Source organism: Nycticebus coucang, chromosome 1 (assembly GCF_027406575.1).
Source record: "Nycticebus coucang isolate mNycCou1 chromosome 1, mNycCou1.pri, whole genome shotgun sequence".
In the NCBI taxonomy this organism is placed as follows: Eukaryota; Metazoa; Chordata; class Mammalia; order Primates; family Lorisidae; genus Nycticebus; species Nycticebus coucang.
In genome coordinates this window covers 48,963,941-49,540,656 of record NC_069780.1, presented here as the reverse complement: position 1 = coordinate 49,540,656, position 576,716 = coordinate 48,963,941, and the positions used below count along the sequence as shown (strand labels likewise).

The window sequence follows — 576,716 nt, the reverse complement described above, 5'->3', positions numbered from 1 at the left end:
AATTGCTAAGTTAATAACTAAGAAAATGCCAGGAAGGCTATGTTAACCAGTTTGATGAAAATATTTCAAATTGTATATAAAACCAGTGCATGGTGCTCCGTGATTGCATTAATGTACACAGCTATGACTTAACAAAAAAAAATTCTGACTTGGGGGCGACGCCTGTAGCTCAAAGGAGTAGGCACAGGCCCCATATGCCGGAGGTGGCGGGTTCAAACCCACCCCCAGCCAAAAAAAAAAAAAATCTGACTCGGGTAGATAGATGATCAATGCACCTTCAGCCATCATGATTTATAGACTATAATCATTCACTCCTAAATCTTCCATGTTTACTCATCAGACCAAATATTTAAAATCTGCACATTAAAAATAGCTACTGTATAAAAAAGGCCATACTTGACATTCACAAAACTAATAAAGCCATATTTGAAGTGTCAAAACACACCTATTTTGGCCTTGCTTGCTCCTGCTGGGGCCTGTTTACGGAACACTGGTGGACGCCAGGGCTGCTGCCGCGGCTGCCCTCACCTGGCTTACCACCGCACTCTTGGCTGCACGCCCCGCTCGGCCCGCCATGCCGGTGGACATCAGCAAGTGGTCCGGGCCCTTGAGCCTGCAGGAAGTGGATGAGCGACCTCAGCACCCAATGCAGGTCGCCTCCTCTGGGGCGGTGGTGGACGAGCTGGGCAAAGTGCTGACACCCACTCAGGTTAAGAATAGACCCACCAGCATTACCTGGGATGGTCTTGATCCAAGTAAACTCTACACCTTGGTCCTAACAGACGCGGATGCGCCCAGCAGGAAGGATCCCAAATACAGGGAATGGCACCATTGTCAGGTGATCAACATGAAGGGCAATGACATCAGCAATGGCACAGTCCTCTCTGATTATGTGGGCTCAGGGCCTCCCAAGGGCACGGGCCTCCACTGCTATGTCTGGCTGGTTTATGAGCAGGACAAGCCACTGAAGTGTGATGAGCCTGTTCTCAGCAACCGATCTGTAGACCACCGTGGCAAATTCAAGGTGGCATCATTCCGTAAAAAGTACCATCTTGGGGCCCCAGTGGCCGGCACATGTTACCAGGCTGAGAGGGATGACTATGTGCCCAAACTGTATGAGCAGCTGTCTGGGAAGTAGGGCAAAGCTTGGAGCGTGAACTGCCCCATAGGCCCCAAGTAGTGTTCTCCGGTTCCGTGTTGCATGTAGGTTTCCCTTCTTTCCTGCTCCCCTGCACACAAACAGGTGAGATCTAAGCAGAGAGTGTTCTAGGGTGACTTTCTACTGCCCATTCTTATAATTTTAGATAGTCACACACCCCAATTTGTGTTTTGATAAATTTGAGTTTCATTTTGGTACTATGTAGGGGTCAAATTAATACAAGAACAGCAAGCCAGAATTTAAGGGAAAAAATCCTGTAAAAAGACCCATTGTCTATGGTAATAGAGGAAAGCATCAAAGAATCTTTAAGAGAGGTTAAAAAAGGCAGGCGAGGGGATTGGTTGCCTCTGCGTTTGTGATCCTGAGTCCTGAATTGTGTGTGACAGGGTCTTCTGAGACTCGTCACAGTGCTGTCTCACCAAGACAACCAGAGGCTGGCATTAAGGCTCATCCCCAACACAGCACATCTCAGATGGTTTAATAGGCATCCGTGTCCTGTCTGGCCCTTTCAAGAGCCATCCTGGAAGAATCTGTAAAGTGGCTTTGCTGCTGTGGAGACACGGCTGTCCAGGCATGCAGCAATGCCGGCTGACAGTTTGTCAGGAATCCTTAAATCTGTGTCTGTTACATTTTTCAGTCTTCACTAGGTGAGAAAAGTCAGTTTGGAGTTGCTGCGTGTTTTATTAATTCTGCTCTTTGCTTATAGTTGAATAAAAACAAAAACCTTGAATCAATGAAAAAAAAAAACAACACCTATTTCATAACAACCCCTCCCACCCCCGTAAGTCCTGAGTTTATTTGAACTTTGCCAGATTTGACACATTTTAGTTTTAAGTTTGTATATATTTTGATGCAAATTCTTTCAGGTTAACTTGGAGAAATATCCCCCAATGTCAAAATGTGTTGTGTAAAATAGTAAAGGTCACAACAAATTTTAAGATAAAAAAACTTAGCATATGGAATTAGTTGTGCACTATTTATTCTTATTTCCTTGAATCTATAGTCAAAACATTATAGGAGAAATGAGAAGACTAAAATCATAACTTCTTAGCCACAGGCTTCTTTTTCCTGTCTTCCTCTCTTTGATCTAATTACTTACACTGACAAAAATATGGGAGAAAAAGCAAATTATTCACCATTTTAGTACTTCAGCAATAGGCTTTAGGTCCTTCTCAGGACTGAAGCAGAGTTTTTAGCCTGGTAAAGAGATCAATTATGGGCAGTGGATCACACCTGTAATCCTAGCACTCTGGGAGGCCTGGTTGGGTGGATCTGAGCTCAGGATTTCAGAGACCAGCCTGAACAAGAGTGGAACCCTGTCTCAACTAAAAAAAAAAAAATTAAAATTAAAAAAAGATAATTAATTATCCATAGCCCAGAGCCAATGATGGGAAGCATTTATAAATTAGTTGAAGAGCTGAAACTAATCCGCAGCAAACATTACAATGCGGACTAAAGGCAAATCCATTTGCTTTGGGAGTCGGCAGCACTGGTGGGGCTAACGACCTCTTAATGAGAGTTGAGGAGCTGCCAGATGGATATTTGCTCTAGAGTCTAAAGCCATTCTCTACCCTGCACTCAGGTAAGTCACTGAAGTACCTGCAGACCACAACTCCTTACGCTAAAGCTTGATGGATTATCTTTTATCCAGCTTTTTCTAAAAGCCATACTGTATTACCACAGACTAGACAGTTTCAACAATAGCAATTTTGAGCAGCTCCTCAACTTTCATTAAGATGTCGTTAGCCCTACCAATGCTGCTGACTCCCAAAGCAAATGGATTTTCCTCCCAGCTCTGGAGGCTAGAATTCCAAGATCAAGATGTCCCTGAACCTCTCCAACTTGTGTGTGGATGGCCGCCTTCTCTCTGTGCCCCCACACAGCCTTTGCTCTCCGTTAAACTGAGAGAGAGAGAGAACTCAAGCACCCAGCCCACGTGTGCACACTCCTTTGTCATTTTCTTTTTTTTTTGTAGAGACAGAGTCTCACTTTATGGCCCTCGGTAGAGTACCATGGCCTCACACAGCTCACAGCAACCTCCAACTCCTGGGCTTAAGCGATTCTCTTGCCTCAGCCTCCGGAGCAGCTGGGACTACAGGCGCCCACCACAACGCCCAGCTATTTTTTGGTTGCAGTTTGGTCGGGGCCGGGTTTGAACCCACCACCCTCGGTATATGGGGCCGGCGCCCTACCGACTGAGCCACAGGCGCCGCCCGCTTTTGTCATTTTCTTTACTTATAAAGACAATCAGATTATATCCCCACCTTATGACTCCATTTAACCTTTATTACCTCCTTATAGGTCCCTACTTCCAAATACAGTCACACTGGGGATTAGAACTTCAACATATGAATATGGGGAGGGGGGCACAATTCAGTCCATAGAGTCATGGAAACCCAAGACTGTCAGAAGGTTATGGTTCTTGGGCCCCAAAGTATAGGTCCTTTAAGCTCCCTTGAAAAAAATCAGTCTTCTGCATAAAAATACGCTTTAGTTTTTTTAATCTCTGGCTCTTACTGAAGTGTATTTCAAAAAATAACAGTATGAACTATTTCTACCTTTTTGAGGACACTGTCAATTTCCAATATGCAATATTTGCTACATTTCTGCGTGAGAACTGTCCTTTAGATTGTAGTGCTGGGGCAACAATTATCTTCTTTGAGAACATGCTGATTTCTAAAAATGCTAAGAACATCATACTATGATATTTTCACTTTTTCTTGTAGTCTGGCAGAAATTTTGGATCATCTTGGAGGCTCAAACACAGCAAATTTATTAACTGCTTAGAGATATTCACAACCTTAATCTTCTATTTTTTGCCTTTTATCCTGATCTTATTTTTGTTTCTGTAATAATTCTCTTAAATATGTGTTTTAGCTGCTCAAAAACACTTTTTTTATTGAAGACATAGTATTTAAAGTCAATCCCTGGCACAAGTTTTTCATAAGATTTCAGGTATTTAAAAATCAAATGGCTGCTATCAAGTTGTATGAAAAAATAACCTAGAAAACAAAAAGAGTTGCCACCCAAAGAGAATCCTAGTTTCCCTTTAAGTTTTCACTTATTTCCAGGAGAATTAATGTCTGGCAATGAATATGAAAATAAAACTTTAAAAGTAGCAAAGCTCATTTAAAGGTAGAAGACAGAATTTTCTAGCATAGCTTATGGATCATTTCAAGCCATTTTGCGCAAATTAATTAACCTTCAGACTGGCTGATAATGGTTTTTAAAGTGACCCAGCATCTTAGCTAACAACATATTGTAGTTGCTGGAAACAGATGAGGTTTACCCTGTTCTAGATGCAAGGCCATTGTTTTCTGCATTGACTCTCTTTACAAGATGGTGTGCTCCCAGATAGTACAGTTTAAAACTTTAAATATTAAAAGCAAGGCATCCTGGAAGAAAAGGACAGAAGCCTCCTTCTGAGTCTGCACATATTAGAATGTGACTTCCTCTCACTGGTAAGATTAATGTACAGGGAAAAGCTGAGCTTTTTAAGTTTCAGGAAGAATTGGATGTTTCTAGAAATGAAAGCTCAAAGAATTCAGAAGCAAAAATGTATAGTTCTTTTATTATGGTATAGTGCACTGGAATAATATGTTGTTCGATGTAAAAGTCTAGAGGAAGCATTTACAAAACGCCAGCAACATGTGTTGGGATAATACTGCAAATCAATCATGTATGGATGTCAGAAAACAACATGCTGGGAGGCATCTGTGGCTCAAGGAGTAGGGCGCTGGCCCCGTATGCCGAGGGTGGCAGGTTCGAGCCCAGCCCCGGCCAAAAACTGCAACAACAACAAAAAGAAAACAATATGCTGTTGGATCTGCTGAGCAAATAAAATGTACCCAAAAGTGAGTAAAGTCTTCCTGAAACCTTTCCCAAATATAACAGATTTCCATAAAACCTGTTTTGTACTGTGGCCTCGATTAACTGAGAAAAAAAAACAAAAACTGAGAAAAAAAAAACAAAACCATTAAGTAAAGCAACTTCCATGCTGCTGGGGAAGGGACAAGAGGTTTCTAGAGAAAGAAGTTTGCACAAAGCCGGAGGAGAAGGACTAAGCTAACCCCCATGTGGGAAATTAGATCAAGGTGGAAACTGACCTTTCCTCCTATCTAAAACCCTTTGCAAGAATAGGAAAGATAGTATAGGAGAGAATAACTCCTGACACATATTAGAAAATAAGAAAGGATAAAACTGGAACAATTTAATTTCTTAAAGAAACATCAAGTGGGTTTGGACTGACAGAGAAGCCATGCCTCAAATCCCATGGGCCCAAGACGACTATTACTCCCTGGATTTCCCCACCCTGGGAGACACCTACAGATTTTGTTGTATGGAAAAGGAAGGGTATCAACCTCCCAAATGGCTTTTATGTGGAATATATATCTAAAATTATTTTTTCATGTCAGGAAAGAATTCTGGAAAAAGGGCGGCGCCTGTGGCTCAGTCGGTAAGGTGCCGGCCCCATATACCGATGGTGGCGGGTTCAAACCCGGCCCCGGCCAAACTGCAACCAAAAAATAGCCGGGCGTTGTGGCGGGCGCCTGTAGTCCCAGCTACTCGGGAGGCTGAGGCAAGAGAATCGCTTAAGCCCAGGAGTTGGAGGTTGCTGTGAGCTGCGTGAGGCCACGGCACTCTACCGAGGGCCATAAAGTGAGACTCTGTCTCTACAAAAAAAAAAAAAAAAAGAATTCTGGAAAAAAACTGTAGTTTATCTGTTGGGGCATGCTCACATCACATATTACTTCCATGGCACCATAGCACCGACTATAACACACATCACTGCTTGCTTGTAACTGTGCCTGCCTCTTACTGGAGTATCAGCTCTGTGAGGGAAAGGACTGTAGCTATCCTGTTCACTACTGGATCACCAGAATCCTATCAGAAACTTCATAAATGTATTGAATTGAATGACTCTAATCCAACCAACCTGAGGAGAAAGTGCCAAATCTAGGAAAGAGCGGCTATAGCATCTCACCTACAATCACCCTAGGAAACGAAGTCAACATTTTATAACAGAGCTCCTGGCCTAGCTTACCATCCTTCAGAGAAAATAAGTGATCCTGTACTAGGAGTAATAGAAGTGTGCTGAATTATAATCTACATATTTGTATTAATTTTGAAAGCAACAGCTTTCAAAGTATAAATAGAACTCTGGAAGGATGAATCAAATTGAATATGGATTTTCCCAGCATTCCTTGACCTGGCAATATGGCAAACTCAGGATTTAGTTAAGCAATTTCTGATCATCAGCCTATATAAATCTTTTAAAAATATCTGTTTTGGTTGGAATATTTTAAAAACTATAGATGAGGCTCGGCACCTGTAGCTCAGCAGCTACAGCGCCAGCCACATACACCAGAGCTGGCAGGTTCAAATCCAGCCTGGGCCTGCTAAACAATGACAACTACAACCAAAAAATAGCCAGGTGTTGTGGCAGGTGCCTGGAGTCCCAGCTACTTGGGAGGCTGAGGCAAGAGAATCTCTTAAGCCCAAGAGTTTGAGGTTGCTGTGAGCTGTGATGCCACAGCACTCTACCTAGGATGACAACTTGAGACTCTGTCTCAAAAAAAAAAAAAAAAAAAAACCTATTGGTAAAATCAACTTCTGAAATCTTTCACTTGTTATTTAAAAGGTCTTGAAATTTAATTTCTTTTTCAGTAGTAGAGGACTATTTGGAAACTAGAAATTCAAGTAGAACAGAAAAGAAAAATTCTGGGCCAAATTCAACTACACAAAGGTGGTTTAGTAAGCACAATTTGCCTGCTCCAGGATGGTAATCTGAATGAAATGGCTAATGGTCCCAGTCCAGTTTCTAGCTGATAAGGGGCAGCATCTGAAAACTGTGCTTTTTCTTTTTTTACAAATTATCCAATCTTCAGTAACTGCCTTTAAAAAAAAAAAAAATGGTTATGCAGGGCGGTGCCTGTGGCTCAGTGAGTAGGGCACCGGCCCCATATGCCGAGGGTGGCGGGTTCAAACCCAGCCCCAGCCAAACTGCAACAAAAAATAGCCGGGCATTGTGGCGGGCGCCTGTGGTCCCAGCTGCTTGGGAGGCTGAGGCAGGAGAATCGCTTAAGCCCAAGAGTTAGAGGTTGCTGTGAGCCGTGTGACGCCACTGCACTCTACCCGAGGGCAGTATAGTGAGACTCTGTCTCTACAAAAAAAAAAAAAAAAAAATGGTTATGCATAGTAAATAAAGTACCTTTCCTATAGAGGAATCAGTGGGTCTTACCCCATTTTTAAGACAGAGTTTCTCAGATAATCTGAAAAAGCCCTGAACTCTTCCTCAAGAAAGAATCTCTCACACACACACACAATTCTGCATATCATTCAAACACTCATGGGCCCCTGAAGGTTCTCCACTGATGACTATTCATCTAGTCACTAGACTATGGTTTTAACACTATTCTAAAGTGTTATGGGGAGGAAGGAAAGGAAAAGCTAAAGAAGCTGCCCACCAACCCTCCCTCTTCAAGAGGAGTGGCTGCATCTTAATCTCTTATATACTCACCTTCAGGTACCATTATTTGATCAAAAATAGTTCTATTAGAAAATATATTTGAGGCTCAGCACCTGCAGCTCAGCAGCTTGGGCGCCACAACATACACCGGAGCTAGTGGGTTCAAATCCAGCCCGGGCCTGCCAAACAACAATGACAACTACAATCAAAAAATAGCTAGGCACTGTGGCGGGCACCTGTAGTCCCAGCTACTTGGGAGGCTGAGGCAAGAGAATCGCTTAAGCCCAAGAATTGGAGATTGCTGTGAGCTGTGACGCCACAGCACTCTACCCTCAAAAAAAAAACAGAAAGAAAGAAAAAAGAAAATATATTTGAGAATCTCTGAACTAGACCTGGGGATATAAACCAGGCTTATCACAAGAATTACCTGGGGAGCTTGGTTTTAAAGTCCATACTTTATTAAAGGTCCGACCTTTACATTTACCCTGTTTCCCCGAAAATAAGACAGTGTCTTATTTTAAGGTGTGCTCCCAAAGATGCGCCAGGTCTTATTTTCAGGGGACGTCTTATCTTTCCTGTGTAAGTAGGTCTTATTTTTGGAGGATGTCTTATTTTTGGGGAAACAGGGTATTGGTGGTCGCCTATTGGTCTTCTCTCACCCAATTAGATGGAAGGCTCCTTTAGAGCAGTGTCTCTTTATTCCTTTGCTAGAACTTAGAGTGCCAACAGTGTTAAATGTCAAGCACAGTTCTAGGTGTTGCAGATTTAAAACTGAATGAAGAAGATCCCTGTTTTCATGGAGCCTGCTACCTAATTATTCATGTTCCTGCTTCCTTGTACAGCGTTCAGCATATGAAAGAAATTCAGTGATGTGACTGGCCAACTCTTAGCATGATCTTAGATACTTGCCTAGAGCTGGTATTGGCAATGAATAAAGCAAAGGCAAGTGACCCGTACCAGTATCATAAAATACAGTACACGTATAGTACAAATTTAAATGATAAAATAAGCTATTTCATTGCTAGGCTAGAAAGATTAGGCATTGATCAAGCTCCTGACCCCATCTTCCACCAAAGATAGATCTCTCAAATCAATTTTAGACTCTTATTAAACATGGTATGGGTTTATGTCAATAAAGTTAGTACATTATCTGTTTGTATTCATGAAAGAGACCTTTAAAACTTACATCTTTCTTTATACTCTCACATTATCCTGAAATTAAAAAAAAAAAAAACTTACACATTTCCACTCACCTACCCATCTCCACACCCAAACAAAGGAAGTACAGGACAGAGTAAAAAGCACTTATATATTGTTTTAAGGTTGAGAGCAAGAAAAAAATTATTTGTTTTTAAAATAAAAGATACAATTATTTTCTTTTTCATTAAGAATTTATCTTGGGGGGCGGCGCCTGTGGCTCAGTGAGCAGGGCGCCGGCCCCATATACCGAGGGTGGCGGGTTCAAACCCAGCCCTGGCCAAACTGCAACAAAAAAATAGCCGGGTGTTGTGGCGGGCGCCTGTAGTCCTGGCTACTTGGGAGGCTGAGGCAAGAGAATCGCTTAAGCCCAGGAGTTGGAGGTTGCTGTGAGCTGTGTGAGGCCACGGCACTCTACCGAGGGCCATAAAGTGAGACTCTGTCTCTACAAAAAAAAAAAAAAAAAAAAAAAAAAGAATTTATCTTGGTTTCTATTTCCATGGAAAAGTGGCAATGGTCACTCTCCTAGACATCTATGACTAAGACAGTCAAAGGTAATTTTTAATCTCATATTATTCACAGGTTTTATAGTCAAATAACTGGAGTTCAAATCCTGGTTACCCCAGGATCAACTGTGGAAACCTGGGCTAGTTATGTTACCTTGCTGTGCCTGGGTTTCCTCATCTATAAAAGAGCATGATAATCTACCTACCTCAAAGAGCAAATAAAACAATTCATGTAAAGTTAAGCTCAGCATATAGTGAGTCATAATTCTGATGAAAGGACAGAAGAAAAAAAAAAAAAAAGGCCGGGCGCAGTGGCTCATGCTTATAATCCTAGCACTTGGGGAGACGAGGCCGGTGGATCACTTGAGTTCATGAATTCGAGACCAGCCTGAGTGAGAGAGAGAGAACCTGTCTCTAAAAAATAGCCGGGTGTTGTGGTGGACACCTGCAATCCCAACTACCTGGGAAGCTCAAGCAAGAGGATAGCTTGAGCTGAAGAGTTTGAGGTTGCTGTGAGTTATGATGCCAGATCACTCTGCCAAGGGTGAGTGACAAAGTGAGTCTGTCTCATAAAAAAAAAAAAAAAAAAAAAAGTGCTGTCCTTTGGAGGAACTTAACAATACAAGGAGAAAAACAACCCCTAAAAGCTGACTTACCTAAACAAAGTATGTCATCTGGGAGTGTTAATGTGCTCAAGAATGAAGATACCCTTATAAAGGAAAAGTTGGAAGAATGGAGATTTATAGAACAATCCTGCTTCCTTTTATTAAAGAGCATTCAATCACAAAATAAGCAAAGAGTTCAAATGCCATATTTTGGCAGTAAGAACTGAGATGATGGGGACCTCAGCTGACAGCTCCACCACTTTGTGACCTGGATTCCAGAATAGAAAAAGGGAAATGACTAGCCTTTTTGAGTTTCCTTCAGAAGGAAAAGATACCTTTAATTTCTTAAGGGTAGCAATATCTCGAGTCCAGAGCTAGGGGAATACTAGTACTGAAAATACGAATGCCTCAAAACAAGTCTTTTTGCCCATGGAATTACAAGGAAGGAGGAGGAGGCTACACGGTAAGCTCCACGCTGTCTTGTCCTCCACCATAACCTCAGAGCCTGGCCCACTGCCTCCCTGCTGGCCCGTTTGCTCCCTCAAACCCACCTCAGGAAATGATTACTTGTTCCTCCAAAGGCTCAGAATTTTAGTTTACTTCTCTGAGAGAATTTAGCCCTTCCCACCTCCTTTGATGGGTGGGTAGAGGTTGGGCTTACAAAATATTTCTGCTGAATTGCTCAATTATTTAAAATTGCTATTTTCCATCTTTAAAAATTATTATAATTTTAATTTAATAGTCATATATTAGAACTTCCTCTCTAGGAACTGGGTTCGTAATGCTTAAGAAACTGGGTGGTTTATGTGGCTTCCAGAGTGTCTTCTTTTCTGTAGAACAGTTTGTTTTTTGTTGCTTTTTTAAAAAGTAATGAAATAATAGTAAGCATGCACTAGAGCAATGCATAACGTCAAATATGTTTTTAATTCCCCAAGAACTGAAGAAAAGATTCAGTGTTTTTTCTCTATTTACCACATTATTAAACACCCCAGTCCTGCAGTCACTATCACCACTTAATGCTAATTAAGCCTTAAACCTTGACAGTTCCTTAAATTTTCTTTTCTCAATTGAGAACACGAAACACATTTCTACCAAGACACAAAGTGCTAGATTAGTTGTGATTAGGAAGGAAAATTTTGTGAAAATGCTGAGGGCCCTTCTAAGTGACAGGCTTAAACCATCTCATCATTCAATGTCCTATTTTAGCTTTTCCCCTTTTTGAGGGGTGGGGAAGGTGAGAGGGAGGTTGTATATTTGTTTGGTTCATCAGTATTATGGTTTTAATTCCCTTTCATACCTTAAAAAAACCCACTATATTTGCGAGGCTTCTCGTCAGGGCCTTTTCGTCCCTAGAGTTTGAAAACTTAGGGCAACTGGTGTTCTCCAACCCAGCTTAATTCAAATATGAAACAGGAAACTGTGATGTCGTGTCTAGTAAACCATCAAAAGCACTCTGTTTAAAATAGAGAAATTAAGTGAGCTCATTGCTGCTTTAAAATACCTTAATTTTAGGCGGAACACCTACCTATCTAAGAGTAAAAGGTTAATTAAATGAAACCAAAATAGGGTTGTCACTTCTTCCTAAGTACATCAGTTGTTTTAGCAAATGAAAGATGTCATCATACCAGAATGAAAGTGATGAGCACTGAAGATGTTACTTTGCCTGTACCTAAAAAGCTCTTTAACCCGTGCAACAAAACAGCAATAGAATTTGCTTAAGCACTCACTAGTATCATTACTGTACCTAAAAAGCCCTTTAACCCATGCAACAAAACAATAATAGAATTCACTTAAGCACTCGACTAGTATCATTATAGCAGTATTATTTCAATATCAATAACTGTGTATGTACACAGATCTAATCACCATTGTATGTAACCAAGCAGCCATTTAGAGCACTTAAGGAAAACAAAATATTTCTCGGAGGCTTTGGCATGATAAATACACATGTTCACTATCTAAACATTAAGTCATAATTTAAATGGATACTTTAACCAAATGCTTCCTGTACAACCGGAATGAAATATATGCTGATTTTAATGACAGTGATAATAAAGTTACGTAATTCCAAGCCAGTCACTGTGGGTAAAATGATGCGCATTCATCTTCAGAGACAAAGTTTCTCAAGGGAAATTATTAACACTATAAAAAGTTGGTGGGGCGGGGGTCAGGGAGGCAAGGAACAGCTACTTCGTTATCATAGCAAAACAAGGTTCACATTTTTAAGAAGTCTTTTCTTTACAGGGTTATTTTGCTATACTTATTGGCAGTATCAAATCGTTTCTTTTAAATAAAAACTGAATAATCTTGGAACTGAGCTTTTACACTTTCACTGGCAATACAGACTTCTATAGTTTTCTTTTATCATCAGTATTTTTGCTTTCTTTCAATAAATATGCTTAGCTGGGTAAGTACTAGAAAGCTGATTAGGACAAGCTGAGTTTTTCCCCTTTTCAACTCTCTGAAAAGAGCTGGCCTTTATTAAGAAGACAGAAAGGAAGGAAGTAAATGAAATAAAATACAAATTCTGGTTCTTTTCAGAGTGACTGTTTTCTGAAAGATCACTCTGGTCTATTACTCTATTTTGGAACCAGTGCCTCTACTATAAAAGATGCAACCAGTTTTAGAAGATAATAAAAGTTAAGAGGGTTTCTACTTCTAAATTTTTATTTTAGAAAGTAAATAAACTAGGAGACAGGTTAAAAAAAGGTATCCAAATAATTGTTAAAGTCCCTCTGTAAGAAAGAAATGGGTAATAAGATTGTATGTGACTTTGTTTTCTCCATTATACTTCTCTGCATTTGCAAAAGCACTGTTACAATAAACACACGTTACTTTTATCAGCAGAAAAGAGGATTTAAGTGCTTTCCTATTTCCGGTTGCCAGGTCAGCCTCCTGATCCAGCTCTTAGTGGAGATCAAGGGCTTATACTTTCTCCCTAAGCCCACAGCGCTGGCACAGTGCTGAACGGTCCTGGCGCTCAGCAAGTCAACTCACTAATTAATTGATGTAGGGCTCCTTCCCCCTTGTACACCTCTGTCCTTAAAACACTGTTCTCAGGGGTGTCTAAACACACTTAGAAAGAGCTGCTTGGGTTTTCAATGACATAAAAATTCCCTCCTACAGCAACTCCCCTGTGTTCATCATCTCTCAAGGGCAGATGAGTAAGGTGACATTTTCATGTTGCTAGTTAGAAGTGCTATGGAACAAAAAGCCACCAAGTTCTGCCTTAGACTTCTGTTCACTCTAAAAATAAGCTACGTGGGGATCTCAGACATGACCCAGTCTTTACATTTTTATGAAGAGTGCAGCCTACACATTTCAGTTGTAGCTGTATTAAAATTGAGATTACTCTTTTTTTCAAAGAGAGTGTGGGAAAGCAGCCACCATATCTCTTCAAGGACTGGGCCTCCATCATCATCTTTCTGCCCCTAGTGGGAAGAGGGAATGAATTAGTCCATCAGCACCGCTCCACATCTCATTGGTCACAAAGTGGACCTAGTATGTTTTAGGAAGAAAGGTGGTTTAAAAATCTTAATGTATTCAACATGTTAAGACAGAACACTATCACTACCAAAGATACAATAAAAGGGCAAGAATACGTTGTTTTCTGCAACCATGTTAGGCACCTAGAACGATTTCATAAGAATACGTGTGACTAATGATCAAATAGGATGGCAAATAAAAACACCTTACGTCGACATCATTTGAACAGGTGAATTCTAACACTGAATAAAAGCGTAAAAAATTGTCTTGAATAATGTCAACAGGTTATGAAAATGGTTCACACGGGGTTGTACCCCGAATCAAAATGCATGGCTTAAAGTGACAGTCTATCTAGGATCCTGTTCGTGGTTACCCTTCAGTGTTTTTATAATATTCTTTTGTGCTGACATATATGTAACCCAGATACTCCAGGCCACCTTGCTAACGCTAAGACAGCTATTGTATCCATAAAACCACTGCACAGTGTCTAAATCGGGAGCTGAATATGTTCTTCTACCTTTTATCGGCTCTAAAAAATGCAGAGCAAACATTATCTATTGTTAATTACCTGTAAAGTAGGGCTTTAGCCACTTCCCCTGTTTCTAAGAGCCCCGAAGTGAAACCTAAAAGAAGTCACCCATTGTTTTCAATTGTGCAAGGGCCAGGAGCAAACAGGGCTCAAATTGCAGCTCTGAAAGGCCACAGGAAATTGGCATACCACTAATCTGCACTCAACTATTCAAAGAAACAAAGCCTGCATTCCTGCTGAAAAACTCACCAGCAGAAACCCAAGGCAGATCTGTTCAGTGAGGACCACAGAATAAATCTGCAGAAATAAAAGTTTTTAATTAGAGTGCTATGACACCTGGCTCTAGTTTCTTAGCTCTGAGAATAACTCACATCATTTAGATTTCAACCTAGTCTTCCCAATTTTCCCCCAAATGAGACTGTATAATTAGAATCCTTCCTGCTTAATAATTTGAGCAGAAATGGAGGGGGGCTGGAGGAGACTATTTAGTAAGACGTTAACTGTTCACCACAGACAGCTGAGTTATGATAAACTGGAGTACTAAAATAATAAAAATCTAAGGCAATTTAAGTTTACTTTTGTGTATTTGGGTTCTACACAACATTGTTTTTAAACCATAGGAATGGGATACAATTAAAAAAAAAATGGCCAAGTTATCTTTCATGCAAAACTGCAAAGTTTAAAATGAACCTTCCTGTAAATTCAAGGATGAAAATAGGGATTGGTTTTTCAACTGGATAATTGACCACAGCAAAAGTCATGGGCAAAAGACAGATGCCTCATCAACTGGTTAGCACATCGACAAGACCATCCTTCCGCGGTGGGCATCGCAAAGACAGCAGAATGAACCGACAGAATCAGGGAAGTTCAGTTCTAGTCCTAACTTTATCAACAAATGTGAAAATCATATTTCCTCCCTGCATCAAATTTTCTTATCTGTAAAACTAGGCTAATAATTTAATATATTCCTCAACTCACAAGTATGTTGAAATCACAAAATGTTGCAAACCTGGATACTTACAGAAAATGTTATGTGCAATATACATTTTGAGATATTACTGTGTTTACCAATACTAGTGCTTTGAGTGATAAATTAGATTATAAGTAAAACATTGGAGATCTATCCAAATATCATTCAAAAGTGTTTATAACCATAGTACATCTGAAAAAAGAAAAGCTGTTTTGAGGGGTTTCATACTTATGCCGAATTTAGCAAGAAGAGTAAAGGATAGTTTAGTGTCCCGGAGAAACAGCATTAACATCCTAGAAGCTGAGAAGGTCTCTGGCATTTTCCAAGACTTCGAGTTAACTCGATATTAATTATTTTTAGAAATTCTGGCGGCGCCTGTGGCTCAGTGAGTAGGGCGCCGGTCCCATGTGCCGGAGGTGGCGGGTTCAAACCCAGCCCCGGCCAAAAACCACAAAAAAAAAAAAAAAAAAAAAAAAAAGAAATTCTTTGGACTCCTAATGGAGAAGACCAAGTGGTTTGTATTATGAATAACTAATAGATTAGTAAAATGATGGAGTAGGTATTTCCAAGCACCTCCATGTCAGACCCATCTACTTGGTGTGTTAACAGAGAGGATGCATTTCTACATTGGGTAAGAGGTAAGAAGATTCTGTGGCCTTGAATATCTGTCTCTTCCAGTGCTGAGCGTTCACTACTACAATTTTTACAATTATTCTCCCTTGGAAACTTTTTTTTTTTTTAGAGACAGAGTCTCACTTTGTCACCGTTGGTAGAGTGCTGTAGCATCACAGCTCACAGCAACCTCCAGCTCCTGGGCTTAGGTGATTCTCTTGCCTCAGCCTTCTGAGTAGCTGGGACCACAGGCGCCCACCACAACGCCCGGCTATTTTTTTGTTGCAGTTTGGCCAGGGCTGGGTTTGAACCTGCCACCCTCGGTATATGGGGCCAGCGCCTACTCACTGAGCCACAGGTGCCGCCCCTCCCTTAGAAACTTTAACATGATCAATATTACCAAAATTCTCTGTAGTAGATAATTATATAACTTTTTCTAATTCTATTTACAAGTATTTGCTAGACAAAAATGACTTAATTTAGGATATATATCAGAATATATACTTATTTAATAAAATAAATGGATCTCTGACTAGAAAAACAGACACACATGGGCTATCATAACTCAACTGTAAAATGCAGGAATATGTGGTACCTACCAGGGGCAAAGCACCGTAGGAGTACAGGTGAATCTACAATATGATCCCAGTCTCCAGACTTAAAATACAGAAAGGGAGACAAGACATAAACATTGAAAAGAAAACATTAAAAGTAATGATCAGTTTATAGAATGTTGTTACTGAAGAATTTCTGGGAGAGATTACTTTGGCATGATCCAGTCAGAGAAGTAGGATTTAAAGCTAGCCATAAAAGAATAGGATGAAAAGGGCAAAGACGATTTCTGGGGTCTGGATCCAGAGGTGTGTTTCAGGGACAGAGAGTGAACCCATTCCACCAGACAGAAGAGTTAGGTTTTGGAAAAGTAGAAGAGACAGTTGAAAGGGCAGGTTAGGAGTCTGAAAGCACAGCCACGAATACTTAGTATATGAATTGCAAATTATAACTTAATCCTATAGTTTTTGTAAAGAGTGACTTACACAACAGGAGGATAGGGCAATGTACATAGCTGTGTACATTAAGGAGAAAGGAGAAAACTCAGAGAGTCAAAAAGACATACAGTCTGATCAACTGGAAAAGATTAATTTTTAATATGGTTATTTGTTATGCAGTCATACTGTAGACCAGTCACATCATATGATAAATGACACAAGTGTTTCCAAGTGTAAATCATCATATTCCAACTAGGCAGCCACCAGTAGACACACATTTTCCATTGGGTCAAAAGGACCCAAAATTTTATTTGCACACAAAAAATACAGTGGTGTGTTTTTCCCCTTGAGAAACTGTCCCATAGGTAACATCTGAACAGCCCCCATTGTGAAATCACCGCTCTGTGCTCCGTGCTGCTTGCGGTTGGGTTAGTCATTCGCTGCGCATTAGGAAGGAGATGACAGTTACTGCTTGGATACGTGTGTAGGGCATAACCTCAAAGGAACTTCCTCACTCTATAGTAGAAAGGAATAAATGTTTGTTTTGAAAGATAAGCAAGAGTCAGTTAGGAAAAAAATGCTCAAGGGCAAATACTTTCTAAAAAAATGCCTTATGAAAGAATGTTGAGTTTAGTTTTTTTCAAAAAAGGCAAGTTCAAGCCGACTATTTTTTTCCCCAAGAGTATCGTCTGCTTTTCTTCTTTCCTAAATTTGCCAGGCTTCTGAGGACCCCCCGCCCACATTAAAAATAGAAATTAAGGGACCACTTGGTACCTATGTCAGTGCCAAAAAGAAAACACTCCAACAGAGTGAGAAGAAAAAAGTCACTTGAGTTTTTTAACCTAAATTTTTTAAATCAAGCAATGCCAGCTTCCTCGATTCAAGTCATGCTGTTTCATAAGGATCAGCTCTCAAAGGGAAAGCATTACCAAGTCTCTACATGTGCCTCATACCACCTATAAAATATAGAAACATTTTAACTCCAATACTATTATTTACAAACATTTGAGGGGAAAAAATAACCGATTCCAAGCCCCCAAATTATATACAGCTTTTGCAAGAATTTGGATTTTACTTCATCAGCCTACTCTTTGAGAATTGTAATTAAACTCCCAAACTGCAAGTATAGACAAGGTCTACATAATGGAAATAGGCCTTTTATAAAGTATTTTTCATATCTTTTTCTCACTGGGTTGGTTCTATTTCCTACCAGCTGTTTATCCTTGAGGAAGTCATTTCACCTCTGTGGGGTTCAATACATGCTTTCCTTCGAAACAAAGGAAAGTAAGAAGTAAGGAATTTTTTTTTTTTTTTTTTTTTTGTAGAGACAGAGTCTCACTTTACCGCCTTCAGTAGAGTGCCATGATGTCACAGGAGTCACAGCAACCTCCAGCTCTTGGGCTTCTGCGATTCTCCTGCCTCAGCCTCCCGAGCAGCTGGGACTACAGGCACCGGCCACAGTGATTAAGGATCATTTTTTTTTTTCATTAAATCCTTTGTACATAGATCATAAATACATTTATGCCATTATGGGAAGAAAAAAAAAAAAAAAGACCAAACCTGGGAGACAGACTGTTTTTTTTTTCTTCCCATAATGGCATAAATGTATTTATGATCTATGTACAAAGGATTTAATTTAAAAAAAGATCCTTAATCACATTCACAAAGATAATTTTTCTGAATAAAGTCACATTGACAGGTTTCAGGTATTTGGATGTGTGGACATTTCTGGGGTCCAATTTACAACCCAGCACAGCTATTCTTTTTTTTTTTTTATTAAATCATAGCTGTGTACATTAATGAGATCATGGAGCATCATACACTGGTTTTATACACAGTTTGACATATTTTCATCACACTGGTTGACAAAGCCTTCCTGGCATTTTCTTAGTTATTGTGTTAAGACATTTATATTCTACATTTACTGAGTTTCACATGTACCCTCGTAAGATGCACCGCAGGTGTAATCCCAACAATCACCCTCCCTCTGGCCCCCTTCCCCCTATTCTTAGGTTGTAACTGGGTTATAGCTTTCATGTGAAAGCCATAAATTAGTTTCAGAGTAGGGCTGAGTACATTGGATACTTTTGCTTCCATTCTTGAGATACTTTACTAAGAAGAATATGTACCAGCTCCATCCATGTAAACATGAAAGAGGTAAAGTCTCCATCTTTCTTTAAGGCTGCATAATATTCCATGGTGTACATACCAGGTTTGGTTTTGAGTGGCTTCAAACTGTTCCACCATCCAAATTCCCAGTCACCTAATATGTATATTCCCTAGATCCCTCCTTCTTTCTCCACCATCATCACCACCACTTCTGACTTTCACAAACAAGTAGAGAAAAATACAGGGAATGAGGAACACCAGGTCATTGAAGCTGCAAACTTTTTTTTTTTTTTTTTGATACTTGAATGATTCAAAATGCCGTGACTGAGTTGGGGAGGAGGGCAGCCGTGGATGAAATGGTTTTAGACGATTCAGGAAAAAATGTTGGTTTGAGGAATTTTTAAATTCTGAAATTTGGTATTTCTGACAACCAAGTTGAGATACATCGTTCACTTTTCTGAGTGGTATACAATGAACACCGGGAAGGTGGGGCAAAAGAACGAATTAATAACCTAGTTTCTGTTTGATTTTCAAGGCCTTTGACTCTCTTCTCTGCCTTCTTACTTCCTGCCTTCTGTCCACTTCATTACTCATTAACTGTTCCAAGAGAGATGTGGGCCAGGAGGAAAAAACATACTTAAATTTGCACAATTAGAAGAATGCTGTGTGTGGAAAATGTTGGTCTACTTATCTGTTGCTTTTACACAAATGTCGCCTCTGCCTTCCATTACCCAAGTTAGCCCAGTGCTGGCTCCTCCTCCCCCATCTGTCCCACCCATCAGCTCAAGCCCTCCTCCCTTCAGACTCCCTGGCACTGTCACATCAGTCACCTTGGCCACTGAGGCCACTACGTCAACTAGCTGGCTGGTGTCCCCCTTCCCTTCTCAGTCCATCAGCACTGCCCAGTGCAGCCGGGAGAATCTTTCTGAAACTCTAATCTGGTCATGTCATTCTCCTGATTATAATCTGGCTCCCTACCACTAAAAGAGCTCAAACTTTTTACCAAGACAGTCACACTTCTCATGACTGGCTCCTTTTCTCCCCACAGGTACCTCACACTCCAAACATGACAAATTACTTGCAGCGTTCTCATCATGCTGTGATCATTCCCACTAACATGCCGGTGTACTTTTCTGAAATGCTTTTCTCTTCCTTATCTACCTGACGCATAACTATTCATCTTTCAAGTCTTCTCTACAAGTCTTCTGGGATTCGCACGGGCAGATTTGGCTGCCTCCTCCCAGAGTGTTTCCAAGGCCCTGTGAACCTACCGCATAGCACCAATCACACTGTTAAATAGTTATGAATTACTACTCCAAGACTGGGACGCTGAGCACCTACGATGTGGTTGTTGGATAAATGAATACCTAATAGCCAAAGCCATGCTATTACTTTCTCTCAGAATCACCAATCTTGTTGACACTAGAAACTATCAAAAAAACCTGCAAAAACTAAAATTCACTTCAGTTATTAATCTCAGCATCTTTCGTTACTCTGAAGCTTTTTAGAGTAAATCTAGCAAGTCAATCAACAACAAAATATTTACTGAACTTCACTGTTGTAACAATCACTGTTTCAGATACTAGATAGCAAGAAGTTGTTACACAGATACATTTTAGTTTCATCTCTATTTTCTTTCACCTTCTCTAATTGAAATGTTTCTGGCACTAAAAGGCAAAGCCCAAAAATGGCCAAAGGCAGAAACAAGGGAAATAATAGGCAATTCCAAGAGCAGGTTTACAAACCACAAAGTAACCAGTTAAAACTTTGCATGCTGTAAATAACTCTGACACCAGCCACTTTCCTTTATAAAGATAGGCCTCTCTGCATTTGGAGCAGAAAGCAGATTCTGGGTGGCCCGCAAGAATAAAATATACTTCTGTCAGGGAATCAAATTTACTCACAGCTTCCACTGCAAATCCACAACATGCAGACTCTGTGAAGTGGACAGGACTCAGAGCGTGGGCCCAGTGTCCTTTCTGAAGTGCACAGAAGCTTAAGGATGGGAATGTAGAAAGCAGAAGCTTCTGTGTGTATTATTTTGACTGGATTGGCTGGTCCATCAGTTCTCATGAAGATCTTTTTCTTTTTAATAACAGATTTTGCTAACGGACCATTTGTGCTATAAATGGAACACATCCCATTTGAAATAAATTCTACTCCACTAGTTCATTTCTTATTAAGATTACTCCTTATTAAAAAATCTTCCATTTTTCTTTCTTTCTTTCTTTCTTTTTTTTTTGAGACAGAGCCTCAAGCTGTCGCCTGGGTAGAGTGCGTTGGCATCACAGCTCACAGCAACCTCCACCTCCTGAGCTCAAGTGATTCTCCTGCCTCTGCCTCCCAAGTAGCTGGGACTACAGGCCCTCGCCACAACCCCCTGCTGTTTTTTGGTTGCAGCGTCATTGTTGTTTGACGGGCCTGGGCTGGATTCGAATCAGCCAGCTCAGGTGTATGTGGCTGGCGTTTTAGCCTCTTGAGCCACAGGTGCTGAGCCAATTCTCCATTTCTCTATCAGATTGTAATAAATTAGTCTATAATCCATTTGTTTAAAAATAAATTAAAGCCTCTAAAAATATCCTTTCCAAACATAAACACTGGCTTCTGGATTTTTTTTTCTCCACCTAAACTGCTAGTTAACAGCTGTTTACTCAGCTGTTTACTCAGCTGTTAACTCAGTTAACAGCTCTGGTAACACACTGGTCTCCATTTCCTCCTCTTCATCCTTAGTTCTAAATATTTCTAAACCTGTCACCTCAGCTACCTATCAGCACAGAGAAACCCAGGTTTTTCTCAGCATTTAAAAATAGATCACTTTCAGGCTTGGCACCTGTAGCACAGTGGTTACGGCGTGGTCACATACACCCAGGCTGGCAAGTTTGAACCCCAGCTGGGCCAGCTAAACAAAGACAACTGCAACAAAAAATAGCTGGAGTTGTGGCGGGCGCCTGTAGTCCCAGCTACTTGGGAGGCTGAGGCAAGAGAATCGCTTGAGCCCAAGATTTTGGAGGTTGTTGTGAGCTGTGACGCCACAGCAGTCTACCGAGTGCAACATAATGAGACTGTCTCAAATACATAAATAAAAATAGACCACTTTCTTTATTTTTATTTTTTTATAGAGACAGAGTCTCACTTTATAGCCCTCGGTAGAGGGCCGTGGCATCACACGGCTCACAGCAACCTCCAACTCCCGGGCTTCAGCGATTCTCCTGCCTCAGCCTCCCGAGCAGCTGGGACTACAGGCGCCCGCCACAACGCCCGGCTATTTTTTGGTTGCAGTTCAGCCGGGGCCGGGTTTGAACCCGCCACCCTGGGTATATGGGGCCGGCGCCTTACCAACTGAGCCACAGGCGCCACCCAAAAATAGACCACTTTCTAAGATCTTGGTATGCTCCTCTGTCCTCGGCTATCCTCGCCTTTTCTATTATCTTACTCGGTATATGTATCTCATCCTGACTGGAACCTTTATCCAATTCTTCTGCTCAGTAATTTTAGCAAATACTCAGGCAACTGCCTGAAAATTTCTGACCTCTTTGAAATTCACCATTTCTTACTGGCCTCAGGTAATTCTCTGCCTTGACTGTCCTTCTAACTAGTTGCAGGGACTAGATAAAATCTGGAAAATGTTCAGCAGCCCCCAGAACATTCCTCGTTCTCTATGAGCTTGCGCTCTCTTATCACTCTTCATTTCACCTTCTTTTCTTGTTGACCCTGCCATTAGCATTCCGGTAACTAGCCTGCTAGGCCTATTATCAAGAACCAGTTTCAGGCCCTACCAACAGAAGACTATCCTCCTATTTACCAAAAGCGGTGCAAACTTTCCTCTTCTCCCTAATAAAATTCCCTTATCTCCCTTTCTTCCCTGTGTTACGCCTTTCTTTATGTTGGGAGAAGAATCGTCTGGCCAAGGTTAAAGCTCTCTTTTGTGTTTTCTCTTCCATCGCCTCCTCCCTCTTCCAGGATTATGTTCCTTCCGCTTATTCCCTCCACCTCATCTCTCCCTCTCAAGGCCCTTGCCATCTTCCTAAAAAAGACTCAAGTTTCTATTATTCTAAAAATCCTCTCCGCTGATACCTGCCTCTAGTTACTTTCCTGTCATCTCGAGTTTTTTGGAATAGCCTACAGCTGTCCCCTGCATGTCCTAACGACCCGCTCATTTCCTAATCCCATGAAACCTGGTTTTCACTACAATTTCACCTAAATATGGCATGCCAAATGTCAGTGGGAGCCCCTGCAGTGTTCGAATCTGATTACTAATTCTCATCTTGAAAATCTTTTTCTTTTTTTTTTTATTAAATCATAGCTGTGTACATTAATGCGAACATGGGGCACCATACACTGGTTTTATAGACCATTTGACATATTTTCATCACACTGGTTAACATAGCCTTCCTGGCATTTTCTTAGTTATTGTGCTAAGACATTTATATTCTACATTTAGTAAGTTTCACATGTACCCTTGTAAGATGCACCGTAGGTGAAAAATCTCTTTAGTTTATAAAACATACCAATTTCTCACTGCCTACACTTCTCCCCACCACCCTCTCTATTGACTCTATATCCTTGCTTCCCACATGTAGGTCTTTTCCTCAAGGTTTGTTCTTAGCCTGGTTTTAGTTCCATTCTTCCCCTTAGAGGTCTACACCACACGTGCCCTTTCACTCCCATGTGGATGACCACTAACCTCTTAAACTCTATAGACTTTTTTTCGCTATTACGTGCAGGCAACTCCATCTGCACTTTAAGTGTTTATCCCAGGACAACACTTAACTTGTACCACTCTAGGTATCCCACAGTAATTCCACACATTTTTTTTTTTAACAAAACTACCATTCTCCCATTTGCCTAAGTCTAAAACCTCAGTATTATCTTTAGTTCTTTCCTCCATCTCCAACCCACATACAAACCACCACAGAGTCGTACAGATTTGCCATCTACAATACTTCTCACATTTCCTTCCCTCCTTTTTTTCCCATTCCTACTCACCTGCAAGCTAGTTCAGGACCTTACTCCCTCTGGCTTTCTTCTTCTAAACTGGCTTTCCGATCTTAATCTCCGCCATTTCAATCTCCCACAATTTCCTGACACATACCTATACTCTAACTCAGAGTCTCTTGATGAGAGTACAGACTAGCTGGGCTTTGAATCATCTGAGGTGCTTTTAAAACAAAAGCCAAGGCTCACTCCCAGAGATCCTGATTAAACTGGCCTCAGGTGGCACAGGCTGGGTTCCTTGGTGGTGGGGGGGCGGGAGGGATTGCTTCTGCTCACAGGTGATTTTAATGTACAGCTAAGGCTGAGCACCAAGACTAGCCAAATTGGAACTGACTTTTCTCAAACACACACCTTGTTCTCTAATGTTAAATTTACTTAGCTAGTTTTGTCTAGCTCCCTTCTTATAGCACTTCTTTGCTGAGGACTACCATTAAGCCACTGTGCTTTAACAAACGTGTTCAGGGCAGCACCTGTGGCTCAAAGGAGTAGGGCGCTGGCCCCATATGCCAGAAGTGGCGGGTTCAAACCCAGCCCTAGCCAAAAACTGAAAAAAAAAAAAAAAGTGTTCGATCTTATAAAGTTGAAACTTTCATTCAACCTCCACTCCCCTCAATCAACCTCTCCTTTCGTCCTTCTGGCCAGGTATCACATGCACACATGCAGCAAGGAGATTTTTATAAAGCTTATTTTATTTTGGCAACTAGATCATAAGTTTAGACAAATAATTTTTTTGAACTTGAATTTTCTCTAAAATAAGAAGACTGGATTAGACAACCTCTAAGTTTCTTTCTACACAAAAATAATGACTCTTTGCTCAAATTATGATTCTGATTATTTATTATTATAAATAGCTTCCTGGACTAACTGGTGAATGATGCTTATAGTGTATTTCCCTTAAATATCCAATTCAGAACACTTCTAGGTTCTCTCATGATTCTTGCAATTAAAATTATTACGTATCTACTATGATTCTGTCTGACAGATACCATCTTTTTGTGTTCGGGGTTTTCTTTTTTATTTGTTTGTTTTTTGAGACAGGGTCTCACTCTGTTGCCCAGGCTAGAGTACAGTGGCACCATTAAAGTTCACAGCAACCTCAAACTCCTGGGTTCAAGCCATCCTCCTGCCTCAGCCTTCCAAGTAGCTGAGACTACAGGTACTTGCCACAATGCCCATATATTTTTTTCTTTTTTTGGAGAGGTAGGGTCTCATTATGCTGCTCAGGCTGATTTTGAACTCTTTTTCTTTGAGGGAAACTCCTGCCTAGGCCTCCCAAAGTGCTAGGATTGTGGGCGGGAGCAACCACACCTGGCCCAGACATCATCTTTGTAATAATGCAAAATGGAACCTTTAAAGTAGCTTTTTAATCACTGTAATCTTAACACAGCCAGAATAATGGTAAGATGTACCATCACACAAATTCTTAAAACTAGATGCCAAGTTAGTTACTATTACCATTCACAAATTGACTAAATCAGTTTGTTCTATAACCATATAAACCAGAGAAAACATGCAAGTTCAGCTTTCAAGTTATTAATTTTAATGTATGAAAAATAACCATGGCAATGAAATGATTTGCTACTTATTCTGGATCGCTAAGTGCAGATGATGTAAGAAGAAAAATGTTTCATTTCCTAAATTAAGGTCAAATATATTAATTATGAAGGAAAGACTTCCTGGAAAGAGAATGAAACTGTTAACAGCTGACTAGCTGCAGCAGAAGGCACTGGGCTGGCTGCTAAAAAAAAAATGAAGGAAATCTCTGTCAGATTTAAAGAGTTCTGCCTCTACCCTAGCTATCACCAACAGTTTTTTATCTTCTCAAGCCACGCCTCTGCTTCTGCATCCTCAAAATGAAGACAGTTAGCTACATAAATCAATTCCAAAGTTGTCTGATAAAATCACCCAGGAAGCTTTTTGAAAATACAAAATGCCAGGCTCCTCCCCTGGAGATTCTTCTGATATAGTCTCAGCTATGATACAGACTTCTGAATTTTTAATTTTTTAACTACTAACTTGTTTTCATACATGGCTAAACAAACATTAAGATACAGTCTAAGATAGACTTCTAGCTCTAGGATTCTACTGTATATAGAATAATGACATGGTAGGTGTTCAACAGATACAACAAAATGGCTAAGACTAGAAAAATCAGTAAGTGTCAGGTAAACACATACACGGCCACTTTAATTATTTCTAATCAGTGAAATAAAGGAACAAACAGCCCTCAAACTACCCTGTTTCCTCGAAAATAAGACCTACTTACAGGAAAGATAAGACGTCCCCTGAAAATAAGACCTAGCGCATCTTTGGGAGCACACCTTAAAATAAGACACTGTCTTATTTTCGGGGAAACAGGGTTATCACTTGGCTAAAAGGATTCATGTTGTTTTCAAGATGTTTAAAAACACCAAACTCTCTTACAGTTAAAAGGAAAATGTATAGTAGGAGGTGTGCACAGCTAAGGATGAGAAGTGTCTTACACTCTTTTTATGTTTCAGTATTTCGTTGTTTCAAAAAGGGATTGTGGGGTTTTTTTGTTTTTTGTTTTGTTTTTTTGTAGTTTTTGGCCAGGGCCAGGTTTGAACCTGCCACCTCTGATATATGGGGCTGGTGCTCTACTCCTTGAGCCACAGGCACGGCCTGGGATTGTGTTGTTTTGTGTAAAGAGCTATATATAAAATCTGCAGCGAAATACATCACTCTGTAAAAAGGAAAGATTTAGGGAAATCTTAGACATTTCAAAGATTATGTCAACCTTCTGGACGGTTTCATTAATTAATTAATTTTCTGCATTATAATTAATCCTCCGAGTTTGGTTCCAGTATCAATTTTAGGATAAAAATGTAATTCGTTTTTAGCTCATTTCCCTTCATTTTAAAGACTACTGTTTTTTGGTTTTAATTTTTATGTCTTAGTTATAAATACCTGGAATATTCTATGGTTCAGATTTTGAAAACTACATAACAGACTATTTTTATAGATTTTTCTTAAACCTTCATAGAAAGAAACACATCTACTTTTTCACATTTCATGTTTCTGCTAGGTTACATTTTATAAACTCAGTTAACAGGAAACTACTCAATTATAAAATACTGTTTTGATTTTATTAACAATTAAATTATCTAAGTAGAACTTTTTTGAAACAAAAAAATGTAGCAGTCAGAAAATATACTGCAAAAGAACCATTTAGCAAAAACATCCATTCTGTCAAGCTATTCTAGTTGGGGAAGGGGGATAAAAGTATGGAATAAATCAATCTATTTGGCATGTTATTTTCCATTCAGCAGTATCAAATAAATGGCATTGGCATTGTAAGAAATTCCTGGTGACTCTTTCAAAGTATTAGCACTTTAAAAGAATGATTAGTATTAGGTTCAAAAGCCTAGAACTCATAAGCACTTGTAAGGACACACCCTAGTATTTTTTTCTTCCTATGATTAAACCATCAAGAAAGAGGAAATTTTGAATCAAAGTGTTTACGCATTGCCACCTGACAAGCCTGTGAGAAATCTGAACCTCTAACTTACTGCTATTTTGAAGTAGGGACCTAACATTATGCCAGAGTTCATATTGGGCAGTAGGAACAGCAGACCAGCCAGGAGTTAAAAACACCACAGCATACCTCATTCTCATAGAAGTTATAAATTTCTTTCAAAAAAGGTCCTGCTTCTTAGTCTGATTATTACAGCTAAAGACACCTCGTACGCCAACTTCTAATTATATCAAGGGTCTGAATAATAACAGAAAAAAATCCACAGTATTTTGAGAAAGTCTGTGTTTATATACATTATACTTCATTAAGGAGCCAAATCTCAATGAAATGCTCTATAAATATTAAGGGATCAGTGATAACATCACATAACTTGAGTTTGAGAAGAAAATACTTCACAATTTAAAATACTAGAACAAAAAGTAGCTTCCAAAACACAATTATTCAACTTTTAAAATGCTCCTTTCAGAGCACAAGGAAAATATTTGATGGATCAAATGTCACATTGCCAACAAATAGGTTCAGTGGCTTGATGGGTAAGCATTAAAACAGATTTCTACCAATTATATCCTGTCTATATAAAACAAAGGCAAACCTATATACAAAGTACAAATACATACTCCTGAACTAATAACCAAATCATCTATAAGTAATGACCAAAACAGAAAGCTGGATAAGAGTTTTGATAACCTGGGTTCAAATTATGTCAACATCTTGTTCTCAAATGCAAATAACTATTCTCAAGTGCAGGTAATTGTTGATATTATCATTTAGTCATAGGAGTCAGAAGGAGACTCAGTGAGATTGAGTGTAAAAGTCTATCAGACTATATAGTCTGAGCACTTAACATGACCAAAATTTTATCAGATCCAAAGATTCTAACTATGTAGTGGTTTCACCAGACTAAAAAATAAGATTTAAAGTATTTACTCTTTCTACAAGAGGTTTAGGCCCTCAGATTTCTTATTGCACAAGACATGAAAAGTATAGTTTTATCAGGCCACTTCATTAAAGGAAGTGAAAAAGTATGGATAGAAACAGTTTTAAAACATCTCTCTAATAATGTGAACTATTCCCTTGGTGCACTCTAAACTTCTAGAATGCTTTATTAAAGTAACAGTACCTGAGACCCCCAGAATGTCTACAGAACTGAGTTAAGTCTTGCTGATTAAGCTAATTTCTGATTAACTCAAGAGAGTTAAAGACAAACATTTTTTAAAACTTACACTATAGATATGCCCCATTTCAAGAAACCAGAACATATACAAAACCTCATGCTTACAAAAATAGCCAAAGTAGGGAGTGACTGTTAATGTTCCAAAAAATTTTCACCTTATAAAGTAATTCACTTTGGCATTTATTGAAACAGAATTTGGATTACAAAGTTTAGATTAATGCACTTTCCATCTACTCCATAATTTGAGCTCACCTATGTCAGATTCAGTATCTAAAGGGAAAGTAAAATGGGTGTGCAGGAAGAAAATATCAAAGCAAATAAAAAAAAATCATAGTAATAGTACAGGTTAATAAATGAAGAAATCAAGAGACAGTTTCATTAATTAATATATTTTCTGCATTATAGTTAACATATGTACTTTCTTCGTGTCACCTTATTTTCTGATAAGTATTGATATTTCGTTATATTCAGACATGAGTACATTTCAACAGTCTTTTGCAATAAATATCATAAAATAATAGAGATTCGCATAATAAATATTCTTTACAATAAAAAAGTTTAACAGACTTTTGTCTTAAAAATAGTCAGAATTCAACTTTGTGATTTATATATACAATATACAAAAAGTACCACGAATTGTGGTTAAGGCAATGAAAACACAGAAAAGGTTAGAATTAGTTAGCTGTTAAACTAACCAAGGGGCCAAAAGGACCATTAAGGAGCCAAAATGACTTCAGGCAGCATAGTTCTGTGACACCTATAGATTGATCAGCTATAAATATCAACGTCAGTTATCCAAGTGCCCTCAATGACAACAAAAATTTGGTGAAGAGCGTGGGGGTGTGGAAGGAAGGTGGTTGAGTCCTTCACAAATACAAAAGCTAGAGTAAAAATGAGCAAGATACAACAAACGCATCTCCAATGTGAAGATGTACATTGTAAAGCGAATCTGAAATAACACAGAAAGGAATTTAAAAAAAGAAAGAAAGAAAGAAAGAAACACCCGGCATTTCCAGAGTAAGGTAAGGCCAAAACTGAGGGGAGAGAAGTTTTAAGGGACAGGCAAGGAGAGGGCAAATGGTTAAAGGAAACTTTTATATGTTATAACAAAAATAAATCCACTATGCTACTTAAAGGTCCAATGCTAGGAAAATAGCCCTAACTGGAAACAGATTTAATACATAGCTTATTTAAGCAATTAAACAGTTGCTTCCTTAAAAATCAACTTCCCTGCTCCCACAGTAGCCAACCAAGAACAGCTCTAAATCACTGTAGTCTGAGTGTGGGTGTATGTTCATGAATACAACAACTTTGGAAAGTTGCTTGCAGTATAAAAAGGCTACACCAAAGCCCACTGGCTCTCAGTATCCTCTCCAGGAGATGGCAGAGGCTCTAGCCATAAGTGGGAGCCCAGTACAGTTTCACAGTCCACACTTATTGAAGATCATCCATGAGAAAAGAATGAAATCCATGAGTCAAACCTTGGGAACAGGGAAAAGAGAAGGTGGGAAACCTGGAAAATTCTAAAGAAAAGAAAATCAGTATCTAACAGGATCGTTTTTGAACAGCCACAACTTAAAAGCTAGAAGTTCAGGATGTATCATCCACCTCCAAAAATCATGATGGTTTACCCTGACCCCGGGAGGGGCAGCTCTCCAGCTTACAATAGACAGTGTTGGAGTTCTTACATCTGCACCCTGGGCGATGGATCCAATCATAACACCCCCTGCACAACTTCAGGCATCCCTTAGCAGGAGGGTAACAGAGTAAGCAAGGTAAAAATAAAGACATAGCTCCCATACACAGGTATCTAGAGCAGCAGTGTGACTGTGAACAGGAGCAAGGATTATCCGAGTAAGAATCCCCTTCGTCATCATTGGAGCAGTGATAGAAGATGCCCTTGACTAAGCACATGCACGTTCCGTATTCCACCATGCTCTCAGCAGAGCAAAGACACTGCCGGTTACAGGCCAAACAGGATGGCAGGGTCCTGGGAGCTGTACATTCTCCACACTTGCACTTCCCACACTGTTCGCAAATGAATTTGTGCTGTGTCAGGTCCTCTTTCAAGGAACCCTTTAAGTCGTCCACTATCAGCTGCTTGGGCTGAGTCCGGATTGCCCTTTCAGATCTATGACCAGGGACTGGTCTGGTTGGTGGCGACCGTAATAACAGTCCCTGCTCAGAAGAGGCACTGCTGTTGCTCCCAGAACTGGCTGCACTTCCCGTGCTGGTCGATCTGCTCAAAATGGGGCCCCTGGCATTATTTGGGAGTACTGCATGTCCCAGGTGGCTTGTAGGTCTATGCTCATAGTTATTATTCACATTAATTGGTAGGATTTCATGAGTCCTTTCATGCTTTTCTTGTCTTGGTGCTGTCCGAGGAGCAGGTCTCTTCACGACTGAAGGCCCTTCTGTGTATTCGTTGCTGCCTCTGATGGCCTTGATCTGGTCTAAGGACAAAATAGCAGCAGGCTGAACCTCTCGCTCATAGTCTAATCTCTGACGGCTATCCAAAGAAGGCTGCTGGATCACAACTAACGAACTGCCACTGCCATGTTGACTTTGGGGATCCATGTGTAGTGATCTCGAATTCTGGCAATCAGTGGAGACCTGCCATGCATCTGAAATCCTAAAAGGAAATCAAAGATGAAAAAAAGAGAGAGAGAAAATAAATGACAGGAATCATTTTTTGAGGGGAAAAATCCTGTCCAGTCACAAATTGCCTAAACCACCAAATAATGATCTCCTTCACCAGCAGATTGCAATGATGCTGGGGTTCTGGCCAGAGACCAATCCCAAGAGAGGCTGAGGACCACATCATAGAAGAACGTAAGCAAGAGACCCCATGCCATAAAAATTGGAAGTTTTTCCAACATTTAAGAAGTGGAATCAAAAGGAAGTAATGCCTTCCTGTCTGTGAATTTAATAAATAATTAAAATGGGAGTATGCCTTGGTAGGAAATATTGAGTATAAAGAGTGGAGTAGCTCTCATCTAAAGAAAGCTCAGCGTAAATTCATCAGTGGTTTCCATAAAGGAAACGACTTTTTTAAAAACTGAAAATGATTTTGGTGCTGTTGTCTTCTTGTTATTTGTGTGCTATTACCAGCATTAGATTAATGATGAAAAATTAAGGCATTTTTGTAAAAGTTTGAGATGCCAAGATAAAATGAAATCTCGAAATAAGAGGTAATTCTGAGTAGAAATGGAGATTTTAAAGCAGCTCATTATTTATCCAGAGCTGCAAAAATGAATTTTTGAAGAACACAACAGTTCTTGGTGTTTCATAGCCACTAAAACATACACACAAGACTCAATGAATATAGTTCTGTGAATGTTATAACAGAGATCACAGTTGAAATCATGACAAGATTTTTTTTTTAAGCTTAAATAAGGGCGCACTCATATAACAAGATAACATTTATGCACCAATAAGTATTAAGGCCTTTAAAGCAGCATGGGGAAATCTTGACCGTTTTAATTATCTGTAATTCCTCTAATTTAAAAATCTGTATTTAACGACAGATCTTGATTTTCAAAACCATTGCCACTTAAATCAATATGCTTCCTGTAATAAAACGAGTATACTAATATCCTGATAAAAGTAAGCATTTGTGTTTCCTTATTAAGCGTGAATTATTTCTAACTTATAATGTATTCTTCATAAAACTATCAAACATAAAAACATTTGTTTTCATTCAATAGTAAACTGGAGTATTTTTCACACAAATTCCTTCTAAAGTCTACAGGTTCAATCTGATTGAAAAATGAAAAGACAAAAATTCCCATTCCCCACTACCACACTTAAACAAAACCACAGATTAGCAATAAAGCAAAGTCAACTCCGTTTCCTATATTAACTAATGTCCCCAGACTAACTTTTTGGAGTTCTCTTTATTTTCACAACCCAGATCTCCCAAGTTTCCACGTAATTCTACCTGCTCTGCACGCGAGGAGAAACATGTTCATAACCTCAGGGATTCAGTCCTCCAGTCCTTATGGGCTGTTTAAAAACATCTCATCTTATGCCTGCATAGTATCATTGCTCCTCTCGAAGAACTGTTTAACCCAATACTTTGAAAGCAAAGGATCCTTAAAGTACTGTCGGGTTTCAAAAGAAAGGCAAAACCGTGAAGAAGGATTTGAATAGTGTAACCCCATACACCAGGCACAATTTAAATTTGCATTCTAAATGATAGGTGTAATGAAGCTCAGGCATGCTGTTAAATTAAACTGCCAGATCAAAATTAAAAGCGAAAAAAATTCGCCACCTCTGCCCATTTCAAGCAGTGACAGTCCTCGATCCATCCCCAAACACGCTCACAATGCTCTCAGCACACTGTTTTCCCCAAGAAAACACGAATGGAAGTAAAATACCTCTTCGGACAATCTCATCTCATCCTAAGGATCCCCGCGGATTTCCAACACGCTTTCTGTGCAGCCCACCAAGGTTTCTAACACATCATGAAGGGCCTTCAGAGTTAACGCGGTGGCCAAAAACAAGCCCACCGTCTGGCTGATCATAAGCAAATATCTGCCTTTACTTTATAGCAAAAGCTTGATTCACCGGGGGCCGGGGAGAAGCCAGCCCCGGGTGGCAGGGAAGCGCCGCCACATTGCCAGTTACGACAGTGGAGCTGCGCCCTCTGCAATCCGCACGGAGAGCAGCGGTGAATAAATAGTTGACGGAGAGGAAGGAAAAGGAAAAAGTTATGAATGAAAACAAGTTTTCTCTCTCTCCCTCTCTCCGGCAGGAGGAGGGGAGGAGACTGAGGTTACCATTACCTCAGGAGGGCGGACTTCCCCACTTTTAAAGTGGCAGTGCCCTGTCCCCTCCCCTCGCCTTTGCACGGCGCTCAAACAAGAGAGCTGAAGCTGGCGTTGGCTCAGGCTAATTCTGCCCAGGGGGTTACCAGTGCGTTCGGGGGCTTGCCTCCCCCCCACACACACACACACGTGCGCGCGCCTTCCCCGGACCCACGGCTGAGGACCCACTGCCCTGCAGAAACCCCGCGGGTGGCACAGGCCAAGACGCTCCTCGCCTCCCCACCCCTAAATCCTTGAATTAATTCATGTTTCACATGCAGAGCTCCTCTGAGGGGACAACCCCGACCACCGCTCCAGGCAAGTGGGGACCAGGAGACCCCCGCCACGTCGTCCTCCGCCCCGCCGAGCGACCCCAAGCGCCCCCACACCCAGAGCCGCAGCCCCCAGTCGGCTGGGGGGAGGGCCCCGCAGCGCGGACAGCTTCCCTCCCCCCGCCGCCGCGCGCTGCCCGCACCTGCCGCCGCGAGCACGCCCCGCCCGCGCGCCTCCGCCCCGCGGGCCCAGGGCGGCCGCCGCACACTCACCTAGGCCGAAGCGCTGGCGGGGGACCGAGCCGTGCGACCCGGCCCAGGTCCCGGGCGGGCGGCGGCGTGCGCGAGCCGCATCAACCGCGGCGGGGAGGACGAGGGGGCATCGCCAGAGCTGCGGCGAGTCGGCCCGCGGCCTCCCCCGCCCCCGGCGCCGCCGGGCAGGAGCGCTCCCCGCGGCACCCTTCCGGCTGCGGAGGGCAATTCTCCCGCGGCTCTGCGCGGCCGGGCGCAGGTCTCTCACGGCTCGCGTGCCCCGGGCGGCTCAGGCACATCCACCTCCGGGGCCGTCCTCCCGCAGCCCCCTTCCAAGAACCAGTTTTTTAAAAATCCTCTGGGGAAGGCTCTCCGCGTCTCCCAGAAAAGCGAGTAGGGGCGGCGAGAAGGCGCTGACCGGCCAGATGACCGGCGCCGTGTGCTCAGACGAGAGTTCTCGGGTTCAGAGCGCTCCTCGCAGGGAAAGGAGAAAGGGGTGGCAGCCTCCTGGCCAGTGAAAATCCACGTCACGGGCGTTCGAGACCGCGCAGCGTCCGAGACGGGCCCCCGAGTGGCGCAGGCCCCGGCGGGACTCCTGGGCACGCGCCTACGACGCCGAGGTCGCCGCTGCCGGGTGGGGGGGTGAGGTGGATTTTGTTTTTTTTTGTTTTTTTACCAGCTTTGGTGCGGAGGTAAAGAAAGGAGCGAAGTTTGGCGGTCCTCCTCAGGGCAGGCGTCGTCCCTTGTTCCCCGCGCAGACGGTGGCACTTTCCCGATACCGCACCCTGGCAGGTGGGGGCTGAGCGTCCCCGGGAACTCCGGTCCTCGCAGGTCAGCGTCTGCCCGGCGGCGCTCACTCCCTGTCTTCCGACCCCCGGCTCCTCGGCAGGAATCCCTGCGCCAGATGATCAGAGATAGAAACGCGTGAATTTCCCTTTCTTCCTGGCACTAGGACGCGCCGCGCGCCCGCCGCCGGGCGGAGAGGAGCGGGGCGGGCCACTCGCCAGCTAGCCCGCTGCCCGCTGCCATGTGCTCCCTGTTGCTGCTCCCAGTGATTGACAGGCGGGCGCACAGGCGGCGTGTCAGCAATGAACCAAAGTAACATGCAGCCCTGCACGTTTTTGCCGTAGTGTTTGTGCCCTTGGAATGCCTAAGAGTTCAAACAACGTTCAAGCAACGCCTCTGCGCATTGGAAATCAATACACAGAGACGGGAAATTCAGGTTTTACACCAGTGCGTCGCTCGGGATCCGGTCGCCAACAATGCCTAAACAAACACGCACTTGGTCCACACACCGAGGAGCCAGACCCTTTTCAGCATAAATGGGCCCTGTGTTTCACACATTCGATTGTTTCAGACTTTAAACTTGTTACTGGTTTGTTACGAGAAAAAAAAAAGGCGAAAGGGACCCTGGTTTTTCTTTTAGCAATAACATTTGCTTTAAGAGCATTCGTTTTAGCGGTGGGAATTCTACTGGTGTTTTGAAATGCAACCAGTAATCTTAGCTCTAAAACGAGTTCAAGGCAATGTTCAGTTCCTTGCAAAAGCTAACATTTCTCACCTTACCTTTCCTAAAATGTCTACGGAATGAAAGGAAGGAAACAGTTCTTACCTAATGCAAAGATTGGAAATTGCTTTTCAGGCACATTTACAGCGACTGTAGCTGTTCCTTATCCAGGGCTGGGAGCTCTGCTGCTATCACTCTGCAAACCACAGCGTGCTTAACAGAGCGCTCCCACTCCGGCTCCGCAGAATTTCAGCTCCTCGCCTCCACCTCCACCTCCACTCCAGGACACGCCTCCAGTGATATCATGTGTCAATCACGCGGGCTGCCGGAAAACCTGGAACAGGATTTCCTCAACTGAGGTCTCTTTTCGTTTCTGTGCACCAACTTGGAAATGTTGCCGTATAGACTCGTGCAATAAACATCCTTTAATCTTCGGGATTACCTCTAAAAGTTCTGCAAATACAGTTTGTCATAAAGAAAACATTCTAATTTAGTTATCAAGTTTTAGTTATTGACCTCAATGAAAAGGATTGGTGGACTTGGAAAAGAATTGTGAAGAATAAAAGAAGATGAAACAAATTATGTGCCAAACCATCACTTCTGATCAACTAAAAGGAAAATGTATATTCATATATAAGGATATTTACATAACATTACAGTTCCTATTTAAAATTGTTCAGAATATGTGAAATCTGAAACTTCAAAAGTGGCACTCCTTGGATATGTCATAAATGTGAGATTTCCTGGTGTAGGTTTTTAAACAATTGGCTTCTCTTGGCGTGTGATATAGTTTCTCAAAAAACAATCACATGAAAAAAATCCAAAATTTATTCATTTTTTGTAATATATTTATATAACTTTCAAAAAACCACACCCTACCTGTTTACCTTCAAAAATGAGCTAAAAGGCAATTAATTAAAATAGAAAAATTTACTAAGAAGTTTTATAACTTTCAATAACATGTGATGTGTCACGGAAAGACACTACCTTAATAACTAGGAAATTTGCTTTTTGTTTTCTCACAAACTATAAGGTTGCAGACATTTATCATCAAAATCATGTCATTTGTGCTGCAGTGAGGATAATATATGTGAAATTTAAGGTTCCTTAGAGTTTAGAAGATACCCCCAACTGAAAATATATAGTTAGTAAAAAGTAAATATTTTTTCAAGTACTACATATCAGAAGTAGGTTAAAGTCTTTGACAAAATGAAGCAAACAAAACCACAACTCTAAAATCTAAATCTAAATCATATATAAATATGTAATTTTTTAAAAATCTCCTTTCCAATATATATACATATATGTATACATAAATGCATATATACACTAGACTTAAATATCTGAGCACTTTCAAAAATTAAAGTTGTGTTTGAAATTGCCTCTGAGGAACCTAGGGCATTATTAAGAAGAAGAAAAACAACAAATATCACTAAAAAATAATATAGAACAAGAATGAAGCCAAAAAACTACATATTCATGCTTAATGTTATGAATTGTATTAAAACAGCCTACTGAAAAGTATACAATTGATTTTATTGTATATATTTTCTATTTTTTTCATAGATTTCATGAGATTCTGTGATGAATAAACTTTTACCCATGATGGACAAGGTCTTTTTGTAAATATATTTGGAATAGTCAAATCAAAAATAGAATATCGCTTTAGGGTATCTTATTTGGTTCTTCAAAATTGTCATCTTAACTATTATCACAATTTTGGGATGAAAGTAGTTCACCAATATGATAAAACCAGGAGAGGGAGCACTGAACATTCTACTTTCATAAATCCAGCAAAAATATATTTGAAAGATTTCTATTACAAATACACTTCAAAGTATTTCAACCAGAGATGTCTGAAAACAATTTTCATGAGATTAAGTATTTAAAATTACAATAATAAATAAATCCCATAAGATGTTATCTAAAACACCAGCATTATGGGTCATGTTCTTTTTTTAATATAGAGACAGTCTCACGCCCTCGGTAGAGTGCCATGACGTCACAGGACTCACAGCAACCTCCAGCTCTTGGGCTTGCGCGATTCTCTTGCCTCAGCCTCCCGAGCAGCTGGGACTACAGGCGCCGCCACAACGCCCGCCTATTTTTTTGTTGCAGTTCAGCCGGGGCTAGGTTTGAACCCGCCACCCTCGGTATATGGGGCCGGCGCCCTACTCACTGAGCTACAGGCGCCACCCATGGGTCATGTTCTATTAAGAAATCAAACATGCTGTACAAGTTGATCAATAACCCTTTACATCATTTAACACCAAAATGCATGAATATATTTTTCTTTAAATATTACAAATAAATGTAAGCATAGCCTTGTCACCTTGTATCTAAAAAATATTTAATGAAATCTTCCTCTCCTCTTGATTGCCTACAACTCTAAGACTTTGTAGAAATTCTAAATTTTTAGCTTAAAATATACATTATTCTTGATTTAGTAAATGTAATTAGCATGTACCCTGGCTAGAAATGGACAATTGGAGTATGAAATTTTTCTAAAAAGGAAAACAGTGTAAAATACCAATGGAAAAATCTTGTAATAAATTTTATTTTTACAGTATTAGATATGTATAAATAAAGTGGAATGGAAAGTGACTTGTTCTTTATTTTCATGTAAAGACAAGATTAGCCATCTCTTCTGATGCGATTTAAAAAAGAACAAAGTGAATTGAACAAAATTTGGTAACTCCTTAGAACTGCTAGTGATTGAAAAAATTAAAAATTGGAGTACTAGCAGATTTAGTTTACTCATTCATCTACTTTATTTGCCAAAATAAAAATAGAAGAATCATAATGTGTTCCAAGCTTTTGAAAGATAATACCTTATTAATTCTTCCAATGTTTCTGTGAAGTCATGATAATAAATGTACTATAGTCTTTTACATCGTTGAGAAACAAACACGCAAAACTGAATAATCACAGAAGTTGATGAGTTAGCCTGTAAGAATCTAATAAATCAATGAAGACCAGTAATGGAAACTAAGTTCTCTTTACTTTCCTTTTAGGGCAATAGTCACTATATTACTATACTTCCCAAGAAAAGTTGGCAAGGATAGGCCATTTTATTTTCAGTTTCCTTTTGTAAACAATCTTTGTAGTTGACAGAAATAGACCAACCTATTCTGTAAATTTTCCATAAACATTCCCTTCATTTTCATAAGCATAATTCTCATCCTTCTGCCCTATTTAAAGTACTAAGGTTCTGTACTGGTTTCAAATTCTGGAAGTGGGCAAATGAAGCAATACATTGAGTAAGTTACACCGAATGATTTGTAGAGTGTCAGCTCGGTAATTCTACAACTAATCATATGTGTACTTTGTCACAAGAGATTGTTTTTCCGCAGGCTGTAAGAAAAGAAAAAAATGCACATGGAAGTGTTCTAAATGGATGCCCTTCATTTCTTAAGTACCATATTCCTTTACAAAGAATAAAAATGACAAGAGTTCAGATAACTGCATCACTACTATATGTCAAAGATTTTACTAATTAAATCCACATGGGAAGGTTGTTTAAGGAAACATCTTTGTCCTAGTACAAAACAGTCCTCATTTCTTATCTAGCCAATTGCAAAATAAATCCTGTCTTCTTTCCTCTCCTAGCGATGTTAAATGTTCCCCTCTGAGCCTTAACTTATTATTCACGTGCATGAACCATCTCTTCTGCCGACTCGATTTTCGAAACAAGGAGTGGAATGGTGCTTATAATGATTATCTAGTATCGCCTTTCATTCTGGTCAGCAAAAGTTATTAATCTCTCATTCCCTTAACTACCTAATGCTATCTTCATCTTCAGAGACAAGCACATAAGAACCTAGATTAATTTAGGACTATAACTGCCTTGCAAAGATAGAACAATAAGAAAATAAAGTCATCTTTTCGCTAATCAAAAAACAAAAAAACTTAAAAGATCTCCTGGGGCTTGCCTACTTTAATCTTTCCTATTGAAATAACCTATGTCAAAGGCTACAGTTTATGCTTTGTGAAAAAAGTGAAGACTGTCTATTTGATGAAACAACTATAGGCGTGCTCTTCTTTAAGAAGATCTAATATTTATAAAAAATATAAAACTTTCCAAAAGAGTTTTTTAAAAAAGATTATACTTAGAAATTGCCTTAATTTGTAATTTTATAAAGCATTTTAAATAACTCTATTTATGTAAACATGTTACGTGGTCTATAATAATTGATAAAAGGCATGTATTAAAGATCTGAGTTTTGACTATATTGTCTTTTTATCTCATGATGTATAACATTAGCTAATGTGCCATATTCACTCATAATCCCCCCATGTCCAATGTTACATGTAGGAAAACATATGGTACTGTAAAAAGAGCACCAAATGTAGGATCAGATGATATTAAGTGCCACCTTTGCCATTTCTAACTAAGTGACCCTCAACACTTAATTTCCCTGAGCTTGCTTTCTCATCAATAGCCTTAAATTTGTAACAATACTTTGCCCCTCCAAATCCTAGTGCTACTGAAGGACTCAATGTATATGCAGGTGATTCATAAGCTTTAAAGCTGTATATAAATTATTAGTTATCATTTCCTCAAACACACTGTATGATGAAATGTTTACGGTTTCTTCTTTCCAGGTGCTTCATTCCAAATAATGTTTTTATTTGTGTTATACTGTTTCAAGGTAATTTGGTTTTATTTTTTTTCTAAGGCTGAGGACTCTCAGGTTTAAATAATTGTATTGCCATACAGGAAGGGCAGGCATGTGTCAGTGTGGTGGGGGGAGTGATTTTGGAACAGTTTATCTGCTAATGATTTCAGATTAGGATACAGAATGAGACCTGATTGCCAGATCACTTATCTGGAATTTTTAATTGTTAACACTTTACATTTTATAAATGATAAAAATACCTTCTATGTAAACTCCTTGTGACTGTTAAGAGACAAAAAGCAAATACATACTTAAATTTTTTAAATGAATAGAAACGTTAAAAAACACACGATACTTCTACATTCTTTCAATAAGTATATTTACTGCTGCCTCTTTTTTGTAATTTCTTAGATTGTGAACAATTATCTTCCATAAACATGCCAGGTTTAGTAGCAGATACAGTTTCTATCAATTACCAAATTATTATATGACTCTTAACAGTGTTGTATTAGTTTTAAAAATTGATAGTCGAGATATATTTCATATAGTCAACGCATTTCAACTAACAAAAAACTTGTGAAGCGCCATCTATTGTTGAAAATAAGTCATTTCAAACTTCAATCAAAACCAAAAATGTGCTTGAGCCTAAGAATTGGATATTCACAATTAATCAATGTTTTACATTTTTTCTTTGTATTTTTCAATACTTGCTATGTAATTTAGGATGTTAGTTTTTAATAAAATAGCAAAATGTGTACTATAACACTGGCAGCTTTTTGAGAAATCTGAAGACATAAAAACACCATCCACAGAAAATAACAACATTGATGGAGAAGACAATAAAGTTAGTTATGTTGACTTTAAGTAACACATGAGAACCAACATATCCAAAAAAAAAGATATACTGCAGAAGTAATATGGCAACATTTACTTCCACTCAAAGTATTTACTTAGAAAAGGTATATATACACTTATTCTAATACTGCTACAATTGTATAAATCTTTCTTTACATTTATATATTGTATAATTGTATATATGTTGTATAATTGTAAGTAGATAATGTAAATATATAGTCTCTATAAAGTTCGTGGGCAATTTAAAGTTGCACACTTTTAAATTGCACGTGAACTTTATGGCCACCCTGTATATATATTTACAATGCAAACCATGTGGATTATAACTATCATCTGGGCAAAATCACATTCTTTTGACTAATCTCAGTATTGTATACCAATATTGTATATGGGATATTGTAAATAATACCAATATGGGGAAAAAATCTCTTCCTTCTGAAAATGGATTTGGATTTTGCTAACCCATAGGTCAGCAGGACCCATGTTTATTGATTAAGACGAGTGCTCAGACTGAGTTAAGGTCTGGTAAGAATAGATGTCAATATATAAAATTATAAAAATTGTTTCTGTTACTAATAAATTAGTAATATTTGACTAATAAATTCCTAAGATTATATAATATTATAATAATATTTATATGATAATAATTAGTAATATTTTACTAATAAATTAGAAGGACAATCTTTCCAAACAAAAGTTTTAAAAATACGTTTAGCAATGACAGTATCATATAACTTCTTAAAGGTATACTTTGAAGGAAATAATTTAAATCAGGATGCATCGGTAATGGTATACATTTTATTTGTTTAAGAATCCTCTTTCATCTTTGAATTTACACTTTTACATGTATGAAGTAAGAGGAACAACCACCGAAAGGAAGACACAAAAGAAAGAGGACAGTGAGGGGCGTGGGAAACTTAGGCAGCTGAGAATAACGGGAATGCTTCTGCCTTTGTTTGTTTCTTTTACTGGCCATATTGCTTCTGCAAATCTTTTTCCTTCCTGAATCCCAAAAGGGCACCTGTGAAGTAAATATACTTCAAATTCAAACCATCTCAAAATATTTTATTCATTCTTTCAAGAATTCATCCATCTATTAGTTTAATAAATATTTACAAAGCACCTCCATCATCCCAGGCAGTATGAACACGTCATGAACAAGACAGACAAAGCCCCAGTCCTATTCCTTCCTAGAGCTCACACACAAGAGGAAGAGACAATAAACAAGTTAACACTTTGTAAGAATAGCAGGTAAAGCTAAGAATAATAATGAAAAAATGAAGCTTGGTTAGAGTGATAAGGGTTGAGAGGTGATGGCTGCTTTATCCTGGGTAGTAATCAAGAAGGGTCTCTCTGAGGAAGTAAGATTTGAGCAGAGCCATGATGAGGTGAGGGGAATAAGCCACACAAATGTCTGGAGGAAGAGAAATCCAGCAGAAGAAATGGCCACGTGCAAATACCATGTGGAGCTTGTGAGAGGGAAAATGAGGAGGTCAGAAAGGAAGGCTTGACATATGCCATGTAAAGTCTCATAGCATAGTCTTTATTAAGACTCCAGGTTTTGTTCTAAAGTCATAGAAGGTTTTGTAGCTGCTGGTTCTCTTTTCAAAACATTAGAAGATCTGCTGTAAAAAATCCCTGATGTTAAATGTTAAAGGGCAACTGTTGGCTGGATGTAGTTGCACACACCCCATAATCCTAGCACTCAGAGGTCAAGGTGAGAGGATCACTTGAGGCCAAAAGTTCAAGACCAGGATGAGCAAGAACAACACCTCCACCTCTACAAAAAAATATAAAAATTCACAGGGCATGATAGTGCATACCTTAGTGCTAGCTACTTAGTAGGCTGAAGCAGTAAGGTCACTTGAGTCCAGGAGGTTTAGGGTACAGTGAGCTATGATGACACCACTGTCCTCTAGCCTGAGCAACAAAATAAGACCCTGCCTCAAAAAAAAAAAAAAAAAACCCAAAACAAAAAACAGTGAAGAGAAATAATTATTTATGTTAACATGTAATATAAATTATACATATATTTCTATAAAACATAATGTATTAATTATTATAAGGAGAAGAACTTGAAACTTATTCTATAAACTAGGATTCATAAATGAGGGGGGAAGATAGCCTACCTTTAGGATGTGGCAAGGAAGCATCAAAAGGTACAAACAGGCGATCGGTACATCATCATCCAGGTGGGTTCAAAAGACTGGCATGAGTGGAAAGGAAGATTTCTCATATAACTGTCAAAATTGGCTAAGTGAGTGAAGGACAAATCACAGAGGAACTTTAATTCTACAATGAAGATTTGGACTTGATCTCAAAGACAATGAAATTTTAGTGCGAAGGAGTTACCTTATGAAAGCGTCTCTTCCCAGAAGATTCATCTGACCATGTGGATTGCAGCAAGAAGAGGCTGGTATCAGAAACCTGGCTTAGAGATGAGGATGGTAATCCAAGTGGGTGGCAGGGAGAACTTGGAGCAGGGTTATGTTGGCAGTGGAAAAGGAGGGAAAGGGCCAGATCTAACGTAATTGCCAACATCCTTCACATGCCCCTTTATTACATGATGTAATGGCAACAAATGGAAGTCTTGCCCACAAGCCTTTAGCAAAACCTTAAAGAATTGTAAAATTACCTAATTTGGTTAGTCAGAGGACGCTTACTTTGAGAAGAAACCAGTCATGTAGGGCAGCCTGAACATACAAAGTTCACAGAATTTTCTCAATCACATGGACCTTCAAAGTAGGAAATATAGTCATCAGAAAAGTTAGAGAGACTTTGCTGCTCTCTTCCATTTTCTTCTGCTCAATTCTGAAAGAAATAGGAGGAACAAGAAAACATTTTCAGGGAGAAATGTTGTCATAAGGGATCACTAATATAGCAACATGTGGCAATTCAAGGAACGGAATGCTGATTATATGATGTTGTATAACATAGCTATTAACCAGTATTTATATACTCCATTATGATTACTGAAAAAGTCCCAAAGTCAGGAGAATATATAGATACTAGAAAACCTAAACCTATGAAAGATCTTTTACATTTACAAAATTGACATCAAATATTTAGAATAGCAAATATTAAAGGTTAGAATGTGATTTTTAAAACTTTAAAGAACTTTGCGATTTATTGTCCAGCTGTATGTGATGATTAAGTCATGGACCTTGCTTTCTTGCAAGATCATTTTGGTTCATAGATCCATTCAGCAAAAATGTACTGGTACTCTGCATGGTACTGTGCCAAGTGCCGGGAATACAAAGATGACAACATATCCCTGAGCGAATTCTAGGCAGTCACATCCTCTACCACATGACTCTGCCCTATGGTTGTTTGAACTAGGGGTGGGCTCAAGACCCAAAGACAGCCAATTCATGGTATAGGCCATGGCCTAAAGATGTCCTGGTTTAAAAAAAAAAAAAATAGGAAAAAGAATGGTTCAGTATGGAAATTGTATAGAAAATAAGGCAGTTATTTGATAAAATAGAACCTTCAAAGTCACGAAGAAAAAAGTCAATGAGAGAGCATGAGTTAAGTAAAAGTTATAAGTAAAGAAAAATTAGGCAGTAATAACCAAAATACCACATTTCATCAAATCTGTCAGTTGTGCAATGCACTGTTATTTATTTAAAAAAAATGCTGCCCACTAATCCATCTGTAACACCATTCTTCCTTATCACTTACAGTGTTGTTTTACACTTGTTGAAATGGCTCTGTAATGCTGATTCATGCACAGGTTTTATCATCTATCATTCTGATGCACACTTGAAAAGGAAAATATAAGCAAAAAAACTGTGTTAGGATTCCTAAACCATCTTAACATTCGGCGTCTGATTCTTCTGAATTCCTTTTTGATTGCCATCAATGTTTGTGTTTTTCTACCTGGCCATAAAGAGCACTGGGCAGCCACTCTTAAAAGATGTAGCAGCTTTTAAAAGAGTGCTGCACCACAGCATTCTGGATGCCTTCCAAATTTTATTCTGTGTTTTGATACTGGAATGTTCTTGATCTTATCAAAAAGTGTCAATAGAAGGTTTTCAGACAAAAGCCAGGACTCATATTCCTGCCTCACATGGTCCTTAAATAGTTTCCTAAGTCAAACATGGCGAGGCTGCAGTTGTTCAGTCATGCAGCCAGGAATAACAACCAAGTTTGTGCAGGCAATAACAACTACCTCACAATCTGACTCCTGTCTGCCAGATGGCAATTGTAAAATGCAACACGATTTCAGAGGTATTAAAATGTATACAAGGCCAGGCACCGTTGCTCATGCCTGTAATCCTAGCACTTCTGGAGGCCAAGGGGGGAGGATCACCTGAGACTAGGAGTAGGAGATCACTGGGAAACACAGCAAGACCTTGTCTGTACCAAAACATAAAAAAAAAAAAAGTCCAGGCATGGTGGCATGTTCCTGTAGTCCTAGGAGGCTGAGGCAAGAGGATCACTTAAGCCCATGAACTCGAGGTTACAGTAAGCTATCACCGCTCCACTACACATCAGCCTAGGTAATCACGTTAAAAGAAAAAAGTAAGTTTTGGAATTGATCAGATACAGTAGTTAGCATTTTATGCTTTAATAATCTAACGCTTTCTCTATCTTGCTTTTGTACAGATGATACACAAAATGGTTTAGTAATTTGGTCAGATTACAGAGGGAGCAAGTGGCAGAATAAAGATTTGAACCTAGATTTGTAGAGCAGAGGGTGAGGAAACTGTCTAGTGGAAGGAAGAGAAGTAGACAGGAAAGCTGGGTGGACTGCAGTGACAATGAAAAGGCACTCCACTGAAGACCCACCAACAGCCTACCATGCAGGTCTTGATTCTTCAGGTGGGCACAGTCATACCATGGTTTCTTTTTCTGGATTCCCATGAAATTCCTCTCTTTTAATCATCTTAGGTGGCCTAACTCAGTCACTGCTCCTTACAACCAATACACCTGATAAATAAAAGCATCAAAGTCTGTATGAGAGAATTGGGGATACTGCACAAAGAAGGGCCCACTGAGCTCAGGTTTGTTGGCTGGCAGACAAAATCGGGGGGTGGTGAGGGTAGAGGGAGAACATTCTGGAAGAGCTCAATGTGTGTACAGAAAGGTACAGAGGGCAGAATAATCGCGGCATAGAAGGAATTCAAAATTGTCGAATCAGAAAGGAGGTAGACATGATAGGAGAAGGCTGGATAGGAAGGCAAGGGGCAGTTCACGAAGGACTCTATGCCCTGGGAGGAAGTTGCACTCGGTTCTGTAGAAGAGTGGTTTTCTAAGTTGTTTTGGCAGTGACCTAGTTTTTTTCCCCCAAAATATGCTACCTGAAAACCTAGAATATAAAAGTGAGAAGATGGAACTACCCTGAAGAAAACAAGGACAGGCAGTGAGGGCGACTTCACACAGCACAGCTTTAAACCCATTTCTAGAGCTAAAAATACATGGCCTACGAGTCACAGGGGAAAATCGCCCTGGAACTGGTACAGAGGATGGAGGAGCAGGTGGGTCACTGCTCTCGGTCACTAGGAAGCCCCTGCAATCATCCAGGGGAGAGAATTGAGAAATAAGGAAGGCCACGTCCTTGTCACGGTTGGATTGTGAAGTACGGTTATGTGAAGGGAGATTCTTACAAACATACAACAGCCAACCTCTCAAGTACTGGAGTACAGAAAACCCAGCACAGCTCGTCACATACAGCATGGAACTGGAGGACACAGAGCACTAGCAGATGTCTTTTTTCTGTTCACATTTTCTGATATGTTTATGACAATAGATACATGAAACATTATTTCAATAAATGCCTGATAGTCCACTGTACGAATGTGCCAGGATTTACTTAAATATCCCAGTCCCAGATTTTACGAAGAAAAAGCAAAAATTTCCATGATACTCAGTGTCACCTCCCATATTAAGATTTCATGTGACTGATTTTTGCTGTCTTTGAGAATGGCAAATTTCTCACGTCAAAGACAACATAGCTGGAGCTTCAGTTCCCTCTGATTCTTCGTGTACACCTCTGTCTTTGACCTTGCACATCATAGGGGATCTCCAGGGACTATCACACGCCATCTACCTGTGGGGCAGTTCGCAGATATGGCCCACACCTGGGAAGGGCTGAATATTCCTATTCAGGGCTCACACGCACAGGTACAGGTAAGGGGATTAAATATTCTACTGAAGGTCCCAGATTTACCTGTGAATTCAATACTATTTTTGTGAGACCTACTATAGGCAACAATCAGGAGGTTTCAATCAAGATACATGGAAGTATAAATAAAGTTCTTCTCCTTAAGTCCCTCCCCACGCGCAAAAAGGTTAAGGACGATATTGATAACCAGACACAGGAAATTATGAGCTCCTCTAAAATATTGTTCCATGGAGCACTAAAATGCGTAAGAAATCTGTGTTTCTTTCTGACTAAAAGATACATTATATAAAACCGCGTCTCTTGTTCCATACCACTAGTGATGCCTTTATGAAGATGTGTCCAAAGAAATGAAGTATGTGGCCTCCCTTCTACTATAGAACTTTCCTCTCCTAATCTTTCACTGCCTATTCTCACTGGGAGCAAAATCATTAAACATTCAACACATCGCACTGATCTTGAAATGCTTTGCATCATATAATTTGTTAAGCAAGAAACATTTCCAGCCTCTAAGGAATTTATGCTGAATAATAAAACAATCAGCAAGTAAAATGCTTATTAAAAATGAGGAAAAAGCAAGTGTCAGGGGATTTTTTTTTTTTTTTTGTAGAGACAGAGTCTCACTTTACTGCCCTCGTAGAGTGCCGTGGCGTCACACGGCTCACAGCAACGTCCAGCTCCTGGGCTTACGTGATACTCTTGCCTCAGCCTCCCGAGCAGCTGGGACTACAGGCGCCCGCCACAACGCCGGGCTATTTTTTGGTTGCAGTTTGGCCGGGGCTGGGTTTGAACCCACAACCCTCAGTATATGGGGCCGGCGCCCTACTCACTGAGCCACAGGCGCCGCCCGTCAGGGGATGTTTTTAAACGAGTATGTGGTTTTGCTTTTTATCATGCATTTGCATCTCTTTTGTTTGCTATTGAGTTATAGGTATTTATGTAGTCTTGTGTCAGATACGTGTAGCTCATATTTTCTTCCGGTCTGTGTCTGGCCTAGATAATTTTAAAGCTTTATCTTTAATTTTACAGAAAACCTCATTAATACTACGTGGATTAGCCTCCTGGCTACATTAATTTTCTTTCCCTGGGTATGGGTGAGTGTCCTTTCCAAAAACAGGAAAATGAAACTCATAGTTTATTGTCCCATAATTTTTTCACCGATTTTTTTCATTCTGAATTAAATCTTCTGTTTTGACTTATGAACTTTCTACTGAATAAGAATCACATATACCAGATCTGAATTATTACAAGTTCCAAAGTGGGCTCTGAATTAATGTGCCTAATTAGATTTTTTAACTATAAAAGGAATTTGATCCCTTTTATTACTGAGTGGCCCTGCTTGGTGACAACATGCCACTGGATGGGCGTATTTTTATAAGACCCTGTGCAAACAGCTCTCATCAGGCTCCTTCTCGGCGCACATGCACACGTCCGTAAAGAGCATGAGTGCAGATCACTAAAGCAATCCTTATTCTTTAGAGCAGAATGGGGACAAAACTGCTTATTATGCAGTTTTGTCCCCATGCACAGATAGCTTATGCACTTATAAGACATTAGATTCACGTACATTGGGGTCCTAAGAGAGATACAGCACAGAACTGTTTCTTCACATATGGACAGAGTCTGTAACTTACAAGCAATATCATTATTGTCATCTGATGCAGATTTATCATATAATTTGATATCTCATAAAGACATGATGATCATTTATATGCTTATTCTAGTGCAGTGAAGAAAACCAATTATACCATCACATTTTACTTAAAAACTGAGACCTAAGCCAAGCGTGGTGGTGGGCACTCATAGTCCCAGCTACTTGGGAGGCTGAGGCAGGAGGATTGCTTAAGGCTGTAGTGCACGGTCTTTGTGCCTGCAAATAGAAACACCACTCCAGACTGGGCAACATTGCAAGACCCTCTTAAACAAACAAACAAATTCTAACTTTTCTCCTATACTGTTCTTTAATTCAATTCAACATTTATTGAGTTTCTACTACATGCAAAACCCTCTGTGGTGGCCACGGATACAAAGTTAAATAACAATAAGACACTTCCCCTAACTTTAACTTAAAATCTAAGAGGATATATTTACAATCTGATGAAGGGAAGAAACAAATAATTTTCCCTGTAAAATGATAGGGCTCTAGGAATGGAGTTGGGAAAGGGAAACACATCCAGCCTCAGAGGGGCACCTAGGTCAGGGAAGGTTCTTCAGAGAAGGTGAAGCCAGACCTTATCTTGAGAGTAAAGGAGAAAATGGAAGGAAAGGGATTTTCAGATGAGAGAAAAATCATAACAAAGCCATGGAGATAAGAAACGGTATGACTTGCGTGAGAGGAACTAGAAGCAGTTAAGTATTCCATCAGCTGACTTTAACATTTCTAACAGTCTCCCCAATGTACTGGCCAACTTGAAAAGATTATTTTGTATTTTAAGGGTCTAAGCTCTATGAATTTTTTTAGTGCAAATGGCACTTGTCTTGCCCCAGGACTGATCGCCACCATCCCCATCTCTGCCTGAACTCCTGAGCTAAACTCTACCATACTCCCTGAGGTTTTGCCTGTCATGTAATTCCGTCATTCCAGAATCCAAGAGTGAACACTCTGCAATTCCACATGCAAATGTTTCCAAAACATTCTCTTCCTTTGGCTCCAGTGGCACCATTTTCTCCCAGTTACTTCCCTTCTTGTGGCTCCTTTTGTGAATTAGCTTCACTTGAGCTTAAAGTGCTGTCATTCCTCTGGTTTGGGCTTAAATAGAGTGTCTGCATATTTATTGTTCAAGTTGAGTCACTTTTGAGAGTGAAAAGGGGTGAGATTAATAATCATGCTGGACAGTGGGAGTTGACTGGGACCATCCCCTCAACCTGGGACTCATGGTCGGCCTGTCCCTGAGCTGTCATCAGGGTCCTCCTGTCCCTGAGCTGTCACTATTTCTCACTCCACACTCTCTCCCTAAGTGATCTCAGCACTCCCCTGGCTTCCTCACTATCTTTATCATAATGAGGGCCAAATATCTTCAGGCTGGACTTCACATTTAAGCATGAAACCCATAAAAATAAGTGCTTATTCTACTTGGATGTCGCACAGGCACCTGAAACTCATTAATTCCAAGAGTGAACGCATGATACATCCTTCACACTCACATTCAAACCTACTCCTCTCCCAGCATTTCCTATCTCTGTACAAGGCACTACTATCCATCTGTTTGCTCAGGTGAAATGTACATCCCTCATATCCAGTCAGTTACCAAGTTGACAGTTATAACTTCTATATCACCCTGGAACACATCCTATCAACTCTTATCTGGACTGGCTTACACGCTGCTGCCAGTGCGATCTTCCACAGGATCCAACCCCAGCTTTGTGTTTTTTTTTTTTTTTTTAAGAGGTAGAGTATCACCTTGTTGTCCTTGGTAGAGTGCCGTGACATCATGGCTCACGGCAACCTCCAGCTCTTGGGCTTAAGCGATTGATTCTCTTGCCTCAGCCTCCTGAGTAGCTGGGACTATAGGCACCTGCCACAACGCCCAGCTATTTTTTGTTGCAGTTTGGCCAGGGCTGGGTTTGAACCCCCTACCCTTGGTATATGGGACGGGTGCCCTACTCACTGAGCCACAGGCGCCACCCACCAACCCCAACTTTGTAACTGGCCTCGAGTTGCTATGATGTGGCCCGTGCTTCTCTCTCCAGATGCGTATCAACCTTTTCCTCTGTTGCAGCCATGCTGGAGTTTTCTCAGTTCCTTGAATGTGCCAAGGTTTTTCTAACCTCAAAGCACTGAAAGTTATCTCTCCCACCACTCAATGATGATTGATTCTTGGACACCGTGTACTTCTTTGTGCAATTTTCCATGTTGCAATCGATTGATTAGTTGGAAAATTTTGTTTAAAACCTGTCTTTCCTTTGGGCTCCATAAAGCCGGGTTGGGTTCACCATTATACCTTCAGCATCCAGCTTAGTTCCTGAGGCTTAGTCATGTGTGTATGTGTTTGTGTGTGTGTGTGTGTGTGTGTGTGTGTGTGTGGTGTGTTGTGAAAACAAAGGATCTCCCTAATTCCTGATCTGAATGGCGGAATTCAAATTACTCATGTTTTTGTAATAATCAACTCAACAAACTAGCAACAAGAGTTGTTTATTTCTGTATTCAAATACATTTTAATATCTTTGTGGGGTGGCCTCATTGTCCCATCAACAAAATAAAGGGAAGAATATCTAATACCTCCCTGTTTCACAGTATTTGCTCATTTGTATAAAGTTAAAAACATAAAGGTAGACAACGACACTAACCACAATCTAAAGTCCAGATTTTGGATTTTCACAAGTTAGAAGAAGAAGATGTAACCTGCTGATTTGATAATAAGTCAACAGGTTCCGGCGGCGCCTGTGGCTCAGCGGGTAGGGCGCTGGCCCCATATGCCAAGGTGGCGGGTTCAAACCCAGCCCCAGCCAAACTGCAACAAAAAAATAGCCGGGTGTTGTGGCGCGCGCCTGTAGTCCCAGCTGCTCGGGAGGCTGAGGCAGGAGAATCGCCTAAGCCCAAGGATTTGGAGGTTGCTGTGAGCTATGTGACGCCACGGCACTCTACCGAGGGCAATAAGGTGAGACTCTGTCTCTACAAAAAAAAAATAAATAAATAAATAAGTCAACAGGTTCCTTCCAGATTGGAGACAAATAACAAGACTAAATGCTTAAGAAAATTTTCCAAGCAAACATCGCTAATCTTGTTGATTTCTAACGTGTAAGAAAACTAGAGAAAAATCTAACAGTGGAGTTCTTTGTGCTTCTTCTTTAAAGACTATTTGGCAAAAAACAATGAGGTGGGGGAAACGTTCTTGAAGACACAGAATCCTGTGTCACTTGCTTTCAAAGCAACTCTTGGGACATTAAGTGACTGATTGAGCGTCTGTTTTCAATCTCGGGTCAAAATTTCTTTTAATCCAGGTTGTAATTAAATGTTTGGTATGTTCAGAGATATCTATTTCACATATGTAATTCCCTAGATGTTTAATTATAAAATAGTTGCAATCATTTGCACAAATCAGCTCATATTGTCTTATTTTGACATCGGGTTTACATGTTTTTGAAGGAAAGACCTGGGCTCCCGAGGTGGCAGTGAGGTTCGGGGAGGACTGACGGTGAAGAGAAGGGAGTTTGTCCCATCTCCTTCTTCTTCATCCTCCCTATCCTGCTGCTGCTTCCGGTGCTAAGACAGGGAGAGGTAATTTTGTCAAATATGCACACTGTGTTTGCAGTCACCCTAAGTAGGTCTGAGTTACATGGGAAGTTCTTAAATTCTCTCTTAAAATATGAAAATTATTTCCTTTTAACTATTCATTGTACAGAAACAAATATTTACTTTAAAAAGAAAAATCTAACTTGGTAAATGTGGAATGTAAGTGTCTTGGCACAGTAACTGAGAGAATGCCAGGAAGGCTATGTTAACCAGTGTGATGAAAGTGTGTTGTGAAGCTAGTGAATGATGCCCCATGATCATATCAATGTACACAGCTATGATTTAATTAAAAAAAAGAAGTTATTTAAATGGCCAATAAACTTGCAAAATGGTGTTGAAAAAAAAATAAAAGAAAAAGTAAAATCTCATAACCCTGGGTGAGATAGGTAGAAATAATAGCTTATATTCTCCATGTTTTCACCTCCAAGCCATATAATTTCCTCTTGTGAACCATTGTCCAGTGTCTTGGGTTATATCCGGATGAAACAGTCTGAGGCTGTTCCCGCTTTCATTGTCTCTGAACCCAAAGTCACATAAAGAAATACATATCCTCTTTTACCACCCATATTCCATGCTTTTATCTTTTTATTCTATATAAAAGTATAGAATCAAACAACGTAACTGTGATTGTAGTAAAACTAATGAATAATAAAACTAGTAATCTGATATATGTCTGTTTGTGTTTAAAGTAATAGGAAGAAATGGAAATAGCATCACAAATTCTCTTACAAAGACAGTATCATCTGAAAGTCTCATTATACATTATGTACATGGATATGATCTTACACCTTGGTAAGGAACATGGAATATCAAATTAGCAGTGTATTCACAAATAAACATTTCTAATTCCTTTTCTCTATTGTATATACTAGATAATGTCTCTTCCAAAAATCAATTTCTTTCTTTTTTTTTAAGAGACAGAGTCTCACTTTGTCACCCTCGGTAGAGTGCTGTGGCATCACAGCTCACAGCAACCCTCAACTCCTGGGCTTAAGTGATTCTCTTGCCTCAGCCTCACAAGTAGCTGGGACTACAGGCACCGGCCAGAACACCTGGCTATTTTTGTTTTTGTTGTTGTTGTTATTGCAGTTTGGCCAGGGCTAGGTTTGAATCCGCCACCCTCAGTATATGGGGCTGGTGCCCTACCCACTGAGCCACAGGCACTTCCCTCCAAATCAATTTCTATTTTAATATTGTATAGGGATACTCCTTTGTATTACTGACTGTAATACTTCATAAAAAGACAGAGAAAGATTGATATATAATAGTTTAGAAATGAAGAAAAAAAATCTTTAGACTCCAAGTTAAATCAGAAAGCCAGAATGAGGCACTATTGTTTAAAACATGTCATTTCCAAGAGGCATGGAAAACAAACCTAAGTTTTATTATTTTTTCTTTCTTTCTTTGAAAAGTTCTTTATCCAAAAAAACGAAAAAAGAAAAGTTCTTCATCCCTTTAGTTTATAAATTTTATTTCACTGCCTTGTTTGCTCTATACTTTTCCTTCCTTCCTCCCATCAATCAGTCAATAATTAATTAAGCAAGAATTTATTGAGGGTCTACTATGTGCCAGGTAGTGAGCATCAGTGCCTCCATTCTTTAGAAAGAGGTCTTATTATGCCTGTTTTATCAGGCTACTTCTCATGAAGGCCCTGGAATGCCCTATTAAATAGCTGTATTTGCATAAGGGAGGCAAGGAAGAATTTTAATAAGAGGGTGTGAAATAAAGAATTTGGCTGGTCTTTGTTGCTGGTGCCTAGGGGGGTAACTTCTACACCTTTGTTATTTCCTGAATGATAGAAGTGTCTTTGTTATTTATGGTGAGCCCCTGGGATCACACTTGATAGTTTATGGTAATGAGAGGGCTCATAATGGGAACCTGATGGTTTATGCTAACTAGATGGCTCAGCCCGGTGGTGGAGGAATGAGGGTGCCTACCACACCTATTGTCTTAAGGTAAGAAGCTGAGCATGCCAGAAGACCAAGTGTGTGATTACAGTGGTTCTCAATCTTCCTAATCCTCGCATTGTTATAAATGGAAAAAAGGGGTCGTGATCCACAGGTTGAGAACCTCTGGATTAGAAGGTTGAGGCTTTGAGCCATGGTATCGGCCCAGCCTCTGAGGAGGGAGGAGCCGGAGATTGAACTAAACCACAAGGCCAAGGATTCAATCAGTCATGTCTACTTAGTGAAGCTGCAATAAAAAGCCTGGACACCAAAGCTCATGTGGGCTTCCTAGGTGGGTAACACTCTCCCATGTATGTATCACCACACCTCAATACCAGCAGGGTGACATCTTCCTGAGGGTATGGAAGCTTCACAGGCCCAGACTGCACCCTTTGGAATTCTTCCTTTGGCTAGTTCTGAATTGTACACTTTTACTGTAATAAAACCGTAATAATAAATATAGTGTTTTCATGAGGTCTGTGAGTCATTCTAGTGAATTATTAAACCTGAGGGAGGCCATGGGGACCTCCAAACTTGTAGCCAGCTGGTCTGAAGAGAGACCCTAAATTCATGGCTGGTGTCATAAGTCTTGGAAAGACTTGGCAGTCCGAAAGATTGCCCTGAACCTCGAATCTGACTAACTTCAGGTGGGGTGATAAGCTTAGATCCAGGTTATATGCAGTTATCCTAGTGTGTAGGCTGGGGTCTAATTTTAGCTTATTGTAATTGGTGAGGTGTAAAAACATCACATGGTCCTGAACAAAGTCCCCAGGTCACCTTCCAGGAAGACTTGAGGGAAGCAGCAACAACATCAGAGATGAACCTCAGCATGCAACTACTTCAAACCAGGGAAAGGCACTCCAGGCATTTATCCCAGAGATAAATGATCACACCAAACTCTGTACAAGCATGTTCAGAGAAGCCTACTTCCAATAATCCCAAACTGGAAACAATCCAGATGTCATCCAAGAGGTGAAAGCCCAAACAAACTGCGGTGCATACTGAGCGCGGAGTACTACGTGGCAATACAAAGGAATGAACTGTTGGTAACACCATCACCTGAGAAAGGAATTATGCTGAGAGAAAAGAGGAGGGTCCCCATTCAGAATCAGGGTGAAGGGGCGTTAAAGTTCATCAATCTCTTGTTTTTTACAGATGAGGGGGACACATAAGCTCTGAAGGTCCCACATGGGATAGCTTTAGGGTCAGACAGACTAGAGCAGCTTTGAAATGCAGTCCTAGTATCCACTACTAGAATGACTATGGCAAGTGACTTCTCTCTCCTGAGCCTTGGTGGCTTTGTTTATAACGTGAAGAGATTGATTAGGCCATTATGTTGTCCTCAGAATTAAATCCCAAAGTTATTCAGCTTATCAGTAACAAAGCTGTGAGAAAACCTCAAGTTTCTGACTCTCAGTGCATGGTCTCTCTAGTCTTTTATGTCAGAATTTCTAAATTTCAGACATAAAAGCAAAACGTTACAACAGAAATTATAATACATAGAATATGTTAATGTGTACGGTTCTGCTGATCCACGAATGATTATTACCTTATATCCATAGTCACTGACCCCATTTATAATTTCAGGATTATTTATAGAAATTAGAAAACTAAATGATTGATACCATGCTATTTCTTTCCTTTAAATTTAAACAGAAAAGCTCCCTTTCTACAAATATTAAGTAGGCATCCTATTATAAAGTGACAGATAAAATAAACCTTTGCCCATTGGAATGAAATAATTCATTGTCTTTAGGAACAAAAAGGAGATTTATTAACAGTTTCCGATTCCTTTTGCTCATTTGATTCAAGGACAAAAAGTGCTTTCATATTCCCATTTTCTATCTGTTATCAACTATTTGTTGCAGAGATTTAGTTTGCAGTTTATTTAATATATTATTTAAGAATATCACATTTACAAACAGTTGTCCTTTTGCCAGAAGTTAGGACGATTAAAATACACACTTAACTGAAATGAAATTACCTACAGCTTCATGTGCACTTTTGTTCCCGTTGTTCAATAACATGGAGACACTTAAATTTGGTTAGCCATTACCGCCTTTTAAGAGTAGGTTTTAGTACTTAAGAAAAGTGCTGGTAGTTCATTTTGTGTTCCTATAAAGGAATACCTGAGGCCAAATATTTAATAAAGAAAAGAGGCTTATTTGGCTCACAGTTCTGCGGGCTGTACAAGAAACCACCAGCCAGCATCTACTTCTGGTGAGGACTTCCAGGTGCTTCCAAACAAGGCAGAAGGCAAAGCCGGTGAGAACAGGCAGGTCACGGGGAGAGAAGGCAGTGAGAAAGCAGCGAGACGGAGCAGGAGGGGCCAGGTCCCTAAACACCCAGCTCTCCCGTGAACTAACAGTGAGAACTCACCTGGCCTTTCTTGAAGGATCCTCCCCACAACCCCAACTCCTGCCGCCAGGCCCACCTCCAACACTAGAGATGAAATTTCAGCAGATTTGGAAGGGCCAAACATCTAAACCGTATCATGTGCTTATTTATCTAAATCCCCTTTAGAAAAATTATACAAGATCCATGCTTATGACAATGCCTGCCATAAACTTAGCTCTCAGTTAAATTTTAGTGGCGAGTCACTATTACTATTCCTAAAAAGGTTAATTAATATTAAATTAATTTTCTCCAACATCCATAGAGCAGAGATGATAATGTTAAGACTCAAAGGCACAGAAACAAGTATTTCTAGAAGCACCTTCTGGAACTCAGCTGCAGATAGGGCACAGTCCGCTTCTGCAGACAGCCCCTACCCTGCCCTAGAGCTGGCCTTGTCCACTGGCCTACATTGTGGGACCAGGACTGTTCAACTGGGCATTTTTGTTATAAGAGCCTCCTGTTCTCCAGTGTCTAGCTAGGAAAGCTAAAAACTGACTCACTCAACAGTTCCGGTACTCCGCTCATATTTCATTCGAGTTTCATCTATTGATTTATTTGATTCACCACACATCCTAGTGCGGTTGTGTGTGTGTGTGCTCATGGGCATGCACATATACCCTTATTAAAATTGATGAATGAGGCTCAGTGCCTGTAGCTCAGTGGTTAGGGCATGGGCCACACACACCAGGCCTGCTAAACAATGACAACTACCACATCAAAATAGCCTGGCATTGTGGTGGGCTCTAATCCTAGCTACTTGGGAGGCTGAGGCAGAGAGTCTCTTAAGCCCAAGAGTTTGAGGTTACTGTGAGCTGTGACACCATAGCACTCTACTGAGGGTGACTTAGTAAGATCCTATCTTTAAAAAAAATTGATTAATGAAATAATAAATATTAGTCTGCTAGGGTTGCCATAACAAAACACTGTAAAATGGGTGACTGAAACAACAGAAATATTTTTTTCTTTTCTCACCATTCTGGAGGCTGAAAAGTCCAAGAAAAAGTTCTGGCAAGGTCCAGGTTCTGGTGAGAACTCTCTTCCTGACCATCTACTCGCTTTACCCTCACATACCCTTCCCTGTGTGCAGGGGCAGGGAGGAGAGAGGGAGTGAGTGAGTGAGCTCTTCCTCTTCTTATAAAACCGTCCATCCTATCACAGTAGGGCCACCCCCTTATGTGTTTATTTAGTATCTCTTAAAGGCCTTATCTTCAAATATGGTCACATTGAGGAAAGAAAAAGAAACCTTGCACTTGTTAATAGTCCCAAAAATACAATAGACAACTACAAAAAAAGTCCACCTCCAAAGATTTAAAAAAAAAAAAAACTTTACAAAAAACATTAAACAGAAATAACCTTAAAAGAGACTATAAAACAAATAACATGCTGGTTTCTTAAAAAATATAATCATTAACTCTTTAGGATTTTTTTGCCTACTAACTAAAAACATTTTTCCCATGACCTAACATCTAAAACTATAACTCTGTAACTGTACCTGAACTAAAAATTACATAAAAGAACTTTGTAAAAACAACTCACCAAACTTAGTGTTTTATACCTTGAGACAACTAAGTTCCACTGACAATTAAAAATTCCTTTCTCTTCTCCTTGTTTTCTATTTAGTTCCAAATATCAATGTCTCTATTTTTGTGCCAATACCATGCTGTTTTGATCACTATAGCCTTGTAGTATAGCCTAAAGTCTGGCAGGATTATACCCCCAGCTTTGTTTACTTCTTAGAGCCACCAGATGTTTGATAAACCAAACAAGAACGTACACTGGGGGAAAGAATCCCTATTCAGTAACTGGTGCTGGGAGAACTGGATAATCACATGTCAAAGACTGAAACTGCACCTCTCATCACTTACAAAAATGGATAAAAGATTTAATCTAAGACATGAAACAATAAAAGTACTCTGGCTGGGCACCCATAGCACAGTGGTTATGGCACCAGCCACATACACCAAGGCTGGCGGGTTTGAGCCCTGCCTGGGCCTGCTAAACAACAATGACAACTGTGACAAAAAATAGCTGGGCATTGTGGCAGGTGCCTGTGGTCCCAGCTACTTGGGAGGCTGAGGCAAGAGAATTGCTTAAGCCCAAGGGTTTGAGGTTGCTGTGAGCTGTGATACCACAGCACTCTACTAAGGGTGATATTGTGAGACTCTGTCTCAAAAAAATAATGGATAAATAAAAAAATAAAAATCCTCAAACAAAGTGTGGGGAAAACACTTGAAGATATTAGCCTGAGGAAAGATTTTATGAAGAAGACTTCTGTGGCAATTGCAACAACAAAAATAAACAAATGGGAATTAATTAAACTTAAAAGCTTCTGTACAGCTAAGGAGACAACAACCAAAGCAAACAGACAACCTTCAGAATGGGAAAACATATTTGCATATTATGAATTGGACAAAAGCTTGATAACTAGGATCTATTATAGAGAACTCAACTTAATCAACAAAAAAAGAACCAACAATCCCATATATCACTGGGCAAGAGAGTTGAATAGAACCTTTTCTAAAGAAGACAGATGGCCTTATCTTCACTTGTGGCCACATTTAGGAAAGAAAAATAAACCCTGCTACCAAACATGAAAAAAATGCTCATCGTCTCTAATCATCAGAGAAATGCAAATCAAAACTATCCTGAGATATCACCTAACCCCAGTGAGAATGGCCCACATCACAAAATCTCAAAACTGCAGATGCTTGCATGGATGTGGAGGAAGGGAACACTTTTGCACTGCTGGTGGGACTGCAAACTAATACAACCTTTTTGGAAGGAAGTATGGAGAATCCTCAAAGTACTCAAACTAGTCGTCCCATTTGATCCAGCAATCCCTTTTCTAAACATCTACCCAGAAGAAAAAAAATTACTAGGTACCTGCTCAGAAGGAAAAAAAAAATCCTTTTATCATAAGGACATTTGCACTAGACTATTTATTGCAGCTCAATTTACAATCACCAAAATGTGGAAACAACCTAAATGTCCACCAACCCAGGAATGGATTAATAAGCTGTGGTATATGTATACCATGGAAAACTATCCAGCCATTGAAAAGATGGAGTCTTTACATCTTTTATATTAACCTGGATGGAGGTGGAACACATTTTTAGTAAAAAGTATCACAAGAATGGAGAAGCAAGAATCCAATGTACTCAATTCTAATATGAAGGCAGGAGATGAGCTAATACAAGGGGTAGGGTAGGGGAAAGGGGAGCAGGGAGAGGGGAGGAGGGAGATGGATGGGGGGTCATGGTGTTTGGCACACCTCTTGGGGGGACACAGTTATAAGAGGGACTTTATCTAATGAATGCAATCAGTGTAACCTAATTCTTTGTACTCTCAAGGAATCCTAAACAATAAAAAAAAAAAAAAAAAATCCTGGCTCAGCCCCCATAGCTCAGTGAGTAGGGCACCGGCCACATACGCCAAAGCTGGCAGATTCGAGCCCGGCCTGGGCCTGCTAAACAACAATGACAAGTGCAATGAAAAAATAGCCATGTTTTGTAGCGGGCGCCTATAGTCCCAGCTACTTGGGAGGCTGAGGCAAGAGAATCGCTTGAGCCCAAGAGTTTGAGGTTGCTGTGAGCTGTGATGCCATGGCCGCATTCTACAGAGGGCAACATAGTGAGACTCCGGCTCAAAAGAAAAAAAAAAAAAATCCTTCCTCTATAATTTTGGTACAAATGTCTATTAATTTCAATTTGCCATTTCCTACAACAACATCAGAGATTAGGACTTCAACATATGAATTTGAGGAGGGGGGGGACACAATTCAGTCCATAGCAATATTTATAAGCAAACTATGGGGGAGATATCAATTTGTTAAAATGTAGCTGAATATAAGTGTGTATAATAGATTTACACAAGGTTTCCTCATTTATTCAAAATTATTTTAAAGATAATTTTTAATCTTCACATTCCATCAAGAAGTCTATACTTACATTTGAACTTCTAATTATTTACATTATTACTAACAAATAGTATATCTAAGTTGTAGAGACTGTTATCATGGAAGAAAGAAATTGCAAAATGATATGTTATGAAGTAGATTTCCTTTGCTGGAGAAAATATTGTTCATCTCTGCATCAATCTAGCATCACACAGCAAATTTCAAAACTTTACACTTTTTAAATTATTTTTTACACCATTTTGATTAGGTAATACTTTTACATGGCTTAAAATTTGAAAAAATATAAAAACATATACATTCCCCATCTACCTGGTAACTGATTCTCTCAAAAGGTAACCACAGCTCTTAGGTTCTTGAATATCCTTTCAAAAACTGTTAATGTTCAAAGGGTGTGGTGGCTCATGCCTGTAATCCTAGCACTCTGGGAGGCAGAGGTGGGTGGATTGCTTGAGCTCGAGAGTTCAAGGCCAGCCTGAGCTAGATTGAGACATTGGCTCTAAAACTAGCTGTGCATCGTGACAGATGCCTGTAATCTCAGCTACTTGGGAAGCTGACATAAGAGAATCACTTGAGCCCAAGATTTTGAGGTTGCTGTGACCTATGACACCAGGGCACTCTACTGAGGGCAACAGAGTAAGACTTTGTCTCCAAAAAATATAAATTAAATTAAATTAAAAATTGTTAATGTTCATATAAGTAATTATGAATATATATATTTTCCATTTATTTCAACCACTAGTATACAAATGGTAATATATTCTACACACTTTTTTACCTTGCCTTTTTCACATATCTTGGATATGTTTTTATATCAGCATATCAATATCTTTCTCACTCTTGTTTGCAGTGGTATGTATACTATTCCACGGATGATTATATTTTATTTAACCAGTCCCCTATTTATGGGAATTTGGGTTTTTCTAATATTTTGCCATGACAAGTGATACTTCAAAGATAAAAACTTACTCATCCTTGTATGAAGGTACCTGCAGGATAAAATCCTGGACTGGATTGGCCAGGTTTATATTGTCATTTTGATAGATATTTCCAAACGCCCATCTACAGACATTACATAATTTTTCATACCCATGAGAACTATTAAAGAGTTTATTTCCCCAAGGCCTCACCTACACAGTGTGTCAGCAGGTGTTTGAATGTTTGCCAATCAGGTAAGTGAAAAATGGTACCGTGGTATTATTTTAATTTTCATTTTTCTAATAGCAGTTGGGCTGAATACCTTTTCAAAAGACTATGCATATATTCTTTCCTGTAGACTTGTTCAGCTACTAATTTATCTTATTTTACTGCATTATTCAAAAACTCATTTTAAATGTATTTATATGTGCTGCTGTGTTTGTGTTTGGCAACTTTTCTACTTTTTTTTTTTTTGCAGTTTTTTGGCCCGGACCAGGTTTGAACCTGCCACCTCCGGTATATGGAGCTGATGCCCTACTCCTTGAGCCACAGGCACCGCCCCCTTATTTTCTATTATCTTTTTTATTTTTTATTTATTTTGCTGTTTTGGGTGGGGGCTGGGTTTGAACCCACCACCTCCAGTCTGTGGGGCTGGTGCCCTACTCCTTTGAGCCACAGGCGCCACCCCTACTATTATCTTTATATCCCATCCCTTTTGCATTTCTCAGTATATTTTGTTGTTCTTCAGCTACTTAATTTTTATTCACTTTTTTGTGCTTCTTGATATAAGCATTTAGGCCTAAGAAGTTTTTCTGTAAAAAACTCATTTTAGTGGTATCCCATATATTCTGATTTATAGTTGTTTTTCTCTTCTTTGTATTTTCTAATTTCAGTATATTTTTTCTTTTTGAGACAAGACTTGGTGAGTTTGATTGTGTTTTTGTTTGTTCATTTTCCAGTTTTAATTTTCATGAATTTATGAGTTGTTTTTATCATAATTAGAGAATTTTGTTATATTCTTTAAACTTTGGGGAATTTACTAAGGTTTTCTTTGAGGGTTAATATAAGGTATCAGTTCAGGGGCACTTAAAAAGAAGATAAATTCTCCATTCGTAAGAAAGCAAGCTTGATATCTATTATAGATCTATCTAATTACTAATGATAGTATTTAGATCTAGAGCTTTTCAACACTTGATCTCTTAAAGCACTAAAAGAAAACAAATCTACTACTCATGTATTTCCATCAAATTTTCTCGAACTTTCTATCATTTCTGCTTTATGAATGTTGCTGCTATGTTACTTGGTATATAAATTATGACTATCTGACTTTATTTTGAATTATACTCTTTGGTATTCTTTTTTGCCTCAAATAATGTTTTTGTTCTCAATTCCTTTCTGTATGATGATTGCACCTGTTCTTATCTGTTACTTGCATTTATCTGACACACTTATCCTCATCCTTTATTTTCAACATTTTAAAATAATTTTCTTTTGCCTACATCTCTTGTACACAGCATGGAATTGAATTTGCCTTGTGAGTGTATTTTTTTTTTAATTGTTGCATAACAAATTAGAGCCTTGAACAATATGGTCTTACGAGGCTGCACTTGAGGCATTGGTTAAGCTGGAGGCTTGGTTGGGGGAGAATGGTCTTCCAAGCTCCCTTTGGCTATCTGCAGAATTTGTGTGCTTGCAGTTGTAGTACTGAGGGTTCCAGCTCCCTGTTGGCTGGAAGTTGAAGGCCACCATCAGCTCCCAGAGGCTGCCCTCTAGGGTCCACCTGCTCTTGCTTGCTGCAATGGCTTTCCCAACATGGCTGCTTAATTCATCAAGCCTGTAAGAAATCTTTCCAGAGGGAGTTGGCTAGTGAGTCAAAGACTTAAATAACAATTAATTATATTTTCCATTTTCTACTTGTTAGAAGAAGTTATAGTTTCCCCCCGTCCCCTCCCAACCCCCCCACATACTGAGGTAGCAGGCACCACACAAGGGCATATACTCCAGGAGGCTGAGATCACGGGTGGGATGTGCCCAGAGTCTGCACAACACAGTGATCAAATTGGAATGTCATTTTCTTCACTTGTGCATCTAGCCCATTGGGTTTTGTTCTGTAATATTATTTTATGTTTTGGGCATCGCCGTGGCTCAGTGAGTAGGGCACCGGTCCCACATATAGAGGGTGGCAGGTTTGAACCAGCTCCGGCCAAACAGCAACAGCAACAAAAAAATTATTTTGTGTTTTTTATTTTCATGCTGCTTTCGTTTTCCATTCTATGGACTCTTTGTTTCAATTTTAGCCTGTTGTTATTCTAATATTTAGGAAGGATTTTACTTTTGTTTTATTTTGCTCTTCCTAATTATAACCTTATTTACTAACCTTCATCCTGTCTTCCTTTAGACGATATCTACTTGTGCCCTACCAAGAGCAATGATAAAATGAGGATATTTCTCCCTGGTTTTCTGGGCTACCTGCTGCTCCAGTGGCAGACTTCCCCCTGCACACATTGCCTTATGCACACAGACCTATTATCTCTGCTGTTCTGAACCAACCCAGATCCAAGGGGACTTCTGCTATTCACAATTGCTGTACCTCCTGCTGAAAACTTATCAGTTTGCTTAGGCTCAGTCACATGGTAATAACGAATCACTACAAAATCTTAGTGGCTCATGAAAAGCTTATTTCTCACTCATTTTACTGCCATGGAAGGTGACCTGAGGGTTGACTACACTGTTCAGTGCAACCTCTTGATTCAAGAACGCTGCTCTGGGACACCACTGGTCTATGGCAGAGGGGGATGCGAGTGATCAGAACCATAGGGTGGCTCTTTACAGCTTCTGCTCAGAAGTGGAACTCATCGCTTCACTCGCCTTTCATTAGCCAAAGCAAGTTTCCTGGCCAAGCTGAAGCTAGAGGGGTGGGAAATATCAACCTTTAGCCAGGATCGCTCTGTTTAGAAAGGAACAGAAGGGTCAGGAAGGTGAGAAAGAGACTGGTAGGGAGGGTCAGTCAATATTTTGAACAAATAACACAATCCGTTATATGGGGAAAGCGCTTACCCCTCGGGATATGCCCCTCACTTTCATTACCATATTTTTTGCTGGCTCTGGCATCTTCGTCCCTGGGCCGTCTCACCCAGTGAGGCCTCTATGTTTCCCCTTCTTCCTCTCACTAAATCAGCTGCATTTCGTGGCCTTTTACATATTTTAGAGTCTGAAGAATATACTTGTCTCCTACTTCCACCGAAAATGGGGTACACTTTTTCTTTTAATTCTGTTTGTTGCCTTTGGATGATTTCCAGTAGGCAAAGGGGGAAATGGTGATGAATACAGCTGGGCACGCACAGCAATCTTCAGGCTTTCTTGAGCTGCATTTCTTGGGCATGGCAGGCTGCAGTGTGGAACACCTAGAGCCCACAAACTGTAACCTGATGGCAGCGGATTAAATGTGTGAACAATTTTATAGTTTTATGTTTGTAGATTTAAGTCAGGCCTTTTCTCTTTAAGTGAGTAGAACTGATAAATACTTTCTTTTATTCCTTTTCTTCTTTGTATAATGGAGGTATTAGTGACAGACCAACACCCTGATTATTCTGTGATTACGCCTCCTACAGGCAAAACATCCTGGAAAATGACCAACAGTATAAAGTCAGTTACTTGTCCCTCTTTTTCCTGGTTCTTTTTCTTTTTTTGTCCTCCTAGTCCTCCCCTCCAGTTTTGGTCAGTAACTGAGGCCACTGGGTTTGCATGGTTCACCTGGGCCATCCTAACACCTGCCTTTCTCAACACCGTCTTGTGATGACCACTAAATATGCTCTGCGCATAGTCAACCTTCAGGATGTTACGTCTCATGTACACACATTCATCCAATTAACAAATATTTACCCCAAGTCTAACATCTCTAGCAACTATCTTTCTCCCACTGCAACCACAAACAGACAAGTATTAAAAGAAAAAACAGGGCGGCGCCTGTGGCTCAGTCGGTAAGGCGCCGGCCCCATATACGGAGGGTGGCGGGTTCAAACCTGGCCCCGGCCAAACTGCAAAACCAAAAAATAGCTGGGCATTGTGGTGGGTGCCTGTAGTCCCAGCTACTTGGGAGGCTGAGGCAAGAGAATCGCTTAAGCCCAGGAGTTGGAGGTTGCTGTGAGCTGTGTGAGGCCACAGCACTCTACCCGAGGGCCATAAAGTGAGACTCTGTCTCTACAAAAAAAAAGAAAAAACAATTTATTGTTGAATGGAAAGGAAGGTGACACCTTTTTATCTCCAGCTCATCCTCAAAGAAAAACTGTGGGGCCTGGTACAGCCACCAATAGATTCAGCTTGCTTTATTTCTGGGTTTTAATTGCTTTGCAACTATAAACTCTGGCAATGAAAAAGATCCTCAGGACACAAAAACATCCAACATTGTAACTAATAAATCATGAATATGAATATTATGCCACAAATCGTGGAAATTGATAATTCTGTGTATCCGTCCCTCCTTCCTGCTCCCACACCCATGCTGAGGATACTTTTGCCAAATCATTTTTCACTGAGCTAAGCTGCAGGTGTCAGACTTTTATAGATATCCACTGTTTGCACTGAAATCTCAGATGTACCAGTTGAAGAAAATGATCTGTCTCACATAGAGAGGCATTTTGAGATATGGGAACCATGGAATGTGCTAATAGTGAGCAAAATACATTTCATAATATCAGATACTCTCCAGAGTAGAGGAGGCAGGTGAGAGGAACAAGAAACTGAAGGTATCTGGCACTAAAAGTAAAACAAAGTGTCGCACAGGGAAATGCATGAGGACGTCTTAGGCTAGAGGGGCTGGGCCGGCTGTAAACAAGGGAGATGTGGGCTAGAGTTACAGGTAACGAGAACTTCTACTCTAAGAAAAACAACATGGGCATTCTGATAAGCTACAGCTCCACAAGGCCAGTTACCTAATCCAGAGTGATGGGACCAGTGGTGAGTTGGAAGGTGCACACGCCGTCTGAGGGAGGCAGCTGCTCCCCACCTCCAGCTGAAGCCACCCTGGGGGAATACGGACTCAGTGAGATCAGGGAAAAATGTAAAGCAAGGTTCTTAACATGAAGTCCCCTCATTTTTAAATGATGAAAGTCTTATTTTTCTTTCTTTCTTTTTAGAGTGCCATGGCATCATTGTAGCTCACAGCAACTTCAAACTCTTGGGCTCAAGTGATCCTCTTGCCTCAGCCTACTGAGTAGCTGGACTACAGATGTCTGTCATGATGTCATGATGCCCAGCTAGTTTTCCTTTCTTTCTTTTTCTTTCTTTCCTTTTCTTTCTTTCTTTTTTTTTTTTTTTAAAGTAGAAACAGGGTCTGGCTCTTTGTTAGGCCGGTCTCCAACTCCTGAGCTAAAGCAATTCACCTCCCTTGACCTCCCAAAGTGCTGGGAATACAGGCATGAGCCACCACACCTAGCTTGATACTTTTTATTTTTCAAAATACCATGCATGCCAGCCTGCCTGTGACCATGACATTTAGAGAAGGAAGGCTTTTCTATCACTACCACTACTTGTGCTAGCAACTTAAAGACATTGGTCAAAGTACTAAAAAGCTTGCATGCAAACGTTCCTGGGGGCCCAGGAACCTTCACGAGGATGAGGCAGTTTGTTGGCTTGGGCTCTTGGTGAGCAGCTAGGTGAGCAGCTTGTGAAATTATCTTCCTTAAGATCACAGTAAGTACCTGGCACAATTCCTCACTTGCAAGCATCATATTTACAATGCAGCAATGGGTGGCTTTATTTGAAAGACAAGAAAACTCCTATCATTGATTTTGGGGCATCACACAAAAAACAGCAGCCAAAAGTTTCTTTGTATTCCAAATGTCTGCCATGCAGGGGGCATGTTCAGTCCAACCAGGAGCTCCCTGATTCAGTCCAGGCCCGGCGCTGCACCATCCATGTAGAGTGGATTGTCTCCCAGGGACGAGGAGCATCCGTTAAGCCCTGCCTCATCTTCTGCTGGGTCTCTGCAGCCTCTGGGTTCATGCTTAGCTCATGGCACCTTTTGCTCCATTCTCCCTGCTTTCAGATGCTGTTCGTGGTTTGGCATTTTACAGGAAGTTTTAGGAGCTCCTCCTGAGCTATGGCCACCAAGTGGGGATTGTATCCATCAGCAAAGGCTCCTCCATTCCTTTCCCTAAAGTTTACCTTTGCAAGTCATCCTGGGTAGAAGATAGGGACACTGTCTCTGAACACTACACTAGGTGTTAAGAATACAAAATAAGATACATTTCATGCTTCTAAGATTATGGCAATGGATTTTATGATAGTAGGGAAATTTCTGTTTAAATACTTTAATTCCATACTTAGTTTCAGCTATAATTAAAACATTTATTTTTGATTTAGAAACTGGCTTATAATTATAATGTACAGACACTGGTACTGTTAAGACGGCAAACTCTGTCTTTACCCTTGCAATCTCTAATTAATGATAAACTTCGTTATGATAAAGAGCTCCCCTAGTCTTTGGTCTGCATCTCCTGGTCTCTGGCCCAGTGACATAAAAAATCCTTATGAGGATAATTTAAAATAAAATCAGAGTGATAGTTTCTAAATAACTTCATAGAAGCTAAAAATGTGATGGCAGTGATGAGTTTTATGAAGTAAGGTGAAGACACATTTTTCAGTTATTTAGTCAACACTGATTTGGCTCACAGCCACTGGGGACGATGGACAAGGGAGCAAGTGTTTCCAGGGGGGTTGTGAAGGACGCCCAGAAGGAGGCTCAGGGGTCCAACAGACACAGGGTTGGGAGGAGGAGGACAGCTTTGGGAGTTTTGAGGCATCCATTTTTCCTTACAGATGTAGAATTCAGTCTCAAAACAGGATTGGAAAGAAGAGTTCATTTAAGTCTTAGGCTATTCAATGGCCATGGAGGCTAAGAAGTCCCCTGGCTGCCAACTGTCTGCAAGCTGGAGCCCAGAAAAGCAGTGCTGCTGATCCAGTTCAAACCAAAGCCCCAAGAATCAGAAGCACCAGTGAGTTTCCAAGGGCAAGAGAAGATGTATGTCCCAGCTCAAGCAGAGAGTAAATTTGCTCTTCTTCTACCTCTTTTGTTTTATTTGGACTTCAAAGGATAGAATAATATCCATCCTTTACTCATTCTATGGATTTAAATACTAATGTCTTCTAGAAACACCATTGCAGACATAGCAGCTATCTGGGGATCCCTTCGTCCAGTCAAATTGACACAAAATTAACCATCACATGCATAATGTCCACTTATTTAACTAGATTGAAGATTCCATTAAGGCAAGGATGATAACAACATCATCCTGTGTACTAGAACATTTAGCAGAAAGCATGCATGATATACAGTTAGGACTCTATCGATTTTTGTGATATTGCTTGTTAGAGGAACAGTGGGTTATGATTCTGATCATTCAGAATAGGATGTGGTTGTAAAAAGTTCATGGGCTTTTTCATAAGTAGACACTTCCATTAACTAAAGTCCCACAGGGTAAAACTGAGGTAGATTGCAAGGTACATAAATGTTCTGAATTCTGGATTGATGTGGCTATTTGAAGTTACATAAATTAATAATTTGAAATAATAAAACATTCAGATTAGTCTTCTACGTATCCTTCATTTGTCCTTTCTTAATAATTCTTTTTTAGATTCATACAATTTCCTGACTTTTGTACAGGATGATTAAAATAACATGTGTTTAGTGTTTGTTTACCATGAGTCATGTACCATGATCTTCCTGTCTAATTCATTTTATTTTTTTCTAAGTAGAAAATGTTCAGACAGCTGGAACTTTTAAGTTCTATTTTTTGTTTTAGTTCAAGGAAATTCATATATTGAGACAGTTTTTAAAGCCACTACAAATGATCCCACGGTAATAAAAAGGCTAGTAACTCACACTCCTTGGCCAATGGCCAGATTTGGGAAATCTTGTGTGGAATTGCTTTGAGAAATTAAATATCTACATGAAGAATTGCACACTTCATGGTAAACATATTTTGTGGGGTCATCTCCCTTATAGGTGTGGCTGCTGCCTCGTAGGTAGGTAGGGGCCAGAGTCCAACCAGCAGCCTACTTTTAGATTTTCCTGAAGCCCAATCTTGAAAAGGGCAGAAGTGGGTGAATAAGTAGTTTTAAAGTTTCAGTAGGGAAAAAGAAACCAAGATGCCCCAGCCCATTATAGAAATGAGAAAGGCACTGATGCATTAAGGACTCAGCCCAAAGCCAAATGTCTAAGATACTGAGCATAAGCACAAATAGGAATAAAGTCTCAGTCGCCATTGGTGGTGTTTAGAAAAAGGGAATTTGGCAAGTGAGTGGTCAACAATATGCATGTAACGCAGGCAGATGGTTCCCTACACCACTGAGCAGGAAAAACAAGGAGAGCAATAATAACACTCACATTTAGCTGATGAAGTGATGTGCACCTGTAGTCCCAGCTACTCGGGATGGTGAGGCAGGAGGGTTGCTTGAATCAGAAAGGTGTCCAGCTTAGGCAACAATTTTTTCATGGTGGGTGGGAGGCTTATTGCTGCCTGTCTGGGGATCACTTTGTTATGGCACTCTACCTGCTTAGCTGACTGGTCTGGATGCAACAAGCTGTTTGCAATCTCTCAGGTCACTGCTGGACATGACCTAACGTAACCTCATTTCCCACTGCATGGACCTATCCTTTCCTGCTCTGGGACTTCTTGCTGCCACTGAGATAGGATATTCTGTGAGATCTCTCTGTGCCCAGGCCCATGCCATAGCTCACCTGGTTAGCCCATCGTGCTGAAGACAATGACTTTTTATAGTTCACACAGTGGGACCCCCAGTGTCACCTTTCAGAGAGCCTAGGTCATGCACCCTGGATTTGCAGGGAACAGACACTCTGAGGGCATACTGTCCTCAATGGGAGTGGGAAGTGATGTGTCCTCCCTGCCTCCACCCAGATAAGGCTATACAGAGAGTTACGGGAGAGCTGCAGGCCACTGGGAAGTGGAGCTGCGAGAACCAAACATCAGCTGCGCTTGCTACAAAACTATGGCCCTCCTGACCATGCACGGTGGTGTGCTATCTCCTTCCCGCTGGCCTCCCTGGCCCATGAAAGAGTTAGTACATAAGCCTTGGCCTTAAGCTCTGCTTCCTAAAGAAACTGGGCTAAATTAGTTACACGCATTATCTAAAACAAAAAAAATCCTCAATCTTGAGAAATAAGTTCTCATCATTCGTTTATCTGGGTGATGAAAATGAGACTATAGTGGTAGGAAACAGCCAAGCTATAAAAAGCTGAACCAGAATTTACAGAGCTCAGAAAACGGCAACAAGTCTTTACTAAAACAGACCTATGCTTGCTTTCTATGGGTTCAAATTCTTCCTTCTGGAAAGCAGAACCACAAGGAATATACTCTACAATATGCTTAAAAGTAGCCTTTGGCATTTATTTTCTTCCTTCATCATTCTCAACATTGCTATTATCTTGAGTTTCTCATATAGGTTATGCCAGGCCACATAATTGGGTATTGATACACTTTTCCATGTAATGATAACTCACTACATGCATAACAGAGAAAAATACATTATATTGGATTACCTGTAACTTAGAATGTGGAATAAGTCTACATTCAACCAAATGCATGGAAGTGAAAAATATAAGGAAAATACAAGACAAAGACTCTTGATGTTGCATGTGACAGAAACCTAATTCAAACCAACTTAAGCAAAAAGGAGCACTTGGGGGAAGGATAGCTCATGGAATTGAAGGAAAAGCTGGAGGAACCTGAACAGAACGGCCCCAGGGAAGCCTCCTGCTTTCCTTGCATGGGTCTTACCCACATCCCTTGACCATTCTCTGTCTAGTGCAGTGGTCTCAACCTGTGGGTCGCAACCCCTTTGTAACAATGAAAATACATCCTGAATATCAGATATTTACATTATGATTCATAACAGTAGCAAAATTACAGTTACGAAGTAGCAACAAAAATAATTTTATGGTTGGGGGTCACCACAACATGAGGAACTGTATTAAAGGGTCGTGGCATTAGGAAGGTTGAGAACCACTGGTCTAGGGGAACAGGGCTCTATCGTCAACCCAGCCTGAGCCTCATGTCCAGCCCTGTGGTCTAGGGGAATAGATAGGGGGTAGGAGGAGGTATGCTTCTTGAACATTGAACGGCAAATATATTGAACATACAGAAACACACATACCAATCCTATAACTTGGAGAAGCTTAATACCCGCAAAACAAAGCCCAATAAAGTGCTAAAACACCCGACTGTTTTGGTATTTGCAGAAAAAGAAAAGATAGTGGGAGGGAGAATTTCATAGAGCCAGTGAAATTTCACTTATTAATTCAAAGATATATTGACTATTGCTCCAGGTATTTTAGGCTCTGGGAGGGCAGCAGGGAACACATGGTAAAAAAAAAATCCCTGCTGTCACAGGGCCTCTGATCTGTAGGAGGAGACAGACAATAAACATGATTTGTAAGTGCAGTACAGTGTATTGTAATTACATTCCTTAAATGTAGAAGAAAATGAAGCTTAACTGGAAAAGCTAGCTGGGCATTGTGGCAGGTGCCTATAGTCCCAGCTACTTGGGAGGCTGAGGCAAGAGGATCGCTTGAGCCCAAGAGTTGGAGGTTGCTGTGAGCTGTGACTCCACCGTACTCTACCCAGGGTGACAGACCAGACTCTGTCTCAAAAAAAAAAAAAGAAAAAGAAAATGAAGCTTAAGACAGTCTTTAGAATTGTTTATTAAGGAATGAGAAAGAAGAAGGAAAAGCTTTAGAGGAGAGCACAAACTAATTTTTTTCAGAAAAAGCAAGAAGTGGGGAGAAGGGAGAAGTGTGTTGCTGTAGAGAAGGAAGGAGTGGGAGGAGTGAGCTGGGGCCAGTTTCAGGAGGATGGGGAAAGGAAGCTGGAGGCTTTCGACTGGACTCAGAAAGCAACAGGTGGGCTTTAGAGATACTCAAACAAAGGAAGGGTCTGCTGAAAGTGAGGTTTTGGGGAGGTTAATCTGATGCAGTGCGTATTGGAGGGGTACAGCGGGTCCTGAGTAAAGAGGCTTGGGATGGGAGAGGCGGCTGGGGCAATGGCAGCGAGGACGGAGATGGGGGTCTGAGCCTGACCACAGAAGAATTGGAAACATTTGGTGATTGAGAGAGACAAAGGGGAGGACCTGCCAGAAAGAGCTGGAATCAGGAGCTGCCTCTGCCTCTAACAAGCTGCATGGCTGCGGGGGCCATCACTCAATCTCTCGGGAACTCTGGTGCATTTCAACTGTACAATGAACAGATGGGAAGTCTCTAAGATGAATTCAAATGTCATCATTTTTCTGGCAGAAATAAGGGAGTTGAGTAGAAGAATCAGTTTAGAACATAGACCGTGAGTTCATGTTAGATGTGCTGATAAATTTAATAAAAAATCATTATTCCCGAAGCTTTAAATATATTTAAAATGAATTTCTGGGATAATTTTGTAAGTGTACTAGTAACAGTAATCATCAGAACAGAATTAACCTGTGCTGTTTAAAGAGAATGAAGATGATGTAATCTTGTGCAGGGTTTGTGTTTGAAGTTGACATTTATTAATTCTGAGAATTTTTTAACCTTATGTATCATCTATAGCTACATAACAAATTAAACAAAATTAGCAACCTGAAATATACACACTTATTTTCTTACAGTTTCTCACAGACTCACTGCTGCAATCAGAGCATCAGGCAGAAGGGAAATCCCATGAGAAGATTTAACCAGAAAAGGACCCATTCCCAGGATCGTGTAGTTGGTGACAGAATTCAGTTTCCTGAGGGCTGCTGGCTGCCTTCAGTTTCCTGCCACGGTGGCCTTTCCAACATGGTCACTTGCTTCATCAATGCCCAAAGACAGAGATAGCATCTGCTAGGAAGATGAAAGTTACAGCCACCCAAGTGACATCCCATGCCCCTTTCTGTATTCTGTTCATTAGAAGCAAGCCAGCAAGCCAGCTCACTCTCAAGGGGAGGAGATCAGAGAAAAAAATGTTAACACCAGAAGGTGGGGATTCTTGGAGGCCATTGTAAGGGCTGCCTACCAAACCTTACTTGAAAATTCTGTCTGTGGTTCATATTCTCACCCATCTGCCACAGGCTCAGCTCAGGGTCACTTACGGCTGTACTCTTGATTCACTTCTCTCTCTTTTCTTTTAAGAAACCAGGTCTTGCTCTATCACCCATGCTGGAGTACAGTGGTTCGATCATAGCTCCCAACAATCTCCAACTCCTGGGCTCAACCCATCCTCCTGCCTTAGCCTCCCTAATAGCTGGGACTACAGGTACATGCCACAACACCTAGCTAATTTTTTTGTTTTTTGTAGAGATGGGGTTTCCCTATGTTGCCTAAGTAGGTCTTGAACTCTTGGCCTCAAATGATCCTCCTACCTCAGCTTCCCAAAATGCTGGGATTACAGGCATATCCTTGGTTCACCTTTTTTACTCAGGTTATATAGGTAAAGTATGTCTTATCAAAACTGATAGATTTGAGAATACACTTCTGTCAGGAAAATAAGAAGAATGTTATGTTTACTTTACTTCAAGGCAGATATAACACAGAGAAGTTAGTGGTCAGGGCAGGTCAGTACCAGGGACTCAAAGCCAAGCATCTTTCTGAGAAGAGGCAAGGGGAATAAGAAAAGAGGCCATGGCACCCTTTTATTGGACTCAGGACATAGATTTCAAATCATGCTATCAGCATAAATTCTAAATTATGACTTAAGAAAAAATGAGTTGAAAGAACTCAGTTGGACTTAGACATCCATAAAACATATCTCCCTGTTTTAAAACGTGTCGACCTATGTTTGGATAGGTCCTGCAAGTTTTCAAAATATTTTTAATATATTATCTCATCAATTCTGACACTATTTTATGAGTTTTACTGAATATCGCTTTTATGCCCATTCTATAGATAAGGAAACTGAGTCAGATACAGATAAGGACTAACATATACACCCAATGTATCTTGCAAATGGCCAAGACTGTCTTTCAGACATAGATGATTTCTATGATATCATACTTTTTCATTAAACCCCCCACAAACATACCCCTTTTTTTCTTTCTTGCTGTCATAGCAGATCTTTTAGGAAATAAGGGTGGAGGGGAAGGGCGGCATCTGTGGCTCAGAGGAGTAGGGCACCAGCCCCATATGCCAGCGGTGGTGGGTTCAAACCCAGCCCTGGTCAAAAACTGCAAAAAAAAAAGAGTGCAGGGGAAGATGCTGGGATCAGGAAACCTCATGCACAAAGCCCAACCTCTCTAAGACCCAGGAGAGCCTGGCCCCAAGCCTGGGGTGTCCTGCACCTTGGAGTGGCTTCCTGGAAAATTTCCAGGTCTCCCTGTAGTCCCCAGGAGCAGCTGAAGCCTGCAGAACCACGCAGGAAGGGATACTCAAACAGACACCAGGACCCACAAGAGCCTCAATCTTCCCTTTGGGTTTTCTCTAATCCTCTACCTCGCTTTTGGGATTGACTAGATGCCCCGAGGAGTTTTGCACCTCATATCTGCAGCATCAACCTGGGGTTGTGGCTGGTGTAGGGTTTTGTCATGGTCCAGCAGAATGATGTTGACACACTGATTTGGGGCGACTCTCACTCACGCCAGACACATGAAGAGGTCAGGACTCTGGGCTGCTGAGGATCTATTGCTGACCTTGGGCTGGAGCACAAGTGTGAGCCTGTGCACTGACTCCTGCCCGTGGTGGTGCAGGTGTGAACCGGCCTTGGCCGTATGGCACCTGAAGGCCACAAGAGGCGACAGCAGGCCTCCCTCACCCCCGCGCACTGTGGAGCCCAGGCAATCCCACACCCCCTGTGTGCCAGGCGCTCCACCAGGGGCTCCCAATACCCTTGCACAGTGAAGCCAACAGGTCTTTCTGATCAATGTCCTCAATTGCCTTCAATTGATGTGGTGACATTATGTTCTTCTGAGCTCATCCTAAGTTGTGCTAGAGCAGGGACAGATATTACCTTAAGAATGGGACCTTTCTCTCTGCTCTCCACACTTCACTTATACTCCCCTGCTGGCGGGCACATACAGAAGGCAGGGCTGCAGTCAGTGCTGGGGGGAGGTCTCCTCCTATGCACACAGTGAATACGGCTGTGGGGAGGTCAAGCAGAGCATGTTGGGAGGGTGCATGGCACAGTAACTTTGAAAGTGTCATTAGAAATGTCCTTGGCGTATGGTGTGGCACTACCAGTAATGTCAGCCAGAATTAAATAAACCACGTTAGAAACAAGCAAGAAGGGTTACATGGTTTCGTGATTCGGAAGAGCTGTGGCACGTTGTTAATAATACCACCATTGCCACCTCTCCTTTTGGGGGAAGATGTGAAATTAGCCAGAAACGGGGCATTTGACAATGAAGAACATGAGAGATAATTCCAGGACCCGAGGAGGAAGAGCTGGCCCCTGGAGGCAGCTAAGGGTCTGCAGGTGCAGCATTGGGACAAGCGAGCACTTGAGTACTTCTTCTCGAGTGCTTGTAAATCGTTATGGTAAGTCACCACACCTCACAAGTCCAGTTGCTGTCATAGACAGGAGCCTGGCAAGGCAGTGTCTGCTCAGAGCCCGGCACACCCTGCCTGACCCCCACATCTCACTCAGTCATGTCCCCAAGACGTGCTCCGCAACTCTCCAGGTCTCTCCTACATGACTAGGTTAGAGCCCTTCTAGACAATCATGGGGGGAAAAAAGAGCAGAACTTTGGTTTACAATCAGAAAAGTAAATGAAAACTCTTCCACAGAGGCCTCAGCAGTCAACTTTGGGGAGGACATGAGAGCTGTAGGTGATGTTCATTTCTCGAGCTAGAAGTGGTTCCATGCATTATGATAATTCATGGAGTTGTGTACTTAGGATTTGGGTACTTCTCTTGGTGCATGTTATACTTCAATAAAAAGTTTACCACATGAAAATGAAAAAAAGCACCCACAGACTTCATGACATTCTGAAGCAAAATTATTGTACTAATACAACATAGGGTCCAGTGGTCTGGAGGACTGTCTGTGTCCTGGCCTGGCCTAGGGATCAATGTGGAGGATTTCAGGATCAGATAAAGCTCTTCCTTCCAACTCACTCAAAATAAGTCAACCTTGCAATTAAACTCAGCTCTAACTGTCTCCCCACCCTGCTTTATAAAATGGAAATTCTTGTAGAGGTTGTGTCCAGACAAGCACAATGGAGAGTGACACATGGAGCTTGGAGACCTTCCCAGAGGTGGTTTGAGGGTGATTATATAACATGTTAAGTCTGTGTTCCTTTTTCAGGCATAACTGAACCTTCGCCAAAATAACTAATTGCCAATCCTTTCCCACTGACCCAAATACAAACATGGCAAATAAGTTACAGTTCTGAAGCATACTCTAAAAAACACACAAACAAGCCCGGAAATCCTGCACTCCAGTGACATCACAGCCTTCTGTGGGGACACTGCTGGCTCCCTGAAGGGCAGATACTGAATTATGTCTTTTAAAGTCACACCACCTGTTGTGAGAGTCTCAGGGAAATCGGAAACAAATGTAGTGAAATGAAAGAAACCAAAACAACAACCAAAGAACTATTTCCCTTTTGCCCACTGATTTTGGGCAGAAGAAGAAAACAAGTAATTTTAATAAGTTGCCGTGTTTTAGGGAAGCCACGAAAATAGGTATGTGTGCATGTGCCCAAAGGCCTGAGGAGAGGCATGCAGCAGACCCGAAGAGATTTAGTAGAATACACATTCCTTCCTCCCCTTCCACTCCCTTTATTTCTGGTTTTCATAGAACTCTGGTTTTATGGGGCGAACTCCAAGTGTTTGCACTCAGCAGGTGCCAGGAACGTAGCAGGTGATGTTCCTCAGTGAACACAGGAAGGTGTGTGCCTGGGGAGTCAGGGCTGTGACTGTCAGCAGCTCTCCCCAAGCCCACACCAGTGACCTCTCCTGGGTAGCTTGAAATCTGAAACATCTGGTGGGGGTGTTTACACTACTGAAATGGCCAGCACTGCCATTCCTGGTTGGGGGCGGGGAGTGCGGAGGGCTAGTTAGGAAACATGAACCAGCCCACATCTGAGCAGGAGCCCGGGCAAAATCCTGAGTGACCCTACAGACAACAGGGGCAGTTTGTTGACTCAGCTATCCCCCTTCTCCGTTAACTCAGTTCTCTCTCTCCTCTGACAAAACGTTTGAGCTCCGGCCTGCAGAGAGAGGAGGCACAGGGAAAACTCCACTGTGTTCTGCTCAGCTTCAGTCACACATGGAGTGCTGTGATGATACTGCAAGGACAATGTAGGGAAATGACAACATCGGCAAAAATACCTGAGTACATTTTATCTACTCAGAGAAAGGGTGGACCCACTAGACATGACTATGCATAACGTCAAGGGGACATTCATGAGTTCAGAACATATTCATGGAACACTTTCTGTGTGTGAAGTGGGGATTCGGTGGGAAACCGAAGGGTGCAGGGCCTGCCCTCCCAAGCTGGCAGCAGGTGGAGGAAAATGATAAAAACATTAAAAAGTAAACATATTTTTGAAAAACACAAGTTTAAGAACCCTGGAAAGGGAATACGAGAATGAGATAGAAAATGCCATAGGAACACTCAGGTTTTGTGGCCAGAGAAGGATGTGTTAGAAAGGAAGACCCACAGGAGGAGAACTGGCACCAGAGGAGGGGGTACAGCATGTGCTGGGGAGGGGCCAAGGGCACCGAATGCATGGGGGTCCAGGAGTCCTGGAGGAGAGCAGTGAGGAAGACGTCACTGAACATGGAGTGGCAAGGTACGGCACACGCTGGCCCGGGGAGCTGTGGGGGGAAGCTGGCCTCAACTCCCAGAGCAGGGCCAGCCATGGAAGAGTTTGAGAGGGGACTGGTTTGAGCGTTTATGTTTGGAGTACACCAGGAATCGGGGAGGAGGGATGTGGTGGAGGGAGAACTGCTGTGCTCTGGGGACCTTGGAGGCCAGATTCAGGGCCACAGGTGGAAGTTAGGAGGACATGGGGGTCAAGGTCAGTTCACATGAAGGGGGAACTCTCTAGGTTGGAATCACAGCTGTGCCACGAGTCACTGTTAGGGCAGCACCTAGAGGGCTCCAGGTAGTTGTCAAAATAATTGAAGAGAACAGAGCTACTTTCAACAGTTTCAGCAAGAAAGAAAATGTGTTATTGGCTTGGACAGCAAGCCAGGCCCCATCCTATTGACTGCAGGTGCCACAGAGAGCTCAGTGCTGCACTTCATACACAATTTTTGAGGGGTGTCAGCTATTTCTTGGAGATTTCCCATGGTCTTGATCAAGTCCGTTCCCATAACCTTTTCCTAGATAAAATGTACTCGGGTATTTTTGCCTATGTTGTCATTCCTTATATTGTCATTATCGTATCATCACAACCCTCCAGGTGTGACTGAAGCTGCACAGAACACATGTTTTCTGTTTTCCTCTCTCTGCAGGCTGGAGCTCAAAAGCTTTGTCAGAGGAGGTGGATAGCAATTTCCCATAACAATTCTTATCTATCTGTCCACATCAGAAAATCCCAGGGACACTGATCAGCTTCTATCTCAGGGCAACCCACCTGCAGGTCCTGCATCCGTAAGGTCTGAATTAGCCCCGTTCCCATGACAATTCGGCCTGACAGCTCTGGCCAACCTGACTCAAGCCAGTCAAAATAGCATCCACTGTCCACCTTGCCGAGGTCTAACTAACTGCCTAACCTAACATTACCGTGTGCCCAGCCCACCGAAGATGCCACACTGCACAGATCCCGGAGCCAACCTCAGGCCACCAAGTGCGACCTGCAGTGTGCGCCATGCAGCACACCTTGTGGCCCAGCAGGGCACACATGGGTGCTCCGTAAATGGTAGTTACTCTCAGTGACGCTGTATATTAAACTCCCCATAGTGGGACGGACTTGTGCTGAAAAATCATGGCCATTTATCAGGGTGACTGTACAAGACAGCAAAGGTAGAGGGTTCAATTGGATGTCCTTAAAGTGTCCCTAAAGGGACAATTTAAATTTCTTTTTTTTAAATCTCTGTTATTACCCCTTCTGCCATATTCTCTCTCGTTACTCATACCAAGACAAACTAATCCTCCCTTTCCTGTCTTTGAGCAAAGCGAGGTTTTCACTTGTCCTCCCACCAATAAAGCCCATTTATTTATGCCAGTGAATAAATCACTTCTTTGGGCCTGGAAAATAATGTGGACTTTGAGTGTGGCTCCTTTGGCAGAGCAGATGGCTCTACCTGCTACCCTAGTAGAATGACACCATGTGGGGAACAAAGGAATATGCAGCTGACAAGGTTCTGACAGCAGCGTTCAGCGGGGGTGGTTATAAGGTGAGACTCACTCAGTCCTCCTCACCTGGTGGTCACTGTCCCCAGCATATCCTGAATACCTACTGTGCACTAAGGCTCCTCTTAGAACCTGGGACAGGGTAGCCCCATCATGAGTGAGACAGACAAAGCCTTTATCTTCATAGACTTTATACATTTTCGACATGAGGAAGGCAGACACTCAGCAATAAATAAGCAGGCAAAATAATTTCAGATAATGATGTAAGTGCTTCAAGAAATAAAATATACTGGGGAGTTGCGGGTTACCACTTTAGGTAAGGTGGCTATAGAAGTTCAAGTTTTAAGAGGCATCCAGGTCTAGTGCTAAAAGAGAAACAAAACAAGATTTAAATAATAAAGGTACCTGAGAAATGGTATGATATAAGTGGAAGGAAGCAGCTGCAGCTCCACAGGGTGAATAAAATTTGTAGGAAGAGAAACAAAACAAGATTTAAATAATAAAGGTACCTGAGAAATGGTATGATATAAGTGGAAGGAAGCAGCTGCAGCTCCACAGGGTGAATAAAATTTGTAGGAATCAGAGACATTTTGAAAACTATTTGCTAAGCTCAGTAAATGGGCAGAGACATGAAATACGGGTTAGAATTTCTGACTTTCTGAAATTGCTCAGCAGTGCTAAGCATACTGCTTTAGACATGACAGGAGCTTGGTAAACAAAGATTTGTTGTATTTGTTGAACTGTCTTGAATTAACCCATGAAGGAGAACAGAGTGGGACGAAAGTTGTTTGTATAGAGAAGTTCATGGATGGAAAATCTATGAAATGAATTATTCCTACATTCTGCCATCTCTCCACATGCTTCTAACCCAAGACAAACTAATCCACATAGCCAGGATGGACTACTGAGTGATACACGGGGTGAAATAAGGTAGCCTAAATATGAAAATACTCTCTGAAAGTGATGGAAGTCAGCAATCAAGCACCTGCAGAGGACATCTGCTTGCAGACTGTCTGGAAACATCAAGTCAAGAAGAGCCAGAGACTAACTGAGTGGAACCCAGACAAGCAGAGCCTAAAGCCAGGCCTGGAAGCTGGCTTGGAACCCTTTTTTCCCTTTCCAGCACAGTAGTCCTTAGATATGCAGTAAAAGAGGGTCTCACAAAAGAAGAATGTTCAGTGCATCTCCAGGGGACAAGTATGTATGGGCCTGCCAGCGTAATTATTCTTCTATTTGGCAAATCTATGCCTCTAGTGAATACCACTACCCAGTGAAATTGCCTTGCTCATGAAACAACCTACGATTATCATTTCTGGCTTCCTAACCCAGCCTTCCCATGAAGAGAGTGTACTGACTAGCCAACATGGCCACATGGCTACCCACAGCATCTCTCTTCTTACTAAACAGCAATCAGCATTCTGGTTTAGACATCAATCTTGTGTGAGATTTCTTAATGGGAGTCAGTTGTTTTGAGCCTGATCACCTGTGAGGGTGCTGACCAAATCGAACGTCTTTATGTGAACGCAACTGAGGACCACGTCTGAGTATTATTTCTTTAAGGGACCATGCTGGGGTCAGCTGGCCTTACTGGACAATATTTCTTGTTTGTCTTTATCTCACCACCTAGATCTAATTCGTGGTAGCAACTGTCTTTTCTCATGTGCCTCAACCAGATGGTCTCTGCATAATGGGTCTCGGACAGCAATAATCCAACCTGATTTCTAGGTGTCATCTATTTTAAAATAACGATATAAATGTTTATACACAATAGAGATCACATAACTCCCCCTGGAAACTGATTATACTGTTCCATTAAATTGCGGATTTCCTCAAGCTTAAAAGATGGCTAGGATGCCCTCGGACAGCAACTCTCAAAGCCTGTTCCGGGGACTACCAGTGCCCTGAAACAATGAGTACAAACCACCTGGGAAACTCTGGGTCAAAGTTAAACTGTGCATATGTTTGCTATTAATGTGGTTGATTGGTTGACTTTTTTTTTTAAAGCACAACAGTCTTCCTAGCCTTATTTTATTTAACCTTGATTAATAAGGTTAATTGATCAACCGAAACTAAAATATGTTATGAAACTTTTCTCAAAATGATTTCACCAGAAATTCCTTTTAGTGAGAAGTGCTGCTCAGAACTTACGTCCCAAGGTAGACTCTCTGGAAAACACGACTCTTGAATACTTTTCCGAAGTCTCTCATTACATTGAGTCTCATCTGAGGAGAGATACCCTCAAGCTGTGGCTCACCACAGCCTGCCAGGCCATCACGGAAGGGGAAACGTCACATGAAGGAAGGAAAGAAGAGTTACGTGGGACTTTGTAGGTCACAGGGAGCAGGATCAGAAACAAAAGGTACCTCCTGGTAGCAAGAGAAAGGCAGTTGCCCCCATGTGCTATAAGGCCTCCTGCAGGCCTGTGACGCAGACACGCCAGCGCGGGGGACCTGGTGGAAACAGGGCCTCTGGAGTTGTGCAACGCTGGCCATGCTGAATGGACAAAAAGGAGGCTGAGATAAACGTTGGAGGAGAAACATGAATTGAACATTTCTTCCACAAAATGCAGAAAAATCCTGTTGATCTTTCATTAATTACCAAATCAAATAATCACTCTCTGGGGCCCCACGCTCCCTGCCCATCCTCCACGGGTGAATCCCACTGTGAGAACTGTCTGAGCTGCTTCTGTGCCTAATATGAGCTGAATGAAATAAAGAGCAGAACGTTCTGTTCAAAAAGTTATTGTCTAAAATGTCATATCTCCCTTTTATTGGGAGAGTAGAGCTCATCGTGAAGTGTGTTTCAATTTCTATCAATACACAAAGAAAAGCAGGACACGTTTCCCACAATAAGCAACTCCAGCATTTGGCCATGTCAATCAAAAGAGAAACTAAAGAGGAAAATTCAAAGAAAAGCAAAGAAAACCCCTGTCACCCCAAGGGGAAGTTGCCATGTACACAATATAAGCTGAGCAACTCTGAACATTTTAAAGAATCTGACTAGTAAAACTTTGTAGAACATTGAAAAACCAGCATATATGCTAGAGAAGTCTGTTCCACACAAGTGTTGCTTCTGTAGCCTTTTTAATTAAAAAAAAAAAAAAGGAGGTAATTGTGGAGGAAGATGCAACCCACAACCGGCTCTTCCTAATTAAAAACCATTAAAATGCAAGTAAAAATGTCCTCCGGAGTCAAGGTCAATAATTTAGAAACTTTCTTATTCAGAACAAAAAAAAAAAAAAGGTCTCCAGGCTGAGGCTTTGTAGACCAGCTTTCAGTCAGTCTAGTTAATTTTTATTTGTTTGTTTGCTTTCTAGCAGTAGAGTTATAAAAATCTTAAAAAGGCTGGGCATGAGAACTGCTGATGCAGCTGAAAGACACCAGCCTGGAGCTCTCCAGTGAGGTAATTCCTGTCTGGGCTGGGCCTGTACCTGGTCCAGACTGCTAGCACTCCCCCAGCAAGGCTGTTTCCTGAGTGCACAAACTGTCTTCTAAAATCCCTCTCAACATTCGCAGCAGCGTGCCCTAATCACTGGCAGGGTGTGACAGCGTGCACAAGCGCACACCCCTACACGCTCACTCCGAAATCAAGAAGCAGCAAACCTGGGAGAAGGTAATTCAGTTCTGCCCTGCTCCTCTTTCTGGAAACTCCTTAGAGCTGGAGTTTAGGTCAGTGGCCCAGACACTCTCTGGCCACATAACCTCCTTTGCTTTAATGTTCTGCATCTCCTGGTAAAGCCCCAAAGCGGGGAAACTCCTCCAAGACAGGGTCGGTTTCTGGCTCTTTCCTCCAACTGCCTCCAGGAAGCGCTCAGGGGCCCACACTCCAGGAAGCACAAAGACCCTCTAGGAAAATACCCTGTGCCCTGCCCACCCCTACCCCATGCCCTACATTAGCAGGCAAAAAAGCATCTTTTACTTAGCACAGCACAGGCAGCTGAACTCACTTGTGACAAAGGTTTACGTACTCCACAGCTGTGTGTGAGCACTTAGCGTGTGTGAGACCCAGCACTGGGGGTGGAGAGAACTCAGGGGAATTCAAGCAACCTACGGCTCCTCCCTCCAGCTGTCAGTAAACTAGCTAGACAAATAAAACACATACACATGGAAACACTGTATGTCTTGGATTTAGAGATGGCATTTGTAGAAAGACTTACTAACAAGTAATAACTTTTGGGAGAAAAGCCAACCCTTATCCACGATACATATGTGTTGATGAGGAGATGGAATCTGACCTCAGAAATACCAACACTGACGAGCAGGGGCGGCCACAGCTATGTGGTAGCCCCATGATGGGGGTGACATCCTCACCCCTGCCTGGTGCACCTGCTCTTCCCTGGGATGGTGCTAACTGCTTCCCAAACTCAGTCACATTCCGTTTGTACAGTATCCCTGTGATGCTGATACTGTTACATGGTATTCCCATTTTTACACATAAGGAAACTGAGAGATAGACATTCAGCCACTTTCCAAAGGTCAGAAAGCTGGTAAGTCGGGGTGCTGGCACGAGAGCCCAAGCAAGAAAAGCCACAGACCGAGGTGGGTAGAAGACAGGCACTGGGGGTAGGATCCTGACCCTCCTACTTGCAAGCCATGTGGCTTTAGGCAAATTACATTCTTTCTTTGTGCCTCAGCTTCCCTATCTGTAAAATAGGAACTAATAATAGCACTTACCTGGCAGGGCTATTTTGAACCTCCCAAGTGAAATGTACTAAGAGCATTTACCTAAGTGCCTGGTACACACATTTTATTATTCTGAGGGTGATGTGGGAAAATGCTTTTATCAGTGTTAGATAATTAACAGGCCAATTAGGTGATAATGGTGACCACTTTCAGAGGTTCAGATTCACTAGGAGCCCTGTTCTACTAAAAGGAAAGTGTGTCATATAACACGTCTTTGCCAGTCTTCATGGGACTTTCATGATGGAGAAGGCAGAGAAAACAACAAGGGAACTTCTATTCCTGACTTAAACCTGACGAAAACGAACTTGATGGTTATTGTGTAATTTCCAGGAACGTAGAGAAAAGATGACTGTGTCATTCTGGATCAAACTGAAGACAGGAACCACCAGGCTGAGCTGACTTGAACCTGGACTTGGGAAAACAGGCTTCCGAAAGTTCAGAAAAAGGATAAGTATGCCCCCCGCAGCCAGGAATATGATTCACAAGAAAGGGAAATTATGAAAAATAACAATAACACAGTGTCCAATTGTACGCTCGTAATTCCTGTGTAAAAGAACAGGTGACGGCAGCCACAGAAAAACTCTGAATTGTTGAGATTTCAACAGGATATGTATAAAAAGCAGAGGATGTATACTCTGGGGGCCGTGCCCTGTGCTTGGAGGCAGGCAGGAAGGGTGGACCAACAACTCTCATTAAAGATGAGGCATTATTTCATTTTATTCTTCACAACCTTACAGGGTAGATATAATGAGTTCTGTGTTTTAGCGTAAGAGATTTTTTACTGAGAGATGGAGTGATTTACTGGGAATCACTCAAGTAGTCCACAGTGGAGCTGGGATTCAAATCCAGAAGTGTCCACATGTGAAGTTCAAACTTGTCGCTGTGGCTCTGCAGAGAGTCTGAAGCAGGGGCTAGGAGTGCTTTGGAGGCCACACTGAGGTTTCCATCCCTCCAGTTGCATGGGTGTTGTCTTCATGTTCTATCCGCTTGCTAGAGGGTTGGGCAGACTAGAGAGTAGGGCAGACCACAGAGGCCAAGGTTCAAGGTCTCCGTGTCTGGGGCTGCCCAGGAGGAGGCTGCTGCTGTCCTAGTGCTGCAGGCTCAAGGCTGGGCCTGGCCTCTGTTCCCTTCTCAGCATTGCTGTTCCCTCTACTGTGTCCCCTCACCTCACTTTGATTATCTTTACTCAATGATTCCAAGCAGACCAGCATCCTCTCATCAAGACATGGCCCCCTGGCTAGGCACTCATAGCTCAGTGGTTAGAGTGCCAGCCACATACACTGGGGCTGGTGGGTTCAAACCTGGCCCAAGTCTGCCAAACAAACAAACAAATAAAAAAAATAGCCGTGTGTCGTGGCCGACACCTGTAGTTCCAACTACTTGGGAGGCTGAGGCAAAAGAATTGCAAGAGTTTGAGGTTGCTGTGACGCCATGACACTGTACCGAGGGCGACATAGTGAGACTCTGTCTCCAAAAAAAAAGGACATGGCCCTCTGTAATCCTGAGCCTATACACCACGGCATTTTGAAGATTGTTGCTGAGTGACTAGATGTGACACTGATGAAACAATGTACTGATCTTGATGAAAGTCAGCGGACAGTGTCACACTCTGATGCAGGAGTGGCTACAGATCTTTGTGTGAGGGTCAAGACTACCTCATACAGCAAAATAAATTCCTTTCCCCAGCCTTGCCCATCTGAAAAATGTCTCATTTTTTGTCAGAAAGATTTTTTTGTCTTTCTTCCTTCAAGCCACTCCAGCAGTCTCGGTTCTAATCTTCTGGGACCTTCGGGTGCTCTGCTTCTTCTGTCTAACTGAAGACATGGTCTGGTCTGCAGCTGTGAATGCTGAGAGAGAAGATCGGAGGCTAGAAAGGCCAGGCTCTGGACGGCTGGATGGCTTTCTGGGCACACTCCCAGAGAACGATAAGGTTCACGTGCTAGGATATGACAGTAAGGACAGAACTGTGCTTTGAGATTTCAATAATTCCCTACTACAAAGCTCAAATTAGGTATAAAGCCAGGAGATAAATCCATATAAGGAAAGGATACATGTGGTATCTATACCATCAACTAAAGTTTCAAATCTAGTCCCCAAATCCAAGGTGGCATCTAAGGGGAAGTCAAGGGAAGCCCTTGTAGAAGTCAATCCCGGGGAATGGCAGCAGTTGGTACAGGGCCTCAAGGCAGGCATGGGAGAGCCAACTGTCAGGGAACTGGGTAATAAGCAGGAATTATGTCCCTTGGAAAAGAGGAAGAGACTCAGCTGCAGGAGAGAGCTAGGATGCCAAGGTCAACATGATAAATATTATGGATATTTTTTGGAGACAGAATGTCACTCTGTTGTCCCAGGCTAGAGTACCATAGTGTCAGCCTCCCTAGCAGCTAAAACTACAGGCACCCACTACAATGCCCAGCTAATTTTTCTATTTTTAGTAGAGACGGGGTCTCACTCTTGCCCACACTCATCTAGAACTTCTGAGCTAGAGCAGTCCTCTTGCTTCAGCTTCCCAGAGTGCTAGGCCTGATAAAATCAATTTGAGCTTCTAACCCAGCAGTTCTCAACCTGTGGGTCATGACCCCTTTGTAACAATGAAAATACATCCTGCATATCAGATATTTACATTAGGATTCGTAACAGAAGCAAAATACAGTTATGAAGTAGCAACGAAAATAATTTTATGGTTGGGGGTCACCACAACATGAGGAACTGTATTAAAGGGTCGTGGTATTAGGAAGGTTGAGAACCACTGTTTTAACCCATGTCCCATCTGTTCCTTCTACTCAGAGAGTGAGGTGGGGCTGAACTTAAAGGTGGGAACCGAAGTTAGATGGAGCACAGCAAGTTATTACATCCTTAACCTCCCCGAGGTCAGGCCAAGATGTGCCACAGAGTTTATATCATGCTCTGGGGGCAACGTTTATGCTTTACGTTTACCTTCATTCAAGCTACCTCTTATTCTGTTTATGGATGGTATTTTTTTTCTTTCTTTTTTTTTTTTTTTTGTAGAGACAGAGTGTCACTTTATGGCCCTCGGCAGAGTGCCGTGGCCTCACACAGCTCACAGCAACCTCCAACTCCTGGGCTTAAGCGATTCTCTTGCCTCAGCCTCCCAAGTAGCTGGGACTACAGGCGCCCGCCACAACGCCTAGCTATGTTTTGGTTGCGGTTTGGCCAGGGCTGGGTTTGAACCCGCCACCCTCGGTATATGGGGCCGGCACCCTACCGACTGAGCCACAGCCGCTGCCTTTTTTTTTTGTCAGAGACATAGTTTCATTTTGCCACGCTCGGTAGAGTGCTGTGGCATCACACAGCTCACAGCAACCTCCAGCTCTTGGGCTTAGGCAATTCTCTTGCCTCAGCCTCCCCAGTAGCTGGGACTACAGGCATCCGCCACAACGCCCGGCTATTTTTTGTTGCAGTTTGGCCAGGGCTGGGTTTGAACCCGCCACCCTTGGCATATGGGGCCGGCGCCCTACTCACTGAGCCACAGGCGCCGCCCAAGGATGGTATGTATTTTAAACAGATCAACCTTAACTCACTGGAATTATTAAATGTCTTAGACAGCAAGACTGTATAGGGCTCAGTGGTAATGCAGTTTCAAAAAAGGAAATTAGATGCTCTCTGCCCTCGGGGAGCTACCGCCCGACAAGGAACAAAGCACAAATGAAAAAGTCAGATAACAATGCAGGGACTTATAGTAGGTGCTAAATGAAAGGTAAAGGGAGGTCATGGAAAGGAGAGATGGCTGAAGGTTGGCAGAGGAGCAGTTCATGGAATGGGGGTCTTGGGCTGACTGCTGGAGGCGCCAGCTCAGCAGAGAAGGCATTGCTGGCAGAGGGCACCACTGACACAAACACACCACAGGGACAGAACTGTGGACTGTTGAGGGGTCCGAAAAAGGTGAAGCATCCTAGACTGGGCATGGTATCTCACACCTGTCATACTGGAACTCTGAGAGGTCCACGCAGGAGGATAACTTAATGACAGGAATTCAAGACCAGCCTGACCAAGAATGAGACTCCGATTTCTAAAAAATTTATAAAAATTAGCTGGGTATGATGCACACCCCTGTAGTCTCAGCTACTCAAGAGGCTGGAGGCTGAGGCCGGGGGATTGCTTGAGGCCAGGAGTTTGAGATTGCAGCAAGCTCCAGCATGAGCGACAGAGCAATACGCTGTCTCAAAAAATAAAAAAAGATGATGCTTCCTGTAGCAAAGCTGATCTCTCTGAATCCTAAAGGAGGAAAAGTTTGAATGATCAGGAGGTAGTTGGGTAACTCACCTGAAGGGTTGGGCTTTTGTGGAAGGCAGGGTTCCACTGGAGGTGAATGATGGCTCTAAGGTTGTTCAGGATGGGGTGGCGCCTGTGGCTCAGTGAGTAGGGCACCGGCCCCATATGCCAAGGGTGGTGGGTTCAAACCCAGCCTCGGCCAAACTGCAACGACAACAACAACAAAAAAAATAGCCGGGTGTTGTGGCGGGTGCCTGTAGTCCCAGCTGCTCAGGAGGCTGAGGCAAGAGAATCACACAAGCCCAAGAGCTGGAGGTTGCTGTGAGCCGTGTGACGCCACGGCACTCTACCAAGGGCAGTAAAGTGAGACTCTGTCTCTACAAAAAAAAAAAAAAAAAAGGTTGTTCAGGATGTTTAGAGGAAAACTAGAGACCAGGAGACTAGTGTACTAGCAAGCATGGAAACGAAACCTAGATTTAACTGGGAATAGAGGGAACAGAAAGGAAGAAAGGAATAGGCCCAAGAGACACAGATTGTATTTTTTAAAAAGAAAAGAAACATAATCCATAACTTCACCACCGTAGAGTGATAACCACTGTTCACACCATGGTACATAGTTTTCAAGACTTTATTTTTGTTCATATACTTCCTTAGTTTGAATCCTCGCCCAGTTAGTTTACTAGTCATGATCTTGGTTAAGTTACCTCGCTTCCAAGTCTCTTAAATTCTACTTTCCTCAACTGTACACTGCCTCATAACCACTCCTAGTGCTGGGTTTGCACACAGAGAATCCTCAAACTTCTGGCCATTACTGTATACTTTTATATTATTCTTTTAAAATGCTTGCACAGCATGGATATATTAGCCTTTATTTAACCATTCTCTGCAGGAAGCATATTTAGGATATTTCTAGTATTTGTTTTTCCTGATACAATGCTATCATAAACAACCTTGTTTATTTAACTTTTAAAAACTATTATCACAAGGTAGATTCCAGGAAGAAAAATGGGTTGGGTCATACAGATAATACATTTTAAATGATGACAGATATTGCCTGATAGAAAGGCCACCTAGGACTTAGTAGAAAGAAAACAAATCAAAGTTGGTTTAAAGATTTGTGATCAACATTTGTAATCAATTTAAAAGACGTTCAGAGAATCCCATTCCCTGCAGCACCAGCTACTCTCCCTGCACCCTGTGATCCTTAGGACTTTTCCAATTGCTTTTCTTTGCTTTTTTCCACTCACGACATTTAAGTTGGCAGTGCCAAAAAGAAGAACAAATTTCAAAAACTGTTCTGTAAGTACACAATTAAAAGAACCATCTTTGGTGGGGCAAGGTGGCTCACACCTGTAATACTAGCACTCTGGGAGGCCAAGGCAAGGAGGATCACTTGAGCTTAAGAGTTCAAGACCAGCCTGAGCAAAGCAAGACACTATCTCTACAAAAAAATAAAATAATTAGCCAGGCATGTGGGCAGGTGCCTATAGTTCCAGTTACCTGGGAGGTAGAGGCAGGAGGATCTTCTGAGCCCAGGAGTTTGAGATTACAATGAGCTGTGTTGACACCCCTGCACTCTACTTTGGTGACAGAGTGTGACCCTGTCTCAAAAACAGACAAAAACTATCTTTTGCTATGGATCCTAACACAGTCAAGTACTATATGCGGTGTTATGGGTTGAATTGTCCCCCTAAAAATGAAATGTTGACGCTCTGAACCCCAGTAACTCAGAATGTGACTTCATTTGGAGAAAGGGTGATAAGGTTAAAAGAGGTGCCTGAGGGTGGGCCCTAATCAAACAAGTCTGGTGTTTTATAAAAACCACAAATTTGGGCGGCGCCTGTGGCTCAAAGGAGTGGGGCGCCGGCCCCATATGCCGGAGGTGGCGGGTTCAAACCCAGCCCTGGCCCAAAACTGCAAAAAAAAAAAAAAAAAAAAAACCCACAAATTTGGACAAATGGCACAGAGGAAATAGGGAGCCTCAGGTAGGACACAGCCATCCCCAGGCGGGGGCGTGAGCCTGGAGCACAACCCTCCCTCACAGCCCCCAGAAAAGCCAAGCCTGTCCACCCTTTGACTTTGAGCCTCCAGAATGGTGAGACCATGAATTTCTGTTGTTTCATTTATAATTTGCTGGGTGTTCACTGAATTAATCATGATCCTTGATTTGTGACACATTGTCATCATTGGGCTCTGAACGTTCAGCTTATATTTAGTCATTTACTTATTTTTAATGAAGTAATAAACACCTGCAAGCCCATCTCCCCAAACAAAAACAACTGGAAAACAACTCATGTCTAACGGCACATTCCCCCACCGTCTTCACCCCATCTGCCCCAACCACCTCCTCAACCTTGAACTCACTTCCTTGCCTTTCTGTCTACATAGTTTATTGTAGTCTTAAACTGCACATATTTTTAAAATGTTTAGTTACTTTACACTATATAAAGGATATCGTGTACTTAGCATCATATTGCTAAGATCCGTCCATCTCGCAGGGTGTTGCCGTGGTTTATTTGCTTTGCCACTTTGCCGTTCTGAAGTACAACTGTCACGAGCGCTGTTCAGAAATATCCTGCGTAGGTACATCCTCATTCTTTCTCATCCATTGTTTCTACTATTTCAGCGTGAAGGCATGGCGGGTTCGGATGGAGGAGTCTCTCAGGCCCACGTGCCAGGAGGACTTTTTGGGCTCACAGCTGCAGGGCTCTTCCGGCCTCCTGGAGACTCTCAGAGCGTCACCCGGGGATTTACTTCTCAAAATGAACATTTCCCTTTGGTCACCAAATAGAGGATAGAACAGTAAGGTGACTCATGGTGCTCTGATTTCAAAGGGTGAGTAAAGGGAAGTGTTAATGTGAGTCAGAGTCTACCCAGGGGTTTTGAGTAAATACCCCCCAAATAGTCTTTTTCTCCCGGGGCTCCTGAAGGAGCGCAGCGTGACGTGGTGACGCTTCCCTAAGGAAGCAGCGTGCTCCGGGAGGCAGCGCGGCCGTGCGCGGGCTGTAAGCCGCCGCCTCTCACTTCGTGACTTTGGACATGCCACTAACTGCAGTGGTGCTTAGAGACGCTCCAGTTCTGATTCAGGCCCATTTCTATTTCTTACACAGGCTGAGGAGGGCTAGGGAGCCAGCCCGGTCGTTCCTCGCTATTCCGGTAACAGCTCCGGGAAACCAGCCCGGGGCGGTGCAGCCGCGCGGCGGGCCGGGCCGCCCCTCCCCCGAGGCCTGCGCGGCGCGGGGGGCAGCGGAAGGCGGCTCGTGTTCCACATTCTTTCCCTCTTCCGGCTTCTCTGCGAGCCGCAGGTTATTGTTTGTGCTCTTTGATGCTTTTCTAAAGGCTACGTGAAGGACATTTTCAAAGTAGAAAATCGAGAGAGTCCGAGAGGGGTGGGAAGGAAGAATGGAGAAAGAAAGTCTAACCAGTGCAAACATTCAGACGAAATGACCTTTGTGCCATAAATTAGGGTGTTGGGGGAAATGGCTTATTATGCAGCTGAGGTATTTGAAATGTAGAATTTGCTGGGCTGGCAGATTAATCGCATTTATGCTAGGGAAAGTATTCCACGACATTAAAGGATTTATTTGTTTGCTAATCTGCTTCAGACCCCAGAGGCCTTTTTAAAAAATAAGGGGGTGGAGGGGAGGAAAGGGCTAGAAAGAAGGGCGGTAGGAGCAGGAGACAGGAGTTTCATGCCCATTGCTGCTGTAAAGTTTGTTAACCAAATGCCTATTAAGGGCTTCTAAAACAGCGGAGAATCCTTAAATACAACAGATGTTACTTACAGTATGCGCAAAGTAGAATTGTTTTTTGTTTTGTTTTTTTACAAAGTTAATGTGATCACTCTCTGTAAACACATAAGCAAGAATATCTTTCTTCTACTATTTCAAACTTAGGATTTAAAGTACTTGTCTGAGAGAGAAGCAAATGAAAAATGTGTTTAGGTTTCTAACAAGCTTTAATCTGCGCTGCTAGATTTACCGGGAGCAACCACCAATAATTATTTTAATTTGGAGCAGGCCTCTTTCTTCCAGTTTTTTAAACCCCTTCCCCTCAAATGCAAACAAACATTTGCCTTTACTGTTGCCTTTTTCCTCCTGGACGGACTACCCGGTGCAATAGCCAAACATCCTCTTAATCTCCTTTTCAAAGACTATAACCTTCTTTTGGGGCAAGCAGTCATTTTGTTTTGTTCCACAGCACCTTGACAATGCCGAGAAAACATAATCCTTTCCTCACAATAGAATCTCGGATTTGCTGTTCCATTACCGGGTAGCCTAAGCATTTGTATTAAAAGACAGTTAAGCTTTTTTTCAGTGAGGCATTTCCTTCCTTACCTTCCTCACAGAAAGTTCTGCTTTATTTTTAGTAATATCCTGGCTCCTGGTATTGTATTTGTGCACATAATCCCTTCACAATAATGCTTAGCACTCTGGTGGCACCTTCCCTCTAAGGACCTCAAAGGCCTTTACAAACATTAATTAATTCTCACAGCACCCCCCTGAGATGGGTGAGTATTCCATTCCAATTGGTATATTATTATCCCCATTTTGTGATTTTGCCAAAATTCTTTTGCCTACTTCCCCAGTGTGCTTTTTAATGGAATTCATCTTTGGTCCATTGGGGCTGGCCAGTTAAGTCCATGGTAAAGGAAAGAACCGGCAATAAAAGAAACAAAAAAAGAATGTGAGCTGTGATATGAGCGTATCCTGGAGATATTGCAGGTTCAGTTCCCGACCACAGCAATAAAGCAGATAACGCAATAAAGAGAGTCACATGAAATATTTGGTTTTCCAGTGTATGCATAAGTTACATTTCAATTTTACTGTAGTCTATTGTGTGCAATAGAATTATGCCTGAAGAATGTTTCTATCAATACCTTAATAAAAACACATTATTGAGAAAAATGCTAATAATCTTTATGCTGGTGAAGGGTCTTACCTCTGTGTCGATGGCTGCTGACTGATCAGAGTGATGGCTGCTCTGAAGTTTAGGTGGCTGTGGCAATTTCTTAAAATAAGGCAACAATGAAATTTACTGCATCAATTGACTCTTTCATGAAAGATTTCTCTGTGGTATGTGATACTGTTTGATAGCATTTTACCCATAGAACTTCTTTTAAAATTACAGTCGATTCTCTCAAACCCTGCTACCGCTTTAGCAACTAAGTTTACACAATATACTGAATTACATTTCACCAGTGTTCACAGCATCTTTACCAGGAGTATATTACATCCTAAGAGACCACTTTCTTTGTCCATCCATAAGAAGCAACTCATCTGTTAAAGTGTTATGAGATTATTGCAATCAGTCACCTCTTCACACTCCACTTCTAATTCTGGTTCTCTCTCTCTCTCCTTTTTTTTTTTGCCCCATCTACAGTTATTTCTTCCACTGAAGTCTTGAATCTCTCAAAATCATCCACGTGTGTTGGAATCAACTTTTTCTAAACTCCTGTTCATGTTGCTATTTTGACTTCCTCCCATGAATCACCAGTGTCCTTAATGGCATCTAGAATGATGAATCCTTTCCGGAAGGTTTTCAATTTACTTTGCCCAGATCCGTTAGAGCAGGCGTCCTCAAACTTTTTAAACAGGGGGCCAATTCACTGTCCCTCTGACCGTTGGAGGGCCAGACTATAGTTAAAAAAAAAAAAACTATGACCAAATTCCCATGCACACTGCTCATATCTTATTTTGAAGTAAAAAAACAAAATGGGAACAAATACAATCACACCACTTCATGTGGCCCGTGGGCTGCAGTTTGAGGACCCTTGCATTAGAGGAATCACTGTTTGTGGCAGCTATTACAAAATTTATTTCTTAAATCATAAGATTTGAAAGCCGAAATTACTCCTTGATCCGTGGGCCACAGAATGGATGTTGTGTTAGCAGGCGTGAAAATAACATTAATCTCCTTGTACATCCCTGTCAGAGCTCTTGGGTGAGCAGGTACATTGTCAAAGAGCAGTAATATTTTGAAAGGAATCTTTTCTTTCTGATCAGCAGTTCTCAACAATGGGCTTATTCAATAAATCATGCTGTAAACAGATGTGCTGTCACCAGATTTTCTTGTCCCATTCATAGAGCACAGGTAGAGCAGATGTATCATAATTCTTAAGAGCCCTATAATATTCAGAAGGGTACATGAGCCTTGGCTTCAACTTAAATCTACCAGTTGCATTAGTCCTTAACAAACGTGTCAGCCTGTCCTTTGAAACTCTGAAGCCAGGCATTCACTTCTCCTTCCTTGCTCTGAAGATCCTGGATACATCTTCTTCCAATAGAAGGCTGTTTAGTCTACATTGAAAATCTTCTGATTAGTGTATCCACCTTCATCATGACCTTAGCTAGATCTTCTGGATAGCTTGGTCCAGCTTCTCCATCAGCACTTGCTGCCTCACTTTATTCTTTTATGTTATGGAGATGGCTTCTTTACCAACCCCTGCTAGCTTCAGACTTTTCTTCTGCAGCTTCCTCACCTCTCTCAGCCTTCAATAGCAGAGTTACAGCCTTGCTGTGGATTAGGTTTGGTTTAAGGGAATGTTGTGGCTGGTTTGATTTTCTACCCAGACCACTCAAACTTTCTCTGTATCAGCAACAGGCTGTTTCTCTTTGTTATATTCCTGTGTTCACTGGAGTAGCACTTTTTATTTCCTTCAAGAACTTTTCCTTTGCATTCAACACTTAGCAGATTGGTGCAAAAGGCCTAGCCAAGGCCTGCCTTGGCTTTCCCCATGCCTTCCTCACTAAGCTTAATCATTTCTAGATTTTGATTTAAAGTGAGAGATGCTTGTCACTTGAACACTTAAAAGTCATTGTAGGGTTATTCATTGGTCTAGTTTCAATATTGTTGTGTCTCAGGAACAGAGAGACCCAAGGAGAGGGAGAGAGACAGGGCCAGTCTGTGGAGCAGTCAGAACATACAGCATTTAGTGATCAAGTTTGCAGTTTTACATGGGTGTGGTTTGTGCCGTCCCCAAACAGTTATAGTGGTAACATCAAAGACCCCCAATTACAGATCATCATAGCCGACACACCAATGAGAATATTTGAAGTATGGAGAGAATTACCAAAATGTGACACAGCTGCACAGGCTGCTGGAAAAATGGCACCAGTGGACTTGCTTGATGCAGAGTCACCATGAGCCCTCAATTTGTAACAGATGCAGTATCTGCGAAGAGCAACAAAATGAGGTGTGCTGTGGGCCTGAAGCCTGACAGCCAGTGGGTCTGCTCATTCTCCACCTCCGCAGACTGAACACGCCAGCAGAAGGAGAGAATGGGGCGCGGTGGCTCTTCCTGTTCCCTGAAGCCAGAGGAGAAACCTGATGCTGCGTGACAATGACAGTGACAATGACTTCTGCCCAGACAGCTGGACAAATTCTCTTGATTCTACTAGATGGCTTCCAAGGCTACTGGGATCTATGGGATGGACCCTAATCTACCCCTGAAGGGTGAAAAGTACAAAGTACCCCTGAACCCCCTGGGAAAACCCTTACTGTTTTGTGGGTTAATACAACCCAGCTCTGTGCTAAAACATTACTGTAATATTTTTTCAAGTACACCAACTTTTTGTGAGAAAACCTTCCAAAAAACCTCAACACTTAAAAAAGTTGGGACCTTTGCGACTTACAAAATGTTTAAAAACATGTGTGTCTATTTCTGTATCTGTTTAAATGATGTCCCCAACTCCTGGCTCTTACTAGATAGTCATTGGGAGCAACGAGGATGGATAAAGTGTGAATTGTTAAAGGTGAACCTGGGAGCCACAGGGCCTGCTGGTCTCTTGACTGGATCCCAGAAGGCTCAGTTGGACCAGTTGAAGTGACAAGCCCTCTCACCCCTTGAGTCTTAGCCAGTGGGCTCTTTTAAATTCGGTCAATCACTGTCATCTAGTTTTTTTTTGTTGTTGTTAAGAATTCCTACTGGAAGGTTAAGTGGAGGAGGCAAGGTGCAGAAGGCCACAAAATGTCTTTGTAGAAATATGCAAAGAAAAAAGTGTTATGTTTTTTTAATTTGGCATAGAGGCCAAATGATTTTCCTTTACATAAATGGAAATGGAGATGAAACTTGGTACTGGTTTTGGGCTTTTATACACATTTACTGATAAAATAAAATGCAGGAAAACTATAACAATGATGTGCAATTGAGATAAAATATAAGAATTTGCTCAATGACAGGAAATTCTTTGTGCTCTAATTTCCTGACCGCTGACCTCAGCAGGCTGTGAGTGCTGCACCGCCACCTTCCTACATGCCTGGGCCACTCTCTTTCTCAAACCACTCTTCTATGTCCACACTCGGCTGAGAGCTGTGCTTTCTATTTCATTGACAAAAACAGTCCTGAGTTTCCACCAAACCTCTCCATCTACTGCCCCAGTACCGTCTACCCTGCCTTTCCCTCTGTCCCCGTGGAAAACCTCTTTTGCCCATGTCTAAGGTCAAGTCCACCCCAGACCCTGGATCCGGTAATCTTTCCCGTATTTGCCACTTACTAGCTCTGCATCTAGGGCTGGATTCCTTTGTCTTCATTATACCAAGGAGCTTCTCAGCTTCATTAGACACAGGTCCCTGTTGAGTCGAAGTTTCAGACACACAACCAAGCAAATTCATAGTACTTACGGTCTTTTATTTGAATATCAAACTGATTATGGACAATCCCACACAGAGAGGAAAGAGATGCTTTGGGCGAAAAACATACCATGAGGTTAGAAATAGAAGAGTCTCTGTAGACCATAGAACTCAGTACAAGACACTGGCTTCTCAGTGCTAACTGGATAAACTCTAAACTTTCAGCATGTTTACCAAATGTTAGAGACACAGTTTGGGGCTAGTGGGAAATAAAGTTGTAAAAAATTATGGTAGAATCAGCTTATATACTTATATTTCCAAGTTTTAATATTGTTGTGTATATTTTCATTTTTATTTATTTGTTTATTTATTTTTTGAGACACAGTCTCACTCTGTTCACCAGGCTAGAGTGCAGTGGAGTCATTATAGTTGACTGTAACCTCGAACTCCTTGGTTTAAGCAATTGTCTTGCTTCAGCCTTCTGAGTAGCCGGGACTACAGGTGCCTGACATGACACTCAACTAACTTTTCTATTTTTAGGAGAGACAGGGTCTCGCTCTTGCTCAGGCTGGTCTCAAACTCCTGGCCTAAAGGAATCCTACCACCTTGGCCTCCCAGAGTGTGAGGATTATAGGAATGAGCCACTGTGCCCAGCTTCTTTGTTTCTAATTTATGTCAAAAGAACCTTTGGAGAAGATTTTTACCATGTATATGTTAAAGCCAATATTTGAACAACTGGTTAATGCAGGAAACAAAGTTCTTTCCTATAATAAAATGGTATATATATTATATTATCACCAGCAGTAATTATTGCAGCCCTCTAGTTAATGTGGGATGAATTTATTTGGCAAGCCTTTTCAGAAGTCTAGAAAAGACGAGGTAAATAACTTCTCCTAATTTTACTTTCAGCATGGTGTTTATTTTTGCCTTTAGCAAATAGTTACTGAGTGTGTAGCATCTATCAGGTGTGATTCAGTTGCAGGAATACAGAAGCAAACAAAACAGATTAAAAACCACTGGCCATGTAGACCAGTGGGGGCGAAATGAGCAATACATGAACAAGCAAAACAAACAAATGAAAAAAGTAGCCTATTAGAGCCACTAGTAGCTATGCAAGCTAAAAATTTAATGCAGATCCTCTGATGTGATTAATAAAATGTGGGATACGCATACCATGGAGTACTGCTCAAACATTAAAAAAATGGCAATCTAGTATCTTTTGTGACGGCCTCCATGGAAGTGGAAACCATTTTATTCTGGCATATTGCATACTGGTTTAAGTCTAAAATGGGCTAAAACCAAGATGCTGGCAGGGCGCCCCCAGTATTGAAGGCGTTAGGAAAGAATCCATTTGGTGCCTTTTCCAGCCTCCAGAGGCCACCTGCTTTTCTTGTTCCTTTATCCATCTTCAGGCCACTGGGGGAGCATCTTCACATCTTTCTCTGACCCTTCGCTTCTCTGATTCTCTTGCCTGGCTCTTTTCCTCCCAAGGACCTTTGTGATCACATTGGACTTACTTGGAAAATCTGGGGTAAGTGCCATCTCAAGATCCTTAATTTATCACATCTACCAAGTCCCTTTTACCTTGTGAAGGTAACAAACATTCACAGATTCTGGGAATTAGGACATGGACATACTTGAAGGGAGAGGGTCATTCTGTCCAACAGAATGAGCTGTTGGATTGAACATCTCTACTGTTTTTTAACGTATTAATTTCATTTATTTTTACATTTATTAATTTTTGCCTGGGGTTAATTTTGAAATTATTTTATGTAACTTGTTAGTAGAATGCCTAATTCAGTTAATCTTATTCTATTAAAGAGAAGAGTTAGTTCTACAAATTATCCTCTGTGTAGAGTGCTATTGTATCCCATGGATTTTAATAAATAGCATTTTCATTATTTTTATTTTCTAGATATTCTGCGATTGTTATTTTCTTTGATCCAGAATCATTTAAAAATTAATTTTGAATTTCTAGGTCGCTGGTTTTTTATAACTATTTTTTTTCTGCATTGAGTTTTATTGCATAGTAGCTGTACGCACATTCTGCACCATTTCTGCTTTTGTATACGCCATGTGTGTTTATGCATGTGATCTATAATTACATATACAGTAAGAGTATGAAATTATGTATATTCCTATTTGCAGAGTTTAAACATATTTATTCTAAGTTATTACACAGATATTCTGTATCTTGGAGATAATGTTTATATCAGGTCATAAAGAACTTTTTTTTAGAGCAGTATAATGTTCCATTGTATGGATATACCAAACTTTATTTAAATAATCCTTTATTAATAGGTAATTGAATTATTTCTAATATTTTGCTATTATTAACAAGGCTGAAGGTGGCACCTGTGGCTCAAAAGGAGTAGGGCGCCAGCCCCATGTGCCAGAGGTGGCGGGTTCAAACCCAGCCCTGGCCAAAAACTGCAAAAAAAAAAAAAAAAGAAGGCTGCAATGAAAATTTTCTGCCATTTTGTACTTGTGGAAATATATCTGTAGAATAAATGACTTGATATGGAATTCTGAATCAAGGAAATTAAAGGATGCATGTGTGTATTATTTTTCTTTATCTCTTTATTATCTCAAAGATTCTCTTTGAATCTGACTTGACTTGTTTTACTGCCTGAATCACATATCCCATGTTTTCTTAACTTTTTAAAAAAACTTCAAAGCCATTGTATTCTAATTTTTTTCTTTCCTCAGAAAATGTTCTCCCAAGTGTACTCTAGCTTTATCTTTTGGTGCTTTGTTCCTCTCCCACTTCCAACCTTTCCCCCTGGATTTTTGGCATAGCTCCTCTGCTATTTCTAGCTGGGCTATTTCAATCTGTGATTATTCCTTGACTCCAAATAATCTGTGTTCCATATTCTTAACTCTCCTATTTACCAATCACAATTTAAATTATTGCTTATACTTATACTGGGGCAAGTAGTATTTTAATGGCTGTGGGCTTATAATAAATGAATGTATTCAGTTCTCTTCTCATTTTAACTGTATTTGATGGATTTTTAACATGTATGTTATTCACATTTTAATGTTTCTGGAGTCAGGATGTAATAGTAATTATTCAAATCAAGATCATTATCGTACTTCCCAAAGAAAAAAAAGATTTTTTTTAAATAGTGAGTCTCACAATTGGTAAATAAGGTATTATATTTCCTGTCACTCCATATGTGCTCTCAGGCAAAGAGTATATGTTGAATTTCATGGGTACTTTTTAAATTGGTCCGAAGTGTGTTGTACCTGACAAAAGAGCCTTTGAAATTTGTGTTTGTTCTCTAATGTCAGCACAAGCTCTACTTTTCTATTTTTCTTTTCTTTTTCGTTTGAGTTTTGCTATGACACTTAACCATCATTCCTGAAATGTTTCTCAGTCTTCAAAGAGGAGTATACAAATTTCCAAATGATTCTGTAAGATATTCAAGATCTTCCAACATAATCTTTCTGCTAAAATTTGCCAGAGTGAATCTGTTTTCTAAGAGTGAGCCCTAAAAGATGAAGGTGCAACTGTTATATATTTGGTAAAGACAATAGGTAAAAATCCTATGCATGAACATGATTGCATAAGAACTCAAGGCAGGCAGGTAAATAAATCTGTAGCATTAGAAATTCTATGTGGACCTCGTTTGGAAACCAGTGTTAATTTAAACCATATGTTAATTTGAAAGAATGCTTTGGCGTATGCTCATCTTTAACGGAAAGGCTTCAGGGAAACACGATAAAACAAGCCAAGACTCTAATAAGCTCACATTGAAGAACTTTATTAACAACAGACCAGGGAAATAGTTTTATTCTATCTTTACAACAACTTTTGTGCAGCCTTCTCCTAATTTAGATAAATTAAACATAGGCTCGTTGGGTTCTTCTATAAATTCAATCATAATTTTTCAAAAATAAAACACTTATACATTATTTGTAAAACTTGTTTTATACATTAGAAATAAGATATAACTAAATATTTTTCAAGCTAAGTTGGGGCAGTTTCTTGCCCATGGGGAAAAAAAAAGTCAGAAGCCATTCTTTTAAGTTTCATTACCAGCAAAAATTAACTAAACCACTCAAATTAAAATCTCTAGGAACACTGAAAAGACATGTCAATGTAATATCCCTGACACTCCAAAAGAATGTGGGCCAAAGGCAAACTTGTGAGCAAACAGATGCCAAAAAGGAAATTGTCTTCCTAAGACAGGAAGCTGGTCATTTTCTCTCTTCACCGAACTTAAAATTTCCATGAACTATACACCATGTATTCTATCACATGCAACCCCCCCTAAACAAGATCATACACTCTTTTAAACCCATCAACATGAAACTTTGGAATTAGAAGTCCTGGAGATGAAGCTGGAGTAGACTGATATTAGTGACACCTGACCTGCTCTTTCATGTGATTCAGATTTTCATAGGTACTGTTGCAAAAAGAGTACAAACTTCAAATAAAGGAATAGCATGTCTTTCTGAGGGTAATAATTGGTTATCTGGAGTTATAAATAATTGGTTTATGATGGATTAAAGATGTAGTGCTCTAAAATATTTTTCAATTATTCACTTCCAACTCCTTTGCAGGACCATAGTGCTATGGAAACAGATGTCTTACTCCCAGATTTAATATCTCCCCCGCTGCGATGTAACAGGAGTATCACCTACACACTAACTTGTATCAACGAATTTCTCTCAACTTGCCTCCTGATTCCTAAAATCTTGATCTCTTGATGTCTTGCATTTTCTTCCATCATACAAAACCCTCTTGATTTTCCAAACAAATGGGATTGTGGGCACTGTGTAGATTGTATTGGGAGTCCACAGTTTCAGGTTGAATGATAATATGATTGTGTTGGTTTAAGGCCCACCTTTAAAAAATTATCATGAATTACATAGGTATACAAAATGTATAGGCTATTATTAAATCCACATCCATATTTCCATTACCTAAAGATATGAAACATTACTGATAACACTGAAGTACCCCAACTTGTCTCCCATGAGGAAATTCCTCCCTAGTACTTGGTATTTTTCTTTCTCATCATGTAGTCTTTCACTATAAAGTCCCCATAAACAACATGTATTATTTTTTATGCTTTAAACTTTAAATAAATGTCGTGGTTGGGTGTTAGCTGTTGGAATCCTCTCTGGCTGAGATGAGGATATTCCTTTAACTAGTTTAACTGCTAGTCACCCCAAGGATGTTTGTTTATCAGAGCCACGTTTTCATGTTAACTTCTAGGTTTTGAAGGTTGTCTGAATGCAAACCTTGACCCGAACAGGTAAGCCCACTGTCAGAAACCTCAGTGGGGCCGCTTTTTTATTTCTTAAATCCAAAGGACAGGACAAGTCAGAGAGTTTCCTTGTGGTCTTCCTAGCCAGTGAAAGCAGTTCTTTTCTAGTCTATCTTACAGTGAATTGGTCATTGAGGATTTGGGCATTATGTGCAAGGTTCAATTATAACTTTATATGTCATATGTGCTGAAGACTTTGGCCATTAACATCTGAACTCCTTGTTGATTGAGATTGTTAACCTCCTCAGCCCCTAGCATCAGTGTAATTTCAACTTATGCTTCTGGTTTTCATTTTGTTGAGAATGAAATTTTAAAAATGTTCTTGTTTAGGCCTTTGAGGATCAGTTTTTCTCCTATTTTCTTGCGCCCTCAGCCTTGCATTTAATAGGGAAGAAGTTAAGGTCCTCTTTTTTAATTAAAAATGAAGAGCAAAAAAGGTAATTTTGAGATTCTATATTTTGCTGTGTAAGTCTTCATGTCCAACAGAACTTTCTGAATGATGGACATGTTCTGTAATCTATTCTTTCTGGTATGGTAGACCCTTGTCACATCAAAATAGTAAGCATTTGAAATGTGGCTAACATGTCTGATAAACTGCTTTATATTATTTAATTTTAAATAATTTAAATAGCCATGTGTATTTAGTCATTATTATATTTGACAATGTAGTTCTAAATAGTAATATTCTTCATATCTTGGGTGGTTTATTTCTGATAGCCACAGGAAGAAAGAGTTGAAATGTGACTCCAGATTATCTGCCACCACAAAATTGTATAGCTGTTATTTTGATTATCTAGTATTTCTTGTCTGACTTGTCATTCTTGGAATTTTCAAAGATCTGTAGTGACCAAGTTTAAGTGAACATTCTTTTCCTTGCCAGCTTCTGATCTAAAAGTCAGAGAATCACGTTCCAAAAGCTTTTTCAAGGGTATTTATAGAATATTGAAGTGTCAAGAAATCCTAAGATAAAATAATTAGGAGTATAAATACACATATTTAGAATGCAACATAAGATGATATGATTAAGAGTATAATTTGGTTTATCTTTGAACCGAAAAGTTTACTGGTAACCTGAAAATATGTACAAGTTAAAACATGAACTCTTCGTATGATATCTTAATAGCACTTTATGGAAAAGAACCATGCCTACTGCTCTAGGCTTAGACTGGGTTTACACTTAAATCTTAACTTTTAAAATTTTTTGCCATAGGTAGAGGTTAAGAAAGCTAAAGCGAAAATGTAGGTGTGAACTATGATGAAAACATGTATGTACATATTTGGAAATAAGGCCACATAAGCCTGGCTGGTACATTTGGCCATTACATTGGCTGGCCTTCAAAAATGAAATTGTAAGTATTTTTTATCATGCATTTATCCATATACATGTTCTATGTTCTTATATAAAATTGATGCCCACAAGTTTGGCATTTAGGAAGACACTGAAACAGATTCTGGAGTAACAAAATCATTTCATGGGATGAAGAGACTGGGTCAAAATTGAAAAAGCTAAATATTTGCTTTTTAAAACTCACCACACATTTTCAGATAAAATGGATTCAAACTCATGTCCTGAGTTTGAACCATGTATACATATAATTCAAAATATCTATAAGAACTGAAGCCCCTCAATTCCAGTGAACGTATTTCAGATATTTTGCCTACTGGATTTTTTTTTTAAGCATTCTCCAGACAAAAAATTTAAAATAGAATTTTCTCCAGAAAGCATTTTTCACATAATGAACATGTACATATTCTTAGAGTGTATGTAGCCCACTCTTCTCTTGATAATCTTCATAAAAACATCTCAATGACTCAGGAATTCTAGGTGTTACAGCGCTCAAGGCTTGAGTAAAATGCCTTTTCCTAATGCAGTTGGCTTGAATGTCTTCTTCTAGAGCCAGAAGAGCTGCCTCTCTACACACAGCTATAATCTGAAATCAAACAGAAAACACACAAAACAACCAAATAAATAAAAGGAGAAAACAATCACTACTCTTTTTAAGAAACACAATTTACCATATTCATATGTGGTAAAAGCTACAACTATAAGCACACTGCTAAAATTTATCTGCAAAAGTTATTCCACTTAAGTTTTCAAAAGAAGAAAAAATAACTCATATACAGAACTTTCTGTTCTTTCCTTCATTCCAAAACAATGTATTAAGCACTCAGAACCAGGAGTGCAACAATAAGATGTGTCATTTGCTCTTGATTGTAAAGGTAGGTAGATGTGCACACACGTAACTTTTACACAGGATGGCGGAGGATGAGTATGTGTGGTGACAAGGGAGAGCAGAGAAAGGAGATTTTTTGATACAGAGTGAGGTCGTGTTCATTAGCACACCTTGTCATAGCACAAAATTTCCACATTTCTTTTCAACCTTTGATGTATTACCAACATGTACAAGCATTTCTTTATAGGTATCTCTTTTAAAAATTCTTAAATCTTGGGAATATCCGATTGGTGAGCTGCATTAGAACAGAGAAGTGAATTCTGTTTACTCAGGGAGGAACATGGAAGAATTGAAAAGAATCTGGGGAGGGGGTAGAATGGATGCAGAGGGAGGGAGGAGAGAGTAGGCGGCAGGAAAACGGAAGGAGAGGAAGGCTCAAGAATCCCGAAATGTGTTTTTAAGCTCTCTGGACTTCAGACAGCGGAAGCAGGCTGATGCCAGTGTCATTCTAAAGACACATTACTGTGGTGAAAAGAGCTTGTGGGATGAAAAGAGATCTTGTGATTTTCAGGGCAACAGGGAAAACAGTGATTGATATTGACTGCGCCCTTATATTGGTAAATGAAAGGGCCAGCTGAAACACATTTGTCCAGCCATTCAGCATATTTTCTCTGTTTGTTCACTTACTGAAAAGAGTTCCTCTGCTTATGCTGGGCTAATGGCTGCCAAAGCAGTTTAGTAGCTTTTTAGGGGATTTAGCAGCATGTTTAGGGAGCTTTCAAAAAACATGCATAGATTGAGATGGCTTTGTCAAATTACAACAATGTAACTATTAGTTCTGGGCTTCATTAATGAACACTGAAGTTAACTATAGTGGTTATGCATGTTAATGCTTTCCCAAAAGAGAGTGGCTACCAGGTTGATGAAGGAAGAAACAAAACTTTGAGGGATTAGTAAAATCACTGTATCACATGTTCTGGTGCAAAAAGAGTTCTTTTGAAAATAGAAACGTGATAATTAATAAGCACAGTAAATGCCATTGAAATGCCCAGCATGGTAAACTGGCTATTTACTATTTCCAGTGTCCCTGGGGACCTCTAAGAAGGGAGGTGAAGGGACTAAGTAGGGAGAGTCCCTACCTACATCTCACCTGAGGCAGCACTTCTTTCATGGAGATAAGAATTGGAAACAATGGTTGCAAGGCCAAAACCTTTGACGCATCACTGGAAGAGGCAAAGAGCACCGCATTTCCTGCTGGATGGCAGAGTCCCCCCACTCACCCCAGTAGCCCTCCAAACAGTACAAGGAATATGTCCATTGACGCGTAGCTCCTCTCCTCAAGCTAGGGGAACAGAGAAGTTACCCCCTAGGCCAATGCCACATACAGCACACTTCATAGCTGAAGTTTACTTCAGAGAATACAGGGCTCAGCCTACAATGGTTAGGAACATTTACTGAGTACCCACCATGCTAGACAGATACTAATTGCTATACTCATTCATTTGCCATGAGACTGATGTTCCCAGGTTCTGCACAATACTATGATCTCACTAATAAAGGTAGGAGTAAAGTTTGATGGGAACGTAACAAATGGAGTGGCCAGATGAGCATGTCTGAAGTGGTGGTTGAATGGTACAGTAAAAAGGGGGGAGAAGGCCTGGGAGAAGATGGAGGTGCTGGGTTGAGTTGAGAAAAGGAGAGGTAACCAAAAGGCTGCCTGGAACCTCTCTCAATACACAGTAACTGAACTGGGAGAGGAAGAAATGATTGCATTTTTCTAATCATTGTAATCTCAGATACCACCAAAACAGAAGGGTAGAAAAGTGTAGGTACTGGGAAGTACTTACCATTAGGGCCTAGGAGGCTGTCTTTGAGGTCAAGCTCCCCTGAGCAATTCCTCTTTGCTGATCGACCTTCCTGCCTTCACATCTGCATCTGTAGATTTTTCTATATAAGCTATACAAACACTGCTTTTTGTGGCAGCTTCCATGGTAGTGACAAATGGGCACTCGAGGTGAGTTATGGTCAGAGAACAGTAACCACTTGAAAGGCAGATACTTGTAACTTGGACCCTCTAGTATACATTAACATTTGAGAGAAATTCCCCTACTATGCATAGTACTGGCCCAACTCATTAATAAACATTTCCATCTAATTTGTAGAACTATAAAGTTGAGAGATATAGAAAACATGGAGAGTTTTGACCAGAGCACTGAAAAATGTTCCATGAGATGGGGATGACCTATAGAGTCCCTGAGAGGCAATGAAGAGAGAAACAGCAGCTGAATACTGCCTTTCAAGGACCTCACACAAAGGTGTGCTCCTGTGAGGGAGGAGTGTAGGTTGTACTTCCTACGGTGGCAGGACTGCCTGGATTCAACACTTGCTTCCATAAACATTGCCCTGTTTCTTTTTATTTATAAAGGATGACCTGAAAAAACATTCAATATGGCAATCTTTTCTGCCACTTTTACTTTCCTATCCATTTATTTAGTAATATTTACTTAGAGAACTCTAACTAGGACACTATGGTTAATAAGCCAGTCTTTCATCAATCAACATCCACTGATTTCCTATTCTGTGCAGTAACTCTGTGAAGCCAGATGGAAGGTCCAGAGATATCCAAGACATGGCACCTGCTTTCCACACTCACAAACCTGCAGGGGCTGCACGCAAGTTAACTACCTTCTGTGGCATGGTATTACAGGTACCATCAGGGAGGCAAATAGAAAGTGCTTTAGTGTGGAAAGAAGGAGGAAATTACTACTTTGCAAACCAAAGTATGAACGATGGAATAAAGACATGCATACAGGTAAAAAAACGGGCATTCTGATTAGAAGGCAGAAAGTGAGCAAAGAAACAGCAAAGTAGTCAGAAATAGAGCAAGGATTAACTGAACTAATCACAGTAGCCAAAATGGGAGAATTTTTTAAAAGGAGAGAATAATTCTGTTATCAGATATCACTAAAATTAACAACGCCAGAGTTTTCTGAGTTTGTATGGGCGGCAGACAGTGAAAGCTGGTCAGTGACAGTCCTCTCTAAAGCCCTGAACCACATCCACACGCTGTGGCTGCTCAAGCAGCTAACAGAGCAGAACTTCCGAAGGTTCCTTTTGTTTTTATTTTTTCTTCAGATAAGGCTTCTTAGTAGAAATTTCTAAAAGGAAAAGCATTGACTGGATGGTTAGTTCTTCTCTAATCCAAATAAAAAGGTGGGTCCAGGAACACATGTATTCATCTGCTTCATCATGGCTCCTTTCTATTTGCTCTGGACGCCAATTACTGGCAGGAGTCTGAGATACATTCTTTCCCAAGAAAAGTACAACTTCCCTACTCATTGCTATGGCCCATGCCAGCATGTCCACTGAAATGTCACTTCTGACAAATGCACTGATAGGCTATTTTGTGACTGTGTGCATATTATAGGGTGTCCTTATACAAATCCAAATGGTTTAGCCTGCTATCCTCCTAGGCTATAGGGTATATGCTGTGGCTCTTAGGCTGCACACCTGGACAGTACTGAATACTATAGGCAATTTTAGGACGATGGTATGCTATTAGGGAAAAAAGTATTCCATGATTAAATAAAAAGTTTTAGGCAACACTCTACCAGGTATCTCTTTACTGAAATCCTTGGGACCAGATGTGTTTCAGATTTTGAAATATTTGTAGTATACTTACCAGATAAACATCCTTAGTTTGAAAATCCAAAATGTTCCAATAAGCCTTTCCTTTGAGAAATGTCCTTGTTAGCACTCATAAAGTTTTGGGTTTTGGAGCATTTTGGATTAGAGGTTCTCAGCCTATATAATATTCTGTTTCCAATGGTGCACAATAGGATTTTAAAGATTTTGCGAAGCCTAGCAGTGATAATGAATTTTTCTTTAACCCAGCTCAATGGTGTGAGTCTTTGTGTCTCCCAAACTCTTATGTTATAACCTAATCTCCAATGCAATAGTCCTAAGAGGTGAGACCTTTGGGAGATGATTCTTCATTGATGGGATAAGTGCCCTTATAAAAGAGCCCTGGGGGAGGCTCTTTCAACCATGTGGGGCTGCAGTGAGAAGGTATGCCTGTGAGGAACAGGCTCTCCCCAGACATCAAATCTGCTGCTGCCTTGATTTGATCTTTTTTTTTTTTTTGTAGAGACAGAATCTCACTGTACCGCCCTCGGGTAGAGTGCTGTGGCGTCACACGGCTCACAGCAACCTCTAACTCTTGGGCTTACGCGATTCTCTTGCCTCGGCCTCCCAAGCAGCTGGGACTACAGGCGCCCGCCACAACGCCCGGCTATTTTTTTGTTGCAGTTTGGCTGGGGCTGGGTTTGAACCCGCCACCCTCGGCATATGGGGCTGGCGCCCTACTCACTGAGCCACAGGCACCGCCCAACCTTGATTTGATCTTGAACTTCCCAGGCTCTAGAACTGACTGGAGCAGTAAATTTGTATTGTTTAGAAACTGCCTAGTCTAAGGTATTTTGTTAAGAGCAGTCTGAACAGACTAGGACCCTCACTCCATGTTTCCCATCAAACTCTTCCTCTCCCATTTTTGGCAGAACACCCATAAATGGTCTGCTAGTGATCTTTAGCATGCACTGGGAAATGCTGGCCCATACCAGGTAACTCCTCAAGGCACAAGAGGGCTCTTGCCTATCTCATACCTATTTACTCTCTCTCCCCTATTCCAGAATAGAGAGAAAAAAGAAAGGAGCTGAGGACACAAACACAAGGAAATGACATAATTAAGGCCTGAGAAGAAGGAGAGAGGGCTAGCAAGAGGAGAGAAGCAGAGAGACAGGAGGAAGACCAGGCTTCTGGATGGAGTTACGCAGCATCAATGGTGTAGCATTTTTACTTACTTACATTTCATATGATCTAGACTGGGTCTCTTTTCTGTGTTAAGGTGAGGTCTTTTCAGATAAATCTGCCAACATAATCTCTCTGTTGGGAATGAATACTACAGAAACTGAGAAGAAAAGCCTTTAATTTAAACTAAGACTCTTCTCTTTACTATGTATAAAGTTTCTCAGAAAACCTAATGAGATGTGTGTGTGTGCCTGTCCCCTCACCCCAGGGAACACAAGAGCCAGAAGCTCATCACTCTGCTAGCACTGCATTCAAAACCAGAGGAAGCCAGGTGCCGCTTTGCAGGCCTGGAGTGCCAGTGGCTCAGAAGGCTGAGGTGGGAGGATCACTGGAGTTTAGGAGCTCCAGACTAGCCTGGGCAACAGGGCAACATAGTGAGACCTCTCAAATAAAACAAAAAAAACAAACAAAAACCATAAAGTCTGGGACTGTTTCAGTGATGGAGGAATTCAGCTGAATTTTTCCCGTGTGGTCATAGAAGAAGTTTACTGAGATATGTAGATGAGTAGATGAATCTGAATCACACACTGTCTGCAATGTTAAACTAACCTGTTTAGAAAGAAAATCCTTGGCCACTTGAGCTTCTTAACGTCTTTGGCAAAAAAGATTTTGGAAGCTTTCAAAATCCTAATCCCTTTACCACCTTGTCTTTTCCCCCCATAGATTGCAGACTAGATCATTTAAATGAATTATTAGCCAACTACCAGCAAGATTGCTTTTGCCATTAGGCTGTCACGCAAAAATGTTTTGGCGGCTCTCCCAAGCTGAGTATATATTCTTACTCAGTTTTAACTAAAAAATCTATATTCGAGCTTCTAGAACATACACGCCCCCCACTGCAAGGTAAAAACATTATCTGTTTGTGGAAATAAGAAAGTGAGACAAAAGACTAGCACAGTGAGCCCACGATGTCACTGTCAGGGCCAGACTGAGACATGTTTCTATTTCAGCGGTCATGACACTAAGTTATAGGGTGTCAACATATTAACGAATTTTCTTTCTATTCATTCAGCAGTAATAATAATAGATCCGATAAACAGATAACTGACAAAAACATAAACCAACAAGCAGGAACTCTCTATATGAAAGATTTAGTCATATTGAGATGACTACCTAACAAGTAGGAAAGGAAAATATTTTTATTTAATGAAACTGTTTAGAAATTCTCAAAACAAAGTCACTAAATAAAATGGTAATTATATTCAAATGTGTGTGGGGGAAACCACTCAGCAACAAAAGCATAGGGACATATGATTATGAAATTTCATGCTATGCTTGCTCTCTGAAAAAGAGTGCCTTTCAGACAACAATATAGGAATAACTGGATTACGTGAGACAACTCCACTTGTGAGCAGTGTAAGGAAGCAAACTAACCAGGATGAGGAGCCTCTTGACCATTGAACCTTGGGAAATCTAATTACCTCACTTTTAAATGCAAAAGGGCAAAAGAGGCAATTGTGCAGAATTCTGAATGCCATGAAGAATAAGAACAATGTCTTACTTCACTGTGGAAAAAAATGAAACTCTTATACAGAGCCTATGGTTCTTTCCCCCAATCCATGAGACAAGAATAGTTTAAACAGGTGGCTCAGCTTAGCAAAAGACAAATAAGCACACTGTGAAAATTAAAACCAATGCAGTTTCTAAGCAGGCAGCAATAATTTTTCAAAATGATGGGATACAGACTATCACTCAAGGCAATGACTGTTTACCAAAAACCAATCAACAGGAAGGAAAGCTGAAAATGGGAAGGATTATTTTGGGTATTCATTCCCTGGGTGCTAAAACTTCTTCCCCTGTTCTTTTCAGGAACCGAATAATAGATTTAAGCCCTCCCGTTTCCAGGTAAGGCCTTGGTAGTATCAGCACACCCCTGCTATTGGGTGTAGAAAGATCACAATAATGACAACGGGGAAACATTCCCAGGAGAGGCCCAGAGCTGGGGAAGGAGGCGGCTGCCGCAAGCAGGCCTGGGGAGTAAGGCAACTAAGAGCTGCTGCCTTCAACCGGGATGTGGAAACTCTGATTTAGCCTTCACTGCCGAATTCCTAACTGCTTCTCTAAGATTATCTGTATTCTCAAAGAACAGTGGAAGGGTCACAGAATTCTGAAGGGGGCTTAAACCACCACCTGAAATTCTGCGTGGTTCCCGTCACCCCTCACCGGCCCAGGCAGGCACAGGGAGCCTGGAGCTCTGAGAGAATGAAGCCAGCAGTATTAACAAGCCAGAAGAGGAAAAGTCTTTCTGGATAGCTGAATCCACATATCTAGTTTAACCAGCACATGGCCAGGCTACTGGAAAGCTCATGGGACAAGTACACTGCATCCTAGAGACCGCAGAGTCTGGGTACGTGCAAGCACGTGGCCCGCCAAGCAGCAGTTTCTTGCGTGCGCGGGAGAACTGCACAGTTAAGGCTGGAATGTGCAGAGCCCGAGGCGGCGCGGAGAGACGCCCTCGCGCCAACTCCGCGGCGGGCCGAGCTGCTCGGCCGCGTCTGGGCTCCGCCGCGCCGGCCCGGCCGCTCTGCTGTTCGGCATGAAGAAAGCACGCCTTCCGCTGAGGCCTGAATGCGCTTCTCAGCGCCTTTGTATTTCAAGTGTACTAAATAGCTTTAAGGAATTTACCAAAAGAAACGGGCTGCAGTGCTTTAAAAAGTCTTAGGTATTTTCAAGACAGTGGTTTTGTTCAAAGCGTCGTCAGTCTGGAACACCTGTGACCTGTTGAGCTTAATTGGGCTGCAGCTGGCGCTGATTGTGGCGCAGCCGCTGGAGGGCCCGGCGCGGACATTGTTTCCCTTGGCTCTCCCGCCCCCTCGCTTTTCTTTTCACTTTCACAGCCCCGCGACCTCCATTCCCTGTGTGTCTGAGGGATTAGGAGCCCAGTGGAGAGTGGTGCCCCGCTGTTTGCGAACAGCGTGCACTGGAGGTGCTTCAAGGAGGAGGCTACCTGGGAGATTATGTGCTCATGTGGCTGCAGAGGACGGGCCCATTGAGAGTCCCTGAAAGGTGGCTGAATGGCCTGGCATGAAAGATGGGCCTGAAGGGAGCACAGCAGGGTCCTGGCTGCACAGTGGCAGATGGAAGTCAGACTGTCACAGGCACAAACAGCGAGGGGTGCCCCAAACTGCCAAGAAAGCAGCTCAGAAAATAAAATGGCGCTGGAGAAAGGCATTCACAGGGAAGGAAGCAGCACTTATTTCAAGTTTTCTTAAAACGCTACTTCACTGAAAACTTAAGTGGTGAGGAAATTAGTGACATTTTTGGAAGACAGGTTTTAGATTGAAGGAATTACCTAACTATTGCTCTTGGGCTAAATTCCTGTGGATTGTCTGCAAAATAAGCTTCAGGATAATTAGTTTATCTGGGATATGTTAAAGCCATATCTAGATTGCCGTACATAAGAAAAAAAATCTGAAAAGACACATTCAAAGCCTAATGATTAAAGACGGGAGGAGAACACTTAGTTGTTTAACTTTGCTGATGTAAAGTAATTGGAGGTCTTTAAAATACATAGCTTAAGTATGTATACATCTAACATATAACCTTTCATTATTACTTATATGGAGAAGACTATAATAGTTTCTGCTTTTTAAAATTTTATTTATTTATGTTATTTTATTACACTCACTCTTAACCAAAAGACCAAGTGATAATTTGTTATTTTAGAGATGGGGTCTCGATAGGTTGCCCAGTCTGGCCTTGAACTCCTGCACTCATGAAACCTTCCTATCTCAACTTCCTGAACAGTTTTTGCTTTTTTAAAATTTATAAAATTCATTATTCCATAGAGCTCTGAGGCTGAAAAGATTTGAGCTTTTTATTTAATTGTTCCAGCATTTGCATCTATGGGAATTTTAAATGTTTCTAACTCTTTTGTTGTGGAAGCACACGATAAAGGGAATATTTTTAGTTTTAAAAAGAACACACCAATTGATACAGGACTGGAGAATAGGCACCACTGTGGTAGGGAACCAGAGGGACAAGAGGGCAAACAGATGCTCAGAGCCCTATTCATTCATTTATTTATTCAAGAAGTCTTTATTGACCACCTATAAGGTATTAGGCACTGGGGAATATAATAGTAAAGAAACAAAGTCTTGCTTTCATAGAACAAGGTGTGCGAAGCACTAGCTCAACTATTTAATCTTTAAGGTTCAGTGTGAATGTTTCCACTGGGAGGCATTTCTAGAGGTAACCTCACTACCTCCCCATGCCTGCTTATTGCAGGATCACTTGTTTTATGGTCTCCTAGTGCTCTGTACTATTCTATCACAACTGTCAAGATAGAGAGTTATTTGTGTTAAATGTCTATCTCCCTCCCCAAACTAGAAGTTCCATACAGGCCCCATAGCTTTGGTCCTGCCTGTTTACCCCCGAAATATCAGGTTAGCATGTCCCTCCCTTGACTCACCGCCTTTGCAAATCCAAATAAAGGGAGAATTTCTTATGGCTGCATAGTAAAAGAGAGAGACTTTACATCTTTTATGTTTAGGTGGATGGAGGTGGAACATATTCTTCTTAGTAAAGTATTGGAAAAAAAAAGTATCCAACATACTCAATACTATTATGAAACCAATATAGATACACTTACATATTCACAGGAATGATAAAACACAAAGATATTCCAGAAAGAAAGACAGGAGCAGAAGGAGAGGGGTGGGGGGGAGGGCGAGTGAGGGAGGGTATTTGGCAGGATCTTACCTAATGTACACAATGTAAGGGTACATTTCAAAACAACTAAGAGTATGTTATAAATGTTTTACCACAAAATTAAGTAAATGAGGTGATGGTTATGTTAATTAGTTTGATTTATACATTCCACATTATATATCAAATCATCACATTGTACCCCATAAATGTATACAGTTATGATTTAATAAAAATTAAGTTAAAAAAATAAAGGGAGAGTTTCCTGTTGACATCATCTCTGAACAAATATAAACTAGTTTTTGACTTCTAAAAACATACATACAGCTCCTCCTGAGACGACTGCTGCCAAGATAACAGTCTACTATGGACTTAACAAGCAAAAATGTCTCAAGCATAATGAGTCATCTTACATTGAGGTGTGTATCTATGGGCTTTTGGGAGGCTGATGATCAAGTTATGACCAGAATGCTGGCAAAGCCCTACCAAACTTTGCGTAAAAGCACCCTTGTAATGGGAGAGCTTAAGGTTGGCTCTAGCCAAAGAGGAGAGGACAAGGGATGTCTTTGAGAGAGAAAAGCACGCAATATTGCTGAAGAACTCCAGGACTCTTCCCCAAGTCTGCAAGGTTTGAACCTCTCTCTCAGTGTTCTGGGAGCTTGGGAGGCAGAGGCTGAGGAGGGGGTGAGGGCAAGAGTATTGAACTGGTTTTAACATACCCCATGTTTCCTCATCTGCCACCCATCTTCACCGCCGGCCCATACATCTTGCCCCCTGACAGACACATAAAGGTGCCTCCTTTGACACTCTGTAGCTTCACCTGGGTAGTCCACTTTAGGATTCTCAACTCTCTGAGCCCTTGCAGAATAGACTAATTGAGATTAGAGCCTTTTGTACCCTTACACCTTAAAGGGCTTCTTTCATTTCTTTCCCGGTTTCCAATCAGCTACAGGTTGGCCTGAGTGATCATTAATTTGCTTGGCATCCCTAAAATCATTTAAAGAGTTAACGGCCATCTATGCTAAATAGAAAAAAAAATGACTTAACAATCTTTAGCTAGCTAAGGGGCAACTCAAGATAGGTCCTGGTGAGCAATCAGTATGTGCACATGACCAGGAGTGAAAGGCAATATAGTTATGGTTATTCATATTTCTATGATGTCATTCTCATTTGACAATAGTGTTCTTTCTGAAAGATGGGAAAGGTCTTTCTTTCCCATCTAGCGTATAAATAATATAAAAATGGATTTAAATTAAGTGAAAGCACATCATCAAACAAGATATTCTGATGCACATATCTTATTCTTATATATTTTAAATGGTCTATGTTTCCTCTGACTCACAATTCTTATGTTATTGATAAGCCATCTGTTTAGAAGCTTATATTGTATTACTTTAACTTAAATAATAATAAAGTAAACCTGTCTTCTTTGTTATGGGAACTGGACACTATTTCAAGTACTGCACCAGTTTTGTGTATTTACTGGCCATACTCTAAAGGTTCTTAATTTAAAGTCTATAGGTAGCTATCTGGATTTAAGAATATACTGACACCTATGAAAACACATAGCTATGTATACATATTTATGGATTTTTCTAGAGCAAGGGTTTGAGGGTTTCATCATAGTCTAAACAGGACCCATAAACCAAAAAGGTTTAAGAACCACTGCTCTACAGTAACTATATATACTTTTTTTTTTGGAGACAAAGTCTCACTATGTCACTCTGGGTAGAGTGCCATGGCATCACAGCTCATGGCAACCTCAAACTCTTAGGCTTAAGCAATTCTCTTGCCTCAGCCTCCCAAGTAGCTGGGACTATAGGCGCCTGCCACAATGCCTGGCTATTTTTTTGCTATAGTTGTCACTGTTGTTTAGCTGGCCCGGGCCTGGTTCAAACCCGCCAGTCTCGGTGTATGTGGCTGGCATCCTACCCACTGAGTATGGGTGCTGAGCCAGTAACTATATATTTCAAACTTTCTTAAATTATATGAATGCTTCATAATAATACCTATTTTCTCCTTCCCAGATGACTTAGGCCATAATACAATTGGCTGGAATGATCATGGTTGGGGAATATGAGAAATATAAAATGGAGTTGATCATACAGGAAATGAGTAGTTTTTACTTTCTTAGACTCTTCTCTTGCATCCTAAAAAATTTCAGTAGCTGCCCCTGAGTATAACTAAATGCTTAAGTCTTTATTGACTTGAAGGGGAACCTAAAGGTCTATGTCCTATTTTAACTTATTTTTTAAAAAGCTGGAGTAATATGGCACTATGCCTACAAATTTAAGCACACTAGTAAAGGAATGCAAAATCCAAGTTCTCTAGATAAGATTAGAATTTATAAGTAGCTTGTATTAACTATGTGTAATTTCAATCAATTTATGAATGAACTTAAATGCATACAGGTTTTAATGTTTGGGTAATAACACCACACACAGGTATTTCAAAAGTGAGGCAATTATTTCGTTATCTGGAAAACTGTGTGGGCTAATTCTTATAAGGAGTGAGATATACTTTGAACTTGATTTCCTACATGTCCACAAAAATGGGGAAAAAAAGGAAACCTCTGATGTTACTGATTCAAAAGCAAATTAAGAACTCCTGAGTTCAAGCAATCCTCCTGCCTCAGCCTCCTAATTTGGAACTACAGGTGCCAGTCACAATGAACAGCTAATTTTTTCTATTTTTAGCAGAGACTAGGTCTTGCTCTTGCTCAGGCTGGTCTCAAACTCCTGAGCTCAAGCAGTCCTCCCTCCTGACCTCTCAAAGTACTAGGATTAAAAGCATGAGCCACTGTGCCTGGGCTTGTGCTGTTTAATAATAATGCATTATATATGTGATATAACTTAAATGACACATATTTGTAAAAGCCAGATAGGACAATTATTTTCATTACAGTTACTCTTTGTTCCAGTCAAGATGAAGAATAAAAATGATTTAGTTTATGAAAGCTTTAATCAAAATATTCATACTTTTTTTCTCTTTGTACATTAATTCTGCTACTTAGTGCACTATCAAACCTAGCTATTCCTTCTCAATTACTGTTACCTAAACTCTGCAAGAATGCTAATGAGAAAATAAGATTTGTATTGAATTCAACAATGAGAAAAGTCAGAAAGTCTCCTAAGAAAATATTTCAAAATGTGTGTTAACTAAACAAAAAATTATGAGAAAGACCTAACAGCAGTCCACAGATGGAGAAAGAGTTATGGAAAAAGAAGAGCGGATGAAACTACTTTTTGATAATGAATAAATCATGTCTTAAAAAAATTTCACTTAAGGGCGGTGCCTGTGGCTCAAAGGAGTAGGGCGCTGGCCCCATTTACCAGAGGTGGTGGGTTCAAACCCAGCCCTGGCCAAAAACTGCAACAAAAAAATTCATTTAAAAGGTGTAATTAAATTATCATTTGAAAAGATTGTTTTCGTATTGGAAATGCAGCAGGTGATAGTGCGTTCTTTGAAAGGACACATTATTCATCTAGTTTGTAAAATCTAATGACATAACATTGAGGGCATGTGCATACTATATGTATTTGGCAAATTTTAGGATTGTATCTACACACTTTACCCTGTCATTTCAAACTAAGTGAATTTTCTTCAGATTTCTAACCATCAAAAAATGTACCATTGGAAAGAGACCAGTAGACTTTTTTTTTTTTTTGTAGAGACAGAGTCTCACTTTATGGCCCTCGGTAGAGTGCCATGGCATCACACAGCTCACAGTAACCTCCAACTCCTGGGCTTAAGTGATTCTCTTGCCTCCCGAGTAGGTGGGCCAGTAGACATTTCTAACTGAGCAGAATTTTTTTCACGGAGATGGATACAAGGGTATTACGATACAATAGAAACTATTTTGTAATCTTCTAATTTGAATAAAATATACACATAAAAGCACCCTATAGTGTTGTAAGGAGAGGAAAATTGGAGCAAGTGTCAAGAATTTACTCTTAAGGCTGTACTTTGCATTTGAAGATCTAACTAAATTTTAGACAAGCTACACCTTGAAAATAAGATCGCCATTTTAGCAATGCTGGCATCTAACTGGAAACAGACACAGACCACCTTTGATACACCATATTCAAGGTATCTTTTGTACATATTTTACAACTATACTGAAGAATATGAGAGCCAGCAGAAATTTTGTACTATCTCATGTGTACGCGTGCACACATACACACACACTTATTTGCAGATGCAAATAAGTTCACTAGATGTGGTATAAATTTTAGCATGAAAGTGTCAAGTACACTAGCTAATCAAGACCTAGCACTGGTGAATCTTTTAAAATTAATTGGGCTGTTAAGATCCCATCACTCTGGCACCAACCCAGCATAGCTGTGCCTTTAACGAAAAAATTCTGTAATAAAACGAGATTTAACATGCTGAAATAAAATATTTTAAAACGTCTTTCTGCCAATCGCTCATTTTACTAATATTTGTGGAATTTAAAACCCCCACATACATATTCAAATGTTCCCATGGAAGATTACATTAAACAAGTTAACCTCAAAATTATTAAATTTTAGTATCAATCTTTTAATGAACACCTTTGATTTGTTTTCATTAAGAAACAAAGTCCAGAAAAGACTTCAAAGGATATGTATCTTTAATTTCCATGACAAACACAAGTGGGCTGGCTTTAATCATAGGAGACTCATGAGTAGTTTTCACACTACATTTGTGAATGTCGCTGAGTGAGATGGACTAGATTCTGCCTCAGCCGCTCTTATTTCTCCACATTTGTGCAATCAGTTGTGACATCTGCTGTGTATTAAGGGCTCAATTGCTAGGGTCAGAAACCTAATTTCAATCAAAAGGGGGAAATTTATTATAATCATAATATTGGATCTAACAGAACCTCAGGGAAGGAGTGTGGCTGGGCCACAGCAGACCAACTGGAACCAGGGACTGAAATACCATAACGATTGTCTTTCTGTAATTTTTATCTGCTTCTCTGTGTACTTTGGCTTCACATGACCATGCACAGTTCCTATGTTTTATACACCAGAAAGTCCACATTTTCTCAGTTCCAAAAATGATAAATCTTGCAGGAAGTCTGTGATTAGCCTGATCTAGTAACTATAACTGGGACAAACTAAATCAGGTAATTTCTTTTGCACCACATGAAATGTGTGTATGTGGTGTCACAATGCGATGACATGGCAACTGTTTTTTTGGTGGGGAGAGAGGAAGTAAAGGTTTTTGGGAGGGTTGGGTAGATTTGAGACAGGCCTATGTTGGTTGGAGGGAATGAGGAAGAAGGTGTAAAAAAAATTGCCACTGCTTCCTCTCAAGTTCTAGCTTGGCAACACATTCCATCAGAATGGACTGTTGAAAAGGCACCATGTTGGGATTTATGCCCAGTAGTATACTTTCAAAAACTAGTGCTCGGCATGCTGCATTGGGGTCATTTGTTTCTATTTGCCATTTTCTTTTTTTTTTTTTCTTTGTAGAGACAGAGTCTCACTGTACCGCCCTCGGGTAGAGTGCCATGGTGTCACACGGCTCACAGCAACTTCTAACTCTTGGGCTTATGCGATTCTCTTGCCTCAGCCTCCCGAGTAGCTGGGACTACAGGCGCCCGCCATAACGCCCGGCTATTTTTTTGTTGCAGTTTGGCCGGGGCTGGGTTTGAACCCGCCACCCTCGGATTAATTTCACTGGTGTCATAGATCACAGCAACCTTAAGCTCTTGGGTTCAGGAGATCCTCTCTTTTCAGCCTCCCCAGTTCTGGGACTAAAGGCTCCTCTGCCACAATTTCTGGCTAGTTTTTCTGTTTTTAGTAGAGAAGGTATCTCAGTTCTGTTCAGGCTGGTCTAGAACTCCTGAGGTCAGGTGATTCCCCTGCCTTGGCCTCATAAAATGCAAAGATTACAGGTGTGAGCCAGCATGCCTGCTGTAAGTAACTATTATAATTATCTTTTAGGATATGCTTATCCGGACTGTATTATTCATACATGCACACACAGACACACACACGGTAGAACTTCTGTTATTTGGGCAGTGCCTGTAGCTCAGTAGGCAGGGTGCCAGCCACATACACCTAAGGTGGCAGGTTCGAACCCGGCCCGGGTCTGCTAAGCAACAATGACAACTGCAACCAAAAAATAGCTGGGTACTGGGGCGGGTATCTGTAGTCCCAGCTACTTGGGAGGCTGAGGCAAGAGAATCACTTAAGCCCAATAGTTGGAGGTTGCTGTGAGCTGTGATGCCATAGCACTCTACCCATGTGAGAGCTTGAGACTCTCTGAGCCACAGGCGCTGCCCTATTTGCCATTTTCTTAAACCATGCTGTTCACTAGGGGGCCAAACTTTTGCTATGTACATCTGATTTCCAGGCCACAGGTATTATCCAATATAGGATAAAGCTGAAAGCCTCAAGGGCCACCTATCAACTTCTTTGAAAATGATTATGGAATCTGTAGGAAAAATTAATCCATTACTGTTGGATGATGATTACAGTATAGGTCATGGTCAAATTTAGAAGAAGCTGTCTTTGTGTTAAATCTGTTCTCCTTTTTGGCAACTAAAGATGTCTCAGTGAAAATCAGAAGAGGGGAGCAAACAAAAACATAACTTTTTTGGCTTGTGTGTGTGGCGGGTCCTGAGTGGCTAACAGAGTACAAAGCTCAAATCTGGAGCTGTTCAGTTCGTAAGTTTATATAAATTTTATTTGGAAACAGTCCCTAAATTGAATTAAAATCGTGCATGATACTGGAAATGTATGTTGACAGGGCTTGAGAAGGGGAAGAATGAAGTATACAGCATCTGAAGTTTGCAGAACTTTGATTTCACTCTATAATTCTGAGTCACTAAACAATGATTTGAAGTGTCTGTCACAACAGCTCCATCCCCCTTTGTAAACTTGCCCAATTCTTTCTCCCTAGAAAATAGGAGAAAAGGGAGATAGAAAAGATGATAACTTCTAGGGAAAGAATATTGCTCTCTTCTTTTTTCTCCCCTTCTCACTGACATTTATTTTTTATTTTTTTTTAACCTATGAAAAATTCAAACACATACAACAGTAGAGAGAACCATAGACAGTGAAATCTCATTCACTTGCTACCCAGCCTCAACAATGATCAATTTGCTAATCCTCTTCCCCAAAACTGCCCTGAAATTTTTTGAAGCAAAAACCAGAATCGTAATATTTAAAACCTAAATATTTTGGTATATATCTCTCTAAAAGACTACATGTTTAAAGCAAAGCATAAACACTTAATTCCACACTAAAAATAGCAGTAATTTCTTAATATTATCAATAGTGTTAAATTTTTACCAGTTATTCAAATATATTCTACAGATTGGCTTGTTTGAATCAGGATCAAAATTGGAGGAACATATTGCATTCAGTTAATATATTTTATGTAGAAAGGATTTCTCTCCCTCTTTTCCCTTAAAATTTATATTGAAGAAATCGAATCATGTTTCCTATACAGTTTGCTATATTTATATTCTTTTGCTTACTGCATCCTTGTGATATTATTTAACATGTTCTGTCTCTCTCTTTTTTTAGAGACAGAGTCTCACTTTATCACCCTTGGTATGCTGTGGCGTCACAGCTCACAGCAACCTCCAACTCCTGGGCTTAGACGATTCTCTTTCCTCAGCCTCCCAAGTAGCTGGGACTACAGGCGCCTGCCACAACACCCAGCTATTTTTTTTGTTGCAATTTGGCCAGGGCTAGGTTCAAACCAGCCACCCTCTGTATATGGGGCCGGCACCCTACCCACTGAGCCACAGGCACCACCCCATGTCCTGTCTCTTGTATATCATGAGTTCTAGAGGGATGAGCAGATTTAGATTTTGCCTTTTTGAACAAATATGTACTTCACAGGTGATGCTGAAATGCATATAATGTCTGGTTGCTCCTCTTTTCACAGTTTAGTAGTAACTGGTGATTGTCCAGGACTTTAATTTCATTAAGGGTTATAAAATGGTACTATTTTTATTATTCCTTAATTTACTAGCCAAGATATATTCACGAAGAGAAGCTTTCCCACCCCCTCTTGCCATGTTCTTAAGATAATGCTATTCATACTTTTTATCCTGGAGATCACTTCATAGGCGGTATATTGAGCTATTTCTTATTCCTTTTACAGCTACATAGTTTACCTAGTCCTATGTGATGGACATTTGAGTTATTTCCAGTATTCTGTTCCTGTTTAAAGAGTCATTTATATGTCACTCAAAGTCTCAAGTAGGACAAAAGTCAAACTTCAGCAAAGAGAACAGAACCTGGTAAAATGCTCCTCCTATTCACTGCAGCATGATTATGATTACAGAATCTTGCCTTTTCAACCACTGTTGGTTCAAAATTTTATAAAAGGTAAGTCTTAGAAGTCATATTTTCTGGCTCCCTTACTTGCCACTGTTCTTCCCATTTTTCACATTGCTCAACTTCCCAAAGCCTCCAGCCTCTACCAGGCTCTAGTCACAACTCTACCTCCATATTTCCAAATGGCTTCAGGCTATAGAACTGACCTGGATTTTTGCTTACACCAGGCTACTGGATCAGTCTTCTGGTGATCACTGGTGCTAATACTAAGTTGTAATGGTAAAGGTGGTGTCAGTGGTAATAGGGCTGGTTGTGGGCCTAAGGGTCAGCTCACACACAGTTCCTAATTACGAGAAACAGCAATCACAGGCTTAGAGAAGTGATAAAAGGAAAATCAGTATGGCTCCTTCACATCAACTTTTCATGTACATAGTAATATGCCAGGACTAGCCTCTAATTCTCATAAGATCACATGCTCACAGGCCACAGACATACATGATGTAGCTATGTTATTCTTGGTCCCGCTTTTTAGTCTTTACATGTTATCTTTCAAAGAATGAATCTACTCTCATGTCTTCAAATATCACTCCTATGCAAATGACTATGTAATATACATCTTTGGCTCAGGCATCTCCTCTAGACACCTACAACCTGAAGTGTCCAACATTAGATATTCCATCTTGACCTGAAAACTGCCTGCCTCATTAACTCATTTCAGTGATACACCACACTCCTGGTCACCCAGGCTTGAATCCACTGGAATATGTCCCATATTCTTTGCCTCATACCATGTAATCTGACCAGGACTCCTGGATTAAATACTGATTTACCTGGGGTCATGTGAAAGCTTAGAAATAACAATCCTACCCAGATGGGGTTAACTTATGGGTAAAGGATAGGTTTGGAAAGGATTCTTTAGTGGCTATCCTTTGTCATTGGTCTCAGACCTAGGGACAAAAACTTAATGGCACGCTGGTCAAATGGGAATATTTGCTAGTAACAATGAGTATGTAGAAAAAAGCAAGTCTAGGAAGAAAAAAAAAAGATCCCAAAGGCCAAGACAAAAGAGCCTTGATTAACAAATGAAATGGATTAAATACCCTAGGCACTCTCTGGAGTCAGAGTGCCCAGATGTAAGAGGGGCTGACACCATACCACAGCAGAAACACTGAAGGGTTAGGTCTGACAGTCAGCAGGAATCAGGTCTGCCACTAGGAATCATATCAACCCTTCAGTCTTTGAAAGGCTCTTCTGTAGCAGAATTAGAACTATGCATCTTGGGAAGCTATAGGAAGCAATGCAGTAAAAGACAGGCTTTTGTTCAATAAAAGGAAGAAATATAAAAATAATTTATAATATGGTCAAGTATGAAATAGTGCTAGAGATAGTGAACAAATTGCATTGGAAAGAAAATTTGTTATATGGCAGAAAACTTTCAACATGCTATACCATTCAATTTACTCCCTGCCCTTTACTTGTACTGCATATTTAACTTTCTAACCTGTTTCAAAAGATGCACTATCTGTGCACCAAAGACCAACCCTCATATTTATTCACTGGGGTATCTTTTCTGGAGTCAAACTCTGCTGCTGCAATAGTTTCCCCACTAATCAACCTCTCCCAACATAGCAACATGTAATGTCTCATTTTAAAAATGTAATCCCTCTTTGTCCCCACATCTGCTTTAATCTCCATTAGCAAAACTTCTTGGAAGAGTTGTCTTTGTTATTTTGCATTTCTTCTCTTTTCATTCTCACTTAAGTATATTAGAATAAGACTTGGACCTATGACCCCACTGAATTGTTCCCTAATGGTTACTAATGCAATGGTCAATACTCAGTTCTCAATCTATTTGCTCTATTAGTAACATCTGACACCAATTGCCCCTCCCATTTTCTTTAACTGGGCATGGGAACACCCCTATATTCTCCTTACTCCAGCTTCTCCAGCTTGCTCATTGAAAGCACAGTTGTGTTCAGAGTGTATGTCTTGCTCCCTCTCCCTGAAACACACATCCCTTAGATAACTGCACAGTTCACCAGCCTCAGGTCTTTACTCAAATGCTACCTTTTCAGCAAGGTTTGCCATGCCTGGCCACCCTATTAAAATCTGCAGCTTCTCCCTATAATACATTTTTTCTTCTCTGCTTTAGTTTGCTCCCCTTTTTATCACCATATATTATATTTCAACTTATTTTGTTGTTGTGTGCTCACAAAAAATACAGACTTTTATTTTGTTTACTAATACATGCCAGGGCCTAGAACCTTAATGTAGCACATAGTACAAGAAAAGACATATTTTAATGAATGAAAAATAATCACGAAGGAAAGGAGAAGAATAAATGAAGGAATAAAATCTAATATTTAATTTAACGTTAACTGAAGTTAGGACTTCAGTCTCCTGATTCAGTTGTTGATCAAATGTGGAATGTCTTCCTTACAACAGGTGTTATATTTAACTTCATCTTGTAAGACGAACCAAAAACTAAAAAAAAAACTACCTCACAAACTTCAGAACCATTGAATTTGTATGCTTACGTTCTAATCAAGGTTTAGTAGAGCTAGGTATGATTACTATTGATTTGAAGTGAGCTCTTGACCAGCTTTCCACAAAATGGGGCTACACTAAATACCTAGTAACCAAATCAAAATAACAGAGATTAGACAAAAATTAGAGCTAAGAGGAATGTTAAATAAAGTTCTCAGCTGTGATACTATTTTATATTAGTCTTCCCCTTTCTTGACTCCATCACTAGCCTAGCACGCTTTTCAGGAGCTCACGCAGAGGTGTCCTTAACTTGGGTGAAGCACAGCTGGTTCAAAACTCTGAGAATACCACCAAATACTGTGCTCTCTAACACTGATACTCCATAAAGGTTTTCTGACTGATAAATGCCTGATCAAGGGAGTAATTTTAGTGATTTTGGTGTGCTGGTACTTTAAAAAAAGTATTCCATGTGAATTTACACTATTTTCTTAAGGCCTCAACTCCTGGCTATTAGGAACTCTCCTATCATAGTTCAGACCAGCAATAGCATAACCACTCCTTCCCTACTTTAGTCTCCAAAAATCAACAGTAGAACCTAATCTACAACCTTGAATGTAGAACAACAAGGCAGTTATAGGTTATTATAACCAGGTCAATGTGACTTGTGAAGTGATGTTTCTCAGAAGCAGCAAATCTGCTTTCCAGAAATATGTTCAGAGACAGAGGGTTTGGTAGAAAAAACATACGAAAAAGAAAAACTGCTGGTTATTTAAGCTAAAAAAAACTTTTAGTAGATTTTTCAAAATCAAAAAGTATAAAACAAAAAATGAGGCATATCCAAAACCAAATGCATAATATCAAAAGCAATTTAAGGCATGGTGCCTGTAGCTCAAATGTTTAGGGCGCCAGCCACATACACGGGAGCTGGGCGGGTTCAAATTCAGCCTGGGCCCGCCAAACAACAATGACAACTATAAACTATAACTAAAAAATAGCCGGGCGTGTGGCAGGCGCCTGTAGTCCCAGCTACTTGGGAGGCTGAGGCAAGAGGATTGCTTAAACCCAAGAGTTTGAGGTTGCTGTGAGCTGTGACGCCACAGCACTCTACCTGGGGCAACAGCTTGAGACGCTGTCTCAAAAAAAAAAGAAAAAGAAAAAAGGCAGTTTAATGTTTGAACATATATTATCTTACTTTAAATATCTTACTACTGATAGAATCTATACATCAAATACAAAGTAGTTCTCTCAAAAATAAGAATTACTTAAGATTATCTACATTTAAATATATGTCATTAAGTTTTCAGGAATTAAAATGCAGTAATTTTCAAAGACTAGTTTTGAGCTTCAGTGTGATAAAATACATCACAGCAACAATAATTTCTTAGTATCCTACTACCTGATTGAATTGTGAAGATACAGCTACAAACTTAGCAGGTCTGAATCACAGGAACACTGTGGAGCCAGTATTTCCTTCTGGGGAGAAGAGGAGCTTTCTATTCAACTCAATTCTCTTAGGAAAATTTATGCACAAGTCATTGTTTGATGCTCGTGGGGAATAGGAGAATAAAAAGACAAGCTCAAGGAGTCTGAAATTCAGCAGGGAGAACAAGACAGCGATATAAATGCCTAATGAGAGAGTACAGTGAAGCATCTGACATACAAGGGACGTAAACTGCTAGTGCGATGACGGTAACAGTTTACCACTATTAGCACCATCACGTCCACCAGCACTGACTGACTCACAGTGTTCTATGCCTACAAGTAAATTACCTAATTTATCAAACAGTCCAATAAAGTAAGTAAAATCCTTCTCCTGTCTAATTGCTCCCCACCCCAATTTATAGAAGAAGAAACTGATTTAAAACCATTTAGGTAAATTTGCCCAACATCACACAGACAGGAAAGTGTGAGTCCAGATATAACTCCAGTACCTCTTCTCTATACACTCTATCCCCACCAAAGCTCAGATGAGGTAGAGAAAACATTTACTGGAAGCATGGTAACGTCCATGAGTAGATCCTATAGGAAGGAGCTTCAAAAGATGTGAAAGCACAGAGGCTGTATTGAGGGACTCAAAAGTGGTCTGATGGGACTGAGGTGGTTTTCAAACTGTGCTGTTTGCAGTCCTCTAAGCTCTCCTGAGATGTCTCAGGGTTGGAGAAAAGATGAAAAGGGAAGGGCTAAGAGTGTGGGAACAAAAGCGGTCCAAGAAGCAGAAGGATTCCTTTGGGAATCCTTAAGGTCAGCTTGATAATAGGGAGAAAGATCTATAAAAGAGAGGAAGAAGTAGAGGAAACTGGGACAGTCCCATGAGAAAACTGGAAGAGGATTTTAGAATGGGGGTATGAATTTTGGCAGATGTGGCAGAAAGGTCAGGGAAGTTAAGGACTTAGCCTGGTTACTGAGTTGGAGGGAGGGAACAGATCAGCTCAGTAGTGTGTAGAGGGAGGGAAAGCCCAGACTGCCGGGTTTGAGAAGTGAATGAGTGAGGAAGTGGAGGCAGTAGGTGTGCCAGACTTTAAAGAACTCTGGTGGTAAAAAGGAGACAGGTTGTAACCTATGAGTAACAATGATCTAAGGAAGATTTTAAAAGGAATACACTATCCTAAAGTGGTTATAAAACATAAAATAGTGTTTCCAGAGTTAATTTTTAATTTCCTGAGTTGACTGCTGTTAAAATTTCAAATCATTTTGGCATTCATATCCTGGCATATATATGAACTTAATTGCGGAGATAAATGCAGTAGCAGCTCAGACAGCAAAAATCTTCTATAAAATTACTGAAATGGTTATATTATGTTCTCCTCAAACTTTTAATCCCCCCTCAAATCGCAACTGAAACATAACAGTCTTTCCCCTCCAATGGGCAGAGTGAAGACAGGTGCCCTAAAATGTAGTGCACAAAAAACCTAAAACCTAGTAACATGTGTAATAATGATTATTCAAAAACTTCAGATCTCCTCCATTGTCATTTTTTCCTTTGTATTTTATTTGCTTCACCTTAAGTCACCCCCAATCATGGCGAAATCTACTACTGATGATTATATTAGACCTAAAAGTGTTCTTAAACAAATGAAAAATACTGACTTCCATTCCTGAAAGTCCTGCTTCCAATTTTCAGGAGGAAATTAAATAATGTATAAATCAAATACTGGGCCTAAGCCCAGACAGCTGAACATTGTTTTGTCCTTTCAAGGCAAGGAGGAAGTGTCTGCTGTGGCAGGAACATGCCAAGAGAAATAAAGCTTAACCTCAGCCCCATGTGAAAGTGATTTTAGATAATCGGGGGGTGTCTGCAAATAGGTTAAAAATGGGACCACATACTAACACAGAACTTTCCATGGAAGTCAAAAAATGTATCAAGATCTAACCCCCACCTTAAAAACAAACTATGTTGAGAAAAGGGCATGGTCTTGGGAACCATGAAAGGCATAAAGGAAAGGGAAAGCAGACAGGGAGGAGAGTCGACAAATAAGTCAAAGGGAAATTAAAATGTATTGCTGCTTACCATTTATTGGAGGCTCAACAATTTGATTTCTTTGTAATTGTAATTGCCAAATTAAAAATGAGATAGGTGTGATGAGGAAGAGAGTTTATATTGGAGTTTGCTCTTGGTACTGCACATTCGAGTTTGAAAAAATGTCTAGTGACATGTATCTATCATTAGAGTATCATACAGAGCAGTTTCACTGCCCTAAAAATCCTCTGTGCCTCCCTTCTCCTGGCCCAGGCAACTACTGATTTTTTACTGTCTCCATGGTTTTGTTTTTTGTTTATTGAAATACATCTTTGTAGTTTCCGTCTTGCTTTTAGTGTCATTCTTTTGTTTTAATTTCTTTCTTCTGCTTTAAAGAACATCAAAAGTAGACAGCGGGTCTTAATTACAAACCCATAAATGGGTATACAAACCCCCAAACGGGTATTCAGACAACTAAGGACCAGAAGTTTACAAAATGGACATGGCATTGTTCCCTTCCAGGTGTATTTATCTGTCTGTGCCTGCCCTTCACCATCTGACAACACCTACAGGTACTGATTTCCTTGCTGGCAGCCTGCAGGTGTAAAGGTTGGCTAGTCTCTGGGTTAGGGCATTCAATGTGCCAAATGTCACATTTGCTTTTTGCTGTATCTAGCATTATAAAAGAATTTGTTGCCCACATCTTTTACAAATTTTTAAGCCATATCCTTTTTTCTGTTAGAGACAAAATATTCAGGTACCTTTATTTTAGAAGGAAGGTACATTTTCCTGTTAGCTTTGTAATTACCCCTCAAAACTATGATAGAAAACATTCAGATCCCTTTTTCCTTTCATCCACAAAATGGTTCAAAATTTTGCCCACATTCACGCAAATTTTATGTTTCAATCTCTTAAAGATATCTTGAGTTAAATAAAAAGTAAAATAGAGTTATTGTGGCCAAGAAAGTGAATTTCCAAAATGACAGGAGTTTTAGCCAACATACCAAAATAACATTCAGAAAACCAGAGCAAACAAAAACCAAATAAAAATATTAGGATTTGAAAATGATATCAACCGATTTGTAATTGCTAGTTTCTCACGATTGAAAAGGCAGGTACAATGTTATACAATAACTGCCTTTTTTGAGTCATTGTGGCAGTCAGAATAATCCCCCTCCCTTGAGGATGTCCACCTCCTAATCCCTGGAACCTGTTGATAATGTTATGTGTCAAGGGGGAACTAGAGTTACACAAGGAATTAAGGTTGCTAATCACCTGATTTTAAGACAGGGAGATTATCCTGGATTATCGGGATAGATTCAATGTACTCAGAAGTGTCCTTTAAAGGTGGAATAGGTCAGAAACAGAGAGAGATGCGAAGATGCTAGGCTGCTGGCTTTGAAGATGGAGGAAAGGGCTATGAGCCCAGGGATACACGGGGCCCCAAGAACTTGAAAAAAGCAAAGAAATGGATTGTGTTCTCTAGAGGCTGCAGAAAGGAGCATAGCCCTGTTGACATCTTTTAGCTCAATGAAACCTTTGTCAGACTTCTCAATTCTGGAAATTTAAGGTAATAAATTTGTTTTAAGCTGCTATATGTGTGGGGATTTGCTATAGCAGGAATAGAAAACTAACATAACACAAATGAATATAACTTTATTAATTAAAATAGTAGTATGAAGTATATTAAACAAAATAGTAGTAGGAATAACAATAGCTATTATTTATTAAGCACCCTACATTTTATTTCCAATCTTCATAATGTCTATGAAAGTAAAGTATTACTAACGCCATTTTACAGAGTCTCACAGACGTTAACTAGCTTACTCAATGTAATGTAGGTGATAAATGGTAGAGCTAGGATTGGAACCAAGGTCTACTAAATGCTGTTTCCTTCACCATGTAAACCTGCCTCCTTAGGAGATTCTAGCACACTATTATTAACTCTCAAGATAACATTTACCGAGCATTATACATGATACAGTACGTATGGCTCTATCATAAATTTGAACTAATCCACTAATTAAAATAAATTTGAGTTAAACACTTGTTCTTCTGTACATGCATACATATTATTTTCAATCTCTTAGTTGTATTACTTTTATGATACCCCTTTAGTAAATATTGCTTTCTAGTAACTTATGTATTATTTAATTTGAGGTAAATGACAAATTAACTTCTACTTAATGATGATCTATAGTTAACAATAGCAATGATAATTACAATTCTCATTTTTTGAACTCTTCACAGGTTTTCAACCTGTGGATCACTACCCCTTTGGGGGTTGAACGACCCTTTCACAGGAGTCGCCTAAGACCATCCTGCGTATCAGATATTTATATTATGATTCATAATAGTAGCAAAATTACAGTTATGAAGTAGCAACGAAAATAATTTTATGGCTGGGGGTCACCATAATATGAGAAACTGTATTAAAGGGTTGCAGCATTAGGAATGTTGAGAACCACTATTCTAACCTGTACACTAGACAATCACTTCTATTTTTCTCCAGTGAACTGAAGAATTGGATTTAATCATAATCCTTGGTTCAAGGTATATATAATTGCTTTCTATAGATGATATATTTAATCCTTACAATGATCCTAGAAGAAAGTATTATAGCTACTGCACCTATGAGAAAACTGCCTGGAGCCACAGAGATAGCAAATGTCAGAGACGGGACTCAAATTTGGCTTTTCTAATTTCAGAGACTGAGTTCTCTTTGCTGTACTATCAGAATGTTCTTCATTCTGGTGTGTGTGTGTGTGTGTTATTGCAAAAGTACTGAGACACACAAAAATCAAGAAACATAAAAACTGCATGGATGGAAACAAATGAAGCCTTCCTGGCAACACTGGTAAGCCAAGCAAGTTGAAACCTGCGAGCCTGAATCAGAAAGGATGAAGTCAACTGTTTCTTGAAAGTGAAATAATAACACAGACTGTCTTAAAACTTTCATAGTGACCCATGTATTTATAAAATATACATTTCTTCTAACTGAAGTTTCTAAAAAGAATTTCTCAACCATAGATAATGGAAACTCTACTAAGACAAAAACTGAAACATTTCAGATTTCTTTGCCATGGTCCTAAACCCTGGGGTCTATTACAGTGTCCAAAAAACATATGATGCCATTTACATTAGAAATGTAGAGATTAAGGTTTAAAATTTCTCCTTAAAACCTTAGCAGACAACTTACCCTAATATGGAAATATAACTCATTTCTGAAATGTATGTATCCAAGAGAAATGCATCAGTATTGTACTTTATGCATTTATCACATGCTTTATATTTTTGAAGTTTTGTAAGTGAAAAATCAAGGCATAAGCCCAGTTATGTCATAGCCCCTTAAGTCAGTTACTTAAGAATATAGCTGGACTGCCATAAGACTTCCCTTTCCCTCCCTCAAGTTATTTTTCTTGTTCCAAAGAGACCAAAGCAACAAGAAAAAAAAAATTGTTGTTAAGACATTGAGGGGTCTCACCGTTTGTTCTTTGTAGCCCTCAAAATCATTTACTAGCAAAGTGAACACATCAAATCAAGGAAAGAAATGAAATGTTTTACAGAGCGTAGCTGTTTGGGCTGTCTACATTTAACTGGCACACATATGAGCTGAGAATGGCTGAAATTGGAGGAAGTAAGAAAAAGAAAAGCCTGCCTGAGGAAAACCCAAAGGCCTGCTTGAGGAAAAAGTACCACAGTGAAAATGAAGGTGAACACAATTCAGTCAAACATTTCCAGCACACTTGGATGAGACGTGCAACTCAAAAACAACAGCAAACCTGCTCATCATGTAGTGTGTCAGCTATATTGTTATTCTTATCCATCAAGCAATGTTCCCTAGGATTTTTCTTATAGAAAATTATAACCCTAGCAAATCTGACTCTGTCTAAAATGTTTCAGATTCATAGCACCGTCAGAACTCTGAAAAGACAGACAGATGGTTCTTCATTCCGGATTCCTGCTTCATGTTCTTTCATATAGGAATGACATCCTCTCATTACTTGATGACCTTTCAAAATGCATGGGCTATTCTGATGGGGAGTCAAATTATCATTTCCAGATTAAATCAGTGCCTCAAGACTTGTACCAGAGAATTGGGTACAGGATATGCTAGAGGTTTAAAAACTTATGTGCTCTTTCATATAATTAATCTGAACCTTGTCCAAACTAGCAACCATCCAAACTTATTATCAGATATCAAAACTCATACCGAAGATAAAAAGAAATAACTAGGCCTCTTTATCTCTAGCCTTGGTAAGTACCTGGGATTCATAAAAGTAACTGTTACTACAGTTAAGATTCATGGTTTTTCAGATATTCCAAAAAGAACACGTACTACTTCTTTCCAGAAGAAATCAGAGAGTTTTCAGTTTGGTAAACTTTCATAAAAATGAAATTGCATACGTTCAGTCTTTCATTCCTCAAGCATTTATCAGTTATAAATTGCAGGTCAACACTGTTAGCTTTCTTTGTTCAATCAATTATCACTCTTAAGAATCTGAAGCTTTAACTCTGAATTACAAATCCATTACTTATGGGAAATGGTTCCCAGATCATTGCAGAATGGCAAATATTAAAATAATTGAGAAAACCCTTGAAGAATGCACTGAGTTACAAATAGCATACTATATGGACTAATTCTTTGTCAGAGTGAATTTAAGACTAGATTGTCAAGCAGGTCAGAAAGCAAAAGCTAGAGTAGAAGTTTTACTTGGGCAAAAATACTGCATGGACAAGACTTCCAACACAGACAGTATTATATAAACAAAGACAATTAAGGGATCACCTGTTATCTCAGTAAAGGCTATAAGTATCCCTCATTTAAGATGTTTGGGACCAGATGTATTCAGATTCAGAATATTTGCAAATACCTAATGAGATATCTTGCAGATGGGATCCAAGTTGAAATACAACATTCATTTATGTTTCATGTACGTCTTATAGAGATGGCTTGAAGGTCATTTTATATTTTATATGTGTGTGTGTATATATATATTTTTATTGTTTGGGATTCATTTAGGGTACAAAAACTTAGGTTACACTGATTGCACTTGTTAGGTAAATTCCTTCTTATAATTTTGTCTCAGCCCCAAGAAGTGTGTCATACACCGTGACCCTCCAACCTCCACCCTCCTCCCGGCTCCCTCATTCTCCTACCCCCTACTATGTATTAGGTCATCTATTGTCTTCATATTAGAACTGAGTCCATTGCATTCTTGCTTCTCCATTCTTATGATGCTTTACTAAGAAGAATTTGTTCCATTTCCATCCAGGTTAATATAAAGGATGCAAAGTCTCCATTTTTTTTTTTTTTTTCTTTTTTAGAGTGCCATGCCTAAGCCTAGCTCACAGCAACCTCAAATTACTGGATTTAAGCAATCCTCCTGCCTCTGCTTCGTAAGTAGCTGGAACTATAGGTACATGCCACCATGCCTGCTTAATTTTTTAGTTTTAATAGCAGAACATCAAAGCTTAGATGTCTATTTTCAGTACAGGCAGGGTCTTGCTTTTGTTCAGGCTGGTTATACATTTTAAATAACTCTGTGCATGAAACAAAGTTTTGGCTGCAACCCATTACATGAGGTCAGGTGTGGTATTTTTCTTCTTGTGGCATCATGTGTCAAAGTTTGGATTTTGAAGCATTTCAGATTTTGAATTTTTAAATTAGAGATGTTCAACTTGTATACTGAATCCTACTTTCTTGCCTAGAAAACAGTATTAATTTAAATTTTAAAAACTCCCATAAGTATGTAACAAATATAGAGCTTCTCCTTTACCTTTATGCAATAGATCTATATTAGAATTTTACATATTGAATCACATTCTCAATAGAATGGGGATTTTTAATTTAAAAATATTAAGGGGTTACAAATATTTTTGTTACATGGATACACTACATAATACTAAAGTCAGGGCTTTCAATATATCCGTCACCAAGAGAGTGCTCATTGTACCCAATAGGTAAGTTTTTATCTCTCACTCCCTACTCTCCCCCTTCTTAGTTTCCAATGTCCTTTACATCTTTTCTGTGTATACTCATTGTTTAGCTTCCAGTTGATATTGAGAACATGTGGTGTTTTTCCATTCCTGAGATAGTTCACTCAGGGCAATGGTCTCTAGTCCACCAAACTTGCTTTGAAAGAACAATTTTTTATTCATTTTTAAGACTCAGTGATACTCCACAGATATATACCACATTTTCTTTATCCACTCAAAAATTGATGAACATTTATTTAGGCTGATTCCATATCTTTGCAATTGTGAACTGTGCTGTAATAGATACTCAAGTACAGCTATCTTTACGGTAAAATGATTTCTTTTCTTTTGAGTAAATCCCCAAATTGTGGGATTGGTTGATTGAGTGGTAGGTCTACTTTTAGTTCTCTTAGGAGTCCCCATACGGTTTTCTGTAGGGATTGTACCAGTTTGCAGTACCACCAATGACGTATAAGCATTCATTTTTCTCTGCATCCCCACCAGCATCTGTTGTTTTGTGACATTTTAATAACGGCCATTCTGACAGGATTAAGTTGCTATCTCATTGTTAGTGATGTTGAGAATTTTTTCGTAAGTCTAATGTCCAACTGTCTATCTTCTTTTGAAAAATTTTTGTGTCGCTCAGTCCTTGGGGAGCAGCGAGAGACTACTTCCGGGGTGGCGCCAAGCCGCGGTAACGGAAGTGTGACGGGGGTATGCTTTTGCGGTGATGGAGCAGCAGCAGCAACTGAGAAACTTGCGAGACTTCCTGTTGGTCTACAATCGGATGACAGAACTCTGCTTCCAGCGCTGTGTGCCCAGCCTGCACCACCGAGCTCTGGACTCTGAGGAGGAGGCCTGCCTGCACAGCTGTGCTGGGAAGCTGATCCATTCCAACCACCGCCTCATGGCCGCTTACGTGCAGCTCATGCCTGCCTTGGTACAGCGCCGCATCGCAGACTACGAGGCTTCCTCGGCTGTGCCAGCTGCTGCTGCTGCTGAGCAGCCCAGAGACCAGCCTCCAGGCAGCTAGCCACCCCCAACCCCAGGAGAGAAGGCACTGGATGGACCCTCACATGGAAGGACCCAGTCTTGATGAATCCTGTATATAGACAATGAGGGGTTGCCTGAAACCTGGGTACCATTGCTCCTTTTTCTGGAGCCAATAACACCCCGCCCCCTTCACTCTGTTTGGTTTATATTCTGGACAGGGAAGAAGCTTTGGCTACTTTATTGGCACCATCCTTTGTTCTGTCATTTAATACATGCTAGCTTCAGCCCTGGCAGCCGAGAAATTGCCTTCTACATGTAGAAGGAAAACCTCAGAATTTCCGGGCATCTTGTTAAAGCCAGGTCTGTATGTATAATTTTAAGGTTGGTAACAGCAACAGGACGTTGGTTCCTACTCAAACAACAGAAACTGGGAGCTCTGGCTCACCTGTGAGCCAAGTATGCATTGATTTATAACTTTTTTTGTGGCCTGTGTCTTACATGGAGTAATTCTGCTGGATCTAGGAAAAGGAGTTATCTAAGTACAGCAGACAAAAAAAAAAAACAACAAAAAACAAAACATAGGGCTTTTGAGCACTGCCTTCTGGGAAGTTAGTGTCTACAGAAGAAAGTTAAAACCTGTAAAAATTCTACTGTGTTCTGGAACTTCAACCATTTCCCCAGGTTGTTACTTTCTCAGTATTTTCCTGTCTTCCTGGGCTGAACAGTAAACCTTTGAACAAAGAAAGTATGTGTGCTTGTCTTCAGGAGCAATCAGGAAAGGAGAAACTTGAAGACCATATTCTGCAGAATAGCCAAACTTGAGGAAAAGGAAATCCAAATGTGAAGTAGATGGTGGAGGTGGTGGTGATAAAAAGGATAAAATGAAGTCTTTGGTTACCTTAATGTTTCACTGCTTGTCTATAATCTAATTTCAGCTTCCACTCTTTACACCACATTGTTCCCACTGTACCTGGTCTGTGATTTCTTATTCTAGATTCACTATTCTTTTCTCAGTATTGCTTCCTCCTCCTTTGTGGAATTTACTTATTATTCAGCAGTCTGCATGGCATATCATTCTATCGCTCTTCTTCATTGGCCATCCTTGGCTTCCTTTTTATGTCATTCCATATATTTTTTCTATTTTCCATTCATACAGCTAGAGAAAAACAGTTGTGTAATGGATGCCAGTAAATATTCAAGTCTCCAACTTCAGTTAAGTCCTAACTAGGAGCACACAATCCTCTATGGCAGTGGTTCTCAACCTTCCTAATGCTGTGGCCCTTTTATACAGTTGCTGTGATTCGCAACAGCGTTGAGAACCTCTGCTGTATGGGTTCCTGGTCTATTTCCTCCTACAATCACCACAGCAGTTATTTTATACCTTCCTGGGATTAGCTTTCCTTAATCCCATGCCCCACCCTTATCAGATAACCCAGTTTCATTTTTTACAGAGAAATTGAAGGTTCTAAAAATTTAGTCCCACAATAAAAGATCCTTAACAACCATCCACAAAGCAGATGTACTGTCTTATCTGCAGAGCAGAAAGTTGAAATTCTCAAGTGGCAGACTGTTAAAATGCAGATCTGACAGTAAAGTCACGTTCTTTTACACCACGCTGCCTCAAAATAATACCTGTTGAGCACCCACTTTCTATAAGTTTTGATATTAATATATTTGGTGCTTTAAGTAAATCTTTACAACAAAACTATAAGATGTATTATCCCTACTTAACAGATAAGGAAGCAAGAATGCAAAATATACCAGAAATTGACCTTAATATAGTCACTGCCTGAGAAGGTAACTTCTCAAAGTGTTTTGTCCTCTTAAGCTGCTATCTCTTGAGCGAATCTTTTTTTTTTTTTTTCTTCTTTCTCTCTTGAGCAGAAAAGTTTGTTGGGGAAGTAAAGGTTTCTGACCAGGGCCATTCCGGGAATGGCTTTATGTCTACTCCCCAAAATTTTCTCCTTTGGAAGTATAAATGCAAGTAAAACAGCTTGGGAACTTCTTAACTCCCGGAAGACCAAAGAATGTGGACCTGGGATATTGTGTTCTTCGTGGGAGAATTGTTCCACATCATCATTTGTGTGTATCCTTGCAATAAACTTTCATTGTGGAAAAAAAAAAAAAAAAAAAAAAAGAAAAATTTTTGTGTCTTTTACCAGATTTTTAAAATACTTTCAAATTAATATGAGGGTACAAATGATTAGGTTACATTACATAGTTTGTTTGTTAGATGAAGTCCAGGTTGTAGTTGAGCCCTTCACCCAAGAGGTTAGCCATAGAATACCCTTACATTATGCCCACTGAGAGCTTACCAATTGCCTTCCCTTCTCCCCTCTCCCCCTACTTGAATTTAATTTAATTGTTGTTTTTCTCTCATGTGGGCATGTAGTTGTTCATCTACTGGTTTCATATGAGTATGAAGTATACTGAATACTTTTCCATTCTTGAGATACTTTACTAAGGAGAATGTTCAACTCCATCCAGGTTAATACAAAATAAACTCTCCATCTTTTTATGGCTAAATAGTACTCCAGAGTATACATATACAACAGTTTATCAATCCATTCATGGGTTGATGGGCACTTGGGTTGATTCCACATCCTGGTGGTTGTGAACTGAGCTGTGATAAGCATTCTAGTACAAATGTCTTTATGGTAAAATGGTATTTTTTTGTTCTGGGTACATACCTAGCAAGAGGATTGTGAGATCCAATGGGAGGTCTACTTTTAGTTCTTTGAAGATTGTCTACACTTCTTTCCACAGTAGTTGCACTAGTTTGCAATCCCAGCAAGAGTGTAAGAAGTGTTCTCTTCTCTCCACATCTACACCAGCATCTGCAGCTTTGGGACTTTGTAATGTGGGCTATTCTTAATGGGGTTAGGTCAGATTTCAAGGTAGTTTTGATTTGCATTTCTCTGATGATTAAGAATGATGATCAATTTTTCATGTGTTGTCCATTTATTTGCCTGTCTTATTCAGAAGAGGTTCTGTTCATGTCTCTTAACCACTGACAAATGGGACTGTTTGCTTTTTTCTTGTTGATTAGCTTGAGTTCTCTGTAGATTCTATTTGTAAGCCCTTTATCAGATTTGTAGCATGCAAGTACATTCTGAAGGGTGCCTGTTTCACTTATTGTGCCCTTAGCTGTGCAAAAACTTTTTAGCTTAATCATGTCCCATTTATTTATTTTTTGTGTTGCTATAAATGCCAATGGGGTCTTCATCATAAAGTCTTTTCCTAGGCTGATTATTATCAAGAATTTTTCCCACATTTTCTTCTAGAGATTTTATCATTTCATGACTTAATTTTTAAGTCTTTTACCGGTTCTTTGGACCCTCAATGAATCTCCAACAATAAAAAAAGAAAGAATAGAAAAACAAACACCACATATACTCACTATTAAATTGAAGCTAATCAATTAATACTTATGTGCACATATGGAAATAACACTCATCAAATTCAAATAGGTGGAGGGTAGGGATGGGTAAATTCATACCTAACAGAAACAATGTACACTGGGTGATGGGCAGACTTATAACTTTGACTTAAATGGTATTAAACAAATTATGTAACCAAAATGTTTATATCTTTGTAATATTCTGAAATAAAAAATTCTAATTTCTGGTGGAAATGCAAACTAATATGTTCCTTTTGGAAAGATGTTTGGAAAACACTTAGATGTTCTAAAAATAGACCTGCCATTCGATCCTACAATTCCTCTACTAGGTATATATCCAGAAGACCAAAAATCACATTATAACAATGATATATGTACCAGAATATTTATTGCAGCCCAATTCATAATTGCTAAGTCATGGAAGAAGCCCAAGTGCCCACTGACCCATGAATGGATCAATAAATTATGGTATATGTACACTGTGGAATATTATGCAGCCTAAAAGAAAGATGGAGACTTTACCTCTTTCATGTTTACATGGATGGAGCTGGAACATATTCTTCTTAGTAAAGTATCTCAAGAATGGAAGAAAAAGTATCCAATGTACTCAGCCTTACTATGAAACCATAGTTTCATAGTTTCTTATGAAAGCTATAACCCAATTATAGCCCAAGAAGACAGGGAAAGGGGAGAGGGAAGGAAGGGAAGGGGGAAGGATGGGTGGAGGGAGAGTAACTGGGGGGACCACACCTTCGGTGCATCTTACAAGGGTACATGTGAAATTTTCTAGGTGTAGAATATAAACGTCTTAACACAGTAACTAAGAAAATGCTGTGAAGGCTATGTTAAGCAGTTTGATGAAAACATTTCAAATTGTATATAAAACCAGCACATTGTACCCCATGATTGCATTAATGTACACAGCTATGATTTAATGAAAAAAAAATTTTTTAAGTCACACACACACAAAATTTAAATCTTTTGTCCAGCGTGAGTCAATTTTGTAAGTGGTTTTGCTTACTTTTTTATGGGGTTGTTTTTTTTTGCTTGTGTTTTCTAACTTTGTAGATTCTAAAAATCAGTCCATTGTCTGATGTACAGTTTGTAAATATATTCTTCCATTCTGTAGGTTGCCTGTTTACTCTGCTGTTTATTTCCTTTGCTGTGTAGCTTCTTAATTTAACTAAGTCCTGTTTATTTTTGTTGTTGTTTTATTTGCTTTTGGAGGCTCAGTCATAAATTCTTTGTCTAGGCCTACGTCTAGAAGAGTTTTTCCTTTTTTTTTTTTCCTAGAATTGTTATGGTTTCATGCCTTACATTTAAGGTCTTCAATCCGTCTTGAATTAATTTTTGTGTCTGGTGAGAGATGGGGTCCTGCTTCATTCTTCTTGCATGTGGCTATCCAATGTTGCCAGCACCATTTGCTGAACAAGGTGTCTTTTCCCCAGTGTATGCTTTTGTTTGCTTTGTTGAAGATCAGTTGTTTATAGCTATATGGTTTTACTTCTGAGTTTGCTATTCTGTTCCATTGGTCCGTGTCTCTATCTTTACACCAGTATCACACTGTTTTGATTACTATATATAGCTTTATAGTATAATTTGAAGTCAGGTAATGTGATGCCTCCAACTTTTTTCTTTTTGCCTAAGGTTGCTTCGGCTCTTTGGCCTCTTTCTTGATTTCAAATGAAGCTTAGGATTACTTTTTCCAGATTTATGAATTAAAACACTGGTATTTTGATGAGAATAAATCATTTTGGGCAACATGGACATATTGATTCTACCAATCCATGAGCATGGGATATTTATCTACTGTCTGTGTCATTCACGATTTCTTTCATCAGTTTTGTAGTTCTGATTGCAGACATCTTTCACCTACTTGGTTAAGTATATTCCTAAGTATTTTATTTGTGTATATTGTAAATGGTATTGCGTCCTTGATTTGACTCTCAGCTTGACTATTACTAGTATATAGAAATGCTACTGATTTGTGTGCATTGATTCTCTAACTTGAGACTTTGATGAATTTATCAATTCTAGCAGTGTTTTGGTAGAGTCTTTTGGGTTTTTCAGATACACGAACATATTGTCAGCTAATAGGGACAGTCTGATCTCTTCCCTGACTTAGATATGTTTTCTTTCTTTCTCTTGTCTGATTGCTCTGGCTAACATTTCCAGTACTATGTTGAATAGAAGGGGTAAGAGTGGGTACCCTAGTCTTGTTCTAGTTCTTAGGGGGAATGTTTTCAACTTTTCTTGAATGGGAAGGCATTAGAACAAAATGAAAAGTAGTTCTCCATTAAGATGACCCATAGGCACCTCAAACTCAGTATGTTCATAATATTTTTAAAGTTTAGATCTCTGTATATATTTTAAAAAGCGAGACCAGACTTTCTATGTATTATATAATGCAAAATGTACAGTAAAACTCAATCTTAAGGCAGCTTATTATATAGTATGGATCAAATAAAAGATTCATGAAATAGTTTTTTTTTTGTTTTTTTTTTCTGAGACAGAGTTTCACTTTGTCACCCTGGGTAGAATGCAATGGCATCATAGCTCACAACAGCCTCAAAGTCCTGGGCTCAAGTTATTCACTTGCCTCAGCCTCCGAAGAAGCTGGCACTACAGACAACAGCTACAATGCCTGGCTATTTTTTAGAGACAGGGTCTCGGTCTTGCTCAGGCTGTTCTTGAACTCGTGAGCTCAAGCAATCCTTGGCTTCCCAGAGTGCTAGGATTATAGATGTGAACCACTGGCCCTATGAAATAGATTTTTAAGTTGAGGGTTGAAGAACACCAAGTCCAACCCCTTTTTTCAATTTTCCAGCTCCCTCCCTACATATTCATCTATATTCACAATCATCCTTACTTCTTTCTGAGTAATCTTAAGAGAAAAGGGCTCCCTTTCGTTGGCTGAAGGCAAAACTTTCTTTGTGCCCATGACTCTAATTATCTGATCTTCCTTCATATTCCTTTTCTTTTTTTCTCTTTCTGGATGTTTTCACTCTTTACTGACTCTCCTAAGCCTATAAACATGCTTAACTCTCTTCCATCCTATCCCCTGTCCCCACTAAACTCTCCCTAGCTACCCATCTAATCTCTTCTCTTTTTCATTCAAAATTCTCTCTTTTTTAATGTGGGGTAGATTTCATTAAAATTTTTTGAAAAGAGATATCCACAATAACAATCTCACCTCCTATTTCCACTTTAGTTCTTTATAATCCAGTTTTGCCTTTCCTACTCCACTGAAATGCTCTCAATGAAGTCACTAATGACCTGCATATTGTTAAAGCCAATAGACCTGAGCCTCTCAGTTGCATTTGGTAATGGTCTTCATCCCATTAGTTTCCAGAGCCCTTATCTCTTTGTTTGTTTTGCATTTTGCTGTCATAGGTTTCCCTTTTGGACCCAATGCTCTTCTCATTTTATACAGTCTACAGTGTAATCTCCTGAGAGATTTAAAACATAATTTCTGCCTTGTTGCTATTAATCAAAGCAAGTAATAAGGCCAGTCTACTTTCAGAGAGTAAAGAAATACACTCCATCTTTTGATGGGGAGTGGTAAAATACTGTAGCGATTTTTGTTAAATCTATCACACATAGAGTATTCAACACTAATCATCATCATCATCATCATTATTATTATTGAGACTATTTGGGGGAAAATTGAATTATCATGTGGTACTTGTCATATGCTATACCACTGAAGACATCATTCTGTTTATAAAGTCAGACTGAGTTAGTTTTAGTAAAATGATGATATGAGATCTGACAATTAAGTTCATGAACTCGTCCTAGAAAAAATTCTACATATATCACTGCTGAGCATTACTACAGTTACCTCTGAAGAACTCCCCTTAGGAAGGTATGTACTTAGCCTCAAAGCAATTTTGGAACTTTGTTTCTGGAATGGCCATCACAGCTTTTGTTGTATTACTCTTGATGTCCTAAGGGTCATCAAATTGTCTTTCAATATTTCCTTTATCTTCAGGTATGAAAAATTCATTGGGGGCCAGATCACATCAGTTAGGGAGGATTATTTGTTTAATGGCTAAAAACTGCCTCACAGACAGTGCTGTGAAAGCTGGTGCATGTCATGATGCAAGAATCATGAGTTACTGGTTAAGATTTTCTTGTTTTGGCTGGGCACAATGGCTCATGCCTATAATCCCAGCACTTTGGGAGGCTGAGGTGGGTGGATCGCTTGAGCTCAGGAGTTTAAGACAAGCCTGAGTAACACCAAGACTCCATCTCTATTAGTAACAGAAGAACTAGCCAGGCATTGTGGTGGGCGCCTGTAGTCCCACTTGGGAGGCTGAGGATGGCTCAAGTCCAGGAGTTTGAGGTTACTGTGAATTATGATGCCACACTCTACATAGGGCAACAGAATGAGACTGTCTCAAAAAAAAAAAAAAAAAGATTTTCCTGGTTCTCTATGGATATTTATTTTATGCTTCTCATAGTAAGTCAATTTTGATGCACAATTCAATGAATCTGCAATGTTTTTGTCAGTTCTGTTCCTTGCTGGCTGCTCTGACCTCTCTTGAACAGTGACATTTTCTCTCCCCTGAGAGAAATGTTTAATTCATTTGTATAGAGCTGTTTACTTCATGCCATTATCCCCATAAACTTGGACTAATATGTCCCTGATTTCACCTCTATTCTTGCCAAGTTTAACAATATGAATATATGTTGTGCTCTAACTGAAGTGCTGACATTCTTGCAATGGCATACAAAAACATGCAACAATAACGAACGCCACTCAGCAAGACACTGCCAGTCAGCAGGACAACGCCACTGTGAGGCACTGACATACCAGGGTTATGAAACCTTACAGATTCACCAACATAAGTGCAGTGGTAAGTTCATGAAATTGTCAGACTTTGTATATCCATTACAATAACTTAACATTATATTTTATGTGTTAATTTAAATTTCATTGAGTTTTTTTTTTTTTTAATTTTGGCCGGGGCTAGGTTTGAACCCACCACCTCTGGCATATGGGACCGGTGCCCTACTCCTTGAGCCACAGGCGCTGCCCTCATTGAGTTCTTTTGAAGTTAATTTGTGAATCTGTTTTTATCATCATTTAGGAAGTATATGAAGAGGGAGTTTGAGACTATTATCATGTTTCTAAATATTTAAGTAACTATAACAGAAATAATTTAAGGTATTATGAGTCTGTGAACATTCTCACTTAAGAGGGCTAGTAGTCATTAAAATTTAATAAATATTATCAAAGATTAAACATGGCTCATTATTTAAATAAAAACAGTGTACCCAGAAGACCAAAATTCACATTATAACAAAGGTATTTGTACCAGAATGTTTATTGCAGCCCAATTCATAATTGCTAAGTCATGGAAAAAGCCCAAATGCCCATCAATCCACGAATGGATTAATAAATTGTGGTATATGTACACCATGGAATATTATGCAGCTTTAGAGAAAGATGGAGACTTTACCTCTTTCATGTTTACATGGATGGAGCTGGAACATAGTCTTTTAGTAAAGTATCTCAAGAATGGAAGAAAAAGTATCCAATGTACTCAGCCCTTCTATGAAATTAATTTATGCTTTCATATGAAAGCTATAACCCAGTTATAACCTAAGAATATGGGGAAGGGAGAGAGGGAGGGGAGAGGAGGGGGGAGGATGGGCGGAGGGAGGGTGATTGGTGGTATCACACATATGGTGATTCATACAAGGGTACATGTGAAACTTGCTAAATGTAGAATATAAATGTCTTAACACAATAACTAAGAAAATGCCAGGAAGGCTATGTTAACCAGTGTTATGAAAATATGTCAAATGGTACATAAAACCAGTGTATGGTGCCCCATGATTGCACTAATGTACACAGCTATGATTTAATAATAAAAATAAATAAATAAAATAAAATTCCCCCACAAAATAAACAAACAAATAAATAAATAAATAAAAATAGTATATCTGCTAATGGAATAGAATGGAAAACTTAGCTATAAAACCATCCACATACAGCCAACTGATCTTTGACAAAGCAGACAACAATATACACTGGGGCAAAAAAAAAAAAAAAATCCCTATTTGATTAATGGTGCTGGGAAAACTGAATACCATATGCAAAGAGTGAAACAGGATCCATCTCTCTTACCACTCACAAAAATTAATTCAAAAGATATAAAAGACTTTAATGTGAAGCATAAAGCCCTAAGAATTCTAGAAGAAAATGTGGGAAAAACTTTTCTAGACATTGGGCTCGGCAAATAATTTATAAGTAAGACCCCACTAGCAATCACAGTAACAGCAAAAATAAACAAATGGGACTTGATTAAACAGCTTCTGCACAAAGAAATAATCAACACAGCAAATAGGTTGGGAGAACATTCATAAATTTATGTACAATAAAGGGCTAATAACCAGAATCTACAAAGAACTCAAGCAAATCAGAAAAAAAACATCAAATAATCCCATTAAAAAGTGGGGAAAAGACATAAACAGAAGCTTTTCATGGCCATTTATCTGTTTTTCAGAAGAAAGACAGATAAATGGCCAATAAACATATGAAAAAATGCTCAACATCAACATATGAAAAAATGCTCAACATCACTACTCATCAGGGAAATGCTAATTCTCATAAAACCACAACGAGATATCACCTTACCCCAGTTAGCATGGTTTTTATTAAAACATCCAAAAATATTATGTTGGTATGGCTGCAGAGAGAAAGGAACATTATACACTGTTGGTAGAAATGCAAATTAATACAAACTCTATGGAAAACAGTATAGAGATTCCCCAAATAATTAAAAATAGATCTACTATTTGATCTAGCAGTCCCACTACTGGGTATTTATCCAAAGGAAAAGAAGCATCCAAAAAGACACCTACAATTGAATGTTTATTGCAGCACAGTTCGCAATCGCAAATATTTGGAATCAACTTAAGTGCCCATCAATTCATGAGCGGATTAATAAAATATTCATATGTATAGGATAAAATACTACTGGACATGGAGAAAGATGACTTAATGTCTTTTGCAAAAACTTGGACAGAGTTTCTGGAGACCATTATGCTAAATGGAGTATATAAAAAAATGGAAGAACACATGTACTCGCTATTAGACTAGAACTAACTGATAAGCATACATGTGCACAGAAGGAAGTAAAACTCAATACAAATCAAGCATGGGGGAGAGAAGAGGAGGGGATGGACAAAACCTACCCAATGGGTACAATGAAAACACCATATGAGTGCAGCAACATTTGTAACCCTGACTCAAACATTACAAAAGTGATCCATGTAATCAAAATCATTTGTACCCCCATAATACTTTGAAATAAAAAAATGAAAAGTATAAATGTCTGAAGTTCCAAGCTTTGTTTTTAAACTATAAAATTTTATAGATAGCCCTTCTAATTTTTCTACACTAATGATTTATGAAACTCTTTTTTGAAGTTTTTAGTTTTAATGACTTAGCTTGCTTGAAAGATTTAGATTTAAAAATACAAACTGCTTAAAATAAAGAGGATCGATGCAAGCTCTTATATTAGGTCACTGAAAAATATTTAAGCTAGCCAAATCTGTTGTTGGTTTATAGAAACAGCAACTTAGGGTTTCTTAGGAGGTAACAGCTCTTCTTCATCAACACATGAATCTGCAAACAACTCACTGCATATACAGCAGAACCATCTCCCTACACTGACCACCTTCTTAAAGCTGACCTAATTTTCATAGAATATACACACACCATGTGTACATTATCAGTACAGCAGGCCTAGGTCCTCGTGTTGACCACCTCTATATGTTGACCAGTTTGGTACAGTCCCTTGGGTGGTCAACTTACAGAGGTTCTTCCATAATTGATAAGTAAACTTGAGTTCTAATCATGAAAATATTATGAATGTAGTTCTAGCTAGAATCAAATAAAGAACAACGTGGGTAATGAAAATATTAGGCCAAAAGAATATGAATAGTTTAGGGCCACATTTTTATATCACCTGGATGTCATTTAATATCTGTAACTCAGTTTTAGAACCTGCTTTCCCCCTATTTTCCTCATATGAGCAAACAAGAGAGAACCATGATCTACTGATGTTATTTTATGCTTTAAGCTCTTCAAATGTCAGCAGAATTACCAAAGAATGATTGAGTTTTGCTGCTTAGTATTGCCCAGGATTTATTCTACTATAATAGATATGCTTTTAAGATTCCAAAATTAAAAAATAAAGTACATACAAAAATACTCAATTTAGGGTGGCGCCTGCGGCTCAGTCGGTGGGGCGCCGGCCCCATATACCGAGGGTGGCGGGTTCAAACCCAGCCCCGGCTGAACTGCAAGCAAAAAATAGCTGGGCATTGTGGCGGGCGCCTGTAGTCCCAGCTACTCGGGAGGCTGAGGCAAGAGAATTGCTTAAGCCCAGGAGTTGGAGGTTGCTGTGAGCTGTGTGATGCCGCGGCACTCTACCGAGGGCCATAAAGTGAGACTCTGTCTCTACAAAAAAAAAAAAAAATACTCAATTTAAATTTTGTATAATGTGGGCCTACCTGTGCTTTCTGCAGGTAATTTCTCCTAATGTTAGTTCTAAAATTGCTTTAAAAAATAATGTAATATAAGTGTCATACAAAACCTAAAAATTTTGAAGACAGAAAAGCTTTCTGGAATAATTTCATTAAATATAAAGAAATTTAAATTTAAAGAGGTTAAAAATAAGCCAGGCATGGTGGCTCATGCATGTAATGCTAGGACTTTCGGAGGTCAAGGCAGGAGGACCTGGAGTTGGAGACCAGCCTAGGGAAAACAGCAAGATCATATAGCTAAAAAAAGAGAAAAATTAGCTGGGCATGGTGGTGTGCACCTGTAGTTCCAGCTACTTGGGAGACTGAGGCAGGAAGATCACCTGAGATCACAAGAGTTTGAGGTTGCAGTGAATTGTCTTGACCACTGCACTCTAGCCTGAAAGACAGAGTGAGATTCTGCCTAAACAAAAAGGATCCCCCCAAAACACAACAGCAACAAAACTCCACAACTCCCCACTCCTCCCTACTCCGCCAAAAAGGAGGTTAAAACCTTCCCAAGTTCATTAAGCTATGTAACAGCAAAGCTTAAAGAATCAAACGCTACTATATTACTGCTCATAAGTGATATGACGAGGTTCTTAAATTAATATATAAAATCAAAAAATATATAAACTTTTCTCTATACTGTTCTTTTTCATTTAAATTGTCTCTTCTCTCGTCTGTTAGCTGTTGTTACAGTTACCCTGCGTTTTTAAACATGAATATATGGTACTGCTGCTGTCTGATATGTGATCTATACATAAAAATGTGCCAAGGTCAAAAATTCCTCCTGTCGAGTAGGGAGTCCCTGTTTCTGAGAATGTTTTCTATACATGCAGGCAGGAATATCTGGTTCAAATACGGCATAATGTTCAACAGAAAAATATATTTAATACCTTAAATATTTTTAAATAATTAACTTATTAAAATAAAAAATTTCTGCTCTGTAAAAGGCACTGGAGAATGAAAAGATAGGACATATATTGGAAGAAAAGCTTTGCAAAAATATTCTGATAAAGGACTGGTAATCCAAAATATGTAAAGAACTCTTAAAACTCAATAATACAAAAACATCTAATTACAAAGTAGGGAAAGATGTGAACAGAAGGTTGCTAAAGAATATATATGGATAGTGCCAATACCAATTGCTGATGAGGATGTGGAGCAATAGTAACTCTCATTCATTACTGATGGAACCGCAAAATCACATAGCAACTTTAAATGATAGTTTGATAGTTTCTTATAAAACTAAATATACTTTATTATATGATTCAGCAATCACTCTCCTTGGTATTTTCTCCAAAAAGTTTAAAACTTAAGTCCATTAAAAAAAGCCCTGCATACAAATGTTTATAGCAGCTTTATTGTCAAAATTTAGAAACAATCAACATGTCTTCCTTTAGATGAATGGATGAACAGTGGCACATCCATACAATGGAATTATTCAATGATAAAATGAATAAGAGCTTTCGAGCCACAAAAGACATTTAAGAAACTTAAATGCATACTCTAAGTGAAAGAAGATTCTACTTAATACGACAGTCTGGAAAAGGCAAAACTATGGAGACAATGAAAATTGGTGGTTGCCAGGGGTTTAGAGTCAGGGAGAGAGAGATGAATAGGTGCAGCAGGGGTGCTTTAAGGCGGTGAAACTGTTCCGTATGATACAGTAATGGTGAATGTATGTTATCATACATTTGTCAAAACATACAGAATGTGTGTTTGTTGGGCCTTTGTTGATAATTATAATATATAAATATTGGCTCAACAATTATTAACAAATATACGACATTGATACGAGATAGTAATAGGGGAAAAGGGGGGGAACTCTTAGAATTTTAACTGGAGGATAAAATAAGGGGTATATGGAAACTTAGAATTTTCCATTCATTTTCCTATAAATTTAAAACTGCTCCAAAAAGCCTAAAAATTATATATATAAGTAGAACCTCTGTAAGTTGACCACCCAATGGACTATAACAAACTGGCTGATATGTGGAGGTGGTCAACATGAGGAACTAGGCCTACTGTACTGATAATGTAAATGTGGTTCATGTGTCTCATCTATGAAAATTAGATCAACTTAAGGAGGCAGTCAACTATAGACGTTCAGCTGTGTGTGTGTATGTGTGTATGTAATTAAAAATGCCATGTAACAGATAATTCTAGCTAACAGCCCATCTAATGGTAAGAAAAACATTTTTTTTTCTAGTGAGACATATTTTGGAGATAAGATTCCCATACATAACTTTCAAATTGTAAAAATGTATCACTGAAAAAAATTCGTCCTTTGATAACAGAAAATAATTGGTTTACCGGGTTTTGTAAACCAATGAGTAAAAAGTAGTGATGTTCAACATGTATATTTAGATCCCCTGGGTGGGGGGAGGGTGACCAAATATTCTTAAATATTTTTCTTTTGAAGTTCCTTATTTGATATTTTCTGTACATAATGTTTCCAAAAATTTCGCATAAGGATGTCAAATAAAGAATAGCTTCTTACAAAGGGCAGAAACTGGTTACTAATTTTATTCTTGAGCTTAGTTATCTTTTGGGGGTACATAAGTGTAGAGAGAGATTCTCTTTCTCTCTTTTAGAAGGCCACCAATTTTAGTAGATTAGGACTTTATGTACCCCTTTATGGTCCCTATCTACAACTACAGTCACAGTGGGGGTTAAGGCTTCAACAAAGAAATGTTAGGGATAGTACAATTCAGTTCATAAGAGACTTAGTAGAAAAAATATAAGCACTTATCACTGGGAAAAAAGAAGAAAGAAAACTTTAGTTACTAGGCATTGATTTATTTTTCTCTCTCTTTTTTTTTTAATTTCATTCAGCCTGTGGCTTTCTCTGTAAAGTGTATAAGGGGAGCAATATTCCCTTTTACTTTATTCTATACTGTGTGTCTAGTATATGGCTATAAACATGAATTACAGATGGGTTGTTTAAAGTACCTGCTATCAAGGAAGAAAACATACCATCTTCATGGGCGATTCACTTACAAGTCATGACCAGTTTAGATACAGAGATATATTTAAACATAGCTTTACAGATGTATTTAGATCAGGCAGCAAGTCAACTGATTACTCAGATTCCTGGAAAGTTATGTTTCAGCCCCTTGGAGGTACTTAAGATGGGTCACTGTTGAAGTAGCAAAAATAAAAGTTTAAAATGAAAAAGAACATAGTTGTATACTATTTCATGCCATAAACTACTACAGAAAAAATACAGTGAAGTCTTTTGGTACTTATTTTTATATCTAAGAGTTTGTTTGACCTATTTTCTTTTTATAGATTTGGGCAAGAAATTAAATCTAGGCAAACTAAATAGTTGTTTCTTTTAAATATAAAACTACTACTCCTTATGCCAAGAAGCTACTTTTGATACCACTGACAGAATGCCCTAACTGATGGTTAGGAACTTCCACAATGGTAAAGTAGCATGAGAATTACACCTAATATATTTTTGCTCCTATGTAAATGGGTAACTTTTCAATAAAAGTAAAAGCCATTTTCCAGAATTTAATAGTAAATAGGGAACTAGCTATTATTAAAGAGCATGAGAAATAATATTTGCAGATTATCTAGCCTCGTCAAGGTTTAATTCTGTTTTTCAGGCTCCAAAATCTACCAGAGGGCATAATTAAGAACAACACCTTTTAGAACTCAGACTTACTGTCTTATGGGGTTGAAGAACGAGAACATGTGCACTGTGTCCACCAAATACTGAGTAATAGACATGGGGTGCTTTTGTCACAACTTAGCAGTCCTGAGGCCTGCTTAAACGCTTGGGTTCAATCTTAACTCAATAGAAAGGGCAAAGTACTTTGGTATGTTTATGTCCTAAATGATTATTCTAGTGGAAACAGAAACCTTCAACTTTCTACATTTGCTAGGTTCACTAATTTTTTTCTTTTTAATTGATAAGCATAAGTAAAAAAAAGAAAAATTAGAATTAAGCTGTGAGGAACTAGAAATTAACCAAAGAATATGCCAAAATATGAACATTATGCAATTTGTAAAGAAACATTAACTTTACACACTTAAAAACTGAAAAACATACATTTTTAACATGGAAAAATAAAAATAGTGACTATAAATGCTTGTAAATACAAATTGGATGGAATATGTGCTGAAATGCTGCATTTAACTATAAAATATGATTTGAAGTTAACACACCAATAAAACACAAGATAAACACATGAAGCATTTAGTATAAGTATTCATAAAATCTAAGGCTACAAAATATGAAAAAATTAGGCAAAGGATAGATTTTTTTTAACTATTAGAGACCAAACAGGATTTGCTGATCATAGAAAATAACAAAATTATTTAATGAGCACTTGTTATGTGCTGACTAGGGTAAGTACCTTACATGAATTACCTCATCTAATCTGCACAACACTTCTATAAAGTAGGCACTTGCAGTATCCTTTTTTGCATATGAGAAAATTGGTCACATAGCTAGTAGGAAAAGGGCATACTTGGCATCTGGATTCACATCTTTCTCCATAAGCCATGTACTTAATCATAATGCAATTTCACACAGTAAAAAGTGTTCTTAAAAGAAGAAATGGTTTTTACATATACTGGTGGCATACTTTTCATATATAAATCAAGGACTAATAGAAATTAGCCTTCTATCACCTCAAATAACCAAACAAAATGTCTGACTCTACCACAAAGTTAACAGCACATTTTACACAACTTTTATTTAATCATAAGCTTATTACAAATTGATAGAACCTCCTAATTTTATCACGGTGCTGAAATAAAGAAGCAAAGATTAAATTATTTATACAAGAGAACTAGCATGAAGAAATGGAGAGACTGAGAATTTGGAAGAGGAGAAATAAGGTGGAATGTAAGTTCAAATCTACATTACTGTTGGCTTGAGTAATGCTCCACAGACACAGATTTACCCTGGACAGCAGCCTTGGGGACTAGATTCCCGGGTAGATTCTGATTGACTTGTTGCCTAGGGATACCTCTTCTCTATGAAGGGGCTTCCACATTTGGGTACAAAATGTTATAAGCTTGTTACCAGCCAGCCTCTCATTCAACATCCATTTCCTTTCTGACTAATGCTTCTTGTAAGCTGACAGCAGTTTTAAACACCTGGCAAGGAGTCAGTAACACAGGTATGGCAGCACAAGGTGTTCTGCAGGATGATTAGCCTTGGTGTAAACATCCTATTTAAAACAGCCTTCAGGTAAGCTGAGTATACTTGTGTTGCCAATTTAAGTTACAAAGCAGAAGTCTGGAAATAAAAAGAATTTCTATTTACTGGAAGTACGTTATATTTTATCTCACACTCCAGAAGTTTTTTAATTTTATAACTTTGTAAACTTCACTTACTTTCCCAAGAAAGAGAGTATACAGAAAAAGTCAGCTGCTGTGTTATTTCCATTTTATAACACTTTTATCCAAGTGCCCCCTAAATCACAGATATTGAACTTGACTAGCTGTTAAGGAAGCTGAAAAGCAAAACAACAGAAGATATTAGAAAAAAAAAATCAGTAGGTCTTAGAATTTGAACGGGTAAAACTTTCATTTCCATTCAGTGAAAAATAGTTTGCTAAAGAGAATTTAACTAAAATCTGAATTCTATACACTGTCAGGGTCTTTTAAGGTTTGTTCCGATTCTTCTGATATCATCATTAGGGTTTCTAGGCTACAGAATGAAATATTTAGAGGCACTAAGAGCCTGAGTTTGCAGCTTTCTAAATGAATTGTAAAAGAAGTATAACCATATTACACATCCCTTGGAGGTCCAACCCCTAATGGATTTCTTATACAATTAATTTAAGACAGGTATATGGCCATACAGATATATATATTTTTTGAGACAGAGTCTCACTCTGCTCCTCTGGGTTGAGTGCCATGGTGTCATCATCACAGCTCACAGCAACATCAAACTCTAGGGCTCAAGCGAGTCTCTCACCTCAGCCTCCCAAGTAGCTGGGACTATAGGTGCCTGCCATAACACCTGGCTAGTTTTTCTACTTTTAGTGGAGATGGGGTCTTGATCTTGCTTAGGCTGGTCTCTGAATTCCTGAGCTCAAGTGATCCACCTGCTTCAGCTTCTCCAAGTGCTAGGATTATAGGCATGAGCCACCGCACCCCATGTCCAGCCACACAAGATTTTTAGTGTTAGAAAGGATCATAAAGACCACATTCCCACTCCCTTACTAAAAGATGAAAAGTAATTTCTAGAAATGATAAATGATTTGGTCAAATTCATACTGTAGTAAAAGGCCATGATGACTTTTGGCTTTTACCAAGTTTTTCACTTAGCATGTAGATCATAAAATACCTAGAAAGGCATAAACTGATAGATGTAAGATAGGCTGAAAAAGTTATGTACTACACATCCACTTTTAGCATATGCTGAGTTTTGCTCTGACGGATCCTCTCATAATTCATTTACAACAGGGTAGCTACTAAACAGTGATGCAGGGATAAGGTCTTTGTACTCAGAGTTTATACTCAAAGCTACATGTTACATAATATGGTTCAGAGGTCACAATCCACCTTTCTTTGGCAATTCATACCAGGTGCTGTGCCTCCTTGCAAGCTTTGGGTGTGGGACATAACTACCTAACAAATCCAAATATTGCGACTTGGTATTTGCACCTTCACATTAACCTGAAACTAAAAAAAAAAAAAAAAAAAAAAAAGACTAATGTTGCACAAAAGACACCTTTAATATTCCTAGTCTATTTTTATCCAAGGGCTCATGGGGAAAATCTTAAAGTCATAGAAGATAGTTTATCTATTTAGTATGTATACTCTAAATCTGTTTATTTGATAAACACGTATCAACTCTCTAGGAGGTGCTGTACTAAGAATTGTGAGGAACATAACGGTGGATAAGACAAAAATTAAACAGCTTTGTACAGATGTGAAGGTTGTGCCTACCCAAGGGTACCCAACTAAGTGGGGCACACAGGGGCTGAAATATAGCTTGTGGTTTGTCTGACAAACTTTTTGCCCTAACAAACCTGTCCCCAAGTGGGGTGAAGGAGCACCTTTTTCTAATTCACATAATGGTGCTTGGTATGTTAGCAGGTGGTGGCTTTGGACACAAATGCTACCAATCCGTCAATAATACACATCTGACCATAACATTGCTTATTATATTTTTCCAATGGTTTTTCATTGCTTAAAAGAGAAAAGCAAGTTCAGGTGATATATATCTAAGTTTCTTCACATTTAAGCCTGACCTGCTTCTTTGCTTCATCCCCTATTACTTGCATAGGAACATGCTATTTTGCATTCATATTCAGCCTTCAACTGATTCTAGACCACAACACATTCTTTCACACATATCTACCTTTCTGGCTGCTAGGAATACTCTTCTAGGGGAACTCCTATTCGACCATTAAGACTCAAATCAAATATTCCCTTCTGATTGTCATCTATCTCCTTTAAGCCCGGGTAGTGTGAATTACTGTCTTTGCTTTCTCTTACAGTATTTTGCACATCACTAGACCATGCCACTTAAACACACTATAAAGAAATGTAGAATATAAATGTTTTAACACAATAACTAAGAAAAAGCCAGAAAGGCTATGTTAACTAGTGTGATGAAAATATTTCCAATTGTATATAAAACCAGCTCATGGTAACCCATGATTGCATTAATGTACACATCTATGATTTAATAAAAAAAAAAAGGAATTTAGTATTTTATATGGCTTTCCCTCTAAACTGCAAGCCTTATTATATATATAAAAAGACAAATAAAACTAGGAAGTGACATTTTAGTGACTACCAACCATTTTTGGTTGGAAAAATAACTTAGAATGAACATATAAATCTACCACTTATCCAACATGGAGGTCCACAATATGTGCAATGTTAGTTGCTTTGCTAGATTTCAAGAATTTCAAGATGTGGTTTCTGCCTAAGAGATTCTTTGGAGAAATGAGGCAGCTGCTCATATTAAAATAAGTACAAGTTAAAATATGCTAACAACTTAACAAATAAAACGAAGTAAGTGTATCAGAGTACAAAAGGAAAGGCTCTTTCAGGGTAGGGTGGTTGTAATGGTTTAATGACAAAGTAGTGATTTCAGTAGGTCATGCAAGGGAAGATTATAGTTGCCCCTCATTATCCAAGGTGGACTATCTCCATTACCCCTGCAGATCCCCAAATCCAATAACGCTCAAGTTCTTTATATAAAATGGCATAACATTTATTATCTATGCACATCATCCTGTATACTTTAAATCATCTCTAGATTTCTTACAATATCTAATGTGATGTAAATACTATGTAAATAGTGATTATTCTGGATGTGAAAATTTATATTATTTTTATTGTTGTATTGTTATTTTTGAGGTTTTTTTACTCCAGGTGTTTTTTTTTTTTTTTTTTTGTAGAGACAGAGTTTCACTTTATCGCCCTCGGTAGAGTGCCGTGGCCTCACACAGATCACAGCAACCTCCAACTCCTGGGCTTAGGCGATTCTCCTGCCTCAGCCTCCCGCGTAGCTGGGACTACAGGCACCCGCCACAATGCCCAGCTATTTTTTGGTTGCAGTTCGGCCGGGGCTGGGCTTGAACCCGCCACCCTTGGTATATGGGGCCGGCGCCCTGCTCACTGAGCCACAGGCGCCGCCCTACTCCAGGTGTTTTTTATTCCTAGGTGGTTGAACCCAAAGGTGCAGAACCTGCAGATATGAAGGGCCAATTGCATTTTGAAATTCTAGGGTACAGATACAAAATTCTGGCACGAGAAAGAGTAGAGATAACAAAGATATTCAACAAGCAAAGTAGGCCACTTGATGACAGCAGCGTGTATCAACTCTGCTGTTTCAACTCAGCATGTATCACCTCCTGGCAGTTTCTCATGAGTTGGGAAAGGAGGTTGCAGTCAGTTTACAGGAGGTGCTAAGTCGTATGGTGCTTTGTTTCTCTTTGGAGGCAGGTACATTGCTACTAGCTGCTTTCTAAAAGTAAGTGGAGGGCTTAAGACCAGGCCAAAGGGAGTTCTTACCACTTTTAGGGTCCTTCTTCCTTCCTTATTCTTATTTCAAATGTGTTGTTAGACTGGCCAGATAAACAGTCAGCTATGCCGGATTCTAATACACTGACCCTGACTTTTTAGTTTGGAGAATACTGTCACAAAACACTTCATATACGAAGAGTACAGACGTTTTAAATGGCTCTAATTGCTCCTCCTATTTTCACTGTGTGGGAGAAAAAGAAAATGTCATAAGGAACATTAATCAGCAAGATAGAAAAGTAATTTAAAGCTCTCCTTTCATTAGCTATAACAGCTCAACCATAGTGAATAGACTTCCTCTTAATGAGGCACATTAGAAGGTGATTTTTTAATGTCAAGCTGGCACGAAGACCTGGAGCTATTATTAGACCCAGGACAGCACAAACTATACAATATGGAATTCAGGGCAAGACAGATCATTTTAATAAAACAGGGATAAATAGGCTAAGCTTACATGAAGTTAAAGCTTTTTGAAAATAATGTGAAATGTATTTAACTCTAACAAATTGCTTTTATAAAGATTTTCTAGGGCTGGATTCAGAAGATTACACTAAAACCCCACTATATTAAGCAAATTTTTATATTTTAAAGAAAAGAATAGGAGGTAAACTCAATTCAGATAAATTATTTATCTGGTTATTTACAAAAATAATATTACTATCTTGTAGTAACATATCCAATATTTTAGTGATAAATATAAATAACGAACTGATAAAGAGTAAAAACAATGAATGAATATCATGTATGAGGCACTTTTTATGTGTTAGGCATATTTCTTGGTGCTTTTATATTTGTCAATACATTTAACCCTCAAAATGACTTCAGTCACACAAATGTTTTACAAATGAGAAAACTAAGGTTTAAAGGAGTAAAATCACTGCCGGACAGAATAAAAAGCTACGATTCTATTAAGATATACTCAATTGCAACACCAAAATCCTTTCCCTCCCTTTATTACCTCTTGGAAACTGAATCCTAAAACCTTAATATGAAATAAATGCTATGATTGCCTATACTATTTGTAAAAAGCCCAGTTGATACCTGGCTCTTAGCTATATTACCTATTTCATTTAATGAGATAGCTAATAAAAAAAAAGGATAATATCCAAATGCAAATAAAAATTCAACCTAAATTTTGACAGATATCAGTCTTTGGCCTGTGTCAGCAAATTTCTATACACAGAGGAAATTATGTATCTTTCTCATGAACTCTGTTCTCAACCACAGGGCACACTGGGTAATGAGCCCAGTTATAACTTTTATGTGCAAGTATTTGTGACAGTTATTTCCTGTTAAGAGATAAGACTGTTCCTAAAGTATCTAGAATAATTTGCTAAAAGACAAATGAATAAATGAAGTGGCATCTGCTACAAATAACATGAAAAACAAAAATCAAAGCAAAAGAAAATAAGGATAATAGAAAAAGGCATTTCCTTCTAAGCTAAATTCCCACCCTCTTAAATAGCACCTTGGTTTTCCATTAACTAAGAGCTATAAGAAGCCACAGACAAGGAGAGCAACAAGGACCGTGAGTGGCAGGCGGCAGAGACAGCTACAGGGGCCACCTGCTTGAGTCTTTCCTCACAGGCTACTCCCTAGTGACTGTGTTCTAGCAGCTGGTGACAAACTTTTTCTGAAGACCCTCCTAAGGCTTAAAAAAATGATTTAATTCTCTGCATACATTCTCCAGGGAGAAAAAATGGAGTAAATCAGAGAGGGCAGAAGGAGCTATTTCAAATACTAAGCCGGTGTAAGCTTTAACGGAATGATATTGATTGGGTAACATAAATCATGAGGTAGATAGACAATATTTTTTAAAGTAACATTTCCGCAAATCATAGTCATTAAAAATAGCAGTATCATCTCTATCTCAATTATCCTGTACAACTTTTTAATTAATAAAAACTAAAAATATTCACTGCACTTAGACATTTTGTTTCTAAAATACAATTAGAGTGCCAAGAATTTCTTCATTTCTGGCTCACTTGGCCATATCCTTGTTTTTATTTCTGAATAGCACACGGTTAAATAAAATTCACTTTATATAATCTTGAATATAATATACAGATAGTACCTGGGTTACTAATGAGATAAGTCCTGTAGGCGTATTCCTAAGTTAAATTTGTATGTAAGTTGGAACAGATATATTTACCTATAACATATATTAGCCTCTGTTCATCAGTGCAAGTCGTATGTCAGTTAGGTATCTGTAACTTGGGGACTGCCTGTACTATTATACTGTGAAAGCAATTAATTGATACTATTTTCACTGTCACACCAAAAGTGGCCAGAGAGACACTCCAACTCCAGAGAAGTGGCAGTGCCTAGGGCAGGGAGTTAGAGGGCTCCTTTTATAACAAATGAGAAATATCAGACGGTTTTTCCTAAATATGACTTTTAATCCCCCCCTCAATAGACACTGTTATAGTCATTAGGGTTTGTTTGTTAAACAAACCAAGCGTTTGTTAAACATGGTGTAGTAGGGTCTATGCTGAATGACAGGGCCTGAGCCGAGGGGGAATAAATTAGTTACATCAGTGTTTGTATAGGATTGAGTCTGTAGGAGTCAGGTGATTGAGAATTTGACTTTGAATTCATTTTATTATTTAAAAACCAAACCTAATTTTGGCTTTTAAACATTGCAGCATCATTTTTATTCCAATGAAAATACAAAGAGAGAGAAAAAAGATAAGATCTTACATTTTATCTGAAGCTAAATTTTACTGCCCAAATTTCCTATTTACTAATGCTAAGACTTTAAGAAATGATAGTCATCGGTGGAGGCGGAGCAAGATGACAACCGAGTAACAGCTTCCTTGCATCTGGGCACCGTGAGTCTGGGGATATAGGACTCCGGGCATCTCTGGCTGGTGGGATCTGCCTATCATCACCCCTGAGAGGATACAGGGAGTCAGCGAGAGACTTCTGGACCCCAAGAGGAGGACTAAAACAGTGGAAAACCGGCAAGTGGTCGCGTGTGTTCAATCCGTCTAAACCCGCCCGCAACTGTAAGTTCAGTAGCAGCGAGACTGCAAACCAGAAAGGCCTTACCTGTGAACTGTTTTGGTGTCTTTGGACTTGGCACTCAGCTGAACTGCCTTGGGGAGAGACTGAGCGGGAGTGTGGAGAACTTTGGCCTTTGTCTAGGGCTCCAGTCTGAGCCGCTGAGCCAGACGGAGCTAATAGTGTTTGGCTCTGGGTCACAAGCAGACATTGTGAGTGATCTGCCCCGGCAAGCTCCGCCCTCAGGGTCGCAGAGCCAGAATTGGGTGGGAGCTGGTAACCCAGCGACCAAGTAGCCTCAGGGCGGGGTCTGAGCCGCCTTGCAGCCCTAACCCTCCAGGGCAGAGGGTGACCAGTTTTTTTTTTTTATTTATTTATTTTTTTTGTAGAGACAAAGTCTCACTTTATGGCCCTCGGTAGAGTGCTGTGGCTTCACACAGCTCACAGCAACCTCCAACTCCTGGGCTTAAGCGATTCTCTTGCCTCAGCCTCCCGAGCAGCTGGGACTACAGGCACACGCCACAATGCCCGGCTATTTTTTTGGTTGCAGTTTGGCCGGGGCCGGGTTTGAACCCGCCACCCTCGGCATATGGGGCCGGCGCCCTACGGACTGAGCCACAGGTGCCGCCCCGGGTGACCAGTTTTGACACACACGGTAAGTGGATAGCCACTTCAGCAGTGATTCCAGCGACAAGCACTTCCCTGAGAAAGCTTCTGCTCAGTAAGTGAACAAGTTCAAAGTGCCTTTTAAGTGGGCTGAAGAGAGATTTAGGGTGTCTACCTGCTGGGGTTTGAGAAACTAGCAGCCTTCAGTCGTATCAGAACTGTGATTAACATCTCATACCCCAGAAGACCACGTGTTGCCCAGACAATATTCAATAACATATACATACTGCTTTGTTTTTGGTTGTGTTTTTTTTTAGTTTGGTTGTTTTTTTTTTTTTTTGTTTACTTTCATGTTGTGGATTGTTGTTTTGTTTTTTAAGTTCAACTTTTTCCATACAGATCCTTTTTCTTTCTCAATTTTTCTAGTTTAATTATAATATCTCATTGCTGCCTATTTCAATAATTAGACTTCATTTTTGTTAGTGTTTCTACCGCTATTATTTCGTTTTTCCAGCCAATTTTATCCCTTAAAGTTTTCTGTTTGCTTGTTTTGGTTTGATTTATAGCATTTTTGTCTTTCCTCTCTACTTGGTGGAGGTGGGGTACTGTGTCTGATCAGGTTAGCAAAGAGCTGCTGGCCTCAAGGGAACCCCTTAACCGGGCACCCGCAGAGGTTTGTTTTTTTTTAAGATTGTGCCAAAGTACCCTACTGTACACCTATATTGCTCTGTCTCCCTCTATCTGTGCCTCTCTTCTTTTTGTCAATATTCCTTTTACCCACCCCCTCTCCTTTCTCTATTTTTCTTTTTTTTTCCTTATCACTTGGTCCACCTTTCTTTCATCCCTTTTTTGCTCTTAAACCTTCTCACCTTTCTGGTCCTGTAACCCTTAGTCCACAGGCACGAGAACTTAAACAGCAAGAGGAAGTGAAAGGAAAATTAGGGCAAGGAAACAGATAAAAGAAATCACCCATGAGGAAGAATCAGCAGAAAACTCCAGGCAACATAAAGAACCAGTCCAGAACAACCCCGCCAAGGGACCATGAGGTAGCTACTGCAGAGGATTCCACCTATACAGAAATGTTAGGAATGACAGAAAGGGAATTTAGAATACACATGTTGAAAACAATGAAAGAAATGATGGAAGCAATGAAGGAAACTGCTAATAACGTGGAAAATAATCAAAAGGAAATCCAAAAACAGAATCGAATAAGAGATGAACGATATGAAGAATATAAAAAGGATATAGCAGAGCTGAAGGAAATGAAACAGTCAATTAGGGAACTTAAAGATGCAATGGAAAGTATCAGCAACAGGTTAGACAATGCAGAAGAAAGAATTTCAGAGGTAGAAGACAAAGTTCTTGAGATAACTCAGATAGTAAAAGAGGCAGAAAAGAAGAGAGAGAAAGCAGAACGTTCACTGTCAGAATTATGGGACTTTATGAAGCGTTCCAACATACGAGTTATAGGAATTCCAGAAGGGGAAGAAGAATGCCCCAGAGGAATGGAAGCCATACTAGAGAATATTATAAAAGAAAATTTCCCAAATATCACCAAAGATTCTGACACACTGCTTTCAGAGGGCTATCGGACCCGGGTCGCCTCAACTCTAACCGAGCTTCTCCAAGACACATTGTGATGAACCTGTCCAAAGTCAAGACAAAAGAAAAGATACTGCAAGCTGCCAGGAGTAAGCGCCAGTTGACCTACAGGGGCAAATCCATCAGAGTGACCGCAGACTTCTCTAATGAAACTTTCCAAGCAAGAAGACAATGGTCATCTACCTTTAATCTACTTAAACAGAACAATTTCCAGCCCAGAATTCTGTACCCTGCTCAGCTAAGCTTCAAAATTGACAGAGAAATCAAATCATTTACGGATATACAAACATTGAGGAAATTCGCCACAACAAGACCAGCTCTACAGGAAGTACTTCAACCTGTTCTGCACACTGACCACCACAATGGATCAGCAGCAAAGTAAGAACTCAGAAATTAAAGGACAGAACCTAACCTCCACACTGATGCAAAAGATAAAACTCAGCAATGGACTCTCACAAAATAAGACGAATAGAATACTACCACACTTATCAATTATCTCAATAAATGTTAATGGCTTGAATTCCCCACTGAAGAGACATAGATTGGTTGACTGGATTAAAAAACACAAGCCATCCATTTGCTGTCTGCAAGAAACACACCTGGCTTCAAAAGACAAATTAAAGCTCCGAGTCAAGGGTTGGAAGACAATTTTTCAGGCAAATGGAATTCAGAAGAAAAGAGGAGTTGCAATCTTATTTTCAGATACATGTGGATTTAAAGCAACTAAAGTCAAAACAGACAAAGATGGTCACTTTATACCGGTCAAGGGAAAAATACAACAAGAAGACATTTCAATTCTAAATATCTATGCACCCAATTTAAATGCTCCCAGATTCTTGAAACAGACCTTACTCAGTCTGAGCAATATGATATCTGATAATACCATAATAACAGGGGACCTTAACACTCCTCTTACAGAGCTGGACAGATCCTCTAAACAGAAATTAAACAAGACTTAAATGAGACCCTAGAACAACTGTGCTTGATAGACGCATATAGAACACTCCATCCCAAAGATAAAGAATATACATTCTTCTCATCACCCCATGGAACATTCTCCAAAATTGATCATATCCTGGGACACAAAACAAATATCAACAGAATCAAAAGAATTGAAATTTTACCTTGTATCTTCTCAGACCATAAGGCACTAAAGGTGGAACTCAACTCTAACAAAAATGCTCGACGCCACCCAAAGGCATGCAAATTAAACAATCTTCTGTTGAATAACAGATGGGTGCAGGAAGAAATAAAACAGGAAATCATTAACTTCCTTGAGCATAACAACAATGAAGACACAAGCTACCAAAACCTCTGGGATACCGTAAAAGCAGTTTTGAGAGGAAAATTCATCGCTTTAGATGCCTACATTCGAAAAACAGAAAGAGAGCACATCAACAATCTCACAAGAGATCTTATGGAATTGGAAAAAGAAGAACAATCTAAGCCTAAACTCAGTAGAAGAGAAGAAAAGAAATATCCAAAATCAAATCAGAGATCAATGAAATTGAAAACAAAAGAATCATTCAGAAAATTAATGAAACAAGGAGTTGGTTTTTTGAAAAAATAAATAAAATAGATAAACCATTGGCCAGACTAACAAGGAATAGAAAAGTAAAATCTCTAGTAACCTCAATCAGAAACGATAAAGGGGAAATAAAAACTGATCCCACAGAGATACAAGAGATCATCTCTGAATACTACCAGAAACTCTATGCCCAGAAATTTGACAATGTGAAAGAAATGCATAAATATTTGGAATCACAACCTCTCCCTAGACTCAGCCAGGAAGAAATAGACCTCCTGAACAGACCAATTTCAAGCACTGAGATCAAAGAAACAATAAAAAATCTTCCAACCAAAAAATGCCCTGGTCCAGATGGCTTCACTCCAGAATTCTATCAAACCTTCAAGGAAGAGCTTATTCCTGTACTGCAGAAATTATTCCAAAAAATTGAGGAAGAAGGAATCTTCCCCAACACATTCTATGAAGCAAACATCACCCTGATACCAAAACCAGGAAAAGACCCAAACAAAAAGGAGAACTTCAGACCAATGTCACTCATGAACATAGACGCAAAAATTCTCAACAAAATCCTAGCCAATAGATTACAGCTTATCATCAAAAAAGTCATTCATCATGATCAAGTAGGCTTCATCCCAGGGATGCAAGGCTGGTTTAACATACGCAAGTCTATAAACGTTATCCACCATATTAACAGAGGCAAAAATAAAGATCACATGATCCTCTCAATAGATGCAGAAAAAGCATTTGATAAAATCCAGCATCCTTTTCTGATTAGAACACTGAAGAGTATAGGCATAGGTGGCACATTTCTAAAACTGATTGAAGCTATCTATGACAAACCCACAGCCAATATTTTACTGAATGGAGTAAAACTCAAAGCTTTTCCTCTTAGAACTGGAACCAGACAAGGTTGTCCTCTGTCACCTTTACTGTTCAACGTAGTGCTGGAAGTTCTAGCCAATACAATTAGGCAAGACAAGGAAATAAAGGGAATCCAAATGGGAGCAGAGGAGGTCAAACTCTCCCTCTTTGCTGACGACATGATCTTATACTTAGAGAACCCCAAAGACTCAACCACAAGACTCCTAGAAGTCATCAAAAAATACAGTAATGTTTCAGGATATAAAATCAATGTCCACAAGTCAGTAGCCTTTGTGTACACCAATAACAGTCAAGATGAGAAGCTAATTAAGGACACAACTCCCTTCACCATAGTTTCAAAGAAAATGAAATACCTAGGAGTATACCTAATGAAGGAGGTGAAGGACCTCTATAAAGAAAACTATGAAATCCTCAGAAAGGAAATAGCAGAGGATATTAACAAATGGAAGAACATACCATGCTCATGGATGGGAAGAATCAACATTGTTAAAATGTCTATACTTCCCAAAGCAATCTACCTATTCAATGCCATTCCTATCAAAATACCAACATCGTACTTTCAAGATTTGGAAAAAATGATTCTGCGTTTTGTATGGAACCGGAAAAAACCCCGTATAGCTAAGGCAGTTCTCTGTAACAAAAATAAAGCTGGGGGCATCAGCATACCAGATTTTAGTCTGTACTACAAAGCCATAGTGCTCAAGACAGCATGGTACTGGCACAAAAACAGAGACATAGACACTTGGAATCGAATTGAAAACCAAGAAATGAAACTAACATTTTACAACCACCTAATCTTTGATAAACCAAACAAGAACATACCTTGGGGTAAAGACTCCCTATTCAATAAATGGTGTTGGGAGAACTGGATGTCTACATGTAAAAGACTGAAACTGGACCCACACCTTTCCCCACTCACAAAAATTGATTCAAGATGGATAAAGGACTTAAACTTAAGGCATGAAACAATAAAAATCCTCCAAGAAAGCATAGGAAAAACACTGGAAGATATTGGCCTGGGGAAAGACTTCATGAAGAAGACTGCCATGGCAATTGCAACAACAACAAAAATAAACAAATGGGACTTCATTAAAGTGAAAAGCTTCTGTACAGCTATGGAGACAATAACCAAAGCAAAGAGACAACCTACACAATGGGAAAGGATATTTGCATATTTGCAATCAGACAAAAGCTTGATAACTAGGATCTATAGAGAACTCAAATTAATCCACATGAAAAAAGCCACCAATCCCTTATATCAATGGGCAAGAGACATGAATAGAACTTTCTCTAAAGACGACAGACGAATGGCTAACAAACACATGAAAAAATGTTCATCATCTCTATATATTAGAGAAATGCAAATCAAAACCACCCTGAGATATCATCTAACCCCAGTGAGAACGGCCCACATCACAAAATCTCAAAACTGCAGATGCTGGCGTGGATGTGGAGAGAAGGGAACACTTTACACTGCTGGTGGGACTGCAAACTAGTACAACCTTTCTGGAAGGAAGTATGGAGAATCCTCAAAGCACTCAAGCTAGACCTCCCATTTGATCCTGCAATCCCATTACTGGCATCTACCCAGCAGGAAAGAAATCCTTTTATCATAAGGACACTTGTACTAGACTGTTTATTGCAGCTCAATTGACAATCGCCAAAATGTGGAAACAGCCTAAATGCCCACCAACACAGGAATGGATTAACAAGCTGTGGTATATGTATACCATCAAATACTATTCAGCCATTAAAAAAAATGGAGACTTTACATCCTTCGTATTAACCTGGATGGAAGTGGAAGACATATTCTTAGTAAAGCATCACAAGAATGGAGAAGCATGAATCCTATGTACTCAATTTTGATATGAGGACAATTAATGACAATTATGGTTATGGGGGGGGAAACAGAAAGAGGGAAGGAGGGAGGTGGGTGGGGCCTTGGTGAGTGTTACGGGGGGCAAGACATGATTGCAAGAGGGACTTTACCTAACAATTGCAATCAGTGTAACCTGGCTTATTGTACCCTCAATGAATCCCCAACAATAAAAAAAAAAAAAAAAAAAAAGATAGTCATCAAATGCTTATGTGAATTGCATAAACACTCAAACCAAAGAAAAAGAAAGAAGATACACCTCCCGCCAAAAAAAGAAAAAGAAAAGGGCGGCGCCTGTGGCTCAAAGGAGTAGGGCGCCAGCCCCATATACTGAAGGTGGCAGGTTCAAACCTGGCCCCAGCCAAGAAAACTGCAAAAAAAAAAGAGAGAAAGAAAAAAGAGCCAACATGGAAGAAACCTGTCTCATCCAAATTAGAAACTATGGAACTTATAAAATGTAGGTACTGGATAAATTTTCTACAAAGCTGTAGTTATATACTCATTATGAAGAGGATCACAGTAGAATCCCCTCCCCGACCCAAACATTATGGAACACAAAAATATAATTCAAGGAAGGACAGACTTTTCTGTTACTTTCTGATGATTTTTAGAAAATTTGATAAGAATTAATCCTAAGTGTTTACACATGCTATACCAAATAGGTGTACTACATACGAACTAGCGAGCTGGTTCAATAATAGCTGGCACCAAGTAAGTTTTTTCTTTTCTTTATAGAAAGATACAATCTCATTGGCTTTTATTTCTGGTTTGCACTTTTATGTTATTACCATGAATTACTTCAAAGAGAGAAAGACACATTTATACCTTGCTAACTGCTCTTCCACTTCATTAAACTCAAGTGAAAGATTTATGGTTTCTTCTCCTTGCTGTTTCCTGTAAGTTGCTAGATCATCTATGTAATGCCAGCCCTTGGTCTCAAGTAAAAACTGAATTCTAGAAATGCTAGTCAGTTAACAGAATGCTGTTTTTAAGTTTATGGAAGGTCATGACAAAGAGATGCTCATAAAGATTATTGTTTCAGATAGGAGTTTAAGGTGAGTGTACTTCAACTGCTTCTCAAGCTGAATGGCTTTTTCCAGTAGATTTGAAAAAGCTACAGGATGACAATCATATACAGATGCTCCTTGACTTACAATGTGGTTAAGTCCAACAGGCCCATTGTAAGTTTAAAATACCATGAGTCAAAAGGTTTTTGATTCACACTATCTCCAGCTTGATACTTTATTGTAAGCTGAGGAATATAATAAGTGTAAAATCCAAAAATTGTAAAGTTGAGCCATCAGAAATTGGAGATTGTTTCTACCCATATTTCTTAAGATAAAACAATAAGTAGACTTGGGATTTATTTTGATTATTATTAGTTGTAACTGCATGAAAGTTCAATTCCACATGTAAATTTACCTACAGTACTCTCCGAGTATCATTATGATCTATTATATGTTAATCTCTTTGCTGTTTATGTAAATGGCCAAAAATAATAGCAAACAAAGTAGGACCTGGAGTCCCAGTGTACTGGATAATTCAGAATAAAAAGAATCTGTAACTTTTTACATAAAACAAATATTACGTTCCAAGTAAAAATCCACATCGGTGGTATTCAGAAGAAAAGCACATCAGTGGTATTTCTATGTTGATGTACACATAGTCCTTTTCTTAAGAAATACGTGAAGAAAAGTGCGCAATTATTTCACGGAATTTATTTTGTAAATAAAAACTGCTTATGAGTTGCTAAGGAAAGAAAAAATGTTTATGTGCTGTACATTAAAGTGATTTTCCTATTTTCACAGAGGTCTTGCTGTTATTGTTAAAAGTATGCATACCTTCATAGTCAACTGTGGGCGGATCGTCCCTTTTATTGTTTTTATAAGAGAACCTTTGTTAATATAAAACTACATTGATAATTTTCCAAAATGATAAAAGATGACAATAATATAATCCTTTTGTTAACCCTTTTATATTCATGATAAGCTAATTCCATTTCTATGATCTCCATGAGAAAACAGCAGGGTGAAATAATAAAAGCAGGTAAAAAACAATTAAGCTATAATAAAGACCAGATAAGATGGAATTTAACTTAGTAATTATGTATCATGTACTGTCTTTCCTGTTTTAAGATTTCTTAAACCTACCATATGAATTGTTTTTAACTCATGCTAGTTTTTATGAAGCTGTGAAGCCTCTGGTCATTGTTTTTGCTGTCATTTGGCATGTGTCCCTTACCAGTTCCCCTGCTCCAGGTGGCCTGCCCAAGTGAGCCACACATTATGCCACCCAAGCCACACATTATGCCACTGTGTTCTCCGATTACCATAATTTCTGATTGTGCATTTAGCCTTGAATGTTTGCCTGGTGGTTCTTTGAATAATATCAATATAATAGAATGTGGCAACATGACACTGTTGTAGGTACTTAGGGGGTATGATTCAGAGGTTATCATTCATCCAAGGGCCATCTAAGGTCAACTCCAGACACAACTTAATACTTGTGGAATGACAAAGTAATCAACTCTTAGAAACAAATTCAGTAAGTATGTTGTGAGTCACATATAACACACAGAGTGTGCAGTGTAAAATGGATTCAAGTGCCGCGTGAATTGCAAATAACTCATGCACAGAAAATAAAAAATAAAAAAATTTTCATTAATTAGAAAGGATCATTTTGTTTTTGAAATTTTTATTCTATTTTTGTAATAAAACACTGTGGCCTCATTTTTTTTTTTTGGTAGCGCGCTGGTCAATGTGTTAAAACAGTTGGCAGCCACCAGGGCTTTTTACTAAATGACCTCAAGCCATTCCTTCCTTCCACTAAGGTATTCTGAGGGAAGAAAAAATGTGTATGTGCTGTACATTAAAGTGATATTTTGAGGAAGGATTATTATCTTACCTCAGCTCCTGAGTATGTATCAGTTTGGAGGATCAGTTCATTCAAGTCAACATCATCACTGATAGGCATAGAGTGAAACTGCAGATTAAATATTTCCCTTCTTGTTGCTGCATCTGGTAAAGGCACATAGATAATTCTATCAATTCTTCCAGGCCGCATCAAAGCCTATAAAGAAGAAGAGACCACATGGATTAATCAGGCTCAGCATGGTTGTTCCACATCAGAGGCATCTATGGGAAGGGGAAGTATAGAATCTCACAAATAACCCACTGTTATCCTAACTAGTAAATTAGCATTAGAAATGGTATAATCTATGTCAAAGACATAAACAATGTCAGTGGTACTTTTGAAAGTAGAAAAATAGTATTTCTGGGAGGCTTTTAGGTCCTTAGCAATTGTCAAGTGAGTAAAAAATGACTTATTCTTTTAGGAAAATGTGCGTGTTATTTACATTCAGTATATCAAAAGGCATTTTTTTAAACTTCCTTTAATAATGTTTTTTTTTTGTTTTTTTTTTTTTTGAGACAGAATCTCACTCTTTTGCCCAGGCTAGAATGCCATGGAATCAGCCTAGCTCACAGTAACCTCAAAGGTTCAAGCAATCTTCCTGACTCAGCCTCCTGAATAACTGGGACTACAGGCACCTGCCACAACACTTGGCTGATTTTTCTATTTAAAGTAGAGATGGAGTCTTCCTCTTGCTCTGGCTGATCTCCAACTCCTAAGTTCAAGCCATCCTCCTACTTCGGCCTCCCAGAGTAGTAGGATTACAGGTGTGAGCCACTGTGCCCAGCCTCGATAATTCTTTAAATATGATAAGCTGTTACATTATTTCAGAGAGACTGCAGACAAGCATAGATCTGATAAAAGAAGACTTCTAGAACTGAATGTGATCAAATGAATTTTCCCAATATTTTATTAAAGGCTACTGCCTAAATTATCCTAGAACCTATAAATTCACTTATTCAGAAGAATTTAGTGAGCATGTACAGGCAGTCCCCAGGTTACAAATGAGACAGGTTCTTAAGTTGAATGTGTATGTAAGTTGGACAGGTCTATTTACCTATTACCTATAATAGCCTCTGTTCATAAGTTTGAGTTTTATGTAAGTCAGATGTTTGTAATTCAGGGACTGCTTATATTACATACTAGAGATTGTTCTAAGTATTAGTAAAAAGTATGAATAAGACAGATTATGTGTAAGACTGAACGTTAGATATATCTGTGAATATACTAAAACCCAATGAATTAAATATTTTAAATGGCCGAATTTTATGGTATGAAAACTGTATCTCAGTAAAGCGGTTAAAAAAGAAGTGTAGGTATGAAGAGTGTGTGTACATGTCTACTGAGGGAATAGGGATTTTTTAGCTAAATTATAAAGAAGAGAAAGGCTCTCTTAGGAGGTAACGTATGCAGACATCTAAAGGAGACAGCCACACAACGATTTGCTGGAAGAGGATTGAAGGTAAATCAAGTATAAAGGCAAGAATAACATGTTCCAGGAAAAGAATAAAATTTAGTGCAATAGAAACATAAAGAGTAAAGAGAAATGAGGCAGGAAATGAGGTAAGAGAGACAGTTATGGGTAGATCAGAAGACAATTAAAGACATGGCAAAGAGTATGGACTGTATTCTACTTGTAATGGGAAGCCACTGCTTCTACGTGTAAAGAAGAAATGATAAGGTTTACGTTAAAAGATCACTCTTGTGATGCAATTATTGAAAGGTCTACAACATGTATAATTACGGTCCTAGAGGGAAAGAAAAAAAATGGGGTAGAAAATATACTTGAAGAAATAAGAACCCCAAATTTCCCCAATAGGTAAATAAGCACAGATTTACATAATCAAGAAGCCTAGCAAATCTTAAAAAGGATTAAGGCAAGGAAAACCACACCTAGACACATCACAGTCAAAATGCTTATATCCAAAGATAAAGAAAAAAAATTAAATTAATTATCTAATCTAAAATGCTACAAAGATGAAGAAAAATTTGAAAGCTAACTGATACATACACTGGATATAAATTTGAATCACTAATGACTCTCAAATCAAAATAGAAATGATAGGCTGAGAGTGGTGACTCATGCCTATAATCTCAGCATTTTGGGGAAGGTGAGAGTATTGCTTGAGGACAGAAGTTTAAGACTAGCCTGGACAACAAATAAGACCATGTCCCTATCACTCCCCAACCAAAAAGTATTCAAGATGATAGAATTATGTACCCCTTAAATATATAAAATAAAATATATAAAATAAAATATGGAACACCAAGTAATCAATTAAAATAAAAAGTTTTATCTATAATGCTAGCACTTTGGGAGGCTGAGGTGGGAGGATCACTTGAGGCCAGAAGTTCAAGATTAGCCTGAGCAACACAGCAAGATCTTGTCTCTACAAATGAGGATGATGATGATGATAATAATGATAAATTAGCTGGACACTATGGCACTCACTGGTAGAGTTCTAGCTATTCAGGAGGCTGAAGCAGGAGGACTATTTTCAACCCAGGCATCTGAGGTTACAATGAGCTATGGTTATGCCACTGCACTCTAGCCTGGGCAACAGAGGAAAACACCATCTCAAACAAACAAAACCCACAGACAATGGAGGGCAGAAATCAGTACAAGAACAACTTTAAAGTGTTGGAAGAACAAAAATGTTATCCCATAATTCTATTTCCAGTGAAAATATCTTTTGATAAGGAGGGAAAAATAAACTTTGATATACAAATAAAAAAAATTTCCCAAATTTGTTTTTAGCATACCTATGCTACCGAAAATACTAAAGGGAATTCTTTGTGTTGAAGGGAAATTATATGAGATGGAAAAGTGAATCTTCAGGAAGAAATGAAGATCACTGGAAATAAAACAGTCCAAAAATATAGATACCCTCTACCTGAAAAAAAATTTTTTTTAATTACTTTTATTGCTGGCAGAATCAGAAATGAAGACACTTATAAACAGTAGAAAAGACAACATTTCTATTTGTGTGCTTCTGAGTATGAAATATCCAGAAAGAGGAAGTAATGAAAGCAAGTACCGAAAAGTAAGGAAGACAGAACCCAGGCAAGTGCATCTACTAATTTTAAAAACAGAACCAAAACAACCTTTCCTCCCAAATAAAGTTAGGACAGTATAGAAAACACCACAGAAAATATAAACATCAAAACCTCATGAGGTTGCTCTGGGAGAATTAGTTCTTAGGAAACTAGCACAAATAAAATGATGAAATTCTGTGAGTAATCAAGTGTCCTCTGTCTCTGACCCAGGTATCTGATGTTTTTGCCTCCCTCGATGAAACTGTGGCAGGCTATTTGGAAGCTAACAAGTTATCACTGGCCTCTCTCTTTGTTGAGGGGTGGTACTCTAGGGACTCTAGATGTGGCAAGGTAAAGTAGACATATGCATGGAGGTAAAACCTCAGAACCTCTGCAGTTCCTGACATGTACGTTGCTATAAGAGAGCCTCAAAATATATAAACCAAAAATAACAGGATTAAAAGGATAAATATATAATTCCACAATCATAATAGAAGGGTTTAACACTTCTGTCTTGACATTTGCTGGAGTGAGAAAACAAATTAGTAAAGACAGAGAGACTTTGAACAAGACTATCAACCACTGCGACCTGATAGATATTTAAAGATCACTACTTCCAAAACCTGAAGAATACATTTCCTCTGAAGTGCACAGGTATATTCACCCAGACAGCCCATATGATGAGGCATGAAACAAGACTCAACAAAGTCAAAAGCACTGAAATCATACCGGGTAGTGCTCTGACTACTAAATTAGAAATGAATAACAATAAGACAAAGAAGAAAATCTTAACACATGGAAATTAAACAACACAATTTGAAATAAAAAAAGTCTAACATATCAAAATTTGTGGAACATAGTTAAAGCAATGTTTCAAGGCGGATTTATAATTTTAAATGCTTGTAGTAGAAATGTTAAAAAATCTAAAATCAATGACCCAAGGTTTAAGAGTAAAATACAAAAAAGTAAACAATGAACATGAGAGCAGAAGTCAATGAAACAGAAGACAATAGAGAAAAGTGATAAAGCTAACAGCAGTTCTCTGGCAAGAATTATTAAAAAAAAAAAAATTGGTTAAACTCTAGCTAGATTGAACAAGAATGGAAGAACTCAAATCACCAACATTAGACCTTACATTTCACAAAAAATAATTAAGAAAAGCAGAGAGAGAAGGAGGGAGGGGGGCGGGGCCTTGGTGCGAGCCATATCTTCTGGGGGCAAGACATGATTGCAAGAGGGACTTTACCTAACAAATGCAATCAGTGTAACCTGGCTTATTGTACCCTCAATGAATCCCCAACAATAAAAAAAAAAAAAAAAAAGAAAAAAATAAGAAATTATGACCAACTTTATGATTATAAATTCAACAACTCTGATAAAAAGAATTACTTCCTTAAAAAAAAGTTATCAAAATTGATCTGAAATGAAACAAAAATATGAATAGCCCTATTCTCTTTTAGAAAAACTGAACTGAACTCATTAAAAAATTAGATGTAATATGACCAGTCTTCCTACCAGGAAAATCCTAGGCTCAAATGATTTATTTCACTTCTGAATTTGATCAAAAAACAAAAACAAAAACAAAAACACCCTACAATCATTTTAGAATATAGAAAAAGGTCTATTTCTCAAGTTGTTTTATAAGGCCAACTTTGCAAACAAAGCTATACAGTAAGTAAGTATACGAAAAGATGCTCAACATCATCATATTAAGTCCAAAACCCAATAAAGACATCACAAAACAGGAAAATTATAGACTAATGACTTTCAATAAACACAGATCCAAAAAGCCTTAAAAAATATTAGCAAATAGAATCTAATAATACATAAAAAAAAAAGACTGTCCTAAGGAAGGGTTATCTCAGGAATCCAAGATTGGTTTAACATTCAAAATTCAATCAGTGTCAATTACCATATTAAAGCAGAAACCCCACAAAACTTAATAGAAGTATAAAAGAACAAAAAAGGATAAACTGGTCTTTATAAAAATGGTCTAAAAACAAAAAAAGGCAAGCCACAGGCTAAGATAAAATATTCACAACATGCATATCTGACAACTATCCCAAGAATACAAAATAAGAGAATAAACAACCCAACTAATTGGACAAAAATTTGAATGGCCACCTCACAAATGAGGTATACAGTAAGTAAATACACGAAAAGACACTCACCATCTGATCAATGCAAATTTAAACCACAGTAGAATACCATTATATTTTCATGAGAATGACAAAAATTAAATACACTAAAAATACTAAAGACTGGTCAAGGATGTGGAGTGACTAGAATCTACATATACTAGTAATAGGAAAATGAAATATTATAACCATTGGAAAACTATTTGCAGTTTCTCTCTTCTTTCTTTCTTTCTTTCTTTCTCTCTCTCTCTCTCTCTCTCTCTCCCTCTCCCTCTCCCTCCCTCCCTCTCTCTCTCTCTCTCTCTCTCTCTCTCTTTCTTTCTTTCTTTCTTTCTTTCTTTTTTAAAGACTGGGTCCTGCTCTGTCACCCAGGCAAGAGTATAGTGACACAATCAAAGGTCACTGCAATTTCAACTCCTGGGCTCAACGGATCCTCCTGTCTCAGCTTCCTGAGAAGCTGGTACTACAAGTACATGCCACCATGCCCAGTTAATTTTTAAAATTGTTTTGTAGAGATGGAGTCGCAGTATATTGCTCAGACTGGTTTCAAACTCTTGGCCTTAACCTATCCTCCTACCTCAGCCTCCCAAATTGCTGTGATTGCCAGAACAAACCCCTGTACCAGCCTTAGCAGTTTCTTAGAAAGTAAAATATAACATACTATAAAAACACAACTATTTCACTCTTAGATATTTACCTGAGAGGAGAAAATCCATATATCCACACAAAGACTTTTACACAGATGTTCAAAGTAGCATTACTTATAATAGCTGAACTGTACATCCAAAATGTCTACCAATTTATAAACAAAATCTGTAATACTACTCACCAATAAAAAGGAACAAACTACTTAAAAACAACTCAACAAAATATGAGTTTCATTGTGCTAAGTCAAATAAGCCCAACATGAAAATGTATACTATACAATTACATTTATATAAAATATTAGAAGAGTTTATCTAAACTATAGTAACAGAAAGCAGACCAGTGGCCTGAGAAACAAAGAAAGATGTACTTCAAAGAGGCAAAGGTAACCTGGGGAGGTGGGGGGAGCATGGAAATGTTCTGTACCTTGATTGCAGAGGTGGTTTCACAGGTTCACACAAATGTCTACATTAACTGATTAATAAATATGTTGATGTGCTCAATTTATATAAACAGTAACCAAATAAAACTGACTTTAAAAATCTGTCATTTGCATTTATTGGATTCTCAGTATTTATAAGTCATTACATTTAAGGGTGATAGAGATATTTTTAGATCTTTTCTATCAGGAAAGCTGATCTTCTTTGATTAAGTAGTTGGGAAAAAAACCACTTAAGAAGTCATGTAAGAGAAAACTTAGTGAGCTTCTAACAGATTTATTTCTATGATTTGGCCATGAATATAGATGACAAGTATCACAACCATTTCAATTTCATAGCTAAATCTTTTTGTTTGGCATTTTTCTTCATTTGTGTTTTATTTTGATGTTCATGCTGAGAGTTCCAAATAGATTATTAAAACTCATAGGATCATATCTCTTATTTCTTAAAATTTCAGTGACAGTTTGCCTCTTTGTAATACATCTTTCTCTCTGTTCAGTGACTACATAACAAATGTAATGGAGAAAAATGTTTTCTGCTTAAAAAAGTTTGGGGAACACTGGATAGAAACAAAATTAAAGGTACAATATGTTTCTATATGGAGAAATTTTTGTAACCTAAGGGACATTAAAAATCTCCAGGAGAAGGCTATAATAATATATAGAAATTTTATTCCCAATTCCCAAATTCTCATCATGAAACACCTCAAAAGCTAATATTCCATTTCCACTTTGGAAAAAGTTGTTGTATATAGTTTTTGTATATGTTACAATACCTAGAAGATGGTAACTACCAAATATGTACTAATTCTGAAGTTATGTACTAATTAGCAGGCAAAAATTCATTTAACTAAAATAGTACAGTAAATATATTTCCTTTGTTTAAAAAAATGCTTTAATCATTTTCAGACTATTCTGTGTACCTAACATTAACTCATAGGTAGATATCAAGCATGATTAGTTTCCTTGAAATATATTTCCTCAAAGAATTCAAAACTCCATTTCAATCACAGGAACCACTTCTCTATCTAAAACAGATATACAGGAAATTAAGATGACTGCATAAACAAATATTTTCAAATTATTAAAAATGTCACCTGGGATAAATAACTTTAATATGTATATAAGCCTTAATAATTTCTAAAATATTTTATACATATATTTCTCATTTAAAAATTTTCATTTAATATTCTCCCAAATTCTTAGAATTAGATCTTGTTATAACCTTATTAAGACAAGAAAAATGAAATCCAAGATCATAAAATAAATTATAGAAATTGAGATGAAATCTGGGATTTCTGGATGTTCAACTGGTTCCTTTTTATTTTACTATCCTGCCAGTACTGATACTTTTTATTAATAAATAAAAAAATTCTCATTATTAAAAACAACATGGGTAACAAAATAAATTTATATAATTTTTCTAAAAAGCATATCTAGCATCTACCATGTACCAGGCCCTTTTTAGTTATTGGGGATATAGTTGTTAATAGCTTGGTTACTGTAAGTTATTCTTTTCATCTTTTTGCAAAAACTCAAATTCTGGGCTATTTTAAAATTTCCAATCTAAGAGCTGAACGAACAACACAGCAAAGCGTACATATCACCTAAGTCACTGGAACATTCGGCACACATCCGTTCCTTTCTTTTTTCCCCCTTTTCAGTTGTATCTGTCCTTAGGTAGTACAGGTTGAGTGTACTTCAATGAATGTAATGTAGTCTGTGCCAAAAGCCGGCTAGGTTTTTTGGCCTGATCCTGTCAGTGAAAGTTAAAAAATAGTAGGAAAGAGCCTTCCTTCCTGCAGAACTCTGAATGAGTTAACACCCTTCCTAGGATTCCTCTAAAAATACAGTTCTGGAATATTAAGGAATTAGAATGTATTCTGAATGATGGTATGCTTTATTATTTTAAAATCACCATAGGACAACTCACTGAAAAAAATAAGCCAAAGCTTTCTTTCTAATACTTTGAACCCTTCTGACTCCAAAGTCATATTGGATTATGTGGTGTTTGCATTAAAATTCTGTTAATAAAACCAAATAATAGTGCAAACTGGATTTTTGAGAACCTATTCAAGACCTTGGGCAAGTTCTCTATACCTCTAACAGCCCCAGTTTCATCATGAGTAAAAATGAAAGTGGCTCTTTAATCAGAGGTGCCTAGGTGCATCTGTGCATCTGACAAGAATTTCCCTCAAACTACATACATGCAAACATGTCGCAGCCCCCGCCGCCCTGCTCCACCAATTCCACAAATAATTTTAGGGAGTTCACCTGAAATCTGCTTATTTACCTAAAACTAAGACTCGCTGTACTACATTTGAATTCAAATACTAGTACAATTCTAGGACTCTACTGCCATTCTTACCCAACAAAATGCCCATAACTTACCTTGCATAGTCATCATCGAAAATGTGTTTATTAAAAAACCAATACTCTAGAGAGGCAGAGCAAGATGGCAGCCGAGTAACAGCTTCCTTGCATCTGGGCACCATGAGTCTGGGGAGATAGGACTCCAGGCATCTCTGGCTGGTGGGATCTGCCTATCATCACCCCTGAGAGGATACAGGGAGTCAGCGAGAGACTTCTGGACCCCAAGAGGAGGACTAAAACAGTGGAAAACCGGCAAGTGGTCACGTGTGTTCAATCCTGCCGCGCCCACGGCATATAGCCGTAGTGAGGCAGTGCTGTCCGCGTTATAGAACGACGGGAAGGTGGTTTGTGCTCCCCGGAGCTTTGCCCCCAGCGCCCCCAGTATGCACAGCATCAGAAATGTTGCCTAGCATGCTCAGTTACCCGCTTAAGTTTAAAGATTGTGGCGTCTACTCATGTGTTTGTCATCCTGTACCAGAAGTCTGTTTGTTCTGATAAACTATCAATATGTACTTTCTTAAGAATGAACACAATACACTGTTGATCCAGATATAACACCACCTCATGAGCTATTAGACTCAGTGGCACCAACAATAAGCACATAAAGATGTTTTCCCACCATAAATACCAGTGAGCTAAGACGATAAGCCTAAGGACACAAAATACAAATTATCTACATAAGTTACAAAGTCACTAAAACACATCCACCCACCATGAAGTCCTGTTCAGAACATCTTACTTCACCAGCTGTCACACATAATAAAAATCAATAAAAAAACTAATACTTGTCAAAAAATTTACTCTAAATCAAAATTATAATTATCAATAACAATAAGATCAAATAGTAAATGTATAATTAGTCAAGCATTAACATAAAGAAGATATCAAGCTGTTCTAAAAAGATAATAAGAAACTAAGAAAAGAGTTAGAGACAGTAACATTCCTGAGATAGGAAGAAGCGGGCAGAGTTGACTAATAACCGCTACCCTCCGGGAAGCGGAACCTTAAGACATAACAATGCATGATAAATCACACTTACAAACACAAAGATAACCCGCGCACGTAAGCAGAAAGATTGCAAGCTCTGTAAAAATGTATAAATACCAACATGTGTACCCAGTAAATTTACAGCTGCATACTTCACCCATAGTGTGCCAGACTGTCATTCCTGCGCCGACCTCTCAACCTTCCTCGTTCCTTCTCGGTACTTTCCCTCGGACTGGAGCCCACCGACAGGGCGGTCCGTGGCACAATCCGTCTAAACCCGCCCGCAACTTCCACAGGCACGAGAACTTAAAGAGCAAGAGGAAGTGAAAGGAAAATTAGTGCAAGGAAACAGATAAAAGAAATCACTCATGAGGAAGAATCAGCAGAAAACTCCAGAAGAAGAAGAAGAACCAGTCCAGAACAACCCCGCCAAGGGACCATGAGGTAGCTACTGCAGATGATTCCACCTATGAAGAAATGTTAGGAATGACAGAAAGGGAACTTAGAATACACATGTTGAAAACAATGAAAGAAATGATGGAAACAATGAAGGAAACTGCTAATAAAGTGGAAAATAACCAAAAGGAAATTCAAAAACAGAATCAAATAAGAGATGAACGATATGAAGAATATAAAAAGGATATAGCAGAGCTGAAGGAAATGAAACAGTCAATTAGGGAACTTAAAGATGCAATGGAAAGTATCAGCAACAGGTTAGACCATGCAGAAGAAAGAATTTCAGAGGTAGAAGACAAAGTTTTTGAGATAACTCAGATAGTAAAAGAGGCAGAAAAGAAGAGAGAGAAAGCAGAACGTTCACTGTCAGAATTATGGGACTTTATGAAGCGTTCCAACATACGAGTTATAGGAATTCCAGAAGGGGAAGAAGAATGCCTCAGAGGAATGGAAGCCATACTAGAGAATATTATAAAAGAAAATTTCCCAAATATCACCAAAGATTCTGACACACTGCTTTCAGAGGGCTATCGGACCCCAGGTCGCCTCAACTCTAACCAAGCTTCTCCAAGACACATTGTGATGAACCTGTCCAAAGTCAAGACAAAAGAAAAGATTCTGCAAGCTGCCAGGAGTAAGCGCCAGTTGACCTACAGGGGCAAATCCATCAGAGTGACCGCAGACTTCTCTAATGAAACTTTCCAAGCAAGAAGACAATGGTCATCTACCTTTAATCTACTTAAACAGAACAATTTCCAGCCCAGAATTCTGTACCCTGCTAAGCTAAGCTTCAAAATTGACAGAGAAATCAAATCATTTACGGATATACAAACATTGAGGAAATTCGCCACAACAAGACCAGCTCTACAGGAAATACTTCAACCTGTTCTGCACACTGACCACCACAATGGATCAGCAGCAACGTAAGAACTAAGAAATTAAAGGACAGAACCTAACCTGCACACTGATGCAAAAGATAAAACTAAGCAATGGACTCTCACAAAATAAGATGAATAGAATACTACCACACTTATCAATTATCTCAATAAATGTTAATGGCTTGAATTCCCCACTGAAGAGACATAGATTGGTTGACTGGATTAAAAAACACAAGCCATCCATTTGCTGTCTGCAAGAAACACACCTGGCTTCAAAAGACAAATTAAAGCTCCGAGTCAAGGGTTGGAAGACAATTTTTCAGGCAAATGGAATTCAGAAGAAAAGAGGAGTTGCAATCTCATTTTCAGATACATGTGGATTTAAAGCAACTAAAGTCAAAAAAGACAAAGATGGTCACTTTATATTGGTCAAGGGAAAAATACAACAAGAAGACATTTCAATTCTAAATATCTATGCACCCAATTTAAATGCTCCCAGATTCTTGAAGCAGACCTTACTCAGTCTGAGCAATATGATATCTGATAATACCATAATAACAGGGGACCTTAACACTCCTCTTACAGAGCTGGACAGATCCTCTAAACAGAAATTAAACAAAGATATAAGAGACTTAAATGAGACCCTAGAACAACTGTGCTTGAAAGACGCATATAGAACACTCCATCCCAAAGATAAAGAATATACATTCTTCTCATCACCCCATGGAACATTCTCCAAAATTGATCATATCCTGGGACACAAAACAAATATCAACAGAATCAAAAGAATTGAAATTTTACCTTGTATCTTCTCAGACCATAAGGCACTAAAGGTGGAACTCAACTCTAACAAAAATGCTCGACCCCACCCAAAGGCATGCAAATTAAACAATCTTCTGTTGAATAACAGATGGGTGCAGGAAGAAATAAAACAGGAAATCATTAACTTCCTTGAGCATAACAACAATGAAGACACAAGCTACCAAAACCTCTGGGATACTGCAAAAGCAGTTTTGAGAGGAAAATTCATCGCTTTAGATGCCTACATTCGAAAAACAGAAAGAGAGCACATCAACAATCTCACAAGAGATCTTATGGAATTGGAAAAAGAAGAACAATCTAAGCCTAAACTCAGTAGAAGAGAAGAAAAGAAATATCCAAAATCAAATCAGAGATCAATGAAATTGAAAACAAAAGAATCATTCAGAAAATTAATGAAACAAGGAGTTGGTTTTTTGAAAAAATAAATAAAATAGATAAACCATTGGCCAGACTAACGAGGAATAGAAAAGTAAAATCTCTAGTAACCTCAATCAGAAATGATAAAGGGGAAATAAAAACTGATCCCACAGAGATACAAGAGATCATCTCTGAATACTACCAGAAACTCTATGCCCAGAAATTTGACAATGTGAAAGAAATGGATCAATATTTGGAATCACACCCTCTCCCTAGACTCAGCCAGGAAGAAATAGAGCTCCTGAACAGACCAATTTCAAGCACTGAGATCAAAGAAACAATAAAAAGTCTTCCAACCAAAAAATGCCCTGGTCCAGATGGCTTCACTCCAGAATTCTATCAAACCTTCAAGGAAGAGCTTATTCCTGTACTGCAGAAATTATTCCAAAAAATTGAGGAAGAAGGAATCTTCCCCAACACATTCTATGAAGCAAACATCAACCTGATACCAAAACCAGGAAAAGACCCAAACAAAAAGGAGAACTTCAGACCAATCTCACTCATGAATATAGACGCAAAAATTCTCAACAAAATCCTAGCCAATAGATTACAGCTTATCATCAAAAAAGTCATTCATCATGATCAAGTAGGCTTCATCCCAGGGATGCAAGGCTGGTTTAACATACGCAAGTCTATAAACGTTATCCACCATATTAACAGAGGCAAAAATAAAGATCACATGATCCTCTCAATAGATGCAGAAAAAGCATTTGATAAAATCCAGCATCCTTTTCTAATTAGAACACTGAAGAGTATAGGCATAGGTGGCACATTTCTAAAACTGATTGAAGCTATCTATGACAAACCCACAGCCAATATTTTACTGAATGGAGTAAAACTCAAAGCTTTTCCTCTTAGAACTGGAACCAGACAAGGTTGTCCTCTGTCACCTTTACTATTCAACGTAGTGCTGGAAGTTCTAGCCAATACAATTAGGCAAGACAAGGAAATAAAGGGAATCCAAATGGGAGCAGAGGAGGTCGAACTCTCCCTCTTTGCTGACGACATGATCTTATACTTAGAGAACCCCAAAGACTCAACCACAAGACTCCTAGAAGTCATCAAAAAATACAGTAATGTTTCAGGATATAAAATCAATGTCCACAAGTCAGTAGCCTTTGTGTACACCAATAACAGTCAAGATGAGAAGCTAATTAAGGACACAACTCCCTTCACCATAGTTTCAAAGAAAATGAAATACCTAGGAGTATACCTAACGAAGGAGGTGAAGGACCTCTATAAAGAAAACTATGAAATCCTCAGAAAGGAAATAGCAGAGGATATTAACAAATGGAAGAACATACCATGCTCATGGATGGGAAGAATCAACATTGTTAAAATGTCTATACTTCCCAAAGCAATCTACCTATTCAATGCCATTCCTATCAAAATACCAACATCGTACTTTCAAGATTTGGAAAAAATGATTCTGCATTTTGTATGGAACTGGAAAAAACCCCGTATAGCTAAGGCAGTTCTTTGTAACAAAAATAAAGCTGGGGGCATCAGCATACCAGATTTTAGTCTGTACTACAAAGCCATAGTGCTCAAGACAGCATGGTACTGGCACAAAAACAGAGACATAGACACTTGGAATCAAATTGAACACCAAGAAATGAAACTAACAACTTACAACCACCTAATCCTTGATAAACCAAACAAGAACATACCTTGGGGTAAAGACTCCCTATTCAATAAATGGTGTTGGGAGAACTGGATGTCTACATGTAAAAGACTGAAACTGGACCCACACCTTTCCCCACTCACAAAAATTGATTCAAGATGGATAAAGGACTTAAACTTAAGGCATGAAACAATAAAAATCCTCCAAGAAAGCATAGGAAAAACACTGGAAGATATTGGGCTGGGGAAAGACTTCATGAAGAAGACTGCCATGGCAATTGCAACAACAACAAAAATAAACAAATGGGACTTCATTAAACTGAAAAGCTTCTGTACAGCTAAGGAGACAATAACCAAAGCAAAGAGACAACCTACACAATGGGAAAGGATATTTGCATATTTGCAATCAGACAAAAGCTTGATAACTAGGATCTATAGAGAACTCAAATTAATCCACATGAAAAAAGCCACCAATCCCTTATATCAATGGGCAAGAGACATGAATAGAACTTTCTCTAAAGACGACAGACGAATGGCTAACAAACATATGAAAAAATGTTCATCATCTCTATATATTAGAGAAATGCAAATCAAAACCACCCTGAGATATCATCTAACCCCAGTGAGAATGACCCACATCACAAAATCTCAAAACTGCAGATGCTGGCGTGGATGTGGAGAGAAGGGAACACTTTTACACTGCTGGTGGGACTGCAAACTAGTACAACCTTTCTGGAAGGAAGTATGGAGAATCCTCAAAGCACTCAAGCTAGACCTCCCATTTGATCCTGCAATCCCATTACTGGGCATCTACCCAGCAGGAAAGAAATCCTTTTATCATAAGGACACTTGTACTAGACTGTTTATTGCAGCTCAATTGACAATCGCCAAAATGTGGAAACAGCCTAAATGCCCACCAACCCAGGAATGGATTAACAAGCTGTGGTATATGTATACCATGGAATACTATTCAGCCATTAAAGAAAATGGAGACTTTACATCCTTCCTATTAACCTGGATGGACGTGGAAGACATTATTCTTAGTAAAGCATCACAAGAATGGAGAAGCATGAATCCTATGTACTCAATTTTGATATGCGGACAATTAATGACAATTATGGTTATGGGGGGGAAACAGAAAGAAGGAAGGAGGGAGGTGGGTGGGGCCTTGGTGTGTGTTACAGTTTATGGGGCAAGACATGATTGCAAGAGGGACTTTACCTAACAATTGCAATCAGTGTAACCTGGCTTATTGTACCCTCAATGAATCCCCAACAATAAAAAAAACAAAAAAAAAACCAATACTCTTTTCTTCTTCTGTCCTTTATATAAAGAATCAAGATCTTTCTGGTACATAAAGGACTCTTGCCCAACCTTATGCCACAGTTCATAGGGCTGGCTGCCTTTTCCTTTTTATAAATTCTGAAACCCAATACTTATATATATCCATCAAATGTTCAAATTTAATTTAATTAGCATGGACATAATTCTTCAGACAAAAGTATTAAAAGAGACACTTAAAAAAAATCAGGTCCCATTGACTCACATTCATTTAAAATGGTCAAAAAGGTGCATATGAGAACACAGGGAGTGCCTTTCTGTAGGAAAGAAAAGCAGTGCTGAGCCTTTACACTTTAATAAAAACATTACGATGAATCATGATTCACAGAGAAAATAGTTCCAGAAACCAGAGAGAAAGGTGGATCCTTTGTAACATCTCTGATTTATTTCAAAGAAACCTTGGATTTATTCTAGGCATCTCTCTTTTCTTCGAAATCCAAATGATTAATAAGCATGGTTAATGCTATCTCTAGATCTCCCTTGAAACTGTCACTTCTATTCAACTTCCTTTATTATATATTTGTGTTTGTTAACTGTCTATCCTTCCCAATATACTGTAAGTTGTATGTGACAAAAGGAACCATATTCATTTTACTCAAAACTGTAAGCTCAGCCAGGCAGTCCATAGATGTTTACTCAGTGAGGTCAAGCCAATATCTCTTGTCTAGAATATCATTACTGCCTTGCTAGTTGTTGTTCTGCCTGCAGTCTTTTTCTTTAGTTTTCTCTTTAGCTACATCACTGCTAAAGCGATCATTCCAATTGCAAATACCCTAACTTCCTACCTAGTAATCATTTAATTTCACATCAAAGGAAGAAGTACAAGTTTAAGTACAGTATTTCAGACCTCTGTTTGTGGAGAATTTCTGTAGTTTCTAAATCAATCTCACTTTCATTTTACACTGTTGGCTTGCTCCTTGCATGACGCCAAGGACCACTTGGACATCAAGTGGCTCCCGGTACTGGGAGCCAAACTTTTTTTCTCTGCTCAAAGTGTTATTGGCTCAAATTAGCCAAACTTATTTTTCTGCTTGAAATGTTATTTTCCCTCTTTGTCTATCAGGCAAGTTCTACTTCTTGTTCAAGTTCCAGCTTAAAAGACTTCTCCTTCATAGAAATGTCTATAGCTCTTCCACATAAGTTATCCACATAATGGATATTAAACTCAAAATTTGATATAGGTTAAATGTGAAAGCAAAAAATCAGCCTAACTTGATGGAAATTCTAGCTCAATCACTTACTAGCTGTGTGTGTGGACAAATTACTTAAACCTCATAGGAACTTAAATCCTTACGAGTTCTAGTATCTGCTCAGAGGGTGATTTTATGAATCAATTGGTATAATCTCTATATATAATGTGCTCAGCACAGTGCTTAGCACAAGGCGTGTATGCCTCAGTAAATACAAAGTGCTATTATGATTATTATCATTCCTATATAATTATCCTCAGTACTTGACTGTGAGATCCTTGAATTTAGGCAATATTACTTATCTCTGAATTCCTAATACCTGGCACATGGCAGATGTTAATATTTTTTGAATAAATGAAATCATGACTATTTTCAGCTGGGAGGTTTGAATAACAGATAGAAAAGTCAAAATATATATTCTTGATTTACATTTTTAAATCTCAATTTTTAAGAAGAATTGATATTTAACAACTCTCCACTTGCCTCCTTCTTTCTCTGCTTCTCACTGTAGCCTCTTAAATGGTCAATTCATAGTCCTTCCCTAACAGAGAAAGGAGAACTTAGAAGAAATAAGCTTGCTCTCTTCAAAAGAAACCTGATAGAGGAATCACTAAAAGAGCCAAACATGCCTTATTTATTAAATCTTTTGGTGGTGTTGTTGCATATTACTTGGCCTACAGATGAACAAGGATGACTTCTGGAAATATTTTTTATCTTTAACTTTGGCTGTTATCTTTTAAAGCTTGAAATTCCCAATGTTCCAGGAACACAATATCTTTTATACAACTGAGTAATTTTTAAAAGTGTAATTATACTATAAGAAGAATGGCTTCAGATACCAATAAAATAAGCAATAGTTCATAAAATCCATGTGAGCCCCTTTAAGGAGCACTCTGCATTATATTATTTGGTAATTAAGCTTCTGGGACATTGAAAAAGAATGTAAACTACTTAAGTCAGTGGATGTATTTGCTGAACAGACATCAGGAAACAGAAACAGATTTTATATCAGATCTGAACAACAAAATCTTAATTACTCACACGATATATTATAAAAAGTAACTAAGAAACACCTAATGAGGCACTTTCCTATGCAAAACACTATCAGGGATACAAAACAAACAAACAAACTGGTCCTTACCTTTAAGAACTACACTTAAAAAACAGAACAGTTATGATACACAGAACTAAGTGCTCCAAGTTGTAATTAACAAGCTGTGACAATAGTAGGAGAGATAACAAAATACACAATAATTACCAAATTAACTAGGAATTTAAGGATAACATAAGAATCAAATTACACTTGATTGAAACTGATGCTAAAACCTAATCATTTAATACACACATAAAACTTTTCCAGGAAAGCAGAAATAGTTATAAAAGGAATCTGTTAGAGATCAAGATCAAACTTAAAGTAAGCAATAGGCTCTGTTAAATCAAAGAAGCCAATTTCTCATAATTCTCTTAGGTTTTCTGCTTATTAAACCTTTTCACAAGAAACAATTTAGGATCCTTTAACTTAGAGTATAACTAAGTGAATATATTTGTACTGCACACACACACTCTCATCCTTAAGTAACTCTTTCGACATACATATATTTGAAATCAGGAACAATATAATCAATGGGAGAAAGAAACTATTTCCAAAAAGCCAATGAAGTAAGAATTTTATTTGTGTTCTTAAAAAGATAAAATCATTATTGGTGCAGTAGGTAACTGTCTGACCTTAACATTATTTACTAATGGTTCAGAAAATGGAAAGTGAGACTTCTAAGAGTCAAAATTAATTGATTTCAGTAAATCAATTTATCTTCACATGTTTTTAAAGAAATCCAGGAACATTTTCCTGATCCAAATGAGCTGGGCCTTAAATAATAATGACGAGAAATTTACCAGATTGAGAATGTGGGAAAAGGCAAAATGAACACAATATGCAAAGAAGGAAAGGTACAGTAATGCATGAACCATTCCTGACAGCATGAAAGCTTTACTGTGGTCTCACTATAGGACATATCTTCCCAACAGCTGTCCTGGGAATAGGTTAAAGTTGTGCTGAAGATACTGGTTCTTTCAGATCTCAGGAGGGTCTTAAGGCCCAGAAAAGAAAGAGACTTCAGTTAAGTCAGACAGTCACTTTGTCTAATTATTATTCCATTTGTGACATACCAAGAAAAAGTTTGAGTAGGATGCTTGCCACATACACTAAGGCTGGTGGGCTGGAGCCTGGCCCAGACCTGCTAAAACAACAATGACAACTGCAACCAAAAATAGCCGGACACTGTGGCAGGTACCTATAGTCACAGCTACTTGGAGGCTGAGGCAAGAGAATCGCTTAAGCCTGAGAATCTGAGATTGCTGTGAGCTGTGATGCCACAGACTCTACTGAGGGCAACATAATGACACTGTTTCAAAAAAAAAAGAAAGAAAAAGTTTGGGAAGCACTGAAGGAAAATACCTAGAAACATTGGGCATTGAGGAGGTAGATGAAAAAAAAAATCCATAGGCTGATTATATTACATAAGATGGATAATGCCAAGGAGTTTAGTTTATCTTAAAGTCTGTAGGAAATTGCAGAAGATTTTTAATCAGGGGAGTGACAGGCTCAATTTTCTGGTTAAGAAAGTAAAAGACTCTCACAGCAATGTGGAGGAAGCATAAGAATGAAGTACAACTTCCAGTTAGGAAGCCACTACAATCTTGAGGTCTTAAATTAGAACATGTATAATAGCTGAGGCAGTGAACCTGAAAAGAACGTTTTATAAATGTCTTTGAAGCAGAACTGCCTGATGTTTTCAACTTACTATTAGACATTTTCCCCTTCTGACAATGCTTCTCCATTGTGTGAAGAGAGATAAAGACAAAACAGATTTTTTCCTTTTGAACAGATTTACAATTATTCTACAAAGAGAATATCTGCCAAATGATTTTCAACCTCTAGCAATGCTTTTAAAACATTTCAATATATATTACAGCTATTTAAGCCAATCAGTTCTCCCCAATTTTAGTGCTCAGTTTGAGGCTTCACAGAATAGTTCAATTCCACGAGCATTTGCTGAGTATCTACTATGTGCCAGGCACAGGATTAGGTGCTAAAGTTATGATCTTTGTTCTTTGGAAAATAATTCTCTCAAAAGGATTTCTGTATATCAACATCTGAGTATGTATATTAAAACAAATAAATCAATCTGTCTGTAGGCTATCCGTCTAATGTCGGGCTTCCTCAGTTTTGTAAAAACCTGTAGCATTGTGCAAGAAAAGACCTCATACGTTTGACAACAGGTGTTCAGGAAAAATGTACCAAAATAAATGGCAACAACTGATGATGAGCACAAAAAAGTGAGGAGAATCAAAAACAATTCAGTGCAGGCCCATACATACTGCACACACAGCAGCTCTTTTACTGATAAGATAAATTCTTTATCTACAACTAATCCTAATTCTTCCTCTTGTAAAAAGTGAATCCTTTTTTTTTTTGAAAAACTGAAGAAAAAACTGAAAACAATGCAAATTAATCTTTCATATATCTCTTTAGAAAGGGGAAAAACATATTTACATATTTTATAATATTTAAAAATACATAAACTTATAAGTTTCTTTTTTTTTTTTTGAGACAGAGTCTCACTTTGTCATCTTTGGTAGAGTGCTGCATCATAGCTCACAGCAACCTCAAACTATGGGGCTCTAGTGATCTTGCCTCAGCTTCCTGAGTAGCTGGGAATACAAGCACCCACCACAACGTCTGTCCATTTTTAGAGATGGGGTTTCCCTCTAGCTCAGGCTGGTTTTAAACTCCTGAGTTCAAGCAATCCACCCGCCTTGGCCTCCCTAAGTTCTAGAATTACAGACATGAGCCACCAGGCCAGCTGACTTGTAGCTTCTTAATGGGGCTGAGGGAGTACAGGTAATGATGAGAAATAATCTGTCTACTTGTTTCCCCAACATCATCTCCTGTTATTTGATCTCTCCAGGCCCTTTACATTCCATTCCATTGATAGCAAACTCCTTGGAGTTTCCAGAAAACAGTAGATCCTTCCCACATGTGACCCCTCTGGCTGACAGTACTGCCCTCCACCCCTCCCAGCCATATACTGTAGGAAAACTCTAGTTATTCCTTTAAATCACTTCTGCATACACAAGGAAATTGTCATTTTCTTCTCTATTTCTAAATATTGTTCACATTTCTTTGTACATATTACCAAATATGTGTTACATATTCTAATACCCCCCTGGACTGTAAGGTATTCAGGGAACATATATTATTTCCAATTTAAAAAAAACACCCAGTTCATCACCATGTAAAGTGATCTATCAATAGACACTTACTGGGTACAGGAACAGATTAAGAAATAAGTAGGATATCAGGTGGTACCAAAAACATGTTGTTCAGAATAAGACCTCTTCTGGATAGCTGGAGTTTTTAACCCATTAAATATACAGACCATTTTTAAAAATTTAAAAGAAAAATCTCATACATACTACATAGAATGGATGATATATGTAAACAAATGTTGTCTTGTTGATTCGAGGTTTTCTTTTTCCCTCCATCATGATTAAACATTATTCTGTGCTAAAGTAATTAAATGATAAGGATATGGATAGACTTCCTGGGCATCAAAGGACTGCTGAGCTGCAAAGCCCTCCTGCAGAGGTGGGCACACCATCTGAGTGATCTTATACAGTTAATAAATGTTTCTCCAACTACTGAGCCACACAACACTCCAACACTCCACTCCAACTACTGTTTCCTTGCCTGTCATCTGATTTCTCTTTTCCATTCCTGGCATCCCTAACATTTTATTTATTTATTTTTTTAATTGAGACAGAGTCTCACTTTGTTGGCCTCAGTAGAGTGCCGTGGCGTCACAGCACACAGCAACCTCCAACTCCTGGGCTTAATCAATTCTCTTGCCTCAGCCTCCCAAGTAGCTGGGACTACAGGCGCCCGCCACAACGCCTGGCCATTTTTTCTGTTTTAGCAGGTCTGGGCTGGATTCGAACCCACCAGCCCTGGTACATGTGACCAGCGTCCTACCCACTGCGCTACAGGCCCCGCCATGCATCCCTAGCTTTTTAAAGGTACAAAATGCCAAAGTGTATTTCTTATCAATCCCACCATGTTAGAGTGCAGAGTTTTAACCTCTTTGGTGCCTTTCCCCCCCATCTCAGGCCCACTTCTGAGCTCTGTGACTATCGATCCTACAGCTGCTTTAGGTGTTCAGTGTATCTTTCTTTTTCATGTCTCTGCTGCCTTGTCTGATAATGTATACTATAAAGCTTGTATTTTTTAAATTTTAACTATTTCATAGTTCAAAATTCTGGCTCTATTTTAAGTACTTACCAATTGAATTTTAAAATAGTTTTCAACCCTTACTTCAAATAACCAGGAGCACTGAGGTTTAGAACACAGTCTAGCAGTGGCTCGGTGAGCTTGTGGGGGACATGTCCTTCTGTACAGTTTGGCAAACTATCAACACAATCTGTTTCACTCCCTGTTCTTGTAAATAAAGTTGTGTTGGAACATAGCCATGTTCAGCCATTTACATATGACCTATGGCTGTTTTTATCTACCCATAGGATAGCAAAGTTGAGTAGTTGCAAGGGATAAGAGATGTGAGGCACGGTAAAGTGCTGTGGCGTCACAGCTCACAGCAACCTCATCACAGCTCACAGCAACCTCAAACTTCTGGGCTTAAGTGATTCTCTTGCCTCAGCTTAAACATAAGGCAAGTTATTTTTAACTGTGACTTCTTGAATAGTCACAGTTAAAAATAAAGCAAAGCCTCAAATATTTACCCTCAGGCCAAATCCCTAGAGTAATGCACTGTTTTTCACCCTCTTTTATCTCATGGCACACTTGAACCTATAGTTAAACTTCCACAGCACACTTAAATTGTGTTGATCAAAAAAAATTACAAAGAGTAAAAAAAGGAATATACTTACTGTGTCTTGAACTTCTTTCAAAAATAATTTAATTAACAATCTTTAAAAATTTTCATGGCACACCTAAGATCCCGTATCCTAAGCTCTGCGGCACACCAGCTGAAAATCGCTGCCTTGGAGTAATGGTTCTTTTTTTTTTTTTTTTTTTTAATGTATAAACATTTTTATTCTTTTAGTGAAACTAAGGCAACATAAAAGTTTGTTGTTTTGGGTAAGGATTTTTGTGCCCTTCCTAGGACATGGCACCCCCTCCCCCCCAACAAAGTTTTTTTTTTTTGTTTGTTTGTTTGTTTTTTTTAAATTTTTTTATTAAATCATAACTGTATATAATGATATGATTATGGGGGTAGAGGGAGGGGAATCGGTGGGATCACACCTGTGGTGCATATTACAGGAGTAATGGTTCTTAACCCTCACTGTGCATCACAATCACCTGGTGAACTCTTCCATACTTTGTTACCTCACTCTCCCTCCTTCAGAAACGTTTATTCAATCAGCCTAGGTCCAGGCAAATTTTTTCCCTTCAAGAAATTCTAATGGGCAAAGTTAAATCACTCCTCAGTGATTTAAATTTCTAAAATTTCAATTTCTAAAATTTCAATGTTACGAGAATTGTTTGGCTTATTTGTTAGTCTAGGAGAGTCTTATGCACCATTTATACTCCATTTGGATTCACTAGGTCTCGAGGGAGAGGTCAGACCCTGCATGTTATAAGCTTGCCAGCTGGCTCTGACACAGGGTGTCCCTAAACCTGACTTTGAGAGGTATGGTATGTAGAAGCTGGTTTGTCTCCCACCCCACAAATGAATCAAATCACTCTAATTGCTGTTAGGCCTTAGTTTTTTTTTTTTTTTTTTTATTTGTTGGGGATTCATTGAGGGTACAATAAGCCAGGTTACACTGATTGCATTTGTTAGGTAAAGTCCCTCTTGCAATCATGTCTTGCCCCCAGAAGGTGTTAGTTTTATCGTCTGTAAAATGGGTCTACTTGAGAAGTTGGCTATGAGAAGTGCATGTTTTTTAATCAATTTTATGTGGTAAAATAAAACATGATTATTTCTTTTGGAAGATTCAGATTATAACTCATGTGGCCTCCTAAAAAACTTGGATAGTTAACACATAATAGGCAGCTATTACACAACAAACAGATAATAAAGATACCATATTTTAACATTATTTCAAGTGCTAAAAAATATGACATAACTATATAGCTAAGAATTGTGTCAATGGCTTTCTCAAGTCAACCCTGAAAAAGGAAGTGAATACTATAGTGATGACACAGTGGCTCAAGGGTTGAAGTACATTTGGAGCTATATCCCTCTCACTGTCTAGTGCAGTGGTTCTCAACCTTCCTAACTGCCATGTTACAAATGGAAAAAAGGGGCTGTGACCCATAGGTTGAGAACTGCTGGTCTAGTGAATCTCAAATATCTAAACATTGTTGGACAGTTTTAGGGAAGTATCTGTGAACTGTTATAATTGTAAGCCAAATTTTATGGGCAAAAATTTTGTATTTCTATTTTTCAGGGGAGAACATTTATCAGATTACCAAAAGAATACACTCTCAAGAAGAGGTGGGAGCATGTACTCCAAGTATCTATGTCCTGCAAGGGTCATACAAACTCATTAGGAGAACTTCTTAGGGGAAAAAAAGTCCATTGTGAAGGGCGGCGTCGGTGGCTCAAAGGAGTAGGGCACGGGCACCATATACCAGAGGTGTTTGGTTCAAACCCAGCCCTGGCCAAAAAACTGCAACAACAACAACAACAACAACCAAACAACATCAAAAAAGAAAAAACAGTAAAAGTCCCTTGTGAATTATTTTCAAATACTGGTGGCCTTGCTTTAAAACAAATCCATTTAAGAGAAAAATCTATTGGCTTTCCTTATTTCTGGTTACTTTCTAAGCAGAGTAGGCAAAAAAATTAATAGTTTCCTCACTATTGTGGAGGCAACAATATTTAAAAACAAAAGTTAAAAATCTGTTAGAAAGCCCCCAGTTGCATTGCAATTAAACGTAAGCAGGAAAGAAATTTGGTTATTCTGTAGGAATGTGGTTTTGTAGTCTCTGGGCACTTAGAAAAGTACCATTTTCTTACATGGTCAAGTTCAAATATGAGCACTAAAAAGAAGTAATTTATCTGACATCTCTCAGACATCTGATATTCAGTCACACCAAATTGTCAACATACCTAGAATAACCTGGATTTCATATTGCATGTTTATGATTAGCTTTGGTCTTTCCAAATTCGCTGAACTTAAAAAAAATTTAATTTGTTTCTTTAGAATCTATTCATCTCCATCTAGTACAGAGCAGACAACTGAGACTGATAGCTAGGTCAAGTTGAGAAGATACTGTCGCTCAGGACAGCTGTCTTCAAATCGTTTTGATCATTTTATGTCAGTAAAAACAATTTGAGCATTTCCCCACCTACCCCAATATTCCTATACTTACTCACAAAGTATGTACATGTATTCTTGTATTAATATATTGTGTATAACACAAATATATATATTAAAAAATGCTAATAAAACAAGCATGATATAAGTTTGTAATACTTTCCCTCCCTCTATTAGTATGTGCATGGATCTTTAACTGTTAGTGATTTCAGTCCTAAGTAAGGATATATCAAAGCTCATGGTTTTACTGCTGTATTTGAGAAAACTAAACCCTTGTCTCTTTATTGTAATGTTCCTATACTGCTAAACTACAACTTGAATTTTACCTTAGAAGTGAAAACAATGTAACCTAAACATTTGTACCCTCATATCAGTCTGAAATAAAAAAGAAATTTTGGGATATAAAATCAATGTCCACAAATCAGTAGCCTTCATATATGCCAATAACAGGAAAGCTGAGAATCAAATTAAAGACACAATACCCTTCACAATTGCTTCAAAGAAAATGAAATATCAGGGAATATACATAACAAAGGACATGAAGGTTCTCTACAACAAAACCCTGAGAAAAGAAATAGCAGAAGAAAGCAGAGGAAATCAGAGCCAAGCAACAGATACGAATTGCTGATACCATTTCAGCACCTGGATCTAATCATGCTGAAAATTACCCAGGTCTTTTTCTATGAGTATCAATAATTGCCCTCTTTTGGATTAAGTGTATTTGTGTTGTATACCTGTCACTTGCAAGCAAGAGTCCCGATTCATTCAGATATCTAAAAAATAATTATAATGTTCCCATACTTAACTACTATAGTTAAGAGGCGATGGATAGGCTGTTCCAGGATGACAATGATAACAAAAAATATATTCATGTGAAATTTATATATTTTGATACTGTTCAAAGCCTTTTATGTAACTCATTTAATCCATACTACTCTGTGAGGCACTGTTATTAAGTCCTACTTTACACAGACAGCAAAATTGAGTAGAAGAGATTCAGTAACTGACCAAAGTTACACAGCTGGTAAATTAGTGGAACCAGGATCGCAACTTTGTCCATCTCTTCTAGATTCTAAACTCAGCACCAAAATATACCTTCTTGAATAGTTGCAGTTAAAAATAAAGCAAAGATTACATTGTAAAGAGAAGCCAGGTACCTTCCTTATAAATAAGGAGGATAAGAAAAATTTGTATCTAAAATGAAAATATTTCATTTGCCAAGAAGATAATGAGAGAATCACAGGATATCAGTACATGAAGAATTCTTCCATTGCAAAACTCTATATTTATGTAAAATTATTATTGAATCATGTGATTCAGTGGTAGAGTACAGCTTAGAATAAACAATCTAATAATGTTTAAAATGTTAATGTTATTGAACTCCTACTACATATTCAGAACTGCAATAACTGTTTTACTGTGGTAATTAGTGCAGTCCCCACAGTAACATTAAGGAGACACATATTCTTATATTCAGTTAACAAAAAAGGAAACGGAAGCTTGAAGAGGAACTGGCAACAGTTGATGGGATTTTAAGCATCAAAGCCGGAATTTGAACTAAGGTTTGATTCTATATCCTCAGATCTTATAACTAAACTATATTCCATATTGCTACCCCAAGACTAATTTCTAAGTAGGTTAAAATACTGAAGTTTTTCTAAAAAATTGGGGGGTGGGAGGGATTACAAACCAAGACAAGTATGTCTTTGTCAGTGGATTATGTTAAAGTTTTTTTCTTTCTTTTGTAACATGTGCTAAACATCAGGAATGTTAAGTTATGAGTGTGTTATCACCCCTCTTTTAAGGTGTTAGCTTAATAAGAGAACACCTTTAGAAGAGATAACATATATAGTGAAATATAGAAACAGATTTTCCTGGCAATTAATCACCTAGTGCAAACCTATAGGCTGCTTCCGACAGATCCACGGGTTTTGCCTGAATTGTTGGATAAGATGTGCCTGGGCTGGCTTGTGCAAAGAGGTTCTATGTTCAAAGCCTTTGAAAATATTTTAACATTTATTTATGTACACTGATGTGCATGTGTATGAATAAACACTTCAAACAAACTTTTCTATTACACGTGCACCCCTCACCTCCCATGCATGAAATGTCAAAACTTATTTTATTGCTAAAAATGTAGAAAGAAATAAGAGACCTTCCTCTTTGCAGCAACAGGGAGCTATCTGTAACTTAACAGAGATACTTCCTGTTTATAAGCAATTGAGAGGGCATGATTTCCAACCTAGATACTCACCTTGGCAGGTTAGTGCTATGTTGATAGATGCTTTTATAACCACTTTTCTTCCACCATAAATTTCAACATGAAAATAGGGACAATTTGTTTTTTTTCTCAACTTTTTTTTCTTTTCATGGGTTGCATTTATTTTATTACTTATTTATTTATTTTTATTGTTGGGGAATCATTGAAGGTACAAATAACCAGATTACAGTGCTTACATTTATTAAAGTTCCTCTTATAATTGTGTCCCGCCTACAAGAGGTATGTCACACACCGTGACCCCCCCACCATCCCCATCTTTCCCTCTCTCCACTCGCCCATCACCCCACCCCTTCACATGTATTAGGTCGTCTATTGTCTTCTTATTAGAATTGAGTACATTAGATTCTTGCTTCTCCATTCTTGTGATGCTTTACTAAGAAGAATGTGTTTCAACTCCATCTAGGTTAATATAAAAAATGTAAAGTCTCAATCTTTTTTATTGGCTGAATAGTATTCCATGGCACACATTTACCACAATTTATTAATCCAAGGAGTTAATCCAACCCCCCCTGGATTTGTGGGCATTTAGGTTGTTTCCACAATTTTGCAATTGTAAACTGAGCTGCAATAAACAGTCTAGTGCAAATGTCCTTATGATAAAATGATTATTTTTTCTTCTAGGTAGATGCCCAGTAATGGGATTGCAAGATCAAATGTGAGGACTAGTTTGAGTTCTCTGAGGGCTTTCCATGTTTCCTTTCAAAACGGTTGTATTAGTTTGCAGTTTCACGAGCAGTGTAAAAGTGTTCCCTTCTCTCTACATCTACACCAGCATCTGCAGCTGGAGACTTTGTGATGTGGGCCATTCTCACTGGAGTTAGGTGATATCTCAGGGTGGTTTTGATTTGCATTTCTCTGATCGTTAGGGGTGATGAGCATTTTTTCATATGTTTGCTAGCCATTCACCTGTCTTCTTTAGAAAAGGTTCGATAGTTAAAGCAATTCTTAGAAATAAAAATAAGGCCATGGGCATTAGCCTAGCCAACTTTAGGCTATACTACAAGGCCATAGTGATCAAAACAGCATGGTATTGGCACAAAAATAGAGACATAGACATCTGGAACTGAATAGAAAACCATGAGATGAAACTAATATCTTACAGCCACCTGATCTTTGATAAGTGAAACAAAAACATACACTGGGGAAAAGAATCCCTGGTCATTAAATGGTGTTGGGAGAACTGGATAACCACTTGTAAAAGACTGAAACTGGACCCACACCTCTCACCACTTACAAAAATTGACTCAAGGGCAGCGCCTGTGGCTCAGTGAGTAGGGTGCCGGGTTCGAACCCAGCCCTGGTCAAACTGCAACAAAAAATAGCTGGGCGTTGTGGCGGGCGCCTGTAGTCACAGCTACTTGGGAGGCTGAGGCAAGAGAATCCGCCTAAGCCCAAGATCTGAAGGTTGCTGTGAGCTGTGACGCCACAGCACTCTACAGAGGTTGACAAAGTGAAACTCTGTGTCTTAAAAAAAAAAATTTTGACTCAAGATGTATAAAAGATTTAAATCCAAAGCATGAAACAATAAAAATCCTTGAAGAAATTGTGGGGAAACAATTAAAGGTATTGGCCTGGGGAAAGACTTTATAAAGAAGACTCCAGCAGCAAATGCAACAACAACAAAAATAAACAAATGGGACTTAATTAAACTGAATAGCTTCTGTACAGCTAAGGAGACAACAACCAAAGCAAATAGACTACCATCAGAACGGGAAAAGATATTTGCATATTACGAAACAGACAAAAGCTTGATAACTAGAATCTACAGAGAACTCAAAGCAAGCAACAAAAAAAGAGCCGACAATCCCTTATATCAATGGGCAAGTGAGATGAATAGAACCTTCTCTAAGGAAAACTTTTTTTTTTTTAAGATTAGGGATAATAGGAGAGAGAGTGAGTAGAGAGAAAAGGGAAGTTAAATATAACCAGAACAGACGGATGACAGCACACCTCTGGCAGATATGGCCATAGAATTTCAAACCTTCTCTGAGGATGGGCAATGGGAGCGATTTCTTTATGTGTACAAAGATTTTAAACAAATCTTTAAAGAAGAGTTTAAAACTTGTAATTACAAGTCTACCGCATTCTCTAACAAAGCATTTTTAAAAATCTGTCATGTGAGCCATGGAATTAACACTGCTTTCAGCATTAAAATTAATAGGACTGTGGGTATAAAGTTCTAAAGTAGACAGTTCTACTTTAATGATTTGAAATGAATCAATTGACTTTGTTTTTAATTATTCAATATTGCTCCTTCATGTCAGTGACTTTAGTGTCTTCATTTACTTATTTTGTTTTCATTTTTGTTGTAGTAAGAAAGATTTCCTTTAGGAATAGTAAAGTGCTTGCCTGGTTTTCATGATTTCATGGTGAAGCTAAGAACTGATTTAGACTTAACAGTATGTTTTTATATGTTTTATCTAACTTTACATCAGACCAGCGATTTTTCTTACCTAACAGCAATCCCTTCCAATCCTGCAGTGCCCCATGACTGAACACTGCTCAGACCAGCGATTTTTCTTACCTAACAGCAATCCCTTCCAATCCCGCAGTGCCCCACGACTGAACACTGCTCAGACCAGCGATTTTTCTTACCTAACAGCAATCCCTTCCAATCCCGCAGTGCCCCACGACTGAACACTGCTCAGACCAGCGATTTTTCTTACCTAACAGCAATCCCTTCTAATCCCGCAGTGCCCCACGACTGAACACTGCTCAGACCAGCGATTTTTCTTACCTAACAGCAATCCCTTCCAATCCCGCAGTGCCCCATGACTGAACACTGCGCTGCAATCACCCCTCTCTGTGGTATCTTCAAGTTCTCTTCTGTTTGCTCTTTGCCATCAGGTGTCTTCTACCTACTAAAAACCTTGGATCAGCACATAATCCCATCTTAGCTATTGGCCAACATCCTTCTTCCCCACTTGTGGCTAAAGAATCATTTATGCATTAGCTGTCTCTAGTTCCTTACTTGTTAATCTTTATTCAGATGACTCCAGTCTGTCCACTCCACCACAATGACTCTTGTTAAAAGCACTAATGAACTCTGGGTTGTTACATTTTTTAAAATGCTTTTTCTGTCTGTATCTTGCCTAAACTTTTAGCAGGATCTGAGACACTGAATTACTCCTGTGTTCTTAACCACACCTCTCTCTTGGTTACTGGACTCAGAAGTCCTCAAACTTTTTAAACAGGGGGCCAATTCACTGTCCCTCAGACCGTTGGAGGGCCAGACTATAGTTTAAAAACAAACAAACAATGAACAGATTCCTATGCACACCCCACATATCTTATTTTGAAGTAAAAAACCAAAACGGGAACAAATACAATCACACTGCCTCATGTGGCCCGTGGGCCGTAGTTTGAGGACCCCTGCGGACTTGCTCAGGGACAGGTGCTAGCTGATTCCTCCCCTTTACCTCACTGCTTCAGAGCTTACATTTGACCTATTCTTTTTTCTCCTCACCATTCCATTCATTCCCATCTATAAATACAGGCATACCACATGCTCCACTTTATTGTGCTCCTCAGATAATTGTGTTTTTCCCTTTTCTTTTCTTTTTTAAAAATGATACAAATTGAAGGTTTGTGGCAACCATACATTGAGCAAGTCTACTGGAGCTATTATTCCAAAAGCATGTGGTCATGCTGTGTCTCTGTGTAACATTTTGGGAATTCTTGCAATAATTTAAACTTTTTCATTATTATTATATCTGTCATGGTGACCGTGATCAATGAACTTTGGTATTGTTATTGTACTTGTCTGGGGGATGCCATGAATCACACGTACCCACTGTTTCTCTTTCTTGCTCTTCTTGGGCCCTATTCCCTGAGACACAGTATTGAAATCAGGCCAATTAATAACCCTACAATAGCCTCCAAGTGTTCACATGAACAGGAGATTTGCAAACTCACTTTAAATCAAAAGCTAGAAATGATTAAGGTTTGTGAGGAAGGCATGTGGAAAGCCAAAGGGTAGGCCTCGTGTGCCAAATATTAAGCCATATTGTGAATGCAAAGAAAAACTTCTTGAAGGAAATTAAAAATGCTATTACTCCACTGAACATGTGAATGATAAGAAAGCAAAACAGCTTTATTGCTAATATGGAGAATGTTTGAGTGGTCTAGAAGACAAAACCTGCCAAACGTTTCCTTAAACCAAGCCTAACAAGAGCAAGGTTCTAACACTCTTCAATCTGGTAAAGGTGGAGACAGGTGAGGAAGATATAGGGGGAAAAAAAGGGAAACTAGCGGAGGTCATGAGGTTTAAGGAAAGATGTGATCTTCTTTCCTTAAACATAAAGGTACAAGGTAAAGCAGCAAGTTTACCAGAACTAGCGAAGATAACTGATGAAGGTGGTTACCCTAAACAATAAATATTCAAAATAGCATAAACATCCTTCTATTGCCATCTAGGACATTCATAACTAGAGAGAAGTGAATGCCTGGTTTCAAAGCTTCAAAGAACAGCTGCCTGACTCTCTAGATAGGGGCTAATGCAGCTGGCGTAACAGGCTGAAGCCAATGTTCATTTACCATTTGAAAATGGTAGACTCTTAAAAACTATGCTAAATCTACTCCACCTATAGAAGAACTCTCAAGTCTTAGGATTTAAGAAAATACATTTTATAAGCCTATAGTTGCCATAGACAGTGATTCCTTTGACAGGTTTAGGCAAAGCGAATTGACAATCTTCTAGAAAGGATTCACCATTATAGATGCCATTAAGAACACTTGTGACTCAGATGAGGAAGTCAAAATATTAAAATTAATGGGAGTTTGGAAGAAGGTCCTTCCAACCCTCATGGATAACTCTGAGGAGTTTAAGACTTCAGTGGAGGAAAGTACTGTAGATGAGGTGGAAATAGCAAGAGAATTGTAATTAGAGAGTGAAGCCAGAAGATAGCACTAAATTGCTTCAATCTTCTGATAAAATTCGAGCAGATGAAGAGTCGCTCATTGCCTTCACCTCTAAAATATGTTAATTTTAGTTGTTTGGGTTGTTCTAAGGATAAAATGAGATGGTGCATGTTAAAAGAATCAGCACAATTTCTGGATTCTAATAAGCACTTGTTAAATGAGAGCTATCTACTACCTTTATGCATTCATTCACTCAGCAACTGCAATGTCATTCCACTGTGTTCTGCTTTATATGATTTCTATAAGCAATCAGCAGAATTATTACTTGGTTAATGTATATTTTCTACCTTTTTCTCTGGCTGTTTTTATTATTTTTCTTTTTAACAAACTGTGCTGGGGAAATTGAATACCCATAAGCAAAACAATGAAATTGGATGCTTGTCTTACACCATATATTTAAAAAAAATCAACTCAGGGCGGCGCCTGTGGCTCAAAGGAGTAGGGCACCAGTGGCGGGTTCAAACCCAGTCCCAGCCAAAAACTGCAAAAAAAAAAAAAAAAAAAAAATCAACTCAAAAGGGATTAAAGGCCTAAACCTTAAAGACTTGAAGAGTTGAAACCGTAAAACTTCTAGGAGAAAACATAAGAGAAAAGCTTCATGACGTTGGCCTTAGTAACAATTTTATAGATATGACGCCAATAGCACAGGAAACAAAAACATTAATAAACAACTGGGACTATATCAAACTAAAAAGTGTCTGGACAACAAAGGAAACAGTCAAATTGAAATAGCAAATTCACAGAATGGGAGAAAATATTTGCAAACCGTATATCTGATAAAGAGTTAATCTCCAATATACATAAGGAACTTCTACAACTCAGTTAAAGAAATCCTAATAATTCAATTAAAAAGGGGATAAAGAACTGAACAAACATTTCTTCAAAGATGATAAAGGCCAATAGGTTTAAGAAAAAATGCACATCATCACTACTCAGCAAGGAAATACCAATCAAATCCACAATAAGATATCATCTCATAAAAGAAATAAAAGGTAGCAAGGTTTGGTGAGGATGTGGAAAAATCAGAACACACACTGTTGTTAAGAATGAAAAATGGTGGGGGGTACCTGTGGCTCAAGGAGTAGGGTGCCAGCCCCATATACTGGAGGTGGCAGGTTCAAACCTGGCCCCGGCCAAAAACTGCAAAAAAAGAATGAAAAATGGTGTAGCCACTATGGACAATAGTAAAGGAAGTTCCTCAAAAACTTAAAAATATAATTACCTTATGATTTATCAATCTAATTTCTGGGTATTTATCCAAAAGAATTGAAATCAGGATCTAAAAGAGATTTGGTACCCCCATATTAACTATAGCATTATTCACAATAGCTGAGACACAGAAGCAATCTAAATGTTCATCAACAAATGAATAAAAAAAGTGGGATATACACATTATACAATATTGCTCATTCTTAAAAAAGGAAAGAAATTCTGCCATATGAAACAACATGGATGAACTTTGAAGACATTATGCTAAGTGAAATAAACCAGTCACAAAAAGACAAATACAGTACGTTCTACTTATCTGAAGCAGCTAAAATAGTCAAAATCATAGAATCAAATGGTGAATTGGTGGTTACCAGGGAGGCAGAAATGAGGCATTACTAATTAACAGCATAAAGTTTCAGTTAACATGATTAAGTTCTAGAGATCTTGCTATACAACAAGTACTTATAGTCAACAATACTGTATTGTACAGAATTCAGAAGAAATGTTTGTTCAATTCCTTATCCCCTTTTTAATTGAATTATTAGGATTTCTTTAACTGAGTTCTAGAAGTTCCTTATGTGGAATTCCAGAACTCTCCTTATGTATGTTGGAGATTAACCCTTTATCAGATATATGGTTTGCAAATATTTTCTGCCATTCTGTGAGTTTGCTGTTTCAATCTGTTGTTTCCTTTGTTGTCCAGAAATTTTTTAGTTTGATATAGTCCCACTTATTAATGTTTTTGTTTCATATGCTTTTGGCGTCATATCTATAAAATCGTTACCAAGGGCAACGTCATGAAGATTTTCTCCTAGGAGTTTTACGGTTTCGACTCTTTACGTCTTTAAGGTTTACGTCTTTAATCCCTTTTGAGTATTTAAAGATTTTTTTTAAAGGGTAGACCTCAAGCTAAATGCTCTCACCATAATAAAATATAATTAAAGAAAAAGATTTTCCTCTTTATCATTGGTTTTATATAATTTAATCATAATGTGCCTTATGTTAATTTTCTTTATGTATTATACATTTATTTAGCGTAGGATTTGTTGAGAAATATAGATTTCAGCAGCAATTACATACCAGAATATTAGTGCTAAGTATTTGTGGTCTTTGAAAGTGATATCATTTAGATCAAAGAGAAACATGTGCTAAACCTATTTCAGAGTTTTATAGGAGAATTTTGAAATTTAAAATAACAGACACCTGAAAAAGTGTTATATGTGTGACCCATTCCTGACATAATGTTCTAACTTACTTTACTATATCTACAGGATTGAAGAAAAATCCTGTCATTCTGCTAGCACAGGACAAATTGTATTTCCTCTAAAAAGCATTGCACAATTGAGGCCAGAAATAAAGGTAAGCAAAAGGTAACGCCCATCTCTGATCCAGAACTCTTTAGTTCTAAAACACATGAGATCTCCAATCTGATTATACAGCATCCATTTAAGCTGGCAATGAAAACATCAGTGCTATACAAAAGAAACACAGTGTGAGCTACAAGCATAATTTTAAGTTTTCTAGAAACTACATTTTAAGAACTTTTAAAAAGGATAAAATTGGGCCAGGCATAGTGGCTCACACTTATAATCCTAGCACTCTGGGACACTAAGGCAAGTGGATTGGTTGAACTTAGGAGTTCAAAACCAGCCTGAGCAAGAGCAAGACTCTGTCTCTAAAAAACAACCAGGGCTGTGGTAGGAGCCTGTACTCAGCTACTCAGGAGGCTGAGGCAAGAGGATCACTTGAGCCTAAGAGTTTGAGATTGCTGTAAGCTATACAATGCCACAGCAATCTACTGAGGGTGACAAATAAAACTCTGTATCAAAAGTGCGGGGTGGAATTTAATATAATAATCTATGTTGTTTAAAATAATTAAAATGTTATTTAAAAATTGATGTAAAAATTATTTTGAAACATTTTACATTGATTTTTGGTACAAAGTCTTTGAAATCTGGAATGTATTTTACACTTAAAACCACAGCTTGATTTGGACAAGCCATATTTCAGGGGCCCTACAGCCACATGTGGCCATGGGTAGGCAGCTCTAGGTCTAGATGTGGAGACATTCACTGAAGAACCTATCCAGAAACATTCATCAAGTTGTTCAGCCACTATATAATTTCATGAACTCATAAGTCAGTCTTACCAACTTTCTTCATCTTAACCATTATCAGCTGAAGAAGTATTCAACTCCTTTTTAATAACAAAAAAAACTACTAAGATAACTTAGAAACTAGAATATGTGACAACAAAGGTGTGCTTCAAGTAAAATTTTAATTTATTGTTCAGTTATATGCTAAACTCCATTTCAGAAAAATAGCCAGGTGTTTTAGCAGGGGCCTGTAGTCCCAGCTATTTGGGAGGCTGAGGCAAGAGAATCATTTGAGACTGTGGAGCAAGATGGCGGCCGAGTAACAGCTTCCCTGCAACTGGGCACGGTGAGTCTGGGGAGATAAGACTCCAGGCATATCTGGCTGGTGGGATCTGCCTATAATCATCCCTTTGAGGATACCGGGAGTCAGCAAGAGACTTCTGGACGCCAAGAGAAGGACAAAAACAGTGGAAAACTGGCAAGTGGTTGCATGTGTTCTATCGACCTAATCCCGTCAGCAGCAGTAAGTACAAGCAGCAGTGAGACTGCAAACGGGAAAGGCCTTAACTGTGAACTGTTTCAGTGTTTTTAGACTTCGCACTCAGGTGAACTACCTTGGGGAGAGCTTGAGCAGGAGTGCAGAGAACTTTGGGCATAGTCTAGGGCCCCAGACTGAGCCACTGAGCAGGACAGAGCTAATAGTGTTCGGCTGTGGGCCGCAGGGAGCCATTGTGAGAGAACAGCCCTGGCAAGCTCCGCCCTCAGGGTCGCAGAGCAAGGATTGGGCGGGAGCTAGTAACCTAGTGACTGAGCAGCCTAAAGGCGGGGACTGAGCTGCCTTACAGTCTTACCCTCAGGGGCAGAGTGAGACCGGTTTTGGCACACTGGAGACTTGGGCTATTGCCCTGGGTAGAGTGCCGTGGTGTCATAGCTTTAGCAACCTCAAACTCCCGGGCTTGGCGTGGCCGAAACCTCCATAAAAGCTGCACCGCGACCCCCGACCCGCGACCCACGCCCGCTGGGCCTCTGCATCCCCTGACCAGGAACTGAGGGAGCCATGCAACCCTGCGTCCTCCCTCCTGTACTCTCCCTGCCACAACACCGGCCAGCTCATACGGCCAGTGACTCTGGTAGCCGCGTGCACATTGGAGCCTTCCCTGCCTCTGCACAGACCCCTTCTCCTGGCCAGAGACAGCTGGAGCCTTGGGCTCTCTGTGCCAAAGTCAGTGGGTGTCAGGCACTCCCACAACCATGTGCACCACCTCCGGCCCTGTTGCTGGATCCAGGTGTGTCACACTTCAGAGCTGCTTCCACAACCAGAACTCCCTGGCTGGGGCAGCCCCAGAGGAACTACACAGGGTCACTCTCTACAAAGATCCAGCAATAACAGAGTGATCCTGGTGGGGTCTAATTTGGAGAGATACCTCCCCAACTCTGAGGACGGCCAGAGGCAACAGTGAAAAACAATCATGAGGCTAAATCAACAGAAAAACTCTGGCAATATAAATAATCAGAGTATATCAACTCCCCAAGGATCGAAGGGGCAGACACAGCACAAGATCCCATGCACAAACAAATAGCTGAGATGTCAGAAATCGAATTCAGAATCTGGATAGCAAATAAGATCGAATTAGAATTCTAAGCAGTAACCCAAAAGATATCTCAAGAATTCAACGAATACAAAGACCAAATGACCAAAGATTTTGACATACTGAGACAAGAAGTTGTAGCCCTCCAAGATCTGAGAAACACAGTAGAATCCCTCAGTAACACAATGGAGCAAGCAGAAGAAAGGATTTCTGACACTGAAGACAAAGCTTTCAAATGCTCCTAAACTCTCAAAGAGGAAGAGAAATGGAGGGCAAAAACAGATCACTCTCTCAGAGAGCTCTGGGATAATTCTAAGAAAACCAACATTCGTCTTATAGGGATCCCCGAAAATGATGAAGTGGCTTCACAAGGCACAGAGACTCTTCTCCATAATATTATGAAGGAGAACTTTCCAGACATGCCAAGAGATTCTGAAATTCAGATAGCAGACAGTTTCACAACTCCAGCACGAATCAACCCAAATAAGACATCCCCCAGACACATCATGATCAATTTCACTAAAGTTAATATGAAGGAGAAAATTCTGAAAGCAGCCAGATGAAAGAAAACCATCACCTACAAGGGGAAGAATATAAGAATAACTGCAGATCTCTCTGCTGAAACCTTTCAAGCTAGAAGATGAGGGTCATTGACTTTTAATCTCCTAAAACAAAATAACTTTCAACCCAGGATCCCGTACCCAGCTAAACTGAGTTTCATTTATGACAGAGAAATTAAATACTTAATTTCTCCACAAGTTGAAGAAATTTGCCATAACTAAACCAGCTCTACAGGACATTCTAAGATCTATCCTCCATAAAGACCAGCGTAATCCTCCACCACAAAAGAAAACCCACTCAGAAAATTTTGATCAAATTCCAACTTCCATAGTCGCAAAAGGATTAAAAATGTCCACCGGACTCTCGAAAGGCTTATCAATATTCTCAATTAATGTGAATGGTTTAAACTGTCCTCTAAAGAGGCACAGGTTGCCTGACTGGATACAAAAACTCAAGCCCGATATCTGCTGCATACAAGAATTCCATCTTACATTAAAAGACAAATATAGATTCAAGGTGAAGGGATGGTCATCTATACTCCAGGCAAATGGAAAGCAGAAAAAAGCAGATGTTGCAATCCTATTTGCAGATGCAATAGTCTTTAAACCAACAGAAATAAGGAAGGATAAGGATGGACACTTCATATTTGTTAAAGGTAATACTCAATATGATGAGATTTCAATTATTAACATTTATGCACCCAACCAAAATGCACCTCAATTTATAAGAGAAATTCTAACAGACATGAGCAACTTGATTTCCTCCAGTTCCATAGTAGTTGGAGATTTTAACACCCCTTTAGCAGTGCTGGATAGATCCTCCAAAAAGAAGCTAAGCAAAGAAATTTCAGATTTCAACTTAACCACTCAACATCTGGACGTAACAGACATCTACAGAACATTTCATCCCAACAAAACTGAATACACATTCTTCTCAACAGCCCACGGAACATACTCCAAAATCGACCACATCCTAGGCCACAAATCTAACCTCAGCAAATTGAAAAAATAGAAATTATTCCTTGTATCTTCTCAGACCATCATGGAATAAAAGTTGAACTCAATAACAACAGGAACCTGCATACCCATACAAAAACATGAAAGCTATACAACCTCATGCTGAAGGATAGATGGGTTATAGACGAGATTAAGAAGGAAATCACCAAATTTTTAGAAAAAAACAACAATCAAGACACAAATTACCAGAACCTCTGGGATACTGCAAAGGCAGTCCTAAGAGGGAAATTTATAACACTGCAGGCCTTCCTCAAGAAAACGGAAAGAGAGCAACTTAATAACTTAATGGGACATCTCACGCAACTGGAGAAGGAAGAACACACCTACCCGAAACCCAGCAGAAGAAAAGAAATAACCAAAATCAGAGCAGAATTAAATGAAATTGAAAACAAAAGAATTATACAACACATCAATAAATCCAAAAGATATTCTTTTGAAAAGATCAATAAAACAGATAAACCTTTGGCCAACCTAACCAGGAAAAAAAAGAGTAAAATCTCTAATTTCATCAATCAGAAACAGTAACAATGAAATAACAATAGACCCCCCAGAAATTAAAAGAATCCTTGATGAATACTACAAGAAACTCTACTCTCTGAAATATGAAAATCTGAAAGAAATCAACCAATACCTGGAACTATGCCACCTACCAAGACTTAGCCAGAATGAAGTGGAAATGTTGAAGAGACCTATATCAAGTTCTGAAATAGCATCAACTATACAAAATCTCCCTAAAAAGAAAAGCCCAGGACCAGATGGCTTTACGTCAGAATTCTACCAAACCTTTAAAGAAGAACTAGTACTTATATTACTAAACCTCTTCCAAAATATAGAAAAAGAAGGAATATTACCCAACACATTCTACGAAGCAAACATCACCTTGATTCCCAAACCAGGGAAAGACCCAACAAGAAAAGAAAATTAGAGACCAATATCACTAATGAATATAGATGCTAAAATACTCAATAAGATCCTAACAAACAGAATCCAACAACACATCAAAAAAAATTATATACCACGACCAAGTGGGATTTACCCCAGGGTCTCAAGGCTGGTTCAATATATGTAAATCTATAAACGTAATTCATCACATAAACAAACTAAAAAATTAAGGACCATATGATTCTTTCAATTGATGCAGAAAAAGCTTTTGATAATATCCAGCATCCCATCATGATCAGAACACTGGAGAAAATTGGTATAGAACGGACATTTCTTAAACTAATAGAGGCCATCGACAGCAAACCCACAGCCAATATCGTATTGAATGGAGTTAAATTGAAATCATTTCCACTTAGATCAGGAACCAGGCAAGGTTGCCCATTGTCTCCATTGTTCTTTAACATTGTAATGGAAGTTTTAGCTACTGCAATTAGGGAAGAAAAGGCGATCAAGGGTATCCACATAGGGTCAGAAGAGATCAAACTTTCACTCTTCGCAGATGATATGATTATATATCTGGAAAACACAAGGGATTCTACTACAAAACTTTTAGAAGTGATCAAGGAATATAGCAATGTCTCAGGTTACAAAATCAACACCAATAAATCTGTAGCCTTTATATATACCAACAATAACCAAGCTGAAAAAACAGTCAAGGACTCTATTCCTTTCACAGTAGTGCCAAAGAAGATGAAATATTTGGGGGTATACCTCACAAAGGACGTGAAAGATCTCTACAAAGAGAACTATGAAACTTTAAGAAAAGAAATAGCTGAACATGTTAATAAATGGAAAAACATACCATGCTCACGGCTGGGAAGAATCAACATTGTTAAAACGTCTGTACTACCCAAAGCAATATATAATTTTAATGCAATTCCTATTGAAGTTCCATTGTCATATTCTAAAGATCTTGAAAAAATAATACTTTGTTTTATATAAAATCAGAAAAAAACCTCAAATAGCTAAAACATTACTCAGCAATAAAAACACAGTAGGAGGAATCACGCTACCAGACCTGAGACTGTACTATAAATTGATAGTGATCAAAACAGCATGGTATTGGCACAAAAACAGAGAAGCAGATATCTGGAATAGAATAGAGAACCAAGAGATGGATCCAGGTACTTACTGTTATTTGATCTTTGATAAGCCAATTAAAAACATTCAGTGGGGAAAAGATTCCCTATTTAACAAATGGTGCTGGGTGAACTGGCTGGCTACCTGTAGGAGATTGAAACTGGACCCACACCTTTCACCATTAACTAAGATAGACTCTCACTGGATCAAAGAGTTAAACTTAAGACATGAAACTATAAAAATACTTGAAAAAGTGCAGGGAAAACTCTTGAAGGAATTGGCCTGGGTGAATATTTTATGAGGAGGACTCCCCAGGCAATTGAAGCAGTATCAAAAATATACTACTGGACCTGATCAAACTAAAAAGCGTCTGCACGGCCAAAGCATAGTAAGTAAAGCAAGCAGACAGCCCTCAGAATGGGAGAAAATATTTGCACGTTATACCTCTGATAAAGGTCTAATAACCAGAATCCACAGAGAACTCAAACGTATTAGCAAGAAAAGAACATGTGATCCCATCTCAGGGTGGGCAAGGGACTTGAAGAGAAACTTCTCTAAAGAAGACAGACGCAAGATCTACAAACACATGAAAAAAAGCTCATCATCCTTGATCATGAGAGAAATGGAAATCAACTACTTTGAGATATCACCTAACCCCAGTAAGAGTAGCCCATATAACAAAATCCCAAAACCAGAGATGTTGGCGTGGATGTGGAGAAAAGGGCACACTTCTACACTGCTGGTGGGAATGCACACTAATATGTTCCTTCTGGAAGGATGCCTGGAGAATACTTAGGGACCTAAAAATAGACCTGCCATTCGATCCTATAATTCCTTTACTAGGTTTATACCCAAAAGACCAAAAATCACAATATAACGAAGACATCTGTACCAGAATGTTTATTGCAGCCCAATTCATAATTGCTAAGTCATGGAAGAAGCCCAAGTGCCCATCGACCCACAAATGGACTAGCAAATTGTGGTATATGTATACTATGGAATATTATGTAGCCTTAAAGAAAGATGGAGACTTTACCTCTTTCATGTTTACATGGATGGAGCTGGAACATATTCTTCTTAGCAAAGTATGTCAGGAATGGAAGAAAAAGTATCCAATGTACTCAGCCCTACTATGAAGCTAAATTATAGCTTTCACATGAAGACTATAACCCAACTATAGCACAAGACTATGGGGAAAGGGCCAAGGAAGGGGAAGGGAGAGGGGTAGGTTAGGGTGAAGGGAGCATAATGGGTGGGGCCACACCTATGGTGCATCTTAGAATGGGTACAAGCGAAACTTACTAAAGGCAGAATACAAATGTCTACATACAATAAATAAGAAAATGCCATGAAGGCTACGTTGAACAGTTTGATGAGAATATTTCAGATTGTATATGAAACCAGCACATTGTACCCCTAGATTGCACTAATGTACACAGCTATGATTTAACAATTAGAAAAAAACAACTCCATTTTAAGTCTAGTTTAGATTTCCATTTGGCTCAGTGAGTAGGGTGCCAGCCCCATACGCCAAGGGTAGCGGGTTCGGACCCAGCCCCGGCCAAACTACAACAGAAAAATAGCTGGGCGTTGTGGCGCGCGCCTGTAGTCCCAGCTGCTCGGGAGGCTGAGGCCGGAGAATCGCATAAGCCCAGGAGTTGGAGGTTGCTGTGAGTCGTGTGTCGCCACGGCACTCTACCCAAGGGCGGTACAGTGAGACTCTGTCTCTACAAAAAAAAAAAATATGTCTATTTATTAAAGCTTTATTTCATTTTAAGGAACAGGGCCAAGGTTTTCTTGATAGGTATTATCTTCAGAAATATTTTATATACATACACACATATCCAGAAGGAAAATTATATCTTAACCACCTAAAATAGGTTAAAAAAAAAAAAGTTTTCCTTAAACTCAAACCACCAGTGTTTATTTTTCTATATTAATGTTTACATATGCTTAAATTATAGGTACATATATTATTTACAGGAATTAAAATATGAACAGAAATTATGTAAATTAATTATCCCACATTTTGCATTGACTTGACATATCAAGAACCAATATGGATAATTCATTGTTGTCACAGACTTAGATATGCATGGGTGTAGCCCCGGCCAGAGCTGACCATTTTCTATTCTCTAGGACACAGACATTAAAATACAAAAATAGTTCCAATATTATTGTTCCTTCCAATTCCCATTAATGTTTATTTCAACCATTAATGCTAAAAACTCTATAAATTGTTGTAGCATGAAAAGTATTCCCATGTCCAAGCTTGTGAGGTTTGAAGAAGCAGAAAATAGAAAATAGCTCCAGTGTGTGTAAAACTATTACTAAGTAAAATTAGCTGCATTAACAGGAACACTAATTTTTTTTTTTGCAACAGAGTCTCACTTTGTCACCCTTGGTAGAGTGCCATGACTCACAGCAACCTCAAACTCTTGGGCTCAAGTGATTCTCTTGCCTCAGCCCCCCAGGTAACTGGGACTACAAGGGCCCACCACAGGCCCGACTATTTTTCTTTCTTTCTTTTTTTTCTTTTAAGAGACAGGGTTTTGCTCTTCCTCAGGCTGGTCTTAAACTCCTGAACTGAAGCAATCCAGCTACCTTGGCCTCCCAGAGTGCTGGGATTACAGGAGTGAGCCACCATGTCCAGCTGTATAACTTTTCAAAACATACAGTCATAACAAAAACTTCTCAATACTTCAAACTATAGTAAAACTTCTCTAAGTTAACCACATGAGGGACTGTAATAAATTGGTCAACATACAGCGGTGGTCACCATAGGGAACTAGACATTAGTGCATGTAATATGTGTCTGAGTCTATGGAAGTTAGGTCAATTTAAGGAGGTGGTCAATGTAGGGAGGTGATCAGGAGGTTCTACTATATATAAAAGATGGAGTTCTCTTCAACTTAATATAGAGGAATTTTGTTTGGTATGTTCTTATAGTGTTTATTTTGCCTACTATTATCTTCTGAGGATACCCAAAAGCAAATTAAGAGGAATGTTTCAGTTCTCTGTAAACAATAAATCTTCAAGTAATAACTAGAACAGTTAAGAAAAAGGTGTGGGTGCTCTGTGTAGGGGTGAAAGGCAGAAGGTTTCAACTTCAATCTGAGGGTCTGGGTTATGTGCAGGTAATGAAAAAATAAACTGAGGTTATTAATGAGGACAAGGTAAAAGAAATACTTTGGGTAGGCCCTAAAGGCTGTTGAAAACAAATTACTGGAGAATAGAGTAAGGTAGTAAAAACTAGGGAATGAGGAATGAGGCAAGAATAATCTATAAAAGAAAAAAGGTTTCCTTCCTGACCTCACTTGTTTTTGTTATTGAGCAATACGCTCACAGTAAAAAAGCAGCAACACCGAACAGTAGAGAAAAGTGTATTTGAAAAGAGTTCTTATTTTCTCCTTCAATCCATTAATCTCCCTTCACAGAAACTACAGTATTTTCTTCCAGATATCCTCTATGATTGAATAGATATATCTAAAACCTGACCATTAAAAAATAGTAGAATAGGATTAAGCTTTCTTGTTTATAATCTGCTGGTCACAAATATGTCAGTCTTTGCCCATAGTATCTTAAAAATATCACCTAGCCGGGCGGCGCCTGTGGCTCAGTGAGTAGGGCGCCGGCCCCATATGCCGAGGGTGGCGGGTTCAAACCCAGCCCCAGCCAAACTGCAACAACAAAAAAAAAATAGCCGGGCGTTGTGGCGGGCGCCTGTAGTCCCAGCTGCTCGGGAGGCTGAGGCAAGAGAATCGCGTAAGCCCAAGAGTTAGAGGTTGCTGTGAGCCGTGTGACGCCACGGCTCTCTACCGGAGGGCGGTACAGTGAAACTCTGTCTCTACAAAAAAAAAAAAAAAAAAAAAAAAAATCACCTAGCCAAAAACAAACAAAACAAAAGCATCACCTAGCAACTGGACAACCATAGGTTTACTCTACGGGGTTCAGGGAACAAGAGAGCAAAGTACTTTCAGTGATATGAAGAAATGGAAATTAATCTTGAAAATCCTATTTTATTACTCATTAGGATTCTAGAAACAAAATTATAAGTTTAAGTTAAAAAAAAATTCTTCCCACAGTTCTTCTTCTATCTTTACAGCACTTTCTAAAGTCTTTTCTACCTCATTAACAAAACTGAACTGGCATTTGTCACAGAACATTCTTCTCCCCTGACCAAGCATGTCATGGAAAGTTTTAAAAACAGTTAAGATAGGTATTCTCACCCTGGAGTTCCTGGATGAGTGTCAAGAGATTGTTGAACAGATTGAAAATTCAAACAAACTTAAGTATATATGCACTTTTATGGGAAGATGGCCTTTAGCATTAATAAATGAATGTTAAGAATTAGTGGTACAGGAGTATGTTGGGAGACTGGAGGAAATGAAGATGATAATAAAAAAAATTAAGCTTATTTGCTGGTAAAATTATCTTCTGAATACAATGCTGAATAATGTATATAATATTTTATCTTTTTTGGAGAAATGTTGACTTTGAGAACAGAGGGCAGTTTCACTAATAAGAGGGGCACTCTTAATCTACTCTCTGTTTATTTCAGATTACCCAGATTTAATCTCTGATTTCCTCTGTAAAACATTCTGGCTTCTACTGAAGTGACAATAATCACAGACTATATCTATCATGGTTTGAAGTTGTATTAAACAAAAGGAAAGGAAACTAAGTTGGAAAATCAGAAAATTAGTCAGGGTTAGTGAGGACATCGTGCTGTTGATGGGAATATAAATTAGTATAGCAATTATAGAAAATATTGTAAAGGGTCCTCAAAAAATTTAAAATAGAACTATCATATACATGATTTGGCAAACTCACACAGCCAAAGAAAATGAAATCTTTGAAAAGAAATGAAAATGAAATCACAGTCAAAAGATTTGCAGTCCCATATTCACTGCAGCAAGGGCCTTTGAGCCAACTTACTGACTAAGCCAAGCTTAGTCAGTAGCCTCAGCTTGAGAGTCACAGCCACCATGGGCAGTCAGTCACAAGGGATTAAGCAGCTGCCATAGGCCAAGAAGTGGCCTCTGAGAAGGTATCAGAGGTCTGCAAGCTGAAGAACCATGGGCTGAAGCAGGCCAAAGCAGCTCAGGCTAAAATTGAATAGTACCACCTTCAAAGGGAGAAAGAGCTCAAGAGCAAGGATGTTGTGACCTTGAGATCCCACAGGTCAGAGCACTGAAGCAGAGGAGGCCCAAAAGATGATCATTCTCCAGATCTACTTCCATCAGAACAGAGATGACGTCTTGGGTAACCTGGCCTTGTCTGAGATAATCTGGACAAAAATCCATGAAAACTACTGAATAAATGGATAGGAAAAGAAGAAAACAGTGCCTGTTCATAGATTGGCATTTTAGACGCCCTCATGGAGTATGAAGCTCTAGCAAAGCTCAAGTTATAAAAGGCATTCAATTATTTCTGATAGATACCTTCACTTTTGGGAGGGTAGCTTCTTTGTATAGATTTAGAGGTCATATAAAGATTTCATCGTTTTACCTGTTTTCTTAGAAATTTAATGGGTATACGTAATCTGTCTTCTTATGCCTTTTAGCTCAAGCACTATGGCTTTTTCTTTCTTAGATCTAATAAAAACAAACAAACTTTTTAAAGAAAGGCAGGGATTAAGTAATTTTCTCCCTAATGCTTTCTTGAAGGTCAGGGGCTTTATCAATGAAAAAGTAGTAAATAATTATTTGTAACCTATGTGAAGCCTGCCTAAAAGTAGTTCATTACTGCTAATGGTTAAACATGAATACTAGTATAATTGTTTGGGTAGCTTTTAGTTTCTCTTAATCAAAATTACTAGATAATAGAATTCATTAACTTATTACATGTATTACTTGCTGTACTGATAATCATTTAAAAATGAAGACTTATGCAAAAAATATATGGAATCAACTTACCTGTCCATCAACAGATAAATAGATAAAGAATATGTAGCATACATACAGGATGAAATACTATTCAATCTTTAAAAAGGAAACCCTGTCTTTGTGCCAAAATGGATGACCCTGGAGGACTTTACATTACATGAGGTAAGCCAGGCATAGAAAGACAAATACCATATAATTTCACTTACACATGGAGTGTAAAAAAAGCTGAACTCAGAGGGAATAAAATGGTGGTTACCAGAGGTCAGGGAGAGGGAATTAGGAAGATATTAGCGAAAGGATGCAAAATGGACAGGACGAATAAGTTCCATTCTTCACATGGACAGGAAGAATAAGTTCAGGAGACCTACTGTACACATCATGGTGATTACAGTTAATATTAATTCAGTAGAACCTCTATAAGCAGACCGTCCAAAGGACTCTTAACAAACTTATCAACATATGTAGGTGGTCAACATAAGGAACTTGACCTAGCGTACATTCAGTACATATTTGCATGTCCAGTCTATGGAAATTAGGTCAGCTTAAGGAGATGGTCAATGCAGTCAAGTGGTCAACTATGAAGGTTCTACTGTATATTGTATACTCAAAACTTGCTAAGAGAGATTTCAAGCATTCTCACCTCCCCCCAAATAAATATGTGACATAATGTTTATGTTAAATAGCTTCATTTAGCCATTCTAAACGTACAGTGTATACACAAAACATCATATATACCATAAATACATACAAGCTTTACTTGTTTAAAAAAAGAAAGAAAATTAGTCAGTGTGCTGGCAGGGATTGTACAATATTTTCAGAAGAGTAAGAAAAGTTATGGGATGCTGAGGGAACCAAAGTCTAGCAATTACAGGAAGTGATTACTGCTTAGGAACTAGAAGGAATATAAGGAAGAAAACAGCATTATTAAAATCCAAACAAAGCAGTTGAGGAAATGGAATAAAGACTTAAAGGACAAGAGATACAGACATAAAGGGACACAGCCAAAGCTAGAATTGAGGTTCTAGGGCAGAGAGGGAGCAGGAAGATACATCCTGACCTCTTTTTCCTCCTATTTTCAAACCCCTTGTTGATGCTTCCAAATGGCCAAATCCAATGGAATGGAATCCAGGGTTATTCAGTCCACGGGGCACCTCAACACCCCTTACCTTCCTTATATGGACACAGACAACACTGATAAAGGAAAGAGGAGATTGGAGGGGGCAGGATACGAGTTGAAAAACCCCTCTCAAACTGTTTCCTTCTGCTCTCCCAACAACCAACAGAAAATTTCTGTGACCACAAACTATCTGCACCACCAAGCTGTCAGTCAGCTTTGCAGTAGACACCAACTGGGGTGGCCTGCAACTCAATTCTAAAACTATCTACACCTGGAGACAACACCAGATGCCACATGTTGAGGGCTGAGTCCCACAAGACTGAGGCCCACTACAAATACCAATCACAAGCCCTAGGTTGTTTTACCTGTGCTTCTGGCCTTCAGGCTATAAATATTCCAAGTGGAGTTATTGTCCACATGCATGAAAATGATGGATGAATAAAGAAGGCATGAAAGTCTGGTTTAACAAAGTCTGCTCACAAAGGCCTGGAGGATTACGTAAAAAAAACAGATTTGCTTGGTTTTGATCACTTCAAAGCCCATGTTACACAAATTGCAAAAGCGATTGCAATGGACTTGAAAACCCAACTTTCTGTGATACCTGGTAAGCTAACCAGCCAAGTAAAACCTCTTAATGTGTCTGTAAACAAGCTCATTAAGGCCCCAATGAAAAAAGAGTGGATGTTGTGGAGGCAGTCATCTGGTAGACTTAATACCTACAGAAAGAATCAAGAAAGCATCCATGGCCCAGGTCTGCGACTGGATCCTAACATCATAGAAAACAGGGTCAAAAAGTGGTTGTGAAATTGTTTTAAAAATGTGGCATCAGCAATGATATGGGATGGAACTGGGGATGATGAAATTTACCAGGATAAGGAAAGTGACTCTTCAGAAGACACCAGTAATGTAGAAATTGAAGAAGACAATACTTCTGACATTAACAATGATGAAGAGCTCTTGGCCTTCTATGATGCATACATATAGTAAATTTGCTACTGGTACATACAATTTCTTGTACCTTGTATCTGTTCTTGTGATTTGTAATTATTTGTTACATAAAATTTCTTATACCATAATATGTTAAAAAATAAATGCTAAAATTCCTTTATGATACCACAAACAAGTACCTAAACATAAACAAACACAAATTTGAATTAAAAAATTGACATGAAAATTTTTTTCCTAAAAGTTTTGGCCAAAAACATGGGTATGCTTTATATGAGGAAATGCATTATACAGGGCAAAATGTGGTATTTACAATATCACAGAGGAGAAGAATCAGCATGATAAACTGAAAAATGGCTTATTTTTAATGCTGTTTGGTAAGAATCACTTTAGTATTCTTTTGGAGAATATTCCTAATCCTCTTCATTATCCAAATAAGTTACCCCAAAGACTTTGGTACCATCCATCCATAAAACCACTGATGGTTAATTCTGTAAAGTCTGACAAGGCTTCTTGATGCAGAGTCTAGGGCAGTGGTTCTCAACCTTCCTAATGCCCCAATGTATTTTCATTGTTACAAAGGGGTCGAGACCCACAGGTTGAGAACCGCTGGTCTAGGGGTTAGCTATTATACTGTTAACTGCCAACATATGAAAATTTGGTCTCATGTACTTATCCAAATCAGTGGCTACTTATATAATTTGCTTACCCAGGTCTAACAAATTTGTTTTTTATAATAGTTCTGATATTATGGTCTGAGTTGTTTATGAGCCAAGAGGTTCCATTAAACCTGTTCCTTCCTTGTGCTTTAGTGTCATATCTAAGAACCTACTGCCACACCCAAAGACATTAAGATTCCCCATGTTTTCCTCAAAGAGTTTTAAGATTTTAGCTGTTATACTTAGGCCACTGATTCATTTTGAGTTAGTTTTATATATGGTGTGAGGCAGGAGTCCAACTTCGTTCTTTGCACACAGAAATTCAATTGTCCCTGCACCATCAGTTGAAGTGTCATGGCATTTTTGTCAATATTCAATTGGCTATATATTCAAGGGTTTCTTTTTGGACTCTTCATTCTATTTAATTAATCTATACACAGTCTACCCTTATGCCAGTATCGCACTGTTTGTATTACTGCAGCTTTGTAGTAAGTTTTGAAATTGAAGAGTGTAAGTCCTCCAACTTTGTCCTTTTTTCAATATTGTTTTTGCTATTCAGAGCCCCTTCCATGATATCTGAATTTGAGGATTGACCTCCCCATTTCTGCAAAAATGTCATTGAAATCTTGACAGTGATTACACTGAACCTGTAGATCAACTTTGGGTAGTACCCACATCTTAACAACATTGAGTCTGTTGATCTCTAAACATGGATCTTCAATTTATTTAGGTCTTCTTTAATTTCTTTTGTAATGTTTTGTAGTTTTCAGTATGTAAGTATTTCATCTTGGGTAAATTTATTGCTATTTTATTTTTTAGATGATAATATAAATGGAACTGTTTTCTTAATTTCATTTTCAGACTGTTCACTGTATGTATAAAAACACAACAGACCGTGTGTTTTTATACATACAGTAATTTGAGCACAGTCTATGATATAGGATGGCCAGTGTTCTTCCACTTAACATGTGGAAGAATACCCTATTGTTTTTATCTAGAATAGTTAATGTGAACATGACCTAGTAGCTAATTTTCAGTAGAATTCTCTACAATGCTTCAACTCTTTATTCATACTTTGTTCCTCATTAATTCAGTTTTTCCTCTCTAACAAGAGTTAAAAGACTTATTGTTTCAGTACCCTATGTTTCCAGGATAGCAGTTAGAATATGCATGGTTCAACTACTATACAGAAGTAGACTTTTGTGTGGGTTTTGTTTCCCGAATAACTCTACTCATTGACTGAATAACTCTACTTAGAGTATGAGTAGAGTTATTGAGGAAATGAAATATAATAAGAAAGCCAAATTATCAACTTGATTCCATGAGATAAGCAAGAGAAAAAGGTCTAGCAAATATCTCAATACTTTTTATTAAATTCTTTTGTAGCAAATACTAACTTCAGAAACATTTAAAAAAGGATGGGTTTGGGAAATAAAGGGGAGGAGTAAACTGACTATATAGCACAATAGAAAAAATTATTGTCAGATGACAAAATAAAAGAATTTGCAGATTATATTTCACATAAAGGCATTTGGAGACAAGATTGCAACTTCCTGTAGGGATAGAGAGTATAGACAGGGAGTTTGCTCTAAAATACCACCACACTGGATCTGTTTACAACACAACACTTCAATATGTATTCCTTGCTGCTTTTCAAGTTTTCTAATAGCTATTCCTGGATGTCACTTATTGAAGTATAGTTGAATTCCAACTCAGAAACTCAGGAGCTGCAATGGCTTTGAAAAATTAATTTAAAAAAGAATATATTTAAGGTATACAGCATTAATTGGGCATCTTCTTGTTAGTTATATTCTACTTCATTCCGTAAATAAACCAGAACAACAACAACAACAACAAAATAGGCACATCTGCAGAGAATCTTTAAACAAAGGAGGTGGTGGGAGAAGTCTCATGTACATTCCAAATATAATTGGTGGAAAGATCAGATAATGTATAGACATTTTGGAAAAGCCTTTGAGTGTCAATGAAGCAATATTTCCTTAAAAGCTAGATTTGATTGTTCAGTCATTTGGAAACCATGGTTTACACATTTTATACCCTAAGATCACAACTTGTTACTTTAAAGATATTCACTGTATTTAGTGAGCTTCTAGGAAATTGGTTGAGGATTTTGGGAAACATGCTCCTGATTAATCTTTTCAAGTAGGATGTCTGATTTTCTAGGATGTTAAATATGAGGGGATGCCTAAATACTAAAAAGGCAATTTAATTTGCCATGACTATGAAAGGCTTGCCCTGTAAAGATTATAGAGGTGATGATTATAATAATGTAACAGAATACTGACCTCAGCATTAAACCACAAAACTGAGATTATAAGTAAATGTTTTTTTTATAAGTTAATTTTAAGTAATAAAGGAAACTCAATTCCTTTTTTTTTTTTTTTAAGAGAGACAAAGTCTCATTTTGTCGCCCTCGGTAGAGTGCCGTGGCATCACAGCTCACAGCAACGTCCAGCTCTTGGGCTTAGGCGAGTCTCTGGCCTCAGCCTTCCGAGTAGCTGGGAATACAGGCGCCTGCCACAACACCTGGCTATGTTATTGTTGTAGTTTGGCCGGGGCCAGGATCGAACCTGCCACCCTCAGTATATGGGTCCCACTGCCATATGGGACCATATGCAGTGAGCCCTAGGCACCTCCCAGGAAATGTAATTCTTCAGGGAGCAAAAGAGTTAAGCACACCCTCTTCCATTCAGGCCTCTGGCCGTCCTACCTACATAATGAATATATTCCTTAGGGTCATCTGGAGGGTCATACTAAACAATCCAGTCCACGTTAGGATCATCTAACCCTCTTGCTGCCAAATCTGTACGCAACAATATCACTGAATCTGCCCTGCAGAACTGAAACAATGTGGTTTATGTGATTATTTTGCTTCTGCTTTCCATGAATGGCCAAGACAGGCAAATCAATGTCTCACTGATTTTCATTCAGCAACTCCTAGTGGTATTTCATGGATTTACAAGATGAAAAGAAGACCGTTAGTTTCTTCTTTGTTTTCTTCTTAAAGAATGCACAGAGCAGTAGGAATCTCTTTTCAGAGAGACAAACATATCCCTGCTCAAGACTACTCACTGTTTATTAATTTTATCATCAACATCAACATACAATAGTTCTTTTTTTCAGAGAAATCCTTGCTAAGTCTTCAACTTTGAGTTTGTGTGGCACAAAAGAACACAGTCTATCTGTGTACCAGCAGAACTTTAATAATCTGCTTTAATTCCTCTTCAAACCCAACATCTGAGATACGAGCAGCCTCATTGATAACTGTACACTGAAAGTTTTTATTGTGCATTGTGGTCCAGGAGATGGCCTGGTATGGCCACAATGATCCCATTAGCAAGTTTCTGTGCTTCAGCCATCCATTACCAACCCCTAGCTCGTGGTGAGTCATTGACTCCTTAAGAACACCAAAAGTCTGCATGGCTGGTTCTCCGTCGGTGAGAGAACAAGGACTACTGTTCCATTCCTGGACGTGAACTTTAACTTAACAATGAGTTCAATTGCAGGGATGAGAAAAGCCTGACTTTGCCTCTGCCTGGTTTTGTAGCTGCTAGAAGATCCCTTCCAGAAATGGTCTGACACTTTTATGTTTCATTTTAGTCAGAAAGAACTGGAAATTTTGAACAAACAATATCAAGCACCAAAATTGCAAAAAAAAAAAAAAAAAAAATTCCAAAAAAGAAGTCCTGAAACAAATGATTTTATATCAGAATTCTACCAAATTTCAAAGAGGAGTTCGTACTTACATTGTAGAACCTATTCCAAAACATTGGGAAGGAAGGTACCCTCACAATTCCTTCTATGACGCAAACATCACTATGATACCAAAACCAGGAAAGAATCTGACTATAGACCAATATTAATGAATATCAATGCAAAAAATATGTAATAAAATCCTCACAGATTACAGATATACATTAAAAAAATATATACATCATGACCAAGTGGGCTTTATCCCAGGGATGCAAGGTTGGTTCAACATACGTAAATTCATAAGTGTAATTCACCACCTAAATATAAACAAAAACAAAGACCATATGATCCTCTTAATAATACAGAAAAAGCTTTCTACAAAATTCAGCAACCTATTCTGACAAGAACACTTAAGAAAATAGACATAGATGGGACATTAAAAAACTGTTAGAGGCCATCTGTAACAAACCCACAGCCAATATCATACTGAATGGAGTAAAACTGAAACCTTTCCATAAGAACTGGAATCAGACAAAGATATCCACTACCACCACTGTTATTTAACTTAGTGCTAGAAGTTCTAGCCAATGTTATCAGGCAAAAGAAGGGTATCAAAGGTATTCAAATGGGGACAGAGGAGGTCAAACTCTTGTTCTTGGCTGATGATATGATCTTATACTTAGAAACCCCCAGGGACTCAACCACAAGGCTTCTGGAAGTGACCAAAAAAATATAGTAATGTTTCAGGATATAAAAATCAACGTCCACAATCAGAAGCCTTCATATACACCAATAACTGAGAATCAAATCCAAGACACAATACCCTTTATAGCAGCTTCAAGGAAAATGAAATACCTGGGAATATATGCCTAACAAAGGATGTGAAGGATCTCTACAGAAAAAACTATGAAACCCTAAGAAAAGCAATAGCAGAAAATGTTAACAAATGGAAGAACATATCCTGCTTGTGGATGGAAAGAATCAACATTGTTAAAATATTCATACTACCCAAAGTGATCTACAGATTTTATGCAATCCCCATCAAAGCACCAACATCATCATACTTTAAAAAACTTGAAAAACTAGTACTTCATTTCATATGAAACTACAAAAAACTCGAATAGCCAATGCAATTCTAAAAAATAAAAATAAATCTGGAGGCATCACTTTACCGCACTTTAGGCTAATACTGTAAGTCTAGAGTGATCGAAACGGCATGAAACTGGCACAAAAATAGAGATACACATCTATGGACTTTAATAGAGAACCTAGAGATGAAACTAGCCACATTATCACCATCTGATCTTCAATAAACCAAACAAAAGCATATACTGGGGAAAAGAAACCCCATTAAATAAATGGTGCTGGGAGAACTGGTTAGCCACATGTAGAAGACTGAAACTGGACTTGCACCTCTCACCAAAAGTTGACTCTTGCTGGATAAAAGATTTGAATTTAAGACATGAAAAGGTAAAAATTCTAGAAGTGTAGGAAAAACTCTTGACAATATTCTTTTAAAATGATTTGTTACTCAGGATTAACTCTGCCAATAGTTTTGAAGGTCTTAAGAATACATGAAGCTTAAACCAAAACACCCAATTTTTGCTCAGTAAGGTATGTCTACTCTACAAAACATACTTGAAACTGGGTATTACTTGATAAGGATGAAAAAAATTCAAGCTTCATATGTTTGCAGATCACTTTGTTCTCAACAAAGTCATCTATTCATCTAATGATTAGTGTGTCTGTTGCTTTGCTGAAAAGAAATACAATTTATGGTTTGGAGTAGAACCTGGCAAATGCAGATTGTTGTTAAATATCAGCCAATCAACAGAATTAAACCATAAAGACTCTTACCTCCATATTCATCAATTTGTAAGGTAGTGGTCTATTGAAAGAATTTAGAATAATTTTTGGAAATTGATAATCCTAGGTGAACTGATGACAAATGTTTAACTGGCATGCAAAGTATTTGAAATATGTGAAGACACTTTCAGTACAAAGATGTTCACGCCATAGCTATACTGGTATTTATTTCCTGATGTGAACTTAGGTGAGGAAGATTAATTTTAAATATGTGTTTAATTTATTTTTGCTTTTTAGCTCATTTTATTAAAATTAAAATTCAATGTTCTTTCTTGTGAATTAATACTTTTCCTCTCAGAATACTTGGCTCCCCAAACTGTATTATTTAAAAATTTTATTCTGGAGTTCCGCCGAAGCCAGGAGCTGAGTTGCTGTTTCTCAGTGTCACCTGCTGACATCACTACTTGACGATGCAAATTTGTGAAGACCCTGACCAGCAAGACCATCACCCTCGAAGTTGAGCCCAGTGACACCATTGAGAATGTCAAGGCAAAGATCCAAGACAAGGAAGGCATCCCCCCTGACAAGCAGAGGCTGATCTTTGCTGGGAAGCAGCTGGAAGATGGGCGCACCCTGTCTGACTACAGAAAGAGTCTAAATATTTCATCTAAACATCCAGAAAGAGTCTAAATATTTCATCTTCTTTGGCACTACGGTGAATGGAATAGTGTTCTTGACTGTTTTTTCAGCTTGACTATTGTTGCTATATATAAAGGCTACGGATTTATGTTTTGATTTTGTAACCTGACATGCTGCTGTATTCCTTGATCACTTCTAAGATTTTTGTAGTAAAATCCCTGGTGTTTTCCAGATATACAATCATATCATCTGCGAAGAGTGAAAGTTTGATCTCTTTTGACCCTATATGGATAACCTTGATTGCCTTTTCTTCCCTAATTGCAATGGCTAAAACTTCCATTACAATGTTAAAGAGCAGTGGAGACAATGGGCAACCTTGCCAGGTTCCTAATCTGAGTGGAAATGATTTCAATTTAACTCCATTCAATATGATATTGGCTGGGTTTGCAGGGGGTATGCTGTAGATGGCCTGTACCAGTTTAACAAATGTCCCTTCTACCCTGTTTCCCCGAAAATAAGACATCCTCCAAAAATAAGACCTACTTACAGGAAAGATAAGACATCCCCTGAAAATAAGACCTAGTGCATCTTTGGGAGCACACCTTAAAATAAGACACCGTCTTATTTTCAAGGAAACAGGGTATACCAATTGTCTTAAGTGTTCTGATCATGAAGCAATGCTGGAAATAACCAAAAGCTGTTTCTGCATAAATTCAGAGAATCATATGGTCTTTGTTTTTTAATTTGTGTGCTGAATTATATTTATAGATTTCCGAATACTGAACCAGCCTTGAGACCCTGGGATAAAACCGACTTGGTCATGGTGTATAATCTGTCTGATGTGTTATTGGATTCTGTTTGTTAGGATCATGTTCAATATTTTTGCATCAATATTCATTAGTGATATTGGCCTTTAATTTTCTTTTCTTGTTGGGTCTTTTCCTGGTTTGGGGATCAGGGTGATGTTTGCTTCATAGAACGTGTTGGGTAGTCTTCCTTCTTTTTCTACATTTTGGAACATGTTGAGTAACATAGGTACTAGTTCCTCATTAAAGGTTTGGTAGAATTCTGACGTGAAGCCATCTGGTCCTGGGCTTTTCTTTTTAGGGAGATTTTGTATGGTTGATGCTATTTCAGAACTTGATATGGGCCCGTTCAACATTTCCACTTTGTTCTGGCTAAGTCTTGGAAGGTGGTGTGCTTCCAAGTATTGGTGAATTTTCTTCAGATTTTCATATTTCTTAGAGTAAAGTTTCTTGTAATATTCATTAAGGATTTTTTGAATTTCTGAGGAGTCCGTTCTTATTTCGTCTTTGTCATTTCTGACTGATGAAATGAGAGATTTTACTTCTTTTTTTCCTACATTAGCCAAAGATTTATCTATTTTATTGAAGCCAGCTTTCCACAGAGCCTCCATCCAGAAGGAGAGTTAAAGGACAGAAATTTAGCAAGTAACCTGGTGGATTAGAGCTACACCCAGAGAGAAGGTTGAAGAACGCACATCAACCCCATTGAAGCGAGCTGCGACCCCAAGGATACAAACAAAAGGTACAAAATCCATCACCAAGTGAACGGGAGTCCCCTCCCCCATGAGAACAGCTCAGAGTGCCCAACAAACAAATGAGAAGAGTACAAGGGTCCTCCCACCACACTCCACGGGAGAGACCCTCTAAAAATTGGACCTACCTCCCCTACTAAGGTGCCACGTCGCTCTCCTGCTAGGCATAAAACTGTATAAAACTGTATATATTCTCTACCTGCAATTCTGAGCTCCCAGAACTCCCCTCCACTCTAACTCCGAGGTCTGGAGGCCTGTCCCCCAGGAGTTCAGATTCTTGGGTGATTTCTTGAGGGATGTGGACAGGGCCTGGATTGTAACTGGTCAGTGCTGATTCTACGGCATGGGAGTGAGGAGAGGATACTCGGATGAGAGGGAACCATGCCGGATTGGCAGTGCTCCGAGGCACAGAGCAGCAGCCATCTTTGGCAACAATAGGGATCACCCCCAGATATTCTGAAGCCACAACCCCTGTCTCCCTGGGCAACCAGAGGAGGCCGGGCATCTTCTCAGGTGGCAACCACCCAGAACAGATGTGGGACTGAAACGCAGGCCCTGTGAGTAAAGGGTTTGCCTGAGGAGGTACTGGCCTGGGTGGAGTGCGGGGACTAGAAATCACACACACAGAGCCGGGAAATTTCCAGGGCGGGGCTGACCCAGAGGACCACTTTACTGAGACTAAGATGCACCTGGTCCTCAGGGGATCGTCAGCCTATAGACAAAGGAAGGCAGGAGGCTAGAACTGACACCTAACCATGATGCAAATACAAAACTGCAGGAGCAAAGACAGGGCCTGAGGCGCAGGTTCTGGGAACTCAAAATAGCTTCTATTCTGCAGGGGAATTTAGCAGAGACAGAAAGAAATTCCCACAAAGTTGTTCTGTTCTGTCAGTAACATCAATCAGGGGCGGGGCTGGAACTGCGTGAACACCCGCCAGCCTCCATCAAGCGCGCGAGGCTGTCGAGCCTCACCTCCCCCCTGCTGGATAGAGGCAGAGAGCAGCAGCCTAGCTGAGCAGATACAGATTTCCTTGTGATTCAGGCAGGTGCAGAGCCCTGGAGTATCTGCTCACTGGAGGCAACTGGGACACAGCCCTGCGGGGTTATCAGTGACTGGGTGTGACAGAGGTGCAAGGTGAGGAAGAAAGCATCAACTTTCCCACACTAATCTATTTGCTGGGGTGGGTCTTCCTGACATCACGGAGTACCGGACCAAGTCATATCTGAGTTGTCAGCAGACTCCTGCGATCTAGGTGCCAGAGACCTTTTAAACTCTCCCACCTGAGACAGGTGCTGTCTGAGACAATTGATTTGGACCTTTGGAACTGAGCCAATCACCCGAGGACTATTCAGGTGGTGCCCTGGGTGTGTGGTTGAAGGAAGGTTTGATTTTCCTTTTCCAATTGTTGCCTGTGGGGGACGGGGTGACTTAATTACTGGTATTTCTCCACAGCTGAGACTTCAACCCAGAGTAACAGTTTCACTAGGGGCGGACAAGGACCAGCTGAAAAGAAAACAGAACCACTTAGCCCCACCACACCAAATAGGTCCCCAGTTTCTCAGGCCATAGCACTGTACGGGTCCTTGACAAAGCTCCAGAGGAAAAGTCAAACGGTGTAAAATAATCGTGGGGCGGAATCAGTGGAAAAACTCCGGTAACATGAATAACCAGAATAGATCAGCCCCGCCCAAGCAAAGATATCACAGATGTAACTGAAGATCCTTTTCATCAACAGCTTGTTGAGATGTCAGAAATTGAGTTCAGAATTTGGATTGCAAACAACATTAATAGAATGGAGGAAAATTTGAAATTAGAAATTCAAGCAGCAATTCAAAAGTCGCAAATAGAAATTCAAGGAGAAATTCAAAAGTTGTCCCAAGAATTTAACGAATTTAAAGACAAAACCACCAAAGATCTTGACGCACTGAAGCAAGAATCTGCAGCCCTCAAAGATCTGAAAAATACAGTAGAATCCCTCAGTAACAGAGTGGAGCAAGGAGAAGAAAGGATTTCTGACATTGAAGACAAAGCCTTTGAATGCTCCCAAACTCTCAAAGAGGAAGAGAAACGGAGAGCAAAAATGGATCAGTCTCTCAGAGAGCTCCAGGATAATTAGAAGAAGGCTAATATCTGCCTCATTGGAATCCCTGAATCTGATGAAGTGGCCTCGCAAGGCACAGAGGCCCTTCTCCATGAAATTATGAAAGAGAATTTTCCAGACATGCCAAGAGATTCTGAAGTTCAGATAGCAGACAATTTCAGAACCCCAGCATGAATCAATCCCAATAAGACATCCCCCAGGCATATCATAATTAACTTCATTAAAGTTAATATGAAGGAGAAAATTCTGAAAGCAGCCAGACGTAAGAAATCTATTACCTACAAAGGGAAGAAGATTAGAATGACTGCAGATCTCTCTGCTGAAACTTTTCAAGCCAGAAGAGGGTGGTCATAGACTTTTAATCTCCTAAAGCAAAATAACTTTCAACCACGGATCCTGTATCCAGCTAAACTGAGTTTCATTTATGATGGAGAAATTAAATACTTCAATGACATTCATATGTTGAAGAAATTTGCCATAACCAAACCAGCTCTTCAGGATAATGACCAGCCCAATCCTCTACCACAAAAGTAAACTCACTCAGAAACTTTTGATCAAACTCCAACTTCACAGTGGTGAAAGGATTAAAAATATCCACTGGACTTTTGAAAAACTCAATACCCAAAATTTTACGAGACTTATCAATATTCTCCATTAATGTGAACAGCTTAAACTGTCCTCTAAAGAGGCACAGGTTAGCTGACAGGATACAAAACCTCAGGCCAGAAATTTGCTGCATACAAAAGTCAAATCTTACCTTTAAAGATAAATATAGACTCAGGATGAAAGGATGGTCGTCCATATTTCAGGCAAATGATAATCAGAAAAAAGCAGGTGTTGCAATTCTATTTGCAGACACCATAGGCTTTAAACCAAAAAAGGAATGAAGGATAAGAATGGTCACTTCATATTTGTTAAGGGTAATACGCAATATGATGAGATTTCAATTATTAATATTTATGCACCCAACCAGAATGCGCCTAAATTTATAACAGAAACTCTAACAGACATGAGCAACTTGGTTTCCTCCAGCTCCACTTCCAGTCGGAGATTTCAACACTCCTTTGGCAGTGTTGGATAGATCCTCCAATAAGAAGCTGAGCAAAGAAATTTTGGATGATAACATGCTTTCAGGTTGAAGGGTTTGACATTCGATGGTGATGGTAGGGAATAATGATGAGGGTAGATTTGTAATGGGAAGAAGTTAACACTCATATTGAAGCTAGAATGTATAATCTGATTGGGGCTTGGTTCATATCCCATAAAAATTACTCTTTGCGCATTAGGAAAGGCTGACACTTCCGGGTTTACATTCCCAGCCTCCCCATTAGTGCTGGTGGTACTCATCAGAAGGAGCAGTAGCCTTTTCCTTAATTTATTCCCTTGTGTCTTTTTGATGAGGTTTTCTTTTAGATGCTTTTGAAGACTGTCTTATTTAGATAGAGTAATAAACTGTTAAGGAAAAAAGGTTTCATTATTGGAAAAGCCTGATAGGCTTTAAACCAACAAAGTAAGTAAGGATAAGAATGGTCATTTCATATTAAGGGTAACAAACTTGATTTCCTCCACCTCTATGATAGTTGGAGATTTCAACACTCTTTGACGGTGTTGGATTGATCCTCCAATAAGAAGCTGAGCAAAGAAATTTTAGATTTAAACCTAACCATTCAACATTTGGATTTAGCAGACATCTACAGAACATTTCATCCCAACAAAACTGAATACACATACTTCTCATCAGCCCATGGAACATACTCCAAAATCGATCACATCATAGGTCACAAGTCTAACCTCAGTAAATTTAAAGGAATAGAAATTATTCCTTGCATCTTCTCGGACCACCATGGAATAAAAGTTGAGCTCAGTAACAACAGGAATCTGCATACTCTTACAAAAACATAGAAGTTAAATAACCTTATACTGAATGAGAGCTGGGTCAGAGATGAGATTAAGAAAGAAACTGCCATATTTTTGGAACAAAACGATAATAAAGATATGAATTACCAGAACCTCTGGGATATTGCAAAGGCAGTCCTAAGAGGGAAATGTATAGCACTGCGAGCCTTTCTCAAGAGAATGGAAATAGAGGAAGTTAATAACCTAATGGGACATCTCAAGCAACTGGAAAAGGAACAACATTCCAACCCCAAACCCAGTAGAAGAAAAGAAATAACCAAAATTAGAGCAGAATTAAATGAAATTGAAAACAAAAGAATTATACAACAGATCAATAAATCAAAAAGTTGGTGTTTTGAAAAGGTTGAAAAAAGAAATAAACTGTTTTCCTAACAGTTTATTACTCTATCTAGATAAATCTTTGGCTAACCTAACCAGGAAGAAAAGAGTAAAATCTCTAATCTCATCAATCAGAAACGACAAAGATGAAATAACAACAGACTCCTCAGAAATTCAAAAAATCCTTAATGAATATTACAAGAAACTTCATTCTCAGAAATATGAAAATCTAAAGGAAATTGACCACTACTTGGAAGCATGTCACCTCCCAAGACTTAGCCAGAATCAAGTGGAAATGTTGACCAGGCCAATATCAAGTTCTGAAATAGCATCAACCATACAAAACCTCCCTAAAAAGAAAAGCCCGGGACCAGATGGCTTCACATCAGAATTCTACCAAACCTCTCAAGAGGAACTAGTACCTATATTACTGAACCTATTCCAAAATGTAGAAAAAGAAGGAAGACTACCCAACACGTTCTATGAAGCAAACATCACCCTGATCCCCAAACCAGGAAAAGACCCAACAAGAAAAGAAAATTATAGATCAATATCACTAATGAATATTGATGCAAAAATATTCAACAAGATCCTAACAAACAGAATCCAACAACACATTAAACAAATTATACATCATGACCAAGTCGATTTTATCCCAGGGTCTCAAGGCTGGTTCAATATACGTAAATCTATAAGTATAATTCAGATAAAAAAATTGAAAACCAAAGACCATGTGATTCTCTCAATTGATGCAGAAAAAGCTTTTGATAATATCCAGCATTCCTTCATGATTAGAACACGTAAGAAAATCTTAAACTGACAGAGGCCATCTACAGCAAACCCACAGCCAATATCGTATTGAATGCAGTTAAACTAAAATTATTTCCACTCAGATCAGAAACCAGACAAGGCTGCCCATTGTCTCCACTGCTCTTTAACACTGTAATGGAAGTTTTAGCCATCACCATTAGGGAAGAAAGGTGATCAAGGGTATCCATATAGGGTCAGAAGATATCAAACTTTCTCTCTTCACAAGTGATATGACTGTATATCTGGAAAACACCAGGGATTCTACTACAAAACTCTTAGAAGTGATAAAGTAACACAGCAGAGTCTCAGGTTACAAAATCAACACTCATAAATCGGTAGCCTTTATATATACCAACAATAGTCAAGCTGAAAAAACAGTTAAGGACTATATTCCATTCACAGTAGTGCCAAAGAAGATGAAATATTTGGGAGTTTATCTAACAAAGGACATGAAAGATCTCTATAAAGAGAACTATGGAACTCTAACAAAAGAAATAGCTGAAAATTAACAAATGGAAAAACATACCATGCTCATAGCTGGGAAGAATCAACATTGTTAAAATGTCCATACTACAGAAAACAATATACAATTTTAATGCAATCCCTATGAAAGCTCCACTGTCATACTTTAAAGATCTTGAAAAAATAATACTTCGTTATATACGGAATCAGAAAATACCTCGAATAGCCAAGACATTACTCAAAAATAAAAACAAAGCAGGAGGAATCATGCTACCAGACCTCAGACTATACTATAAATCGATAGTGACCAAAACAGCATGATAGTGGCACAAAAACAGAGAAGTAGATGTCTGGAACAGACTAGAGAACCAAGAGATGAATCCAGCTACTTACTGTTATTTGATCTTTGACAAGCCAATTAAAAACATTCAGTGGTTAAAAGATTCCCTATTTAACAAGTGGTACTGGGTGAACTGTCTGGCAACCTATAGAGGATTGAAACTGGACCCACACCTTTCACCATTAACTAAGATAGACTCTCATTGGATTAAAGATTTGAACTTAAGACATGAAGCTATAAAAATACTAGAAGAGAGTGCAGGGAAAACCATTGCAGAAATCAGTCTGGGTGAATATTTTCTGAGGAGGACCCCCTGGGCAATTGAAGCAGCTTCAGAAATACACTACTGGGTCCTGATCAAACTAAAATGCTTCTGCACAGCCAAGAACACAGTAAGTAAAGAAAGCAAACAGTCCTCAGAATGGGAGAAGATATTTGCAGGTTGTCTCCGACAAAGGTTTAATAACCAGAATCTACAGAGAACTCAAACGTATAAGCAAGAAAAGAACAAGTGATCCCATTGTAGGCTAGGCAAGGGACTTGAAGAGAAACTTCTCTGAAGAAGACAGGCACACGGCCTACAGACATATGAAAAAATGCTCATCATGTTTAATCATCAGAGAAATGCAAATCAAAACTACTTTGAGATATCATCTAACTCCAGTAAGATTAGCCCATATCACAAAATCCCAGGACCAGAGATGTTGGTGTTGATGTGGAGAAAAGGGAACACTTCTACACTGCTGGTGGGAATGCAAATTAATACATTCCCTTTGGAAAGATGTTTGGAGAATACTTGGAGATCTAAAAATAGATCTGCCATTCAATCCTATAATTCCTCTACTAGGTATATACCCAGAAGACCAAAAATCACATTATAACAAAGATATTTGTACCAGAATGTTTATTGCAGCCCAATTCATAATTCGTAAGTCATGGAAGAAGCCCAAGTGTCCATCGATCCACGAATGGATTAATAAATTGTGGTATATGTACACCATGGAATGTTATGCAGCCTTAAAGAAAGAGGGAGACTTTACCTCTTTCATGTTTACATGGATGGAGCTGGAACATATTCTTCTTAGTAAAGTATCTCAAGAATGGAAGAAAAAGTATCCAATGTACTCGGCCCTACTATGAAACTAATTTATGGCTTTCACATGAAAGCTATAACCCAGTTATAACTTAAGGATAGGGGTATGGGGGAGAGGGAGGGAAAGGAGGGGGGAGGATGGGCGGAGGGAGGGTGATTGGTGGGATTACACCTGCGGTGCATCTTACAAGGGTACATGCGAAACTTCGTAAATGTAGAATATAAATGTCTTAACACAATAACTAAGAAAATGCCAGGAAGGATATGTTAACCAATGTGATGAAAATGTGTCAAACGGTCCATAAAACCAGTTTATGGTGCCCCATGATCACATTAATGTACACAGCTATGATTTAATAATAATAATAATGAAGAAATGGAATAAAAGGCAGAGAAATATAAAATAGCAAGAATCCTGTAGAGTGGGGTATCCTAATCCCCGTACTACTAACATTTGGAGCCAGATAATTCTTTGGGGCTGGGAGAGGGCTGTCTGGAGAACTGTAGGATGTTTAGCAGCATCTCTGGCCTGCAACAACCAAAAATGTCTCCAGAGATTGTCAAATACACCCTGTGGGGTAAAATCATTACTAGTTGAGAACCACTGCTACTGAGGAAAAAGCAGTAATATTAGATGTCATTTCTACTTCTGGTTTTAAAATGGTTTATAAAATCATTTAGCACGTCCTGTGACCTCTCTTCTTGTATCTTGAACTAATGTTCAAACTGCAGAGACATTTAACCATTTCTCATGTCCCCATGTTTGCTTCCTAGTCTATGAACTTTTTCAGAACAGAGAATCCACCACTAAGCCTGGCATAATGCTTGTTTATGGTAGAAATTGCTGTATTTACTTATATGCTTTAATATCTAATAAAACAGTTATATTTGTTAATAAATTTTACATCATAATACCCAATTTCAGTCTAGCCTAGATCTGGGTCATCTCCTTGCTTTGTCTTAACTTCGTTCCCTGAGATTCTTTCCAACTTTGTTTCAAATAATCCTACCATGCTATGAGTAAATAAGGTGTACTCAATAAATGCTTAACTGATGATCACCTAAACTATACAGGTAAATATCAGGTATGTGTTCCTGAACCTGGGGTATGATTACATTCACTGAGTCACTGATTCCTAATATGGTCATTTAATCTACGTATTCAACAATATTATATTATGTGCAAACCACAGCATAACAGTTAAACTGTTATAAACAGACTTAGTCCCTGACCTCAGGAAGCTTATGTCCCAGTGACTGAGACAGAAGGCAACAGCAGAGATACGTACAAAGTGACACAGAAATACAAAGGAGACTGCCATCAACTTTGTTTTGTAGAATATGCTGGCGCTTGTCAGGAAGGCTGAAAAGAGCAGAGCATTCCAGAAAGAGAAAACAACACATACACAGGCAAAACCACAGATAGGTGTATGATTACTTTTCTGAACCAAAGGAAAAGGAACATAAAGTTTAACCCCCAAAAAGTGGCTCCTGAAGGTCTTCAGATTCCGCCTTACATGGTAAATTGGTAAAATAGAAGGAGACTGTTAGACAAAAATGTATTTGGGGGCTTAGAATTTTAGCATCTAGAGGATTGAAACTGGACCCACACCTTTCACCATTAACTAAGATAGACTCTCACTGGATTAAAGATTTAAACTTAAGACATGAAGCTATAAAAATAGTAGAAGAGGTATAATACACCTCCCAAATAGCTTCCCCAGCTGTTTGGGCTCTTTAAGAGACTGTGACTTAGACACGACAGCAGTGAGAAGAAAAAAAATTAATGATGCTTCCTTGGCAGCACCCACAGGCAGAAAGGAGTAATCTAACAAATGTATCTTATATCACATATTTTTATCTTATCTCTCATATTTTTGTATATGCCAACTTTCTTCTACTCAGGTGTGATTTTAGTTAAGAAAAAGAGAATCACATTAGTCCTAGCACAAGTCAAGCAGTGAATATTTAAAAACTCTGAATTCTTTCAATTTTTTCTTCTAGTGTATTAAGTTATAATACTAAATATTATAATATTTTTTGCCAAATGGATAGGATTGTTTTCTTAGCAGCCTTCTGGAAACATGTACATATATACCAGTCTGTAAAAAGTGCCAAGTTGTCACGAGAAAATTGCAGAGTGAATACTATACTACCTATACCTGCATATTTCTATTAATCGAACAAAAATTCACATATAGCATAACTAATTTGGGATTGTCATGAAGTACATTTTTACTCAAATTCTATTCAACAAAATCTATTCAAAATTTAATTCTTTCCTAAGGAATACAGTTAATCGCTAGAAAATAATAATATAGTCATTTATAACAATGATAAATGATTTATTGAGTGACTGTTACATACCACGCTATATTATCTTATTTTAATCCCTGACAACCTCAATTAAATAAAATTTTATTATCCATATTATCTTTACTTTTTTGAAGAGAGGTTAAATCATTTTCTTATCATATAGGTAGTAGATAACAGAACCAAGATTTCAAGCATTTATCTGTTTTACTCTAGAAACCACAGTATCCACTGGTTCTCGAACCTGGCTGAGTCGTCTAAAAAACATAGACTCCCAGATCTGACCCCTTCCAAGATCTTAATTTAGTAAGTCTAGGGCAGGGCCAGGCAGGGCCTTAATTTTTAAAAGGTCACCTGGTGATTATGAAATACAGCAAGATTTTTGGGTAGTACCATACTAGGTTATTCTGCTTTCTCACCTCCACCCCCCGCCTAAACTGGGATAACACAAAACCAAATAAATGTCAGAAATCCATCTCAGATTTCTAGGGAGATTCCCCCCGCTGCTTCCACAGATGAGCTTCCAGTAACTGAAACACACCTTTTATCATATAAAATTTGTTTAAAGTGGCTGTTGTTGAAAATAACTGATTGTAGAAAGTCAAGAAAAAAGTAAACTGAGAATGAACAGTCTTTTAATTGGACAGAAACTATCCAGTCCCAGGGAATACTTTTTTTTCATTCTTCTGTCACTGAAGCAAGAAATAAGGATTAGGGAAGAAAAGGCAATCAAGGGTATCCATATAGGGTCAGAAGAGATCAAACTTGCGCTCTTCACAGATGATATGATAGTATATCTGGAAAACGCTAGGGACTCTACTACAAAACTCTTAGAAGTGATCAAGGAATACAGCAGCGTCTCAGGTTACAAAATTAACATTCATAAATGGGTACCCTTTATATATACCAACAATAGTCAAGTTGAAAAACCAGTTAAGGACTCTATCCCATTCACAGTAATGCCAAAGAAGATGAAATATTTGGGAGTTTATCTAACAAAGGATGTGAAAGATCTATATAAAGAGAACTATGAAACTCTTAGAAGTGATCAAGGAATACGCAGCGTCTCAGGTTACAAAATCAACATTCATAAATCGGTAGCCTTTATATATACCAACAATAGTCAAGTTGAAAAACCAGTTAAGGACTCTATCCCATTCACAGTAGTGCCAAAGAAGATGAAATATTTGGGAATTTATCTAACAAAGGATGTGAAAGATCTCTATAAAGAGAACTATGGAACTCTAACAAAAGAAATAGCTGAAAATATTAACAAATGGAAAAACATACCATGCTCATGGCTGGGAAGAATCAACATTGTTAAAATGTCCATACTACCCAAAGCAATATATAATTTCAATGCAATCCCTATGAAAGCTCCACTGTCATACTTTAAAGATCTTGAAAAAACAATACTTCGTTTTATATGGAATCAGAAAAAACCTCAAATAGCCAAGACATTACTCAGAAATAAAAACAAAGCAGGAGGAATTATGCTACCAGACCTCAGACTATACTACAAATTGACAGTGATCAAAACAGCATGGTATTGGCACAAAAACAGAGAAGTAGATGTCTGGAACAGACTAGAGAACCAAGAGATGAACCCAGCTACTTACTGTTATTTAATCTTTGACAAGCCAATTAAAAACATTCAGTGGTTAAAAGATTCCCTGTTTAACAAATGGTGCTAGGTGAACTGGCTGGTAACGTGTAGAAGACTGAAACTGGACCCACACCTTTCACCATTAACTAAGATAGACTCTCACTGGATCAAAGATTTAAACTTAAGACATGAAACTATAAAAATACTAGAGGAGAGTGCAGGGAAAACCCTTGAAGAAATCGGTCTGGGCGAGTATTTTATGAGGAGGACCCCCCGGGCAATTGAAGCAGCTTCAAAGACATGATTGCAAGAGGGACTTTACCTAACAATTGCAATCAGTGTAACCTGGCTTATTGTACCCTCAATGAATCCCCAACAATAAAAAAATAATAATAATACACTACTGGGACTTGATCAAACTAAAAAGCTTCTGCACAGCCAAGAACACGGTAAGTAAAGCAAGCAAACAGCCCTCAGAATGAGAGAAGGTATTTGCAGGTTATGTCTCCGACAAAGGTTTAATAACCAGAATCCACAGAGAACTGAAACGCATTAGCAAGAATAGAACAAGGGATCCCATCGCAGGATGGGCAAGGGATTTGAAGAGAAGCTTCTCTGAAGAAGACAGGCGCACGACCTTCAGACATATGAAAAAATGCTCATCATGTTTAATCATCAGAGAAATGCAAATCAAAACTACTTTGAGATACCATCTAATTCCAGTGAGACTAGCCTATATCACAAAATCCCAAGACCAGAGATGTTGGCGCGGATGTGGAGAAAAGAGAACACTTTTGCACTGCTGGTGGGAATGCAAATTAATACATTCCTTTTGGAAAGAGATATGGAGAACACTTAAGAGATCTAAAAATAGATCTGCCATTCAATCCTGTAATCCCTCTACTGGGCATATACCCAGAAGACCAAAAATCACGTCATAACAAAGATATTTGTACCAGAATGTTTACTGCAGCCCAATTTATAATTGCTAAGTCATGGAAGAAGCCCAAGTGCCCATCGATCCACGAATGGATTAATAAATTGTGGTATATGTACACCATGGAATATTATGCAGCCTTAAAGAAAGATGGAGACTTTACCTCTTTCATGTTTACATGGATGGAGCTGGAACATATTCTTCTTAGTAAAGTATCTCAAGAATGGAAGAAAAAGTACCCAATGTACTCAGCCCTACTATGAATCTAATTTAGGGTTTTCACATAAAAGCTATAACCCAGTTACAACCTAAGAATAGGGGGAAGGGGGAAAGGGAGGGGAGGGAGGGGGAAGGTGGGTAAAGGGAAGGGGATTGGTGGGATTACACCAGCGGTGCATCTTACAAGGGTATATGTGAAACTTGGTAAACGGTCTGTGAAGCTAGTGAATCATGCCCCATGATCATATCAATGTACACAGCTATGATTTAATAATAAAAAAAGTAAAATAAAATAAAAAGAAATAAGGAGAACCATTGAGGGAATGGAACAAATACCTGTGGAAGATTTCTTTTTTTTTTTTTTTTTGGCCGGGGCTGGGTTTGAACCCACCACCTCCGGCATATGGGACCAGCGCCCTACTCCTTGAGCCACAGGTGCCGCCCTGGAAGATTTCTTTAATATTAATAACTAAGAAAAGAGAGAAGCCAATAGTTTTTAAGTATAAAAATGCAGTCTTTACAGTTGATAGGTAAATGGGAAACTTTTGATGCCTAGGCAGACTGAAGTCTAAGTCAGCAAATATTTGAGTGCCTACTATACAGAAGGCACGACATTAAGAGTTGGGTTTTCTATATTTCAGGGAGCATTTGAAACCGTTGGATTAGTAAGACAAGTAACACAATCAAAACTTAGGGATAAGTTCTGATTGGAAAAAGCTCCTACCACCTCAAGTAACTATCCATTTGACTACCTATTTGATAGGTGCTCTAACTAAGAAGAATTATTGGCCTTACTGATAAGTGGTTTTTAAGTAAAAAAAAAAAAAAAATTCCCGTAATAGAATCTATAAAGGGAAATTCACAGTTACAAAAGCATGGTAGCTTAAAAATAATTTTTTTTTTCTTTTTTTAGAGACAGAGTCTCACTTTATTGCCCTCGGTAGAGTGCTATGGCATCTCAACTCACAGCAACCTCCAACTCCAGGGTTTAGGCAATTCTCTTGCCTCAGCCTCCCAAGTAGCTGGGACTACAGGCACCTGCCTCAACTCCCGGCTGTTTTTTGTTGCAGTTTGGCCGGGGCCGGGTTTGAACCCGCCACCTTCAGCATATGGGGCCGGCACCCTACCCACTGAGCCACAGGAGCCGTCCCAAAAATAATTTTGGACAATAACTTTATTTTCAGTATCTACATTTCATTAGAAAATAATTTAAGCATTTTAAGAGGCAGGTAGAGTTAGTGCCATTTCCTTACTTTGATAAAGAGGAAATTAAAACTCAAGAGATTCAGAGCTTGCCTGAGACCACAAAGTCTAATAAGTGACAAATCAAGGACCCAAATTCAGACTTTCTTATATATGGCCCTTTCAAGGGTCACATGACTTGATCATAGATAATACTAATTTTAGCATTAATGAAATTGAGTACAACCAGATTATTTTCTATAATAATTAGTGTATATCTAAACTGAGAAAACAACAGCAAATATATAGGTATTTCATAGAGTCTTCAAATTGGAAGAGACTTTAAGGTTAGTCTTCACAAAAAAGGCCAGAAAAGGAGAGGTCAATATTATAAACTGTCCAAAAGCGCACAATTATTTTGGACAGCACTGGGTCTAAAACTGCGACCCTTAAACAGCCAGTGGGCCAAATCCGCTCGTATAGGACGCTAAAGCTTAGAATGCCTACTACACCTTTAAAAGGTTGTTAAAAAAAAAAAAATAGAAGAGGAGGAAGAAGGGAAAGAGGATGGTAGAAGAGGAGATTCTACAAAGACCATATGTGGCCTATATGGTTTAAAATAGTCTCTGACCTTTAACAGAAAAACCTTCCTGATCCTTTTATTGAGAGAGAGAGAGAGAGAGAGAGACCTAAGAACAAAAGAGTACCACTCATACTATCCTGTTAAATCAGGTAAGAAAATACAATTTTAAAGTTTAGTTAAAGCTTCCTTTATAAAGAGAGAATTCGGTGTCCTTTGATCTTTTAAAACACTGAAATGTTTTATGATAAAGTCATTTCAGGTTTTAAACACATGTTTTTCAGGAATTTCTCTGGAGAATTATGTCAAGTGGGATTTATTTCTAGTCTACAATGTGCAAAACATAAGAACCAAAATAAAGAATTCTCATATGAATGCCAAAAGTAAGAATTTACCTTACCTAACATATACGTAATCCCCTTCTCAAGAAACAAATCATACTCTAGTCCATGCCTACTAGAAGAAACACTGGGGATATAGATGTCAGTAGTGACCCTATATTACTTCCTATTACAGTGCCAACCACAACTACTTTTTAAGCCAAATGTATCACATATGAAGAAACTCTATGAATATGAAATCTGTCACCTACCGCCAAAGAGGCTAAAGACATTTTGGAAAAGAAAAAAATCACTTTTTACCAATAGCTAAATAAATTGTTATACTACCAAGTTCTTTAATGGTTTTCCCTTTCCTTTGGAATCACATGCTCAAAACACCTTATATTCTTTTTGATAAAATTCTTTCGGAAAGAATATTATGTCATGTTAATGACTTTAACAGAATGCCCAATGCTAAAAGCACTAATTCTTATAGCAGGTGCAAAAAGGTGACATTTATTATGTGTGTGTGTCCATGTATGAAAAATTGTGTCAAATTCTATTCCTGATAGAATGGGATAGGGTGCGTGAATTATTAGTTTGAAGTATTACAGAAAACCAGATTAGTTATTTAGGCAGACAGGCAACCTGTCTGGTCTCATCCAACTCCTCTTAAAAGATTGCTAGCATCTGAGGGAAAAATTGCTGACGATTCTTGTCCAGTTAAATACCCAAGCTCAGAAAAAGTTCCTCAAAAGGTACTCAATTTTTTTGGCTTATTATGCTTTATAGCCCAGGTCCAAGGATGTAGAAAACATAAATGATATGTTTGGGAAAGAATAATTGGATCTCTATGTATGTGTAAAATTGTGATACTGTTCATTAGTTCCTTCTGTTTCATAAGCTCAAAAACAGATCCAGTATCTACCTTTGTTCATCTTTTAGTGTAACTTGAGTTTCAAAATCCGGAGTGGACCACATGGAACTATGGGAAACCTATCTGTAGGTTTTACTAATGGAAGGATGGGGGCATGTGGAATTAAATACCACATGTGCACTCTGTAGACTGGCAGCTGTATTGCTTTCCTAGTATTCTCTACTGCAAAGATAATATGCTATGGGGCTTAAAAGGGATTATAATGTGAATTCAGACCATTTATAAAGAACCCAGTTTTAAGAACATAGTTCCTTTTTAATCTTATCTAAGTAAAATAAATCTGGAATACCTACATATATTCAATCATGAAATACAGAAATTTTTTGAGAGATCAAACACAGACTTTCGATACGTCTGGATAAGTTATAGATGTGATTTCTCTGAGAAAACAGAAATTTTCTCTGCAATACAGAGATTTTACACCTGAGGTCTTAATAAGCAAGATACCAGAGTATTTCACTAATTAGGATACTGTTCAAGAATATAAGAAAGATAAATTTGTTTCTTAAATAAAAATTTGATCATAGTTACTAACAGACAAGGAAAAAACCTGAAGATCTGCCATGGGTATAACGAAAAATAATTATCAGCAAAAATTAATGTCAGCATTTTTTTAATGCTCATACAAAAAGTTCTATTTTTGTTCCTATAATATTAACAAAGTATAAATAATTATAGTGATTATTAAATAGGACTCGATGACATAAAACATGATTTGATGACATGTGTTCCCCTGCCTGACTATAAATTGATGTAAGTAAAGCCAAAGAATGTTTCAAAAAATAACGTGAAGACACCCATTCCAGAACACAGCCAATGAAGATAAAGAACTAACAGTAAGAGACAAGGAGGAAGGCTTCCACAGCTGCATTAATTAGCTGATCTTGATAACACACAATGAGTTTTAATGTGGTGGAAACATTGGGAAGGGCAAAGTAAAGCATAATGAGACCTTAGCGCCTCCTTAGAGGCGCTGAGCAAGTAAGTGTAAAAATCAAAATTAAGTTTTCATTCTCTCCTAAATTTATGCTTTGACTCCCTATCACACTGCCATATATGCATTAAGGACGCTGCAGTAAATTTACTCAAGACAAAAAGGACATTCGCTTTTTAAGAATCACTGAAAAGGCCAGGGTGGGGGTAGGAAAGTCTCTTTACTCCCCCCAAAACAAGCTCTTTTCTACATATGATAAAAGTAAATGACATAACAAAATTATTACAGACACTAAATTTAAGGTTTATAAAGAAATCTTTTACCTAAGATATAACAAACTAGGTTTCTCTGAAGTTATCAAATGAGTTTTCTTCTTCCAAAGCTTTTGGGTATATTTAAAGCTAAATCAAGTTCCCACATGAAATATTAATGCTCTCATTTTACACTGATTTGTCATGTTTTATTTCAACAAGCATCAACATGCTATCATTACAGTAGCATTCCTGCTGAGGGAAATGAAAGATTTAGGAAAAGCTTAAAGAAGGCTTTCCTCCTCCCCCAGGTCTCACAAATCAAGAGTAGGAAATATAAATAAGATGCCTGACCACAGGCCCTCCTCCAACTCCTTCTCTTCCCACCCTTCTGCTGATGTGTAAACTGGTTTTAAGGACTCAGCTGCTGAGAATGAACTGTCACATCTCAACCTACAGCACACTATTCCGTCAGTCCACACGAGGCTCTTCTCTTATTTAATATTTCTTGTCAGCCCCAATATTAAGGTACCGGCCCCTTCTCTCCACACCACTGGAGATAATAACCTGTGCATTTGGTATAGGGCCTTATATATTATATATTCATCTTTGAATAACACATACTATTGTTTTATTTGTGTTTAATTTACACAAATAATACTATGCTATAGGTCTTGTCAGCCTTTTCCAACAATCACTACTATGTTTTTAAGCTTTCCTTGTGTTATTATAGTACTAAGAAAAAGCAAAGCACATCTGGGAGTGGCCTGGTATAACTAGTAAGGCCTTCATGTTATGAGATGGTCTGAAATTCACTTGATATTCTGTTGAACATGAACAATTTCACAAAACATCGAATTAGACAAGGCCATTCTAGGACCAGAATGGATCAAGACAAAAACAAGACCACTGTATAATCAGGTCTGGACAAACTATGAACAGTGTCCAAGCAGTGTCCAAATAAACACATATTCCCTGTACCAGCTAGTAAGAGTGACTGACAATTCTTTACCAATTACATGTTTAGGTTTATTTTTCTCTTCCCTCCTACAGATATTTAAGATAATCACAGAATTATCTCTGCTTCCTTAAAATATACAATCCAGTGCAATGCCCCACTTTCTTTAACCCTCCCACAAATAATCTTATGTACAGCTCTTATAAGCCCCTCTTCACATCCTTTTGATGGTCTAAGATAATGCTCTTCTTTGCCTGAAGACTAGTATAAAAAGATAGTGAAATTGGTTTAAGGTATACATTACAGAAGCAAAATTTTGCTAAAGATGTGTTATTAGGGATATACTTTGTTGGCTAATTTTAGGATTTCTGCATAATTATTAAGTACTAAGGGAAGCCTTCAAAGCTAGGCAGCTAGTATATTATGCAAAGACTATTAAATTAACATGATGGAACTCTTGCTCATGATTTCAACTACCGCATTAGTGAATCTATCTTGAGTATGCTGCCACATAAGGCTGTAATAGGATGGTTATAAACTGTAGAATGAATGCTGATGTGCATCTTTCTTTGTTTATCCCTGAACCTAGGCAAAAAGGCACTAATTAGAATAGGTCTGCTACATGATAATTATGTATTAATTATCCCACTTCCTAAACCAAATATTCCAAGAAGTACTAAAACTGCATGGCCAAAAGCCACTGGTTGCAGCTTCAAGTATGCTGCTTTACAAACAATAAGAACAATATACTTTGAAAAAATAACTTTCTGTTATAGTATATTATGTCATACTATATAAAGTATGATGAACAAGACAAATGTCTTTTCCTAAAGATGTGACAAGCACTATTATATTAAACAGCATAAGTACTTATTTTAAGGGCGGAGACATCCAAATTGAAGCGAAAATAAAAATTTTAAATAAAGAATGTTTACCATAATAGTGGATAAGATAAAAAAAGTTACATATTGTAAAAGGCAAATACACATAGTCAAGGCTATATATGTAACAGTGAAATAATTCAATGTCTATCTGTAGAAAAATGTGGAATAAAAGTTCATGAAAAAATACAAGTTAGTATTGCAAAGCTTTGTTTTCAATTCAATTTAAATATTTATTAAACCAGGTGTGGCGGCTCATGTCTATAATTCTAGAGCTTTGGGAAGCCAAGGTGCAACAATCACTTGAAACCAGGAGTTCAAGACCAGCCAGAGCAACATAAGGAGACCCTGTCTCTACAAAAAACAGAATAATCCGTCAGGTATGGTGGTGTGCCTGTAGTCTCAGCCACCTGAGAGGCTATGTTACTTCTGTAACATAGAAGTAATATTGGTGCCAACCTTAGAGATATTTGTGACAATGAGGTTAATGCTTGTGACAGTGCTTAGAATGGTATGGCATTGTTATAGTATTTACTAAACAATAGTATTTAATAAAAACAATTTACTAAAGTTAACAATAGTATTTACTAAAATACTATAACAATGGCAAGCATATTGTTACAGTATTTTCAGCATTATCGTTGTTTTTGTCAGGGTAGTTTTTTTAAACAATGCATAAAAGTACTATAAATACATATTTGTTCAATATCATGGCCACGTATGGTAACAAAAACAGATAAAGTAAAAGAAATGAGGGAATGGAGAGAAGACAAACTAAGAGAAATAGGTAGCATAGTAAGTATATGCTACAGAAACATACGTATGCAGAAAGAGGACAGATTAGAAAAGAAAAAGTTCCAGAAAGATATTCCTAATTCTAAAATTCATTTGTTTATACACACATACACAGAATAAATAAAATCCTAGATCAGAGTAAATGATGTGTAGGCTGTGATCTCCCACATTATAGCATTTATTACATTAGATTCTATTTGCTTGGTTAATTGTCCATCTTCCTCTTTAGATTGTACACTCTTTGGAGTTCAAGAAACATACTTGTCTTGCTCATTATCGGAACCCTAATATCTAGCATTTAGAGACTAGGACAGGAGAATGTTGTGGGGTGACAAAAGGAAGACAAAAAGGTTTCAACAAATTTTATTATTCTACCTAGAGCTCTGCCCTGTACTGGCATTATTCTGGTTCATTCATGATCTGACCCAAATCAGCTTCAGTTGATACAACCACTGGCAGCCAGGCCTGGTGCTATACTGTAGTGATTTCAACTGATCAAAACAAACAGAGATAACAGAACTTTGGATACATATAAAACAACTAATTTGGTGTGCTGGGTTATTTTTTACCGCTGATTCAATATTTCTCATCCTAAAATCTGCCGGAATAGTCTCAAGATGTTTTATAAGTTTAAAATTTGTGTTTCTATTTTGATGATAACCTCCAAAAGTTAAAATGCTAAATCAATTGAATGATACCTTACAGTAGAGTACTATTTACCTGATTTCAGCATCTAAATCTGCATTAGAGTTTCTGATTATGTTGGCATTAAGCTATCATGCACAATGACGGCATTAAATTAATGTAGTTTCTTCAACTAGAATTTGTAGCTCTGTATTTGTAGGTATATATTCCTGGACAATTAAGAGCTAACTATATAACCAATTAATTCTATACATCCAAACAAGTTCCTTAACTATTTAGGGTCTCCTATCACCTGTATAATTTAAAAAATTGGACTGAATGATTTCTAAGTTCTCTTGCAGCTTCAAATTTTCCTGTTCTGATAGCATATATTTGTGAAGTAAAAAATAAAATCAGCATTAATGCTTAATTGGACATAAGAACATAAATCTAGAAATAGAAGCTAAAAGTATGAAGCCAAAAGTATCAGAAATAGGGGAAACTTTTATGTTTTGAGGATGGAATGGTGAGCAAAGATTAAATTTAAGCCAATAGGTTCGTAGCTTGCTAAATTTGATTTCTTACCCTAATATGAACATCTAATTTTAAAAATATGTGAAAAATTAAAATTTCCTTTGAAAATATTCACTTTATAGTCAATCTGGTAGAGTATATTGTTTAAAAAGTCAAGTGATAGTTCTATTATTTTCAGAGTAGAAAAACATAAATATCAATAAAAAATAATCTTTATATGGATATAAAAAAGTCAGAAAAATAAAACAAAAAGATTGTTTTAGCTGGGTGTGGTGATGCATGCCTGTAATCACTCTGGAAGGTCGAGGTAGGAAGATCACTTGAGGCCAGGAGTTTAAGACCAGTTTGGGCAACATAGTGAGACCCTATCTCTAGAAGAAAAAAATAAGAAAAATTAGCTAGTCTTGTGGTGCATCCCTGTAGTCCTAGTTACTCAGGAGGCTGAGGTGGGAGGATCACTTGAGCCCAGCAGATTAAGATTGCAATGAGTTATGATCATGTCTCTGCATGCCAGCCTGGGCAAGAGTCTGCCTCCTCACTGCCCCCACCACAAATCCAATTAATCAAACCAAACTAAACCAAAGGCTGATTTTCTGGTAATTTTTATATATGAGCAGCCAAATTTTAAAACATTGTACTAAATAGTACAATATAAATTTATTAATAAAACCTACATATATCCATACAACTAAAGAGTAGCAATAGTTTTCCTAATGAAATAATTTCAATCTAAATATTCCATTTCATAATGTAAATTAAGGGCAATTTATTATAAAATTGGCGGGGCATAGTGGCTCACACCTGTAATCCTAGCACCCTGGGAAGCCTGAGGCGGAGGACTCCTTGAACTCAGAAGTTTGAGATAAGCCTGAGCAAGAGCAAGACTCCATCTCTACTAAAAATAGAAAAATTAGTCAGGTGTTATGGTGGGCACCTGCAGTCCCAGCTGCTTGGGAGGCTGAGGCAGGAAGACCATTTGAACTCAGGAGTGTGAAGTTGCTGTGAGCTAGAAAGACACCACAGCACTCTAGCCTGAGTAACAGAGCAAGACTCTGTCTCAAAAAAAAAAAAAAAAAATTTTTTTTTTTTTACAAGATGTAACCATATAATTTCATAAGTGATTTTTTATCAACAGCTTTACTGAAGAAAAATTTGCACACCATAAAATTTGCCAACTTTAAGAGTACAATTCATGATATTTAGGAAATCTACTAAGTTATGTTACCTCCACTATGATCCATTTTTAGAATATTTTCACCGCCCCAAAAGTTGCCTTATACTTATCTATAGTCAATCTCTCCTACCACCCCTAGACAATTCCTAACCCTAGCCCATGACAACTAATAATCTACTTTTTGTCTCTATAGATTTTATTTGGATATTTTGTATAAAAGGAATCATAAAATTTATCAGTTATATTTACACTAAAAGGAATTTTTCTAAAGCCTAATACACTATTCTACAGGATATTCTGAATAAAATTAACCTTAAAGTCAAGCGAAAATGAAAGTCTCTAATGTTTATTAAAGATTATCTATAACTTGAATAAAAAGAAGAATTTTAGGTCTTTTCGGAGATTAAAAAGAGCACACAAACTTCAAGTTCTTATTGCCATTAAAAATATATTTAGGTATGAATGGTCATATAGAATATAATGGACATTGGAGACTCAGAAGAAGGCAGAGGAATGTGGAATGAAAAAATTACTTATTGGGTATAATGCACACTATTCAGGTGACAGGTATACCCAAAGCTCAGACTTCACCACTATACAATTCATCCATGTAACAAAAAAAATTTGTGCCCTCTAAAATCTTAAAATTAAAAAAATCTTATGAAAGTATTTTCTACTCACAAATTATCTCTCCACTATCTACTAAATTCTGAATGCATCTATGTGATTTCAACTTACTAGCACAGCTTTATCAGCCGCTGATCTTATTTATAATCTCAAATTAGACCTGCCATGCAAATTAGAATATACGACATCCTCCAAATATAATAATACATTCCTAGCTTTCATGTTTATGTTCCTTGTTTTGAGTGTTAATCCCATAGGGAAGGTCTATCTGCTCTCCTTTTTTCCAAATATTGTTCCAAGACTCAGCATAATTATCTTAGTCACTCCTGCTGAAAAAAGTCTGTCCTTCCTAAATGTTCTTGAGCCTCTTTTTAGAACACAACATCATGTTTGTCTTCAAATTAGTTTTTTCTATTAAATTCTAACTTTATAGTAAACACAAACTTTATAGCTAGACATGTGATATAAATCTCAATCTTTTAATCAATCAAAAAATATTTAACAATCATGTATTATGAACCAGCTACTGTGTTCTGAAGAAACATCATCCTTACCCTCAAGGAATGTAGAACAGAATGAGAAGAGCTAAAGTGCAGTAGTCTCCCCTTTATCCCCCATTTCATTTTCTGTGGTTTTAGTTACCCAAAGTCAACCACAGTCCCAAAGTACACCTATTGTAGAGTACAACAGAAAATTGAGAGACACCGCCTTCACATAACTTTTATTCCAGTATATTATTGTAACTACTGTTCTAGTTTTTAAATATTGCTGTTAGTCTCTTACTGTGCCTAAAAAACTTATAAATTAAACTTTATCACAAGTATGTATGTATAGGAAAAAACATAGCACATAAACAGTTCAGCACAATTCTTGGTTGTAGGCATCCATTGGAGAGGAGTCTTGGAATGTGTTCCCTACAGATAAGGTCTGCACAGCAGGGAAGTAGGGAGAACTACTTGTTTTTTTAAAAGGGGAGAAGGAGGGAAGGGGAGAGGGAGGTGATGAGAGAGAGAGAGACAGAACTCCTTTAAGCATAGAAACCTAAAAGACCTGATTCTGAAAAGATGAGAAGGAATTTTAGTAAGTAAATAGGAAAGCAGTTTCTTGTTCAAAGTGGTATGATGGAGGTGATAAAATACACTGACAGATTTTAAAGAATCTTGTAGGAAAGACATATGTCAAGGAAGAAACTACTAGGAGGAAAGGTTATCCTAGAATACCACCATAGGAAGACTGGTGCTCTAAAAGGACAGTGTTTACACTGCAGTATTAGGTGATTAGCAGTTAGGAATGAGCTGATGTAAAAATGATTAATTCAAGAAGCTGGCCACAGTAATTTGTGTTGTCTGTGTTTTCAGGAAGAGGTGTGTCTTTTATTTTGCCTGCAGTAAAACTGATGGCTGTGGGCAGGTCTGTACTCAACCAAAGTGAATCATTTTTTTTTTTTTTTTTTTAAGGATATAACCTAAATTAGAATGTTGTTTTGGCATGGAGTATATAAGGTTAGAGTGGGTAAAAATCTCACATAAATAACTACTGGCTTCTTTACTATCAAGTGTAGAACTTGGATTTTTCTCAAAGTGGCACAACTTGGTAAAATAGAAAGAAAAAAAGGCTAGATAATCACGTCAGTATTGTTTTTCCAAAGTATTTGCTAAGGAAAAAAATTAGATAAAATTTTTGGCACACTATACTTATTCACACCCTTGTTAGATTTATCTGTTAAAAACACTGTTTACTTTATTTCACTCGAGGCTCACTACTGCTTAAAAAATGAGGCTCACATGCTTTAAGCTAGCATTCAATCTTTTCATTTTTCTTCTCAATTCTAGAAGAATCTCAAGATTTTGAGAGTTGCTCTCCCATTTAATTGTTAAGACTTGATTTCTGATGCATTATCCTGTTCATAACTAAAGAGAACCAGGAGGCCGAGGCTCAGGACAATCAGCTCAAGTCTGGGCAATGTGTCCTTAACTTCCTGTACCTCCCAGCCCCAGGTCCACACAGGCTTTCAGACAACCTTCTCCCCAGAGGAGAGATAATTGTGTACCCTTGCCTCTACTGGGCTTCCCCTTATTGAGAAAGGACTTTACCTTCCCTACCCAAACACTTCTTATGTATAGTATTTCAATGATTGTAAGAAACACATTTCTTCACCTTTTAACACCACGGAAGTCAGTGTTGAGGTGCATCATAGCTGCATTTTCATTCTTTGTAAGGTCAATGATCTCTAGACTGTAACTCTTTCATTTTTTTTTTCTTTTGGCCGGGGCTGGGTTTGAACCCACCATCTCTGGCATATGGGACCGGCACAGGTGCTGCTCCTAGACTGTAACTCTTAATGACTTCCATTTGATTGTCAAAAATACTCCCCCACATAATCATCAAAAAATTACAGCTTTATAGCAACTGTAATCAAGAAATATGACTGATTTTAAGAGCAACATTTGATAGCTTCCCAAAGCATGAGAATATCAGATGAAAAACCCATCAAAACTTTTACAAAGAAAAACTAATAAATTATTTATAAAACCTTCATTACTATTTCTTCAGAACCACTTAATAGTTATAATCAAGGAACAAACATGTGCTTTTAATGGGGCATGATTTACCTGGAGTTCAAAAGTAATTTGTTAGAATAATAATTCTTGAATGCAGTGGACAGAACACTGGGCTAGGAATCAAATAATGCTCTGATCCATGTTAACCTTATTTGAAAATAAAAAGGTTAGAAATGATTTCTAATGTCCCCTCTAGCACTTACTTTTTTATTACTGGTATTTAGATTAAGATCACTTTTATAGGCAGAAAAAGGAATTTTAAAATCTGGCACTATTGTAATTTTAGCAGCTGAATTTAAGCCTTGTTTTAAGTTATAGTAATCTGCTCTTTCTCTTAAATTGCAAGTGATGAGACATTTTGGCATTTGCAACCTGGCATTCTTTCTCTTTCTTGCTTCCTTCCTTCCTCTGATTGCTGCAGACAGGTTGAAGCAAGTAAAACTCTCTTTAGGGGAGATTTGTTATGCTCAAATGTTCTTTTTGTATTTTCTTCCACTGACAAAATGCAACAATAAGCACGTCCATGTGTTACCTATGTACCCTGTATTTCTTTATGTGAACTTCTGTGGGGCGCCTCTGAGAGGTATTACTATACCCTGAACTTCACTGGTCAAGATGAAGAGAGATGAAATGCTGCAAAGATGTCTTATTCACCTCTACTATTATTATGCCAAGTAAATTAATAGATGGCTTAGTAAACCTAGACTTTATACTTGAGAGTTTATATAAAATTACACTCGTACTAAAATTGTAAGTATCCTCTCCCCAGCATACATAAATATACGCAACCACAATCTTTGCTTTGAATTCCTGAGATTAACCTTTCATTGCAAATACACTGTTACAAATTAATTCCAAGAGGATCTTTAAACTTATAAATGTCCAAAAGTAGTAGAGAACAACTTGATCTGAGATTAAGGTTATTTTCCCTGTAAAAAGTGATTTTGGAGAAGTCATTTAATCTTCTTAAAGCTGATAAACGGTCATAATGTATAAAATGAAGATTTACACTGTCAGTGGTTTCAACCCATTTTTTGGCTCAACACACCAGAGGCACTACTCACTTTCATCATTCACAGAAGCTCACTACCCTTGTAATGCTGAAGTGGGAAGAAATAAGAGTGTAAAGGTGTGTGTATTTGAAAAAGCATCCAGGTGTACCTGACAAAGCTAGACAGGTTGGGGGGACTGTGGAGCATCATTCCAACCCCCGCTTTACACTCATTTCCATTGCTATGACTAATTTATCTTAAAGTTCCTTTCTAGCATCCACTTTCTGTGACTCTATAAATAGAAAAGACTCTTTCAACAATAATGTATTTCATTCTTTAAGTTGAATATGTTTTACTCTTTCATGGATGGGGAAACGTTCACTTTCACTGGATAATGATACAGAAAGCTGTGCTTTTAGAAAAGATTACATATTTTGTAATGTTATTTTATGTTAATTAATTGAAATGCCATTAAGTAATTAATACTTTGCTATGAAAATCAAGAGTTGGAATCCTTCTTTTGAGACCACTTATACTAAAAGGATCTTTTATGTAAAATAACAACCTCACCCAAACGGAGCTAATGGTATTTGGAAAATAAAACGTGGATGCAATAATGAAGTAATTCATACAGAAACCAACATAAAAACCATACAACCTGGTAGGGGGATGGAGACACCACAGTCCAGAAAAGGCACATTTAGAGCTTTACACTTCTTACTATATGTGACATTAAGTGTATGTATGGTTATGATGAATAAAAGCTTGTAGAGAGATCATTCAGTGCTGTTTCTACATTTGGGCCTCACACTGTGGGTTAATTTCTATTTTGAGAAAGGAAGTAACCTTGCTTGTAGATTAAGATACCTGGTAATGTTAATTACACCTTCCATACAAGCCTCTCCTTTCCATGTATATTTGCCATCTGTATTAACAGAAACTTAAGTTTAGATGAACTAATGTCATGGAACCATTCAGAACAGGAATTTTTTAATTTATCTTTTTACTAGTTACAGAGAACATGAAGCCTTCAGAGGGCAAAAATTTCACAGACAGGTTGGTTTGTCCCCTTTTAAATATTAGAGATAGTGGCAATTAGAAATTTAAAAATAATACTCAAACATATGTTTTAAACTAGACCAGCTATCTTGGGGAAAACCATGATTGAATTGAGAATTTCCGATTTAAGTAGGTACTGAAACAGTTCCCAACTGTCAAAGGGATTATTTTCTAAATGTTTCTTTGTAATTTAATTTTTGGTACTTCTAATGTTTGAAAATGGTCATTAGGAATCTAGAAACTTGTGCTAGCGGTGCTGTTATTGAAATTAATTGAAAAGCCACAGCATAGAAAACAGGTCCTTAAAAGGATCCTAGAACCCACATTTAATGTTGTTGCTCCATTATTCTGATCCTGTTAAAACTTTTCTGTTGTATTTATTACATCTTTATGATTATATTTTCCTGTTCAAAACAGAAAAGGCAAGCATACTTGAAGAAACTATAATAGTTACCTCTGGGTTTTTTAATTAGTTTTATTTGTATGTGATTTGCTGTTTTCACTGGTTTCAGTTGTGCTTTCTCTGTGCTTCAGTTTGAAGAGGATCATTTGTAAATAGGCTGATACACTGACTGTCCAATTTCCTGTTAAACTCAATGACCAAATGTTTCACTTCAGATTCTGCATTTTTGAGATCTAGAAATTTCACTTGGTTCTTTTTTCAAGAAGTAAGAGTATAAACATGGTATTTTCAAAATATAAAGGGCAGAAAAAACATATGAGAATAGAAGGTGATTCACCGTGGAGAAGAGAAATTCAGAATGGGGAAAAACATGACAAAAACTCCTATCTTATTTTACCCTATAGTTCTATTTGACTTTTTAAAATATGGGCAGATATGACAATGAGAAAACTAAAAAGAAACACATATAAATAAAAAAATAAAGATATATACAAACAACAATAAGTAATACCATCTTGTCTATTTTTGTCTCCCATAAAATAGAAACTTTTCCCTTCTTAGAAATGTAGGAGGAGCAGGTGAAGCAAGATGGCAGCTGAGTAACAGCTTCCCAGCAACTGGGCACGGTGAGTCTGGGGAGATAAGACTCCAGGTGTCTCTGGCTGGTGGAATCTGCCTATAATCATCCCTTTGAGGATACCGGAAGTCAGCAAGGGACTTCTGGACCCCAAGCGGAGGACAAAAAACAGTGGAAAACTGGCAAGTGGTTGTGTGTGTTGAATCAGCCTAATCCCACCAGCAGCCGTAAGTATAAGCAGCAGTGAAACTGCAAACTGGAAAGGCCTTATCTGTGAACTCTTTCAGTGTTTTTGGACATGGCACTAAGTTGAACTGCCTTGGGAGAGATTGAGCAGGAGTGCGGAGAACTTTGGGCATTGTCTAGGGCCCCAGACTGAGCTGATGAGGCTGACGGAGCTAATAGTGTTCGGCTGTGGGTAGAGTGCCGTGGTGTCACAGTTCATAGCAACCTCAAACTCCTGGGCTTAGTGCTGCCCGAACCTCCATAAGAGCTGCGCCACGACCCCCAACCCGTGAGCAGCACCTACCGGGCCTCCGCATGCCTTGACCAGGAACTGAGGGAGCTGTGCAACCCTGCGTCCTCCCTCCTATACCCTTGTGGCCTCCACACTGCCCCGCTCTTCTGGCCAGGGTCTCTGGTGCCCTCTGGAGCTCTTCCTGCCTCTGCGTAGAGCCCTTCTGGCCAGAGACTGCAGGAGCCTTGGGCTCTCTGTGCCAAAGTCAACTCTGAGGATGGCCAGAGGCAATGGTGAAAAACAATCATGAGGCGAAATCAACAGAAAAATTCTGGCAATATGAATAATTGGAGTAGATAAACTCCCTCAAGGATCAATGGGGCAGACACAGCACAAAATCCCATGCACAAACAAATAGCTGAGATGTCAGAAATCGAATTCAGAATCTGGATAGCAAATAAGATCGAATTAGAATTCCAAGCTGTAACCCAAAAGATATCTCAAGAATTCAAGGAATTCAAAGACCAAATGACCAAAGATTTTGACATATTGAGACACGAAGTTGCAGCCCTCCAAGATCTGAGAAACACAGTAGAATCCCTCAGTAACAGAATGGAGCAAGCAGAAGAAAGGATTTCTGACATTGAAGACAAAGCTTTCGAACGCTCCCAAACTCTCAAAGAGGAAGAGAAATGGAGGGCAAAAACAGATCACTGTCTCAGAGAGCTCTGGGATAATTCTAAGAAAACCAATATTCGTCTTATAGGGATCCCCGAAAGCGATGAAGTGACTTCACAAGGCAGAGAGTCCCTTTTACGTGAGATTATAAAAGAGAACCTTCCACACATGCCAAGAGATTCTGAAATTCAGATAGCGATAGTTTCAGAACTCCAGCACAAATCAACCCAAATAAGACATCCCCCAGACACATCATAATCAATTTCACTGAAGTTAGTATGAAGGAGAAAATTCTGAAAGCAGCCAGACGAAAGAAAACGATCACCTACAAGTGCAAGAATTAGAATAACTGCAGATCTCTGCTGAAACCTTTCAAGCTAGAAGAGGATGGTCATCGACTTTTAATCTCCTAAAACAAAATAACTTTCAACCCAGGATCCTGTACCCAGCTAAACTGAGTTTCATTTCTTCACATGTTGAAGAAATTTGCCACAACTAAACCAGCTTTCCAGGATATTCTCAGACCTATCCTCCATACAGACCAGCATAATCCTCCACCATAAAAATAAACCCACCCAGAAAATTTTGATCAAATTCCAACTTCCACAGTTGCAAAAGGATTAAAAATGTCCACCAGACTCTCAAAAGGCTTATGAATATTCTCAATTAATGTGAATGGTTTAAACTGTCCTCTAAAGAGGCATAGGTTGGCTGACTGGAAACAAAAATTCAAGCCAGATATCTGCTACATTCAAGAATCACATCTTATATTAAAAGACAAATATAGACTCAAGGTGAAGGGATGGTCATCTGTACTCCAGGCAAATGAAAAGCAGAAAAAAGCAGGCATTGCAATCCTATTCACAGAAGCAATAGACTTTAAACCAACCGAAATAAGGAAGGATAAGGATGGACACTTCATATTTGTTAAAGGTAATACTCAATATGATGAGATTTCAATTATTAACATTTATGCACCCAACCAGAACGCACCTCAATTTATAAGAGAAACTCTATAACAGAAATGAGGAACTTGATTTCCTCCAGCTCCATAATGGATGGAGATTTTAACACCCCTTTACCAGTGCTGGATAAATCCTCCAAAAAGAAGCTAAGCAAAGAAATTTTAGATTTAAAATTAACCATTCAACATCTGGACGTAACAGACATCTACAGAACATTTCATCCCAACAAAACTGAATACACATTCTTCTCATCAGCCCACGGAACATACTCCAAAATCGACCACATCCTAGGCCACAAATCTAACCTCAGAAAATTTAAAAAAAAATAGAAATTATTCCTTGTATCTTCTCAGACGATCACAGAATAAAAGTTGAACTCAATAAAAATAGGAACCTGCATACCCATACAAAAACATGGAAGCTAAACAACCTTATGCTGAAGGATAAATGGGTTATAGACGAGATTAAGAAGGAAATCACCAAATTTTTGGGACAAAACAACAATCAAGACACGAATTACCAGAATCTCTGGGATAACGCAAAGGCAGTCCTAAGAGGGAAATTTATAGCACTGCAAGCCTTCTTAAAGAAAACAGAAAGAGAGGAAGTTAATAACTTAAAGGGACATCTCAAGAAACTGGAGAAAGAAGAACACTCCAACCCCAAACCCAGCAGAAGAAAAGAAATAACCAAAATCAGAGAGCAGAACTAAATGAAATTGAAAACAAAAGAATTATACAACAGATCAATAAATCCAAAAGTTGGTTTTTTGAAAAGATCAATAAAATAGGTAAACCTTTGGCCAACCTAACCAGGAAAAAAAAAGAGTAAAATCTCTAATTTCATCAATCAGAAATGGTAACGATGAAATAACAACAGACCCCTCAGAAATTCAAAAAAACCTTAACGAATACTACAAGGAACTCTGCTCTCAGAAATATGAAAATCTGAAAGAAATTGAACAATATCTGGAAGCATGCCACCTACCAAGACTTAGCTAGAATGAAGTGGAAATGTTGAAGAGATCTATATCAAGTTCTGAAATAGCATCAACTATACAAAATCTCCCTAAAAAGAAAAGAAAAGCCCGGGACCAGATGGCTTTAAGTCAGAATTCTACCATACCTTTAAAGAAGAACTAGTACCTATATTACTAAACCGCTTCCAAAATATAGAAAAAGAAGGAATATTACCCAACACATTCTATGAAGAAAACATCACCATGATCCCCAAACCAGGGAAAGACCCAACAAGAAAAGAAAATTAGAGATCAATATCACTAATGAATATTGATGCTAAAATACTCAAAAAGATCCTAACGAACAGAATCCAACAACACATCAAAAAAATTATACACCACAACCAAGTGGGATTTATCCCAGGGTCTCAAGGCTGGTTCAATATATGTAAATCTATAAATGTAATTCAGCACATAAACAAACTAAAAAATAAGGACCATATGATTCATTCAATTGATGCAGAAAAAGCTCTTGATAATATCCAGCATCCCTTCATGATCAGAACACTTAAGAAAATTGGTATAGAAGGGACATTTCTTAAACTAATAGAGGCCATCTACAGCAAACCCACAGCCAATATCATATTGAATGGAATTGAAATCATTTCCACTTAGATCAGGAACCAGGCAAGGTTGCCCATTGTCTCCATTGCTCTTTAACATTGTAATGGAAGTTTTAGCCATTGCAATTAGGGAAGAAAAGGCGATCAAGGGTATCCACATAGGGTCAGAAGATATCAAGCTTTCACTCTTCGCAGATGATATGATCGTATATCTGAAAAACACCAGGGACTCTACTACAAAACTTTTAGAAGTGATTAAGGAATACAGCAATGTCTCAGGTTACAAAATCAACACCCATAAATTTTTGCCTTTATATATACCAACAATAACCAAGCTGAAAAAACAGTCAAGGACTCTATTCCTTTCACAGTAGTGCCAAAGTAGATGAAATATTTGGGAGTATACCTAACAAAGGACGTGAAAGATCTCAACAAAGAGAACTATGAAACTTTAAGAAAAGAAAAAGCTGAGGATGTTAACAAATGGAAAAACATACCATGCTCATGGCTGGTAAGAATCAACATCATTAAAATGTCTATACTACCCAAAGCAATATATAATTTTAATGCAATTCCTATTAAAGCTCCATTGTCATATTTTGAAGATCTTGAAAAAATAATACTTCGTTTTATATGGAATCAGAAAAAACCTCGAATAGCCAAAACATTACTCAGTAATAAAAACACAGTAATAAAAACCTATAATTCCTTTACTAGGTTTATACCCAGAAGACCAAAAATCACAATATAACAAAGACATCTGTACCAGAATGTTTATTGCAGCCCAATTCACAATTGCTAAGTCATGGAAGAAGCCCAAGTGCCCACCGAGCCACGAATGGACTAGCAAATTGTGGTACATGTATACCATGGAATATTATGCAGCCTTAAAGAAGGATGGAGAGTTTACCTCTTTCATGTTTATATGGATGGAGGTGGAACATAATTCTTCTGAAAAAGTATCTTAGGAATGGAAGAAAAAGTATCCAATGTACTCAGCCCTACTGTGAAGCTAAATTATAGCTTTCACATGAAGGCTATAGCACAAGACTATGAGGAAAGGGCCAAGGAAGGGGAAGGGAGGGGGGAGGTTAGAGTGGAAGGAGGGTAATGGGTGGGGCCACACCTATGGTGCATCTTAGAATGGGTATAGGCAAAACTTACTAAATGCAGAATACAAATGTCTACATACAGTAACTAAGAAAATGCCATGAAGGCTACATTGAACAGTCTGATGAGAATATTTCAGATTATATATGAATCCAGCACATTGATTACACTAATGTACACAGCTACGATTTAACAATTAAAAAAAAAAAAGAAATGAATGATAAAATGTCTTAAGTTTTCTTGTTCTAATATTCCTTAGAGTTATTTAATACCTGAACACTCAGGCTGAAAAAAGTCTTGGATAATTTCAACTCTGCACATAAGCACATTCGGTCTCCCCCTTCCTTTCGTCCCTTTCCATCCTCCCAGGACCAAAATCTTAATACAACTATCAAACATTCCTTAAAAAACTGTCAAAGGCAAGATATCTCAAAAACAGGTTAATGTTATTACAAGTAAAACACATCGATAGCTCTCACAAATAGAATTTAACAACAATAATAGCACACAAAGCCATCATAATACCCGCACTGGGTTAAAAATGGTTGTAAACATTTTTCCACTCCTGCCATCAAGAAGGGAATCTCTGCTGGCCCTAGGAAATGCTATACCAAAAAATAAGACAAAGAATTGGCAACATGACAAGGTATAAATTCAGAGTGGGGCCTTCTGTAATCTCTAGCTTTTCCTTTTCAGGGCTTGAATCCTGCATCTTAGAACATGGCTGAAGCTGTGAGAAGCCCATGCTCTAGAAATGCTGTGGAACAGCTCTAAGTTACTCTATGAGAATGCCCCAGACGAGCCAGACATACAGGTATGCTACAGTAGACCTTCTAAGCCTGTCAAGTTTCCATTTAAAAGAGAAAGCTAGGACAGGACTCAATTATGATTCAGATAAGGGGAGAAGTAATAAATATCTAAATGATAAAAGTAATCGAGAGGAAAATTTAGAACATTTCCTCAGTAATAAGGAACATACATGATTGTTAATGTAAAGATTAAATAATTAAACATATGTATTTAAGACAGTGCCTGACATATAGTATTAAATAAATGTTAGTAATTATAACTACTCTTAAAGAAATCTTCTAAGTTTCCACTTGATTTAGTATTTCCCCTGTCAGATGTCAGCTATCCCCTTCTCTTAGTGGGCAATTTGGCCAAACTAGCTTCCTTTTTCAAATGTGTCTGCAACAAAACCATCAGAGCACAGAGCAGAAAGCAGTACCCAGCTACCAGTATCCACTTCCCTTAAGAAATGATGGGGGGCGGCGCCTGTGGCTCAGTCGGTAAGGCGCCGGCCCCATATACCAAGGGTGGCGGGTTCAAGCCCGGCCCCGGCCAAACTGCAACAAAAAATAGCCGGGCGTTGTGGCGGGCGCCTGTAGTCCCAGCTGCTCGGGAGGCTGAGGCAGGAGAATCGCTTAAGCCCCAGGAGTTGGAGGTTGCTGTGAGCTGTGTGAGGCCACGGCACTCTACCGAGGGCCATAAAGTGAGACTCTGTCTCTACAAAAAAAAAAAAAAAAAAAAAAGAAATGATGGGGACTGTATACTTCAATTGGCTGCTTAATTCTTCATTCATATTTTACTTATAAATCAGTTAAATAAGTAGTTCTCAAAATTATTCTGTGAATATTTATTATTATTAGACTTTATTTTTTTAGAGCAGTTTTAGATTCATAGCTAAGTGGAGAAGGAGTTACAGAGATTTCCCATATATTCCCTGGCCCTACATATGCATAGCCTCCCCTACTATCAACATTCTCAACCAGTGTGATATATTTGTTATACCTGATTAACATACACTGATACATATTGTCACCCCAAGTCTACAGTTTGTTTACATTGGGATTAGCTTTTGATATTGTAAAGTCTGGGTTTGAACAAATGTATAATGATGTGATACCACCATTATGGTATCAATCAGAATAGTTTCACTGCCCTAAAAATCCTCTGGACTCTGTCTATTCATGCCTCCCTCCCCCTAATTCTTGGTAACCACTGTATGATGAATGTCACATTATTTAGTGTTCCATATCATTAAAATAAACAGCACATTTCCATCTGCAAAATACAGTGGTTTTTATGTGTGCATTTGTGGGACAGGGAATCATTGTTTAAGGTCATTAAGTTAGATCAGAATCTAACAAAGAAGAGAGAGCATTTGCATACTGTGATATTCATGATTTCTCAGATGTATACCCTGGAGTCTCTGTGGTAATCACTGATTTAGGCAAACACATAACTTTAGTCTTCTTAACTATTATTATTATTATTTTTTAATTGTTGGGGATTCATTGAGGGTACAAGAAACCAGGTTACACTGCATTTGTTAGGTAAGGTCCCTCAGTCTGCCTAACTATATTAATTATGTAATTGAAAAGTATGAAATTGAAGCAGAGGAAAAATCTTCACCTTCATTTTCTGTTTATTATCAACATCCTGACCCTATTTCTTATTTTATTCCAGCCCCCAGACCTTTATTTTTCTCCCCATAGTTCCTCTGTAATTTCTTTCACAATATTCCTCCTGTGTTTTTTTATTCCATTGACCTATTGTAAATTTTATGAATAAGACAATTCCAAACCTTTCTTCTAGAATTTTGCCAAGTGTTTCACCAAAGATTTATCTTATCTAGTGTTATCCATCTCATTTTAATCACCGGATTTTCCATTTGCCTGTTTCCAAGCATGTAATTTCTCTAACTCCTTACTGAGGATAAGTGAAATCACTGTGATAATTTAGATAAAGGGTAAAATTTTTTAAAAATGCTTTAAAAAGTGTGTGTGTGTGTGTGTGTGAGAGAGAGAGAGAGAGAGACTAACTTTATGTTATAAACTTTTACCAGTGTGAGTACCACTTATTGGTAATCAAAGTAACATTGCTGGTCTCCCACCCCATTTTAGAAATATATAATGCATTAGAAAAGGCTATCATGGTCATGGTATCTTACAATAGTCATTTTAGCAAAAGTTGAAGAAAGAATCAAGAGACGTAGCTAATGGCACATATTAAAAATAATAAGGTAGTTGCTACAGGCTGGCTAGGGACCAACCCATTATCCTCTGCTGTATCTGCATTCTGATCCTTTTACCTGTCTGCCTGATTTGCTTCCAAAAAGTCATTTTATAACCACACACTCTTCACCACATCCCAGAAGTTTAATTTTTAAAATCTCTATCTTCACTCCCCTTTTCTCCAAAAATGTAGAGTTCTGAGCTCAATTATTGTGCACATTTAGCTTTTAGTAAGTAGTGCTTTAAAAAAAAAACAAACTTGGGCAGGGCCTGTGGCTCAGTGAGCAGGGCGCCAGCCCCATATACCAAGGGTGGCGGGTTCAAACTCACCCCGGCCAAACTGCAACAACAACAAAAAAAAAGCCGGGCGTTGTGGCGGGCGCCTGTAGTCCCAGCTATTCGGGAGGCTGAGGCAGGAGAATCACCTAAGCCCAGGAGTTGGAGGTTGCTGTGAGCTGTGTGACGCCACAGCACTCTACGGAGGGCAATAAAGTGAAACTCTGTCTCTACAAAAAAAAAAAAAACAAACTTGTACTTTAAAAAATTGAGATTTTTGCTGCTCACATGTACCCATGTTTAAATAGTTGTTCAAAATATAATTTCCAGGGTACTGTAAATATTGAAATTTTAAGATAAGACTTCTACATCTACTCTGCCAATGTATTTAACAGATTTAAACCCATAGCGCCATTTACTACCATCCATTTAAAAGCTAGATTTGAGAAATTTTACATTGCTTCTTTTTTTTTTAGCCAGGGCTAGGTTTGAACCCTCCACCTCCGGCATATGGGACAGGCGCCCTACTCCTTGAACCACAGGCGCTGCCCTACATTGCTTCTTTTTTCTCCTTGAATTTGAACTTCCACTCTACTAACGGAACAGAATTCCCTTCTTTCACTGATCATCTTGTTATTAAGAAAAATATATACTTATTTTGAAATTTTTTTAAAATGTCACTTATATGCAATAAGGTTTTAAGTGTTAAATTTCTTCTGGGATAAATTACCCATTACAATTACTTATGTATTATTGATGATGCACAGGGGTACAGAGGTAGGGAACCTGTGGTCTTAAGGCCACATGTGGACTTTTAGGTACTTAAGTGTGGCCTTTTGACTGCATCCAAATTTTACAGAACAAATCCTTTATTTTTATTAATACCTCTTTATCTTTCATATTTTATTTCATTTTTTAAATGCACGTATTTAAAACATCAAAGAATAAAATGTTTCAAGAAAATAATCCTCCCAGATTGACTGGCATAATGAAAACATTAGTACAACAATAAAGGCTAAATTGATAACTGCTTCACTCACAATTTAGTTCTACCTTTCCCCCACCTGACAGGCACCACTACAACACAAGGCTGGTTGTCAAGAGTTTATGGGGGTGGGATATGTCAGTGGTACACTGGGTTTCTATTTGAAGTGTAATTTGTGAACAGTTGCACAGCTCGACAACATTTTCTAATTCTATCTGCTTAACAGCCCATCATGTCAAAGAAAACCAAGAGAATGCTAAAGGACAAAAAAACCAGACTTTTTATGAGGATTGGGAATTGCAGTATCATCATGTCTCTGCTAAAGATAAGATGATTTCCTTGCTTTGTCATACTCCAATATCAACAGTAAAGAAACTCAGTATTCATCAGCATTATAACTCTCACCACCACAAATACATCAAATTAGAAAGAGAAGTGAAAGGTTGTATTGCAGAAATTAAAAGATAAAAAGCAAAGGCAAAGACAATTTTTTCAAGCTGCAATAACATCTAAAAAGCATGCCATTGAAACAACCCATAAAGTAGCTTATATACTCTGAAAAACAAGGAAGCCATTCAGTGATGTAGAAATTTTGAAGGAATGCATTATCAAAGGTATAGGATGTTTGGACCCCAACAGCATTTCAAAGTACAAACAACTGCCTCTTTGAAGAAGCATTACTGCTTGGCATCATGAATTAGGCTTCAACTGAACAGAACAACTTCATGCAAAATTTCAAAAGGAAAATATACATTATTCAATTGCAATGGGTGAACCAACTCATAATACTGAGGGGTGCAGTTTTTATACCCCATTCAGATTCTAGTAGAAGATTTTCCTTGATAAGAAGAGTCTACTCGCTTTGGGCACTCTTGCAAACACAGGGAATAGATATCTTCAACAACTTTCAAGATAAATGTAGTGAAGTTGGACTAAATTTGATCAATTTATTGAGTGTGTGTACAGATATACCTAATTGAAGTTTCTTGAATGTGGCTTTCCACCTTGAAAAGGTTCCCCCTCCCTGCCTTAGCATTTCAGATTCATCACAGTAGATTAATGAAAGGGGATATATTTGAAAATTTACTTTTGACATTAAGGACATTAAGAATTATCTGACAAAAAGCATATTCTTTCTAAAGTTTGAAAGTTATCAATCAGCATTTTAAATCTTGTGTTTGAAAATTCTTACAGCTGATTCTCCATTTTGGTGGGCTTTGGAGCAAGAGGTGAAGTAGAGAATTACTGCAGATACTTAGGTATATTAACAATGGGAGTAATAAAGAAGAAAAAGGACATCTGACCTAGAAATTAGACATAGGTGAAGTCTATGATGTATGTCTGGTCAATTATTTAAGGATTTAACCATAACCATATTTTTTTTCAGCTACTGAATAGAAACTTTAGTATAATTTTAAGTGAATCTTTGGCAATCATAATTCAGTATATAAATATCCATTCACTGGACTATTCAAAGTTAAAGCTACATAACCGATTTTTTTTGGTCTTACTAATTTACATTAAATAATAAAATAACAAAAACCCTCCAAATCTAACTTTTTAAAAGCATATTTATTCTAAAAACTATCTCCTTAAGTTACCTCTTTGGAGAAGGTTTTGGAAGGTACACCGAATCTTTTAATGATCAAAAGCCTGATTCTACTATCAAAAAAAGTTTAAGCTAAGAGAACAAAATGTAAACAGTATTTACTAAATCTGTTTTTATGTTTCTCCCGTGATGTTTCTACCAATAATTTCCCTTAAACTAACAGGTCGATACTTCTTTCTCAGACACAATGGATTATTTTCCCCTACTAAATGCACTTCTGAACTAAATGTATGCAAAGTTAATAAACGGAAGGAAAAGCAAATACAGAGCTGTCATTTTAAAATTATATTCTTAAAAGGTTTAGGGGTATCATTTGTGGAACACAAAGAGATTTCCTTCTCAACAGCATTCCAGGACATCACTCTTTCCTGCCTATAGCAGACAAGATTATACTTGTCTGGAATTTCAGTATTTACACAAAAGCAGTTTTTCACAATCCTCTCATGGTGAACACAAAACAGGAAATACATAATACCATTGGTATACGTTAAACACTGTTTAGTATAAACTGTTTCTCCCTTAATAAGTACTAGGTTAACTAACCTCTACGAAGAGGAAGTGAATGATTGCAAGAGGGACTTTACCTAACAATTGCAATCAGTGTAACCTGGCTTATTGTACCCTCAACGAATCCCCAACAATAAAAAAAAATAGTAATAAAAAAAATAAAATAAAATAAAAAAAGAAAAGAAGCACATCTACCACAAGTTGTTTGCAGCTGGACAGAAGAAAAGTTCATGAACAAAACTTAATAAAACATGAAGAACTTGTCAAACTATACTTTAGTATTATAAGACAGCCTCTATTAAAAACTGATTTTTCTCAAATTCATAGGGGAAAATAAAGGTATTCTAAAAAGTTAATATTTTTTAATAAAAAATAGCCTAATTAATAAAAGTTAATTGAATAGAAATACTGTTTCTGATGCAGGAAAAACAAATTTCTATTAAAGCAATCAAAAACAAAGCATTTCATGTCCTATAAAAACTGATTTAAATTTTTTTTTCATTGAAAAAACAAAAACCTATTTATCTCCCATTGCTAAATGTTATACAAATCCACAAATCTACCACTTGAAGGGCTTTGGAATTAATTTACACATTGATTATAAAGTGTAGTTAGGTTCCTAAGTAAACCAAATCTTATAGAGATAAAAATTTTAATTTTCCGTAAGATAGCAACATGAACTTTGGTTTGACTGCCCTCTGCTGATGTGAAACTTTTACAACTATAAAAGTTGACTTAATAAAATTATAATGTTATTTGAAAAGCACTTGTTTCTATTCAGATATTAAATTCATTATTCACTTCTTGTGAAAACTAAGATTTAAATATTTAATCTCTATGTCCTGTTTTTACTCAAGGGGAAAATATTTATGAAATATTTAGTATCTGAAAGTTATCAAAAACATGATTTGATCTCTGACTTTCTACTTACAAGTTATTAGGAAAAATCTGGAACAGATGAACTATTAGATAATCAAAAGCTAAACTAAGTGATACAAAGTAGGCTAGAGATAAAAGATTGATAAAGTCAAATTAGTAAATCATAAACAATAAAACTCAAGAATAACATCATGGGAAAGGTTATTAAGACTGCGGCACTGAATAAAAGTAATGAGGATGGCTTGAATGGAAGAAAGACAAAACAAGCAAAAGCCTGGAGAAAAGAAATGAACATAGCAGGTGCACAGCATGTGATTACCAGAAGAACATAACTGCCAGGACAAATGCATAAATGTTCAGTAAAAACAGAAAACACTGAAATGGTAACAGACTAGGGAGCTGAGATTGGGGAGAGGCAGCTATTTTTGCAAACTGAGATGATCAGAATGAAAAGCTGGACTTGATGAGGCAAACAATAGGGAGTCCGTGTACATTCCTCAGTAGTATAATAACTTGAAGACATTAATTTAGAAACAGAATGAAGATGAAATAGAGGATAAAAAGACCGAAGGCAGAAAATCCCATTAAGAGTAATAAAAGAAAGAACTGAATCAGAATAACCATGGGAATGAATAGAAAAAAGAAATTAAGATACACTTTGAATTAAATCCCAAGACCAGAGATGTTGGCGTGGACGTGGAGAAAAGGGAACACTTCTACACGGCTGGTGGGAATGCAAATTAATACATTCCTTTTGGAAAGATGTTTGGAGAACTCTTAAGAGATCTAAAAAGAGATCTGCCATTCAATCCTATAATTCCTCTACTAGGTATATACCCAGAAGACCAAAAATCACATTGTAACAAAGATATTTGTACCAGAATGTTTATTGCAGCCCAATTCATAATTGCTAAGTCATGGAAAAAGCCCCAGGGCCCATCGATCCACGAATGGATTAATAAATTGTGGTATATGCACACCATGGAATATTATGCCGCCTTAAAGAAAGACAGAGACTTTACCTCTTTCATGTTTACATGGATGGAACTGGAACATATTCTTCTTAGTAAAGTATCTCAAGAATGGAATAAAAAGTACCCAATGTACTCAGCCCTACTATGAAACTAATTTATGGCTTTCACATGAAACCTATAACCCGGTTATAACCTAAGAATAGGGGGAAGGGAGAAAGGGAGGAAAAGGAGGGGGGAGGTGGGCAGAGGGAGCGTTTTGGTGGGATTACACGTGCGGTGCATCTTACAAGGGTATATGTGAAACTTAATAAATGTAGAATGTAAATGTCTTAACACAATAACTAAGAAAATGCCAGGAAGGCTTTGTTAACCAGTGTGATGAAAATGTGTCAAACGGTTTATAAAACTGGTGTTTGGTGCCCCATGATCGCAATAATGTACACAGCTATGATTTAATAATAAAAAAAGCAAAAAATATATATATAAATAAAACTGTTGTTATAGATGATAAAAATATGCCAAAAAAAAGAAGGGCAAAAAGCAAACAGAAAATCAAAATTGGAGGCCCAATTTGATTCAGATATTTTTGTTCAATTCTTATGCCATATTAAGTGACTCTTAAACTTAACAGAAATAGAAGAGTAATGGATAGAGTTAGTAGAAGGAAAAATTGTGGTGCTACTAAAGCTAACAGAGTACACAGTTTCAAGATGTGGGTAGTGAATAAAAAATGGCCTAATTAATAAAAGTTAATTTAATAGAAATACTGTTTCTGATGCAGGAAAACAAATTTATAGAATTGAAGACAATAAGAAGCCAATAAATTTTGTTTGATAGTCATTGGTAATCTTCACAAGTTCATTTCTAATATGGCTGTTCAGTCAGGAGGAACAAGAGAGCTAAAAATTTTAAAAATTGACATGAGCTACAGCAACCAAGAGGAGTGATTCACTTTAGGGTGAAAATGTCCTTCTCTGATAACAGGGCAGAGCTATATTTAAAAATGGGAATGCATGGGAAAGTGAATTGCAAACAGTCTCATAGTTTCCAAGTTCATTTCTCAAAGAAGAATGATAGATTAATATTTGAAAAAAAAAACCTCATACTGCTTTTTCTACCCAGAAGCCCAATTTCTAATGGAAAGTACCACGGGATGACCTCAGACTTCTAATTTTTCTGTACCTGTTTAAAAATCTATATTCTATTTCATAAAAAATTTCAAAGCTGACCCAATGATGACAATTTCTATACACACAAGTAGAGAGGTTTTCCAAACTCTATTTATGTAAGGACATCTGGAATCAAGTATGCAAATAAAGAGTAAACCACATTCACATGTCTTAGGTTAAAAGTGTTGATAAGAAGTCACAGAAAAGTAATGTTTCCTGATAATTGTTTTAGACTCACTAAACAAAATCAGAGAAATCATAATTTCTGAATTTGATATTATCTTTAACAAAAAAATTCTGTTAAAAAAGTATAATACTTGAAGTTAGAGGTTAATTAATTCATTTGTTTATATAGTAAATCATTTGTAAAGCTTCTGGCCCAACTTCATTATCTTCTATCAATGCAATGTCAGTTTTAAAAAATGTACATCACTATAAAGAAGTTTGTTCATAAAACTCACATTCACACAACAACAAAGTAGTGGGATATGCATAGGTCCAGTAAGAACATACTCTTATTGGAGAGTACACCAGTTGTTTCAGAATAAAGCCTATTCTTCATGACTATTTTGAATATTACAATTGATATGAAGATAACACTACTACTTTCTAGGAAAAGATTAAAGATCATTAAGAATGCTTATGTATTTGTAAAATGACTACGTTGATTGTATGAATAACTTAATGAACCAAACTAAGTTCCTTATAAAGTTAAATAGGCATTTCTTTTAAGATAAAAGATGTCATATAATGTTACTAAATCTCAGAAACCAGAATTAGCTACTGGTTTTTCTCTGTTATACTCTAGTCTTTTATATGAACGCATTTTTACACACTGTGATAAAAAAAAATGTAAGCTTTTTACTTTCATACTAAAGTAAAATAGTGTTTCCTAAGGCAACTGCCTTTTGAAAACAATGAAAGCTCTTCTGACAAAAGCTTTTTCTAAAAAAAAAAAAAAAAAAAAAAAAAACCAGAATAACAATTTTCAGAAAGTAAAATAAACATGACAAAATAATAAAAATGACAATTTTAAACTCAGGAATGCAAAGCAGACTTTAATCTACACTGTAAGTAGGATGCATGCAGATGAAAAGCAGAAGTGAAATATGGCCAAAAACCCGATTTATACTTTATTCATTAAATAAGATTAACAGTCCTATGTGTATGAAGAATAGTTTATCAATATAACATCAAAAATCTTACTTCATTAGTTATTACTAAATTTTCCTTCATTAGTTATTACTAAATTAGACATCAAAAGTAAAAAAAGTTAGAGATCTTCCCTGAGTTACAATGGTTTGAATTAAGATTGTTTGACTTTACAATAGCATGAAAGCAAAACACACTCAAGAAAAACCTTGCTGCAAGTGCCCAACCACCATTCTGTTTTTCACTTTCAGTACAATATTCAATAAATTATATAAGATATTTAACAGTTTATTGTAAGTTTTGTGTTAGATGATTCTGTCCAAATGTAGGATTATGTAAATGTTGTGAGCACATTTAAGGTAGTCTACGCTAAGCTATGATGTTTAGTAGGAGTATTAAATGCATTTTCCACTTACAATATTCTCTATGTAAGATGGGTTTAACAGGATGGAACCTTATCATAAGTTGAGGAGTATATGTATGTCCAGAGAAGCATAGTTAAAAGGAATATATTTATTTCAGAGCAAATCTATCTCTTTCTCATCAACGTATCCTGAGGAAATACCAAACTGACAATCTAAGTATTAACTCTAGATACTAAAACAGGTTAAGTTTTAAATTTATATATTGGAAATACAGGGTGGTATGTAGAAAAAAGGCAGCAAAACAATAAATAAACAAACAAAAAAACAACAAGGCAACTGGGAGAGTACAATGTGCCCTAAATCAGGAATGAAAGATACAGGGTGATGGCATGCTAGTGACAACACTAATTTAAAATAAAGTCACATCTGCCCCCTATGAAGTTTTGTGACAACCAGTCTTTAATACATTCATCTTTTAAGCACTTAGAAGAAAAGGTTAATTATACTCCAAGTCGACACAATAAGGTCTGTAGAATTTGAAGGTTACAGAACAAAGTACAGTCAAGCATCACTTAATATCAGGGATAAGTGCTGAAAAACACGTCTCTAGGGAACATCATTGTGTGAACATCAGAGTGTATGTACATAAAACTATTACCCTTTTACACACCTAGGCTATATACCCCGTTTTCCCGAAAATAAGACATCCTCCGAAAATAAGACCTACTTACAGGAAAGATAAGATGTCCCCTGAAAATAACACCTAGCGCATCTTTGGGAGCACACCTTAAAATAAGACAGTGTCTTATTTTCGGGGAAGCAGGGTAGTATAACCTATTGTCCCAGGCTATACAACTGTACAGCATATTATTGTACTGAATATTGCAGGCAACTGGAACACAATGGTAAGTATTTATGTATTTAAATATATGTAAACATAGAAAAGGCACAGTAAAAATATAAAAAGTAAAAATGGTACACCTGTGCAGAATATTCGCCAGGAACAGAACTTGTAGGATTAGAATTTGCCTTGTGTAAGTCTGTGAGCAAATGGTGAGTGCAAGTAGAAGGTCTAGGACATTAGCGTACGCTACTGTAGACTTTACAAACACTATAAACTTAGGCTACGCGGAATTTGCAAAAAATAAGCTTAGCTAACGATAAATTTTCAACTTTATAAACTTCTGGATTTTTAAAAACTTTGACTCTTTTGCAATAATACTTAGCATAAAACAAAATTGTAAAGCTGTACAAAAATATTTTCTTCTTTACATCTTTACTCTATAAGATTTTTTCTATTTTTAAATTTTATTTTTTTACTTTTTAAACTTTTTTGTTAAAAACTAAGAAAAAAACACGTATGTTATCCTAGGCCTACACGAGGTCAGGGTCATCAGTATCATTGTCTTCCATCTTCACATCTTGTCTCATTGGAAGGTCTTTGGAGACAATACCATATATGGAACTGTAACCTCCTCAGATAACAATGCCTTCTTCTGGATTACCTCCTAAAAGGCCTTCTGAGGTTGTTTTACAGTTAGCACTTTTTTTTCCTAAGTAGAAGGAATATATTCTATAATGATAAAAAGTATAGTATATAGTGAATACATAAACTAGTAACACAGTCATACTGTCAAATCGTATACACTATACTTTTATACAACTGGAAGCACAGTAGGTTTGTTTAAACCAGCATCACCACAAACAAGTGAGTAAAGCATCGTGCTACCACATCGTGACAGCTATGATGTAACATTATGATGGCTCTGATCACTAAGTGATAGGAATTTTTCAGTTCCACTATAGTCTTATAGGACCACAGTCATAGCCATAGTTTTGGTCAGACATTGACTGAAACTCAGTTATATGGTACATGACTGTATTTTGAATCTGTCAGTCGTTACAATCTTTACTCACCAAAACTCAGTCTTGTCTTGCCAGAGGCCCACATATATAATAACATATAACACACATGATGTGAAAAAAATAGTCATATATGTATTAATACTACCTAATTTTTTATTGGCTAACTGTAAAAGATAAAATCATGCCACTAGTGTACTGAAGCTCCATCTTATTGTCAGCCCTTGATTATTTTTGTTTTTTTCTAAGAATTTTTCTGAGAAATTATTTGAATAAAAAGAACACAGAAGATGTTAGCAAAGATAAAGGCAGAACTTTAATATGTAAATTATATTAATTATTTCTTAATTATATTTATTATATATATATGGAACTGTTTCCTCAACAGAAGTGATTAATTTGCAGAGATCTACCCACATTCCCTCGACTAGTCCTTGCAATAATTAAAGACAAAACTAAAATGGCTGGTCTTCGTTGATAAATTCTGTGAATATGGAAGAGATAGAAATTACTGGTCACTGCAAGGAAACATCCCAGAATTATGGCTTAAAAGCACATTACTATTTAAACCCATCCTTTAACACTGTAATTTAGCCTAAAGCTCTGTAAGCCCCAGCACATGTAGCCCATCAGTTTTGGAAGAAATGTTATGATTTCTAAAAATAAACAAGTTAGAAATGAGAGCCAAATGAGAGCCAAATGAGGGGTAAAGATGGATCCAATCTGCATACTACTCTATTTGTTTCATCTAAAATTTTTATGCCAAAGATGAAGTCAGGAAACTGGAAAGCAAAGGACATCACTTCCTAGACTCTTCAGCCATGGCAGGTTAAACATCTGGCTGATAAAATTACCCTCTGCTATGCCTCCTCCTATTCCTATTCTCTTAACCTTGCTTTCTTATTTTGGGTATGTACCAAGAATCAGTTGACACTGTTTCCATACCTTCTTTTCATTTTTCTCTTTCATTCAATTAAGACTTACTGATTACTTAATATGGACACCATAATAAGCATGGTAATGATGCATCAATAAACAAAATGCAGGTAAAATTCCTGAATCAAAAATTCTAGTTTAATAACTAATATTAAAATATGTAATTTAAATAAATATTACATAAACCAACAAAATATAACTGTTAAAAGAATGTTATTTCTAAGAAAACAAAGGCAAATGCTTAGGAAAATATTTAGTATAGATGAATAACTAAAATAATTTAATTTGCAGTAGTAGAACATGTGTAAAAGAACGAGAACACTCAAGAGTGCCTCAGAGTACCTTAAGTTCTCACTACAGAGGTCAAACAATGAAATCAACACAATATGATTTAGATAACAGGTTATTATAGAACTCTAATAAGTAGCCTATGCTCAAAGAAAATTATATTTCCTAAAACAAATGAATAGCAAATTATTTAATTGACCTTTCTTCAGTTAACTTCTAGCTATTGGTACCAACCTGGAAAACCGGACACACGCATAATTCCTGATAAAAGCACAAAATAGTAGAACTATCATGGAAGAAAACGTGCCAGTTTTACAACTGTATTTACCCCTTTCACAGCAATCCCCCTTTTACCACAAACCTGAATGAGTACAAAATAGCACTTGGACAAGGTTATTGTTTGTTGTACTGTTAGTAATGGCAAAAGATTGGTAATAATACAGGACTGGTTGAAGAATTATGGTAGTTTTGCTTCATAGCTTCAAGAAGAAGATAAGGAAATACCCATACGCTAAGAAGAAAAGAACAGAAGAAAACAGCAAAGTAGTGAAGAGTGCACAATACAAATGGCAAATGCAAATTACCAAACACCTATTGACAAGTGTACATGAATTACCATACATTTCAGACATGTTAACTGAGGCGTAGACCTTAAATTAACCACAGTCAAACTAAGAAATTAATCCAGAGCTTCAAGCTCTTGAATATTTTACTAAGATAATTAATTTTAGATACTGTGATTACTTTTTTTATTAAATGATAAAATTCACCAATATAGAAATAATTCTGAATAACCCCACTTCTACAAAGTAGAAGTTTCCTGTCATGTCTACAACAGTAAAAAATAAAGCAAAATTTGTCATGTCTTCCTATAATAAAATATGTTTTTTACTTCTCCATATCATTAGATCGCCATATTATTTCCATGAACATTTTTAAAAAAATATTTGTGCTTACTGCATCCACAAATCCCCCAAATTAGGTCTAAAGTTTCTTTCCTCTTATTAATAATGCAAACGAATAAGATAAACTCTCCTTTACAAAACAATTATAAACATCTGGATATTTATTCAGAAAAACTCCCATCAAGATAAAAAATACTATACAGCATGATTTCTCAACCTAAGCACTACTGACATCTCAGGCTAGATAACATTCTCTTGACGAGAGACTCTCCTGGGCATTATATTAGGATGTTTGGCAACGTCTCTGGTCTCTCTGATCCCTACCCACTGGATGTCAGTGTCATCCTTCCAGTTGTCACAACCCTGACAACCAAAAATGTCCAGGGAATGGGAGAATAAGGTTTTAGAATAAAGTTGTAAAATCTTCATTATTAGAAATCATCGAGAAAAGAATAATCAGCCTCCTGTGCAACTCAGATATTCACTGCTTGATGTAGAAGACGGTTCCAATGGTTTTCATTTGGCTTAATAAACATTTTGGTGATTTTTTTTGTTTGTTTCTGTAATTCTATCCTTCTAAACCTTCATGCAGAGTCAAATTTCTTATTATAACTTTTTTAAAAAAGAGAAACGTCCTCAAAATAACTCTTGAATTGCCATTGTATCCATCACTATATATGCCCATGTTTTTCTTCCCATCTTTAACAAGTAAAAAGGATATCTGTGTCCCAAAATGTAAACTGTTTAAATCATACCCAACCCTGGAGGGGATGTGGGAAGCTGAAACATGTGGAAACTGAAACTAGAATAAAGGAAATCTACATTCTTTTTATTATTGGCACTTCTGTTTGCTTCATCAGCACAATCACTCTTCCTGAAGATTGAACTGGTAAGGATTTGCAAACTATTTAAAACTGTTTATGGCTAGATTTCTTTTTTAAAACTGGATATGAGGCTGTAGCAACACTAAAGACTATCACTAATGCATGGGGAATTTTTAATCCATGCAGAGATTGTCTGGCTAAGTGAGCAAAGGCTCTAGCTGACAGCACAGATAATACAATTCAGTTCTAGGCCAAAGCTCTGTATTTGTTTTTGTTGTTTTTCTTCTATCCTATCAGCAGCCTGTCTCCATGGATTTGTCTAGGAAAATGATAAAAAGTAAAGCAAGCAACCCTCTGCATCCATGTCAATCACCTTCCTAGCACAAGACCCCATGCAAAGGACTTAGAAAGACCATTTTGTAAATGCACATAGTAAGTATAGTAAGTCAAATTCAAAACCAATGAAAGTAAACACTGGAAAATGCACATACAGTCACTTAGTTTTTAATGACAATCATCAAATACTTATAAATATGTGAAACAGGAAATATATAAATGTCTCCCCACTAACCTCTGTTAACCAAATTACTATAGGTTAGTCACAAATCAGATTTGACTACTAACGCCATCTCTGTACTAGCCTTTTAAATCTAATGTTCAAATTATCCCCCAAATATAAGAAATAAGAATCTTAAAATTTTATGCAGACATTAACTTAATCAAATGTAAACAGCAATGTCATTTGAACAAAAAAGGAAATATCAAGAAAATAAAGCACATAGGAAAAAATCTAAACAAAGCTTCTGAGCTTGGGGGTACTCTTAGAAGAAACATTAAAAAGCTGAAAACAAAAGAAAAAATGTTAAGGCTTAGGAATCAGATAAAGAAGATTAAGGAAAAACTTCACTATACTGTATGGAAGTTTCTACCTTACACATTTTATACTTTTAGCTAACCATTCAGAGAAAATGATTCCATATCACTATTCTCTCTGATAGAAGAAAAATTGATATTTCAAAGATGGAAGTAAGGGCGGCGCCTGTGGCTCAGTCGGTAAGGCGCCGGCCCCACATACCGAGGGTGGCAGGTTCAAACCCAGCCCTGGCTGAACTGCTACCAAAAAATAGCTGGGCGTTGTGGCGGGCACCTGTAGTCCCAGTTACTCGGGAGGCTGAGGCAAGAGAATCGCTTAAGCCCAGGAGTTGGAGGTTGCTGTGAGCTGTATGATGCCATGGCACTCTACCGAGGGCCATAAAGTGAGACTCTGTCTCTACAAAAAAAAAAAAAAAAAAAGCAAAACAAAGATGGAAGTAAATTTTCAAAGACTTAAATGTGATAAACAAATGTGGACTATAAAAAAAATCACACCCTTAAGAATCTTAGCAGTACTCTTGCCTGTTATAAAGAATACCAACATGACAGACTCTAATGCCACGTAACTCAAAAGACTGAATGCCTACTTGAATTTTAAATCTCAGTAATCTGAGAATACATAAGACAAATAAAAATTGACAATTTAGCTCATCAATTATTTCTGTTTTTCTTTATCTTCTTATTTGTCTTTAGTTATGTTCTATAATTTCTTTTTGGCAATTATAAAGTGACTTAGCCCCATATATATATAAAGCTATCTTTTAGTTTAATTTAATGTTCTATTTATTCATTCATTCATTCAGTAGATAAAAATTTAAAGCAATTTTTGGTATCAATATACAGTGTCCACAGGTTTTCCTCTTATAATTATTACTATAATAAAAAAACTAACACCTGCATAATATTTAAGTATGTACAAAATATCTTTACTACAGGGTGTCCCAAAAGTCACCCCTGTAGTGTCACCATATATAATGACAATGGGAAATTATAGCTATAAATGTACCTTGATTTACAAAATATGCACTACAAAATTTTACAAACAAGTGGCCAATAGAGAATATTTTGTAAATATTGTCCAAAATTTTGTAGTGCATATTTTCCCCATGTATGCCAACCTTAGGGGTGACCTTTGGGATACCCTATACATTACCATAATTGATCTTTCATTTTTTTTCCTCAGTATTTCATCTACCATGAAAAAGAAAAGTTGAATTTGTGATTAATAAGACATAGGAATGGGAGACAATTTATGAAGTTACAGAATTTAAGTATAATACGTAGACCAAAATTTAAGTCTCCCAATTTTTCCAGAATAGTTATTTTTCATATGCCACCACAAGACTTCACTTAATACACAAACTTTATCAGAAATGTTAGTGATTTTACTGCTCTGTGGTTTCTCTTTCATCAAATGAATGGCTTAATGAATCCTTGTAAGTGCCTAAATTAAAAGGCTTAATGTCCTATTAAATGTAAAATCTGTGGAATATCCAGAAATTTAGGGGTCTATGCTAACCAAGAATATAAAATACTATGCTAAATCAGATCTATGCTAGTCACAGGTCTATGCTAGTCACAGGTCACATTCTCTCTGATTATAATCAACACCAATTCTTCCTTCCTTCTTCCCTTTTGTAGAGACAGGGTCTGGCTCTGTTGCTCAGGCTGGAGTGCAGTGGCAAAATCATGGTTGGCTGCAGCCTCCAATTCCTGAACACAAGGTATCCTCCTGCCTCAGCTGCCCAAGTAGCTAGGATACACACACGTGCTACCATTCCTGGCTAATTAAAAAAAATTTTTTTGCAAAGACAAGGTCTACCTAGTATTCTTGCCTCCTAAAATACTGGGATTATAGGCATCAGCCACTGTGCTAGAACCTTAATTCTTTGAAAAAAAAATTAAATAAGGCAAATTATTCACAGTTAGACAACCAAAATTCTAAATTTAGAAAGACTCTAAGTAAATCTTATGTGAACGACTATAAAATGAAGTCATCTCAATTTCCTGGCTAACATGGCATGGTAGTCCTAGTTAATAGTATGAACAAAAGAATTTATAGTGATAAAAAGTACCATATAAAATCCCAGTCTCTTTAGCAGTTAAATTATATTACAAAGATGTCCTTTGGGTAATGCATTTATAGATACTTGTATTAAAAAAATTTTTAATCAATTATATTGATGATTAATGTGCATATATATGTGTGTATATACAAGATTGTGATATATATACACACACATACATTTTATACTTTTAGCTAACCAGAGAAAATGATTCCATATTACTATTCTCCCTAATAGAAGAAAAATTGATATTTCAAAGATGAAAGTAAAAATTTTTTTTTTTTCCCAGTTTTTGGCTGGGGCTAGGTTTGAACCCATCTCCTCCAGCATATGGGACCAGTGCCCTACTACTTTGAACCACAGGCGCCACCCAAGATGGAAGTAAATTTTATAAGACTTAAATGTGATAAACAAATGTGAACTATAAAAAAAATCACACCCTTAAGAATCTTAACAGTACTATTGCGAAGTAGTTTTATTATAGGATAATGAAGCTTTTTCCTAATCTTCTTTATGTGATTCCCAAACTTGGCTGCAGAATACTGTTCTCCTTACACACACACATGGCTATGTTGAGTTATATTTAAGAATCATAGAATTTCAGTTTGGGGCATAGACACAGATAAAGCCGGTCTCTCGTTATGTCCAAAGAACAAAGAGAAAGTTGGAGGTTTTATTAGAAAGATAAATGTCTTACATTGTTTTGAAAGAAAGCTCATCAGCACTAGAGAAACTTTTCAGAGCTTACAAAGATGGATTGGTGAGTGGCAGTGGTAAGTAAACCTGACCTTAGAGTCAGGGCAAATCATTTTAACAGCTGTTACACAAAACTGGTCTTAGGTTATAGCAGGCCATTTCCACAGCTGGGATTGTGGAAAATTCAAATCTTGGAGGTGGTACTATGTGTCCTGAGTGGCTTTTTCTCGCTGGCCCTTTGAGCTTCAGTTGAGTATGACAAGAATGATTCAATTTGTATAATAAACTTTCACTGCTATATAAACCTTAATAAAAGTTATGAGGGTAAAAAGAAATGAAAAAATATATGTCAGCTTAAAATTAGAAGCAATAGCTTTAACCTTAAAATGATAAACAAGGAGTTATTTATCGCTTCACAGACTTGGCAAAACCGTTCCCTCTTGTGTAACACACTCTTTAGGTTACTCAGAGACATACTGTAATACATTACAAAAATTTAAGTTATGAAAGTCTATATGTTTCATAAAACAAAATTTTTAAATGAAGTATGGATACAAAGGATATTCATCTTGATGACACATTATGACAATACTTGAGAAAACGACATACTATAGGATCAAGAATAAGGTATTTAGAGAGACAAGAAGCCTGACCTTATAATACTGCCTTCATTACTTTAGTTCCCGACCCATAGCAGGCTGTTTAATCTCTGCTAACAGCAATTTTCTCATCTTCAAAATATAAACAGAAATACTACTCTGCAGGATTGTTAGGAGAATTACAGAAGGTGTAATTAAGGTGCACCGTTCTTTTTTTTTTTTTGGCCAGGGATAGGTTTGAACCCGCCACCTCCGGCATATGGGACCGGCGCCCTACTCCTTGAGCTACAGGCGCCACCCATGGGTGCACCATTCTTAAAGCACGGTGCACAGTGTCTGGTATACTCACACACTCAGATAAGATTGATAATAATTGTTATTATCTATAGAGTAATATTTCTGGGTTTTTTTCTGATTCTATTCATTAATTCAATTTTGTATGTTATTTTAGATTTTACTTCAACGTAATACCTAAGGAAAAAACCTGCAATAAAATGCATAAAGGCAAATATTAACTTTCTATAGACATATCTCTAAAATTTAGTATACACATCATAGTTATGCTTGGATTACACTTTTATTTCTTTGTTTCCCATGAAGAAAATCCTTGCTACTTAAAAGAACATTTGGCTTTCCTCACCATCTGCAGGAATACAGGTTTGGGTAACAAACATGAATGTGAAATATCAACCATGGAAACTTGGCTGCAGAATACGGTTCTCCTTACCAGTTTTGCAACTACACAGGCAGGGCAATCAACGATCATCAAAATGCCGTCACAAATATAGCAGAAAGGAAGAGAAGTTTTATGAGAAATTATTCTTAATTATTTAATGGTGATTACACTCTTAATCATATCACTTCCTAAAAGACATCAAAGTAGTAAACATGCTTTAATCTTAGTGTGCATCTTTCTATTTCTTAAATAAATTACCAAACAACTGTTACTGGACACTTATCACCTCCGAGAAAAAAACTCATGACTCATGATAAAATGAGGTATTATAAACATGGGAAATACTAATTTTCTCAATGAAGAACACAAAAAAAACAAGTTTAAAAGATGTAATATAGCTTAGAAAATTATTTGCATTTTGAACTAGCAAAATTATAGATGACTAGTGAAAAAGCTGATGCTTTCCAAATGCATTAATATGTCTAACAAGACTGTGAACAGCAGTCTCTTTTATACTGTTACTATGTATTCCAAGTACCTGGATCTATTAGTGGACAAAATAGACAAAAACTGTCATAATGGACAAAAATTCTCCCTTTGCACTGGAGCAAGGGGAGACAAGACAAAAACACTTTAAATAAGTAAACTGTATGGTAATAAACACTATAGAAAAACACCTGAGTATTATTAAAGCGCAACAGAAGACTAAGAGAGAAAATGAGTTCCAGGGGTGTCCAACCGTGGCCTGTGGGCCTCACATGGATTATGTAAGGACTTTTTTGCTTATCTGTGGTGGTGAATATATGTACTATGAAAATTATGCATGAGCTTTTTTTTTTTTTCCTTTTGCTCATCAGCTTCTGTTAGTGTTTGTGTATTTAATATGTGGCCCAAGACAAGTCTTACTCTTCCAATGTGGTACAGAGAGAAGCCAAAAAGTTGGCCACCCCTGCAGGATGAAAACAGACTCAGATGATTCATACAATCTTTCCTAAAAGGCTTAGTATTACTACTGCTTCAGGTAACTTTGATATCTCTGACACTTGCTTTATTTTTATTCTGAAGATATACCCTCATTCTTTCAAACCCACATTTTGGCTTGTGATTATCTTTCATATGTTTTCTTAGAGCAATTTTTGTGAAACCATGGATGAGTAAAAAGTTGGTTATTTTTCAAATTTGAGCTCCATCATGAAAACCAATGCAGTGTAGAGAGCTTGAAATATCAATGAAGTATTTAGAAAGAATGTGGCTAATGAACACACAGGACATCAATGTTTTGAGAAGTTCCATCCTGGTGATTTTAATCTTAAAAATGAGCCATGAGGCACCCTGAGATCAAGGTGGATAATGATGAGCTAAAAGCTGTAGTGAAGCGAATCCATCTCAACCTACATGTGCATTAGCAGCAAAATTTGGCATTACTATTACAATGATATTAGACCCTTTGAAACAAATCGGCAAAGCAAAGAAGCTGCATAGATGGGTTCCACATAAATTAAATGAGCATCAGAAGAGAAATCATCTTGAAGCTTGCCTTTCTTTGCTCTCACAACTTAAGGCTAACCATTTCTATACTGTAGTGTTACTTGTATGGAAAATGGATTCTTCTTGATAATTGTAAGCATTCAGCACAACAGCTGGATAAAGATGAAGTGCCAAAACACAGTCCAAAACCAAACATTCACCAAAAGCTAACAGTGTCTCTTTGGTGGTCCAGCACTGGAATTATCTACTATAACCTTGTGAAACCTGGCAAACTGACTGCAGCAAATGTCTTCTGCAACCAACTGGATGAAATGATGAAGATGCTTATGATTAAGTAGCCAAGATTGGTCAACAGAGATAGGTCAATCCTCTTGCAAGACAATACTCAATCATATATTGCACAAACAACACTGCTCAAACCATAGAAGCTGGACTTGGAAACTCTCTGTCATTATTATATTCACCAGACCTTGCACCAACTGACAACCACTTCTTCCAGGCTTTGGACCACATCATGTAAGGAAAAATACTCAATTCTCAAAAGCTGTAGAGAACTCCTTTCAAGTTTCATCACCACTTTTGCTCTCCAAGCTTCTTACATGGGCATAAATGTGCTACCCTTAAGAAGGCAAATCTATATCAACAGCTTAAGTATATACTTAATTACATGTACTGCTTCTTTGAGATAAACTAAACTTTTGATTCAAAATCAGACATTTTATATTTAACAACCTAATATATCTTAAATCATAAGACTTAAAAGTCAAAATTATTCCTTGATCCATGGGCTGCAGAATTGATGTGTTAGGCATGAAAACATTAATTCTTTTAGTACATCTCCATCACAACTCTTGAGTGGCCAAGGGCACTGTCAATGAATGGTAATACCTTGAAATCTTTTTCTCTGAATAGTATGTCTCAACAGTAGGGCTTAAAATATTTAGTAAACCCTGCTGTAAACAGATATGTTGTAGTCTGTCTGGGCCTGGTTGTTCCATTAATGGAACACAAGTGCAGTAGAGATAGCATAAATTTTAAGGGACCTAAGATTTTCAATATAGTAAATGAGTACTGACTTAACTTAAAGCACTAGCTGCACTGGGTCCTAATAAGAGAATAAGCCTGTCCTGGGAAGCTCTGAAAATAGGCATTGACTTCTAACTACGGAAGTCCTGGGTGGCATCTTCTAATAGAAGGCTATTTTATCTATATTGAACATCTGTTCATCAATTTTCTCAGTTAGATCTTCTGGAGATCGTACTGCAGCTTGTCCATCAGCTCTTGCTGTTTCACCTTGCACTGTTATATCGTAGTGCTTCTTTCCTTAAACCTCGCCCTGCTAGCTTCCAACTGTTCTTCTGCAGCTTCTTCACCTCTTTCACAGAATTGAAGGGACTGAGAGGCTTGCTCAGGATTAGGCTCTGACTTAGGAAAATGTCACCAGTTTGATGATAGTCTATCTAGACCACTCAAACTTTCTTCATACTAGCAATAAAGCAGCTTTGCTTTCTTATCATTCATCTGTTCACTGGAGTGGCACTTTTACTTCCCCTAAAGAACTTTTTTTTTAATTCACCACTTGGTTGTTTGGCACAAGAGGCATAGCTTTTGGCTTCTCTCATTCTCTCTCAACATACCTTCCTCACTAAGCCTAATCATTCCTAGCTTTTAATTAACAAAGAGAGACATGAAACTCTTCCTTGTACTTGAACATGTAGAGGCTATTATAGAGTTATTACCTGGCCTAATTTCACTACTGTTGTGTCTCAGGGAATAGGGAGGCTTAAAGAGAGGGAGAGAGATGGAGGAATGGCCAGTTGGTAGAGTGGTCAGAATATACACATTTATTGATTAAGTTTGTGGTCTTATATAGGCAGAGTTTGTAGCACCTGAAAACAATTTCAGTAATAACATAAACAATCATTGATCACAGATCACCATAACAAATATAATAATGATGAAATAGTTTGAAACACTGCATGAATTACCAAAATCTGAAGTGAGCACATGATATTAGAAAACCCATGCTGATGGATCCACAAAGTTGCCACAAACCTTCAATTTCACAGAAACATAATCTGTGCAAAGTACAATGAAGTGAAGCACAATAAAATAAGGTATCTTATATCTCACCCCTAATAAATCACTGCTACAACACCAAGATATAGAATATTTCCATCTTCCCAAAAAGTGTGCTCATGCTACTGTGTGGTGAATCCTTCCCTTGGATCTAATTTACAGTCCTTCCTTTTCCAGAACATCATATAAATGAGATAGTCAGTATACTTACATACCTTTTGCACCTATCAGTAATTTGTTCCTTTTTATGTCTGAGAACTATTCCATTATCTAGACATGTCACAATTTGTTTATGCATTCATTAGTTGATGGATATTTGGGTTGTTTAGGTGTTATAAACTAAGTTTCTATAAATACTACATGTAGGTCTTTGCATGGACAAATACATTCATTTCTCTTGGGTAAATACCTAGGAGATAGACTGGCGCATACTATGGTAAGTAAATGATTAACTATATAAGTAACTTTTTATTTAAAAAATTTAAAACATTATTGATAACTTCATTTAAATTGTGAACAAAACTGCTACACTGGCTGATGATACATGATAGTTTTTCAAGAGAGCACACACACAAGCATACACACACAGGACTTCCAATCTTTGAGAATTCACCAAACCAAGAAATACACTGGTATTGTGGAAAATACATGTAAATTTCTTATACTTGACTAGCATCAATTAGACATCACATGTAAAACACATAGTAAGGTGCTTAATGTATAAGTGCATAGCTAATGACTGCCAGTTGTCCACTGTCCAACTTTTCCCTTTTCCCAGTGCTCCCAAGCTCTCCTATACCCAACTCACATAAAGCCATACTTAAAACTTGAATCATAATTTGTTAAATAAATGATATAGTAGGTCACATACACAAATTTTAACTAATATTTTTGAAAGCAAAGTCAATTCCATTCATTTCCTTAAGCTGCTCTTCCTTTGAATAGAGAAGGGGAGCTTCTAAAAGCGGTAGAGCCTGTACTCAGGAAACATTTCAGGTGAGCATCACCATCTTGTGTCAAAAAAGAGTAACTACAACACTAAATTTATTAGTCAAATAGAGAACACAGATGATAGAGACCAGAAAGTGTTAAGATCTAAGATCCATTTTCCTAAATCTATTCAGATACATGTATCAGTAAAAACAAAGCATAGATCGTTCATGTTTTAATATTTTAATGTGTTAACATTTATGTGTTTAAAATTAGACTGTGCTTACTATAAAGAAAGGAATTCAGTTTTGCATTACACATTCCCCCCTTTTCAAACAAACCAACATACACAATGAATGCCAGGCACAAAAATGACAATTCAATTTTGTCAAAACTCTCTATGTATTTTAAAACATATAATATATGACTCTACATTTGGCTCTAAGAGCATTACAGTACAAGAGAAGGCTTTTCAGATTTAAAAGTGATTTAACTTTAAATAATCAAATAATCATATAGTTAGCTATTTCTGCTGTAAATCAAAATTATTTTTAAATTTTAGCAGTTTTAAAAAATTAAATGTGTATTAAACAGAACCAAAATATAGCTTGAGTAGACATCTGTGAAAGGAGAAAATATGCAGTTCAACAAGTTTTCCTTTTTCAAAGAGTAATAAATTTTAAATTAAAAAGTTAACGTGTTCTTCAACTGTCAACCAATGTTTTTATTATGCAACAACAGCCTTAAGGCTGATTTATGGTTTTTCCGTCTTTTTCTGAAAACCACTTGGTTCAAAAGAAAAGTCACTTTTGCACACCTGGGTAATATTTGCTTGCTTTATGTACTCTGTTTGAAGAAAGGAACTTTGCAATAACAAGAAAGTTAGGGATGGTGGTACCCCAAAACAAAACAAAAACCTCAGTAACTTTTCTGAGGTTTTGTGTGGTAAACAGCATCCCTTTACGTAGAGTTTATAATCTCTCATAATTGCACGTCTCTGTGTTACAAGAGAATTGTAGAACTTAAATGATACACAAGGGACACTATGAAAGTTTAAGACACACAAAAATTAAAAAACATAAAATCATTTTGATTACTATATTTTCTCAAAATAATTCCCACAAGATTCTATGCACTTTACATTCTTGTAAACCATTTTTGAAAACATTCTCTCCACTCATTTTCTTCAAGTTCTGTAAGCTCACTTCCATGTGAATAGCTTCCTCAGGGCTGGAGAACCTTCCTTCATACATGCAATTTTTGATTATAGGGAACAGGAAATAATCACATGGCGCCAGGTCAGGACTGTAGAGTGGATAACTTCTGTGGACTCCAGGAACTGAATGGTAATGTTGGCTCTGTGGCACGGTGCAAGATGGTCCCCTGCAGTACTGTCCTTGGCCGCCATTCTTGGAAGCTTCCGGAAAACTTTGGTAGGCCTACTTTTGCGTAGCCTGAGAAGTAACAGTCCTTTGTTCCTCCAGAGGAATGGTTGAATAGTTGCAATATGACCCCTTCTGGAGAAGAGAGCTGCCACCATTTTCTTTCTGACACTTTGGGTCCACTTCACTTTTATTGGTAGATTTTCATCAGTAAAAAAATCCACACTATCAACTGACACTTGTTGTCTGAATCAAACTGGTAAATCTAGATTTCATCATGTCAGAAACGCATCTAGACTTGCCTCCTTTGAATGTGACCAGCATTTCTTTACACCATTCAACACAGATGTGCTTTTGATCCATCTATCAAAGTGTGAAGCACCCTTGGGATGAAACTTTCCTAGCTTGAAGATAACTGTGCAGGATTTTGGACACTGCTGGTGAGCCACTTCAATGTCCTTAAATGTCACTTGATTGTTTTCATGAACAATTTTTTCTTCAGCAATGATGTTTTCTTCCTCAATCCCTGTGGTCAGTGGACACTCACTCCTCTCCTTATTTTTAATTGAAGTTCAGCCTCTTCCAAACTCTTGAAACCATTGAAAAATTGTTGCACAGGAAGGAGTAAGGTACCCAAAAGCCCGCCCAAAAGCAAATGCTCAAGACTTTGACACTCATTCAACCCACTTTTAAAATCACAGAAAATCATTGCATGAAAATGCTCTCTTCCCAGCTCCATAGATGACACCAACTGATTGCCACTTGGGCAGAAACAAATGAGGCCCTCCCAGCAATGCTGATAAGCTGAGCAGGCTGAAATTTGTGCAGGTCAATCAGAAAGGATGCTGTTAACAGTGAAATAATTAGCCAAAACACAGTCTATCTCAAAACTTTCATAGTTACCTTTGTACCAGAGATTATCTAGTATATTTTTGACAGGTACAGAAACAGAAGCCCAGAGAGGCTATTTCAAATAATATAGTTTATTAGCAACAAAGCTAGAATTAGAGACTAGATCCCTGCATTTGCTTGCCTGCCTTAATTCTTCCATTGCTTTTCAATGTCAATTTCAGGCAACATTCTGCATAAACTTTTCCGGTCCCTATCATCTTTGTTCTCTGTTTTGTACTTCAATCTCATTTTCCTGTAGGCTCATTTTCTCTAAAAACCCATCTGGGAATACTAAGGTTTGAGAAGAGCTGTGCCCAAAACATAATAAGCAAACAGCTCAAAGAAAGAGTATTATACAAGTCTTCATATAATACAGTAATTCTTATACCGCATATCACAAATTCATGAAACTGTAGCTATAAACCTGTGATGTGTAATCAGAAAATTAAGTATGCACTTCAGCAATATTTTAAAGCTACCGGAAAATAAAATAGGTTTTAAATACCTACAAAGGTCAAACCAAATTAACATTGAACTCTTTAACAGTATATATAATAAAGCTTTAGAGTTAAGAAGTTTAACAATGAATTAAAAACTCTGTTCACGGCAGTTCTCTCACAATGGCTCCCTGCGACCCACAGCCAAACACTATTAGCTCCGTCGGGCTCAGCGGCTCAGTCTGGGGCCCTAGACAATGCCCAAATTTGTCCACACTCCTGCTCAAGCTCTCCCCAGTGCAGTTCAACTGAGTGCCAAGTTCAAAAACACCGAAACAGTTCATAGGCTCCAGACGCTTCAACCTGCCGCTTCATCTGTTACCTCACTTCACATCTCATGTTCTGACTTTAAGAGGCTCCCATCCAGAAGGAGAGTTAAAGGACAGAAATTTAGCAAGTAACCTGGTGGATTTGAGCTGCACCAAGAGAGAAGGTTGAAGAACGCACATCAACCCCACTAAGGCAAGCTGCGACCCCAAGGATACAAACAAAAGGTACAAAATCTATCACCAAGCAGACGGGAGTCCCCTTCCCGATGAGAACGGCTCAGAGTGCCCCACAAACAAATGAGCAGAGTTCAAAGGTCCTCCCACTACACTCCACGGGAGAGACCCTCTAAAAACTGGACCTACCTCCCCTAATAGGGTGCCACGGTGTTCTCCTGCCAGGCATAAAACTGTATAAAACTGTATATATTCTCTACCTGCAAATCTGAGCTCCCAGCACTCCCCTCCACTCTCACTCTGACGTCTGGAGACCTGTCCCCCAGGAGTCCAGATTCTTGGGTGATTTCTCGAGGGGTGTGGACAGGGCCTAAACTGCAGCTGGTCAGTGCTGAGTCTGGGGCACAAGAGTGAGGAGAGGATGGTCGGCTGAGAGGGAACCACACCAGAGCAGCGGTGCCCCGAGGCGCAGAACAGCGGCCGTCTTTTAGCAACAATAGGGCTCACTCCCAGATATTCTGAAGCCACACCCCCTGTCTCCCTGGGCAACCAGAGGAGGCCAGGCATCTACTCAGGTGGCAACCACCACAGAACAGATCTGGGACAGAAACGCAGGCCCCGTGAGTAAAGGGTTTGGCTGAAGCGGTACCGGCCTGGGTGGAGCAAGGGGACTAGAAACACAGGCACAGAGCCGGGAAGTTCCCAGGGCAGGGCTGGCCCAGAGGACCGCTTTACTGAGCCTAAGATGCTCCCAGCCTTCAGGGGATCGTCAGCCTATAGACACAGGAAGACAGGAGGCTAGAACTGACAGGTAACCGAATACAAACCTGCAGGGCCTGAGGCACAGGCTCTGAGAACTCAAAACAGCTTCTCTTCTGCAGGGGAATTTAGCAGGGACAGAAACAAATTCCCGCAAAGTTGTTCTGCTCTATTTTGCTCTGTCAGTAACATCAATCAGGGGCAGGGCTGAAACTGAGTGAACACCTCCCAGCCTCCATCAAACGCACGAGGTTGTCAGGCCTCACCTCATTCTGCTAGACAGAGGCAGAGCGCAGCAGCCTGGCTGAGCAGAAACAGATTTCCTTGTGATTCATGCAAGTGCAAACCCCTGGAGTATCTATTCACTACAGCAACTGGGTCAAAGCCCTGCGGGACTATCAGTGACTGGGTGTGACAGCGGTGCAAGGTGGGGAAAGAGGCATCAACCTTCCCAGACTGATCTATTGGCTGGGTGGGCCCTCCTGACTCCACGGAGCACTGGAGCAAGTCATTTCAGAGTAGTCACCAGACCCCTACGATCTAGTTGCCAGAGACCTTTTAAACTCTCCCACCTGAGACAGGTGCTAACTGAGGCAATAGATTTGGACCTTTTGAACTCAGTCAATCGCCCAAGGACTATTCAGGTGGTGCCCTGGGTGTGTGGTTGTAGGAAGGTTTGATTTTCCTTTTCCAATTGTTGCCTGTGGGGGGCGGGGTGACTTAATTGCTGGTATTTCTCCACAGCTGAGACTTCAACTCAGAGTAACTGTTTCACTAGGGTTGATCAGAGACCAGTTGAAAACAAGACAGAACCACTTAGCCCCACCACACCAAACAGGTCCCCAGTTTCTCGCGCCATAGCACTGTACGGGTACTCAACACAGCTCCAGGGTAAAAATCAAACGGTGTAAAACAATCATGGGGCGGAACCAGCGGAAAAACTCTGGTAATATGAATAACCAGAATAGATCAAACCCCCCCCCCCCAGGAAAGATACGGCAGATGTAACTGAAGATCCCATTCATAAACAACTGGCCAAGATGTCAGAAATCGAATTCAGAATTTGGATTGCAAACAAGATTAATAAAATGGAGGAATATTTGGAATTAGAAATTTGAGCAGCAATTCAAAAGTCGGAATTAGAAATTTGAGGAGAAATTCAAAAGTTGTCTCAAGAATTGAACAAATTTAAAGACAAAACCACCAAAGATTCTGACACACTGAAGCAAGAATTTGAGGCCCTCAAAGATCGGAAAACTACAGTAGAATCCCTCAGTAACAGTGGAGCAAGCAGAAGAAAGGATTTCTGACACTGAAGACAAAGCCTTTGAACGCTCCCAAACTCTCAAAGAGGAAGAGAAATGGAGAGCAAAAACGGATCATTCTCTCAGAGAGCTCTGGGATAATTCGAAGAAGGTTAATATCCACCTCAATGGAATCCCTGAAAGTGATGAAGTGGTCTCGCTAGGCACAGAGGCCCTTCTCAATGAAATTATGAAAGAGAATTTTCCAGACATGCCAGAGATTCTGAAATTCAGACAGCACACAGTTTCAGAACCCCAGCACAACTCAATCCCAATAAGACATCCCCCAGGCACATCATAATTAACTTCACTAAAGTTAATATGAAGGAGAAAATTCTGAAAGAAGCCAGACGTAAGAAATCCATTACCTACAAAGGGAAGAATATTAGAATGACTGCAGATCTCTCTGCTGAAACTTTTCAAGCCAGAAGAAGGTGATCATCAACTTTTAATCTCCTAAAGCAAAATAACTTTCAACCCCAGATCCTGTATCCAGCTAAACTGAGTTTCATTTATGATAAAGAAATCAAATACTTTAATGACATTCATATGTTGACGAAATTTGCCATAACCAACCAGCTCTTCAGGATATTCTCAGACCTATCCTCCATAATGACAAGCCCAATCCTCTACCACAAAAGTAAACTCACTCAGAAACTTTTGATCAAACTCCAACTTCCACAGTGGTAAAAGGATTAAAAATGTCCACTGGACTTTTGAAAAACTCAATACCCAAAATTTTACCAGACTTATCAATATTCTCCATTAATGTGAACAGCTTAAACTGTCCTCTAAAGAGGCACAGGTTAGCTGACGGGATACAAAAACTCAGGCCAGATTTTGCTGCATACAAGAGTCACATCTTACGTTAAAAGACAAATATAGACTCAGGGTGAAAGGATGGTCATCCATATTTCAGGCAAATGGTAATCAGAAAAAAGCAGATGTTGCAATTTTATCTGCAGATACAACAGGTTTTAAACCAACAAAAGTAAGGAAGGATAAGAATGGTCACTTCATATCTGTTAAGGGTAATACCCAATATGATGAGATTTCAATTATTAATATCTATATATGTACCTCAATTTATAAGAGAAACTCTAACAGACATGAGCAACTTAATTCCCTCCAGCTCCATAATAGTTGGAGATTTCAACACTCCTTTGGCAGTGTTGGATCGATCCTCCAATAAGAAGCTGAGCAAAGAAATTTTAGATTTAAACCTAACCATACAACATTTGGATTTAGCAGACATCTACAGAACATTCCATCCCAGCAAAACTGAATACACATACTTCTCATCAGCCCACGGAACATACTCCAAAATCGATCACATCTTACGTCACAAGTCTAACCTCAGTAAATTTAAAGGAATAGAAATTATTCCTTGCATCTTCTCGGACCACCATGGAATAAAAGTTGAGCTCTGTAACAATAGGAATCTGCATACTCACACAAAAACATGGAAGTTAAATAACCTTATGCTGAATGATAGCTGGGTCAGAGATGAGATTAAGAAGGAAACTGCCAAATTTTTGAACACAACCACAATGAAGACACGAATTATCAGAACCTCTGGGACACCGCAAAGGCAGTCCTAAGAGGAAAATTTATAGCACTGCAAGCCTTTCTCAAGAGAACAGAAAGAGAGGAAGTTAAGAACTTAATGGGACATCTCAACCAACTAGAAAAGGAAGAACATTTCAACCCCAAACCTAGTAGAAGAAAAGAAATAACCAAATTTAGAGCACAATTAAATGAAATTGAAAACAAAAGAATTATACAAGAGATCAATAAATCAAAAAGTTGGTGTTTTGAAAAGGTCAATAAAATAGATAAACCTTTGGCTAATCTAACCAGGAAGAAAAGAATAAAATCTCTAATCTCATCAATCAGAAACAATAAAGACGAAATTAACAACAGACTCCTCAGAAATTCAAAAAATCCTTAATGAATATTACAAGAAACTTTATTCTCAGAAATATGAAAATCTGAAGGAAATTGACCAATACTTGGAAGCATGTCACCTTCCAAGACTTAGCTAGAATCAAGTGGAAATGTTGAACAGGCCAATATCAAGTTCTGAAATAGCATCAACCATACAAAACCTCCCTAAAAAGAAAAGCCCGGGCCAGATGGCTTCAATCAGAATTCTACCAAACCTTTAAAGAGGAATTAGTACCTATATTACTCTACCTGTTCCAAAATGTAGAAAAAGAAGGAAGACTACCCAACACATTCTATGAAGCAAACATCACCCTGATCCCCAAACCAGGAAAAGACCCAATAAGAAAAGAAAATTATAGACCAATATCACTAATGAATATAGATGCAAAAATATTCAACAAGATCCTAACAGAATCCAGCAACACATCAAACAAATTATACATCATGACGAAATTGGTTTTATCCCAGGGACTCAAGGCTGGTTCAATATACGTAAATCTATAAATATAATTCAGCACATAAACAAAGACCATATGATTCTCTCAATTGATGCAGAAAAAGCTTTTGATAATATCCAGCATCCCTTCATGATCAGAACACTTTAGAAAATTGGTATAGAATGGACATTTCTTAAACTGACAGAGGCCATCTACAGCAAACCCACAGCCAATATCGTATTGAATGGAGTTAAATTGAAATAATTTCCACTAAGACTAGGAACCAGACAAGGTTGCCCATTGTCTCCTCTCTTTAACATTGTAATGGAAGTTTTAGCCATCGCAATTAGGAAACAAAAGGCGATCAAGGGTATCCATATAGGGTCAGAAGAGATCAAACTTTCACTCTTCACAGATGATATGATTGTATATCTGGAAAACACCAGGGATTCTACTACAAAACGCTTAGAAGTGATCAAGAAATACAGCAGTGTCTCAGGTTACAAAATCAACATTCATAAATCGGTAGCCTTTATACATACCAACAATAGTCAAGCTGAAAAAACAGTTAAGGACTCTATTCCATTCACAGTAGTGCCAAAAAAGATGAAATACTTGGGAGTTCATCTAACAAAGGACGTGAAAGATCTCTATAAAGAGAACTATGAAACTCTAAGAAAAGAAGTAGCTGAAAATGTTAACAAATGGAAAAACATACCATGCTCGTGGCTGGGTAAAATCAACATTGTTAAAATGTCCATACTACCCAAAGCAATATATAATTTTAATGCAATCCCTATTAAAGCTCCACTGTCATACGTTAAAGATCTTGAGAAAATAATACTTTGTTTTATATGGATTTAGAAAAAACTTCGAATAGCCAAGACATTACTCAGAAATAAAAACAAAGCAGGAGGAATCATGCTACCAGACCTCAGACTATACTATATATCGATAGTGATCAAAACTGTATGGTACTGGCACAAAAAACAGAGAAGTAGATGCCTAGAACAGACTAGAGAACCAAGAGATGAATCCAGATACTTACCGTTATTTGATCTTTGACAAGCCAATTAAAAACATTCAATGGGGAAAAGATTCCCTATTTAACAAATGGTGCTGGGTGAACTGGCTGGCAACCTGTAGAAGACTGAAACTGGACCCACACCTTTCACCATTAACTAAGATAGACTCTCACTGGATTAAAGATTTAAACTTAAGACATGAAACTATAAAAATACTAGAAGAGAGTGCAGGGAAAACCCTTGAAGAAATCGGTCTGGTCAAGTATTTTATGAGGAGGACCCCCCGGGCAATTGAAGCAGCTTCAAAAATACAGTACTGGGACCTGATCAAACTAAAAAGCTTCTGCACAGCCAAGAACACAGTAAGTAAAGCAAGCAGACAGCCCTCAGAATGGGAGAAGATATTTGCAGGTTATGTCTCTGACAAAGGTTTAATAACCAGAATCCACAGAGAACTCAAACATATAAGCAAGAAAAGTACAAGTGATCCCAACACAGGCTGGGCAAAGGATTTGAAGAGAAACTTCTCTGAAGAAGACAGGCAGGCGGCCTACAGACATATGAAAAAATGCTCATCATCTTTAATCATCAAATCAAAACTACTTTGAGATATCATCTAACTCCAGTAAGATTAGCCTATATCACAAAATCCCAAGACCAGAGATGTTGGTGTGGATGTGGAGAAAAGGGAACACTTTTGCACTGCTGGTGGGAATGCAAATTAATATAATTAATATATTCCTTTTGGAAAGATGTTTGGAGAACACTTAGAGATCTAAAAATAGATCTGCCATTCAATCCTATAATTCCTCTACTAGGCGTATACCCAGAAGACCAACAATCACATCATAACAAAGATATTTGTACCAGAGTGTTTATTGCAGCCCTATTCATAATTGCTAATTCATGGAAAAAGCCCAAGTGCCCATCAACCCATGAATGGATTAATAAATTGTGGTATATGTACACCATATAATATTATACAGCCTTAAAGAAAGATGGAGACTTTACCTCTTTCATGCTTACATGGATGGAGCTGGAACATACTCTTCTTAGCAAAGTATCTCAAGAATGGAAGAAAAAGTATCCAATGTACTCAGCTCTACTATGAAACGAATTTATAGCTTTCATATGAAAACTATAACCCAATTATAGCCCAAGAATATGGGGAAAGGGAAAAGGGAGGGGAGGGGATGGACGGAGGGTAATTGGTGGGACCACACCTACGGACATATGAAAAAATGCTCATCATCTTTAATCATCAGAGAAATGCAAATCAATACTACTTTGAGATATCATCTAACTCCAGTAAGATTAGCCCATATCACAAAATTCCAAGACCAGAGATGTTGGCATGGATGTGGAGAAAAGGGAACACTTCTACATTGATGGTGGGAATGCACATTATTACATTCCTTTTGGAAAGATGTTTGGAGAACTCTTAGAGATCTAAAAATAGATCTGCCATTCAATCCTATAATTACTCTACTAGGCATATACCCAGAAGACCAAAAATCACATCATAACAAAGATATTTGTACCAGAATGTTTATTGCAGCCCAATTCATAATTGCTAAGTCATGGAAAAAGCCCAAGTGCCCATTGATCCACGAATGGATTAATAAATTGTGGTATATGTACACCATGGAATATTATGCAGCCTTAAAGAAAGATGGATACTTTACCTCTTTCATGTTTACGTGGATGGGGCTGGAACATATTCTTCTTAGTAAAGTATCTCAAGAATGGAAGAAAAAGTATCCAATGTACTCATAGTATCCTAGTATGAAACTAATTTATGGCTTTCACATGAAAGCTATAAGCCAGTTATAACCTAAGAATAGGGAGAAGAGGGAAAGGTAGGGGAGGGAGAGGGGAGGGGGACAGAGGGATGGTGATTAGTGGTATTACACCTGCGGTGCATCTTACAAGAGTATATGTGAAACTTAGTAAATGTAGAATGTAAATGTCTTAACACAATAACTAAGAAAATGCCAGGAAGGCTATGTTAACCAGTGTGATGAAAATGTGTGTCAAACCATCTATGAAACCAGTGTATGGTACCCCATGATCACATTATTGTACACAGCTATGATTTAATAAAAAACAAACAAACAAACAAAAAAACCGTGTTCGCTCTTACGAACCTACTTCCATCAAAGAAAATAGAAATCATTTCTTTACCCAGATAGTATTCTTAAGGTAAATTATGAGAATTTTACTTTCAAGTGTTTTTCCTCTATAAATATTCTTAATCATCTATTTTCCCTTCAGAGGTTCTTTTTGGTTACTCTTTAGACTGATCTTCTGATCATCTCCGCCATTTAAATGTTTCATTAGTTTACCTAAATTGGAGAGTCTCAGTTTAATAGTTTATTTTTTTTAAAGAATGCTCCATAAATTCTTGATATTTAATACATACAGTGCCTTTACTATCAATACATAAAGGGATACATAGAGAATCAAAGAAATAGGATCCCACATTTGACAAGTTAGAAAGATTGATCAAATATAATAAAGCGAATTTAGTAAGTATTAATTCCTCTATTCCTAAGGCATGAAGTCTTCGTAATTATACCCATAGAAATTATTGGAAAATCACTTGGACTTAAGGAAAAGAATATCTGGGAATCTTACGAAAAGTAGGAGAAACTCAGAGGAATTTATTTTTGAGGAAGCGCTCTACAGCTGGTATGTACTGTGGCTCAACTTCTCAGACTTAAATCAAATGAACTGCACAAGTCCAAGCTGTAGAAGCTATTGCTTAGCAGACTCTGAAGACAGACCTGAATTTTTTACCTTTTTGTTTTGTTCTTGATGACTTTTAAGTTCAACAGCATTCCCAGCATGCTGCTGGCAAATAAACAATCCTGGAATGCATTAGCAAAAGTGTAGTATTCAGATTAAATGCAGTAAGAATTTTACTAAGCTCTGTATGCATCAGACCACAAATTATCATCATATATTCATTGTGGAAGTCACAATGTTAGAAAGGGACAAATAAACAATAGTTCAGAAAAAAGGATCAGAATGCTAAAGATGGAAAAAGAATGCCACGTGAAATAATCTAAGATACCAAGACTGAAAAAGACTGGTAAGAGAAAGTGAAAAGACAGGCTCTGCGCCTGTAGCACCATGATTACGGTGCCAGTCACATGCATTAAGGCTGGCGGGTTCAAACCCGGCCTGTGCCAGCTAAACAACAATGACAACTGCAACAGAAAATAGACGGACATTATGGCAGGCACCTGTAGTCTCAGTTACTTGGGAGACTGAGGCAAGAAAAATGCTTAAGTCCAAGAGTTTGAGGTTGCTGTGAGCTGTGACATCACAGCTCTCTACCAAGGGCAACATAGTGAGACTCTGTCTCAAAAAAAAAAAAAAAAAAATTAATATGCTTCTATTCACAAGTTGACCATATCAAATTTTATAATATTTTACCAACGAAATGTATCTAAACACAGAATCTTTCAAAATCTGTCTTAAGCCTGAAAATCCTAATGATGACAGGTACTGAAAAGAGCATTCAACTCACAACTGTAAAAAGCTAAAATCAAATGGAGCCTTAAGATTCAGATGCCATGAGTAAATATTTACATTACTCAAATAATAAAATTTGTAGATTTATTGGCTTTGGGAAGTCATTCAGCTGGAAATATTATATAGTACAAGCAAATATATTTTTAAAAATTAAAATAGTAAGAGAACTTTAAGAAGAAATGAAACATACTTGAAAGATGATAAACCATACTTTGTAAAAAAAAAAATACTTTGTACTATTATTAATTTATTTCAATCAAGTTCAGCATTATATTGTTGACTCATATACAATTTATGATGTAACATATCTTCAGAAAATTTAGGCAATAAATATATTTTAAAATCTTTAGAAAAACTTTGTGAATTATTCAACTCAAAATGAATTAAAGAGTTGAATGCGGCTAGTCCAAAGATAATGAGTTATCTCAATTGATGGCTCATAGTCAGTTATAGATCAAACTCCTTGTACCTTTCCCTCTCTTCTCAACACTGCATTTGGTCAGTATTAAAATATATACATATATATATTTTAAATGGTTAATGAGACCTGAACTTGTAAAACTGCTAGAAGAAATACAAGAGCAAAGCCCTGTAACACTAGTCTGAGCAATGCTATTTTTGGATATGACCCCAAAAGCACAGACAATAAAAGCAAAAATAGACAAATGGGATTACATCAAGCTATAAAGGTTCTGCACAGCAAAGAAAAACACATAATGAAGAGACACCATATGAAATGACAGAATTTATTTCCAAACCAAACATCTGATAAAGGGTTAATATCCAAAATACACAGAGAACTTAAATAACTTACTAGCAACAAAATAATGCAATTAAAAAATAGGCCAAAGACTTGAATAGACAACTAGCCAACAGGTATATTTTTAAACTAATCATTAGAAAAATGTAAATCAAAATCACAATGAAATATGAGCTCACAGCAATTAGAATGATTATTATAAAAAACCCAAAAGATTATGTATTGGTGAGGATATGGAAAAAAGGAAACCCTATACACCGTTGGCAGGAATGTAAGTTATTACAGATATTATAGAAAACATTGTGGCAGATCCTAAAAAAAATTAAAAATAGAATTAAGTGTTATATTATCCAGCAATCCTACACATTTCCTACACAAAGGAAATGATATCAGTATGATCCAGGAGATATCTGTACTCCATGTTCATTACAGTGTTATTCACAAATAGCCAAGATACAGAATCAAAGTCTCCATCAACAGGTGAATGAAAAAGAAACTGGATAAAATGAATGAAAATGTGGAAAATGGATTTAAAAGGAAATCCTGTCATTTGTGACAACATGGATGAACTTGGAGGACATTATGCTAAGTGAAATAGGACAGACACAGAAAGACAAATATTGTATAACTGCATTTTTATGTGGAATCTTTAAAAGTCAAACTCATAAATGCACAAAATAGAATGATGGTTGCCAGGGAATAGAGATCAAAGGGGATTGGGGAGATGTTTGTCAAAGCATACAAAAGTTTCAGTTAGATAGGAAGAATAAGTTAGAGATCTATTGTGCAGTGTGATAATCATAGTTAACAATATGTTGTATACTTGAAAATTGCTATGAGAGTTGATTTTAAGTGTCTTCACCACAAAAATTGGTACCTATGTAAGGCAATATATATGTTAATTCACTTGACTTAGTCATTCCACATCCATAGCTGACCACTTCTCTGCACTGACCATCTCCTTAAGTTGACCTCATTTTCATAGACCAGACATGTACTACAGGGACTCAATGGAAGTTCCTTATGTTGACATGTTTGTTAATAGCCCCTTTGGGTGATCAACTTAAAGAGTAGACTATTATCTAAACATCATGTTGTACCCCATAAAAACACATAATTTTTATTTGCCAATTAAAGTAGATAAATAATATTCTTTAAAAAAGAAAAGAAAAACTCTGTGGCTTATGTATGACTACACATTAAAGACTACTAAACTTCTAAAAGCTTACAAGGAGAAATCAATGATCAGTAAACTTTTTCTGTGATGATCAGGATAGTAAATAATTTAGGCTTCACATGCTATAAATCTCTACTGTGACTACTCAGCTTTACTACAATAGTGCAAAAGCAATCGTAGATAACACATAAACAAATCAGCATTTTGCATTCCAATAAAGCTTTATTCGTGGAGACTGAAAGTTGAACTCTGAAATAATTTTCATGTCAAAATTTGTTATTTTAAAAATTTTTTCCAACCATTTAAATATCTAAAAACTATTCTCAGATCATAGGATGTATAAAAAACAGGTAGTGGTCCATATTTGGCTCATAGGACATAGTTTGCTGACCCCTGGGACAGATGCTTTTTATCTTATAAACATCTAAGTGAAGTAAGAAACATATATGCTTAGTACCTCTGACCAACCTCTCTCCTCTCATCTCTCCTAATTCACCATCTCCAAAGCTGAAACCTGTAAGGTGGGCCATAGTATTTGTATTTCATATATTTGTATTGAATCTTAAGGAAAAATGATGTCTTATTTCCCATGTCTTAAATAGGCCTCAAAATAGTCTTAATTTTGTAAATATTCTTGAGTTTAGTACCAAAATACAGTGAAAGAGCTTTAAACAAACACAACCCAGCAACAATAACAAAAACATCTTGTGAAAAGATGGTAAGGCTGAAGTTGGAAAATGACGTAAGCCTTCCACATTTGAGAACACTACAGTTCACCAAAGACACTTCACATCATTTGATTAACAATACTAAACATTAGTTGGCATCCTTTCTTTAAATGCTTTCAGGAAAGTAAAGATTATGATTCATTTAACTTTTAATGTCTATTGGGCTTTTTAAAATTTCTGACGTAGCTGAGAACAATATTAGATAGGAATGAAATCAACTACAAATGTATTTGAAGCCTTTCTTTTGGAGGTATTTTTGGAACACAAGTCATTTGGAAGTTGGACATTTCCAAACATTGCTAAATTTCCCCCAAATCACAAAACCAACGTTCAAGCTGGGCACTATGACACATGCCTATAGACCCCAGTCTCAGCTTCTCTGGAAGCTGGGGCAGAAGGATCACTTGCGCCTAAGACTTTGGGGCTGTATTTGTGCTATGTTCATGCCTGTGAACAGCCACTGGACTACCACTTAGAAAAAATAATAAGACATCTATCTCAAAACAACCAACCAACCAAACCAAAAAATTCCCACAACCCCCCGCAAAAAACAAACAAAGCTTTTAATTTGCCACTTGTAAGAAATAAACATGTTATGTCTTACATAACCCATCAAGCATGTTTCCTCTTTCAAAAAAACTGGAAGGAAAATCAACACCAGTTTATCACTTCCATGAGTCAAGCACACATTAGAAACTAATTCTCAACTCTAAATTACACAAGATCTCTACATAACTTTCAAAATTTTCCTCAGTTGGGCAATCTTTTCCATAGATGTAAAATTTTCAAAATTCTACAAATTTACTATTATAAGAAAACTAGGTTCATAAGCCTGATAAAATTCATAATTTATTAACTATTATTGAAAGTCTATTCCATGGTAGGCTTTAGTACTAAACTCAAGAATATTTACAAAATTAAGACTATTTTGTGGCCTGTTTAAGACAAGGGAAATAAGACATTTTTTCCTTAAGATTCAACACAAATACATGAAATATCAAAAACCAGACACTTCTAAAGAGATCATACAGCAAAAGGCTAATAAACAACAATATAAACTCCAAGAGTTTGGGCATTTAATTATTTGGGCATCAATAATAAATTAGTTGCTTACTGTTCTAAAGTCTCCTGATGCTAAGGAAATCTAGAGTCCACCATCAATCTAAAGACAATGAGCACTCCTGACATCACACAATCTCATTAATCATCTGCCCTATCACGTCCTGTCATTCTTAAGCAAACTGGACACTTGAGGTTGCAATTTCAACCTCTATTTACTCTTACATAAGCAGGAGGGAGATAAGAGACACTTTGGGATGCCACAGACTACAAGCAATCATTTCACTCAGCCTAGTGTGCAACATCACAGTTCATGAGTTGGGTATGTAAATATGAGATAGGAGGGAGAAGAAAAACTTGAGATTCTTGAACTATGCGGCTCACTTCCTTTGTTGAATCACAGAAACCCCAAGAAACTTCAGCATTAGTCTCCTAAGACTACATGAATCTGAAATACTGTGCAAAAAAGACAATAAATCTGCAAAACATATGGGTAACAAAAAGATACCAATTTCACCCCTCTGACAGTCCCTATTCTAACATACTAACAAAAGGTCATAAGCACAGAGATTGTGGTTTAATAATCAAAAATATTGTAAACTATGCTAGCTAATTTAAAGAACGAATGCCTTAATTAAACGTAGCCAAAATTAGGTTAAATGTATATATTAGGTTAAATGTTTATATTAAATGTATATATACAGACACCAGGATACTTTTTTTCCCTTAGTTTCTGCCTAACTAAATCTCCAACTTTTAGCATCAACACATGAAATTTAACTCTTTGTCACCTCTTCTCACTACAGTTTCCTCTGGACAACAAAGGTGGTGAAAACTATATCCATTTCACATCAGTGTATTGTTGTTTTAATGGTCTTCAAACTGTTTTACTTCTACAAGCATATTCATGGCACGTTTTTGGTGGGGAGGAGACAGAGTCTTACTCTGTCGCCCCTGGTAGAGTGCTATGACGCCATAGCTCACAGCAACCTCAGACTTTCAGGCTCAAGTGATCCTCTTGCCTTAGCGTCCTGAGTAGCTGGGACTACAGGCGCCTGCCACAACACCCAGCTTCTTTTTTTTTTTTTTGAGACAGGGTCTCGCTCTAGCTCTGGCTAATCTCGAACTTGTGAGTCAGGCAATCCACCCACCTCAGCCTCCCAGAGTGCTGGGATTACAGGCATGAGCCGCCGCACGCAGTCATGGCACATTTTGAACACCATGTCCTAATCATACAAGTATGGAAACTTTTTATATAGTAGTATTAAATAATATATAAATGATGCTCTGTAGTAGCTCTTCAGAACTACTAAATACCTGCTTTATTTAACAACTTTAACATTTGCTTTATTTAACAAACTTTTGAGAACTTGAAAAGACAGACTTTTGATACAGTAACAAAACGATAGTTAAAAAAATTCATGTTTCACATAAACGGGGAAGTCTACCAGAAATAGAAATGGATTAACTATAAAATTATTTTTTCATAATTATCACTTTTCATAATTATCACTAAATATTTAAAGCAGGGTTTGTTTTTTGCATGACTACTGATATATAGCATATTTAGACTGGTTCTGTGTAATAAATTCAAAAGCTATACTTGAAGCACAACATTCAATTTTATTACTTTGAAACCATTTTTACACTGCTTAAAAATACTTTAAAAAAATATTTACCAAGTTTGTTTTGCTTCAATAATTTTATTTCATCTGCTGCAAATCATAAATTTTGAAAAATTTGAATACTAAATTAAAGACAGCCACTCCCTAACATAATGAAAATAATTCTTTGCATCTAATAAGCAAACATTTTCAGTATCTTAAATGTGCTTCTCCAGTGTTAGGTGGTTTAAAAAATATTGGATTTCTACTTTGCAAAAAGTAATTAAAGTATGTGTGCATTTGTATATAAAACTTATGTATGTACATAAACATATGTATATTTACATGTATATATGTCATACATATGTTGTACCAGCACATACACTATGTATATGCTGATATAAATCTGCACTTTTCTCTGAAGCCTCTGGAAGCAAAGTTGAATTAGTCAAGAGGTATCAGGTTGTAGTAATATTGACATTTAAGACACTATTTTGAGAAAATTAGCTGTTTTTACAACTGGGGCATTCAAAGTTATATTTTTTAAAGGATCAAAAATATGACTAGAATTTTGGCAAGTCATTCCCCATATTTTTATTTCTCAAACTCTGTGGTATTGAAGACTGTCCCTTATGAGTTGCTGTTAATGGAACATAGCATCTGCCTTCTAAAGGCTAGTATTATTAGAAGACAGGAAACACGTAACAACAAAACATCAAACTTGAATGTAAAAGACAAAAACCACTTCCATCCCTGAAATCTCCAACCTTTGGAAAGTTATGCTCAAAATTGGTTAGGCATTTTCACCAAGACATCCAAGATGTTTGCAGGCTGAAGTACATATTTAAAGAAAATGAAAGTCATCTACCATTATCTTGGGGTTTTGACTAATTTTAAGATAAGCTTGAAAAAATTCATTTGGTTCAAAACCTAGAGTGGTCCAAGAATAATTTCCAATCTTTTGTTTATGTCAAAAATTTCTCAAGGTCTATTGCATCAGGTATCAGTGAAAATAGATTATACCTTACTGTGAAATGCAACAATTGGGGTTCGATTTAGGTCTGATGAGGGAAAAGCAAAACAGATAATAAGTCAACAATCCCACAGTATTGAATATCAGACTTACAATGTATTACATAATAAGAAACATGAAAAATTGCATTCTTTAAAAAAGGAATTTAAATTGACCTATCCTTTTCTATTTTATTATTATTATTTTTTTTTGGCCAGGGCTGGGTTTGAACCCACTACCTCCAGCATATGGGAACAGCTCCCTACTCCTTTGAGCCACAGGTGCCGCCCTATCCTTTTCTATTTTAAAGAAGATTATAATTTGAAGAAAAATTTATCTGGCAGAAAAATTCTGCCATCTAAAAAAGGAACAGATTCTGCAGAGCAAGGACATTTTAAAAGAGCTGATTTATAGTCAATCATATGACAGGTAAGGATATGTTAGAAAGAAAGAAACTGTTCTTAGTGCCCAGAAAAGAATTCAGATAGGGGTAGTGGAAAGATGCTGAAGAACACCGTTGTTGGCAGAATTCTAAGGCAGCACCAAAATGCGGATCCCCTGATGGACACCCACCTTATCCCACTTATTCAATCAAATGCTAACCTTATGTGCTACTGTGTAAAGCTTTTACAAATGAGTCTAAATCAGCTGACTTTTAAGATGGAAAGATATTTCCTCAATGAGCCTAACTTGATCAGGTAAGCCTAAGGGATTGTAGTTTTCCTAGCAAAGAAAATTTGAGACGTGACAGGGATGAAATGTAATGGAGATTCTCCACTGCTGGCTTTGAAGGTTGAGGGTGCTACGTGGCAAGGATGCAGGTTATTTCTAGAAGCCGAGAGTGGTCCCTAGCTGACATCAAGTAAGGAAATCTAGTCTTGAGTCCTCAGCCTACACTAAAAAGGAAGTGAATTCCAATATAACCATATGAGTTTGGAAGAACCTGAGTTCCTAATAACAATGCAATCCAGCTAACACCGTGTTTTCACCCTTCAGTTAGACCCTAAGCAAACAAACCAGTTATACTGTGTCTGTATTCTAACTTACAGAAATGTGAACTAGTAAGTAAAGCTGCTAACTACACCAAGAAAAAACAAATACAAGTGCTAAGTAGGTCAAGTTATACAGCTTGATTTATAAAAATGGAGATACGTTTGTTGTAGGCCTCAAATCCTAATCCAAGAAATGTATCTAACAACAAGGACAATCAACATTAGGAAACCCAAGAAGGCCACTATTAGATTAAGCTTTGGTAAAAAGGAAATCTAATAAATTTTATAGCTCATTAGCCATGGGGCAACCAGGAAACAAAAGTCATAAGAATACAATGAATTATTAGCAGGAGAAAGATGATTTTTCTGGATTCAGAATCTTTATTTGTGAAGGAAGAGGTGTAATTAGGTGAACTGTAAGGGCTCTTTCAGCACTTCTACAATCTTTGTTAAAATATAGTTCTTTCCTTTGTCCAAACTTTAGAAATGCCTCAACACTGACTCCCATCATATAATACTCAGAACGCACCCATCCTCTAATAAAATACTATTATCAGTAAAGAAATGATTTGTTAAGGTCCAAAGCTTTCCTACTGAATTTAACCAGAATCTTTATCACATAGAAAAAGACCTAAATGAAGTACAGCTTCTTCTCACAAAAGCTTCATTCGTGACTTTAAAAATATTATTTTTTAAGATCACATTTTTAAAACTGAAAATATTTATATACATGTATAGGAAGTAGCTCATAAGGTCATATATACATAAGGCAACAATGCTAACAACAAAAAAGTTAGCATTATTGCCTTGGTTCATGCTCTGAGAACAAATTTTTACTCTCAATTTAAATCCTTACAAAAATTATCTATTACATATAAGTGGAGTACTTAATAGCTTCTTTATTAACTATGACCTGGGAAGAAAGTAGCAGCAATTGTATGAATAACTGATTTTATACCTATACTACTTGATTTAATGTCATAGCCTAAGTAACTTGGCAGGAAAATAGAATCCATCTTTTTCTTTTATTCAGGTACTTTGAAAGCAATGGTTAGGACAAGACTTCTAGAAAGTTATGTTGATGATAATTTGAGTGTAACTAGTACTAAACAGCTAGAAATTTACTTCAATATAAATGAAATATGGAAAACTTCAAGAGAATAAATTAGTTGAAACAAATAAAAAAGGAATTTCAAAACTTCATTTCTTTAGAGAAAGATACTGAAAGTATGATGCAATATGGGGGAGGGAATATTAAAGACTTATGAAAGTTTCATTAATAATGAATTAAAAGCAATAAAAACATAAATAAAAGCTTTTCTTTATTCTCTTCATTTCCTTTAGTTTAAAATCGTTCGGAAGACTGGTTTCTGGGTGGTCTTGGACCAACCCAGTTCTCCCTCTTTGTGGCTCTCAGTAATCACTACAGAACCTGCTGGGACTGCAGTATCCTGAGATAGGAAGGAACTGGTTGAAACAGACCAGACTCTGTTCAGTCCTCCACCAAGACAGGATGTCCTCTGACATATTAGCCCAGTGAGTTGCATTACCCCAGAACAGCTGCTTTCCAAAGTCTCTCAGCTACAGTGAAGGGGGCACATGCAGTCAAGACTCCATCTACCCAGGGCAGCTTTCCTGAACCTTGGGGGACTGACTTGCAAAGAATCAGAGGCTTCTATTGTCTCTTGCTGCCTATCTGTAAGTACTAAACCTGCTTCTTATAACTTGTGTGCAAGGGTGTTCCGTCTCAGTGGTCTCAGACAAGTTTATTCAGTGTATGGTGAAACTGCTCCCACATCCTTTGATATTCTCCAAATGAAAAACTGATTAGAAAATAATTTGACAAAAAAAAGCAACCTGATAAAATCAAATGATCCAGCTCTTGATTTTACAATGCTCACAATCGTTCTCTCCTACCTTGTCTATCCTGTCTGGGCGGTTGGTAGCTGCCAAAATTGTCACATCCTTCAGCTGTTCAATCCCATCCATTTCTGTTAAGAGCTGAGCCAAGACACGGTCGGCTACATTCCCAGCACCTGAAGAACTGATTTTTTAAAATACAAGTTTAAAAATCTAATTACTATCTCCAAGTACTATATTATTTTTTAAAGTTTCTATATTTATGACAAGGAAAATTATTTCTATTTCAAAATATAAAGCAAATGTTTAAGAATTTATTACTTATTGAATTATCATATCTAAAAACTAACTACAGTAGAACCGTATACACCACATGTGTATGTCAGTACAATAGGCCTAGTTCCTTAGGTTGATCACCTCCATATGTTGACCAGATTTTTACAGTCTGTTGGGTGGTCAACAGAATATATTATTGTATATTCAAGTTACTTCTTTTCCAAAACTGAAATGTTACATAAATGTCAAGACATAAAAGCAATGGAGGGCAGTGCCTGTGGCTCAGTGAGCAGGGTGCTGGCCCCAAATACCAAGGGTGGTGGGTTCAAACCCAGCCCCGGTCAAACTGCAACAAAAAATAGCCAGGCGTTGTGGTGGGCACCTGTAGTCCCAGCTACTCAAGAGGCTGAGGCAAGAGAATCGCCTAAGCCCAAGAACTGGAGGTTGCTGTGAGCTGTGATGTCAAATTACTCTACTGAGGGCGACATACTGAGACTCTATCTCAAAAAAATAATAATAATTATAAATAAGATAAAATAAAAAGTAAAAACAATGGAAAGCAAAAGATAAGATTGTTCTAAAAAGCTCATCAAATACGAAGACAATTGTTTAACTTAACCAATGCTTATATTCTACATGGCAAATATATATTGACAGAAATTGTGAATCAAAAAACTAAGTAAGATACAAATCCATTCCTTGTAGGAAACTTGAAATCCATGTGAAACAAAAAACTCACTACACCCTCATAACAGATGGGATATTTCTGATATTTATTAATATATTTAAATATTACAAAAAATTTTTAAACACTTCAGCAGGTAGGTAGTCACTACAATCCTCATCTCTGGAGAATAAAGAAAGAAAACATGTATGTTTTTCCTTTCATTTATATACCAGATCAATGAAAAAGCCAGCACTAAACATATAACCCTTTAATTTAATCACATTTCCTTTGTCCACAAAAAATGCTTCAACATAGATTTTGAAGAAGTAAACTCAACATGTCCTACTAATGGACAAAACCTTGTTATCACAAAAAATACCTAAAACTATAATTCTCATTAGTAACAGTTTGGATTTCCTTAAACTTACTGAGAATTGAGAAATATAAATATCTGAGTGGACAAGTATAGATTTAAATACCACATTAAGTGTATTAAACACATAAATACAATCAAATGCACTTGGGGCAATAAGAAGATAATAGGGGCCACACCTCATACCTGTGTCTTAGCACCTGTGACAGCAGTCATAATGTAATTAATAATAAGGTGAAAAGGATCTTTAAATAACAGTATTTAGACCTCAATATATGTTATAAGTTCAAAAATTTAAGTCTGTGTATCCAAGGAACAGTAGCCCTCTAACTCAAACTAATCAAATGCATATGAGGTTGTTATATATGTTATAATGTTGATTTATTAATTTAAATGGTCTTTTCCAGTGTTTAAAATATGTGGGACCAAGGAGTGCCACAAATAGCAAGTAAAAGGGTCAGGGTTTAAATACACATTTACTTGACTCCAATGCCTATATTCTTTCCATCATAAAGAATTTCGTAAACCAAGTATACCAATGTGCCAGAGTAAAGCAGAAATATCTAACACAGCGATCTTTTAAATCAGTACTATTAAGGAAAATAAAAAGCACTTTATTTACTAAAGATGAAAGGAAATAATTATTCTGAAGAAATATATACCAATGAAGAACAAACAAATAAAACTTTAAAAAAATTAAAGCAAAAACCATTTGATGAATATCAGAAATCAATAATGCCTTGAATTTTTCTAGTGTATCATTTACATGATAAACTATGCTATGAGATTATAACCAACATTCAGAACGAACCTATTTTAGATTAATAATATGCCCTATAAAACGTAGCCAGACACACATCGTGAGTTATCTTCATCAGCTGTCATAAAGCTGTAATAAACTACAGGCTCTCTGCATAACTGAAGCTCTGTATAAATTGCTAACATACAGAATGACATAAAAGTCTGTATCTTTCCATTTTGCCATAATTTGTAAGTAAAAATTCCAAGCTAACACCGGCAATACTCATTATATTTGTATAGTTTTGAGTCAAACACAGGGTAAGAGAAACCAGTGATTCTTAAACTCAAAGTTAAATTTACATCCTGCCAAAAGCAGTATTTTGAAGGAAATTTTTTCCTGATCCTGAAACTCCACACACTGATATCATGTACCTAATCCAATAAAGGAAATAATAAGAGACATGAATACATGCCAGTTCAAATTTTGTAAGCTATCTAGAAACTGAAGCAGAGAAAATGTCTTTAAACATATACTACTTTTCCTAATATCACAAGATCTATAGAAATAGTAAAAGAGAAAACAAAAATTCTGTAGTAATCATAATTAATCATTATACAATATAAAGTTTAAAAAAAATCATTCCATTAAGATCTTCATTGATTCATACTTGTTGAGAAGGCTGCTTTGAATTTTGGAAAGGACTTTGATGTTTGGTTAAGTTTGGGCTCAAATGCCAGCTTTACTTGTTCGCTGTCTCTGAGCCTTAGTTTTCTCAGTTAAAACATGGGAAGTAGCATACCATATTGTTACAGACTGAATGCACCTTGGGTCTTTCCAAAATTCATATTTTGGAATCAAATTCTCAATTTGATAGTATCTGAAGGTAAGCCTCCAGGAAGGTAGGTCGTGAGTGTGAAGGCTTATGAGTAAGATTAGTGCCCTTAGAAGACAGGCCCCAGAGAGCTCCTTGCCCCCTTCTACCATGTGAGGATGAAGAGAAAAGACAGCAGTCTATCCAGGACGCAGGCCCTCACTAGAAAGGCTATCTGTGAGCACTTTTATCTGGGACTTCACAGCCTCCAGAACTGTGAGAAATAAATTTGTTTTTTCTTTTTAAGCCACCCTGACTATGGTACTCTGTTATATCAGCCCAAATGGACTAATACTTTCTCAAAATTATATAATACATATAAAGGATCTAACACAAAACTTAGCACAAGAGAAACGTCAATAGGTTACAGTTATGAGCATGATGATTGTAAGTACTACCAATATAGACATCTACGATCTTTTTAAATTATCTTAATATATTAAACTAATATGGGTATGCAGCATGTAAATATTCACTGAAATAAAGCATGAATGTGATGTCTGGTAAATCCTAGGAATAGCACAGATACATCCAGATTAATACTGCCAGTTCCCTACATAGCCTTACTTATAACATGGGAGAAAGCATCAAACTTCCTTAAATTTTACCATGAAAACCACCAACCTAATAGTAAAATCAGAACTGCTCCTCTGAAGTCCTTCATAAGAATTAGGCATGTCCAGAACAATTTGCTTTTAATAGACATTTTGTTTCTACAAGATATATTAAGGCTGGGTGCAATGGCTCATGCCTATAACCCAACCATTCAGGGAGGCCAAGGAGCAAGGGTCACTTGAGCTCAACAATTCAAGACCAGCCTGAGCAAGTGTGAGACTCCATCTCTACTAAAATTAGAAAAATTAGCTGGGGCATTGTGGTAGGTGCCTATAGCCCTGGCTACTTGGGAAGCTGAGGTAAAAGGATGACTTGAGCCCAGATTTGAGGTTGCTGTGAGTTATGATGCCATAAATTCTACCTAAGGTAACAGAGTAAGACTCTGTCTCAAAAACAAAACAAAACAAACAAACAAACATATATATATATAGATATAAGTAGATTAGTAGGGAATTATTAATATGTTGGCAACTAGAGTATTTAACATTTTAATCTTAACTGCTTATTAGCTGTTCAAATGCAATAATTGCTTGGCTCCTCAGAGTCCTCAAGAAATGATTTATTTTGAATTGCTAAAATTTCCAGATACAGATATTTTTATACTTTTCAGGTATTGTTATAATTAAAAATTTTATTTTAAAGTAAACTCCCCTTAAACAGACAAAATATTTTCAACTGCATACTATAAGATTATGTGCTCAGATGCAGAAACACATGGCTCAGGAAACAGCACAAGAAGAAAATCCCCATCTCTTTGGTTTCTTAGATCTATACCAGAAGTTCTCTTCACTTGTCTTTTCTACCCTAGTCTTTTATGTCTTCCAAATGAAATCAGCTTTCAGAGGGAGAATTCTACACAGCATTTGTCACTGAAGATTCAAGAGCATCATTTATAATTACAGGCTCACAGGTGCTTGCTTACTGGAAAAAGGACTATTAGATTTTCCTACAATAAAGTAAGTGTGATTGAATAGCCTTCTAGGCAGACAGTAACGTGATGATCATAGATGGCAGCAGTCTTTTTCAAAATGTTTTCTCACTGGCCTACAATATGATATTCACTATTTTTATTTTTTTGTGACAGAGTCTTAAGTTGTGACCTTCGGTAGAGCGCTGTGGTATCACAGCTCACAGAAACCTCCAACTCCTGGGCTTAAGCAATTCTCTTGCCTCAGCCTCCCAAGTTGCTGGGACTACAGGTGCCCGAAACAACACCTGGCTATTTTTTGGTTGTAGCTGTCACTGTTGTTTGGCAAGCCCAGGCTGGATTCGAACCCGCCACCTCCAGTGTATGTGGCTGGCACCCTAGCCACTGAGCTATAGGTGCCGAGCCGATATTCACTATTGTCATCCTTTAATTACTGTTACTACTAGCCACATTAAAAAGAACATCATTTCTGTATCCTTAGAACAACTGATAAAGTTTTGTGAGGCTGACCCACTTGTAGTGTGTTCAAAATCTTATTAAATATTAAATATTTTTAACATTGCTCACAACTTCATGAATTCTTTTGAGAGGTGAATTATTCCAACCTTACAAATGATTCTTTACCATGAAGATAATGATGCTTCTATGAACACGAATGCAAGAGATAAAATTGTGTAAGACAGTCTCATAGTAAAATTTTCAAAATCTCGAATTTTAAAATTTAGTCAAACGACACTAAACCACAGTGAACCAGCTAAGAGAGCACCTCTAAAGGGAAAAGAGAGTTAATATTTTAGTTTCTCTGAGTTTCTCTGGTTTCTCTGAGTCTCCATTCCCTTATTAAAAAAATATGTGTGGTTCTTAACTGGGCACTGAGCTGGACATCTGAGATAAAGGATTCAAAACATTATTGCTCCCCTGAAAATTTCATTCTTTTTGGCAGCTATGAATGAGGGAGCTGAATTAGATATATAGTCTTTGTAGTTTCAAAATTCTGTGATTCTATGTAGCACTTAATGAAGCTGCTTAAGTCATTATTTCTAATAAAAATATTCATGTTTCAGTGGTACCCGTAGCTCACTAGGTAGGGTGCCAGCCACCTACACTGAGGCTGGCAGGTTCGAACCCAGCCCAGGCCAGCTAAAGCAACAGTGACAACTGCAACAAAAAAAATAGCCGGGTGTTGTGGCAGGCGCCTGTAGTCCTAGCTACTTAGAAGGCTGAGGCAAGAGAATTGCTATAGGCCCAAGAATTTGAGGTTGCTGTGAGCTGTGATGCCATAGTACTCTACCGAAGATGACATAGTAAGACTCTGACTCAAAAAAATAAATAAATAAAAATAAATTCATGTTTAGAAACTTATGACTGACACCCCCAATTTAGCACTTCTAAATAGAAGTCAAACTTGTCCAATTTGCTAGCTGTTGTAGGAGGAAATGGCAGCTGTAATTAATGCTGAAGATTAGGTGAAGGGAAGTCTTTGGATTCTTCTTACACATACTGCCTTTGTTCTCTATTTCCACAAATCATTGAGAGCTAGGTGGAGAATAGCATAGTGAAAATGTTTTATGAGCTGAGAAATATTCTTGGCTACTTTTCAAAGCTTCAGTAGGAAACAAAAACCATAAAACTGACATCCTAGTAAATCAAAATGAACTCCAAGAAAAAGTTTAAATCCAAATATTTAATCATAACATAATGAAATAATTTCATAAAACTTTATTATCTGCTAAAGGCAGGCAACACAACAATGGAGGAAAAATGATCAGGTACAGAAAATACTGAAGCCAGACTTTCCTAAAATATTCTCTTTTCCCTTCAGAAATCAAGCCCCTTTTCCCAAATTATTCCTATTCAAAAGACATATAGTGCCATAGACCAACAAGGAATTACGGTATCTTAAAACAAGGGTCAGAAAACTATAGCCATAAACCAAATCTAGCCAACAACTGTTTTTTCATTTGATTACACATTTCATATAACTGCTTTCATACTTTGGCAACAGAAATGAATAACTGTATTCATTTGATCGTATGGCCCAAAAAGATGAAAATATTTACTAACTGGCCTGTTACAGAAAAAATGTGCAGACCTCTATCTTAAAAAAGCTTCATTATGGTAATGATTACACACATTTTATTTCTCAATACTAGAAATTTCACAATTTACATTCATTTCCTTTTCACTCCTCTGATACCATGTCCTACTACCTCTTTTTATGGTTTCTAAAGTATAGATGAGCATCCTATTTTTTTTTTCTAGTTTACATTTTTAAAATAACGAAGAGTTCCAAATAGCAGGCATCTAAATTTGTTTTCTTAAAATCTACTTCCTCACATTCCCATAAGTCAATAATGACTTGGAAGAAACCCCCACACAAAAGACCTAAAGATAGCTAGCCAAACAAATGCTGCTTTGAGCAAGAATATTACCTATGCATGGTGCATGTAAAATGTAAGCAAATTTTCATTTTAAAGGCAAGATAGCCACAGTAAGAGGCTCTGTCTGAAAACAACAAAAAGTAATTTCTAATTCCTAGTAAACTGTTGCAAATGGCCATCCTCTAATGAAACTCACTCTTCTTATGGCTTTAGTATGCTGTAGTACTTAGTCACAAGATACAGATAAAACACGAACGAAAAAAAATTCATAATACTCTGCTATGGCTGTAAAACTATTATAAGAAAAAAATATCTGTTAACCTACCAAATGGCAAGTTGGTCAGAAAAGAAAAAAACCTGTTATGCATTCTTCATTGCTTCTTTTGCTATTTTCCTTAGCATTTCTGTTTATTTAAAGTGTACCAATGTGAAAACTCTATTATATGTGAGACAGTTAAGTATAAATTGAGAAAAACTGTTCACCAGAAAATAAGCAATGAATTTAGCAACTTTAAACATAGATATTAAAATGACAGTGCTTTAAAGTATTCACTAAGTGATTACTATTAGAGTGCCTTAAAAAAAAAATTCTTAAAATTTTTAGATATATGTGAATTTTTACCCTGAAATAAACATATTTTTTCTACCCTAACTCCTGATAGTATTAATATGTAAGGTAGCAGAAGTACAATTCAAGAACAAATAAATCAGAGGACATGGTTCTAGTCTTATGCAGGTCACAAAGGAGTTATGTACCTAGATGACTTCAAAGAACTATTCCATTTATAAAATTTTATGATTTTATGAAATTTTTAAAACCACCATAAAAATCACATTTAAAAACTTTATAACCTTTCTGAAAAATGTCACTTAGAGAAACAATACTTACAAAAATTTCCTCTTAGTTCTTAGTGTCATGAATCCACTGAACTTACTGAAATCAGAATACGCTGCAATACAGGCTACCCCATTTCCTGATTGTTATTTTAAAACTTGGCCTCTTTCCAGAAAGTTGCTAAGCCTGGAATCTTCATTTTCAAGGAAAACTGGCTTAGAACTTCTTACTTTTTCCCCTAACTGCTCTAAGTGGAAGCCAATTTGGGGCTATTAAGTACAGAAACAGCTTTACAAGAAAGAAGTTATTAATACCATAGATTCTCTACGACTTTTAGAGTATATCAATCAGTCAGCTTTTAAGTAAGCATTGAACTTTTTTCATTTTTTCTCTGTATTTATTTAACCACCTTTTTAATTTTCTAGACATAATTTTCCAAGGCATTATTACATAAAAAATTAGTGTTACAAAACAGAAAGGACGATTTCTCTTTCTCCCAAATAACAAAATTATTTTCTCAGATTAAATTTATTTTTTCATATTTTAAGTTTGTGAAATCAAAATGTCCCCTGAATTTAGTGATTTCTTACCATCATTTTCTCGGCATTTTCCTTTAGTGTGGGTACATAAAATAATGCAGTGTCTTGAAACTGATGGCATCTCAAACTGACAAAATACCATATTATCTGTCAACTGTAAAATACTTTTTTTTAATTCCAAAATGTTTTATTTAATCAGTTTCCCCCACTAGTATTTAAGCTCTGTTGGAGTACGCATTCATTTCGACCTCAATTACTGTATTTTAATCTTTATTAAAATTATTGTGTCTTATAAAAATACTAGAGGAATAAAGCAGTTATTAAATGACAGGTATTATGTGAAGCACCTTACATGTATTTAGTTCCAACAACTTAAAATTTGTTACTGTTATTATCTTCATTTTACAGATGAAGAAACTAAGCCGTGGGAAGGTTAAGGAACTTGCCCAGGTCTTCTTCAGTGTTTCATCCCTAAAACAAAGCCTACTGCACAATGAGCATTCAACAAATATTTACTGAGTGAATGAATGAATGCTTTCAAAGGAGCCTTAACAGCCAGTTAGACGGAGTCATTACTAATCAGTCACAGAGTAAATGTACAATAAACACGGCTTAAAAGATTAGTTAACTGCTTAGACCTGAAATGCTGGACTACGGGGTGTAATCCAAAAGCAGCTCAGAAAATCTGCTGTGGAGATACATATTCACCTAAATTCAAATCTCAGCTCTGCTGTTAGTGATCATGAGCTTCAGGAGCATATTAAAGCATCTAATATCAAGTTTTCTCACCTCTAAAAAGGAGACGAGAACAGGAACTACACCTCCTGGGTTGTGAAGATGAGGAGTTAATACAGCAAAAGGCTGTACTGTAGTGTGAGGAGTCCCAACAAACAGAGTCACATTATTTGGAAAGTAATTAACTTAATTAAAATAAACAAGAAGGCTTCTCTTAGGCTAGAGACCCTGTGTTTCAGAGTTATATTCCTTATTTCCAATCTGTCTAGTCCTGCTTAAAATTTGGTACTACTAAGTAATCAATGCCAGGTACTGAGGATGATTCAGGATCCTGTAACTGGCTAGAACGCACCAAAGTTGTTCCAGGAATTTCTAGGTTAGTGAATACTTCCTCAGTCAGAGGAGAGGAGGCCAACCCTACACCACTGCACTTCAGGTGATAGGACTGCTGTCTAAGACAAAGATGACTGACGAACTACTGCTACTTGATTTTCCATCCCCACCACAACCTTGAAAATGGTAAAAATTTATGTGAGCCAGGAGGTAAGACACAGTTGGCCAGTTCCCAGCTGTGTAACATCCTACTTTGTAGAGACATTCTTGTGAGGTTTTTCTTTACCTATGAAACACCAAAACAGTTTGTAGTACATAATAAGCACTAAAAGAATGCTACCTAATATTATTATTATCCCACCATAATTTATCTGACCTCCCTACCTAATGCCTCACTCCCTATCATGTTATCTATTTTCCAAAGGGATATGCTACCCTTAGCAGCATTTTCAATTTCAGTCAAAACACTATGCAAAGAGAATGGTACATTTCCTCTAACTCACACTGTAAAATGAGATAAAAGGCCTTAGTCAAAGGACCCATAATTTAAAGAGGAATATAGAAGAAATAAATATCAGGCTTAAATATATTTCAAGTCCCAAATATCATTAAATGAGGCAGGGAAGAGTAAGAAAACTGGTTATTATCGTCATTTTACAGTTTTATAAGCATGAAATATACCTCTTTTTGAAAGCACATAGATCTCTAAGGCTAAGCAAACAGTGTATCTATGCTCTATTTACAATATGCTGGCTCCAATTGTGAAAATGGTGGTTAAGAAATGGCTCCAATCCTCAGTTTCATAATTAATTACCATGTCTTCTCTTTAAGTAACATTAAATAGTCAAAATAGTTTGATTTAACAAGCACAAGACAGAAAAGACTAGCATGTATCATAATTCTTTGTTCAATTTGTTAAACATTTTGAACTTGAAAATTAAAATACTGATTGGAAACATAACTTCTTTATGCATTGTCATTTTGAGACTAGTTATTTGGATTTGATCTGAATATTATTACAGAAAACAAATAACAGCTTTGTGCAAATGAAATCAATGAATATTCCATAGCCGAATTTTATGTGGAAATGTCTCCTAGTTTATGGACGTTTTCTGTTTTCCTATTCTATGCATGTTAATTTTAACCATCCATGAAACTGGTTTAGAATTTAGGAATTTTATATTTCTGGTATATCCTTTTCATAGTTATTGTTTAAACTTCTATTAATTGTATTCAATTCAAATTGCCAAAGAACAAAAATACATGTGAAGCTTTCATTTATATTAGTTTTTAAGTAATACCAATCTAATTAGATAAAACAATTACTCTTAGGCAACACTGGTTCATCACATATTTAGGAAAAACAAAAAAACCCAAACTGAAAATAGAATGTCACTCTATGAGATTCTTTTTTTTTTTTTTTTTTTTTTTTGTTGTTGTTGTAGAGACAGAGTCTCACTGTACCACCCTCGGGTAGAGTGCCGTGGCGTCACACGGCTCACAGCAACCTCTAACTCTTGGGCTTACGCGATTCTCCTGCCTCTATGAGATTCTTACACAGTAATTAAAAACAAACTATGTAAGATTCAGCATAAATAAAGTACAACCCAAACTCTCTACTTTGGACCCCTCAGTATTCCATGAGTTCATCAGTGCTTCATCTTTGTTTTCTTGAATATTAATTAACTTGACAAATTGTGACCAGAAATTCTTCTATACAAAGGAAACAGTACAGCATTTATTTGTGTAGTCATGCTCCCATATAATGACGTTTTGGTGAACAAGGGACCATTTCAACAAAGGTGGGTCCATAAGATTATAATACTGTATTTTCCTGTAACTTTTCTATATTTAGACATGCTTTGATACACAATATTTATCATTGTGTTATAATTACCTACAACAGTATTCATTATATTACCATGTTCTACAGGATTTAGTAGCCCAGGAGCAATAGACTTTAACACATAGTATAGCAATAGGCTGTACCTGCAATCCCCAACCCCTGGACAAGGACCGGTTTGCAGCCTGTCAGAAACCAGGCCATATCATAGCCCGGGTGCCACCTTCCCTCCCCCCGGCCCCTGTCTGTGGAAAAACTGTCTTCCATGAAACTTAGGAACTTGCACCAGAGCAGGAGGTGAGCAGTGCAAGCAAGAAGTTTCATTTGTATTTGTAGCTACTCCCCATTTCTTACATCACCTCCTGAGCTCCACCTCCACCCTCACTCACTCCCTCTACGGAAAAATTGTCTTCCATGAAACTGGTCCCTGGTGCCAAAGAGGCTGGGGACTACTGGCCTATAAGATACATAGTGTAGTAGACTATACCATCTCGTTTTGTGTCAATATGCTCTATGATGTTCATCTAAGTTTGTGTTAAGGACACCCTATGATGGTCACATAATGGGGAAACTGCCTAAAGACTGCAATTCTCAGAATATAAGAACATCATTAAGCAACACATGATGTTCTCAATTTGAACAAGCTACTGAGATAGTCAGATGTTCCCTAAAAAGTTCAATATAATGAAGAATATTAGAAAAACTGATAACTAGTAGCTACAAATCATTAGTATCTCTAATATGTCTGCAAATTCCTACTGAGCCAAATTCCCTACACAAATAGGATATTTTTACAAAGTACCTTATCTGATTTTTCACAGCATTTTATTTCAAAAGCATTTTATGAGTACTCCGCTACATATCTGACTTCCCGCCTGGTTCATATTTAACAGTGTATCCCACCCTGTTCCTTTTTAGGCTCCAAAACCAGATGTCTCCAATGTCACATAAATGTGGCACGTCACAATACTTTAGCCAACTTCTTTTACTTCATTTGTAGTTAGGTAAACTTGAGCTATTCGTAACCCTTTATTATCATCTCAACTCAGAAATAGTACAAGTGGCAAGTAGGGCACTCCATCTCCTAATGATAGTTTCCTAGTGACGACTTACACTCTGATGAGACAGCTCTACTTAGGAAGAAAGATAGCAGCATGCTTCCTATTACATTTAATATTGAAACTTAAATGTTGCATTCACCAAAAATTTTTAAATCAATAATTACATCAGGAAGCTATGCACAGCTGGGCTCTACAGCTCAGAAGCTACAGAACTGGGGCCTGATTTAAGAAAAGCTATGCAGAAGGGTGGGGGGTCACAGGGTGTGACACACCTCTTCGGTATGGGACACAACTATAAGAGTGACTTTACCTAACAAATGCAATCAGTGTAACCTGGTTCTCTGTAACCTCAATGAATCCTCTCTGACCCCCCCCAAAAAGCTATGCACAAAGTACATGAAATTACATTATCCAACATGAAGTACATGGAGTATATATTACTTAAAAGATTTCTACGCATTAATAAGGGAAACAAAATAATATGCCTATGAACCATTCTGAGATATACATATACTCATATACACATATTAGTTTGAAATGACATCATAAATAATCTTCTTTGGATTTGGTATCAAAACTTTTAATACTAATTTATATTCTATTCTATCTTAACAGTTTATTCCAAAGAATTCTAAAATCTGAATTAAGATCTTATAATTGTGTTCTACTATAGGAAATAACTATAGTTAATCCATCTTTATTCAGTTTTAATTATTACATGTTTATAACAACCTTAATTTTCATAGATAGTACTAAGAAATCTGTTGATAATAAACTACAAAAATGAACTCAAATTCCCCAAACAGACATCAATGTGTTTTTATTAGTTAGATATAGAAGTTTTAGGAAGTGATTATATATAATAATTAATGGATTATAAAAGAAAAAAATTACACAAATTGAAACATGTTTTCTTTTAGGCTAAATGAACTAACAGGTAAAATTTACATAAGAAATGCAATTTACTCATTATTATTATGTACTGGCAGTGCTGTTAAGTATTTCTTACCTGCCCCTTTCAACTGCTAAGGCATCAAGTTCATCAAAGAAAATAATGGAAGGAGCCACTGCTCTTGCTTTTCGGAAGATCTGGTGGGAAAAGTACACATTAGCTAAAGATAAGTAAACTCCAGAAAATTTTGTAGCTGCATTTAGTTTGAAAATTGTACTGAGAACCAAATCTATTACAGACAAGTCAACCAGTCCAATTATTTGGTATAATGCCCAAGACTTTATAATAGATATATATTATAATAGATATAATAGATATCTTCTTCCACAGTGCTTACAGAGACAAGCCTACTAATGCATATTTGTACAGGTGAAAAGAAGGCAATTCAGTTAAGCAATCAGACAATCTCAATTAAAATCTCACCTCCACTACAGAGTAGCTGTGGACTTTGAGCAGGTAACTTTACCTCTCTAAACATTAATTTCCAATCTATAAAATGGAAATGGCCTATCTCAGAAGATTAAGAACTGAATAATAAAAGAATACAAAGCATCTGGCACAATGCCTAGAACATAGTAAGAGATCAATAAATGATTGGCATTATTAAATATTATAAACATATGTTTAAAGGAAAAACATAAATGTGTAAAATGAGCCTCAGACTAGCATATAAAATACCCATATACCCAAAAGCCATAAGCCTTACTTATTTCTTTGAATACTACATGGGAAAGCAATGGTTGATGTAAAGCCACAACAAGAAAATGGTCAAAAGTTGGAAGAGCATAGGTTGGCAGCAGCAGAAGTCAACCAAACTACCAACATCAGCGACTGGCCAATAGCCATGGCAGGCCTGTGGAAATGAACTAGAAAAAGGCAGCATAAGCAAGAAATTTGTATGTGTCTTATAACCTAGACCCCTATTTTTGTTCACAAGTAGTATGACCATAAAACTACAAAAGAAAATACTGCCTTTTTCATGCTGTCATTATCAATTAATATTTTACCAGAAGTCCCCAACTTCTTTGGCACCAGGGACCAGTTTCACATAAGACACATTTTTCAGGGATGAGAGGTTGGGTGGGATGTGAGCAGAGCTCAGGCAGTGATGCCAATTATGGGAAACAGTTGGCTGGTGGCTGTAAATACAGACAAAGCTGCTTCGCTGAATCTTCACTGAACCACCACTGCTCACTTCCTGCTGTGTGTCAGGTTCCTTAGTTTCATGGAAGACAGTTTTTTAGAGGGGAAGAGCAGGTGGGTGAGGATAGGCAGAGCTCTGATGCCAAGCTCCTAACAGGCTGCAGCCCGGGGGTTGAGGACAGCAGTTAATATGATTACCATTATCTACAATTTTAAGGGGAAAGAATATGACAAAAAGCCATTTAAATTTTTTTCTTACGACAAAGTATTCCAATCCTTAATCTCCTCACTGGTACTTCAAAAATAAGGACTATGCCTTCCATACTTGTTTGTGTGTTCTTGTCCTTACTCAGCAGCTGTGAGGACATAGGGTCCTTGTTGAGGGACCGTAATACTTTCTCAAGAAAGATGTGGACAAATTGCTGACTCCAGTTGCCTTGGCTCTGCATGTATTTACCCACTGAGTGTGTTCCTCTGTATGAAGCAGTGCCATTAGGCAACTGGCTTTAAAGTCCTGGCTTTAAAACTTAAGAGATGGAGAAAGATGCTTTTTCTAATCACCAAGAGGTCGAAGATGTAAAACAAGAAAAATAAGAATAGTATAGTGAAATTATCATATGCTAAGCTTATTCAATTTAAAGGCTTATAGTTACCTCATTTAAAGGATCTAAATCCCATTCTGGGATTAAGTGTTCTCCTTTGTAGATACTGACATATCATTAAAAAAAAAAAAAAAACAGAAATGCTGGTAGATTTTTAAAAAATAAAGGCTGTAATATGATGTTTAAAAATAAAACCAAAATATTACATGCCCAGGCGCAGTGGCTCATACCTGTAATCCTAGCACTATGGGAGGCTGAGGTAGATGGATTGCCTAAGCTCACGGGTTCGAGACTAGTCTGAACAAGAGCCAGAGCCAGACCCCCGTCTCTAAAAATAGCTGGGTGCTGTGGTGGGCACCTGTAGTCCCAGCTACTTGGGAGGCTGAGGCAAGAGAATTGCTTGAGCCCTCTGAAGTTGCTGTGAGCTATGATACCATCTACTGAGGGTGACAAAGTGAGACTGTCTCAAAAAAAAAAAAAAAAAGTATCATAGGTGGTCAAAACTGTATTTTCAAATAATAAGATACTATTGGCCTGAAAAAAATACGTACCACTAGAATTTGGATTTGGAAATTTCCAAGTCTGTTACCCAGAACAAAATGGCAATGACATAGGACATAAGTATGGCTCTCCTAGGCAAAGTGCCACTTAAGTCATAATCTTCTTACCTCTCTAACTGCTCTTTCAGATTCGCCAACATATTTATTCATTAACTCAGGCCCCTGTGTGAAAAGAAAACAACTATTCAGTGTCTTTATAAATGCAACCGTGTTTATTTCTTTCAATGAAAGAGAAAAAAATATACAAAAGACAGAAAAGCAATAAAAATCTGTTTTAATTAAATTAGTTCCTTTAGCATGCTCACTTTCACTGGATGTCGTTTATGCCTCAAAAATGTAAAGCCATTCTATGTTCCAAAAACTACACAACAATACAAAAGAAAGGCTTTGGCTAAATGTAATATTTTAATACCTTTAGACATCCGGTATACCTCCCTCAGTATTTTTATAATATGTCAGGCATAGCACTAGGCACAAATGATAGAAAGCCTGATTTGGAAGACCAACAAAAAGTTAACATCCATTCCCAGGCCTAACCAATGGCTGGTTCTGATCTGGTCTACTTATCAGATTCAAAGATGCACATGTTTTGACATTAACATTTCTGACTTTTAACATTTTTCTTTCTCAAGTACCTCAAATATCAGATATATAGTATTTTAAGAGAAAAGGCAGACTTTCTTTTTTACCACATACCTATTTTCTCAGGATGCACAGTCACTCCAAGAATGGAATATTAAAAAAAAAAAAAAAGAACACTGTCCCTAGAACCACAACTACTTCCTTCAGAGACTGATGTGACATTTCTCCCTTAATACTCAGCCATGGGGACTCTTCCCTCAGTGTACTAATTGTTCCTTCCAGTATTTAGCCCTGTTGACAGTTCCCCATACAACCCCAAATCTCATGAACGTGTGTGTGTGTGTACACTGCTTTCTCCTCTTTGCAGATGCACAAACACAATACACACACACATACTTACTTCACACAAGATTCGTATTCTGTTCCATGCAGATCATCAGTTCAGACAATTGAGGGGATGTTACTGGACATAGGCTTGAGTATTTTCCAAACAACTGACATCAATTTTTAAAAATCTGACTGATTCAGACATATAGGCAAACCCTAGAAGAATGTCAATCAATCCCACAAATTGGTATAGGCTGTATTCAGTTTCACTTAAAATATCATATTAGAAGACAAATTAGCATACAGTATGACAAATACCCTGACAGAATTATGTACAGCTACTATTGAAACATTTAGCAGAAACTCCTGAGTCAAAGAGTGTTCATTCCTAGAGAAAGTAACATTTCAGGTGAGTCCTCCGTTGGTTTATTTATTCCATATGCTCAAAAACATTAAATACATTAAGATTTAAGAAGAAATCAAAAAGGTTTCTGATGATCAAAAATAAATACTCCCATATGCACTTTAACTGTAGAAGAGCTCTCGGTCATTAGTCAGTTCACTGACTTTTAAATTATACACAAAGCTAACACACTTGAGTAGAACTGATACAAGAATTTAGTACAGTTGAAGGATAGAAGAAAGGGAGATTGCAGCAATCAGTAAAGCTAAAGTGGGAAGATGAGTGTTCAACAAAACAAGTTTGGATTTTACCCTGTAAGCAATGGGAAGGGTTTTAGGAAAGGTAACTGATAATAAGGATTTTACTGAAAGATGATTCTGACCACAAAATAAAAGATGGTTTGGAGGGACATGGGGCCAGAAGTAGAGAGACCAGTTATAAAATGATTAAAACACTGAAAGTGAGAAATGATGAGGAACAGGATTAAGGCAAAACAGTGCAATGGAAATGAGAAGATATTTTTATTCCACAAAAACTATCAAAAAGATAAAAATCAATTCAATTTGTTTTAGGTACAAAGATGTACCTGGAAGGCAGGCACCCCGTAAGCTGAAACCAGGCTCGCTAGCCTGTGAAGGTGAAAGAGAGTGAGGTCCAGAATAATTCAAATTTGACTTGATAGTACTATTTTTGATGTTCACGATAATGATTTAATTTATCAAGGAAAAAAAGGGTGCTCAATATATTCAGTGTAGCAATTCTCACAAATAAATAGTTCACAAGGACTCCACTATAACTCAAGACTTTACCTTACAAATGCAAACAATGTAACCTAATCATATGTACCCTCATATTAACCTGAAATAAAAAAACAAAGTCACCATGATGGCTGAATAGCAGGTAATCCATTCATATTCTCCTAATAACAACAAGATGCCTGCACCCATGCATAGTCAAGAGTCTCTCCACAGGAGCCTCTGAATTCATGTAGGATTTTGTGAAAACCCAATGGAGCAAGACATGGAAGTGTTGTTTTGAGAGTGTAGACCAACACCCAGTTGGCTGATCTGCCCTGCAGAGCCTGCTTCTGGGTCCAAGCCCAGAAACAGCCTAGTCCTCCATGCTTGGCTTGGCAACAGATACATTTGGCCTTAAGCCTGCAACCAAAACCATCTGCCAAGAGATCCAGAAGGAATTGCACGTTATTAGTGCTTCAGCTGAAATGCTTACATTGGTCTCAGAAGTGAACATGAGAGCTGGCCTGTGGCACAGCTCCAGGATTCCCCAATTGAGATCCCTGATCAGAGATGCTTGTAAAGGACCCAGAGAGAGTGATATGGTTTGAATATTTGGCCCCTCCAAATCCCATGTTGGAGGTGGAAGCCTGGTGGGAGGTGTTTGGGTGATGGGAGATTACTCATGAATGGCTTGGTATCTTCCCCATGATAACACGTGAGTTCCCAGTTTATTATTAATAGTTCACATAAGAGTTGGTTGTTTAAAGGAGGCTGGTACTACCTCCTCCCTCTTTTGCTTCGTCCTTCACCATGAAACATGTCTACTCCCACTTCACCTTCCACCCTGACTAAAAGCTCCCTAAAGCCCTCACCAAGAGCACTACTGATACCACACTTGTACTGTCTGCAGAACCGTGAGCTAAATAAAGCTTTTTTCTTCACAAATTAACCAGCCTCAGATATTTCCTTTATCGCAACACAGAACGGGTTAACACAGGGAGTCTCATCCATATCTAGTAGCCCCAGTTTGAGCCTTCCTAACAGGCTTGTCAACCTCCTTCTACAACAGAAACCAGATAGGCCCAATTTCAGCTCTGGTACCTCTTACTACAGTTGGAAAACTACCCCACCTGTACTGAGACCGCCTATCAGATGCATGCCAATGAGATGGGTTCTCTAGCCTCCATGTCACAGCATAGTCTGAGGGGGTCAGCCTCAGCAACAGCCTCTCCAGCTCAAGTAGAGGAACTATCCCATTTGTGCAGCATCCTCCTGGAAAGCAGGCACTGCATTTAAGCTGAAACCAGGCTCTCTAGCCTCTGTTGAACAGCAGATCTATTCTTAGGTCCAGCCCTCCCACTGCAGTAAAAAAGAACTATTTTGTCTATACAGGGATGCTGAGAGCACATGCCCCTCTGAGCAACTCAAGGCAAATCAGACAAGCCCACTAGCTTCCTTTCCGCAGCAGACCTCAAAGCAGCTCAGTCTCAATTTCAGCTCCTCTTGTGCAGAGATGTGCTAAAAATAAAAGGCATACTCATCTGAGCCACTTGGACAGTCTTCTGCACTCAGATCCCTGGCCAGTGTTTCCACAGCCCCTAGGGCAGTGGTTCTCAACCTGTGGGTCGTGATCCACAAGAACTCTATTATAAAAGGGCCATGGCATTAGGAAGGTTGAGAACCACTGCCCTAGGGCCTTCCCAGGTCCATTTGAACCAAAAAGCTGCATTAAACTCGGGCTTAGAGTATCTTCATATGCTGAGTTTGCTCAGTGGTCACAGTCTCTGGAAACACGGCAGTCAGTTGGCTTTGAATCCCTGGGAAATCCACTGAAGAATGACAGACACAAACAAAGCTAAACTATAAAGACTACAAAGACTAAAATAAATACCTGATCCCTCAAAGTGTACTTGTCACACTTCCACAAGCATCAAGAATATTCAGGGAATGGGCAGTGCCTGTGGCTCAAAGGAGTAGGGCACTGGCCCCATATGCCAGAGGTATCAGGTTCAAACCCAGCCCGGGCCAAAAAAAAAAAAAAAGAATATTCAGGGAAATATGACCTCAACAAACAGACAAAATGAGGTATTAGTGACCAACACTAAAACGATGGGTAACTGTGATCTCTCAGATAAAGAATTAAAACTAGTTGTTTTAAGAAAACTCAATGAAAATCAAGTAGAGAATCAATTCAGAAATTTATCAAGGAAATTAAACAGAAAAATTGAAATAATAAAGAAGCAAACAGAAAAGCTAGAGCTGAAAAATTGATACATAATGTATAAAATGGAATGGAGAGCATCAACAACATAACTGAACAAACAGAAGAATCAGTGAGCTCAAAGACTATTTGAAGACACACAAATAAGAAAAAAAAGAATAAAAAGGAATGAATGATGCTTAGGACTCTATAGACAAACAGCCAAAAGAACAAATATTCAAATTATTGGAGTTAAAGAGGGAATTTACCAAAAAGGGTAGGAAGTTCATTCAGAGAAACAACAGAAAACTTTCCAAATCTGGAGAAAGATAGAAATATCCAAGTATAGGAAGGTCAAAGGTTGTCCTATTCAATCCAAATAAGAATAAACCAATACATATTATAATAAAACTAATAAAGGTCAATGAGGGGAAAATATAGGATCCTCACTACATAGCAGAAACAGTGCTGTGCCAGCCTGGAGTATTCAGCAAAATTGTTACAAAGTAAACTAGACAGTTACCAAAACAACAACCGGGCCTGGGAAATTTTCTTGGGTGCCCCAGCACTTTCTTGCCTTGAAATAGTCACTCGGATAGACCCTGACTGCTTTGTAGATTCTCTGGAGGTTATTTATTTCCCCCTTCTGAAGGTTCTATAGTGCACTTTAGCTAACTGTAATATTAGCTAAATTTTAGTATTAAATTTTAGTATTAATATTAATACTAAAATCTCCACCTAATGAAAAACTATAATACATTAACATGAGTTTCATGACAGCATATGACAATGGTACTGTGGCTGTATGACAGCTTTTACTGTGAACAAGCAAAGATACAACTAAAAACTTTGTATGACTCTTTAGGAAGACATAATTTAAGGCAACACTGCAGGGCAGGCAAAGGTCAATTTTGCATGAAGCTCCAGTGAAGAAATTGCTGTGCTGCACAGGAATAAGCATCCTTGTAAGCAACTATAATAAACTCATGTAACTCTTCAAGCTGATCTTGTTCAAGCCATTCTTTGCTCACTCGGTTCCCTCTCAGTTTAGAGGCCAGTTTCTCTATACTGTTCCAGGATTTTCACAAAACAGTCAAAGAGGAAGAGAACCCTGAAAGTAGCAAGAGAAAAGTAGCAAATAACATATAAGAGATACCAAATAACACACAGAAGCACAATTCTCAGAAAAAAACATTACAGTCCAGGAGGGAGTGGGACCATATATTCAAAGTGCTGAAAGAAAAAGAAAATTGCCATTGAAGAATACTATCCCCAACAAAGTTATCCTTTACGAATGAAGAAGAGATAAAGCTTTCCGAGACAAACAAAAGCTAAGAAAAAGTTTCAGTAACAGACTTGTCCTACAACAAATGCTAAAGGGAGCTCTTCAATCAAAAGAATGTTAACGTGATTGTTATATTAATATTGTAATTACAGCATTTAAACTATTTACATCTTTAGTGAGAATAAAAGCCAAAACTATTAAAAATAGCTACAACAAAAGCCTCACAGTAACCACAAAGCAAAAACCTGTAATAAATACATTAAAAATAAAAAGCAAAGAATTAAAACATACTGCCAAAGAAAATCACTTAACCATGAAGACGGTAAGAAAGAGTTACAAAACAACCAGAAAGGTTAAAAAAAATGGCAATAGTAAGGCCTTACCTATCAATAACACTGATCAATAACACTGAATATAGACTACATTCTTTAATTAAAAGATAGGCTAAATGGAATAAAAAATGAGAGTCAACTATATGCTGCTTATAAGAAGCATACTTCACAGATAAAGACGAACACAGACTAAAAGTGAAGGGATAAAAAATGATATTCCATGCAAACAAAAACCAAAAAAAAGAAAGAAAGCATCACAACAAGAGGTCAATCTACAAGAGGTCTTCAAAATGTTCATGGAAAATGTGCATTATGAAAAAAACTATGCATAGATTTAAAAACATTTTTCCATCAAAATGAACTCATACTAACTTGTTACATCACTGTCTGAACAAGATTTAGTTTGACACACTAAGGGTAAGATACCAGTTTGAAAAGAGCCCCTATCAGAACATGAATTCTGCTGAAATTGAAGAACAAATACCAAATTTAGGATGAAGTGTGGGTGAAAGAATGTTTGAATCATTGATGCTTTACAAAAAGTTAATGAGGACAATGCTCCATCGGAAATTTAAAAATGGCAAACTCATTTTAACAAAGGATGAGACAATGTTAAAGATGAAGACAGAAGTAGTAGATTATCCACATAAATTTATGAGGGAAAATTAAATCTTGTTTGCACCTTAACTTAAGAGGGTCATCTATTAATAGCACAAACAATAGTGAAACTAAAGACACCTCAATTAGTTCAGCTTACATAATTCTGACTGAAAAAGTTAAAGTTGGGCAAACTTTCCACTTGACAAGTACCAAAAGTTGTACCAAAGTTGTTGTGCCAAAATCAGCTGTAAACAAGAGCAGAGCTTTCAATTAAAGTTTTAAACAAGCAACATCAAGATCCTGAAGCATGTCTTCAAAGAACTTTAACACTATATGAAACACAGCATTACCAGTACAATCCTGAAAACTAAGCATAATCAAGGCAATGGCTATCAAGAGGTAGAAGTAGTTCAAAGAAAATGCAGAGTGGTTAAAACTAAAGATTATGGCAAGTTTGGGGTGATTCTCAAAGAATTTTACTTGTTGACTTTCTAGGAGCCAAAGAATGTTAACATCTTTTTATTAAGGGAATGTTTATCAGAGAAAACACCCAGGAAAGTCACCAGAGCGTTGTCTTCCACCACAACAATGGTCCTACTCATTCTTCTCCTCAAATCAGGGCAATTTTTCAAAAGTTATAGTGGGAAATCATTATCTATCCACCTTACAGTCCTAATTTGGCTCCTTCTCACTTTCTTTTTTGTTTCCTAATCTTAAAAAAATCTTTAAAAGAAACCCATTTTTCTTCAATTCACAGTGAAAAATAAAGTACATTTACATGGTTAAATTCCCAAGATCCTCAGTTCTTTAGGGGTGGACTACTCTCCACCACAGTGAGCCTGTAAGATGGCCACCTCAAAATCAAAAGGCAAGTCTCCACCAAACACCACATCTTCCACCACTTACATCTTGGAATTCCTAGCATAGAACCTGAGAAACAAGTTTCTGTTGTTTAAACCACTCAGTCTACGGCATTCTGTTACAAAGACAACTACCTCTACAATGGCTGCTTCCAAATTATTTAAACGTGATACTACAATAACAAATGAGTAAGTTAGAACATATGGCAATCAGGATAAAAAAGTAAAGAGGAAATTAAAACACAGAGAGAAAATATCAATGTTCAGGTTAACAAAATCTGTCTACCCCAAGGATGCTTCTATCCATCATGTTCCACTAGGATGAGGTATCTAACAGCATCAACATAGGAAACCTTAAGTAATGACAAAGGTGTTTTTATCTTTTTGCCTGATTTTTAAAAATTAATCCAAGATGATTAATCTTTTAAAAAAACTATTTAGGAGTAATTATATATAGTTTAATATTTGAAGCTAATTAGGGGAAAGATACGTGAAAAGAATTATAACTTTTTTAAAAACTATTATTTAATATACTTTTGCATCTTTCACTAAAATCTTCCAACAACCAGTGAATACATTAAGTAAACAAAGTTATTAAATATCTGTAAGTAAATAAAAACTTACTTGGCATAGTGCTTTCAATGAATAAATATTATTGATAATTAATATAGCAATCGTCTGTACAAGCAATCATAACTTCAATTTTACCACCAATAATTTAATTACCTCAATTTCCTAAATAATAATAGCCCCCAAGTAGATTTAACTTAAAGACATTACAGCATTAGTTATGTTGATGTACAATGCTCTCATTTTTTAAGGACTGAAGAAATAGCAAAAATATAATATAAATCAATCTTATAAGCTTATTTTTAGACACAAGTTAGACTATATAACAGGGACACAAAATGTACACTCTAAGCCATCATTGAGGTAAATAAACATGAACGCATTTTCCCAGGTATTGTGGAATGGAGAATATGAAATGTAAAGGACTAAATAGTATTTCAGGCTCTAGAGGCCACATACAGCTTCTGTCACATATTCTTTTTATTTTAAACATCCCCTTAAAATTATAAAATTTATTCTTAGCTGGGGGAGGCCAAAGCAATATAGGGGGCAGGCTAGATTTTGTCTCAAGACTGTGTTTGCTGACCCTTTCAATTGTAGAGATTTCAATTGTAGAGCTGTTGTCCCAGCTACCTGGGAGGCTGAGGGAGGGTCAACTGAGCACAGGGGTTTGAGGTTACAATGAGCTATGAAGATGCCGCTGCACTCTAGCCCAGGTGACACAGCAGACTCTGTTTCAGAAGAAAAAGGAGAGGGGAGAGCCTTAGGAGTCATTTAGTATAAACTACCTCACTTAAAATCTGAGGCAAAGTTGAGTAATACAACCAAAAGACGTAGATCAAGTTAAAAGGCAAAAATGATGATAAGAATATCAGATCTTGGTTTTCAGATGAGTTCTCCTTCTAAAAATTATGTCTTCTCTTTTCTTCAAAGCCTTTAAAAAAAAGTCCCCTTAAGATTTTACAAAGTACTACTAATTTAAATTCAAAGGTACTTGTGGTCAGCAGATCAAGTAGGAAGGGTGAAGTTTCATTCCTTCTAAATAGATGCTAGCATAGGTTAACTTGAAAATAAGACTAGATAAAATTGTTCTTTTCTAATTTAATTACCAAATAATTTGGTATGTTCAATCTGTTACATTTTACCTCAAAGAAAGCATGTGCTTCACTGATAAGAGTGATCAAGAAAAACTTCCATTAATAAGTTAAGTACCATGAGTTGACTTATTTTGGAAGTGTTATTTTTAACGTTCCATGGCCAAGATTTCGAGTGTTCAAGTTTACGAAACAACAAAAATATTATAAATACATAGGAAAATATTTGTCCAGCTGTTCTATTTATCTGGTGAGAACTAATCCTGATTTATCTTTTACTGTTTCATTATTTTACATCGTATCACTCACAAATTCAAGTATAATATTTACACCTCATGTTCTTACAATTCTGCCCCTTTAATAACTACTAAGTTTTCTTCAGTCTTCCCAAGGGCTTTTTAAATGTGTCTGACACCTGCCTGGTGCTTTTGGCTATTACAATTCAAATCAAGTTTTTATATGTTCTAAAATGTCTGGGGAAGACAAGTTAACCTAAGTGTTAACTATGGTTAAATGTTACGGAATATGTTCATAAAAACTCAAACTCACATGAGATGGAATTATGTATATGTAATGTAAGTAAATAATCTTGAAAATTACTAAGTACAGCATCAGCACATACAGAAGGCCATTCTGGGAAAACACTTCAAAAAGTTTGAAAATACACATTAAGTAGTAGGCAAGAAATGCTGTGGCCAAATAAAAAACCTGAAATGTGAGAGGAACTGGCAAGGAAGAGAACAGAATTCAAGTTGTTCCTCTCAAAAAGTAGAATATAAACCTTCCTGACCCTTCATTCATTTAGAAAACAAAAACGGCATGTCTCTTCAGAACTTACAAGATGTAAAGATGTAAAAAATAACCAGTCATCTCTCCATCAGCTAATACATCTGAATAAAAAATTTAAAACAAAATCATTTTCTATTAGACTTCTTATAAATCTAAAAGCATTCTTCTCTTTCTAAATCTAAGTCTTCTTATATTCCAAATAGTAAAGGTTTTGTTAGTGTACTTCTTTTAGAATTGTTTTGCTTTTAGCTAAATGTTATTTCTGGAATATTTTTATGTCAAGACATCTTTTTAAAATATCAGTTGTATCAACTGATATAAGCCCAACTTGAAAAAATAATTAACATAAACAGCCTTAACATATGATGCCCACGTCTCTCTCTCCTTTCTTTTCTTTCTTTCATCCCTTTCTTTCCTCTCTCTCTCACTTTCACTCTCTCTCTCTTCTACACATTCAGGGAAACAATTCTTGTAAGAAATGAACAAACTATACAAATGATCCCTGAAAGTATAGTCTTGAACTGTATACTTTAAATGGGTGAATTGTGGTGTGTGTGAATTGTATCTGAATAAAGATGTTATTTAAAAAAAAAAAAATGATGCTCCAACTTTAACACTGTAGTTTGCACGCTGTACAAACAATAACAAATTTAAGTAAATCTGATCTAACTTCTACATAAATTCGTAAAACTGACAAAGGAAAATTAACTATTGCTTTTGTCCCAAGAATTACAGGTTAGTACTAGTTATTCCCTAATAGCCAAACAAGGACAAAACTATAGATGTATTTAATATTGATGCTGATAACTACAAATTCACAAAAATGCATGTAATACAACTCTATTTGGAGAAACAAAGGTAAATTTTAAAGTTGAAACAAAACAAAACCTTAAAGGAAATTAAAATTAAATAGAAACTCGGAAGTTTTCAGACTCTAGATGAGCTCAAGTGGTAACAAACCCATAGAAGGCTTAGGATCCACAAAAGGCATAAAACTGGACGTAGTTCCTGGTAAGACCCTAAGTTAGAAGCTGCACCCAAGGTGAAAGAAAAAAATAACCAAAACACTAAGAGAAAGAGTTCTTTATAGTGTTGGGGTCTGGGTTTGGGGCCAGAACTAACATACACCTTTATAGGTTTCAACTTAGAAGTACAGTGAAAAAGGCAAGCTTGAGGCAGGACCAAATCCAGGTCCCCCTCAAGCTTCTTCTCTCAGTAACTTTTCACTATCATCATAGAAAGGAGGATAATGAATAGGGGAGGTGTCCTCCAGGGCTCACACCCATAGGACCTACAATCTTCAAGATTTCTTTTCTGTACTCTATTCATCCTATTCATTACAGTACAGAACTCACAGCTGACCTTTTTGAAATAAATTACTTCACTGAATGTCTACAATATGCCCAGATCTATGATTCTAATCTCAAAACTTTTTACAGATTTTGTTTTAGTGAGATTTATAGAAAAATTCAACAGATAGCACAGAGAGCTTCTATATAACTAGCCATCCAACCCACACCTGCACGTTTTCCCCTATTATTAACTTCTTCCATTAGCATGGTACTTGTTACAATTAATAAACCACCATTGATATATTAACTAAAATCTACAGATGTTCAAATTTCCTTAGTTTCCTTACCTACTGTCCTCCTCTTTTTATTCTAGAATCCTATCCAGGATACTATCATACAACATTTACTTATGTTTCTTTGTCTCGTCTTGCTTTTTTTTAAAGAAAGTCTTACTTTGTCACCTTCATTAGAGTGCTGTGGAGTCCTAGCTCACAGCAACCTCAAACTCTTGGGCTCAAGCGATTCTCTTCCCTCAGCCTCCCCAGTAGCTGTGACTATAGGTGTCTGCCACAACGCCCAGCTATTTTTTTTTTATTTTTTTAGAGACGTGGTCTCACTCTTGCTCAGGCTGGTCTCAAACCACCGAGCTCAGGCCATCCCTGCCTCGCCCTCCCAGAGTGCTAGGATTATAGGTGTGAGCCACTGTGCCCAGTGGTTTCTTCTTGTTTTTGGCAGTTTCTAAGACTTTGTTTTTGATAACCTTCACGGTTTTGAGGAGTACCACCTAGTCAGATATCCTACAGAATGTCTTTCACTTTAGTTTGGCCTAAGATTTTTCTCATGGTTAGACAGAGCTTATAAGCATTCAAGAAGACCAGTAAAGCACTGTAGATTAGCTTTGGGATTAAAGGTAACTACCTACCACTGTTAAAAGATTGTCAATATATCTAAAATACTTGTGCTTCCCAACTGGCTAGAAAATTTCAATGTATGCCTACTTTTTTTGGATCACTTTCAAAATATGTAAGACAACCCCCCCCAAAAAAACCCCAAAATACATAAGACTTATTATTTCAAAAGTTCAAATTAAATTATAAAACTTAAATTCCTTAAAAACCTAATATGTATGCTGAAACAAAAAGGCAACTTTTTCTGTATAGCAAGTTAAAACTCAATAGAATAGAATGTGAATTCCTCACTTCTTTGACTTCATTTTCTCATACATAAGCTGAATGATGTAACACTCCTCACAAACATTAACAAGACCAAATGAAAAGACCAATGAAAATACCGGGAGAAAGCAAATAATTTTTTCATGTCCCCAACTTTTATTTTGAAAATTTTTAAACAAGTAAGCAAGTTAAAAGAATATACAGGTTGAGCATCCTTAATCTGAATACTGATATTTGAAATGATTCAAAATTTGAAATATTTTGAGTGCCAACATGACACTGAAAGGAAATGCTCACTGCAGCATTCTGGCTTTCAAATTTTCAGATTAGAGATCCTCACCCCCAAGGTACCACGTAACCATTCCAAAATCTTAAATTCCTAGATCTGGTCCTAAGAATTCAGGATAAAAAGATACTTAACCTGAAAAATGAACACTCGTTGCTCATTAAGTATGTATATCCCCATTCAGATTCAAAAATTGAATACTGTCAACCTATAGTAAATAAAAATTCACATTAAATAAAAGTAACTAGGATATACAAAAATCTCTGAGTTATACACTCAATTAAGATAATTTCTTTTTTTTTTGCAGTTTTTTTTTGGCTGGGGCTGGGTTTGAACCCACCACCTCCAGCATATGGGGCCGACGCCCTGCTCCTTTGAGTCACAGGAGCCGCCCAACATCACTTATCTTTTCTGTGTCTGGTCTAAAGGAATTAAAAACTTAATGAAAGGATCAGCACCTGTGGTTCATGCAGCTAAGGAGCCAGTCACATACACCTGAGCTGGCATGTTCGAATCCAGCCTGGGCTCACCAAACAACAATGACAACTACAACCAAAAAATGGCTGGGTGTTGTGGTGGGCGCCTGTAGTCCCAGCTACTTGGGAGGCTAAGGCAAGAGAATCGCTTAAGCCCAGGAGTTGGAGGTTACTGTGAGCTGTGATGCCACCACACTCTACCCAGGGCAACAGCTTGAGGCTTTATCTAAAAAAAAAAAAAAAAAAAAAACTTAATGAAAAAGCTCAAATAAATGAACATATAGCTAGTTATTTTACATGAGTAGTGTCTAAGTTAAACTTTTCAAAGAACCATTTAGCATATTCTCATAGGGAAAAAAGACTAAAAGTGAAATTGTCTAAAATTATGGAAGGTTTTATATTTAAAAAGGATAATTAATATATTCCCAAGTAATCCTAGGATAGTATACAAAGTGGTTTTTGTAGCATCTGTAACTATTTACCCTGGATCACAAAAAGAGATACTGGTTTCTAAGAAAGTGTGCTATTCCTTGAATTTCAAGTCTAAATAACTGTGAGGTAGGTCTTTATCAAGTAAGTTTCACATTTCTAGTAGACAGGAAAAATCCTAATATTAGAATATAAAATTGTAGACTATGAATGGTAAGAATAGAAAAATGGAGATAACACTAAAAACAATAGGAAATGCTAGTTACCAGCCATGTCCATTACCACATGATAAGAAGACAAGGGCCAAAGAGAGAAATTCAGATGTCTTTGGAAATTTCAAAAGCTCTTTTAAACTCCAATGTTTAAAACTGCATCCTTAAATTGTAGTTATGATCTGCCATAACTGCTTATGGTGGAAATGGTCCTCTCCCATATTTTTAATCACCAATAGTCCCATTAGAAAAGATAATCAAAAAGGTAAGACACTGATTCTTTAAGACAAAAATGTAGGACACTGATTCTTTAAGAACAGCTTAAACACATTAATCACAATATGATTCCATATAAATTGCAAGTAGGCCAAAAGCAGACAAACTCCTCTGGAATAAGTTTTATACTTTCTTACTGCCAATGATTTCAATGTTCTAAGATAGAAAATTAATTTGGTTATATATGTATGTATATTTAGTAATTAAATATATCATGTGACATAAAAATTAACAACAAAATTAATATCTGGTCCTAGAGGAAATTTAAAAACTTAAATATCAAATAAGATTATTTATCCCAAATAACAACAAATAGAGCAATAAATAAATAAAATGTTGTGTGTAGTTCAGAATAAAAACAATGCACATATATTCTCTTACTGGAAAAGCATTTTTAAAGAATTTAGTTTGTCATAAAGAGTGTCTTGATGTATTTGAAAATTCTAAGTATGTAAATATTGAATTCACTGTCATAGTTATAATTATATCTTGGTTAAACAGATGTCTTTAGTATAATTATAAGACATAAAAACAAAACACAACTGTTTTCTGCTACACATGTGTGTAAAAATTATTAAGAAGTGAACTAATAAAACAGTCTTCTCATTGTCTTCCATGCTTTGTTGATTACATGCATTATTTCTTATCTCTTTTCTCCCTATATTATATTGCCATCAACCTCAAAGAAAAAAAAATCAGCTGTTTCTTACGATGTCCTTATATGTTTTCCTAAGGGTGAGAGGATGGGGTGGAAGGAAGCCAGGAGAAAGAGTAGCCATGGGAAAATTTAGCACCATACCTTTATAGCTAGAAAATTCAGTCCGCTCTCATTGGCCAAAGCCTTTGCTATCATTGTCTTAGAGCATCCAGGTGGCCCATAAAGAAGAACTCCTTTAGGTGGCTGAATACCCATTCGGATGAAAGACTCCGGATGTTTCAAGGGCCATTCAATAGCCTGTTTCAATTTCAGTTTGACATTTTCCAGTCCTCCTATATCTGACCAGGATACCTGCAAAGCAAAACAGTTTCTAAATGTAAGTTTTGCCAGAAAAAAAAACAGAGAACTTAAAAAAAAAAGCAACAAAAAAGTGCAAAAGATAACCATTTAAGAAGAATGCCAATAAACAAGAGTCCATAAAATAAAATGTATGCTGCATATTGTACAAATACTTAAAACCAAAATATTTCTGCTTTAAGTCTTATATAATTAACTTTAAATAATTAAACATATTATCTATCCTTATTAGAAGTTCGGTTTCATCAGACAATGGTTAGCATCGATGATCTAAGGTCTCATCTACATATCTAACTACTTCTTACTTTTTAGTGAAATTACTTCCAAGTATATTTTAAATCCTTACAGAGTATGTGATCCTTTTTGTCTTTAGCATATATAATACAAAGTATCCTAAAATGTTCATTCCTTTTCTTCAATGAAAAAATACCCCCAAAACAAAACTGTCCTTTATATATATTGTTCACTAAGACATATGGCTTAAGAATGAACTGTGTACCAGATAACATGCACAGGAAACAGAAAGGAGTGAAACATGAATCCACAGTTTAAAGAACTAAACCAGTAACAACCAGTAATGTGCACATAAATAACCACAATCCAATGGACAGGATACTAAGTGAAATAACAAAGAAACAGAAAAAAACCTTTGGGAGTTCCCAGGAAGAAAAGATTACTTCCATCTGGAAGGCAAATCTAAAAGCCAAAAAAAAAATTTTTTTTTTTTTTTTTGGCAGAGATAGAGTCTCACTTTATCCCCCCCTTGTAGAGTGCCATGACATCACACGACTCACAGCAACCTCCAGCTCTTGGGCTTACACAATTCTCTTGCCTCAGCCTCCCAAGCAGCTGGGACTACAATTTTTGAAGGAGGAGATTTGGAAATGTCAAAACAGGGAAATGGTCATGTGGTGGACACAAAATAACAAAAGGCTCAGAAGGAAAGAAGTACAAAGAGGGTGAGAGAAAAAAGATTTAAGAAAGGGAAACAAAGAAAAGTTGAAACCATATTAATATCAAAAGACCCTGAAGATGAGATGAAGGAGTTCAAGATAACTCTTTATAAATACTAAGAAGTTTTTGAAGGTTTTAACCTAGAAAGTATTACAATCTGATCTGTGTTTCTTGAAGACCTCTGACAATGTTCTTTAGCAAGGGAATCCAATTAAGAATACAAACATTTATATTAAAAAAAAAAAAGCTTGAACTAGGGTAACAATATGCAGATAATAAGACGTACCAGAAAAATACTACAAATCTATAACTGAGGGTTCTGAGGACAGAATAAAAAAAAAAAAAAAGTGGGGGGGAACTTAAAGCTAAAAATTTCATGATGAAAGAAGGCATATTTTCTATGGAAGAGTATCTTTAGGAGGGAAAATAATAAAGATTTTCTTGGACACACAGAGTTGGAACTTATGGTACTCAAAAGATCAAAAGTGAGTACTTATGCCTGTAATCTCAGCACTTTGGGAAGCCAGAAGTTTGAGATTAGCCTGAGCTACATGGCAAGACTCCATCTCTACAAAAAATATAAAAATTAGCTGAGTGTGGTGGCATGAGGTGGTTGTCCCAGTTACTTGGGAGGATGAGGCAGGAGGATGGCTTCAGTCCAGGAGTTGAAGCTTGCAGTAAGCTATCATGACAGCAATGTACTCTATCCTAGGTGACAGAGCAAGACTCTGTCTCAAAAAGGAAAAAACAATTTTAAAAAGGGAGCACTTGGAATGTACAGTAGCACAAATGGAGAAATGGAGCATGGTCTTTAGAAAACATGTAAAAGATAGGAGATGAAGCAACAGGAAGAAACACCAGAAAACAGACAATTTACAACTACAAAGGAGAACAGAGGGTTTTGTTAACACCAGAAGATTACTTTTTCCAATTTACATCGTTTTGAGGGGGAATTTCGTTGTTTTTGTTTTCTGTTCATAGATCCAGAAGAAGGCTATATTATCAACCATAATCCATAATCCAAGATTTATTTCTTTTTACTAAATTGCTCTTTCAGGACTTATTTTAAGAAGATTACTGGATTTAAAGGCATGAACATTTACAGTTTTCTTGACCCATTTACTATCCCACCAGTTTATCTATTTTAATGACACCAGCAATAGGTATGTAAGTTTCCCCGCAGTATCATCAGCCTCAGACTTTATTTTGCCTTTCTTTTTTCTGATTTCTAACTTCAAAAATTAATAAAATTAAAAATTAAACTCGAGACTGAGACATATAAGCTTAAGGCTCTCATTACATCCAGCTATTACTGGCAGGATCAAACTTACTGTTTATCAGAAGGAACAACAGTTAGCATAATCTGGCCTGCTTCAGGCAGAAGTGCAGCAGAACCACCACATCTTGATAGGTAGTTCCCTGATTAAACTCTCTGATATCTTTTATCTTTTCAATTTTTAAATCTGATTTTGGAAAATCTGAGACATATGCAAAAGTTGAAAAATTAATACAATAAATGTCTATATACTCTGCCAAAATTCACCAATTATAAATATTTGCCACATTTGCCCTAGTGTGTGCTCTTGCTCTTTCTGTGGACACATACATAGACAAATACATGCACACACATATATTTTATCAATTTTTGAATTTTCTGTTGCACCCTCTTAAAGTATGCTGCAGATACCATGTCCCTTTTCTCTAAATACTTTAACATAGCTCTCATAAAAATAAACACTCGTGACAGAGAGTTTTAAAGATAGTAGTCAAAAACTAAACAGAGAGAATTGAGAAGAAATGGTTAGGAGATTTAGCAATAAAGTCACTGAATAAAGTAGTCTAATCAGCTCAGGAGTTTATGTTTTTTGCCTTTAGGAAGGGAATACACATAGATACACATAACACAGACACATATATACTGTGTTATGATACTATATACCAGCTATTCACTTGTTACAATATCATTATTATAACATTATTATAATACATTATCATTCTTATACTTAAACATATTCTGAAAAGAATATGCTCTCTGTAAACATTCTCTGTGAAGAGAGATGTTTCCATACCTTAGGCAAGGGTCCTCAAACTGCAGCCCGTGGGCCACATGAGGCAGTGTGATTGTATTTGTTCCCGTTTTGTTTTTTTACTTCAAAATAAGATATGTGCAGTGTGCAAAGGAATTTGTTCATAGTTTTTTTTTAAACTATAGTCCGGCCCTCCAACGGTCTGAGGACAGTGAACTAGCCCCGTTTAAAAAGTTTGAGGACACCTGCCTTTACAGCATGGGAGTTACACATTAAATACTACAGGAATGTAGCAGACTACTTCACTTACTAATTTAGATTTGTATACCTATACAGAAAAAATTTTCTTAAAGGCTAGTACAGAACTACATCCTTCCTAATAAATGATTTTTTAAAAATCCAATGATATGCTCCTAAATGGCTAGGGAGGACGTTTTGCTCAAGTCTGTACAAAGCTAAATAATCTCAGCAGCGCAACCTGATAATCTCCAATGTGATCAAGTACGATATTCAATACATTTCAGGATGTTTGATCTTCAATCATTTTGGGGGTGGGGGGGGGAGACAGAGCCTCAAGCTATTACCCTGGGTAGAGTGCCGTGGCATCACACCTCACAGCAACCTTCAACTCCTGGGCTTAACTGATTCTCTTGCCTCCCGAGTAGCTGGGACTACAGGCACCCACCACAATGCCCAGCTATTTTGGGGTTGTAGTTGTCATTGTTTGGCAGGCCCGAGGTGGATTCGAACCTGCCAACTCTGGTGTATGTGGCTGGCGCCTTTGCTGCTGGAACTATACGCGCCATCCACTTCAATCATTTTTTAAATTTTAAAAAAGAAGGCAGTGCCCATAGCTCAATGGATAGGGCACCAGCCATTTAAACCCAGGCTGGTGGTTTGAACACAGTCTGAACAATAATGACAACTGCGACAAAATAATAGCCAGGCGTTGTCATGGGCGCCTGTAGTACCAGCTACTTGGGAGGCTCAGGCAGGAGAAGCACTTAAGCCCAAGAGTTTGAGATTACTGTGAGCTGTGATGCCATAGCACTCTACCGAGGGCAACTTAGTGAGGCTCTAAAAAAAAAAAAAAAAAAGTTTTAAAAAGAAATTAAAATCAGATATTGAACCCATGAAGCATTTCCATGAAACACACAACTTGAAAATCATCAAAATAAATAATAAGAAAATCCATAAAGGGAAGATCTCTTTAGTTAGGCCATCAAGAAGTAGTGTCAAACTGTGTCACTAGGACTGAAGAGTTGGAGAGGGCTTGATCCTCAAAAGAAATTAAAATGCTCTTACCAGAAAACTGAATGTTCACCAAACACAGAACAGTTCAAAAAAGTATCCCCTACATGTTCTTAGTAATCTATACTAAGAAGCTGGTCCACTGTCCCAAAGACCATAACCATCAGTGGAACAGTCAAACAATCCTGTTCCCTACTTCTCACATTTCTGGGCTCTTGATTCATCAGAGCCCGTCTCTACTCCTGTCTTAATTGTATTCTTCACTATATTCCTCCCTAAGCTTACAAATATTCAGTTTCTCACTCTTCTTCAAAACAACACTTTGCTTTGATATTGTTTCTACCTAATACTATCATATATCCTTCTTCATAGCCACTAAACTTCTTAGAAGATAGTTAATACCCCTTATATTGCATTTATATCTCCACTTTATATTTTAAGTTAGTTGAATATTTCCCAAGCAGGATGTTTGATAAAGGAGTGTAAAAGGGTCAAGATAATAAAGGTCAGTGGGAAAGCACGGAATTCAAGTTATATCAGAAGATGTCTAGTCTCTAAAAATTAAGACAAGGTCCACAGAAAGAAATATCAATTGATCTAATACTGAGTAAATGTCTATTTCATAATACACTGGGGTTCCTGAGGATACAATAAATAATTGCTACCCACACCGAGCTTCTGATCTGATAGAATATTTCCATATAAAGTCATATTTTCATAATTACTATAGAGCATGCTATATGCTAAAAGAGAAGTCACAAAATTTAAATACAGTAAAACCTCCATAGTTGACCAACTCCTTAAATTGACCTAATTTTCACAGACCACACATGTACCACACGTACATATCAATAGAGTAGGCCTAGTTCCTTATGTTGACCACCTCCTTATATTGATCTGTTATAGTTCCTGGGTGTCAACTCACAGAGATTCTACTGTAGGTGGTCAGAATAAGCTTTTCAAAAGCACCATATGAGATAGGTCAGAATGAACATACAGGAATTATCCAAATGCAAGTCATAGTAAATGCCATGGAGAGGAGGAAGGAGAAAAAAAGCACTAAATCATAGGAAAACTAAAAGCAATTTGGAATGGCTAAAATTTAGAGAGGCAGAAGCGGAGTATAAACAAAAGAGGGCGGGTTCAAACCCAGCCCCAGCCCAACTGCAACAACAACATAAAAACAGCCGAGCACGTTGGCAGGTGCCTATAGTCCCAGCTACTTGGGAGGCTGAGGCAAGAGAATCGTCTAAACTCAGGAGCTGGAGGTTGCTGTGAGCTGTGATGCCACAGCACTCTACCCAGGGTGACAAAGTGAAACTCTGTCTCTAAAACAATAAAAATAAATAAAAAGAAAAAGAGGTTAGGAATATTGGGAGCAATCAGACCAAAAGATACACAGGTATAAAGAGGTTTAGACTTTAACCTAAGAGTAATGGAAAAATAGAGTTATTTAATCAGGGAAATAACATGATCTAATGTGAAAGATCACTGTGGTCAAAGGTAGAGTGGGGATTAGAATAGAGGAAGGGGCAAGAATGGAAATAGTAAGACCAGTTAAAAGGCTTCTACAGTAATTTAGATAAGAGACGGTAGTAAGCTGCACTAAAGTAATAACAGTGGGACTACAGAGGAAAGAAAATAAGGCAAATCACTGGGTCTTGATAATTAGATTTGGAGAAGCATTGGTGAAAAAAGCAAATGGAATGAAGGGTAACATTTGGGCTTCAGACTTGAGCAACTGAATAATTAAAAGAGAAAAAGGAACATGTTTGGAAACTAAGAAATAAAATATATAAGGCAGTAAATAAGACTTGAGTAAATAGAAAAAACTTAGAATTGTGAGGAGGAATCAATCCAAAGATGAATGAAAAGATTATCTGGGGCTTGAATGATGCATTCCGTTTTCTTAATTTCTTTTCAACTACAAATGACCACACATTGTAGTAAATATTCCACCATTAACGTAACCTGTTTTTAATAAATGTATTATTTCTTTTTTTCCTTATATTTCATTTTTCAGATTAATATGAGAGTGCATAAGTTTAGATTACGTTGTTTGTGTTTGTTAGATGAAGTTTGAGTTATAGCTGTTATTTCTTAACACACTTAAGATTACACATATGAAGTATGTGACTCATAACTTTATAATGTAAGTTCAGTACAAAGTAAAAAGACAAAACCAAAAAAGCCAGACACTTTCATGATCTTCAAAATATGGTAGAAATCAATCAAAATATTTCACATTTCAAATTATGGTAGAAATCAATCAATCCTATTGTACAACAAATCAACAGTTACATAGGATTTCTATAGAATTCACATAAACTAAATTCACATAAATCATTTCTGTAAGTGAGCACTCTAATGCTTAAGCATTCTAACTATGTCAGAAGATTTGGAACTTGGCCTATAAGTTTAACAGTCACCCATGAAAAATTTAACTAACTTTTCTAATGTTTCTTATCCAATATACTCTAGAAACAACCTCAATGCCAAACACTGAATGATTATTAAATGAATTATAGAATACCAAAAGGATAATTATAAAGAAATTAAACATACTGTAAGAAGAAATTTAGTATTTCACGAAAATTTATGTAATAAAAAAGTAGAATGTAAAATTTGAATACATTCTAATCCCAACTGAAACATACATACACACATACATTTTTGAAAGACAAGAAGATAATATACCAAAACATTTAAAACGGTATTTTAAGGTGGTAGGAATATAAGTAATTCTTCCTTATCCTTCATAATTTCTAGTATTATCAAGTTTTTCCACAGTGAAACTGCATTACTTTTATAATTTCGCGTGTGTATATGTGAATGATTTTTATAATGAGGACAAGAAAGAGGCTGAGATCCTAGGAACTGTGGCCGTGGCAGGTTTAAACCCAGCCCCGGCCAAACTGTAGCCGGGTGTTGTGGCGGGCGCCTGTGGTCCCAGCTGCTCGGGAGGCTGAGGCAAGAGAATCGCTTAAGCCCAAGAGTTAGAGGTTGCTGTGAGCCGTGTGACGCCACGGCACTCTACCCGAGGGCAGTACAGTGAGACTCTGTCTCTACAAAAAATAAATAAATAAATAAATAAATGAAAGGAAGAGCACGAAGCATGAACTTGGTTCTGAGGGCCATCTCTGCATTTCAGCAAGAAAAAAGTCTTGATGGCTCCCCAGTGCAGCCAGGGACATAATAGCTCGTTCATCTAGTAGAACTACATGACGAAGTTAGAGAAGTCACTCAGATTCACAAAACCAGGGAATTTACCTCAAATTTCTTTTATTCCTTTTTTTGTTTATTTGCTTTTTCGTGAGACAAAGTCTGTCCTGGTCACCCTCAGTAGAGTGCTGTTGCATCACAGCTCACAGCAACCTCAAACACTCAGGTTCAAATGATCCTCTTGCCTCAGCCTCCCAAGTACCTGGGACTGTAGGCATCTGCCAGAATGCCCAGCTATTTTTTAGAGACAGGGTCTAACTCTTGCTCAGGCTAGTCTCAAATTCATGAGCTCAGGCAATCCACCCTGCTTGACTTCCCAAGTGCTGGTGATGTAGGACACCAAGACCTGCCGCCTTAGCCTTGGTGGTGTTGATACTGCAGCTGCTAGAGGAACCAGCTTGCTGGAAGGGCCTGACACCTGCAGGGATGACACGGAGGCCTTGCTGCTGTCTCCTCCCAGCGCACTTCTGGCTGGTCAATTTCATGGCTGGTGCCTTGCTGTCTCCTTATGTGAGTTTCCAGGGCCTGAGAGTTCCAGCTGGCTGTAACTGAAAGTCAACAATGACTTCCGGCAAAACAACCCCCTGCGACTACATAAACTCCAGAGCAGAGAGCCCAAGAACAGACCTCGGAAAGAGAGCAGGAGAGCTTATTCCCCTCCTGGGTTCTCTCTGCCAGGAGCTTTGTTTTTTTTTTTTTATAAGTTGTAATTTTTGTTTCTGTGAATAAACCCTGTCTTACCACTGATCCTGTGGTCCGTGGATTCATTCTTCCAATCACCTAGACCAAGAACCTGAAACACTACATCACTGGGATTACAGGCATGAGCCACTGCACCCAGCCAAATTTCTTTTATTCTTAAAACTATAATTCCTTTATCCTTTCCAACTATTATACTGAAATTACAATTTCCAACCGTGCCCTGCAGAAGACCTTTTCTTAAAATTGAATTTATTTCACTTACAAATTGCAATTACAAAGAAATGTCTTCTATATGTTAGTTAGACTTCTCCTGAAGACTATATAACACAAAGATCAGATAATGTCTTCAAAAATCTGTTATTTAGAAAGGAATTTAAAAAGCATCCTGAAAGACATAATCTTTATGGAAATACATAAAATGTCTTCACCAAAATATAAAAAATACTGAAAAAATTAGCATTACAATTTTCAATCCAAATTTCTGTCTTCAGAGAAATTGCATATGTGTAAAACTTACATCAAATTGTTAGAATATTAAAATAGTAGCAATTCCCACTTTATTGATTATGAAGATTGCTGATATGTAATAAGTATAGCCTATAAGAAATTATGAAGGAGAATATAAGAATTCCTTCCATTTCCAACACCTAAAGGTAACCATTGTTAGTATTTTGGTATAGTGGCTTCTAGTCCTTCAAAATGTATACAGATGGGTATCCAAGTTTGTGTATGTATGTGTGGTTTAATAGAGATCATAACATATTCCCAATTATATATTCTGCTTATTTTATTTATTTATTTATTTATTTTTTAATTAAATCATAACTGTATACATTGATATGATCATGGGGCATCATACACTCGCTTCATAAACCATTTGACACATTTTTATCACAGTGGTTAACATAGCCTTTCTGGCGTTATCTCAGTTACTGTGCCAAAACATTTACATTCTACATTTACCAAGTTTCGCAAATACCCCTATTCTGCTTATTTTTAACATCATATTTTTTTGATATATTAAATGTCTTCTAAAATTCAGAATTCAGTGGAAAAGGTCTTAGTATTAAATTTCAGACCTACTAATTACTAAGTAACTTCAGGTCATTTCTTCCTTTTTTCTTTTCTTTTTTTTTTTTTTTGTTTTTTGAGACAGGGTCTCACTATGTCGCCCTTGGTAGGTGTCACAGGTCACAGCATCCTCAATCTCTATTGGGCTTAAGCAATTCTCCTGCCTCAGCCTCCCAAGCAGATGGGACTACAGGCTCCTGCCACAATGTCCGGCTATTTTGTTGTTGTAGTTGTCGTTGTTTAGTAGGCCAGGGCCAGGTTTGAACCTGCCAGCCCAGGTGTATGTGACTGGCACCCTAACCACTGAGCCACAAGCACCAAGCCTGGGTAATTTATTTCTTTTCTCTAAACTACTTCTTCATCTGTAATATTGGGATAATAAAACCTAGGGTTTCAGAATCACTGTGAGAAATTAAACAGGATAGTATGCATGAAATTCACTTAGCCTAGCAAGTGGCAAATACTTAGCAAACACTTTATATTTTATTTAAATGTCTGAAAAATGATTATAAATGATTATATTTGAGGACTCATGATCCTCATGAGTCAAATAAGAGACAAATTATTAGATCTGTACTTTAATAAGCAATATTTAATTATTACCACTGTTTTTTGTCTGATCACTTAAAAACTAAAGATAAACCAGTTTTGCACTTTGATGTTAGTATCTAAAGCCAAATAAAGTATTCTTTCGTAGTTAAGATAATAATTAAAAAATAAATATAAATCAGCTTGAAGAGCTTACTATTGCACAGAAGAGTCCTATAGCATAGAAAGTAATGGGAAAACCACGAAATCATAAAATCCTAGAACTAGAAGGGGAATTCAAAATCTAACTGGTTCACTATCCTATCTTCAGATAGTGAAGAGACGACTTCATCTTTTAGTACCTCTTGTCTTTCATCAAATACTATTTCATATATTTTTTTAATTCTAGAACTCTACTTTTATTTTTTTTAAGAAATTAGACTATTTTTGTCATCTTTTAATAGTTAATTTTCAGTTTATCTTTTTTCTTTTCTTTTTTTTTATTGTTAAATCATAGCTGTGTACATTAGTGCAATCGCCTGTACCCATTCTAAGATGCACCATACGTGTGGCCCCACCCATTACCCTCCCTCCACCAAAACCTCCCCCCTACCTTCCCCTTCCTTGGACCTTTCTCCATAGTCTTATGCTATAGTTGGGTTATAGTCTTCATGTGAAAGCTATAATTTAGCTTCATAGTAGGGCTGAGTACATTGGATACTTTTTCTTCCATTCCTGAGATACTTTGCTAAGAAGAGTATGTTCCAACTGCGTCCATGTAGACATGAAAGAGGTAAAGTCTCCATCTTTCTTTAAGGCTGCATAATATTCCATGGTATACATGTACCACAATTTGCTAGTCCATTCATGGGTCGATGGGCACTTGGGCTTCTTCCATGACTTAGCAATTATGAATTGGGCTGCAATAAACATTCTGGTACAGATGTCTTTGTTGTATTGTGACTTTTGGTCTTCTGGGTATAAACCTAGTAAAGGAATTATAGGATCGAATGGCAGGTCTATTTTTAGGTCTCTAGGGGTTCTCCAAACATCCTTCCAGAAGGAATGTATTAGTGGGCATTCCCACCAGCAGTGTAGAAATGTGCCCTTTCCTCCACATCCACACCAACATTTCTGGTTTTGGGATTTTGTTATGTGGGCTATTCTTACTGGGGTTAGGTGATATCTCAGAGTAGTTTTGATTTGCATTTCTCTGATGATTAAGGATGATGAGCTTTTTTTCATGTGTTTGTAGATCTTGCGTCTGTCTTCCTTAGAGAAGTTTCTCTTCAAGTCCCTTGCCCACCCTGAGATGGGGTCACGTGTTCTTTTCTTGTTAATACGTTTGAGTTCTCTGTGGATTCTGGTTATTAGACCTTTATTGGAGGTATAACCTGCAAATATTTTCTCCCATTCTGAGAGCTGTCTGCTTGCTTTACTCACTATGTTCTTGGCTGTGCAGAAGCTTTTTAGTTTGATCAGGTCCCAGTAGTGTATTTTTGATACTGCTTCAATTGCCTGGGGAGTCCTCCTCATAAAATATTCACCCAGGACGATTCCTTCAAGAGTTTTCCCTGCACTTTCTTCAAGTATTTTTATAGTTTCATGTCTTAAGTTTAAATCTTTTATCCAGTGAGAGTCTATCTTAGTTAATGGTGAAAGGTGTGGGTCCAGTTTCATTCTTCTACAGGTTGCCTGCCAGTTCACCCAGCACCATTTGTTAAATAGGGAATCTTTTCCCCACTGAATGTTTTTAATTGGCTTGTCATAGATCAAATAACGGTAAGTAGCTGGATCCATCTCTTGGTTCTCTATTCTGTTCCAGACATCTACTTCTCTGCTTTTGTGCCAGTACCATGCTGTTTTGATCACTATGGATTTATAGTACAGTCTCAGGTCTGGTAGTGTGATTCCTCCTGCTTTGTTTTTATTGCTCAGTAATGTTTTGGCTATTCCAGGTTTTTTTCTGATTCCATATAAAATGAAGTATTATTTTTTCAAGATCTTTAAAGTATGACAATGGAGCTTTAATAGGAGTTGCATTAAAATTATATATTGCTTTGGGCAGTATGGACATTTTTAACAATGTTGATTCTTCCCAGCCATAAGCATGGTATGTTTTTCCATTTGTTAACATCTTCGGCTATTTCTTTTCTTAGAGTTTCATAGTTCTCTTTGTACAAATCTTTCGTGTCCTTTGTTAGGTATACTCCCAAATATTTCATCTTCTTTGGCACTACTGTGAAAGGAATAGAGTCCTTGACTGTTTGTTCGGCTTGGTTATTGTTGGTATATATAAAGGCTACAGATTTATGGGTGTTGATTTTGTAGCCTGAGACATTGCTATATTCCTTGATCACTTCTAAAAGTTTTGTAGTAGAATCCCTAGTGTTTTCCAGGTATACGATCATATCATCTGCAAAGAGTAAAAGTTTGATCTCGGCAGTGCCTGTGGCTCAGTGAGTAGGGCGCCGACCCCATATGCCGAGGGTGGAGGGTTCAAACCCAGCCCTGGCCAAACTGTAACAAAAAATAGCCAGGCATTGTGGTGGGCGCCTGTAGTCCCAGCTACTGGGGAGGCTGAGGCAAGAGAATCACCTAAGCCCAGGAGCTGGAGGTTGCTGTGAGCTGTGATGCCACAACACTCTACCAAGGGCGATAAAGTGAGACTCTGTCTCTACAAAAAAAAAAAAAAAAGTGATCTCTTCTGACCCTATGTTGATACCCTTGATCGCCTTTTCTTCCCTAATTGCAATGGCTAAAACTTCCATTACAATGTTAAAGAGCAATGGAGACAATGGGCAGCCTTGCCTGGTTCCTGATCTAAGTGGAAATGATTTCAATTTAACTCCATTCAATACGATATTGGCTGTGGGTTTGCTGTAGATGGCCTCTATTAGTTTAAGAAATGTCCCTTCTATACCAATTGTCTTAAGTGCTCTGATCATGAAGGGATGCTGGATATTATCAAAAGCTTTTTCTGCATCAATTGAAAGAATCATATGCTCTTTATTTTTAAGTTTGTTTATGTGTTGAATTACATTTATAGATTTACGTATATTGAACCAGCCTTGAGACCCTGGGATAAATCCAACTTGGTCATGGTGTATAATTTTTTTGATGTGTTGTTGGATTCTGTTTGTTAGGATCTTATTGAGTATTTTAGCATGTATATTCATTAGTGATATTGGTCTATAATTTTCTTTTCTTGTTGGGTCTTTCCCTGATTTGGGGATCTAGTTGATGTTTGCTTCGAGAACTCTACTTTTAATAAGCTATAATATCATAACTACCAGGGGATTATTCCTACATTGTTATTCCTAAAATCTAACTTTAATCATTCCTGATAAAAGTTGGGTCCTTTCTTATTTTGTCCTAATGAAAACAGTGAACAGCTGCTCACACATGGCTTTATAACTTTTTGAATTAATGTTAGAAGTGGAGGAATACTGCCAAACAAGCACTGACAGAGCAGTGGAGCTAAATTCCCCCAAGGAAATGCTTCCTCCAAACATCTTATAGTATTTCCTGGACAAGAAATCCAAAACAGACAAACCCTGAACAAAAAGAAAAATTCAAACTATATACCCACAGTAGCCAAAGAACTTGATGATCAGGTTAAAAGTTCCCCTTTCCCCCTCCAAAAAACCCTTTTATGAACAAGTGCCAAGGGAGCAAAATAAAAATTAATGAACTGGGCTGCAGACGCTGAAGAATTACCAGGAGAGAGGGATTCAGTAGCTCTGAAGGGACCAACAATGTTTTTATACATCTCTGAATCAAGATCCTCTTGCTTGCTGGTTGCCAAGGGACAAAAATTGTACACTGCCAGGGACAAAAATTATTTTGAAGGTGTTATTTTACATAAAATACAGTGACAAAGCATACTCTACATTTTGTTATTTCATGCTAACAATTCTTAATGTAGGATGAGAACCAAGTGGGTTGGCACCTGTTCCAAATTCTCTGCAGGGCCATATACTGACTTTTCAAAAATTAAAATTCTTAAATATGCATATTTTGTTTAGAAATCATAAACACACTAAATTACTAAAGATACTATATAAATGCAGGGGAAAACGTTGAAAAAACCCAAGTCCAAAAGAAAAAATAAATTTGCAGATGCTTCTTTAATTGAGATAAAGCAAGGTTAGGATGCAGTAAATGTTAAAATGTGTTTTCAAATCTAAATGAAAATAAATGAAAGTTTTTAGCTTTATACAGTAAAAAGACAAAAAAAAAAAATTCCCATGCTATAAAGACATTAATATAAAGATCACTGTAAATGAACAAGTCTAAGTTCCAGTTCCACTATGAGGTTATAACACATCTATGGGGCTCCCTCCCTGGAAAACTTCTAAAATTTTGATTCTGAAGAGCAAAAAAGAAAAAAAAAGAAAAGGAAAAAAGCAGGTAGATTGTGGAGTCGAATAAAAATACGGAGAAGCACCATGCAACAGTGAGTGGGAAGGGCTGAGTTCAAAGAGGCTTTTACTTCTCTTTCTCTCAGCATTTTTCTTATTTCTTTTTTTACTTCCATTTTCCATAAGCAAGCTTAGGTTACAAATATCTAACAATTTCACAAGTGAGAGCACAGGGAGCTAAAAAAGTAAATTAGAAACAATGTAAGAACTTATACACCAAAAGTTGGCCATTAATGCACCTAATACTCAGTGTATCATTGCTCTTTCGTAAATGACACGAAGAACCACACTGAAACTTGTGATAAAAGCTACGAGAGCCAGATGGTCCTATAACTCATATTTAATAAGTGAAGACATTAAGAGGGAATTAATCAAGTTAAAAAAATACAGATATCAGAAAAAACATATAAATTTGATCAACATAAGGACAAATATTTTAACTAAATTTCAAACAGTACTGATTTCATAATCAGTTTAGTGGTTTTATTACAATCATACTTTAATAAATTTACTAGAAGTTGGCATGTATGAAGTCAAACCTTATAAATATAATAAATTATAAAACTTTAGGCCTTACTTCAACTTAAAAAGTTAACCATTTCTAAAATTAGCTTTTAGTAAACTACTTTCTTTTGCCAGATGAACAAGTCTAGGAAAGAATTCTCATAAAAAATGGAAATTTAAAAAAAAGGCAACAATAAGAGTAAAACTAAGGTTTAGATCATGAAAATGGTATAAAGCTTCACCTACAAAATTCTTCTCATACCTTATTAAGACATTTTCCTTTTTATAATTTACCAAATGCTTTGAATAACTCAATACAATCACCAGAAAACGTTGTATTTAAGGAAACTGCTTAGTTATCACCACAATTGTTACTACAGCATAGAAGAACTGAGAAAAGATAAAGGAATATGGATAATATAGAAATAAACACAAGAACAAAGCAAAGAGATGGAACTTCTATTGACTGGTCCTCAAGCCCTGGAGCTAAGCATACATTCACAAGTTTCTTAAGCAAATTTTAAGTTAGCCATTTACAGTAGCACATAACCAAATGCTCCTAAATTCAAACAAATCATATAAAGGCATAGGAAAAAATGCTTAATTATAAAAATTTTTAGATAGGTTTTGGTCTATTTTTCTTTAGGAATTTGAGATACTAGTGACTAATAATCAGATGAAAGAGGTACTTAATACATATATATGTACCACCAGAACCTCCCTGAATTAGAAACTTACAGATTACATATGCTCGGTGTTTGGCAAAGTAATAAATTAACAGGCAATAACACATTTCTCTTGTATTATCTTAAAAATAATGTGTCAGAAGGGGTAAACAAAGGTGGCAGAGGACAGACTAGTAGGAGGTAAGACAGAAAATCAAGGAAAAACTTGAAGTGTTAGGAATAAACCATTGTGTATCATCACAATCAGTGAAAAATGTTGACAACATGTAAAACTGTACTAAGTCTAGATATATGCCTTGCATTACATTTTCTAGCCCAAATCTGTCCAAACAGTCATAAATTCAAACCATTTCTTCTGATCTCTGATATTTAGTTGATAAGACATTTTTACATATATGGGAAAAAATCCTCTCCTGCCAAGACTGGATAAAAGGATACTTCAATTTCTATTATACGGAGGCAAAGGGAAGGTCCCTCTCTATCAGAATGCTGAGCATACTCACATAAAAAACTTTAAAAACAGCTCAGGTTCTGTGTCTTATGATACAGACCAAAAAAAGCTCCCACATCAGGTAGAAAACCAATGGTGACAAGAGAGCAAAGATGGGGAAAGAGGAGTATTACTGATGTTTTGGCCTGAAGGCAACAGGTATGAAGAGAAAGCCCTGGTAAACAGTAAAAGAAATATTAGAAAACAATCCTTACAAAACATTCTTAATGGGAAATAGTTAGAAAAAGAACACCAAGATTTTACCTAATGATTTAAAAAAGCTTGTCCCTGGATGCTGAATGTGCTATACACAATAAGAGAGGGTGTAAGTTTAGTGGGACAGAACCAACTAAAGAAGTGGCCCACGCCTGTAATCCCAGCACTGTGGGAGGCTGAGGAGGGAGAATCGCTTGAGCTCAGGAGTTTGAGACTCGCCTGAGCGACAGTGAGACCCCGACTCGTGAAAAAAAATGGAAAAACCCAGCGGGGCGACGCAGCAAGCGCCTGTAATCCCAGCGGCTTCCGGAGGCTGAGGCAGCGGGGTGCCCGCAGCCCGAGTCTGAGGTTGTGGTGAGCTACCACGCCCACTGCACTCTGCTCAGGGGCATAGGGTGGGACCCTGTCTCAACAACAACAACAAAATAATAATAATAATAATAATAATAAAAAAGAAGTGGCCCTGCAATATGTCACAAAAAAACTCTGAAAGAAGATGCCTAGAAAAAAAAAAATTAAAAAAAAAGGAAGTTGTCTAGAAAAATTAGACATATCTTAAGCCTGGATTGTTGAGTTCAACCAGACAAGTAAAGCAAATATCAAAGTGAGTAGTCTATGTAGCTACATCATAGAACAACAACAAAAAAAAACTGTACCATCTTTGTAACTTCTGGTAAGTAGGGGGCCCATGTGTTACAAGTGTATACTTATGGTAAACAAGAATCAAGCTCCTATAGGTATACTTGGTAAAGGTTTTAATATCTAACATCCATTCATTTAGTTATTTATCCATTCATTCATTCACTCTGATTCATTTTACTTCATGGCTACTGTGTTTTGACCACTCTAAGAAATACAACAATTTAAAAAATTGACATGTTTTCTACATCGTTGAACTTGCAGTCTGGAAGGAGAAACAGACATTAAACCAATATACAAATAATTACTCGAGGACTAGACAAAATTGTATAGGATGCTGCGAGAGCACATAACCACCCTTGAGAGTCCTAAAAGGTCAAGTACAGCATCCTAGAAGACCTGACATTTATGTGGAGACATAAAGAATAGGAAGGAAGCAGCTAAAAAAAAATGAACAAGAAGCCCTGCATACTTAGTTCTTCTTGAGGAAGAAAGAGTCAAACTGAAGGAACCAGGCTGAGTTTTACTTCAGATCCTAATGTGGTAAAAGAGATCCATTTTAGCTTCCCTAATCTGTGACTTGACCAATTACTATTCTCCTTCCTGGCTTTCTTTCTCCGCTATCTCCAGTAAATTATAAAGTTGTGCTCATAGATCTCAAAGCACTGTAAAAAAAAAAAAACCCTGCATATTAGTTAAATGCAAATAAGAAAAGCCACTGACAACAAATTCTGCATGTAAGAAGCATAACACCCTAAAATCTGGTTAAGTACTCTTGATTTTCAAAACTAGATAACTAGGCTCGGCGCATGTGGCCGAGCTGCATACACCTGAGCTGGAGGGTTCGAATCCAGCCCGGGCCTGCCAAACAACAATGACAGCTGCAACCAAAAAATAGCCAGGCATTGTGGCAGGCGCCTGTGGTCCCAGCTACTTGGGAGGCAGAGGAAGGACAAACTGCTTGAGCCCAGGAGTTGGAGGTTGCTGTGAGCCGTGATGCCACTGCACTCTACCCAGGGCAACAGCTTGAGGCTCTGTCTCGGAAAAAATAAAAAAAACTAGATAACTAAAAGATTAAAATTATTAAACCTTTGTTAGACTGTGATGAGAATAGTATTCCCCCTATCTACCATCTCTTCCCAAAAACCCATAATCCCAGGCTAACCACAGAAAAACATCAACCAAACTCAAACACAGAAGCATTTTACAAAATACCTTACCTATACAACTTAAAACTGTCGATGCCATCAAAAACAAGGAAAGAATCAGAAACTATCACAGCACTAAGAAACCTAGATCCTGGAACAGAAAAAGGACATTAGGGAAAAGTCAACAAAGATCAAAGAATGGAGTTAGAAAACTAGTGTTCAAGAAAGTTTCCCTCAAAAGGCCTGGGTTACTCAAACCCAGCATATTTCAAAGAAAGGCCTGTCCTTAAGACTGGCCATTGGTAGTCTTATGGCAAATAACCTCTGAAATTTTGGAATACTATGCTTAATAAGAGTGTGTTTTATATGCCTAAGGCCTTGACCTATGCTGTGCAAGTTTGACCAGAGAAATTTATATTTAACAATGCATACAATAGGTGATTTATGGTGAATGTTTGTTTTTGCACTAGGGAGTGCTGGAATCTGAGCAGCTGAATTCAGTTATGCTAGCACTATGGTTTTTACCAGTATGACTAAGCTCTAATAAAATTATGGACACTGAGGCTCAAGTGAACTTCCTTGGTTGATAACACTTCGCATATGTTATTACACATAGTTGCTGGGAGAATTAAGCGTGTTCCCATGTAACATCACTGGAAAAGGACACCTAGCAGCTTATGTCCACATACTCCTGGATTTTACCCCGTGCATGTTCTCTCTTTGATAATTGTGATCTGTATCCTTTCACTGTCATAAATCCTAACCAGGAGTATAACAGTTTCTGAGTCCAGTGAGTCCTTCTAGCGATCAAGCCTGAAGATGGTCTTCAGGACCAACAAGACAGAAGTGGGGGAGGGAAGGAGAGAGAGAATAAAATTATAAAGAACTTAAGAGTTTTCCAGTACTTACCCCTCCCACCCACTCCCCAATTACACTCTACCCCAGACTTTAAGGAAAATTTTATCCCAAGCCTTTAAACTTAGCCTTAAATTTACTTTGGGCCTATGGTGAAGTTCTTAGACCTCTGCTAATTTTCAGATTGTTTTATCAATCTACCTACTTTTCCCCACTGTAACATCATATTCCATTCTATCTAGAGCATTTGTCTTTCTAATAAATCAAAACCAAGAAAAAACTTCATTCTTAATAAACTTTTTTAAAACTCTGTATTAAAAACTACAAAGCATTTCTCTTAAAAGTGTATGCTATTCCAACATAACCCATGTTTTTTTTGTTTTGTTTTTGAGACAGAGTCTCACTATGTCACCCTTGGCAGAGCGCAATGGAGTCACAGCTCACAGCAACCTCCAACTCTTGGGCTTAAGCGATTCTCTTGCCTCAGCCTCCCAAGTAGCTGGGACTACAGGCGCCTGCCACAACACCCAACTATTTTTTGTTGCAGTTGTCATTGTTGTTTAGTTGGCCTGGGCCGGGTTCAAACCCGCCAACTTGGGTGTCTGTAGCTGACGCAATAAGCACTGTGCTACGGGCACCAAGCCCCAACATAACCATGGGAATTTGAACACCCTTCACCCTGTGGTTTGGATGTAAATCATTAGATGCAGAACTTTCAAAAATGATCAAATAAGGATCTTTGCTTTGGTCAGGGAGTAAAAAAGATAATACAGCTGTCTCTCAGTATATGAAGAGGATTGTTTCCAGGACCCCCACATATAGTAAAATTTATGCATATTCAAGTCCTACAGTTGGCCCTGCAAAACCAGTATATAGGAAAAGTTGGCCTTCCATATTCATGAGTTTTACATTATGTGAATATTGTATTTTCAATCTACATTTGTTTGGAAAAAAATCCTCATAAGTGGACTCAAGACCCAGTTCAAACCCGTGTTGTTCAATGATCAACTGTATTTACCTGCCTGAAAGGAAAAAACTAAAAAAACAAAAATGTAGGAAGCACGAATTCTCAGGACACTGGACATGAGATGATAGACAATGACCGTTAAGAGAAGAGAAACTAATGAGGTTAGCCATATGACTGCACCCAACTTACTATTACCTGGAGAAAGTCCACGGGTTATAGCAAAGGCAACAAAAGCAAAGCCTATAGACTCCCTGAGTTGAGAATGTAAAACTAGGACTACATTAACCCAAAGAGGCTAGACTTTGTACGGACAAGTATTAGCGATAAAAAGAGGCACACAGGGAAAGAACCACTGAAATACTCAAAAGGGTCTGCATCAGATATTCAGTTATCAGGACACGCATGCAGTAATGCGCACACACGCGCGCGCACACACACACACATGCACACACGGAGGGAAAAAAGAAAAACCTGAAAGGAATAGAAGGAATAGTGTCCAAAGCTCACAAAGGGTCAGAAAATAATGCCTGTTTCCAACTACCAGAGTGAAAACTCGTAATTCATAGTGCATCAGGTAGAGTATTTAAAAGAGTCTCATTTCAGTAATGAGGAAAAATTAACCCTACACAAAATACTGTCTTGGCCCCACCTAAGAAACTTTAAGGGCAAGACACAAAAATCCAACTGTTTCTAAGTTATTTAACCTTATCCCAGAACAAAGTGGAAGAATATTTTTATGAATATTAGAATTTTTATGATAGAAAAAGTATCCATGAAAGAGGTAAATTTCATAAGGGCTAAAAAATTCAATCAAAAATTAGATTGAATTAGTAGAACAAAGAAAGCTCCACTCCAGTCCCCAAAGCCATGGGTTTACTTTCACCAAAAAAAAAAAAAAAAAAGAAGGAAGTGGGGGTAGAGAGGAGAGGGGAGGAAAGAGAGAAAAGGAACAATAATCTTTCACATGAAAAAAAAAATCAGGCATGGAAAAACAAAACAGAAGAAAATATAACTCATATGGTGAAGAAAAATCAATAAATTGACATCAATCCAAAAATTACACAGATGACCAAATTAGTAGAGAAGGTTATTAAAAATTATAAATGTATTGAGTATGTTAAAATAAAGAACACGTTGAAAATACTAAGTGGAAAGAATAAAATAAAAAATGAAACACAAACTTCCAGAGAAGGAAACTACAACGTCTATAATAATTTTTTTAAAAGGCATTCAAAGAACTAACAGCAGATTTGCCATTTCTTTTTTTTTTTTTTTTTGAAAGACAAGAGTCTCACTTTATTGCCCTCAGTGGAGTGCCGTGGCATCACACTGCTCACAGCAACCTCAAACTCCTGGGCTTAGGTGATTCTTTTGCCTCAGCCTCCCAAGTACCTGGGACTACAGGTGCCCACCACAACGCCTGCTACTTTTTTTGTTGCAGTTTGGACGGGGCTAGGTTTGAACCCACCGCCCTCAGTATAGGGGTCAGCGCCCTACCCATTGAGCTACAGGTGCAGCCCCAGATATGCCATTTCAAAAGGAAGAAAAAAGCCAGTGACTAGGTAGGCACAGTTATAGGAACCTAAAATAAAATAAAAGGAAAAGGAAAATAGAAGAAAAAGAAATGAATATAGCATTAATTTAGGACAACCTCAAGTGGACAAATGTATGTATTCTGAGTCTTAACTAAAAGAAGAAGAGAGGGTGGAGCAAGATGGCGGCTGAGTAACAGCTTCCCTGCAACTGGGCATGGTAAGTCTGGGATCAATGGGTCAGACACAGCACAAGATCCCAAGTACAAACAAATAGCTGAGATGTCAGAAATCGAATTCAGAATCTGGATAGCAAATAAGATCAAATTAGAATTCCAAGCAATAACCCAAAAGATATCTCAAGAATTCAACTAATTCAAAGACCAAATGACGAAAGATTCTGACACATTGAGACAAGAAGTTGCAGCCCTCAAAGATATGAGAAACACAGTAGAATCCCACAGTAACAGAACGGAGCAAGCAGAAGGAAGGATTTCTGACACTGAAGACAAAACTTTCGAACGCTCCTAAACTGTCAAAGAGGAAGAGAAATGGAGGGCAAAAACAGATCACTCTCTCAGAGAGCTCTGGGATAATTCTAAGAAAACCAATATTCGTCTTATACAGATCCCCTAAAGCGATGAAGTGGCTTCACAAGGCACAGAGTCTCTTCCCCATGAGATTATGAAGGAGAACTTTCCAGACATGCCAAGAGATTCTGAAATTCAGATAGCAGACAGTTTCAGAATTCCAGCATGACTCAACCCAAATAAGACATCCCCCAGAAACATCATAATCAATTTCACTAAAGTTAACATGAAGGAGAAAATTCTGAAAGATGCCAGACAAAACAAAACCATTACCTACAAGGGCAAGAATATTAGAATAACTTCAGATCTCTCTGCTGAAACCTTTCAAGCTAGAAGAGGATGGTCATTGACTTTCAATCTCCTAAAACAAAATAACTTTCAACCCAGGGTACTGTACCCGGCGAAACTGAGTTTCACTTATGAGGGAGAAATTAAATACTTCAATGACATTCACATGTGGAAGAAATTTGCCATAACAAAACCAGCTCTCCAGGATATTCTCAGATCTAGCCTCCATAAAGAACAGAGTAATCCTCCAACACAAAAGTAAACCCACCCAGAAAATTTTGATCAAATTCCAACTTCCACAGTTGCCAAAGGATTAAAAATGTCCACTGGAGTCTCAAAAGGCTTATCAATATTATCAATTAATGTGAATGGTTTAAACTGTCCTCTAAAGAGGCACACGTTGGCTGACTGGACACAAAAACTCAAGCCAGATATCTGCTCCATACAAGAATCGCATCTTACATTAAAAGACAAACATAGACTCAAGGTGAAGGGATGGTCATCTGTACTCCAGGCAAATGGAAAGCAGAAAAAAGCAGGTGTTACAATCCAGTTCACAGACGCAATAGGCTTTAAACCAACCGAAATAAGGAAGGATAGGATGGACACTTCATATTTGTTAAAGGTAATACTCAGTATGATGAGATCTCAATTATTAATATTTATGCACCCTAACCAGAACACACCTCAATTTGTAAGAGAAACTCTAACAGACATGAGCAACTCGATTTCCTCCAGTTCCATAGTAGTTGGAGATTTTAACACCCCTGTAGCAGTGCTGGATAGATCCTCCAAAAAGAAGCCAAGCAAAGAAATTTTAGACTTAAACTCAATCATTCAACATCTGGACTTAACAGACATCTACAGAACATTTCATCCCAACAAAACTGAATACACATTCTTCTCATCAGCCCATGGAACATACTCCAAAATCAACCACAAATCTAACCTCAGCAAATTTCAAAAAAATAGAAATTATTCTTTGCATCTTCTCACACCATCATAGAATAAAAGTTGAACTCAATAACAACAGGAACCTGCATACCCATACAAAAACATGGAAGCTAAACAACCATATGCTGAAGGATAGATGGGTTATAGATGAGATTAAGAAGGAAATCACCACATTTTTGGAACAAAACAACAATCAAGACACAAATTAGCAGAACCTCTGGGATACTGCAAAGGCAGTCCTAAGAGGGAAATTTATAGCACTGCAGGCCTTCCCAAAACGGAAAGAGAGGAAGTTAATAACTTAATGGAACATCTCAAGCAACTGGAGAATGAAGAACACTCCACCCCAAACCCAGCAGAAGAAAAGAAATAACCAAAATCAGAACAGAACTAAACGAAATTGAAAACAAAAGAATTATACAACAGATCAATAATTCCAAAAGTTGGTTTTTTGAAAAGATCAATAAAATTGATAAACCTTTGGCCAACCTAACCAGGAAAAAAAGAGTAAAATCTCTAATTTCATCAATCAGAAATGGTAACGATGAAGTAACAACAGACCCTTCAGAAATTCAAAAAATCCTTAACGAATACTACAAGAAACTCTGCTCTCAGATATATGAAAATCTGAAAGAAATTGACCAATATCTGGAAGTACGCCACCTACCAAGACTTAGGCAGAATGAAGTGGAAATGTTGAATAGGCCTATATCAAGTTCTGAAGTAGCATCAAGTACACAAAATCTCTCTAAAAAGAAAAGCCCAGAAACAGATGGCTTTACGTCTCCACCAAACATTTAAAGAAGAACTAGTACCTATACTACTAAACCTCTTCCAAAATATAGAAAAAGAAGGACTATTACCCAACACATTCTATGAAGCAAACATCACCTTGCTCCCCAAACCAGGGAAAGACCCAACAAGAAAAGAAAATTAGAGACCAATATCACTAATGAATATTGATGCTAAAATACTCAATAAGATCCTAACAAACAGAATCCAACAACACATCAAAAAAATTGTACACCGGGCGGCGCCTGTGGCTCAGTCGGTAAGGCGCCAGCCCCATATACCGAGGGTGACGGGTTCAAACCCAGCCCCAGCCAAACTGCAACCAAAAAATAGCCAGGCGTTGTGGCAGGCGCCTGTAGTCCCAGCTACTTGGGAGGCTGAGGCAAAAGAATTGCTTAAGCCCAGGAGTTGGAGGTTGCTGTGAGCTGTGTGAGGCCACGGCACTCTACCGAGGGCCATAAAGTGAAACTCTGTCTCTACAAAAAAAAAAAAAAAAAAATTGTACACCACGACCAAGTGGGATTTATCCCAGGGTCTCAAGGCTGGTTCAATATACGTAAATCTATAAATATAATTCAGCACATAAACAAACTAAAAAATAAGGACCATATGATTCTTTCAATTGATGCAGAAAAAGCTTTTGATAATATCCAGCATACTGTCATGATCAGAACACTTAAGAAAATTGGTATAGAAGGGACATTTCTTAAACTAATAGAGGCCATCGACAGCAAACCCCACAGCCAATATCGTATTGAATGGAGTTAAATTGAAATCATTTCCACTTAGATCAGGAACCAGGCAAGGCTGCCCATTGTCTCCATTGCTCTTTAACATTGTAATGGAAGTTTTAGCCATTGCAATTAGGGAAGAAAAGGCGATCAAGGGTATCCACATAGGGTCAGAAGAGATCAAACTTTCACTCTTCGCAGATGATATGATCGTGTATCTGGAAAACACTAGGGATTCTACACAAAACTTTTAGAAGTGATCAAAGAATACAGCAATGTCTCAGGCTACAAAATCAACACCCATAAATCTGTAGCCTTTATATAGACCAACAATAACCAAGCTGAAAAAACAGTCAAGGACTCTATTCCTTTCACAGTAGTGCCAAAGAAGATGCAATATTTGGGAGTATACTTCACAAAGGACGTTAAAGATCTCTACAAAGAGAACTATGAAACTTTAAGAAAAGAAACAGCTGAAGATGTTAACAAATGGAAAAACATACCATGCTCATGGCTGGCAAGAATCAACATCATTAAAATGTCTATACTACCCAAAGCAATATATAATTTTAATGCAATTCCTATTAAAGCTCCATTGTCATATTTTAAAGATCTTGAAAAAATAATACTTTGTTTTAAAATCAGAAAAATCCTCGAATAGCCAAAACATTACTCAGAAATAAAAACAAAGCAGGAGGAATCATGCTTCCAGACCTGAGACTGTACTATAAATCGATAGTGATCAAAACAGCATGGTACTGGCACAAAAGCAGAGAAGTAGATGTCTGGAACAGAATAGAGAACCAAGAGATGAATCCAGCTACTTACTGTTATTTGATCTTTGACAAGTCAATTAAAAACATTCAGTGAGGGCGGCGCCTGTGGCTCAGTGAGTAGGGCGCCGGCCCCACATGCCGAGGGTGGCAGGTTCAAACCCAGCCCAGGCCAAACTGCAACAACAACAACAAAAAAATAGCCAGGTGCTGTGGCGGGCACCTGTAGTCCCAGCTACTCGGGAGGCTGAGGCAAGAGAATCGCTTAAGCCCAGGAGCTGGAGGTTGCTGTGAGCTGTGTGAGGCCATGGCCCTCTACCAAGGGCCATAAAGTGAGACTCTGTCTCTACAAAAAAAAAAAAAAAAAAACATTCAGTGTGGAAAAGATTCCCTATTTAACAAATGGTGCTGGGTGAACTGGCTGGCAACCTGTAGAAGATTGAAACTGGACCCACACCTTTCACCATTAACTAAGATAGACTCTCACTAGATAAAAGATTTAAACTTAAGACATGAAACTATAAAAATACTTGAAGAAAGTGCAGGGAAAACTCTTGAAGGAATATGCTGGGTGAGTATTTTATGAAGAGGACTCCCCAGGCAACTAACTGAAAGCAGTATCAAAAATACACTACTGGGACCTGATCAAACTAAAAAGCTTCTGCACAGCCAAGAACACAGTAAGTAAAGCAAGCAGACAGCCCTCAGAACGTGAGAAAATATTTGCACATTATACCTCCGATAAAGGTCTAATAACCAGAATCCACAGAGAACTCAAATGTATTAGCAAGAAAAGAACACGTGACTCCATCTCAGGGTGGGCAAGGGACTTGAAGAGAAACTTCTCTAAAGAAGACAGACGCACGATCTACAAACACATGAAAAAAAAGCTCATCATCCTTAATCATCAGAGAAATGCAAATCAAAAGCACTTTGAGATATCACCTAACCCCAGTCAGAGTAGCCCACATAACAAAATCCCAAAACCATAGATATTGGCGTAGATTTAGAGAAAGGGGCACACTTCTACACTGTTGGTGGGAATGCACACTAATATGTTCCTCTTGGAAGGATGTTTGAAGAATACTTAGAGACCTAAAAATAGACCTGACATTCGATCCTATAATTCCTATACTAGGTTTATACCCAGAAGACCAAAAATCACAATATAACAAAGACATCTGTACCAGAATGTTTATTGCAGCCCAATTCATAATTGCTAAGTCATGGAAGAAGCCCAAGTGCCCATCGACCCACGAATGGACTAGCAAATTGTGGTACCTGTATACCATGGAATATTATGCAGCCTTAAAGAAAGATGGAGACTTTACCTCTTTCATGTTTACATGGATGGAGCTGGAACATACTCTTCTCAGCAAAGTATCTCAGGAATGGAAGAAAAAGTATCAAATGTACTCAGCTCTACTGTGAAGCTAAATTATAGCTTTCACATGAAGGCTACAACCCAACTATAGCACAAGACTATGGGGAAAGGGCCAAGGAAGGGAAAGGGACGGGGGAGGTTAGGGTAGAGGGAGGGGGTCACACCTATGGTGCATCTTAGAATGGGTACAAGTGAAACTTAGTAATGCAGAATACAAATGCCTACATACAGTAGCTAAGAAAATGCTATGAAGGCTACGTTGAACAGTTTGATGAGAATATTTCAGATTGTATATGAAACCAGCACATTGTACCCCTTGATTGCACTAATGTACACAACTATGATTCAACAATAAAAATAAATAAAAAAGAAAACAAACTAAATACTTGAAGAAATAATGACCAAAACTTTTTTCAAATGTGATTAGCACTATAAGCTTATATATATATATATATATATATATATATATATATATATATATATATATAAGAAAATTAATAAACCCAAAGCATAAGAAACATAAAGAAAACACCCAAGGCACATGATGATCAAATTGCTTAAAACCAGTGATAAAAAGAAAATCTTAAAAGCAATCAAAGGCAAAAGTAGCAAAACAAAGAGAGTGGATTTCTTAATTGAAAAATAAAAAAGCAAAATTAGTAAACAAAATCATTTAAGAAAATGAGGGAGTAGAATGTCAACCTGGAATTGTTTATCCAGCGAAAGTATCTTTGTAGAACAAGATACTTTTTTCTTCTTTTTTTATTTTTTGTTGGACATAAGAAACTGAAGGCATTCATGACCAAGACACCTGCATTATAGGAAATGTTGAAGTCAGTCCTTCAGGAAGAAGGAAAATGATAGCAGATGAAAACTTCAATCTACACAAAAAACTAAAGAGAACTGAAAATAGTGACTACACTGAGCAAATACAAAAATCTTTTTTTTTTCACATTTAAATCTCTTTGAAAGCAAAAATGATGGCAATTTACTGTGAGGTTATGTAAAATGTAAAATTTTGAAGCTCTTAAAAGAAAGTACAGATTAAACCATTGGGATCTTGGATTTGGAAATGGTTTCTCAAAACACATGCAATAAAGGAATAGATATTCGATTTAAAATTAAAAAACTGTGTTTCAAAGGACACTATCAAGAAACAGACAACTCACTGAATGCGTGAAAATACAAGATGTCCTAGAGTCACCGATTAAGTGTCATACAGAGGGAAAACAGGAAATTGTAGCTAAATATACCTTTAGTTACAAAGTACTTGTTACAAATTTTACAAAGAATTGGCTAACATATAGCAAATATTCTGTAAATACGCTGTAAAATTTTGTAATGAGTATTTTGTAAATAAAGGTACACTTAGCTACTATTTCCCATTTTTCCTATGTATGGTGACTGTATAGGTGTCTTTTGGTACACCCTATACTTGCAAATGATATATCTGATAAAGGACCTGTATCTAAAACACATGAAGAATTCTCACAACTCAATAATAAAAAGACAAATTACCCAATTAAAAATGGGCAAAGGATAAGAACAGACATTTCTCCAAAGAAGACAGATATAAATGGCTAATAAGCAAACGAAAAGATGCTCATCATCACTAACTGTTAAGGAAATGAAAGTCAAAACCACAATGAGATACATGTGACTTCACACATAGTAGGTTATCTAATTTTAAAAAATAGGTAATAACAAGTGTCAGTGAGGATATGGAGAAATATGAACTCTACATACACTGCTGGTGGAAACATAAAATGGTGTAGCCGCTTTGGAAAACTTGTAATTCCTCAGTAGTTTAAACATAAGGTTACCATATAACCCAGCAAGTCCACTCCTAGATAGATTCCCAGAAGAAATGTAAACAGTGTCCGAAGAAAAATCTATACATGAATGTTCATAACAACACTATTTATGATAGGCACAAAGCAGAAACTACTCAAATCTCCAACAACTGATGAATGCCCAACAACTGTGCTATATATCCATACAAAGAAATATTATTTGACAAGAAAGGAATGACATACTGACGCATGACACATCAAGGATGTAATTCAACATTGAATTGATCCCATTTATATGAAATGTTCAGAATAGGCAAACCTAAGTGAACACCCACGGGTAGGGGTAAGGATAGACAGGTTGGGAGGTAACAAGAAAAAGATACCAGGTGTCTTCTTAGATCATGAGAATGTTCTAAAATTGATGGTGGAAATGGTTACTGGACTTTATGAATACACTCAAGAACACTGAATGCACCCTTTAAGTGAGTGAATTGTTCGGTATGTGAATTATATCTCAAGTCATCGACAAAAATATTATTTATATGGCATGATGGTTAATTTTAGGTACCAATTTGAGTGTATTAAGGATGGGATATCTAGATAGCAGGGTATGTTTTTAAGGATGTTTCCACAGAAGACTGGTTGGCATGTGAATCTATGGACTAGGCACCATTCCATCTGCTGGGGGCCCAGACAGAACAAAAAGGCAGAGAAAAGGTGAATTGCTTTCTCTCTCTTAAAGCTGGAACACCTTCTTTTCCTGCTCTTGAATATCAGGAAGTTCTCCTGCCTTTATACTCCTTGACCTGCATCAGCAGCCCTGTAGGTTCTCAGATGTTTGCCCTCAGACTGAAAGTTACACCATCAGCTTCCCTATTTCTGAGACTTTTGGACTTGGACTGAGCTAATGGTTTCCCTGGGTCTACAGTTTGCAGTTGGCCTACCATGGGACTTCTCAGCCTCCATAATTTTGTGAGCAGATTTAACTAATAAATCGCTTCTCATATGTCTGTCTATGCATCCATCCACCTATCCACCCTATTTTTTTAATTAAATCATAGCTGTGTACATTAATGCAATCTGGGGTACAATGTGCAGGTTTTTATATACAATTTAAAATGTTTTCATCAGACTGGTTAACATAGCCTTCACCGCATTTTCTTAGTTATTGTGTTAAGACATTTAAATTCTACACCTAGTAAATTTCACACGTACCCTTATAAGATGCACTGTAGGTGTGGTCCCACCAATTATCCTCTCTCCACACATCCTAGCTCCTTCCCTCCCTCCCTTTCCCCTTCTTCTTGGGCTATAATTGGGTTATAGCTTTCTTTATGGTTTCATAGTAAGACTGAGTACACTGGACTCCACTCATGTATCCATCCTATGGATACTAACTTTTGCTCTCTCTCATTTTTTTTCCCATTCTTGTATCCATCCTATTGATACTAACTTTTGCTCTCTCTCATTTCTCCTATAAAAACCTGAAAAAAGTCAGGTAGAAAAAGATAAGTGAAATGAAAGAGTTAAACTTCTAAACCATTGAAGAAGGTTGAAACTACAATCTTGATTTTGGCACTGAGTATTTCCTGGTTAAAAGTGATCTACTTTCCTAAATGTGCCTTCCTGTTCAATTGTTATTACTTAAAACTATAAAAATGCACAAGAGAAGTTGGCAAGCAAGACTAGGATCTTGGGAGTGATAGAAGACACTTTTCTGTCTAGACAACAAAACGAAAATCAAAAGAAACCAAATCTAAAAGCCCTGCCAAGAACCAATATGGAATTAATAGAATTTCCACAGGTTGTACTATCTATTCCAAAAAAAGCAACCTTTTATTTAGAAAAGCATCACAGAAACCCTCAATCCTTTGAGTCTGTAAAAAAAATAAAGAAAATATAAAATGAAGTACTGTACTTAAAGAACAGAAACTCAAATTCCTTCTAATTATCCTAAGGGTATATGAAGAATGAAATATAATTATGGTCAATTAAACTATTTTACTCAAACCTTTGCATCACAAATGTATACTGTTAATGAGCTCATCCTATGATATTTAACTCTGTCACATTCTGATGCTCTAGGTTCATCTGAAAAGGTGCCAGATGAAAATATAGCAGTAAATTTTCACTATGTAATTAGTGAGAAAGACAGCCTTTTGACCATTCATATAATTAAGAAACTACTACTTTTTAAAATGGGAGTAAATCAGGAATGTTATTTAACTAATGATATTTGTTATACATTCAATTTGACAGCCAACTGCCTCTAAATTTAAGCTGGAACTGAGCTTACCAAGGGGTCTGAAGGTATACAGTTAGTCCTGAGGCCCTGGCTGCAGTTCACTTCACAAAATTGGTTCACATGAAAGGAGAGCCATACCTTTTTAATAGCTTTTAACTTACTATGAACCAAATGTCCAAATCTGAAAACTGGAATCCAAAGGCAAGATCAAAAGTATAAAGATGAATTATTTCCAAATAATAAGGGACAACTAGACCTCTTATGAAACAGGGGAAGACCTTCCTTTCAGTTTCATAAACTGAAACAGGGGAAACCTAAAGGCAGGGGTGTGGGGCAGATTAGATGTATAAAAGATGATAATCAATGTGTATATATATGGTTAGGAATGCCATTTATCACTAATTGTTACAGTGCATATGAGGTGACTTATTGTAAAGATGACATATAAATATAAATACAGGCAATTCCCAGGTATGAACAAGGTATGTTCCTGAGAACATCTTTAGGTTGGATTTGAATGTAACTCAGATCCCTGATGAACAACACATGTATGGTAATAATAATACTATAAAAGCTCATGTGTTGTAATAATAATAACACAGTATAATAATAATAATAATACCACCTCAGTACTATAATAACTTACAGAAACTACTGTGCTCTTTTAAATCAAACAGAACATAAAAATGAACTCATATATATATTTTAGATCGGAAATAGAAGAAATTTAAAAAACAAAAAAATGAAGGTTAACACTCACCTAATGTTGCATCAATACTTATTTTGATCTTTAAGGTCAGGAATGCTTATACTTATTTTGATCTTTAAATCAATAAAAAAAACTTTCTATTTCAATAATTAATCCACTAAGTTACTTAGTAATAATTAATGCTTTCATTGGAATACTGCCTTTCACATGTTCCATTATTCTCACTTTATCCTTCATAATTGTTCGCACAGCCAGCCTGAGCAAGAGCAAGAGTGTCTCTACTAAAAAGAGAAAAAACTAGCCAGGAGTGTGGTGGGCACCTGTAGTCCCAGCTACTCAAGAGGCTAAGTAGCCCAAAAGGATTGCTGGAGCCCAAAAGTTTGAGGTTGCTATGAGCTATGATGATGCCACAGCATTCTATCCAGGGCAACAGAGAGAAACTTGGTCTCAAAAAAAAAAAAAAAAAAAAAAAGGCAACAAAAAAAGAATCATTCTGACAGGGCAATGACTGGAGCCTAATGCTTTCCCAATAAATGTCTGGCCTTTCTCCAAACAATTATTTTTATTGTTCTACTTTCATTTCCATTGTAATGAACTTTCTTTCTGCTGCAAAGCTCACCTGGATTTGCAATGGAGTTTTTGCTTTGGAGGAATGTCATGAGGATAAACACAGACTCACAAATCAAATAAGAAAGTTCAGGCAAAAGTGATACTGTGTGTAAGCAATTATATAAACAATGAGATTGGCTGCTAGCATAAAGATACTATACCAATTATTTACACCATCCAGGCTTACTTAGATGCACAGAAGAAACTAGTTCCTAAATTATTAATTTAATGTTTTAATTATAAATCATCCTATGGGGAGCCTTGGAAACCCATTCATAAGTATAGAACACTAAGTTACTTTGTCCAGGGAATGCCTGTATTAAAAGCATTATAATTTTTTCTTTTTTTATCTTAATAATTTTTATTTTTTTATTTATTTTACTTTATTATTGTTTTTTTTAGAGACAAAGTCTCACTTTGTCACCCTCGGTAGAGTGCCGTGGTATCACAGCTCACAGCAAACTCCAGCTCTTGGGCTTAGGCGATTCTCTTGCCTCAGCCTCCCGAGTAGCTGGGACTACTGGCGCCTGCCACAATGCCCAGCTATTTTTTTGCTGCAGTTTAGCCGGGGCCAGGTTCTAACCTGCCACCCTCGGTATATGGGGCTGGTGCCCTACTCACTGAGTCACAGGCACCACCCTATCTTAATAATTTTTAATATATGCTTCTATGAAAAACATGAAGTTCTCTATGTCCTTCCAGAGTAAATAGATTAGTTTTATTATAGGTATTCCAAAAATGTTAAATTCACTGAACAAGAGTTAAAATTCTCTAATGAAATCAGTTGCTTTAAAAATATAAATAATCTGAAGAATATCAAATGATGTAAATAATGGACTTTACTATACTTGGTAAAGAAAAGGATGAGATATTCATTTTCCTAAAAATCTGAAATTCATCATTTAATGTGGGTTTTTGAAATAAAAATTACAAACTCCAGTAAGATTAGCCTACATCACAAAATCCCAAAACCAGAGATGTTGGCATGGATGTGGAGAAAAGGGAACACTTCTAACTGCTGGTGGGAATGCAAACTTATACATTCCTTTTGGAAAGATGTTTGGAGAACACTTAGGGATCTAAAAATAGACCTTCCATTCAATCCTACAATTCCTCTACTAGGTACATATCCAGAAGACCAAAAATCACATTATAACACAGATATCTGTACCAGAATGTTTATTGCAGCCCAATTCATAATTGCTAAATCATGGAAGAAGCCCAAGTGCCCATCGACCCACAAATGGATTATTAAATGGTGGTATATGTACTCTATGGAATATTATGCAGACTTAAAGAAAGATGGAGACTTTACCTCTTTCATGTTTACATGGATGGAGCTGGAACGTATTCTTCTTAGAATGGAAGAAAAAGTATCAATGTACTCAGCCCTACTATGAAACCAACTTATAGCTTTCACACGAAAGCTATAACCCAGTTATAGCCCAAGAAGAAGGGGAAAGGGGAGAGATAGGGGAGAGGAGGGGGAGGATGGGTAGAGGGAGGGTAACTGGTGGGACCACACCTATGGTGCATCTTACAAGGGTACATGTGAAATTTACTCCGTGTAGAATATAAACGTCTTAACACAATAACTAAGAAAATGCCATGAAGACTATGTTAATCAGTTTGATGAAAATATTTCAAATTGTATATAAAACCAGCACATTGTACCCCATGATTGCATTAATGTATACAGCTATGATTTAATAAAAATTACAGTTATTCATTCATTGAACAAATACTGATTGAACATCTATTACATGATAGTAATAGGTGACAGGGGTGGCCCTGCAAAATTTACAAAAATCACTGGTAAATACCTAATCCTGCAATTTCCCTAGTAACAGGGAAGATCAATCCTATGTAGTCTATGGCTAACAGACATCCTACCCTGAGGGAATTGTATTTTGCACAACTTCTAAAAAGACACATTCATGGATTCTAAGGATTCCTACAGTTTTTAAAAAAAAGAATTTAATTTTAATGTCACTGTAGTCACCAATTCAGAAACTCAAAGAAAGGGGAAACATTACATTTAAGCAAGTGGATATAACACTTGTGGTCTCCTAAAATTAACAATGCATTACATTATATTGCTCTTGGCAACATTTCCATCTTAGCACTTTTCTTTCAAACTTAAATATAACTAGGCAGGTGTGATTTAGAAGATTTAATTTCACATACTACTATAAATCTTTTCTCAAAAGATGCTGAATGTCCAATTTACTATTTTTAAAATACTCATAATTAACTAGCCACTTGAAATAGGTTTTCTATAACTAAATATTAAACCTTCTGCAGAAATAATTTGGAGATATTTTCATTAATATAATAGCCAGAAATCAGAAAACTGAATTTTAAGAATCCAATTATAGAAATGTTGACTTTTCAGGAAAATTTTTACAATTTGAAGGAAGCATAAAAGCGGGGTAAAAAAGTACTTTCACCAGTGTTAATCATTCCAGAACTCATGAGTAACATCACAGTACGCCATGGCCTTAGGCCAAATAATAAAGTGCCAAATGGAAAATGGCACAAGTCCATGGGCTGTAAATACTGTATTAAAGGAAAAACTCTTTCATTAGAGCAATTACATATGCAGTTGTAGTACCAGTTCCTATGATGAATAAATCAGTTTAGCAATTCCAAGAGTGGACACTGTTCAAACACATTCTCTATTGGCAGTAATTTTAAGTTTAAAATCTTACTGTGTGTTCCTTTCATTTCTAAACATTTTAAACTCTAAAGTGTTTTTGATTGGGTGTAGTTGATTTATAACTATCACCTAAAATTTTCGCATGCCATTTGATAACATATCTACCTGACCCATTATATTATGCAACAGTAGCCAATACAGATAAATACGACAAATAAAAATATTCATGCCGATCAGTTTAAACTTCAGACCATAAATTCTAGAGAAATGAAAAATTTCTACTAACCCAAAATCAATCATTCCTTAGTCCATACTTCCATTTCTCAAACTATTATATTAAATGAGCTTGTTTCAAAAAGCTCCCAAATTAAGTTATTCAAGTTCAATATTTCAAAAAGACCTCAGAACCACATAAAGTAGCCTCAACTAGCACCAAGTCCCTGAGGAATGCTCCCATCTCTCTTACCTCTAGGATACTGTTTCCAAGGCTAAGTTTACAAATTGTGTTGTATAAGAAGTTAACAAGTATATGCATCGTTTAGCTTTGCTAACTGATTACCCCAAAATTTAGTGGCTTAAAGCAACAGACGTATATTATTTCTGACAAATCTGAGGGTTAAGTGGGTAATTCTTGCTAGTGGGCAAAATTCTAAGTGGGCAAACTTCACTCAGGAAGGGAATGGTCAACTATAATGTCCCAAGTCTGACAATTTGCAGGATGACCGGACTGAGGGGATCTTAGCTAGGAAAATCATTGCTCTAGAGTCTCTCATCATATAGAAGCTAGCAAAGATTTCTTACCACAGCTAATGCAGGATTTCCAAGAGCAACAATGGACCCAAGGAAAAAAAAATGCTGTGATCCAGATGGCTTCACACCAGAATTCTATCAAACCTTCAAAGAAGAGTTTATTCCTATACTGCAGAATTTATTTCAAAAATTTGAGGAGGAAGGATCTTCCCCAACACGTTATACGAAGGAAACATCACCCTGATACCAAAACCAGGAAAAGATCCAACTAAAAAACAGAACTTCAAACCAATTTCACTAATGAATATACATGCAAAATTTCTCCACAAAATCCTAGCCAATAAATTATAGTTTCTTATCAAAAAAATCATATATCATGATCAAGGAAGTTTCATTCCAGGGATTCAAAGGCTGGTTTAACATACAAAAGTCCATAAACGTAATCCACCATATCAACAGAAGCAAAAACAAAGACTATATAGATCCTCTCAAAAGATGCAGAAAAAGCATTTGATAAAATCCAGCATCCTTTTCTAATTAGAACATTGAAGAGTGTAGGAATAGATGGCATATTTCTTAAACTGATCAAAACCATCTATGATAAACCCACAGCGAATATTTTACTGAATGGAGTAAAACAGAAAGTTTTTCCACTTAGAACTGGAATCAAAGAAGGTTGACCTCTATCACCACTACTATTCAACATAGTGCTGGAAATTCTAGCCAATACAATCAGGCAAGGGAAGGAAATAAAGGGCATCCAAAAGGGAGAGAGGAGGTCAAACTCTCCCACTTTGCTGATAATACGATCTTATACTTAGAAAACACCAAAGATTCAACCACAAGACTCCCAGAAGTCATCAAAAAATACAGTAATGTGGCTCGGTGCCCATAGCTTAGTGAGTAGGGTGCCAGCCACATATACTGAGGCTAGCCTGGGCCTCCTAAACAATAATGACAACTGAAACCAAAAATAGCCGGGCGTTATGGTGGGCGCCTGTAGTCCCAGCTACCCAGAAGGCTGAGGCAAGAGAATTGCTTAAGCCCAAGAGTTTGAGGTTGCTGTAATCTGTGATGCCACAGCACTCTACCAAGGGTGACATAGTGACACACTGTCTCAAAAAAAAAACAAAAAACAGTAATGTCTCACACTATAAAATCAACATCTACAAATCAGTAGCCTTTGTATACGCCAATAATAGCCAAGATGAGAAGCTAATTAAGGACACAATTTCCTTCACAGTAGCTTCAAAGAAAACGAAATACCTAGGAATATACCTCACAAAAGAGGTGAAGGACCTCTATAAAGAAAATTACAAAACCCTAAGAAAAGAAATAGGAGAAGATATTAACAAATGGAAGAATATACCATGCTCATGGCTGGGAAGAATCAACATTGTTAAAAAGTCTATACTTCCCAGAGCAATCTACAGATTCAATGCCATCCCTATTAAAATACCAACATTGTATTTTCAAGACTTGGAAAAAATAATTCTTCGTTTTATATGGAACCAGAAAAAACTCTGTATAGCTAAGGCAGTTCTTAGTAATAAAAACAAAGCTAGGGGCATCAGCCTACCAGACTTTAGGCTGTACTACAATATCCAGTTCTCCCAGCACCATTTATTGAATAGTGATACTTTCCCCCAGTATATGTTCTTGTTTGGTTTATCAAAGATTGTAAAAAACTGAATCATGGACCCGCATCTTTCTCCACTCACAAAAACTGATTCAAGATGGATAAAAGACCTAAATTTAAGGCACGAAACAAGAAAAATCCTCAAAGAAGGCATAGGAAAAACACTTGAAGATATTGGACTGAGGAAAGACTTTAGGAAGAAGACTTCGATGGCAATTGCAACAACAAAAATAAACAAATGGGACTTAATTAGACTTAAAAGCTTCTGTACAGCTAAGGAGATAACAACCAAAGCAAATAGACAACCTACACAATGGGAAAGGATATCTGCATATTTTGAATTTGACAAAAGTTTGATAACTAGGATCTACAGAGAACTCAAAGTAATCAATATGAAAAAAGCCAACAATCCCTTATATCAATGGGCAAGAGAGATGAACAGAACCTTCTCTAAAGAAGACAGATGAATGGCTAACAAACATATGAAAAAATGCTCACCGTCCCTAATTATTAGAGAAATGCAAATCAAAACCATCCTGAGATACCATCTAACCCCAGCAAGAACGGCCCACATCACAAAATCCCAAAACTGCAGATGCTGGCGTGCATGTGGAGAGAAGGGAACACTTTTACTCTGCTGGTAGGACTGCAAATGAATACAACCTTTTTGAAAGAAAGTATGGAGAACCCTCAAAGAACTCAAACTAGAGCCTCCATTTGATCCTGCAATCCCCTTACTGGGCACCTATCCAGAAGAAAAAAAAATTATTTTACCATAAGGACACTTGTACTAGACTGTTTATTGCAGCTCAATTTATAATCGCCAAAACGTGGAAACAGCCTAAATGCCCACCAACCCAGGAATGGTTGAATAAGCTGTGGTACATGTATACCATGGAATACTATTCAGCCATTAAAAAAGATGGAGACTTTACATCTTTCGTATCAACCTGGATGGAAGTGGAAGACATTATTCTTAGTAAAGCATCACAAGAATGGAAAAGCAAGAATCCTTTGTACTCAATTCTGATATGAGGACAATTGATGACCTAGTACATGGTAGAGAAAGGGAATGCAGAAATAGGGAAGGAGGGGGTGTGTGTCACAGTGTGTGACACACCTTTTGGGGGCGGGATACAATTATAAGAGGGACTTTACCTAACAAATGCAATCAATGTAACCTGGTTCAAAAAACTAAATAAAAAATAATTAAGAATAAATAATAAGGTTCCTTATTCATTAGATTTAATGGGACTACTTCACAAAAGATATGCTTTATATATAAATCTTTAAAAAAAAAAAGAGTAGCAATGGAAGGCAGGCCTCAAGCACTTTCAAGCCTGTTTGTGTCATGATTGTTCATTAACACACTGGCCAAAGGAAGTTATACGGCCAGGCACAGATTCAATTGCTGGAAAAACTGACTGTCTCTTTCATAGTAAGAGTACAAAGTCATAACACAAAAGAGCAAATACGTACAGATGGGAAGAATTTGTAGTTCTTTATTATAATCCCTCACATTGCAAAATATTATCTGTTCTCCATGGTTCATGGCTAACTATATTGCCATAAGAACTCTCTTTTATCACTTCATAATACATATTAGCATACTTAAAGAATAAAAAGTCAAACAGCATTTAAACGAGCACTTTCAAAACTTATTTGGCCACAAAACACATTTTTCAAGGAGCAGTGACCTATAAAAATGAAAAATCCATACCATTCCACATAGCCTACTCTATTAATTTACTATCTGTTTGGTTTCCTCTGTTTTATGTTTTGTTTTGCGCTAACAAAAATTCTAAAACACCAGTCAATGATCAAGAAAACTGGATACTGGAGTTAGGCACCAAGATGGCAGCCGAGTAACAGCTTCCTTGCATCTGGGCACCGTGAGTCTGGGGAGACAGGACTCCAGGCAACTCTGGCTGGTGGGATCTGCCTATCATCACCACTGAGAGGATACAGGGAGTCAGCGAGAGACTTCTGGACCCCAAAAGGAGGACTAAAACAGTGGAAAACCACCAAGTGGTCGCGTGTGTTCAATCCGTCTAAACCCGCCGCAACTGTAAGTTCAGTAGCAGCGAGACTGCAAACCAGAAAGGCCTTACCTGTGAACTGTTTTGGTGTCTTTGGACTTGGCACTCAGCTGAACTGCCTTGGGGAGAGCCTGAGCGGCAGGGCGGCCGTTGTCTAGGGCCCAAGTCTGAGCCGCTGAGCCAGACAGAGCTAATAGTGTTTGGCTCTGGGTCACAGGCAGCCATTGTGAGCGATCTGCCCCGGCAAGCTCCGCCCTTAGGGTCGCAGAGCCAGAATTGGGTTGGAGCTGGTAACCCAGCGACCAAGTAGCCTAAGGGCGGGGTCTGAGCCACCTTGCAGCCCTAACCCTCGGGGGCAGAGGGAGACCAGTTTTGGCACACAGGGTAAGTGGATAGCCACTTTAGCAGTGATTCCAGCAACAAGCACTTCCCTGGGAAAGCTTCTGCTCAGCCAGTGAACAAGTTCAAAGTGCCTTTTAAGTGGGCTGAAGAGAGATTTAGGGTGTCTACCTGCTGGGGTTTGAGAAACTAGCAGCCTCCAGTCGTATCAGAACTGTGATTAACATCTCATACCCCAGAAGACCACGTGTTGCCCAGACAATACTCAATAACATATACATACTACTTTGTTTCTGGTTGTGTTTTTTTTTTTGGTTTGGTTGTTTTTTTTGTTTATTTTGATATTGTTCATGTTGTTTTGTTTTTTAAGTTCAACCTTTTCCATACAGATCCTTTTTCTTTCTCAATTTCTCTAGTTTAATTATAATTTCCCATTGCTGCCTATTTCAATAATTAGAACTTCATTTTTGTTAGTGTTCCTACCGCTATTATTTAGTATTCCACCCAATTTTATCCTGTAAAGTTTTCTGTTTGCTTGTTTTGGTTTGATTTATAGCATTTTTGTCTTTCCTCTCTACTTGGTGGAGGTGGGGTACTGTGTCTGATCAGGTTAGCAAAGAGCTGCTGACCTCAAGGGAACCACCCAACTGGGCACCCCCAGAAGGTGTTTTTTTTTTTAAGGTTGTATCAAAGTACCCTACTGTACACCTATATTGCTCTGTGTCCCTCTTTCTGTGCCTCTCTTCTTTTTGTCTTTTTTTACCCACCCCCTTTCTATATTTTTCTTTTTTTTCCCTTATCACCCGGTCCTCCTTTCTTTCATCACTTTTTTGCTCTTCATCCTTCTCACCCTTCTGGTCCTGTAACCCTTAGTCCACAGGCATGAGAACTTAAAGAGCAAGAGGAAGTGAAAGGAAAATTAGGGCAAGGAAACAGATAAAAGAAATCACTCATGAGGAAGAATCAGCAGAAAACTCCAGGCAACATGAAGAACCAGTCCAGAACAACCCCGCCAAGGGACCATGAGGTAGCTACTGCAGACGATTCCACCTATAAAGAAATGTTAGGAATGACAGAAACGGAATTTATGTTGAAAACAATGAAAGAAATGATGGAAACAATGAAGGAAACTGCTAATATAGTGGAAAATAACCAAAAGGAAATTCAAAAACAGAATCAAATAAGAGATGAACGATATGAAGAATATAAAAAGGATATAGCAGAGCTGAAGGAACTGAAACAGTCAATCAGGGAACTTAAAGATGCAATGGAAAGTATCAGCAACAGGTTAGACCATGCAGAAGAAAGAATTTCAGAGGTAGAAGACAAGGTTTTTGAGATAACTCAGATAGTAAAAGAGGCAAAAAAGAAGAGAGAGAAAGCAGAACGTTCACTGTCAGAATTATGGGACTTTATGAAGCGTTCCAACATACGAGTTATAGGAATTCCAGAAGGGGAAGAAGAATGCCCCAGAGGAATGGAAGCCATACTAGAGAATATTATAAAAGAAAATTTCCCAAATATCACCAAAGATTCTGACACACTGCTTTCAGAGGGCTATCAGACCCCAGGTCACCTCAACTCTAACCAAGCTTCTCCAAGACACATTGTGATGAACCTGTCCAAAGTCAAGACAAAAGAAAAGATTCTGCAAGCTGCCAGGAGTAAGCGCCAGTTGACCTACAGGGGCAAATCCATCAGAGTGACCGCAGACTTCTCTAATGAAACTTTCCAAGCAAAAAGACAATGGTCATCTACCTTTAATCTACTTAAACAGAACAATTTCCAGCCCAGAATTCTGTACCCTGCTAAGCTAAGCTTCAAAATTGACGGAGAAATCAAATCATTTACGGATATACAAACATTGAGGTAATTCGCCACAACAAGACCAGCTCTACAGGAAATACTTCAACCTGTTCTGCACACTGACCACCACAATGGATCAGCAGCAAAGTAAGAACTCAGAAATTAAAGGACAGAACCTAACCTCCACACTGATGCAAAAGATAAAACTAAGCAATGGACTCTCACAAAATAAGACGAATAGAATACTACCACACTTATCAGTTATCTCAATAAATGTTAATGGCTTGAATTCCCCACTGAAGAGACACAGATTGGTTGACTGGATTAAAAAATACAAGCCATCCATTTGCTGTCTGCAAGAAACACACCTGGCTTCAAAAGACAAATTAAGGCTCCAAGTCAAGGGTTTGAAGACAATTTTTCAGGCAAATGGAATTCAGAAGAAAAGAGGAGTTGCAATCCTATTTTCAGATACATGTGGATTTAAAGCAACTAAAGTCAAAAAAGACAAAGATGGTCACCTTATATTGGTCAAGGGAAAACTACAACAAGAAGACATTTCAATTCTAAATATTTATGCACCCAATTTAAATGCTCCCAGATTCTTGAAACAGACCTTACTCAGTCTGAGCAATATGATAACTGATAATACCATAATAACAGGGGACCTTAACACTCCTCTTACAGAGCTGGACAGATCCTCTAAACAGAAATTAAACAAGGATATAAGAGATTTAAATGAGACCCTAGAACAACTGTGCTTGATAGACGCATATGGAACACTCCACCTCAAAGATAAAGAATATACATTCTTCTCATCACCTCATGGAACATTCTCCAAAACTGAGCATATCCTGGGACACAAAACAAATATCAACAGAATCAAAAGAATTGAAATTTTACCTTGTATCTTCTCAGACCATAAGGCACTAAAGGTGCAACTCAACTCTAACAAAAATGCTCGACCCCACCCAAAGGCATGGAAATTAAACAATCTTCTGTTGAATAACAGATGGGTGCAGGAAGAAATAAAACAGGAAATCATTAACTTCCTTGAGCATAACAACAATGAAGACACAAGCTACCAAAACCTCTGGGATACTGCAAAAGCAGTTTTGAGAGGAAAATTCATCGCTTTAGATGCCTACATTCGAAAAACAGAAAGAGAGCACATCAACGATCTCACAAGAGATCTTATGGAATTGGAAAAAGAAGAACAATCTAAGCCTAAACTCAGTAGAAGAAAAGAAATATCCAAAATCAAATCAGAGATCAATGAAATTGAAAGAAAAGAATCATTCAGAAAATTAATGAAACAAGGAGTTGGTTTTTTGAAAAAACAAATAAAATAGAAAAACGATTGGTCAGACTAACAAGGAATAGAAAAGTAAAATCTCTAGTAACCTCAATCAGAAATGATAAAGGGGAAATAACAACTGATCCCACAGAGATACAAGAGATCATCTCTGAATACTACCAGAAACTCTATGCCCAGAAATTTGACAATGTGAAAGAAATGGATCAATATTTGGAATCACACCCTCTCCCTAGACTCAGCCAGGAAGAAATAGAGCTCCTGAACAGACCAATTTCAAGCACTGAGATCAAAGAAACAATAAAAAATCTTCCAACCAAAAAATGCCCTGGTCCACATGGCTTCACTCCAGAATTCTATCAAACCTTCAAGGAAGAGCTTATTCATGTACTGCAGAAATTATTCCAAAAAATTGAGGAAGAAGGAATCTTCCCCAACACATTCTATGAAGCAAACATCACCCTGATACCAAAACCAGGAAAAGACCCAAACAAAAAGGAGAATTTCAGACCAATCTCACTCATGAATATAGACGCAAAAATTCTCAACAAAATCCTAGCCAATAGATTACAGCTTATCATCAAAAAAGTCATTCATCATGATCAAGTAGGCTTCATCCCAGGGATGCAAGGCTGCTTTAACATACGCAAGTCTATAAACGTTATCCACCATATTAACAGAGGCAAAAATAAAGATCACACGATCCTCTCAATAGATGCAGAAAAAGCATTTGATAAAATCCAGCATCCTTTTCTAATTAGAACACTGAAGAGTTTAGGATAGCTGGCACATTTCTAAAACTGATTGAAGCTATCTATGACAAACCCACAGCCAATATTTTACTGAATGGAGTAAAACTCAAAGCTTTTCCTCTTAGAACTGGAACCAGACAAGGTTGTCCTCTGTCACATTTACTGTTCAACGTAGTGCTGGAAGTTCTAGCCAATACAATTAGGCAAGACAAGGAAATAAAGGGAATCCAAATGGGAGCAGAGGAGGTCAAACTCTCCCTCTTTGCTGACGACATGATCTTATACTTAGAGAACCCCAAAGACTCAACCACAAGACTCCTAGAAGTCATCAAAAAATACAGTAATGTTTCAGGATATAAAATCAATGTCCACAAGTCAGTAGCCTTTGTGTACACCAATAACAGTCAAGATGAGAAGCTAATTAAGGACACAACTCCCTTCACTATAGTTTCAAAGAATTTGAAATAACTAGGAATATACCTAACGAAGGAGGTGAAGGACCTCTATAAAGAAAACTATGAAATCCTCAGAAAGGAAATAGCAGAGGATATTAACAAATGGAAGAACATACCATGCTCATGGATGGGAAGAATCAACATTGTTAAAATGTCTATACTTCCCAAAGCAATCTACCTATTCAATGCCATTCCTATCAAAATACCAACATCGTACTTTCAAGATTTGGAAAAAATGATTCTGCGTTTTGTATGGAACCGGAAAAAAACCCGTATAGCTAAGGCAGTTCTCTGTAACAAAAATAAAGCTGGGGACATCAGCATACCAGATTTTAGTCTGTACTACAAAGCCATAGTGCTCAAGACAGCATGGTACTGGCACAAAAACAGAGACATAGACACTTGGAATCGAATTGAAAACCAAGAAATGAAACTAACATTTTACAACCACCTAATCTTTGATAAACCAAACAAGAACATACCTTGGGGGAAAGACTCCCTATTCAATAAATGGTGTTGGGAGAACTGGATGTCTACATGTAAAAGACTGAAACTGGACCCACACCTTTCCCCACTCACAAAAATTGATTCAAGATGGATAAAGGACTTAAATTTAAGGCATGAAACAATAAAAATCCTCAAAGAAAGCATAGGAAAAACACTGGAAGATATCGGCCTGGGGAAAGACTTCATGAAGAAGACTGCCTTGGCAATTGCAACAACAAAAATAAACAAATGGGACTTCATTAAACTGAAAAGCTTCTGTACAGCTAAGGAGACAATAACCAAAGCAAAGAGACAACCTACACAATGGGAAAGGATATTTGCATATTTTCAATCAGATAAAAGCTTGATAACTAGGATCTATAGAGAACTCAAATTAATCCACATGAAAAAAGCCAACAATCCCATATATCAATGGGCAAGAGACATGAATAGAACTTTCTCTAAAGACGACAGACGAATGGCTAACAAACACATGAAAAAATGTTCATCATCTCTATATATTAGAGAAATGCAAATCAAAACAATCCTGAGATATCATCTAACCTCAGTGAGAATGGCCCACATCACAAAATCTCAAAACTGCAGATGCTGGCGTGGATGTGGAGAGAAGGGAACACTTTTACACTGCTGGTGGGACTGCGAACTAGTACAACCTTTTTGGAAGGAAGTATGGAGAAACCTCCAAGCACTCAAGCTAGACCTCCCATTTGATCCTGCAATCCCATTACTGGGCATCTACCCAGAAGGAAAAAAATCCTTTTATCATAAGGACACTTGTACTAGACTGTTTATTGCAGCTCAATTTACAATCGCCAAAATGTGGAAACAGCCTAAATGCCCACCGACCCACGAATGGATTAACAAGCTGTGGTATATGTATACCATGGAATACTATTCAGCCATTAAAAAAAATGGAGACTTTACATCCTTCATATTAACCTGGATGGAAGTGGAAGACATTATTCTTAGTAAAGCATCACAAGAATGGAGAAGCATGAATCCTATGTACTCAATTTTGATTTGAGGACAATTAATTGCAATTATGGTTATGGGGGGGGAAGCAGAAAGAGGGAAGGAGGGAGGGGGTGGGGCCTTGGTGTGTGTCACACTTTATGGGGGCAAGACATGATTGCAAGAGGGACTTTAGCTAACAATTGCAATCAGTGTAACCTGGCTTATTGTACCCTCAATGAATCCCCAACAATAAAAAAAAAAAAAAGAAAACTGGATACTGAAATGCCTATATAAAATTAGGCAAAGGATACAAACTATGCCTGACTCTATAAGAAGGCTCTAAATTTTTAAATAATTGTAATATTAGAGCTTTTCCAAGAAATTATGCACCCATGAAAATACCTTTACAAAAGCTAAGAAAGTCAGATAAGAGATTTGAGCATCAATTTAATAAGCATCATCTTATTTAAAACAAAAATAAGAAAACTTACACTGAAGGCATTAGAAAGGAAAGTTTCACATTACCTACTTCATCTCACACCGAAGCCCTAGCAGTGCAGTGTCGAGAAACATATTCTCCACTAGGCAAGAGAATGAGGTAAGAGTCCAACCTGGCCACAATTCCAGTACTAGGTCCACCCCAGCCTGAAGTCAGGAACCATAGCCCCAGTCTGGGTCCCCACAGACTCAGGCTCTAGGCTTGTCCCAGCCCCATGCTTGTATCCAACAGACCCAGAGTCCAAACCAGCCCGTATGGCCTCAATGTAGACTCAAGCTCTAGGCTCAAACTTACGGTCCCAACCTCCAGACATACCTCAGCACCAGGGCAACACCCCCCAGCCCCAAGCTCCAAGCCAGCCTCTATGGTTACAGGCCACCTTTCTTAACTCCAGGTTCCAGGCCAGCCCTCCACCCAGAAGGAAATCAGATTCCAGAACCAACCACATGAACACAGGCTCCACATCCACCCCTGTGGACTCCAGCTCTAGTCCCATCCCAACACTAAACCTGCCCCCTGTGAACCCAGATACAAGGCCACCCAAGAACTCCATAGCAAACCAGCCTACAGAACCCACCAGAGATCCCACAAAGAACCAGTGAATGAGATGAATGAGATGAGATGAAACCATCCCCGCAGAAGTCAATGTGTAAAGACTAAAAGAGCTGTCTACTTTTTCAAAGGTACAGACAACAACACAATCCCACAGGAGAATGAGAAATTAGGGAATCAAGACACCACCAAAGGAACAAAATAAAGCACCAGTTAACTAACCCTCAAGAACTAAAGATCTACAAAATGCCTGACAAACAATTTAAAATAATCATTATAAGAAAGATCAGTGAACTATCAGAGAACTCAAATAAATACATGAAAACATTATGTAAATGAACAAAATGAGTTCAGGAAAGAGAGAAAAACCATAAAAAAGAACCAAACAAATTCTGGAGATGAATAACTATAAATTCAAGAGAAAGCTTCAACAGTAGATTCAATCAAGCATATGAAAGAATCAGCAAACTCAAACACAGAGCCTTTGAAATTATCCAATCACAGAAACAAAAGAAAAGAAGTATAAAAAGCCTAAGGGATTTATGGGACAGCATCAAGCAAACAAATATATCCATTATGAGAGACCCAGTAGAAACAAAGAAAGAGGCAAAAAGTTTAGGTAAAGGAATTTCCCAAATCTGGGCTGGGAAGTGAACATACAGATCCATGAAATCCAAAGAACTAAAAATAGACTAAAAGACAGTTTCACCAAAGCATATTAGAGTCAAATTCCCAATATAGTTAAGAATTTTGAAAACAGCAAGGAGAAAAGGAACTCATTCCATTCAAGGGAACCCTCATTAGACTATGAGTTGATTTCTCAGCAGAAACCTCATAGACAAGGAAAGAGTGACATGATATGTTGAAAATGCTAAAAGAAAAAAAAAAACTGCCACCAAGAATACACCAGGAAAGCTGGCCTTCAGAAATGAAGGAGAGGTTAAAAAATAAAAACTCTGCCAGACTAGCCTGTGGCTCAAAGGAGTAGGGTGCCAGCCCCATATACCAGAGGTGGTGGGTTCAAACCCAGCCCTGGCCAAAAACTGCAAAATAAAAAGTAGTAAACTAAAATGTTTTATCTAGGCTGGACATGGTGGCTTACGCCTATAATCTTTGCACTCTGAGAGGACAAGGAGGGTGGAATGCTTGAGCTCAAGAGTTCCAAACCAGTCTGAGCAAGAGCAAGACTCCTTCTCTACTAAAAATAGAAAAATTACTTGGGCATCATGGCCAGCACCTATAATCCTAGTTGCTTGGGAGGCTGAGGCAAGAGGATTGCTTGATCCCAGAAGTTTGAGGTTTCTGGAAGATATGATTCCACAGTGCTCTACCTAGGGTGTCAAAGTGAGACTCTGTCTCAAGTAAATAAAAACAATTTTATGTAACCTCCTAGTAATCTCTCTCTCACACACTCAAACCTTATAGCAATTACACAAAAGATAAAGGAAATAAAACATACCTCTATAAAATAACGCATCAAAAAAGAAATTGGGGGTGGGGGGTTGTGGAGGAAGATGGCACACCAGAGATATCTTACCATCCACTTGCAGCAAGATGGGAAAGAGGACTCCAGCCACCCCTGGCTGGGGGAACCTACCCAAGGACATCACTCCAGTGGCACAGTGAAGCAGTAGGGGACTCCAGGAGGCACGGAGGAGGTCTGGAGCTGAGAAAAACCAGCACAGAAGGCAAGTGCCTGGGTATGAGCAGGGGCCACCTAGCCAGCCCTCCCGCAGAGAACTAGAGACAGGAAAGGGCTGTCCTACAGTTTTTTGATTTTGGACTGAAGCTGAAGCCGCCTTGGCTTACACAAGGGGGTGGACTTGAATTGTGTCCAACAGCCAGGATTGCATAGCAGGTGGGGTGGATCACCTATTGGCTGGGCTACTAGCAGGGTGCTGCAATTGTGGGAAGACCATGCAGTGGGGTCCTAGCACACCTGCTGAGCTCGGGCAACCATCCTTGGGGTGAGCTGAGTGGCTTCTGCACCCCTGGAAAGGCTACTTTGTTGTCAGGGGGCACTGCTTGATATGCCTCCTAAGAAATCTGGCAAGAGCTTTAGGACACTAATCCCATGGGGACTGAATGCTGATGAAGTGACCAAAGTAAGTCAGGAAGATAGGACCAGTCTCCTCTGCAACTAGAGAGTGGCATCCAGACCCCATTTTATATAGCAAGACCAGAATGTGTGTTCTCCAACATCTAACACCACAGTGCCACCTAGTGTCTAGGCAATATATTACAACATATACATACATTTATACACATATGTATTATGTTACTTTAATTTTTTGCTCTTTTCTTCAATTTTTTCCTCAGGTTGTGGTGGTGGCTGTTTTTTGTTTTATGAGGTAGTTTGGGTATATTTTTATTTTTTCATTTTTATTTCCTTCAATAGCAAAGACTCCTCTATTTTTGTTATGGTTTTTTAGCCCTTTTTATTCTTTCTTATCTCTCCCCTGTTTTCTCTCTTTTGGTAAAGATTTTTCTACTTTTCTCATTTTTCCCACATAAATTTCTCATACAACAAGTGAGATACTCCTTTCTTTTTTCTGTATCTTATATAATTGTATTTTAATTGTCTTAAACGTATTTCTATTTTTTTTTTCTTTTATCTGAGCACTGGTAGGTTAGGCATTGGTCAGGCTCAAGGAAGCCAGGAGCTCAGGTCTAGGGTGTCCTTCTAGCTTAGGTCTTTGGAAAGACAGTATTGGTAGGTCCCCACTGTGACATACTGATTCTTTTTTTTTTTTCTCTCTCTCTATATTTGGTGGAGTTGGGGTTTTGCCCAGCCTGGGAAGGAGATCTGCCCAGCCCAGCCCACCGAAGTTCTAAAGTTGCAGGTGTGGTCAAGCACCCTGCCAAACACCATCATTTCTCCTGTAGGTCCCTTTCTCTCCTTCTCTTCAATTCTTTTCTCTCTTTACCTTTTTCTCTTCTTTCTCCCTTCTCACTCTTTACTCTTATTTTCGTTTTGGCCTTATACCAAAAGGCCACTTCAACACCTTAGCTCTAAGAAGACGTAATTTAAAACAAAAAAGTACAGGTAGGAAGTGAACAAGAAAACACACATGGGGAAGAACCAACAGAAAAACTCTGGCAACATGAAAAGCCAAAACAGGCTTGGTGCCTGTAGCTCAGTGGTTAGGAAGCTGGCCACATACACCGAAGCTGCCAGGTTTGAACCTGGCCTGAGCCTGCTAAACAACAATGACAACTGCAACCAAAAAATAGCTGGGAATTGTGGTGGGCACCTGTAGTCCCAGCTACTTGGGAGGCTGAGGCAAGAGAATCACTTAAGCCCAAGAGTTAGAGTTTGCTGTGAGCTGTGACACCACAGCACTCTACTGAGGGTGATATAATGAGACTGTCTCAAAAAAAGAAAAGAAAAAAAAAAAAAAACAGAGGAACCCCACTACCAAGTAGCTACCACAGAGAACTGCATAAATAGAATATCTATAAATAATTAATGGAAATGACAAAGGGAATTTAAGATATGGATGGCACAAACAATAAAGGCCATTGAGAAGGAAGTGGAGAACCAAAAAAATGGATAAAAGATATGAAGAATACAGAAAGGATATGGCAGAACTTGAGGAACTGAAAGAGTCAAGTAGGTAACGTAAAAATGTAGTGGAAAGTATCAATAACAGATTAGACCATGGAGAAGGAGGAATCTCAAAGCTGGAGGATAAAGCTCTTGAGTTAACCCAGGCAGTTAAAGAGACAGAAAAGAAGGGAAAGAAAGCCAAACATTTGCTCAGAGAATTATGGGACTTCACAACGCATTCAAACATAAACTATAGGTAGTCCTGAAGGGGAAGAAGAGCATCCTAAAGCAATGGAAGCCCTACTAGAGGATATCATAAATGAAAATTTCCCCAGTTTCACTAAAGATTCAGAAATACTCCTTTTAGAGGGATATTGAATCCTGGCTGCCTCAACACGAATAGAGTAACATCAAGACACATTGTAATAAACCATCCAAACTCAAGACAACAAAGAAAATTCTGCAAGCAGCCAAAAGTAAGGGTCAATTGACCTACAGGGCAGAGCTATCAGGAAGACAGCGGACTTCTCAATTAAAACTTTCCAAACCAGAAGAGAATGGTCATCTACTGTTAAACAAAATAATTTTCAGCCCAGAATTCTGTATCCTGCTAAACAAAGCTTCAAAATTGATGGAGAAATCAAATCATTCACTGATATGCAAACATCAGAAACTTGCCACAAGACCAGCTCTATAGGAAGTACTTAGACCTACTTTCCACACTGAATATCACAATAGACCCACCAGCAAGGTAAACACTCAGAAACTAAAGAACAAAACCTAGCTTACACAAAGGTGTAAAGCAGGGGTCCTCAAACCTTTTAAACAGGGGGCCAGTTCACTATCCCTCAGACGGTTGGAGGGCCGGACTGTAGTTTAAAAAAAAAAAACAAACAAAAAAACTATGAACAAATTCCTATGCACACTGCATATATCTTATTTTGAAGTAAAAAAACAAAACGGGAACAAATACAATCACACGGCCGCATGTGCCCTGCAGGCCGTAGTTTGAGGACCCCTAGTGTAAAGGATAAAACTAACCAATGGACTTTCACAAAACAATATGAACAGAACTCTGCCAACTTATCAATTTTCTCAATAAATGTAAATGGCTCAAATTATCCCACTGAGGAGGCACAAGCTGGCTGATTGGATGAAAAAAACACAAGTCACCCATATGCTATCTCCAGGAAACACACCTAACCTTAAAGGACAAAATAAGACTCAGGGTAAAGAGCTGGAAAACAATATTTCAGGCAAATAGAAACATGAAGAAAGGAGAGATTGCAATCTTATTTTCAGATACAAGTGAATTTAAAGCAATTCAAGTTAAGAAAGACAAACATGGACACTTCATACTGGTCAAAGAAACAAATACAACAAGAAGACATTTCAATTCTAAATATTTATGCACCCAACTTAAATGCGCCCAGATTTATGAAACAGATCTTAATGGGGCTGAGCAATATGATATCCTATTAACATCATAATAACTAGGGACTTTAACATCCCTCTGGCAGAACTGGACAGATCCTCTAAACAGAAACTAAACAAAGATACAAAGGACTTAAATGTGGCCTTAAAACAAATGAGCTTAATAGACATATTAAGACAGAACACACCATCCCAAAGCTAAGGAATATACCCTCTTTTCAGTTAGTGGAACACAGGCTGAATCAAACCTCAACAAAAATCTAAAGAACTGAAATTATACCTTGTATCATCTTAGACCACAAGGCAACAAAAATTTTTATCCCCACACAAAGATTCGGAAATTAAACTACCTTATGCTGAATGACTACTGGGTCAGGAGATAAAGAAGGCAATTATTAAATTCCTCAAACATGACAACAATAAAGCTACAAATTACCAAAACCTATGAGATACTGCAAAAGTAGACCTAAGAAGGAAATTTATGGCATTAGATGCCTACATCCAAAAAAAGAGAGAGAGCACATCAACAACCTAATGAATCATCTTAAGAAAATGGAAAAGGAAGAGCAGTCTAATCCCAAACCTAGCAGAAGAAAAGAAATAACCAAAATTAAATCAGAAATAAATGAAATTGAAAACAAAAAAATAGTTCAGAAAATTAATGAAACAAAAAAGTTTTGATATGGAGTCTCACTCTGACACACTGGGTAGAGTGCAGTGGCATCAACATAGCTCATAACAACCTCAAACTCTTGGGTTCAAGCAATCCTCCTGCCTTAGACTCCCAAGTAGCTGGGACTACCAATGCCTACCACAAATCCTGGCTTGGCTAATTTTTCTATTTTAGTAGAGACCAGGGTCTTACTCTTGCTGGTCTAGACCTCCTGAGCTCCAGTGATCCCAGGGTGCTAGGATTACAGGCATGGGCCACTGCACATGGCCAATGCATTTATTAAAATTACCCCAAAAGCATAATTAATAAGAACAAAAATAGAAAAATGGGAGTGCATCAAACTAAAAAGCCTGCAGAGCAGAGTAAAAAGATAACCTATAGAAAGGTCTGTGAACCAAACATTACATAAGAGGTTAATATCCAAAACATACAAAGAACTCTAACAGTTCAATAAGAAAAAAACAAAACACATGATTAACAAATGGCCAACAGGTATACGAAAAAATGTTCAACACCACTGATCACCAAGGTAATGCAAACCAAAACTATAATGAGGTATCACCTCCTAGCTATTATTAATAGAATAGCCATTACCGTAAGATGAAAGATAACTATTGGCAAGAATGTGGAGAAAAGAATGTTGTCAAAAACATTTACCAGGTATGTAAATATATACAATACATATATAATGTAGTATGTATATATGTATAAAATATATTTGTAGTATATTTTGAAATGCATGTATTATGTAAATATATATTTATAGATTTATATGTATTTATACATTTATATTACATATACCCTGTTTCCTCGAAAATAAGACAGTGTCTTATTTTAAGGTGTGCTCCCAAAGATGCGCTAGGTCTTATTTTCAGGGGAAGTCTTATCTTGCCTGTAAGTAGGTCTTATTTTCGGAGGATGTCTTATTTTCGGGAAAACGGGGTATGTATAAATCTATATTATATACACATATACAGGGTGGCCATAAAGGTCGTGTACAATTTAATTTAATTTAATTTTAATTTTAAATTACACACAAACTCTATGGCCACCCTGTCTATGTATAAAAACATGTTATAGGTAGTATATTTTGAAATCAGGTAGCATGATGCCTCCAGTTTCATTCTTTTTGCTAAAGCAAAAATATAACTACATACAAGAAAAAAGCTGAATATTTTCAAATATATAAGAAATGTGCAATATTGTACACTGTTGGTAGGAATGTAAATTGGTATAGCCATTATGGAGAACAGTATGGTAGTTCCTCAAAAAATTCAAAATAAACCAGCAATGTCATTACTAGGTACATATCCAAAGGAAATAAAATCAGTAACTTGAAGAGACATCTGCATGCCCGTGTCACTACAGTATTATTCACAATAACCAAAATATGGAATCAATCTAAGTATTCATTGACAGATGAGTTCCATTTGCACATTATGGAATATTATACACCCTTTAAAGAAAATATTGTCATCTATAATAACATGGATAAACCTTGGGAACATTATACTAAGTGAAGTAAGCAAGGCACAGAAACACAAAAAGTTGAACTTAAAGAAACAGAGTAGAATGGTGGTTGCCAGGGATTGCAGGGTGAGGAAATGAGGAGATGTTGGTTAAAGGATGCAAAATTCCAGTTATGTAGAATGAATAAGCCCAGGAGATCTAATATATAGCACAAGGACTATAGTTATTATATTGAACTATATGCTTAAATTTGCTAAGAGAGATCATTAATGTTCTCATCATATACAAAAAATCCTAACTATGGGAGGTGATGAATGTGTTAATTAATTTGATTACAGTAATCATTTCACACTGTATCCTATTTTAAAACATCACATTGTTCACCATAAAAATATACCATTTTTGTTAATTATACCTCAATAAAACCAGGGGGGGACCTCAGAAGCAACAGGACTACTTCAAAACAGAGAAAGAAACGGGACAATATTGTAAAGGTGGAGAGAAAGAACAGTCACAAACACCCATTCTTCCATCAAAGTTCTTCTAAGAGACAATATAATCTAAATTTTCCCCAATCTACACTAAGATATAGACATTCTCTTTATGCACAAGCCAATAGTAGCAGCTCATCCCCTGCCTCAATATAATGCAGGACAAACTGCCAACACTTTCTTTCAATGTTCATTTTCTAGAAATGTTAACATATTCAAGAAGAACTATAAGGCCATTTTTCCCTAAACATCAAGCTCATTGGTATTATGGGGTATATAACAAAAGATGCACACATAAAAGGTACTTCTGTTATCCTTGTGGTATTTTTGACTAAGAAATTTTTGCAAAGACTGCCATTGATGAATTATATGTAAAAGAACTCAAGGAAACATTAGGCATCATTAGTTTAGAACTAGATTTTTTTGTTTTGAAAAAATCTTCTAAAGCTAAACCTTTTGTAATTCATACAGAACCCAGCAATTTCACTCAAGGCTATTCCAGAGAAATAAAAACTTACATTCACACCATGCCTATACAGAAATGTTCATAGCAGCTTTATTAGTGATAGCCAAAAAATTAGAAATAGCACAAATTTCCTTTAACAGGTGAATAGTTAAAGAAACTGCGGTACATTCATACCATGAAATGGTATTCAGCAACAGAGAAGAACAAATTATTGACACATATGACTTGGATGAATCTCCAGGGAATCATAGTAAATGGAAATTGCTAATATCAAAAGGTTGCATACTGTAAGACTACATTAAAATTTTAGAAATGAGGGTGGAACGAGGTGGGTATTGTTATGAAAGACAACGTGAGGGATCTTTGTGGTGATAAACTGTTCAGTATTTTGACCATGGTGATGAATACACACATACAAACCTTTATATGAGATAAAATAGTTCAGAACTAAATACACACATTTACAAACGGGTGCAGGTAAAACAGGGGCAATCTGAAGAAGATCAGGTGGTTAACATGTAGAGAATATCTATTTTGTAAATATTTCATAAAATTCTGCAATAAATATCAATATGGATAGTCTGCTTGTTATGCTGATGTTTTGCAAGATGTTCTTGCCACTGGAGGAAATGTAAAGGGTACATAGGATCTCCCCTATATTACTTCTTACAACTGCATAGAATTTACAATTACCTCAATAAAATTAATTTAAAGCATTTTTTTTTTAAGTTTAGGTTAGGAAGTTAGTCTAAATTTCTTTTGGACTTTGAATTAATAGTGTGGCTAGTGTTGAGCATAAATGACTTACATTTGGGACATCAATTGCTACCTCCCTCATGGCACTGGGCCTGATGGCATTCATTCCCTGCAAGAAATCATTCAGAGTGATCTTCACCACGCCAGCAACTTTGCTATCTGGAAGGTTAGGCTGTTTCCTCAGGACTCTCCGCAAGGCACAGAGACCTGCAAAGAGGAAGTAACACAAGATTTATCTTTTATTCTATAAATACAGAGTGAACAGTCAATGATAAAAACACAAACACTTTGTACATTACAGCATTAACAATATTTTGTGCTTGTGTGAATATACAGAGTAAGGGGACAGGTAGGGGGAAAATGGTAGAATGCAGAGGACAAAAACAAAAATCCACATGCTTAGTTTTGGCAATGTTAGTATGACAAACTGATAGTAAATATGAGAACAAAAATATTTAACAAATATAAAATAGGACTTGAAAAACAATAGCCATTAAAAACATTAGGCCATAAAGGTTTATCAAAGTAACAGGGAGAACTTCTCAGAGAGTAAGATGTTAAAATAACAACATGCTTTTGCCATTGCCCTTTTGGTAAATATATTCAAACTAGAATCATAAGGTTTTTGAGGTATTGGAATAACATCTAAAAGGAAATATTCAGTCACCAGTTGGAAATGTGTCTTTGGAACACAAGAGAAAGGCAGACTTCAGAGTGACGTGCACACAAGGTCTGATATTACAGCAGAAGAGATGTGCAAGGGGAGGCTAGTGAGAGATCAGGGATGGAGGAAATAGGACAGAAGGCTCAATCTTAGTAAAGCCTATCATTTAGAGAGCATAGAAAGAAATCAGGCTTAAAAAAAGAATAGGAAGAGACAGAAGAGTACAATCAAAATAACATACTGAAGGAGCCAAAAAGATGGTCAAGAAGTCAAGAGATCCAAAAGATATATACCCAAAGATCACCATACATAGGGAAAATGAGAAATTCTAACTAAATATTCCTTTATTTACAAATGTTCATTACAAAATTTTTTACAAAGAGGTGGTCAACATGTAGAGAATACGTATTTTATAAATATTTCATAAAATTCTATAAAGAGTATTTTGTAAATACTGGCACTATTAGCTACAGTTTCCCATTTTCCCCAGGTAGAATGACTTTCCCCGACACCCTGAGATAACAACCTCTAGTCTAAGGGGTAGTAAAGCCTCTATGTCAGCAGTTCTCAACCTGTGGGTCGTGACCCCTTTGTAACAATGAAAATACATCCTGCGGGCGGCGCCTGTGGCTCAGTCGGTAAGGCGCCGGCCCCATATACCAAGGGTGGCAGGTTCAAACCCAACCCCGGCTAAACTGCAACCAAAAAAAAAAAAAGAAAGAAAGAAAGAAAATACATCCTGCATATCAGATATTTCCATTACGATTCATAACAGGAGCAAAATTACAGTTAGGAAGTAGCAACAAAAATAATTTTATGGTTGGGGGTCACCACAACATGAGGAACTGTATTAAAGGATTGAGGCATTAGGAAGGTTGAGAACCACTGCTCTGTGTGCTTTTTGCATTCTTCACAATGAGGGGCTACACTTCTGTTCCAATGCACAATGAAATTCCACTTTGAAGAATTTTAAGAGATCTTAGAAATCCAGTCTGAATACCTGAAGTTGCCCTGATACATCAGCTAGTTTTTTTAACCTCTCTCATCTAAAATGTTACATCTCAAATTTTTACTAAATTAAAATCATATCATTTCATTAATTTACTTGCTTTCACTTACTTGAGTTTTTATAGAGAAACAAAAGCACTGATATACGGAAGGTAGACAAACTCCCCAAAACAGAGGGCTGAGTATTTTTCACCAGTAGTAAAAAACAATGTACAAAGACACTCAAAAAATAGATCCCCTGCTATCTAAAATCTAGAAGTCACTTATTTTAGGCCTATGTTACAAATGCCCATTTTGATTTTCTGCCTTCCAAAATGTTGAAGGACAATTCTTTACATCTCTGCTCATCTTGAGAGTAGGAGCACCAACTGCCTCATTTTACAACGATCTTTTGAAGGATGTTTCTATACCAAAGATAGACATGCTTGCTGCCTATTGTCAAAGATATAAATTCTGTAAGTTCAAGGTTCTCCTCCCATAATTCAACCTGGCTTGGATTGAGGTGTCAGCTAGCCCTCTGTGTCACTCTGTGAACACTGAAGCTTAGAGAACTAGTAACAGCAAAGACCGTTACTCTAGTTTTTCTGTTGCTGTTAATATTATGCCCTTTTTTTTGACTCTTTTGCAAGCGCTCATGGAATTTGTTAGTTTGCAAGTAGCGTAAAATCTCAGACCCTTCAGTTGGGTTCTTGACATAAAAATAAACATTTATGTTTGCTATGGTTTGAACCTTTTTTGTCCTCTCCAAAACTCAGGTTGAAATGTAATTCCTAATGCAAGAATGTTGGGAAGTGGGGCCTAATGCTTAGGTCATAAAGGTGGCTTCCTGAGGAATGGATGAATGCTTGCGGGAATGGACTCACTCTCTTTTGTCATATGAGAGAGAGTACAGTATTTCTCCCCTCCAGAGGCCAGAACATTCAAAGTACTACCTTAGATGCAAAGAGACTGAGCTCTAACCTGCCACCATCTTGACTCTGCACTTCCCACTCTCCAGATCTGTGAGAAATAAATTTCTGGTTTTTATAAATTATCTAGTCTGTGGTATTTTGTTATGGCACACAAAACAGATGTTAAATTACGTTGTTTTATTGCTAAATAAACTCATTAATTAATGGTGCAGTAGCATTTAAAAAAAAAAAAACTTCAATGATACAGATGGTCACAACTTAAAATGGTTCAATATACAATGGTTTGATTTAGGATTTTTCAACTTTACAACGTTGCAAGAGGGACATGCATTCAGTAGAAATTGTACTTCTCTTGTGATGCTGGGCAGCGGCACCAAACCTCAGCTCCCAGTGAGCCACGCCGTGACATCATAGCTCACAGCAACGTCCAGCTCTTGGGCTTAAGTGATTCTCTTGCCTCAGCCTCCCAAGTAGCTGGGACTACAGGTGTCTGCCATGATGCCTGGCTATTTTTTTGTTGCAGTTTGACTGGGGCCAGGTTCGAACCCACCACCCTAGGTATATGAGACCAGCGCCCCACTCACTGAGCCTCAGGCCCCGCCCCCCACATTTTCAACTTACGATAGATTTATCTGGATATAACCCCATCTTAAGTTCAGGATCATCTATAGTGCTGTGCTGTGCTGTATTAAACAACACCTCAGTGGCATGAAAGAATTGAAGCTGTTTCTAAAATATCTAACGTGTAAGTAATCAAAAGACCAGAATAATTCTTCTCCATGTCTCATATGACTATTTGGCAATACGTATCAATATTTCTAATTTGAACCAAATACTCTACTCTTACCAGTACTGACACAGAAAAACAAAAATAAGGAAAGTAGTCTATAATTTTCCTTCCACGTTCTCTATTTCATGCATGCATTAAATTTAACAAATGAGACCAATTACTTTCTGTTGAGGAAGGAATTTGGAAAAGGTAGGTAATGTATAGTTGTAAAAAGCATATATAATATTATAACATAAATAAATATTTATAAAACAACAATCCCACTATGATTTCTAACACAACCACAGGATTCAGAGCTGGGGATAATCTCCACACCTATGAGGATAGCAAGAAAAAGCAAGAGAATAAAGATGCATGAATTGTTCAAAAGTTAAGAAAAAGTATAAAGACTAATTCTGTGATGAACACAGTACAACTTGACATAGCCAAATATTAAGTAAACAAGCATTTACCAATGATGTAACCATTTCTAAAAATCTCAGAATTTTTTAAATTTCTTTATGTAGATCACAAATCATGCACAGTAAATAAGTTTTAAAGCTTTGCTTTATCATTCATCTTAGTCCCTAGACACGTATAAAAATTCTATTGACCAATTCTAAAATAAACATACAATTAAAACATAAAAATGGGCCATCGGTGAACATATTCAATCATAAATTAAGGTTAAGGCAAGAAGATCACTTGAGCTGAAAAGTTTGAGGTTGCTGTTAGCTATGATGCCATGGCACTCTACCCAGGGCACAGAGTAAGACACTGTCTCAAAAAAATAAAATAAAATACAATAATAAAAGTTTTAAGTAAAGGCATTCTGGCCAAGTAAAGATAGTAGATTAAATACAAGCACTTACTTTTGCTTTCTATAATAAATCATACCCCTAACTATGACTTTGTACTCAGTCCCATATCTCCTTTAAATGAGCATCAAACTTGGGAATCATCTTAGGAACCTGCGACATTGTAGATAAATGGATAATTATTATATAAAATAACAAAAATAATATCTTGGGGGTAAAATGAAACAAAGTGTTCCCAAAGTATTTGTACTGTTCTTATACTAGTCTCTAATAAGCCAAGCAGACATATTGTAGTATGTAATCACTAAAAGTTGAGTTAAAATATGTAACTAAAAAGATAACGGGGCGGGGGAGAATGAAATAATAAAACTACTTTCCTATTCCAAAAGAAGGTAAGAAAAGACAGAAAAAGAACATAAGACAAATGAAATAAAAAGAAGACTAAACCTAAGTATAGGAACACCTCTGTAGTTGGCCACTTCCTCAAGTTGACCTAATTTTTATGGACCAAACATGCACCACATGTATGTATCAGTACAGTAGGCCTAGTTCCTTATGTTGACCACCTCTGTATGTTGACCAGTCTGTTACAGTCCCTTAAGTGGTCAACTTACAGAGGTTCTACTGTATTTTAAGGTAGTACTCTAAATATAAATGTATTAAGTACTTGAATTAAAAGAATGACAAGGCTCAGTGCCTATAGCTAAGGCGCCAGCCACATACACCAGAGCTGGTGGGTTCGAATCCAGCCCGGGCCTGCCGAACAACAATAACAACTACAACCAAAAAAAAAAAAAAAAAAATAGCCAGGCATTGTGGCGGGCACTTGTAGTCCCACTACTTGGGAGACTGAGGCAAGAGAATCGCTTAAGCCCAAGAGTTTGAAGTTGCTGTGAACTGTGACCCCACGGCATTCTACCCAGGGCGACAGCTTGAAGCTCTGTCTAAAAATAAATAAATAAAACAAAATAATGACAATATCAGATGGATTAAAAAAATACCCAGGCCAGGTGTGGTGGTTCATGCCTATAATCCTAGCATTATAAGAGGCTAAAGCAGGAAGATCCCCGAGCTTAGGAGTTCAAGACCAACCTGAACAAAAGTGAAACCCTATCTCCACTAAAAACACAAAAATCAGTCCGGAGTTATGGCAGATACCTGTAGTCCCAGCTACTTTGGAAGCTGAGGCAAGAGGATCACTTGAACCCTGGAGTTTGAGGTTGCCCTGAGCTATAATGATGCCTTTGCACTCTACCCATGGTGACAGAGTGGGACTCTCTCTCAAAAAACAAAACAAAGATTTATGCTGCTTATAAGAAATGTATCTGAAACACATATAAGAATATAGAAAGAATGAAAGTAAAAGAATAGAAAAAGGAATACTGTGCAAACAGAAGAAGAATATCAACTAGCAATAGGCTTCAAGCAAGAGGTATTACCAGACATTCAGGATAATAAAAGGATCAATCTACCAAAATCTCATAAATTCTGAATTGTCAGCTCAGTGCTCATAGCTCAGTGGTTAGGATGCTGGTCACATACAGCTGGGCCTGCTAAACAACAATGACAACTATAATAAAACATACACATACAACCTGGCCCGGGCCTGTTAAATAACAATGACAACTATAATAAAAAAATAGCTGGGCGTTGTGGCAGGCACCTGTAGTCCTAGCTACTAGGGAGGCTGAGGCAAGAGAATCTCTTAAGCCCAAAAGTTTGAGGTTGCTATGAGCTGTAGATGCCATGGCACTCTACTGAGGGTGACACAGTGACACTCTGTCTCAAAAAAAAAGAAAATTCTAAATTGTCATAATAAATCCCTAATTACAAAATCCCAAAATAGAAAAAATAAAATTAAAGAGAACTAAAATGAGATAAATCTATAATCTTAACTTGTGAATTTTGACATGTTTCCCTTAGCAGCCAAAAAAAAAGAGAGAAAAAATATCAGAAGACATGAAAAGCAAAATTAACTCACTCATTTTAATCAAAAGATATTTAAAAATATCCAAAATAGTAAAATAGCTATGCTTTCAAGTGTACCTGGAATATGTACCGGGAATATGTACCCAAACCGATGGCACTGATGCTGGGACACAAAGCACCTCTCCGTATGATTTGAGGATTGAAATCATAAAGCGTAATTCTTTGACCACAGGAGAATGAATAACAAAATCAGTAACAAAAAGGTACCAAAAAGTACATAAATATTTGTAAACTAGTCAATTCATTTCTAAATAACTCACGGTTCAAAAAAAAGAACCAATGAAAACAGTAAATTTCATTAAATAATAATAAAAATCTGTAGGTTATTGTCAAAGCTCTACTGAAAGGGATACTTACAGGCATAAGATACATATTAGAAAAAAAGACCAAAGTCAATGAAGTACTCATCTTAAGAAATTAGAAAAAGAGGAAAATTTTAAGAGGGAAATAATGAAGACAATGAAAACTAAAGAAATAGAAAACAAATGCACATTTTAAAAAAATTAATAAAGCCAAAGGCCTGTTCTCTGAAAATGTGAGAAAAGACATACTGATATTAGAAATAAAAAGCCAGACACCATTACAAAAGATAAGGGGATACTTGAACTAACTTATGCCAAATAATTTGAAAATTCTGATGAACAAATTTCTAAAAGGAAAACCTTATCAAAACTAATACACAGGGCGGCGCCTGTGGCTCAGTCGGTAAGGCGCCGGCCCCATATGCCGAGGGTGGTGGGTTCAAGCCCGGCCCCAGCCAAACTGCAACCAAAAAATAGCCGGGCGTTGTGGCGGGCGCCTGTAGTCCCAGCTACTCGGGAGGCTGAGTGAGGCAAGAGAATCACTTAAGCCCAGGAGTTGGAGGTTGCTGTGAGCTGTGTGAGGCCACGGCACTCTACCGAGGGCCATAAAGTGAGACTCTGTCTCTACAAAAAAATAAATAAATAAAATAAATAAAAAAAAACTAATACACAAACAAAAGAAGCATAGAATCTATTTCAATAGATATGAAAGAAATTCAATCGCTAAGTAAAACCTCTCCCACAGAGACAGTCCAAGCACAGACAACTTCACTGGTAAACACCACCAAATACTCAAAGTTTAAGCTTAAAAAAACTTCTCTAGAGAAAACAAGAAGCCAGAATAACTCCCAACTTGATTCATGAGGCTAGCATAATCCTATTCCCCAAATCTAAAAAGAATGTTATAAGAAAAGAAAAACTGCAGGCCAATCGTTCTTGTGAACATAGCTGCAAATATTCAAAATGAAACATCAACGAAAAGATAAACAAATAAGGATTATACATCATGATACGGTAGCTATATTGCAGGAAGTAAGGCTCATTTAACATTAAAAAATCCATCAACATCATTTACCATATTTATAAAAATTATATGATTACATAAATAAATGTAGAAAAGGAATGTGATAAAAATCAATACCATTAATAATTTAAAAAACTAGAAATAGATGGAAACTTCATCAGTTTATTTACGAACACTCACACACAGACCAAATTTCATTCTCAATAGCAATATACTGCAAACTTTCTCCCTGAATTCAAGAATGGAATAAGGATAACTACTGTTACCACTTGTATTAAATATTGTTAGTGGTCCTATTCAGTACAATAATTAAGAAAAAAAGTAAGTGTACAGCTGAAAGAAATCAAATCGTCATTTCCAAAATTTCTTCAGAAAGATCTTCATCACACATTATATGCTCATATCAAAATTCCACAAATACCCTATCAATAAAGACTAAGTATCCATGAAAATTAAAAAATTTAATTTTTTAAAAAATACCTAAAATAAAAGATCTACCATCTTCATAGAGTATAAGATATTAACTTCTAATTCTCCCTAAATTGATCAAAAGACTTAGTAATTCCAATGAAACTCCAAGCTGGTTACTGAGGGGGAAAGCAGGAACTTAAACTGATTTTTAAATTCCTATGGAAATGCAAGAGGCCAAGAAGACAATCTTGATGAAGAATTTTTTTAAAAGACCACTTACCCTCTAGATATTAAGACTTTTTTTTTTTTTTTTTTTTTTTGGAGCCAGAGTCTCAAGCTGTCGCCCTGGGTGGAGAGCTGTGGCATCACAGCTCACAGCAACCTCCAATTCCTGGGCTTAAGTGACTCTCTTGCCTCGGCTTCCCAAGTAGCTGGGACTATGGATGCCCGCCACAACGCCCAACTATTTTTTTATTATAGTTGTCATTGTTGTTTGGCAGGCCCAGGTTGGATTCGAACCCACCAGCTCTGGTGTATGTGGCTGGCACCTTAACCATGTGAGCTACAGGCGCCAAGCCGATATTAAGACTTTTTATAAAGCTGAAATGATTATAGAAATTCAGTATTTTGAACAAAAAGAAACAGACCAGTCGAGCAGAACAGAGAATACAGAACAAACCCAAAGGTAACAATGGATTTATAACAAAAGTAACAATGGTTCTGGTTATCAACTGAATACCTCTATGGGAAAAAATGTGAATCAATTAAAGATAGTAACATGAAAAGAAAGATAATAAAACATCTTAAAGATAATGTAAGAGAAGATATTCAGAATATATTTGACCAAGATTTAACAAGACACAAAAATCACTAGCCAGAAAGATTGATGAATTAAACTCATTATATTAATATATAATAACTATACAATTACAAACTACTGTTCTTCAAAGACATAATGAAGACAGAAGAAATTTAAGCCACAGAGTAGAAAATAGTTAAAATACATATATCTAACGAAAGGCCTCACAACCAAACTATATTAAGAACTATACATCAATATATTTGCAAAAGTAATACTATAGAAAAATTGAATAGATAACTTGAGCAGACATGTCACAAAGAAGAATATCTAAATGGTCAATTCATATATGAAAAAGTACTCTATCTCAATCATCAAGGAACTAAAACCACAATGAAATACTGTTTTGAACTCGTCAAATGTTGGCAAGAAGGAGAAGAAACTAGAATTTTCACACAACGCTGGTTTAAGAGTAAATTGGTAAAATCACAACAACCAACTTTTGGCAAGTGGGGCCTCCTACAGTTTTCATGTGACGGTGATGGGCTCCCTCTTGGCTCTGGGCTGAAATTTGCCTTGGCTTGATTCCTCTTTAATTACCCTTGAAGGTAATTCTATAAATACCAGCAAGGACTAAGAGTTAATTTCTCTCTTTCCAGCCTGCCTTGATTTTTCAATTTTTTTTTAATGGGCCATCCAACCTTGTTGGAATGTTTATCTAGCAGGATAGTTAGAGATGTAAATAAATGAATTTACTTTGTTGAAAGGATCTGGAGATAGAATTAAAGTGAAAGGAGTAATTTACAGGTGAATAATTACTTGGAAACCTCATCAGGACCACTAAAAAAAGAATCCAATAATCCACTAATTCTACTCCTAGATACACAGCAAACACAAATATATATGTACCAAATACAAGAATGTTCATGGTACCATTACTCATAATATTTATACAATGGAATACAACAATAAAATTGAATTATTGCTACACAGAATAAAATGATAAAGCTCTCAAACCATGTTATATTAATAAATGAAAGAAAACAGCACAAACTAGGCAAAACTGACCTATATGGTGTTACAAGCCAGGAGAGTCATTGTGTTTTGGGTTGAAGTCAAAGGTAGTGGTTTGGAGGTCTTAGGAAGTTCTAGAGAGCTAGTAAGGCTCTGTATCTCTTTGGGGTTTTTTTGTTTTTGTTTTTGCTTTTGTTTTTTGAGACAGTTTTACTTTGTCTCACACTGGGTAGAGTGCCGTGGCGTCACAGCTCACAGCAACCTCAAACTCTGGTTCTCAAGCGAGATTCTCTTGCCTCAGCCTCCTGAGTAGCTGGGAGTACAGGCACCTGCCACAAAGCCCAGCTATTTTTTTAGAAACAGTGTCTCCCTTTTGCTCAGTCTGGTCTTGAACTCCTAAGCTCAAGCAATCCACACACCTTGGCCTCCCAGAGTGCTAGGATTAGCGCCCAGCCAATGTTCTGTATCTTGGTCTGAGTTGTGGTTCCATAACTATGTTCATTTTGGAAAATGTGTGGATCTTTTAGCTTAGGAGCTTTTTATATACATATGTAATACTACTTCAAGAGAGAAGCTTACTAAAAACAAAATATGTAAAAAAGTGAGATGAAAGGGAAATAAACTATAAACAAAGCCAAAACAGAGGAGCTGGTTTAAATAACACCAAGAGATAGTAAACTGAAGTTTAAAATAAAATATTTTTCCTCAAATTGAAGTATCCATATGTATACAATGAAGGTTTTTATTTCTTAGCATTTTATAACTAAAATATGAAAAAAAAAATTTTTATTTAGAGCACTTTCTAATCAGAATAATTAAAATCATGATAATCTAGGGCGGTGCCTGTGGCTCAAGGAGTGGGGCGCCGGTCCCATATGCCGGAGGTGGCGGGTTCAAACCCAGCCCCAGCCAAAAACCACAAAAAAGAAAAAAAAAAAAAAAAAAATATATATATATATATAAAAAAGTCAAAAAAAATAAAAAAATGAAAAAAAAATCATGATAATCTAAAAAAAGGACCCTGTTAAAAAGGGTTTTAAGAATTCTCTACAAAGAACCCCTGATCAGGCTTGAAATCATTGCAGGGCATATTTACTATGTTAACTAGTGTGCAAAACATATCAGCATGCAAAATAGGGTCTATATGATTTACAATCCTTATAAAGAGTTTGTATTTACCAGAATATTTTATATAAATGTTCTGTAAAAGAGGTATGAAGGGTGGCGCCTGTGGCTCAGTCGGTAGGGCGCCGGCCCCATATACGGAAGGTGGCGGATTCAAACCCGGCCCCAGCCAAATTGCAACCAAAAAATAGCCGGGTGTTGTGGCGGGCGCCTGTAGTCCCAGCTACTTGGGAGGCTGAGGCAAGAGAATCACTTAAGCCCAGGAGTTGGAGGCTGCTGTGAGCTGTGTGAGGCCACGGCCACTCTACCGAGGGCCATAAAGTGAGACTCTGTCTCTACAAAAAAAAAAAAAAAAAAGAGGTATGAAAAGGAGAAAAAAAAACCCTGAAGAGACATAATTCTTTGCATGCTATTATTTTGAAAATCTTTTTAAAGAACAGTTCTCAATAAGTGAACCACTATACATACGTTCCTTGTCAATTCACTTATAATTGTGATTAAAGCAAAGTAGTTATTAAAATAAAGTGTTATTACATCAGGAAACCACTGAGAAAATATATTCACTGACCAAAGGTTACTCTTTCATGGGTACTCTTTTCGGTATTCATTCATTCAAAATATTCACTGAGAACCTCCTAGACATAATTATTTAACAAATATACTGAGCCCTTATGGATCAAGTACGCAAGAAGGCAGATCAATCACCCATAGTACTAACAACAGTCTAGTAAGGGAGAACACATAAAGATGGTTGATTATTATAAACTGTGTCAAGTACTATGACATGGAAAGAACAAAGTGGCACAAAAACACATGTCATGGACATCTTAACTCAGTTTAAAAGCACAATTAGTAACAACACAGACCTAGACAATCCTCATTAAAATCACTTAGTACATTCCTTTATTCCACAAATGAAGAGATTAAAACATGTGTCTAAGTTCAAGAAGTTAGATCTGAAAAATGACTTGATGTGAACCTGATAAAATGCAAACTGTGGCCAAAGAGGCAGCAAAGTATTCCAGGCAGAGGAAACTTCATATAAAAAGGCCTCGAGGACAAGAATAAGCATAGCACGTTAGACACTATGCAGCCCTGTAGAAAATAAAAGACAAAATCCCTGTCCTCACAGAGTTCTTATATATGAAAGAGCATATTTTAAATATTCCTAAATCCAACGTTATTAATTTATGTGGCCACGTGTGGTGGCTCACGCCTGTAATCCTAGCACTCTGGGAGAGCCAGGCAGGTGGACTGACTAAACTCAGGAGTTCAAGACCAGCCTAAGCAAGAGCAAGACCCCATCTCTAAAAATAGCCAGGTGTTACGGTGGGCACCTGTAGTTTCAGCTACCTGGGAGGCTGAGGTAAGAAAATCGCTTGAGCTCAAGAGTTTGAGGTTGCTATGAGCTACAACACCATGGCACTCTATGACAAAGTAAAACTCTGTCTCAAAAAAAAAAAAAAGATTTATTTGTAGATATGTGATAAGATAAAGTGCAACAGATTATCAGAAAGAACAATATGGAAGTTTACTGATTTGCAAAAGCTATAAAAATGTAATAAGGGATCCTAGAGCTTCCTACCATGGCCTTAAGATTCTTTCCCCCTCTGAAGTACTATGATTCTACACTCCATATAAATGTACTGTCTTTTACATTAACAAATACTATTCTCGTTAAATGTATTATCAGAGCTGACAGAAATTAAAGATCCCTGGAGCTATCATATTCATGTAACCAATCCTCTATGGCTCTAGGTCTGCCATTAGCTCAAGTACAACTTTAAATAAGACTTTGCTCCTTTAGCCATCAGTTACATCATTAAATGAAAAGACTAAAATGTATTTTCTCGTTCATATAACTTAAATTTCTATGATGCTGAGTTTAAATTATTGACCATTAACCATGTTTAATGTCACACATAATTTATGCCAAGAGGTTAAATTTTTAAAAATAGATTGTACATGTATTTTTAGAAACCAGAAGACAATTAACTAGAGGAGCAAAGGGACACAAGTACATCATCAGTGAATAGAGCAAACAATCTACATTTTCTTTTCGAAGTTTGAATTTAATTCTGTTTATTTTTTTGAAGTTAGTTCTTTCAATGTGAACAAACACAAACAATACTTCTATGTTCTTAAGAAACAGCACTTGGAAAGAAAAAACAGGTGTGGCTAAATAAACAATAGATGTGTCACTTTGTTTTCATTATTTTATTTTCCAATGTTCTTAAAATTTTTGAGAATGGAAAACAAGATACAATGAAGGGAAGAAAAAGCAAAATGCCTAAGGCAAGCCTAATGTCAACACATTCTTTCTAGTGTATAACTTCCTGAAGTTCCATATCAATATCCACACATAACTATTTCTGGAAAAGAGTAATTATTCTGAATTCATGCTCTTCAAACCATCTGCTCCAGATGTAATCAACAAACATCTCACTCCACGCATATGGAATACTACAATTTTATACTCAATGCTTGCTAAATTATGAGTTATTTTTGAGACCACAATTAAGTTCCTTCATTAGATACTAACAATAAAACTGAGCAGAGGCGTAATAATGCTTTTTATCTCTACAGAAAATTATATGAAGTAACATGAAACAGGGCCCTCTGGATCTCATATTTCAACTCTGAAAGTCGAGCATAAAATTTCCTAATAACATATTCATGTATATGAAGACTGAACGATAATAAAAATCTAAGTCTTCCTTCTTTACAATGTACTTTCCTCAAAATATCAGAACCAGAAAAATTGTTTTACCTGGAGTCTTTACTCTCCCTCAACTCTGTATTAAGTGTAGACAAGGTGATGAGTATCACGTATCACTGGGACCATTCCACTTCTCACTGCTCATTAATAGAAAAGAAAGCAAAACAGAATACCCTCAAAGAGGGGACTGTAGTTCTCACTTTATTTACATCACAAGTGCTTGCTGTCACTTAAACTGAAGACAGTTTATTCTGAATCTCTTATCACTTTCAAAAATTGCTTTTAAAAGTAATGGCACTGTGGAAGGCACACTGGTCTCTAGACCTGAATTTTGGAGCCAAGGCTTACATCTCACTAACTTCTGGAGTTGAGAAGTATCACTCAGTCTCTCTTCATCTGTGAAATAAAACTATCTCAGAATGGGTATTCTAGTTCTAAAACATTCACTTCACTAGTCTCAGGTTTCAACAAACTTCCCTAAAAAAGTTGATTAGAGCACTATTCTTATGCTAAGAGAGGTTGAAACTAGTATGTCACACATAATTTATGACAAGCTGGGTGGACTAAGGCAGGACCCAGGTACAAGAGAGAAATAAGAAAAATAATGAAGAATACAGGTGGGTTTGGTTTTTACTTGGCAGAGAAAGGCTAGGTGGCAAAACGAGAGAAGGACCAACTATATTATCCCATTTTTAGGAAGGTACAGAAACTCTAAGTAACAGCACACCATTAAAACTAAAAAAGAAATAAATGACAACTACTATCTCTGCTCCTTCAACCTTCAATCACCACTCAATTTTTTATAATCCAGCAACTAAGTACAAAACTCTTCCAGGGCTCTCATGACCTCCCAGGCAGGAAACCATTTTCTATCACTGCCGTCTCTAATACTACTGATTACCTGTGTACTTGAGAAAGTTCCTTAATGTCCTGACATAAGTTTCTTAAACTAGAAAATAAAGGTAATCTCATAGAGTTGTGGTGAAGAGAAATGCATTTATACCTGTAAGGTACTTCAAACAATGGTTAACACATTACAAGTATTCAATTAGTGAATCAGTGTTAACTATGTAATACTACATTATTACCTCCCTGGAAAGCTTCCCTCATTTCAAGTCATCACTTTCTATGGGTTGTCTTCCAATCTTCTCTAGTAATTTCTTCTATCCCAGATCTTTTTTTAACAATCCTAACTTTGAACCATGGTATTACCCAAGACCCCTCTTCTCTCTTCATTAGCATTCTGAATCTCCCCATTCACATAACACCCAACACACTGTATTGTAATTCCCTCCCTCTTGATGCTCTATGATGGACAACCCACATCTGTCTTATTCACTGAGGTATCCTTAGCACCTAGTGTAGTGCCTGGCTCAATAAAAAAATGAATGAAAGACCTCTACTCATTATCTCCCAGTGATTTCATTCATTTCTACAGCTTCAGTCACCAAGTAACTGCTGATAACTCCTAAGTCCTTATCTCTAACCCAAACCTGTCCTTTTCTCCAATACCTGTAATTCAAAGTCCTACAAGTAAGACAAGGTAAAGAATACAGAAGATGAGAGGCTAGGGCAGTGGTTCTCAACCTTCTTAATGCCGCAATGTATTTTCATTGTTACAAAGGGGTTGCAACCCACAGGTTGAGAACTGCTGGGCTAGGGGAAGAGTAGGCCAGAAGAAGATATTTCAACAGTACAGAAAAGCTGATGATGGTTTGAACTATAACAGTAATTTTTTTTTTTTTACTTTTAAGAGGTCAAATTTTGAATAAATTTGAAAATAGAACTGACAGGATGATAAAAAAAAAGAAAAAGGAATCAAAAATAACTCTTAGAAATAACTTTTAGTTTTATTTTTGTGATGGTTTTAATTAGAAAGAAAGCCTTTCCTCAAGTTTTATACTTTCATAGTCTTGGCAAAACAACTCAGAAAATTTTCCACTAGTAATATAAATAGTATATGTCACTTAGAGTTTAAACAGAATCAAAACTACCACCTGTTTTCCTAAAACCATTTAGCTCCAGTAATTTCAAATGAGTAGCAAAAGTAATATTAAAATACCCACTTCACTAACAAAACAACAACAACAACAACAACAACAAAAACCCTTTCTTACCTGGCATGGTGGCTCATGCCTATAATCCCCGCACTTTGGGAAGCCACGGTAGGCGGATTGCTTGAGCCAGAAGTTCAAGACCAGCCTGGACAACATAATGAGACCCTGTCCCTATAAAAAATTTTAAAATTAGCCAGGCATGGTGGCGTACATCTGCAGTCCTAGCTACACAGGAGGCTGAAGCGGCAGAATCACCTGAGCTTAGTATAGGCATTCTCCAACTTTTAAACAGGGGGCCAGTTCACTGTCCCTCAGACCGTTGGAGGGCTGGACTATAGTTTAAAAAAAACCATCACACTGCACATATCTTATTTTGAAGTAAAAAAACAAAACAGGAATAAATACAATCACACAGCCTCATGTGGCCCGTGGGCCGCAGTTTGAGGACCCCGGCCTAGTAGTTCAAAGATGCAGCAAGCTATTATTTGTGACATTGCTCTTCAACCTGAGCAAGAGAGTAAGACCCTGTCTCTTGTTTAAAGAAAAAAAAAAAAAAAAAAGGGCAGCACCTATGGCTTAAAGGAGTAGGGCACCAGCCCCATATGCTGGAGGTGGCGGATTCAAACCCAGCGCCAGCCAAAACTGCAAAAAACAAAACAAACAAACAAAAAAAAACCTCTAAATATCTATATTTACGCAGTAAGCCAATTCTAATATCACCGATATTTCATCACTACAATACAGAATTACAAAACAAAGGAGAAAATTCATTGCCTTATGAGATGTTATGTTACACAATTACTGCTTATTTATCCAGCTATAATAAGCATATGTTCCCTTACAAAATACATTAGTGATAGTCACGACATATACATCAATTTAATTTGTGTTCCTATTTCTGTCGCTCTACTGAGGGTCTACTCACATGTGGCATGAGGTGGATAGGGGAGGGAAGACTATGACTTTGCCTAAGTATGATATGACAGCCCCCAAATTCAGCAAGAAAATCCATTAAGGAGGCTACCCCAAAAGGGCCTTATCTAGTTCTAGTCTGCATGGTCTTACTTTTACTAATTCAGTTAAAAAAAAAAAAAAAATACTACTCTAGCAAAATAAAGGATTCTGCCTGATTTTCCTGATATTTCTTATATAAAATAACCAAGAATACTTCAGAAAATATCAGGAATATTGCAAAAATCAAAGATACTTGTACAAGGAAAAGCATAAATTATATAAAATACAAAAACCAATTTTTTAATGTTTAAATATCAGCTTGCCAAAGACAAAAGAAGAAAAAGAAATTAAGTGACACTTATCAAAGGTCTATCTATATAAACCATAACACTGCTCTCACGGTATATTTGTAAACCTCATGAGAACTTTTCAAACAATATAAAGTTATTCCTATTTAGCTGGTGAAGAAACAAAACTCAAAAGGTCAAACGGCTTGACCAATGTCTCCCAGCTGATAAAGAGTAATACATCTGAATCTGATAAAGAGTAATACATCTGAATCTAGAGTTCACCGTTATCTTTCTGACAAATCCCGTTATTTTCATGAACATCACTGAAAAACATGAAGTTTTACAAAATCAACATTTTAATTCTAATAGAAAACAACACTGACAGAATTAAAAAAAAATGGTAAAAAAAGTTAGAGAATCTTTCATAAGAGCTGGACTATTGTGTAAATAGTGGATGCACCATAAATTTCTGTAAAAAATGAGATAGCAGGGAGTAAGAAAGAAGACTAAGAGCTGTAAATATCTCAAAACTCAGATAAAATGTTCCATCTCAAAAACAGTTATAGTAATTAGATTCAGAACTGCTACTAGACCTATTTAAGTGTTATAATGACAAAAATTATTATTTGATAAGAGTTTTAATTATTCCTGTTCTGTAATACTATCTTATCAGGGACCAACAATTTTGGTATGAACATGTTGAAATGTGTAATCAACAAGGATGCTGAAGATAAATTCTTAAGAGATGTGAAGCAAATATTTCCTTTCACTGTAAACAAAATGACTGAGTCCACTTCTTGAAGAAATCAAGTTCTATTTACATTCACTCTCCTGAAATGGCACAGGCAGCCTTACAAGGATAAGTTTATAATAAATCCCTATATTTGGAAAACATTGTTGCTAAGCATCTTCTAACATTCAACAGAGTTTATATATAATTCATGTCACTGCTACATAATTAACATTTCATGTTTTTTAAAAAAGTGCAGTATGCTTATCTATGTTAATTTAAAACATTACAAATTTTGAGCGAATTAATAAAAGGCTATGCAACTAATTAATTAGAAAGTCAGCCTAATCCCAGGAGGAATACAAACATAGACATTAAATGTCAGGATGTTTTAGAGTTAAGCTTATAAACAGCTTGTCTGCTTGAGATAAAACATTTCGAAATACAGCTGCTCTTTGCTTAAAAAGGTGAACTACAAAACATTAGGTCTTTGAATAAGTCATGACATATCAAACCACACTCTAGCTCAAAAAGTCATTAAAAAAAATACAACATTTGAAAATAAGTTTCACATCCAATCATCAACATTGAACATTTTATCTGCTCAGATAATGGCAGTTCCAAGCATTGAAAGCAACACTAACTATTGTCCTATTTCCAACTTTTATATTCATTATGGAAATACAGTTAGAAGACATGGAAAATACTTAATAACACTTGAATAAAAAATTAGAAAAGTTCAGAGTAAGCACAATGCAAAAGATAATATCACTCTTACAAACTACAGAATAGATGGTAAACATTCTATCCTCCAGAAAAGCTCAATCTACATAATATACTATAGTGATTTAGTATTAGTATCCCACAAATAACCTTTAGATTGCAAAAACAATTAGAAAGCATAGTTCATTATGTTTTATGAAATTCTCTGACCTTGGGGAGGAGGCAAGATGGCTGACTAGAGCCAGCTTTCCACAGAAGCTCCCGTCCAGAGGGAGAGTTAAAGGACAGAAGTTTTGCAAGTAAGCTGATGGTATTGAGCTGAGCCAAGAGAAAAGGTTGAAGAACACACATCAACACTGCTGAGGTGAGCTGCGATCCCAAGGATACAAACAATAGGTACAAAATCCATCACCAAGCAGACTGGAGTCCCATCCCCTCCCCCATGAGAACAGCTCATAGTATACTTTCTACAAATGAGCAAGCAGGATTCAAACATCCTCCCATTTTATCCCACAGGAGAGACCCTCTAAAAACCAGACCTCCTTCCCCTACTAGAGTGCCATGGCACTCTCCTGCCGGGCATAAAACTGTATAAAACTGTATATATTCTCTATCTGCAATTCTGAACTCCCAGCACTCCCCTCCACTCTCACCCCAAGGTCTGGAAGCCTGTCCCCGATATCCAGATTCTTGGGTATTTTCTCAAGAGGTGTGGACAGGGCATGGGCTGTTGCAGGTCTGTGCTGATTCTGTGGCAAGGGGGTAAGGAGAAGACGGTGGACTGTAGAAACCATACAGGAGAGGGAGAGGCGCTGCCCCATGACACAGAGCAGCAGCAGGAACAATAGGGCTCACACCCCTGGGGATATTTTGGAGAGACACTCCCTTTCTCTCTGGGCAACCAGAGAAAGCCAGGCATCTTCTCTGGTAGCAGACACTGGCGGAACAGATCTGGGATGGTAAAGCAGGCCCCATGAGTAAAGGGTATGCCTCAGGCAGTACCTGCCTGGGTGAAGTGCGGTGGGGATGGAGAATAGAAGACACTTGCGCAGAGACAGCATACTTCCAGGGTGGGGCTGAGCCAGAGGACTGCTTTAGTGAGCCTAAGAAGCACCCGGGCTTCAGGGGATCATAGCTAAGACAAAGGCAGGGGGCAGAGGCTGGAACTCAGAGCGCAGTGTGAGCTCTAACCACACCCACCCGAACACAGACTGCAGCAGACACAGACACACCAAGTCTGGGCAGCGGCACAGACTGGGGATGAGTCGCAGTTTCTGTGAACTCAAACAGTGCCTGGTATGCAGGGGAATATAGCCAGAACAGAATCACAAATTCTGTGAAAATGTAAGTGTCAGCAACAACAATCAGGGGCAGGGCTGGAACTGAGTGAACCGCCCCAGCTTCCATTAACCACCCAAAGTTGTCAGACCTCAGCTTCCCCTGGCAGATAGTGGCAGAGCACAGAAGCCTGGCCAAGGAGACATAAGATGACTCTGTGACTCAGGCAGGCTCAAACTCCTGGAGCATCTGCTCATTGGAGGGAACTGGGTCATAGCCCTGCGGGGTTACCAGTGATTGGGTGTGACAAGAGGTGCAAGGTGGGGAAGGAGACATCAACCTTCCCAGACTAATTCATTTGCTGGGGGGAGGGATCCCCTCTGACTCCATGGAGTACCAGAACAAGTCACACTTGAGCTGCCAGCAAACCCCTGCTATTTAGTTACCAGAGACCTTTTGAACTCCCTCGCTTGAGACCAGGTGCTGACTGGGAGAAGCTATTTGGATCTCTCGAACAGGACAAATCACCAGAGGACCATTCAAAGTGGTACCCTGAGTGTGTGGTTGTGGGAAGGTTTGATTTTCCTTTTCCAGTTGTTGCCTCTGGGGGGCAAGGTGACTTAATTGCTGGTATTTCTCCACAGCTGAGACTTCAACCCAGAGTAACTAATTCACTACGGTAGGATAGAGACCAGCTGAAAACAAGACAGAGCCACTTAGCCCCACCACACCAAGTAAGTCCCCAGTGTCTCAGGCCATAGCATAGAACAGGTCCTTTGCAAATCTCTAGGGAAAAGGTACAGACACCAGTCACAGCTCTAGGGCAAAGGGCTGGTTAATCACTAGACCAGGAGCCCCTCACAACTGAACTTCACCTTATCTGCTCATCTAGCTAAATGGTAGATGTAAAAATAATCATGGGGCGGAATCAGCGGAAAAACTCCAGTAATATGAATAACCAGAGTAGATCAACTCCTCAAGGAACAATACAGCGAACACAACTGAAGATGCCATTCATAGACAAATGACTGAGATGTCAGAAATCGAATTCAGAGTTTGGATTGCAAATAAGATTAATAGAATGGAGGTAAAGTTGGAATTAGAAATTCAAGGAGCAATTCAAAAGTTGTCTCAAGAATTCAATGAATTCAAAGACAAAAATCACCAAAGATTTTGACACATTGAGGCAAGAAATTGCAGCCCTCAAAGATCTGAGAAATACAGTAGAATCCCTCAGTAACAGAATGGAGCAAGCAGAAGAAAGGATTTCTGACATTGAAGACAAAGCTTTTGAATGCTCCCAAACTCTCACAAAGGAAGAGAAATAGAGAACAAAAACGGATCATTCTCTCAGAGAACTCTGGGATAATTCGAAAAAAACTAATATTCACCTCCGAGAAATCTCTGAAGGCAACAAAAATGCTTCACAAGGCACAGAGGCTCTTCTTCACGAGATTATGAAGGAGAACGCTCCAGACATGCCAAAAGATTCTGAAATTCAGACAGCAGACAGTTTCACAACCTCAGCACGACTCAACCTGAATAAGACATCCCCCAGGCACATCATAATTAACTTCACTAAAGTTAATATGAAGGAGAAAATTCTGAAAGCAGTCAGACATAAGAAAACCATAACCTACAAGGGGAAGAATATTAGAATGACTGCAGATCTCTCTGCTGAAACCTTTCAAGCTAGAAGAGGGTGGTCATCAACTTTTAATCTCAAACAAAATAACTTTCAACCCAGGATCCTGTATCCAACTAAACTGAGTTTCATTTAAGATGGAGAAATTAAAAACTTTAATGACATTCACATGTTGAAGAAATTTGCCATAATTAAACCAGATCTCCAGGATATTCTCAGACCTATCCTCCATAATGACCAGCGCAATCCTCCACCACAAAAGTAAACTCACTCAGAAACTTTTGATCAAATTCTAACTTCCACAATGGTGAAAGGATTAAAAATGTCCCCTGGACTTTCAAAAAACTCGATACCCCAAATTCTACCAGGCTTACCAATACTCTCTCTTTTCTTACTTTTTATTTATTTTATTTTATTTTTTGCAGTTTTTGGCCAGGGCTGTGTTTAAACCTGCCACCTCCAGCATATGGGGCTGGGTTTGAGCCCAGCACCTCCGGCATATGGGGCCAGCACCCTACCCCTTTGAGCCACAGGTGCTGCCCCCAACATTCTCAATTAATGTAAATGACTTAAATTGTCCTCTAAAGAGGCACAGGTTGGCTGACTGGATACAAAAATTCGGTCCAGATATCTGCTGCATACAAGAATCTCATCTTACCTTAAAAGATAAATATAGACTCAGGGTGAAGGAATGGTCATCTATTATTTCAGGCAAATGGAAATCAGAAAAAGCAGATGTTGCAATTTTATTCACAGATACAATAGGCTTTAAACCAACAAAAGTAAGAAAAGATAAGGATGGTCACTTCATATTTGTTAAGGGTAACACTCAACATGATGAGATTTCAATTATTAACATTTATGCACCGAACCAGAATGCGCCTCAATTTATAAGAGAGACTCTACCAAACATGAGCAACTTGATTTCCTCTAGCTCCATATAGTCAGAGATCTTAACACTCCTTGGCAGTGTTGGATAGATCCTCCAATAAGAAGCTAAGCAAATAAATTTTAGACTTAAACTTAACCATTCAACATTTGGATTTAACAGACATCTACACAACATTTCATCCTAACAAAACTGAATACACATCCTTCTCATCAGCCCACGGAACATACCCCAAAATTGATCACATCTTAGGTCTCAAATATAACCTCAGAAAATTTAAAAGAATAGAAGTTATTCCTTGCATCCTCTTGCACCATCATGTAATAAAAGTTGAACTCAGTAACAACAGGAATCTGCAAAAGCATGGAAGATAAATAACTTTATGCTGAATGATAGCTGGGTCAGAGATGACATTAAAAAGGAAATTGCCAAATGTTTGCAACAAAACAATAATGAAGACACGAATTATCAGAACCTCTGGGATACCACAAAAGCAGTCTTAAGAGGGAAATTTATAGCACTGCAAGCCTTCCTCAAAAGAATGGAAAGAGAGGAAGTTAACAACTTAATGGGACATCTCAAGCAACTGGAAAAGAAACAGTTCAATCCCAAACCCAGCAGAAGAAAATAACCAAAATTAGAGCAGAATTAAATGAAATTGGAAACAAAAGAATTATACAATAGATCAGTAAATCAAAAAGTTGGGGTTTTTTTTTCAAAAAAAGGTTTATCTAATAAAATAGAAAAACCTTTAGGTAATCTAACCAGGAAAAAAAGAGTAAAATCTCTAATTTCATCAATCAGAAATGGTAATGATGAAAACAGACTTCTCAGAAACTTTATTCTCAGAAATATGAAAATCTAAAGGATATTGACCAATACTTGGAAGTACGCCACCTTTCAAGACTTAGCAAGAATCAAGTGGAAATGTTGAACAGGCCTATATCAAATTCTAAAATAGCATCAACTATACAAAATCTCCCTAAAAAGAAAAGCCCAGGACGAGATGGCTTCACGTCAGAATTCTACCAACCCTTTAAAGAGGAACTAGTATCTGTATTACTCAACCTTTTCCAAAATACGGAAAAAGAAGGAACACTACCCAACACATTCTATGAAGCAAACATTACCTAGATCCCCAAACAGGAAAAAGAAAAGAAAATTATAGACCAAGATCACTAATGACTATTGATGTAAAAATATTCAACAAGATCCTAACAAACAGAATCCAGCAACATATCAAACAAATTATGCACCATGACCAGGTGGGTTTTATCCCAGAGTCTCAAGGCTGGTTCAATATACATAAATATAAATATAATTCATCACATAAAAAATTAAAAAAACAAAGACCATAAGATTCTCTCAATGCTGAAAAAGCTTTTGATAATATTCAGCATCCTTTCATGATCAGAACACTGAATAAAACTGGTATAGAAGGGACATTTCTTAAACTAATAGAGGCCATGTACAGCAAATCCACAGCCGATATTGTATTGAATGTAAACTGAAATCATTTCCACTCAGATCAGGAACCAGGCAAGGTTGCCCATTGTCTCCACTGCTTTTTAACATTGTAATGGAAGTCTTAGCCATCGCAATTAGGGAAGAAAAGGCGATCAAGGGTATACAAATAGCGTCAGAGGAGATCAAACTGTCACTCTTTGCAGATGATATGACTATATATCTGGAAAACACCAAGCATTCTATTACAAAACTCTTACAAGTGAACGAGGAATGCAGCAGCGTCTCAGGTTACGAAATCAACACTCATAAATCTGTAGCCTTTATATACACCAACAATGGTCAAGATGAAAAAACAGTCAAAGACTCTATTCCGTTCACAGTAGTGCAAGATGATGAAATATTTAGGAGTTTACCTAACAAAGGACATTAAAGATCTCTATAAAGAGAACTATGAAACTCTAAGAAAAGAAATAGCTGAAGATGTTAACAAATGGAAAACATACCACACTCATGGCTGGGAAGAACCAACATTGTTAAAATGTCCATACTGGGCAGCGCCTGTGGCTCAAGGAGTAGGGCACTGGTCACATATGCCGGAGGTCGCGGGTTCAAACCTAGACCCGGCCAAAAAAAAAAAAAAAAAAGTCCATACTACCCAAAGCAATATATAATCTTTTTTTTTGCAGTTTTTGGCCTGGGCTGGGTTTGAACCTGCCACTTCTGGTATAGGGAGCCAGCGCCCTACTCCTTTGAGCCACAGGTGCCACCCAGAAATATACAATTTTAATGCAATCCCTATTAAAGCTCCACTGTCATACTTTAAAGATCTTGAAAAAATAATACTTCGTTTTATATGGAATCAGAAAAAACCTCGAATAGCCAAGACATTACTCAGAAATAAAAGCAAAGCAGGAGGAATCACACTACCAGACCTCAGACTATACTATAAATCGATAGTGATCAAAACAGCATGGTACTGGCACAAAAACACAGAGGTAAATGTATGGAACAGAACAGAGAACCAAGAGATGAACCCAGCTATTTACTGTTATTTGATCTTTGACAAGCCAATTAAAAACACTCAGTGGGGAAGATTCCCTATTTAACAAATAGTGCTGGGCGAACTGGCTGGTGACCCATAGAAGACTGAAACTGGACCCACATCTTTCACCATTAACTAAGATAGACTCTCACTGGATTAAAGATTTAAACTTAAGACATGAAACTATAAAAATACTAGAAGAAAGTTCAAGGAAAACTCTTGAAGAAATCAGTCTGGGCGAATACTTTATGAGGAGGACGCCCATGGCAATTGAAGCAGCATCAAAAATACACTACTGGGACCTGATCAAACTAAAAAGCTTCTGCACAGCCAAGAACACAGTAAGTAAAGCAAGCAAACAGCCCTCAGAATGGGAGAAGATTATTTGCAGGTTATGTCTCCAACAAAGGTTTAATAACCAGAGTCCACAGAAAACTCAAACATATTAGTAACAAAAGAACAAGTGATCCCATCTCAGGATGGGCAAGGGACTTGAAGAGAAACTTCTCTGAAGAAGACAGGCGCATGTCCTACAGACATATCAAAAAATGCTCATCATCTTTAATCATCAGAGAAATGCAAATCAAAACTACTTTGAGATATCATCTAACTCCAGTAAGATTAGCCCACATCACAAAATCCTAAAACCAGAGATGCTGGCATGAATGTGGAAAAAAGGGAACACTTCTACACTGCTGGTGGGAATGCAAACTAATACGTTCCTTTTGGAAAGATGTTTGGAGAACACATATAGATCTAAAAATAGACCTGCCATTCGATCCTACAATTGCTCTACTTGGTATATACCCAGAAGACCAAAAATCACATTATAACAAAGATATTTGTACCAGAATGTTTATTTCAGCCCAATTCATAATTGCTAAGTCATGGAAGAAGCCCAAGTACCCATCAACCCACGAATGGATTAATAAATTGTGATGTATGTACACCATGGAATATTATGCAGCCTTAAAGAAAGATGGAGACTTTACCTCGTTCATGTTTACATGGATGGAGCTCGAACATATTCTTCTTAGTAAAGTATCTCAAGAATGGAAGAAAAAGTATCCAATGTACTCAGCCCTACTATGAAACCAATTTATAGCTTTCTTATGAAAGCTATAATGCAAGTATAGCCCAAGAAGAAGAGGAAAGGGGAGAAGGATGGGAGGGGATAGGATGCGTGGAAGGAAGGTAATTGGTGGGACCACACCTACAGTGCATCTTACAAGGGAACATGTGAAATTTACTAGATGTAGAATATAAATGTCTTAACACAATAACTAAGAAAATATTGTGAAGGCTATGTTAATCAGTTTAATGAAAATATTTCAAATTGCATATAAAACCAGCACATTGTACCCCATAATTGCATTAATGTACACAGCTGATTTAAAAAAATTCTCAGACCTTTCAATTCATGCTATTACTAGACACCTGTGCATCATTTGTTTAAAAGGGCAGAGCTTCCTCCGCCACACAACAGTCCAAGCAGATGGAAAACCATCAGAGACAACACACAAAATACACAAAGAATACACAGGTCTACATATCATAAACACACAAATGTTCTAGGAAAAACGAATGTCTGGATTCTAACTAGTACGTTTAATTGTTAATTCTTAACTGTTTCCTTACCTGTGGGTTTTCCATCTTTCAGAATTATTTGCCTTTTTAAGTTTTATTCAGATCCATTATACATACTTGCAAGAGAAATTTTTACATTCATTTTCCCTTGAGTGGGAGAATTAAATGATGTAGTTTTGAATAGTACATTAGTATCACATAAAAACTCTGGGAAGAAACTCAACACTATTGGAGGTATTCAAAGAATTACAATACTTAATTTTAATACAGTTATTTAAATCAATTACAGAGAATCTTTCAAAATTGGTAGTTGGTTGGCCTAATCAGTGGTTCCAAAGTATAGTACCTGGAGCAGCAGCATTAACATTACTTGCAAGCTTATTAGAACTGCAAATTCTTAAGTCCCACCTCCACTTACTGAATTTAGGACACAGCCCAGAACTATGTTTTAACAAGCTGTACAAGTGATTCTTAAATACATTTAAGTTGGAGACACTCCTCTAACTCAATGACTCACATGCCCACTCATAGGCATGTGCAATATGGGGTACTTCAAAATTCACTTTGGAAACATTATACATTCAGATTTCAATTCCCCACTTCCCTTAATCAATTAAGTATCAGATGGAAATGTATGAGTATGAGAAAGAATGTGTGCGTGCATGCGTGTGTGTGTGTGTGTCCTATAGCTTCCCAAGTGTAGCTCAGCAGCTAGGGCACCAGCCACATACACCAGAACTAACGGATTCAAATCCAGCCCAGGCCTGCCAAATAACAATAACAACTACAACCAAAAAATAGTTGGGCATTCTGGCGGGCGCCTGTAGTCCCAGCTACTTGGGAGGCTGAGGCAAGAGAATTTCTTAAGCCCAAGAGTTGGAGGTTGTTGTGAGCTGTGACACTACAGCATTCTACCAAGGGCGACATAGTCAGACTCTGTGTCAAAAAAAAGAACCAACAGTCCTAGGTCAATCAATAGCGCTCAAGTGGACCCCAGCAGTATCTGTATCAATTATCACCTGGAACCGTGCTATTGATACAGTTCTCAGGTACCAGATCAGATCTACTCAACCAGAAATTCCTGGAGGGTGAAACTCAGCAACCTGCTTTAGTAAATTCTACAGATTATCATGTATCAGAATCACATAATAAAAGTTTGAGAATCCCTGCTGTTAAGTCATCAGTCCTGAATTAAAAACATGTGAATGAATATGAATTCCATGGAGGAGAAAAATAGAAAGAGACAGATTTAATTTAACATATCCAGAAAAATATCTCCTAAAGACAGAATCTCTTAGTGTCCAAACCCACAAGTCTGGTTAAGGTGCCTTACAACAGATATGCCAGTAGCCTTTCATAAGCACTCCACTTAAGCACAGCACAACTGGTGAACAATGAAAATGCTCCCTAAAAACCACGTGTTAAAGTCCACAGTGAGAGCCAAAGCCAAGAAATCTGTCAGTAGTAAGGCAAAAATGCTATTTTCTTTAACATTTCCAGTCTATTTATTTCATGCAGCCTCACTGCCTTACATTTTTGAGTTTTACATAGCAATTACAACTTATTTTTTGCTACTTACAAAGGTAGCAATAACCACTTAGAGAGTTCCTTTCTCAGCACAAAACTAGAATTTCCAAAGAGGGTGACGTCTGAATCCCAGTAAGTATTTACAAACAAACCTTACCTCGACATTCTCCACCTTTACCAAGGGTAAAGGGCAGTAATCATATTTCCCAGCTTTTATACATACTACATATTTCTCAGTCTATCTTCTTCAATTCAATGCCAAAATACTTGAGCACCCGTAATGTATCAGAAGTCACAAAGATAGCCTCCAAGTATTAAAATATCACTGACTCTTTTTACAAAAAAAAAAAAAGATTCTAGCTTTGTCAGTAAATCTATCATCTGTTTATTGATTATGACTGCTTCCATTTGCCCAAGAAAATTTAGCATGTTTAAAAAAAAAATACAAGTTCAAACTTGCCTGGTCAGTTATTTTAAAAGACTGAGAGCCACTCAAATTATCCCCTAGTAATTCCTCTAAATTTAAGTGAGATGAGACATTAAATGTTCAATTCATTTAAAATTCAAAATAATTCAAATTCACTATGTAATAGAATTTTGTTTAATGCACACATCATAGTATATGAAGATGCCATTGTATGTTCAATTAAATTAGATACACCTATGTCCATTCTATTGCACTTGGAGCATAATTCTACTTTTTAAAATGCTCAGTTTCATAATTGTGTTAGCTTGCTTCTAAGTCACACTATTAACCTAATTTAAAATTTAATCAAATTCAAGTAGTTGGACAAAAATTATAATACAAGGGATCAGTAAAACAAAAGGTTGGTTCTGTGAAAACATAAACAGAACATATATACCATGAGCTAATAATAGATAAACAAGTAATAGAAAAGATTCAAATAACCCCCATCAGAAGTAAAAAAGGCCAAGTATGGTGGCTCACACCTATAATCCCAGCACTTTGGGAGGCCAAGGCAGGAGGATCACTTGAAGCCAGGAGTTCAAGACCAGCCTGAGCAAGAGTTAGATCGCGTCTGTACAAAAAATAGATAAACTAACCAGGTATGGTGGTGCACATATTTAGTCCCAGCTACTTGGGAGGGCTGAGCCAGGAGAATCATTTAAGCCCAGTAGGTTGAAGTTGTAGTGAGCTATGATAGTAGCAATGAACTCTAGACAAGGCCACAGAGTAAGACCTATCTCAAAAAAAGAGGAGGAGAAGGAGAGAGGGAGGTAGGGAGGAAAAGAAGGAAGAAGTAAAAAGGAGACATTACAACTGATAGCACAGAATACAAAATATCATCTATGACCACCATGAAAATTTCTATACATACAAACTAGAAAATCTAGAGGAAATGGATAAATTTTTGGAAACACACAACCTTCCAAATTTGAATCTAGAAAAAAAAAAGAAATCCTGAACAGACCAATAATGGGTAGCAAAACTGAATCAGTATTAAAAAAAAAAAAGACCCTCCCAAGCAAAAAAAAAAGCACAAGAACAGACAGATTCATAGCCAATTCAACCAGAAAGAACAAACACCTATTCTACTAAAACTGTTCCATAATATCAAAAGGAGGAAAGCCCCTCTTACTCATTCTATGAAGCTAGTACCATCCTAATACCAAAACCATGAAAGGACACAACAAAAAAACCACAAACCAATGTCCCTCTTGAGTATGGATGTAAAAATCCTCAACAAAATACTAGCAAATCAAATCCAATAGCACATAGAAAAGATAATTCACCATGATCAAGAGGATGGTTCAATAAATGTGATTCACTACATAAGCAGAATTAAAAACAAAAACCATCTGATCATCTCAATAATGCAGAAAAAGCATCAGATAAAATCTAGTACTCCTTCATGATTTAAACACTCAACAAACTAGGCATAGAAAGAACACACTTCAAAATAATAAAAGCCATATATGACAAACCCACAGCCAAAATCATACTGAATGGGAAAAAGTTGAAAGTATTCTCCCTAAAAAGTGGAAGAATACAAGGATGCCCACTGTCATTACTATTCAACACAGCACTGGAAGTCCTAGCCAGAGCAATCAGGCAAGAGAAAGAAAGGTCATCTAGGAAAGAGCAGGTCAAACTATGCCTGTCTGCCAAAAGTATGATTGTACATCTAGCAAACCCTAAAAACTCCACAAAAAGACTCATAGAATTCATAAATAAATTCAATGAAGTCTCAGGTTACAAAATGAATATACATATATCAGTTGCATTTCTATACACTAGTAACAGTCCAATCAAGAGTCAAATGAGAGTCAAATCAAGAACTTAATAACACGTACAATAACGACAAAGATAACATTCCTAGGAATACACTTGTGAATTCCCAGGTGAAAGGTGAAAGCTCTCCAAAAGAACTAAAAAACATTGATGAAAGAAATCATAGATGACACAAACAAATGGAAAAATATCTCATGCTCATGGATTGGTAGAAAGAATCAACACTGTTAAAATGTCCACATTGCCCCAAGTAATTAGCAGATTCAACACAATTCCAATCAAAATACTAGCATCATTTTTCCCAGATTAAAAAAAAAAAAAAAAAACCAGAAAGATCCTAAATCCATGTTTTATGAAACAAAGAAAGAGCCCAAACAGCCAGAGCAATCCTAAGCAAAAGGAAACTGGAGACATAACATTACCTGACTTCAAATTACATTACAAGGCTATACTAACCGAACAACATGGTACAGGTACAAAGGTAGACACACAGACCAATGGAACATAATAGAGTACTCAGAAATAAAGCCATACAGCTACAACTATTTTTTTGATAAGACAAAAACATACACTGAGGAAAGGATGCCCTATTTATTAAATGGTGCTGGGAAAAGAGGATGTGGAGAAGAATGAGAGAAGAATGAAACCGGATCCCTATCTCTACCATACACAAAAATTAACTCAAGAAGGGCTAAAGACTTACATGCAAGACTTGAAACTGTAAAAATTCTAGAAGAAAATGTAGAAAAACTCTTCAACAACAAAATGAAATAAATGGGACTTAATTAAACTAAAAAGTTTCAGCAAAGGAAATAATCAACAAGTAGACAACATAGAGAATGGAAGAAAATATTCACAAATACGCCCAGCAAAGGGGTAACACCCAGAATCTACAAAGAACTCAAAAAGTGGGTGAAAGACATAAACGGTTTTTTTTAAATGATCAACAAACACAAAAATAAGTTCAACAATACTAATCATCAGAGAAACACAAATCAAAACCACAAAGAGATACCTACTTACCCCATCAGAATGACCATCATTAAAAAGTCAAAAAACAATAGATGCTGGTGCAGATATGGTGGGAAGGGACCACTTAAACTCTGTTGGTGGGAATGTAAACTAGTACAACCTCTACGAAAACCAAAACGGAGATTCTTCAAAAAACTAAAAGTAGACTACCATTCATTAGACTCCAGCAATCCCACCACTGATTATCTACCAAAAGGAAAATAAGTCATTTTAATTAAAAAAAAAAAACCTGCACCCAAGTGTTTATTGAAAATTCACAATTGCAATTATGTATAAGTTGTATTAAAAATATTAGTCTGCTTGACAGCATTGTCATTAAGAACACATAGAGGAAAGCCCTTACTAACTACCTAAGTGTAACTCATTCAAAGAGGCACAAGAGAAAAGACCATAAAGGGCAGAAAGGCCACGTGTATGAAGTAGCTAATAAGGCCAAGACAGGCCTACTGAATAACTTGGCTACTGATCTTCTCTATTTACTTTCCATTTTCTAATTATCCCTATCCTTTTTTTCTAATGTCTTTCTTAGTCTCCCTAACACCCAGGGAATATCACAGTTGCAAAGGCAATAAAATACCATCTACTCTAATCCCTCAATTTATACATGGAGAAAATGTAGGCTCAGATAAAGCAAAGAACTTGCTTAAGATCACAAGCCCAATTTGAAAGTCAGGGCTATCCAAACTTTAAAACCTATTCACCATGCCACTGACTCTTCAGAAAAATTCCTTGCAAAAAATTCTATCATACTGTTCTTAAACTTTATTCTGTTGCATAAAGTTAAAAGAATGATATTATATAAAACATACACAATTATTTGAGACAATATACACAAAACCCAAAAATTACATGTGATTTCCTTACTGGATACTATCAATATAATTATAACACATCTTTTCAAAAACTACCTTTTCATAATCTGATTCGTTGTTAGATTAAGGGAAAATAGAAGATTGATTCTACCCTTAGTTTCACTGACTAACATTAAGTCATAAAGCTACACCACTCTAAAAGAAATCCATTGTCTTATTTTAATTCAGAGCATGCAATTGAAGGCAACCTAGGCCTACCCCTGTTTCCCCGAAAATAAGACAGTGTCTTATTTTAAGGTGTGCTCCCAGAGATGCGCTAGGTCTTATTTCCAGGGGACATCTTATCTTTCCTGTAAGTAGGTCTTATTTTCGGAGGATGTCTTATTTTCGGGGAAACAGGGTAGGTTTTAAATCTCAGGTCTGCCACATACCGTGAGATCCCTTCACTCTGATACTTCTATCACAAGCTGGTAAAAGCATTAAAAGAATGTTTTCCCTTTCTCGTCTTCTCAATGTAGAACTCCTACTTTTTCTTTAAGCTTCTCCTTAGGATGGCACTTTTTCTATATAAACACAGCATTTCCTTTCCCCATAAGAGAACGCACTATATTTTCCACTTTACATTTTTAATGAGTACTTTATCACTGTATTAATAGTTGCTTACAAACCTTTTTCCTTTGTCATATTCTGTTTTTTACCTACTTTTCCTTCTCTAATGTCTTTCCCTACACGTATCACACCAGATTAAAAGGATGAAAGATTAACAGAAGGGCCTTCAACACCTCTTAAGTTAGGCAATTATGAATCAATTACTTGGAGATAGAAGTTTCTGAATTAAAGCTCTAAAATAACTGCTATGTTTTAAATATTCTCTATAAAACTCCTGTTGAAATTTAATTGCCATTGTGACAGAAGGTGGAACCAGTAAGAAGTCATTATACCATGAAGGCTCTGCCCTCAAAAATGGATTAATGTCATAATGGCAGAAGTGAGCTAGTTACACATGTGGGCTTGTTATGAAAGTGAGTTAAGCCCCTTCTTGCTCTCTGGCACTTGAACACTCTTGACTTTCTACCTTCTGGTGTGGGATGACACAGTATAAAAGCCCTTGTCAGATGCTGGCAACTTGATATCAGACTTCCTAGCCTCCAGAACTATGAGAAATAAATTTATTTTCATTAAAAAATTGTCCAGTCTGTGATATTCCATTACAGCAACACAAACCAGACCAAAACAAGCAAATTTCCAATTCAAGAATTTAATTTATTCCACTACCTATAAAGGTTAAACTTTCCTTAAAGCACTTTATAAAAATATCAGATGGGTTACAAACTGAAACAGAATGCCACAACTGGAAAAAATTCCTCCAAAGTGTAAAAGGACTTAGAAACACATACTCATAACAAAGAGAAGGGAATAAATTAATGAAACAAGATTACTGGGAAACCAAAGATGTTTTAAGTTTTAATGTTACTACAAAATAAACACATCTTCCAGGACAAAAAAAAAAAGACTATCTGATTTTTTTCAAGAAATTCTTACCTGCAGGATCAAATATTTCAACAGGTTGTAAAAACTGCTCTCACTGGGTGCAGTGGCTCATGCCTATAATCCTAATACTCTGGGAGGCTGAGACAGGAGGTCTGCTTAAGGCCTGTTAGTTCAAGACCAGCCAGTCTCAAACTGGCATATCCTCCTACATACATTAAGTCATTTCTAGATTACTTATAATAACTAATACAACATAAATGCTAGGTAGATTCAGTTGATCCTTGAACACTAAGAGGGGAGCAAATCCCTGAGAAGTCAAAAATCCATATGTAACTTTTGACACCCCAAAAACTACTAATAGACTATTACTGACTGGAAGCCTTACCTATAAGACTCAAATAACACCTATGTTTTAGGTTGCATGTATCAAATGCTGTATTCTTACAATAAAGTAAGCTAAAGAAAAACCAAATTTTTTCAAATTGTTGAAGGCCAAGGTAGATCACTTGAGGTCAAAAGTTCAAAAATAGCCTAAGCAAGAGCAAGACCCCCTTCTCTGCAAGAAAAATTAGCAAGCATGGTGGTATATGTGTATAGTCCCAGCTACTTGGGAGGCTGTGACAGAAGGATCACTTGAGCCCAGAAGTTTAAAGTTGCGGTAAGCTATGATGAAGCCAATGTACTCCAGCATGGGCAACAAAGCAAGACCCTTTCTCAAAAGTCAAAAAAAAGAAAAAGTGAGTTTTTTCCAGATTTCTGCAAATCTCAAAAAAAATTTCCAATATATTTGCTGGAAAAAATCCCAGTATATGTGGACGTGTGCAGTTCAAATCAATATTTGAGAGTGAACTCTAATTGTAATTTTTTAATTTTTATTTTTTGTTGTATTGTTAGTTTTGATTATGGTTTTTTCCCCTGAATACTTTTAATCCATAGTTGGTTGAATAGCAAATATAGAGGATCAACTGTATATGCTAGAATAGTGGTTATCTTTAGCAAGAAGTCTTGAAAGTGATTCTTATTTCCTTTTTATAATTGTCTGCATCATCTAGGTTTTTTCAATAAATATTTATAATTATAAATAATAGCGCTATCTCCATTAATAAGAAAAATATAAACCATCAGTGTATAAACTGGCATTAAGTCCATCAATATAGACTCACTATAACAAATCACATTCACCTGCTTCATTACACAAGGCTTTCAAGTCTGCTCCAACATATCCATGTGCACTATTTGCCAGCTGTAGCAGCTCAGCTTCAGTGAGCAAATGGGGTACCCTTCGAAGCAGTTTCTGGAGAATATCTAGCCGGTCCTGAGCGTTCGGAATGCCAATCTCAATCTCTTTATCAAATCGTCCAGGTCTACGGAGTGCAGCATCCAAAGCATGAGGGCGATTTGTGGCCCCAAGGACCAACACTTGTCCTTCACTTCCTTCCTAATAAAATAAAATAAAAATAAATTACATATTTTTTTAAAAGATTAAAGGGGGGGAGCTAACATTGACAATATAGATAAGCATGAATCTAACTGTCCAGGATACTAAGTCCTCTCCCTTCAGTATCCAACTTTTTTTTTCCTTTCTATCTCATATCGAAAGAAGAAGAGTTGTCTTCCAATATAAACTGGAATTTACAAATTCATAAACTGGAATTTAATGTGAGACACACATTAAATATACAAACACTGGGAAGTGCTGTGGCTCAGTGAGTAGGGCACCGGCCCCATACACCGAGGGTGGCAGGTTCAAACCCAGCCCCAGACAAACTGCAACAACAACAAAAAAAATTGCCGGGCGTTGTGGTGGGCACCTGTAGTCCCAGCTACTCGGGAGGCTAAGGCAAGAGAATCTCCTAAGCCCAAGAGCTGGAGGTTGCTGTGAGCTGTGATGTCACAGCACTCTACCAAGGGGGACAAAGTGAGACTCTGTCTCTAAAATAAATAAATAAATAAATAAATAAAATATACAAACACTAAGCAAAGCTAGTTAGTAAAAAAAAGATCTGTGTATACTTTTCACGATATCTGACATCACAGATAAGCAAAAAAAGTCCCCACGAAATCAGCATGCAGCCTGAGGGCTGCAGGTTTGGACACCCCTACATACAGTTTTATTACCCATGTATTACCTTAGCAAGAGATTTTTATTACACATTACTTTTATTACTCATTTTTCAAAGCTCAGCCGAAATGCTTCCTCCTCTAAAAAGTTTTCTAATACTTACTTCCCTAACATTTCTCACTAAAGCATAAACTATATCTTTCTCACAAACAACATAATACTATACGAGATAGTTGTTTTTGTTTAAGAGTTTGGGCAGCGCCTATAGCTCAAGGAGTAGGGCGCGGGTCCCATATGCCAGAGGTGGCGGGTTCAAACCTAGCCTGGGCCAAAAAACCAAAAAAAACCAAGAGTTTTAAACAGTCTTTTAACCATACTTAAAAGATTATGACTTACAATTATTTAAATCTAACAATGCTGTATTAGCAAGTTGCCTAAGAAATCATCTTCACATACAGATATTTTTTGGATATTTTTTGATAGATTTTTAAATTCATGAAAAGATAGACAACAATATAACCAATATCCAAATATCAATCATTTTCTAATACATATGGATTTTTACTTTCTGAAAATGAAATTAGGAACAATGACAAAGAACTACAGTCATGTTCAGTCACCCACAGAAATTATACAATATTCTATTCAGATGACCCAAGTGTAATCACAGAGATAGGCATAACTGGAATGTGACTGACAGTAAAAAACTCAAACCTAATAAATTATATTGAATTGCCAACAGAAAATGCATGCATACAATGAACCTATGAAATCTAAGTTTAGAAGCCCAAAACAGGTCCTTAAATATTTTCAGACTAAAACATCAGGGTTACATGCTTCCCGTCCTGACCAAAGACAAAAATACCCATCAATCAACGTGAAGCTCACCCCAGAGGCAAAAAGGCAACAGACTAACATGGTGATAAAGATTCTCCAACACTGAGCCTTCCACCTCATTTCCTACTGTAGTGCCAACAGTTGAGGTTGAAAAGGTCTGCACTGGATTCGGAAAAACAGGAAAAGAACTGAGGAGCCAAAGGTAACTGTGACATGCCCTTTTTTACACTCATGGTGGCCAGGAAACAGGTATGGGGGTATCTACCTTTATTCAACTCGTGGGAGCAGGCCCGCTAGCATAAGAAGCTTCTTTCCTCACATAGGAAGTCCAATATAAGATGTCTGCCTTGGAAAGTCCACATAGGTAGAAAGCTCTGGAGTATAGCAGTCAGAACAACAGTGTCTCCAAACCAAGCACTAATGACAATTACGATAACCTGGCAACTGCCAGGTTACTCAAAACAATCTGGCACCTCATGGCCTTCAGGGGAGAAAATCTAATCAATTCATCTTCCCCACACCTACTGCACAAAAACTCTTCTTATTATAATACATCTATGTATATTTGCCTTCAAGGTGAAAATATGGTCATCCATCAACACAGATATTTGGTCTACTTAATAGTTACATTTCTTATTACAAATGGACAAACTGGTATCCCAATTCATGTATCAGTCTCTTTTGAGTCTTATTATCATTGGTCAGCCCTCAGAGCTCAATGATGAACAATATTAAATTTTCCAACTTTATAAGCTGAGAACCAAACCTGGGGCATGGCAATCACAATTTACTACTGCCCCAGAACTGAGAACCAAGTGGTCAGCCAGCCTTCACCAGGTGATAATCTTTTCCTTGCAAACCTTTAAAATTATCAATCTGCGCTAGTAAGTAATAGACTTAATAACAAACTTTCATATTATTTTCACATGTTTAGTTTGTAGCACTAGCCAGTAAAACCCAAAATGTTCTAATTATCTAGTTTTTTAACATGTAAAAGGAGCTCAGGACTGTATGATTCCTAAAATTTTTCTGGTTCTAACATACTATGCTCCTAAAACCTTTGGCTACTAACAATCCACGATAAAAAGTGTATTTTTCTGAATAATGGATGTCAAGAGTCTGAGAGAATTTTTTAATTTCTAGTCCTGTGACTCTTTCTTTTAAAATTAACATATATCGGCTCACTGCCCATAGCACAGTGGTTACGGCACCAGCCACATACACCAAGACTGGTGAGTTCAAACCCAGTCTAGGACAGCTAAAAAAAATTAATATATAGTCTTTATTAATACAAGAATGTATACCCTATCAGAGAAACTGGTAATACAAGTAATTCTTTTTAAATGTTCTACACACTTTCCATTATTCTCATTTTCTTCCCATTCACTTGCCTAGCGCAATGGCTTGCCTTGAAAGAAATAATTTTTACATGAGTAGTAAGACTTACTCATGAAATTTCTTAATGAAATCCCTGAACATTTAACCACTGAATCTTCCTTACTCATCTTTGCTTCAGGTTTTTAAGTTAATACCATTTATCACAAAAGAAATCCATCATGATGTATTACTTTATATGCCACACAAACATGCCAGGTTACGTTGTCCTAGCAGTTATTATTTTATTATTTTTTTTTTTTTGAGACAGAACCTCAAGCTGTCGCCCTGGGTAGAGTGCCATGGCATCACAGCTCACAGCAACCTCCAACTCCTGGGCTCAAACGATTCTCCTGCCTCCTATATATAGTTGCTATAGGTAATATCTTTCTTTTTTCCTAGAATACCCAAAGACAGACACATAGAATGGTTTTTGATTCTACATATGTATTATATAAGAATTAACTAGTTGGCCACAGTAGCTCATGCCTGTAATCCCAACACTTTGGAAGGCTGAGGCAGGACGACAGCTTGAGGCCAGGTGTTCAAGACCAGCCTAAGCAACATAAGTAAAGCTCCATCTCTACAAAAAAGAAAAAGAATTATCCAGGCATAGCATGGTGGTGTTCATCTGTACTTTTTGCTACTTGGGCGGCTGAGACAGGAGGATTGCTTGAGTCCAGGGGTGTAAGGTTGCAGTAAGCTATGATGACTCCACTGCACTCTAACCTGGGCAACAGAATGGAGAGCCTGTCTCAAAATAAGTAACTGAACCAACCCTTTTCTACACAGTATCAACACTAGTGCTCTACTTACTGAACCAATGCCATCCATCAGTGTTAAGAGTGAAGCTACAACTCTTTTTTCTACTTCATTCTGAGCCCCTTCTCTTTTAGGGCAAAGTGCATCCAGCTCATCAATAAAAATAATCGATGGGTGCCTAAAAGCAAACAGAATGAAACCTCTAATTTACATTTAACTTTCACTTAGTTTCAATTTTTTTTAACTGAAATACAACATAGCAAATTTAGAATTTACTTAACAATATTACAAAGGCATTAGAATATTAAGCTAAAAAACCCTAGACTAATTCTACTCAAATTATTAACTTAACAACCTCACATTCTAGTCTATCTGCCCCCAATTAAAAAGCAGAGTATTGGCTCAGCGCCCGTAGCACAGTGGTTATGGTGCCAGCCACATACACTAAAGCTGGCGGGTTCAAACCCGTCCTGGGCCAGTTAAACAACTGCAACAAAAAAACAGCTGGGGGCGCTGGCCCCATATACTGAGGCTAGCAGGTTTGAACCCGACCCTGGCCAAACTTCAACAAAGAAAAAACAAACAAACAAAAACAGCCGGGCGTAGGGCAGCCTACCTGTAGCCCTAGCTATTTGGGAGGCTGAGGCAAGAGAATCACTTAAGCCCAAGAGTTTGAGGTTGCTGTGAGCTATGACACCATGGCACTCTACCAAGGGTGACATAGTGAGACTCTGTCTCACCGATAAAAAAAAAAAAGCAGAGTATTGAGAAAGGTCTATTGCTCATGAGATGAAACACTATGTCCTGGCAGAACTTTCCCACTAATGCCCATTGAATTGTTATGACTGGGTCAATTGTTATTGACTGGGTCAATTCTGAGGACAAAAATATCCCTTAGAGCATGTTTAATACCCAAAGAACATAAACTAGAAATGTTGTTTTAACCTATTTAAAAAAAACATTCTAGATGACAAATTCTCCCATAAAAAAAAGTGAATTCTCTTAGAAATGGAAACTTCAACTACCATAAACATAACAATAAAAACATACTAAAACAATAAGGTCTACCACTTGTTCTCAAATTTTTAGTACAGTATTGGGACTACAAACTACTTAATTTTACCTACCATCACTGGGGGAGAATTGACAATTTTTTTGATAAAAAAGCAGTAATTATGATGCTAAATACCAAAACAATGGTAAAGACATGCTATATTATAAATAATATTACATTAGACCAAGTTATAGATCATACTCTAACACCCATTACAATGTAACAGTGTAGCATGATCTCAGGAACAATCAGTAAAAACAGTTTCTAACAGGAAAAAGATTTGTCTCATTGAAGCAAAGTATAATATAAAAAATTTTAAGCGTAAAGAAAGGGCTACGATAATACAGCAGATAATAACCTACTAAGGGAACTAAATATAATAGATATGCCCAAGTACCCTAATGAAATAAAGTTATAGATTTATATGCTCAAGCAAGAACATGACTTATCAAACAACTGTTTTAATTCCTCTATGTAATTTAATAACTCATTTATCAAACTTCTAAAATATTAGAAATAAAGTAGATATATTTATATCAGATCTATAATCTATTTCTATTTCTAGTGCTATCACTACTATTTTTGTACTATTGTTTAGGCTTTCTATGACGTACTAGTCTCTCAGATTAGCACAGACTTGACTTTTAATTCCAAAACATTTAAAAATAAAGAGTACCAAAAAGCCCAAGTGCCCATCGACCCACGAATGGATTAATAAATTGTGGTATATGTACACCATGGAATATTATGCAGCCTTAGAGAAAGATGGAGACTTTACCTCTTTCATGTTTACATGGATGGAGCTGGAACATATTCTTCTTAGTAAAGTATCTCAAGAATGGAAGAAAAAGTATCCAATGTACTCAGCCCTACTATGAAACTAACTTATGGCTTTCACATGAAAGCTATAACCCAGTTATAACCCAAGAATAGGGGGAAGGGGAAAAGGGAGGGGAGGGAGGGGGGAGGTGGGCAGAGGGTGATTGGTGGGATTACACCTGCAGTGCATCTTACAAGGATATATGTGAAACTTAGTAAATGTAAAATGTAAATGTCTTAACACAATAACTAAGAAAATGCCAGGAAGGCTATGTTAACCAGTGTGATGAAAATGTGTCAAACATTGTATAAAACCAGTGTATGGTGCCCCATGATCACATTAATGTACACAGCTATGATTTAATAAAAAATAAATAAATAAATAAATAAAAATAAAGAGTACCGTAGAGTAGCTTTAGCAAATAGCTGACGTAACCTTGCTTCAGTCTCTCCATAGAATCTGTAACAAATAAAATACATTTAAGGATTTCTTATTATTTTTAGAACTTCATCTATAAAAGCTAATCTGATTTTCAAATATTTCTACAATATTTAAAATACTTTCAAAAATTATTTTCTTTCTTTTTTTTTTTTTTTGTAGAGACAGAGTCTCACTATACTGCCCTCGGGTAGAGTGCCGTGGCGTCACACGGCTCACAGCAACCTCTAACTCTTGGGCTTACGCGATTCTCTTGCCTCAGCCTCCCAAGCAGCTGGGACTACAGGCGCCCGCCACAACGCCCGGCTATTTTTTGTTGCAGTTTGGCCAGGGCTGGGTTTGAACCCGCCACCCTCGGCATATGGGGCCGGCGCCCTACTCACTGAGCCACAGGCACCACCCTCAAAAATTATTTTCTAAACTTAATTTTTATGCAAATTAAAGAGCAAATTTAGAAAACTTCAATATATGAAATATTTAGACAGAGTACCCCCAGCCATTTTTAAAAACCACATTTGAGAAGTGTATTTAAAAATTTTAAGTTTACTCTACAAAATCATATACCTACTTGCTTACAATTTCAGGACCATTAATTACAGATACATAGGCTCCAACTTCATTTGCAATAGCCCTGGCAATCATCGTCTTTCCAGTACCTGGAGGGCCATAGAGTAACACTCCTCTAGGGGAAGGAATTCCTAGAAGAAAAAAGAAGAGCACACTGGATTCAGCATTACTAGGTTTCTTATAAATGTTATTATATGACTTCAAACACAAGTTATAAAATGTAAATTTACCGTGTATCACAAGAGTCAGATCTTCTTTCCACCCCCAGAAAGATGTACTAACTAGCTCAAGCATTAATCCCCAGCAATGACTTTTTCTCTCTGTAGACCACATAATGGAGGAAGCATGTTGGTAAAAATCTGAACACCCACATTGTTGTCACGCCCCATCTCCCACAGTACTGTTCGATGATCAGAAAACAAAGCCAGACAACACAGACAAACAAGAAAAGCCACCAATTCCAATTGTGTCCCAACTAGCCATCTGGGAGATTATAAACACTACTAGTAAACTGTCAATCCAAGACTTCATTTTATATATAAAGATCCAAGAAAAGGAAAAGAGAGAGAGCATATACCAAATGCATGGAAAGGATCTGTGCAATAACTGCACAGAGAAAGCCCTGAGCACCCTAAGAGTCAAGCCACTCCTTTAACAACTTGTTTCAATGCAAAGACACAGCTATGTTTCCCAACAAAAAAGTTTTATCCAACATATTTGAGTAGTTTATTTCTTTAGTCATTACCGCTATCTAACATGACAAGATACTTATTTTAGACCTAATATAAATAATTGTGGAAATATGCTATTAGAATAGACAGGCTATCACTAACTTACAATCTACAGAAGCCAAAGCACAGAAATTAGCTGATTTAACTGGCATTTCCCCAAGCAACTGGGATCTTCTACCACACCTAGCATTCAAGAAATAAAAACAGAAAAAGAAGGTGAGCAACCATTAGGTAAGTGAAAGTGCCCAATTGTTTTTTAATTTGAATTTAACATTTTTTAGTATAATAAAATAATCATACCATAACTCTTGAAAAGTCTGGGCTGTTTGAGAGGCAATTCAATCATTTCTCTAATTACTTTCAGCTGACTGTTTAAGCCTCCTATCATGTCGTAAGTTACTCTGAATTGATCGTCTTGCTCTTTTGAGTTTCTACAAATCTTTGTAAAATTGACTCTTGTTGTTGAAGAAATATAATAAAAAGCATCTGTATTACGCTTTGCTCCCACATTGGTGGATTTTAGCAGTCTCTCTTCATTGGTAAGTTGCTTGTTTCCTTCTCTAGAAGACTCAAAGCTACATTTAACACATGCACCTTCCTCTAGTCCAAGTCCACTGCTGTTCCCAGGGCTCTGTGTAACATCCGATGAAATGTCACCAACTTTATTTAGAATTCTCTCATCTATTGGTTTACAAGGAGTACTTCTTGATGCTGGAATCTGCGGCTCTTCTAGATCTAAGTGGCTTAGCTGTAAGGATAAATCCAGACTACTGGCTTCCATGCTGGACGGTTCAGAGGCCATTCCCTGGGCATCCACATCAGAGTCATTCTGAGACCTTCTCAACATCATGCCATCTGCCCCTTTCACTTTCAACACTTGCAGCTTGCATGGTCGTCCATAAAATGTACAATACAGAAAGTTGCCTGGTAAAATAATCTTGCCATCTAGAAAACAATTTATTATATATGTATGTTAATACAATTTTTTCACCAGTTTAATGTTTAAATAGCCATTCATTTTATCTATTAACAAACTATCTGGCTGGGCGTGGTGGCTCACACCTGTAATCCTAGCACTCGGGAAGGCCAAGGAGGGAGGATCACTTGAGCTCAGGAGTTTATGACAATTAAGGTTATGGGGGGGGGGAAGCAGAAAGAGGGATGGAGGAAGGGGGGTGGGGCCTTAGTGTGTGTCACACTTTATGGGGGCAAGACATGATTGCAAGAGGGACTTTACCTAACAATTGCAATCAGTGTAACTGGCTTATTGTACCCTCAATGAATCCCCAACAATAAAAAAAAAAAAAAAAGACTAGCCTAAGCAAATTGAGACTCCAGCTCTACCAAAACTAGGAAAAGTAGCTGAGCATTGTGGTGAGTGCCTATAGTCCCTGCTACTTGGGAGGCTGAAGGAGGAAGATCATTTGAGCCAGGACTTTGAGGTTGCTATGAGCTGGGCTAACACCATAGCACTCTACCCTGGGCAACAGAGTGAGACTCTGTATCAAAAAAAGAAAATAAAAGAAAAGAAAAACTATGTGACTAAAAATACTAAATCAAAAATGGAATATTAATAAATTGTCATGAAAAGCACAGGACCTAATATTTCCCTATAATATAGCACTATCTGGAGAAAGGAGATGATTCTTTCAAATCCTCTATAGTCAATAGATCCTAAGAATCTATTAACTGTATCAACAAATAGCCAGGCATTCCATGTCCAAAAATAAACAAAATGGCACACCTAAACCACCACCCCAAGGCAATGTTTCTCACGAGAAAAAGTAAAAGCATAAAGATTAAAAAATCCCAGTTCTACCATGACTTTATCCATAGACAAGTCATATTCTGTCTGCTGCTCGTCTGCCAATTAACTGGGAAACGTAACCCATCCTATCTCAAAAGGATATTAATTCATTGAGGAGAATATTCTCTAAGCTAATTAGAAGAAAACTACTATGAATACAGGACCTCAAAGACACTTTATTTACTGCTGCCTTCCGCTTCAAATGAAGAAAACAATTTAAAATATATGTCTCGGGCGGCGCCTGTGGCTCAGCGGGTAGGGCGCCGGTCCCATATGCCGGAGATGGCGGGTTCAAACCCAGCCCCGGCCAAATTAAAAAAAATAAAATAAAAAAATAAATAAATAAAATATATGTCTCACCTAGTTTTCTCAGAATACAACCAGTCAGTTCTTCCTGATTAATGTCCATATCTTTGTCACTGTAAAAGGGAGGAGGACGAGACAGAAATCAGCATTAGGTCCACCAAAAACTTGCAGTATAAACTGTGGTATAAAATGACATGTACATAATTACAATACAGACCTAATCAAAAGAATAATTAATTTACTGCCTGAAATAAATGACTTACACAAATTTGAAATGACTTAATTTTTCAGATACTTTTAGGCATGAAACTATTATATGCAATTTGGTGCCTTAGTGGCCTAAATTAGTGTTCTTTAAAACATACAGTACCATCCATTAGTGGGGTCCCTGAAATCATTTCAGAAAGTCTCATCTGCCAATTTTTTAATAGAATAAGAAATGTCACAGCTTGGCACCCCTAGCTCAGTGGTTAGGGCAACGGCCACATACACCTAGGCTGGCAGGTTCTAACCCGGTTCTAAACTATAATGACAACTGCAACAAGAAAATAGCCAGGCGTGTGGCAGGCGCCTATAGTGTCAGCTACTTGGGAGGCTAAGGCCAGAGAATCACTTACGCCTAAGAGTTTAAAGTCTGAGCTGTGACGCCAAGGCACTCTACCAAGGGCGACATAGGGAGACTCTATCTCAAAAAAGAGTAAGAAATGTCAGAGTACACTGAATATATGAAGGATAAATACTGCTCTGCAATATTAATTTCTTAACACAGGCCTGCATGTGTGCTCTGTATCTGTGATGAATGAATCAGGATGAAAAATGTATTTTTTATTATGTGTCATAGTCAAAACCATTTGGGAAACACTGACCTAACCATTCCTTGCCTAGTTTGGAGAAAGGCTATTATTAATAGTTTACTTCATTCCTTTGATATTAATTTATAAATTATCTCTCCAAGTACATTAAATCCTATTTAGTATGTTACTTGAAGAGGGAGAAGTAGGAAAAAAGGAGAGTAATGGTTACAATAAAGGTTTATTCTGGAGAAAAAGCATGCCTGAAAAAAATAAGATCTCCTTCATCCTAATGACAACTGTATCTTCCAGGAGAGTTTCTTGTTTAAATGCAGGAAGTGAGCACACCTAACAATCCCAATGCTTGTAAAGAAACCTACTTTTGGAGAACAAGCGCATTTTTCCTCCTCTTCCATGTATAAACAGCCTATATCAGAAGAGAAGACATAGAGCTGTCCAACTTTCTCAGTGACCAGTGGAGAGTAGGAAAGTTTATCTCTGGGAATAAGAGTATTTATTATAAGCCCATCTAGTCAAAATCTAAATCTTATTTTCCAATCACTTTATCAATAATAAAATGATACAATCAATCCTCATTATCTATAGATGATATATTTATAAATTTACCCACTTGCAAAAATATATTGTAACCCAAAATCAATTCTTAAGAATGATTTGCAATCATTAGTGAACAATGTAGAAGAGCAAAAATTTTGGGTCACTCAGCACTCACATTCCAGCTGAGATAGTACAAGGTGACACTTTGTCCCTTATTTCAGCTCTCACTCAGCTAACCACAGAACGTAAATGGTAGAAAGCAATGCAGTGTAGTTCAAGAAGCCCTAACTCTGGGGCCAGTTGGAGGGGTTTACATCTCAGCTTTGGTACCTGTCATGGGACAGCCTCAGGCAAATGCCTTAAAACTCTGAACCTCCTCTTCTCTTTTATAAAATAAAGAAAACAGAATCCACCAGAATGCGTTGTTTTGAGAATTCAAGATTATAACTTACATAAGATATGTGTACAGATATACATATTTCCCCCTAGGAAAAATGGTTCAGTATTTGCTAATAATGTTCAAGGCAACTTTAATAGAATGTAAGTACCATAAATTATGAGAATCAACTATACATTCATATAAAAGAGAAAGTGAAAAATAGAACAAGGAAGAAATTTAATCAATCAAACATAATGTACATATATAAACTAATGAGGAAACTGTCTCTCTTGAATGCTTAAATTTACTTCTGTTTATAAAGTACTGAATCACATTGTACTTATTTATTACTTTCAATAGAAGATATTTACAAATATGTAAAGAACAGTAAAAATACTTGAACAGTTTTGCTTTAACTAAAGAATGGAGAGTCAGATGGGTGACTCACACCTGTAATCCCAGCACTTGAGAGGCTGAGGGGGAAAGATCACTTGAGGCCAGGAGTTCTAGACCAGCCTGAGCAACATAGTAAGACCTTCTCTTTACAAAAACTAGAAAAATCAGCCAGGCATGGAAGCTCATGCCTGTAGTCCCAGCTATTTGGAAAGCTGAGGCATAATGTTCACTTGAGCCCAACCCAGGAGTTTGAGGATGCAGTGAGCTATGAAGACTGCACTCTAGCCTGGGCTACAAGCGAGATCCCGATGCAAAAAAATAAAAGAAAGGATATGGGTGCAGATAAAATCATTTCCACTAGAAGGAGCTATAACACTACTAATAAAATTTTTCAGTTCCAAGTAAAGACTTTAAGTAGATTAAATTATTAATTTTCCTAATTGGAAATTAACCTTCCTGTCTATACTCTGCTGCAATATTTAAAACAGAAGATTTTTTTAAGTAAACATTTTAAAACTGAAATTTCATTTCAAATATGCACAGTCCTCTGTTATTAAGCAATCACCACTGACCTAAGACTGGTACGCCCTTAAGTCAGACTAGTTGGAGATCATCATAAATGCTAATTCCAATCAACTGACTATTGCTAGCTTTAGCACTGTTTTCAAATATAGTGTTGAGGATTAATTCAGTTTAATCTCAGCAACACTACTCATTAAATAGTAGGCAAGTAATTTCTCATTTAGGCCATTTCCTCATTTGTTAAACATAAATATGGATACCTTACAGGGTATTAGAGGATTCAATGAGAAAAGAAAAAGGGTAAATGTGTACGTGTGTGCATGTACGTACAGTAGACCCTCCATAGTTGACCTTCTCCCTCCACTGACCACCTCCTTAAATTGACATAATATCCATAGACCACACGTGTACCACAGTACAGCAGGCCTAGTTCCTTATGTTGACCACCTCTGTATGTTGTCCAATTTGTTACAGTCCCTTGGGTGGTCAACTTACCAAGGTTCTACTGCATACATACATACACACACACATATATATACATACATACATATATACACACACACACACAAAGCATCTGGTATAAAACTGGTACTCATCATGTTCTCTCTTTTCCTACTTTTTTTTGTTCAGTAAACTGTTAAAATATGCTCTGAAAACATTTTCCTGTTTTCAAAGTAAAAGATATACCAAAACTCAAGCCTGGAATCTACAAAAGTAGCAGATGAAAAGAAAAAAATTTTTAATCAAGCTAAAGACTAAAAGTATTCTGTGATTCTGGCATATAATGTTAACATACCCCAAAATTGTTACTAAGGGAATATTAAAGTATTAAAAGATACTTTAAGTGACTTGATAAGACTCATAGATGCAAACTAAGTCAAAATCCTATTAGATATAGAATATTTGAGAGAATAGATGATATATTTTAACTATATTAGAACTTCTATAGTTGAAACCACCTCCCTACATTGACCACCTCCCTAACTTGACCTAATTTTCATAGACCAGACATGTACCACATGTACTCAATAAAAGACTGACTTCTATATACTGACCACCTCTGTAAGTTGCACCTTGATCACATGGTGATTAACTTACCCTCTATAACTTGGCCAGTTGAGTCCACTCTATACCAAGGGGTAGAAGGCGTAGGCTTTACCCCTTAGTTGTATTATTTTTTCTTTAGTGTAAGAAGAAAAAATGTTTCATGTTTTATTATTACCACATACCTTAGGCCTAATGTCCTATTGTTTAACACATGTTATGTGGAAGATTTTGTTCAACATGAAGGATTGTTCTGAACTGTAGGTACATCTTATGATTATTGAAAATTTTTATAGTTCATCGAGACCAAAGGAAAGAACTCAAAGAGCTGATACTAAAAGAAAAGGTTGATATTCTAAATTTTCTGGAAAGCCTGAGTCAAAGAAAGTCAGTGGAACATTTTGGTCTCCACATTTAGCAACATCCAAAAATATAAACATAAGCACTTGGGAGAGATAGGTTAAGGAAAGCAGGGACCAAGAGCAGAAAAGGAGGGAAACTTCCCTCAATTAAGTCAACGAAGGCACAGTAAGCTGGTTGAGGGCAGTTAATGGCCTGAATCTCCAGGCTGGAGATCCAAGAAGTTGCTAAAAATTTTGCACAGAAATTCAGGGTGGAAGATTTCCAACCATTGAGTGGTTTGCTCAAGAAATTTAAACTGCAACATGAGATCTCCCAGAAAGTTTTGTGTGGTGAATCCAGTGAAGTTCCAGTAGCAGCTGTGAAAGAGTTCATCAAAAATTCCTGGACTTCACCAGAAACTTCAAAGAGGACATTTTTAGCACTGATAAATGTGAACTCTTTCAAGGTGATGTCTGAGAGAAGGTTTATCATAAAGGGTAACAAATGTAAGAGAGGAACTTTCCAAAGAATGTTGCACAGTTTTCCTTTGTGCTAGCTCAACCACAGAGAAACTAAAGCCCTTGGTGATTGGTAAATCAGCAAAGTCTTGTGCATTCAAGAACCTGAAGTCCAAAGACCTCCCTATCATTTGGAAATCAAATAAATGTGCATGGATGACTGGTGTCCTATTTTTAGGAATGAGTATATGGTATTGACAGTAGACAACTGTCCTGGCCGCCAGCAAGTGAATCATCTATCTCACAAACGTGACACCGAAATTTCTCCCACCAAACACCATCTCAAAAAGGTCACCTCTTGACCAAGACATCATCAAAATATTTAAAATGCATTGCCAAGCCCAGCTTCTGCAGTGGGTCATTGCAAACCTGTTTTCTACCTATGGAAGCAACTTCATCTACTGCATCAGTTAACACTAAATGCTGTCCTCTGGATCAGTTCTGCTCAACGAAGTTCATACAGAAATGATACAGAAGTAGTTCAGGAAAGTTGGATATGTCACAATTCAAGAGCACAATGTTTTGCACCCATCAGACAGTCCATCTCCCATGGCAGAATTCAAAGGAGTGAATTGCGAAGGTTTTGTTGGAATGGATGATTAGGTGGCACCCTGTAATGAACGTGATCCCTAGAAGCAATTTTCCAAGTGATATTGACCAAAGAACACACAAGCATAAAAATGAATAAAGCACAAAGAAACTGCAGAGACTCCAGGAAAAAAGGATGTCAGGTATCTGATAATGCAGCTGAAGTCATCTGCAATGGAAAAATGCCCAGCCAGGCTGAGCAGTGTAGCTAAGGTTGAGACTGCTTTCTCCACTTAGGTTGTGATAAGAATAAGAAACAAAGCAAAACTGACTTTTTTTCAAAAGAATGATTAAACCATGAGAAAACAGTTAATGTACTGATTTTGTATGATACCTACCAAATGTATTATTTTGCTGTGTTTTGATTATGTATGATTTCGTATGATATTCTCTAACAAGAGCCAAGTAAGACAGTAAATTATATGTACATATCAGTATAATAGGCCTTGTTCCTACTGCTGACCACTTCCATGTGTTGACCAGTTTGTCACAGCCCCTCAGGTAGTCAACTTACAGAGGTTCTACTTGGTATACTGATAGTTTGATTCAAACAATTATCTTTTGGTGAAAATCTGATAGCAATGACTGTTTTACCAAATTACTTATGAGATAAAATATTCAGTTTCTTTGTTTGGACAGTCTTGATTAAGACTTGTTTCTTATCTACTCATAGTAACCTACTCCTTTTCTTTATAAATGTAAGAAATTAAAGGAGCCCTGATTACATTGTAAACCAAGATGAAAAATACTGCTAAATCTTCATCAGTAAGTCCTCTCAAATGTCAGAGCATACTGTAATCATAGGAAATAAGAGTCAGAAGTCAATAAATCTAGCTTATGTTTTCTAATCCAACACAAGGAGCCACTAGCCACTCACATTGTAGCTACCGAGTGTTTAAAATGAAGATAGTTAGCTGGGCACAGTGGCTCACACCTGTAATCCTAGCACCCTGAGAGGCCAAGGCAAGTACATTGTATGAGCTCAGGAGTTTGAGACCAGCCTGAGCAAGAGTAAGTGCCCATCTCTACTAAAAGTAGAAAAATTAGCAGAGTATTGCAAGGGACATCTATAGTTTCAGCTAATTGGGAAGCTGAGGGAAGAGGATGGGTTGAACCCCGGAGTCTGAGGTTCCTGTGAGTTGTGATGATGCCACGGCACTCTACGCAGGGTAAAAGAGTGAGACTGCCTCAAAAAAATAAAATAAAATAAAGTGAGGCTAGTCCAAACTACAGTGTGCTACGGGTATAAAACACACACTGGATTTTGATGACTTAGCTTGAAAAAAAGAATAGAAAATATCTTGTCAGTAATTTTTTATAATTATTATGTTTATTTTTATATATCATTAGATAAAATATACTATTGTAATTCATCTGTTTCTCATTTTTTAAATGTGATCATTAGAAAATGCAAAAGTATGTATGTGGTTTACATTTCTGACTCATATATCAATCGGGCAGCACTGAACTGATACCAAAGAGAAGAGCCAAACCTCAGTGCCACGTCCATTTCTTCAGCCTGTAGCACAGCACCCACCAGAGGCTGGACCCAGATGGCATCGCCAACCCTCACACCCACGTTCTTCTGAGCCACTTCACTCAGGCCAACTTTGCCTCCAGGAAATCCTGCCACAGGCCAGGCTGTATAGACCTGTCCAGATAGAAGAAATAAAAATATTAGAAAATAAATATTCATAAAAATACCATCAATTTATAAGGCAGAATACAAAACACAGCCAAGTACTTGGATTCTATGGTCCCAAATCTCTAGAGGCTACACAGCAGTACTGGACCATGGCCTGTTAAGAACCGAGCCACACAGGAGGAGGTGAGCAGCAGGTGAGTGAGGAAAGCTTCATCTGTTATTTATAGCCACTCCCCATTGCTTGCCTGTGTTCCACCTCCTGTCAGATCAGAAGCAACATTACATTCTCATAAAAGTGTGTACCCTCTTATAAACTGCGCATGTGAGGGATCTAAGTTGTGTGCTCCTTATGAAAATATAATGCCTGATGATCTGAAGTAAAGGTAATGCACTTAAATCATATCTAAAATATCTACCTACCCCCAGCATTTATGGAAAAACTATTTTCCATGAAACCAGTCCCTGAACCCAAAAAAGGCCGGGGACTCCTGCTTGGATCTGTAATTCCTTAACCTAAAGGAATTACAAAGTGACACAAGTTGCAAAAAAACAAACTACATTTTTATAAATGAATTTTAAGTATTACAAATTTAAATGTTACTTTTTTGTGTGAAAATCAAGAATGATTTCACAGCAAAGATGGTGAAAGATTTTAAAGGCAGGTTTAGGAAAAAAGACAAAGGCATTAACAGGTAGTAAGAAAAAATTTAAAAAATATTGAAAACGATGGGCGGCACCTGTGGCTCAAAGGAGTAGGGCGCTGGCTCCATATGCCAGAGGTGGCGGGTTCAAACCCATCCCTGGTTATAACTGCAAAAAAAAAAAAAACTTTGGATAATAAATTGTTAACCTTCTAAAAAAAAATTGAAAACAAGATAACTTATAAAGTAATCCAGCCTGGAACTTAAATTACATTCAGGAGTTAGTGAGGGACACAGCACAAGAGATCTGTGAGAACCTAGATCTTATCAGACTTAAATAATATGGAGCAAAAATTTCCAGCTTAAGTTCACACATTTATAGTGCTATCTTCACAAGACACAATAAAGGATTTTTTTTTTAAGTATAAGTGGCTCACACCTGTAATCCCAGCATTCTGGGAGGCCAAGGCACAGTGGACTACCTGAGCTCAAGAGTTCAAGATCAGTCTGAGCAAGAGTGAGACCCCGTCTCCAAAAATAGCTGGGCAAGGCGGCACCCGTACCTCAGTGGGTAGGGTGCCAGCCACATATACCTAGGCTGGTGTGTTCAAACCCAGCCTGGGCCAGCTAAAACAACAATTTAACAACTGCAACAAAAAATAACCGAGTATTATGGAGGGCACCTGTAGTCCCAGCTACTTGGGAGGCTGAGGCAAGGAAATGGCTTGAGCCCAAGAGTTTGAAGTTGCTGTGAGCTATGACACCATTAAAGAAAAAAAAAGTCCATGGCCTGGCGCGGTGGCTTACACCCATAATCCTAGCACTCTGGGAGCTGAGGCAGATTGTTTGAGCTCACAAGTTCGATACCAGCCTGAGCAAAAGCGAGACCCTGTCTCTACTGAAAATAGAAAAACTGAGGCGAGAAGACCACTTGAGCCCGAGAGTTGGATGTTGCTGTGAGCTATAATGTCACTCTACCCAGGACAATAGCTTGAGTCTCTGTCTCAAAAAAAATAATAATAAAAAACAAAGTCCAAAACAATGGAAGAGATACCATCAGCAGACAAAAGATTTCAAAACATCTCCAGAGGAACCCCACTGAAACAGAAAAGCATCAGAGGAAGCCATAAGGGAGGCTAGGGCTGGTAGGAGGAAAGAAAGCTACCCTGCCAAAACTGATCCAGGAAAGGTTCTAGGCTTGAAGTGTCAGGTATGAAGAATGACAGCAAGGAGGAACACAGGGAAAGTAACCAAATGTTTATATACAGAACAGGTGACCTTTTTTACCCCAAAATAACATTTCTGTAGAGAAACACAACTAACCAACTTGGAGAAATAGGGTCAATAGCGTATGTGTCACTACTTCTTCAGAAAAGGCTTCTCTCTGTGTTGTGACATTTTAGGGGCTACTATTTCTAGTGTGGTATTAGACATCAAAGGAAGAGAAGTTTATATACAAGTACATATCTTTTAAAATAGTTTTTCACTTACTCCTGCTTGTGTTGAAAATTAAAATCAGAAACATCTCAAATATAGGTTGAGTACCATCCTTTATCCAAAATGCTGGGGATCAGAAGTGCTTTAAATTTCATATTTTGGAGGAATTTTGGAATATTTGCATTATACTTAACTGAGAATTCCAAATCTGAAATGCTCCATTGAGCATTTCCTGTGAGCACCATGTCAGCACTCAAAAATTTCTGGATTTTAGAGCACTTTGGACTTAGGATTTGGTGATTTGGGATACTCAACTTGCATTTCTAACTGAAGATATGAAAACAACTCTTACCTCTTGTTTTCCATCCAAACTGGTGAGCAATACGGGTCGACCTATACATATATTTGCAGACTTCATAGTGTTGAGTCCAAGATGAACAAGGGAATTCTGGAATGCTTTAGGAATTTTGTCATCTATTATGAAGACAAAGAAAATTATTTTTATACTTTTTGTTCTGAAGTTAAACCATGCTTTTTCTTTTTAAATAAATAAAAATTCCCCTGTCTGTACAACCACACAAATACACTTACCATACCCTGGAGAAACCACTGTTCTAACCTTCATTTCAACAAACAAATTTATTTTTTTCATTTTTTCTGAGACAGATCTCTTTCTATTTCCTGGAATAGACTACAATGGTATAATCACAGCTCACAGCAACCTCAAACTCTTGGACTCAAGTGGTCTTCGGGCCTCAGACTTCCAAGTAGCCATGACTACTTGCTATTGCCCAGGCTGGTCTCAAGCTCCTTGCCTCCCAAAGTGCTTAGATTACAAGCATGAGCCATCACACCCAGCCTACAAACAAATTTTAAACCAAATCTTTTGAGGGTCTACTGACAAATATATGAGTATTAACCAAACAGATGTTTTATAGGGTATTAGTTGGAAGTCTCCATTTCATTAAAAACTAAATTTACTTGCAGTAGAGAGTTTCTGAGCTTTTTTTTTGTAGTATAGATTCTAGGTTGAGTCAGCTATTTGGTATTCAAAAGTTTAAACTGGAAATTGGCCCATCTGGATCTAGAGGATTATGTTTCCACTTCTGACCCATATAATATTAAGATAATAACATAAGTCTTATTCTCTTATATAAATACCCACTGACTGAAATCACCGTTAGTGATTTCAACTTTTGGCTGAAGGCCCAGAATTCAGCCCAGCTGACACCTCTGAAAATGATGTGCTAACATCTCCACCCCTTCCTACTCAAACTCTACCACCACCATCAGGCTCCACATCTGATTACTTGTCCGTCCTCTGATTCTCCCCTGAGCTGCCAGATATTTGCATTTATCATAATGTTCATTTGTTCTACAGTCTTTCTCCTCCCAAATTGTATGTTGCTTTAGGGCAAAAATTGAGTTGTATTTATCTTTGTATCACCAATGCCCAAAAGCACATCAAATACAGTATTTACATAATAAATAACAATGAAATAATTGAACACAGTAGATGAGTGGATGGTACTTTTCCCTTTAGCACAAAATTGATGAAACACTTAGGGAATTTAAAGCTGACACAAACTTTGTCATAAAACTTATTACAGACACAGATACTATAATCAAAAAGCTCTACCTAATATTAGTGTTCCTTAATAATCAGAAAAACAGATCTTTTTTAATGAGAAAGAAATTAATGAAAGCAAAACCCTTAGGAACATCTGATTTACATTATTCTGTCACTACAAAATAACTCCCCCAAAACATTAATTTTCTGTCATCAGAGGAGCAAATCTAGAAAAACAAAGTATTTTACAGAGTTAGATGAGCAATACTCAGTATAAAATGAAATAAGCATGCTGCACAAGATGAAAAGATGAACAGAAATTCAACTTTTTTGTGAGAATTAGTCTCTCAATTAGTTTGCCAGTCATTAACAGCAAAGTATCTTGGTGTTAGATAACCTCATAATATTCAATTCTTGCCTATTTCTTCCTAAACCCCAATGCACTACCTTTACTTCTTGACAATTACCTCGTAAGTGTACTCAGTCCTTCACAAGACTCTGGCTTTTTTTCTTCTCCTCCCTCCATCCTATCTGGCATATTCACCACGCCCCAGGATTTAACAAATCACAGGATTCCCCAAATACCTCTATGAATCTCTATCAAGAGAGATCATGTACAAATTCCCCTCCCCTGGCCTCATTTTCCAACACATCACCATTGTATTCTTTGCTTTCATCATCTAAGCTATCCACACAATTCCTTCCCTGAGTCCTCATTCCTCTAATACTTTCTTACTTTTTTTTTTAGAGACAGGGTCTCATTCTGTTGCCCAGGCTGAAGTACAGTGGTATGTTCATAGTTTAGCCCATTGTAACCTCACACTCCTGGGCTCAAGTGATTCTCCTACCTCAACCTCCAGAGTAGCTAGGACTACAGGTGATTATCACCACACCTGGTTATTTTTTTTTTTTTTTTGTAGAGACAAGGGTCTAATTATATTGCTGAGACTGGCCTCCAACTCCTGGCCTCAAGTAATCCTCTTACCCAGCCTCCCAAAGCACTGGGACTTCAGGAGTGAGCCACCATGCTTAGCTGCTTTTTTTTTTTTTTTGGCAGTTTTGGCCAGGGCCGGGCTTGAATCTGCCGCCCCCAATATATGGAACCAGCGCCCCACTCCTTGAGCCACAGGTGCCACCCAACTGCTGTAACATTTTAAAAACACCATAGCAGCCAGGCCTGGTGGTTCACACCTGTAATCCTAGCATTCTGAGAGGCTGAGGCAGATGGACTGCCTGAGCTCATGAGTTTGAGAGCAGCCTGAGCCAGAGCAAGAATTCATCACTCTAAAAATAGGTGAGCTACTTGGGAAGCTGAGGCAAGAGAATTGCTTAAGCCCAAGAGTTTGAGGTTGTTGTGAGCTATGATGCAACAGCACTCTACCAAAGGTGACAAAGTGAGACTCTGTCTAAATAAATAAACAAACAAACCGTAGAACCTCTACAAGCCACCAAAGGGACTGTAACAAACTGGTCAACATACAGAAGTGGTCAACATAAGGAACTAGGCCTACTGTACATGTGGTACATGTCCGGCCTGAAAATTAGGTCAACTTAAAGAGGTGATCAATATAGGAAAGTGGTCAAGTCTGGAGGTTCTACTGTATATCTCAACATCCACTCTCCTGTCCATTTACTATCTACACATTTACTGAGTACCTTAAATGTCAATTTAACAAGATAATAAAGATAATTTCAAACAACGATCTGCCCTTCATTTATTCATTCAGTAAATACGTACTACATGCTTACTATATGGCAGATACTTTGCTAAGTACTTTTGTTCACAAGTTGTGGTCTCAGAGTTTATAATCTAGTAGGATAAAAGAATTATCAAACAATCAGAGTAACTGCAAAATTATAAACAAGGATTAATATAATGAAAGAATGACTAAAAGTACTAGGAGAGCCTACAATGTAAAATCTGACCTAATTTGGAAGAATTAGAGAGTACTTCTCAAAGGAAATAATGAGAAAATTCAGATTTGAAGGAAGAGTAGGAAAAGACTAAACAAAGGGAAGAAAAAGATAATTCTCAGCAAAGAAAACAGAATGTATAGAGGTCCTGGGAAGAAGAGAATATGGTGCATCCTCAGGAGAGCGGCAGAGTAGTGGGAGACAAACGGGGCCATGTAAACATCAAGACCACTCAGGGCAGTAGGCTGCATCAAGATGCTGGTCATTACTCTGACAGCAATGGGAGGCCAGGGAGGGATGAAATCAGGGTCATAACAGAATCTTCATTTTTAAAAAGATCATTTTAACAGCCACCTGTTAGATAAACCAAACAAGAACAAACACTGGAGAAAAGAAACCCTATTCAATAAATGGTGCTGAAAGAACTGGATAACCGCCATGTAAAAGACTGAAACTGGACCTGCACCTTTTACCACTTAACAAAATTGATTCAAATGAATAAAAGATTTAAATGTAAGGCATGAAACAATAAAAATTCTCGAAGAAAATGTGGGGAAAACACTTGAAGATAATGGCCAGGGGAAAGATTTTGTGAAGAAGAATTCTGTGGCAATTGCAACAATAGCAAAAATAAATAAATGGGACTTAATTAAACTGAAAAGCTTCTCTAAAGCTAAGGAGACAACAACCAAAGCAAACAGACAACCTTCAGCATGGGAAAAGATATCTGCATATTACAAATCAGACAAAAGCGGGCGGCACCTGTGGCTCAAGGAGTAGGGCGCTGGTCCCATATGCAGGAGGTGGCGGGTTCAAACCCAGCCCCAGCCAAAAACCACAAAAAAAAAAAAAATCAGACAAAAGCTTGATAACTAAGATCTACAGAGAACTAAAAGTAATCAACAAAAAAAGACCCAGGAATCCCACATATCACTGGGCAAGAAAAACGAGTAAAGCCTTCTCTGAGGAAGACAGATAAATGGTTAACAAACATACGAAAAAATGCTCATCATCTTTAATCATCAGAGAAATGCAAATCAAAACCACTCTGAGGTATCACCTAACCCCAGTAAGATTAGCTCACATCACTAAAGCCCAAAGTTACAGATGCTGGCATGGATGTGGAAAGAGGGAAACACTTTTACACCGTTGGTAGGGCTGCAAACTAATACAGCCTCTTTGGAAAGAAGTATGGAGAATCCTCAAAGATCTCAAATTAGACCTCCCATTTGACCCCACAATCCCACTACTAGGCATCTAGCCAGAAAAAAAAATCACTTTATCATAAGGACATTTGCACTAGATTGTTTATTGCAGCTCAATTTACAATTGCCAAGATGTGGAAACAACCTAAATGCCTATCAACTTATGAATGGATTAACAAATTGTGGTACATGCACACCATGGAATGCTATTCAGCCATAAAAAAGATGGTGACATCACATCTTTTGTAATATCCTGGATGGAGCTGAAACACATTCTTCTTAGTAAGGTAGCATAAGAATGCACAAGCAATTATCCCATGTACTCAATACTAGTATGAAGCCAGTAGATCAGTGGTTCCCAACCTTCCTAATGCCACAGCCCCTTAATACAGTGGGTTGCGACCCACAGTTAAGAACTGCTGCATGCCCAAATAGGAGAAAAACTCACTTCAATTCAAGTTGGAAGGAAGGGTAATGAGGAAGGGGGAGGAGTTTGGGGTGCTCTTACCAAATAGGAATGGGGGGCAGGGGTTGGCACTTTCTGTGTGGGGGACATAACCACAAGAGGGATAAATTTACTTTTCAAAAAACATTAAAAATAAAAATATCATTCTAGTTGTAGAATGGAAAAGGAACAAGAATGAGGACAAAATTGGTAGCACAGGAAAATCAGTTTTAAAAGGCTATCACAGTGTTCCAGGTGAGAGATGATGGCATCTGAAATGAAGGTGGAAGTGGTAGGAATAGTGTGAAGAAGAATACAGAAAAATATTTAGGTGACAAACATGACTTGGTGGTGGCCTGGATACATGAGATGTGAGACATGAGATAGAATGATGTGTTGAATGAGTCCTGGATTTCTGAATCTTCCAACAGGAAAAACTGAACAGAGCCAAAGTATACTCCGCTGGAGAAAATGTAAGCTCATAAAGTCAGTCCTGAAGTACCTTTAAGAAATCTAAGAGAAGAGGCACTGTATAGTGCTATTTAAAATGTGGTTCACAGTCCCCGAAGTGGCCTCGCCTCTCCTTACTCCAGCCCTGGAGGTCTGGGGAAGGTTCCTCCCGTGAGACTCCAAAACTTTACCAGATGGTGAAGCCAGCACTTCTGTCACGGTTCTGTCACCACTGAGTGCCATAGTTGCACTATAGGTGCACTGAGTGCCACCTATAGTTGCAGCTACTCAGGAGACTGAAGTGAGAATATCGCTTGAGCCTAGGAGTTTGAGTCCAGCATGGGCAACACAGCAAGAACCCATCTCTTAAAGAAAAAAAGAAGGGGAAATATGAAGGAAAAATCTGTCAATTTTGCCTTTGACACTAGAAAAAGAAGGGTCATTGGAGCTAGATCTTAAGCAGAAAGTAGACCACAAACTCCAAGCTTTAGAAGTACAGTTAAAGAACTGGACACCACCAAGGATAATCTGACACAAAAATTTGGACATCCTAGTAAGACTCTGGCGATCCAAGGAGCCTGAGATGAGATGTGGACAGCAGTTCTGGCTCTCAAGTTCACTCCAATGGAATTGAATGTTTTATACAGCTATACCATTCAAGTATTTAACTGCTTGCACACTTATGTGCTTGAAAAGCTGCTAGACCTGGTGAGAGGTCTTCCCACCTTAGCCTCTTGCTTAGTCAAGAAGAAGCACATTAGAGTTGTGTGGGAGTCTGTCCAGGGGGAGCGTGGGCTGCAAGAAGGAGGTATCACAGCATTCTGTACCTTCTTCATTGCACGTAGGAGCAAGGCAGGGCACTCTGCTGCTAAAGTATACAGATGTACATCAGGGACATCGTGTTCCTGATGACTGACATGGTGAGGAACCCGGCTTCACAGCATGGCTTGCTGAGGGCTGTTCAGATCACCGAAAAGGAGAAAGCAGTGAGAACCCCTGAAGGGCAAAAGTCATCCCTGAAAGAGTTGATACCTGTCACCCTACAAACTACCCAGGGATTTCAAATTCTAGTCATTTATCATGTGAGGTGATATTAAAGAAATTATGACAATTTGATATAATAGATAATTTTTGTATCGCCATGTAAAAAATAAAGAAGCTCTTTGTGTCATGATATGAAGTTATCACCAAGATGTATTGTTGCTTTAAATATTTATTTCCAATATGTATTTGTAAGTGGAAAAGGGGGCAAAAAAACAAATATGTATATAGTGCATATTAGTTTATATATCCATAAACAACTTTTGCAGAGATACATAAGGAAGTCATATTAGTCATCATAGGAAAGAAAACTAAGAGGCCACAGGGCAAATATAAGAGAAAGTCTTTTCACTGTTAGTCCATTTTGCACATTTTTAATTTTGAACCATGTGAATGTACTACCTAGTATAAAACAAATAAGCAATAAAAAACACCTAAAAAAAAAGAAAAAGAAAAGTTTTTTCTCATGGCACCTTTGTCTATGGCAAACAAATCTTACTTTGTAAACCTATCTATCTTTCTCTTCCTCAGTAAACTTTAAAAAAGAAGAAAAAAATAAAATGTGGTTCACAAACTATCTGCTACTGCTTCATGATGAGATAAGCACAGAAAATGAAATTTCATGTTTAGAAGCTTTTATTGCAGTTTAAGAGCAATTTTACATCTCTTGAATCTAATAAAAAAGTTTACTTTTTTAAATTTATTTTTAACTTTTTAAATTTATTTTTTAACTTCAAAATAAGATATGTGCAAATTATTTTTCTAGTAAAAAATTTAATTTGTATTTTATTTTACAAAAGTACCAATCTGTGACATACTATAAATTTTTAAATCTTTGCCAGAGAAGAGCTTGAGAAGTACTGGTGTAGAAGACCATTGAATTAAGACACAACGAATTACAAATATGGAGCTGACATTGAATAGACTATACATGAGAAACCCTCAATAATGGATGATTTTGCCAAAGAGAGAAGATTCATAAAAAAGGTTTGGAGCTAACAACTGAAGAACTTCAACATTTAATGCTCAGGTAGGAAAAGATGAGCCTCCAAAAGAAAATTATAAAGTACCAACAAGGATGAAAAAAAACTAAGGAAGTTTGATGACACGTAAGACAAGAAATAAAGTGTTTCAAGAAGGAAGAAATGGTCAACAAGGCCAAAAGCTGCTGAGCACAATTAAGGTAACTAATCAAAAACTATCCACTGGATTTATCAACATAGATATGCTCAGTGAAAATGGCAGATCATTTTCCATGGAATGATGTGGTAAAAGTCAAATAAGAACAGGCTAGGCCTGCAGGGGTCCTCAAACTTGCGCGGGCCACATGAGGCGATGTGATTGTACTTGTTCCTGTTTTATTTTTTTACTTCAAAATAAGGTATGTGCAGTGTGCATAGGAATTTTTTCATAGTTTTTTTTTTTAACTATAGTCCAGCCCACCAACGGTCTGAGGGACAGTGAACTGGCCCGGTTTAAAAAGTTTGAGGACCCCTGGGCTAAGGAGTAGGTATATTGTGTAAGTATGCAAGGGTAGCCGCGCCTCCAATAGAGATGTTAGGCAGAAATGGTTTACCCTTTGGTCTTTTCTTTTGTGAAATATATTGAACACTTAAGTTCAATATATGGGTAAAGAAGAGGCAGAGACCACTGAATTTAAGAACTTTGGCAACGAAGAGGTAGAAAGAGGTAGGGTGGTAGTAGAAGAAAATATAAGGTTTGTTTTAAGATGGAAGAAAAATGAACATGTTTACATGTCAATAGGAAGGATCCAAATGAAAAAGAAAATAAGGGCAGCGCCTGTGGCTCAAGGAGTAGGGCACCAGCCCCATATACTGGAGGTGACAGGTTCAAACCCAGCCCCAGCCAAAAAAAAAAAAAAAGAAAAGAAAAGAAAGAAAAAGATGATGAATCTGCAGGCCAGAACAACTTGTCCTTCAATCCCTAAGGGGGAAAGAAAACATTACGTGTACTCTAAGTAAATCTTCAGGGTTTGTTTGGACATAAAAATCTTGCCACTAGTTTAGTCTGGCCCATTTTTCTAAGGTAATACACATCAAGCATGCTAGAAGCTAACTAAATGACTTTTCAAATATAAATCTGTTCTCCTAATCAAGGAAGCTGTGAGCTAAGATAACTGGCTTTGGAGTCTAATACATCTGGACTCAAAGTATTGGCTCTGCCACTTAGAGCCTGTGTAACCTGGATGAAATGGCGTTCTTATTTTTTTCTTTGTAAATTAGGCATTGTTATAAAGTACCTACTGGTCACAGCGTCTGTAAAAATTTAATAAAATATGTGCCATACCTAACTTATTGCTAACACTAGTATATAATTAATTTCGATTATTAAATATCAGAACCTGTGCAGTAACGGAAGAAAAAGCCATCTTCATTCTTAAAGACACAGTGTTGTCTCTGAAGAGGGATGGAGCCATAATTTTTACAGAATTGGGTATTTAGATTTTTAGTACACGTATCCTATGCTCGCTAGATATGAACAATTTGGCACAGTTAAATATTAATTGTTAATTGTTATTAATTGTTTAAATGTTAATCTTAAATAAGACAAAGTTATTTCAAATGCAACTTCAGTGTTCAATATATTTCACCAAAAAAACGACCGAAGACGGGTAAACCATTTCTGCCTAACATCTCTAATGGAGGCGCGGCTACCCTTGCATACTTACACAATATACATGCTCCTTACATACTAAGTCTTACGTACTTCTGTGCTGCTCTCATACCTACGCCACACCAAACTTTCAAAAGCCTCTGCACCTCGAGGCGACCTTCCTCCCCCGCGCCCCCTCAGCCGAGGGTCTCCCTCCCGCAATTCTTTACCCTTTTCTAGGAAGTTGGTCACCACCAAAGTCCCGGCTGCCGCCGCGATGTCTGACCCAGCAGAAGTCTGAGCTGCCGCACGAGAGGAAGCAGCAGCCAGCAAGGGCGAAGCACTGTCCGAGCCGTGGCTCAACCGCTTTCTGTTCTTCTTGGAAGACATGATCAGAAGGCAGCCCCGGCGAAGGCAGCTCAACGTGCGCGCTTCACAGAGAAACTTCCGGGGCAGAAGTCAGCGTGGTTCCGCCTCCGAGCCGTAATGTCCCGAGTGGAGCGCACAAGGTGGGGAAGCGGGCGGGCGGGTTACCGGGAGCTATTAGTTAGCTCTTTAAAGCGGTCGCAGAGGTTCTGACATTTGCCATGGAAGACGGATTCGGTGAACAGAACTGCCATTTAAATAATAAATTCCCCCCAAACAAACAAAAAACATGACTTTCTTCTCCGTCCACCTTCTTATCCTCAAGCAAACAACTATTGAATTAAACTAGCAAACAGACTGGGCGTGGCGGCTCACTCCTGTCATCCTAGCACTTTGAGAGGCTGAGGAGGGATGAATGTTCAGCCCAAGAGTTTTAGGTTGCAGTGAGCCATGATAACGCCATTATTCCCCCCAGCCTGGGAGACAGACAAGGAAAAGAACGTAACAAACAAAAAAGAGGCGTTAAGCGTCTCGGCTTAGTCAAAGCTAGGCAAATTAATGAGATGGGCTGGCAGGGAGGACTCAGGTCCCTTGGGTATAACTAGCTCTACAAAAGGGTAGCCCATTAACAACTGAACAGTGGCACTCTTCTACAATTTACGGGAACGTGAGGGAGGGTTGACGTGGAGGTGGAGCAAATAAGCCGGGGAGGCGATGTCGCCACTGCTGTTCTGGGGCACCTGGCGTTTGGCGCTGGCCTGGGCCCGCCAACCCAGGCTTTTGGCCGGGTCTTCGGGGACCTCGGGCGGACAGAGTTACACGCAGGACCCCCCAGCCGGAACGTGCGAGCTCCGGGGCGAGCTGGACAGATTCGGGGGCGTCTCGCTGAACCTGGCGCGGCTCAGTGCCCTGGATCGCTTGGATGCCGCCGCCTTCCAGAAGGGTTTACAGGGCAAGTGCGCCTGGGGCTCCCGAGCCTGTCTAATGAAATAACCGCTGCCCCCACCCCTCGAGTCGTTCAGTGCACCAGTGAAGTGTCGAGCTCAGAGGGAAAGGGCGAGGGCACGCGTGATTTGGCTGCTTTTCTGCCAAGAGTTCTTCCGCCCCGTCTCTGAGGTGATGGAGTGAAGTGGAAAGATCGCAGATTTGGGATCTGCAGTCCTGGTTTCTAGTCCCTAGTGTATGACCTTGAGACAGTAATGTAAACCACCATTTCCTCATCCATAAACTCGGGTAATAGGAGCTCGTGGGATTGTTGAAGGTTAATTTGGATAATGCAAAAAAGTGCATCGCACGATGTATGTCACATAGTCAAGGCTCAGTAGATGTTTGTTAATATTGTGTTATTACTTACTATCATTTACCGACCTTGGGTTCTGCTTGGCACTTTGGCTAAGGAAAAAGTGTCTTACATTCGAATGCAGGTGGTGGACTATGAGTGGACCTGAGAGGTTCTTAGTGGTCATATTTGCACACAGACCGCAACAGGAGCCAAGAGGCAAGAACTGGAGTTTGCTTTGGCTGTAGAGCAACAAGTGTTATGATTAACCAGGGATGGTGATCGGTGGCTTCAGACTTTGATAAGAAAAATATCCGCTTACTTTGAACCTTGAGTCCAGTGCTAAGGAGCTTTCGGTTTGAAGAAGTCCGTGATTTGGTAGAGCAGCCTGTTTTTCAAACGACCTTTGAGTCTTATAATCATTCTGAGGATATAGCATGGGAGAATCAGCTATGGAAAGATGCTCTCACACTAACAAGAAACTTCAAATAATCTTCGTCATTTTGAGCAATATGGCAAGCAAGCCTATCTGTAAATATAATTGAGCTAGTTATTTTACTATTTAATCATACTCATTCCCAGACTTCTTACCTCTTCCTGTCATTTTGTCTTCTGCCTGTGAATGACTGCTGATAGGCCCACTTAGACTCCAGCAATATCACCAGTAAAACAATCAAATCAATTTAGCTTCTGAGATGTGTACATAGGTGTGGGTAGACACAGGTAGTTATTGCAACTGATACTTATCAGTGACCAAACAGGTGACCAAAGCACTACCCCAGTCAGCATGGCAAAACAGAAATCATGTTAGATTGACAGACACACATACAGGGTTCAAGTCCCTGGTTCTGCCATATGCTTAGCCAGGCATTGAGTAAATTGCCACTGAAAATGATGGCCTCTTAGATTGCTTTACGTGAATAATGCTAGCCTTAATTACTTTATTGGATAGCTGTAATCAAAGATGAAACTAATGTGTAAATGCTGAAGTACCTTTATATATATATATATATATTTATATATAAATATATATAAATATATATATTTGTGTGTGTATGTGGTGGAGTCTCACTTTGTTACTCTCAATAGTGTGCCATGGCATCATAGCTTACAGCAAGTTCAAACTCTTGGGCTCAAGCAATTCTCTTGCCTCAGCCTCCCAAGTAGATGAGACTACAGGCACCCACCACAATGCCTGGTTTTTTTTTTTAGAGACCAGGTCTTGCTCTTACTCAGGTTGGTCTCGAACCTGTAAGCTCAAGCAATCTACCCGCCTCAGCCTCCCAGAGTGCTAGGATTATGGGCATGAGCCACTGTGCCCAGCCTGTATTTTTGTTTTTTTGTTTTTTTAGACAGAGCCTCAAGCTGTCCCCCTGGGTAGAGTGCTGTGGCATCACAGCTCACAGCAACCTCCAACTCTTAGGCTCAAGGGATTCTTCTGCCTCCACCTCCCAAGTAGCTGGGACTATAGGCACTTGCCACAACGCCCGGCTATTTTTTAGTTGCAGCCATCATTGTTTGGTGGGCCTGGGCTGGATTCGAACCCGCCAGCTCAGGTGTATGTGGCTGGTGCCTTAGCCTCTTGAGCCACAGGCACCGAGCCCCAGCCTGTATTTTTAATAAAATAAATTCTGTTCTACTTACTAAGTTCTATACACTATTTTATGACCTTTACAAACATTAATTCATCCAGTCCTCATAACAACCCTGTGAGGTAGATAACTATTTTGAAGATGCCTATTTGAGGATAATAGTTCTGAGACAATAGTTCTGTCTCTTACAGAGACAGTAAGTAACCTCCCCAGCTCTAGATCTGTTCTCACTCACTGCAATATGCTTCCTCTAAGGAGCTACTGCTATTTGTGTTCTTATAGACAGAGTCAAATAAAACTAATTAAATGGTAGTGTCTATATGAGACATTAAAATAATCTGAAAAGAAAGCCTGCTAGGAAGTCTATCTCTGTTGAAGTAAATAGATTGTGTTTTATGTACTAAGAATAGTTTTATATGTCCATATTATTTTAGTCTACTGTTCTTTTAGTTGTTTGGTTATTAACAACTTCAGGATAAAGTTGTTTATCCTGAAGATAGAACTTCCATTGTTGACCACCTCCATAGGTTGACCTAATTTTCATAGACTGGACATGCATCACACGTACATATCAGTGTACTAGGTCTAGTCCCTTATGTTGACCACCTCCATATGTTGACCTGTTTGTCACAGTCCCTTGGGTGGTTAACTTATACAGGTCTTACTATAGATTATTAGTTAGCCTCACATACAATATATCTTTATCAGTGGTGAAATAGCCCCGGTTCTGCTCCTTGCTATGCTCCTGACTAGCTGTGTGACTTCCCGTTAGTCAGTCCTTTAATAAACGTGAATTGAGCTCCAGTGCATAATGTCAAGTTAACCAGCTCGACATCTGCAATGTCATTAAAAGAATTTAATTAAGAGAATTTTAATGATGTAGCAGAACATTTAAAATATATGTAGTGGTTGTGGTTGCTTGTAATCCCAGCTACTTAGGAGGCTGTTAGGAGGATGGAGTATCTCTTTTTTTTTTTCTTCTGAGACAGAGTCTCACTATGTCACCCTCCGTAGAGTGCCATGGCATCACAGCTCACAGCAACCTCAAACTCTTGGGCTCAAGTGATTCTCTTGCCTCAGCTTCCCAAGTGGCTGGGACTACAGGCACCCACCACAATGCCCAGCTATTTTTTGTTGCAGTTGTCATTGTTGGTTAGCTGGCTGAGGCCAGGTTCGAACCTGCCAACTTTGCTGTATGTGGCTAGCACCACTGTGCTACGGGCGCCAAGCTCAAGATGGAGTATCTCTTGAGCTCAGGAGTTCAAGGTGGCAGGGAGCTGTGACCACAACACAACACTACACTCCTGCCTGGGTAACAGAGTGAGATCTTGTCTCAAATGTATATATACACACACACATAGATAGGGTTAACTTGGAGGATTGCAAACGCATAGAATATTAAATATGGTTAGAAAAAGTGAGTGGTAGAAGAGACATCATTAGGTAATGTGTGATAAGTTCTAAAAAAAAAAAAACATACACACATAATAAGTAATCCTAAATTTACACAATGGCAATCTCATGAACAATGGTTAGGAAAGATTTTTGTCAAAGATAAAGTATATGAGCTGGACTTTGAAGGATGGATATGTGTTGTGGGAATGGGAAGTAGGGAGGAAAAAGCTTTAAAGTTTATTAGAGAGAAAGGAATTAAAAATTCTAATCTTTCAGGCACTGGTTCAAGAAACAAACTTGTAACTGAAGTTAATTTGGGGTATAGGATTTGGTTTTGAGCATACTTTGTGAAGTTTAAAATGGCAGCCCTTAGCCGGGCATTGTGGTGGGCGCCTATAGTCCCAGCTACTCAGGAGGCTGAGGCAAGAGAACTGCCTAAGCCCAGGAGCTGGAAGTTGCTGTGAGCTGTGATGCAACGGCACTGTACCGAGGGAGATAGGCAATAAAGTGAGCCTCTGTCTCTAAAAAAATTTTAAAAATAAAGTGGAAGCCTTCAGGAAGTGTCTGAGAGCAACTAGGGACTCTGTCTCAAATAAATAAATAAATAAATAAATAAAGTATCTCTGTAGCATAATAAGGTTCAAATAAATGTTAGCATCATTTTCTCCTGGCTTAATCTTAAGTAATAAAATGGGAGAATTTAATAAAATTAAAGAAAACCTTTTATATTCATCATGGTATTTATAATAGAGAAGAATTAGAAACTAAGTGTTGAAGTCTAGAAAGTTGGTTAAGTTAGCCTATCATATACCTATAAGAGAAACTATGCTGCTATTGGACATCACATTCATTAAAAGAATTTTAATAACAGCAAAATGTTCAAAATATAATGTGTAGTGAGAGACATACAATATGAACTACATACACTATAATGTTAATCCAAAAATGGGAAAATTTCAAAATTTTGAACTTATCGCTATGCTAGTAAAATGTTAGGTTTGATTTGTTTTTTTTTTTTTTCAAAATCTCTAAAACTAGCATACGTTAATTTAAAAGAATCAATTATATTTTAACCACCTTGAAATGTATAAATCAAAAGAAATTATAAGAGAACTTTTTTTTTGAGACAGAATCTTAACTCTGTTGCCTTGTAGAGTGTCATGGCATCATAGCTCACAGAAACCTTCGTCTCTTGGGTTTAGGCAATCCTCTTGCCTCAACCTCCCCAGTAGCTAGGACTACAGGCTCCAGCCACAATGCCTGGTGAATTTTTCTATTTTTAGTAGAGATGGAGTCTGACCCTTGCTCAGGCTGATCTCCAACTCCTGAGCTCAAGCATTCCACCAGCCTTGCCTCCCAGGGTGCTAGGATTACAGGCATGAGTCACTGTGCCTGGCCTATGAGAGAACTTTTATAAGAATTGCACTGAAGTGGTGGCTTGTGCTTGTAATCCTACCACTCTGGGAGGCCAAGTTGGGTGGATTGCTAGAGCTCAGGAATTCGAGATCAGCCTAAGCAAGAGTGAGATCCCGTAGCTAATTAAAAATAGAAAAAACTAGCCAGGCATGGTGAAAAAACTGTAGTTTCAGCTAGTTGGTAGGCCGCTTGAACCTAGGAGTTTGAGGTTGCTGTGAGCTATATGATAATGCCATGGCACTCTACCAGGGCAACAAAGTAAGACTCAATCTCAAAAAAAAAAGAAAAGAAAATCCTTGTTAGTATAGTGGCTAGTAAAAAAAAAAAAAAAAAAAACCTGAAAGAATTGCAAACAGAAGTCTATAATAGTCATTAAGATTGAATTTTAGGGCTCAGCACCTGTGGCTCAAGCAGCTAAGGTGCCAGCCACATACACCTGAGCTGGCGGGTTCAAATCCAGCCCAAGCCCGCCAAACAACAATGACGGTGGCAACCAAAAAATAGCTAGGCCTTGTGGCATGCACCTGTAGTCCCGGCTATTCAGGAGGCTGAGCAAGAGAACTGCCTAAGCCTAGGAATTGGAGGTTGCTGTGAGCTATGATGCCACAGCCCTCTACCAAGGGCAATAAAGTGAGACTCTGCGCCCCCTCCCTCCCAAAAAAAGAATAGCATTCGGTTTGTTTTGTTTAAATCAGTTTATTTGTTTATTCTATCACTGTTGAACACCTATTATGTGCCTTTGTCTTAGATGGTAGAGATACAAAGTCAGCACTATATTGACTTTATTCTCAAGAAATTCAGTATTATGGAAAAATCATACAAACAAGATGGTAAAACATGATAGTTCCAACTCTGGGATATAAACAGAACATTCTGGGATCTCTTTCCAGAAAGCTAACATGCTTAAAGATGGCCTTCTAGAATAGGAAGTGACACCTTGAAATGAGTTTTAATTAATTCCACTTGTTTCACTAGAAAATTGTCTCTTACCTTTTAGCTGCAATACAGCAGTGGAGATCAGAAGGTAGAATAGCTGTATGGCTGCACATTCCCATCCTCCAAAGCCGATTCATTGCCCCTGCGGCTTCACTGGGCTTCTGCTTTCACCATGCAGAATCGGATTCTTCAACACTGACTCTGTGGCTGGGTGAAGGGCCCAGCAGATTACCAGGATATGCTACACATCAAGTAGGAGTTGGAGGTCAGTTTCAAACTCATGACAACAAGAATTAACTTTTTAGAAGCTCCTCCAATTTCTTGCTTCTCACAGCTGAGCAGTTGGGTTATTTATATGGAATGAGTTACTGGATTAAATCATGGTAGTTCCCCCTTATCTACAGGGGATGTGTCCCAAGCCCCCCAGTGGACGTCTACAGATAGTACCAAATCCTATACACACCATGTTTTTCCTTTTACACACATACCTATGATAAAAGTTTAGTATTTAAGTTAGGCACAGTAAGAGATGAACTAGTAAAATAAACACAATTATAAAAATATGCTGTAATGAAAGTTATATGAACATGGTCTCTCCCTCTCTCTCAAAATATCATGCTACATTCACTCTTTCTTGTGATTATGTGAGATAATAAAGTGCATACATGATGAGATGAAGTGACTGAAGGACACAGGCATTATAACATAAATGGAAAGCCGAGCACAGTGGTTCACGCCTATACTCCCAGCACTTGGGAGGCTGAAGTGGGTGGATTGCCTGAGCTCACAGGTTCGAGACCAGCCTGAGCAAGAGCAAGACCTGGTCTCTAAAAATAAAATACGCAGGTGCTGTGGTGGGCACCTGGGAGGCTGAGGCAAGAGAATTACTTAAGCCCAAGAGTTTGAGGTTGCTGTAAGCTGTGACACCATAGCACTCTTATGGAGGGCTACAAAATAAGACTCTGTCTTAAAAAAAAAAAAGGAAACTTTTTAAATTGCATTCCCTTCTGAGTACCATTGTTAAATCTCCCTCCCCGACCCTGTCCTGCCTGAGATGTGAATCATCTCTTTGTCTAGCACATTCACAATTGTATATGCCACTCACCTGTTAGTCACTTAATAGCCCTCTGGTTATCAGATAGACTGTCATGGTGCCACAGTGCTTGCATTTCAGTAACCCTTATTTTACTAATAATAGCCTCAAAGTACAAGAGTATTGATGTAACATTTTCATACCATGGTTGACCTCAGGTTCCTGAAATCATGGAAGGTGAAACCACAGATGAGAGAGATTTCTACTTTATCTTCCTTGGAAGTATTACATAGTGCTTCTAGATTGATGAAGTTTGCCTCATAAATCAGCAGATGGCAGCACAGAGAGCAAGTTCAGTGTTTAGTTTTCCAGGGGATATGCTTGAACTGGTTTTACACAGACAATTAAACCTCACTCCTCAATAGTAACACTGCCTTGGGATCAGCGAATAAATTCATTATATTAAAACATATAGCACAAATTATGTGAATTTGTAAAAGATCAACTTTTATGTTGAATTTAAGGTAAAACAAATTTTTCACTGACTTAAACATTACTTCCTAAAGATATTTACGTTAAGTTATTGTGTTAAACAGTTGTTTAAAATAGAATAACTTGGGCGGTGCCTGTGGCTCAGTGAGTAGGGCACCGGCTCCATACACCAAGAGTGGTAGGTTCAAACCCGGTCCTGGCCAAACTGCAGCAACAAAAAAAATAGTCAGGCGTTGTGCCGGGCACCTATAGTCCCAGCTACTCGGGAGGCTAAGGCAAGAGAATCACCTAAACCCAAGAGCTGGAGATTGCTGTGAACTGTGACACCAAGGCACTCTACTTGGAGGGGGACAAAGTGAGACTCTGTCTCTAAATAAAATAAAATAAAGGGTGGTGCCTGTGGCTCAAAGGAGTAGGGCACTGGCCCCATACGCTGCAGATGGCAGGTTCAAACCCAGCCCTGGCCAAAAACTGCAAAAAATAATAATAATAATAATAAAATAAAATAATTTAACATGGTGGAATTTTGTTTTGTTTTTGTTTTTGTTTTTTGAGACAGAGTCTCACCCTCGGTAGAGTGCCATGGTGTCACAGCTCATAGCAACCTCCAACTCTTAGGACTTAAGGAGATTCTCTTGCCTCAGTCTCCCAGGTAGCTGGGACTACAGGAGCCCTCCACAACACCCGGCTATTTTTTGATTGCAGTTGTCATTGTTGTTTGCCAGGCCTGGGCTGGATTCGAACCTGCCAGCTCCGGAATATGTTGCTGGCGCCCTAGCCACTGGGCTACTGGCACCATGCCGACATAGTGGAATTTTGGAAGTTACTGATTAGCTTCAGAGACATAGGAAAGTTAAGAAAACAATTCCCTTCAGATTAAGAGAGGAGTTCACAAATCATAGATTGCATTAAAATCACCTGGAGGACTTGGGTGCTGGGCCCTATCCCCAGAGTTCTGATTCTGTAGGCCTGGGGTGGGGCCCAAAATTCTGTGCAATTTCTCTGGCTGTTTCTGCTTTTGTTGCTTCTGCTGCAGTTGGTCTCGGTACAAACCCTTAAGAGCCAAGATGAAGGAAATTCTTAGATTTCCACAAAAACTAAAACGTTAAGGAATCTTGGAGACAGCTGCCTATTCCTTTGTGCCACAGGCACTGCCCAACAGTAAGGAATCTTTATTCCCTTAATAAATGAAAGCAATAAGACATATTAATTCTTAATTTAATTAATAATTGTATTTGCCTTTATATAATTTACAAGAGTTTTTAAGGTAGTTTTCACATTGGAAACCTTTTTTTTTTTTTTTTTTTTTTATTGTTGGGGATTCATTGAGGGTACAATAAGCCAGTTACACTGATTGCAATTGTTAGGTAAAGTCCCTCTTGCAATACATTGGAAACCTTTTAAAGGAGTTGTTCAAGGATGTCTAAGAAAGTCTTCTCTTTCCATGTCTTACAGCCCTGTAGCAAATAGAGACATTCTAAAACTTCCATTCAATTCTACTTCAAAAGATTCTATTCAATAATTTGGTGATAGCCTCACACTTCATTGGAAAGTCGTATGAGTAATTATCATCATTAACATAGACCTTAAATTAGAATTTTCAGTTATTATTATAAAACTGGTAATATATGCATAGGGAGCGTCCTCCGAAGGGCCTATTTATAACTAAGTACTAAGTTTTAACTAAGTACTTGCATTATGGTTTAGTAGTATCGTAGGAGTTCAGGGACTGGGAAGTGTAGAACTTGACCAGTCTTGATAAATAACTACAATTTGAAGGGGATAGGGATGAGGTAATGCAAGAAATTGTTCTGGAAAGGTATAGAGTTTTTTTCAAGTAAAGAGAAAGTAGTGGACATTTGTTACAAACAATGGAAAGCAGGTATGGCTGGAATAGAGTGAGCAATGGTTTTCTTTCTTTTCTTCAAACCTAGCAAACTTTTATCTGACCCAGACCCTTTATACCTACTGGTTCCCCTTCCTGCAGTGTGCTTCCCCAGAGCTTTGTTTATCTAGTCCTTTATAGCTGAGGTTTCTGCTCGTGTCTCCTTCTCAGAAAAGCTCCTGACCCTCCTCTTTAAAATAGAGTCACCCTCCCCCCACTCACACACCAACCCCATCATTCTTTGTTCCTTTGTGCAGTTATAGTTTTCTTTACAGAATTTTCACAGTCTGAAATTATAGCATGTACTTAATCTCCTCCATGATAATATAAACTCTATGAAGGCAGGTATCTATCTTGCTCACCACTGTATTCTCAGGCTAAAGACAGTGTCTAGTATAAAGTAGACACTCAGTATTTCTTAAATGAATAGTTGTATGGAAACATCAGTCCTCTGAGAGGGCAGTTGTAGCATGAGAGTACAGTGAGAAGAGTGCCTGTTTAGAGTGCAGACAAATGCCATCAGTCCCTCTTACACCTGGCATGAACTCAGGCACTCGTAATGATATCAGTCAGGATTATTGTGATTTTTTACCTGAGATAATGTACCTAAAGCACTTAGCACAGTGCCTAACTAGTCATAATAATACAGTGACCTCTATTTAATCCCGGATATCCTTGGATTTACTTAACTTTTATGTTATAACCAGCAGGGGATGCTCAAATTGTACTTTTGCGATGCTAATTTTGTGTGATACTATGCTCATGTTTATAGTGAATTCATCAGGGAATTGCCATTACTCAATTTGAGTAATCACAAATTATTAATATTTAAGGTTTCTTTGGCATTTCTTTGGCATTCTATCCCTTGTAAAGTCCAGTTAGATTATCGTTTACATTTTCTAATAGAAGCCAACATTAATGTTAATTATATCTCACTCAGTGGTTTTCCTTCCTTGCTTTAAAATGCTGAAGTATGGTGTTTTCATTTCAATTACTTTTTCTTATGTCACACATACCTGTGCTCTCTGTATATCTTATGTCTTCATAGAATTTATCACCACCTCATGTTCTATATAATTTATTTATTTGGTACCTCCCCACATACATAGCAGAATGTGAACTCCTTAAGGATAGGGAGTTTCGTTTGTTTTGTTCACCACTGTATCCCCTAGAACCTAGAAAAGTGCCTGACACATAATAGGAGCTCAATAAATAGATATAAGATCTACATATATTTTATTTAGGAACTGGATTAATGTTGAAGAAATGGACAAATACGTAGAACATATCTTTTAAAAAATATCTTCTCATATTATCTAATGTTTAAATTATAGCATCTAAAAGATCCTAACATAAATCATTGAAGTGTCATTGTATTTTTTTACCCAGGATTGCCCAGAGGGAATTTTGTAAAGCTAAAGAGAGAATGTGCAATGATGAATGAAGAAACGAAAGAAATGAACTAGAATTTAAAACATACATAAAATAAAGACGTTTTCCAAAGCAATGTATTTGTAGGTTATAAAGTAGTGTATATACATAAAAAGGACACTTAATTGGCTTCAAGGAGGTCTTGAACTGAATATAGAGATATTTAGGATTTAGATTATCAAATGGATAGTGATAGTGACAAATGTGTACAAATGTATATATAGTAATTCAAGGAATAAATATAGGTATGAAGAAGTCATTTATTCAATAAATATTTTTAAGCACTGTCCCCCCAGATTCATATGTTGAAACCTAATCCCCAGTGTGATGGTGTTAAGAGGTGGAGCCTTTGGGAGGTGATTAGGTCATGAGGGCAGAGTTTACATGAAAATAGGATTAGAGCCTTTATAAAAGAGGCCCAAGGGAGCTTGTTTGCTCCTTCTACTATACGAGGACACAGCTAGAAGGCAGCATCTTTGAGGAACAGGCCCTCACCAAACACCAAATCTGCTGGGATCTTGATCTTGGACTTCCTAGCCTCTAGAACTGTAGTAAATAAGTTTGTTGTTTATAAACTACCTAGACTGTGTGATTTTGTTATAGCAACCCAAGTGGACTAAGACAAATATGTAGAATTGTCTGAACACTAAAGTAAATACTATTGAAAGGATAAAAAGATTAACTATTTATAATCAGGCATAGATAATCTAGATAAGTTTATGCAGATGATTATCCATTATTGGTTAGAAGAATATGGACAACTAAGCTATCATTTTCTTGCTAGAGAGATTTTTCAAGTCTTCCGATGGATGAGGTGGTATGGGTTGAGCATCCCTAATCTGAAAATCCAAAATCCAAAATGCTCCAAAATCTGAAACCTTTGAATGCCAACGTAATTGAAATATTCCACACTTGGCCTTGTGTGATGGGTCGCAGTCAAAATGCAGTCAAAACTTTTACATAAAAAATTAGTAAAAACAATTTTTTTCTTTTTGCAGTTTTTGGCCAGGACTGAGTTTGAATATTGCATAAATTTACCTTCAGGCTATGTATGGAAGGTGGATATAAAACATAAATGAATTTCATGTTTAAACTTGGGTCCTATCCCCAAGATATCTCATTATGTAAATGCAAATTTTCTAAAATCTGAAAAAGTCCAAAACACTTCTTGTCCCAAGTATTTCAGATAAGAAATAAATCCTCAACCTATATTTAAACTAGGCCTTTAAGGATGGGTGTGATTTTGATGACCACAGATAAAGAGTATTAGAGGACTTTAGGATGAATGAAATCATTATTTCTCAATTATCTTCCCCCCCGCCCCAACAGGAGCTGTGTTTGATGAAAGTACTAGAAAAATATTAGTTGTACAAGATCGAAATAAAGTAAGTTTCTCTGCTTTATAAATTGCTTTCCAAATGTTCACTTCTTTATAGACAAAAATAAAATATATAAATTTTGATATATCCAAGGAGTTACAGAAAGATATTTTTAAAATTTTTTTCTAAGCAGTTATGGATCACTTAGATATTGATTTAAACCAAAAAGTACTCATTCAGGCCTTGAAAATGTCAAGGTAACTCTCCATGTTGCTCACTATCTATTATTTTATCACTACAAGAAAATTATAAATGGTTTATTTAATTGGAAATACAACTCTGTTTAACACATTATCAGGATATTGTTCCATTTATTTAGTATTCATTGAGTTCCTACTCTGTGTTAGGTGCTCAGAGTACAAAGATTGATAAAACAATATCCTTGATGCTCTCCATCTCACAATTTATTTGGAAAAGCAATCATATAATAAATGGAACAATTACCACTGTCTTAAGAACCCCCTGAAGAGAGCTGGGCACCATGGCTCATGCCTGTATTCCTAGCACTCTGGGAGGCTGAGGCGGGTGGATTGCCTGAACTCACAGTTTTGAAACCAGCCTGAGGTTCAAGACCAGCCTGAGCCAGAGCGAGACCCCCGTTTCTTTTTTTTGCAGTTTTTGGCCAGGGCTGAGTTTGAACCTGCCACCTCTGGCATATGGGGCTGGCGCCCTACTCCTTTGAGCCACAGGTGGCGCCCCGAGAGAGACCCCCGTTGCTAAAAACAGCCAGGTGTTGTGGCTGGTATCTGTAGTCCCAGCTACTTGGGAGGCTGAAGCAAGAGAATTGCTTGAGCCCAAGAGTTTGAGGTTGCTATGATCTATAACACCAGTCCACTCTACCAGGGGCAACAAAGTAAGACTCTGTCAAAAAAAAAAAAACCCCTGAAGACTTCTCAGAGGAGGTGACATTTAAAAAGAGCCAGGCACAGTGGCTATGACCTCAGTTTTAATTTTTCCAAAACCTGTATTTATGTACGATGTGGATATAAGTCTATGTTTTTTCTCTCTCTTCTTTTCCTTCTACCTTTTAGCTCTATTTTAGTCCATTTCATCTTGTGGTAAATTTAGACATGTCAATGTATTAAGACAAAGATAAATGCAACAAATGAACTCAATCTCACATACTTACTTTTGCTGGGCTTTGTTATGCATTTGTGATTTTGTATGTATATTAGTATACTTAGAATCTGGTTACATATTTCTTTTCAAGGAGACCTAATAGCTCTCTGAAAGGTAAGTGAAGCTGAGCGCTGTGAGTCAACAACAAGGTGCTTTGATTGCACATATTGAGGCATGGAACTGATATGGTGTATTACAAAGCCGTGTGACTGAAACTGATGTTTACATAGGTAGGTTTTTTAAAACTTTGTGTAGTTTTATAGCTCAGTAGCTTTGGTCTCTTATATTCAATAAGGAAAAGTATATTAATAAAATAAAGGTTATTGGGCAGCGCCTGTGGCTCAGTGAGTAGGACACCAGCCCCATAATTGAGGGTGGTGGGTTCAAACCCAGCCCCAGCCAAACTGCAACAAAAAATAGTTGGGCGTTGTGGCAGGCACCTGTGGTCCCAGCTACACGGGAGGCTGAGGCAAGAGAATCGCCTAAGTCCAGGAGTTGAAGGTTGCTGCAGTGAGCTGTGATGCCACAGCACTCTACCAAGGGTGACAAAGTAAGACTGTCTCTAAAAAAGAATAAATAAGTAATATAAAGATTATTAATACTCTCTAAGCAAGAAGGTAGGGGAGAATGTAAACAGAGATCCAGCCAGAGAAACTAGCTAGGTGATTGCTATAGTAATTAAAATGAGAAGTAAGGGAGGCTTGTTCTAAGGTCATAGTATCAGAAAAGGAAAGAAAAGAGAAATTCCTCTAGGAATTGGTGACAGCAATTAAGTTTGTCAGTTAATCAAAAAAGAATGAGTTTAAAATCATTTAGTATTTTGAGTTGGGGTTAGGGGCAGGAATAATGGTACCACTAGCAAATGCAGCAGTGCTGCCAGGGGGAAATGATTCATTAGAGGGCATATGAAGCTAAGAAAGAGATGTTGGTGTGAGGATATCCAGACATTTCGTAGATTCCTCCTGATGAATTTTTGAGTACCAGAAAAGTTGCTATCGATTAGTTCCTAGGTTCCGGATGGTACTAAAAAGAGGTGTGAGATGAAGTATATTAATTACTGAATTTCTTTTTATAGCTTCTGCCATCATGGCCCATAATGCTTTAAAGGTATAGGCAATGGCCTTTATTTGCAGGAGTGGATACAAGGAAGATATTGATATGTTGAGTCTAGGGATATGCCATGTAACACCATTGGGCTCTCTAAGTAGCTTAGCAGAGGACTTTCCGTGACTCTGATACCACTGCAATTCCAGTTATTGTATAGAACACACCCTGAATAGTCATGAAAAATACAGTGGCATCTCCATAGTGGACTACCTCCTTTAAGTTGACCTAATTTTCTGTTTTTTAGAGACAGAGTTTCACTTTGTTGCCCTCGGTAGAGTGCTGTGGTGTCACAGCTCACAGCAACCTCCAACTCCTAGACTTAGGTGATTCTCTTGCCTCAGCCTCCCAACTAGTTGCGACTACAGGCACTCACCACAACGCCTGACTATTTCTGTTGCAGTTTGGCCGAGGCCAGGTTTGAACCCGCCACCCTCGGTATATAGGGCCTGGGTCCTGCTCACTGAACCACAGGCACCTCCCATAAGTTGACCTCATTTTCATAGACCAGACATGTACCACATGTAGTCAATGGAAGTTTCTTATGTTGACCACCTCCACCTGTTGTCCAGTTTGTTACAGTCCCTTGGGTCATCAACTTAGTTCTACTGTATAGCATGATGCCTTCTCAGGATAACTGGGTATATAACAAACATTACACCAAAGAAAGAACTGAGCACCATCTTCTAAAAACAGATAAAAGATTAGTTTTAAGCATCATCTGGTAAAAATAATTGACAATGAGGGATGAAGTTGTTGAAAGGGGAAGGAGTAACATACCAGTTCTCTTCCATAAGCTAGAGATTAGAAGAATTAAGACATAAAATCTATTAGGATAGTTAAATCATAATAATCTCTATCCCTTACATGTCTAGGTCTGAATCAGTTTAGCATTTTTTGGAATAAATTATTTGCAAGTGAGGACAAAAGAAAGATAAACACCCAGAGAGGTTTCTTGTCTGGCGCAATTCATGAAATGTGAGTAGTGAATGTCTTTTAATAGGAAAGTTTGAACTTAGTTGTTTTAGAAAACATTAAACTTCAGTTATACCCCAAATGCTGCACTTAGTAACTAAACTTACCATTTTTTTTTTTTTTCTAAACTTACCATTTTATAGCACAAAGGAAGACATGGGTTCTCTTCTTCCCAGTATCTAAATGATCTCCTGGAAGGAAATTGAATATTTAATTGTAAACATAGTCCATTTTAATGTAGTTAAATAGAATGAGAAATATGTCTCCAATTCTTTTTTTTTTTTTTTTTTTTTGAGACAGAGTCTCGCTTTGTTGCCCTGGATAGAATGCCCTGGCATAGCTCACACAACCTCAAACTCTTGGACTCAGTGATTCTCTTGCCTCAGCCTACAGTGCCCACCACAACACCCAGCTATTTTTAGGGACAGGTCTCGCTCTAGCTCAGGCTGGTCTCGAACCCATTAGCTCAGGTGATCCGGCCACCTTGGCTTCGCAGAGTGCTGGGATTACAGGCATGAGCCACCAAGCCTGGCCTTCTGATTCTTTAGTGTTCTAAATTTTTTTTCTTTGTATGTATAGGAGATATAGGAGATACGTGTGTATATATATGTGTATAAATACAGGCACACACACCAAAATAAGTAACTGAGGCAAAGATCTCAGCCTGTGAAGGTGTATTTAACTAAAATTGAGGAAAAGTACAAACTACCGACAAATTTGGCTGTTTTTCTGAAGGAGAATTTGGAATTTTCCATATTTAAAGAGTAGGGCAAAGAAAACCAAGGAGGGGCAGAGAGGGGTATGCATAGTGAGACGAATATACATTATATATAAAATGAAGGGAATATTAGAAGAGAAAAACGGAGTGAAAGACATATCAGTTATATACATGTCCCTGGGTAGGTAGAAGAATGAATGATAGGTCTTGTCTCTGTTCTTCTGGGAAGATACACTCGTAATTCATTGTAAGTATAGAATCAAGCAGACTTTAGTTTTAGGCCTGTAGACCTAAACTTGCAATTTGCATATCCTTGTTTATGGGAGGCCAGAAAGGAACTTCCTTATGAACGATTTTTGAGAGTAGTCCTTCACAGATGCCTGAGGCCTTTACCTTTCTCTTGCATATGCAGAGTATGTGTGTGTGTCGGGGGGGACTCCTGAGATTTTTTATTTTCTTTATATATATATATTATACAATATATAATTGTATTTATTGAAGATATTATATATATCTGTATATATCTTCTTTTAACATTTATATATATATATACATATATATATAGTGTGTGTGTGTGCATATGTGTGTATACTTGACAACTAAAAGCCAAATTATTGTCAGCATCTGCCACTTGACCAGCCAAGGAATACTCTTTTGCAGCCCAGCTGTTCTGAGCTTAGATTTCTAGAAAAATCCTCTTCTCTTACTTCTATTTCCAATAACTTTGATCTCTTATTCCTCTTAAACTTTATATAAGAGATCAATAACTTTGATCTCTTATTCCTCTTAAATTTTATTAACATTTATATAAATACATATAGTGTGTGTGTGTGTGTGTGTGTGTACATACATATATTACACCTCAGGCATCTGTGAAGGACTACTCTCAAAAATCGTTCATAAGGAAGTTCCTGACCTGATTTTGGGCAAATCTCCGAGCCTCTGGGGATCTAAGTTTCCTTATTTATTAATATAAAATGTACGAGTTAAATGTGATCAAACAAAATTCTGCAATACTATAATTCTATCTATCTTCTGTATACATAGCATAGATACTTAGATAGTCCTCTAATCTAAGCCACTTTGGTACTTTGTATTTTGGAAAGAAGTCTCTGAAGACTTTTAAAATAGCACACTGTGTTTCAGAAATGACTTTGTTGAATAAAATTCCATTAAGGACTTTAATGGAGACTGAAAGACAGCCAGATAACATGATAGCTCCACTCCAAGTAGTCTTTCAGGGTTGGTTAATCTACCAAATAAGAATCCATTTATGTAATTATTCATGTATTAAGACATTGAAATTCATAGAAAACAAAGGATTACCTAATAATATTAAAAACTCGGTTGCCATCAAAGAAAAAGGAGCTTCCCTGGCAGCTGTGGCTGAACTGTCTTACTCCAAACCTAGACAGCTTTATGCTTTAGGAGCAGGTTTTATTTTTCCCCTATAAAATCTGCCAGAACAAATTACTTAAGGTCCAGCTAACAGAAATCAAACTACCAGGGCAATCTGTACTATAGTAATTGAAAAGGAACGAATTGAGTTGAACTATATTTTTAAAATAGGACAATAGTCAAAACTATATTTAATAAATTTGCTTGTACTCCAGTATAAAAAACTAAAACTTTTATGATTCTCTATTAACCATGACTGTATTCCAAGCTTCTCTAGTTTTATTCATCTTAGTTTCAAAGAAATTATTGCTAGTATTTCCTGAATTTTTTTTTTTATTGTTAAATCCCAGCTGTGTACATTAGTGCAATCAAGGGGTACAATGTGCTGATTTCATATACAATCTGAAATATTCTCATCAAACTGTTCAACATAGCCTTCATGACATTTTCTTAGTTATTGTATGTGGACATTTGTATTCTGCATTTAGTAGTTCTCACCTATACCCATTATAAGATGTACCGTAGGTGTGGCCCCAGCCATTACCCTCCCTCCTCCCTAACCTCCCCCCTCTCTTTTCCTTCCTTGGCCCTTTCCCCATATTCTTGTTCTATACTTGGGTTATAGCCTTCATATGAAAGCTATAAATTAGCTTCTCCTTGGCCCTTTCCCCATATTCTTGTGCTATACTTGGGTTATAGCCTTCATATGAAAGCTATAAATTAGCTTCATAGTAGGGCTGAGTACATTGGATACTTTTTCTTCCATTCTTGAGATACTTTGCTAAGAAGAATATGTTCCAGCTCCATCCATGTAAACATGAAAGAGGTAAAGTCTCCATCTTTCTTTAAGACTGCATAATATTCCATGGTATACATGTACCACAATTTGCTAGTCCATTTGTGGGTCAATGGGCACTTGGGCTTCTTCCATAATTATGAATTGGGCTGCAATAAACATTCTGGTACAGATGTCTTTGTTATATTGTGATTTTTGGTCTTCTGGGTATATACCTAGTAAAGGAATTACAGGATCAAATGGCAGGTCTATTTTTAGATCTCTTTAAGTATTCTCCAAACATCCTTCCAAAAGGAACGTATTAGTGTGCATTCCCACCAGCAGTATAGAAGTGTGCCCTTTTCTCCACATCCACGCCAACATCTCTGGTTTTGGGATTTTGTTATGTGGGCTACTCTTACTGAGGTTAGGTGATATCTCAAAATAGTTTTGATTTGCATTTCTCTGATGATTAAGGATGATGAGCTTTTTTTCATGTGTCTGTAGATGGTGCGTCTGTCTTCTTTAGGGAAGTTACTCTTCAAGTCCTTTGCCCACCCTGAGATGGGATCACTTGTTCTTTTCTTGCTAATACGTTTGAGTTCTCTGTGGATTCTGGTTATTAAACCTTTATTGGTGGTATAACATGCAAATATTTTATCCCATTCTGAGGGCTGTCTGCTTGCTTTACTCACTATGTTCTTGGCTGTGCAGAAGCTTTTTAGTTTGATCAGGTCCCAGTAATGTATTTTTGATACTGCTTCAATTGCCTGGGGAGTCATCCTCATAAAATATTCACCCAGGCCGATTCCTTCAAGAGTTTTCCCTGTACTTTCTTCAAGTATTTTGATAGTTTCATGTCTTAAGTTTAAATCTTTTATCCAGTGAGAGTCTATCATAGTAAATGGTGAAAGGTGTGAGTCCAGTTTCAGTCTTTTACAGATCGCCGGCCAGTTCACCCAGCACCATTTGTTAAATAGAGGATCTTTTCCCCACTGAATGTTTTTAATTGGCTTGTCAAAGATCAAATAACGGTAAGTAGCTGGATTCATCTCTTGGTTCTCTATTCTGTTCCAGACATCTACTTCTCTGTTTTTGTGCCAGTACCATGCTGTTTTGATCACTATCGATTTATAGTACAGTTTCAGGTCTGGTAGCGTGATTCCTCCTGCTTTGTTTTTATTTCTGAGTAATGTTCTGGCTATTCGAGGTTTTTTCTGATTCCATATAAAGTGAAGTATTATTTTCTCAAGATCTTTAAAATATGACAATTGGAGCTTTAATAGGAATTGCATTAAAATTATATATTGCTTTGTGTAGTATAGACATTTTAACAATATTGATTCCTCCCAGCCATGAGCATGGTATGTTTTTCCATTTGTTAACATCTTTACCTATTTCTTTTCTTAAAAGTTTCATAGTTCTCTTTATAGAGATCTTTCACATCCTTTGTTAGATAAACTCCCAAATGTTTCATCTTCTTTGGCACTACTGTGAAAGGAATAGAGTCCTTAACTGTTTTTTCAGCTTGGCTACTGTTGGTATATATAAAGGCTACAGATTTATGGGTGTTGATTTTGTAGCCTGAGACATTGCTGTATTCCTTGATCACTTCTAAACATTTTGTAGTAGAATCCCTAGTGTTTTCCAGATACACAATCATATCATCTGTGAAGAGTGCAAGTTTGATCTCTTCTGACCCTATGTGGATACCCTTGATCGCCTTTTCTCCCCTAATTGCAATGGCTAAAACTCCCATTACAATGTTAAAGAGCAATGGAGACAATGGACAGCCTTGCCTGGTTCCTGATCTAAGTAGAAATGATTTCAATTTAACTCCATTCAATATGATATTGGCTGTGGGTTTGCTGTAGATGGCCTCTATTAGTTTAAGAAATGTCCTTTCTATACCAATTTTCTTAAGTGTTCTGATCATGAAGGGATGCTGGATATTATCAAAAGCTTTTTCTGCATCAATTGAGAGAATCATATGGTCTTTATTTTTTAGTTTGTTTATGTGCTGAATTACATTTATAGATTTACGTATATTGAACTAGCCTTGAGACCCTGGGATAAATCCCACTTGGTCATGGTGTATAATTTGTTTGATGTGTTGCTGGATTCCGTTTGTTAGGATCTGATTGAGTATTTTTGCATCAGTATTCATTAGTGATATTGGTCTATAATTTTCTTTTCTTGTTGGGTCTTTCCCTGGTTTAGGGATCAAGGTGATGTTTGCTTCGTAGAATGTGTTGGGTAGTATTCCTTCTTTTCTATATTTTGGAAGAGGTTTAGTAATATAGGTACTAGCTCTTCTTTAAAGGTTTGGTATAATTCTGACTTAAAGCCATCTGGTCCTGGGCTTTTCTTTTTAGGGAGATTTTGTATAGTTGATGCTATTTCAGAACTTCATATAGGCCTGTTCAACATTTCCACTTCGTTCTGGCTAAGTCTTGGTAGGTGGCATACTTCCAAGTATTTGTCAATTTCTTTCAGATTTTCATATTTCTGAGAGTAAAGTTTCTTGTAATATTCATTAAGGATTTTTTTAATTTCTGAGGGGTCTGTTGTTATTTCATCTTTACCATTTCTGATTGATGAAATTAGAGATTTTACTCTTTTTTTCCTGGTTAGGTTGGCCAAAGGTTTATCTATTTTATTGATCTTTTAAAAAAACCAACTTTTGGATTTATTGATCTGTTGTATAATTCTTTTGTTTTCAATTTGATTTAATTCTTCTCTGATTTTGGTTATTTCTTTTCTTTTGCTGGGTTTGGGGTTGGAGTGTTCTTCCTTCTCCAGTTGCTTGAGATGTCCCATTAAGTTATTAATTTCCTCTCTTTCCGTTTTCTTTTCTTTTTTTTTTTTTAATTAATGAATCTTTTATTGCATTGCTAAAATTACAAAGAGATCTTAAGGAATATCATGTGGTGTCTTGCTGCAGCTGGGCAACTCTTAGATCTTATTCATCAGCCTGCTGAACTGTTCCTTTTTCAGAGACATAAATACCATCCAAAAATTTTCTGATATCTTTGTATTTAACTGTTGTGGCTTGCTGAATCAAAGCAGCTGAATTTGAAACAAGCTCAATGTCCTTTCCTTCGAGGATTAACTCATCTTTCTGGGCTTCAGATACCAAACAAACAACACCTGCCCTCATCCAAACCCAGCGGATATATTTTTCACCCAAGAAATTTCTTATTTCAACAAGAGACCCATTCTCCTGGATAACAACGTTGATGGGGAAGTGAGCATACACAGACCTCATCTTGTAATGGAAGCCCAGTGTAACACCCTTGATCATGTTCTATACATGACTATAAATAGTGCGAACAGTAGCCAGTTCCTTTCTATTTCCCCACCATTTGTCAACCCCGAGCCTCTTCTTTTTCTTTCCAAGGAGACTGAGTTCCACATTGATGTGGTTGAAGTCCCTCCGCAGGGTTCCTCTGGGACCCTTCACAATAACTGTGCGTCCTTTCAGAGTGATGTCGACATTTTCTGGAACATCGACAGTCTGATTGCTGAGAATAGTCTTCATTCTCGCTGAGATGCGGCAAAGAGACTCTTTCCGTTTTCTTGAGGAAGGCTTGCAGTGCTATAAATTTCCCTCTTAGGACTGCCTTTGCAGTATCCCAGAGGTTCTGATAATTTGTGTCTTCATTGTTGTTTTGTTCCAAAAATTTGGTGATTTCCTTCTTAATCCCGTCTATAACCCATCTTTCCTTTAGCATAAGGTTATTTAGCTTCCATGTTTTTGTATGGGTATGCAGATTCCTGTTGTTATTGAGTTCAACTTTTATTCCATGATGGTCTGAGAAGATGCAAGGAATAATTTCTATTTTTTTAAATTTGCTGAGGTTAGATTTGTGGCCTAGGATGTGGTCGATTTTGGACTATTTTCCGTGGGGTGATGAGAAGAATGTGTATTCAGTTTTGTTGGGATGAAATGGTCTGTAGATGTCTGTGAAGTCCAGATGTTGAATGGTTAAGTTTAAATCTAAAATTTCTTTGTTTAGCTTCTTTTTGGAGGATCTATCCAGCACTGCTAACGGGGTGTTAAAATCTCCAACTACTGTGGAACTGGAGGAAATCAAGTTGCTCATGTCTGTTAGAGTTTCTCATAAATTGAGGTGTGTTCTGGTTGGTGCATAAATATTAATAATTGAAATCTCATCATATTGAGTATTACCTGTAACAAATATGAAGTGTCCATCCTTATCCTTCCTTATTTTGGTTGGTTTAAAGCCTATTGCATCTGCATATAGGATTGCAACACCTGCTTTTTTCTGCTTTCCATTTGTCTGGAATATAGATGACCATCCCTTCACCTTGAGTCTATATTTGTCTTTTAATGTAAGATGCGATTCTTGTATGCAGCAGATATCTGGCTTGAGTTTTTGTATCCAGTCAGCCAACCTGTGCTTCTTTAGAGGATGATTCAAACCATTCATATTAATTGAGAATATTGATAAGCCTTTCGAGAGTCCAATGGACATTTTTAATCCTTTTGCGACTGTGGAAGTTGGAATTTGATCAAACTTTTCTGGGTGGGTTTACTTTTGTGTTGGAGGATTACGCTGGTCTTCATGGAGGATAGGTCTGAGAATATCCTGGAGAGCTGGTTTAGTTATGGCAAATTTCTTCCACATGTGAATGTCATTGAAGTATTTAATTTCTCCATCATAAATGAAACTCAGTTTAGCTGGATACAGGATCCTGGGTTGAAAGTTATTTTGTTTTAGGAGATTAAAGGTCAATGACCATCCTCTTCTAGCTTGAAAGGTTTCAGCAGAGAGACCTGCAGTTATTCTAATATTATTCCCTTGTGGGTGATGGTTTTCTTTCGTCTGGCTGCTTTCAGAATTTTCTCCTACATATTAACTTTAAAGAAATTGATTATGATGTGTCTGGGGGATGTCTTATTCGGGTTGAGTCATGCTGGAGTTCTGAAACTGTTTCCTATCTGAATTTCAGAATCTCTTGGCATTTCTGGAAAGTTCTCTTTCATAATCTCATGGAGAAGAGACCCTGTGCCTTGTGAAGCCACTTCATCGCTTTTGGGGATCCCTATAAGACGAATATTGGTTTTCTTTGAATTATCCCAGAGCTCTCTAAGAGAGTGATCTGTTTTTGCCCTCCATTTCTCTTCCTCTTTGAGAGTTTGGGAGCATTCAAAAGCTTTGTCTTCCAATGTCAGAAATCCTTTCTGTTACTGAGGGGTTTTACTGTGTTTCTCAGATCTTTGAGGGCTGCAACTTCTTGTCTCAATGTGTCAAAATCTTTGGTCATTTGGTCTTTGAATTCATTGAATTCTTGAGATATCTTTTGGGTTACTGCTTGGAATTCTAATTCGATCTTAATTGCTATCCAGATTCTGAATTCTATTTCTGACATCTCAGCTATTTGTTTGTGCATGGGATCTTGTGCTGTGTCTGCCCCATTGTTCCTTGGGGGAGTTGATCTCTGATTATTCATATTGCCAGAGTTTTTCCATTGATTTCACCTCATAATTGTTTTTCACCGTTGCTTCTGGCCGTCCTCAGATTTGGGGAGCTGTCTCTCCAAGATTAGACCCCAGCAGGATCAGTCTATTGTTGCTGGATCTTTGTAGAGCGTGACCTTGTGTAGCTCCTCTGGGGCTGCCCCAGCCAGGGAGTTCTAGTTGTGGAAGCAGCTCCCGAGTGTGACATACCTGGATCCAGCAACAGGGCTGGGGGTGGTGCACACGGTTCTGGGAGTGCCTGGCACCCAGTGACTTTGGCTTAGACAGCCCAAGGCTCCAGCAGTCTCTGACCAGGAGAAGGGCTCCACGCAGAGGCAGGGAGGGCTCCAGAGGGCACACAGCTACCAGAGTCCCTGGCCAGACAAGCGGGCCAGTGTGTAGGCAGGGAGGGTACAGGAGGGAAGACCTGGGGTTGCGGGGCTCCCGGAGTTCCTGGTCACGGCATGTGGAGGCCTGGCGGTGCAGGTTGCGGCACCGCTCCTACGGAAGACCAGGCAAGCACAGCTCTTACAGTGGTCCGGGCAGGCACTGGTTGCAGGTCTCAGGTCACCACTTCTGTTCTAACAACCAGTCTGACATCTGCTTGTGCCCTCCTCATCCCACAGATGGTAGTTTTCTGATCTTTGCACATGAGGTAGCTCCCTGTTGCCTCACTCAAGTCTATACGGTGAGTCTCCTTTATCCACATGATCTAGAACAATGCCATTGTCAATGGAGGCTGAATACAACTGGAATTTTTCTCTGGATTCTAACAGACCTCACTGCTTTTGACTTCATGAATATGCCCAAAAGACTATTTCCTGAATTGTTAGTGTTTCCCGGGGTAGTCAGGGAACAAAGGGAGATCTAAGACCTAACAACTAAACAAACAAGTATCATCCCATTCCCGTTGTGGGGAAAAACGCAACCAGTGCACAGGGGCATTGTTTTAGCCATTCTTTGAAATAACTGAGTCCATCCTGTACTGTTTACTGATAAAGATTTTAAGTGGAGAGTTTTCCTTTTTTCCATGATGAGTTTCTTTTACATAGCCTTTTTAGTCAATTGAACTTTAGGCTGGGGGACCTTTTGAGTAATTAACCCTGGAAAGCTTCCTCAGTGCTTTATTTGGTGGCTTTTAGAACTTACAGCCATATGTGAAGAGAATTAAACACCTTACTCCTGGTAGGAGGAGGCTTTGCTATGGCCTCCAGCCTCCTAAAAAATCATAACCACTTAATGTTCATTTGCTAACACTTAATTGTTCACCAAGTAACTTATTCCTTTGTTATAACACACATTCCTGATCCTGGTTGATGAAGTTTTCAGGGTAAAAAATTATTTTCATTCAAGTATATTTTGCTATGTTGGTAGAAATAAATCAGATAATCAAATAATGATAATAATTGTGATAACATACTTTTGTGAAAATTTTCTCATTTAATAATCATATTTATTATATCTCTATTCTTTTAGAAGAACTGAGATTTAGAGAGATTATTATAACTTAACTACCATTACACAATTGGCAAATGCCAGAATCAGAATTCAAGCTATAATCGTTTATTTTATTTATTTATTTTTTTTTAGTAGAGATCGGGTCTTGCTCTTGCTGAGACTGGTCTCCAACTCAGGAACTCAAACAGTCCACCCGCCTTGGCCTACCAGAGTGGTAGGATTACAGGCGTGAACTACTACGCCCCGCCCTGTAATCTTTTCTTTAAACCAGAGCAAATGAAAACAGAAAATGAATTAAAACTTGGTCTTAAAGGAATAGGCAATTTTATGGTAATGCCTGTATATGTATTTCATTGAATACAAAAAAATTCACTTGAATGTTTTTATTTTTCTTTTTAAGGGCAGTAGTTTGGGGGGGTTTTTTGTTGTTGTTATTGTTGTTGGTGTTGGTGGTTGATTGGTTTTATTTTTTGTTTTTAATAAGTAGTAGAGATGCTACTGTTCCTGGGGTTAACAATTTCCTTTAGTTCAGGTAACAGCAATGATACTAAGCAGTATACAGTTGGTAGCCTAACAAAGAGGTAGAATAAAAGAGTAGAAAGAAAAAAGATTATCGAAAAAGAGATAATTATGTGAAGGAGAAAAAAAGTTATCAGTTTTTCTCAAAACCTAGGATGATGTCTATTTTTAGGATGTTTTAGAAGAACCAAATAAAGACTCAAGGTTATATGTGGGAAATAAAAAGGTCTTTATTAACAATCTTTTTGTTTTTGGCTCCATGAGGCAGCTGAACTTTTCAGGAGTATTCATGATCCAGCAACTGGTCCTTTAAGTTATTTTTTTGTCCTTTACTCAAAGTTGTTTGGATTCTGAGTAAGATTCATTAAATGTAATAAGAGATTAATTTATAAATCAGAATGCAACTTTATTTATTTACCCCATAGGGGGAAAGGATCCAGGCTTTCCATTATTAGAAATAAATTAGAGAATTTGCTGCCTCTAAAATACAAAGAAGTACTCTAAGTACTGTGAATGGGAGGTGGTTGCAAAGTGCAAAAATTTGCCCCTTACCATAGAGATCCACAGACTATTATACTTCTAAAAAACTTCATTGGAGCATCTCTTATTCTTTAGCATGTAAATATCTTACTAGGACTTCTAGAATACTTAACAACTTCCTGCTTTCCAGGTCCCATCAGCTGCTAGCTTTAATAGCATTGGGATCTCACTGACCCAGGAGGCTGAGGTGGGAGGATCACTTGAGGCCAGGAGTCTGAGACTAGCCAGGAGCAACATAGCCAGACCCCATCTCTTAAAAAAAAAAATAAAATTAGGCTCAATGCCTGTAGCACAATGGTTATGACGCCAGCCACATACACTGAGGGTGGCAGGTTTGAACCTGGCCTGGACCAACTAAACAAATGCAATAGCAACAACAAAAAATAGCCAGGGGTTGTGGCAGGCGCTTGTAGTCCCAGCTCCTTGGGAGGCTGAGGCAAGAGAATCGCTAAAACCCAAGAGTTGGAGGGGTTGCTGTGAGCTGTGATGCCAGAGAACTCTACCCAGGGCAACGTAGTGAGACTCTGTCTCAAAAATAAATAAATAAATAAAATTAGCCAGACATGGTGTCATGTGCCTATAGTCCCAGACACTCAGGAGGCTGAGAAAGGGTGATCACTTGAGCCCAGGATTTGAGGATATAGTGAGCCATGCTGACAACACTGCAGCCACTGTACTCTAGCCCAGGTGACAGAGCAAAAGCCTGGATCCTTCTATGTTACTAAATTTTTAAAAGGCCTTAAAGCTCAACAAGCCTTGGAAAGGGCTTTCTCTCTATCTGCATAAAACCAGACCCATCAAAAAGAGCAACTGCCTTTCCTTTTCCTCCCTATTATTTCAATATATTGCAGGAAAGAAGACCAAGAATTCAACCAGACCTAGCCCAAGTCATTTAAAAAATAATACCTGTCTCTCAGGTTAATTTAATTTCTGAAGAAAATTATTTCCACGTCAATCTGTACTCCCTCTTCCATTCATTCTCCCAAGTTTATCTATTCATCCTCTCTAGTAACCATTCATTACCCCTAAATAGAATTGCCAATATTCCTCACCTCCCCCTTCCCTCTAAAATGAGAGTATATAAACTTCTGGACCCCCCTGGGACACTGGGTAATCATTCTGATTCTCCTCCTATACACAGTAAATAAATTTGTAATTATTAATCTGCTTTATTGTGAATTGATCTTCCAGTGAATCGTCAGGGTAAAGATTCTCTCCTCCACAATCATAACTACTAACATTCTTACATAGTTATAGATGTAATGGAATGACGTACAGATGGGAAAGGAAGTATGGAGTCAAATGGTAGCCATAACACTTTGACAGCAGAGGGTATAATAATAATTATATAGCTTTAGAGATGGCTGGTAAAGGAGCTAAGTAATTTTCACCCTAAAATATGACCCCCTAGTATAAAGAATATTTTGAATTGAAGGTCATCAAGGTTAAGAAACACTGCAGGAGGCCCTCCTATCTGCATAAACTAGACTGGCCTGATAAGAGGGCCAAAGGGGACGATTGATACCCCTTCCCCTTTCCTGTTATCTCAAAATATGTCAGGAATAAGGGTCTGGAATGCCAATGGACCTGGCCCAAATCATTTCAGTCATAAATATTTGTTTCCTAAGGGCCTTTAATATGAGTCAATCTATTTCTCCCTCATCCATTCTTCCTTCCTAGCAACTGTTTATGCCGTATATTCCTCAGTTTCCCCCTCGCCTCTAAAAGGCCTATATGAAGTTATCTGAACTCCTTTGGAAAACTGGGTTATTGCTCAGTGATTTCTCCCCATGTACACAGTAAATAAATCCTTTCTGTTGTTAATCTGCCTTAATTGTGAGTTGATCTTTCAACAAAAGCACAAGTTTCCCCTTACCCCTTCACTGGCTTTTCTTAACTATTTTGAAAGCCTTGAGATGGCTGGTCTTCTCAAAAGAAATAAAAATGACAAGCTCAGGTTAGCCTATCAATTCCAGGCACAATATGAAAACCCTAAGATCTCTATGGTAACATTTAAGGAGATCCCCATATTCTTTAGCCACAAAAAGGCAATACTGAAAATCAGGCCTCAATCCAACTACAAAGGTACCACAGCTGCAACAGAGACTGAACAGAGTCTGACAAGTGTCATATGTCAAAGCCAGTCCCCTAACAGGAAAAGAGTAGGACCCTGCAACCTTGAGTGTACCAACCTGAGGATTTTGAATCCCAATTCCGCAGAACCCTGTGAGCCAACAGAAACAATACCCTTCTGGCTAGAGAGAACAACCTCCCCTTGTCTGGATACTGTGCAAAATATAGGGTATTTAATATTAGGACAGTATATTTAAAGTCAGCACTAGTCAGGATAATATTCAGGGTGGTCACCAGTCCTGGTAACCTCTAACTGTAGGAGTGTTCACTTACTTAGTAGAAGACAATTAATTGGTTGGCTTATGTAGGGGTGAGGGGCAACTTTGCCTTCACCCTGAAAGTTCACTGGAAGATCAGCTCACAATAAGCAGATTAGTAAAAGAAAGAGGTCTTTTTACTGTGCACAGGGGGAGAATCACAGAGTGATTACCTAATATCCCAGAGCGATCCATCAGTCTCCATACCCTCATTTTATTTTTTTTATTAATTTTTTTTTTTTTTTTGGTAGAGACAGAGTCTCACTTTATCGCCCTCAGTAGAGTGTCGTGGCATCACACAACTCACAGCAACCTCTAACTCCTGGACTTAGGCGATTCTTCTGCCTCAGCCGCCCGAGTAGCTGGGACTACAGGCACCACCACAACGCCCGGCTATTTTTTTGCTGCAGTTTGGCCAGGGCCGGGTTTGAACCCACCACCCTCAGCATATGGGGCCAGCACCCTACTCACTGAGCTACAGGCACCACCCCATAGCCTCATTTTAGAGGAGAGGGGGAGATGAGGAATATAGATAATTCTGTTGTCAAAAAGTGGTTACTTGGGAGAATGAAGGAGAGGAACAGATTGACTTGGAAATGGGTCTCTTTAGAAATTAAAGTAACCAAAAAAAAAAAAAAAAGAAGAAGAAATTAAATTAACCTGAGAGATAGGTATTATTTTTAAAATGATTTGATCCAGGTCTGGTTGCATTCTTGATCTTCTTTCCTGAAATATATTGAGATAACAGGGAAGTCATCTGTCTTTTTTTTTTTCATGCATCTGGGTTCTTAATGAAGAAAGAAGGAAAGCTCCTTCCAAGGACTCTTAATCCTTAGGAGCCTTTAATTCAAAATACTCTTCATACCAAGAAGTCATATTTTGGGATGAGATTTCCCAAGCTTCTTTATATAACTGTCCCCTCAAAAAATGAATAAATCTGACATGATCTCCACAAAGTAGAACTATCAGGAAAGTATTAATAAGCTTGGGCTATAACAGAGCACAGGATACCTAATACCAGGATGCTGCATTGTATTGTTATATAGATTATGACATTTGCAAGCAGAGGAGGAATCCTTCGGTGTCTTCAGGGAATGCTGTATCCAGTCTTAGCCTCCACATATTGAAGAAATTAGAGAAACTGGGGAGGCCAGGCAACTATCTGTCATAGGCAACTTAGGCACTGACTTATCAGTTCAAGAAGAGCAGAATGAGAGAGGACCTCTTGAAATCCTTCCAGTTCTCTCTGTGACTAATGGATGGAAATACATGAACAGCATTCTTAAAATTTCCTGTGTGGAAAAGACCATTTCTCTCTTTCTTACATTGGAAGAAGTAAAACAGCACAAGGAGGAAAAAAAAAACAACAGGACCTCGTGTGTGTTTAAACACACACACAGAGGAATGATTGATCCAATGTAAAAAAGAGCCTACTTAGTAAAATATGCTATGATCCAAGAGTCTCAAAGATGCGATCTAAGAAAATCAATTTATGACCCAATTTAATTATTAATAATAGCATTTAGCATTTATTGAATATTTAATCTGTGTTACACACTATTCCGGTGCTCTACATTAATTACCTACTGTAATCATTGCAGCAACCTATTATCCCCATTTTGCTGACTGGGAAACTCAACCAAAGAGGTTAAGTCATAAAGTAGGTCAGGAAGAAAACTTTTCCTTTACCATCTTAGAAATGAGTGGTGTGGGATGTGTTGAGGGGCTACAAATTAATAAATGATAGAGTAATGGAAAAACTGGAGTACTCATGAACTATAGTTCAATAATATAATAAAATATGAGTATTTAATTTCTGTAATTATTTTGGTATTAGGTAGCATTTAAGCATAACTGATCGCTATTAACTATAATTTTTTATATTTACATCCTTAATGTTACATATATAAATTTACTTACTATAAATAACTAGTTAGTATTATTTTCAGAAAGCCAACCCAGTTTTCCTTTCTGTAAATACTTCAGTTTCCCCAGGAGTTAGCATCAAGTTTTCTGCAGAGAATGATTTAACTCTCAACATGAGCATATGCACATACTCAAACACAGATCTAAACTGCACTTAATACATATCCTTTATCTTTCCCTGCCCATATATTCCAGTCCTATGTCCTTGTCCCATAATTTTGAGCAATAAGAGACTCTCTGTGGCTTGACCCATAAATTGAGTGCTAAAGAGCTAAGAGTAAGAACCTATTTGTTCACTAAATATTACTAAATTTCTATACATACTGTGCTGTATGCCCTGTTCTAACCACTAGGCATACATCAATGAACAAAGCAAAGTTTCTACATGTAGAGCTTATATTCAAATGCTTATGACAGAAATAATAAAATGAGTAAATATAATACATGGCGCAGGGATAAAGAGAATGACTGGGTTTGCTATATTATACATTAATTTGTAGCAGCCCTATAGCCTATGGCTAGGAGGAGTGAAAGTTATAATGGAACACCTTGGAAAGGGCATGGAGAGGGATTTGGCTCTCCTAACAAGCATGAGACCTCGGGAGATGAGAGCATTGGTGAACTGGCAGTCTCTACACCGGTGGTGTCGAGAGGCTCGAGATCAGCCTTATATTAGGCTGGAGGAGAAGGCAGTCAGCAGCATGCGCATTCTATCAGGACTCGCTTACTCTGATTATATATCCTTTCCTGCCTGCAGAACACCATCACAGCATCTCTGCTGCAGATTACAAAGCTCTGCTAAAGTCTAAGATCTATCTTTCTAAGAAGACTGCTTTAGTCTCTCTAAGACTCTCTCTCCAGCTAAAGTAGATAGCCCTCAGGCACCTAACAGACCTGAGCAAGGTAACTTAGTGGTCAGCGTCTGAAACCTAGTTAAGCCGGGCAGAGACCTGGCCAGTCTTGGGCCCTGACAAGTGGTGTCAGGAAAGGGACATGACATTAATTTCTGTATGGCTAGCACCTTGCACTGACTGAACTATGAGACACTGTGATAGCTTCTCATTGGTAACAGTAATAATATTGTAGCTAGTGAAATTTATCTAAATATAGTAGGTCTGGCTTGGCGCCTGTAGCTCAAGCAGGTAAGGCGCCAGCCACATACACCAGAGCTGACGGGTTCAAATCCAGCCCGGGCCTCCCAAACAACAACTACAACCAAAAACTAGCTGGGAGTTGTGGTGGGCGCCTGTAGTCCCAGCTACTTTGGAGGCTGAGGCAAGAGAATAGCTTAAGCCCAGGAGTTGGAGGTTGCTGTGAACTTTGACGCCACCGCACTCTACTCACGGGGACAGCTTGGTCTGTCTCAAAAATAAATAATAAATAAATATAGTAGGTCTGAAAAGTAATAGTAGCATTAAAGATTTAGAAAGATGTGGCTCAGTGGTTAGGGCGCCCATGCTAAGTGGTTAGGGCGCCGGCCACATATACCTGGGCTGACGGGTTTGAACTCGGGCCCTTGGCTGCTAAACAATGACGACAACAACAAAAAAATAGCTGGGCGTTGTGGCAGACACCTGTAGTCCCAGCTACTTGGGAGGCTGAGGCAAGAGAATCGCCTAAGCCCAGGAGTCTGTGAGCTGGCACACCATGGTACTTTGCCAAGGGTGACATAGTGAGACTCTGTCTTAAAAAAAAAAAATTAGAATGATGAAAATAAAAACCAAATTTCTAGCATCTGAGTGGAGTAAAGGCAGAACAAGTCCATACAATACAAGAGAACCAAATGGAAGAGGTTTAGAAGGTGTGTCCCCTTGTTCTAGATTCTTGAGATAATGGCCAAAAAAAATTACTAGTTTTTGGGGGGTTGTGTTTATAGAACTGCTGGGCAGGATTTCAGTAGCCATGCCCAGGGAAAGTTCTAAAATAAATCCTTTGCTTAAGAAAGCAGAAGATGTCTGTGGAACTGGGAAAATAAGTGAGGAAAAGGATCCGAAAATGAATCATTATTCCTTTTTACCCATCCTAGAAACCCTAAAATAAACTTGAGTTTATTATCAAGACAAGTTTTAAAAGAAATAGTGTTAGTAAATTTGAAATTGCTTTAACAGAGTAGGTATCTAACATTCTGTTAACATCTCTGAAAAATACACTAGACAATGTACAATTTGTTGATACCCATAACTCCTATTTCTTAGGCTAAGCAATTCCTACCACTGGGGAAAGATGGCAGAGTAATAGCTGAGACTACCACAATTATCCTCCACCCTGCCTTCTACCTTCCATTTACTTAGACACACACATACAAACACACAAACATCATATTTATAATTGGCAAATGAATAAGAAAATCTGTTATCCCGTTCATCGTTCTGAAATATTGTTTAAAATCACATATTTTTATAAGTTAAAAGGATCCTTTACCTTTTGTAATGTATGTAAAAATCAGATATGCTTAAGGAACCAGATGACCTCATAAACTCAAAGGAGCAAGGGGTCATGTATGCAAACGTTGAGTATCACCCCATAGGGCAACCAGGCACAAGAACATTTAAGAATATTTCTTGGGCAGCACCTGTGGCTCAGTCGGTAAGGCGCCGGCCCCATATACCAAGGGTGGCAGGTTCAAACCCGGCCCCGGCCAAACTGCAACCAAAAAATGGCTGGGCGTTGTGGCGGGCGCCTGTAGTCCCAGCTACTCGGGAGGATCGCTTAAGCCCAGGAGTTGGAGGTTGCTGTGAGCTGTGTGAGGCCACAGCACTCCACCAAGGGCCATAGAGTGAGACTCTGTCTCTACAAAAAAAAAAAAAAAAAAAAGAATATTTCTTTAAGAAGAGAGTGGAAAGTTCCTGTTTTAAGATTAGTGGAAAAATAGATCATGGAATTTTACACATGAAGTAGAGATATTTTGTCTTCTTTTATATAGCAAGGGAGAACAAAGATGAAAAACAAACTCAAAAGGCTAAATTTCCAAAACCTATCCTTAGTAATTTTTTCCTCACAAACAATATATTGGAAAGATAAAACAATAATAAATTATTAGCTAAGAAATAAATCCCATGCCAGTCAAAAGATTTTAGATCAGGAACTCAATAAGGATGTTTGACAATAAACTAGATTTTATTCCAAATGCACAAGCTCTGGAGAAATGTACACATAAGAAACAAATTCTGATCAGATTTACATATTGTTCCAATTAAGTGTGAAAAAAAGATCAAAAAGTATATGAAAAAAGAGTGACAGTAGTTAAGGATTAGTGAGAAAATAGCATTATCAACTTACAAAATTTCTTAAAAGATGGTTAGAACCAGCCTGCCTGGATTTTAACCCTGAGTTTATCACACACCGCCTGTGAGATCCCAGGCAAGTTATTAAGCATTTTTAAGCCTTCAATTTCATCACCTTAAAAATGGGAACAAGAGTCTTTCATGGGATTATTGTGAAGTTTTAATGTATGTACCTCTTTATTTTTTATTTTTTTTATTTTTTGTAGAGACAGAGTCTGACTGTACCGCCCTCAGGTAGAGTACCATGAGGTCACATGGCTCACAGCAACCACTAACTCCTGGGCTTATGCGATTCTCTTTCCTCAGCCTCCCAAGCAGCTGGGACTACAGGCACCTGCCACAACGCCCGGCTATTTTTTTGTTGCAGTTTGGCAGGGGCTGGGTTTGAACCCGCCACCCTCGGTATATGGGGTCAGCGCCCTACTCACTGAGCCACAGGCGCCGCCCCTTTGTTTTTTTTAAGACAGTCTCAAGCTGCCGCCCTGGGTAGAGTGCCATGATGTCACAGCTCACAGCAATCTCAAACTCTTGGGCTTAACCAATTCTCTAGCCTCAGCCTCCCAAGTAGCTGGGACTACAGGCACCCACCCACAACGCCCGGCTATTTTTTTTCTTATTGTTGTAGCTGTCATTGTTGTTTGGCAGGCCTGGGTTGGATTCGAACCTGTCAGCTCCTGTGTAGGGGGCTGGCACCCTAGCTGCTGGGCTACAGATGCCAAGCCATATATACCTCTTACAAACCATTTAGCATAGGTTAGTGAGCCTTTATTATTGCAATACTGCTAAACCCAGTTAGTGGGATTATTTTTTGATATAAAGAAAAAAAGACCAGGAAGACATGCTCATCTCACTAGTGATCATATTGATTGAACATTAACATAAATTGAACATTAACCAGGTTTTTCAAACTTAGGCTTCTCTGCTTTTTAGAACTCAGGCTCAAGCTTTTTAAAAATAAACTCTTTGAATGGAGCCAGAAACTGTCACAAACTACTTATAGCATAAAAGTATGCCTACTATTTCCATATTTAAGACTTAATTTATGAAATAACAAAAATCCAATTTGTGCGAGCTATTTTCAATCCTTAAGTCTAGCATTTTCCTCTATTAAGTTCAGAATTCTAATTTAATCAACAGTTAATCTCCAATCATTTACAGTTAAATTTAAAAGTTGACTTGTTTTTAGGAAGTGTTTGCCCCATCTTAACAATTCTTTTGTTATTCTATCAAAAGACTGTCTAGTTTTTGTAGAAACAAAGTTTCTGGAACTCTTTCAAAATGGAACCCAAAAGATAGTGCATATAGAGATATGTTTCTGCATTAGTAAAGTATTTTGTACTTTTCTACAAAGTAAAGCATAATATGCTTTATAAATTAATGTAAAGTCTAAGCCAGACATGGAAGAGTGGATAGCCTGAATTCTGTACCCACATAATCAACAGTCTGTGGAAATTCTGGGAACCATGCCACTGGTCTCCAACTTAGCATAGTTGAGAAGTGACACATTCTTTAAGAAGTATTCATCCAGGAAATGAGTAGGTCACAAAATACACCAGTTAAAAAGTCCACAACTTGTTTTATGAATGAAGAGTATAAGGTGTACTGGCCAAATTTGCAGGGCTCTTATGAGTATGTTATAATTTCTAAATCATTCTTAACTTTTATCATGGTGATGGACAGATATAACAGAACTCTTAACAGGAAAAAAATATTCAGCCATAAAACTATTGTCCCATGTCACCTAATAGTTATTTTTAATTTATTTTCTTCCCATCTGCCCCTCCCCACCAAAAAAAGAAAAAGTAGACAAGAAAACACAAAGAAATGGTAGGCAATAAAACACAAATTAATTGATTTTATTCACACTACCCATCAGAAGCAATTTCATTTGTATATAAAATCATTAATACATACAATAGAAACTTAAGAGTAATGCATGTATATCTTATTAAAACACAATATAGGAATTAGATGTGAAAATTAAAAACAGCATACTTTAGTGATTAAGTTTATACTGTATAATCTACTTATTTATAGCAGCATCTGTAAGATTCTCCTATTTATTTGTTATAGTTAACTAGCAGCGAATTTTTTTAAATTACAGAAATTCAGTAGATGTTTCCCTCCAATGTTTCATTCATACATAATTTATCACATTAACCAAACTAAACCACTTCTATTTACTGAAGAAAACGGTGGGGAACGATTTCATCAGTCCTTAGATCTTCCAAAAAAGAAAAAATGAAGGAGGGAGGAAAGCAGCTATAAAAAAAAAAAAAAAAATTGCATGCATTTACCAAAAAATAAATTCTCAACCACCTTGACCAATTATGAATGGATTTTTTTTTTATGAATGGATTTTGAAGAGTCTGCGTGCATGTGTTAGTGAACAAATTCTATGTTAACTTTATTTTCTAACTATATACTGCAGTTGAAAAATATGTGGAAGTTTCCAGGAGGCATGTCAGAGCCTGGAGAAGATATTGGTGAGTATCTTACATATTTTTAATTGGCTTGAAAATAATGTAAGAAATTAATTTGGTTCTAATTTGTTCAAACTAAGTCAGAATTTCAGAGAGATTTCATAAGGACTCACATAAAATTAGCAAAATTTCTAACATGACAACTTACTCTATTGGTATAAATAACATCATTAGGAGCTTACCACCTATTCCTCTGCTTGCGACTGTTTCTAGATTAACTTGTCTCAAAAGGAGAAGCTTTAGATATACATCAGTAAAAGCTTAGCTTTTAAAGGTTATTTTGGATATGACTAAAATAGTTGCTGGAATTAAATTCTTGACCATTCCATCACAGAAGAATGAAGAATAACTTTTAAATGAACTTTGAAATATGAACAAAATCAGTTATTTTTGTCCTTATGAAAATTTTATCTACTATTTATTTTAAATAGTCAGGAGGCCAAAACACAGCAAAATATATGAGAAAGTCTCAAACGAGAAATAGCCCCCAACACAATTTACTGAGCTCAATATTTAAGACAGGGAAATATGAAATAAACTAAGAAGTCTTTATGTCACTGATTTACAGGAAATAGAAAAATAGAAACTAAATTTTCCTACCTATTCTTTAAACCATTGGACCAAATTCAATCTACTGTAATAAATCAGTAGGTAATTCATTTTATACTAGTATTATTTCTCCATGACCTTTTCCTTAATATGCATGTCCCCTATTTTCCTTAGCTAACAATTATATTAAAACAATTTTGTAAATTATCTTTAAATATTTTATTTAAAAAATGCATGTACTTGAAACTTCTTTTAATATTTAACAGATAAAAATGCCGTATTCATTTTATATACAGACAACATCTAACAATTTATGAATACTGATTGCATTACGATATACCTATAACAGATCTTGGCTTTAGGTACTTACTGACCTTTTGTTTAGACTGATGATTTTATAGTGGTGCAAGTGCTAAAAAAGAAGGCCTTTTTCCTACAAACTATCTCCCACTATCCGTATGTGACATATGAGTGTGTCAACTAGTTAAACTTATATTTTGCATCCTTACTCAATCCAGATAGGGCAAAAAGCAGTCTGCATGATTTCTTTAGCTTCCTCTTCTGAATCTTGCCTTTTCAAATGAATTGATTTTTTTTAATTTGAATTTTTATGGATCCTCTGAATTTTAGTTATGCTTATTTTAAATGTAAATGAAGAAACACATTTCCAAGCCAAATATGTATAATTTTAGGTTTAAATATACTCCAGATCATTTTTTAAGTCCAGATAAATAAAAATTCACTAATTTTTTTTAAGTATTTGTGGTCTTCCCAACCTCTGTCATGTAGAATTAAGAGAAAAAAGCTGTAATTGGCATTAACCATATTTCTCAAGCATTATAAAATTAAAGATTTACTTTAGAATTAATAAAGCCTTGGAAGCAACTAGAAATGATGACTGACAGTAGAGGTCTGAAAGGCTATGTTTATGTGAAGGCATTTCTGTTTTCTAACAGAAATAGTACAGTACAAAATAGTAATAGATATTCTTTGTTGTTGTTGTTGCAGTTTTTTTGTTTTTTTTGGCTGGGGCCGGGTTTGAACTCGCCACCCCTGGCATATGGGGCTGGCACCCTACTCCTTGAGCCACAAGCACCGCCCTGCAATAGTTACTCTTAATGATGAAGTCAAATCATCTAAGAATTATTGAAATTATTTTCTAAATCCTACATTTAGGAAACTATATGATATACTTTAGAATATTGTCATCACAAATGGTTAAACATTTATATTGGCTCTTAAACAGTAAATACTAGTTAACTGGGAAACACATTTGTTTGACATCCTTCTTTCTTTGAAAATAGTAGGTAAATGAAGCATTATCCATAGAGTTTTTAAAAAATTATAAGGGTCATATATAAAAGAAAATTCAGTCCTCAAAGCTTTAGTATAAAATTATACCCTAACCTGTAGGATTAAAATAGTCAAATTGCCTTCCTAGAAAACCTCATTACCACTGACAGGAAGAGAATCTCCTATGTTAGCCAAAGAACGTTAGAGCAGTGCAGCCTGAGGGAGATCATCAGTGCAGGAAAGTCAGAGGGAAACACCAGAAAAACCCATATTCTGCAAAATTTTTCCTATTATACTTTATTTCAACCTAACTCTACTATTAAATATCACAAAATAGAAGTAACAAATATAAACTCCATTTCATTATTGTTCTGAAACCAAACAAAACAATATGACATTATTTAAAACATCTCTCTTTCATCAGCAAAAATAAAAACAAGAACCTCTTAGTTTCTCAAACCTATAAAACAGTAAATGTTATTTCAGTTTAGCTTACATTACATTAAAATAATAAAGGTACAACAGAATAAAGCACTTTATCTTGATTAAAAAATTTAAATTTCTGTGAAATCCTTGGAGAGGAGATTTTCATCTCAAAGCAGAAAAAGAGGTCTCCCATAACCTACATATAAAAGCACTTACATGGCATCCCATTCAGTTTTCACTCCAGTCAATGATATGCTTATTCTAGCTAAACTGATCAGAACTACCCAGGCTGACTGCTGAGCAGGGCAGATTTGCTCACAAACCCTATCGGGTGCTTCCATGACATGTAAACAGCCTAGACTCAAGCTGAATGCTGAACTCTCGATCAGTGGTACTAAGAGCTAAACAAGATCCCCGTGATTATTTGTCAAAGCATTTCAAGAACAAAAATAAACATTTAAACAACAGTTAGGAAATATTACATAAAATTTACGACTAGGGCCACAATCTTTAATAATAAATTTAATAACAAGCATGCATTTATGCCAGATTAAAATGTTTTTATTAAGGAAAGTTTCTTTTTCCTTAACCTAGACTCTTCTTTTATCTGTTCAGTTTAAAAGTGTAATTTCTAGCCATGTTTAACCTTTGGGAAAATCTCAATTATAAGGGAAGTCAGCATGTAATTGAAAAATAGCAGATAAATGTCATATATTTCAAAACACTTTGCATCTTTCCATAGCCGTTTCTTAGAGAAGGAACAAGAGCCTCTCCAAAGTATTTGGTAAACAGTCTACAGTCAGAACATACAGGAATTGACACACATTTTTGCAACTTCCTCTCCTTTGCCTATTTTTCACCAGTAGGATTACTGAGAAGGCTAATATCATTTACTATTTGACAAACAAGAACAAAGGAGGCATTAAAGGGTATCTGTACAAAAATCTTACTGATAGCTCTACAGCTTCCCAGCAAAGTCAAACAGCTTTTTCAAGGGCTCTCAGAAATGCTTTGGAAAAGACAATGACAGAGCATCACAAAATTAGGGAAAGTCCCTGTAGGGGGTCCATCTGCATGTTTAGAAAAAGCAGCCACAAAAATATCTTAATGGCAATAAAAATCCTGTCACAGAAATTGCATTTCATTGAAAATAATCAACCTTGTAATGTAAAAATCTTTGTGTTGTATTATAAAATCCTATAATTAGGATTTTATTATATTATTGTAATATTTTGACAATGTTACAAGTTTTTGTTAAACTTCTGGTAAAATAACTACAGCATTTAATGTGGAGAGAATGAATACAAGTTCTTTGGAATCTTATCTCAAGAAACAAAGGAAATATGAAAAATTACTCTGGTGGAAGTCTGACAGCATAACTAGAAGAAAATAATAATAAAATGGTTATGAAGGAATCCTTGCTACGTGGAGGCCTGTGTCCCATCCAAGATCACCAGAAGAGATTAGAATCATTTCATAGTTCAATACATTCTGCAGCTCAACAGACTTTCATAAGGAAAGGCAGCAGTTTTGATAGGTGATCAGAAATAGGATAATAAGAAATGGTATTTTAGAATATTAATGACAACTTTACAGCATATGTTTTAATTTTTACAACCTGTTTTTACCTTTTGGTAAACAGAGCAGGGAGAGTTACCCCCAAAATGTACAGGTGGATAAGCCTCCAAGTAGCAGCTAAAAAATATTCAAAATTTTCACTATTCCAAAAGGCTCTTAAACATACAGTGGTAACAAAATACTTTAGTATTACAGGATGTCCAGAGGGCAGACACTTTGTATTGAATACTTTCTTCGGATAATGTTTTGCTTTTGAACCTCGAGATAGTGCTATCTTAACTTATCAACCTTTGATGATAAAGGTTCTAAAAATGCGATCCTTATTGATTTGTACCTCTCTTTTACGTAGGAGACACAGCAGTTCGAGAAGTTTTTGAAGAGACTGGTATAAAATCAGAATTCAGGTCCCTCCTGAGTATTCGGCAACAGCATGCAAATCCTGGTGCTTTTGGGAAGTCTGATATGTATATCATCTGCCGCCTACATCCATGTTCATTCACCATTAATTTTTGCCAACATGAATGCTTAAGATGTGAGTGGATGGATCTTAATGACCTGGTCAAGGCCAAAAATACTACTCCCATCACCAGCAGAGTTGCTAGACTGTTGCTATATGGATACAGAGAAGGGTTTGACAAGATTGATCTGACCATGGAAGAACTTCGAGCAGTTCACACAGGGCTGTTCTACAAACTGTTCCACAAGGAACTGCCAGCAAATTACAAAACTATATCAGGAATGGATTAAATTCACATTTACATGTTTTAAAAAACTTTAAGTAAATTGTACATGTGGATTAATGTCTGCCATGTTATAAAAAGTAGTGAACTTCTGGGACTGATTAACTAAATACCTGATTTTTATTTTCTAATGTATATGATTTCCACGAAGAAAATTTATTTGTAAATATGCACATTTTAAAGCCTCTTTTCAAATAAAGCAAATGTATGAGCAAGATTGTAGCTCTAGGAATTCTTCACTGGATAAAAGCAGGTGCTATACAAAAGGGGGAGGAAAGTCTACATATTTTCCAAGAATTTTTGTTGTTTTTCTTTACTGAGACAATGGTTAAATATTTTACTATCAGATAAAAAGTTGTCTAACCAGTTGTCCAAACTGAGCTATACACATTTATTTTCTTTTTTCTCATTAACAAATTTCTAAAATAGTTACTACTTCTTTCACACAAGATTATATTAGATGCTACCATTAAAATCAGCTCTTAGCAGACATTGGAAGAAAAAGTATAGCTTTCTGCCCAGGTCCTGTTTTGGATCCAAGTTTATACTGCCCAGTTCGTTTCAGTGCCACATACCAACTGGAGTATTTCCTTGACCGGTAAGTATTGTAGTTATTAGATTCCAGTCGTTCAAAAAAGAAACACTCGTCTGTAACACATTTCTGAAAAATAAAGGAATATACTTGTTATTATTACATTTTTCGTGTTAAATATTTATGATAGTACAATGCCTACTCTGCTCAACCAGAGCAGTGGTCTCAGGTTCAGCAGGACAATCAAACTAACAAGACACAGTAGGCCAAAATGTGAGGCAGACTAGCTCTGCAGAAGGATAGAGGTTAGGTTGCAATATTTTGTACATGGTTACAACAGGCTACAATAAGAAAGTGATATTTTTTTTCTTTGAGACAGAGTCTCACTTTGTCCCCCTCAGTAGAGCACTGTAGTGTCACAGCTCACAGCAACCTCCAACTCTTGAGCTAAAGCAATTCTCTTGCCTCAGCCTCGTGACTAGCTGGGACTACAGGCACCCACCACAACACCCAGCTATTTTTTTGTTGCAGTTGTCACTGCTGTTTTAGCTGGCCAGGGCTGGGTTTGAACCCGCCACCCTCAGTTGGTATATGGGGCCAGCACCCTACCCACTGAGCCACAGGTGCTGCCCAAGAAAGTGATTTTTGAGCCAACACTTGAAGGAGGTGAAGAAGTTAACCATCCAGATGTCAGAGAAAAAACATTCCAATCAGAGGGAACAGCCAATACACAAGCACTACTCAAGGATCATACCTAGAGTGTCTGAGAGGTAGCAAATAGGCTGATCTGAGTGAAGTAGAGGGCTTGATGGGAAGAGTACTAGGAAATGAGGTCAGAGAGGGGGGAAATGAGATGTGACAGGCGGGCAGAACCCACAGAATTTTGAAGGTTGTAAATATTTTGACTCCTACTTTAAGAAAATGGAGAACCACTATAGGCTTTTAAGCAGTAAAACATCATCCAACATATTTTTCCAGGATTACTCTTGTTGCCAAGACTAGACAGAGGGGCTAAAAGTAGACACAGAGAGACCAGTTAGAGGCTTATTGCATAATAGAGGTAGAAAGAATGGAGGCTCAGATCACAAAGAAAACAGGAGAGAGAAGCTACTTATATTCTGATGGGATGTTCAACAGGGCTTCCTCACAGATTCAATGTCACAGAAACGGGAATCGAGTCTAGCACTGAAGTTTATGTTCTGAAATGATGGACTTTCCATCAACTGAGATAAGGAAAAGCAGGAGTAGAAAACATTTCATAGAAAAAGATAAGTAGTTCAGTTTTGCACATGTGGCGTTTGCGATGAATATTATATGCAAATGGAGATAATATTAGCTGAGCACCACCTCTTAGGCAACAAACACGTCACAGAATTTTCTCTGCCCCCTTACTAATAATGCTAATAACCACAAAATTGGAAGTTGAAAAGTATTCATTTATTTAGAGTGGTAGAAAATGTAGTACATAAAATAATTCCAATTAAACATTATTCTCAATTCTAAAAGGTATGGAACCTAAAAAAGGCATATGGATATACACACGCGAGCGTGATATAAATCTGTTAGGTGTTAGTGACGGGCAACACCTTTTTGTTTCCCTGGAGGCTTTCCACATAAACCAGCGTGGGGTTCCTATAAGAGGAGCCCAATGACAATTTGTTGATACTGATAATGATGATGCAAATAATTTTAAAGATGTGCTCCAAGTCTGATCCTTCATGGGAGATGTATGAATAGAGAAAAAAATGAAAGTAGTGTGAAATAGTATAATCGACACTTTAGTTTGACTTTTTTTTTTTAATTGTTCAAATTATGTACTTTGGTCAAAATTAAATCCAACTTATGTGAGAATTAGTCACTATTTTTCTTTCTTTTTTTTCTTTTCCTTTCCCCTATGCCCTCCCTCCTTCTCTCTCTGCCTGCTCTCCCCTTCCCCCACTCCCCACCGTGTCACTGCCATTAATTGTCCTCATATCAAAGTTGAATACATAGGATTCATGCTTCTCCATTCCTGTGATGCTTCACTAAGAATAATGTGTCCCTCCTCCATCCAGGTTAATACAAATGCTGCAAAATCTCCATTTTTTTAATTCCATGGTATACATATACCACAGCTTGCCAGTTCATTCTTTGGGTTGAGAGGCACTTAGGCTGTTTCCACATTTTGGAGGTTGTAAATTGAGCTGCGATAAACAGTCTAGTACAAGTGTCTTTATAATAAAAGTTTCTTTTTCCCCTTCTGGATAGATGCCCAGTAATGGGAGTGCAGGATCAAATGGGAGGTCTAGGTTGAGTTCTTTGAGGTTTCTCCATATGTCCTTCCAAAGGTTGTATTAGTTTGCAGTCCCATCAGCATCTAAAAGTGTTCCTTTCTCTCCGCATCCACGCCAACATCTGCAGTTTTGAGATTTTGTGTTATAGGCCATTCTCGCTGGGGTTAAATGATATCTCAGGGTGGTTTTAATTTGCATTTCTCTAATAATTAGGAATGATGAGTATTTTTTCGTATGTTCACTAGCCATTCGTCTGTCTTCTTTAGAAAAGGTTCTGTTCATCTCTCTTGCCCATTGAAGAGAGATGAACAGAGCTTTTTTCATGTGGATTAATTTGAGTTCTCTATAGATTCTAGTTACTAAGCTTTTGTCTTCTTCAAAATATGCAAATATCCTTTCCCATTGGGTAGGTTATCTATTTGCTTTGGTTGTTGTCTCCTTAGCTGTACAGAAGCTTTTCAGTTTAATTAAATCCCATTTGTTTATTTTTGTTGTTGCAATTGCCATGGCAGTCTCCTTCCTAAAGTCTTTCCCCAGGCCATTATTTTCCTATGCTTTCCTGGAGGATTTTTTTTTTTTTTTTGGTAGAGACAGAGTCTCACTGTACCGCCCTCGGGTAGAGTGCTGTGGCGTCACACGGCTCACAGCAACCTCTAACTCTCGGGCTTACACGATTCTCTTGTCTCAGCCTCCCAAGCAGCTGGGACTACAGGCGCCCGCCACAACGCCCGGCTATTTTTTTTTGTTGTTGCAGTTTGGCCGGGGCTGGGTTTGAACCTGCCACCCTCAGTATATGGGGCTAGTGCCCTACTCACTGAGCCACAGGCGCTGCCCTCCTGGAGGATTTTTACCATTTCATGCCTTAAATTTAAGTCCTTTATCCATCTTAAATCAATTTTTATGAGTGGAGAAAGGTGCAGCGTACAGTTTCAGTCTTTTACATGTGGATATCCAGTTCTCCCAGCACCATTTTTTGAATAGGGAGTCTTTCCCCCATTGTACACTCTTGTTTGATTTATTGAAGGTTAGGTGGTTATAAGTTGTTGGTTTCATTTCCTTGTTTTCTATTTGATTCCAAATGTCTATGTCTCTATTTTTGTGCCAGTACCATGCTGTCTTGACCACAATGGCCTTGTAGTATGCCTAAAATCCAGTATAGTGATGCCCCCAGCTTTGTTTTTATTACTAAGAACTGCCTTAGCTATGCGGGGTTTTTTTCTGGTTCCATACAAAATGCAGAATCATTTTGTCCAAGTCTTGAAAATAGGATGTTGGTGGGTTTTTTTTGTTTGTTTGTTTTTTTGAGACAGAGCCTCAAGCTGTTGCCCTGGGAAGAGTGCTGTGGCATCACAGCTCACAGCAACCTCCAACTCCTGGGCTCAAGTGATTCTCTTGCCTCAGCCTCCCAAGTAGCTGAGACAACAGGTGCCTGCCACAATGCCCAGCTATTTTTTGGTTGTAGCCCTCATTGTTGTTTAGTGGGCCCGGGATTCGAACCTGCCAGCTCAGGTGTTATGTGGCTGGCGCCTTAGCCGCTTGAGCTACAGGTACTGAGCCAGGATGTTGGTATTTTAATAGGGATGGCATTGAATCAGTAGATGGCTCTGGGATGTATAGACATTTTAAGAATGTTAGATTCTTCCCAGCCATGAGCATGGTATGTTCTTCCATTTGTTATTGCTATTTCCTTTCTTAGGGTTTCATAATTTTCTTTATAGAGGTCATTCACCTTTTTGTTAAGTATATTCCTAGGAATATACTTATTTCATTTTCTTTGGGGCTATGGTGAAGGGAGTTGTGTCCTTACTTAGCTTCTCATCTTGGCTGCTATTGGCGTATACAAAGGCAACTGACTTGTGGACATTGATTTTATATCCTGAGACATTACTATATTTTTTCATGACTTCCAGTCTTATGGTTGAGTCTTTGGGGTTCTCTAAGTATAAAATCGTATCGTCAGCAAAGAGGGAGAGTTTGACCTCCTCTGCTCCCATTTGGATTCCTTTTATTTTCTTGTCTTGCCTAATTGTATTGGCTAGAACTTTCAGCACTATGTTGAATAGTAAAGGTGACAGAGGACAACCTTGTCTGGTTCCAGTTCTAAGTGGAAAAGCTTTCAGTTTCACTCCATTCAGTAACATATTAGCTGTGGGTTTGTCATAGATAGCTTCAATCAGTTTAAGAAATGTGCCACCTATGCCTAAACTCTTCAGTGTTCTAATTAGAAAAGGATGCTGGATTTTATCAAATGCTTTTTCTGCATCTATTGAAGGGATCATATGGGCTTTGTTTCTGCTTCTGCTGATATGGTGAATAACGTTTAAGGATTTACGTATATTAAACCAGCCTATTTGAAACCTATTGATCATGATGTATGACTTTTGAAACCTACTTGATGAAACCTATTTGATCATGATGTATGACTTTTTTGATGATAAGCTGTAATCTATTGGCTAGGATTTTGTTGACAATTTTTGCATCTATATTCATTAGTGAAATTGGTCTGAAATTCTCCTTTTAAGTTGGGTCTTATCCTGGTCTTGGTATCAGGGTGAATTTTGCTTCATAAAACGCATTGGGGAAAACTCCTTCCTCTTCAATTTTTTGGAATAATTTCTCTAATATAGGAATAAGCTCCTCTTTGAAGGTTTGATAGAATTCTAGTGTGAAGCCATTTGGACCAGGGCATTTTTTTTGTTGGGAGATTTTTTTTTATTGTTTCTTTGATCTCAGGGCTTGAAATTGGTTTGTTGAGGAGATCTATTTCATCCGGGCTAAGTCTAAGGAGAGAGTGTGATTCCAAATATTGATCCATTTCCTTCACACTGTCAAATCTCTGGGCATAGGGTTTCTGGTAGTATTCAGAGATGATCTCTTATATCTCTGTGGCATCAGTTGTTATTTCCCCTTTATCATTTCTGATTGAGGTTACTAGAAATTTTACTTTTTTATTGCTAGTTAGTCTGGCCAAAGGTTTATCTATTTTATTTATTTATTTACTGCAGCTTTTGGCCAGGGCCAGGTTTGAACCCACCACCTCCAGTATATGGGGCCAGCGCCCTACTCCACCCCCTATTTATTTTTCAAAAAAAAAAAAACAACTCCTTGGCGGCGCCTGTGGCTCAAGGAGTAGGGCGCTGGTCCCATATGCCAGAGGTGGAGGGTTCAAACCCAGCCCCGGCCAATAAAAGAAAAAAAAAAAAAAAAAACTCCTTAATTTTCTGAACGATTCTTTTTTTTTTTAGAGACAGAGTCTCACTTTGTTGCCCTCAGTAGAGTGCTGTGGCATCACAGCTCATAGCAACTTCCAGCTCTTGGGCTTAGGTGATTCTCTTGTCTCAGCCTCCCCGAGTAGCTGGAACTACAGGCGCCCACCACAACGCCCAGCTATTTTCTTGTTGTTGCAGCTTGGCCAGGGCCAGGTTTGAACCTGCCACCCTCAGAATATGGGGCCAGAGCCCTACTCACTGACCCACAGGTGCTGCCCCTGAATGATTCTTTTGTTTTCAATTTCATTAATCTCTGATTTAATTTTAGATACTTCTTTTCTTCTGCTGGATTTAGACTTAGATTGTTCTTCTTTTTCCAATTCCATAAGATGGCTTGTGAGTTTGTTAATGCGCTCTCTTTTGGTTTTTCGAATGTAGGCTTCTAAAGTGATAAATTTACCTATCAGGACTGCTTTTGTTGTATCCCACAGGTACAAAAGAAAGCAATGGACTTTCACAAAATAAGATGAATAAAACGCTACCACACTTATCAATTACCTCAATAAATGTCAATGGCTTGAATTCCCCACTGAAGAGGCATAGATTGGCTGATTGGATTAAAAAACACAAGCCATCTATTTGCTGTCTGCAGGAAACACACCTCACATCAAAAGACAAATTAAAACTCAGAGTTAAGGGTTGGAAGTCAATTCTTCAGGCAAATGGAATTCAGAAGAAAAGAGGGGTTGCAATCTTATTTTCAGATACATGTGGATTTAAAGCAACTTAAGTCAAAAAAGACAATGATGGTCACTTCATATTGGTCAAGGGAAAAATACAAGAAGACATTACAATTCTAAATATTTATGCACCCAATTTAAATGCTCCCAGATTCTTGAAACAGACCTTACTTAGTCTGAGTGATAATATATCCTATAACACCATAACAGGGGACTTTAACACTCCTCTCTCAGAGCTTGACAGATCCTCTAAACAGAACTTAAACAAAGATATAAGAGATTTAGATAAGACCCTAGAACAACTGTGCTTGATAGACTTATTATCTAGAACACTCCATCCCAAAGATAAAAGAATATACATTCTTCTCATTGTCCCATGAAACATTCTCCAAAATTGATCATATCCCAGGACACAGAACAAACCTCAACAGAATCAAAAGAATTGAAATTTTACCTTGCATCTTCTCAGATCACAAGGCGCTAGAAGTGGAACTCAACTCCAATAAAAATGTTCAACCTCACACAAAGGCATGGAAGTTAAACAACCTGATGCTTAATGACAGTGGGGTGCAGGAAGAAATAAGAAAGGAAATCATTAACTTCCTTGAGTATAGCTACAATGAAGACACAAGCTAGTTTGACTTGTTTTTTAACTAGATATTTAATTTACTTTGAAATTTCAAAAAAAAAACATGTTATGGGCGGCACCTGTGGCTCAAGGAGTAGGGCGCTGGCCCCATATACCGGAGGTGGCGGGTTCAAATCTGGCCCCGGCCAAAAACTGCAAAATAAATAAGCAAATAAATAAAAACAAAGTTACGTGAGATATTTATACATAATGAAAAACTGATATGAAGCGATTGTGGGAACCAGGTTTCTCACTATCGGAGTAGGAGGTTACAGGCAAGCCAAGGGGAAGAAACTAAAGTATGCATGTGGTACTGACAGAGTAGGGTTGGAGATACCAGTATGAAGTAACACTTGTTATTTAAGCTACAGGAGGAATGTACAGGGTAAGTCTGGAGCATCTAGTGGGCCAAAAAGTACTCAAGTGCTTGAATTAGACCCATTGATTGGGTTTGTCAAGGAGCGTGGGCGCCAACTGCAAAAGCTCCTAATGCCCAGAGCTGGAACTATTTGAGCAACAAAATCAATAAGGCAGTATTGAATATAACTCAGGCTCAGCGCCTGTGGCTCCAGCGGCTAAGGTGCCAGCCACATACACCATAGCTGGCAGGTTCGAATCCAGCCCGGGACCGCCAAACAACGAGGGCTGCAATCAAAAAAATAGCAGGGCATTGTGGCGGGTGCCTGTAGTCCCAGCTACTTGGGAGGTGGAGGCAGAAGAATCGCTTGAGCCCAGGAGTTGGAGGTTGCTGTGAGCTGTGATGCCACAGCACTCTACCCAGGGCAATAGCTTGAGGCTCTGTCTCAAAAAAAAAAAAAAAAGAATTATAACTCAAAGTATAAACAATATCTATGAGCATATACATATATAAATTATTGAATAAATAAATAAATAAAGCAGAATGGACAAGTTCCCCATGCAAAAGAATTCCAAAAATTTTATGTAGCTACATAAACTTGAAATACAATTCACTGACACCCTCAAGGAGGTAGAGCCCAACCATAATCCCCCATCCCTTAAGTGTGGGCAATGTAGGTGGAGCCCAACCATAATCCCCATCCCTTACCTGTGGGCTGTGCATAGTGTCTTCCTTCCAAAGAGTATAATATGAAAAGTGAAGGAAAGAAAAACTTCATAGGGAAGACAAATACTACCTCAGCCAGGGGAGCAAGGTTAACATCATGAGTGATGAATCCTAAAGATAGCATGTACTCCCACATGATGTCATGAAAATAGTACTTTTCTTCTGTGACACTTCTCCCAAACACTCATAACCCTGTCTAGTCATGAGGAAAACATCAGACAAACCCAAACTAAAGGACATACTTAAAAAAATACCCAACCAGTACTCCTCAAACTGTCAAAGTAATAAAAATAAGGAAAATCTAAGAAATTCTCATAGACTAGAGGAGACTAAGACATGCTGACTAAATAAGGGATCCTGGAACAGAAGAAGGACATTAGATAAAAGCTAAGAAAATATGAACAAAGTATCAGGGGTCCTAAGAGTTTGACTATCCTAACTTAACATCTGTAAGGATCTCCTGTAGGCTGAGAAACCTGTGTTCCAATCTTGCCTTGATCCCTAAAATGTATCTTTGATCAAGTCCTTTAACTTTTCTGGGTATCACTTTCCTTATCTGTAAAATAAAATTGGCTTAGATAATCTTTTGCATCCCTCCCAATCTCTAATAGCTTTTGCCACCATAAGGAAAGAAATAACAAGAATAAGTTCTCCTCCCACTCCCCACATCCCCCAGCCTCATCCCATCCCCACTTTCCTCTCCTTATGCAATCGCCTCACAATTCTAGTCCACTACTAATTTTAGATTTGAACCTTATGACCATTTCCCCATGCTCTGTTTACTGAGTTGTTTATTCTTATACAGTACTTTGATTTTGCAGTTTTGGCTTAACAGCAAGTTTGCTCAATAGAAAACTGAAAATGCTTTTGCTTACACCACACTTCTGAGAATTAAAAACAGACATGATGTAAGTATCAATGTTGACTATTTTAGAACAAAATGAAACATACAAATTGTGAAAAGTTAAAAGCAAATAGGTTGTTAAAAAAATAAAGAATGGGTTCTAAAAGAAGCAATAATTCTTATTGAGCAGTAAACTTTGCATCTAATCTAGTATTTTATCTCCTAAAAATGATATACGTATCTCTTCAATTACTGAATTTTTCTGAAAAACTTAATCAGTATAGATTGTCAATCTGGATAATTAAGCCCTCAAAAATCTATTTTCCCTAATCCACTATATTGTAGATTTCATTTTGTTATTAAATATCCTCAACCAAGAAAGTTTTTCTATAGGTAAAATGTATTTTACTTTTACAGCATTTAAATGAATATCCTCAGAGAATATAAATAAATTTTCTATATCTCACTATTGTGGATCAACACGCGTTACATTCTGTAACTCACTGAGATGTTTTGTCCAGAGTATCATGCATCTATACTACAGCATTCTATAAAAAACAATGTGTAACTTTCTACCAAATGAAGAACAGTCAACTTTTTTCATACCAATGCTAACATTGAGGTTGTTTGGTGATTTAAACTTCAGTTTAACTACAATTAACATCACTACATGCAATTTTTTTAATCTATAATTTGTGAATATTTAAATCATAAATCCTAAAATTTCTTCTGGGCTTTTGTTGCTCATAGCAACAAAACTTAATACTGCTATGGAATGGAATGATAAGTTTAGTATACTTTGAAGAACTACTCAAGTGCAGCCCCCAAAAATAGGCTTTGGGAGTTAAATATAGTTGCTCTTTGAACTTTCATGGTTCCTAAACTCAAAAGGAGAAAAAAGAACCTTAAGAAATAAATGTTTTCAAACAGTGAGAAATAAGTAATCTAAATGAATTCATATCATTAATATGGGAAGATGTTAGAGGGAGTGGTATATAAACTAGTCTTTTATCACATTCTAACTGGTATTAATTACACTAACATAACTCTTAGAAACCAAATGTTTTATGTATCCAGAGTACTCTTCTTTCTGGGAAGAAACTAGAATGTTTTACAAATCATTACAGGAATGACGCATGGGTAAAATGCAGAAGTACCCTGAGACATGCCCTAACACAGGAGTCTAAAAAAGGGTCAGATGGAGTGGAAAGGATTATGCCTTTGCCAAGTACAAGTTCAGAAATCCCAGTTTCTCCAGGTTATGAGGCACATCTGCATCCCCAATTGAAGGCTACTGATCAGAATGCTGGACTTACACCAAAAATTGTTTTGACAGCAGCATCTATAGATCTCACTCAGAGGGAGAAAGTGCCATTTACTGAATCACTAACTCTTTGGTTTTGAGGTGGAGACACTTTTTCATCTGAAAACTGACCTGCCCACTGAGACCAATTTCAAAGAGATAGGATTTCAGCTGAAGAGCCACGGCAGCAAGCTACACAAATTAGATGGTAAGATTAGGATTAACTCACAAACTTGGCAGGAATTTAAGTCCTATGACGGGAGCGGGAACATACATAAGAAGTTACAACAACTGCATCTTGGCTGGCACCATTTCTCAAAGAAAACTAATAAGTCCTAAATTTTCTATTTATGTTTAACAGCCATGGCTTTGTAACTACAGAGTGTTTGATAAATTTCTAAGCATTCCTAAATTAATTCTTACTGCATCAACTTGGTCGAAATCTGTTGCATCAGGAAAAGTTAATAAAAAGTGAAAGAAAAAAACAGGACAGTTAATATACAGCCACAGAGACAGAAACATATTTAAGACTATATGCTATGACCTTAATCCTGGGAAAGTTGAACTTAGCGAGGGGAGAAACTAGACAATGTTGTTTACTTGAGAGCATTTTATGCTTCTTTTTTTTTTTTTCCCCCATTTATAAAAACTGGCAGATTTATTCTTTAGGGCATTTTATGCTTCTGATGGTATGGAAGAATGAACAGATGAAGAAGCTTAATGCCTGGCCTCTGAAGGATGTAAGAATGAGATGACAGTTCAGTTTTCAGGACTAGTGTCTTTTAATTTGTCTCCTCTTTTATGTACCCTACTAGTTTCAGAAGGACACTTTAAGGAAGAATAACTTTTGTTTTCATCACTTTTAACAACTATGAGGATTTTTATCACTATATATGTACCAATATTTCAGCCTATCCTCTTGAGATAAATAGCTCCTCTAATGACTATCTTACAGTCCATATTATATGGTTTGGATGAAAAAGTAGATGAGATATGGGAAGGAGGGAAACAGATTTGGGTAAAGGTAATACGTTCAAGTTTAGACCTATTTAGTAGATACCTGATGGAAATTCAGGTGAAGATGTTCACTAAGCTGGACTGATAAATCTGGTGCTTAGTGGAGAGATTTATGTTGATTTATAGAGAGAGATTTGAGTATCATGGCCAGGCACAGTGGCTCATGCCGGTAAGCCTAACACTCTGAGAGGCCGAGGCAGGTGGATTGCTTGAGATCAGGAGTTCGAGAGCAGTCTGAGCAACAGCAAGACCCCATCTCTACTAAAAATAGAAAAACTAGCCAGGCATAGTGGTGCATGCCTGTACTCCCAGCTTCTCAGGAGGCTGCAGAAAGAGGATCGCTCGAGCTCAAGAGTTTGAGGTTGCTATGAGTTATGATGCCAGTGTGAGACTATCTCAAAAAAAAAAATGGGGGGTATCATTGGCATATAGGTAGTATGTAAATCAGGGGAATGGATGAGGTTTCCCAAGTAAAAAATAAAGCTCTAAAAGACTGACTTCTTGGGACTTCTACTTCTTCCACTCCATCCTTGGTTACTGGATTACTAGAAGTTATCATCTTAACAAGTATAACACCACAAGGTAGTAACTAATCTCAAGGAACACAATGAGCCAAAATAAGACAGACACAGAAAAGGCTGGTGCTTTAAAACCCTTTGACTTGTGTTATCCATAGTTACGACAGAAGCAAATGTATGCATCTCCTTTCTTTTCTCTACTAATCTCACTGTCTGACAGTAGACAAACCAACACTGCTACAGAACCCACAGTGAAAAGGTAGGAGCATTGGAAACTCTTCTTCCTCTTGCTACCACAACATCAAGGTCATCCAAGACTACTTATTGATTTGGCCAGGCGTGATGGCTCATGTCCATAATCCTAGCACTCTATGAGAGGCTGAAGTGGAAGGATAGCTTGAGGTTGAGAGTTCAAGGACAGCCTGACCAAGAACAAACCTCTTTCTCTAAAATGGAAAAATTAGCCAGGCATTGGGGCAGGTGCCTCTAGTCCTAGCTACTTAGAAGGCTGAGGCAGGAGCATCCCTTAAACCTAGGAGTTGGAGGTTACTGTGAGCTAGGCTGATGCCACAGCACTCTATCCTGGGCAACAGAGTAAGGCTTTATCTCAAAAAAGAAAAATTTACTTATTGATATATTATTCTAGGAAATATTTAAAGTGCTCCTCTAGAAGATTACCAAAGTATTACATCACCTCTTGTGTTAACAAGAGATTGGTAGGGGAAAAAAAAGACAAGGACAGAGTGGAAAAATGAAAAGTCCCAAACAGTCAATCTTTGCACCTGTATTTTTACATAGGAAACTTTGTCCATTCCCCCGATTTAAATACTACCTATATGCTGATGATAACCAAATCTATCAACACAGATCTCTCCTCTAAGCACCCTATCATTCCAGCTCCTTAGTGAACGTCTGCACTTGAATTTCCCATAGGCATCTCAAACCACATAGGTCTACAGTGGAGCTTATTACCTTTTCCCAAATCTTCCTCTTTTCCTCCTTCTCATCCAAACCAGAAACCTACAAGCCATCTTTGACTTTTCTCTCTACATCACTCCTAAATCACATCAATAATAAATGCTAGTGCGCGACTCCATCCTATTTGTCCTGTCATTGCCAAGTCTGGCCATCACTCGCCTGGACTGTTACAGGGGCCTTCATTCAGAAAAACAGAAAGCATTACTTACAGAAGCCAGTAATCTTCCGTCTTCCTTCATAGCAAGGTAACGGTTCGCACACACTCCTTTGATAGACACAACTCCTCTCTCTTCTGCTTGAAGTTGTAGTTTGACTGTAAGTAACAGTAAAATATTACCTTTGTAACACCATACAGAACAAAGAAAGCTCCACAACAAGTATGCAATATAAAGACAAAAGACACCTGAGTAACAAATGCACTTGAAAATTGGTGAGCCAGTCCTCAGGACTCCCTGTCACTCCTGTGTCACAGAGTGAGCGACAGGGTGATTAAAGGTAGGCAGGGGTAGCAATGCGTTGAAGTGTTGAAGGGGTTAAAAGCTTTCACGTTTATTAATGTAAAACTTTCAATGTTAATGTCCTTGAAATACTTCCCTGGTTCTATACAATGGAAATCTCAGCCACTATGCAAGCATACGGGAATACTAGACAGTTCATTCCAGTGAAATTAAATCTGATTATACTCAAATAAGCTTTTTTGTTGTCACTGGCCTTATGGTGAGGAAGATATAATAAAATAATTGCACACAGTTCTTGAGATTTACGAGACTCTATTTTTTTTTTTTTTTTTTTTGTAGAGACAGTCTCACTTTATGGCCCTCGGTAGAGTGCCGTGGCCTCACACCACTCACAGCAACCTCCAACTCCTGGGCTTAAGCGATTCTCTTGCCTCAGCCTCCGGAGTAGCTGGGACTACAGGCGCCCGCCACAACGCCCGGCTATTTTTTTGGTTGCAGTTTGGCCAGGGCCGGGTTTGAACCCGCCACCCTCGGTATATGGGGCCGGCGCCCTACCGACTGAGCCACAGACGCCACCCGACTCTTTTTTTTTTTTTTTTTTTGAGATTTACGAGACTCTTAACAAGTAAAACCATTGTTTCCTATGACATAGCAAAGGCTTAAGCTAAAGATATATTTCATTTCCTAGAATTAGAAGAGGGTCTTCTTAAAGGAAAGTTTTAAACATTAAGTACTTCAAAGATAGGCAATGAAAGGAATTATATTAAATTTCCAGATAAAGACTACAGAGTAAAATTTTCTACACTTTTCAGAAAATGGAACAATATGACCAACAGACAAGCTAGCAAAAAGTTGCTCTGAAAAATGAAAGACAAGGGGGCACCCGTAGCTCAGTGGGTAGGGCATTGGCCACGTACACCAGGGCTGGCAGGTTCGAACCCAGCCTGGACCTGCTAGAACAACAGTGACAACTTCAACAAAACAAATAGCCAGGCATTGTGGCAGGTGCCTAGGTGCCTATAGTCCCAGCTTCTTGGGAAGCTGAGGCAAGAGAATCACTTAAGCCGAAGAGTTTGAAGTTGCTGTGAGCTATGACGCCATAGCACTCTACCGAGGGTGATAGCTTAAGACTCTAAAAAAAAAAAAAATTAAAAAAAAAAAAAAAAACAAAGACGACTTGATCAACAATTCTGCACCATGAAAGTGGTTCATTCCCTTCTATTCCCAACTAGAGAAGCTGTCATCTTCAGCCTAATTTCTGGAAATAATAAAATACTAATTTATATTTTTATACTTAAATAAGTGTTAAAGCCCTGGGTTTCACAATATAAAAACTCTATTTTAGGGTGGCGCCTGTGGTTCAAAGGAGTAGGGCACCAGCCCCGGATACTGAAGGTGGCAGGTTCAAACCCCGCCCCAGCCAAAAACTGCAAAAAAAAAAAAAAAAAAAAGACCCTCTATTTTAATTAGTATCAACATAACTTTCAATTATATACCTGAAAGTTTTCTGCCACAGCTATCAAAAAAAAGGAGAAAAAAAGCAAGATATTTCTTCTCCATGATAATAGTATGAAGCTTGCCACCTAAAAAGTGATTAATAAATGATTGTAAAATAGAACACTTCTTGTAGCATAAAAACATTCTTTTGTTATATAGTAAGCACCTATTAATATGAAAGGAAGCTCTCACATTATCTCGCTCCCTCCACTCAGAGCATGTTTTGTTTTTGTTTTTGAGACAGGCCCTTGCTCTCACATTATCTCGCTCCCTCCACTCAGAGCATGTTTTGTTTTTGTTTTTGAGACAGGCCCTTGCTCTGTCACCAAACTAGAATCCAGAGGAATCCCAACAGTTCACTGCAACTTCAAACTTCCTGGGCTCAAGTGATCTTCCTACTGCCACACCCAGCGAATTTTTTCTTTTAGTTTTGTAGAGACGGAGTCTCAATCTTCCTCAGGCTGGTCTTGAATCCCTGGGCTAAAGCAATCCTCCCATCTCAGCCTCCCAAAGTACTAGGATTACAGGAGTGAGCAAATGTGCACATCTGTCCCTCCCACTGACTAGAGATTCTAGAAGGCAGAGACGTATACCTTATCCACCTCTCTACCCCCAGCAGTACACAGGACCTGGCACACAGCGTTATCTAAAGAGTGTCTGTTGGACTGAAGTGCCTCGTGGAAAAAAAAAAAAGAAGAGTAATACAATAGAGTAGATTCTCTAAAAAATTCTCCCAGTATTAAGTCTTAACAATGTCAAAGCATAAAAAAAAAAAAAAAAAAGAGGAAACAGTCAGAGGCCAAAAATAAGACAAAGAAAAATAAAAACAATTAAGCAGACGTTCAGGGAGAAAAAGCAAAAGATGCCATGCGGGGGTCTTTTTTTATGCGTCACCTTGGCTAGGCTGCAGTCCTCAGAAATTCAGTTAGACGCTATTCAGAATATTTTACAGACATGATTAAAATCCATGATCAATTGACTTTAAGTAAAGACTACTCTTGATAATCTCATAGGCCTGATTCAATCAGTTGAAAGGCTTCACAAGCAAAGCTGAAGCTTCCTGGAATTAATTCTCCCTTGAACAGCTGCTTCAGCCTCTGCCCAAGAATTCTGGCCTGCCCATTCTGACAGCCTGCTCGGGGACTTCAGACTTAACCTATCCAACCACTGCTATGGTAAAGCCAGTTCCTTGCAACAGATTTCTTAATATCTATGTTTTTCAACGAGAAAGAACAGCAGCGAAACTGGTGTCATACTGAAGTTTTACACAGGTGCTAGGAGACTATGGAAAAGGACATATGTATCATCAGATGAAAAGTTAGGGGTGAGTTTTGAGCTAAGTCTTGAAAGATAAGTAGGAGATAATCACATGAACATGGTATTAGCCAGGGAGAGAAAAGGGGGAATGTTATGCCAGGTGGAATGCCATTCCAGGACTGAGAAATTAAACAGTCATGCTTGTTCGAAATGGTTGAGTCCTACATCACTAAAACAATCAGCAAAATCCAGCAAAATCCAGATGGAGAAAATCTATAGATCAAACAATTCAATTTCTTCAAGAAATAACTGTAGGGAGAAAAAAGAGCGGAGGAGGACATAAGATGAAAAGAGGGTTAAAACTCGTGTATCGTAAAACTACCCAATTGTGTGATAAAACCATTAATAGACTTTTTTTGTGTGTGAGAGACAGTCTTACTGTTACCCTGGTATCAGCCTAGCTCCCAGCAACCTCAAATTCCTGGGCTCAAGCAATCCTCCTGCCTCAGCCTCCCAAGTATATGGGACTACAGAAGCCCACTACAACATCTGACTAATTTTTTCTACTTTTAATAGAGACGGGTCTCACTCTTTTTTTTTTTTTTGAGACATAGTCTCACTATATCGCCCTCAGTAGAGTGCCATGGCCTCACAGCTCACAGCAACCTCCAACTCCTGGGCTCAAGTGATTCTCCTGCCTCCACCTCCCAAGTAGCTGGGACTATAGGCGCCTGTCACAACACCCAGCTATTTTTAGTTGTAGTTGCCATTGTTGTTTGGCAGGCCCGGGCTGGATTCGAACCCTCCAGCTCTGGTATATGTGGCTGGCGCCTTAGCTGCTAAGCTACAGGCACCGAGCCCAGGTCTCACTCTTGCTCAGGCTTGTCTCAAACTCCTGAGCTCAAGCAATCCACCCACCTCAGCCTCCCAAAAGTGCTACTATTACATGTGTGAGCCACTGTGCCTAGCCAGCTAGAACTATTAAGAAAAATAAGGAAATAGTTGGGCGAGGTGGCTCACACCTGTAATCCCAGCACTTCGGGAGGCTGAAGCAAGAGGATCACTTAAACCCAGGAGTTCAAGACTAGCTGGGGCAACATGGCAAGACCTCATCTCTACAAAAAGTAAAAAGAAGAAAAATTAGCTGGCCATGTGCACCTTAGTCTCAGCTTCTCAGGAGGCTGAAGCAGAAGGGTCACTTTAGCCCAGGAGTTTGAGGTTTTTGTGAGCTATGATCCCGCCACTACACTCCAGCTTGGGTGACAGAGCAAGACCCTGCCCTTTCTCTATAAAAACAAAAAGGAAAGGAAAGAAAGAAAAAGAAATGACTGAAATAAAAATCTGTACATTTTTACTGGGGAGGCAGGACTATAAGAGACCGGGCATAAGGCAGTGCCTGTGGCTAAGTGGGTAGGGCACGGGCCCCATATACCAAGGGTGGCAGGTTCAAACCCAGGCCCGGCCAAACTGCAACAACAAAAACAAAAATAGCTGGACATTGTGGCGGGCACCTGTAGTCCCAGCTACTCAGGAGGCTGAGGCAAGAGAATCACCTAAGCCCAGGAGTGGGAAGTCGCGGTCACGGCACTCTACCAAGGGCGACAAAGTGAGAATCTGTCTCTACAAAAAAAAAAAAAAAAAAGAGAGAGACCGGGCATAAAGTGGCTTTGGGGAGTGTAGCTGGCAAAGCCCTATTTTTTTGACCTGAATGACAGTTGTTACAAGACTCTTCAAATAGCAGTAATTAATTAAAATATAAATTTGTGGGGGTTTTGTTTGTTTTGTTTTTCTTTTTTTTATTTATTAAATCATAGCTGTGTACAATAATGCAATCATGAGGTACAATGTGCTGGTTATATATACAGTTTGAAATATTTTCATCAAACTGGTTAACATAGCCTTCCTGGCATTTTCTTAGTTATTGTGTTCAGACATTTATATTCTACATTTAGTAAGTTTCACCTGTACCCTTATAAGATGCACCATAGATGTAGACCCACTAATTACCTTCCCTCCACCCATCCTCCCCTTTCCCCCTCCCGCCTCCTTGCCCCTTTCCCCATTTTCTTATGCTGAGATTGGGTTATAGCTTTCATATGAAAGCTACAAATTAGTTTCATAGTAGGGCTGAGTACATTGGGTACTTTTTCTTCCATTCTTGAGATACTTTGCTAAGAAGAATATTTTCCTGGAAGAAAAAGTATTCAATGTACTCATCCCTACTATGAAGCTAAATTATAACTTTCACATGAAGGCTATAACCCAACTATAACACAAGACTATGAGGAAAGGGCCAAGGAAGGGGAAGGGAGGGGGGAGGTTAGGGTAGCGAGAGGTTAAGGAGTGGGGCCACACCTACTGTGCATCTTAGAATGGGTACAGGCGAAACTTACTAAAGGCAGAATACAAATGTCTACATACAATAACTAAGAAAATGCCATGAAGGCTACGTTGAACAGTTTGATGAGAATATTTCAGATTGTATATGAAACCAGCACATTGTACCCCTTGATTACACTAATGTACACAGCTATGATTTAACAATAAAAAAAAAGAATATTTTCCAGCTCCATCCATGTAAACATGAAAGAGGTAAAGTCTCCATCTTTCTTTAAGGCTGCATAATATTCCATGGTATACATATACGACAATTTATTAATCCATTCATGAGTTGATGGACACTTGGGCTTTTTCCATGACTTAGCAATTATGAATTGGGCTGCAATAAACATTCTGATATAAATATCCTTGTTACAATGTGATTTTTGGTCTTCTGGATATAAACCTAGTAGAGGAATTATAGGGAATAGCAGGTCTATTTTTAGATCTATAAGTATTCTCCAAACATCTTTCCAAAAGGAACGTATTAGTTTGCATTCCCACCAGCAATGTATATAAATTTGTTTTATGTGACTTTCTGTGTCTATGTTACATTTGATATCATTAAAGTTTTTTAAGTTAAAAAAAAAAAGTCTATACCAAAGACTTCTGTAAACTGGACTTAGGATACTGATTTAAACCAAACAATTTCAACAAGCTGGAGATGACCCTCTAGAGTCAATCTGTAGAGATGCAAGGAAGTTAACAACTTTGACACACACAGACTTTGAGTGGCATTCTAATGTATTAAATCTAGTAAGCGAGTCTGTTAGCCATGCTTAAAACTCGACTTTTTTTTTCTGTTGAAACATAAAAGCAAAAGCTATAGACCACAAAATTGAAGAATTTTGTCATAGGCAAAATCTTATTGGTCATTTAGTCTTATCATGATACAGTTACATTTTAAATCACATCTACAATATCCATGACAAAAGTTAACTTTTACCTAAAAATCTTTAGCAAAAGGAAACTGACAGTCTTTCTAAAATTATTTAAATATGGCAAGCAAAAGAATAGTAAACCACTCAAATGTTCAAGTGCTCAGATCATTAGCACTCAACACATTTGTTAAACTGTATAACTGGAAAGCCAAATAATAATAAATTTTAATGTTACCACCAGTGCTCAAAATATTTTGGAAATCCTATTTTGGAATGTCTCCACAATCTGCATCACTTTCTTTTTCTTCTTTTCTTTTCTTTTTCTTTCTTTTTTTTTGAGACAGAGTCTTACTTTGTCGCCTTCAGTAGAGTGCCCTAGTGACATGGCTCACAGCAACCTCAAACTCTTGGGCTTAAAGGATTCTCTTATCTGTACCTCCCAAGTAGCTGGGCTATTTGCTTATCTTAATCTCCCAAGTAGCCCACAATGCCTGGCTAATTTTTAGAGACAAGGTCTTACACTTGCTCGGGCTGGTCTTGAACCTGTGAGTTTAGGATTACAGGCATGAGCCATCACGCCCAGACCATTTTCTTTTAAATATGCTCAAGAAGGGTGACTCTTAGAATCATAAAATATCCATTTATCAACACGGTAAAGGATCTTCCAGTGTACCCTCCCCATTAATAAATAAGGAAGCTGATATTTACAGAGAATTGTCCCTGGTGAAAGAATACGGTTTTGGGAAACAGTTAAGTCAGTGTTTCCACAAACAATAAATACATTTATTCACTCATTCAATAAGCATTTATTGGTAACAGCTACAGGCCAAGGAATAGGAAGTAAAAAGGAAAATATAACATTTGTCTTTGATTTCAAAGAACATATAGCATTGTTGAGGGGGGAAGGGTGATATCCAGATAACTAAACAAGCTCAATACTGTAAGTGCCATGACAGAGCTTTGAGAGCTCCTTCACAGGCTACTTTGAGAACACCCAGAGGCTACACCTAGATTATAGATTTCCTGGAAGCCCTGACGACTGAATGGAGACGGAGGACTTAGGAGTTAGCCAGGAAAAGAGAAAATGGGAACAAAAAGAAAGCATTCTCCATGTCCTATAACTAAGCATGCTATAGATATATAACTTCCAAAGGAGAAAAGGACAGAAAGCATAGCACATCCAAGCAACTTCTGGCAGTGAGGCATGGCTAGCACTGGGTGGATGAGTGCGTGTGTGTGTCAGAGCCTCTGCATATGTTTCTAACATCGATTCAGGAGTTTCCTAGTATGAAATGGAATGAAATAGTGGGATGGAGAAAAATCAATAAATGCGTGAGACATGAAGGAAATAATGAGCAGGAGTGGATATGAGGGAAGGAAAGGAAGGAGGAAAGACAGAGGGAGGGAAGGAAGGGAGGAAGAAAGGAAGGAAAAAAGGAAGGGAGGGAGGTAGGGAGGAAGGGAGAAATGACGTCGGGGAAAAAGAGTTCAGAAAGAAGTCCCAGGTTTTTCTCTGTCTTGGTTAACTGGGAGCTTGTCATGGTGAGAAATACAGGACGAGGGTTTTGTGGCGCCTGTGGCTCAAGGAGTAGGGCACTGGCTCCATATACCAGAGGTGGCGGGTTCAAACCCGGACCCTACCAAAAACTGCAACAAAAAAAAAATGAAAGAAATACAGGAAGAGCGGTAAGTTGACAGAGAAGACAGTGTGATTATGCTTCCTTCAGATAAAAGAAAATTGCAGTGCCTCTGGAAAATCCAGATATCCGACAGACGAATCTGCAATTTAAAACAAAAAATCTATGTTAGAAATAAAGATGTGGTCATCATAGTATATAATGGCTGCCTCGGGAGCACAGACTACACCTTATCCCAACAGGAAGATATAAAATGGTTGAGCTCTTCCCAAGAGCATGAAGCTTGAGGAAACTTAAGGTCAAAGGATGGAAATCCAAGGAAGCATCAACATTTATGGGAGGAGTAGAGGGTACAGAGCAAGTACAGTCTGGAAGGAGTGGCAGTCCCAGCTAGCACAGGAAGGTATGTGTATACGCACATCTAATACCTGCGCACACACAACACAGATTTGGAACCTAATGGACCAAACATTTATTATTTGCAGATGGTACCATTCTCTGCATTAAAAATCAAAAGATTAAATACAATGCAATATTCTAGATTGGATCCTGGAACAAAAAAAAAAAAGGACATTAGTAGGAAAAGTGATGAAATACAAATAAAGTCTGTAGTTTAATTAACTGTATTATATACACTAGCATCAATTTCTTAGTTTTGACAAAGGTGCCACAGTTAACCTTAGGGAAAACTAGGTGAAGAGTACAGAGAAACTCTATAAACTCTTTGGAAATCTTATGCAGATCTAACATTATTCCAAAATAAAAAAATTATTTTAGGGCAGCACCTGTGGCACAGTGAGTAGGGTGCTGGCCCCATATATGGAGGGTGGTGGGTTCAAACCCGGCCCCGGCCAAACAAAAAAAATAGCCGGGCGTTGTAGCAGGCCTGTAGTCCCAGCTACTTGGGAGGCTGAGGCAAGGGAATCGTCTAAGCCTAGGAGTTGGAGGTTGCTGTGAGCTGTGTGACACCACGGCACTCTACTGAAGGCAATAAAGTGAGACTCTGTCTCTAAAAAAAAAAAAAAAGAAAAGGAAAAAACCATGTGAAGAGAAGATCTCAAGTGTCAAGAAGACCTTCAGCATCAGATGGTACGAAAGACATCAGGTAATATAAGACTGAAAAGCATTCATTGGCTTTAACCACAGTAAGAATTTGGGAATAGTAAATGCGAACAACTCCTTCAAGATGTTTTATTGTGGGCGGCGCCGTGGCTCAGTCGGTAAGGCGCCGGACCCATATACTGAGGGTGGCGGGTTCAAACCCGGCCCCAGCCAAACTGCAACCAAAAGAATAGCTGGGCGTTGTGGCGGGCGCCTGTAGTGCCAGCTACTCGGGAGGCTGAGGCAAGAGAATCGCTTAAGCCCAGGAGTTGGAGGTTGCAGTGAGCTGTGTGAGGCCACGGCACTCTACCCGAGGGCCATAAAGTGAGACTCTGTCTCTACAAAAAAAAAAAAAAAAAGATGTTTTACTGTGAAATGAACCACAGAAATTAAGCTGCAGTACTCAGAAAAAACAACATGATGTCAAATGCAAAGTTTGAAGTCAGACAGAACTTGACTCAACCACTCAGTTGAGCTTACCTTCTCACCTATACATTGGGAAATAATTGCTATTGATCTTTATATATACTTTTAGTACACCTATATAGAGATACATATATTTAGTGTCTATATATATATATATATACTTTCAGTATGCCTACATAGATATATATAGTATATTCAGTATCTTATATACACTTTTAGTACACCTTAAACATTCAGATATGTTCACGTCCTACTCTACCTGCTTTGTTTTGAGATTCAGGGAATCATATATACAAAATATCACAAAAATGTGCACACATTTATTACTTTATATGTATGACGTTTTGAAAAACTGAAGGTACTGTTACTATTTAAGTGTACCTAAATATGCTACCCACATCCATCTTACCTGCAATTTGTATACTTTTTGGGAATGGTCTGTTTTACTTACAAGATCTCTTAAAATATGTATACACATTTTAAGAAAGGAAAACACTATTAAATTTGTTTAGTACTCAAATCACATTTGACTTCTGCAATTACAAGACGTGCTCAAATGTGACTTGTATTCATCTTGTTACCAGTTGCTATTGAGTATTACAATTTTAACATGTTCTCCTTGGGCGGCTCCTGTGGCTCAGTGAGTAGGGCGCCAGCCCCATATGCCAAGGGTGGCGGGTTCAAACCCAGCCCCGGCCAAACTGCAACAAAAAAAAAATAGCCGGGCGTTGTGGCGGGCGCCTGTAGTCCCAGCTGCTTGGGAGGCTGAGGCAAGAGAATCGCGTAAGCCCAAGAGTTAGAGGTTGCTGTGAGCCGTGTGACGCCACGGCACTCTACCCGAGGGCGGTACAGTGAGACTCTGTCTCTACAAAAAAAAAAAAAAAAAAACGTGTATACATTTGGAGACAAAGTCTTGCTTACTTACCCAGGCTAAAGTGCGGTGGTGTCATCATAGCTCACTGCAACCTCAAACTCCTGGGGCTCAAGTTATTTTCCTGCCTCAGTCTCCTGAGTAGCTGGGACTACAGGTGTGTACCACCATGCCCCCCTAATTTTTCTTTTTTTAGTAGAGACAGGGTCTTATTCTGGCTCAGACTGGTCTCAAACTATTGATCTCAAGCAATCTTCTCCCCTCAGCCCCCCAAAGTGCTAGGATTATAGGCCATGAGACACTGCACCCCGTCAGGAATTATGTATTTTTAAGAATCCTTATATTCAATCAAGGACATCAGAATATCTAGAAGAGGGCAAGAGAGACCTATAAAATATGGCTGGGTAATCTTTAAAAATATGTCGTTTATGCTGAATATAATGGCTTTCTTTCCTCCCCCTACCCCCCCCCCCAGTATTTTGGCCAGGATCAGGTTTGAACCCACCACCTCTGGTATATGGGGCCGGCGCCCTACTCCTTGAGCCACAGGCGCCGCCGGAATATAATGTCTTATCATATTGAATCTTGTTCTTTACCTACAGAATAAAAAATGTATAATTTTATTATATTTTTCAAAGTTAAATAGTGCATGAAAGACACAGACGTTATACAATTTCTCATTCTATTATTTTATGTTTATTATTTATTCATTCATACAACAAATTGGTATTGAGCGCCTTTTATGTGTCAGGAACTGTTCTCGCAGCTAGAAATGTAACAGTAACCAAGACTTACAAAGCCTGTGCACTGGGGCTTACATTCCAGTGTCACCAGCATGATTTTTTCATTGGTTGGACCAGCATTAATGTTATTTCTCATTTAAGTAATTTGAAACAGAAACTCTCAACTTAATCAGAAAGCAATTACCTAATACTGTATATCAGGGTGCATTATATCACTCTATTGATGATAAGTACTCATCCTGACATCCTCAGCTCAGAACACAGCGCACACATTTTAATTTCTTACTTACTCATTCCATATAACCTATTTTATTTAAAACCTAGTGACAGAGTGTGTTAATTTTCTAATAAAGTTATGTTTTTAAGTCAAAAAATAACCAAGTCAGGTTTAGTAGTCTCCTTGGAAGTAAAATTCATCAGGAACTGAAAAATAAATTCCAAGGCATAAACACTGGTTTCTTTCTTCCATCAATTATCCAGGACAGTGCTGAAGATCTTACCCTGAAAAGCTTTTAATGCTTGGATAACTGACAAAAAGCACCAAGGCAACAAAAGAAACTCATTTACTGAAAGTGAAAAACCTCAAATCTCCATATAACCATGTGAAATAAATCATATAAATAACAAAGATCAACATCCTAAATTTGCTTGTGAGCAAAACGCAAATATGACTAACAAGATTTGCACAGCCTCTCTCGCTAAACTTTTTTTTTATTATTTTATTTTGCATATCATGCCAGAACCCAAAACCACACATTCCATTCTCTTCACAACTCAGCTGGCTAATTAAAGATTATAAATAAGGACATTAGACACCCAGATGGTTCATTAACATTCTTAGCAACTCCTCAGCTTGCAAACAATATGAAAGAAAGAAAAATAGGAAGAGAGGAAGGAAGCGAGGATGAAGAGGTGGGAGGGAGGGAGGCAGAGGAGAGGGAGATAGCTTAGAAATCTATGACTTCCTTCATTATTCCCCAACCAGGACATGGCTTTTAGTCCATTAAATCTAAAAACTGCAAAAAGAAAAAAAAAAAAAAATAGTCCATTGAATCTGTGTATTGCTTCTTACAGCCACAAAGTAGAAATTCTTTTTATTATTACATGACAGGTTTGGTGCCTGTGGCTGAGCAGTGGTTAGGGCACTGGCCACATACACTGGGGCTGGTGGGTTCGAACCTGGCCCAGGGCCTGCTAAAAACAATGACAACTACCAAAAAAAAAAAAAAAATGCCGGACACTGTGGCAGGCGCCTGTAGTCCCAGCTACTGAGGCAAAAGAATCACTTAAACCCAAGAGTTAAAAGTTGCTGTGAGCTGTGATGCCATTGCACTCCACCGAGAGCGATATAATTAAGACTCTACCTCAAAAAAAAAAAAAAAAGACTGTACATGACAATAAAATATTGAAAACAATTCAATTAAAAGTAAATGCAATATATGTCTGAATACCAATTCTCCTGTCATAATTATTTTACCTTGCAGTTTTTTTTTTTTTTTTATTGGCAGGGCCAGGTTTGAACCTGCCACCTCCGGTATATGGGGCCAGTGCCCTACTCCGCCCATAATTATTTTACTTTTAAGGAATATCATTTGATTTATGCAGTAAAAAGAAAAATTTAAATTACAGCTGATTTATGCCAAAGGAAGGGCAGTTTTAGGTAATTTCAATCCACAAAAGCCTACAACAATATGTTTGGCCTAGCTGAGCTACTGATAAGAGCAAGTGAAACACAAAAGCTCAAACTGCTGCAGACATTAGATAATTCCTAATTCCTCTAATCACACAGCTGTTTGTTTAAGAATGTGACATCATTGGATAATTAAGTCAGATTGACAGTAAAGAAAAGGAAAGAGTAGAAACTATTTGGCCTCTTGTGGCGTTCCAGGAGCTCCAGATACAATACAATGTCAAAGCAGAACTTCACAGCAGCAAAGACAAGCTTCAGAGATGGAAAGAAAAGGGAGGGTTCTGGGTCCCAGTACTCATCAGTCAACAGTCACAAATTGACAGGTAAAGAATACACCTGTTTCGGGCGGTGCCTGTGGCTCAGTCGGTAAGGCGCCGGCCCCATATACCGAGGGTGGCGGGTTCAAACCCGGCCCCGGCCAAACTGCAACCAAAAAATAGCCGGGCGTTGTGGCGGGCGCCTGTAGTCCCAGCTACTCGGGAGGCTGTGGCAAGAGAATCGCTTAAGCCCAGGAGTTGGAGGTTGCTGTGAGCTGTGTGATGCCATGGCACTCTACTGAGGGCCATAAAGTGAGACTCTATCTCTACAAAAAAAAAAAAAAAGAATACACCTGTTTCACAGCTATCAGAGACTATAAATAGTCTCTGACTATTTTAGTGCCGCTGAGGCCTGCTTTGTGGAGATTTGTTGTTCGGGCAGGTACATTGTCTCAACCTTTGGCAGGGGCATTTTCTGGCAAGAATAGTTGCAGTACTGAGGCCTCAGTACCCCACACGGTCTCCTGGCACAGCAACACGAGGTAACACTGAGCTCACAAGTCTATAGTATCTTGATTCCACCTACAACAGTCATTAACCCTGTAGGTGTTAAATGGTCCTTTTCTTTTTTCTTTTCAGACAGAGCCTCAAGCTATCGCCTGGGTAGAGTGCCCTGGCCTCACAACTCACAGCAACCTCCACCTCCTGGGCTTAAGCGATTCTCTTGCCTCAGCCTCTCATGTAGCTGGGACTACAGGTGCCTGCCACAATGCCCGGCTATTTTTTGGTTGTAGTTGTCATTGTTGTTTGACAGGCCAGGCTGGATTTGAACCCGCCAGCTCTGGTGTATATGGCTGGCACCTTATATGTCTAACACCATTACCTACCTATAGTATCCTAAAATCATACGTAGCTCCAAAAAAGACTAAACAAAAACATAAGCTGCTTCAAGCAAGTGTTTCTGCAACCAACTGAATCTGTACTATTTCTTACAACTGCTTGTAAATCAATCTGTAACTATCTCAAAATTTTTGAATTTAATTAAAAAAACAATGTCAGCCAACTAATTTGAATCTCTACTTATAGTTTAATAATTAACATTTTTCAATCTGTGCTTTAAGATCTACAAAATTAGCCCAGGCAAGATGGCTCACAACTTACAATCTTCGCACTCTGGGAGGCTAAGGCAGGTAGACTGCCTAAGCTCACGAGTTCAAGACAAGCCTGAGCAAGAGCGAGACCCTGTCTCTAAAAATAGCTGGACATTGTGATGGGTACCAGTAATCCCAGCTACTTGGGAGGCTTGTTCTTGCTCAGACTGTTCCCAAATTCGTGACCTCAAGCCATCCACCCACCTCAGCCTCCCAGGAGGAATATTTTCATTGAAAAACAACTGCTGATATTTCTAAACTTTAGCTCTATCAAGTCTTAAAAATACCTTATCAACTCTTTTGATTTGTCTCAGACTAAATGGAGCTCAACACCGATGGAACACTAGGAAACTACTTGAGCTAAAAGTGTGGGCGAATCCCAAAGGAGTTGAAAGCTTAAGTCCACACAAAAAATCTACACAAGGATAAAGTTTACAGCAACTTTACTCATAATTGCCAAAACTCAGAAGCAACCAAGATGTCCTTTAATAAGTGAACAGATAAATCAACTGTGGTACATCCAGACAATGGAATATTATTCAGTGCTACAAAGAATTATGCTATCAATCCATGAAAAGATATGGAGGAAATTTCTATACATATTACAAAGTGAAGGAAGCTAATCTACAAACTCTGTATATCGTACGATTCCAATAATAAAACATTATTATTGGACATTACAATAAGACATTATGAAAAAGTCAAAATTATTCATACCCCATACGTTGTAACATTTGGCAAAATGATAGTAAATGATCACAACCAGGATATTGTGACACTGAAACATTCAAGAAACAGAACTTGTCTATCCTCACAGTGATTCCTGGGATTGTCCTTTTAAAGCTACAGTTACTCCCTCAACCCCACCTCAGGCAACCACCAGTTTCTTCTTCATTTCTACTTTTTACTGTTCAGTGGTAGCCAGATATTGGTGGGGAGGGGATGAATAGGCAGAGCACAGAGAAATTTTAGGACAGCGAAAATACAGACTATGCTCTTATGATGGTAGACATGGATTATGATATATTTATCCAAACACACAGAATGTACAACAACAAATCTGAACTCTAATGTAAACTTTGGACTGGGGTTATAATGATGTGTCAGTGTAGGTTCATTGATTGTAACAAATGTACCCCCCCACCCCGTGCTGGGAGATGTTGATGAGGGGCAGGAGGAGGAGATTTGTGGGAAATCTCTACACCTTCCCCTTAATGTTAATCTGAGCCTCAGACTGTTCTAAAAAAACAGCATTTTGTAATTAATTAATTAAAAAATAGGGTAGCAAACTCCAAGCCCTATAGAAAGTATGCAGATATTATATTAAGAGGAAGACTAAGAGCAGTAAGGAATCACGTAGACTGTGATGCTATAAACACAAATCTCAAGCTAACGGGCTGGCTGCTACTCAGTGGCAGCCAAGTTTTTAAAACTCTGTGACTAACACACATACACAGTGTTATATGTTATATATGACCTATCTGTGATTGGCATTTAGCCCGTGGGTCACCAATTTGAAGTGTCTATGTCTAACACCATTACCTACCTATAGTATCCTAAAATCATACGCAGCTCCAAAAAAGACTAAACAAAAACATAAGCTGCTTCAAGCAAGTATTTATGCAACCAATTCAATAAACTTAAGAGATGAATTATCTCCTGATGACAGCCGTTTTTCTTCTTCAGCATTTCCTTTTTGAAAAGTTCCTGGATGATTTGAAGGAGCCTGAGGTTTTCTCTCTCAAAGTAAGAGACCCGTGGAGATAATGCAACCAGCTTGGTTGGCCATGTACCTCCCCTAAAGGTGAATGCCAATTAGCTGGGCTGTTTGTGTTCCTGGCACTTCTTTCTGGATTGAAGAGTTTACATTCATCTGCAAAAAGCACACAATTCAGGCAGCTCCAGAACAGAAAACAGAGCCCTGTGTGTGTGCGCCCAGGGAAGGAGGAGCTCTGGGGCAAAAGGCAAGGAGGGGCCCTGAGTGTGGAAGGGAAGCTGCCCAGAGTGTTCCAGTTATTTAACTATGGTCTCTCACACAGTCATTCTATTTGACTGTAAAATCATTAGGAAAACACCTTTCAAGAAGGCTTAAGACAAGAGAGTTTTATTTGACTCTCATGAAAATAGCCTAGCAGCACGTCTCTCAATGAGGAGAGTTTCTGCAGCCTCCACTTGGGAAAACCACACTTCCAGCCAAGAGCTCGAGGCCCATCTCCAAAACTTGTGAGGAGGCCCTTGCAAGGAAAATTATTCCCCGCACCCCCTGCATGACATATGCTGGGTGGACTTAGTAGGAAGCTGGAAACAGCTCCTTTGCCTGAAAAGTCTCCAAAAAGAAAAGAGGGCCTCTTCTTCAGCTGGGCTAAGAATTTAAAGAAACAAAACGGATCACAAGGAAAAGGAAAAGAAGATCTTGGCTCCACCCTCAAGAATGCAGCTGCCTCGGGGTAGAAGTTAATACTTAGGTGGACTACTCCAGAGCTGAGTTCTCTAAAACAGGCTATTTGAAAATGAAAATGTTGAAAGCCTGTGGGGAGACTCTTCTCAAAAATGTTTACCATTTCCTTACACAATCTGGATTACTGAGGCTGAATACTATCACTGATTTCACAAAAATACTATGCCTTTGGAGCTGAACTGCATAGCTATCCAAATAATGTCAGTGATTGACTGAATATGCTTGTTAAAATTCCTTAAGTTAAGGCCTTTCCATGTTTACCACTTGAAAATACTGTTTCCTCAGGTGAGCAAGAAGCTATTCTTTCAATGTCCTATTTTTTAAAATCTCTGATCCAAGCCAGGTACGGGGGCTCATGCCTATAATCCTAGCACTTTGGGAAACTGACAGGAGGATTGCTTGAGCCCAGGAACTCCTAGCCTGAGAAACATAGCAAGACTCCATCCCTCCTCCCAAAAGTAAAAAATTAGCTGGGCATGATGGTGTGCATCTGGACTCCCAGCTACTGGGGAACCTGAGAGGGGTGCATTGTTTGAACCTGGAAGTTCAAGGCTACAGTGAACTATGATCACACCACTGCCCGCCAGCCTAGGTGACAGAGCAAGACTATCTCTAAAATAAATCAAATCAAATCTTCTCTGATCTAAAAATGATCTTTTTCTCACGTTCCTAGCACATTTTGTATGTTCCATCCTCAATTGTGCAGTACAACTAGCAAAGCAGCATTCATCTCAGCTCACCTCTGACTCAGCATCTAGAGTACATGGACCACGCGCTTCACAAATGTCTATTTTCAACAGTGAAGATAAAAATTCCAGATCTCAGGCTCGGCACCTGTGGCTCAAGCGGCTAAGGTGCCAGCCACATACACCTGAGCTGGTGGGTTTGAATCCAGCCTGGGCTCACCAAACAACAATAACGGCTGCAAACAAAAAAGAGCCGGGCGTTGTGGCGAGCACCTGTAGTCCCAGCTACTTGGGAGGTGGAGGCAGGAGAATTGCTTGAGCCCAGGAGTTGGAGGTTGCTGTGAGCTGTGATACCAGAGCACTCTACCCAGGGCTACGGCTTGAGGCTCTGTCTCAAAAAAAAAAAAAAATTCTAGACCTCTCTGCATTTAATGTGTAAGAACATTCATCCTTCACCTAACTCTGTCAAAGTTGTCCATTTTAGTTTCTAAAAGGTTTGGATTTATCTAAGTGTTGCTCATAGTCTTCACCCCACAGACACGAATGAAGCACTCGCTGTGTGCCAAGTGCCGCACCACTGCATACACCCTGGCCTCAGTCCAACCATACCTATGAAACAGACCATGCAGGTATGGATGCATAACCCCAATGAGGTGGAAGTAGCATAGGATTTTTAAACATTAAGGAATTCTATTAAAGGAGATCTAATTCCTAAACCCCTGAAATTTTTCTTGATTCCCCCTTTTCCTCTCTCCTATATCTCAAAAGTACAAATAGCAAAGGCAAAATCCCTGGTGACAAAACCCCTGCCTCTTTACCCATCAGGGTTTTTGCTCTGCCTTCACACTGGCTCCTCTGTTCCCCTCTGTGTTCATCAAGGGGTCCTCAAACTGCGGCCCGCAGGCCACACGAGGCAGTGTGATTGTGTTTGTTCCCATTCTGGTTTTTACTTCAAAATAAGATATGTGCAGTGTGCATAGGAATTTGTTCATAGTTTTGTTTTTTTTTAATTATAGTCCAGCCCTCCAATGGTCTGAGGGACAGTGAACTGGCCCCCTGTTTAAAAAGTTTGAGGACGCCTGGATAGATGATCTGAAGATCTCTTATGGAGTTCCCTCCTCAGGCTCATTCTGGAGGGTAAATAACAAACAAAAGTGGAAAATGAGAACTATATGAATGGGCTAGAATAAGATTAAATGAGCGCCTCAGAAAACCGTAAGTTAGGTTTAATGCAATCAGGACTATAAACACATTGTAGGCTTTCAAAACGAAAGATGGGGGCTGAAAGTGGTGTTTAAAGAATCAATAATGGAAAGGTTACTGTTAGGAGTGAGACGATAAGGATGTGGACTTTGATGGTGGCAGTGATGGTGAAGAAGGATGAAAGAAATATGTTAGCAAAAAATGAGAAGTGGAAAAAAAAGTTGTGTTTACGTTTTCAAATTGGAAATGAAAAATGCTATGGAATGATTTGGGGGGAAAGTTAATAAAATGAAAGTATCCAGTTTATGATCAGCACCAGTTCCATGCTTATCAAAGAGAACAATGAATTGTTTATCTGATAGGAAGTGAAGTGAGGTAAGTTCTAGCTGATAAGAGTGACAAGCACAGGAAGACGTCTCCAGATAGCAGGGATTTTGAAACTGCTGGACTTACTACCCTGATATTATACCTTGTGTACCCCTCCCATACGAAATCTAGTCTTGGCCACGTTGGCTGAATGTATCCAATGGGATATTAGCAAATAAGATGCAAACTGTGGCTTATGCATTGAAGCCCAATCTCTTGGAAGCTTTGCATTTGTGATCCCGCCACTATCAAAAAAAAAAGCCCTGGGCGGCGCCTGTGGCTCAGTGAGTAGGGCGCCGGCCCCATATGCCGAGGGTGGCGGGTTCAAACCCAGCCCCGGCCAAATTGCAACAAAAAAATAGCCGGGCGTTGTGGCAGGCGCCTGTAGTCCCAGCTGCTCGGGAGGCTGAGGCAAGAGAATCGCGTAAGCCCAAGAGTTAGAGGTTGCTGTGAGCTGTGTGATGCCACGGCACTCTACCTGAGGCGGTATGTGAGACTCTGTCTCTACAAAAAAAAAAAAAAAAAAAGCCCAAGCTTACCTAAAGGAGAAACCACATGGAGAAAGAACTCTACTTAGACTTCCAGGTATCCCTGCCAAGCTGTCAGACATGTAAGCGAAGCCATTTCAGATATTCCCACCCCAAGCACCATTTGACAACAGCAGCACAAGAAACCCTAAACGACTAGCAGTCATTTTCAACTGTTGTGCCATTTTTTAAAGGCCATTAATTAAAGTATTTATGAAAGAAATTCAAAGCACAATAAGTATATTCCTTTTTTTTTTGAGACAGAGTCTCATTATGTCACCCTTAGTAGACTGCTGTGACATCACAGCTCACAACAACCTCCAACACTCAGGCTTAAGCTATTCTCTTATCCTCCTGAGTAGCTGAGACTACAGGCACCCGCCACAAGGCCCAGCTATTTTTGTTGTTGTTGTTGTTGTTGCAGTTGTCATTGTTTAGCAGGCTCAACCCCTCCAGCCTTGGTGTATGTGGCCGGCATCCTACTCACTGAACTTCCAGTATATCCTTTTTTTAACTCTTTTTTTTTTTTTTTGACCAACATAATTTAGATGTGCCTTGGAAGTTTAACTATAGGTTCAAGTGTGCCATGAGATAAATAAGTTTGAAATACACTGCTAGCAGAACATGCAACTGTACTCCAATCAACCCACAGAATCATGAGAGATAATCAAATGGTTATTTTGGACCATTGTGTTTTGAGATGTTTGTTACACAGCAATAGATAACTGAAGCACGGGAGGTCACATAAGATAGAAGGTGCTACAGGAGAGACTTAGGAATAAAAGGTAGTAGTATAACGCTATTTATCAATTGATAGTACTAAATTAAATATTCGGCCTGTGTTACGTTAATTTCATAACAATACCAATACAATAGCTATTTTCAGCTAGTATCGCTACTTACTGGATGAGGAAACTGGTATTAAAGAAATTAAATCAGCTGCCCAAGATCATAGAAATTAACAGGGCACAGCTGAGACATAAACGCAGGTCTACCTGTTATGTGCACCGATGTGGAAGATGAAACTGTGAGAATGACCTCACCAGAAGAATGAGAACAAAGAAAGAAAGGAGCTGAGACTAGGATTAGGGCCAGGGCCAAGCAGAACAGCCACTTGGTTACAGTTTTGCATTTTCTCTAAACTCAAGACTGGCTGTTCAACAAATTCGAGTTAAAGAATGAGTTCGAGCCCCTATTTAGAAAGCCGTCTCCTACTTGTCATTTCATCTCTGTACTTCATTTCCACTGTGATAACAACAAATCTCCTAGACCCACATGTTAGACATTTTGGCTAATGGAGTCTAGCCTTACATGTTTATTTGCTTCAGGACCAAAGGTCGTTAAACACTTTTGTGACCATCGCCAATGACAGGCCCTGTCCATGAAACACCCTCATTTGGACCCTTGTGCTTTTCTTTCAGCCATGCCTATTTCTGATGACATTATCAGCCCTTCCCAAAAACTGATTCTTTGAACCCCCTGCAGAATTTGAGTCAAAAATCCTAGCCAGGCACGGTGGCTCACGACCATAATCCTAGCACTCTCGGAGACCAAAGCCAGTGGATTGCTTGAGCTCAGGAATTCAAGACCAGCCTGAGCAAAAGCAAGACCACATCTTTACGAAAAACTGAGGCAAGAGGATCTCTTGTGCCCAAGAGTTGGAGGGTGCTGTGAGCTATGACTCCACAGCACCCTATCCAGGATAACAGCTTGCGACTCTGTCTCTAAAAATCCCTTAACTTAGAGATTTGCCCTAGTCCACATTCTTCAATTAAAGATAAAGAAGCCGGGTCCCAGGCTAGCAAACTGCTTTTCTCAAGGTCACAAATCAGCAGTCCCAGCCCTCCTTCATTGCTGTGTGTTGGACCACGCTACCCCTTTGAAGCACGTCACTCTACCATTTCCTCTTCTGCTATTAACTAAGAAACAGCTGGTTGAAATAACGCTAAACCTGTGCCTTGATCCAAGCAATGAGTTGTATAGGGATGCAGGAATGAGGGTGGGGACAGGAGAATGGATAAAAATTTCAAGAAGAGGTCTTCCCAAAGACAATCTTCTTTTTTTTTTTTTTTTTTTTTGTAGAGACAGAGTCTCACTTTATGGCCCTCGGTAGAGTGCTGTGGCCTTACACAGCTCATAGCAACCTCCAACTCCTGGGCTTAAGCGATTCTCTTGCCTCAGCCTCCCGAGCAGCTGGGACTACAGGCGCCCGCCACAACGCCCGGCTATTTTTTGGTTGCAGTTCAGCCGGGGCCGGGTTTGAACCCACTACCCTTGGTATATGGGGCCGGCGCCTTACCGACTGAGCCACAGGCACCGCCCGACAATCTTCTTATACTAGGTCATCTTATTCCTTATACCAAAAAGACATATAGTTAATTGCCACAGTTTGTACATTAAAAAAAAATCACTACAAGGAAGTACACAAGTAGTAAAGCAAATAGCTTCTGGCTCCAGGGCTTACACTTTCATCCCAAAAAAGGAGCCTAAAATCACAACTATTGAATGTATTTCCTTTCCCTGTGCCACAAAATTAGTCATTTTATTTTCTTTTGCTCCTTTCTCCTTGTCAGATTTGGAACCACTCTCTAAAGAGAGTGCCAAGAGCCCCATACAACTGGAGCTCTGACTATAAACCCTCTGTTTCAACCTTAATCTTCTCTTGCTTGTTCTTTGTCTTTTTTTCTTTCCTCCTTTCCCTCTTCTACCTTCTACTTCTCTTATCCTTTCTGCTTTTTCCAAAAGATACACAAGAAAAAGATACATAAAAGATATATAAGAAAAAAATCACATTCATAAAAGCATCCACTATTGCCTCAGCATTATTTTTGAAGTAATAAGGGAAAGTTTAGGCATAGAAAATATTGTTTGAGATTCTCTAAACTGAACTTTCTTATCTCATATAGGGAAGGTAGTCTGGCCCTTGCAAGTAAATTACTTCAAGGACAGAAACAAAGTAGAACCTCTGTAAGTTGACCACCCAAGGAACTGCAACAAACTTGTCAACATAAGGCAGCAGGCCCACTATACTGATATGTACATGTGGTACACGTCTGGTCTATGAAAATTAGGTCAACTTAAGGAGTTGGTCAATGTAGGAAGGTGGTCAACTATGGAGGTTCTATGGTATATATCATTTTGCTCAACTCCCACCTTTTATTACATTATTTTATCCAAGAATTACTAAAGTATTCTTTTCTCTTGCTAAGGTAACAGTGACTTTTTTTACATGAAGAAAAGATGATTCAGAATCTAGGTTTATTCTTCCACCTGGACTATATAAGGGCTCAAGCTCCTGTTCTGCATTTTTTTTCAGATTCACAGAAAAAAACTTTTAAACTAGGAAGACACTTTACAAATCACCTGTTCTAACATTAATGTTTTTAAAATAGAAAGCAGGCTCCCTATCAAAAGATGTTTTCCTTACCACACCAAGACCTCTCCCATGACACTCAAATCCTACAGTCACTATAAGCCACTGCAAGACCACCAGAAGCCACGCACAGGATCCAGCTGATTCTTCTGAACATATATTTTCTTTTCTTTTTGTTTTTTGTAGAGACAGAGTCTCACTTTGTCACCCTCAGTAAAGTGCTGAGCATCACACCTCACAGCAACCTCCAGCTCTTGGGCTTAGGCGATTCTCTCACCTCAGCCTCCCGAGTAGCTGGGACTACAGGCGCCTGCCACATGAACACATATTTTCAACTGGATTCAGGCCTCTCCCCTTTTAATACATGAAACCATTTTCTGGCTTCCAGCAATGACTTCCAAAATTATTCCTTTCCTGCTACCATATCGAAGTCCTGCTTTCAAGGTTGATGTCACCTGGGCACAACACCCCCTGTTTCTCCTCATTGGTGCCAGCCACTGATAGGTCACTGGCAATCACTGGAAACTGTGGAATTTAGCTCCCCCATACCTTACCATCATCCTGAGAGACATCAATGTTTCTAGACCAACGTTTCTGGCTTCTCCATGCTTGTACTTGAGCTGTTGAACATACACAACAACCAAAACTACGTGTCAAAGATCCCTGCTGTGTCAAATCAGCAACCTGTACTTACCATTCTCACGGCACTGCCATCGTTCTGGAGCTGTTCATCTTAAACTCTAACATGGTATAATCTTATGTCCCTCTGCTGGCCTTTCAGCCTCATTGACTTTATCAATACCAACTCTACATTCATTTGTGTGCGTAAGCCTTAGCCACTTGACATCACATCCTTATCAGTCTAATCTCTAAGCATTGCTCACGAGGAAGTTTAAATTCAGGATCCATATAGCCTTCTGCTTCTCCACTCTTGCACTTACACTGTTGAACATACACAGTAGAAATTCCTCCTGGTGTTACCAGGAACATGAGGTCTCCAGCCTCAAGTGGGCCCTCAGTGAGTATTCGGCATATCCCTGGTCACTTTCCTCTCCAATTTTCAATAGCAGCATATACCATTCTCTACGTTGTCAGGTAGACAGTCACAAAGCTTTTCTCTCAGAGACACTGTTCCCTCCTACTTCAAAGAAAAAACTGAGAATCACAGACTTGAAGTTCCTCATTGTTCTTTTGTTTGTTTGTTTTGTTTTGAGACAGAGTCTTACTCTGTCACCCTGGGTAGAATCCAGTGGCATCGTCATAGCTCACAGCAACCTCAAACTCTCGGGCTCAAGAGATCCTCTTGCTTCAGTTTTCCTATTTTTTTAGTAGAGACAGGGTCTAACTCTTATTTAGGCTGGTCACTAACTCCTGAGCTCAAGAAATCCTCCCACCTCAGCTTCCCAGAGGGCTAGGATTAGGGGTGCGAGCCACTGCACCAGCCAAAAGCAGAGTGACAGTCTCAACAGACACGTCTCCCACTCTCTTCCTCAATGTTCCTGTACCTAAAAATTTACCTACCCACGCTGTGCTAGCCAAGCTAAGCTCATCACTTAATGGGACATCTGACTGTTTTCTAATAACTAAGCCACCAAAGATAGTTTGTTATTTTGCAGCATTTTTGCTATAAAATTTTCTGGCATTTTTCTATAAAATTGGTGTATTGGAACCTCTGTGTATTTGTTAAGATTCTAGAATGGACTTTTAGCTTCCAAGTAGGGAAGCTCTTTGCACCTGAGGATATAAAGATAAACCAAGAGAGACAGCTAAGGAGCCCCAGTTATCCTGGGTGCAAGTGAGGGAGAGCTGCAAGGCATGGAGAACCCCACTGCTCTCGGCTCACCACGGGTCTCCCCAGGCTCCCTCCCAGCAGGGCCAGCAATGCATTCTAAAAAAAACAGCAAGGCATGTGACATCCGCCTCCACTTCTATGTTGGACCTGTCTTAATGCTCAACCTATAGCAGAAGTGCCTCTACTTGCACCCACACCCCTTCTAATCGATGACACTTTCCCTCCACGTGAAAGGAGGACGATGCTACAACACAAGCAGCATTTTCGATCACAGATCAGAATATAACCTTAAATTTAAAAAAAAAAAAATTTTTTTTTTAAAAACTAGAATGAGTGCTACCTAATCAGATTGCAGCCTCCACTCCCCTCTGCTGCCCAGACTGTCAGAAAATGAGGTTCTGAGTGCTGTCATGAGGGAAGAACAGGGGAACCTCAGGAGCAGACGGCAGCTGGTGGAGACCAGGACAGCAGTAATTGTTTACTGCTGTGACCACAAGTCTCCAGGATGACAAAAGAAGCCTGAAACATATCCACATGTAAGTATCACCACAATCTTGTCCAAAATCCTCTCTTTTTGTTTAATCTAATAATATTCTTCTTCTGAGAAAAGATCATTATTCTTGTTTTCAGAAATCCTGGAGAAGTAAAATTAACACACACACACTGGAGAAAAAGAGAGCAAAGAAAGAAGCTGGACTCCATGTCCCACTGGCAAGCACCAGCCACGGAAGGAAGGACCCCTCGGGGTGTCAGCGGTGAGCTGGGGACCAGAGCAGACTAAACCTCTTGGAACTGATGGGAAGCCTATCTGGTACCTCTGTTGACCCATGTCCTTGGGGCATCATAGTGAGTGTGTGGGTGGGTCCTGTCCAAGCCAGGACTTATTCACTTTCTTCTTTGGACACTCAGACCATAAACCCAGTCTAGGGTTTATGCCAATAATTGCTTTATGATAGTCAATTTTATGTGCCACCTTGGCTGGGCCATGGTGCCCAGGTATTTCATTAAATGTTATTCTGGGGTGGTGCCTGTGGCTCAGTGAGTAGGGCTTAGGCCCCATATACTGAGGGTGGCAGGTTTGAACCCTGCCCCGGCCAAACTGCAACAAAAAAATAACCAGGCGTTGTGGCAGGTGCCTATAGTCCCAGTTACTCAGGAGGCTGAGGCAAGAGAATCACCTAAGCCTAAGAGCTGGGGGTTGCTATGAGCTGTGACGCCACAGCACTTCTACTGAGGGTGACAAAATGAGACTGTCTCTAAAAAAAAAAAAAAAAAGAAAATGTTATTCTGGATGTTTCTGTGAGGGTGCTATGGGGTGAGATTTACATTTAAATCTGTAGACTTTGAGTAAAGCAGACTGCCCTCCAAGTTGTGGGTGCGCTTCATCCAATCAGTTAAAATCCCAAATAGAACAAAAGCCTGGCCTTCTCCAGAATGGAATTCTGCCAGCAGATGACCATTAGGCTTGAACCACATCACTCTTCCTTAGGTCTCCAGACTGCCCACCAGGGACTTGGACTTACCAGCCTCTATAATCACATGAGCCAATTCCTTTTAAAAATAAATCTCTCTCGATAGAAAGACAGACATATAATTAAACAGGTAAAGATCTCCTATAGGTTCTGTTTCTCTGAAAACCCCTGACTAACAAAGGCCTTCTAAAAATCTCGTTGGCAGGTCTTCAAGTGATCAGCATCTGCTCAATCACAGCCCAGGCAGCAGCAACCTCCACACGGTAGGGCCATCCTCTGTGACGAGACTCCAAAGCCAGGTTGACTTCCAGTGAACACCGCTGCTCACAGATCAAACCCAGTTCCCAGGGTCAGTCCAACCATCTGCAGTGCTCCTTCGCCCCACTTCACATTAAGCTTGATCCACCCCTCCATGTTATGATCCAGACCCTTCCTGTGTCTCCCAAGTCACTAGTTCCATTAGAATAGGAGAAATTTCCCAAAGAAAATGAATATGATTCCCTCACATTAGAAAAGCAGACATGTGGGCGGCGCCTGTGGCTCAAAGGGATAGGGTGCCAGTCCCATATGCTGGAGGTGGTGGGTTCAAACCCAGCCTCGGCCAAAAACCACAAAAAAAAGAAAAGAAAAGTAGACATGTTATGCAGAGCATTTAGTTCTAGAATTCTGGTGTGTTCGGACTTCATAAGCATGGGGGCACCACAAACTGCGCCCATATAAGACAGCAAACTTAACTGATAAATGTGTGTATTTCAACTGCTCCCCTGACCAACTGTTTCCCTGGTTCTCTACTTCTCCTCAGGCTTCCTATTCCCTAAGACACAACAATATTGAAATAAGATCAATTAAGGCCAGGCACGGCAGCTCAAGCCTGTAATCCTAGCACCCTGGGAGGCCAAGGTGGGTAGACTGCCTGAGCTCACAGGTTTGAGACCAGCCTAAGCAAGAGCGAGACTCTAGTCTCTAAAAACAGCCAAGCATTGTGGTGGATGCCTGTAGTCCAGCTACTCAGGAGGCTAAGGAAAGAGAATCACTTGAGCCCAGGAGTGGTATGACGCCACTGCACTCTACCAAGGGTGACAAAGTGAGACTCTTGTCTTAAAAAGAAAGAAAGACAGAAAAAAGACCAATTAATAACCCTACAATGGCCTCTAATGTTCCCATGAAAGGAACAGTCTCACAGCTCTCACTTTAAATCAAAATCTAGAAATGATTTAATGAAGCAGGCATGTCGAAAGGCGGGATATACTGAAAGCTGAGCCTCTTGTGCTAGTTAGCCAAGTTGTTACTGCAAAGGAAAAGTTCTTGACGGAAATTAAAAAATGCTAGTCCATTGAACACACAAATGATAAGAAAGCAAAACAGTCTCATTGTTGATATGGAGAAAGTTTGAGTGGTCTGGACGGAAGATCAAACCAGCCACAACATTCCCCTTAAGCAAAAATCCAATCCAAGGTAAGACCCTAACTTTCTTCAATTTTATGAAGGCTGAGAGAGGTGAGGCAGCTGAAGAAGAAAAGTTGGAAGCTTAAAAAAAAGGGGAAAAAGAAAAGTTGGAAGCTAGTAGAGGTTGCTTCACAAGGTTTAGGGAAAGAAGCCATCTCCATGACATAAAAGTACAAGTGAAGCAAAAGAAAATGTCAACAGTAAGCAGGCTTTGAAAGGACTGACTCCAATTTTGAAATTACTATGAACAAAATGCCATTAAGAAGATCTAGCTAAGATCATTGAGGAAGGAGGTTACACTAAGCAACAGATTTTCAATGTAGATGAAACCGTTTTCTAATGAAAGAAGAGGCCATGTAGGACTTTTCTGCCTACAGAGGGGAAATCAATGCCTTGTATCAAAGCTTCAAAGGACAAGCTTACTTTCCTATTAGGGACTAATGACTTGAAGTTGAAGCCAATGCTCATATACCAATTTGAAAATTCTATCATATATCTTCTCTGCTTACATTCTATAAATGTAGCAACAAAGGCTGTATGACAGAACATTTGCTTAAAGCATGGTTTACTGAATATTTTAAAACCACTGTTGAGACTGCTCAGGAAAAAAAAAAGACTCTTGGGCGGTACTTGTGGCTCAAGGAGTAGAGCACTGGCCCCATATACCTGGAGTGGTGGGTTCAAGCCCAGTCTTGGCCAAAACTGCAAAAAAGAAAAAAAGAAATAAAGAAAAGAAAATAGTGACTAATTCTCACTTAAGTTGGATTTAATTTTGACCAAAGTATATTGTTTGAACAATAATTTTTAATTCAACTTGTTAATGTTTAGGATATTGCATCCTCATTTATAAGTGAAATATGTTTATAAATTCCCTTTATAATAATATATATTTTTCCAATTTTAATCTCAGGTATATCCAGATGAAGTAGAATGATTTTGAAGTATTTCTTCTTTTTCTATTGTCTACCACAGGGGTCCTCAAACTACGCCCATGGGCCACATGCAGCCTGCTGAGGACATTTATCCAGCCCGCCGGGTGTTTTTGACGCCCTGCCTGTCCCGCTTAGCAGCCAACTCATCCCAGGCTGCAGTGCACATGTGTGGAATGTGCGCCAACTCTCCAACTCCACTCCTTCTCTCTGTCTCTCCCCGCCTCTCCTTCTCTGTCTCCCAACTCCTCCTCTCAGTCTCTGGTGTAATCGGAGGAGTCACCAGGTTGCCTGTGCAGAGCCTGCTGCCGCCTAAGGACTGAGGTAAGAACAAGTTAGGATTTTTTTTTTTTTTTTTTGAAGTTAGGACTACTTTTTTTTTTTATTTTGCAGTCAGTAGGGCCTTTTTTTTGCAGTTAAGGGGGGCCTTTTTTTCCTGAAGTTAGAGGAGGTCATTTTTTCTTTTTTTTGCAGATAGGGAGCACCTTTTTTTGAAGTTAGAAGAGCTTTTTTTTGAAGTTAGGAGAGCCTTTTTTTTTAAGTTGGTTAGTTGGTTGGGGGGGATTTCTAGGGGGGTTGCATTACGGTGATAACGAAAATAGTCAGCGCTCAGTGCTAATGCAAATTGTCAGTGCTCAGAGGTAATGCAAATGGCCAGAGCTCAGAGGTAATGCAAATATGACAGTAAGCACATTTATATTCTGATTGCTATTCAGTTGTGTATGATGTTGTATGTTGTGTGCTGTGTAAGCCCCGGTTCACACTGTTGCGATCTCTGAGCAGTGCGAGTTCAGCCATATGCTTGTATGGATGAACTCGCATTGCATTTGGAAGAAAAAAGGCATACGTACCTTCTTTTTTCCTGCAGTGGGTGAGAAGACCCATGTGATCAGATTCCTCTGCGAGTTCTTTCACAGATTGCAGTGCAGTTCGCACAGGGTAATGTGAACTAGAAAGGTGGTGGAGGAACTGACTCTGTAATCGTGCCTGTTCCCACACCACACCAGTGTGAGCCTGAGGTAAAAGCGGAGTTCCACCATATGGGCACTGGCAAGGCTGCATTGATGGACACTGATCAGACTGCATTGATGGGCAGTGCAGTCTATATGTCTCTGTGTGGGCAAAGTTATTGCTAGTATATTATTTTCATAGCGATATATATATATATATATATTCATATTTTACTAATAGCAATTTGGAATCCCTAGGAAACAATGATATCAAGAAAGAGAAAAATTGACTCAGAGTGTAGGATATTCAAAGAACATTGGACTTATGTTACTTTTTCGTGCAGTACAAGGAAAGAGCTGTGTGTTTGATATGCCAGAATATAATGTCTGTGTTCAAAGAATACAATCTGCGTCTACACTATCAAACTCAACATAAAGATAAATATGATTGTTTGGTCAGAGAAGTGAGAAAAGATAAAATATTAAAACTGAAATATACATTGACAACTCAGCAAAATACTTTTGTGAAGCAGAAACAGCTAAATACTTCATCACTGTGAGAAAGTTTTCAAGTTGCCAAGCTAATAGCATGCACTGGCAGACATTCATGGAGGGAGAATTTGTTAAAGAATGCCTTCTTTCTGTTGCCAAAGAGATGTGTCCAGAGAAGGCCAATTTATTTAGTACAGTGAGTCTTTCAGGACCCTCAATCACATGAAGGATTGAAGAAATGGGAGACAATTTGCACCAGCATTTGCAAAACTCTGCAAAAAACTTTCCTATTTTTCCTTAGCACTCAACAAAAGTAATGATGTTCTTGAGTCTGCACAACTTCTAATTTTTATTCATGGGATGAATGACTATTTCGAAGTCACAGAAGAGCTTGCTGCACTGCAAAGCATCAAAGGAACAACTACAGGAGAGGCTATCTATGAAAAGGTTTGCCAAACTGTGAATAGTTTGGAGCTGGACTGGGCTAAACTAGCCAGTGTGATAACTGATGGTGCTCCTAGCATGGTGGGGTCTAAGAAAGGAGTAATTGCTGGCATTAACCAAGAGATGGACAAACATAACCATTCTCATCCAATAGCCATACACTGCCTCATCCACCAACAAGCGCTGTGTAGTAAATCACTGACGTGGGACTCTGTTATGAAAACTGTGGTATCTTGTGTTAATTTCATTAGAGGTAAAGCACTAAACCACAATTTCAGGAATTTCTGTCTGAGCTAAATGTTGGCTGTGAAGATGTTAAGTACCATACAGAAGTCCACTGGCTGAGTGGAGGGAGAGTTTTGAAACATTTCTATGCCTCACTTCCACAGATTACAGCTTTTCTGCTTTCAAAAAACAAAGAAGTACCAGAGCTCAATGATGCAGAATGGAAATGGCACCTTGCCTTTTTGACAGATGTAACAGAGCTACTCAATAGTTTCAGTGTGCAACTTCAAGGAAAGGGGAAGCTCATCTGTGATATGCAATCACATGTGAAAACATTTGAAGTAAAATTAGGCCTCCTCATCAAACAAGTGAAGAAGGAAAATTTCTGCCGTCTCCCCACAACTCAAAATCTGTTAGCGAAAAATCCATTGGTTACATTCCCAAATAAAACGTGTGGATTCACTGGAAAAGTTGCAAAAGGGGTTCCAATTTAGATTTAAAGAGCTTCATCTCCATGAACAGGACATACAGCTTTTCTGGAACTCATTTTCTATTGACATTGAAAATGTGGATACGATTTACCAAATGGAACTGGCCAAACTGCAGAATTGTGACTCTCTGAAAGATGCATTCAAGTCAAGCAGCCTTCCTAATTTCTATGCATCTCTTCCCTCTGAGACATATCCTAATCTCAGGAACCATGCACTCAAAATGGCAACCATCTTTGGTAGCACTTATGTCTGTGAACAGACTTTTTCCAGAACGAAACATCTGAAATCTCCAACCAGATCTAGACTAACGGATGCACACTTGCATCACTTGTTACGACTAGCAGTGACAAATATGGAACCAGACATTGACCATCTCATTAGCCAAAAGCAGGTCCATAGTTCCCATTGAAATACTGGTAAGTTTGTTGACTTAACTTTACTTGTTCTTCATTTTAAATATTGTATTTGTTCCCCCCCCCTTTTTTTTTTACTTCAAAATAAGATATGTGCAGTGTGCATAGGAATTTGTTCATAGTTTTTTTTTAAACTATAGTCCAGCCCTCCAGCAGTCTGAGGGACGGTGAACTGGTCCCCTGTTTAAAAAGTTTGAGGACCCCTGGTCTATAAGATTTGGCATGATTTTTTTTTATTATCTTCTATTTATATTTATAAATACTAGTTGTCTGTTTTTTGAGACTTTGAAAAAAAAAACAAAAACAAAGTGAGTATTCCCACAAATAATTCTCCTCACTATTTAGAGGCCTTTTTGGAGGGTTTGTTTCATCTCTCTTCCTATCAAAGTTTCCATAATTCCAGTAGCTGGTATTTCAGGTGGTTTCTTTGTCTTCTTGCTAGAATTTTACCTTTTTCTAATTTTAAATTCAATCGTATCTGGGATCGAGGCAGAACTTTGCTGTAAATTATGAATTATGTATTGTTCTTTTTGATCATCTGTGGTCGATGCTATGGTTGGAAGCATCGATGTGCTTCCCAGATTCTCACAAATCCCCAACCCTTTTGAGACTGAAGCTCCCTTCCCTCAGCTACTGAGACTACTGGTAGGCAGCTGCTCTCTGCTGAGTTCTTCTCTGGAAATTGCCCCTGACTAAAGAGAGTCATCTCATTCAAGGTTCATGTTTGTGGGGCAGCAGATATTCAATGACTGGCCATAGCCTCAATTCAGACAATCTTTGAGGGGCTGTCCCAACTTCAGAGGTTCCTCAAGGGATCAACTGAGATATCTGTCAGGACTTCCACAGAGTTCAGCTTCTTGCTCTGTCTATCCTGTTTCATTCTTCCACTCTCCCTGGTCCTCATCTAGACAGCGCTGCCCAGTAAATACTCTTCCTGCTTGTATATTTCTATCACAGAGTTTGTTTCCCAGGAAACCTACACTGCACTGTTACCACTGTGTGTTATTTAATGTATATAATATTTTGCATGGAAATTTCATTATCCTTGTGCTTGGACATAAAAATTAACTCATGTAAAAAAAAAAAAAAATCTTTTCAAAATTTCACTAGTCATTAACAATGTACTTAGTCACCCAAAAGGTCTGATGGAGATATACAAAGAGAGTAATGTTATTTTCCTCCCTCCTAACACAATGTCCATTCTGCAGCCCCCCATAGATTAAGGAGTAATTTTGACCTTTAAGACTTACTTCAGAAATACATTTTGCAAGACTACAGCTGTCATGAATTGAGAGTTCCTTGATGGATCTGAGCAAGGTAAATTGAAAACCTTCTAGAAAGGATTCACCATTCCAGATATCATCAAGATATTCATAATTCAGCAGAGCAGGTCAAAATACCAACATTAGGCTGGGAGCAGTGGCTCACACCTGTAATCCCAGCACTTTGGGAGATGCACATGAGGCTAGGAGTTGGAGAACAGCCTGGACAATACAAGGAGACCCTGACTTTCCAAAAAAATTTTTAAAAACTAACCAGTGTTGTGTTGCACACCTGCAGCCCCAGCTACTCTGGAGGCCAGGGTGGGAGGATTGTTTGAGCCCAGGAGTTCAAGGTTACAGTGAACTATGAGACCTTGCCTCCAAAAAAATCAACATTAACAGGAAGTTTGGAAAAAGTTGATTTGAACGGGCATGAATGACCTTGAGGGGTTCAAGGATTCTGTCAAGAAAGTAACTCCAGGTAGCACCTGTGGCTCAAAGGAGTAGGGCGCCAGCCCCATATGCTGAAGGAGGTGAGTTCAAACCCAGCCCCGGCCAAAAACTGCAAAAAAAAGAAAGTAACTCCAGGGCAGTGTCTGTGGCTCAGTGAGTAGGGCACCGGCCCCATATCCTGAGGGTGGCAGGTTCAAGCCTGGCCCCGGCCAAACTGCAACAATAAAAAAATAGCCTGGCGTTGTGGTGGGTGCCTGTGGTCCCAGCTACTTGAGAGGCTGGGACAAGGGAATCTGCTAGGCCCAAGAGCTGGAGGTTGCTGTGAGTTGTGACGCCACAGCACTCTACTGAGGGCAACAAAGTGAGACTCTGTCTCTAAAAAAAAAAAAACAAGATTAGGACTCAATGAAGGCTCAGATGATCGTCTGCATATTTTTTTGCAATAAAGCATTTTTAAATTAAAATGTGCACATTGTCTTTTTAGACATAATACTATAGCACATTTAATAGACTACTGTATAGTATAATCATAACTTTTACAGGCACTGGAAAACCAAAAACTTTGTTGGCTTGCTTTATTGTGGTATTTGCTTTACTGCAGTGGTCTGGCACCAAACCCGCAATGTCTCGAGGTATGCCTGCACCTCACTTACTATGGGCAGGGCAGTGGTCTAAGAGATTTACATTTCTCAGCTGGACCACTGCAATAATTTCCTAACTGTCCTCCCTGCTCCCAGCCTTATACCTTCTAATCGATTACACACACCTGCCTGAGCAATCTCTTAAAAGCTCAAATCTAGTCCTCTTATTCCCTTGATTAAAACCCTCCAGTGACTCCTCACTGCTTCTAGGAAATCAGTTGTTCAGTTACCAGGCCCATCATAATCCAGCCCTTGCCTGGCTGGCCTTACTTCTTTCCATAACCCTACACTCAAGTCATTCCAAACTTCCTGCAGTTCCCCAAACTTGCCAAACTTGGCACTGCCCCCTTGGCCTTCATGCCCTCACCCGCCCTGTCTGCCTGGCAGACAGCTACTGGATTCCCAACACCCTGTTCAGTGGCCCTTCCTGTTTGAAGCCTTTTCTGACTTCCCCCGTTAGGATTTACTGCTCTCCTTGGTATGACCTCACTCTACCACAGGACAGTCCACAAGCAAAGCAGGAAGGACACATAATTGCCCTTAGTGAATTACACCTCTTTAAGGCAGTGTCAAAACAAAACACATCCTGAAGGACAGGGACCTAATCTTCTCTCACGTTTTAATCTCCAGGGCCAAACGCTATATATGATGATATGGTGGATGCTCTGTAGTTAAAATAACCTATCGATACATTATTTTTCTTGAGGTTTAACTTGTTTGACCCTGAATACTATTCAAGGTGAGTTACAAAGATATTAACATACCAAGAAAAAAACTTTTAAAAATAGTTTTTAAGTGGCTGGGCACCTGTAGCTCAAGTGGCTAAGGTGCCACCCACATACACCAGAGCTGGCAGGTTCAAATCCTGGGCCAGCCAAACAACAATGACAACCGTAACCAAAAAAAAAAAAAAAATGGCCAGGCAATGTGGTGGGCACCTCTAGTCCCAGCTTCTTGGGAAGCTGAGGCAAGAGAATCACTTAAACCCAGGAGTTGGAGGTTGCTGTGAGCTGTGATGCCACAGCACTCTACCCAGGGTTACACCTTGAGGCTCTGTCTCAAAAAAAAGCTTTTAAGGCAAATAGAAATGAATGGTTGAAATCGGTGAAGCCGTGAGTGAGATGATTATACTTGCTAGAAGCAGGCCACATATTTGACTTTCTAGTAGCCAGTAGCAATAACAAGTTTCCCAGAGGCCATAAGGTAAAAATAAACTGGCTGCTAAGGAGAAACATAACTAGCTCTGACAGTGACTAAAGAGAAACTTCCCCCAAGGAACCTCAGCGTGGACAGTATGCAATGAGGTAAACAGCAGCCTTAAACATTTCTTACAATTAACACAGGGACAAGTTTCACAGAGATGTTTCTCAGAAAATCACTCCCTGTAAACTAAAGGCCCACAATTCAGGAATAGCATTTTCACTGTGATGTGGTTCAAATTGGTTCCCAAGGACAATAAGATTAATTATAAGACAAATATAAGACATAGTGTATTTAGTGATATTTTCATTAACATATTTTGGGGTTTTGTTTTGTTTTGAGACAGATTCCACTTTGTCATCCTTGGTAGAATGCTGTGGCGTCACAGCTCACAGCAACCTCCAACTCTTGGGCTCAAACAATTCTCTGGCCTCAGCCTCCCGAGTAGCTGGGACTACAGGCACCTGCTACAATGCCCAACTATTTTTAGAGATGGAGTCTCACTTACTCAGGCTGGTCTCAAACCTGTAAGCTCAGGGCAAACCGCATGCCTTGGCCTACCAGCGTGCTAGGATTACATCTGAGCCAACCCGCCTGCCCTCCTTAACTTATCTTGGACGACAGACAATTCTTTGAGAATCTGACAAAATTCTACGTATTCTCTTTTTTGTTTTTTGAGACAGAGTTTCACTTTATCACCCTCGGTAGAGTGCTCTGACGTCATAGCTCACAGCAACCTCCAGCTCTTGGGCTTAGGCGATTCTCTTGCTTCAGCCTCCCGAGTAGCTGGGACTACAGGCGCCTGCCACAACACCCAGCTATTTTTTGTTGCAGTTTGGCTGGGGCCGGGTTCAAACCCGCCACCCTCAGTATATAGGGCAGCACCCTACCCACTGAGCCAAAGGCACCACCCTATGTATTCTCTTCTCAGAAAAACAACTTGACAGCTAGCATTTTGCACCTATTTTTAAGGAAATCATGAAAATTGAGGCATATCCACAGACCCCCAGGTTAAAATCCACGACATGAAGTAAAGAAGCATTCATTACCTATCCTTGAGGCAGGTTTCCATAGATATTTCCCCCAGCAGGGCTTTAAAATGTTCTGTCTTACCTAAATACCAGAACCCTGTGCTTTAAGTGTCAGCCTTGGTGAGTGTTACCCTCTTTCTAGAACACAATCACCTAACAGGACCCCTTAGCCACTTCTGGAGGTGACATCTGCAGGCCAAGATTCTCCAGAATTCCGCAACATAAAAGCTCTACAATTCTACGTCATTAAGCATGGCCAAAAAAAACTTAAGTATGAAAAATATTCAAAGTAGGTGTAATTAGATATCCCAACTGTTTGTTTTTTTAATCTCATTAAAACATGCAGAGAATATCTAACTTTGAGTAACACAACTTCCTACAGTGTCTTCCAAGAAAAATTAGTTGAACTGCAAAACATGTATGTTAGTAACTAAATGAATTTTCCCATTGTTAAAAGTTTGGGTGAAAACTATAGCAAAAATCACAACTTTGATTTAGAATAACTAAAGCACGATGTTTTTGTGATAATTAGATAAGAGGATCAGTTATCTATCAAAAATACTTTCATACTGTGATAATAAAGCTATAATCTGGAGGCTCCTGTGGCTCAAAGGAGTAGGGCGCCAGCCCCATATGCCGGAGGTGGTGGGTTCAAACCCAGCCCCAGCCAAAAACTGCAAAAAATAAATAAATAATGTGTTGAACAGTCTATGAAACTAGTGTATGGTGCCCCGTAATCACATTAATGTGCACAACTATGATTTAATAAAAAATAAATAAATAAATAAAAATAAATAAATCTATTATCACTAATTTTAATTTGTTATTTTTTAGAGGAAAAGCAAACTTCCTGTTTATTATCAGTGACATTTGATCATTAGTAAATGCACGCTTGATTGAGAGATCAGCCTGGAGATAAGAATTCCTAGCCACAGAATTAAGGTTGAGGAATGCCAGCAAAAGCTATAGACAATTTTTTTTTTTTTTGAGACAGAGCCTCAAGCTGTCGCCCTGAGTAGAGTGCTGTAGCATCACAACTCACAGCAACCTCCAACTCCTGGGCTCAAGCGATTCTTCTGCCTCAGCCTCCCAAGTAGCTGGGACTACAGGCGCCACCCACAACGCCCGGCTATTTTTTGGTTGCAGTCCTCGTTGTTTGGCAGGCCCAGGCTGGATTCAACCTGCCAACTCAGGTGTATGTGGCTGGCGCCTTAGCCACTTGAGCCACAGGCGCCGAGCCTATGGATAATATTATATAGTTTCTAACACAAGGGTGTCAGAAAATTAGCATTAAATTTAATAGTGGGTTGTAACAGAAATGCAGTTGACTAATGAGTGTTCACTCCTCATAAAAACATAATGGCTTAGTCCCAGTGTCAGCGAACTGTCTGTAAAGGCCATAATGTAAGTATTTTAGCCTTTGCCAGGTATCTGCCATGGTAGTGTGATAGCAGCCACTGGTAATATCTAAACAAATAAGAGTGCTGTGTTCTAATAAAACTTTCTATACAAAACAGGCTGTTGCTAGACTTGGACTCTGGTTTAAGAAGGCCAAACATGAAAAACTCTTTAGACTCTCTTCTGTACTTTTCTTACAGAAATTGCTATGAGAAATTCAGTAAATATTCCATTGAAATCAATATATTAATATGTTGTTAGTCTTCCATTGTAGTACCCTATTTACTACTTATTCTGATCTTTTCTTTTTCTTTTTTTTTGCTGTTTCTGGCCGGGGCTAGGTTTGAACCCACCACCTCCAGCATATGGGGCCAGCGCCCTACTTCTTTGAGCCACAGGTGCTGCCTCTGATATTTTCTTTTCTCAGTATTCTCAAGCCTCTTGGAATTTTTTCAGGGACCTACATTAAGCTTACTACTTATCTATAGTTTCCAGAAAACACTTTAATCCCCCTTTTGGATATCCATAACAACCACACATCTTCTGGTAACTTTCCTATTCTTTCTGATTGTACAGACTTTAATGGTTCCCACATCAGTAAGGCAGTGTGTATACCAGGGGATTGAGCTCTTTCAAGTTCACAAATGTTTTTGTACAGAAGGAGTAACATGATCAGAGCTGCTCTTCAGGAAAGAACGACATCCAACTACTGGGCAAATAGACAGAATAACGGAATAGTTAACCTGGCAGGGAATAACGCCCTTTATAACGAGCCATTATAGGCTGAATTGTGCACCTAACCCATAGTTTGAAGCTTTAACCCCAGTACTTCAGCATGTGACTGTGTTTGGAGATGGGGGCCTTTAAAGATGTGATCAGTTAAAATGAAGTTAAAATGAAGTCTTTAGGGTGGGCCCTCATCCAGTCTGACTGGAGTCTCTGTAAAGAAGAGGAAATTTGGCCATGCGCAGAGACACCAGGGGCACAAACACAGTGGAAAGACCATGTGAAGAGCCAGCAAGAGGGTAGCCATCCAAAAGCCAAGAAGAGAAGAAACTAAACCTGCCCACACCTTGATCTTGCCTCCAAAACTATGAGAAAATAAATCGCTGTTGTTTGAGCCACCCAGTCTTCAGTGTTTCATTATGGAAGTCTTAGCAAACAAATACAAATGAGATCAGTTAGAAGGGAGTTGCAGTAGTCAGGGTTAGAACTAGACCAGGGGCAGCAAGAATGCAGTGTCTGGTATGAGTGTGTAAAGCAGCCCAGAAGTGAAATGGATAGGACTTGAGTCAAGTGAGGATTGGCAAAAGTGGCAGAGTAGTAATTTACTCCAAGAGATGGGCCTGGCTGGCAAGGAAGATGGTGAGATCATTTGAATACATAAACAAGTCAAAAAAGAGGGCAAGTGGCTTGGTGTCTGTAGCTCAAGCGGCTAAAGCGCCAGCCACATACCACCACAGGTGGTGGGTTTGAATCCAGCCCAGGCCCACCAAACAACAATGACAACTACAACCAAAAAGTAGCTGGGCATTGTGGCAGACACCCGTAGTCCCAGCCACTTGGGAGCCTGAGGCAAGAGAATCGCTTAAGTCCAGGAGTTGGAGGTTGCTGTGAGCTGTGATGCCACAGCACTCTACCCAGGGCAACAGCTTGAGACTCTGTCTCAAAAAAAAAAAAAAAAAGAGGGCAAGTGATTTCAAAGAAAGAAGAGTTTAATTTTAGATACCTTGACGAATTTATCTGGCTTTCACACTTATCACACTTTCTTGATAGCTCCTTATTTATCTTGGTCTTTATTCACTTAGAGACGCAGAAAATTATTGATTGATAATTTCACTTGAAGAAGATTAAAATAGACCCAAGTACATCTACTTTTTGTCTTTTTAAAAGAATCTTAAACTATATGTCCTTAAATAGTGAGCCTATCTCAAGCTTCCTTGAAAGAGCATAACTATACTTTTAAAGCATCCCTTTTAGTTGATTCTCGTTGCATTTTCTACATGACCTAGCTTAATCTTCCAGACCCTGACTTCAAAGTTCATTCCATCCTATATAGTCATGGGCCACATAAAAAATGTTTAGGTCAATGATGGATGGTGTATATGATGGTGGCTCTATAAGATTATAATACTGTATTTTTTTTTTTTTTTGAGACAGAGCCTCAAGCTGTCACCCTGGGTAGAGTGCCGTGGCATCACAGCTCACAGCAACCTCCAACTCCTGGCCTTAAGCAATTCTCTTGCCTCAGCCTCCCAAGTAGTTGGGACTACAGGCCCTGCCACAATGCCCGGCTATTTTTTGGTTGTAGTTGTCATTGTTGTTTGGCAGACCAGGGCTGGATTCAAACGCGCCAGCTCAGGTGTATATGGCTGGCACCTTAGCCACTTGAGCTACAGGCACCGAGCCATAATACTGTATTTTTACTGTACCTTTTCTTTTTTTTTAGGACACATTAAAATTTGCTTTAATACTTCTTTTGGGGGGAAAAAAAACCACACTTGTAGTGAATGAACAAGAAACATTTTTATGCTATTATTTGTATCTACCATGCCATGAATTCATAGGGGAAGAGGTTCCAGCAGCTCAGGGAGGCACCTTACCATTTAATGTGACAAAGTGTTGATTGACTTTTGAATTCGTGGGAAATAGGTCCCAGCACCTTGTGTCACTGTTACATGGGGACTGTTGGTTATCTTATGTGCCCCTGCTGTACACATATTATGCCATGAGCTCATGGGGAATACTTAGGTTCTTGCTCCTAAAAACATGGGTCCACTAGTACTCCTGTGTGCTATGTTATACGCTTATTATGCCATGAATTCATAGGGAATGGGTTCCAGGAGCTCAGGCTCCTTTCTGTTAGTTCTCACAAAGTGGGCTTCTCTGGGTGGCGCAGGCTGGCGCTTCAGTTGAACCCAGGTACCTTTCTCTTTGGCTTCCTTTTTCTGATCATTTTCCTTCACACGTTTCAAGAAGCTATCTCGGCTCTTAGAGTGCTTAATATGCTCAATACAAACATTAATCCTCTTCCCGAGGATCTGGCCTTTAACTTGTTTTTTTTTTTTTTTTTTTTTTTTGTAGAGACAGAGTCTCACTTTATGGCCCTCGGTAGAGTGCCGTGGCCTCATACAGCTCACGGCAACCTCCAACTCCTGGGCTTAAGCGATTCTCCTGCCTCAGCCTCCCAAGCAGCTGGGACTACAGGCGCCCGCCACAACGCCCGGCTATTTTTTGGTTGCAGTTTGGCCGGGGCTGGGTTTGAACCCGCCACCCTCGGTATATGGGGCTGGCGCCCTACTGACTGAGCCACAGGCGCCGCCCTGGCCTTTAACTTGTTTACAACAATGCCAACAGCCTGCTGGGTAACACTGTAGACTCTTCCAGTTTTGCCACGGTAACATTTGTGTGGCATGCCTTTTTGAACAGTACCCATTCCCTTGATGTCTACAATATCACCTTTCTTGTAGATTCGCATATATGTGGCCAAAGGAACAACTCCATGTTTTCTAAAAGGCCTAGAGAACATGTATCGGATGCCTCTCCTCTTTCCCTTTGTGTTTGTCATTTTGGTGAATTACTGGAAGATGGCGTCTCCTACTGTACCTTTTCTATGTTTAGATACAAAAACTCTTACCATTATGTTATATGATACATCCACAGGATACATTCTGAGAAATGTGTTCCTAGGTGATTTCATCCTTGTGTGAACATCACAGTGTACTTACACAAACCTAGATGACAGAGCCTGCTACATACCTAGTCTGTGTGGTACAAAACCTATATGGCATGTCACATGGTAGGCAACTGTAACATAGTGGTAAGTATCTATGTATGTAAACATAAAAAAGGTACAATGGGCTCAGCGCCTGTGGCTCAAACGGCTAAGGCACCAGCCACATAAACCTGAGCTGGTGGGTTCGAATCCAGCCTGGGCCCGCCAAACAATGATGGCTGCAACTAAAAAACAGCCGGGCATTGTGGCGGGCACCTGTAGTCCCAGCTACTTGGGAGGTGGAGGCAGAAGAATAGCTTGAGCCCAGGAGTTGGCGGTTGCTGTGAGCTGTGATGCCATGGCACTCTACCCAGAGCAACAGCTTGAGGCTCTGTCTCAAAAAAATAATTTAAAAAGTACAATGAAAATACAGTACTATGCTCTAATGGGACCGCCAACAATACACAATCCGTCATTGACTGAAATGTCTTATGCAGTGCACTATTGTATAGTATTTATCCTTAATTATGTCTTATCCTATTTTTGTATATACCATTTAAAAATCTAAGTTCTTCATGCAACCAAAAAATAGCCGGGCGTTGTGGGAGGCGCCTGTAGTCCCAACTACTCGGGAGGCTGAGGCAAGAGAATCGCTTAAGCCCAGGAGTTGGAGGTTGCTGTGAGCTGTGTGATGCCACGGCACTCTACCAAGGGCCATAAAGTGAGACTCTGTCTCTACAAAAAAAAAAAAAAAAAAATCTAAGTTCTTCAGAAAGCAACCCCTAAATATTAAACAAAAATTATTTTATACTAAACCATGACAGAAGTATTTCCTAAACAAGGCAGAGGGCAACAGACAAAGAGGTTAAGAAAGGAGATGCAGAGACATGACTCTGCTGGACATGATAAAGTCTCTAGGAAGAGCATGAATTATCACTATTTCAGCTCAAATCTCTGCTACATTCATGTGGCATTCTGGCCATTCTAAACACTCAGAAGTCTAGAATGCACAATTAATTACTAGTTGTCATGAGCAAAGATTGTGTTTTGAGAAGCCAATAGGAAAAAAACTATTTTCTTTTTTTTTTTTTTTTTTTTTTGTAGAGACAGAGTCTCACTTTCTGGCCCTCGGTAGAGTGCCGTGGCCTCACACGGCTCACAGCAATCTCCAACTCCTGGGCTTAAGGGATTCTCTTGCCTCAGCCTCCCGAGTGGCTGGGACTACAGGCGCCCGCCACAACGCCCGGCTAAGAAAAAAAACTATTTTCTAATCTATAAGATGAGGATAAGGATATTTGCTTCATAGGTGGGTATTCAAGATTAAATAGATTACTTGTGAAGCTGGCTTACAGCATGTTCTCAAGAATTTCATTCATTCATTTAATAAATACGCAGTAAATATCAAAGTTCTAGAAATATAGTACAGTGGTAAAGGCCAAACAACTGGCCCCTCCTCTATCACAGGGCAGCAGGACCCTGCCCGGTCACTAAGACAATCTCTCTAGTAGTCTGAGCTGGGCTGGATAGAGCCCATGAACATCTCATGGCTCTAATGCCACCCCTCCACAAAATCATCTGAGCCCCACTTTTACCACCATTTAACAGCTAAGAGCACCACTGAAATTCATTATTTCTTCAATCCAACACCTACTATATATGCCTTCTTTATCTGTTAGTATACTTTACTAAAACAGCAAAACTATTTTCCCACTCTCACTGAAATTATATTCCCGGGCAGTGCCTGTGGCTCAAAGGAGTAGGACCACCCGCCCCAATACTAGAGAGGTGGCAGGTTCAAACCCAGCCCCGGCCAAAAACTGCAAAAAAAGAAAAAAAAATTATATTCCTATTACTAAGTTATTGAATTTACAGTCATGTATAAATGTAAATATGTAAGAAGAACTTCTAAAACTTAGAAACACTCAAAATAGAACATTTCTCTTTTCACTTTAATTTTTTTTTTTTACAAATCCCTAACTTAAAGAAGATAATGGAAATAAGGTTAATAAATCTTACATCTAAAGACTAAAAATTAAATATGATTTAGGGAAAAACTCTCCAAACTTCTGTTTCTAATAAAATGAAAAGTAACAGAACAGGACTAAGAATGCAAAATGTAAGATTATACCATCCCAGAATCACAATTTCCAAACTCAAAGGGACCTTCTCTCTTGTGTCTTCATCCAATTCATGTAGTCATCCAGCCAGTGAGTAAATGACACCTCTCCCCAGTATACACATCCCATCTCCAAATTAATCATGTGGCTAGAAATATAGTTATAAGGAGAAAGGTCAAATGACAGCAGAATAAAAAAAAAAAATCTAGGCAAGAAAAGTAACATAACAGAAAAAATAAAAATATGTAAGGAAAACATGGGGCAGGTGTTGTATTGAAAGATACACATCAGGGAGTAGAAAAATTTATTCCATTTCTAGTTCAAAATAAGGTCTGTTCATCAAGTGATGTGTTTCAAAGAGTAATTTTTTAAATGGAGGTATTATTTGACCTTTTTACTCTTTTCCATTTCCTATTTATGTAATGACCACCTAAAAACCTATGAATTGTTTTCTATTTGCAAAATGATTCAGCTTAGAAAAGAGTAGGAGACTGGTCATGCAGCAATTTTTCCCACCCACCCTTACAGACATCACATCACAAAGACTATGACTCACTTTGTCATACAATTTCTATCCTTTCAATAGTTCTACAGATTGTTGTGATGAGTACTGGCTCATAAATCTGAATGAACACGAAGATGAAACTATCAGTGTCGTTTCATTGCTGCCAACAAAGACACTAACAGTGAGACTAGGCAGCCCTTACTCTTAATTTTTAAAACGATTCACTGGTTTTAGATTTGAATAAGGGATGGGGAGAGAGGGAGAGAGAGAGAAACTAATATATGGATTAAAGTGGCAGAAACAAGCATGAATTTCCAGATTTACATTCTTTAGTTGGAGGACTATAACCAGTTCTGGAACTAAACATTAATACTGACTACCATAACTAATATGCCACTTAATAACAGAAAAGGAAACCTTCTACAGTGAAAAGTGATTTCAACAAATTATTACATTTTACCTTTATTGCCTACCTTGCATAATGTGAAAGATCTTTGCAGAAATGAGCTACAGTGGTGCTATATTAAACTTACCCATGTTACATGTTTGATCCAATTATTTGTATTTAATTAACATTTGTTTTTGTTTTTTTTTTTTGTTTTTTTTGAGATAGAGTCTCACTATGTCACCCTGGGTAGAGTGCTATGGCATCACAACTCACAGCAACCTCAACCTCTTGGGCTTAAGCAATTCTCTTGCCTCAGCCTCCCAAGTAGCTGGGACTATAGACGCCCACCACAATGCCCAGCTATTTTCTTGTTGCACTTGTCATTATTGTTTAGCTGGCCTGGGCCAGGCTCAAACCCGCCAGGTTCGGTCCATGTGGCTAGCGCCACAACCACTGTGAGCCTTAAAGCTTTTTACTCATTTCACCAATACAGATTGAACCTCAAGTTGATCACTCAATCAGCAATGGAACAAAGGGGACAATGGGATAAGCAAGTTCAGCCTTAGACCCTCAGAACAGAAGAGAGAGTAAGGAACTGCTGGATAATATTATTCGGATTTTTTTAAATAAAAAATTTTTAAATGAAAATTCCTTACCATCTAGAAACTGCCCATAAAATTGAAGCACAGCAAGCTATAATATTACAGAGAATTTTAGATCACATGCAGGAAGGGAAAGATAGGTACATGACAATGTGTTCAAAGAACAGATGGAGGAGGGCAGAGGAGACATTCTGGCTCAAGGAAGCAGCTTGGTTGAAGGCTAAAAAGAAGAAGAGGATATGAAAGAAAGGCCAAAAGGAAATTAAGAGACTTGGCTCATTTATTGCATACATGTTCAATTAAATAGCATGCTGTGAGTGGCCACTGTGTGAGGACAGATACAGGAAATTTGATCCAATCCTAGCTTACAAAGAGCTCACAGTCCCAGTACAAGAGACAGACACATAAACAATTAACTATTTCAAAAAACATTAAGTTCTATGTTGAGACTAGGTACCAAGTCTCAACATTAACTGAGGCAGAAACCATTAACTCTCCCTGGGAAGGTCGGGGAAAGTTTCATAAAGGAGACTACTGACCTGGATCGTTTTTTGTTGTTGTTTGTTTGTGTTTTGAGATAGAGTCTCACTGTGTAACTCAGAGTGCCTTTGCATCATAGCTCACAGCAGCCACAAACTCTTGGGCTCAAGCAATCGTCTTACCTCAGCCTCCTAAGTAGCTGGGACCACAGGAACTCACTACCATGCTTAGCTAGTTTTATTTATTTTTACTATAGACGGGTCTCGTTTGCTCAGGCTGGTCTCAAACTCTGGAGCTCAGGCTATCCACCCACCTTGGCTTGGCAAAGTGCTAGGATTACAGGTGTGAGCCATCACACCAGGCTGCTGAGCTGGATCTTAAGATTTTTTCACAGAAAAGAAACAATGGGAGGAGGGTGTGAGAGAGGAATTGGTGAGAAAAAGAAGGATTTTCCAAAAACAAGGATCACAAGAGGGAAGATCAATTACTGTAACAATAATGGTTGTGTCATGTCAGAAAGACCATACTTATAGCACAGTGCTGGCTGCATACGAGGAGGATGGGTGGTAAACAGTAGGAAATAAGATTGCGCAGGAAGTCATATTTGAGCCATATGGAAAGCCAGGCAGGTCCGGTTAGTGCCTACAATAGTCGGATTGCAAAGTATGGGTGAAATCAAGTCACAGGGCAAGATAAATCACTAAGTCTGGGAAACATTTCAGAGAGAGAAATACATACACAGGAGTAAGGGGAAAACGGCACCAAAGACAACTAAAAACTGTCTACCTTTTGTAAGTATAATGTTACTACAAGAAGTAACATTTGTAAGAATAATGTTACTACAAGAAGAAACTCAGTAGGAAAGGGTGCTTATTTGAGAAATTATATAGTCTTGTTTATGCATCTTAAGTTGAAACTGTGGTGATCCTTCGAACAGTGAGAAACCCAGAGACAGGGAATCAGAACAGAGGCAGAGACTGTAAACGATTTGCGAAGGAATATAAGTGCCCAGAAAGAGGAATAGAGGGGGACACCAAAAAGCACAAAACCAGAAGGGAGAGTAGGAAGAAAAGACAGCTGGATGGGTGAGCAGAGAAGCAGACTGATGCAGTGTAACGAACACCAAGGAATTCTCAGAAAGTCGGGCAGACGATAGTGCCATGTGTCACAGGAGGATGACAAACTGGAAAAGGCTAGTGTCACTGAAACGGAAGACTGGTGGTGCTCTCATAAAGCATGATTTACATGGAATACTGAGGGCAGAATCCAGAATTTAAAGAGTTTTAAAAAGGAAATGAAATAGAAGAATAAAGTATAGAGGCAGGTTCGAACCGGCCCCAGCCAAACTGCAACAAAAAAAAATAGACAGGCGTTGTGGGGGGCCCCTGTAGTCCCAGCTACTCAGGGGGCTGAGGCAAGAGAATTGCCTAAGTCCAGGAGTTGGAAGTTGCTGTGAGTTGTGTGATGCCACGGCACTCTACCGAGGATGATGTAGAGACAAGAGTTTTTACAAAAAAAAAAAGAAAAAAGTTCTAAATTTTTTTTTTTTTTTTTTTTTGTGGGTTTTGGCCGGGCTGGGTTTGAACCCGCCACCTCCGGCAAATGGGACTGCCACCCTACCACTTTGAGCCACAGGCGCCGCCCCAAAAGTTCTAAACTTTTAAATCCTGAAAAATGATTAATCTTTCTATAGATTATTCTAAGACAAGCTAATTGCCAGCCTCCAAGATTCCCAGATGTTTTCTTAATATAACTTTGTTATATAGTATACTTTTCTTCATTAAAAGATAGACCACAATGGGCAGGCATGGTGGCTCACGCCTGTAATCTAAGCACTCTGGGAGGCCAAGGCAGGCAGGCAGATGGCCTGATCTCACTAGTTCGATACCAGTCTGAGCAAGAGTGAGACCCTGTCTCTAAAAATAGCCAGCTGCTATGACAGGCTCCTATAGTCCCAGCTACTCAAGAAGCTGAGGCAGGAGGATCACTTGAGCCCAAGCGTTTGAGGTTGCTGTGAGCTATCACATCACGGCACTTTACCAACAGTGACAAAGTGAGACTGTCTCAAAAAATACATATATTTATATATATATATATATATATACATAAATATATAAAAATAATTTTGGCCAAGGAGACCTCTAAGCTAGGTTATTTATAGCCATAGGAACTTAGGAGAGGATGACAAGAGAAGCAAAGACTCTCAGGGGAGCTGCCCCATTGAGCCATAGAGTGTGGTCCTTAGAAGCCAGATGAGTCTCGCTTGAAACACCTGTTTTAGTTTATTTTTAGTTTAAAGAGATTTGGAGGGCTTGAAGGCAACAGACAGCCAATATTCAGTATTCAAGTTATGTCTCATCCCAGTTGTCTTCTGTCATTTTTCTTGTACAAGGTAACTTTTGACTTGACCAGAGTATCCTTAATGCTCATTCATTACAGAAATCTGTAATAGTTCTCTGTGTGTGTGTGTGTGTGTGTGTGTGTGTATTAGTATTTTCAAAGGGCTATGATTTCCTAAAATTAACCTACCTCTAGGTTGAATTATCCAATTGGCTTCTGAAATGAAAGGTTCACAGAATGTCAAGGTATTTTGGAGATAATAACAATGAAGAGCAGGTATATGAATATTAAATGTTATGTTCTAGGTATCATTGAATTGTAAGGAATATCCTGGTTTAATTTATAATTGTTATACAAACTTTTAGTATGTGATTAAACTTCAGCCAAGACAAAAGGAAATTTGTATAGAGCAGTAATGATCTGGCTAGACTCTGTGAGATTATTCTCTGTTCATAACTGAGGCACTTTGAGAAGATGCTGGCACCTTAAAGGAGGGCCCATGACTCCTCTACATAAACAAACGTCGATACCTTTACTCAGAGAGCGCTCCCTACATGTCAGCCGCTGATGGAAATGTTCTCTATGGACCTTCCTGTGGAATAACTAATCACGGGCCATGTACTGGATAAAGCGTGGTCAAAGTTTATGGTTTTCTTGGTGTAGTAACACGTACATTTAGATATGTGGTCTAACTTTTTTTTTAAGACAGAGTCTCACTTTGAGCCCAAAGACCATTGGGCTCAAGAGATCCTCTTGCCTCAGCCTCCCCAGTAGCTGGGACTACTGGCGCCCACCATAACGCCCAACTATTTTAAGACATGGGGTCTTGCTCTTGCTCAGGCTGGTCTCAAACTTCTAAGTTCAAGCAATGCACCTGCCTCAGCCTCCCAGACTGCTATGATTACATATGTGAGCCACCACACCCAGCTTGAAATTATTGTTATTAGATGTAGACTGAATCATGGATACAAGGATCACTGAAAATCATGGTGCCATAAATGCATTTTCTAAGGACATAACTAAAGTTCTACATTGATAATCATTATTCCAAATTATTTTGCAAGGAACCAAGCATTAATTATTGACAGAGCATTGACAATATACACATTATGTAAAAGATTGGATCCCTAATTTCAGCACACAGAAAAATGACAAGCTCAAAACCAAAACATAACCAAATACCTGTCTGGATAGAATATACTAATGAGGTACAGATGTCTCCCCTGAATGTGCAGATTTGCCTTGCTCCACTTCATGGTCACAGATTCTTACCTCAGGCCAACCTTCTTACAGATGTGTGCTACAGGACAAAGGGGCCTAAGTAGAGTATTTGGAAAACCAACGCACACCAGAATTGGAAAAACAAGCAAAGAATATAATGTGTGTAGTGACCATGCTGTTGTATAGGCATCTCATGGTTTGAAAATAGCAATCCTGGGCGGCGCCTGTGGCTCAGTGAGTAGGGCACTGACCCCATATACCGAGGGTGGCGGGTTCAAACCCAGCCCTGGACAAACTGCAACAAAAAATAGCCAGGCGTTGTGAGGGGCGCCTGTAGTTCCAGCTACTGGGGAGGCTGAGGCAAGAGAATCACCTAAGTCCAGGAGCAGGAGGTTGCTGTGAGCTGTGATGCCAAAACACTCTAAGGGCAATAAAGTGAGACTCTGTCTCTATAAAAAAGAAAATAGCAATCCCGATAATGAGAGACCTTAAATCCCCTTTTTCAATATCACTGATCGTGACTTCTCAGCAGTGTGTAGAGTATTAATAGAGTCAATTTTATGGTTATTATGTTTAAAGGATGGTTCTTATTTTGTTCATTATATCTGTAACATTTTATTTTCAAATTAAATTTAAAAATTATGACCATGGTGTTTTCACATAAATCATCAATCAAAATGAGAATACTCAGAAATAGACTGTTACGCCATTAAACAAAGTCTAATTACATAATAGCCATTTTATAAACAAAACAAAAAGGCCCCAGGACATGTTATGAGGAGACATTGCCTTTTTTAGGCTGAAGTCACTTGGCGTCAAACTCATCTGAAAAGGCTCCTAAGGTGTAGTAATATCTATGACTCATGAATTGTCCTTTCATTGCTGTACCGATTACATGATTTCCAGGATTAAATGAGCTATTAGCATCTGACTTCATTTGTTTACTGGCCACAAATAGCATTACAGTAAATATTGCATTTATTAAGGCAAGTTAGTAGGATCTACTTGGCAGATATTACCAAAGAGAGGTAGAGAGAATCTAGTGTTATTAAATCAGTAGTTCACAAAGGCAGTGAAGAGAAGGAAAGGTCATTTTCTCCAAAATCCCAGGAATCCGACCTGAGCCAACTGCAAATTAGCAGGAAGTCCTTAGAGGAGCTGGCCATCTCCCCACCCTAAAATGCAGGAAGCCTAAAGAAAAAAGGGGCCCAGAAGGGTGCTGTCTGTGGTTGAAGGGAAGAGGACACTGAGGTCCAGGGAGGACAGAAACAGAAGGCAAGAAGGCAGGTGGGCAAGAAGCCTGTTCAGGATGTTCAGGATGACAAGGGGAACTGTACAGGTGAACTCAGATAACTGTTGACTTGCCCAAACTTTAACATCCTCTTCTATAAAATGAAATCAGAGAACTAGAAGGTCTGACACCTCCCTTCAAATTTCACAAGTGCGTATTTTTATGATTGGGACTGCATGGCAAAGAGCACGGAGGTCAGGACCACCTGGACTCTACCCCTGTTCCCCAGTGGAGTGACAGGTCCCTCTGCCCCTCCAAGATTCAGCGTCCTCTGGAGCCTAGAAGCAAAGAGGAATGGTAGACAGGCAGCTAGCTACCTCCTAGGAGAAGCCCAAAAGTAGATCCAGAACTACCTTCATTTTTTTTTCCTAAATAAGAACATCTGGAATAAATTTAAGGCTAAAATGTATATAAGCTGCATACATTTCAATTAACTATATACCACATGCTGAGTGCACTGCTAGGGATAAACGTTCTTCTCAAAGTTTTCACATGGTGCACTACTTCAGAGTACATAACGTTGTACGTTCCCATGGACATTGGAAGAGGTCTGCCACAACATCAAAGGCAGCACACATGGTGGAGAAGCACAGACGCTGTAACCACTTCTAACATCTTGCTTTTATCAAGACTCTTGTGCCAAATGAAGATTATTCCAGCACTATGAGAAAAGTTCCAGAAAAGGGGCCTACAGAGAGTAAACTCTAGAGAACACCCAGGTGTGAAGCAAGGCTGACCTTCAGCAACACTGAACAATTGGAAACATTTGTGTTCAGTCATCCTCTCTTGCCTCTTCTTTCAGAAAGTTTTTGCTTCTGTCCTTCCCTGCCTCACAGTTCCCGCTCCCATCCCTCTCCCCCAACACCTAGCCTGTACCCTACCAATTACATCACAATCTCCAAGGCATCCCTCCTCAAACCCCAGGCCTTCCAGCCATCTTTTGGAGAAGAAATCACTCACAATTTAATTCACACTCAATGTTAACATCTGATAAGGGCTGAACTCAGCCTTTCAGAATCACTTCCATGTTAGAAAACATCTGGGCAGAAAAGTGTCATGCCAAAAGAAAAAAGTCTCCAGTGACAGACTTTTAGGTCAATTGGACAAAACAGTTTAAGGAGTGAGGCAGTACATTTACAACTCTTCAAACAGGTCTTGATATCTGAGCCACAATCTGGTAGGAAATTGTGGCTACCATTAACTCTGCTTTTATTTCTCCATATTTGCTGGTCAGATTTTCCAGGGGAAGGGGGTGTGTGGTTGAGAGGATATACTATTTAAAGTCTACATTCATTTTTTTTCTTATATCTTTCCCATCAGTCGCCTCCTGGTTTGGTCAACTATCAGTGTATATTCAACATGCAAGAAAATATTTACTTACTTAAATGTAAGTTCAAGTCAGGTTATATAGAAGGGGACTAAATCGTCATTTTTTAGGTTTGTATTCTTGTCAGTCTATTGCCTGGTAAAAGGTATCCTTTAAAAAAAATAGTAGGATCCACAAATCTGAATGAGTTATTCTACCTTTCACTCTTATTTTTGTTTTTTTGAGACAGGGTCTTACTATGTTGCCCAGACTGCTCTCAAAGTTCTGGGTTCAAGAACTCCTTCTGCCTACCATGTGCCCAACTTTTACTTTTCACTTCTAACATCTTGTCTTTAGCTAGTTATAAAGTTGGCAATGTGTGTGTTAGCACTAATGACACTTGGGGTCTGAAAATGTGTTGTTTAGGGTACTACCCTATGTATTGCTGGACATTTAGCAGCAGATCTCTACCTATTAGATGCTAATGGCATCCTTCCAGGTATGACAGCGGAAAATGTCTCCAGGCATTGTGTTCTAGGGGGCATAATCACCCCCATTTGTGAGCCACTGAGTTAAAGTAAGATCACAAAAATAAAAATACAATAGTGGGGGGGGGGTTAACAGCTGTTTTTAGGAGCCTAGTAATGTGATACAATTCCGAATTATCCCCACTGGCTAGTCTCTGCATAGTATATCATTGTCAGGCAAAGAAGGCATCAAAAGCTTCAAAGAAAAAATGATTCAGGCTGGAGGGTGCACAATGGTTACAGCACCAGCCACATACACCAAGGCTGGTGCATTAGAATCTGGCCCTGACCAGCTGAACAACAATGGTGGCAATGGCAACAAAAAAACAGCCAGGTGGGGTGGTGCCTGTGGCTCAAGGAGTAGGGCACCGGCCCCATATATCCAGGGTGGGGGTTCAAAAGCCTGGCCCGGGCCATAACTGCAAAAAAAAAAAAAAAAATAGCCAGTTGTCGTGGCAGGCACCTGTAGTCCCAGCTACTTGGGAGGCTGAGGCAAGAGAATCGCTTCAGCCCAAGAGTTTAGGTTGCTGTGAGCTGTGACCCCAGGGCACTATACCAAGGGCAACATAGTAGGACTCTATCCCCCCCCCAAAAAAAGAAAAAACAGAGCTGTGCCTGTGGCTCAGTGAGTAGGGCGCCAGCCCCATATACCGAGGGTGGCGGGTTTGAACCCGGCCCAGGCCAAACTGCAACAAAAAATAGCTGAGCGTTGTGGCGGGGGCCTGTAGCTGAAGCAAGAGAATCACCTATGCCCAAGAGCTGGAGGTTGCTGTCAGCTGTGACACCACAGCACTCTGAGTGACACAGAGTGAGACTCTGTCTCTTCAAAAAAAAAGATTCAGCAACTAACAGAGTCTGTAAAAGAGTATGAAGGGAAGTACCAATCTGAAAGAAAGTTATTCTGGGGCAGTGCCTGTGGCTCAACGGGTAGGGCGCCGGTCCCATATGCCAGAGGTGGCGGGTTCAAGCCCAGGCCCGGCCAAAAATAAAAAAAAAAAAAAAAAAAGAGAGTTATTCTGTTGTCTGGTCATAAGACATGTTTTTTTATTAATAGTTTTTGATACTAGAAAATAACAAAACTAATTGGGACATCCATGTACCTTGCCTTATTCGGCTGAGCTAGTCTAGTGGACAACTGCAGAACAAAGATAATTTAATCACAAACATAATTTTGTAAAATCTACTCATGTTACCAGAGTAGAGAACCAGCATTAACACATATAACAGGTTACAAAAATCTTTTCAGTCTTACTGGATAAAATGAATGATACATTTTTTAAATTATGGCAGGCCTAAAAAGAATTAAAGACTTGCATCTTTTGCTGGTTGAGACCCAGATAACATAAAAGTGCATTTCCCATTCCTTTGTCTACGCCTGCTGGGTTGTAGAGCTCTCCTCTTCCGTTTTTCCCCACAGTGAATGACATTCCATCAGTATCTTAAGACAAAGACAAAAGTACTGGGAAGTGGAGCTCTGGAACCTTGCAGGTCTTTTCTCAGACTTTCTACCTAGAATCCATAAAGGAAGGAATGCCAGAACACACTGCTTTTAAAACATATGTTTACCTACAGGACGTAAGCTTAAAATATACTATGGTCACCTCTCTCTCTCACTTCAAATTCCATCAGTGTAGTAAATCAGCCAGTTCTTATGCCCTTTTCTGACCTCTTTTATCCAGACCAGTAGCTCTCCAAGTGTGGTCCCCAAATCAGCATCACTTGGCCACTTTCTAGAAAATGAGAATTTTCAGCACTCCAGACTTAAGAGAGCCATAAACGCTGGGGAACAGAGTCCAGCCATTTTTTTTTTTTTTTTTTTTTTGGTTTTTGGCCGGGGCTAGGTTTGAACCTGCCATCTCCGGCATATGGGACCGGCGCCCTACTCCTTGAGCCACAGGCGCCACCCAGCCATTTGTTTTATAACACAACTTCCAAGTGATTCTAGATCCACCTCTACACTTTGACATTCACTGATTTAGGCCGATGTTATTTCCAGAACCACTAACATTTTTTTTGTTTGTTTGTTTACTGAAAACAAAATTGTAATTCTCATTTCATCCTCAAACTGGATGCAAGGCATATATTATTTCCACTTTAAGAATGAGGAAACAGACTCTGGGTTTAAGATTCGCTCCCGAACCTAATAACTGCAGGTAGAAGATACAGGTTTTTGCACTTCTTTTCTCTATGATACAAAAGTCTATCACTCTTTATTAACAAAATCTGGGCTTTTCTGTTTCTGTTTGTTGCTCTTTCCACTTTAGTCAATTCAGAAAAAAATCAAATTTTTTTCTGTACTGTTGCGTGGGTGAGAGCGGTGTGCCCCACGCCTCGGGTCCTACGGAGTCGAAATTTAAGGCCAGGGGTCTGGAAAGGTATTTTTCCAACCAAGAGCGTTTCACTGTGCTGCGGTCCGGACAGCACGCACGGGACCCGGAGGCTTCTCCGAGGGCGAGAGCGGCGCTCGGCTCCCCGCCGCCGGCATCCCGGATGCGACAGGTTGTCTGCGGGAAGGCTGCCCCGGCCCAGGGACTGGCTTCCCAGGGGAAAAGGACACTGCCCCCACCCGGGGGGGCGTCAGGCCAGCCCGACACCGCAGCTCGGGAAGGGGCGGGCGTGCGGTGAACCCGAAGCCGCCGAGGGCCGCGTGGAAAGAAACCACATGCACTAAAAAAAACAAAACAAAAACTGGGAATAAAAAAAAAAAAAAAGAAAGAAAGAAAGCACATGCACTCCCGGGGAGAGGGGCTGGAGAGCGGGCGGCACTCACTGTGAGGGTCGCTCTTCTCCCGGACCCCGTCCACTCGGCCGTCGGGATGGATACGCAGGAAGAAGCCCCCGTTTTTGCAATACAGTCGCTTGGGGTCCTTGAAGTGACCGGGCGGAAAGGCGCCGCTGCCGCCGTCCTCGGGCAGGGCGGGCAGCGTGGTGATGCTCCCGGCTGCCATGGGCCCTCCGGGGCTCTGCCGGGGGCCCCGAGCCGCTGGAGCCGAGCGCGGAGCCGCCGCCCCCCGGCCCCGGCCCCGGCCTCCGACCCGCGCCGGGGCGCGGCCCCGGCCCCGGCCCCCCAGCCTCCCGCCCGGCAGCGCGCGGCCCCGCCCGCGGGCCCCCGGCCTCGCGCCGCTCGGCCGCTCCGCGCTTCTCCGGCCCTAGCGCGCGGCGAGCCCGGCGCCCCGGAACTGGGGTGTCGGGACGGGCGTCTCCGCGGCCGCCGCTCTCCGGAGAGCCGCCTCGGAGCTGCAGCGCGTCCACCGGTCTGGCACCCGCCGGGCCGCGGCGTCACATCTACATCTCCACCCCCGACGCCCACCAGCCTCCGGCGCCCCCGGCTCTCCGCCCTCCCCGCGCGCCGCCCCCTACTCGCTTAGGTTCTTTGGGGCTGGCCTCTGAGCCCGGCGTTTCGGCCACAGCACGCAAGCGCGCGACATCAGTCCCCGGGGGGAGCCGGACCTCAGCTGGGGGCGCGCCGGGAAGCGGCGGCCGAGACCTCAGAAGTCCTGGGGGCTCGGCCGCCTCCTGTTCCGCAGAAGCCGCCCCCGCCTAATCCGGGGCCACCCAAACTGCGTCGAGTCTTTCTCCACACTGCGGAACTTTTACTGTGCCACCGGCCGTGAATCAACTTCTAAAAGTTTAAATGCAACTTTTTCTTCCATTCTTTTTCCTTGCCAGAGTTTCAAAGCAGAGAAGCTATTTCCACCCCCAAAGTAGAAGGGTCGGAAACCAGGGAGGATTCTCTCAGAATAGGCTTTGAAAATCTCTGTTCACTTAAAAACAAAGGCTACGTGTGAGGCATAAATTGTTAAAATTAAAGGACAGAGGCTGAAGTAGCCTGCCAACAAAAGGACAGAAAGAGGCCAGAGAAGGGGATCGGACTGGGTTGCTAAGAGAAAAAGGTTTCCTTTTAACGACCTAACTTGAATTGGACGTGGAAAGATGAAGATGGGCCTCGAATCCGTATCATAAACGAAGCTTATTAGGCTTACCTTGGAGCTGGCATTGCCCTCGCTAAATTGTTACACATTTCTTAGAGGGAGAGAAATTTTCTGGAAATCCCAAACTGTAATATTGAATTTAATTGCATTTTAGTAATTGTCAGTGGAATGTAATGAAATGCAATCAAATACTGCAAATGATTATTAGCAAGATACCAGTCCAGAACACTTGCATATATTTGAGTCCCTGCTCTGTGCAAAGCCGTGGTAAGTGCTGTGGGGGTGGGGTACCAAATCAGGTAGGGTCTGCTCGCACACAGTGGGGGACATAAGATGGGGAGAAGGAAAAACACAGATATCAGTAGAAAGTAACATGGAAGCATAAGACCAGTGTTGTGATATTTCAGACATGGGATAACTCAATTTGGAGAGACTTAGGCGATTTGAGGTGGCTTATAGAAGGAGGTGCAAATGTAGAAGTTCTCTGTAGGAACATTGTTACTTTCAAAACATCATCCATGAGTGCATTTGTTAATTCTCCAAGAGGGCCTTAACTCTTATTTCTAAGATGTTAAATTTGAGTGTGAGTAAATTCCTCAAAGCTTTAAAACCAGGTATTCTTCCTTCTCTTGGCTGGTATATGTTCTATGAATGAGGAAAAAATATCTTTTCCTCACCCATCACTAGGTTCACGGCTGAAGTCCCTAAAACAAAAAACAGATTAAACAAAAGAAAAACATACTAATTTATTTATGTGAGTTTTACATGGAAACTTCAGAGATGAAGACCCAAAGTAACAGGGAAACCTGTGTATTTTTTTTTTTTTTTTTTGGTAGAGACAGAGTCTCACTGTTCCGCCCTGGGGTAGAGTGCCGTGGCGTCACACGGCTCACGGCAACCTCTAACTCTTGGGCTTACGCGATTCTCTTGCCTCAGCCTCCGGAGCAGCTGGGATTACAGGCGCTCGCCACAACGCCCGGCTATTTTTCTGTTGCAGTTTGGCCGGGGCTGGGTCCGAACCCGCCACCATGCCGGCGCCCTACTCACTGAGCCACAGGCGCCACCCGGAAACCTGTGTATTTTTTAAGCTAGGTTTGATGAAGAAGTTGATAGTTAGTCATGGAGACTGGACAGAGGTATATAATGTTATGGTAATAAACTGGGGGACCTAGCAAGGCCTGTTTGTTCAGAGTCTTCTCTGTGTCCTTATGTCTTCACAGATAAGAATGTTCCTTTCTTCCAGGAACACGGAAGACACCTCTGGAATGAGGGTTTTATGATCTGCTTCAGGGAAGAAGATCCAGGGAGAGCAACAGTAATGTTCTTGTTTCTGTTGTTTTCTCACATGCTAAAGTGCCATATTTTAGGGTAGCAGTCTGAACCCCATCAGTTCTCTGACACCTCTCTCTTCTTTGAAAATCCATCTGTTGAGACAAATACCTCCCCTCCAGGCAATCTCTGTAGATGTCCTGGAGAATTTTTAGAACTATTGTAGCTTTCACTTGAACTCTGTATCCCAAGAGCAAGAAAATAAAATCTAAGTCATCATATTTTTTAACCAATGGTGCCTAGAAATTTGGAGAGCAATTACAAGCAATTAAATAATTTGTATTCCCTAGGATTTGGACAAATAATCTAATTTTAAAATGGGGGAAGAGATTTGGATATTTCTCCAAAAGAGATATAGAAATAACCACTAAGCATATAAAAAGGTGCTCAACATCATCAGTCATTAGAGAAATACAAAAGAAAACAAAAAGATACCCTCTTTACAGCCGCTAGGAGAGCTATAACTTTTTTTAAATCCCAGAAAATAACTCCTATTGAAGATGTCAAAAAACAAGAGCCCTCAAGTATTGCTTGTGGGAAGGCATTAAATAAAATGGTGTTGCGGGCGGTGCCTGTGGCTCAAAGGAGTAGGGTGCCAGCCCCATATACCTGAGGTGGTGGGTTCAAATCCGGCCCTGGCCAAAAACTGCAAAAAAATAAATAAATAAAATGGTGTCGCCAATATAGAAAACACTCTGATAGTTACTCAAAAAATTAAACATAGAATCACCATATGACCAGCAATTTCGCTCCTAGGTGAAATCTAAGAGGATTGATAACCCGTACAGTCACACAAAAACACATACATAAATGTTCATAGCAGCATTATTCATAATAACCAAAAAGTGGAAACAAGCCAAATGTCCATCAACTAATGAATGGATAAACAAATATTGTATATCTATGCCATGGATGAAATGTTACTTAGCAATAAAAAGAAATAAAGTACAATATGGATGAAATTTGAAAACATTATGCTCAATGGAAGAAGCCAAACAGAAAAGGCCACACATTCTATATAACTCTTTGGGAATGCCCAAGATAGGTAAATCCATACACCCAGAACCTTAGGTTTCCAGGATGGGGGAGAGCAGATTAGAGAGTGACTGCTAATGAGTATGGGATTCCTTTGGAGGGTGATGGAAGAGTGATGTTAGATGGTGCTGATAGTTGTGTAAGTTTGTCAATATACTAAAAACCATTAAATTGTACATTTTAAAATGGTATATTTCATAACATAAATTTTATCATAAAAAAAGAGAAAGAAAAAATACACGTAAAAAAATATGTTATCCTTTGTTGCTAAGGATGAGATCAACCAGAAACCTCGTGAACTGCCAGAAGAAGGCTTAATTACTATAACAATTTGGGAGGACAGTTTAAAAGAGCACATCAAGTACAAGTTTTGGAAATTTGAATAACATTTCAACCAATGGTTTTGGTGCAAAAAAAATTATTCCAAAGAAATAATCATGGATATTCATGAAGTTTTAGCAACCTGGATGTTCAATGTATCCTTGATTATGATGAGGAAAAATGAGAAATGATTTAAATAATCAATGTGAGCAAATTATATTCATTCAAAGTAATATATTCCATGTAGCTGTATAGATAGTTTTGTAGGAGCATGCATAATAATATGGGAAAATGCTTACAATATTGTGTTTTTTGTTTGTTTGTTTGTTTTGATATAGAGTCTGACTATGTCGCCCTCGGTAGAGTGCCATGGCATCACAGCTCACAGCTACCTCTAACTCTTGGGCTTAAGCGATTCTCTTGCCTCAGCCTCCCAAGTAGCTGGGACTACAGGCGCCTGCCACAACGCCTGGCTATTTTTTTTTTTTCCTTGTAGTTGTCATGTTGTTTGGCAGGCCCTGGTTGGATTCAAACCTACCAGCTCCTGTGTATGTGGCTGGCTCCTTGGCTGCTGAGTTATAGGTGCCGAGCCAATATTGTATATTGTTAACTGAAAGAAGTATATTACAAAAATGTATAATAGTATCACATTTATTTAAATATACTCCCATATACATATTAGACTGAGAAACGATAAAGTGTTAGTACCACCAGTGTTGCCCCTCCTCTAACAAAGTCAAAAGATGAAGGATAAACTGAGAAAATGTGGAGTGTCTGCAACTTTAAAGCTAATCTTCTCCTGGCACAGGGGCTCACACCTGTCATATTAGCACTTTGGTAAGCTGAAGTGTCAAAACTGGTTGAGCCCAGAAACTGGCAGCTAGCCTGAGCAAGAGCTAAACCCCTTCTCTACAAAAAAATAGAAAAAATTAGCGAAGTATGGTGGCATGTGCCCATGGTTCCAGCTATTTGGGAGGCTGAAGCAGGAGGATTGATTGAATGCAGGAGTTTGAGATTATAGACAGCTATTATCAGGCCACTGGATTCTAGTTTAGGAAACAGAATAAGACTCCATCTCAAAACAAAACAAAAGCCAGCTAATTTTCTAAATGAATAAAGAGATCTCAAATATTGGCGAAGAAACAAGAAAGACCTATGGGCAAAGTAACGTGAACAGATAGTTCACAGAAAAAAATAAATAAATGGTTTTTGAACATGTGAGTAAAAGAACTTAAACCTGGAATGAGATATCTTGTTCTTCTAGTCAGGTGGGCACAAAGAGCTTTTAAATATAGCGTTACAGAGTGTGAAGAAACAGGTACTCTCACTGTTGGTGGGAGGTCAAGTTGGCAATAGCTTTCAATATTTGGAGATAAGTATACCCTTAGATTCAGAAATTTCCTCTCCAGAAGTCTATCCTCTAGACATATTCACATATGTATACAAAATGTATGAACATACGAGCTTCAATTTTGCCTGTGCTTGCAAAATACTTGAAATAAACAATATTAATGATTATCAATAGGGCTGGTAGTAGAGTCATTCATTTAATAGCTATTGAGAGCCTATCAATCAGATATAATTATAAAATGAACTATTGCAGTTTCTTAAAAAATGAAGTAGATCTGGCTCGGCGCCTGTGGCTCAAGTGGCTAAAGCGCCAGCCACATACATTTCAACTGGCAGGTTCGAATCCAGCCCGGGCCTGCCAAACAACAGTGACGGCTGCAACCAAAAAATAGCCGGGCATTGTGGCAGGTGCCTATAGTCCCAGCTACTTGGGAGGCAGAGGCAGGAGACTAGCTTGTGCCCAGGAGTTGGAGGTTGCTGTGAGCTGTGACGCCACGGCACTCTACCCAGGGTGACAGCTTGAGGCTCTGTCTCAAAAAAAAAAAAAAAAAAGAAGTAGATCTGTGCTACAGCTATGGAAGGATCTCTAAAGATATTCTAATAAAGTGGAAAATAAGGGAAAAATATAAGATGTACTGAATATGCATAATATGCTTTCATTTTTTTTTGAAGGGGAAACACATGCACATACACAATATACATGCTTGCAAAGACATAGAACATTCCAGAAATGTCTGCCTCTGGGGAGAAGAACTGGGGACTGGAGTCGGCAGCCAAAGGAAGATTTCTCATTGTACTGTTTTTGTACAACTTGATATTTTATACTACATGCATGTGTTATTTTCTCTACTTAATTTATTTTAAAATATACATACATATACACGGTGAGAAAAATACTAAAATTTGACAAGGCATACCTCAAGAAAAAAGAGTGCTTTTTTTGTTTTGTTTTCTAGGGATGGTTTATGGAGGTGCTCAAAATGGTTAAGTATTTGACATATTGTCCTAGGCTTCCCCACAATGCAGCCTCTAACAAAACTAAGCTGTCGTGAATTTAGTATTAGAATTGTTTACCTTTCCACCAAAAGTTTGAGAAAGCACCAAAATCAGCTTGGCTAGTGCCCAGACTGATCTCCAGCGGGTTGTACTATGAGACCTGAAGTTCTATGAGTTTGTCTAAAGCAAAAGAAGCGTTATCAGCAGGGCCTGCGGTGGTTCCCTGTGTGTTAAATGTGTCTGTGACAGGATCAAGCTTACTTTCCTTATCGAGGAGAACTGTGCAAGCGTTGAAGGCACAAGCAGAGTCAGATGCTAAATTAAAAATGAATCTTTTCTGAGTAATAAACAAATTTTTTTTTTTTAAATCAAACAGTAGGGCAGCACCTGTGACTCAAAGGAGCAGAGTGGTGTCCCTATATACCGGAGGTGGCGGGTTCAAACCCAGCCTGGCCAAAAACTGCAAAAAAAGAAAAAAAAATCAAAGAGTAAAGAAAAAACAAAGGAGGTGGGGAGGAAAGAAAGGGGGGGGGAGTGAAAGGGAGGAAGGGAGGGAGGGAGGGAAGGAAGAAAGAAGAGAAAGTAAATGAAGAGGGTCCAGAAAGTAAAGATGTCACATGCCATCTCTGGCTACGTCCTGCAGGCTGCAGGATTCCATGGCACAGCCCTCTGGTAGCTTCTTCCTATCTTATCTTTTCACTGGAAAAACGGCTGCAGTTGGGAGAAGACATTTGTAAGAATCTTTTCATCCATTTTTCCTTGCTCCTCCAAGATGGACTATCAGGTACTTTAGTTTTCAGCTCCATTATTGAGGGTGAAATAGAAATACATCCTGTCCCAGAGCCTTCTGAATATGAGAAGATGAAGGCCCCAAACAGTCCAGATTGTGGTGCAGGGGATAGCATGGAATGATTTTGCAAACATTCCTCAAACATTCACAAGTACACTTTTAAGACTTGTCCAGTAGGAAAATGTTCCTAGACTTTCTCATGTAGTGAATGTCTTAAATTGGATTCTTTAAAAATGTATTATTTCTCTAAAATAAAGAGATTATGTTTTAAATATGAGCTTATAGTTATTTTCTTTCTTTTTTTTTGAGACAGAGTCTCACTATGTCACCCTCAGTAGAGCACTGTGGCATCACAGCTCACAGCAACCTCTAACTCTTGGGCTTAAGTGATTCTCTTGCTTTAGCCTCCCAAGTCACTAGGACTACAGGTGCCCACCACAACACCTGGCTATTTTTGTTTTGTTATTTGTAGTTGTCATTATTGCTTAGCAGGCCGGGGCCAGCTTTGGACCTGCCAGCCCCAGTGTATGTGGCTGGCACCCTAGCCACTGAGCTACGGGGGCTGAGCCCTTTCATGATATTTTTACTGACAATTTGAACTAGATTTATTTTCATTTTTTGTTATTAGTTTTTAATTAAAGAGCATATTAATACAATCTTTGTTAAAAAACTAAAGTATGGCTCGGTGCCTGTGGCTCAAGTAGCTAAGATGCCAGCCACATACACCTGAACTGGCGGGTTCGAATCCATCCCAGGCCCGCCAAACGACAATGACAGCTGCAACCAAACAATAGCAGGTGTTGTGGCGGGCACCTGTTGTCCCAGCTACTTGGGAGGCAGAAGCAGGAGAATCGCTTGAGCCCAGGAGTTGGAGGTTGCTGTGAGCTGTAATGCCATGGCACTCTACCCAGGGTGACAGCTTGAGGCTCTGTCTCAAAAAAATAAATAAATAAAAATAAAAAGGCGGCCCCTGTGACTCAGTGAGTAGGGCGCTGGCCCCATATGCCGAGGGTGGCGGGTTCAAACCCAGCCCCAGCCAAACTGCAACAAAAAAATAGCTGGGTGTTGTGGCGGGCGCCTGTAGTCCCAGCTGCTCGGGAGGCTGAGGCGGGAGAATCGCATAAGCCCGAGAGTTAGAGGTTGCTGTGAGCCGTGTGACGCCACGGCACTCTACCCGAGGGCGGTACAGTGAGACTCTGTCTCTACAAAAAAAATAAAATTAAAATTAAAATTAAACAAAAATTAAAAAACTAAAATATTACTGAGAATGGTAACAGTATCCTTTCAACTTCACCCCCAAATCCTGTCACTTCTCTACTCCTCAGATGAAACCATTTTTTCTCAGTTTGGTGTGTACCATTTCAGACCTTTCCTTGTGGATTTATATACATTTTGTACTCATTGAAAATAAACAGTATTGGGCAGCACCTGTGGCTCAAGGAGTAGGGTGCCGGTCCCATATGCCGGAGGTGGTGGGTTCAAACCCAGCCCCAGCCAAAAAAAAAAAAAGAAAATAAACAGTATTGTTTCAGGTGGCTGTGTGTCTTTGTATACATAAATGGTATCATATTATCTTTATCTTTCAGCAACTTGCATTTCACTCAGTGTATATCTTAGAAGTTTTTCCATGTGACTTAAATATGAATCTGCCTTGTTCATTTTAACTGCTGCAGAATATTCCAGAGTATGAGTATATCCATACTGCTTAACCATTCCAGGACTGATGTACAGGTTTTTTTTTTTTTTTTCTTTTGATGTACAGGTTATATACAGATCTTTGCAGTGACTATCCTTGTACCTGCCTCCATATATATATATACATATATACATATATACATATATATATACACGTATATACGTATATACATATATACGTGTATATATATACATATATACATATATATATATTTTTTTTTTTTGTAGTTTTCGACTGGGGCTGGGTTTGAACCCGCCACCTCCAGCATATGGGGCTGGTGCCTACTCCTCTGAGCCACAGGTGCCACCCCTGGCCTCCATATATTTAAGTTATTCTCCATAGTTGTTACTCATTACTAGATTCATTGGGCCTCTGCACATTCAATTTTAAGAGACATTGTCAAATTCACTCCCCAAAATGACCTTACTAAGCTACAGTCCCACCAAAAGGGTTCACACCTTTATTGAGGTGTCATTCTTACCAGAGTTTTGGAATTATAAAGCTGAGAATGCTAACTAGTAGGATAGATGAACAAAATTAAAATTTACGCTTTTCAATAAGTTGGAATCTTAAGATAAAATTTGTAATATAGAGGCAAGTTAAGCTCTTCATCTAAGTTTAAAAAAAAAAAAGAATCAAATTGGTAAATATAGCATGGCAGAAACGGGCTTGGAAAAAAAGTCATATAAAAATCACATGGTTAGAAGAAGACAACAAGGTAAAGAATTGCCAAGCAAGCTAACATAATTGCCTTTCATTAATACATGCTTAGTGACCAGATAAAATGCGGTTACAATTCCTCTCAACAAATTACATCTGGAACATACACATCTTAAGAGGACACCGACAAGATAGATGGTTGTCAAGAGAGGGCAACGATAATTATCATAATCATGTATTGTGGTAATTGTGCAAATTCCCATATATCATCAGATTCTTTTATTCAAAGACTGAATGAGAGTGCATTGCAGCAAAAAGTTGTGGAAACACGTTTCCTTTGGATCTCCAAATAGAATATCCATTTATTAACCTAACCTTCCTTTATCAGCTTTTCTAGATACAGGGGAATTGACCACTGCAGGGTTGTTTCCTCTCTAAAGCTCTCAGATTCTTTATATTTCCTTGGAAATACTTGTTTTCCTGGAAATGTTCCAAAACATCAGTCACTTTAACTTGACCACATATGGTCAAACAGCAATGCACACCAGATTCAGAATATTATAAACTCCTACTCATCAGAAGTGGCTGATTATAGCCAGTGTTTGTGTTCAGAGGAGAGGACTGAATTGTTTTTCTTTCATCGCTGAGGAAGCATGAACTTTGTTTGTAGTCCAAGTTTACTATACCCCCAGCCAAAACTATGACTTTGTTTGTCACTATCCAGCCAATGACCTCAAGTCTGACTTCAAGAGCAAGCACCCTCTGGGATGGAAAAGGTCATTTAAACACCTCAGCCTCTAGTCATTCGGAGGATACGAAATTTCATCTCAACTTAGTGTTCTTAAGGTTAAGGTCTTCTCACAAGTCACACAGAAGGAATGAGTAGTGATTTTTAAAAAGATGGAGTGGGATTTGGTCAGGCTTGAAAATGTCAAATATTTTCACAATATTCCTTCTATGATAGGAAAGTGCATTTCCTTAATTTAAATCTCCAAACAATATGCTGTTTGAAAAGCTAATGTTTCAACCCCTAGTTTCCCAATAGAGTAATGAAGTTACAGCAAAGATTAAATGCAGAATCCATTGGAATTCAAATAGGCTAAAGTTAAAGTTAATGATTTTACTATTCACGTAAAAAGGCAAAACAGGCTCAGAGCCTCTAGCTCAGTGAGTAGGGCGCCAGCCACATACACTGAAGCTGGTGGGTTGGAGTCCAGCCGCGGCCTGCTAAACAACAATGACAACTGCAACCAAAAAATAGCCAGGCGTTGTGGTGGGTGCCTGTAGTCCCAGCTACTTAGGAGGCTAAGGCAAGAGAATCACTTAAGCCCAAGAGTTGGAGGTTGCTGTGAGCTGTGACTCCACAGCACTCTACCCAGGGCAACAGCTTGAGACTCTGTCTCAAAAAAAAAAAGAAAAAAGAAAGCTTTAGTATTAAGCCTACAAATGAACAGCAAAGAATACTAATTTCACGGTGCATCTTACAAGGGTATATGTGAAATTTGGTAAACGGTCTGTGAAGCTAGTGAATGATGCCCCATGAATATATCAATGTACACAGCTATGATTTAATAAAAAAAAAAAAAAAAACCAGAAAAAAAAAGAATACTAATTTCAAATTTTTCTTATTTATTTATTACAGAACATCCATAAATTTCTCTACCTTGCAGGTCTATTTTGAAAAATAATTTGAGGCAACTTGCCTGTGAAAAGGCATAAACAAAAGTTTTAAAAATTAGAAGTGAGAGTGGATTAATAAAATGTGTTATATGTATACCATTAGTACCACTCAGCCATAAAAATGTGGTAATCTATTATCTTTTGTAACAACCTGTATGAACTGGAGACTGTTCTTCTAAGTGAAAATATCACAAGAATGGAAAAACAAACTCCACATGTACATATATATATATATTTTTTTTTTTGCAGTTTTTTTTTTGGCCAAGGCCAGGTTTGAACCTGCCACCTCTGGTATATGGGGCCAGCACCCTACTCCTTTGAGCCACAGGCACCGCCCAACATGTACTCATATTAAATTGGAACTAAACACTTATTGCACATATGGAAGCAAAATTCAATGGAAATCAAGTAGGCGGATGAGGGGAGTAAGAGATGGGTAAATTCACACCTAATGAGTACGATGCACACATTCCAGGTAAAGGCACACTTACGACTTTGACTTAAAATGTACAAAGGCAAAATTATGTAACCAATGTGTGTATAGCCCTGTAATGTTCTGAAATTAAAACAAAAACTTAATGAGCAGCACACATCACTCAAGAGTACAGAACTAACTGTACCAGAAACCAAATCTTTACCTTAATCGAGCACTAAATTTAGCTCTAATCTTCCTGGAAGGCAAGGCAATAAGGGAAATAAGGTGTGTTCTAAAATTTGTGCTGTTTGTTAAAATACCACTAGAAAGTAAACTCTTTCATAACATCAATTCTCTTATAAACCTACTGAGCAGCTCCTTAGAAAAAGAGCAGTAACATAAGGGCAAATGCCATGAATTATAATTTTGCAAAAGATTGAGAAAAATCTTCATATTGTCTTAATAAAAGCCCAGGTTTCCACATTCAATCATAACTTTGTAATGACATTTCTGCAGGGGATTAAAAGTACGCATTTCAAGAACATTGCATTCTGTTGATCTATTTAAGATGAGGACAGATTTTAAATAATTTTAAAAAACAGTTGATTGGTGGTGCCTCTGGTTCAGTGGGTAGGGCGGCGGCCCCATATACTGAGGGTGGCAGGTTCAAACCCAGCCCTGGCCAAACTGCAACAACCACAACAAAAAAAGCCGGGCCTTGTGGCAGGCGCCTGTAGTCCCAGCTACTTGGGAGGCTGAGGCAAGAGAATTGCCTGGACCCAAGAGTTGGAGGTTGCTGTGAGCTGTGTGACACCACTGCACTCTACCAAAGTTAATAAAGTGAGACTCTGTCTCTAAAAAAAAAAAGTGATTAATACATCCCTTAGGGTCCCTTAGGTCCTCTCTCTCATATATCAGTTACCTTGTCTCAAATTATATACTTATTACTGTTACCTTTTTATACCTTTAAGAACATTCATGAAGGGTGGTGCCTGTGGCTCAGTGAGTAAGGCGCCGGCCCCATATACCGAGGGTGGCGGGTTCAAACCCAGCCCCAGCTGAACTGCAACCAAAAAATAGCCAGGCATTGTGGCAGGCGCCTGTAGTCCCAGCTGCTCGGGAGGCTGAGGCAGGAGAATCGCGGAAGCCCAAGAGCTAGAGGTTGCTGTGAGTCCTGTGTACATCATGGCACTCTACTGAAGGCGGTAAGGTGAGACTCTGTCTCTACAAAAAAAAAAAAAAAAAGAACATTCATGAAGATAAACACAAAAAATAAAATATCAATCTTCAAGCCAAAAATTGTCACTGAAACATTTTGCTGGCCAATCCTTCACAGGCAGATGAATAAATAGATAGGGATAGAGACAGATATTGTTTTTATAAAACTGGGTCAAACAAATATACTGTTTTATAAACTTATATTCCATTTACCAATATCGATATTTCTATGTGTAATTAAGTATTTATTATAACTTTATTCTTCTTGTCTTTATGTCATTGCATGGGTATATCATAGTTTATTTAATGCAGTATCTGTAGTCTTTTAGGGAATTCCAAAGTTTTTCATGACTGCATAATTCTGATTATTTCTTGGTGCTAATTCCTTGCTCTTCTGTCCCTTTGATGTTCCTTTTACAGGACTTGTACTTGCAATTATTTACATGATACTTATTCATTGATAAAGCTTAATTTCCTGCCTTTGATATAGAAGATACTTTTGATTAAACAAATAAATGTTTTAGGAAGATTCAGGTTGAGCGTTTGCTGGGCGCTGCCTGTAAAGAGAATAATCACCACATTTATGGCAGGGATTTTGTGTACAGTAGTTCAGAGGCCATTAGGCAGACTTCAGACTGTGACAAAAGGCGTGGAGTCTCTTGTTTGTACAGATTGGATTCGTCACAAATTTACCAAGTCAAGAATTCCAGATAAAGTGTTTCAGCCTTCACCTGCAGATCATGAAAAGTACGGTTGGGATCCACAGAACCCCCATAAACTGCATATTGTTACTAGAATAAAAAGTACAAAAAGACGTCCATACTGGGAAAAAGATAAAATAAAGATGCTTGGATTAGAAAAAGAACATACCCATCAAGTTCACAAGAATATCCCTTCACCGAATGCAAAACTGAAAGTGGTCAAACATTTGATAAGAATCAAGCCGCTGAAGCTGCCACAAGGACTTGCAACAGAGGCAGACAGGTCTAACACACGTCTCAAGAGCACTGGCGAATTAGTAATACAGCGGCACGTGAAGCTGTGGAGCAGAAAAGTTAAGTCCTGATGCCAGAACAGCTTCAGATTAAACAATGCAAATTGTTTAAAAATGATGAGAATGTTTTCATTAAAATATTTTAAATACTAAAAAAAAAATAAATAAAAATAAATGTTTTAGGACTTTGGGGCACATTTTTACTGAGTTGGTCTGAAGAAGTTGTGTCAATTTAAACCTTCCCAAACGTACCCTAAGTCTTTCTCCACATCCTCTTCACCATTAGGCATTGTCTTTACAGCAATCTTTGGGCAACCTGACAACAATGCAAAAAGTGGCAATTCATTATCATTTCAATTTGAATTTTGAAATTATTACAGAAATTGAACATTTTTCATGAGTTTCTTGGATATTTGTGTTTCTTGTTTTGTAATGTGGTAGACTTAAGTCTGGTAAATGCTAGGAAATAGTCATTTCAATGTTCTGGATCTAGAAGTGCCTAAAACACCAATGTTCACCACAATACTCTTTGGTTTAAGTTACCAGAGTGACAGGCAATAATGTTAGCCTATAAGCATACAGAATTTTGATTTGCAGTCTAGAAGGGAAAGATTGTCTTTCTGCACAGAAGTGGACTGCAGTTATCCCTATGAGCTGAACATTTAGGGACTCGATAGGAAATCCCAGTCAGGTTCTCTTACCTTTTAGTGTTATTTTCTGCTCATCACACTCTCTGTACAACATATATTTTTAAAGGAACAAAAGAAGCACATATTGACTGTTTCTTGGTCAATTATTTTAAATGATTATTTTATTTCCCCCTCTTAATGTGTTTGCCTTCCCTCCGGTTTTCTTGTTGATTTCTCTCCTCCTTTTCCTGATTCACTTAGAATAAGTCTCAATGTGGACTCATATCCTCCTCACTGGCACTAAGTACTGTTAATGACATGGTGTGTAGGCTGCAAAAAGCTGCAAAAAGTATCTAACTTTTGAGATGAGTTAGTCATGCGATTTGTGTGGCCCTGTCTTCACTTAAAGCCATCAAAGGAAAAAAAAAAAAAAGAACCAACAACCGAAAAACAAGACTAAGTCACTCATACAGAGCAAAATGATGCAAATGTCTTTTTTTTTTTTTTTAATGCAATTACTCGGAGTGTCACTTCCCCTGAGAATCTATAGTTAATTCACACTCATAAATCTTCTGATGGGTGGGGGCAGCAGTGCCTAAGATCGGTTCTTTGTGATGTTTCCAAAAGATGATTGTGCATAATGATAAATCACTTAAAGAGTAGATGCAAGCTGACAATTCAAGATAGCTGTCTACAAGTGTATGTTCATTCTCACTGTTTCACATAAGATG

At 38.3% G+C, this 576,716-nt stretch overlaps 7 protein-coding genes, 1 long non-coding RNA gene and 2 pseudogenes across 25 annotated transcripts; 5 read left to right on the top strand and 5 right to left on the bottom strand.

Moving 5' to 3' along the window:
* Positions 1-503: 503 nt before the first annotated feature.
* On the top strand, positions 504-1,229 carry LOC128575309 (phosphatidylethanolamine-binding protein 1-like). Its single transcript, XM_053576931.1, has one exon. It carries the CDS (start codon positions 575-577, stop codon positions 1,136-1,138), a length of 564 nt encoding a protein of 187 aa, XP_053432906.1. The 5' UTR covers positions 504-574; the 3' UTR covers positions 1,139-1,229.
* Positions 1,230-28,669: 27,440 nt separating this feature from the next.
* Positions 28,670-35,392, bottom strand: SPRY1 (sprouty RTK signaling antagonist 1). Of its 6 annotated transcripts, XM_053576181.1 has the most exons (3): positions 35,241-35,392; positions 34,305-34,523; positions 28,670-30,928 (listed from the first exon to the last, which is right to left on the bottom strand). In XM_053576181.1, exon 3 carries the CDS (start codon positions 30,871-30,873, stop codon positions 29,914-29,916), a length of 960 nt encoding a protein of 319 aa, XP_053432156.1. In that variant the 5' UTR covers positions 30,874-30,928; positions 34,305-34,523; positions 35,241-35,392; the 3' UTR covers positions 28,670-29,913. The 6 variants fall into 6 exon arrangements, with proteins under 6 accessions (XP_053432156.1, XP_053432321.1, XP_053432495.1 ...); XM_053576346.1 differs by lacking the exon at positions 34,305-34,523 and having other exon boundaries at positions 35,241-35,390; XM_053576520.1 differs by lacking the exon at positions 35,241-35,392 and having other exon boundaries at positions 34,305-34,565.
* A 6,018-nt stretch (positions 35,393-41,410) lies between these two features.
* Positions 41,411-69,678, bottom strand: LOC128575235 (uncharacterized). Of its 3 annotated transcripts, none has more exons than XR_008376961.1 (5): positions 69,527-69,678; positions 66,072-66,162; positions 42,962-43,420; positions 42,739-42,862; positions 41,411-41,630 (listed from the first exon to the last, which is right to left on the bottom strand). It is a non-coding gene; the product is annotated as an uncharacterized LOC128575235 (long non-coding RNA). The 3 variants fall into 3 exon arrangements; XR_008376964.1 differs by having other exon boundaries at positions 42,739-42,849; XR_008376970.1 differs by having other exon boundaries at positions 42,739-42,815.
* A 30,959-nt stretch (positions 69,679-100,637) lies between these two features.
* SPATA5 (spermatogenesis associated 5) lies at positions 100,638-452,200 on the bottom strand. Of its 2 annotated transcripts, none has more exons than XM_053575876.1 (16): positions 451,989-452,200; positions 442,873-442,994; positions 440,291-440,448; positions 433,714-433,772; positions 431,847-432,491; positions 430,817-430,946; positions 430,213-430,269; positions 427,991-428,114; positions 424,084-424,339; positions 389,623-389,777; positions 334,165-334,374; positions 319,552-319,605; positions 317,196-317,275; positions 304,045-304,171; positions 168,408-168,572; positions 100,638-104,096 (listed from the first exon to the last, which is right to left on the bottom strand). In XM_053575876.1, exons 1-16 carry the CDS (start codon positions 452,146-452,148, stop codon positions 103,920-103,922), a joined length of 2,679 nt encoding a protein of 892 aa, XP_053431851.1. In that variant the 5' UTR covers positions 452,149-452,200; the 3' UTR covers positions 100,638-103,919. The 2 variants fall into 2 exon arrangements, with proteins under 2 accessions (XP_053431851.1, XP_053431944.1); XM_053575969.1 differs by lacking the exon at positions 100,638-104,096 and adding an exon at positions 156,012-156,190 and having other exon boundaries at positions 451,989-452,166.
* Positions 134,743-136,928, top strand: LOC128575176 (mitochondrial import inner membrane translocase subunit Tim10 B). Its single transcript, XM_053576640.1, has one exon. It carries the CDS (start codon positions 134,791-134,793, stop codon positions 135,091-135,093), a length of 303 nt encoding a protein of 100 aa, XP_053432615.1. The 5' UTR covers positions 134,743-134,790; the 3' UTR covers positions 135,094-136,928.
* LOC128587721 (single-pass membrane and coiled-coil domain-containing protein 1-like) lies at positions 448,202-449,195 on the top strand (annotated as a pseudogene).
* Positions 452,201-452,821: 621 nt separating the features above from the next.
* Positions 452,822-493,928, top strand: NUDT6 (nudix hydrolase 6). Of its 9 annotated transcripts, none has more exons than XM_053574993.1 (5): positions 452,822-453,076; positions 458,804-459,007; positions 464,913-464,968; positions 489,085-489,139; positions 493,332-493,928. In XM_053574993.1, exons 1-5 carry the CDS (start codon positions 452,839-452,841, stop codon positions 493,727-493,729), a joined length of 951 nt encoding a protein of 316 aa, XP_053430968.1. In that variant the 5' UTR covers positions 452,822-452,838; the 3' UTR covers positions 493,730-493,928. The 9 variants fall into 9 exon arrangements, with proteins under 9 accessions (XP_053430968.1, XP_053431037.1, XP_053431522.1 ...); XM_053575227.1 differs by lacking the exon at positions 452,822-453,076 and adding an exon at positions 453,135-453,325; XM_053575148.1 differs by lacking the exon at positions 452,822-453,076 and adding an exon at positions 453,135-453,357.
* Positions 473,927-474,772, bottom strand: LOC128574759 (60S ribosomal protein L9-like; annotated as a pseudogene). The gene has a single exon (XR_008376852.1). The product of XR_008376852.1 is annotated as a 60S ribosomal protein L9-like (transcript).
* A 167-nt stretch (positions 493,929-494,095) lies between the features above and the next one.
* Positions 494,096-561,958, bottom strand: FGF2 (fibroblast growth factor 2). Its single transcript, XM_053575765.1, has 3 exons — positions 561,711-561,958; positions 507,058-507,161; positions 494,096-494,383 (listed from the first exon to the last, which is right to left on the bottom strand). The coding sequence occupies exons 1-3, from the start codon at positions 561,886-561,888 to the stop codon at positions 494,198-494,200; spliced, it is 468 nt and encodes a 155-aa protein (XP_053431740.1). The 5' UTR covers positions 561,889-561,958; the 3' UTR covers positions 494,096-494,197.
* Positions 561,959-574,924: 12,966 nt separating this feature from the next.
* LOC128590243 (39S ribosomal protein L30, mitochondrial-like) lies at positions 574,925-575,428 on the top strand. The gene has a single exon (XM_053597516.1). The coding sequence runs from the start codon at positions 574,946-574,948 to the stop codon at positions 575,426-575,428; it is 483 nt and encodes a 160-aa protein (XP_053453491.1). The 5' UTR covers positions 574,925-574,945.
* Positions 575,429-576,716: the final 1,288 nt, after the last annotated feature.

Excerpts from the sequence above, each read along its gene's own strand:
- NUDT6 (XM_053574993.1), top strand. The coding sequence starts at position 452,839 with ATGTCGCCACTGCTGTTCTGGGGCACCTGGCGTTTGGCGCTGGCCTGG. Across the intron at positions 453,077-458,803 it reads CTTCCAGAAGGGTTTACAGG|CTGCAATACAGCAGTGGAGA; the intron begins GCAAGTGCGCCT and ends CTTACCTTTTAG. Across the intron at positions 489,140-493,331 it reads AGAGCCTGGAGAAGATATTG|GAGACACAGCAGTTCGAGAA; the intron begins GTGAGTATCTTA and ends TCTTTTACGTAG.
- LOC128575309 (XM_053576931.1), top strand. The coding sequence starts at position 575 with ATGCCGGTGGACATCAGCAAGTGGTCCGGGCCCTTGAGCCTGCAGGAA.
- LOC128575176 (XM_053576640.1), top strand. The coding sequence starts at position 134,791 with ATGGAGCAGCAGCAGCAACTGAGAAACTTGCGAGACTTCCTGTTGGTC.
- SPRY1 (XM_053576181.1), bottom strand. The coding sequence starts at position 30,873 with ATGGATCCCCAAAGTCAACATGGCAGTGGCAGTTCGTTAGTTGTGATC.
- LOC128590243 (XM_053597516.1), top strand. The coding sequence starts at position 574,946 with ATGGCAGGGATTTTGTGTACAGTAGTTCAGAGGCCATTAGGCAGACTT.
- FGF2 (XM_053575765.1), bottom strand. The coding sequence starts at position 561,888 with ATGGCAGCCGGGAGCATCACCACGCTGCCCGCCCTGCCCGAGGACGGC. Across the intron at positions 507,162-561,710 it reads GGAGAAGAGCGACCCTCACA|TCAAACTACAACTTCAAGCA; the intron begins GTGAGTGCCGCC and ends TGTTACTTACAG. Across the intron at positions 494,384-507,057 it reads ACGGAAGATTACTGGCTTCT|AAATGTGTTACAGACGAGTG; the intron begins GTAAGTAATGCT and ends TTTATTTTTCAG.
- SPATA5 (XM_053575876.1), bottom strand. The coding sequence starts at position 452,148 with ATGTCTTCCAAGAAGAACAGAAAGCGGTTGAGCCACGGCTCGGACAGT. Across the intron at positions 442,995-451,988 it reads GACCAACTTCCTAGAAAAGG|ATGACAAAATTCCTAAAGCA; the intron begins GTAAAGAATTGC and ends TCTTCATAATAG. Across the intron at positions 430,947-431,846 it reads CAGACTTTTCAAGAGTTATG|GAATTCCTTCCCCTAGAGGA; the intron begins GTATGATTATTT and ends TTTTTCTTCTAG.